General features: G+C 42.1%; 2 protein-coding genes and 1 long non-coding RNA gene across 5 annotated transcripts; 1 reads left to right on the forward strand and 2 right to left on the reverse strand.

Moving 5' to 3' along the window:
• Window positions 1–243: 243 nt before the first annotated feature.
• Window positions 244–111,066, reverse strand: rin3 (Ras and Rab interactor 3). Of its 3 annotated transcripts, none has more exons than XM_073039495.1 (10): window positions 110,766–111,065; window positions 110,324–110,498; window positions 75,158–75,272; window positions 58,072–58,144; window positions 36,706–36,797; window positions 33,655–35,076; window positions 30,751–31,059; window positions 15,239–15,370; window positions 13,892–14,055; window positions 244–2,303 (listed from the first exon to the last, which is right to left on the reverse strand). In XM_073039495.1, exons 1-10 carry the CDS (start codon window positions 110,813–110,815, stop codon window positions 1,992–1,994), a joined length of 2,844 nt encoding a protein of 947 aa, XP_072895596.1. In that variant the 5' UTR covers window positions 110,816–111,065; the 3' UTR covers window positions 244–1,991. The 3 variants fall into 3 exon arrangements, with proteins under 3 accessions (XP_072895596.1, XP_072895597.1, XP_072895598.1); XM_073039497.1 differs by lacking the exon at window positions 244–2,303 and adding an exon at window positions 12,310–12,807 and having other exon boundaries at window positions 110,766–111,066; XM_073039496.1 differs by lacking the exon at window positions 110,324–110,498.
• Window positions 111,067–127,419: 16,353 nt separating this feature from the next.
• LOC140724832 (sodium/potassium/calcium exchanger 4-like) lies at window positions 127,420–462,122 on the reverse strand. The gene is made up of 16 exons (XM_073039498.1): window positions 461,371–462,122; window positions 460,560–460,673; window positions 273,681–273,757; window positions 246,596–246,670; window positions 244,573–244,657; window positions 243,389–243,492; window positions 221,317–221,391; window positions 208,176–208,201; window positions 206,448–206,501; window positions 189,935–190,023; window positions 185,642–185,794; window positions 172,662–172,828; window positions 155,994–156,108; window positions 150,248–150,360; window positions 147,715–147,780; window positions 127,420–134,818 (listed from the first exon to the last, which is right to left on the reverse strand). The coding sequence occupies exons 1-16, from the start codon at window positions 461,519–461,521 to the stop codon at window positions 134,666–134,668; spliced, it is 1,617 nt and encodes a 538-aa protein (XP_072895599.1). The 5' UTR covers window positions 461,522–462,122; the 3' UTR covers window positions 127,420–134,665.
• On the forward strand, window positions 156,047–244,835 carry LOC140724833 (uncharacterized). The gene is made up of 3 exons (XR_012098193.1): window positions 156,047–156,250; window positions 243,110–243,325; window positions 244,508–244,835. It is a non-coding gene; the product is annotated as an uncharacterized lncRNA (long non-coding RNA).
• Window positions 462,123–576,716: the final 114,594 nt, after the last annotated feature.

Genomic DNA, 576,716 nt, shown 5'->3' on the forward strand with positions numbered 1-576,716 from the left:
CCGCGGATATTAAATAAGTGAATGCTGACAATTTAGTGTACAGCAACCATTGGACAATGGACCGCTCGATTGAGGGAAAAGTACACTTGCTCATTGCTATAAGTGGAAGCAGAGAGCTGAATTGCATATACAAACAAGAGAAAATCTGTAGATGCCGGAAATCCAAGCAACACATACAAAAACTCAGGCCTGCTGAGTTCCTCCAGTATTTTTGTGCAAATTGCATATATATAATTACTGTAATTCATTTTTTCTCTCTATTTATTTATTTCATTGTACTGCTGCCATAAGGTTAACAAATTTCTCGACACACGCCCGTGATATTAAACTTGATTCTAATTCTGAACTGGTCATTTGGATCCCACGGAACAATAACCAACCTTTGGCTAACAAGCCGAGGGAAACTGTGCAGAGGGCAGAGCTTCACTATCTTTAGGGAAATGTTATTACCACATTGAGCAGAAGTAAGAGCATTCTTATTAACAGAGTGATTATAACAATTTTTGTTAGCATTTTGGGCATTGCAATATATTGCTATGTCTTCCTGTCACTGTTGCTGCCTTTATACAATACCCTGTGTTCTATTAATGAGAAATAAAGACTGAACAATTTGCATTAACTCTCTATTTGATTTAACTACCTTGGATCACCTTTATAATTCGTGGTCTGCAGCTAAGCAAGACAAAGAACTTAGAAAGACGAAGAACTGTAGGAGTCTAGGACCAGAGGGCACCGCCTCAGAATAGAGGGACGTCCGTTTAGAAGAGCGATGAGGAGGAAGTTCTTTAGCCAGAGGGTGGTGAAGCTGTGGAATTCATTGCCACAGCTGGCTACAGAGGCCAGGTTATTGGGTGTACTTAGAGTGGAGGTCGATAAGTTCTTGATTCGCCATGGAGAAGATAGGAAAGTGGGATTGAGAGGGATAACATATCAACCATAATGGAATAGAGGAGTAGACTCAATGGGCTGAATGGCCTAATTCTGCTCCCATGTCTTATGGTTTTATGGTCTAAGAATGGTTTTGCAATTTTGTGTAGTGATTACCCTTCATTTACATATCCTCCAAAGTGACCTTTTATTTCCACTCTCTCCCTCCCACTTTCATTTCTATTTGTCACTTAAACTCAAATAATATAGAGAAAATATTCGGCAGGTTTGGATCAGAACTGGAATTATTTAATCTCTTCTGAGTTCCCCTATCATTGGCCTTTTTTGTTCTTTATTTCCCCCTCCCTCTGTTCTGCATCGTAAAACCTCTTCTCACTTCTAATGACCTAGACCTCCGACCAAACTTTGTTAATATTTTTGTTTCGTTAACTCTGCTAGATGTTGTCATTGTTGAATTCTCTGGCCTTGTTCTTTATCACACCCTCCTGCTCAATTTAAAGACATGGAGCTGTTGTAAGATTATCAGACCAGTACAAACCAATGTCCTTTCTGTGCCTCAGTGTGAGGCTAGTTCATTACTCCTCACTGCTTGTCCATCCTCTTCTAACAAGGGGTGGGCATCCTCGAAAGCCACAGATAGCTATCTCGTTCCATTTGTCATTTTCCACGCTGGCTGGTACCACAATACTTCACAAAACCATAAAACAAGATCTAATCTCTGTACTTTCAATATATCTTGATACATTCAAATCTGACAAATGCACCAAAGATCCCTTTTGCAAGTTTCCATTTATAATAATGGTGTTAAGAGATACAAAAAGAAATAAGATTGTATTTACATTGGTTATAAAATGTATAAATAAACCTGATTTAGAAATAGTCCAGGATATTGAAAACTGAAATGGTAAGTCCTACACTAACACGGAGGCGAATATATGGAAGTTCTGATGAAAATCAGAGCTGAAATGTGGTTTCACATTTTCCCTCAGGTGCTTGCTGAACTAGGAGCATTTGCCGACCCCCTTTCAGATTTCCAGCCTCCGGTTTGATTCTTGTGATGTGTGGAAGGAAGGAACCATGGTCAATTGTCAACGAAAGAGACGTCAGAAGGGTGGGAGGTCTCTTATGGGTGGGTTTTCAGTCTCTTCTGCCTGATTTGCCTGCTTGTATATGAAGTAGTGGTCTTTTTGTGGCTGCATCTTCCGAAGAATGGACTTGAGATGGTGAGGGACGGCGTTAGCAGCCAGTTGCATGCTCTTCTCCTCCACTACAAGGTGTATGCAGTAGTCCTCGGATTCTGAGACCCCAAACTTCTCAGCACACTGTTTGGACAGCTTCTCTGCAGTTGTCTCTGGGTTTATGGCAAATGTTTTGATGTTGCACTCATACTCTAAGAAGTACACGCTCAGGAAATCCTGCAAAATGCGTAAGAAACAGATTGAAATCGAATGAAAAGGCAACAGATGTAAGCTGCATTTATCATTGCCAGTAGAGGGCGCTAGATACTGTCATCACAGCCTGCTGTTTCTTTGGAACGCAGGAAATTCTCTATCATTATCCGGTATATTTATTTACAATTACATTTCCCCCCCAAAGGTGGCAGTATTTTTAGGGTTATTACTACCCTGCTGCTAGCATTGGAGGAGTGGGAATTCTGACAGAACTCTTTTTCTCTCCGTTTCAGCTCCTGTATTTTCTGCTCTCAATCGACTAACCACTGATAGTGAAAAAAAAAACACGAGAAAGTTTGGAAATCCAAAGCAACATCAGCAAAATGCTGGAAGAACTCAGGTCAGGCAGCATCTATGGAAATGAATAAACAGTCAACGTTTTGGGCCGAGACCCTTCTTCAGGACTGAAAAGGAAGGGGGAAGACGCCAGAATAAAAAATGAGGGGGGGGGGGGGGGGCTAGAAGCTGATAGCTGAAGCCCGGAGGGAAAGAAAGTTAAAGCGATGGAGAAGAAGTAATTTGATAGGAGAGGAGACCCAGGGGGAGGAGTTGGGTAAGGTGAGAAGAGATAAGTCCAGGGAAGGGAGTTAAAGAAGAGGGGAGGGGGAGAGAAGTTTTTTTTAACTGGAAGGAGAAATTGATAGTCATGCCTCAGGTTGGAGGAGAGCCAGCCAGATGGAACATAACGTGTTGGCTCCTCCACCCTGAGGGTGGCCTCAGCTTAACGTGCTGGAATGGCAGTGGGAATGAGAATTAAAATGTTTGGCGGAAGGGGTCCAGGTGCCCAACAAAGTGGTCCCCAATTTACAACGGTCTCACCAAGGCGGAGGAGGTCGTATCAGGAGCTCTGGGCACACGAGATGACCCCAGCAGATTCTCAGATGAATTGATGCCTCAGCTGGAAGGGCTGTTTGGCGTCCTGAATGGAGGTGAGGGAGGAGGCGTATGGGCCAGTGTAGCACTTTGTCCGCTTGCAGGGGTAAGTGGGAGATTAGAGGGGAAGGATGAATGGGAAAGGGAGTCACGGAGGGAGCAGAAAGTGGAATGAGAGGAGGTAAGGGTGGGTTTAATAATAGGATCCCTTTGGAGATGGCGGAAATTGCGGGGAACGATGTGTTGGATGCAGAGTCTCATGGGGTGGTGGGTAAGGACAAGAAGGAACTCTGTCACTGTTGAAGTGGTGGGATATTTGGGAAATGGAGGAAATGCAGGTGAGGGCAACAACAATGGTGGAGGAAGGGGAACTCCATTCTTTGAAGAAGGGGGTCATCTCTGAGGTCCTGGAAAGGAGAACATTGTCCAACGACCAGCTGCGGTGAAGTTGAAGGAAATGAGAAAAGGGCATAGCATTCTTACAGGAGACGGGGTGGGAAGAGGTATAATCACGATAACCGTGGGGATCGGCAGGTTTATAAAAGATGTCAGTAGACAATTTGTCTCTAGCGATGGAGACAGAGAGATTGAGAAAGGGGAAAGAGGTGTCAAAAATAGACCAAGTGAATTGAAAAGTCGGGTGGAAGTTGGAGGCAAAGTTGATTAAATTGATGAGCTCAGCATGGGTGCATGAAGCAGCACCAATGCAGTTGTCAGGGTGGTGGAGTAGGAGTTGGGGAGTATCACTGTGGAAGGTTTGTGAACATGGACTGTTGTACGTAGCCAATGAAGAGGCAGGCAAAGCTGGGGCCTGTATGGGTGTCCATGGCTAATCCTCTAGTCTGGAGAAAGTAAGAGCAGTAAAAAGAGAAGTTGTTGAGGGCGATGACTAATTCTGTCAGATGGACGAGGGTGGTAGTGGAGGGAAGCTGGTTGAGTCTTTTATTGAGAAAGAAACGGAGAGCTTTAAGGTATTTTTGATGGGGGATGGAAGTGTATAGGGACTGGACATCCACGGTGAAAGTGAGGCAATCTGGGCCAGGTAGTGAAAGTTACTGAGATCATCTGGAGCAGAAGAGATGTTACAGAAGGGACTGAACCCAGGGGGATAGAATGGAGTCGAGATATGATCACAAAGCCTGATGAAGAGTCTTGGCTGAAACATTGGTTCTTCATTCCTCTCCATAGACACTACCTGACTTGCTGAGTTCCTACAACATTTTGTGTGTGTTGCACTGGATTTCCAGCATCTGCAGAATCTCCTGTGCCAAAGCTACAAACGATGGGCCCAAGAGCGCATTCCGTGTAATATTACATGGCCAAATGCTGGAAACATGGGAGATCCCTTACAAACGATGGAATCTCACATGTGTATAATATGGCTATTGTGAAAAAAGATTCACTGAAATACGTTTCACATTATTTTGGAAAATTAAGCATTTTTAGGATTTGATTCAAGAAGACAACATGAATATTCATTAAAAAACTGGATAGATAAAATAGAATTTCAACACTCTGTAACTGTACACCCACAGCCGGTAGAGCAGCACACACAAAATGGAGGAGTTCAGCTGGTCAGGCAGCGTTTATGGAGGGGAATAAACAGTTGATGTTTCAGGCTGAGACCCTTCATCAGTACTGGAGACTAGAAAGAAAGGGTGGGGGGGGGGGAGCCATAATAAGAAGGTGTCGGGGGGGGGGGAGGTGTACCAACTGGCAGATGATATGCAGAGCCTGGTGAGGGGGGAAATGGGTGGGTGAGGGAGGGAGGATGAAGTGAGAAGCTGGGAGGTGATAGCTGGAAAAGGTCATAAAGCCTTTGCTTCACAGTACCAGCGACAGGATTGAACCCTGACCTCAGGCCCTGCTTGTGTGCAGTTTGCATGTACTCTCTCTGACCACGCGAGTTACTTTCACGTGCTTGTTCCTCTCCCCTATCCCAAAGGTGTGCAGGCTGACCGTTAATTGGTCACTGTAAATTGCCTCTGGTTTGTCATTGTATATAGAATCTGGGGGAAGCTGCTGGGAACGTGGAGAGAATTAACACTGGGATTACTGTAAGATTAGTCTGAATGGTTGGCACAGACTTGATGGGCTGAAGGGCTAAGCTATAGAACCATAGAACCATAGAACATTACAGCACAGTACAGGCCCTTCAGCCCTCCATGTTGTGCTGACCCATATAATCCTTAAAAAAAAGTACTAAACCCACACTACCCCATAACCCTCTATTTTTCTTTCATCCATGTGCTTGTCCAAGAGGCTCTTAAATACCCCTAATGTTTTAGCCTCCACTACCATCCCTGGCAAGTCATTCCAGGCACTCACAACCCTCTGTGTAAAAAAATTACCTCTGAAGTCTCCCCTAAACCTCCCTCCCTTAATTTTGTACATATGTCCTCTGGTGTTTGCTATTGGTGCCCTGGGAAACAGGTACTGACTGTCCACCCTATCTATGCCTCTCATAACCTTGTAGACCTCTATCAAGTCCCCTCTCATTCTTCTACGCTCCAAAGAGAAAAGTCCCAGCTCTGCTAACCTTGCTTCATATGACTTGTTCTCCAAACCAGGCAACATCCTGGTAAATCTCCACTGCACCCTCTCCATAGCTTCCCCATCCTTCCTATAATGCTGTATAATGCTACACTTCCTATAGTGCTGTATGATTCTGTAACTTTGTGACTGCTCACTGGCATTTCCCTCTTCCTGAGAGGTGCTCTATTTTGGAATATTTAAATGCCCTATTACATGCTGAGTATGCCTCATTCAAAATGGTTGGGGCCAGATTTTGTGGGATTTTGGAATATATAATAAGATAGCTTGGGATCGCCATCGTTTTGGACTCTGACCTCATATGCTACAAGTAAGCAGTCCTTGTCTTACATTGTTCATCACAAATATGTACTAATCGGTAAAAATTATTACATACCATTAATATAATGAAAATATAATGTATGCAGGGTAACACAAACAGAACAGCAGAATCGGTCGAATACCTGAATCAGCTGTTGAACAACAAGCAATGGCAGGCTTTCAGACCCCACCTACAATGTCGTGTTTTGATTAGAAGGTCACACAGTACACTGTATTTGTATGTTACTTTTTTTTTCAGGTTTTATGGAAAGTACAAAAAATTAGTATTGTAAATTTGTTCTGGTGTTAGATTTTCATCAGCAATAATCTTCGCAAATTTATCAATGAATCTCTCTGCTGTTTCATGATCAGTAGATGCTTTATCTGCAAACTATTTTTATCTTTAAAAAGTTAATGCCGTGCCTTTTCTTAAATTTCGCAACCAGCCTGCTGACTGTTCACAATTGCCTCCAATTTTTAGTCCGTTGTGATGGACCTTTGTTTATTTCACAATTAGCATACCGTTAAGTAGCGTGTGTGCACTCTGACGCAATACAGATGAGTTTTCATTTTTCACTTTATGCTGTGTTTTTCTATTTTTCATTAACTTCTGTTCATTGCATGTGTGAGGTCACTTCTCAGAGCTGTCTCAGCTGCGCAGAGACCTGAGCTTTGCCTGGGAATCGTCCCGGCGTCGTGTGGAATTTTCCATTTGCGACGTCATGTCGATGCTCAAAAATAATTTCGGTTTTTGGAGGTTTTCAGACTTTGGAATTTCGGATAAGGAATACTCAACTTATACTGCTTCTTTGTTTATTTAAGTTTCAAATTATAGTAATTTTGTCTTTGCACTGTACTGCTGCCACTAAAGGACACATTTCATGTTGTATAAGACAGTAATAATAAACCTGATTCTGCTTGGGTTCCCAAAAAAAGCTGCCACATTTTCTCAGCCTGCAACCTTCCTGTGGAGCTTCTCAAATGATAAACTGTTGGAGACAGCGATTAATCACACATAAAGCTTGCAAAGTTCTCCGGTTACAATTCTCAGAAGCCCCACACAGAAGTTTCCATATTAAAAACTCAGATGTTTCTTAAATGATTTCATTATTTCTATTCAGCTGGAAATGACACGTGAGCATTCCTTACTTCAACTATGTGAGGTGTAGAGGGGGCAACATTTTCATGGGGCAAACCTACTCGCCATTACTGGTCACAGGTAGTCATGACAACCAAATCGCCAGTGAGTGCTACAACACAGAAACACAGCCCACCAAGTCCGTGCCCAGTGTTAAAAAACCCTTTTACATCAATCCCATTACTAATTGCATTCTTGTTCTAACTGAAATAGTCCAAATCAGAATTTTCTCTGGTAGGCTCTCCAGCTCAACTGTCTGATTGTTTTAACTTCTTAAATCTGATGTTGTTCGCATACACAAGATCAGTTCAAGTGTCTCTTCCTCTGCCTGCCGATTACTTTCAGCTGTTTTCTATACTGTATGCTTGCCAGCAAAGGGCTGTCTCATAAACAAATGCTAACTTCCTGTCAAGTCAGTACTGATTCAAAAAACTGACATCGAGGTTTGTCTAAGCATGGGGCTTCCTGTGTAATCTAGAGATCGGGAGGTCAGACCACAGCACCACTGGATTCTCTTCTTATCTCAGCTAATTCTCAGCAATTCGGCTATCTACTGCTCAGTCAAGTCATCATCTTTTGGTGCTCACTCAAGGCTGGTACCCTTTGTCTCAGGTGAATTGTCCTTTTACACCAGTAGTATTGAATGTGAGGTTAATTGGGTGGAATATAAAAGAATGCACCATCTAAACCTTGGATCCTGCTGACCTCATACATGACAATTCCATTACATTCTATTCAATGTTAAGGTTTCCTTAATTAAAGAACACTGTGAGATCTATGCAGTCAGATCAGAACTGCATTCAGTTTGAGAACAGTTCTTTATTCCTTCTGGATTTTGAACAATGTAGGAGAATGAGGGGAGATTTGATTGAGGCATGCAAAATTACGAGTGGTAGAGACGGTAAATGCAAGCAGTGCTTTTCCACTGAGGCTGGGTGAGATTAGAACTCGAGGTCATAGGTTAAGGGTGAAAGGTGAAGTATTTAAGGGGAACATGAGGGGGTACTTCTTCACTCCAAGGGTGGTGAGAGTGTGGAGTGAGGTGCCAGCAGAAGTGGTGGATGCAGGTTTGCTTTCAATATCTAAGGGAAATTTGGATAGGTACATGGATAGGAGGGGTATGGAGTCCAGTGGTCTGGGTGCAGTTCAATGGAACTAGGCAGAATAATAATCTAGTTGGACTAGATGGGCTGAAGGGCCTGTTTCTGTGCTGTAGTGTTCTATGATTCAATTACTCTATTTCTATACACTAAAGTGCAAAAAAGCACAAACATGAACTGAGTTGGAAGATCTCTCCATGCAGATGATAACTTGATAATGAAGATGGAAATACTTGCTCATATTATGTTGCAAATCATCTGGCTATTGTTGGCTTGGCAGAGCAGGCTAGTCACATGATCACTGCTCTTACAGGGAGTCTCTTGACATAATCAGCTGCATTTATTTTCCAATTCCTCAGTGAGTTCAGGATTCAGACCTTAGAATATGATTGCACTCAGCATATTCTTGTGATTAAGCTGATTCAAGCTCAAATTTCAAGCAGTGTTTCATTACTGCATACATTTTATAGCTTACAGATGTGCAAAAGGCTGCCAATGACTTCAGACTTAACTCCACAAGGCCTGGAGCCAATGGAGAGAATTTCATCATTGAAGAATGCTCAGGGAATGGAGGAGAAAGCCAACACGACAGACCCCTGATTCAACAAGAATATAAGAACAAGGATGTGATGCTGAGGCTTTTTAAGGCACTGGTGAGGCCTCACCTGGAGTATTCTGAACAGTTTTGGGCCCTTCATCTTAGAAAAGATGTGCTGGCATTGGAGAGGGTCCAGAGGAGGTTCACAAGGATGATTCCAGGAATGAAAGGGTTATCATACGAGGAACGTTTGATGGCTCTGGGTCTTTACTCACTGGAATTCAGAAGGATGAGGGGGATCTCATTGAAACCTTTAGAATGTTGAAAGGTCTAGACAGAGTAGATGTGGAAAGGATGTTTCCCATGGTGGGAAAGTCTAGGACAAGAGGGCACAGCGTCAGGATAGAAGGCGCCCTTTCAAAACTGAGATGCGGAGAAATTTCTTTAGCCAAAGGGTGGTGAATTTGTGGAATTTGTTGCCACAGGCAGCTGTGGAGGCCAGGTTGTTGGGTGTATTTAAGGCAGAGATTGATAGGTTCTTGATTGGACATGGCATCAAAGACTATGGGGAGAAGTCTGGCAACTGGGGTTGAGGAGGAGAAAAAAAAAGGATCAGCCATGATTGAATGGCAGAGCAGACTCGATGGGCCAGATGGCCTAATTCTGATCCTATGTCTTATGGTCTTGTAACTGCACTGCCCTTAGCCTTTCCCAGAAGGGTGAAGGTGGATCTTCCCCTGCAGTGGCTGCCGATTAACCTGCGGCGGCAAAAGGAGTCTGTCGGAACTCTGACTTCCTCTCCCGATCTATGAGGTTCTTGGAAAACTAGACGGAGATGGCTAACGTTGTGATCCTCTGTGATGGTTGATAGGGATCTGAGGGAACCACAAGATCACACCACACCACATCCTTCATGTGTTGACCTCTGAGCTTTCTGACTGTCCCTCTCTAGCAGAACAACATGTTTCTACCCCACCCCACTGTCCATAGAGACCTGGGCTACTTGGACTGACAGGCACAAAATTTGGCCCACATTTCACATGTGTTCCTACTTGTCCCATGGGCTGAAATTTGGCCCCATCCCTGTGGTTCTGTCCAGAAGTGCAGATGAAGATCCCCTTTTTTGGCAGAGGAAGATACATTAGGGACCCTTAAGAGACTCTCAGATAGTCACGTGGATAAAAGAAAACTGGAGGGCTGTGTGAGAGGGAAGGGTTAGATTGACCTTAGAGTAGGTTCAAAGGTCGGTACAAAATTATAGCAGAAGGGTCCATACTTTGCTTCACTGTTCTATGTTCTTAGTTCTGCCTTTCATCAATATGCAATAACTGTGATAAACAATCAGTGCAGAAGAGCAAAAAGTTTGGCATGGATTTGGTTGCTCGACTGCAACTCCATATTGAAGTTTCAGAAATGTATTCAATGCCCCCAAGCTCGTCAAGAGATCCCAGCCCAGACCTGTGAGGTGGCTGCTGGAATTTAACAGCTGACATTTAATGCTGATGCTTTTAAAACATGAATTATTAATCTATTACATTATTAATAATCATAATGTTAACTGGATTACTTGGTTGTAAAGAGGCTGCACCTCAGAAGTTTAGAAAGGGCAGGAAAACCATATAACATATAACCATATAACAATCACAGCACGGAAACAGGCCATCTTGGCCCTCCTAGTCCGTGCCGAACTCTTAATCTCACCTAGTCCCACCTACCCGCACTCAGCCCATAACCCTCCACTCCTTTCCTGTCCATATACCTATCCAATTTTACCTTAAATGACACAACTGAACTGGCCTCTACTACTTCTACAGGAAGCTCATTCCACACAGCTATCACTCTCTGAGTAAAGAAATACCCCCTCGTGTTTCCCTTAAACTTTTGCCCCCTAACTCTCAAATCATGTCCTCTCGTTTGAATCTCCCCTACTCTCAATGGAAACAGCCTATTCACGTCAACTCTATCTAACCCTCTCAACATTTTAAATACCTCGATCAAATCCCCCCTCAACCTTCTACGCTCCAATGAATGGAGACCTAACTTGTTCAACCTTTCTCTGTAACTTAAGTGCTGAAACCCAGGTAACATCCTAGTAAATCGTCTCTGCACTCTCTCTAATTTATTGATATCTTTCCTATAATTCGGTGACCAGAACTGTACACAATATTCCAAATTTGGCCTTACCAATGCCTTGTACAATTTTAACATTACATCCCAACTTCTGTACTCAATGCTCTGATTTATAAAGGCCAGCGTTCCAAAAGCCTTCTTCACCACCCTATCTACATGAGACTCCACCTTCAGGGAACTATGCACTGTTATTCCTAGATCTCTCTGTTCCACTGCATTCCTCAATGCCCTACCATTTACCCTGTATGTTCTATTTGGATTATTCCTGCCAAAATGTAGAACCTCACACTTCTCAGCATTAAACTCCATCTGCCAACATTCAGCCCATTCTCCTAACCGGCATAAATCTCCCTGCAAGCTTTGAAAACCCACCTCATTATCCACAACACCTCCTACCTTAGTATCATCAGCATACTTACTAATCCAATTTACCACCCCATTATCCAGATCATTTATGTATATTACAAACAACATTGGGCCCAAAACAGATCCCTGAGGCACCCCGCTAGTCACCGGCCTCCATCCTGATAAACAATTATCCACCACTACTCTCTGGCATCTCCCATCTAGCCACTGTTGAATCCATTTTATTACTCCAGCATTAATACCTAACGACTGAACCTTCTTAACTAACCTTCCATGTGGAACTTTGTCAAAGGCCTTGCTGAAGTCCATATAGACTACATCCACTGCCTTACCCTTGTCAACATTCCTCGTAACTTCTTCAAAACATTCAATAAGGTTTGTCAAACATGACCTTCCACGCACAAATCCATGCTGGCTACTCCTAATCAGATCCTGTCTAACCAGATAATTATAAATACTATCTCTAAGAATACTTTCCATTAATTTACCCACCACTGATGTCAAACTGACAGGTCTATAATTGCTAGGCTTACTTCTAGAACCCTTTTTAAACAATGGAACCACATGAGCAATACACCAATCCTCCGGCACAATCCCCGTTTCTAATGACATCTAATGACATCTAATTCCACAAAAGTGGAATACAAATGTTTTCTTTCTCTCATTGTAGGATATACAAAGCACTACTGGGTCAAATTGTCCTCCTTTTCCCTTCCCATCTATGTTAGGCAGGTGGGGCCTGAAGTGTCCAACTTAGGGCTAACAGGTACAATGTGTTCTACTTTCATTGTATCAGGATCTCAAGACATATCTGATTCACAATTCCATTTGCTTTTGACATTATCAATCTCTGTAGACCGTGATTTCCCTATGAGTCATTTAGAGGAAGGGGAAGTGATTCCAGCACTTTACAACAAAGTCACCACCAAGATCCTGAAAGGGACTTACCAGTTGAGAGGTTGTTTTCCTTAGGATATGTGTTGATCATTTAAGACTAAGATGAGGAGGTTTTTTTTAAATTACCGGGTTGTAAATCTTTGAAATCTTTTACCCCAAATGAGCTTTGGGTGCTGGTTGCTTCAGATATTGAAAGCTGTGCCTTTTGGACTTTGTAAATCTGTGTATCATGGGTGGGAACATAGATATGATGCACAGGGTTAGGTTTAGGGTTAATTACAAGATCACCCATGACATTATTGAATTCTGGTGCAGGCCCTTGGTGCTGGTCAGCCCACTCTGTGTTATGATCACATGGGGATTACGCTCCTTGAGTCTAAATGTATTTGTGCAGAACTAAGGTTTGCTTTGTTCACTAAGGTTTATTTTCACTTCACTTTGTGCTGTGGCTCGAAATCTTGAAGCGATTGGAGCTGTTTCTCCCCAGGATGCATTTTAGCTGACTCTCCCATTTAACTCTTTATGCAAACAATCGGACTCTTTTGATCTTCATTCTTTAAATGCTGATTCGGCCTTATTGGGGAAGAAGAAAACCAAACTTGTTTCAATACACTACTTGGTAAAACAGAAAGCAGGTGGTGATCAGTTCAGTATATTTTAATTTAAAGAAGGTGTACTTTAAAGGGATTTTGTTTACAATATTATTTGCCATGTCACCATCACAGTGAGATTTAGTGTGGAAGGGAGTTAATCTTTACATAAGAAGGTGATCAAAGAGAGTTATGCACCATGGAAACAGGCCTTTTGGCCCAACTGGTCCATGCTGAACAAGATACCCTTGCTTGCCTGCATTTGGCTCACGACCCTGTAATTTGTTCCTATATGTATACAGGTCCTCCCCAGGATACAAGTACCTCACAGCTAGTGGTTGGGATTAATAGTTGTTTACCTCCCCCCCCCCCACCCCGTGTGTGGGGAGACAGGAGCGAGGAAACATGCCCTTCAGTCCGCTGGCCGTCAAACACCCCCTCACACCAATCCTACCCCAGCCAGTTTCATTCCTCTCTACGTGCCCATCAATTGCCCCGCACCCACGCACAGTGAGCAGAGGGGGTGCAATTTAGAACAGTCAGTGAATCCACCGAGCCACATGTCTTTGGGATAGAATCACCCAGCATTCAGACCACCATACTGACCAGTGGGTACACACCTGCATTAACCCCATCTCCTTGCACTTTGACCAGAGCCTTCCCTTCCTGTGCAGTTTAAGAGTTCGTCTGCACACTTCTTCAATGCTGCCAGCGACTCTCCTTTCACCTCTCTCTCTGTTATTGTGTTCCAGGTACTCACTGCTCTCTGGGTGAGAAATGATTCCCTCTAAATCCGTGTCCCCCTGTTTTTATCTGCCTCTGATGAGGGGCGACGTTTCCTGCAGTCTGCCCTACCTACACCCGTCATAATGTTATAACATAATTGAAAACCCCACCCATGATAAGAGTCAGATTTGAAAAGGTTTAGTGAAATTATTTCTAACCTTGATGTCATATTGCTTATTCCTCTGCTCACCTAAAACTTTGTGACGTGTTTGAACTTAATGGAATAAATTCATTGGAAAGCGGACAAGGTATTTTGGTGCATGAATTGAGTTGCTACTGACCTGCACTGATGCCCTAGGCACTTGCTTCAAGTTCAGAGTCCTCCTCCTTTCCCATTGGTGGATTGAGTCCTGGACCTCGTGGCTGAGTTGCCGAGTGACAGTCTGCTTATCAAAATGTTTGATATGTTCTAAGGCGCCGTAGGTTGTCGTCAAATAATAATACCCTGAAACACAGCAAAGTCCATCAACTCCCACCAATTATGTACAATTAACTGCTGCATAGAATAATTGTGTTACTTACCACTTGGGATGCATTGTATACAAAACAGCGAGTTGCAATTCGATTATGTTATTCCGAGTCAACAGCATTACAGGCATTAATTAATTTTGTGAAGGCTTGGCTCTAATTAGCTCTTTGTATGTGTGCACACACTTGGATGTTTTAATTAAATTTTCTAGGATCTCTCAAAGCTAGTTTGTTTCCCATCTTATCTACAATTACCTGCTCTGTATTTCTGGTGCTCCATGCGGCTGGCTATGTTGGATAGCTTTGGAAAACAGCCCCCAGGATTGTGTTGCATCTTAAACTGTTTAACTTGTGCAGGATGCTCATGAAGTTCTATGTACAACCTGATTAGCACAACGTCAGTGCCCACGCCGTTGGGTGTAACAGAATCCCTCTAACATTACTTTAGGCTAATATCGAATAAATGCTGCCTACACCTTACGGAAGAAAGCAACTCAAATCTTTTTTGCTACTACACATTTAGCACTAATTCCAAACAGTACTCACCCACCAGGAAGTGGAAGTCTTTCTGGAGGCTTTCGCTGTTTAGTAAAAAAGATGGAAGAACACTGGCAAGAATGTCCCCCCCGCTCCTACCCCTGTTTATTTGACTCACGCTGATGAACAAACAGGAGGGGGAAATTGAGTCCTCCTGCCACAGAGTGAAGCTGTGACATGATAAGGCAAGGGCAGGACCTGCAGGAATGTGGCTGGTCTGTTGCAAGAAATTGATTGACCGGGCACACCTAGTGAAACTCAGGGGAATGAATCGTCACACATTGTGTCCTAGCAACTGCACCACTGGTCTCACACACACACTGCTCCTGCTCAGGTATGGGTTCTTTAAATAGATCTAACTCCACTGTTGGTGGCAAGAAATTGAAAAATCATTGTCAAGGAACAAGCAGTTTTGAAAAGCTGACCGATGTGCAACTTTACTCATTGCCTCATGTTTCTTCACACACCCAAGGAAAAAAATAAGAAAACACAGCAAAAATAGATACATTTATAGAGGGAAATTGGAATTGAATTCGAGAAACAGGATCAATTTCCTTAATCTATATTTTCCATTAGTGACCTTGTAGTGTTATACACCATTCTATACACAGGTACGTCCATACCTTCTCCTAAATGTAATGAAGGGTCGAGTAACTCCATCATATATTCCACATCCAGAAGAAGCGACGTCAGGTTGCTTCTCGCCAACACATACATTAACACAGGGAGGAAGTCATCTGCACCATGTGACTTTGCTAAAGACAGAAACAGAATTGGAACGTTAATTAGCACTTCCCATTCTCCTATAAAGCTGTCAGTAGGTTTCTCAGTGACAGACCAATGTTCAGAAATATCCTAGCATCTCTCAGATGTACTTCATACTCATTAGACTTATTTTATGGAAGCTCTTTGCACACAAACATTAAAGCTTCAGGAATCATCGCAGATGCACATTCACAACTTCCTGTTTGGTGGCATTACCCTGCTTAAATAAGATTTCCTTATCATTGTCACTTCTTTCAAATGAGCAGCTGCCATTATCAATCTAGAACTTTCTATCAAAGGTAGCAATTCTTCCAATATATTTAATAACTTACATATGAATAAATTATGTATCTAAATGACCAATGTTTGAGAATGCAGAAGAGGCTCTGAGTGATTCTCTGGATATCCATATGATTTACTGTTTTGTGATCTTCTGCAGTATAACTTGCAGATCTCTGTGATCTGAGGTAAATTTTATGTATTTACAAACTATTTCAAATAAAATACCCATATTCCCATCACATGAAAGTCATGCTAAACACATCCCTGTCCAAACAATCTAATTTTACATGTGTAGTATCTCTCAGGTAAATTTGTTAAGATAAAACAGATTTTCAATAAAAGTTTCTCCCCCTCCCCTTCTCTCTTTTCCCATTCCTTATTTGGGCTCCCCTCTTTCCCCCCATCTTCTTCTCACCTGACCATCACCTCCCTCTCGTGTCCGACCTCCTTCCCTTTCTCCCATGGTCCACTCTCCTCACCGTCTTCTTCAGCCCTTTACCTTTTCCACCTATCACCTCCCAGCTTCTCACTTCATTCTCCCACCCCACCCACCTACCTTCCCCCTCACTTGGTTTTCAACTGTCACCTGTCATCTTGTACTCCTTCCCCTTCACTCTCCCCATCTTTTTATTCTAATTCCCCTCCCCTCACCTTCTTCTTCATCCCCGCCCCTTTACTCCCCAGTTTGATTTTGTTGGCTTGAAGATTCTTAAAGTTATCTATTTTTTACATACTGAATAATTGATTTTGAATGTAAAACAAGGAGGGATCAGCATAGAGGACAAGGGAGGGGGCAAGGAAGAGGGGGAGTGGGCAAAATCAAGTGTGCTGGGACTGTGTGTGTGTGTGTGTGTGTGTGTGTGTGTGTGTGTGTGTGTGTGTGTGTGTGTGTGTGTGTGTGTGTGTGTGTGTGTGTGTGTGTGTGTGTGTGTGTGTTGTAAAACCTGGTCTAGACCTCCTAGCCATTGGATCAAGTGCTTATTCCTGTACAAACCTTGCGGTAGCTGTGCTGTAGTGCCCTCCCCACTTCGCCTGCTCCTCAGAAACAGAGTGGAAGCGAGTCATCCTTAGCCCCAAGAGACTGGCTAAGGAGGGAGAAGAGGCAACAGCCAGTGTGTGTCAGTAGGCACACTATCTGTAGGATATCAAACATCACAGCCACACTTTCCATTAAGGGGTCACTAATACTCAAGTCTTGAATCTTCCTTTGCTGACTGTAAGCACATCATGTAACAGACAAAAAGTTAATCTATTCTTAACATGGAATTGTGATTAAGGCAGGTTTATATCTTTAATCACAATGTCTAATTGCTGCTACAGATGGGAATGTAGAAATTGGCAACTGCTTGTAAATTTTCTAGCTGTTGGTGAGGAGAGCCAGTAATATTTTCTAAAATGTAATAACAGAATCTTGAGATACATCCAGACACATATTGTCAACACATGGTCTGTTTTTATAAAACCTGCTGAGATGAAGCTCCCTTATTCTTCTAGATATAAATACATCAGTTTAAATAACTACCTCCTCCTGTTACATATTGATGATAATTTGAAGCCTTATGCCTAAGATTTTGCAGACTGAACATCACAGGTAAATTTTCATCTTTGCTGTCCTTATTAAATTCTTCTTATTAATATTTATAAAATATCCTTCCTTATTAATAATATTTATGAAAGATTAGATTGATGCTGCTGCGACCCTGCTGGACACACTCAACTACAGAATGGTTCCATTATTAGCCAGAGAAGAAAAAACCGCTTTGACGATGGATGTTTGCCATTGTTACAACTTCTCTATTGTAATTTAACTGAGGTGATAACTTTATATTCCCAAGTATACAAAATACAATGCAAAGAAGAAAATTGCAAGTGCTAATTTGGTTTTAAAATGGGAGCATTGGACAATTGTTTTTAATGAATACATTATGCAATGGTTTGTGAACTAATCTCTGCTCCACTTCCATTCAGTATTTTATGGTCAAGTCTCATTGTACAACTGTGACAAAATACGGAAGAATGTTGCCTGCAACTCATAACAAAAGGTTGCTGGATACATTTGAAAAATGAACTGCTGAATGATATGCCTTCAAACTGTTGTAAGCAATCAGAGTTTATTTCAAATTAGTGCATTAGGCGGTCTATTCAGCATCACCAGTCTCTCAAATAAGCAGCCCACATCCCTTATGCTCAGGAGAACTTCCACAGATTTCTACTGATATGGATCTATATGGATTTTTAACACCTCCATAGTCTGAGCTAGAACTGCAATCATGAATTTGCATGCACCATCCATTAGCTTTTCAAAGCAACCACAGATGATTCATTAAAAAAGACGACTGTATATTAATTTCATATGGAATGCAAAAATAGACAGTTCACAGATGATCAAAATCCCTCAGCTTCTTGTCTACTATGGAAATGTCCTCTAGCTTGTGCCTAACTTAAAAACTGAATGTAATTAAATTCAAACCAAGATCTGTAAGTAGTTAAGTACATGGAAGTGCAGTAGAGGAAGGCAAATGTGATGTTAGCATTCATTTCGAGAGCACTAGAATATAAAAGCAAGGATGTCATGTTGAGGACTGTTGGTGGCTCTGGGCCTGTACTCACTGGAATTCTGGAGAATGAGGAGTGACCTCATTGAAACCTATCGAATGGTGAAAGGCCTTGATAGAGTGGATGTGGAGAGGATGTTTCCTATGATAGGGGAGTTTAAGACCAGAAGAGACAGCCTCAGAATAGAGGGGCATCCTTTTAGAATGGAGATGAGGAGGAATTTCTTTAGCCAAAGAGTGGTGAATCTGTGGAAATCGTTGCCACAGGTGTCTGTGGAGGCCAAATCTTGATTAATCAGGTAATGAAGCGATATGGGGGGAAGGCAGGAGATTGCAGCTGAGAGGGAAAATGGATCAACATGAGGAAATGGTGGAGCAGACTTGATGGGCCAAATGGCCTAATTCTGCTCCTCTCTCTTATGGTATAAACTGCAAAACAATAACAGCAAAATCTTTGTAAGGTTATTTCTTTCAGACTCTCCAGAAAACAGAATTATCAGAGCAGTGAAAAGTGTCGTGAAAGATGAGATGATTCCCACTATTGTACTTCCAGCTTCAATCAATACCAAACTAGGGTTCATTAAGTATTCTTGCAGGGTTCAATGAAACTGTCAGGTAAATTATATGCTTCTGAAGTAAAGTTATGCAAAATTATGGAGTGTGAGGAAGCATAGCAGCAGAGACATGTGATGTGGGTTAGATTAGCGTATTGAATAAACAGAGCACTTTTTCAGATTAAAAAAAATCATGACAGAATTATATATACAGAGGAAGAAAGTGACAAAAAACTTTACCTTGATGGTCAGTGCATTCTGTAGTGTAAACTTGAAACAAAACACAAACACGGCACTATAGCCACCCCCGTGGTCCCCTGAGGTGATACCCCTTCCATTGTCCTGAGGGCTTTCCCACCCAACTCTGCCCCTGCATGGGCGGTAGCAGAAATAACCTATTGCAGCCTTCCCCACAGAGCCTTAGCTTTGGTTGTATGGAGCTTCATGTGCCCCTCGGTACGCACCGCCGCGGCTCGGACTGTGCAGGCTTCCAGCATTCCCTCACAGCCCCCTCGCTGAGCTGGAAGACCGACAGTTTCAGGCAGACCAAATGGACGTGATGGCTTTCTGGCAGCACTTGATACGCGTCTCGGTGTGTGGCCCCAGGAACGACCTGCGGACCAGAGATGAACTCTCATCTGTCTCCACGTCCTCTCAGCAAATCCACATTCTGCAAAGAGGTAAGTGTCCCTTTCTTCGCCACCGCAGTACTCCCGAGGGCAGTGGGGGGGGGGGGGGGTGGGACGTCATCTGCGGTGGAAAGCTCTGACAAGGCCACGTGAGGTCTTGATGCTTGGTGGTCAGATCTTGTGATGAAGTAGGCCCACAGATGGCTTGGACCATTTGCTCAGAGAACAATTCCATGGAATCCATAGTGTCCCTGTCCCACAGTATCTGCAGTACATTCCACGCTCATCACTGCCTACTGGTCTTATGGTCCAAGGTGTTTACCTGGAAGAACTCTTCTACGAAGGGCAGGGAATGTGGCAACATCCAGCTGACTGGGGCATTGCACGGTGCAGGGGCCAGGCCTATCTTCCACAATTCCACGAGCTGGTAGCGATGTTTGACGCCCATGTGCTTTGGGACCTCACACTGACTGATACAGAAACACATTACGGGGGGCCTTAAGATGAGGGCAACACTGAGTAGACTTTTGCCCCCATTCCCTGGGGACTTGTGCATCACAACTGTTTGGACTTGCTCCATCTCAACACACCCCAGATAAGGTGGGAGATGTCCTCTGAGGCAGCGGAGTGAGGAACAGGTCAAACCCGCACCAAGTACAGCAGTCCTGAGAGCATATTGCACCTGATGACCAAGTTCTTCCCAGTTATTGACTGAGAACACCATTTTGACATACCCAGTGTTTGTTTGACCTTCCCAATCTGCTCCAGTCAATTCTTGTTACATGTTTCAGCCCCTCCAACCCATACCCCCAACGTGCTCAGCTCGTTGAGCCTGACTGTGAAGTGGATGTTGGAGCAGTCAGGACAGTTACAAAAGAGAATGGCTTTGCTCCTCCTGCAGTTGACTCTGGCCCCAACACCAACTCAAACTGGTTGCAGATGCTGATCATTCTGTGAATTGACCGTGGATCCAAGCAGAAGATGGCAACATTGCCCATGTACAGGGAGGTTTTAACTTCAGTGCCTCAGTGTCTGGCAATGTCACCCCTCTTATGCTCTCGCCCTTCTTGATGGATTCAGCAAAAGGTCCTAGGCAGGACACAAAGTAGACGATGAGAGTGGACAACCCTGCCTGACTCCAGAGTTGATGGAGAAACCATGTGTCTGCCACCCATTACTTTTAACCGTACTCATTGCTGTGACTGTACTATTTATTTGTTGAGATACAGCGCGGAATACGCCTTTTTGACTCTTTGAGCTGCACCTCCCAGTAACCCCTGATTTAATCTGGCCTAACCTTGGAGCAATTTAGAGTAACCAATTAGCCTACCAACCAGTTCATCTTTGGACTGTGGGAGGAAAGCAGGGCACCCAGAAGAAACCTTCGCGGTCATGGGGAGCACGTACAAACTCCTTACAGGCAGTGGCAAGAATTGAACTCAGGGTGCTGGTACTATAAAGTGTTGTGCTACCCACTACACTACCATCCCCCACCTCTTCAGCTGCCTTTGATCACTGTTTCTTTTCATCTGCTTGGCTTTAAGATCAGTATGAATTTCCTTTTCAAGGAAGTGAAGATCACCCACCCAAAATATATAACAGATATTGAGTGACACACACAGTGGTACTGCGTGTTGATGGTGCGTTAGATACAAGTCTGCATTTGCACTTATACACCCACGCTTATGGGTATTCTCCAGCATCAAGCAAACAGCGCGATTATTTGGGAACGTCAGAAGAGTCCATTACAAATGCAATGCAGATAGCATCAAACACTTAACTGTGTTGACAGATTGTTACCACTTGTTAATCCCCTGTACAGCTCTTATCAGTGTGAGACAGTCAGTAGTCGTCCCTGATGAGCGCTCCTGGAATGTTCTGCAATGCCACGTCTTTGCAATTTTCCCTTTGTAAGCTGTTTAGCACTTCCTGCTGGCTCTTCCTTGATCTGGTGTGAATTTATGAGGGACCAGAGGAGACTGCAGGGACTGGAGCAGGAGATGGGCTTTGTCATCCACTTCGTACTGAAACCTGTGCATCTTCTATAATCGCCAAGACTTGCAACATTTTAGCTTTCCATTTCTGAGGAATCATTATTTTATTCTAGAGTAGGTTTAAGGCTTGCAAGAAGGCCTTAAAGGATCTCCCACCCACCGGTGTGAGTCCTACTGAAACCTATCATGGTCTTAAAGGGTCTTTCTCCTTCTTGGGGATTGAATTTAGGCTCTTTCTATTCCTGAAACCCTAAGACCATGGAGTTGTGAGCCCAGGTGTAACTGCTACTTTTTCTAGATCCAGTTATTTTTACTTCACTGCAGCGTGCGGAGCTGGGACTTGAGCTTGTGATTTGGTTCATGGAAAGCTGCCAGTGTCTGATAAGGGCTCGGAAACAATAAAGTCTCATAGAGGAGGCAAGGAATCAAAGGCAATTTTGACTAGTTAAGCAGGTAGGGAGTCTTGACGGGCTGCTTTCCTGTGTCACCTTTCGACTGGTGCAAGAGTAACATCTGACAGCAGAATAACACCGAAGTACTATCAAGCATTACTTTCCACCTACCTTCGGAAAGACATTGGTGGAGATTTGGGGGCGCATTCACCTTCTATTTTATTGTTTTTTCACAAATTTGAACAAAGAAAGAAAACATACTCTGGAAAGTATGATGATAAAATGGTAGTGAAGAATGTTTCAAACAAGCTTATCAACCCACTGGGCTAGAATAATTCCATCAGGATTCCAGTAATTTTGCTAATAACACTCTTGATTAGTCTGCCAATAAATCTAAGGGAAGATTTCCAGTAACGGAGCCCCTGACATTGCTTTACAGAGCAAATATGATATCTGGCTATCCATCATCATCATCATCATCAAACCAGGACAATCAAAGGCAATAATCGTTTAGTGGAGGCACGAAGTGCCCTGACATTGTTTCCATACGTTAGACTATCACAAATTATCACTGGTAATTTCTCAGTGCTGGGCTACAATTATTGGTTGAAGCTGATTTTTTTTTTAATGAATTTCAAACAAAGGAAATAATTTGACTGTTTTCTATCAAAATCCCAAGTGGCTGGACAGTGGAAACATGCTGACTTTGGTCATTTGAGAATGGGAATTACAACCTCCAATAAAACTATGATGCATTGCACTTGAAACGCATTGAATAAAACTGATCTGCTTATAGAATCAGTTGCATATTGCATGGAAATTGGTCAATCAACTCAATTGGTTCCTATTGGAGTTCTCCCTCCATTACACCTAGTCATATTTACACAACCTTTTCCTATATCTCTTCATTCATTGCTTCAATTGATTCCATGTAATACTGAATATTTACAGTTTCTAAACATGTTATTAACCAGGCAAGGGAGATCCACATAAATGCTGCAGGGTTGAGTGGGGCAGGTTGTATGACTTTGATATTCGTATTTTTTCACTCTTTCATGAAATTGTGGGTTCAGGTTCCACAAATGAATCTGTAAAGGCAGAAGAACGTGCAACAAATGGGGTAGCAGTGGATTGGAATCCGTCACTAAGTTTGAAGAGAGTGGAGGGATGTAAGCACGTGGGTGAGCACTGCGCTTTTAGAGTTACCATCATTTGGATATTACGTACATTGACACCACTCTTCCAACCCGTCACCTCAGGTAGACTAAAATATCAACGGTTCTGTTTCAAGATCTGTGATCTTGACCAATATATATATACCTCTCTGTCAATATTATTACCACAGGATATATAGTCATTCTGCTGTGGGAATTTACTGTGCGCATCGATTTCCTTGCTCCCACATTTATAACATTGATTATATTCATTGGCTCTTCAGCAAGATAGAGTATCCTGAAGTCTTTCTTTCTCCATAGCTCTCCGTGTAGAGATGATTTTTCCTGCCCTCTGCCTATATGTATTACAGTTCATCTTGTATATATTTCTTTTTTTGTTCAACACTCTGGTACTGGTTGTGTTTGTTTATTTGGTAAAGGTAATATGCGAAGGTCTAATTTGAAGAAATGAGAGATATGCTCTGGTAAAGAGATTGGAGACTATGTGCTGTGAAATGTCCTTTTTGAATGTATCTGTACCTTTTTGACAGTCAGTAATCATAGGACAAGATAGACTGAAGGTCAAAGCACCAGTCATATGCCTGGGATGCCACAGAGCCTGGGCTCAGCATATCAATGGAGGCACAACAGCGGCTATTTTTCATTAGGAGCTTGAGGAGATTTGGTATGTCACCAAAGACATTTGCAAATTCCTACAGATGTACCATGGAGAGCATTCTAACTGGCTGCATCACCGTCTGGGGGATGGCTACTGCTCAGGATCGAAAGAAGCTGCAGAAAGTTGTAAACTCAGTCAGCTTCATCATGGGCCCCAGCCTCCCCAGTGTCCAGGATGTCTTCAAGGAGCAGCACCTCAAGAAGTTGGCATCCATCATAAAGGAGTCCCATCACCCAGGCCAAGCTCTCTTCTCATTGCTACCCTCAGGAAGAAGGTACAGGAGCCTGACGGCACACATTCAACGATTCAAGAATAGCTTCTTCCCCTCTGCCATCCAATTTTTGAATGGACATTGAACCCATGAACACTACCTCACTACTTTTTTGCACTACTTATTTAACTATTTTATATATATATATATGTACTGTAATTCAGTTTTTATTATGTTTTGCAATGTACTGCTGCCATAAAACCAACAAATTTCACAACTTACAATATGCTGGTGTTACTTTGATTCTGAGTTCTTGCTGTGTGAGGTTCCCTCCCCAAATTTTTCCACCCTTCTCTTTTCCTTTTTCAACTTCCCAAAAACCCATTTCTCTACTAAGCCATTTGAATCTTTCCTTGCCTGTCTTAGCATCTGTCCTTCATTGGAGGCTGGCATTTTCAATGAGGTATCCTGAGGTATTTGCCCCGTTACCTTCCAGTTTGCTTTTGTTCTATTAGGAACTGAAGGGCACCATAGCCTAAGAAGGTCTAGTGACAACAGAAAAGGAGAGGTAAAGGGAAGACAGCCTTAGGAAGAAAAATACAGTGTAAACCAAACTTTGTTCATTACAATGATTAATGAACAGGCTGGCAGTGAATCCTGAACAATAATTCAAGAGCAGCATCCCGTATATGTTCATAAACCACAATTTTCCACTCGATGGCTCCCTGATTTATTGTGTAATCAGAAATACTGAGTCACTACAATCACAAGCACAGCTGCAGATAAAAAAGGAATCCAACATCAGTGAAAACTACCCCCTTGCAGTGGAGTTTCAAAGGAAAAGATGGATTTAATCTTCTTAATGTCTGCTTTTCATGCTAACAACAGGATCTCCTCTGCCAGTTGACTGCATTTTATAAAAAGATTCTATGCTTCTTTCACTGGCACTTACAATGGCAGAGGAAAAAGTGGTGGTATTTTATATGGATCAATACTTCTGCAAGGCTAGATCTGCATGGGATGTTGTGGTTTTTGTAAAAATGATGGTAGTTTATTGCCTTGTCACAGATGATCAAGTAAGATTGATTTCCTGGGCTACATCAGAACTACTATGAGCAGATCTAATTATGTAATTCAATACAGATCGAAGCTCTGATCAGCACACCACTCAGTTGAGTAGTGAAATGCGACTCTTGTTTATTCCGATTAGTTTTTAGTCATTAATATTTTCAAAATTGCATATAACTTTCTGACTTAATTTATCAATATTTCCTTTTAGTTTTGTTTTTATTGCTCTTACCTCTTTGAGTAGTTGTGGGATGGATACTACTGATCATCATCAAGGACCCCCACCTCCCAGGCCATGCTCTCTTCTCACTGCTATCATCGGGCAGGAGGTACAGAAGCTTTAGGTCCCACCCCACCAGGTTCAGGAACGAAGGTTACCCAACAACCATCCTGAACCAGGCTGAGGATAACTTCACTCTCCGAAGCTCTGAACACTTTCTGCACCCTACAGACTCGTTTAAAACTCATGTTCTCAGTATTATTTGCACCGTTTGTCATCTTTTGTGCCTTGTTGTTGTGGTTTTTCATATATTCAGTTGTATTTCTTTATAATTTTTGTAAAGGCCTGCAAGAAAACAAATCTCAAGGTGACAGGGTTGGGGGGGGGGGGGGGCGTTATAGTGGGGTTAAGTTCCCACTACCTACTAAATGGTCTCAATGGAGTGCATCTCAAGCTAGTAAGCTTGGTGGAACCATTTCTATTGACAGAAGAATGGACAAAGGTGCGATCCAGGTGCCTTAAAACCAGTCGCTTTAGGCAGATACAGCTTGTCAGCTGTAAACCCCAGAGAACAAATCCGGAGCTGCAGTTCCTGAGGCGGTCCTATATCGAATTCGACATGGACTGGCAGCTCCTGCCATGCCGCTGGTACCAAACTGTATCGGTCTCCGCCGTTCCTTTGGATCATGGAGAGGAGCAGCCTACTACATAGGCAATAGCCTGTTCTCCATATTGTCCTGTCCTGCCTTGAGTATCGACTGACAACATCAACAGCTAGGATGCAATATTCATGGTTGAACCGACCAACGATGGACCACTGATATGTAATTTAATAATAAATTTACTTTGAGCTATTGTTAGATTTGTGTTGAAAACAAAAGATGGTGGCTGCAGAGATGGCTGGAGTGAATGGAATTTCTTTCTATAGAAACACAATGTATTCAAGGATCTCATCTGCGGGGTTGGTAATGTTTTCCAGGCCAGTCCACTTGATCTAGTCAACATGATCCCAGAAATTTTCCTGTGAGCCTTGATGCTGAAGTTTGAAGTTTATTCCCAAGTTTATGGAGGGAAAGAGCCAATTAAAGTTAGGGTTAGGGTTAGAGTATGTGCCCTGTATGCTGACAGTTGATAATTGAACTGCAGATCTCATAAGTTAACCAGCTTAATTTAATGTTTTGTGGGGAATTTTATTCTGGGTTGAACCTCCATTCGAAACTCTTGCTTGTGGCATAGACTGGCTAACCGGAATTCTCATTTAAAACCAAACTTACTACAAGACGTATGTTTGCTCAAAATTTATAAATCTATGGTCAGATATCACATTATTTTGGCCATCCCTTGAAATCAAGACCTCATACAGCGAAGAGGGTGCCTGTGCATGATTTATTTTTAGTATAAAGTGGCTGTTGCACACTAGCTAATACATGTTCAAGTTCAATGTCAAGGAGTTCCAAGATGATTTGAAATCAGCCTCTGGTTTGAAATGTGTCCAAGTACATGCACGCACAGGCGCAGTGAGAAGCTGACTTACTATGTGGCTGTGGTGGTGCTTCGAGTTAAAGTTTTTCACTGCATCTGTGCAGATATATATACTTGTGTATGTGGCAATAAACTCAACTTTGCTGCATCAGTGTAGAGAAATGTGGACACCATAAAGAGCCCTGCTCACTAACCACACGTATAGAGACACCAGAGCAGGGAAGGGCCATCCAGCCCTTTAAGCCTGCTTTACCCTCAATATAATTATAGTTGATTTTCTGTCTCAGTGCCCTTTCCCCAACTCCCTTGTTGCCTTTGTGTCTAGAATATGCACTAACTCTATACACACCTACATGCTAAAGTGATTTGTCAAAGATATCAGCTGAAGTACCAAAGGGCAGAGCATCTGTTGTTTAGGAATTTATTTCTGGCTAACATCAATGAAAGTACTAAACATTAGCAGCAGTTAATAGGAAAGAATTTCATAAGCTGAGTATTTTCTATTATTGCCACTATGCTGAGCATTTAGCAGGACTAACAAGGGATGATATTACAGCCAGTGGCCACTTTATTGGCTAGACCTATACACTTGTTCATTATTATAAATATCTAATCAGCCAATCACGTGGAAGGAACTCAATGCATAAAAGCACCCCAGGCACGGTCAAACGATTCACTTGCTATTCAGACCAAACATCAGAGTGGGGAGGAAATGTGATCTAAGTGACTTTGACCATGGTACGGTTGTTGGTGCCAGATGGTGTGGTTTGAATATCTCAGGAAGCGCCGAACTCCCGGGAATTTCATGCAGAACAGAGTTTACAGAGAATTGTGCAAAATAAGAAATGAAAACGTTCGGTGAGCAGCAGTTCCGTGGGCGAAAACACCTTGCTAATGAGAGAGCTCAAAGGAGAACGGTCAAAGGAGACTGGTTCAAGCTGACAGGAAATCGACAGTAACTCACATAACCACACAGTACCACAACGGTATGCAAAAGAGCACCTCTGAATGCACAGCACACCGAACCTTGAAGTGGATGGGTTACAGCAGGAGAAGACTTCGAACATACACTCAGTGGTCCCTTAATTAGGTACAGGACATAATTAATAAAATGCTCGCTGAGTATATATCCTCAGATGCAAATAACCTTTTTGTCGGGCCATTATAAACCCTGATTTGCAATAAAAACCGAAAATGCTTGTAAAACTCAAATGATGAGGTACCATCGGTGGAAAAAGAAACGGTTACTGTTTCACACTGAGAGGGTTCATCAGAACTGTGGAAGAAGGAAAACAAAATGGTCCAGGTAGTTTTCTTCTTTCTTCTTGATCTTATGAATTTTTCCAGCAGCTTTTGGTTTTATCTCAGATTTCTAGCATCTGCAGTTTTTCTTTTGATTTGCACTGGCCTGCAGCATTAATAATAACCTCCATTTTGGGGTTAGCCCTGAATCAGACAATACGTTACTCTGTTCTTACTGGCCAGGAATCAGGCTCCCACTTTGCCCTCCATAAACATTTCATATACATTCCACCGAGAAATGAAAAATCCATGGGCTATGTGATCCAGCTGTGGCCAGCTACGGAAGTCAAGTCCAACATCAGACTGAAAGTATAGGCAAGTAATGTTGTAAAAGATAATGGGATCTGAAGTTTTGGAGAATTTTGGAAACCAGAAAAGAATTAATCAAAAGGCAGTTGTGGAGTGTGACCAGAAACTGACAAGAAATATAAAACCAGATCAAAAGATTTTCTGAAGGCATTTAAGATGGTTGAAAGCAGCAAACTTAACCCTCAGTCCCTTAGAAGGACAGACAGTATAATAAACAGTGGAGAATATTGTACAGAGAGATGTTAAACAAATATTCAGAGTCTGGTTTCACAGTATAAGCCACAAAATGAATGCCAAAAATAGTAACCAGGAACAAACATAGTGAGGAAATTGAATTAATTCATATAACTGGAAAAAGGATTTTCTTCAATGCTTTATATCAGTGGAGTGAAATACCAAGTTTTTTTTTTAATCACTGCTTCATAAGATGGAAAGCAATCAGAAGTTATCTAACCCTGTGACAACAACAGGGTGAAATTTGAGATTGTTAATGGAGTCAGTACGACTGGTCATTTTCAAACTGACAAACTAACAGGTGGGATCCTTCAGGGCTAAGTGGTGGGACTTTAATTGTTTGTGCTCTGTATTCTAGAAGCGGGGCTTTGGTTTTAAACAAGGGGGAGTCCGTGGTTTAGGTGTGTTTGATGTGACCTTGTGCTTTACACAGCGCTACCATATGTGACGGAGATCTCAGAATTCAAAAAACAAACCTGCAGATGCTGGAAGTCCGAAGTTAAAACAGAAAATGCTGGAAACACTCAACAGGTCAGCAGCACAGCATCTGTGCATAAGTGGTGCAGCAATTCACCTGCATTTCCCTGGTGTTTACAATGTGGTCTTTTCTACATTGGAGGAACCGCATACAGGGTTGATGACTGCTTTGCAATGACCTGTATTCAGCCAGCAGCTGTGACCCTGGGCCTCATGTGGCCTTTCTATCTCATTGCATTCTACCTATCTGTTTATTGTCTCCTGTTTTGTTATTACAAGGCCCAACGTAAGTTCAAAGAGCAGCAGCACAAGGCCTGAAACGTCGACTATCTACTCATTTCCATAGATGCTGCCTGACCTGCTGAGTTCTTCCAGCATGTTGCTTCGTAATTTCAGCATCTGCAGATTTTCTTGTGTTTGTGAGCTCATCTTACATCTGGGCACTTTGCAGGCTCCATGAGTGTAACAAATTCTAACTTTGGGTAGCTCTCTTTTACCGTCTCTGTCCAAATAGGCCTTATTTGCTGCAAGCCACCGCTGTGATATTAGCTGTTTTCATTCCACATTGGTACAGTGCTGGTCACAACCCAAAAGCTCTGTCGTGACAGATAACGCTGACAAAAATGCATCACCGTCATCTGAAAGACCAAATCACTCAGCTGACCGTCGCCGTATCTCGTCCTTTCCATTCCTCCAGCCACCTTCTCTGAAACTTAAAAGCACTTTTAAAATCTCTCTTTCCCAAGTTTGATGAAGTAGCTGAGTCAAAACTCTGCTTAACCTACTTGCAGAGTCACTGAGCACTGTATCACAGAAACAGACCCTTTGGCCCATCTAGTCCATGCCAAACTATTAATCTGTCTAGTTCCATTGAGCTGTACCTGGACCATAGCCCTCCTCTCCCCTCTCATACAGGTCCCTATCTAAATTTCTCTTAAGGGATGAATTGGAACCTGAATCCACCACTTCCACTGGCAAGTCGTCCTGCACTCTCACCACCCTCAGAGTGAAGAGGTTCCAGCTCATGCTCCCCTTAAACAGTTCACTGTGCTAGCTGCCACGCTTCACGCCCTTCGCTTCTTTTGAATTCCAAATTGTGAATCAATTTTTTTTCCAATAAAATCTTAGTAAGCTATCTACAGGATTTGAAGCAGATCTTTGTAAACTTTACGATATGAACACTGTCCGCCAAAGATGGCTGCCGCCGTGATGCAGCTGTACAAACCGGAACAGGAAAGGTGAGGTGACGTAAATTAGTGCCATTCATTGTGGTATTTGAAAACTGACTAACTAGTTAACAGAAACATTTAGCTAAAAGATTATTTTCAATAAGTATAATTTTTAATTACTTCATTATTTTAGGTAACTAACCTTTTGTGCGCACATTAATTTCCTCTGTGCTCTGGATGAAAAAACGTGTGCGCGCGCGCACGGACAGCTTAGAGGGAACGTAGCTGGCCTACCACACTGCTCATCTTTGGGATGTGGAAGGAAACCAGAGCACCTGGAGGAAACCCATCCTTTCACAGGGAGACCATGCAAACTGTGCACAGGAAGGATGGGAGTAGGCATAGACTATACTCCTCTATGACCATAACTCCATGAATCAATGGAGATCAGGATTGAACCCAAGTCATTGGAACAAATTTACTGGCTGCGCCACTTTGGTTGTCAGTGGGATAAAATCCGATGACTTCTGTCCCTCCCTCACACGTCAGGCTGTAATATTGAAATTAACCTCTGCAATTTCTATCAACCCACTGAAGCAATCTAGTTAAAAAAGTGTAAAGCGTATTTTATAGAAGTGAAGAATATTGAACGTAATTACCATGATTTCCAACCGACATTGAATCATAAATCATCTTGCAGGACTTGAGCAGGTAGGTGACCTTCTTGTCAGGTGAGTAGGTCTGGTGCATGTCGCTGAGCTTCTGGTGGATCTTTTCCAGGACACTTACTTCCGGTACACTAGTCGTCACACCCAACTCGGTGGTGGTTGTATTTTGCACAATCTGTTGGTTTTCTTTCAAAAGTTTCAGATTGCCGTTTTTGGAATGAATTTCCTTTAACTGATTGTTGATGTTGTCCTTTAAGGGTTTCAGAACACACTTGCATAAAGCTGCTTCCACGACGGCCTCTGAAACGGACAAGTTTTCAACCATTAACAAACGTGTATTGGGTATTGATGAAAGGTTTAATATTGTCAAAACATTAACATACTTCTCCAACATGGTCATTTCTACAACAGATTCCACACCCCACCCTTTGGTACAGAAGAGTTCTGTAGCCATATATTGACAGCTTTCCAGTATTTATTTTGTGTTTGAAATGGGAATGAACTATGTGATTTTTAGGCATAGTTGTATTTATTTATGAGATACAGTGCGGAATAGGCCCTTCCAGCCTTTTGAGCCACGCCGCCAGGTAATCCTCCAATTTAACCTGAGCCTAATCACGGGACAACTTACAATGACCGATCAATCTATGAACCTGTATGCCTTTAGACTGTGGGAGGAAACCAGAGCACCCAGAGGAAACCCATGCGGTCACGGGGAGAATTTACAAACTCCTTGCAGGCAGTGATGGGAATTGAACCTGGATCGCCTGTACTATAACGCATTGTGCTAACTGCTACGCTACTGTTTTCTATGACTAACCTTGCAATGAGAACTCTAGTCCGTATTTATTTTGCTTTTCAAGTCAGTGTTTGAAGGCTAGACATAAATTCTGTTTGCAGATTATCTTTTATGAAATAGTTTATATTTGTGTGCTTACAGGATAGTCCAATCAAAATTGTGCATCTTATTTTGTCTGATGTATGGCTATACTTGGTTAGAATACAGTCCTCATTTGTTAAATGGTACCAGGGTTTTGGGGAGAATAAGGAGGAAGTTCAGAAGTCTCGTTTTATTCATCCAGATTGACTCAAAGAGCTATATTTAGAAATAGAAATGTGAAGATTGAGATGTATAAGATTACGGAAGGCTAAATTGTGTTTGTATAAAACAACTATTTCAATAGTATCGAATAGTGAGACCAGAGATTGTCTTCACAATGATACTTTGGATTTTAGCTTTCTTTAACCAAGAGGATAGTGAACCCACTGAAATAATGTCTCCCTGTAAAACCTGACTTGTTGAAGCTGCCATATGAAGCTTGCATCTGATTCTAGCTGCAAATGAGTTCGCTTGATACAAGAGATAAGCATCTTCAAATGTCGCTCAGAGCCAACATTATCTCCTGGGCTACTTCTTGTAATTCCCTAAAAGAAGTTTCCAGTGGTTGCCATTTCTCTTCATATTGCTACCAGCTAATCATGTGCTTGTGGATAGGGTTGGTTATGATAGATTGTGAAACACCAAGCAAAAGTGAGCTGCTGGCTTCTGGCAAGTTTGGGTTGCCACCGGAAGCACGCAGATAGTGTGCAGTCTGTACAGATTACCGTCCAAATAAAGGCAAACCATGGCTTGGGGTTGACTTGAAGTGTTTGCTAGTCACACTTTCTCAGACCTCCAATATACTCCACCTTCTTTGTTAAATGATGTGAGAAATATCACAACATCGTTAATAAATCAATTGTTTCAGTTTCAGCCCACCAAGTGAACCCAGAGAGCCCCATGATATACATGTCAAGAATAAAGGTCCCAGGGCTAAGTTGTTGGGTAGCTTTACTGAGGTAAGTCTTCTTGCTTCACTTAGAGATTTAATACACAGAATTCAGTCTATAGAAGGCTTCTTATTCAAATGTCAATTGAGAAATGACAACAAATCTCTTCTTAATTTGATGAAGTATTTCCAAAAGATCACTTACTCATTTGTTATATTTCAACCTACTGTACATTAGTTCTGTAGAAGGCGGAAACTTGTAACCATGCAAGAATTTCATCTAGTATAACTGAAAATGAAATGCCATGTAGAAAGCAGCCATATTTTACAGATGTAATCTTTTTAAAATTCACAGTATTTGTTAGTGTTCTTTTTAAAATTGTTATGTGTTTGCAGGATGTGGGCATTGCTGGCAAGATCTAAGAGCCAGTGGTTTACTAGGGTGTTTCAAAATCCATTTAGGACTCAACCATATTGGTGGGTCTGCAGTAACATTTAGGCCAGCCTGGATAGGGGTATAGTTTTCCTTCTCTGAGCCAGATAGGTTTTACACTATTCACTTCGGCACCTGCGTACACACAGGTTTTTCGTTGTACTTGAGCCTATATATAGTTGTGCTCATGCAGCTTACTTTGACCTTGACTTTGCCTAACTTTATGGTTGCTGTTACCGGCACTGACATATATTTCCAGACTTATTTAATTGTCGAATTTAAATTTATCAGCAAGTGGATGTCAAAATCACATCATTGTTTTTGCAAGCAGCCATCCAATTACTTCATTCTAAACTTTATTTTACTTTATTAATTTTCAGAGATACAACATGGCAACAGGCCCTTCTGGCCCAATTACACCCATGTGACCAAATAAACTACAAACCCCTACATCTTTGGACTGTGGGAGGAAACTGGAACGCCAAGAGGAATCCCAGGCGGTGACAGGGAGAAAGTACAAACTCCTTACAGGAAGTGAACACAGGTCACTGGCGCCATAATAGTGTTATGCTAACCGTTACGTTACCGTGCTGCCCAACTTAGCTTCATAGTATTCTGAATTCCCCTTGAATTCATACAGGGACATAACAAATTTCTACTTGACATGTATAAATAGTAAAGATTCATCATTACCCAGTTTATCTTCAGATTGAATAGCCGAGTCTGTCATTAAGGTCAGCTCTGTACTTTGCAATAAATAGCTTTTGAGCTGTGTCATCATCTGTCGGATCTCCTGCAGCATTTCTGTGCTGGATGTCTGATTTCCCATCATTTCCAAAGTGTAGGCTCTATAATCCTGAATCAACTGACCAAAGTAAGAGGCCTTCTCTTGAGCAAGTTCCATTATTTTCTTCATAACCTTTCTGTCCGTGGAACGGAAGGCATTCAAAACATTGGTTAATGTCATTATGGACAGTCTGTTTCGCGCCTTGTTCAGCATCATGGACTGGCGTTGCTTCTTGAGTTTAGAAGGAGTATTCACCGAATCTAGTTCCTCCTCTGTGCTGCTGTTTGAATAAGAGTCTATTTCATCAGTGGGGCTGACTACATTACATTCAGGAGAGTACAGGGATTCATCGGCTATTTTCAACTCGGTGAAGTTACGTGGCTGACCCGACTGACTGTCAGCACTGGTTAAACTTTGTGCTGAGGAATCAGAAGCATCTTCTGACAGACCCTTTGCTGTGTTTAACTCGGAAGCTGTTGGTGTTTTGCTTTCCTGATCCGTGGCCGTGCCTTCTTGTTCGGCTTCCCTCCTGGCCATTTTCTTCCTCCTTGGAGGTGCAATGGGGGTCTGCTGACAAGATTGTCTCTCCTGCTCTGCGTCAGGTCCGGCTGGGCTGGTGCTAGTAAGGCCTGTATCAACATTTGTGGTTTTCTCACTTAACAAATTCTGTTCGTTCTGTGTAGACTTGACGAAAGTTTGGTCGGATGGCTCATCATTCTGTGTATTACCATTGTTTTGTGCCATTTCCTCGCTCTTGTCACATGTAGTGTCTGAAGGCTGTCTTTCTACTGGCCGGCGCCTTGGTGGGACTGGAGGCAAGTGGTCAGTGTTTTGCACTGCTATATTCGTGGTGCTGATTTCAATTTCTTTTCTCTCAAGTTCCTTTATTGGCTCGACTAAACTTTCTTGCTCCTTTCTGGTACAAACTTCTGTGTTTTTCTTGGTCGCTTCACCTTTCAGTAGCTGGTTTCTCCTTCTGTCATTGTCGGACATCACAGCAATCGCCTCAGAGAGCTTTGGCCGGGGAGGCAGAGGTGGAGGTCTCCTTACTTTTAGATCTCTGTTACTTGCAGGGTTCGAAGTTGGCTCTAGCGGCGGCCCAGGAGAATGGGCAGTGCTGCAGTATTCTTTTATAAATACAGGATTAACAAACCACAGCCTGTCACTTCCTGCTGACAGTTCAATCGCACATGAGCAAGCACTCTTGTCAGTGGACAGATGTGGAGGAGTCGCCAAGTTCTGAGTTTGCCTATTAATAATGTTTAAGTCTTTTGAAACTTTCGAACTTCCTTCTCGATTCCCTCTGTTCATGTAAGAATTCCAGAAATCTAAATCAGAGAACAATGAGAATTGAGATGATTCATGAAAAGAGATGGTCATAAGTTGTTCTTTATAGCCTGATAAGTGTTGATAAAAGATGTTAACCTTCAGATGAGTATAGCTTAAGAATTTATTTTATATTATTCACCGTTTACATCCATTAAAACCTAAATATTTCATTGATATTAATTACACTCAGATTTCAAAACTCTGTTTAATGTCATTGCATGGGACTGACATTTGGAGATTTGTGCAGAGTGTCAGCGTGAGCATTTTGTTCATTTTTCATTTTTCCATATCATCCATGGGGGAAAAATTGAGTGCATTATGAAATGAGCCTATGAATTCAATTTGCCCACCAAAGTGGTGAGTGGTGAGCATTAAGTAAGAGTTCAACTTCTTGCACTCGTACCAGCTATACAAAAAAAACCACAGGATCCTCATTTTCGTCAAACAAAATTTATTTCTGCTTTTAAAACAACACACACACACAAACTTCAGGAACACAGCAGGTCAGGCAGCATCTTTGAAAATGAATAAACAGTTGACATTTCAGACTGAGAAATGTCGACTCTTTATTCATTTCCATAGGTGCTGCCTGACCTGCTGAGTTCCTCCAGCATTTTGTGTGTATTGCTTTGGATTTCCAGCACCCGCACTAGTTTTTGTGTTTATGATTTTCTGATTTTAATTACGTTGGGGGAAGTTTGCATGGCATTAACACATGCCGACAGAGTGACAGAGTGACAGAGCCTCAGAAATTCCAATAAGAGCTACACTATTGGCAATATTTTCCTGGGCTTTAGCTGGTTCATTTGCAGTAAATGCAGCGAACAAGCAGTAAAGCCCTTGTTTGGATGGAAACAACAGAATGAAAGAGTTCTGTCAAAGAAGGCCCATAATTAATTGCAAATATAAAGAATTAGAAATGAACTAGAGTATGATTTTTTTTATTGTTCTCTGCTTTTAGTATTTTTTTTCCAAATGAAACATTTTGGTTGAGAAAATGATGTCAGAGGATTAGGTGTAAGAACATAAGAAATAGGAGCAAGGGCAAGTTGCCTGGGTCTTTGAGCCTGCTTTGCCATAAAGTCCCAATACTTATCGATCCCATATATCCAGAAATCCATCCATTTCTGTTTTGAATGACCAAGCCTCACAGCCCTCCAGTGCAGAAAATGACTACGTTCCGAGTTCAGTAATTTCCCTTCCCCTTGGTCCCAAAGAGCCAAATTTAATTCTGACTGTGACCCTTGAATTCTCCTTTTGCATCCAGCCTGTTGAACCCTCTCAGAATTTTGTAGACCATTGCATCTTTCGAAACTCCAGGGAAGATAGCTCTCGTCAACTCAGCCTCTGTTCATTTGGCAAATTTAATTCCCTGGAACCCATCCAGTGAGTTTTTGCTATATTCAGTGACAAATACATCCTTTCTTGGGCAAGGAGAGACCTGTCCACAATTCTTCGGGTGCAGGCTCACAGGGTCCCACATAATTGCATTGGGTTTCCTTACTCTGATATCTGATAACATACCATTTGATTTCAATAATCAGTTTTGCCCCTTCATATTGGCTTTCACTGACTTGTTGACTTATTCAAAATGCTAACAGTACATCAGACTTCCCTTTGCTACATACCTATACCTAGATGTGAAACAACTTCCAGCTCTTCAGGATTCGTTGCTTCTGCTATTACTTGTGGCAAAATCAGAGGTGATGGCAGAATGTCCCTGTAAATATAAAGAACAAAATTTAGGAAACTCTTAGACAGGCATGATAGAAAAGTGGACGGCATGTGGGAGGGAAGGGATAGATTGTTTTTAGAGTTGGCACAAAATTGTGGGCTGAAAGACCTGTACTGTGCTGTAATGATCTATTTTCTGTGCTCTAATGCATCTCATTATCTAAAGAAAGGACATGGTATCAACTGTGTAAGATTGTGCAAAATTTTATCATTTACTGCAGAACAATGGCAAAATGTTCATACTATTAGCCTGGCTAGCTTGGAAACTGATATTTAGTTAACAACCCAAAAATACTGGTATCAGTAATGGAGCTCATAAATCTACTTTGAGGCAGGATATATATGATAGTTAGTTCTGGACAGACAGCTTGTTGAATTTCAAATGGATTGCCAAGATAATAATTGGTATAAAATCACGCTGTTTCAATACTTCTCTGCTCCATTGGTATATCTTCACCACAAGGAGCAACCTCTATTTAGGAAGCAGTGGTGCATCAGCTTTTTCTGAAGGGCATTTGGGGGAAGACAGTGAGGGACTGGTGGTTATTAATAATAAATGCTGACATTGCCAGCAATATCCAGAACCTAGAAGGGAATAGAAAATCCTTAACTGAGAACAATTTTGCTCCCTAGGTAATTTCTAAGGCAAGGACATGTTTGGCACAGCTTTGTGAGCCGAAGAGCCTGTATTGTGCTGTAGGTTTTCTATGTTTCTATATATGAGATGTGCAGCATTGTAAGTTAAAATAACTTTTCTGTTGACAATACTTGTCTCTATAGAGAAGAGACCATGACAAGTTATTTCCCTTTACCGGAACAGTGCAACCATAGGAAACAGTTTGTGTGCAAAGTCAGATAAATTTATTCTAATTTAAGGAATCTTTGAACCCAAATTTTAGGGAGACCTGCAAGATTAAGGGGGTGGGTTAATCAGTTGGAGCTGAAGGACTCAACAGAATGCTTTAGCTTCCCTGAGAACAAATGACTTTCAATTTCTGGTTCCCAGGACCTTCCGGCATTAGGAGTTTTATTCCTTGATTTAGATAGTTTTCATCTTCAAAAAATTTGTTTATTTAGAGTTACAGCACAGAACAGGCCCTTCTGTCCCAATGAGCTGAACAACCCAGCAACCCTCCTCTTTAAGCCTAAGCTAATCACTGGACAATTTACAGTGACCAATTAACCTACTAGCGGGCGCGTCTCTGGACTGTGGAAAGAGACCAGAGGAGACCCAACACGGTCATGGGGAGAACGTACAAACTCCTTACAGCCGACGCCAGAACTGAACACTGAACTCTGACATCCCAAGCTTTAACAGTGTTTGGCTTACTGCTGTGCTACCATGGCGCCCAGCTGCAATCTGATTTTGAAGCATGAAGGATGATCTAATGCAATTAATTGCTTGTAAACCAAAGTCATTGTTGTAACATTGGAAAACATGGCAACCAATGTACATGCAGAATTAACAATTCAATAAATGATCAGATCATTACTTTTTAACTGAAAATACTTCAGTGATAAATATTGACAGCCTCACCAGGAAAACTCTTAAAGGCTGAGGAAAGTCCATCTTCCCCCCCCCCCCTCCCCCCCCCCCACCCCATCCTCATCACATTCTACAGGGGTTGCATTGAGAGCATCCTGAGCAGCTGCATCACTGCCTGGTTCGGAAATTGCATCATCTCGGATCGCAAGACCCTGCAGCGGATAGTGAGGTCAGCTGAGAAGATCATCGGGGTCTCTCTTCCCGCCATCACGGACATTTACACTACACACTGCATCTGCAAAGGAAACAGCATTATGAAGGACCCCACACACCCCTCATACAATCTCTTCTCCCTCCTGCCGTCTGGGAAAAGGCTCCGAAGCATTCGGGCTCTCACGACCAGACTATGTAACAATTTCTTCCCCCAAGCTATCAGACTCCTCAATACCCAGAGCCTGGACTGACACCTTGCCCTATTATCCTGTTTATTATTTATTGTAATGCCTGCACTGTTTTTGTGCACTTTACGCAGTCCAGTGTAGGTCTGTAGTCTAGTGTAGCTTTCTCTGTGTTGTTTTTTATGTAGTTCAGTCTAGTTTTTGTACTGTGTCATGTAACACCATGGTCCTGAAAAACACTGTCTCATTTTTACTATGTACTGTACCAGCAGTTATGCTCGAAATGACAATAAAAGTGACTTGACTTGACTTGAAAATTCTAAAGAACATTAATGCAATGTCTCATCTCAAGAGCAACATCTTTGTTAGTGCTGTACTCCTTTAGTAGTGCACTGAAACCCCATCCACATATTGTGCTTAAGTCTCCTGTAAGATATTGCCACATTTTGTCATGATCACAGCCTAATAAAAATGCCATATTTTTCTGCTGGAAGTATCATGATGTAAACTATTTCTCATGACTTCCAAGTGATGGTAAGAATTACAGCAACGACACCAATTATGTTGATATTTTTGTTCCTCAGCAGATGCCTGTGGTTTGGCATCATTGTTGATGAGTCACGCAAACCTTCAGAACTGCATATACTTTGGACTTCAGTATGAACAGGAATTTTATTACAAAACATGTTCATGTGAGGTGAGCGAACTAAATTTGCTAATATTAAGACCAAGTCACATATCAGCTGTTCGTAAGTCACCTGCAGGCTGATAGCAAAGTGTAATCGGTGCAAAAGTGCGTACAGTATAATTACAGCACGATACATATTTCCAAAGAGCTAAACACTGCTCTTGAAGAAACCCAGGATGAGAAAGGTGAAAGACAAGGAGCAAAGGGACTCAACAAAAGAAGGATAGACAATTACTTGAATGATATGGGTGAAAGTGCCGTCCTACATTTGATGAGCTGAACGGGCTGCTTCTGCACTATAATATTCCAGTGAAGAAAACCCACTGAACTGGGGTCCATCTGGTAACTGGAAGCTTTCAGTACCAGGGCTCCTTGTGATGTGTCCGTTTGGCGAGGGTGCGAGGTGATCCAGCTCCTATCGTTGTTGACTGACTCTTGAATACTTTAAAGGGGTTGGACGCAGAAGGGATAGAAGAGGATGCAACTCAAGTAGACGAGTTAGCAGCAGCTCTGAGAGAAATGCGCACTGAGCTGTGAAGCGCAAAGCTAAAAGTTTCTTTGGGCAGTACTTGGAGCAGCCCTCGGTCATCCTTTCAACGATTGTTGCTTAAGGTGCTGAATGTTAGTGTAAAATCAGCAGGACATGGACATTGTACTCTTTAAGAGGCATTATATGGAATGTAGGACACTGATTCTCATGTTAAAAATGCCATTCTGCTTGCCATAGGTTTGGGCCCGGCTGTTATTACCTGGTCCCTACTCATTGGGGCTGTAAGTGTCCTAATTCTGCTTTCAGACAACTACTGTTACACTTTCTCTGACAGAGCCACTTAAAATTGTTCCTCATTGTCCCTCATCAAATCCTGGTGCCTAGAACCAAACATTTGCCAGGTTATGTATTAGTGAAACAATTACTTGTTTGTGTTGACTCTCAAACAGAAACCTCCATCCACCAACAAGAATAAATAAGGAGATCAAACTTCTGTAATTTCTTTGGAGGCTGAACACTGATCAGTGTTGTAATATGCTGTCCTGTTGCATTTGTGTACAGGCGTAGTGGTTTAATGTGTGACTCAGCAAACAATACAAAATACTTTGAATTGAAATCAAACATAAATTGTAAGAATTATTCTTTACATGACCTACCAGAGGTTACTTAACAGTTATGGAGTTGTACAGCCATAGGAGCAGCCTCTTTAACCTAACACACCCATACCAACCATCACAATCCTGTCAATACTCATCTGTAGCAGCCTTTGGTCTGTAGTGTTCAATGCTTTAGTTGTTCATGTGCTTGTCTTGGTATTTCCCAAATGTGTGAGGTGTACCTGCCAACACAGCCCCTCAACAGTTTTCTCCAGATCGGTGAAAAGGGTTCTTCTGCACATTCCTTCTAAACTTCTTACTCTTTACCTAACTAAACCTATGGCTCCAGCTTTTGATACCTCTGTAATGGGAAAAGGTTTCCCCGCCACTACCAATTCTATGCCCCTCATATTTTTGAATACAAGCACATAGCAGATGAAGTTTAATCCTGACTAATCTGAGGTAACACATTCTGGAAATAACATTAAAGTTAAGAATGTTCAGTCATGAATGGTAAGGTCTTAGGGCATATTGAGGAACAGAAGGACTTGGCTTGCAAGTTCAAAGATCCTTAAGGTGTCATTACTGGTAGATAACGTGGTTAAGAAGGCAAATAGGATTTTGGCTTTGATCGGTCAGAAAATACAAGAGATTATGCGTCAACTGTATAAAACATTGGAGACACAAGAAAGAACATGCTGGAATGTGGAGCAAAAGGCAAACAGCTGGAGGAACTCAGAGTGGCAAATAGCATCAGTGGGAGGAAGGGTACTTTTGTTTATAAAACTTTGGACAGACCTTAGCCGGAATACTTCTTGTGGTTTTAGTTACCATACTTTGGTAAAGAGGTGATAGCACTGGAGAGAGTGCAGAGAAGATTCACCAGGATGTTGCCCGGGATGGAATGGTTCCGTATGAGGAGAGACTGGAGAAGCTGGTTATACTTTCCCTGGAGTGGAGGAGGTTAAGATACCAGATGATTAAAGTATAAAAATTTACAATTAAGGGTAGGGTACATGGCAGGAAGTTATTCCACTAATCAGAGGTGAATAAAACTAGAAGACATGGACTAGGGGAAAAGGTAAGAGATTTAGAGGGGATCTGAGAGAGACCATTTTTTGCCCAGAGAATGGTGAGTACTTGAAACGCACTGCCTGAGGGAATGGTGGAAGCAGAGTTACTAACAGCATTTAAGAGATCTCTAGATGAGCATCTAAGTTGTCCAATCTTTGAAGGCTATGGGCCAAGTGCTTCAAGGGAAGGCTGATTCAGATGGACATCCACTGGTTGGCATGGACATACTGGGCTAAATGTCCTACTTCCATGCTGTATGACTCTATGATCTCTATTAGGTCCTCTTTTCAACCTTGTCTTGCCAAGAAAGCAAACCTGGCCTTTCCAACTTCTCCTCTTAAATGAAAGGCTCCATCTCAGGAAAAATCCTGTGAAATCTCCACTGGATTATCTCTGCTTCCTTCAGTTAGTAATCAGTTGTCATATTGTTAGTTATTATACATAATAACTTCTAGTTTTTCTCTGAATATGCTAGATGGTTGCATTCCTCTAGACTGGGCAGATAGTACTATTGTCGTTAGTGTATCTCTTCAGCAGTCTTGAAATCAGCATATAAAGTGCCAAGATAGTTTCTCTTCTGCTCTTTGGTTCCATGAAGGCAATCTTTAACATTGTCCCAAATATGCTCACAAAGTAACAACTGCCCAAAGCCAGTAAATAATCATTCCCTACTGCGGGTTTCATTACATTTCACAGAATTACTGAATGTTGCAGAACAGAAAAAAAAGCACTTGACCAACGAAACTATGTTGGCTATCCACTAGTTATATATCGTGAGATCAAACGAATGATTAGTTGCACATAAACCAATATTTGTTCATCTTAGTCTTTTGAACTTGATGGCATAGATTGCATATTAAACACACTGATGTGCCCAGGATAGGTACAACAATAGCTATCATTGCCTCAATAGCCAGTAACTACTATATACAACTGGAGTGCCATGTATAGGATAGCCATACCATCTGAAGAAAATAAGAGTGGACCAAAAGAGTACCACAGTCAGCTAAACCCCTGACCCAGTCATGTCTCCACAAAATTATAATTTGGTGAATTGGGTTTGCTAATTCAGAACTGGTGGTTAACTCTGGTGTATAAACTGGAATAGAGGTGGGCCAAGTGACCTTCTGAATCTGGGCTACCATTCACCAAGTTCATCCTGGCACCATTTTCTACAACGGCCCCTTATCCCTTGATTCCGTAAACGTTCCAAAGTCTGATGATCTTAGTTTTGAATGAAGGTGATGATTGAGTATTCACAGTCCTCCTGGTGGGGAATTCCAAAGCAGCACAAGCAAGATGCTGCAGGAACTCAGCAGGCCAGGCAGCATCTATGGAAAAGAGTTAACAGTCAGTGTTTTGGGCCAAAACCCTTCATCAGGATTGGGAAAAAAAGAGGAGACGTTAGAGTAAGAAGGTGGGTGTAGGGGAGGAAAAAGTACAAGGTGGTAGGTGATAGGTGAAACCGGGAGAAGGGGATGGTGGGGGGGGAGTTGATTGGTGAAAGAGAAAAGGGAGCTAGGGTTTTACTCTCTGGAGTGAAGGAGGATGAGAGGAGACATGATAGAGATATACAAGATATTAAGAGGAATAGATAGAGTGGACAGCCAGCACCTCTTCGCCAGGGCACCACTGCTCAATACAAGAGGACATGTCTTTAAGGTAAGGGGTGGAAAGTTCAAGGGGGATATTAGAGGAAGGTTTTTCACTCAGAGAGTGGTTGGTGCGTGGAATGCACTGCCTGAGTCAGTGGTGGAGGCAGATACACTAGTGAAACTTATGAGACTACTAGACAGGTATATGGAGGAATTTAAGGTGGAAGGTTATATGGGAGGCAGGGTTTAAGGGTTGGCACAACATTGTGGGCCAAAGGGCCTGTACTGTGCTGTACTATTCTATGTTCTATGTTGTATGTTCTATAAAGGGTTGGAGAAGGGGGATTCTGATAGGAGAGGACAGAAGGCCATGGAAGAAAGGGAAGGGGGAGGAGCACCAGAGGGAGGTGATAGGCAGGTAAGTTGATAAGGTGAGAGAGGGAAACAGGAATGGGGAATTGTGAAAACTGGGGGGGGGGGGGGGTTAACGGAAGTTTGAGAAATCAATTTTCTTGCCACCAGGTGTTTGCTACCCAGACAGAATATAAGGTGTTGCTCCTCCAACCTGAGTGAGGCCTCATCACGGCAGTAGAGGAGGCCATGGACTGACATGTCGGAATGTGCACGGGAAGTAGAATTGAAATGGGTGGCCACCGGGAGATCCCCTTTTTCTGGCGGATGAGGCACAGGCTCCCAATCTACATTAGGTCTCACCAATATACAGGAGGCCACACTGGGAGCACCGGATACAGCAGATAACCCTAAAAGACTCACAGGTGAAGTGTCGCCTCACCTGGAAGGACAGTTTGGAGCCCTGAATGGTAGTGAGGGAGGAGGTGTACAGGTAGGTATGGCACTTGTTCTGCTTGTAAGGATAAGTACCAGGGGGGAGACCAGTGAGGAAGGACGAATGGACAAGGGAGTCGTGTAGAGAGTGATTCCTGCGGAAAGCAGAAAGTGGGGTGGGGGAGGGAAAGGTGTGCTTGGTGGTGGGATCCCGTTGGAGATGGTGGAAGCTACGGAGAATTATGTGCTGGAAGACCCCTTTGTTTGAAGAAGGAGCACAACTCGGTAGTTCTGGAATGAAAAGCCTGATACCAAGAGCAAATGGAAAGGAGACGGAGGAACTGAGTGAAGGGGGTGACATTTTTACAAGTGACAGAATGGGAAAGGGCATAGTCCAGGTAGCTGTGAGAATCAGTGGGTTTATCAGTGGTAGATAGACTGTCTCCAGTGATGGAGACAGAGAGATTGAGAAAGCGGAGGATGGTGTTGGAAATGGACCAGGTAAATTTAAGGGCAGGGTGGAAGTTGGAGGCAAAGTTAATTAGTTGATGAGCTCAGCATGGGTGCAGGAAGCAGCACCAACGCAGTTGTCGACGTAGCGCATGAAGAGTTGGAGAGTGATACTGGTGTAGGCTTGGAACATGGACTGTTCCACATAGCCAACAAAAAGGCAGGCATAGCTGGGACCCATGCGAGTGCCCACTGCTACACCTTTAGTTTGAAGGAAATGGGAGGAGCTGAAGGAGAAATTATTGAGAGTGAGGACCAGTTCTGCCAGACGGAGGAGAGTGGTGGAGGAGGAGAATTAGTTGTGAATTCCAAAGGTTTACTGCCCTCTAATACACGAACATTTTCCTCATCTTAGTACTAAATAGCCTACCCCTTATTCTCAAACTGTGCTCCATGATGACAAACTCTTTGGTCAGGGGAGATAACCACTCTGTATTTAGCCTATCAAGCTCTTTGAGAATTTTGTTAATTTCGATGAGTTTTCCTCTCATTTCTCTAGACCTAAACAATACAGTCTAATTCGACTCAGTCTTTGCTCATCGGGCAAAAATACCATTCCAGGATCCAGTCTAGTGAATGTTCACTGTGCACACTTTACAGAAAGCACATGGCTTCTTAGATGAGGGGTATAAGACACTACACAGTACTCAGGATGCAGTGGTAGTGTGATCACTCAAGTTGAGTACGATGTTTCCCTAAGAGGTTGTCTATTGGAGAGGCCGATCTGCAAATCACAGTGTGGGCAACAGTAGGTGGTGTTTGTGGTTGGTGGTTGGGTCCCTTGGCTGTTCAGACTCTCTTTTCACAGCTGCCATTTGTTCCCTGTGGCACAGGAAAGGTAGCTTCACCAAGGCCCTATACAATCACAATAAGACTTACTTAATCCTGTTTTGAAATACTCTTTTAATAAGGGCTAACATGCCGCTTCTCGTCCTAATCATTAGATGCACTTGCATATTGGCCTTCAGTGACTTGCAGGTGGCATAGCTATGTCACTAGGAACCTCAACACTAGCCAGTCCTGAACCATTTAATAAATTTTGTGCTCTGCTTTGTGCGCTAAGGTGGATGACCTCACAATTCAGAATCAGAATCAGAAACAGAATCAGGATTAATATCACCGGCATGTGTCATGAAGTCATGAAAGTTGTTGTTATGCAGCAGCACCGTATTGCAATATGTAATAATAAAAACTGTTAATTACAGTAAGAAATATATATAAATATATGAAGCTTAATTGAATAATTAGTGTAAAATTAGTATCTTCTCCGTGGATTGTCACCTTGTCATGGTGGAGAAGCTTGTGTCCTGAGATCCCGAGGGCGATGCCGTCTGGAGCTATGCTCCTGGTAGGGTCACCCATGGCGGGTAAGGTCGAGGGTGAGGTCCCTGACAAAGAACAATCCAACCAAGACCTCAACGGTGGAACAGGCGGACGAAGTTACTTCGAACTCAGCGACTGTGAAGACGGATGAAGGCTGCAACAAATCCATCAGCTCCAATCGTCGTGGTTTCCATGCCACTGGAATCAGTTGGTTGATTTGTGAAGTATGGTGTGCTTCTTGGAGTGCAACAACAAGTACATGTTAAACAAATACACGCACAGGCGTCTTCGCTCTGTGGAAACGGAACGAAGACCATCATCCTTGACCTTGAGGGATAGCCATGATGATGATGACGGAGTGTAAAAAAAGTAATGAGGTAGTGTTCACGGGTTTAATGTCCATTCAGATATTGGATGGCAGAGGGGAAGAAGCTGTTCCTGAATCACTGAGTGTGTGCCTTCAGGCTCTGACACCTCCTCCCTGATGATAGCAGTGAGAAAAGGTTATGTCCTGGGTAATGGGGGTCCTTAATGATGGATGCCACCTTTTTGAGGCTTTGCTCGTTGAAGATGTCCTGGATGCTGGGGAGGCTAGTGCTCACGATGAAGCTGACTGAGTTTACAACTTCCTGCAGCTTATATTGATCCTGTGTAGTAGCCATCTCACCATACCAGATGGTGATGCAGCCAGTCAGAATGCTTCCATGGTACATCTGTAAAGATTTGTGAGTGTCTTAGGTGACATAGCAGATCTCCTCACAGTTTACCCAGCTTGTCCAAATTTCTCTGTGCACCCCTCTGTACTCACAATCTCATTTGGTTTAGTTCTGACAGCCAACTTGAAAATATGATACTTGGATCCCTTAGCCAAGTTGTTGATATAGATACTGAATAGACTAGGCTCAAGCACTGATCCCAGTGGTGATCCACTAGTTACTGGCTGACAATCTGAGAGTAATCCATTTATTTCTGTTCCTTGTTTTCTGCTCAATAACCAGTTCTCAAACCATGTCAGGAGTTGCTGAAGGGAGAATATAGGGAGTTAGGTATATAGCTGAAAAGCAGTACCTCCAGGCTAGAAATCTCTGGATTGCAGCCTGTGCAATGTGCCAGTGAGAGTAAGAATAGGATGATTTGGCAGATGAATGTGTGGCTGTGGAACTGGATGCAATGAGACTGTGAGGAAGGACAGGGAGATGATAGGGCAAAATTATAGCCAGCGGGATGAGTTGAAATGTAACATGAGAACAAAATTGTAATTGATGCACCATCAATAACTCACTCTGAGACATAAAGGCGAGATATCGGCTTTTATTGACTGGAAGAAGGAACAAGCAGTGAGTGACCACTATACTACATCCTGGAGACAGAGAGGCCGGGCTCAGACCTCCATCACCTTTATACAGGGGCCTGTGGGAGGAGCCACAGGAGCAGTCATCAGGGGGCGTGTCCAGACAGGTATATGTAGTTCACCACATTGTAATACAGGACTGAAGGTGTTATATTTGAATGCACATGGAATACAGAATAAGGTAGATGAATTTGTAGCGCAGTAAGAGATTAGCAGCTGTGACATTGTGGGCGTCACTGAGACGTCATTTAAAGATGATTATAGTTGGAGATTAATATCCAATGATACGCCTTGTATCAAAAGGACAGGCAGGTAGGCAGAAGATGTGGGGTTGCTCTGCTGGTAAAAAATGAAATCAAATGTTTAGAAAGACATAGGATTGGAAGATGTAGAATTCTTGTGGGTAGAGTTAAGAAATTGCAAGGGTAAAAAGACCCTGATGGGAGTTGTATACAGGCCTCCGGACAGTAGCCAGGATGTGGGTTCCAAATTATAATGGGAGATAGAAAAGGTATGTAAAAAGGGCAATATTATGATAGTCATAGAGGATTTCAATATGCAAGTAGATTGGGAAAATCCAATTGGTGCTGGATCCAAAGAGAGGGTATTTGTAGAATGGTTATCAGATGTCTTTTTAGAGCAGCTTGTGGTTGAACACACTTGGGGAAAGGTAATTCTGGATTGGGTGTTGAGCAATGAACCAGATTTGATTATGAATCATAAGGTAAAGAAACCCTTAGGAGGCAGTGATCATAATATGATAGAATTCACACTGCAATTTGAGAGAAAAAACTTAAAGTTAGATGTATCAGTATTACAGTGGAGTAAAGGGAATTACAGAGGGAAGGAAGGGAAGGAAGGTTGACAAGGGAAGTCAAAGACAGCATAAAAGCAAAACATAAATACTGAACTTAGATGATTGGGAAGCTTTTAAAAAACAAAAGAAAGCAACTAAATAAGCCATAAGGAGATAAGAATTGAAATACAAAGATAAGCTGCCTGATAGTATAAGCATACCAAAAGCTTCTTCTGCTAGATGCTGAGTAGAACAAAGGTGAGAGTGGATATTGGACTCCGTCCTCATGGTGGAAGACACAAACAGTATACCCGAAATTCAAGAGTGTCAGGGGGCAGAAGTGAGCGTAGTTGCTGTTACTAAGGAGAAGGTGTTTGGGAAGCTGAAAGGCCTAAAGGTTGATAAGTCACCTTGCCCAGGTGGACCACACCACAGGGTTTTGAAAGAGGTAACTGAAGAAATTGTGGAGGTATTAGTAATGATCTTTCAAGAATCACTAGATTCTGGAATGGTTCCAGAGGAATGGAACATTGAAAATTTCATTCCACCCTTTAAGAAGGGAGAGAGGCAGAAGCAAGGAAATTATAGGCAGTTAGCCTGACCTCAGTGGTTGGGAAGATGTTGGAGTCTATTATTAAACATGAGGTTTCAGGGTACTTGGAAGTCCATGATAGCATAAGCCAAAGTCAGCATAGTTTCCTTAAGGAAAAATCTTACCTGACAAAATAATTGGAACTCTTTGAGGAAATAACAGGGTGGATAGACAAAGGAGAGTCAGTGGATGTTGTTTACTTAGATTTTCAGAAGGCCTTTGACAAGCTGTATATGAAGTTGCTTAACAAGGTAAGGGTATTACAGGAAAGGTGCTAAATGGACAAAAGATTGACTGACTGGCAGGTGGCAAAGAGTGAGAATAAAGGGGGCCTTTTCAGATTGGCTGCTGGTGAATAGTGGTGTTCCACAGGTGTTGGTGTTGGGACATCTTCTTTTCAAGTTATATATCAATGATTTGGATGGCTTTGTGGCCAGGTTTGCAGACATTACAAAGACTGGTGGAGGGGCAGGTTGTGTTGAGGAAGCAGTGTATCTGCATACGGACTTAGACAGATTGGGGGAATGGACAAAGAATTGACAAATGGAAGTGTATGGTCATGCTCTTTGGTAGAAGGAATAAAGGCACGGACTATTTTCTAAATGCGGAGAAAATTGAAAAATTGGAGGCATAAAGGGATTTGGATTCCTTATGCAGGATTCCCTAAAAATTAATTTGCAGCTTGAGTCGGTGTTAAGTAAGCAAATGCAATGTTAGTATTCACTTTGAGAGGACTAGAATACAAGAGCAAGGATTTAATGCCGAGACTTCATAAGATATTGGTTAGACCATACTTGGAATATTGTGAGCAGCCATGGGCCCCTTATCTAAGAATAGATAGAACATAGAAATCTACAACACATTACAGGCCCTTTGGCCCACAATGTTGTGCCAACCATGTAACCTACTCTAGAAACTGTCTAGAATTTCCCTATCGCATGGCCCTCTATTTTTCTAAGCTCCATGTACCTATCTAAGAATCTCTTAAAATACCCTATTGTATCCACCTCCACCACCTTTGCTGGCAGTGCATTCCATGCACCCACCACTCTCTAAGTGAAAACCTCTTTTTCCCAGGGAAATAGATGTGATGCCATTGGAGAGAGTCCAGAGGAGTGTCAAGAGAATAGTTCCAGGAATGAAAGGGTTAATGTATGAAGAGCGTTTGATGGCTCTGTGCCTATACCTGCTGGAGTTTAGAAGAATGAGGGGGTGGGAGGGGATCTCATTGAAACCTATTGAATATTGATAGGCCAAGTTGGAATGGATGTGGAGAGATGCTTCTTATAGTGGGAGTGTCGAGGACTAGATGGCACAGCATCAGAATAGAAGGACATCCCTTTAGAACAGAGATGAAGAGGCATTTCTTTAGCCAGAGGGTAGTGAATCTGTGAATTCATAACCACAGATTCCTGTGGTGGCCAAGTCATTGCATATACTTAAAGTGGAGGGTGCTAAGTTCTTGATTAGACAATAGACAATAGACAGTAGGTGCAGGAGTAGACCATTCAGCCCTTCTAGCCAGCACCGTCATTCACTGTAATCATAGCTGATCATACACAATCAGTACCCCGTTCCTGCCCTCTCCCCATATCCCTTGACCCCGCTATCTATAAGAGCTCTATCTAATTCTCTCTTGAATGCATTCAGAGACTTGGCCTCCACTGCCTTCTGGGGCAGAGCATTCCACTTATCCACCACTCTCTGGGTGAAAAAGTTTTTCCGCTTCTCTGTTCTAAATGGCCTACCCCTTATTCTTAAACTGTGGCCTCTAGTTCTGGACTCACCCATCAGCGGGAACATGCTTCCTGCCTCCAGTGTGTCCAATCCCTTAATAATCTTATATGTTTCAATCAGATCTCCTCTCATCCTTCTAAATTCCAGTGTATACAAGCCCAGTCGCTCCAATCTTTCAACATATGATAGTCCCGCCATTCCAGGAATTAACCTTGTGAACCTATGCTGCACTCCCTCAATAGCAAGAATGTCCTTCCTCAAATTTGGAGACCAAAACTGCACACAATACTCCAGGTGGGGTCTCACCAGGGCCTTGTACAGCTGCAGAAGGACCTCTTTACTCCTATACTCAATTCCTCTTGTTTTAAAAGCCAGCATGCCATTAGCTTTCTTCACTGCCTGCTGTACCTGCATGCTTGTTTTCAATGACTGATGTACAAGAACACCTAGATCTCGTTGTACTTCCCCTTTTCTTAACTTGACTCCATTTAGATAGTAATCTGCCTTCCTGTTCTTGCCACTAAAGTGGATAACCTCACATTTATCCACATTAAACTGCATCTGCCATATATTTGCCCACTCACCCAACCTGTCCAAGTCACCCTGCATTCTCATAACATCCTTCTGACATTTCACACTGCCACCCAGCTTTGTGTCATTGGCAAATTTGCTAATGTTACTTTTAATCCCTTCATCTAAATCATTAATGTATATTGTAAACAGCTGCGGTCCCAGCACCGAACCTTGCGGTACCCCACTGGTCACAGCCTGCCATTCCGAAAGGGACCCGTTAATCGCTACTCTTTGTTTCCTGCCAGCCAGCCAATTTTCAATCCATGTCAGTACTTTGCCCCCAATAGCATGTGCCTTAATTTTGCCCACTAATCTCCTATGTGGGACTTTATCAAAAGCTTTCTGGAAGTTCAGGTACACTACATCCACTGACTCTCCCTTGTCCATTTTCATAGTTACATCCTCAAAAAACTCCAGAAGATTAGTCAAGCATGATTTTCCCTTCATAAATCCATGCTGACTCAGACTGATCCTTCTACTGCTATCCAAATGTGTCGTAATTTCCTCTTTTATAATTGACTCCAGCATCTTTCCCACCACTGATGTCAGGCTAACCGGTCTATAATTCCCTGTTTTCTCTCTCCCTCCTTTCTTGAAAAGTGGGACAACATTAGCCACCTTCCAATCAGCAGGAACTGTTCCAGAATCTATAAAACATTGGAAAATGATTACCAATGCATCCATGATTTTTAGAGCCACCTCTTTAAGTACCCTGGGATGCAGACCATCAGGTCCCAGGGACTTATCAGACTTCAGACTCAACAGGCTATCCAACACTGTTTCTTGTCTAATATAAATTTCCTTCAGTTCATCCTTTACCCTAGTTCCTTTGGCCACTATTACATCTGGGAGATTGTTTGTGTCTTCCCTAGTGAAGACAGATCCAAAGTACCTGTTCAACTCGTCCGCCATTTCCTTGTTCCCCATAATAAATTCACCTGTTTCTGTCTTCAATGGCCCAATTTTGGTCTTAACTATTTTTTTGCTATTCACATACCTAAAGAAGCTTTTACTATCCTACTTTATATTCTTGGCTAGTTTACCTTCGTACTTCATTTTTTTCTTGGCGTATTGCCTTTTTTGTTATCTTCTGTTGCTCTTTAAAAGCTTCCCAGTCCTCCGGTTTCCCACTCATCTTTGCTATGTTATACTTCTTCTCTTTTATTTTTATACTGCCCTTTACTCCCCTCGTCAGCCACGGCCACCCCTTACTCCCCTTAGGATCTTTCTTCCTCTTTGGAATGAACTGATCCTGCACCTTCTGCATTATTCCCAGAAATACCTGCCATTGATGTTCCACTGTCTTTCCTGCTAGGGTATTGTTCCATTGAACTTTGGCCAGCTCCTTCCTCATAGCTCCATAGTTCCCTTTGTTCAACTGTAATACTGACACATCTGATTTTCCCTTCTTCTTCTCAAATTGTAGGTTAAAACATATCATATTATGGTCACTATCTCCTAATGGTTCCTTTACTTCAAGGTCCCTGATCAAATCCGGTTCATTGCACAACACTAAATCTAGAATTGCCTTCTCCCTGGTAGGCTCCAGTACCAGCTGTTCTAAGAATCCATCTCGGAGGCACTCCACAAACTCCCTTTCTTGGGGTCCAGTACCATTCTGATTCTTCCAGTCTACCTGCACGTTGAAATCCTCCATGACAACTGTATCATTACCTTTGCGACATGCCAATTTTAACTCTTCATTCAACTTACACCCTACATCCAGACTGCTGTTTGGGGGCCTGTAGATAACTCCCATTAGGGTCTTTCTACCCTTAGAATTTCTCAGTTCTATCCATACTGACTCTACATCCCCTGATTCTATGTCCCCCCTCGCAAGGGACTGAATATCATTCCTCACCAACACAGCCATCCCATCCCCTCTGCCAGTCAGTCTGTCCTTTCGATAAGATGTATATCCTTGATTAGTAAGGGTGTTACAGGTTATGAGGAGAAAGCAGGAAAATGAGGTTGAGTGGGATAATAAATCAGCCAACATGGAATGGTAGAACAGACTTGATATGTTGAATAGCCTAATTCTGCTCCTATGTCTCTTTGCCTAGTTGTCTAAAACTGTTTATTAAGCTTTATTTCACAGTCTCTGGTCTTGCTGATCATCCTCCTTTTGCAAATCCAAATGCATCACACGTACTTGTTCCTCTTTCTCTATTCTGTGAGTCACATCTTCAAAGAACTGTAACAGATTAGTCAAACGTGATTTTCCTTTTGTCACTCCATGCTGTCTCTTCTCAACACTTATTCATTTCAGGTACTCTGCAGTCATGTAGGTAACAGCCATTTTCCCGTCACTGGTGTTCAAGTAAAATGCCAGTAGCTTTCTATTTCCTCTGTCCCTCTATTGTTAAATAATAGGTTACATGCTGCCATCCAATCTGCAGGAGTCCTTCCAGAAATTACTGCTGATGTTCAGAACATCCACTACTGCTCCTCTGTCAAAACTCTGGGATGTAAGTTGTTGGAAACCCTCAAGTTCATCAAATTCCCCATACTATTTTTTAATTAATCCAATATTCCTAATTCTTGCTTGATTTTTTTTCCACTTTTCAGATTTTGTGTCCCTTCTTCTATGAAACCATACAAAATGTTCTTTCACCATCTCTATTCTAAGTTCTCCTGCTTCTGTCGGTAAGGTGCCCAAATTATACCCCCAGTAGTAGAGCTGTAGAGATATAACATGGGAACAGGCCATTAGGCCCATTGAGTCTATGCTCAGATTCAAGCATGCATTTTTGCTTTTGATGAAGTCTACGTAAGTTTCAAATTTCAGAGTAAATTTGTACCATGTAGTACTTGGTGATCCATTTTCTTGCAGACGTTTACAAGAAAAATATAGAAGTACAAAACCTACACAAGATGAAGATTAACCAACATCTCCATGCAATAAAAAGACAAACAATGCAAAAATTAAAAAAAATAACGTTAAGAATATGCTTGTAAAAGAGCGCTTGAAAGTGAGTCTTTAGAATGCAGAACCAGTTCTGAGATGTGGTCAGTGAGTTCTTTTGTAACTTTTTATTGTCTTTATTTTCTCTTTCACACTTTATATATCTATAAATATTTTTCCTTTGATCTGATATTGTGCTTCTAGTCAATTCACAATTAATACTCTGATTTAGTTTTCTTTATCAATTTCTTGCAAATTCCTTTACTTGGATCTAAAATTGTTGCAAACTTCATGCCAATTCCGAATTTGATCATTTTATTGGCCTCTCCCTTTGATTTAACACTGCTTTTAATTCCTTTGTCAGCAAAGGATGAATCACATTTCCTTTTGAGTTTGTATGTCCTAAAGCCATGTATATTTTTGCAGCTCGGATATAATTTGAATATGCTGGCTGCACTCTCAGTCTAGCAACAACAAAGCTTCAGTGAATCTGAAGCTCCAGCTTTCCTCTGAGCTCATCATGTGAACTGTATATCCCAGAGCAGGTGACCCAACATAGCCGATCTTTTCAAAGCCTTAAAACTGAGCTGGTAGAACTACGTCAGTGAACTGAGGGGTTGCAATATTGGACAAAACCTCCTTGAACATTTATTTGTGAATAAATGTAAAACTGTAATCACCAGGCATAATGGGGCGCATAGATAACGATTCAAGGACAATGAAACTAATTTTGCACTTGATCCTGCTAACTGTGATAAGACTTTTTAAATGATGCAGCCCGTTTCTATGTGAAGAGAATGGAGACAAAGATGGGGACGTTCAAAGCTATATCATTATTAGATTGATGGAGACTGGAGCAACAGCTCATGAGATTGGAGGTATGTGGGAAGAACTGAGTAATTGTGATGGTAAACAATGGTTCAACTACTTGGAGATGTGACTAGGATGGAACTGAAAGATCCCCTGGAGTCTCAGACTGAGAGAGCACCAGAACCAATGGAACGAACTGGATTCAATTGGCATGGACCAGCTGGGCCGAAGGTTCTTTAGGAAGTTGCAGCAAGGCATGGGTTAAAATAATGCTCAGGCATGGATGATTCACAGATAGTGTGCAGTCAACCCAGGCAAGAGAGGTCTTTGCAGAGCATGAGGCTGGAGCCATTCGACATACTAAGACAAGATAAAGATGCAAGAGAAGGTTTGACTCTTACTTTAGTCAGTTACTTCACTAATTCTGTAGTATTATTAGCATCTAATGTGTAGATTCTATTGGCTATTGATACCTAAATTATTGTAGTGTGATTGGTGATTGATTATACAAATAAGGAATTTGAACATTCATGAGGTTACCAGTTGGTCAATATTTGTATCCAACTAATCAATTTCTGTATAAAAATGGAGTTTCTGTGTTCAAACTTCAGAACAGTTTGGTGACGGCAGCCAAGCGATTCTCCTTGTGCAAGAGTAAGTTAGGTGTGATTAAGGAACGAGTGCAAGTTTTCAGAGTCCAGTTCATCGGCAACAACAGTCTGGTTCCATTATGAATGTTCTATGATCGTAAAACTCATATATATATATATATATATATGGGTTGTGTAACCATCATCTGACTATTGGGAGATAAAGGTAGACATCCAGAGCAAATTTACACATACAATAGGCTGAAGGACTGCACTGGAGGACAGGAAAGAGGAGATCAGATTGATGATAATGTTACTTCTGTCTAACGGGCTCCATGGTGTTACTTATCAACTGCTGCCTGTTGTTGAGAGCAGAACTGTGACTTTAACACTCTCAGTCCTTTACAAAAGCAACTGGTTGCTTTCTGTTCACTGCTCCAACCTTATGAGGGCAGTAAATGAAATCATATGGGAATAAAAGCCAAGAGTGATGCAAATCTCTTTCTGGACCACATGCTTTACACGTGAACTCCCTGGTCCAAATAAAAATGACAAGAGTGGTTTGGGAGGGTTATTGACTTCAGTGCTGCAACCAGGTACAAAAGCAGCGGATTCTGTTAATTCAGTCGGTCACATGGGTGAAATGTTACAATGTCTGGCATACTTTGGAGAATGATTTATTCATTATCCAGATTCCGTATAGTTCATATAATTTCTTGCAATAGCTCCCGCATCCAGTAGGATCACTGTGCTTAAGTAAAGCTGATAAGCTCTGAAGTCTCAGACATTCCCTGGGGTTTCTCGTCAAAGATGATTTGATTAACTCCCTTCATCTTGAAAGATGTCATGAGAATGTGACAATGAACTTCAAAATGGTTATTTTAATGATAGTTGGGAAATAAGACACAATTTTCTCCAGGAGTTATATCAATTATATTCCCGCCTGGAATTTTAGAAACTTAAAACCATTAATCATTTTCTTTAGTTTCTCCTTGATTAAGCTGCCAGGCTTCTCAGCAGTAGACACCCTTTGCTATGATCTTCTTTCATCCCTTGTGGTCTGCTCTCAGCTTCAGCCCACAGGTCTACCAGACACTCAGCCAAGAAAGGCCGGAAGTGGAAATGTGCCCACAGTGACTGATGCGGATGTGAAGCAGGCAGAATTTACGAAGCAGTGATGGTATAGGCATCTAATCTTCTCTATCTTTAATCAATACATTCACTTCATGCTGATACTTTTCATCTTTCTCTGTCCTCTCTTCAAATTGGTATTCTCCTCCTTCCTTACATTAGTTTGCCTATCTTTGTGCACTTCCTACTATTCCATCGTTCTGCAAATGTCCATTCTCACCTTTCCTCCTCTGCTCAATAAAATCTTATCTGTCTTCCACCCCTCCCCCTCTGAACTCTTTATCCTCACTCCTCAATCTCTGCCTCCTTTGATACCACCATCATCATTACGTAGGCAATCACAGGCTTGACCATGATTGTTCTTGGCAAATATTTTGACAGACGTGGTTTGCCATTGTCTTCTTCCGGGCAGTGTCTTTACAAGACCCCAGTTGACTATTCAGAGACTATCTGCCTGGAGACAGTGGTTGCATAACTTGTGATATGCACCAGCTGCTCATATGATCACCCACCATCTACTCATGACCCTGATCAGGTGGGGGGGGGGGGTGTGGGGAGCATAGCAAAGCCAATGCTACATCTTGCCCAAGGGTATCTGCAGACTGGAGGAGGGAAAGAGCACCTGTAAGGTTCCCCTACAGGAGGTGGGATGGTAAAATTGTTGGGAATATGTGGAGAATAAGGAAAATTAATGGGGAAATGGGATTGGTCTGTGGGCCAGTTTAAGCTCAATGGGTCCTTCACTGAAACATAGTAGAAGGCAACAAATCATGGAAAGCTCACTACGAGGGCAAATGTCTGATTCCACAGACATGATACAGATATTGAAGATGGCGCATCCTCTTTGAGTTATAATGCTTACAGAAATATGTAAACCTCTGTAAGCCTTAACTGGTAAAGGTACAATTATACTGAGATGTGGAGTCTAAAATAAGTCATTCATTACTCATCTATAGGCCAAGAATAATCACTTTTCTACACTAGAATCATTGACAGAGATGTATTTCCCCTCTTACACATGTAGCAAGTCTCATTGCCTGCTCATACCAGAATAGGTCTGAGTATTGGTTTATTATTGACACACCTACCAAAATGCTGTGAAAATCTTTCACTGGCTTTCACCCAGACACACCATTCTACTGAGGAAGTAAAACAAAATGCAGAATATAATGTTACAATTACAGAGAGACCATAGTGCATGGGGCTCAGTAGGGTAGACTGGAAGATCAGGAGTTCATCTTTTAACATATGAGAGGTCCGTTCAGGAGTCTGATAACAGCAGCTTAGAAGCTACTTGTCTGGAGGTTGGGGGTACATGTTCTCATGGCCAAGAGAGAATGACTGGGGTGAGGGAGAGAGGGTCTTTGATTATGTTGTCCGAGGAGGTGGAATGTACTGGCAAAGGTTTTGGAGAGCAGGCTGGCAGGCGTGATGGACTGGGCTGCCTTCACAACTCTACAATTCCTTGCGGCTTTGGGGAGAGCAGTTGCAGAGAGTAGTGTAAATTGTTATACAGTCTCCAGAGTTCCTATACCTTAAAGCTGTGGTGTGCACCTTGGTCCAAATGGAATCACGTGCAACAATTTACAGAAGGATCACATTGGACAAGTGCTGTCCATGCAGCTGAGTCAGGCGATCACAGAGATGAAGAGCGCAGAAGAAGAGAATTCTACTCTTGAACACTGGAAATTAATTGATTACAATGAAAATTACATTATGCATGGTGTACGCATACAAATTACTATTGTTTCCTCGCACTGAACATACTGATAGTGTACATATATCAATGTGATAGTTGGGCTGAATAGGCCCAACAACCAGTGACATACCTGCTTACACAGTAGAATGCTACCATTTTGAAAATATCTTCAAACACCAACAAGGAACCATCCAAGTACATAACTGCAAAGAAAAATTGAACAAAATTGATGCTTTCGTCACTAGTATCACAGGCGTAAAGTATTGACCAACATTAAGTGAGTTATAAAACAATTTCTGAACTTTATATGCAGTGACTCCAATTTAACCTTGGTGCTGGAACAGCTGGAGCGGGGAATGTGGTCGGTGATCATAGTTCTCGGCCCTGCAGTGTGAAACCTGGGCGGTTTTAACCCTGAGGCATTACCATCAGGCCCTGATCCACTTATCTGCTTGAAACCATAGTGCGTTGATTTTCAGCAGGAGGCTACAGCTGGGGAACACATGTGCCGTCTGCTGATTGTAGAGGGTTGGGGGGTGGCGGTGAAGGATTGATTATAGGGAGAGTCTTGGCTAAGGAACTTTTCAACTTTTACTCATTCCTGGCTTAAAAACATACATTAATAAATGGAATGTTTACCCTTTTGCAACTGCTTTACCCTGATTCCCTGATTGCCCATCCAACTCACCCCTGAGGCTTGCTGTCTTTGTAATAGTTAGGGTTTGGTTACATTTACAGCAGTATATCACACAGTTCTCTTTCAGATACACCTCTTGCTTGCTCAAAAGAACAGATTAAAATCATGATCTGCAGGTTTGCAGGAGCTATGATGGGTCTGCCTCTGAGTTAAAGTTGCCTTGGTTCTTTTTTGAGGTTTAAACATGATTGTCTTGGCCAGATGCCTTAATTTAAATGCATACATAAACATTTGTGCAAACCAGTCTTCCTGTTACTGACCCTGTTAAAATTCAGTTCTAAATGTTAATCTTATAAGCTATCTGTTTTCCTGTCATTTGACATGAGACATACCACAAAATATGTCTGCCATGAAACTCTACGGTTAGCAAAAGAAACTTGAGAAGTTCCTGTACAAAATGCCATCATATTGAAAATTTCCTCTGAACTTTTAAAGTAAACAATGAATATACATTGATAACACATTACAGTGTCACTTTTCCTGGAAACATTCAGCCACAACCTTGAGCAATCCTCTAGGTCTGTTGTTTCTTTCACCCCGCCTTTACTAAGAAAGCTTGAAAAGAAAGAAATAATCAGGAAACAATTATTTTATATTCATGCATTTTCAACATTCCCTGTATGAAGAGAATTGTAACAAAATGTAATCCAGTACTTTTTATAGATTAGAGATGTTTCTGTCCTGTTTTTTTAAAAAATTCTGTTATGCTCTGGTTTCAAAATGGGGCATTCTTACAGTGCAAACACGAGGAAATCTGCAGATGCTGGAAATTCAAACAACAACACACACAAAATGCTGGTGGAACGCAGCAGGCCAGGCAGCATCTAAAGGGAGAAGCGCTGTCGACGTTTCGGGCTGAGACCCTTCGTCAGGACATTCTTACAGTTCTGGCTTTATTGTTCTTTACCCTGTCTTTTTCTTTCACTGTTTTGTATCTCTCAGACTTTCTGAGTTCTGGCTTTCTTTATGTTCCCATTTTATCGTGCACTTAGCTTTCTCTTTGTTGAACCCAGCGACAGCTTCTGCAGCATCTCCGAGGCATGAGACACTGCAGGCACTGGAATCTGGAGGGACAAACCCCATCGGATGGAGGAACGCAGCAGGTTCCACAGCACTGGTGGCAACATTCCTTTACACTCCAACAAATGCTGCCCGACCCACTGATTTCCTCCTGAAGATTACTTACTCTTTCAGTAGTTCTTTTCTGTCTATTAGTAATGCATCTCAGCTCTTATTCTCTCTTACTCTATAGAACTTTAGTCCTCCTACTTATTCTGCTATCATCTTCTGCGTCCCAGTATGCATATCAATTTTCTTAGCATCAAATTTCCAATTATATTTTGCCTCATAATGAGGTGTTGTTGTTAAGAAGGGGTATCCTTTGTTCAGAACCATAATGTCTCTGTGCCAATACATAGTCACTGTAGCCCTATGATCTTTCAACATTTGTATCTTTAAGTGTAGAACTGGGACTTTTCTCAAAGGAGGCCGAGGGGTGACTTTCAAGAGGCTTATAAAGTTATGAGTAGCGTAGATCGGGTAGATAGCCACTATCTTTTTCACAGGGTAGGGTTTAAAAATAGAGGCCATAGGCTTAATGTGAGAGGGGTGTGATTTAAAGACGACCCAAGAGGCAAGTTTTCAGACAAAGGGTGGTGTGTTTATAGAATGAACTGGCAGAGGAGGTGGTTGAGGAGGGCATAATTACAGCATTTAAAGGACTTTTGAAGAGGTACAGGTAAGATTTAAAGGACTGTGGGCCCAAAGCAAAGAGGCTGGCTGAGACAGGGATTTCCGTCAGTAAGGGTGAGGTGGGGTAAGGAGCCTGTTTCTGTGCTAACCTTTATGAATTTAATGTGCTGTTATCTGTCTGTATGTTAATACTGTGATTCTTTGAGACAACAGCATTATTCACTGTGACTGTTTTTCAAGCAATTTCAAATCAGGACCACAGCAGAAGGACAAATTTCAGAGAAACCCAACACAAAGATATCAATGCAAGGGTCTGCAATAATATTTCACCTGAACTCTGGAGCGACATGTAATGATCAAAATCAAACCATCAATGCTATGCAGGGAGGGAGATGCGCTATTGATGTACAAAAAATTATGTCAAATTGCTGTCTGAATGTGCTCAATCCAAATAATCAAGACCATAACACAAGACCATAAGATTTTAAGACCTACGAGCAGAATTAGGCCATTTGGCCCATTGAGTCTACTCATGGCTGATCCAATTTTCCTCTTAGCCCCAAACTGCTGCCTTCTTTCCGCATCCCTTCATGCCCTGACTAATCAAGAATCTATCAACCTCTGCCTTAAATGTACATATAGACTTGACCTTCAAAGCTGCCTGTGGCAACAAATTCCACAGATTCACCACTCTCTGGTTAAAGAAATTCCACTGCATCTCCTTTTAAAGGACACCTCTTTGTTCTGAGGCTGTGTCCTCTGGTCTTAGACTCTCCCACCATAGGAAAACTCCAAATCCACTCTTTCACCATTTGATAGGCTTCAATGAAGTCACCCCTCATTCTCCTGAATTGCGGCGAACACAGGCCCAAAGCCATCAAACGCTCTTCATATGACAAGCCATTCAATCCTGGAATCATTATCGTGAAGCTCCTTTGAACTCTTTCCAGTTTCAGCACATCCTTTCTAAGATAAGGGACCCAAAACTGCTCACAATATTCCAAGTGAGGCCTCACCAGTGCTTTACAAAGACTCAACATCACATCTTTGCTTTTATATTCTAGTCCTCTTGAAATGAATTCTAACATTGCATTTGCCTTCCTTACCACAGACTCAACCTGCAAATTAAATGTTAGGAAATCCTGCACAAGCACACACTTTCCATCTCAGTTTCTTTCTATTTTCTCTCCATTTAGGAAATGTTCAACCCTTTCATTTCTTCTGCCTAAGCCCACGATCATACACTTCCCAATACTATATTCCATCTGCCATTTCTTTGCCCATTCTCCCCATCTGTCTAACTCCTTTTGTAGACTCTCTACTTCCTCAAAACTCCACCTATATCCATAACATTTGCAAACTTCGCAACAAAGTCGTCAATACCATCATCCAAATCATTGACATATAATGCAAAAAGAATCAGTCTCAACACAGGCCCTTGTGGAACACCACTAGTCATTGGAAGCCAGTCAGAAAAGCTCCCTTTATTCCCAGTCTTTGCCTCCTGCCAATCAGCCACTGCTTTATCCATGCTAGAATCCTTCCTGTAATACCATGGGCTCGTAGCTTGTTAATCAGCCTCATGTGTGGCACCTTGTCAAAGGCCTTCTGAAAATCCAAGTACACAACATCAACCAATTCTCCTTTGTCTATCCTATGTGTTACTTCTTCAAAGAATTCCAACAGATTTGTCAGGCAAGATTTTCCCTTGAGAAAACCATGCTGACTATGGCCTATTTTCTCATGTGCCTCTGAGTACCCTGAGACCTCATCCTTAACAATTGACTCCAACATCTTCCCAACCACTGTCAGACCAACTGGCCAAAAATTTCCTTTCTTCTGCCCCTCTCCCTTTTTGAAGGGTGGAGTGACATTTGTAATTTTCCAGTCTTCTGGAACCACTCCAGAATCTAGTGATTCTTGAAAGATCATTACTAATGCCTCCATAGTCTCTTCAGCCAACTCTTTCAGAACACTGGGGTGTAGACCATCTGGTCCAGGAGACTTATTTACCATCAGACCTTTCAGTTTCCCAAGAAACTTCTCTCTAGTTATGGAATCTTCACACACTTCATGTCCCCTGACACCTGGAACTCCCACCACACTGCTAGTGTCTTCCACAGTGAAGACTGATGCAAAATACTTATTCAGTTCATCCACTATTTCCTTGTCCCCATTATAGTTTTCCAGATGTCTGATATCCACTCTCGCCTCTTTTTTACACTTTACATATCTGAAGAAACTTTTGGTATCCTTTTTAATATTATCGGCTAGCTTACTTTTGCATTCCATTTTTGCCTTATGAATGACTTTTTTAGTTGCCATCTGTTGGTTTTTAAAAACATCCCAATCCTCTAACTTCCCACTAATCGTTGCTATAGTCGTCACTGTACGTATCTTGCAGAGAAGCATAGAGCTTTAACATGTATTTGTTAGTGTGAGCAAAGAACTAGTAGTGAGGAACTGTATTATATCTTGGTGGTTAGCAATGTGCTTGTAATAAAACTCAATCTCTGGAGTTTCATTTGAAAGCTTTTATATTTTTATTTACTGTATGTCTGCTCTGGTTTATGCCCCACAGGCCAGTTCAATATATAGTTTAAACTCTTGCTTTCAATCCATTCTGTAGATTGGTTACTTGCCTGGAAATCCAATTACTTGGATGACTTTTTTTTGCTCCATCATTCACTACCTCAATGGAATCACAGATCTTATTTGGAACATTTAAAGCTTCCCCTTTGCAAGCAGCAACAGTTTTCAAATGTACTTAATTATTTTTTGCCTCATACTGTATATTACTGCTGGGAAACCTTACATTCTATGTGCCAGTCACAGCAACTTTCAAGATGAATATATTTGATTTTGTAGACTTAGAAATTTAATGGTTCTTGTTTTATTGTGTGAGACTGGTGAGTGCAGTTTGATATGGAGAAAGGGTGAACTATTTTTATGATCCATCTATCATGCATAGATATTGCTCTGAGTAACTGCTGACATGGTTAATTTCATTTCTGGTGGAAGACTTGGCCATTCAAAAAGTAGTCCAGTTCTTTCAATTGCAATCTTCTTAACGCAGGGTTTCCCAACATTTTTATACCATGAGCTGAGGGGTCCCTCGACCCCAGATTGGGAACCTGTGCCTTAAAGGATTTTTTCCACATCATTGCCAGTGCACTCAATGATGTCAACAATGCATGTGCATAGCCGTGACTTCTCTTTGACAGAAATTGGCGCAATCCTCATGACCAATAACCTGCAAAGTTTGCCAGCTAGGAGCTATCCGTGTCACAATCAAAAAACCATACAGATGGAGATTATTTTTTCTCAAATAAGCACTAACCACACCTACATTGCATTGTTTATTTCTTGATCTTTTCTCAACAGACAGCACTGTGCACATCACTGCAAGAAGCTGTGTCCTGTGGTCAAGTTGGCTGCAGAAATTACTAGGCTGGAAATGATAGTTGCAGTCATGGTGCAGGTGGGGGGATAGATTTGGAAGTAGGGGCTTTGCCGAAAGACCCACGCACGGTGCCCCCAAGTTTACTGATGCTAGTCTAGGGTTTAGGCAGTGTGCCTAAATCATCTGTGTGAAGAGTTGACCAAGCAAGTGAACTCCAGCAACCTGTCTCTAAGAACACAGCTGCATTTTTAAAATATGTTCATTAGCCTCACCAAGAACACCACTGCTTCTGCCCTCTGCTCACTCCTCCGTTACTTTCAGCTTGAAAAAGCAGCCCTCCAGATTGGTGCTCTTTTTCAGTGCCCTCAGCATTCACTTTCTCTACCGCCAGTGCACCGTGGCTCCAGTGTGTTCTGTATAATACTGCATTTCCTTCGGTAACTTGACAAGGCATCTTTATTAGGAGCTCGCAGATCCAAGACCTCCATCACCAAGAAGGACAAGTGTAGTGGGAGAAGTGAGCATGCCTACAAGAGAACACGTTACATGCCCAATTCCATGTCATCATAACTTTGGAAATGTAATACCATTAATTCATGGTCACTAGTCTAAGATCTTGGAACACCCTCGCCAACAGCATGGTCGGCGCACCTTCATTTAGACTTCAGTGGTTCAAGAAGTCAGTATACTATCGATTTCTCAAGCACATTTAGGGATGGATGATAAGTACGTGTCTTGCTGGTCGTACCGCGTCTCACATAGGAATGAGAAAGCACTCACTCACCATCTCCTTTCAGTCGCCTCCTGTTGGTGACCCTTTATTGCATCTTAAAGATTAGCTTTATTTGTCACATGCACATTGAAGCACAGTGGAATGCATCATTTTGCATCAACGGCTGACACAGTCTAAGGATTGTGCTGGGGGCAGCCCACAAGTGTCACCACGCCTCCAGCACCACCATAGCATGCCCACAACTCACTGACCCTAAGCACTCGTCTTTGGAATTTAGGAGGAAACTGGAGCACCAGGAGGAAGCCCATCTGGTCACAGAGAAAACATGCAAACTCCTTACAGACAGCGGCAGGAATCGAACCCTGATTGGTGATTACTGGTGCTCTATGTGATTGCTCTAACCACTATGCTAACGTGCTACCCAGGAGCAGCTTTCTCATCTGCTTCTCCATTCCTTGCTTCTTCAAACATTCACTTCTAATATCACAACCCACTAATTATCCTACCAAGATCTGTGGATTCTCTAAATCTCTTAAAAAGCTGCTGTGGACATGCATCAATCTTCCTTGCAGAAAATCAATGACTGTTGAGTCAGCATTTGATATGATAAGATTTCAGAAGTAATTGCAAAAATTAAAGCTCTTAATGTAGGTGGTAACAAGGTGTATAGGTGGAAGATTGGTTGACTAACAGGAAATAGAACAGACAAGAATGGTTCTTTACCTACATTATCACCACACGCTGCATCCGCAAAGCAAACAGCATTATGAAGGACCCCACGCACCCCTCATACAAACTCTTCTCCCTCCTGCCATCTGGGAAAAGGCACTGAAGCATTTGGGCTCTGATGACCAGACTATGTAAGTTTCTTCCCCCAAGCTATCAGACTCAAATTCCCAGAGCCTGGACTGACACCGACTTACTGCCCCCTACTGTGCCTACTATCTTGTTTATTATTTATTTGTAATGTCTGCACTGTTTTGTGCACTTTATGCAGTCCTAAGTAGGTCTGTAGCCTAGTGTAGTTTTTTTCTGTGTTGTTTTTACATAGTTCAGTGTAGTTTTTGTACTGTTTCATGTAGCACCATGGTCCGGAAAAACGTTGTCTCGTTTTTACTGTGTACTGTACCAGCAGTTATGGTCGAAATGACAATAAAAAGTGACTTGACGACTTGAAGTGCAGATACAATGAATGGTATACCACAGTGATCGGTATTGGGGTCTCAACCATTTGCAATTTATGTAATTAAGTGCACAGGAAGAATAGTTGCTAAATACGCTGATGATCTAACAATAGATAATACAGAAAGTTGTAAAGAGGATATGAAGAGGCTACACATGGATATAGATAGGCTAAGTGAGTGGGCAATGATGCGGCAAATGGAACACAATGTGGGAAAATAGTTCATTTTGGGAGAAAAATTAAAAAAACAATCATATCCAAAATGATGAGAGGCTGCAGATCTCAGTATGTCCTTAAATCATGCCTTGCAATTGTACTCTGTCTATATTTCTCACAGCGTCAGTAGAGCAGTCAACGTCATCAAAGGCCCCTCCCACACTGGACAATCTCTACCTCCCAGCAGGTAGAAGATTATAAAACCCTGAGAGCATGCACCGCCATGCTCAAGGACAACTTTTACCCCACTGTGTTAACACTACTGAATGGTACCTTCTACGATAAATTGGACTCTAGACCTCCCAGTCTACCTCATTATAGACCTGTACCTTATGAACTACATTACACTTTCTCTCTGCTGCAGCACCATATTCTGTTATGTTTGTATTTGCTGAAGTTCAGAAGAATGTGGGAGATGAGTTGACTGAAGCACGTAAGAGCCTGAGAGGTCTTGGCAGGCTTGGAATCATGAGAAAACTTCCTCCTTCAGGAAACTTTGGAACTGCAGGTCCCCGTTTAAAACGAAGTGGTTGCCTATTTTAGCAGGGACGAGGTGAAACTTGTTTCTTTCACAAATCTTTGTGATTTGCTTCCTCAAAGGGAAGCAGAGCCTTAGAATATTTTGAAGGCCGAGGTAGATAGTTACTCACATTACCAAATCTGGCCCGCGGTGGAATTATCTTTGGCCCGCGAGTTAATATCTAATTACTATTAAAGCTGGCCCCAGTAATCGAAGCGCCTATGGCGTATGATATGGCTAATGCTGAGTTTATTCAGGTAGCAGGTTTTCAGGATTTTTAGTGTTTATTCGGCAGTCTTCTTCATAAGAAACGGAATTTGTAAAGTGAAACACTTTGTAGTTATAGCAGAGACAGAGACACATGAGAGCAGGCTGAAAAAACGGAGGCAACGAAAGCTGCGTTCGCACGCGTCCGACTGATCCGGCCCGCATGAAGCTGCATTTTGCTCAATCCGGCCCGTGACCTAAAATGAGTTTGACACCCCTGAACTAAATGCATCTCAGATGCAATCGCTGATGTCCAGTAGGAAGCTTGCAACTGATCCGTATCTCCCACAAGCTGCATGTGAAAATTATCATGATACTGACGGCATGTTAACTATTACCCAATGATATTTTGAAATAGTGATCTACATATATATAGTACCTTGGATATAGCACCCTGGTTTAAGTTTCTGTACCTCTTCCAGGCAGCACTTCCTTATTCTTGTGTTGAGTATTTGTGCATACTTTATCTGATACATGCTGCTGACCTTCAAACAGAGTATGACACATCAGGATGGGTAACTCATTTCAGAATCAGTATCAGGTTTATTATCTCCGGCATGTTGTGTGAAATTTGTTCTCTCAGTAGCAGCAGTTCAATGCAATGCATAATATAGAAGAAAATAAATAAATAAAGAAATAAATCTTATTCAGTATTCTTTATACAGTATACATATATTGAATAGATTTTTTAAAAAGTGAGGTAGTGTCCATGGGTTCAATGTCCGTTTAGGAATTGAATGGCAGGGGGGAAGAAGCTGTTCCTGAACTGCTGAGTGTGTGCCTTCAGGCTTCTGTACCTCCTATCTGATAGAAACAGTGAGAAAAGTGCATGCCCTGGGTGCCGTAGATCACTTTCTTTCTGTGACATTGCTCCTTGAAGTAGCCTGGGTACTTTGTAGTCTAGTAACTAAAATGGAGCTGACTAAATTTATAACCCTCTGCAGCTTTTTTTGGCCTCCCACGACCATACGTTACAGAGATGCAGCCTGTCAGAATGCTCTCCATGGTACAACTATAGAAGCTTTTGAGTGTATTTGTTGACATGCCAAATCTCTTCAAACTCCTAATAAAGTATAGCCACTGTCTTGCCTTCTTTATAACTGCATCAATATGTTGGGACCAGGTTAGATCCTCAGAAATCTTGACACCCAGGAACTTGAAACTGCTCACTCTCTCCACTTCTGATCCCTCTATGAGGATTGGTATGTGCTCCTTTGTCTTACCCTTCCTGAAGTCCACAATGAGCTCTTCTGTCTTATTGACGTTGAGTGCCAGGCTGTTGCTGGCACCACTCTCCTATCTCACTCCTGTATGCCCTCTTGTCACCACTTGAGATTCTACCAACAATGGTTGAATCCAGATGGATAGGGTTTCAGCTACCATATACAATATAGGACACCTGTTATCTGTATTGGCTTCTAGATAATCAACCAATTAATGCTTTTACATTGAAATAAATTAAGTTTAAAATATCCAATGCACCTGAATGATATGTACACCAGATTCGATATTGCACAGGATTTATAATTAGGCAATGTTAAACGGAAATGGCCCCTCCCAGAATCTGTAATAGAGAATCACTTCAGGAGCTGAGTTATGTTGTGGTAAAGTCTATTCTTGTGCTCTTCTAACATTTGTTATCGAAATAGGTGAATTGTTTGATTCTGAGTGAGGCTCACTTTAGTATCGGCCTTTGCTAAAATGGTAATGGACACATGGTCAGCATTAAGTGTTGGCAAATGGTCACTGGATGCCACGGGTAGCTGCTCCTTTGATGTGGGTTGGGAATGACACATCACTCATAACGCCCATCTCCCAAGGATGTAGCAAGATATAAATGGAAAGGAGAAAGAAAACACCCTGGAAATACCAACAGGATACGTACGAGAGGGAACCTCAACGGGCTGAAGTTCTGTGAAACGCGGTCATGTAGACACTTTTTCAAGTTAACTTGAAGTCTCATTGCTAGGTAATACTGTGGTTTTCACACTGTTAGAACATCCGCATTTTGTTGTCACGACAACTCAACAGTGGTCACTGAATGTCAGGCTGAGCACCAATTTAAAATTTTAAGGAAGTAACTGCGTCTTTTCTTTTAAATTTCATTCTGGTTTTTTTCCCTTTTGCAATTACAGGAACAAGACCAATTAGCTGACAATTCCAATTTACGTAAGTTGAATTATGCTTGGATTGCTTTTTCTGAATCAACTGGAAGTACCTCAGTGTCTCCATTTGTGTTTAAACACATGCAGTTAACTTGGCACGGCCAGCTAACCTGGTGTTGTAATTAGTAACCCTGGTGCAAAGTGACAAGCTACATGCGGCAGACCTCTTTTGATTTGGACAAGTAACAACTGACATAGATCCAAAACCAAGGATTATTAATGAAAAACCCTTTGAGTTTACTGGGGTTGTGAACTTCAATATGAGTACCAGCACATACACAGAAGTGGAACAAAACTAGGAAGAATGAACTGGAGTTCAGTTCTGCTTTGACCAGCAGTTCATTTGAGCTCAGAGGTCTTGCGATGCTGGCATGAATAGACATTCCACACATTAGAAGCTTTGTTATTTCTCTATGGCTCTTACCTGCTGGCAAACCTTTTAAATTAAATACAGTGCTGTGCAAAAATCATGGGCACACATATATAGATAGATCAACATGCACAAAACACTGGAGGAACTCAGCAGATCAGGCAGCATCTATGGAAAAGAGTAAACGGTTGATATTCTGGGCTGAGACCCTGCTTCAGTCTGAAAGAAGGATCTCAGCCCAAAATGTCAACCTTTCACGCTTTTTCATAGATGCTGCCTGAACCGCTGCGTTCCTCCGGTGCTTTGTGTGTGTCGCCTTGGAGTTCCAGCATCTGCAGACTTCCTCGTGTTTGTTATGTACTGCTAGGGTGCCTATGACTTTTGCACAGTACTGTATTTGTCAACATGGAGCGGATAGAGAGTTTGTAAATTTGGCAGGAGCGAAGACCGTTGGGCACGGGAGGGTGGAGTGCCGCGGGAAGGGTGTGGGAATGGTGGCAGAAAACGAGTCCCAGGGGTGGGGGTGTTGTGGGTGCAGACGCACTCAGACCTGAGACACCAAGCAAGATCATTTGATTCCAAATGATTGGTTTATTGATCATTACAGTATGTCTCTGATGCACCATCAATAGCTCTCGGAGACGGGAGGTGAACGATAGGCTATTATTAGCTGCAAGAGACCACGATTAGCAGCAAGAGACCACCACACAACATCCTGGAGACTGAGGGAGGAGCAGTGCCTCCAATCGTCTTTATACAGGGGTCTGTGGGAGGAGCCACAGGAGCAGTCAGCGGGGGGGGGGGGGGGGTGTCCAGACAGGTATATGTAGTTCACCACAGTCTCTCTGGTGCTTCCCACTCTTCCCCTCTCCCTTCCCCCTTTCCCAACCATGATTCCTCTCTCCCTGCCCCCTTCCCACTCTCAATCCACAACAGAGACCCATATCAGAATCAGGTTTATTATCACTCACATTTGTCATAAAGTTTGGTTTTCTTTGTGGCAGCAGTACAGTGAAATACATAAAATTACTGCAGTACTATGCAAAAGTCGTGGGCACCTTAGCCTAAGACTTTTGCACAGTATGTATAATTGGAAGATAGAAGCATATTTGGAAAAATTAACAAAATAAACTTTGATGGGTTCTTCCAAAAGTTTTGCAAACCCCACAGTTGTAAAATGTAAATGGATAAGTGGTGAGAATTGTGTGGCGCAGTAGAATAGTGGTTATACTTTACCATACCAGCAACCCAGGTTCAATTCCTGCTGCTGTATGGAGTTTGTATGTTCTCCCCATGACTGCATGGATTTCCTGTGGATGCTCTGGATTCCTCCCACATTCCAAAGACATACTGGTTGGTAGCTTAATTGATCATGTAAGTTGTCCTGGGATTAGGCTAGGGTTAAACTGGGGGATTGTTGGGCTGTGCAGCTCGAAAGGCTGCAAGGACCTACTCCACGCCCTATGTCAACAAACAAGTAAATAAATAATTCAATAATTCCCCACTGAAATTGATCGAAACAAAACACGGGACAGTAGTGAATTACGTTTTGTCAAAGGTTAAAATTACTCTTCAAGCAATCCAGTGCTGTCACCAAGCCATCAAAACAAAAATATGTATGAATGTTGATATTAATCACACTAAACATAAGATTTTATGGCTGAAATGCTACTTTGTTCAAGAAAGGTAATAAGGAATTATAGACCAGAGAGCCTTACTCTCTGTGGGCAAACAATTGGAGAAGATTCTTAGAGACAGGATTTATGAGCATTTGGATAAGAATAGTCTGATTAGTGTTGACACGTGGCTAAATGGTTAAGGCGTTTGTCTAGTGATCTGAAGGTCGCTAGTTTGAACCTTGGCTGAGGCTGCGTGTGTGTCCTTGAGCAAGGCACTTAACCACACATTGCTCTGCGATGACACCGGTGCCAAGCTGTATGGGTCCTAATGCCCTTCCCTTGGATAACATCGGTGGCATGGAGAGTGGAGACTTGCTGCATGGGCAACTGCTGGTCTTCCATGCAACCTTGCCTAGGCCTGCGCTCTGGAATCTTTCCAAGGCGTGAATCCATGGTCTCACGAGACTAACGGAGGCCTACATACATACATACAATCTGATTAGGGATAGTCAATGTGGCTGTGTGAGGGGCAGGTCATGCCTCACAACCCTGATTGAATTCTTTGATGAAGTGAAAACAAACTGATGAGGTTAAAGCAGTGGATGTGGTGCATATGGATTTCAGTAAGTGTTTAACAAGTTCTCGATGGTAGGCTCATCCAGGATGTTAGGATGCATGGGATTCAGGGAAACAGCCTGCATTCAGAATTGGCTTGTCTACAGAGGCAGAGAGTGGCAACAGATACAGTAGAGTGTATTCTGCCTGGAAGTCAGAGACCAGTGGCGTTCCGCAGGGATCTCTTCTAGAACAGCTGCTCTTTGTGACTTGGCTGAAGAAGTGAAAGGGTGGGTTAGTAAATTGGCAGATGGTACGAAGGTTGTCGTAGGTCACGGGGGGATATTGATAGGATAAAGAGGTGGGCTAAGAATTGGCAGATGGGGTTCAATATGGAAAAGTGTGAAGTCATTCACTTTGGAAGGTCAAACGTGAAGGGAGAGCATAAAGTTAACAGCAAGATTCTTGGCAGAGTGGTGCAACAAAGAGACCTTATTGTGCAGATCCACAGATCCTTCAAAGTTGCTGCACAAGTTGATGGAGTGGTTATGAAAGTGCATGGTGTGTTGGCCTTTATTATTTGTGGAATTGAAGTAATTCTACATATAGGAAGGATGGGGAAGCTTTAGAGAGGGTGTAGAGGAAAGTTACCACAGTACTGCCTAGATTAGAAAGAATACCTTTAGAGGGTAGGTTGAGTGAGCTCGAGCTTTAACCTTTGGAGTGAAGGAGGATGAGAGGTGATGTAGTAGAGGTGTACAAGATGATAAGATGTACAGATAGAGTGGACAGCCAGAAACTTTTTCCTAGGGCAGAAATGTCTAACTCAAAGGGGCACAATTTTAAGGTGATAGGAGAAAAGGATAGCGGGGAAATGAGAGGTAGAGTTTTTTACACAGAGAGTGGTGAGCGCCTAGAACACACTCCCAGGGCTGGTGGTAGAAGCAGATCCATTAGGGACATGTATGAGATTCTTCGATGGACATATGGATGAAAGATAAATGGAGGACGATGTGGGAGGGTAGGATTAGATCGATCTTAGAATAGGTGAAAAGGTTGGCACAACATTGTCCTGTACTGTGCTCAGCTGTACAGTTCTATGTTCTCCTTTTCGTTCCTGCTAAAGTGCCAGGCTTTGCATTAAGTGGTTTGTATTCTGTTAAAAACCTGAAACAGGAAACAGACACACATCACACCTGCCCACTCCTGGAATGAGGGGGTAGTGCATCAATTTGTTTGGAGGAGGTTAAAATGTTTTAAGAGGCAATGTGCCCCTACTTTAAAAGTATTTTTACTTTCAGCCATGGTTGTTTGGGTTTTCAATGAGGCAGTGAACATGGTTGTATGAGGTAAGTGTGCCAGGAAAAGCAGCATTTCCTGCCAGGCAAACAAATACACTGAGAATCACTTCCCTCGTTCCTCGTCCCACACATCTGCTCCCCTCTGATCTCTGTAACCCACATGATCTCTGTGATTATTTCCGCACGCTCCCCTCCTGTCAAGGTCTCCTAACCTTACACAAGCAACCAGCCCGTCAGCTGGGTAACCCCAGGGACTTGGGTGGGCCGGTATCCTAGCGGTTAGTGAATTGCTTTACAGTGTTCACCAGCTGGGGCTCACTTCCTGCTGCCGCATGTAAGGAGTTTGTACAATCCCCCGTGACCGTGTGTGTTTCGTCCGGGTGCTCCGGCTTCCTCCCACAGTCCAAAAGACATACAATTGGGGTTGGTGAGTTGTGGGCATACTATACTGGTGCTGGAAGTGCAGCACCACTTGCAGGCTGCCCAGCAAATCCTCGCTGACTTGATTTGATGCAAACTGTACCTTTCACTGCTGGGACCCAATGTAAGCATAGCACCAGCTGGAACCATAATCAGCCTCCGTGACATCCAACAACGTGTTTCTACCTGAATTACAATAGGAACTAGTAATATTAGCTGACACTGCTGTCAACTTTAATTCTGTCAGTCACTATTGCACGATGATTTTGGAATAGACCAGTAAAATCCACGCTGTTAAATATGATGGCCAGTCATGCAATGACTGAGTTTAAAACTCTTTGCACGTTATAGATTTTGCATGCCATGTGCCCCACTGTGCTTCCAACAAGTAGACTGGGAGTCGTTCCTAACCTGATAGCTGGGACTGGAAAACATGTTTCATTAAGATGAACAAACATGAGGAAATCTGCAGATGCTGGAAATTCGAACAACACACGCAAAATGCTGGTAAGAACACATTTTCATGTGTTCATTAAGATGAATGCAATTTGTTTATGAAATGCATATGTGTAATGTTTGAAAAAATGAAAAGAATTAAAGGCCCAGAGGAGCCAGTATGCCTGCAATCTGAGTGTTGTTAGCAGTCACTTTCTTAGGCCAGATTTACCCCAGGATGACTCTGAACATGTGGAGAGCAATTAATCCCCAATTTATTGTCAAAGCCGTTGTGGACTCGGAGGGCTACAGCTTTATCTCAGCAGTGTTTGTTGTATAGTGTCTTGCTTTACTGTCACAATGACGCCACTCTCAGGATGGAAGAGCAACACCTTGTAAGCTGGGAGGTGATAGGTGGGAAAGGTAAAGGGGTGAAGAAGGAGGAATCTGATAGGAGGGGAGTGGACCATAGGAGAAAGACAAGGAGGGGCATCAGAGGAGGGTGATAGGTTCCAACCCAAACATTGTTTTTTCTCTAACTTCCAGTAATTTCTCCTCCTCTTTCTTTTTTCTCATACATCATCTCTTCTCCTCACCTGACTATCATTGGGCCCTCTGATGCCCCTCTTTCCCTTTCTCCCATGGTCCATTCTCCCCTCCTATCAGATACCTTCTTCTTCAGCTCTTTACCTTTTCCACCAAACACCTCCCAGCTTCACACTTCATCTCCCCTGCTCACCTAACTCCCCCCTCACCTAACATCTTCTAGCTAGTCTTTCCCCTTACCCCACCTTCTTATTCTGGCTTCTTCCTCTTTCTTTCCTAGTCCTGAAGAAGGGTCTTGGCCTGAAATGCAGACTCTTCATTCCTCTCCATAGATACTGCCAAATTCCTCCTGCATTTTGTGCTTGTTGCTCTGGATTACCAAATCTGCAGAATCTCTTGTGTTTAAATATAGTGCTTGCCTTTCCCTATATACTTATGTACAGTATGTGTTATTTTTTCTGATTCTATTTAGATGGCAGATTTATTTGGTGACATTCCTTTATATAGAGTAACAAATTATTAGGCTTGCAATTTATAATAACAGCTTAGCGACTCAACATACAAATGGTTAGGGTACTTTCTTCAGAATAAGTACGTGGTAACTATATCAAATTCAAACAATTTGTGTACAGGTTCTTTCTGCTCCCCAGAATTGGAGTGGAATCAATCATTTTTGATGCCGAGGGGCTGCCCGAGAAAAAGAAAATATATCCTCTTCTCTTTTAAAAACATTTGCTGCATCTCAAAGTACAAAGTATTTATGAAAACATTACTGATTTGGCAAAGTACATCATTCATTACATAGTAAAGACAGAATATCATCTGATTTGTCATAAGTAACGTCAAAAATATCTGTGAATATGAGCAAAATACTCCATATCCTTAAGGAGGCGTTTTTGAGCATGTTAGTATTGAAATAATGCATGATGATAATGAAATAATCCTCTGAAGCAGAGGCTTCTACATCTACTGTGCTGAAGCAGTTTCTGGTGAGCTGCAGAAGCAACCTTATCTGTTTGTGGAATTACGGAAAGATTAGGTTACTGGTAAATATCAAGGCAAGCAACATGAATAGAAAGTAGATAGGAACTCACTTGAATTTTCCTCCTTTATCGAGTATTCAAGGACATTAGGCTTTCCTTCCGCTCCAGGAAAATTCACCGAAAGAACCATGTTTGTTAGGATGTAATCTTTTCTCACCATAAATGCCTGTAAGCAGGAATACATTGTGCTGAATAGTGTTAATTGAGCTGCAGGTGATAAAGTATCTCAAAAACAAAACACTCATCATTCCCAAGGAAACATGGGTACATAACACAAGCCATTTGTCTTCTTGCCCCATTCATCTTCGATTCAATATTTAGTCTATCAGTAAAATCTCTAACCTTAATGCATTATTCTGACTCAGTACACCCAAAGTCACAGAGCACTATGTTGTCAGAGTTCCCAGATTTTGAGTGAGAAGACCAAAAAGGTGCATGTAAAAGAATCAACGTATTGGAGACAAACATGAGAGTTATTGTGATCTCCAGTTGACTCTACCAGTCTATGTATGTGGTTATTATTACAGCACATTTGTTTGGGGGGCAGGGGTTACTCGCTGTAAGTTGGCTGCTGCAAGTGCTACAGTATTTCAAAATAATTAACTGGCTATAAAGATTTGCGATGATCTGCTCTGAAAGTAGTTTTATTAATACAGGTTTCTCTTTCAGCTGTCTATGGAGAGGAGGGCTGTGAAACATCATGAAAGTTGAACTGTGGCAGATGATATCTAGCTTAATGTAATAGTTTGCAGACCACAGACTTCTACGTGAGCTCTGAGTGCAACAACGAAAGACAGTATCAAACCCTAACAAGCAAAGAGGAAATTGTGGAAACAGTGGAAATTTGAAACTCTTAAATCCTTGGAATTTGAAAGACCTGATAATAAGTGTCTTGATATGAAAACAGAAAACACAGGACTGGTGCTAGAGTCCTGCCACCATGACCTGGAGATTAAGAGGACAGCTGTTGTCAATTCAGGTGTAGGTCCTAAAACTATGTATAAATGGCATCTAAAAATAGTGCAATAGAAAAGGAGAGAAAAATATACTTGTTCATAGACACACACACACACACACACACACACACACACACACACACACACACACACACACACACACACACACACACACACACACACACACACACACACACACACATAAAGCCAACACTCACAATATGCATACATACGCTCAGTGGCCACTTTATTAGGTACACCTGTACAACTGCTCGTTAATGCAAATATCTAATCAGCCAATCACATGGCAACAACTCAATGCGTAAAAGCATGCGGACATAATCAAGAAGTTCAGTTGTCACTCAGACCAAGCATCAGAATAGGGGAGAAATGTGATCTCAGTGACTTTAACCGTGGAATGATTATTGGTGCTTTGAGTATCTCAGAAACTGATGACTTTCTGGGATTTTTGTGCATTACAATCTCTAGAGTTTCCAGAGAATGGTTTGTAAAGTGAGCGGCAGTTTCGTGGGCGAAAATGCCTGGTTAATGAGAGATCAGAGCAGAATGGTTAGATTGGTTCAAACTGACAGGAAGGTGACAGAAACTTAACTAAACATGCATTACCACAATGGTGTGCAGAAGAGCATCTCCGAATGTACAAAACATCGAACCTTGAAGTGGATTGACTACAGCTGCAGAAGACCACATTGGGATCCACTCCTGTATCTAATAAAGTGGCCACTGAGTCTACATCATAAACAAACTCTTCCACGTACAAGCACAATACACAATACACAATGTGGGCTACACAACTAGCCCGCATACAGACAAAATATATGCATAAAATATGCACATACACAAAATTCACTTCGAGTATGCACACATAACACACAAACATGAAAATACACAAGGCTGCACGTGCTGGAGTCCAGAGTGAAAACAAACTGCTGGTGGAACTCAGCAGGTCAGGCAGCATCTGGGATGCAGTGACTCAATCTGAAACATTGACTATCCCTTTGCCTTACCCACTGAAGTTTGTTTTGTGCTCCAGTGTACACATACATATTCCTAGGGTCACTCAAGTCTAGAAACTAACCTGTTAAATTTTGACGAAACTAGAGCAATATAGGATCATAAGTTCATCACTTCATGTTAGCAGCACAAAAAGAGCTCAAATGGTGACCAAACAGACATACCAATGAGAGTCTCATACTGAACACAATTATACAGCTGAGTCCCCTGTTGGGAGGGGGAGCTCCTTAATTTCTTGGACCATAGTAGCTTCTTTCCGTCGGGAGGTTGTCTTACAGATGATCAGCAAGGCCCCGGGTGGTGTGTGGTTTCTCTGAATTCATGGGGCTTTCTTTAATACTCAAGCGCCTATGACAAGCAGTGACATCCTGTCCCATATTATGACACAGAAGGAGGCCATTCAGCCCATCAGGTCAATGTCAGATTTCAATCCCATCAATCCCATTCCCCCTTTCTATTCCCCTTATCCCCGTGAGTTATTCTCTCTCACAATCCCTTTGTCTCCTCTTTGAATATTCTGCCACTCACCTGAACTAGAGGTTAACTTATAATCACCAGTTAAATTACCAACCTTTCTTTGATATTTGCGAGGAGACTCAGCACCTGAGGGAAGCCCACAGGTTACAGGGAGAATGTGCAAACTGAAATCAGGTACACTGGGACGGTGAGGAAACAGTACTAGCCACCTACATAACAGTAAGGAAAGAGAAATAAACTAGCTGCTCTTCCCCTGAAAAAGGCATCGGCCAAAGCGGTGTTAGTGCGCATATGCCAGAATTTAACTGGATTTCAGCCTGCATCTGGGAGCCCATCGAGTCAAGTGCGTAAAAATGGCAACTTGATTAATTGTTGTTGGAAGATTTGTGGTCAATATGTTTTCCGCTTGAACTAATTTGCTACTGACAGTTGTTGACCTGCCTCAGGAATGTTTAATGTATTTTAATTAACTTATATAAATTTAGTCAGTCGGGAGACTTCAGAAGCCTTTCTTTTGTCACTTATATGTACTTACTCTCTATCTGAGCCAACATCTACAGAGATCTCCTGCTGCTCTTTATAATATAAAATATTATTGCATATTATATTAATATAATACATTATTGATGAGAGTGTAAGAATGATGCAGTTTTAAATATACAGTATCTCATCAATTAGTATATGATTATTATTCTATGCACTACACCATTTAAATATATTTATCTTTCCATCAAAAACTTTACCCAAACATATTTTCAGTAGTGCGGAGATACCACAGAGCAGCACCTTTGTCAAAATATCGAATGAACAATTTCCACTGACAGCCTAGTCCAAAGTAATGAGGAAAATACTCAGAAGGGCCTAGTATCCATCCACAGTTTATTGCCTCTTTTGATTATATCATTGGGTTGGAGGCTTGATACAGGTTCCCTTTCCCAAGCAAAAACGGGTAACGAGCACTCGATATTTTGAGTGCTACGATTAGCAAACAGGAAACAGCTTCCCCCGATGCATTTAAAATCATTGTCGGTGACTTAACCAGATATGTTTGAAGAAATCTCTGCCTAGTTATCATCAACATATCGCCTGCAGCACCAGGGGTCCCAAAACACCCAAACTGCATTGTTCTATGTTCTATTATGGGAGGCAGGGTTTAAGGGTCGGCTCAACATTGTGGGCCGAAGGGCCTGTGCTGTGCTGTATTGTTCTATGTTCTACTATTATTCTATGATTAGGTATGCTTGCTGTTCCATGCCTCGACTGTAATTTGGGAGATCTGATCACTTAGCTGTCCTTCTCCCACCTGCATACCGGCTGAGGCTGAAGAGCAAGGCTCTGGAGAAAAGGACCATAGAGGTGGTCGTGGGAGGCTGAGGTGCAGCTATGGGATTACTTTGAGTTGGCAGACTGGGCTGTGTTCAAGGATTCAAGTATATGAATGAATACACCACAGCTGTCACAGAATTAATAAAACGGTTGTAGAGAATGTGCCCCACAAAATCAGTCAGTCTTCCCTATTCAAAAGCCCTGGATGAACCATGAGATCTGTAATCTGCTAAGGGTCAGATCAGAGCCATTCAGGTCTGGTGACCAAGTCAGATGTAAGAGGTCCTGGTACAATGTTCAGAAAGCCACCTGACGTGAGAAGTGGCAATTCTGGAGCAAACTCGAATCTCGGAGGATCTGCTGTGGAAGGGTTTGATTGTCACTACCTCTTACAAAGCGGAGCTAAATGACACTGGTGACAACAAGGTTCCCAGAGGAGCTCAGTGCCTCTTGTGCTCACTTTGACCACCAAAACATGGAGGCAACTTCACAAACTCCCACAACCTGCAACGGTCCTGTGATTTCAGTCTCTGCTGCCGACATGAGAGCATCCTTCACGATGCTGAACCCACAGAAAGCATCCACCTCAGATGGGTACCTGGCCGAAGACTAACTACCAATACTGATTCACTGACTGAGTGTTCACCTATATCATTAACCTCTTGGTTCGGCAATCTGAGGTAGCCATCTGCTTCAAGAAGGCTTCAGTTAAACTGGTCCCTAAGAAGAATAGAAACATAGAAACATAAAAAATAGGTGCAGGAGTAGGCCATTCGGCCCTTCAAGCCTGCACCGCCATTCAGTATGATCATGGCTGATCATCCAACTCAGAACCCTGTACCTGCCTTCTCTCCGTACCCCTGATCCCTTTAGCCACAAGGGCCATATCTAACTTCCTCTTAAATATAGCCAATGAACCGGCCTCAACTGTTTCCTGTGGCAGAGAATTCCACAGATTCACCACTCTCTGTGTGAAGAAGTTTTTCCTCATCTCAGTCCTAAAAGGCTTCCCCTTTATCCTTAAACTGTGACCCCTCGTTCTGGACTTCCCCAACATCGGAAACAATCTTCCTGCATCGAGCCTGTCCAATCCCTTGAGAATTTTATATGTTTCAATAAGATCCCCTCTCAATCTTCTAAATTGGGGTAACCTGCTTCAATGATTATCATCCAGTCACACTTACATCCACTATGATGAAGTGTTTTGAGAGGTTGGTGATGAAACACATCAACTCTTGCCTGAGAAGCAACTTGGATCCACTCCATTTGGCTACCATCACAACAGGTTAACAGCAGATGCCGTTTCATTACCTGTTCACTCAATCCTGGAACAGCTGGACAGTGAAGGTGTAATCATCAGATGCACTTCATTGACCACAGCTTAGTATTGAAGTCTATCATCCCCTCAAACTAATCAATAAGCTTCATGCCCTAGGGCTTAATTCCTCCTCGAGCAATTGGCTCCTCAATTTTCTCCCTTTTAAGTTTGGATTGGCAACGACATCTCCTCCACAGTCTCCATCAGCATGAGGCTGTGTGCTTCGCCCTCTGCTCTACTTGCTTTACACTTACAAGTGAACCTAAGCGCTGCTCCAATACCATATTTAAGTTTGCTGATGACACCACTGTTGTGGGCTGACTCAAAGGCTGGTGACAAATCAGCATATAGGAGGGAGGCTGAAAATGTGGCCGAGTGGTGCCACAACAACAACCTCTTTCTCAATGTCGGCAAGATCAAGGAAGTGACTATTGCCCACGGGGGAGGAAACCGGAGGTCCATCAGCTAATCCTCATCGGGGGATCAGAATGGAGAGGGTCAGCAACTTTAAATTCGTTGGTGTTATAATTTCAGAGAATCTGTCCTGGATCCAGCACAAAAGTGCAATTATGAAGAAAGCATGGCAGCGCCTCTACTTTCTTAGAAGTTTGCGAAGATTTACATGTCATCTAAAACTTTGACAAACTTCTCCGCAAATGGGCAGTGGACAGTACATTGACTGATTGCATCACAGCCTGGTATGGAAACACCAATGCCCTTGTAAGGATAGGTCTATAAAAATAGTGGATATAGCTCAGTCCATCACAGGTAAAGCCCTACCCACCCCTGAGCATACCTACTCAGAGCGCTGTCTCAGGAAAGCAGCAGACGTCATCAAAGATCCCCACCATCCAGGCCATGCTCTCTTTTTGCTGTTGCCATCAGGAAGAAAGTACATGGACCTGCACTAGTTATTACCCTTGAACCGGAGGGGATAACTTCACTCAACTTCACTCGCCCGATCACTAAACTGTTCCCACAACCTATGGATGCAATTTCAAGGACTCTTCATCTCATGTTCTCAGTATTTTTTGCTTATTTATTTTATTAATTTTATTTTCTCTTTCTTTTTATATTTACACAGTTTGTTGTTTTTTTACGCATTGGTTATCATCCGTCCGGTTGGGTGCAGCCTTTCATTGATGCTATTGCGCTTCTTGTATTTATTGTGTTGGTGCGTGGCCAAGTGGTTAAGGCGTTCGTCTAGTTATCTGAAAGTTGCCAGGTTGAGCCTCGGCTGAGGCTTGCATTTGTGTCCTTGAGCAAGGCACTTAACCACACATTGCTCTGCGACGACACCGGTGCCAAGCATATGGGTCCTAATGCCCTTACCTTGGACAACATCGGTGGCGTGGAGAGGGGAGACTTGCAGCTGGGGCAACTGCCGGTCTTCCATAATGAAAAAAACCTTGCCCAGGCTTGCGCCCTGGAAACTTTCCAAGGTCTATCGAGACTAACAGAGGCCTACACTACATTCAAGAAAATGAATCTCAAGGTTGTATATGGTGACATATGTGGTATGGTCTTTGATGATAAATTACTTTGAACTTTGAATTTCGCAATGACACTGAGGAGGCAGGATAATTCAGTCGCAGTATTCCTTTAATTCAGTAAAATCCACATGGAGCTACTTTAATTAAAATGAACCATTGTGGGAAGGCAAGAAATGCATGATCCCGTTCAGCATATTCTGCCCTTTAATTTGTTGTTTATTGCTCAGCTGTGCCTTAACTCATAGACACAAGAAAATAGTCAACAAATGGGCTACATAATTGCTCAGGAGCATCCTACCATTCAATATGACCGTAGCTGACCTCCCCCAGGCTTTAGCTCATCTTCAGTGCCAATTGTTCATAGCCCTCAATTCTCTGATATTTCGAAACTTTATCCACATCCTCTCTAAATATCACAAATGATATGGCATCCACAACCCTTTGGGGTAGAGAATTTTGATGATTCACTTCCCTCTATGGAGAACTTGCTTTGAACTGCAGTTTTAACTGACTGTCTGGATCTTATAACCACAACACCAGAAGACTGTAAGACCATAAGACGTAGGAACAGAATTAGGCCATTTGGCCCATCAAGTCTGCTCTGCCATTTCCCATTGCTGATCCATTTTTCCTCTCAACTCCAATCTCCAGACTTCTCCCCATATCGCTTCATGCCCTGACCAATCAAGAATCTATCAACCTCTGCCTTAAATATACATAAAGATTTGGCCTCCACAGTTGCCTGTAGCAATGAATTCCACAGATTTACAACTCTTTGGCAAAAGAAATTCCTCCTTATCTCTATTCTAAAAGGATGCCCCTCTATTCTGAGGCTGTGACCTCCTACCATAGGAAATATCCTCTCCACACCCACTCTATCAAGGACTTTCACCATTCAATAGGTTTTAATTAGGTCACCCCTCATTCTTTTGAATTTCAACAAATGCAGGCCCAGAGCCATCAAATGCTCTTCATATGTCAAGCTGTTTAACCCTGAAATTATTTTCATGAACCTCTTTTGAACGCTCTCCAGTTTCAGCACATCCTTTCTAAGGAGCCCAAAACTTATCACAAAGTGAGGGCTCACCAATTCCTTACAAAGTCTCAATGTTACATCCTTGCTTTTATATTCTAGTCCTTTTGAAATAATGCTAACATCACATTTGCCTTCTTCACCACATACTCAACCTGCAAATTAAGGAATCCTGCACAAGCACTCCCAAGTCCCTTTGCGCCTCAATTTTTTTTGTATTTTCTCTCCACTTAGAAAATAGTCAACCCTTTAATTTCTTCTACCAAAGTGCATGACCATACACTTCCCGACACTGTATTCCATCTGGCATTTCTTTGCCCATTCTCCTAATATGCCTAGGTCCTTTTGTAGCCTCTCTACTTCCTCACAGCTACCTGTCCCTTCACCTATCCTTGTATCACCTGCAAATCTTGCAACAAAGCCATCAATTGTATCATCCAAATCATTAATATATAACGTAAAAAGAATCGGTTCCAATACAGACCCTTGTGGAATACCACTAGTCACTGACAGCCAATCAGAAGAGGTCCCCCTTTATTCCCACTCTTTGCCTTCTGCCAATTAGCCACTGCTTTATCCATGCTAGAATCTTTCCTGTAATACCATGAGCTCGTAGCTTGTTAAGCACCCTCAAGTTGGAGTTCAACCCAGATAAGTGTGAAGTGGTTAATTTCAGTAGGTCAAATTTGAAGACAGTATAATATTAATGGTAAGACTCTTAGCAGTGTGGAGGATCAGCGAGATCTTGGGGTCCATGTCCATGGGACACTCAAAGCTGCTACGCAGGTTGACAGCGTTGTTAAGAAGGTGTATGGTGTGATAGCTTTCATCTACTGTGGGAATGAGTTCAAAAGCCATGGGGTAATGTTACAGCTATATAAGACCCCACTTGGAATACTGTGTTCAGTTCTGGTCACCTCACTACAGGAAGGATGTGGATACTGTTACGTACCCTGTAACTGGTTGTCTGACCAGCAGAGAAAGAAGAATCCGTCGTATCATTGTGGTCATTCAGTTATGACCCGTCTGGTCTTCAGCTAGACCGTTCTTCTGTGGTGGACTCGTCACTCTGGCATGAGTGGACACACACACACAAGTCTCCACCGGCCCCGCTGTAACACTGTGAGCTTTACTGACCGATCTCCTGGTTCGGTCTCCGAAGCCCCCACCTTTCTGTGGGTTCCAACCCTCAATCAGTGTCCACTGGTGTGTCGGAAGGGTGTCTCTCCAGACCTGTCTTTTATCCCCACTCACGGGGTCTCAGCTATCCATCAACTCTGAATGACCGTGTCCACCAAATCAGGTCACTCCTGCTATCTCCTGAGGAATGTTAACGAGCAAAGTACAGTCCTTGTAGTAGAAGGTAAATAATCCAGGAAGAGTCATAATACAGGAAATCAACAGTCTCTCTCTCCCTCTTATCTGTAGCAAATGTTCTTGCCTGGGCTTTATCTCTCTCTCATGAGCAACATAGCAACAGCAATAATTCGTAGTTCTCAGGAGGGGGGTTGGGAATGGTTAACTCTGCACCCCATTGACTGGTCTGTTCATCACTCATAACAATACCGTGGAGAGAGTGCAGAGGAGATTTACAAGGACATTGCCCGAATTGCAGAGCATGCCTTATGAGAACAGGTTGAGTGAACTTGGTCTTTTCTCCTTGGAGTGATGGAGGAGGAGAGGTGACCTAATAGAAGTATATAAGATGATCAGAGTCATTGATCATGTGGATAGCAGAGGCTTTTTCCCAGGGCTGAATTGCCCAACACGAGGGGGCATAGTTTTAAGGTGCATGGGGGATGTCAGAAGTAACTTTTTCACACAGAGAGTGGTGGGTGTGTGAAATGCACTGCTAGCAGCGGTGGTGGAAGCAAATACAGTAGGGTCTTTTAATAGCCTCTTAGATAGGTACATGGAGCTTAGAAAAGTAGAGGGCTAAACAGTAGGGAAATTCTAGGCAGGTTTTAGAGTAGGTTACGTGGTTGGCATAAGATTGTGGGCCGAAGGGCCTGTAATGTGCTGTAGATTTCTATGTTCTATGTTCTAAGTGTAGCATTCTGAAAATTCAAATACACAACATCAACCAATTCTCCTTTGTCTATCCTGCTTGTTATTTCTTCAACAGATTCCAACAGATTTGTCAGGCAAGATTTTCCCTTGAGGAAACCATGCTGACTATGGCCTATTTCATTACATGCCTCCAGATACTCTGAAACCACATCCGTAACAATTGACTCCAACATCTTCCCAACTTCTGAGGTCAGACTAACTAGCCTATAATTTCCCTTCTTCTGCCTCTCTCCCTTCTTAAAGAGTGGAGTGACATTTGCCATTTTCCAGGCTTCCAAAACCATTCTTGAGTCTAGTGCTTCTTGTAAGATCATTACTAATGCCTCCACAATCTCTTCAGATGTCTCCTTATTCAAGATTCTTCTAGTGGTGAAAACATCTCAACATCTACCCTGTCATGCTCCCAGAATGTCTTATATGTTACAATAAGATCACTTCTCAACTCAGCTTACTTACTTGGCAGCATCTATCAGTCTCAGCCATGGATTTGTCTACTATTTCAAGAACTTTTTCCAGGTGGGAACTCCAAATTTCCTCTATTCTTCACATAATTTTTTTTTTTTGACATCACCACTGAACGGTTCTAACTTTAAGATTATGGCACTACATTCTAGACTCCCCTAACAGGAGAAATAGTCTTTTGACATTGGGCAAGCTTGTTGTCATAGGCTAAAGCAGTGAGTACAAGAGTTGGCAGATCATGTTCTGGTTGGACAAAAATTGATAAGACCACACTTAGGGTGTACTGTGTACAGTTCAGGTTGCTTCACCATTGGAAAGATGTGACAGCAGCAGGGAAAGTGTAGAAGAGGTCTACTATGGTGTTGTCTGGAATGGAGACCTGTAGCTAAAAAGGGAGATTAGATAGGCTGGGCTTACTCTCACTGGAATAGAGCAGGTTGAGAGGTGACCTTACAAGGTATATAGAGTAAAATTAGGAGAGGCCTAGATAGGATAGATAGGAGGATTTTGTTCTTCTATCAAGGAAGAAGAATCGAGAAGCATTAACTTTCCTTCTCATTCCTCAGATGCTTCCTAACCTGCATTTTCTGTTATTGTCCTCAGTGAACACATTGGCATCAGGCCTGTCAAATAGCATCAAGGGTTGAGAGTGCAAACTCACCCTGAGGCAGAAGGGTAAATGCATATGTTTAAAGTTCAAAGTAAATTTATAATCAAAGTGCAATACATCACCATTTTCTAGTGGGCATTCACAGTAAATACAAGGAAACACAATAGGACCAATGAAGAACAGTACACAACAAGATGGACAAAAAACCTGTGTGCAGAAGACAACAAACAGTGCAAATACAAAAAGTCTGCAATAAATATGTGGAAAACAACTTCAGCAGGGGTTCCCAATCTTTTTTATGCCATGGACTCCTACCATTAATCGAGAGGTCCATGTATCCCAGGTTGGAAACCCTGGAATTACATGATAATGGAGATCAATCCATTACCTCACCACATTATAAGTCAGGGAACACCCCTAACAGATACCATACTGGCACCCCAACTCCCCAACTTTCACTTAGAGAATGAGAACTGTTAGCCAGTCAACGTTTCAGCATCCAGGTTAGATGCTGTCCATGTGCATTGATAAAAATTGTTAAGAGTTGATGGAGACATGTGAAATCTCTTTGGCCTCCTCAGGAAGTAGAGGTATTAGTGAGATTTCGTGGCTCTGGTATTTAGACCAGGACAGGCTATTTATGATGTTCAGTCCTAGGAAACTGAAACTCACAACTCTCTTAACCTCAACACCGTTGATATAGACAGGAACAGGTACATTGCCTTCCTTCTTCAAGTCAATGACCAGCTCTTGTGGTTTGCTGACATTGCCTCATTGCCATTTGAGATAAGGTCTACTACAGTGGTATCATCTGCAAAATTGTACATGGGATTAGAGTGGAATCTGGCTGGGCAGCCATGAGTCTAAAGGGAGTGTAGTAGGGACCGGGAATGCAGTTTTGTCAATCATCAGCATTGAGAATACTAAAAATCAGGTTTAAATTCACCAGCATATGTCCTGAAATATATAAACTTAGCAGCAGCAGTGCATGACAATATAGAAAAAATATAAGCAAATACATTTTGCACTATTTTCAATTTGACTTTAATATACATATATATAAAAGTGAGTTAGTGTTCATGGGTTCAATGTCCATTTAGGAATTGGATGGCAGAGGGGAAGAAGCTGTTCTTGAATCACTGAATGGGTGCCTTCAGGCTTCTGTACCTCCTTCCCTGACGGTAACAGTGAGAATAGGGCATGTCCTGGGTGATGGGGGTCCTTAATAATGGATACTGCTGTTCTGAGACAACTCTTCTTGAAGATGGCCTGGATCCTACAAAACCTACTGAACAATTGTGGTGGCGGTGTTGCTGTTGAGCTCTATGAACAATATGTAACACAAGCCTTTCACTGTACCTCGGTACATGTATCTGAAATAAACAGATTACAATTCCTTTGGAGTAGGCACAAAGATGGGATAAGAAGTGCAGCCCCTCCAAAATGATCTTGGTGAAGTAATGGATGAACCTGTGTCTATTAGCAATAAGAATGCATGGAGGCATGTGGCCCTCAGAAAGATAGGAAGTTTATAGTCCAGGGTGTAACCTTAATCTTCCTTAATCTTAAAGATTACAACCCCAATCTTATGGTGTCTCAGGGTGCTTGGTAAGCTTTCTCTTCATACAGTACGTGGAGACTTGAAACCGAAGACTAGGCTCCAGAAAGAAAAGTGGTAAGTACTCCTTTTTCAATAATTGAAACTTGTATTAAAATTGGATAAATTTTGGAATTGCTGAATAATGAGGAATTGAGCACATGATAAAACTTGTGTGAGCAATAGGTGCTCAGGTCTAAATTTAACACTTTTCCGTCCAATGCATGAGCCTAAATCAGAGATGAGAACTAATGTAACAGTGCAGAAACTCATGTGACAATGAAAGTGATATCATAACAAGGTTTCAGCATTCATCACTTGGAATGTTTGTGTCTCGTGCTATTTCCTTCCTGTTATTCATCTTTTGCTCTATTTGTTTATGTAACTTACTAATTTATTTTTGCAGCTTGTAGTTTGTATTGTCTTGTGCTGCATTGCTCCCGCAAAACAAGATTTCACGACACATCAGTGATAATAGAACTGATCCTGCAGTATTATGTTATTGATTGACATTTATTAGTTCAGGTGAGTTAAACAATTTGTTGAGCTTAATAAGAACCATTTTGCTTAATAACTTGATAAGTTAGTGGAGGTGTTTATGCTAGCACTCTCCAGTTTACATTCCACTTTGTTTCTGATTACTGGGAATACAATAATTTCCTCTGTACTTTTAGTGCCTTTGAACTTTGTTCAACTAAACAACTTTTTGTCGACCAGAAAGCAAGGAATTTTTTTGCTATTGCTGTTGTCAGTTATGTGAGAATTGAAGCAGTTATATAAGCACTTGTCAGTTCTAGAAGAAGAAAAACATCACTGCATCAGACAGAACTCGCATGAATTGCAGAGGAAATCAGAGAAGACTTGGCAATCCATCAGGCAGCTCTCAAAAACTGATACTCAACAATTACTTTCTAGGTTAAATATCAGGCCATCAGTCTATGGCTAGCCCTTTTGTATAGTTGATTCAAATCTGGCCACTGAATAAAGAAAGGGAATAAACAGCTGCCTTTGCCCATCAGACAATATTGCATTCACAACCATTCATCTACAGCTACAAAACGATTCCATCAACCTCATAGTTTTAATCCTTCAGACGGCTGCAGAATTAATTCTTCACTATATTTTTTTTGCTTTCCTGTGGTCTGGAAATACTTTTGATCTATATTTAGTAAAACCCCAGACACAAGAATTGGGGAAACTGAGGCCAGGAGAGTGGCATGTTACGTCTCCTTCTCCCTCTAAGATTCATTCCTCTTTAGCTGCTCTCCCCTCTCTCGTCAACTTTGAGTTTGGTATAACTTTCAAACATTTGATCTGTTGACAGTATCCTCACATACTAGCCATTGCCATAGTTTGATTGGGTGTCTCTGTCAATTTGACTGCCGATATGTTGTTTTACAAAAAGGAATCATATCTGTATCTCTTGACTTCATGTGCTTTGTAGATTCAAATATGAGGACATCTTTTCTAAGGTGGAAACCTTTGTTAAGTAAAATTTTGATATTTAATATTTTTAATTAGCTATAAATTTACCTTGGAGACTACAAATATTCAACAGCATAAGCTTCAAAGCCATTTTCTTAAACAGAAGAAATTCTGCAGATGCTGGAAATCCAAAGCAACACACATGAAATGCTGGAGGAACTCAGAAGGTCAGTCAGCATCTATGGAAATTAATAAACAGTCAGAGTTTCAGGCTGAGACCCTTCTTCAGGACTGGTAGGGAAGGGGGAAGAGGAAGAAAGATAGTTAGAAGGTGAGAGGTGAAGCCAGGTGGGCTAGAGAGGAAGGTATCTGATAGGAAAGGAGAGTGGACCATAGGAGAAAGGGAAGGAGGAGGGGACCCAGGGGGCGGTGATAGGCAGGTGAAGAAGAGGGATTTTTTTTTCTGGAGGAGAAATCAATATTCATGCCTCCAGGTTGGAGGCTACCCAGACTCAATATAAGGTGTTGCTCCTCCACCCTGGGAGTGGGCTCCTTGTGGCACAAGCAGAAGCCATTTACTAACAAGGTTCAAAAGCCTCTTTCCTTTCCTTCAAAGCCCGTTCAATATTACGTGAGACTCAGTAAGTAGAATGTTACATTCTAACCCTACGTGACATTATTCTTGAAAATTTCTCAATCTAATCCTGTGGCATAATTTTTTCGTTCAAAAGGTAATTTTGGAAAACTATAGTGTTTCCTTTACTTCTTGCAAATTTGCCCCGGACCTTTCCTTTGTTTGAATGAAGACAAAACAATGAGATTTTTCTTCACAAGACTCTGAATCTGGCAAAAATGTCTGGAGTTCAAGTTAAATCCATCCAAACCCTTATCAAAATAAACCAGGTGACCTGGAGCTCAAAGTTCAAAGTACATTTATTATCAAAGTATGTGTATGTCACCTGTGATTCATTTTTCTTGTAGGCATTTACAGGAACATAAAGAAATACAACGGAATTTACAAAAAACTGCACATAAACAAAGACTGGCAAACAACCAATGTGCAAAAGACAGACAAATCGTGCAAATATTGAAAAAAGTAAACAAATAATATTGAGAACATGAGTTCAGAGTTCTTGAAAGCAAGTCAGAGATTATGGAGTCAGTTCAGCATTGTGTGGGACCTAAGGCTCCTGTACCTCCTGCCCAATGGTAGTAATGAGAAGAGAGCTTAGCCTGAATGATAGGGGTCCTTGATGATGGACGCTGCTTTGTTCTGGCAGTGTTCCTTGTAAATGTGCTCATGATGGGGAGAGCTTTGCCTGTGATGGACTGGGCTGCATTCACCACCTTTCTTTGGAGTTTTATGTTTTTGGGCATTGGTACTTCCACACAGGCTATGATGCAACCAGTCAGGATGCTCTCCACTATCACTCTCCAGAAGTTTGTCAAAGTTTTAGATGACATTCTCTGTAAATTGGACAATCAGCCACAGTTTTTCTGTCATGGTTTTAAGGATTTTGCCCAGCTTTAGTACAGGAGATGCGGGATGGTAGGGAATGGGGTGCGAGAAGTATGAAAACAGTTCTACCCAGTTTTACGGAGGGAGTATCAACTTAAGAAGTTAACTCTTGCTTCTCCCTCCACAGATGCTGTTGAGTACTTCCAGCATTTCATTTTAATATTTCAGATTTCCAGCATCTATTGGATTTTGCTTTAGGTTGATGTTATTGCTAGGATTGTCAGGGAAAATCAGAAGGAACATGCCTCCTCCTCTGATTCCATGAAATAATGAAATATTCCAGGCCTCTGGACACATTTGGGTTTTGAAATAGGCTTTATTCACACTGGAAGTTGTACTTTGCATTCATAGAATTTCAGCGTCGAGCTGCCCATTTGGCCCACATTGTCTGTGGCCAAAGTGGTGCCTATCAACTCTGATACCATTTGCCCACATTAGGATCATATCCCTCAATCCCATTCCTATCCATCTACCAGACCAAATATTTTTTAGACATTATAATTGTACTTGGCTCTACCACTTCCTCTAGCAGTTTGAGACCACAAGCACTGTATAAAAACTACCGCTCAGATCTTCTTTAAATTTCTCCACCTCACCCTAAACCTGTGCCCTCTATCTGCTCTGGGGAAAAAAGAAACAAGCTCCAAGCATCCATCTTATCTATACCCCTCATAATTTTATAAACCTCTATTAGTTCACCCATCAGCCTCCTATGTTCCAGAGAGGATAAACCCAACTTTATCTTTCCTTATATAAACTGCCCTCCATTCGAGGCAATTTCTCCTGGGCTCTCTCTGTTGCTAACACATTCTTTCTGCAAAGAAGTGTCCAACATTGTACACAATATTCCAACGGCATTCTAATTAATTTATAAGGGAAATGAATGTGGAAACCCTGAAATGATATTACAAACAGCTGAGCGTGGTTTCCTGCATCACCAGCTCTGATTCGGCCTTATACATTGGAAAGATGAGTGCTAACCTGAAACCCTAGCACATATTCTGCAGTTATGGCACAAATTCCATCACATGTTCATATCCTCTCTATTCTGTATTTTCAAAAATTACCGAATATCAGTGATGCACAGTTTCAATTTCAGGAAAAAAAATTATATTTCTACTTTTCTTTCCAGAGAATGTTCTTTGGTTTTGAGTCTACAAGTATGTAGAGAAAGCACACCAGAATCAGAATCAGGTTTACTATGTCTTGAATTTTGTAGTTTTGCAGCAGAAGTACATTGCAATGCATAATAAAACAAATAAATTACAATATGAAATATTTATAGCAGATTCTGGGGCATCCATTAATCGGGGGAGCTGCTTATTTTGGATAATTCTTAAAGAACAAAAACGAATCGAGAAAATATCCGGGATTCCTTTTGCTTATTTGGGACGCTCTGCTAGTTAACTGGGACAGGAGCCTGTTGCTGAACAGTTTCTAACTAGTGTCAGTCGTGTGCACTTGTGTGGCTGTTAGACACTATACTGTACTTAGAGCGAACAAATTTTAAATAGCATCAGTTGCGTGAGTTTGTGTTCAAAAAGCAGTGATTTTTTTTTGTCATTTGTGGTTGGCCAGAAATAAACAGTAAGATAATTTGAAACTGTTTTGCTCATCGTGGTTTCGAGCTTGGAGATGCAGAAACAGTCAGGAGCAAAAATGAAATTATTTTACCACTTCAACATCTTAGGAACCATGAAGAACTTGAAGGTATTGACAATCAGCTCAAAAGTTGTATTGAAAATGAATACTTGGCAGACGCGATCAGCAAAAGCATTGAATGAAGGCATTCTCTTATCTGCACTAGGTGTCTGCATTGATTTTGTTAATTCAAAAGAACACAGCATGTACACTGAATGAATTCGTCTGTTGATAAAGATTAGGAACTAATATACAGTTTTATAGTTCTGTAGATGTATTGGGAGTGTTCTGATTTGTCTGTATTTTATGTAAATACATAAATCATTACTCACTTAAACAGTAGCTTGTTTTTTTTTAAGCTTTTCAACTATTTCCATGAAACTTTGGCTAATTGTGGCAGCCGCTTAATTGGGCCAAAATGTACTGGTGCTGATGTGTCCTAATTAACCAGAATCCACTATATAAAATTAAATTAAATTAGTACTGCAAAAATTGAGCAAAAAATCATAATGAGTTAGTGTACATGGGTTCATTATTCATTTAGAAATCTGATGGCAGATTTGAGGGGAAGAAGCTGATCCTAAAACACTGAATGTGTGTCTTCAGGCTCCTGTACCACCTCCCTAATGGTGGCGAAGTGAAGAGATCAGGTAAACAGTCCTGTCAAAAGATTATAACTGGAAAGAGGGTTACAAGGTTACACCCAGGACTTTAAATCTCCTGCTCGTAAATTCATATTGTTGTTAGATACAAGTCCATCCATTACCTCACCAAAATCATTCTGGTGGGGTGTCAGGCAGCACCAATGGAAAGGAATAAAGAGTTGATATTTTGGACCATCATACTTCATCAGAATCCCTCATTAGATAATCTGCTCTTTTTCAAAGTGGGAATACCAATCTTTCCTGATTGAAATAGTCCCAGCAACCAGATCTCCAGGTAACAACACTGCCAGCTGAAAGGTATGTTCAAATATATTTTGTGCCCCAGAGATCTGAATGGTCTTTCATCAGAGGGAGTGAGGCAGGACCTAATTTCTTATTTCATACTAATCTCCTGTCTTTACAGGTTTTGTCGATTATACCCGCCCAGCCCCACCTTTGTGTTCGATCCACAATCTCCCACTTCCTTCAGTGACAATATATACATACATAAACTTGAGGAAATCTGTAGGTGCTGGAAGTCCAAAGCAACACAGACAAAATGCTGGAGGATCTCAGCAGGGTAGGCAGCACCTATGGGAAGGAGTAAGCCATCGACGTTTCAGGTCGAGGCCCTTCTTCAGGACTGGAAAAGAAGGGGAGAAGCGGAGTAATAAGGTGGGGGGAGGGGAGGAAAAAGTACAAGGTAGCTGGTAATAGCAACACCTTATATTCCGTCTGAGTAGCCTCCAACCTGATGGCATGAACATCAATTTCTCAAATGTCCGGTAATTGCTTCCCCCCTGCTCAATTCACCATTTTACATTCCTGTTTCCCTCTCTCATCTTTTCTCCTTACTTGCCCATCACCTCCATCTGGTGCTCCTCCCCCTTCCCTTTCTTCCATGGTCTTCTGTCCTCTCTCAGATTCTCCCTTCTCCATCCCTTAATTTCTTTCACCACTCATCCTCCCAGCTCTTTACTTCACTCCTCCCCCCCTCCTGGTTTCACCTTTCACCTGCCACCTTGTACTTCTTCCTCCCCACCCGACCTTCTTACTCTGACCTCCCCTTTCTTTCCAGTCCTGAAGAAGGGTCTCTGCCTGAAATGCCAATGGTTTACTCTTTTCCATAGATGCTGCCTGGACTGTTGAGTTTCTCCAGCATTTTGTATGTGTTGCTTCGTAATCTGCTTAATTGATCATTTAATGATAGCAAAACATGCTCAGCAGTAACGCCTAGCATGTAATCATTACATTATATACAGTCAGAGGAAAGTGGTCTATTTTATAACCTAATTTACCCCAAACCCTAATTGATTCCTCTTGTCATCTGAGAAATTTTCAGGTTTGGGCTAAATGTCGGCCTATCAAGCACGGTATTGCTTTGAGGCTTGTAATGAGAAAATAGTAGCTTGCTTATGTGCAATAATAGCCTTCTTCCACAAGGCTCCAGAGGTGCAAATTAAGACATATCTATCATTGGATTTTATCCAGTCACCTTACAACCAACTTATCCAATTGTGCATTGGTGTAATATTCTAAATCGTGTTGAATTATGTTTGCAATATCCTACAAATCTTTTACTGTAGGATAATATCTGTAGAATTATAAGACCATAAGATATAGGAGCAGAATTAGGCCATTTGGCCCATCAAGTCTGCTCCATCACTTCATCATGGCTGATCCATTTTCCCTCTCAGCCCCAATCTCCTGCCTTCTCCTTGTATCCTTTCAAGCCCTGACCAATCAAGAACCTATCAACCTCTGCCTTAAATGTACCCAATGACTTGGCCTCCACAGCCAGCTGTGGCAACAAATTCCACAGATTCACCACTCTCTGACTATAGAAATTCCACCTCATCTCCATTCTAAAGGACAACCCTCTATTCTGAGGCTGTGTCCTTTGGTCTTAGACTCCTCCACCATAGGAAGTATCCTTTCCACATCCACTCTGTCGCGGCCTTTCAACATTCAATAGGTTTCAATGAGGTCACCCCTCATTCTTCTCAATTCTAATGAATACAGGCCCGGAGCTATTTAACACTCTTCATATGACAAGCCATTCAATCCTGGAATCATTTTTGTGAACCTCATTTGAACCCTCTCCAATGTCATCACATCCTTTCTTAGGTAAGGAGCCCAGAACTGTTCACAATACTCCAAGTGAGGCCTTACCAGCGTTTTATAAAGCCTCAGCATTACATCTCTGCTTTATATTCTAGTCTTCTCAAAATGAATGTCACTACAAAGCTCATTCCTATATATATTCCAGTACATATCATTCCAATATAAGAACAATGGAAAGGTGAAATGTGATTAATATTGAAACAGCAACAAAGATGGGAGGAATTTTCTTGGGGGTATGTACAATTCTGCAGAATGCAATTATATTAAAGTTAAAATGAATGCAATTCTGGCATGAATAAAGTGACTGCCAAACCCTCAAGACATCTTAAAAGCTATAAGTTGCTTGCTGCTTTTACTGACAAAGGTGCTAGATAACTGACACACAAGCAAGTCCCGAACAGCATTCCAATAAGAGGAGTAGTTCAGCTTATTTTGGAAGTGTTCTAAAGGGCTGAATTTACCCAGGATTACAAGGAGAACTCCTGGCTGACCTTTCAGATTTAACAGATGGAAGGAGTTTCAGTGGTTTGTCTGGAAAACGAGGTCTCTAAGACTGCAGCACACACAAGGGTTGCACTATGATGGCTGCCCTGATTAAACATCTGCAGCGGGACGGGAATGCACACGGTCTTCTCACGCGTCACAGATGGACTGAAACAGAACCCAACTGGCACGTGATCTGTTTGTGAGGAGGAGCTGTCAACTAGAGACTGCTATGTTGGCAGTGCTTCTCTAGAACACTGTGAGTGCCTTATTATGTCATGAATATATAGACTTTAAGGTGGCTCAACGATGAAAAGAAAACGCACGACAGAGCAGCAAATAGACTTCCTGTTTCACAGCTCCAGCAACCCAGGTTCAATTCCATCCAATGCTGTCTGTGTGGAGGTTGCCTGTTCCCCCCCCCCCCCCTCCCCCATCGTGACTCTACAGATTGTCTCCACACACTCTGGATTTCACCTGCATTCCAAAAACAGGTTACCTGTCCATGGGTAAATAGAGCCTAGTGTAGAGATGAGTGGTAGAATCCGTGCGGAAATTGATGAGAATGTGTGGGGATTAAAAGGAAAGAATGTAGGATTAGCGTAGGTGGTGCTGGATGGTCGGTAAGGACTTGGGGGGGGGGGCTGAAGGGCTGGTTTCCTTGCTGTATGGCTCGGAATCTACATGAAACCTTTTTTTATTCGGCATCTCTAGAAATATGGCCTGTTAGCCCCTCGCTAACAAGCCAATGGGCTAGCAGTGAGAAAACCACCTTCCTCCAGCTCCGTACGTCTAGGGTCAATATGACATGTGTCCCTCCAGACCAGGAGAGTCAGGATGTTTCAGCCAGCGGCAACCCAGTCTGAGGGAATACTGTGTAAAAGCTGCCCACATGCAGTTACCCTTTAGCAAGAAGTAACAGATCGCACACTGCCTACAATTATAAGAAAGGCATATTTATGAATGTCACTTAATCAAACAGTTGTAAAATAAGAAAGAAAAAAATAGAAAAATAAATAAAAGGGCGCGTTATAATTAAAACAATCAAACATGCACAAGTTGGAGCTCAAATCTCCCAAAAGCTGGAGGTGCCCTTGTATTCATGGCACCAACTCCTATTCACTGATCACCGATAGAACTTTCCATCTTGGACTCCATCGAATTGCACATTCTGGACCTCTCAATCTTCTCTCTCCACCTCCCACCACAAAGGACCTCAACCCCTGTAGTGTCTGTCACAAAACCTCTCCTCCAAGTTTTCTCTAGAACCTTCTCCCAATTCCACCATCCTGATTGGCTGACCCGACATTCATAAGCTGAATATCACAACTCCTTATCTTTAATGGTAACCCAAACAGTACCAGCGGAACACACGGCTTCTACAGACAACTATTAAGTGAAATACCCTACAGCATTTGCAGTGAAATCGTAACTAGGGCGTTATATACAATTCACTGAACAGGATGTAAAGCTTCTGTTGATTTCAACAAGAATGTGCCATAAAAGACACTGCCTTACGGGGAGGATGTTATGATGAGGCAGAACAATCAGCACCTGGTGATCGGCTGAAACCAATCCCAGGCTGACTTTCACCGATTGATCGTTGTCCAATTGTTCTGCGGCAAACCATTTAAACAGTTGTACTGGGGTGGGGTATGAGTTTTGAGACTGGTGTAGTTCTGCTGAATAAAGGGACAAAAGTAGGTACGCATTCTTGTGGAATGCAGTGTATATCATGAAAGGGGCTGGGAAAGAAAAAGACTCCTCCATCAAGCCCACTTTAGTGCGCTCACTTCTTTCATTCAGGCAATAGCTCTGGCTGGGATTGCAGTTTATAAAACGAGCTGAGCAGAGGCAGAGTGCAAAACATGAACACAGATGTCACACTTCAGTGAAATCTACATGATATGCAAATCACATTATATATCGCATCAACGAATAATAAATTTAGTACAGGCGATTATTCCCCAGGGGCAGACCTTTAGGGTTCAAACGACATCTAAATGCAAAACTAACTCAGAAAGGCTCAGTCGGTTGGATTCCCACGCTCAAAGGCATAAACACCATTTTCTGTTTGAGAAAACGGCAGCCAGTGTGTTTGGGAAGATGCAGCGTCTGTGGGAGGACTCTTGTGTTGTCGCAAGCATTCGTGATTAGTTACAGGGTGAGCTATTAACCGAACATTCCTTTTGAAGATGGTATCTCTCAGCTCAGCAGCTATTCTTGGTGAGACAAAGGATCATACCACATGGTACACGTAGTTCTTAACACTGACACATTGAAATTAGGAGTAAAAGAAATCTATTGGTCCCTTCATTCCTTTTCCGTCCTTCCATACAATCACGACTGGTGATCGAAATTCAATATCATTTTTTTTCCTTTTTACCAATACCCATTGATTTCTCAGCCATTAGGGTTTTATTTCTTCTTGAATAGCTTTACTAATTTTGCCAGGGCCATGTGCAGAATTCCACATGGTCACTACCCTTTGAATCAAGACATTGCTCCTTGTCTCAATTCAAATTTGCTGAACCCTACGTAGTAACGCCAGGATCTGGAATCGCTCTCCATTGAGAACATGCTTCTTGCATTTATCAGTCCAGTTCTGTCAAGATTCAGTAAGTTTCTAATCTGAATTGTTCCAATCCATCTTCAGACGTCATCTCTACACCCCAACGGTAATACTTGCTGTATTCCCTCTGTGGCAAGAACATGCTTTCTGGGATAAGGAGACCAGAATTCTAAGCAGTACTCAAGGGGTTGTCTCACTGGGGTTCTGCACAATTGCAGCAAGACATCTGTGATCGTACATTCGAATCCTCTAGCCTTGAAGGCTAATATACCATTTGATTTTTTAACTACCTGTTGCACCTGCACACTGATTTAAATCAAGTTGCGCTCGAGGGCACTCAAGTCTTTCTGCATCTTCTCCTTTCTTAATCTCTTGCCATTCAGATAATTATCTGCATTCCAGGTTTTGCCATGAAAATATATAACTTGTTTTTTTACCCACATGATACTACATCTGCCATGCATTTTTCTACTGACTTAATTTGCCCAAATCTCACTGCACCCTTGCTACATCCTCTCAAAGTTCACAATCTCCTCAGCTTTCAGTTGTCAGCAAACTTGGGCATACTACATTTAGTGCCATCAACTAAATTAATATATACTGTGACCAAGAGAAAATCTGCCGATGCTGGACATTCGAGCAACGCCCACCAAGTGCTGGAAGGACTCAGCAGGCCAGGGAGCGTCTATGGAAAAGTGACAGTCATCTGACTGTCTTTTTGACTCTTTTTTTCCAGAAATGCTGCCTGGCCTGTTGAGTTCCTCCAGCATTTTGTGTGTGTTGTTAATATATATTGTGAATAGTCAGAATTTAAGCACTTGAACTGTATTGTATCCCATTAATCATTCAAGCCTGTCACTCAGGGAAGGGCTCATGATAGTGGCTTACCTTCAAAGCCACGTGCTTTCATTTTGCTGTCTAATCTCTTATGTGGGACCTTCCCTCCCCACTAATCTCCCTCCTGGCACTTATCCCGCAGGCGTGAGAAATGCTACACCTTTCCTATCATCTGCCCCCTCTCCTCCATTCAGGTCCCCAAACTGTTCTTCCAGGTGAGGCAACACTTCACTTGTGAATCTGTTGGGTTTGCCTGTTGTATCCAGTTCTCCCGATGTGGCCTGCTCTACGTTGGTGAGACCCGACATAAATTGGGGACTGCTTTGTCAACCATTTTAATCCCTTTCCCCGTGTTCATTCCGACATGTCGGTCTATGGCCTCCTCTTCTGCCATGATGAGACCTCTCTCAGGGTGGAGGAGCAACACCTCATATTCTGTCTAGGCAGCCTCTAACCTGATGACATGAACATTGATAGGTAATTTTTTTTGCCTCCCTTTTCCCTTTTCCCCTCTCCCTCTCTCTTCTTCTATTCCCCTCACTGGCCTCTTATCTCTTCTTCTCACCAACCTATCACCTACCCCTGGTGCCCCTCTTTCTTCCCTTTCTCCTATGGTCCATTCTCCTCTCCTATCAGATTCGTTCTTCTCCAGCCCTTTACTTTTCCCACCCACCTGGCTTCACCTGTCACCTTCTAGCGTATCCTCCTCTCCCTCCCCCCCCCAACTTTCTATTCTGGCATCTCCCTCCTTCCTTTCCGATCCTGATGAAGGTCCTTAGCCCGAAACATCAACTATTAATTCATTTTCATAGATGCTGCCTGACCTGCTGAGGTTCCCCAGCATATTGTGTGTGTTGGTCTGGATTTCCAGCAACTGCAGAATCTCCTGTGTTTATCTGGGACTTTGTTGAAATCTTTGGAAAGTTCAAATGCACTATATCCACTGGCAATCTCTCACCTGTACTACTAATCATATCCTTGAAATAATACCAGTAACTTTAGCAAGTATGATTTCATTTATCCACGCTGACTTTATTTGATCCTATCAATTTTCCAAATACTCTACTGATACACTTCTAATAATGAACAGCAGTGTTTTCTGCACCACTCATGACAAACTATTTTCTTCCTCACTTATTTTCCTACAGACAGGTCTAGATTGATTCCTTAAGGGGGCGGTAGTGGGGATAATCTCGCTCTACCTATTAAACGCTCCCAGTAGCATGTGTCTCAAATATCCTCTGATAACTAAGTCCAGCTCCTGGCTTCATGTGTAGCTTAGCTGTTAAGTCTGACAATTCTGCTTCTATTGACAGCAGAAGGGACCAAGGCAGGTTACTAGAAACCGGTCACTTCGGGCAGATGGATCTCATCAGCTACGTTTGGCGGCTCATTCCAAGAGAAGGAAAACTCTGATCTCCAATCTTTGCTGCCTTGTGGCTATACCCACTCATGGGGCAGGCTTTGGGAGTAAACTCTGAGAAGAAAGCTCGAGTCTCTGAGGCAGTCCTATGTTGAGATCAATGCTGACTGGCAACTCCTGCGACACTGCTGGTGCCAAGCTCTATCAGTCTCTGCTGCTCCTTTGGATTCATCAGCTGCGTGGAGAGGGAGAGCTTGCCGCGTGGGCAACAGCTTATCTTACTACCCTGGCTTGCGTATCACACTGACAGCTGGGAAGCAACATCCATGGTCGACCCTATCAACAGGAGGCACCTCGCAGACAAAAAGAATGGATCCAAAGTCTAAAAGAATGTTGAAAAAGGATCACCAAAGATATTTTTTGCAACTATATGTGTTAAGAGGTTGGGGGGAGGTGACTTTTTTGTACTTGGTGATTTTTTTGCCATAAGTTCCATGAGAATGAAAATTATTCCATATCTCAAATTTTCAGGTGGTGATCTGTGTAAAGGCAAATTTCTGTTACCAAACTGTTTGTAATGTGGGGATCACTACAGTACCTTTCTTCCCCTTTCAAAAGGATACAAGCTCCAACTAGTTACACGTATGAAATTATAGTGCAGGCTAAATATTCACGTATGTATACACAGTTATCACCTCAATCAATCTATTGACTTTTTGGCCTCTGTGATCTTCTTTTCGAAAGTATACCGGTCACTCGTGAAGCTCCTACACAAGGCACCCTCAGTGTTAGTGTATCACCTGCCCTCCAGGCTGTGTTGTGGCTGCGTGCCTCCTGGGCAGTGAACCTGTATCATAGGACTGTCCTGTAACCTCAGTTCCTGCTTATCCCATACCTGCTGTTCTCAGTCACCACCTTCCGGGGGTTATGTCCGCATTCTGATTGATTACTTTGCCCATCTTTGTCTCATGGTCCCTAACTCCCAGAGCTTACAAAATCTCTGCATGTCTCCATTGTCCAAAAGCCCCCCTCCATGCCAATTCCCCCATTTCATGGTGGTTGAGGATTCTCACAGTGTTTCCCATTTGGAACTATTCCTACTGGCATCCCATCACACCTGGATCCCTTTTTCCTCCAATCATCCTTCCGAGTTAGACTGCACCGAGATCAGTGGAGGTGATGCACTGGCATCCCTGCCAGGGGATGGGAATGCCCTGTGAGGGATTTAGAGGTGCTCCTATCTATATGTAGAAACAATGCATGGTTGTGTAGCAGTTAGTGCAATCGCTTTACGTCAGTGATCATCATCCAGGCTTTCATTCCTGTCACCGTCTGTAAGGAGTTTGCATGGTCTCCCCTTGACCACACGGGTTTCCTATGGGTGCCACAGTTTCCTCCCACATTCCAAGACATACGGTTAGGGATAGCAAGTTGTGGACGTGTTATGTTGGCTGCAGAAGTGGGTTGCCCCCAGCACAATTCTTACTGATTTGATTTGACACAAATACATTTCACTGTATGTTTTGATGTACATATGACAAATTCAACTAATTCAATGCAAACTAATTACTCTTTGGAACCATGTGCTATAAGGTGGTGGCAAAGACATGTTCCCAGAGAGGATTCGTGGCTGCAGTAGCGGGTCTGGGTAAGCACGTGGTCAAGGAGTCGGAGAGCAGCAGGGATCACAGTAGGGGGAGCAGGGAGTCCTGCTGAATGGTTTTGGTCCAAAACGTTGACTGTACTTTTCCCCATAAATACAGCCTGGCCTGCTGAGTTCCTCCAGCATTTTGTGTGGGTTGCTTGGACTTCCAGATTTTCTCTTGATTATTCTTTGGAACCATTATCCACACTACTGATGTCAGTCCAATGTTAGCTTTCCTTCACAATGGCTACTGATCTTCAGGCTCCCCATAGGTGTTGCATGGTCAGGGGATTTTAAACAAGGCAGGATCCTACTGGAGACAGTCTGTGCTAACCATAACAGTGGGGCATTATTGTAAAGTGATTCTTTAGGAAAGCCAGAAAATCTGATCTCAAAGTCTCTATGGTCTGCTCTATATATTTCTGCAGTCCAGATAATAAATGTAATGCCTGGTTAAGATTTCTACTGCTATGCTGTGAGGTAGTTTATATCAACAGTTTTCAGTAAAAGCAGTGTGCCTTGCTGGAAAGTGTGTTTTGGCTTCAGCTAAGTTAAGAAGCCATGTTGTCCAACTTAGGAATGTGTGTCAGCCAATCAGGATTGTGGGGTATCACAGAAGGTTCTAGAGAGCCGTGGGGAAGAGATTGCTGAAGGACAGCGGTCTGGTTTGGGGTCTTTTTGGCAGAAGCTGCAGAGTGGGGCACACAGGAAAGAATATGGCGAGAAGGCAGGTGTATGGGGTTGAGTGGGATCTGGGATCAGCCATGACAGAATGGTGCAGCAGTCTTGGTAGGCTGAATCGCCTAATTCTGATTCTATGTCTTATGGTCTTATAGTCTTTAGGGGAGATGCCACAGAATGCTGTTGGACAAAGTGTCCCCATTGCAAGAAGTGCTTTGTGCAGATGAACGGCTCCAAGGAGGAAGGGCAAATACTCCTGAAAGAGAGCCAGTTGTTTGAGAAGGCCTTTGAGGAGAGTTCAGAATGTGATGCAGACTGTGGCTCCAGCGTGTGAGTAAGAGATACCCCCAAATACTCCAGTATGAGCTCCAAGGTTATGTGCACACTGGTTTAACTGGAATGGGCTCTTTCCTTTCCTTTTCTTTTTCCTATTAACTGTTTCATAAAGCTGAAATTGGTAAATATATTTCCTTTATAATTTTATGTGGTGTCTGATCTGCTGCTTCTTGCCGACCAATAATTGTGTACGGGCAGCATTTACACAGCATCTACACAGCTCAAGTCGAGGTTCCTTTAATTGGAACGTCCCAACTTTCCTGTTTGGTTGCACCTCAAATCATACCGACCCTAGACATATATTGCTTATGAAAGGTGTCTTTCACACTGCTGAGTCACGAGTTGTTAGCAGAGTTAGCTTTCGAGCCAAGTTTGAGCCCAGTGAGAGGGTCACTCAAGGTTTTGAATCAGTTCAATCAACCAAAAGGAGGAACCGTTTTCCAGCTTCAGTTTGAACTGGAAAACATTTCAGCATGTACGCTCTGGAGGGGTGATCCTGCCACCTCCTTTCTTACACTGGAGTTGTTCACAACTGCGGCGTGCAGACCCGACGCACTGAACACGACCTCTCCAGGTGTTCCTGACCAGTTATAGGACGCTGGAACCAGCTCTGGACGCAGCCTTCAGGTGAAAGATGATCCTGTGCTGAGCATGGACATCACTCCGTAGGTGTACTTGCTGTTGCCTCATTGCAGAAAATCTTAACTCCCCACTGACATTCATCTCTGGTTCAGTCAAGCCCGAGTGGCTGTCTCAGCTGGCTGTATTTGGGACCATCTTTATTTGTGGGCACCAGAAGCTCGTCATCAACAACCTGTGGCTTAGAATTCTCCAGTTCTGAATCAGCTGTTGCCTCCTCATAACACAATGAGGAGAACCTTCTCACTGTGGCATTCTCAAGTCAGAAGTATAGATTAGATTAGATTTAACTGTATTGTCATTGTGCCGAGTACAGATACAAAGCCAATGAAATGTAATTAGCATCTAACCAGAAATGCAAAGAGTAGTGTAATTTACAAAATAACTGTGAATAAAAAGTAAGTGTTACAGCAACAAATATAAAAGTACTGAGACAGTACAACGTGGGTGCAATACTGCTTAGCGCTGTGATGTGAGGCTCAGCAGGGTCACAGCCTCAGGGAAGAAGCTCTTCCTGAGCCTGCTGGTGTGGGAGCGGAGGCTCCTGTAGCGCCTACCGGATGGGAGGAGAGTAAAAAGTCCATGGTTAGGGTGAGATGCATCCTTGATAATGCTTTTCGTCCTGCCCAGGCAGCGTTTACGGTAGATGTTCTCAATGGTGAGCAATTGGGTGCTGTTAATCCACTGGGCAGTTTTCACCACCCGCTGGAGTACTTTGCGGCCCGATATGGGACAATTGCCATACCACACTGAGATGCAGTTGGTGAGTATGCTCTCAATGGTACAGCGGTAAAAGTCCGTCAGTATCCTGGGACAGAGGCGAGCTTTCTTGATGCTCCGCAGGAAATAAAGGTGCTGTTGCGTCTTTTTGATCGGGATGGAGGAGTTCAGGGACCAGGTGAGATCCTCGGAAATGTGGACACCAAGGTGACAACAGCTTACCCTCACATTTAACAGTTACCAAGCTGATAGTCTTGGTCCATAATCAGAGTGAAACACCTGCCAATTCAACAACTTCTGAAATCAAGTAAGCCCTTTCTTTAAGCTGCACATGTTGGAAGTGAGGGTGTGGGGAGCATACAAAATGAACAGCTCATGGCCTGATTCCGGTCTAGGGGTAACAACAGTACCCAGATCATTGTTAAGGGTATCATAACTGGAGATGACAGAACCACCTGGAAGTTGCCTCCCATGCCACACACCATCCTGACTTGGAAATATATCGCTGTTCCTTCTCTAATGCTGGGTCAAAATCTTCAAACTCTCCCCCTGACAGATCATAGGTATTTTTGCACCTCAATGACTGGAACGCACACAAGAGGGAAGAAGCCAGAAAAAGGATGTGGAGGCGGGGGAAGGAGTACAAGCTGGCAGGTGACAGGTGAAACCAGGTGCAGGTGAAGGTTTGTGGGAAGGAGTCTTACTTCTTCCTTAGATTGCTTATGTTTCACAGGAAATGTAAGCAGAGCACGGTCTTGTATCCCTTTCAAATTATTGCATCAAAGGAAAAACTTTGGTTCTGGAGTGAAGAGTAATGGAGAGCGTATAGAATGTATGGAGAAAAACTTAGTGGTGAACCTTTCCTTGTCTATTATGACTTCTGTAAGTGATTATCATTGTCACAATTATATTTTTGCTCTTTATTCAAGGGATAAGGGTTCACAGGCTGAGCCAGGATTTAATTGCCCATCCCTAATCGACTTCTTGAGCCACTGCAGATATTGAGGATTTCTCTTCCTTTCCAGTCCTGATGAAGGTCCTGGGACATTGACTGTTTAATCTTTTCCACAGATGCTACCGGGCCTGCTGAGTTCCTCCAGCATTTTGTGTGTGTTACTCCTTTACATCAGTGGGTCGTCTCATATCCGATGTAGCCCTCACTTTCTCTCAGATAGTTCTCTCCCTATTCTTGTTCCCTATTCGAGTCAACTTTGGGCTTTATAAATACCTGACCCAGCACCTTGCTGTATTGGTGAGATCGTCATCCCGAATACGTAGACAGCTCAGGACCAGATGCAGCACTTTATCCACCAGTAACTGTAAAAGGGGCTGGTTTAATCTCAAACCATGGCAAGGTGTATGCATTTCAGCCCTCATTCATATGCATCGTCAGGCAGCTTTGATTCTCAAAGCTCACAATCCTATTTGCTTAGGCATGAGGGAACTGAAGCTTGCTACAGGGCCAAGAGCCAACCTGTCCCACCAATACATTTTGTCAGGGTGGCAGTGGACACAGTTCATCATCAGCAATTCTGTTTATGATTACTTAGTATTCTTCTCATAATCATGTGCATACACTATTTTAGGGTTTGGTTTGCTGAATTTGATTCCTAGTGTTTCAAATCCCAGGAACTGAATCCCAGCACATCAGATGGGGAATTTTAACAAACTAAATGCAGATTATTTTCAGAAAGCTGGTTTCAGCAACAGGATTCATGAAATTACAGGATAGATGTTTAAAAATAATCCAGATCTGGCATGGGTGTCTTTCCAGATCCGCCAATGTGATTGAGTCCCATCTGCTTCCTCAGACCCTGCAGTGGCTGTCAGAGATGGATAATAATTACTGGCAATGCCAATGACATCCACAACCTGTGAATGCCTGCAGTAAACCATCTTCCTTTGGCATCATCGATGGGATTGCTCATTCACTGCCTTGCTTCTTCATTAACACCCCATTCTGTTCTAAAGTTTGCAGTTCCTCCCAGCCTGTGATTTAGAGGAATGGGGAACTGATCCCAACTAATAATAGAAGGTTTGACACCAGATGGATGTGAATGGATAGCACTGTGTAGGCAGTGAAGAGATGCAGAAGTTATACTGCATTCAAAACCAGCAATTCCATCCTGTAATCCAAAGATGTGTTTGAATCCCACCAGGACTCTTGATGAATTGCAGTGCCTGGAGACAGTCCTTCCACATATGTACTGGCCATCTTAAGATCTCTGGTAACTTTCCCTCTATGTCCTTGTAAGGAAAACGCATGGCATTTCCCTACAAATCTGTAACCCCACCCTGGAGGAAGCACAGCATGGCACTGAGCTATGCAATAGACAGTATGGAACAATAGCCCACATGCAACCCATCACCAAGAGAGCCAAGCCAAGCTCACTGCCATTTGCAATGGACAGAGTAACCCAATACATTTTGTTAGGAACTATCAGTATGAAGAAATTACAGGGTTCTAAATTGACCCCTTTAATGGGGTATGGGCCCTGCTGAAGGGTCTCAGCCCAAACGTTTTCCTGTTTATTCCTCTCCATAGATGTTGAGTTCCACCTGGGTTGTGTGTGTGTGTGTGTGTGTGTGTAACACTGAATTTGCAGCATTTGCAAAGTATCTTATGTTTACAGTTCCAAAATGAAGGTAACAGTAGAGAAAGACTGGCCTGTCTGTGCACTAAATCTTGAAGAGGACAGGATAGAATGAATCCTCAAAGATGCAATTGAGTATAAAGGAATGAAATCATATCGAACCTCTTTAAAGACTAGTTTGGCAGTGTCCTCACACACTGTGAAGGTATGCAAGGGAACTTAGTTCGTAAAGAGAGCACAAAGACATTTGGACAAAGTGGTGTTAAATGAAGCTTTGCTCATCACGTAACACCACATCACAGTCACCCCAAATGGCAGTGAGAATCTATTCTTGAACCAATGAGGAGCACAGACGTACAGTTCATTATCTAACTGTGCATTCACAGGAAGAAGTACCAGGCTCTGTGTGGAAAGTGTAGCAAAGACAGCACGGGCCGAGTATCTCTCTAAATCGGGTAATGAAAGGCAGGTTTACATTCAAATAGCATCAGAGCATGCCAAACATTTTGCAGGATTTTCTGGTCCATGGTCCCTGCTGTAATTTAAGAGTTGGTGCAGTCAATCTATGCACACAAAGTCTCGCAGACAGCAACGGGGCAGTCAGAAAACCTGGGGGTTAAATACTTGTCAGGACACCTTTAAATTAATGCTATACCATGTTTTTTTTCACCTGAAAGAGCAGATGGGGCTGTGGTTTAGTGCCTTATTTAAACGATGGAATGTATGACAGTACAGCGGTCCATTAACACTGGTTCAGAGTGTTAGCCAGTATTCTTAGAACCATAAGACCATAAGAGATGTAGGAGTAGAATTAGGCCATTTGGTCCATCAAGTCTGGTCCACCATTTAATTATGGCTGATATTTTTCAGCCTCATCCCACCTTCTCCCCATAACCCTTAATCCCCTCAGCAATCAAGAAACCATCAATCTCTTCCTTAAACACGCACAATGATTTGGCCTCCACATTCCAGATACAGCACGCTCTGGCTGAAGAAATTCCTCCCTTTGAAGGAATGTCCCCTTAAACTGAGGCTGTGATCTCAGATCTAAATCCACTTATTATGGAACCATCCATATCCAGTTCACCTGTGCCTACCATAGCATCGTACGGTCACGCTTCACCAAAACAGACACCAGAATCTGCACCATTACAAATAATCTGTTCACACAAATCAATACTCTCATCCTCTCCCTCCAATCTTACCTCTCCCCTACTTATTAGGGGAAAGTTGCAGAGTCTATTTAACCCATTAACCTGCACATCTCTGTAACCCAAATAGAAACCGGAATGCTTGGAAAATACCCCGCAGTCACAGGCAGAACATGTAAAGTCAATACAGACGACACTGTAGGTCGGAATAGAAGCTGAACTGCTGAAGTTATGAGGCAGCAGTCATTGGCATTGCCAGTAATTATTATCCATCTCTGACAGCCACTGCAGGGTCTGAGGAGGGAGTACCACTGTAGCTCAGCAACGGTTCAGAGAGCCTCTTCTACCTGAGCCATGAACTCAATGAGCCCAGATAGTGAGAGCCTTATAGGAACACATCATAGGCTTGTCTCTGGCTATCACAAGCATGCCGCTTTTACAGATGTCCATAAGTTAACCATCCATTAGTCAGAAGATACACAAAATATCACTCAATGTGATCCTTATACTTCCACAGAGTTATAATGAATGGCATCAGAAGCACATAAGACTGGTGAGAAAGAGAGAAAGATAGAGAGAGGAAACTTGTTCTGCGGTTTGTAGAAATGAACATATGAACATCAGACTTATAAATTTGATGATATCATGAGAGCTCGTTTGTGTGCAAAGATGTCTGTCAGTCGGGTATTCTTTACCCAGAGATAAATCTGTGGGGATTTATGCAGCCATCTCCCACAGAATTTTCACTCTCTCTTTATTGGTTAAATCCCACAATTTAAAGTGATAGATAAATAGATAGATAAATAAATAAAGACATGACAAAGTGATACCCTTTGAGGGTGAATGATGGCAATGGAGTAGGTAGAGCAATTGTTGCTCTTGCTTTTGCCTTGGCTTAATTCTGCACAAATGATACTTATAAAAGCAAGAAGCTGCACAGCTTTGAAGGGAGGAGTTGCACTGGAGTTTGGGCAGTGCCATAAGATAAGGGTTTTTATGACCTGGACTTTTCTCTTAAATGTCAGCAAGCCTCGGAATTTTGCGCTGATGAAGTCAAATGCGGATGTCCCAAGCCCATCATTGGTTGGGAGATCTCAATAAAATCAGTTGCTGAACATGGACTCCAGTAGTGGAATTTTGTGTTGCCAAGACCCCCCAGTATAAATGTTGGGGAAATCACCTCTCAGGTTCTGCACCCAATCAGACAAATGTGATCCCATTAATTTCAGTGGAGACTGAAAAACTGAAGAAGGCAGGCAAGGTGTAGGTAATTTATTTTTTAATGCTAAATAATTAATTCTTTTAATTATTTAAATGTGACTTAATAGTTATTTGTTCATTTTGCTTGTCTATTTTTAAAATAAGTATTTTTTATTTTATATGCTTTAATGATTTTTAAACACTTTGTTTCATTTTTGGTACTCTCTAAGTATTACTGAATGCTGGAGGCATTCATAACATTATGAATTGGGCCGTCAGGTAGACTAGTGGTTAGAGTAATGCCAGCAATCTGGGTTCAGTTTCTGCCACTGTAAGGACTATGTACGTTCTCCCCTTGACCATGTGGGTTTCCTCCGGGTGATCCGGTTTCTTCCCACATTGCAAAGACATGCAGGTTAGAAAGTTAGTTGGTGACATGGGTGTAATTAGGCAGTGTGGGCTCATTGGGCCAGAAGGACCTGTTACCATGCTGTATCTCTAAATAAAAATAAATAAATAAAATCACAAGTCTTGACAGCTTTAACAGTTTGCAAAACTGAGGTGATGGAAGGAGTTGCTTTGCCAGTTGTGAAAAACGGTTAGGGGACTTTAGGGGTTGGTGAGTTTGCACTGTGCCACCACAGGCCTCTCGTCTGCTGGGGGCTTTATTGCTGGACACAGTGAGGTAGGCTGTCTACGTTCAGGTACGGAACAACTGAGGGACACAGGAAATGCAGCAACCAGTAGATCCGCAATGCACGAGAACTTCACACAGCAAAACTTTATCCCATTTAAGCAGCAAATATTCAAAATATTCTTTCACTGTGCAATGGTTTGCAATAAATTCACTTTTGCTCCTTTCATAGCTCTCAGCCGGTTTATTAATGAAAATAACGGAACTTCTCCAAAAGACTCGTACCACTGAAATTCCCCCATTGCGGGTGTCTGAGCTAATGCTACTCAAAATATGATCTGAAACAATCCAAACTACTTAATTATAGCTTTCTGATTGTGATTCAATGTTTCCAACAAAATGTCTCAAAGGAGCTACTCTAAAAATGGTTATAAAACATTTAAACAGTAGGACCTGGCTCAGTGGAAAATGAGCTAAAGTTTATTTTCTTAATCCACAGAGCTCTAATTTCTGACCTGTTACGTTTAAGTATGTTATATTTCTATATGGAGTTAGTGTAATCATCCCCGGGATACTCCACCTCTGGCACATCTGCTCGCTAGTTTCAGAAATAGTGCTTCAAGCGGACTTACCCCTCGTGGTTCCATGTGGAGGACTTCTGCGACTCTCTCCTTTCTGGTGTTGAGCTGTAGCCACACCGGGCAAGTTCTAATGAGCTTATCCAGGATACTGATACCTGGAAATGGTGCTGGCTGGGAAGGGAGCGGATGAGGCTGCCTGCGCTCATCATTCGCACCTAGCAGTGGGCTGAATGAACATGAAGTGTAAGCTTGCTAAAACTTGAAGAGGACAGAGTTTTTGTGGCTAAGTAATCAGCCACATCAGTATACTAGAATGATGCGGAGACTTGATTATTTGACACAATAGCACAGGCAAGTTTAGTCTTTGCAAACTCTGAAACTGCACTCATTACAGTGAAATACATAAAGAGAATCCAGCTACAATAGCAAGATATTTCATGTTTTCTCCATAAAACATAACAATTTTCATTTTGTTATATGATCAACTACGTACCCTGGCAGGTCTCCAGTTTCCACTTCTTCCCCAGATGTTGTCTTCATCATTGTCTCCCTTGATCAATGCTGCTGTGCAGACCCATTTAAGCAGCTCTCCATGTGAAAAACTTTAATATCCGGAGTTGACAGGGGTTTTACACTTCGTGACATAGAGGATTGCACTCTGCCTCTCAGCCAGAAAGATGGCGTTGGATTTTTTCTTTGTAGACTTTGAAAAGTAACAGACGCCGGAGGAGAGGAAGGCGGCTGCTGTGGGTTCTCTGTCTTTGACTTCCTGTGCTCTGTGATCAAATGAGAGATCTCAGGAAGAGGCAGTACTAAATGGTCAAGCTTTCAGTATTGCTACCTCAAGCTCTCCAGAGTTAGAACTTTCCACAAAAAGTGGGAGGAGCACTGGTTTCAGCTGACCAGCTTTGGAGCCAAATCCTTTTTAAAACTAGCAGCAGCTTTCCAGGGCAAAATTAAACAAATCTGGTTTCTTTTTGCAGAGTTGGCCACTTTATTTAGACGATTCTGAAATCATTACTCACTAAGAGAAGTACGTTGAAGATGAGTAGATCCCCCCCCCCCCTCTCTCCCCACCCTCCTTACCCCCTTCCCCCACTCCCAATTACACTCAGAGTAATTATTCTCAGACCAGGCACACTTTAAAATTCTGGCACTCATGTATGGATGAGAAATTGTTTTTTTAATAATTGGAAGCCTGTCAACTTTAGAAACTGTCAACTGCAATGAACAAATTGGAAGAATATATTAAGTGATTTCAGCAAATTCCACAAGAACAAGCAAAACCAAAACTTAAGATAAAAGGTTCCCAAAATAAAAAGATAAAACAGCTGGTTGCAAAATATGATTGTGAAAGACTGTGATGAACGGTAGCAGTCTGGGTTCTCTTTAAATGGTCTTTAGGTATAAAGCATTTTGCATGAAGGGGTCTGGTATTCTTTATATAAACAGCTGGAGGCAGTATCTTGTTCCATTGACTGAATTCCTCAAACGTTGTGTTAGAAATCTCAGAATGTCCTTGTTTGCTTTTTAAAGATTGGCAGCCTGGGTGAAAATGAAGGATTTTGTTGCAACTCTTATCTCTCCCAAAAACACCAAGGCAAATTCCTCCCCTTTATCATCCTTTCCATTGTTTTTAACCATTTAATCAATGGTATCTGGTTTCTTCTTATCTTCTATGCACTACATCCAAAATTTCAGCTGAAATTCAACGGGCATGGTATGTGATAGATGTCCAACTGATTTTCAAACAACTACAATTATCAAATTCCGAAATATCCTTCCCCTGGTGGTAAAAGAGGTATTGAGCAAAAGATGGGAGTCTTTCACTGAAATTAAGCTGTGCGAAGTTAAATATTGACTTTTGGCCCTTACTTTACCGTGATTATCAGCATTTCTAAGTTTGAACTTTGGATCATCTGCATGGCTGGAGTGTGAGGGAATGAGGGATTGAAGCGAGGGACATTATTAAACCTGCTTATAAATTTGAGGGTAGCAGATTGGAGAGTGACTGTGGAAGCAGCCTGAAATACTTGGAAATGAAAATCAGCAGTTTCTATATAAAGCAACAGATCTGCTCTGCCACTTTCAGCATAAATATTAATGTGCACATGAGATGAGGCGCTCAAGGATTAATTATCATTAGCAGAACTGTACGGCAAGTGACATTATTTGTTACAGTCAGAGAATGCTGATGGGAAGAGGCTGACAATGAAGGGCTCTAAAGTGAGTAACATCTGGGGGCATGGTATGTGACACATGTCTAATTGATTTTCAAAATAACTACAGCTATGAAATACAGAAATATCCTTCTCCTGGTGGTAAAAGAGGCGTAGAGCAAATGATGAAAGGCTTCTGCTGAAACTAGGTTATGCAGAAGTTAATGGTGACTCAGAGGCAAGTTAAAGTCTAGCCTGAGAAAATTATTGCTGAAAAAGTTGCCAAATCCTCAAGGCTGGTAACAGAAATGCTCTGGAATGTTCAACAACCAGTTTAATCAAACTAATCCAGACCGTAAAGAGAGTCTACATGGGCATCTCATCACTGTCTATGCAGGAGTTTGCTCATTCCTGCAGTGACTCTGTGGGGATTCTCTGGGTGTTTCTGCTCCTTTCCACACATGGATGACTTGCTGGTAGGTTCGTGGATTACACTGAATTGCCCCTTGGTATAGCAAGAGGCAAAATGAATCAAAGGGGTATTGAGGGGCATGCAGTCCCAGAGTCATAGAAAAATACAGTACAGAACCAGGCCCTTTGTCCCATCTAGTCTGCGCCGAACCTTTTAAAGTGACGACTCCCATCGAACTGCACCTGGACCATAGCCCTCCATACCCCTGCCATCCACGTACCGATCCAAACTTCTCTTGAACGGTGAAATCGAGCTTGTATGCAGCACTTGCTCATTCCACACTCACACAGCCCTCCGAGTGAAGAAGTTTCCCCTCATGCTCCCCTTAAACACTTCACCTTTCACACGTAATGCGTGGCCCCTATTTGTAGTCCCACCCAACCTCTGAGCAAGCCTGCTTGCACTTACCCTATCTATCCCTTCATAATTTCATATTCTTCTATCAAATCTCCCCTCAATCCTCTATATTCCAAAGAATAAAGTCAATGTTTCCTTATAACTCAGGTCCTCCAGTCCCAGCAACATCCTTGTAAATTTTCTCTGCAGTCTCTCAACCTTATTTTCATCTTTCCTGTAGGTAGGTTACCAAAACTGCACACAATACTCCAAATTAGGCCTCACCAATGTCTCATACAACTTCAACATAACATCCCATCTCCTGTACTCAATGCTTCCATTTATGACAGCCAAACTGCCAAAGGCTGCATGAGAGAGATGTCATAAGGGTGTTGTAAAATAGCAGGGGGGTGAATGGGATTGCTCCTTGGGAACCTGATTGATTAAATGACCTTTCTCTGTGCTATTTTATGGATAAGATATACTTCAGTCAAACTCCTGCTTGGACAGTGATGAGATGCTCTTGCACAGCATAAACGTGCCGGATTTAAAACCGAGAAGACCTGTCGGTTCTTGTCTGCGGAGCAGGAGATCACGGAACGATGTCATGACGGCGCTAAACGGCGACTCCTTTGCTTGCATCTTCGGAAACAGCTCCATCACTATCTTTGAAATCTCTGTTTTTCCTTTTCAAGGTACTTTGAAGAGTCTGACCTGGAATTACTCTCTGACTTCGGTTCTCTGCGGGAATGGGACCCGCTCTCAGGGCCTCACGACCGGAAGGTTTTCGATACCCCAAGGAAGACCAGTGCAACTTTAGGGTTCTGGATTTTCCTGGCTCTGGAGACGTGCTGATTCTAGTCTGGTGCCCCTGACTGAGGCATTGCAGGAGAACACGGAATATCGGGAGCAGCGGGTTAGCTGCTGGGGGTTGTGTGTCTGGAGAGCGGCCCTTTCTGGGGCCGACTCTCTGGGTGCAGAGCTCGGAAAAAAAAACCGCACCATTGTTTGTTATGTCTCCCCTCTCACTGTGAAATGGGGACACCTCTTTTCCCCTTATTAGGGAGGGAGAGAACATGTGTGTGGTATGTCGAATTACCGGGTGAACGAGTAGTCTTTGGGGTACTGCAAGTCTGTGTCTTTATTGATGCTTTGCTGCACGTTTGAGTGCTTCGTGGAGGGTGCAGATGCTTTTTGTTGGTGGGGATGGAGGGGGGTGTTGGTGCCTTGCAGCAGCTTGTGCATGGGAGGGGGGAGCTGGGGGTGTTATCGTCCGGTCCGGAGCCCGCATTCCGGGTCTTGATCCGGTCCGCGGACTCCGGACTCCGGGTCTTGCAGTCGTCCCTCCTGTCACCCTTAAGCCAAGTAGGATCATCTTGGCTTAAGAAGGTGCACCTGTTGCCTATCAGCTGGCAGGTGGAATAAGGGACTCTGGGATTGTGCCTAGTTGGGGGTTTGTCCTGCTCTGAACCTGTTTGCCTTGTATGAGTTGGTTTGTCATGTTCTGAGGTGTTTCATCTGATTGGCTCTGTTTGTTCTGGTTGTCCTGGCTTGGAGGGCCCATGGCTACATCCCCAAGTTCTGTGAGTCAGCCTTGGAGTCACCCTGGACCAAGTTCCCTCCTGATCCCTTGCCTCTGTTGTGTAGCAGGCTGGACTGCAGTTGCCTGGTGGAGGGACTCTGTCCCCTTCCTACCCCTCACCTCTGATGGGTGGTGCCTGCTACCTGCCCAGGTGTCCTGTGTCTTGCCTGGGCCTCTGTGTTCCTGCCTGGGAGGTGGCCCTGCCCAGGAGTATGTGGCCCACCCTGAGGTCTCTGCCCCTTGCTCCCTATGGGTTGTGCCTGCACCTGCCCAGGTGTCCTGTGTCTTGCCTGGGCCTCTGTGTTCCTGCCTGGGAGGTGGCCCTGCCCAGCAGTTATGTGGCTGCCCAGGGGGCTCTCCAGCCTAGCCACGGACTCTGGGATCCAGCCTAGCCACGGACTCTCTCTGAACCCCAGGATTACCCAGCATGCCCTGGTCTCCCCATCTGGTTCTATCCTTTAGTTATTCCTGTCCTGCCCCTAGTACTTCAGTGTCTGCGTCCTGCACTTGGGTCCAGCCTCCTGTCCCCTTGTGACAGGGGGTAGCTTTGGGGTTCTAACATTTAACTGTCATTCATCCTTTGGGGCACCCCTTTGTTTTCATGGATGTTTGCAAAGAAAAAGAATTTCAGGATGTATATTGTATACTTTTCTTTGACATTACATGTACCTATTGAATTGGAGACAGTTCCTTGTGGACTTTGTGTCCAGTTTAAAAAGTGAGTTGGGCCTGTCAGGGCTTGTCTGCAGAGTGGGATATTATTTGGGTTATTAGTAACTTAGCAAAGACCAATAAAAAGAAGTGAGGTGTAAGTGGAGCGGCCATTGTTGGAGTGGGCCAGTGTTAGAGTGCTCAGGCATTGGTTCAACAGGCTTTGACAAGAATAGGGGGAGGCTAAGGGTGCTGAGTCATTTGGAATAATTCAGTTGATTATACAACTTAAACTTAAGGAGTTAGAGCCAAAGGCATAACAAATGTAGTCAGGATGGTTGTTAAGGCAGTGGAATGTTCCTCCTATAAGATGTGGGATTGCAGGATACCTGACAGTCTCCTGGATTGCATAATCTGCAGGAAGTGCACCTGACTTCTGCTCCTGACTGGCAAAGGTCAAGGAATAGGAATTGGAGTTGGATCTACTGTGCTCAGGACCATCTGAAAACCCCAAAGATGAGATTTTTACTGAGGTGGTCACACCCACAGTGCAGGTTCCAGACAGAGAAGAGGGGAAACAGTAGTAAGTGCAGGGTTTCCCCGTGTCCATTCTCCTCAGCAATGGGTATACCCCTTTGGATACCGCTGGGGTACAGCAGCGGCCGCCGGGTCGGGGTCAATGCGGCTGCTCTGAGGCTCAGCGGGGAAGGGTACAGTCAGGTAGAGCAGTAGAGACAGGAGACCCAATAATCAGGGGTCGCAAAAGAGAAGCCAGGATAGTGTGTTGCCTCCCAGGTGCTGGTGTTAAGGATGTCTCAGAGAGGCTGCAGAACATTCTCAAGAGGGAGGGTGGGCAGCCAGAGGTAACGGTGCACATTGACAGTAATGACATGGGTAGGAAGGGGGAAGAGGTCCTGCACACTGAGTATAGGCATCTAGGGAGAAGGCTGAAGAACAGGACCTCCAAGGTAGTAATCTCTGGATTACTCCCAGTGCCATGTGCTAGTCAGGGTAGGTATAGGCTGATAGTACAGATGAATGAGCAGCTGAGGAACTGGTGCAAGGGACAGGGTATCAGATTTCTAGATTATTGGGATCTTTTCTACATCTGAACCCAAGGGGGATCAATATCCTTGTGGGCAGGTTTGCTAGAGCTGTTGAGGAGGGTTTAAACTAATTTGACAGGGGAGTGGGAACTGGAGAGGTAAGGCTGAGGATGGGGCAGTTGGTATGCAAGTAGATGCAGTGTGTAGAGAGGCTATGAGGGAGGACAGGCAGATGATAGAAACTTTATTGATCCCAAACAAAATGACAGTGTCACAGTAGCGTTACAAGTGCGCAGATATACAAATATACAAGAAAGAATACCTCAGTCTAACAGGAGGGAGTCAACACTTCCCCAGCTACAGGTTGACTCATTATAGAGGGTAAGAGTGACCTCATATAGTGTTCGTTGGAGCAGCACAGTTGTCTTAGTCTATTACTAAAAGTGCTCCTCTGTTCAGTCCAGGTGACATGCAGAGGGTGAGAAATGTTGTCCAGAGTTGCCAGGATTTTCTGTAGGGTCCTTTGTTCTGCCACAGCTCCAATGTGACCAGTTTGACTCCTATAACAGAGCCAGCCTTTCTAATCAGTTTATTGAGCCTGTTGGCATCACCTGTGTTGATGCCATTGCCCCAGCACCACTGCATAGAAGGTTGTACTGGCAAAAACAGACTGGTAGAACATGTGAAGGAGAGGTCTGCATACTCCAAAAGATCTCAGTCTCCTCAGGAAGTAGAGGCGACTCTGGTCCTTCTTGTACACAGCCTCTGTGTTGGTGCTCCACTCAAGTCTGTCATCCAGGTGCACCCCCAGGTACTTGTAGGTCCTCACCATCAATAGTAACCATGAGCAGTGCAGGCTTAGTCTTCCTAAAGTCGATCAACATCTCCTTTGTCATACTGATGTTGAGCTGCAGGTGATTCAGTTTGCACCATTTGACAAAGTCCTCCACTAGGGCCCTGTATTCATCCTCCCTTTGTACACCCAACTATTGCTGATTCATCAGAATTTCTGCAGATGACGTGACTCAATGTTGTATCTAAAGTCCGAGGTACACAGGAAGGGAGCAAATACAGTTCCCTGAGGGGTCCCTGCGCTGCTAATAGCCATGTCTGACACACAGCTCTGAAGCCACACAAACTGTGTCTACCAGTCAGGTCGTCCATTATCCAGGATACAATGGAGGTGCCAACCTGCACTGAATGGAGTTTCTCCCCCAGCAATGAGGTCTGTATGGTATTGAAGGCATTTGAGAAATGAAAAACCATGATCCTCACGCCCTGCTTATCCAGATGGGAGTCTTCTCTGTTCAGCAGGTAGATGACAGCGTCATCAACTCCAACGTGCTTCTGGCAGGCAAACTGCAGGGGATGGAGGGCTGATCTGACCAGAGGCTGGAGGTGAGCCAGGACCAATCTCTTGAGGGTCTTCATGATGTGTGAGGTCAGGGCCACTGGATGGTAGACATTGAAGACTTTCAGTCAGCCCTTCCTGGATACTGTGACCACATTGATGTTTTCCAGGCTGAGACTTAGATTTAGAGTGTACAGAGAACTCTACACTCTCATTTTTCAATCTTTTTATTGATTTTCAAATAAAGAATATACAAATCAGAGGAAGAGTTTAGCAAACAGAAAATATAAAAGACATATAAACAGCAATAATAAAAACAGAAAGTATATAATGTCAAAATCAGATAGGTAAAATGTTACGCTGTTGTATATACAATAGTAAAAAAAACTACAACTCATAGCAATCATAAAAAATAGATTGGGAATTTTATTTGATAAAGGGAAAAAACCCCCACTAACTAAACTGAAACAAAAAAAAAGAGAAAGAAAAAAGAAAGAAAAGAAAGATTGGGCAGTCCAATTGAGGATAAAATTTAAAAAAAGAGAGAGAGGAAAAAAACATCCTTCCAGTCATCTCTGAACCTTCATGGATAAGGATTTTCCCAAAGAGAATAAAGAAAAATAAATAAATAAAAAATAAATTAAATCATGTGAAAATATTGAATAAAGGGTCGCCAGACTTGTTCAAAATTAAAGGATGTATCAAATGTCCGGCTTCTAATTTTCTCCAAGCTTAGACATGACATAATGGAGGAGAGGCAATAAAAAACAGTACGTGGGTTAGATTCTTTCCAGTGAGGTAAGATAGCTCTCCTAGCCAGTAAAGTTGAAAAGGCTATCACATGTTGAGCGGAAGCAGACACTTTGCTTGCTTCCTCTGGAATAATCCCAAAAATTGCTGGAAGTGGATTAGGTTGAACATCCACATCAATAACTTTAGATAATACACTCTACACTCTCAGCACACCCCTTCAGGACCCTGGGGTTCACACCATCCGGTCCCAATGCTTTGAGTCTGAGTTTCCCCAGAGCCCTTCTCACCTCCTCAGTAGTGAAGCTGAGTCCATGATATGGGGGGGGGGGGGGGGTTGGTGGAAGGTGGGGACTGGGAGAGGTGAAGATTGGGACAATAGCAGTTGGTATGTGGAGGTGTGGATGGGAGGTGCAGGGGAAGGAGGGGTGTAGACAGTGGTAGCCTGTGTTGTTCATCCACGTGTTGAACTGGAGGGGAGGCGTTGGTGCTGAGGGAGCCTTGGGTGCCTTGGCACCTGGACTGGTGTGCTGAGGGAACAAGGCCTTTGACAAGGTGCCACGCATGAGGCTACTTAAGACAAGAGCCCATGGTGCTACAGGAAAGATACTAGCATGACTGACTAGCAGGAGGCAAAGTGTGGGAACGAAAGGAGCCTTTTCTGGTTGGCTGTGGGTGACTAGTGGCTTTGTGCAGGGGTCGATGTTGGGATCGTTTCTTTTCATGTTGTATGTCAGAGATTTGGATTACAGAATCAGAATCAGAATCAGGTTTATTATCACCGGCATGTGACGTGAAATTTGTTAACTTAGCAGCAGCAGCAGTTCAAAGCAATACAAAATCTAGCACAGAGAGAGAGAAAAAATAATAATAAATAAAATAAAACATAATAATAAATAAACAAGTAAATCAACTACATATATTGAATGGATTTTTAAAAATTTGCAAAGACAGAAATAGTGTATATTTTAAAAAATGAGGTAGTGTCCAAAGCTTCAATGTCCATTTAGGAATCAGATGGCAGAGGGGAAGAAGCTGTTCCTGAATTGCTGAGTGTGTGCCTTCAGGCTTCTGTACCTCCTACCTGATGGTAACAGTGAGAAAAGGGCATGCCCTGGGTGCTGGAGGTCCTTAATAATGGATGCTGCCTTTCTGAGAACATCACTCCCTAAAAATGCCCTGGGTACTTTGTAGGCTAGTACCCAAGATGGAGCTGACTAGATTTACAACCTTCTGCAGCTTCTTTTGGTCCTATGCAGTAGTCCATCCATACCAGACAGTGATGCAGCCTGTCAGAATGCTCTCCACGGTGCAACTATAGAAGTTTTTGAGTGTATTTGTTGACATGCCAAATCTCTTCAAGCTCCTAATAAAGTATAGCTGCTGGCTTCCCTTCTTTATAACCACATCGATATGTTGGGACCAGGTTAGATCCTCAGAGATCTTGACACCCAGGAACTTGAAGCTGCTCACTCTCTCCACTTCTGATCCCTCTATGAGGATTGGTATGTTTTCCTTCATCTTACCCTTCCTGAAGTCCATAATCAGCACTTTCGTCTTACTGACATTGAGTGCCAGGTTGTTGCTGTGACACTACTCCACTAGTTGGCATATCTCACTCCTGTACGCCCTCTTGTCACCACCTGAGATTCTACCAACAATGGTTGTATCGTCAGCAAGTTTATAGATGGTATTTGAGCTATGCCTAGCCACACAGTCATGTGTATATAGAGAGTAGAGCAGTGTGCTAAGCACACACCCTGAGTTGCGCCACTGTTGATCGTCAGCGAGGAGGATATGTTATCACCAATCCGTACAGATTGTGGTCTTCCAGTTAGGAAGTCAAGGATCCAATTGCAGAGGAAGGTACAGAGGCCCAGGTTCTGTAACTTATCAATCAGGGTTGTGCAAATTATGGTATTAAATGCTGAGCTATAGTTGATGAACAGCATCCTGACGTAGGTGTTTGTGTTGTCCAGGTGGTCTAAAGCCATGTGGAGAGCCATTGAGATTGCATCTGCCGTTGACCTATTGTGGCGACGGGCAAATTGCAATGGGTTCAGGTTTTTGCTGAGGCAGGAGTTCAATCTAGTTATGACCAACCTCACAAAGCATTTCATCACTGTCGATGTGAGTGCTACTGGGCGATAGTCATTAAGGCATCCCACATTATTCTTCTTAGGCACTGGTATGATTGTTACCTTTTTGAAGCAAGTGGGAACTTCCGCCTGTAGCAATGAGAGGTTGAAAATATCCTTGAATACTCCTGCCAGTTGGTTGGCACTCATTTTCAGAGCCTTACCAGGTACTCCATTGGGACTTTCCGCCTTGCGAGAGTTCACTCTCTTTAAAGTCAACCTAACATCGGCCTCTGAGACGGAGATCAGAGGGTCATCAGGTGCAGCAGGGACCTTCTCAGCTGTAGTTGTGTTCTCCCTTTCAAAGCGTGCATAGAAGGCGTTGAGTTCATCTGGTAGCGAAGCATCGCTGCCATTCATTTTCGGGCTTCACTTTGTAGGAAGTAATGTCTTGCAGACCCTGCCAGAGTTGCTGTGCATCTGATGTCGTCTCCAAACTCGAAATTGTGGAGTACAAAATTGTCTCTGTGTGGTAAACTACATATACCTGTCTGGACACGCCCCCTGCTAACTGCTCCTGTGGCTCCTCCCACTGACCCCGGTATAAAGGCGATTGAGGCCTGAGCCTGGCCCTCAGTCTCCAGGATGTAGTATGGTGGTCAACTACTGCTTGTTTTTTCTTCCAGTCAATAAAAGCCGATATCTCGCCTTCACGTCTCAGAGAGAGTTATTGATGGTGCATCACTCTTGGCCCTTGAATTTTGGCCAAGTTTGCAGACACTAAGCAGATAGGTGGAGAGGAAGGTAGTGCTGAGAAAACAGGGAGGCTAAAGAACACTTACACAGATTGGGAGAATGGGCAAAGAAGTGGCAGATGGAATATAGTGTCGGGACGTGTATGGTCATGCACTTTGGATCAGAAATAAAGAGATGCAAAGGGTCTTGGGAGCCCTTGTGCAGGATTCCCTGACGGTTAACTTGCAGGTTGAGTTGATGGTAAGGAAGGCAAATGCAATGTTGGCATTCATTTTGAGAAAATTAGGAAGTGTGTAGTGCTGAGGCTGTATAAGGCATTGTTTAGACTGCACTTTAAGTATTGTGAACTGTTCTGGTACTCTTATCTAAGATGTGCTCTTATCTAATCGATGTGCTGACATTGGAGAGGGTACAAAGGAAGTTCACAAGAATGATTCTGGGAATGAAAGGGTTAATATATGAGGCGTATTTGGTAGCTCAAGACCTGTACTCGCTGGAGTTTAGAGGAATAAGGGGGAGAAGTCTCATTGAAACCTATCAAATAGTGTAAAACCTAGATAGAGTGGATGTGAAGAGGGTGCTTCCTATAATGGGGGAGTCTAGTACCAGAGGGCACAGCCTCCGAATAGAGGGATGTCCATATCAAACAGATGAGGAGGAATATCTTTAACAAGGGGATGGTGAAACTGTGGAATTCATTGCTAATGATGGCTGTGGAGGCCGAGTGATTGAGTATCCTTGAAGTGGAGGTTGATAGGATCTTGATTAGCCAGGGCATCAAAATTTATGGGGAGAAGGTAGGAGAATGGATTGAGAGAGATAATAAATCAGCCATGACGTATGGTGGAACAAACTTGATGGGCTGAATGGCCTAATTCTACTGTAACATCATATGGTCTTATACATGTGGAAAAGTGTACAGTTTATGTTTAACATCTCGATTTCACAGTTTTAAATGGGTGTTTCTAGCTGCTAAAATTGGGTACTAATTGAATCATTAGTCATGGTAGTTGAACAGCCCTCGAGTTTTCTGGCAAACATGGAGACTTGGCTGAGAGGAGGGGTAGGGAAATGGAAGAGGGAGTTAGTGTTGAATGCAAACAGGATCTGCGTTATTAAAAAGAGAGAGTGTGTTCTCTGAAAAGGGATGCGGACTCTTAAAGATAATTGTCTCCTCTAACTCTGCGTTGTGCAAGGTCCAAAATGGCACAGATAACGGCAGCACTATTACAAAATGACATACTAAGATCCCAAAGAAAGAAATGCTGGATGGGACAACTTATGCCTCTACAGAAGAGCACGAGTCCCAAAATTGACATTGCATTCGGGTAAAGTAAGGAGTTTAGATTCAGTTATCTGTCAATGCATGTTTCATGAAAACATACATTGAAATGTGTCCCTTGTGTTAAAGGCAACACAACCTAAAGCTGGGAAATGTCACCATAGCAAATTAGAGATGCCAACATAGCATGCTCACGAAGATCAGCAGGAGCAATAATAACAATAGCAGCAATAAAACTCCCCTCTTTCCTCCCTCCCACCCTCCCACTCACACTCACAGGCCGTCCTCTAGCCCCAGGACATCTCATCTAAAAAAAGCATTTCCATCACTAGAGCACACCCTCGGCATCACACCTGAACTGCAGCCTGGACTAGGTGCCTGGCCAGGGAATTAAACCCTAAGCTTTCTGATTTGGCAGCAGAACAAAGAGTCATGGCTGAACAAAATGCTCTGGCTCCAGACATGGAGGCTGGGAACATCTTCTCACTGACTATCAACACTGGCGCGCCTCAAGGACGCATGCTTAGCCTGCTGCTCTACTCTCCTCTCAGTTGTGTGGCTAGGCACAGCCCAAATGCCATCTATAAATTTGCCAGCAAACGACTATTGTTGGCAGAATTTCAGTTGGTGACAAGGAGGTGTACAGCAATGGGATAGGTCAGCTGGCTGAGTGGTGCCACAATGTTAACTTTGCACTCAATGTCAGTAAGATCAATGAACTGATTGTGGGCTTCAGGAAGGGGAAGTTGAGGGAACACACACCAGTCATTATTGAGGGGTGAGCAGTTTCAAATTCCCAACATTGGGCCCAATATATTGATGCAATTGCAAAAAAGGCACTATTTCATTAGGAGTTTGAGGAGAGTTGGTATATCGCCAAAGACACTCACAGATTTCTACAGATGTACCATGAAGAGATCTCTAACTGCTTGTGTCACTGTTTGCATGGAAGATCTAATAAAGGTGCAGAAGGTTATAAACTCAGCTAGGTCCATCGTGGGCACTAGCCTCCCCAGCAGCGAGGACACCTTCTAAAGGTGGAACCTCAAAAAAGTAGCATCCATCATTAAGGACCTCCATCACCCAGGACATGCCTTCTTATCATTGCTACCATCAAGGAGGAGGTATAGGAGTGTGAAGACACACTCAAAGACACACTACTGCCACAAATTTCATGACATTTGCCCATGATATTAAACCTGATTCTGATTCAGATTCTTATTGAACCGTTGTTTGAACACAGGAACGCACAGAAATAGAAGCAGGAGCAGGATTTTAAATAAGATCATGGACGATCTACACTGGCCTCTGCTCATCTTCTGCATCAACTTCCTATAGTCCTCATTCTCTGATCTTTTAAAAACTTACTTTCACCTTAAATACTTCTAATCATCTCACCTCCATAATCCTCTGAATTCAGAGTTTCATCATTCTCTGTGAAAAGAAATTTTAAATGGTGTTTTAAATGACCAGTTGTCTAAATATCTTCCATTGTATACAGTAATTTTACAGATAGCAAAAGTGGTGATAAGACTTATCCAATTAAATTATTCCAAACATGTTCAGATTTAATTTTGAAATGCAGATCCTGGTTCTGAGAGTGAGGTAGTTAATTAAAATACTTATATTTCATTGGAATAAATGTTGAGTGAGCATTTTTAACTACTTGATAAATTTATCGCTTCACGTTGATTTCCTCTGCAGGCAGCTGGCCTTTGTTAGATGAGGCTGGTGGGGGGGGGGAGATTATTTTTGCTGTTATGAGAGGAGAGCTGACATTCAGAACATCCCTCGCATGGACTGGCTGATTTCAGTTTACGGCCTCCAGGGCAATGACACATATGAATTTTTATACTATCAGTTGAACTCTACTAACAGCTTAGATTCATGAAGCTAAACATTTTCAATGGTCAAGTCTCTGGCATTAGAATCATACTTAATTTCCACAGGAAAAATTTTAAAATGATGGTCATATTGGAATGAAAGTACATCCTGTTGGAGCAGAATATTATATTAGAGACATGTACAATCTACTCCAACTTAAAAGCAGAGGCTGCCTATGGCCAGAAATGATATGAATGCACAGACTGGGAGCAGGAATTGTCCACTCAACCCTGGAGCCTGCTCCACCACTTAATAAGATTTTGTTGATCAGATTAACTTCATCTCTCCATCCCTGCCTTTCACTCCCTTTATAAATCTTATAACCTTTACCTTAAAGTAATTCAAAGACTCCACTACCCATTGAAGATGAGAGTTGCAAAGGCATACAAGAATGTTGATTTTCTTGTGGCTAACTCATTATTATACAGAGACTTTTCACCTTTCACCCTTGACCCATAATCTCTCATTCTAGTCCCACCCACACTCAGTGGAAAATGCCTGATGTTGGGTCCCAACCTGAAATTTTGACTGACACCTTCTGAATGATCTGCTAAGTTCTTCCAGTGTACTTTGCCCTACTGTCTGAACAACTTTGGACAGTGAATGCTGGAACTACTCACTAAGGTGGACAGAGTTTGCGGGGAGAGATGTGCTGCTGATACTCAGGTCAATGGTCTCTTATGGTGGAAGGGATCATTCATCTGTGACATTAGCTCTGGTTTCCCCTCCAAGGATGTTACCTGGCCTGATGAGATTTTCCAGTAAATCCTGATGTTGTTTTTGATTTCCAGCATCTGCGGTTTTTTTTCTACTTCGGAATCCCTGGCCAGTTCTAACGTACCTCAGAGTCCCTTTCTCCACAAGTGCTGCCTGACCTGTTAGGTTTTGGCATTCTCACCTTTCCTTTCAGATTTCCAGTAGCTCCTGTGTTCTTTATCTGAGTTAGGGCAACTTTTTCTCCTCTCCTCTCCTTTGTCACCCCCTCACAACAGACAACAGTCTCTGGCTTTCTTTTCTTCTCAGCTTCCAGCCTCTTAGAGTTGTTTCCTCTGGTCTCCTCCCCCACCCCCACATGCCTGTTCCTACTTCTGGAGAAAAGGTCAACAACATGAAATATTACGAGGGGTGATTGATAAGTTCGTGGGCTAAGGTAGAAGGAGTCAATTTTAGAAAACCTAGCACATTTATTTTTCAACATAGTCCCCGCCTACATTTATACACTTAGTCCAGCAGTCGTGGAGCATACGGATCTTGGACTTCCAGAAAGTGTCCACAGCAGGGGTGATTGATAAGTTTGTGGCCTAAGGTAGAAAGAGATGAGTTATACAGCTCTCGTTACATGCACATGCAGGTTAACCCTTTGAGTGATTATGCAGAAAGTTTGAAGTAACAACTCATCTCCTTCTACCTCAGGCCACAAACTTACCAATCACCCCTTATGTGTTATTAACTGATGAGTTATTAACTTCAAAATTTCTGCATAATCACTCAAAGAGTTGACCTGCATGTGCATGTAACGAGAGCTGTATAACTCATCTCCTTCTACCTTAGGCCACGAACTTATCAATACATACTTCTGTTTCTTCCTGCACAGAGGCTTCCTATCCTGCTGACTATTTCCACCATGTTCTGCTTTCATTTCAGATTTACAGAGTCAGTAGTACTTTTCTTTTCAAATTCAGCATTCACAGTGTATCCCTAATTGATGTGAAGAGAATGGTACAGACAGTGGAACTGCTGCTACCTGCATATTGGAAGAATTTGCATTCTGCTGTTTGCAGCTAATTGGAGACCAGAGGGCACAGCTCCGAATAGAAGGATGCCCCTTTAGAACAGAGATGAGGAGGAATTCCTTTAGCCTAAGAGTGGTGAACCTATGGAATTCATTGACACAGATGGCTGTGGAGACCAGGTCATTGGGATATTTAAAGCAGAATTTAATAGGTTTTTGGTTAGTAAAGATGTCAAGGGTAACATGGAGAAGGTACGGGAATAGGATTGAGAGGGATAATAAATCAGCCATGATGGAATGGCAGAGCAGACTTGATGGGCTGAATGGCCCAATTCTACTCCTATGTCTCGTGGAGAATATTGCCAAAGAGACAAACAAACAAAGCAGACCATTTTGTTCTGAAACATTATATATTCTCATTCTCTCTAAAATTCCTCCTACTGAGGCCATGTTATGACTTGGATAGGAAGGGGGGCGGTTGGGGAGGATCAGTCCCAAATGTCCGTCTGGTGTAATCATTGCTTACTCTATCCCATTTTGGATTTTAGCAATCTGTTCTTCCTTTGGGTCTGTGCCAGCACGATTGCACAGCGAGTGCAGTTGCTGCCTCACAGCCCCAGGCTCAATCCTGCTGCCTGGGAGAAGTTTGCAAGTTCTCTTTGCGACAGTGTGAGTTTTCTCCTAAAGACGTGCAGGTTGGGAGATTAGTTAGTTACCATAAATTGTGCCTTGTTTGCTGTAGAATCGGGGAATTGTGATGAATATGAGGGGGAGAATAAATTAGGATCTGTGCAAACGGCTGTTTGATAGTCAGCACTGATAGAGTGGGAAGAAGAGCCTATATTTATCATTGCCTTGGTGCCTCTAAACCAAAATTAGGATATGGATGACGATAGAATCATGAGTCAAACCCATGACAAGCACTCTTTGAGATGATGCACCATTCACAAATCTCAAGGTTATACATAGTATACATTAACAATAAACGTACTTTGAACTTTGATTCAAATTATGTTCTTCACAGCCTTTCATTCAGAGGCAGAAACAGTGCACTGCTCTGACACAGGATTGTATTAATAGTGTTTATTTAAAGATGCACATCGCATTACATGTCAAACATTTTTAAGGATTGTATCAATATTTGCTTGATAAGATATCTTCTGTAGGTTGCTCTGGATACAACATAATGTGCAGACATTCTGTCCTACCCATCAGTCATGGGATGATAATACATTCAATTAATTTAATTTTTACATTATATAACCTCAGTTTATACACATAAATCCACATCAAGTGCCATTCACAGTGCATTAGGTCACATTCATCCTACAATTTTTCTAGATATGCATTTGAATAAATATTTATTGCATGACTTTTACAATTTACACAAGATATTGCCATTTTTCTAAGAGAATATATAGATTAACTTAGAAATTGAAACTGTATTGAAATTGTACTTAATTGCTTGGGATAAATCGTACTTGGGTCCAATGAAGTCTCATGGTCGCTATGGAGATCAATGCACTGTGTTCCTATCCCACAACCAGGCCTATGCTAGTCTATTCATTTTGAACCAATACAAATTAGCTCTTGAGTGAAATATAAATATAGCAGAACTGAGTACAGGCCAGCATTTGTATAGTACCTCATCAAATAAGTTACTTTCAAAATACAATCATTACTGTTCTGAAGTAAAATGCACCACACTGCAAGATTGTACGAGCAGGTAGGGAAATAAAGGATCAGTGAATTTGTAATGGTTAAGGGAGAACGTTGACCAGGATACCTTCTTCCTCTTCCACTCCTGATGCTAAGGGATGGTTTACTCCAATATAAACTGGCAGGAAGTTTCTTACATTGGAATGATAGATATTCCTGATCCTGTAACCTGGAACACTGGATCAGTGGTGCAAATAAAGAGAAACTGAGCAACTATAAGATAGAAATGCCCTAAAATACTTCCGCTTGTTCGCTAGATTGAGGGATCCAATGAAGCCAGAGGCAGGACCAGGAAACCTACTCCAGAAGCTGATCATACAGCATTTCTTCAGAACTACTCCAGGATATCAGCTGAAGTGCAAACCCAGAGCCTGGGGTAGAGCCACTGCCTACCATTGCAGAGTTTATAAAAAACATGGCCGACCGTGTCAAACTGAAGTTGACAACTAGAGGCTACACTGGCAATGTTTTATTCAATAGAATTTTATTTTCCAAAGAAATGTTTGCTGATAATTGATCTCACACAAATGGCGTAGACTCCAAATGGGCTTTAATCTTAAAAAGAAAATATTTGTCAAAGTCTTTATTGTGAGGAACACAAGTGAAAAGGAAGGTACTATGCATCTCGTTCACCATATCGTACCTATGAAGTGTGGTTTCACAAGTGGCCATCGGTTCTTGCTACGGAGATGCAAGCTTTTTTTTTCCCAATTCTGTTGTTTGTCAATTAAAAATATTGCTGAGACAAGTATTCAATATTATTCTAGTGCTGAAAACCCATCTGGAAACAATTTCCCTAGTAACTGTCATTTACAGTCACCACCAAAAATTCAAATAAAGGTCTGTACCAAGTTATAAGGATTCTATAGGACAGCCTTAACAACAGTACAAATCCAAAACAGGAAACTGATCACAGGCTCTGATATAATAACATTATTGACATGTTTTATTTAATGACTGAGGTTAATTTTTTAACTTTATAGAAATATTCCATATTTAATTTTGAAAACAGAATCTAAAAGCCATGAACATTCATTCCTATGTAACCCTTAACCCATTAAAAATACCTCAAAAGGAAATATATAAGACACACACACTTTAGCTCAGTTCAGTAATATTTCTTTTATCATGCACACTTTCATTGTCAGTCTTCCAACATCAAATTGGCTCCAACCTGCTACAAATGATTTTAATTTAGGCTAAAGAAAAAGGATAGTACATCAGATGTCGTGCACCTCCCTTCCACACAAACATGCCGATTGGGTTTCTGGTCTCACTCAATGTAAGCTGAAGAGTTTAAACGGTTATAGAACGCAGAGGGTAATTCTTCGCACTCATCTGAGATATTACTTAGATCACTCTAAATGCCAACTGTCCATACAATTACAACAGAACCGTTTTACTGAAGCTGAGAGTATTATCTCATTCTCAGCTTACTGTGAAGCACAAGGTTGACAGATTTGATGGGGAGGGGGTGGGTCTAAGTTTAGCGGTCACCTGGGATTTGATTCACTTTGATGGACAGGTCATTTGCACAATTCTGTGCTTTTGGCCACTGCCTGACCTATAGATGGCAGGGGAATCTGCTGACCGAACTTTTTAAGGTATGATACCAGATGTTGAGCGTAGTAGCAACATCAACAGTTTGTGCAAGATAACTGTTGCAGTCAGGGTACTTGCATGTAACGAGTACTGATATAATTATAAAAATGACATCCTCTGTCTCCTTGAAAAGGATATATAAACTTGCCTACTAATTTGAATTGAGAGGCAATTTTATTGAATTTGGATCATTTCTAGTTATACGGCCAGTATTTTCATAATACCACCAGAATGGAACAGCTTGTACATGGAACACAGCAGAAGAGGTTGATCTAAAGAAGACTCAGTAGCGAAGAAGCTAAAATCTGAGGCAAAAACAAAAGATTCTAGAGCAGGGGTTCCCAAACTTTTTTAATGCCAAGGACCAATACCAGTAAGCAAGGGGTCCATGGGCCCCAGGTTGGGAAGCCCCATTCCAGAGACACTCAGTAGTTCGACATCTGTTGGGAGACACAAGTTGACATCACATGTTTTTTTCTGCAATACATCATACCATACACTTGGATAACTCTGGTTTTGGAAACTTCAGCAGCAATACAGAATACTCAAATGTATTAAAAACATCTAATAAAATACCCACTCTTTATATAACAATCTCTTAATAAACTCTCTTTTACAGCATTTAATTGAAATATCAATAGAATTCAGACAGAAAAATAGCTTTTTTTCCTTCCCACTCCCAATGCAATTTCAACAATTATCTTTCCTTTTACAGCGCATCCTTAATTATCATTCTCCTTTAGTTATAAACTTTACATTGTTGAGAATGCTCAAATACCTAATATAACTTTGGAAGTTAATTTATGGAAAAAATATCATTTATTTTGTAGGTTCCATGAAAATATAAGATTTCAACCTTTTCATTCCTTTTATCCCCAAAATTTGTCACTTATTTCAACAGCCATCCACAAAATGATGTTAATTTGGAAGTGAGATCAGGTAATTTGAATTGCTAAAAAGCAAAACAGAGAAAGACTACCAGCAATCTTCACACAAAGGTAAATTGTCACTTGCTGGTTTATGCCATCTCACCCTCCTACCCTGCTCATTCTCAGCTTCGTCTCTCTGCATTCAATTTCTTGCTAGTTTTCAAGGACTTGCCTGCTGTTGAGAAAATCAAACCAGATCACTGATGTTTGCCAGCTGCCACAAACAATTGATTGCTAATTCCTTAAGGGCAGCAAACTCAGATTAATAATTACGATTCACCCTGAATTAAATCCTTAGTTCCCTAGGTTTGGATGAGCCAGGAAACGAAGTGGACACGAGCGTCTTCAGATGCACGAGGTGCTGGTGGGCCTGCTGATTTCCTTCAGTGTCTCATGTCTTGCAAATGAAGGAGTGTGACTTGTTTGTGGATCTATAAATTACGAAGCGGGGTTGCCTCTGAGTTCAAGGTTATCCGTTCATTTCCTTTCTCTTTCTCATCAACTTGCCCTGCCCAGAACAGAACCTGAACAGGAGGGGATGAGTGAGGAGATAGTCAGGTGGCAGTAATTTGTGCTATTGGTTCTTGTAACTTTAATCTCCATTCTCTCCTTTCTGAGACTGCTGCACATATACAATTCCCATCTTTGACTGCAATGACCATAGGAGTAACTCAGAGATGAATTTAAAGACAGCTGTGGTTCGGTTGCCAGCATCCTTGCTTTCAAACCTCCATCTCCACAGCTAAGGAGGGGCACACTTGGCTTGGTGGTGTTGTGACACTGGGGAGGTGGGGCACTCCCAAAATAAAATTGGAATAAACTCACTGGAGTGAAGAGCACCGAGGGGGCATGATTGAGAAGTGCTGACAGTGTTAATGTTTGCAAGAGCTTTGTTCAGGGGGCATTATGCAATAAATCAAATAGAAATAAAATTACTCAAAATGTTATACTATATCTTTGAAATGAGAAGACTGTGAATGTTTAATAGTTGAACATATTTAAGGCTGAAATCAACAAGCTTCTGAACAGCTAAGGACGTTTGAAACAGAAAAGAGGATCAGACATGATCCAACTGAGAGGCAATCCCAGCTTGAGGGGGCTAAATCTTCTGGGAAGATTTTGGGTGTGTCTCATGAGCATAAAGATCAAGTTTAATGCACCAACACAGTTCTGAGAGGAAAACAAGTAAAACTTTGCACTATTAGATGGATGTAAAAGGCCTTGTGCATTGTACAGAGATTTTCTGCTGAGCTGATTTATCACTTGGTCTCCTTCTATAAAGCAGAATATATGGTCACTGTTGGATAGCTATTTGAGGGAGCTTTCTGTGCATAAATTATTTGCCACTTTTCCTACATTACAACAATGATCACTCTTTGCGGGTGGTTTATTGGCCGTAAAGAGCTTTGGGATGCTCTGAGAAAGATGTGAAAGGCACTTTATAAATCTGTGCCTTCATCTCACTCACAGTGGGAAGAGGGCAGGACTCATCACTCCACTGCTATTGTCATGATTAGACAATCACCACAAGGGCAATCATGAGGCCATTCCCAATAAACCCCATTCCATCATACTGCCCTTCATGAAACACTGACCAAATGAGACAATGCCGTCAGGTCAGTGGTTCCCAGCCCAATAAGCATTTATTTGCTGGTAATATCACAAGCTATGGATTGAGCTGTTCCCCTTTTTAAAAAAATAAATCACACCAGTGGTTGGGAACTTTTGTGAATCATAGCTAGCATTTTTACAAAGTGAGCAGAGATCCCCTTCCTGACATTTTCTCCCTCGGCAATAGCTCATGTTGGGGTTTTGTACTGTCATTTCCCCTCAGCTAACTTTAGTCAGCCATGACAGGACATCTACACAATCAGAAGGAGACACTCATTCCCCCTCTCCCCCCCTCCTCCAACACCAGTGAAACAACTGGTTGTCTAACTCAAGAATATATTTCAAAGGTGGAACTTCAAGAGTTATGTGGAGCTGTGATTATCACAAGTCAATCAGTAAATCATTCCTACAGGTTTACATTACAACATGGGCTGTTGAATCCTGTGAAAATATTGGGACGTGTGAGAATGGCTTTGATTATCTATATTTTGTAGACTTATTTGAAGTAAAATGCTAGTTTATAACACTAGCATGTGCAACTCCTGTGCACCTAGAGGACCAATTGGATTTTATCAATCCTCTAAATTCGTCCAGCAGGCAAGACCATAAATACTTAAATCAATAACCTGCAAAGTCAAAAAAAAAGTAACTGACTTTTCAATGTCCTATCATTCAGCTTTCAGCTTATCCATTTTATTGCCACAATACCAATAAGATGGACTGTGTTCACATTAAAATATAAAATGGCAGTATGAAAAGGCGCATCAGGATTCTTTACACACGGGAATTATTGTGCATTTGCAGACACTACGAGGGAGTTGCAATGCAAACTGATCACAGTTGTACAAAATGTGATAGTTTGCTTCAAAGACTCACGTGCCCTATCACTGTAAATAGGGTGCTAAGCAGCTGAGTAATAACACACTCATTGACAGGCAGGTTTAATTCTAGATATTTCTATCATGTAATATGTGCTTTACAGTAGAACAATTATATCTACATATATATTTAAAATTTATACGGTCATTTCACCACTTCCAGAACTGGCTTTTTGTTTAATTTGTAGCTTGCTAAAAGTCAAGTGATGATTTGCAGTTAAAATAGTTCCAAAAATCATTGTCAGTTTTACATTAAAATTGAAATATAAGATCAATAGGCATTTTTAAAGATGTTGCCAGTATAACAATTATGTCTACGTATATATTTAAATTCATATGCCCATTTCATCATTTTCTAGAATTGGCTTTCTTTTTAATTTGAAACTCACCAAAAGCCAAATGATGATTTATAGTCAAAAAGTAGCTTTAAAAACTGTTCTTAGTTTCATATTAAAACTGTAAATATAGGATCAATTAATAATAGGCATTTTTTAAGATATTGACATACCATATCTAGTTGTATGGCCTCTATTGGATTTGGAAGAAAAATCAATTTGCTCTTTGCCCTTTGCCTTTCATGCAGAAAGCAACCATTAAATGAGAAAATATATAAACTAAAGGGCTTGCATCCCTTTTCTTCAATTTTCCAAGTCAGTAAAAAAAAATCAAGAAGTCCCTACCTAGAGAATTCTGTTCCATGTGTTCACATTATGTGCAGTGATGATGGCATATACAGTAATATTTATATTGCCAAAATATCATAAAATGTTGATGGAACCATATTGCACCATATAATTCAGTTGAAGAGTGAGCTCATTCATGTTTATCACAGCAGGAACAAATGAATTAAAAATGTTACAATGTTCAGTTTTCATAAAAGAACTCTATCTTCAGTATGCTCTCTATATAGGTGTATATATTTATATATTAACATAGTATCAAAATACTATGAATCAAAATTCAAACTTAAAGTCGGCATATATGCTTTCCTATTAAAATGTACAAGTTTAGCATCTTCCTTCATTATTTAAGCTACATTCACCAAATATACAAATGATCTTGTTCAAGTTCACACAATTCCAATATATACTCTTTATGTTTCTGAACAAAAACAAAGACAGGCTTAAACATGTATTGTGGTCCCTACTGACAATTCGGTCAGGAAAGACTGCTTAACAAATTGCTTCCCACACATAATATGTGTGGTGAAGTCCTGTGAAATAAAAAATTGATCTGCAGCACTCGTGCTGTTGAACACATTGTAATTTTGTGCTCATATGAACAAGCAGGAGGCTGGAAAACAAACAGGAAATCCAGATGTGGAGACAAATTGCTAAACCACAGGCGTAATTCTTAAAAACTCCATAGGAGGGAGTGAGAGCTCCTTATTTGACTTCAGTGTACACCAATCAGTCAGCAGTCTTCTTTTCAAATAATAGTTTTGGCTCTGTGTGAAAGGCTGCTTTAACTTTCAAAATAGCCAAAAGAAAACATTCTTTATAAATCAAAGAAAGATACAATAGCAGCTTAAGAAGGTTCTTTTTCTTGATGGTATCCATTCACGCTCAGACATGCTTAAATGTTGGCTTGGCACATTGGCAAGTTGACAAACGTAAATACATTGAATTCAATCATGATTGAGAAACACAAGAAAATAACATAGAGGACCAGCACATAAATACCGAGCTTTTTATCCAATTTCCATCCATTCACGTGGATACCAGCCACCTGGAATCACAAACACCTGCAGTTACTACAGCAGAATTAAATACAGCCTCCTTATATACCGATAGCCGGTAGCTTTGAAGATTAGGAAACAAACAATATCTTCTAACTCAATACATGTAGTCTTCACGGAATTAGAGTTAAAATTAAAAAAACAAAGCAGAATGCAATGAAAGAATGTAAAATGCATCTATTATCTATTTTCCATTTTCCAAATGCTTCAGAGATGTAATTCTAACCAGCATTGAACATTTAGTAAAGAGTTCTGTTGAAATTGTGCCCACTGGGAAGCTGGCTTGGGCAATTCACCTCAGCTAATGACATCACGCACTGCACATTTAGGCATAAATTGGAGTCCATGATTTTTGTTAAAATCTGACAAAATGACTGGAAGCAGGAACAAGCAATAAAAATAAGCATAGAAACATAGAAAACAAACAGCACAATACAGGCCTTTCGGCCCACAAAGCTGTGCCTAACATGTCCCTACCTTAGAACTACCTAGGCTGTACACATAGCCCTCTATTTTTCTAAGCTCCATATAGCTATCCAGGAGTCTCTTAAAAGACCCTATCGTATCCGCCTCCACCACTACTGCCGGCAGCCCATTCCACGTACTCACCATGCTCTGCATAAAAAACTTACTCCTGACATCTCCTCTGTACCTACTTCCAAGCACCTTAAAACTGTGCCATCTAGTGCTAGCTATTTCAGCCCTGGGAAAAAGCCCCTAACTATCCACACGATCAACACCTCTCATCAGCTTATACACCTCTATCAGGTCACCTCTCATCCTCCATCACTCCGAGGAGAAAAGGCCAAGTTCACTCAACCTATTCTCATAAGGCATGCTCCCCAATCCAGGCAACATCCTTGTAAATCTCCTCTGCACCCTTTCTATGGTTTTCACTTCCTTCCTCTAGTGAGGCGACCAGAATTGAGCGCAGTACTCCAAGTTGGGTCTGACCAGGGACCTATATAGCTGCAACTGTACCTCTCGGCTCTTAAACTAAATCCCATGATCGATAAAGGCCAATGCACCATATGCCTTCTTAACCACAGAGTCAACCTGCGCAGCAGCTTTGAGTGTCCTATGAACTCGGACCCCAAGATCCCTCTGATCCTCCACACTGCCAAGAGTCTTACCATTAATCCGATATTCTGCCATCATATTTGACCTACCAAAATGAACCACCTCACACTTATCTGCATTGAACTCCATCAGCCACTTCTCAGCCTAGTTTTGCATCCGATCAATGTCCCTCTGACAACCCTCCATACTATCCACAACACCCCCAAACTTTGTGTCATCAGCAAATTTACTAACCCATCTCTCCACTTCCTCATCCAGGTCATTTATAAAAATCACAAGAAGTAGGGGTCCCAGAATAGATCCCTGAGGCACACCACTGGTCACTGACCTCCATGCAGAATATGACCAGTCTACAACCACTCTTTGCCTTCTGTGGGCAAGCCAGTTCTGGATCCATAAAGCAAGGTTCCCCTGGATCCCATGCCTCCTTATTTTCTCAATAAGCCTTGCATGGGGTACCTTATCAAATGCCTTGCTGAAATCCATATACACTACATCTACTGCTCTACCTTCATCAATGTGTTTAGTCACATCCTCAAAAAAATCAATTAGGCTCATAAGGCACAACCTGCCTTTAACAAAGCCATGGTGATTATTCCTAATCATATTATGCCTCTCCAAATGTTCATAAATCCGGCCTCTCAGGATTTTCTCCATCAACTTACCAACCACTGAGGTAAGACTCCCTGGTCTATAATTTCCTGGACTATCTCTACTCCCTTTCTTGAATAAAGGAACAACATCCACAACCCTCCAATCCTCCGGAACCTCTCCCGTCCCCATTGATGATGCAAAGGTTATCGTCAGAGGCTCAGCAATCTCCTCCCTCGTCTCCCACAGTAGCCTGGGGTACACCTCATCTGGTCCTGGTGACTTATCCAACTTGATGCTTTCCAAAAGCTCCAGCACATCCCCTTTCTTAATATCTACATTCTCAAGCTTTTCAGTCCACTGCAAGTCAACCCTATAATTGCCAAGATCCTTTGTCGTAGTGAATACTGAAGCAAAGTATTCATTAAGTACCTCCACTATCTCCTCCGGTTCCATACACACTTTTCCATTGTCACACTTGATTGGTCCTATTCTCTCATGTCTTATCTTCTTGCTCTTCACATACTTGTAGAATGCTTTGGGGTTTTCCTTAATCCTGTCCACCAAGGCCTTCTCATGGCCCCTTCTGGCTCTCCTAATTTCATTCTTAAGCTCCTTCCTGCTAGCCTCATAATCTTCTAGATTCATATCATTATCTTTTTTTTTCACCTTTCATATGCTCTTCTTTTCTTCTTGACTAGATTTACAACAGCCTTTGTGCACCACAGATCTTGTACCCTACCATCCTTTCCATGTCTTATTGGAACGTACCTACTTAGAACCCCACACAAGTATCCCCTGAACATTTGCCACATTTCTTTGGTATGTTTCCCTGAGAACATCTATTTCCAATTTATGCTTCCAAGTTCCTGCCTGATAGCCTCATAGTTCCCCTTACTCCAATTAAACGTTTCCCTAACTTGTCTGTTCCTTTCCCTCTCCAGTGCTACACTAAAGGAGACAGAATTGTAATCACTACCTTCAAAATGCTCTCCCACTGAGAGACCTGACACCTGACCAGGTTCATTTCCCAATACCAGATCAAGTACAGCCTCTCCTCTTGTAGGCTTATCTACATATTGTGTCAAGCAACCTCCCTGAACACACCTAACAAACTCCACCCCATCCAAACCCCTCACTCTAGGGAGATGTCAATCAATATTTGGGAAATTAAAATCTCCCACCACAACAACCCTGTTACTATTACTCCTTTCCAGAATCTGTCTCCCTATCTGCTCCTCGATGTCCCTGTTACTATTGGGTGGTCTATAAAAAACACCCAGTAGAGTTATTGACCTCTTCCTATTTTTAACTTTGACCCACAGAGACTCTGTAGACAATCCCTCCATGACTTCCTCCTTTTCTACAGCCGTGACACTATCTCTGATCAACAGTCCACACCCCCACCTCTTTTCCCTCCTTCCCTATCCTTTCTGAAACATCTAAAGCCTGGCACTTGAAGTAACCATTCCTGCCCCTGCACCATCCAAGCCTCTGTAATGGCCACAACATCATAGCTCCAAGTACTGATCCATGCTCTAAGCTCATCCGCTTTATTCATGATACTCCTTGCATTAAAATAGACACATCTCAAACAATCGGTCTGGGTGCGTCCATTCTCTATCACCTGTCTATCCTCTCTTTCGCACTGTCTCCAAGCTTTCTCTATTTGTGAGCCAACCTCCCTTTCCTCTGTCTCTTCAGTTCGGTTCCCACACCCCCAGCAATTCTAGTTTAAACTCTCCCCAATAGTCTCAGCAAACCTCCCCACCAGTCCCCCTGGGATTCAAGTGCAACCCGTCCTTTTTGTACAGGTCACACCTGCCCCAGAAGAGTTCTCAATGATCCAGAAATCTGAATCCCTGCCCTCTGCTCCAATCCCTCAGTCACGCATTTACCCTCCACCTCATTCTATTCCTATACTCACTGTCACGTGGCACAGGCAGTAATCCCGAGATTACTACCTTTGTGGTCCTGCTTCTCAACTTCCTTCCTAACTCCCTGTAGTCTTCTTTCAGGACCTCCTCCCTTTTCCTGCCTATGTCGTTGGTACCAATATGTACCACGACCTCTGGTTGTACTCCTTCCCACTTCAAGATATCGTGGACGCAATAAGAAACATCCCAGACTCTGGCATCTGGGAGGCAAACTACCATCCGCTTTTCTTTCCTGCGTCCACAGAATCACCTTTCTGACCCCTAACTACAGAGTCCCCAATCACTGCTGCCATCCTCTTCCTTTCCCTACTTTTCTGAGCCACAGGGCCAGACTCTGTGCCAGAAGCACGACCACTGTTGCATCCCCCAGGTAGGCCGTTCCCCCCCCCCCCCCCAACAGTACTCAAGCAGGAATACTTATTGTTAAGGGGCACAGCCACTGGGGTACTCTCTAGTATCTGACTCTTGCCCTTCCCTCTCCTGACTGTGACCCACTTCTCTGTCTCCTGTGGGTGACTACCTGCCTATAGCTCCTCTATCACCTCCTCACTCTTCCTGACCAGACAAACATCATCGAGCTGCATCTCCGGTTCCCTAACGCAGTCTCTAAGGAGCTGCAGCCTGACGCACCTGGTGCAGATGTGGTAGTCCGGGAGACTCCAGAACTTCCCACATCTGACACGGAGCACAGAAAACTGGCCTCACACACATACTCTCTGTCTTTATTTTAAACAGATAACCTACCTCGCCTCGACCCTTTATCGCCTAAGCCCCGTTGAGCCAAAGCCTTCCTAATCTGTCTCCCACTACTCTGTCGCCCGCTCCTCAGAAGTCTGCTCTGTAAATCTGTCTTTCTTTTAAACTCTTCCCGCTGTTCTCACTGGCCGACCCCCACGCGCTTGTGCAGTCGTGCCCCGTTCAAACTGCTAAAGAAGTAACTGTCACCTTCTCAACTCTACTCTAAAGGTAAAAGATTAGCTTTATTTGTCACTTCTACACCGAAACATACAGTGAAGCGTGTTGTTTGCATCAAATCAAATTAGCGAGGATTATACCAGGGGCAGTCCACAAGTGCCTCTACATTTCTGGCACCCACAGACCATGCCCACAATTTACTAACTCTAATCTTTGCAACGTGGGAGGCAACTGGCACACTCAGAGTAAAACCACGTGGTTGCGGGAGTATGTACAATCTCTTTATAGGCAGTGGCGGGAACTGGGCCCTGATCTTACAGCTTGTGCTGTAATAGTTTTATGCAGACTGCTATGCTGCAGTACGGCAATGAGACATTGCTTAAAGATTGTGTATATGATATTGATGTCTTGAGCATGACAGCTGCTGAACTTCTGATAAATCTTTGTTCCATTTCCTTTAGGGTAGCTGCATCCTGTGTCAGGTGCACGATACTCCAGGTGCAGTTTCACCAAGGCACTTTAATGTTCAGACTAATGGAAATCTCCACCCCTGTCTTCTCAGGCACTATTCCAGCTTTTTTTACACATTTCACAACAGAAGTGCCTGCTGTAACCTCCGGGCCCTTCAGAGCTGAATCGAGTATTTCGCACTGGCAAAGGGCCATTTGTGGCACAAGGCAGACAGACAATTTATATGAGGATGGGGAATGGCTACACTAATTGAAGATTAGCATGGCTCCCTCTCCTGTGTTCTCTATCAACTTCAGGCAGCTTTGCAACCAGATGTTCAGCAGCTGGCATAGTGAGAGTTCCTTAAAATGCTGAAGACCTTCCCAGTGATCAGTGCAGTGAAAAGCAAACATCCCACTTTAACCAAAGGTTCTGTGTGTAAAAACACAAAAATCATGGGACACGAGGTTACCGATGGGATACAAGAACCAAGAAGTTGGGCAAACCCGGAGTGTTTTCTCTGAAGTATTGGAGGCAGAGGGGCTAACTGATGACATATTTAAAATTATGAGGGAGGCGCACGGTCAGGAAAACAGTCAGAGATTTTTCTCCCCAATATGAAATGAGAGAGAGAGCTGGGTGCCCAAGACCTTTGCACAGTACTGTATCTGTCAACGTGGAGTGGAGGATGACTTTGTAATATCTAGCGGGAGCAAAAGACATTGGGAATGGCGAGTGTGGAGTGCCATGGGAGGTGTTTGGGGGCGGGTGGCAGTGAAGGAGTGCCTGTGGGGGGGGGGGGGTGTTGTGTGGCATAGGTGCAGCCACACCCAGTCCTGAGACACAGGCAAGATCATTTCATTCCAAACAATTGATTCATTGACCATTACAGAATGTCTCTCAGGTGCTTCCCACTTCCTCCCTTCTCCATTCCCCTTTTTCCAACAGTGATTTCCTTCTCCCTGCCCACCTCCCACTCTCAGACCATATCAGAAATCAGGTTTATCATCGCTTACATATGTCATGAAATTTGTTTTTTTTTTGCGGCAGCAGTACAGTGCAATATATAAAATTATATATTTACACAGAGAATGGCCAGTGCCTAGCATGCACTGCGAGGAGCTGGAGGAAACAGATACCAGGGGATTTGGTGGAAGAGGAAATGGTGGAAGCAGATGTGACAACAACGTTTAAGAAGTGGTTGTTTGGACAGGCACATATTCAGGCAGCAACTGAGGGATATAAACACTTGTAAAGATTAAAAGATTAGCTTTAGTTGTCACCTGCACATCAAAACATTGAAACATACAGTGAAATGCATCATTTGTGTCAACAACCAATACGCGCTGGGGGCAACTCGCAAATTGCCACTAACATAGCAGGTCCACAGCTTACCAATTCCAACCACTTTCAGGCAGATCTGCAGTTTAATGTGACACCACGGTCAGTACAGACATGGTAGACCATGGGCTCGTTTCAATGCTGCACTGTTTTAAGAATTAGGATGAGGCCTCCTAGCTGTTTGAATCTACTCCATTTGTCAATATTTTGGCTGATTTTCTACCTCAGCTCCTTTGCTTGTATTATCCCTACAAATCTTTATTCCCTTAATATCTGGAAATCTATCAATTTCTGTCTTGAACGGCCATGCAGGGTTTAGAATTTCCAGTGATCGCCACACTCCACATGAAGAAAAATCTTATCTCAGTCCGAAACAACCTGCTCCTTAGTCTGGGAGTGTGACCCCTGCTTATGGATTTCTCAGCTGGGGGGAACATCTCCCCTGCATCTGTTGAGCACTGTAAGAATTTTGTTCCAAACAGAATTAAAACACATTGTTATAAACCTAGGACATAGATATCTACAGCACATTACAGGCCCTTTGGTCCACAATGTCGTGCTGAACATTAAACCTACATTAGAAGTTGCCTAGAATTTCCCTATTGCATAGCCCTCTATTTTTCTAAGCTCCATGTACCTATCTAAGAGTCTCTTAAAAGACCTGATTGTATCCGCCTCTACCACCATCACTGGCAGTACATTCCACTCACCCACCACTCTCTGAGTGAAAAACTTACCTCTGACATCCCCCTTGTACCTACTTCCAAGCACCTTAAAACTTTGCCCCCTCGTGCTAGCCATTTCTGCCCCAGGAAAAAGCCTCTGCTATCCACACGATCAATGCCTCTCATTATCTTGTACACCTCTATCAGGTCACAATAGACAATAGGTGCAGGAGTAGGCCATTCAGCCCTTCGAGCCAGCACCGCCATTCAATGTGATCATGGCTGATCATCCACAATCTGTACCCCATTCCTGCCTTCTCCCCATATCCCTTGACTCCGCTATCTTTAAGAGCTCTATCTAACTCTTTCTTGAAAGCATCCAGAGAATTGGCCGCCACTGCCTTCTGAGGCAGAGCATTCCATAGATCCACAACTCTCTGGGTGAAAAAGTTTTTCCTCAACTCTGTTCTAAATGGCCTACCCCTTATTCTTAAACTGCGGCCTCTGGTTCTGGACTCCCCCAACATCGGGAACATGTTTCCTGCCTCTAGCGTATCCAATCCCTTAATAATCTTATATGTTTCAATCAGATCCCCTCTCATCCTTCTAAATTCCAGTGTATACAAGCCCAGTCGCTCCAATCTTTCAACATATGACAGTCCCGCCATCTTGGGAATCAACCTCGTGAACCTACGCAGCACTCCCTCAATAGTGAGAATGTCCTTCCTCAAATTTGGAGACCAACACCTCTCATCCTCTGTCGCTCCAAGGACAAAAGGCCAAGTTCACTCAACCTATTCTCATAAGGCATGCTCCCCAATCCAGGCAACATCCTTGTAAATCTCCTCTGCACTCTATAGCATCCACATCCTTCCTGTAGTGAGGTGACCAGAACTGAACACAATACTCCAAGTGGGGTCTGACCAAGGTCTTGTATAGCCATAACATCGCCCCATGGCTCTTGAACTCAGTCCCACAGATGATTAAGGCCATCACACCATACGCCTTCTTAAGAATACTGTTGAACTGCGCAGCAGCTTTGAGTGTCCTGTGGGCATGGACCCCAAGATCTTGCCGATCCTCCACACTACCAAGAGTCTTACCATTAATATTATATTCTGTCTTCAAATTTGACCTACTGAAATGAACCACCTCACACTTGCCTGGGTTGAATTCTATCTGCCACTTCTCAGTGGAGTTCTGCATCCTATTGATGTCCCGTTGTAACCTCTGACAGCCCTCCACACTATCCACAACACCTCCAACCTTTGTATCATCAGCAAACCTACTAGAACCATAGAACACTACAGCACAGAAAACAGGCTATTTGGCCCTTCTAGTCTGTGCCGGAACTTTATTCTGCTAGTCCCATTGACCTGCACCCAGTCCATAACCCTCCTGACCTCTCCCATCCAACTTATTCTTAAAACTTAAGAGTGAGCCCACATTTACCATGTCAGATGGCAGCTTGTTCCACACCCCCACCACTCTCTGAGTGAAGTTCCCCCTAAACTTTTCCCCTTTCACCCTAAAGCCATGTCCTCTCTTATTTATCTCTCCTAATCTAAGTGGAAAGAGCCTACTCGCATTTATTCTGTCTATACCCCTCAATTTTGTAAACCTCTATCAAATTCCCCCTCGTTCTTCTACGCTCCAAGGAATAAAGCCATAACCTGTTCAACTTTTCCTTGTAACTCAACTCCTGAAGACCTGGCAACATCTTAGTAAATCTTCTCTGCACTCTTTCAATCTTACTGATATCCTTCCTATAGTTAGGTGATCGAACTGTACACAATACTCCAAATTTGGCCTCACCAATGTCTTATACAACCTCACCATAACATCCCAACTCCTTATACTCAATACTTAGATTTACGAATGCCAGGATGCCAAAAGCCTTCTTTACAACCCTGTCTACCTGTGACACCACTTTCAGGGAATTATGTATCTGAACTCCCTTTGTTCCTCAATGCCCTACCATTTACTGTGTATGTCCTACCTTGATTTGTCCTTCCAAAATGCAGCACCTCATGCTAAACCACACTTCATAAAGAGGAAGTGTCCCAGAACAGATCCTTGCAGAACACCACTGGTCACCATCCTCCATGCAGAATACAAACCATCTTCAACCACCCTTTGCCTTCTGTGGGCAAGCCAATTCTGGATCCACAAAACAAGGTCTCCTTGGATCCCATGCCTCCTTACTTTCTGAATGAGCCTTGCATGGGGAAGCTTATCAAATGCTTTATTGAAATCCATATACAATACATCCACTGCTCTACCTTCATCAATGTGTTTTATTACATGAGTAGGGAGTCTTCTCAGTCACTCCTCATGTGGAAAACCCACCATCCCAAAAAAGTCTGCTAAATATCTGTTCCATTTCTTCCTCTAAAGGTATATATCCTTTGCCAGGTACACAAAGCTCCAGATACAGATACACCAGGACAGCCCAAAACATCAACCTTTTATTTCTCTCCATCGATGCTGCTTTACTTGCTGAGTTTCTGCAGCATTTTGTGTGCATTACTCAAGATTTCCAGCATCTGCAGAACCTCTTGTGTTTACTTTGTGTTGAATAATGCTTGATACATCTAACGACACATCATATAGATCATACCTATTCTTGGTGGGTCAATGCTTCAAATGCAGCACTCTATCATTCCAACTAACCACTTCTGTTTCAATACACTATATCTATGAAGTTGATGGACTTTGACTGTTAGCAACAGTTGTGCCATAAACCCCTGAACTCAGGAGGAGGAGAAACATCAAAAATATCAACCAGGAGGCTGACTCCTGATTGAGGTGGGGGGGGGGGGCCTTGCACACAACTTTGTAAAGTGCAGATATTAGGGGGTGGTATGAAGTCTTCTGAAATCTAATAATTTTTGCTAAGTGCTAGCAAGATTTCCATGGATAACATATTGTAACAGATACAGGATAATGTTTAATTAACCTTTCTAGGAGAGTAAACTGTAAATATGTACTGCATTACAAAGCTTTTCTAACTGCTCCTTTCTGTGCATCTCCTAAAGTGATAAGATCCACTGATAGATTTTACTTAGTTCTCGGATAATAAATAGGCATAGCTGATTAAAACTATAATTGGCAGAGCTATTAAATGAGCTGGAACTGCTAAGTACAGAGATAGGTTTCAGCAGATTCTTATCAGTGTACCTGAAGAGGCACATGGGACTGATTAATAGTAGAAAGGCAAACCATTAAGTTTACCATTAAGTTTAACAAGCATCAGACCAGATAATCAAGTTCATGGGTTGTTAAAATGCAGAACAGCAACTGAAACCTCAGTAGCTTTCAATCTAATGATTACTGGTGAGTGCAGCCATTAGCCTGATGAGTACACTTCTATACCATATATTAAATGCATCATTTGACCACAGAACACAGGTATTTTGAGGGCAGGGTGGAAGTTGTCTGGAGATAGAGACAGTGAGACCAATAAAGGGGAGGGAGGTGTTGGAGGAACAACACCTTTTATTCTATTTAGGTAGCCTCCAACTTGATGGCGTGAACATTGATTTCTCAAACTTCCAGTAATACCCACCACCAATGCCCCCTTTCCCCATTTCTCTTCCCCTTTTCCCTCGCTCACCTCATCTCCTTGCCTGCCCATCACCTCTCTCTGGTGCTCCTCCCCCCTTTCTTTTCTTCCAGGGTCTTCAGTCTCTTTCACCAATCAATTTCCCTAGCTCTTTACTTCATCCCTCTCCCTCCAGGTTTCACCAATCACCTTGTGTTTCTCTCTCCCCTCCTCCCACCTTTTAAATCTACTCCTCAGCTTTTTTCTCCAGTCCTGCCGAAGGATTTTGGCTTGGAACATCACCTGTACTTTTTTCCTAGATGCAGCCTGGCCTGCTGAGTTGCTTCAGCATTTTGTGTGTGTTGCTTCTAAATACAATTCAGGTCTGAGAGTTTATTTATTTATTTGGTTGTTGACATATAGTGCAGAATAGGCCTTGTGGCCCCTCGAGCCACACCACCCAGCATTCCCCGGATTTAAACCTAGCGTAATCATAGAAACACTGAAAACCTACAGCGCAATACAGGCCCTTCTGCCCTCAAAGTTGTGCCGAACACGTCCCTACCTTAGAAATTACTAGGCTTACCCATAGCCCTCTATTTTTCTAAGCTCCATCTACCTATCCAGGAGTCTCTTAAAAGACCCTATCGTATCCGCCTCCACCACTGTTGCCGGCAGCCCATTCCACGCACTCACCACTCTCTGAGTAAAAAACTTACCCTGACATCTCCTCTGTACCTACTCCCCAGCACCTTAAACCTGTATCCACTTGTGGCAACCATTTCAGCACTGGGGAAAAAGCCTCAGACTATCCACACGATCGATGCCTCTCATCATCTTATACACCTCTATCAGGTCACCTCTCATCCTCTGTTGCTCCAAGGAGAAAAGGCCAAGTTCACTCAACCTACTCTCATAAAGCATGCTCCCCAATCCAGGCAACATCCTTGTAAATCTCCTCTGCACCCTTTCTATGGCTTCCACATCCTTCCTGTTGTGAGGCGACCAGAACTGAGCACAGTACTCCAAGTGGGGTCTGACCAGGGTCCTATATAGCTGCAACATTACCTGTCGGCTCCTAAACTCAATTCCACGATTGATGAAGGCCAATATACCATACGTCTTCTTAACCACAGAGTCAACCTGCGCAGCTGCTTTGAGCGTCCTATGGACTCGGACCCCAAGATCCCTCTGATCCTCCACACTGCCAAGAGTCTTACCATTAATACTATGTTCTGCCATCATATTTGACCTACCAATATGACCCACCTCACACCTACCTGGGTTGAACTCCACCTGCCGTTTCTCAGCCCAGTTTTGCATCCTATCAATGTCCTGCTGTAACCTCTGACAGCCCTCCACACTATCCACAACACCCCCAACCTTTGTGTCATCAGCAAACTTACTAACACATCCCTACACTTCCTCATCCAGGTTATTAATAAAAATCACAAAGAGTTAGGGTCCCAGAACAGGTCCCTGAGGCACACCACTGGTCACCGACCTCCATGCAGACAATTTACAATGACCAATTAACCTATCAACCGGTATGTTCTTGGACTGTGGGAGGAAACCAAGCACCCAGAGGAAACCCATGAGGTAATGGGGAGAACGTACAAACTCCTTATGGACCACTGCGGGAATTGAACCTGGGTCACTGGAACTGTAAAGCACTGTGCTATCCACTACGCTACTGTGCTGTCCCGTAGTAGTTGGGTCTGTAGATGGTGCCCAATTTCTACAATTAGATTTGGATATGCTTTGGGATTGGATCTATCTTCAATAACTTAAGTTTCTTACAGAATAGCGGTGCTGTACACATGATCAGGTCAAGTACTAAACATACGAAACATATCGCAGGGAACATTAATAAAGCCAATCATCTTGGTAATACTTGTTTATTAATCTGTAAAGATCCATGGATAATGATGTGAAGTTATCCCCAAAGCAGAGAAGGTTCGAGCGTAACCCTAACCATAAACATACATCTTTAGAATGAGGGGGGAAGATGGAGGAAACTCATGCAGTCATGGGGAGAACGTAAAAACTCCTTACAGACAGTGGTGTGACTACAGTCATCAACTAGACTCAACACCAGTATTTACAGTCCTATTGAATGGACTCCTGCATCAAGTGATCTGTTTTTTTTTGGAGCCACGATGTTCAAGAGCTCCGAAACAAATTGCTCTGTACCTGCCATTTTAGCCCTCTCCAGCGTGAGACCAACGTTTGTACAATCGCTGGCCATGATACACCTGCAGGCCTCAGAACTACCGACCCTGACTCACATTACGCCACAGATTTGTCGATAAGAGTCGCGCCACTGGGGGCTCGTTTTTATGAGCAAAATATCGCCTACTCACCGTGAGTGCCACGGATCCTAAAAGAAGTATGACAGAATAAACAAGGCCTCTGCTGTTGATGCGTACCTGGAAAGCAGAGGGCAAGAGGAGGTTACAGGTTACAGTGATCCCGATAAACTGAAAGGTGAATAATGACATGCCTCAGGACATTTGAAAGACACTTTTTGAGTTGATTCACCAAGGAAAGGAGGTCAGGGCTTTTAATTAGAATATTACTTGAAGTTGATGAAATTTTCTAATTGTTTGATTTCTATTACCAAATCCTTTAAGAGTGTCTAAATAACTTGGTTGTTATAAGTTGAGATCCAAAAATAGCACTTGTACCTGCAAATTGTTTTCTTGTGATGTTTAAGAGAGAATAATTCATTAGCAAAAAGATGGGCAGAAGTAAAAAGAAAAATGATTTCAGTTATAAGATACACAGAGAGGCAAGAGTACATTTATACTGTATATAAAAGTGCAGCTTTGCATCTCAGAGCTCCTGTGTTAGCAGGAAAAGTACAACATACTACAAAGCTTGGCTTGATTGTTATTAATTACTTGAATAAAATCAAAAAGTGCAGCTATAATGTCAAAGGTTTAGAAGTCAACCTTTCACACCTCATAAAAGTGATGCTAGTGGATGTTAATATTCATTGATCAAATGTATCTACCAAAGCTTTTTTCAGAGTCATTATTCTTCTCAGTTTTTCAACCAAAGGATATCATTTAGACAGTATTCGTTCTTTCATGCCAGAAACCAGCAGGCAAAGGGGATGTGTAGCTTTACTAGGACCACAGTGATGAAGGGTGTGATTGAATGGCCAAGCATTACTGCTGCCTATCAACATGGACATGTACAGAACCCAAAGGGGCTCTGTCCTTTCAACGTGCAGCTGCGGAACCACCGGTGATAAACTCTGGAGATCAGTTTTGCAGGAGAGGTTTCTGATCTGCAGTGAGGTATGTTGCAGGTCCTTGTCCGCACTGAAACCAGCAGTCTAATGGACGCAAGCTGAGCTCAATGGAAGCCACCACATCGGGTGGCAGATGCTGCCTCATCATTGGGTTAGGAAGATACAACTGCACAGCGCAGGCTCTTTGGCTATCCGTGCCTGAGCTAATCTCACTAATCACATTTTTCTGTGCATGGTTTGTATCCCTCATTCCCTGCCTAAACGTCTCTTAAAACAGTTAACATTTGGTAGGGGAGTCTAGGACAAGAGGGCACGACTTCAGGATTGAAGGATGCCTATTTAGAACAGAGGTGCGGAAAAATTACTTTAGTCAGAGGGTGGTAAATCCGTGGAATTTGTTGCCATGAGCGGCTGTGGAGGCCAAGTCATTGGGTGTATTTAAGGCAGAGATAGATTGGTTCTTGATTAGCCAGGGCATCAAAGGGTATGGAGTAAAAGCAGGGGAGTGGGTGCGACTGGAAGAATTGGATCAGCTCTTAATTGAATGGCGGAGCAGACTCAATGGGTTGAATGGCCTACTTCTGCTCCTATATCTTATGGTCTTATAAAACACTGCTGTTGTATCTTCTTCCACCACCTCTCTTGGCAGTGATCCAGACATCCAACACACTCTATGTAATGTCTCCTCTAAACGTTCACCCCCTCACCTTATGCTTATTCCCTCCAGTTCCTCCCTGAGAAACAGACTCCATCTGTGCCCCTTGTAATTTTATATACATCTATCAGATCTCCCTTCAGCCTCCAACATTCCAGAGAAAGCAATCTGAGTTCGTCCACGCTCCTTGACACAAAACCCAAGCTTCATGCAGACTTCCTCATGCAGCTTAAGACATAGGGGCTGAATTAGGCCATACAGCCCTTCAAGTCTGCTTCACCAATTGATCATGGCTGGTTTATTATTCCTCTCAACCCCATTCTCCTGCCTTCTCCCTGTAACCTCTTACACCCTGACTAATCAAGAACCTATTGACCTCCATCTTAAATATACCCAATAATTTGGGCTCTACAGCTGTCTGTGGCAATGAATTCCACAGATTCACCACCCTAAGGCCCCCTGCCCTCTTACATCTCTCTGATTTTGTGCCTCCTTCACCAGGATTTCCTATTCAGTGTCTGAAAGCAATACAGCCAGTTCTGTCCCACTCTGCGTAGTTTATGATTATTGGAGAATGATTATCCCTCAGCCTTCACCCTCCAGGCCTTCAAAGACTTACAAAGCCTCCAGGGTAACTTTTGGAAGACAAGATAGCTTTTACAATGATTACCCATTCATAAATCCAGAACGCCACAGATGCATCCAACTATTAACATGATTGGACAGCCTGGACATTAATGTTAGTCAACTGAGGAGGGTGTTGCCTGCATTGCAACCAATAAACCTGATGATTCCAATTCACATTTTCAGGGTTAAAGGATCAGGGGTGCTGGCCAATCCAAAAGGCTGGAGTTTTTTCAAATATCCAGCCACTAATATTTCAAACTGGACAACCAGAGAATAAGGGTAAGGCTTCGAGGCCAATCATTTCTTCAACCATCCCTATTGGTGCTTGATCTGATGAAAAGAACAACATACTTACAAAGGATCCAGTGTCAATAATTATCGTCTGAATACCCCATGGAAGACCTAGACCAACCAGGATATCAAACACGTTGCTTCCGACTGTGTTGGACACTGCCATGTCACCCATTCCTTTAAAGAAAGAAAAATAAATATTTTCAGAAAGTTAGATTTTGTTATCAGAATGGGTTGGGATCCAGGAGGCTTCTAATTGCTCTGTCATTCATTACATCTGAGCTTTCTTGACTGCTTTAATTTACACCTCCTGATCTATTCAGCCTGATTATATTCTCTCGAAGTCTCTCTGTATCCTTTCCATCACCTACCTGGCCAGCTAGTTAGGTATCAATAGCAGAGGATTAAGGAATTACAGACTAACGAGGAAGTATACTGCAGAATAAGGAACTGGCAAAGCAATTCAGCCAACATTAAGTGGATGCAGAAAAATTTGGGGGGATATAATCAGTTTAAATGAAGAGCAAGAAGATGGCAGATAATGTGGTTAAATATGAAACACACAAATTTCTGACAGGCTAGATACTGAGATGATACTACTTTTAAAATGGTTATCTTCACCAACCTTTTCCCAAGACAACATGGATGAACAGAAGGTCACAGTCACAAAATAAAGGATCCATCACTCAGAGATGAGAAGAACTGCCTTCATCTAGAGGGCAGTGAAACTTTAGAAATCACTACCCAAGAGAGCTGTGGAGGCTTAGTCAGTCACTGTATTAAAGACAGAGATCAAAAGTTGTTTTGGAATTAAAGGTACCAAGGGATTTGGGCCTAGTGCAGGAAGTGTTGCTGAGGTAGAAGATTTGCCATGATATTAATGTATTACCTATCGCTGATCTTAATTCTTATGGTCATATGCCTGTCTCTATGGGGAAAAAAGTCAAAGCAGATCTTTTGCAAACATTGCTGAACAATAGGTCTCAGTAATAACAAGCTAAAAAATTAATGTTAGTAAAAAAAGAAAACTGGAGAAAACTCATGGACTGTTAGCCGAGAAATACTCTAGAAATGATGAACTCCATCCTAAGGATTTGAAAGTGGCTGCTATAGAGATAATGAGATTAAAGCACAGCTTTGGGATATTATGCTGGCATGGTCAGAGGACAGGTTAACCAGTAACTGCATTACATTCTGGCTAGGAGACCATGATGAGTGGGATACACAGGGATTGCTGCTGTGGCCACTCACAATTCTACATCAATGTTTGGATGAGTGTACGCAGTTTGCTCAGGATATAAAACTGGGTGATAACCTATGTTGTGACAAGGATGCCGAAAGTCTTCAAAGGGATGCAGGCAGGTTTAGTGATGGCGGATGGAATATATCATGGAAAAATGTGAGACCATCCATCTTAACAGAGAAAAAAAAAACAGGGTATATTTAAAATGAAGAAATTGAAATATGCTCAGACCTGGGTGCAAACAAATCACTGAATGTTAACGTGGAGTAAGTAATTATGAAGCCCAACGGTATGTCGGTCTTTAATATAAGAGAATTTGAGTCTGTAGTAAAGACATGTTACTCTAATGAAAATGGGACCTTGTGAGACTATAACTGGAATACAATGTACTGGCCTTCTTATGAGACCAAAATTTTACTTGCAATTGAGTGAGTGTAAAAGTTCTGAGAAGGGGAATTGTCCTATCAGGAGAGACTGAGCAATTTGGACCTGTACTCTCTTAAGCATAGTGATGATCACACCAAAACTCGAAATTCTAAAAGACTTTGACTGAGTAGATGTAGGAAGGAGTTTACACCGGTGGACGTGTCAAAAACCAGAGGTCATAGTCTGCAGTTAGCTAATCTGGATGGAAACAAGGAGAATTTCTTCACTAAGAGGATAGGATTTCTAGCTAAGAAGGCGTAAGAGACCCTACTACTGAGCATGTTCAGGTCAGAGATTGATATATTTCTGGTTATTAAGAGAATGAAGGAATATGAGCTCAGTCCATAGAAGTGACACTGAGAGAAAAAATGAGCCATGATCTTACTGAATGGTGATTCAGTAAGTGCTTTGAGATTAATTTCTAACTTCCATTTCATTGAAATGATTTCTAGCTGTCTGCATTCTTTTGGATCCATCAGTCTTTTTTGGGGGCATTTTTGTCTAAGTCATGTTCCTTTCTCAGTCCTTCCAGCTTCTTTTTGATCTTCCCAAGTGTGGTGTTTTCATTTCTGTGTAGTGGTTATATCTGTATGTTGAGTATGCAAATACAATCATTGTCCTTAGAAAAACACTAAACATCTCAGGGTAATGTGAAGGCTTGAAAGCCCACCATACTGGTCCCAGCATTTATTTCTTTTGCTTTGTAATTGGGAACTGAACATTGTCCATGGGCTTCGGTGGAATGTGTTGAGATCCGGAGGAACAGCACAGTACCAGACAAATCACCGTGTAATCAGCAGGTATAGGAAGAGGGGGCAATGAATTTCTCTACCATACGTCCACTCCTAGGCTCTCAATTTTAGACATGCTGTTGGGAGATTCCACACTTGGAAGAGAAAAGCGGCTTGCCCCATATTGATGTTAATTCTGTGGTTAACAGACAAGCGGTGGGAGGGGAATGAGGAAAGGAAGAAAGTCTTAACCCCAACTGAAATGATTAAATCGCCACTCAGTCCAAGATGCAACATACACCATACTTTCCCCTCAGTGTTGCATTAGCTTTAATCCATTCCATAGCCTCTATAAAAATTAGAACACTTTATCTTGGAGTAGATGGGCTCACAAAGAAAGCATAACTCAAATATCATGTGGGAGGCAAAGGACTTCTGTCCACTGCATTGTTACTTTAACTTTTAACCATTAAGATTGTTTAGGATGATGGTCCACATGGGAAGATTACTTGCATGCAGAGGTGAATTCTAACAAGTGGCGTAACACCAGATTAAAGAGGTTAGGAGCAGATTGAATATGTGACTAAATGTGAGTTTACTTAAGAACATGGAAAATAAGGAAGAAATATCATTAAGTTAATTGGTGCTGTATTTCTTCAGGAAGTTTTTAAACAACAGTAGTAACTTGGCAGTGAAAAGACATAGCAATTAATCAGTCTAGATGTGTAATTCTACCATGTTCTGCAGCACATAGCACAGGTGCATTTAAGGCTATGTTGGAAGAAAGATTTAGTGATATGAAATAAGGCTATCTATTATCCGTAATTTGATGTAACATTCTCAGAAGTCCCACTAACCTCTCAATAAAGATAAGGCAGGAGAATTATGTCGTGCTGGAGCGAGCACTCTCATGGGAGAAGTAAGTCTGATCAGTCACTTTGGAGATTGTGATACATTGAGTTGTATTCTATAGTAACGGGCTCCATTTTTCTCCATTCACAATTGGAATCAGTGAAATCAACAACACATACAAAATGCTGGAGGAACTCAACGGCCAAGCAGCATCTATAGAAAAGAGTACAGTCGACGTTTCGGGCTGAGACACTTCAGTAGGACTGGAGAAAACAAAGCTGAGGAGTAGATTTAAAAAGTGGGGGGAGGGGGAGAGAGAAACACAAGGTGATTGGTGGAACCTGAAGGGGGAGGGGTGAAGTAAAGAGCTGGGAAGTTGATTGGTGGGATGAGGTGAGAGAGAGAAAAGGGGATGGGAATGGAGAAGGTGGGGGGAGGGTGGTGGTTGGGGGGCATTAATAGAAGTTTGAGAAATCGATGTTCACGCCACCAGGTTGGAGGCTGCCCAAATGGAATAGAAGGTGTTGTTCCTCTGAACTAAGTATGGCCTCATCACAACCATGGAGGAGGCCATGGATGGACATATCGGAATGGGAATGGGAAGTGGAATTAAAATGGATGGCCACTGGGAGATCCCACTTTTTCTGGCAGACAGAGCATAGGTGCTTAACGAAGTGGTCTCCCTATCTACGTTGGGTCTCACCAATGTACAGGAGGCCACACCGGGAGCACCAGACACAGTATATGATCCCAACAGAATCACAGGTGAAGTGTTGCCTCACCTAGAAGAACTGTTTAGGGCCCTGGATGGTAGTGAGGGAGGAGGTGTAGCAATTGTTCTGCTTGCAAGGCTAAGTGTCAGTGGGGAGGGACAAATGGATGAGGGAGTCACGTAGGAAGTGATCTCTGTGGTTAGCAGAAAGTGGGGGGGGGGTAAGATGTGCTTGTGGTGGGATCCTGTTGGAGGTGGTGGAAGTTTTGGAGAACTATGTGCTGGACGCGGAAGCTGGTGGGGTGGTAGGTGAGGACAGGGGGAACCCTATCCCTGGTAGAGTGGTGAGAGGATGGGGTGAGAGCAGATGTAGGTGAAATGGGAGGGCACCATTCACCATCAATGTTGAGGGCAGCATTGATGTGGAGGAAGGGAAGCCTCTTTGGGTTTCGGCCCAAAACATTGACTGTACTTTTTTCCATAGATGCTGCCTGGCCTGCTGAGTCCCTCCAGCGTTTTGTGTGTGTTGCTGGGATTTCCAGCGTCTGCAGATTTTCTCTTGTTTGTGGTGAAATCAACACATTATTACCCTGTACCCTGAGCCGGTAGAATGAACTTTGCCTTCATCTATGGTCATTGGCATAAATAAAACATATAGTGTTGATGTGACTATATACAGTAGATTCTGATTAACTGAGCCATCTGTTAAATGGGGCAGACTCCTATTTGGGACAACTTTTAAAGAACAAAAACAAGTTGAGAAAGTCCCTCCGATTAACTGGGACACTATGCCACGTAATTGGGGCAGAAGACTGGCGCTGAATAGTTTCAGTCACATACATGTTGTGCGGCGGTCATCACTACACCCTGCCTAGGGTAAACAGTTTGTAAATAGGATCACTTGCTTATGTTCACAAAGTAATTATTTTTGTCACTGATAGTTGGTGAGTAATAAGGATTAAGACAATTCAGAACTGTTTTTTCTCACGGTGGTTTCAAGCATTCAGGCTTGGCGAGGTCAGAAGCAGCCGGGAGTGAAAATGAAATAATTTCACAACTTCAACAAATTAGGAACTATGAAGAATTTGAAAGTATCAACTATCATGTTGAATGTTACAATGAAAATGAAGATTTGGAGGATGCAATCATTGAAAACATTATTTGAAGGCAGTTAATGATCTACACCTGGTGTGTGTGCTGATTTTGTTCATTTACTGTCAATCAAAAGAACACATCAGCATACATTGGATTAATTCCTCCACTGATAACTATTAGGAACTAATACACGGTTTTATAGTACTGTATTAATTTTGCTGGGGTTCTAAGGTGTTCAGTAGTTTATTTAAATATATAATTTGTTACCTGGTAGTTCGTCTTATTAACTATTTCCACGAAACTTCAGCTAATTTGGGTAGCCGCTTAATTGGGCCAAGATGTACTGGGCCCAATGTGTCCCGATTAACCTGAATCTATTGTATTGTGTTTAATGCTAATGAGTATGAACCTAGCCATCAGTCTCTTATAAACAATGTTGTCTGTGGAAAGAATAATGAACGTGACCTACTTTCCATTCCAGCTACCTTAAAAGAGTTTTCTGCATAATTAAAATCACTGAGTTACTGATAACCTACAATGAAGCATTGTTAATCTATAAAAACAATTAAAGATCAATTTTCTTTAGAAAAAGGAATCACCCCATTGATTCAGCAGCTGAGTTGTTTTAAAGGTAGACTGGACTGCAGGAAACTATTGTGACTAATATCTTGCTAAGCTGAACCAATACAGCCTATTTACATTGCACTGCTCCATTAATAAACCAGTCTAAATTGAGTAAATATGTACTTACCTTGTCTGGCAACAATTAAGCTAGCCATGCAATCTGGAACGCTTGTTCCTGCTGCCAGAAATGTGATTCCCATGATAATATCCGGAATTCCGAGTGTGAACCCTATTACAGTAACCTGCACACAGAAAAGAAACTGGTGAATACAGCCAAGGGAATGAGGCACTAAGCAACTCAAGAAGATTTGTAAAAAAACCCCACGTTACAGTACACAGCACACAGCATCCCAAGACTGTTGCAAAGATGGACATCAAAACAAGGTGCCTGGTTTATGAATTTTTCACTGTAAAGTGTAACAGATTGAATGCGTGGGTTTGTCTTATTTAGTGTGGCTGGCAGCTGAAAGCCTTTTATCTGCTTCTGCCAACCATTAAACAATTCCAAATCTTCAATTTCATGCAGGAGTACTGTCGTTCAACCAGAACCATTCCACTGCAGCAGAGTGGAGGACAGCAGCCTGGCTCAGATTTATCACAGAATAATAGACATTTATGGCATTGAAAGACGCCATTTGGCCCATCGTGCCTGTGGCAGCCAAAGAAAGCTATTCAGTCTTGTACTCCTCCTCTATCAATTGTTTTTCTCAGCACTCATTTCAGTGAACCTTACTTTGATCTAAACTGTTCCACACCCCCGTCTCTCTCCACAGCTAAAACTTACATTCTGTGCAGCGTATTTATACCCAACACCAGTGTTCAAGTTCAAATTCAAGCTCAAGTTTGATTGTCATTCAGCCATACACATGTAAAAGCCAAATGAAACAGCGTTCCTCTGGGGCCAAGGTGCAGTACTTGCAGTAAAACACAGCACACAAAACATAGTACATATAGTTATGAATAATAATACTGGCTCAAGCCCCTGAGTGACATGGCCTGAAGAATGATGATGCATGGGATGTTGTCCTGAAGCTACGTCTCTGCAAAAACAAGTACAGTTGGCCCTCCTTATCCGCGGGGGATTGGTTCTGGGCCCCCCTGCAGATACCAAACTTCGCAGATGCTCAAATCCCTTATTCAACCTGTCTCAATGCGGTGGACCTTAGGACCCAGCGGAACCCCAGACCTTATTTAGCCTGTTTCAGTGCGGTGGACATTAGGACCCGGCGGTAGAGATCTGAATCCGTAGTGTTTCTGTTCACGAAAATAATCACGATCGCGATTGAAAATAAAGTGGAAATAATAAAGTGATCGGAAAGAGGTGAAACACCATCGGTCATTGGAAAAGCGTTAGGCTATGTTGATCAACGATCGGAACAATTTTAAAGGATAAAGTGAGAAAGGCTCTGTTCTGGTGAAAGCTACAATTATTACCAAGCAACACAGTGGTTTAATTATTGGGTTTTGGGTTTTTGTTCCTCCACATCAACCCAGCACGGTAGAAAACGCACTCAGGAGCGGTCTGTCCCGAGTCCCGAGAACTTCCGTTCCCGAGCCTGGCGCTGAAACATACCTTCTTGAGTGTTTTATATGCATAGAAAGGTAAAATATATACTATATATTAAGACAAAAGTTTGACTAACTGACGCTAAATAATACCAGATGTACATGTTCCGACTTACTTAGTAAGAGAACTTCGGATTTTTTCCGATCCCGATCCACGATAACCCACGCACATCCTCCCATATATTTTAAATCATCTCTAGATTACTTATAATACCTAATACAATGTAAATGCTATGTAAAATGATTGTTATACTGCATTGTTTAGGGAATAATGACAAGAAAAAAAGTCTGTACATGCTTGAACAACAAGTGCTGGAAGAGCACTTCCGGGTTTTCGCGATTCGCGGTTGGTTGAATTCGCGCATAAGGAGGGCCGACTGTACGCAGTAGTTCCTGACCACGTGCTAGTTGCAGCTGCAGACGAACGCAATCCAGTTTTCCTTCCAACCACTAGAGGGCAGCACCCACAGGAGTGGTCATCCCTCAACTCAGCATGGACTCCGTTTCTTCAAGCCTTTACTCCCTGTACACTCATGACTGTGTGTTCAAATTCTTCTCTCTCTCTGTTTAAACGTTAGCAGATGATCTCTGTGCCCTTCCAGATGAGGTCAAATCTAAAAAAGTATCCCCTTGGTCTTCTTATCTATTTGCCCTGTCCTTACATCTTCAGGAAAATGCGGACTGTATGCCTAGCTCCTTTATATTTCCCAGTTTCCCACCAATCTCTGTGTATTCCCTTACCCTGTTTGCCTTTCCAAACACCATTATACTTCTCCAGGTATTTTCTGTTGCCTATAGCTTTCTTCCTCTCTTTCAAGTAAATTACCACTTACTAACTTCTTACCCTTATTCTTAAGGCAAAAGTAATGATACATATCACAAGAAGGAATGAACATTACAATGAATTCCACAGAATCCTATTTTGTTCAATCCTCTGGTCATTAACTCTTTGCTAACCATTCCCATTTTTTGGGAAGATTATTTGGCATCATTCGGACTGTTTGAAAGGAAGGCCAAATTGAAAAGAAGAATGTTAAGAAACTTAACTTTAGGTTCCAGAGTAATAAGGCTACATTAAGGAGCACGAGTCTGGAAAAGACTGATCCCTCTTCAGCACAGAAGCTAAGCTGACCGATGCTTAGGTTGCACTCACATGGGAGACGTCCTGAGAGTGCCAGGTGCTGGGGGCTTCTACTGAAGAGGAGACAAGGACCACCAGGCCACTCTGTGCAGGATTAATCTATAATGCAAAGTGCATTGCAGAATCCGAAGAGTCTTAATGGCCCCAAGTCTGACTTTGGCATGCTTACATGAGGGATCATTAAAACAAAACACCGCACTTTCAACCCATTTTCCATTGTGAGCCATCTTTATTGCTGCTCGTGTTTTCTGTGGGCCGCATCAACATGACCCATGTATCACATAAGCACGTAAAAATATTATCTAACACAACACGTGACATGAGCCACTGCAGTGAGCCCAATGAGCAACAGGTTTAGAACGAAGACTTTGGATCGACCTTGGTTTCTCTGCTTTCATAATAATTCAGCTCATATCCAGTATATTCTGTGCAACAACAGCTGGGATTTGAGCAAAGAAGTCCCCATCATTATAGAATGCAACTCTTGGTTTGATGGCAGTCCGTGAAACAGTTGAATCACACATCAGTGTGGGAGATTCAGATTTCAGAATATTTGCCAGGTTTGTTGATCATTCAGTTCTCTTGCAGAGCCAGGCTGTACAAACTTTACATGACATTACCATAATCAAGTGTGGAACGGGCAGCACAAATTTGACTGCCTACCACTAATGATTGATATATGTTCTACCGATGGGTAAGATATCACTACTTACTGATCAATTATGTCAGGCTAGATTGTCTCTGCTGAGAAGGTGGTTTAAAGTCCTTAATACGATGTAATAAATATTATATTCTGTCCGTCATCCATTCAACAGCATGATTTGCATACAAGGGTAGCTTTCAAGTCAAGTGCTATCCTGTCAACAATTTGCTTCAAAAATTGCTCCTGTCAAACTTGTGTGGGCAACCCATTACACAAACTGCTGTCATATTTTCATTTCTGATATCTATCAAAACCAAGGTAAATTAATTAGAAGCAACAGAAGTCCCATCATTATCCCAATTAGCCTATAGCATGCCTTTCCAAAACTAATGTTAATAAAAAAATTCAATAACATGCATAATATCTTAACACGCCCTCTTCTCTTTATTACCATCAGGCAGGAGATACAGGAGACTGAATACTCACACTCAACAGCTTCTTCCCCTCTGCCATCAGATCTCTGAAGCGATGGTGACACTACCTCATTATTCCTCTTACACATTATCTATCACTCTAGCTCTATTGTAACTTGTACTTTCTGAAATGTCTTCCACTGTACTGCTGACAGAAAACAAATTTCACCACATATGTCAGTGATAATAAACCTGATTCTGATTCTAATTCTGAAATCTGACTTTAGTTTGCATTTGGTTTCTATGTCCTGTCCTTATTAATTGCAAAGTTTACGAAAGGACTGTTAAAAAAGAGTCCAATCAACACATCTCATCATTGACAAAGAAATAAAAATGACACAAATTACATGAACATTGAATGTCAGCAAATAGAACAATATTTGGTGAACAGACTTGATAAGTAATTTCATTTCGTAGTGAACTTTGACAATATATTGAAACCATTGCAAATTCAAAGTTTTCATTTTCACTTTAAATGGAAGAATTCTTCAAATTCTACACAGCACTAGGTTTCAAAATGTTATAGAATGTTTATCTGGATTTTACTGTAAAAATGTACAATGGGGCATAGATAATTTGTTTTCAATACAGAAAGCATTCCCAGTACTTGAAAGAGTGCAGAGAAAATTTACAAAGATGTTAATTTTCGGCACGGACTAAATGGGTAAGGGGCCTGTTTCTGTGCTGTACTTTTCTATGACTCTATGTTGCTGCTACTTGGGTTATAGGGAAAGGTTGAATAGGTTAGAACTTTATTGCCTAGAGCGTAGGAGAATGAGGGAAGATCTTACAGAGGTATGCAAAATTATGACGAATGGGTGAATGAATGCAGGCTTTTTCCCCTCAGGTTGAGTGAGACTTGAACCAGAAGTCATAGGTTAGGGTAAAAGATGTAATAATTAAGGGGAACCTGAGGTGGAGCTTCACTCAGAGAGTGCTGAAAGCTTGTACTTAGCTACTAGTGGAAGTGGTAGATGCAGGTTCAATTGCACCATTTAAGGAGAGTTTGGGTAGGTAAATGGAGGGGTTTGGAGTGATATAGTCTGGGTGCAGGTACATGGGACTAGCCAGAAGATCAGGTTGGCATAGACTAGGTGAACCTAAGGGCCTGTTTCTGTGCTGTATGTGCTCTCTGAAAACTTTGACTTGAAGAAATCATTATTCCTTAAGAGGGAGAAAGATGCAGAGTTGGGTGGAGTCTATGAATTTTAACCTCTTGCATCTGACCCCCCCCCCCAAGAAAAACCTCAGACAAAAACCTATGGATCTCTGTGCCAAGAGCCGCTTTTCCTAATGTCCACTGCTCTAAGGTGTCAGTTGAAAGGGAACAAACCTTATCTTTTACTTCCTGCTGCTTTACTTAATGTGACTTCTGTGTAATGTCGATGTTATGTACTGGCTTGGCCCATTCACCCTGGTCAATTTCAATTTCTCCAGTTGCTCTCAAAATGACTCTTTGAGCAAACAAGACTGCATCCCTTCTCTTGGCTCTGCGTGCGGTGTGATATGAATGTGTGCATTGTACCCCATTATGGCAGTAGAGCTGGCTGAACATATTATTGTCCCTTCCCAACAATGTGTCAAGGTACAACATCGCAGGATCAATCCTCCCCTTCGGCTTGCACTGTCCCAGCCTGTTCTTTCCAGTTGGCCTACTTTTATAGATTACTTACTGACAATTGTGTTGTATTTATCAAAACATCTGTCATAACCTCACCAGATTAAGCTTTCGGTTTGACGAGGCTTTCTGTCAATAGTAACCGGCTGAACTTGTTACTACAGATGTTTTGCCTCATTATCATTCTGCAGCAATATGAAAGCAGCATGTGTGACTGTTAATTAATATCCTTATTTTCAAACTCTCTGTTGTCATTAATGCTTGTGGAACAGATAATGTACAACTCTTCTTTCTGTAGTCGTTTCCAAATGCCACTGTTTGTCTTTTTCTTGTGACCCTGAGGCTGTCAAAATGCAGACCCTCTGTCTTCGGCAAACTAAATACTTGCCTCTGGCAAATTATGGCCCTGCTCTTTTAGCAACTAGCTGAAGTGATGTTTTTGACTTAGCTTCATCCTCCTGGACTTTGCTGTGGCTCTCTGACAGCGCACTGCAGCCAAACTGGTCACTTCTGCTCATGAACGTCACTTCCATTGACACAGCAACTTTATAGTCAAGGCTCTGCATGCTGAATTTTGTTTACTTATCAAAGCATGCTCAACTTATCACTGAGGGTATAATCTAAAAAGGCATCAACGTTGTAAATCTGTCTAAGTTCTTCAATGAAACATTATAATCATTAATTCTCCATTCATACCTGGGATTGGAATTGCTTTATTATTGTCACCTGTACTGAGTGAGATACAGTGAAAAGATGGTCCTGCATACTGTTCATACAGATCAAATCGGTAACAGCTACACTTTAATGTTATTGTTTTACTTTATTCTGCCTCAATGCACCGTGTAAAGAGTAGCAGTCACCGAGAAAGTGCAGTGCAGAAAACAAAAAGGTGCAATATCATAGCGAGGTCAGGAATCCATCTTATCGTACTAGGGAATCATTCAAGACCATAAGACATAGGAACAGAATTAGGCCATTCAGCCCATCAATAATGAACCATGGGGTTAAAGCTGCCTTTGAACTCTTGTTCTACACCACCAGCTTTCCATTATTGCTACTGGTTTCAGACTGAAACAGTCTTCCAGTTTCTGTACATATCCTTAAACAAGACCCCTTACTGTTTACATGACATGAGCTATTTCCACCAGAGTGTTCTTTTTATACACAAAATCACGTCATTCTGGGCTCCCATAATTCATGCTACTCCATCAAGATCCAAAATGAAATTTGCTTTAAATAATACATCCTTTTGCTTGGCACCGGAGTTCTTAGGCTCTCCTGTCATACAGCCTCCACATAGCAATGAAATAGTTAAGCAGTAGTCCAGGAATAAGGCACCATGTAGTCCTTTCTGCCTTTGCATTCTATACTGTGCACTGTCATGTGTATCCTTGGAGACCATCTATAAAAAACATGCTATGCAATTGGGTCAAGGAAAACACTATGAGGAATCAGTTTTGGTGCTACAAGTTCACCAAAAACTTCACTGGCAAGAATCATCAATATCCTTCTGCAATTCCAAAGAAAATGTACAAATATAATGATCTCACATTTGCTTCAAAATTCAGTATATATCTTATATATACTTCTAACTTCAAAAGTCTCATACAATCTTTCCCTTGCATAATCCATTCAGTTTTCTGCACTGGGGAGTTCTCCCTTTCTCTTACTGGCTCTTGGAAATACTGCGCTTGGATTCCTTACATAGATGAGACAAAGCAGATGACAGTGACCTATAACCCTGATGCCATGGAAATCCGTTTTAAACATTGATCATAGTAACATGACTCTGAAGTGATGTAAAAATTCCACATATCTTTGATGCTGGGTCACACACAAAAGTGTAACCCATTCAAGTACATTTTACCTGAAGAAGTTTAAAGTTTACTATTTGGCAATGCCCGTGCTAAATAGAAAGATTCACTTCTCAGGGATAAATATGCTCTCAAAACAGCAGCACAGATAAACTAAGCTAGAACATAAAGCTTGATGGGACATTAAGCTTAGTGACATCTATTCATTGTAGTGTATCTTTAACAACCTAATTATAATCACAAACTTTCCTGAATTACATCAACTATTCTAACTCAGCTTCGTGTTGGCCTCTGAATTGCTATATTCAAGCTCACTTCTTTCAGCAAATTGCTAAAAACTATTTTCTGAAGAGGTGGCACGATCTTTTCCCCACTTCATAAGGAACACCTCGACAAATTAACAAGGAACACCATAGAATTGATAGACTCAGGATAGAAGACAATGTATTACAAGTATCCATATTCCTCTATCCTCCTTACATCTGTGTGTCCATCTCTTAAAAGCCTCTAATGTATTTGCCTCTACCATCATACCAGGCAGCACATTCCAAGCATCCATGACTCTCTGAGTAAAAAACTTACCATTCCTATCCCTCTTGAACCTACCCCCCTCACCTTCAATGCATGTCATCTGGTTTCAGACATGTCAACTCTGGGAAACAGATACTCTCTGTCCACTCTATCTTTGCCTCTCATAACATTGTAAATCTCTATCAGATCTCTCCTCAGCTTCTGATGCTTCAGAGAAAACAGCCCGAGTTTATCCGGCCCCTCATGATAGCACACGCTCGCTAAACCAAGTAACATCCCGGAAATAGAGAAAGCTTCTAGACAGTGCGAGAGGGAGGATAGGCAGGTGATAGAGAAGGGACGCGCTCAGACCAAAGGTTTGAGATGTGTCTACTTTAACGCAAGGAGTGTTGTGAACAAAGCGGATGAGCTTAGAGCGTGGATCAGTACTCGGAGATATGATGAGGTGGCCATTACAGAGACTTGGATGGCTCAGGGACAGGAATGGTTACTTCAAGTACCGGGTTTTAGATGTTTCAGAAAGGACAGGGAGGGAAGCAAGAGAGGTGGGGGATTGGCACTGTTGATCAGAGATATTGTCACGGCTGCAGAAAAGGTGGACACCATGGAGGGATTGTCTACGGAGTCTTTGTGGGTGGAGGTTAGGAACAGGAAGGGGTCAATAATTTTACTGGGTGTTTTTTATAGGCTGCCCAATAGTAACAGGGATATCGAGGAGCAGATAGGGAAACAGATCCTGGAAAGGTGTAATAATAACAGAGTTGTGATGGGAGATTTTAATTTCCCAAATATCGATTGGCATCTCCCTAGAGCAGGGGTGGGCAAACTTTTTGACTTGTGGGCCACAAAGGGTTCTAAAATTTGACAGGGGGGCCAGACCAGGAGCAGATGGACGGAGTGTTTTGGTAATACACCTCATAAGAGAAAATAAAATATCATGGGTTATGTAGAAAACATGTGCTTTAATTTCAATTGAAAATGAACAAATGCATTACAACAAAATATCTGTCTTTGAAGTCCCATGGTATTTAGCTATTTATTGAAATGACTTTTAAAACACTGAAAATTAAATGAATAAAATACAGCTTTTTTAATAGTAACAGTTATTATTTTAAAGCACTGAAAATTCTGTTATCCTTCAAGATATTATCATCATCATTCTCCTCCTGACTGTCTTTATTTCAAAAACGGTAGGAGATGCAGGTCTACTTGTCCTGCTCCTTCTTATTCAATTGTCCCCTGTGCCAAAACTCAACAACGACCAGTGTCACTGACAGAACAGTGACAGCGCGCCAGTATGCGGAGTGCGTTATTTGATCTGGAGCGCATTTTTTATTTTGAGAACGTACGTGCACCTGCGCACTACTCATGTCCATCACTTAACAGAAATGACATGTAACATGTAAGGCTTATTGAAAAAAATATTTTCAAATGCATTTTTTACATAACACAACGAAGAAACTTATTTTTAATTTCAGTGGGAACAGTGTTGTTGGTCTCCCTTTTTAGCCAGCGCATCAAAGTCTGGATTTAGTTTTGTTGTGGTGATTCTCAGGATGGATCTGAGGTGTTAACAAGGTTTATTAATATAATTTCATCAAGTTCTGCGGGCCGGATTAAAAAGCTTAACGGGCCGCATATGGCCCGCGGGCCGTAGTTTGCCCATGCCTGCCCTAGAGCGAGGGGTGTAGATGGGGTGGAGTTTGTTAGGTGTGTTCAGGAAGGTTTTTTGACACAATATGTAGATAAGCCTACAAGAGAAGAGGCTGTACTTGATTTGGTATTGGGAAATGAACCTGGTTAGGTGTCAGCTCTCTCAGTGGGAGAGCATTTTGGAGATAGTGATCACAATTCTATATCCTTTACAATAGCATTGGAGAGAGATAGGAAAAGACAAGTTAGAAAAATGTTTCATTGGAGTAAGGGGAATTATGAGGCTATCAGGCAGGAAATTGGAAGCTTAAATTGGAGAGAGATGTTCTCAGGGAAAAGTACGGAAGAAATGTGACAAATGTTCAGGGGATATTTGTGTGGAGTTCTGCATAGGTACGTTCCAATGAGACAGGGAAAATATGGTAGGGTACAGGAACCGTGGTGCACAAAGGCTGTAATAAATCTAATCAAGAAGAAAAGAAAAGCTTACAAAAGGTTCAGAGAGCTAGGTAATGTTAGAGATCTAGAAGATTATAAGGCTAGTAGGAAGGAGCTTAAGAAGGAAATTAGGAGAGCCAGAAAGGGCCATGAGAAGGCCTTAGTGGGCAGGATTAAGGAAAACCCCAAGGCATTCTACAAGTATAACCATATAACCATATAACAATTACAGCACGGAAACAGGCCATCTCGGCCATTTTAGTCAGTGCCGAATGCTTACTCTCACCTAGTCTCACTGACCCGCACTCAGTCCATAACCCTCCATTCCTCTCCTGTCCATATACCTATCCAATTTTACTTTAAATGACAATACCAAACCTGCCTCTACCACTTCTACTGGAAGCTCGTTCCACACAGCTACCACTCTCTGAGTAAAGAAATTTCCCCTCGTGTTACCCTTAAACTTTTGCCCCCTAACTCTCAACTCATGTCCTCTTGTTTGAATCTCCCCTACTCTCAATGGAAAAAGCCTCTGTATTTTGTTGACATCTTTCATATAATTCGGTGACCAGAACTGTACACAATACTCCAAATTCAGCCTTACCAATGCCTTGTACAATTTTAACATTACATCCCAACTCCTATACTCAATGCTCTGATTTATAAAGGCCAGCATACCAAAAGCTTTCTTCACCACCCTATCCACATGAGATTCCACCTTCAGGGAACTATGCACCATTATCCCTAGATCACTCTGTTCTACTGCATTCCTCAATGCCCTACCATTTACCATGTATGTCCTATTTTGATTATTCCTACCAAAATGTAGCACCTCACACTTATCAGCATTAAACTCCATCTGCCATAGTTCAGCCCACTCTTCTAACTGGCCTAAATCTCTCTGCAAGCTTTGAAAACCTACTTCATTATCCACAACACCACCTATTTTAGTATCATCTGCATACTTACTAATCCAATTTACTACCCCATCATCCAGATCATTAATATATATGACAAACAGTACAGATCCCTGAGGCACACCACTAGTCACCAGCCTCCAACCTGACAAACAGTTATCCACCACTACTCTCTGGCATCTCCCATCCAGCCACTGTTGAATCAATTTTACTACTTCAATATTAATACCTAACGATTGAACCTTCCTAACTAACCTTCCGTGCAGAACCTTGTCAAAGGCCTTACTGAAGTCCGTATAGACAGCATCCACTGCTTTACCCTCATCAACTTTCCTCGTAACCTCTTCAAAAAATTCAATAAGATTTGTCAAACATGACCTTCCATGCACAAATCCATGTTGACTGTTCCTAATCAGACCCTGTCTATCCAGATAATTATATATACCATCTCTAAGAATACTTTCCATTAATTTGTCCACCACTGACATCAAACTTACAGGCCAATAACTGCTAGGTTTACTCTTAGAACCCTTTTTAAACAATGGAACAACGTGAGCAATACGCCAATCCTCCGGCACCATACCCATTTCTAATGACATTTGAAATATTTCTGTCAGAGCCCCTGCTATTTCTATACTAACTTCCCTCAAGGTCCTAGGGAATATCCTGTCAGGACCTGGAGATTTATCCACTTTTATATTCCTTAAAAGTGCCAGTACTTCCTCCTCTTTAATCATCATAGTTTCCATAACTTCCTTACTTGTTTCCCTTACCTTACACAATTCAATATCCTTCTCCTTAGTGAATACCGAAGAAAAGAAACTGTTCAAAATCTCCCCCATCTCGTTTGGCTCCACACATAGCTGTCCACTCTGATTCTCTAAGGGACCAATTTTATCTCTCACTATCCTTTTGCTATTAATATAACTGTAGAAACCTTTTGGATTTATTTTCACCTTACTTGCCAAAGCAAGCTCATATCTCCTTTTAGCTTTTCTAATTCTTTTCTTAAGATTCTTTTTACATTCTTTATATTCCTCGAGCACCTCATTTACTCCATTCTGCCTATATTTTTTCTCTCTTTTTCTGAACCAAGTTTCCAATATCCCTTGAAAACCATGGCTCTCTCAAACTTTTAACCTTCCCTTTCAACCTAACAGGAACATAAAGATTCTGTACCCTCAAAATTTCACCTTTAAATGACCTCCATTTCTCCATTACATCCTTCCCATAAAACAAATTGTCCCAGTCCACTCCTTCTAAATCCTTTCGCACCTCCTCAAAGTTAGCCTTTCTCCAATCAAAAATCTCAACCCTGGGTCCAGTCCCATCCTTCTCCATAATTATATTGAAACTAATGGCATTGCGATCACTGGACCCAAAGTGCTCCCCAACATATACCTCCATCACCTGACCTATCTCATTCCCTAACAGGAGATCCAACACTGCCCCTTCTCTAGTTGGTACCTCTATGTATTGCTGCAAAAAACTATCCTGCACACATTTTACAAATTCCAAACCATCCATCCCTTTTACAGTATGGGCTTCCCAGTCTATGTGTGGAAAATTAAAATCTCCAATAATCACAATCCTGTGCTTACTACAAATATCTGCTATCTCCTTGCAAATTTGCTCCTCCAATTCTCGCTCCCCATTAAGTGGTCTATAATACACCCCTATAAGTGTTACTACACCTTTCCTGTTCCTCAATTCCACCTAAGTAGCCTCCCTAGATGAGCCCTCTAATCTATTCTGCCAGAGCACCGCTGTAATATTTTCTCTGACAAGCAATGCAACACCTCCCTCTCTTGTCCCTCCGATTCTATCACACCTGAAGCAATGGAATCCAGGAATATTTAGTTGCCAATCACACCCCTCCTGCAACCATGTTTCACTAATAGCTACAACATCATATTTCCAGGTATCAATCCATGCTCTAAGCTCATCCACCTTTCTTACAATGCTCCTTGCATTAAAATAAATGCATTTAAGAAATTCTCCACCTCTTCCTCTCTGTTTATCTCTAATGGTGCAAACAACTTTACTATCTTCTTTTTCTTCCTTTTCCCATATATCTGTTTCTACACTCTGGTTCCCCTCCCCCCTCGTATCTAATTTAAATCCACTGGAGCCCCTCTAGTAAACCTACCTGCAATAATATTTTCACCCTCTAGTTCAGATGTAAACCGTCCCACCGGAACAGGTCCCACCTTCCCTGGAAAACTGCCCAATTATCTATAAATCTGAAGCCCCCCCTCCTGCACCATGTTTTCAGCCACGTGTTGATCTGCACTAACTTACTATTTCTAAACCCACCTGCACGTGGCACTGGCAGCAATCCTGAGATTGCTATCCTGGAGGTCCTGTCCTTTAACTTGGCGCCTAGCTCCCTAAACTCACCTTTCAGGACCTCCTCACTCTTCCTACCCATGTCATTGGTCCCTACATGGACCACAACATCCGGCTGCTCACCCTCCCTCTTGAGAATACTGAGAACTTGATCCGAAGAGCAAGAGGATAAGACGTGAAAGAATAGGACCTATCAATTGTGACAGTGGGAAAATATGTATGGAACTGGAGGAAACAGCAGAGGTACTTAATGAATACTTTACTTTAGTATTCACTATGGAAAAGAATCTTGGTGATGTTAGTGATGACTTGCAGTGGACTGAAAAGCTTGAGCATGTAGATATTAAGAAAGAGGATGTGCTGGAGCTTTTGGAAAGTATCAAATTGGATAAGTTGTGGGGACCGGATGAGATGTATCCCAGGCTACTGTGGGAGGCAAGGGAGGAGATTGCTGAGCCTCTGGCGATGATTTTTGCATTATCAATGGGGAGATTTCAGAGGATTAGAGGGTTGCAGATGTTGTTCCTTTATTCAAGAAAGGGAGTAGAGATAGCCCAGGAAATTATAGACCAGTGAGTCTTACCTCAGTGGTTGGTAAGTTGACAGAGAAAATCCTGAGAGGCAGGATTTATGAACATTTGGAGAGATATAATATGATTAGGAATAGTCAACATGGCTTTGTCAAAGGCAGGTTTTGCCTTACGAGCCTGATTGAATTTTTTGAGGATGTGACTGAACACATTGATGAAGGAAGAGCAGTAGATGTAGTGTATATGGATTTCAGCAAGGCTTTTGATAAGGTACCTCATGCAAGGCTTATTGAGAAGGTAAGGAGGCATGGGCTCCAAGGGGACATACTTTGTGGATCCAGAACTGGCTTGCCCACAAAAGGAAAAGAGTGGTTGTAGACGGGTCCTATTCTGCATGGATGTTGGTGACCAGTGGTGTGCCTCAGGGATCTGTTCTGGGACCCTTACTCTTGTGATTTTTATAAATGACCTGGATGAGGAAGTGGAGGAAGGGGTTAGTAAGTTCGCTGATGAAACAAAGGTTGGAGGTGTTGTGGCTAGTGTGGAGGGCTGTCAGAGGTTACAGCGGGACATTGATAGGATGCAAAACTGGGCTGAGAAGTGGCAGATGGAGTTTAACCCAGTTAAGTGTGAAGTGGTTCATCTTGGTAGGTTAAGTATGATGACAGAATATAGTATTAATGGTAAGACTCTTGGCAGTGTGGAGGATCAGAGGGATCTTGGGGTCCAAGTCCATAGGATGCTCAAAGCAGCTGCACAGGTTGACTCTGTGGTTAAGAAGGCATATGGTGTATTGGACTTCATCAATCATGGAATTGAATTTAGGAGCCAAGAGGTAATGTTGCAGCTGAATAGGACCCTAGTTAGACCCCACTTGGAGCACAGTGCTCAGTTCTGGTTGCCTCACTACTGGAAGGATGTGGAAGCCATAGAAAGGGTGCAGAGGAGATTTACAAGGATGTTGCCTGGATTGGGGAGCATGCCTTATAAGAATAGGTTGAGTGAACTTGTCCTTGTCTCCTTGGAGCCACGGAGGATGAGAGGTGACCTGATAGAGGTGTATAAGATGATGAGAGGCATTGATCGTTTGGATAGTCAAAGGCTTTTTCCCAGGGCTGAAATGGTTACCACAAGTGGATACAGGTTTACGGTGCTGGGGAGTATGTACAGAAGAAATGTCAGGGGTACGTTTTTAACTCAGAGAGTGGTGTGTGCATGAAATGGGCTGCTGGCAACGGTCATGGAGGTGGATACGATAGAGTCTTTTAAGAGATTTTTGGATAGGTACATGGAGCTTAGAAAAATAGAGGGCTATGTGTAAGCCTAGTAATTTCTAAGGTAGGGACATGTTCGGCACAACTTTGTGGGCCGAAGGGCCTGTATTGTGCTGTAGGTTTGCCCTGAACAGTGAACAGTGAACAGTGTACTGTTTCCTTGCATTTGCCCTACCGAGGTGCAACGCCTCACATTTATCTGGGTTAAACTCCATCTGCCTTTTCTCTGCCCATACCTGCAACAGTTTGTATCATGCTGTATTCCTTGCCAGTCTTCTACACCATCCACAACTCCACCAATCTTGGTATCATCTGCAAGCTTACTAACCCACCCATCTACGTTTTCATCCAACTCATTTATATACATTAAAAACAGCAGAGGTTCCAGCACAAATCCCTGTGCAACTCCACTAATTACAGACCTCCAGCTCAAACAAGTCCCTTCAACCACCACCCTCTCTTCTATGCACAAGCCTTTTCTGAATCCAAACAGCTAATTTGCCATGGAACTCATGCATCTTAATCTTCTGGATTAGCCTCCCATGAGGAACTTTGTCAGACACCTTACTAAACTAGGCAACATCTACTGCTCTACCTTCAACAATCTCTCTCGCCACCTTGTCAGAAAACTCATTCAAACTGGTAAGGCATGGCCTACTGTCCACAATGCCATGCTGGCTCTCTGTAATTAGGCCATGGATTTCCAAATGCTTATATATCCAATCCCTAAGAATTTCCTCCAGCAATTTCCCCACAACTGATGTGAGACTCAGTGGTCTACAGTTCCCAGGATTTTCCCTTGTTCCCTTCTTAAATAGACGTATAATATTAGCCACTCGCTAGTCTTCCAGGACCTCACCTGTGGCTAGAGAGGACACAAAGATACTGGTCAAGGGCCCAGCAATCTCGTCTCCTGCTTCCTTCAATAACATGAGATAAATTCCATCAAGCCCTGGGGACTTAACCACCTTAGTACTCACTAGGAAGCCCAATACTTCCTCCTCCTTGACCTCTAAACACCCTAATGTATTTATACAGTCAGCACTGATCTCCTGGTCCTCCATATCCTTTTCCTTGGTAAACACTGAAACAAAGTACTCATTAAGTGTTTCACCCACATTCTCTGCATACATGCAAATGGTCTCCTCTTTATCCTTGAGTGTTCCCACTCTCTCCCAAATTATCCTCTTGCTCTTGATATATGTACACAATGTCTTGGGACTCACCTAAATTCTACTTGCCAGGACTTTTCATGGCCTCTCTTGGCTTTCCTTATTCCCTTCATTAGTTCTTTTCTGGCTTCTTTATACTCCTCACGTGCTTCGTTTGATCCCAACTCCTGAAGCTTTACAAACTTTTCCTTTTCCTTCTTGACTAAATTCATCACCTCTCTGGACACCCAAGGTTCTTTTATCTTTCCACCCCCATTCTTTATTCTAACAGAAACTTACATTTCCTGTACTCTGTGCAATTGATATTTAAACACTCTCCACATGTCTGATGTGGACTTGCCAGAGAAAAGCTGTTCCCATTTAACACTTCTTAGTTCCTGCCTATTACCCTTATAATTTGCCCTACTCCAATTAAAAACTCTCCCACAAGTTCCATACCTATCCTTTCCTATAGCTATCAAGCTATCAGGAGACTGATAAGAATCAGTCAATTTATGCTGAGCATTATTCCAATCATTTCCAGAAATACCCTTTGCCATCTTGAACCATACACTTCCACTGTACTTTCAGCATTTGGAGTTCAACCAGCCTTGGATTATGACAAATGTCACCCCTTAATAAATTCAGGAGAGTATGTGCTTTAAATAGTGTGATCTGCCTTTGTTTCATTACTTACCATCCACACCATTATATAAGAGAAGACGGCAATCCACAGGGTAGACATGATGAAGGTAACCATGAAGAACCTCTCCCAGCGAGGCCTTGTACAGTTAGGCACGGTGAAGAACAGCATAACAAGGACTGGCCATGAACTTAGCCACTTCAGCTTATTCAAATTGCCATCTGTAGATAATAAAAAAAACATTAGTGCATTAGGTTTTACACAGTGAAGAAATAGAGGGATCAGAAAAAAAATCTAACAAAATCTTTTATAAGAGTATGCCAATGACTGCTTCTAATTACTGGTTTTCAGTTGCCAGGTTGAGTAGCTAGCCTCTCAACTCCAGAGGCTTTTTGAGGTCCAAATGAAAAGAGGCTGACAATGCTAACTTAAACAATATGCATCTGCAAATTAGGAGCAGGTGTAGGTGGAAAGGCTCCAAGAACCTGCCTGTCATTCATGGTTGTTCATGTAAGAGCCTGGTTGTTTTGACTGCAACCACAGCTTCATACCCCTGCCTACTCCTGATGATCTTTCACTCCACTGCTCATCAAAAATCCATCTAGTGCTGTCTCAAAAGTTTTCAAAGACTGCTTTCACAATCGCTGAGGAAGAGCCCCAAAGGCTCATGACTCTGCAAGAGAAAAGCATGCTTCGATTATGAGCGCATTCCCCCGTATTTCTAAATACTCCTACATTCTCCCATAAGAGGAAGCATCTTCTGCACATCCACAATGTCAAATTTTGTCATGATCTGAAATAATCAAATAAAATGTCACTTTTCGCTCTTCTAAACTGCGACTATTCCATGTTGAGTCTATTCAATTTTTATCATAAGGAAAGTTGCCCATTTTAGATATTAATTTGGAAAATCTTCTCTGGACTGCTTCAAAGCACTAACATTGCTCTTTTAAGGAGCAGACAGATGCTGTACACGGAATCTCAGAAGTAGTCACATCATTGTCTAATATATGAAGAATAATGTCCCTGCTTTTGTATTTATTTTCCCTCACTAATCCCTGTGGTAAGCCACTCCTTACATCTTGTTGATCAGTAAAAGACTCATTTAAGCCTACTCAGTATTTACTGTTCACCAGCCAGCCTTCTATTTACACCAGTAGATTACCTCCCACGCAATGGGCATCTAATTTCCCCAATACCCTTTGATGTGGTACCTTCTGAAATCTAAACAAGCCACAGGAGACAGCAGATGCTGGGATCTGGAGACACAAACTATCTGCTGGACCACCTGAGTTTCTCCTCCAGATTGTTGCTTCCAAAATTTATGTAATGATTCCCCTTATCTATAATGTGCTATTTCTTCAAAGAACTTCAATAAAATTGGTAAAGTATTTGATTTCCTTTTGACAAAGAAATACTGACTTGGCTGATAAATGAGAATTTCTCTCAGTGCCCAGCTATAATATCTTTAATAAAAGGTTCTAACATTTTCCCTAGACTGATATTAAACTAACTGGCCTCTGGTTTCCTGCTTTACAACTTCTTTTTTGAATTACAAATTTACATCTGATAATTTTCCTATCTTTTCCTGAAGCTAGGACATTTGAAAAATTAAAGCAAATGCATCAATTTATCTCCATGACCATTTCACTTAAAAGCCTGGAATGAAATTTATCAGGATACAAAGATTTAGAGAGCCTGCAGCTCCATCAATTTGCTCCACATCATGTTCATGGTGACTTATAATTTTCCAGAATTCCTCCCTCCCTAAGAGTTCCGGTTTTATGAACATTTCTGGGATGTTAAGACAGGTCCTCTCTTTCAAAATTTGACTCGGTCCTCTGGTTATGAAAAGCCCCTTTCAGGCTATCTCAAGCTGAATATCTTTACATGCATCGGCTAATTATAGGACTGTTCCAATGTTAACTTTGTTGCCTTCCTATCTGTTACCTTGCATAGACTCATCTCATCCAAAACTTTTTTTCCTAAATCATATCTTGTTATATATTTTGTTCACATTTCATGATCTGTTAAAATTAAATTCTCAGCCCCGCATTTCAATATTCAACACTTTCTATTGTACTCTTGACGTTGCCATAATACAAACCCAAAAAACTCTTCTATTCTGTGGAAACTAACACCTGATGTGCAGACTCACTTCTTTCTTCCAACTAGATTGATTTTTCAGCTTTGGAATTCCCTCTCAAAATCCCTTTGCTTCTTCATCCCCCTCAATCCAATTCAAGAAATCCACATATTAACAAAACACTTGGACAACTCTCCTTTTGTAATGACATCTATTAGAATGAAGAGCCATGGGTTACTTTATATAAGAGATATATAAAGTGCTGAAAGAACTCATTGGGCCAAATAGCATTAGTAGAGCTAAAGGGATGATCGATATTTCAGGTGAAGACCAGTCCTGACGCATGTTCTCAACACGATACATTGACCACCTCCTTCCTTCACAGATACTGTTGGATCCACCGAGTTCTTTCAGCACTTTACCTATCGCTTTAGATTCCAGAATTCACAATCGCTTAAACACAGGAGATTCTGCAGATGCTGGAACATAAGGTCATAAGAAATAGGAGCAGGAGTTGGCCCTCTGGCTCACCGAGCTTGCCCCGTCATTCAATAAGATCATGGCTGAGCTGACCATGGACTCATCTTCACCTACCTGCCTTTTCCCCATAAGCCTTAATTCCCCTACCATGCAAAAATCTATCCAACCTTGTCTTAAATATATGTACTGAGGTAGCCTTCACTCTTCATTGGGCAGAGAATTCCACAGATTTACCTCTCTCTGGGAAAAGTAGTTCCTCTTCATCTCCGTTCTAAATCTACTTCCCTGAATCTTGAGGTTATGTCCTCTAGTTCTAGTCTCACCTACCAGTGGAAACAACTTTCCTGCCTCTATCTTACCTATCCCTTTCATAATTTTATATGTTCCTATAAGATTTCCTCTCATCCTTCTGAGTTCTGGCAAGTATAGTCCCAGGTGACTCAATCTCTCCTCGTAGTCTAACCCACTCGTTTCTCCCCTGCACTGCCTCCAAAGCCAGTATATCCTTCTTCAAGTAAGGAGACCAGAACTGCATGTAGTACTCCAGATGCAGCCTCACCAGTACTTTGTACAATTGCAGCATAACCTCCCTGCTCTTAAATTCAATCCCTCTAGCAATGAAGGCCAACATTCCCTTTGCCTTCTTGATAGCCTGCTGCACCTCCAAACCAACCTTTTGCGATTCAAGCACAAGCACTCCAAAACCTTCTGCATAGCAGCATGCTGCAATCTTTTACCTTTTATGTAATAACCTGATCTTCCATTTTCCTTCCAAAGTGGACAAACTTGCATTTACCAACACTGTACTTCAGCTGCCAGACCCTTGCCCACTCACTTAACCTATCTATATTTCTCCGCAGACTCTCCTTATCCTCTGCACAATTTGCTTTTCCACTCAATTTAGTATCATCAGCAAACTTAGATACACTACACTTGGTTCCCTCTTCCAGATCGTTAATGTATATCGTGAACAATTGTGGGCCCAGCACCGACCCCTGCAGCACACCACTCATTGCCAACCAGAGCAATATCATGTATCCCAACTCTCTGCTTTCTATTAGTTAACCAATCGTCTATCCATAATAATACATCACCCCCAACTCTATGCATCATAATCTTATGGATAAGTCTTTTATGCAGCACCTTATCGAATGCCTTCTGGAAATCCAAGTAAATAATGTCCATCTGATCCCCTCTATTCACTGCGCTTGTTATATCCTCAAAGAACTCCAGTAAGTTTGTCAAACAGGACCTGCCTTTGCTGAATCAATGCTGTGTCTGTTTGATGGATCCATTTCTTTCCAGATGCCTCGCTATTTCTTCTTTAATGATAGCTTCAAGTATTTTCCCAACTACAGATGTTAAACTAACTCCCCTATAGTTACCTGCCTTTGGCCTACAACCTTTATTGAACAGTGGTGTGGAATTCGCCTTCTTTCAATCCTTCAGGACCTGCCCAGAGTCCAGAGAATTTTGGTAAATGATCACCAAAGCCTCAAATATAACCTCTGCCGTTTCTTTCGGTACCCTGGAATGCATTCCATCAGGATGAGGGGACTTGTCTATCTTTAGGTCCACAAGTTTGCTCAGCACTACCTCTTTAGTGATGGCTATTGCATTGAGGTCCTCACCTCCCATCACATCCATAACATCTCTCTTCAGCATGTTAGACGTGTCCTCCAACATGAAGACCAACACAAAATAGTCATTCAAAGCCTCTGCCATTTCCTCATTACCCAATATCAATTCCCCCTTCTCGTCCTCCAAGGGACCTACGTTCACTTTGGCCACCCTTTTCTGCCTTATATAATATAGAAACTTTTACTATCCATTTTTATATTTTGTGCTAGTTATTTTCATAATCTATTTTCCCTTTCTTTATTGCTCACTTAGTGGTTCTTTGTTGCTTTTTGTAGTTTTCCAAATCTTCCAGTTTCCCACTACTCTTACCGACTTGGTATGCACAGCTTTTAGTTTGATGCCTTCTTTCATTTCCTTAGTTATCCAAGGCTGGCTCTCCTCACCTTTACTGTCCTTGCTTTTAACTGGAATATACAGTACTTTTGTTGAGCACTGTGGAATATCTCTTTGAAAGTCTTCCACTATTCCTCAACTGTCCCACCATATAGCCTGTGTTCCCAGTCTACACTGGCCAAATCCTCCCTCATCCCATTGTAGTCTCTATTGTTTAGGCATAATACACTGGTGTTAGATCAAACTATTGCACCCTCCATTTGTATGCGAAACTCAGTCATACTGTGATCACACGTTCCAAGAGGATCCCTAATGACAAGATCACTAATTTTACCTGTCTCGTTGCACAGGAGCAGATCTAAGATTGCAAGTTCCCTTGTAGATTCAGGAACATGCTGTTCAAGAAAGCGATCACATATGCATTCTATACAGTCCTCCTCAAGACCTCCTTGACCAACTTGACTTACCCAATCTACGTGCAAGTTAAAGTCCCCCATGATAACTGTTCCATTCTTACATATCTCAGATATTTCTTGGTTAATTGCTTGTGCCACTGTAATGTTATTATTCAGTGGCCGATAGACAACTCCCACCAGTAATTTTTCCCTTTACTATTGCTAATCTGTACCCAGAGGGATTCAACATTCTGCTCCTTAGATCTTATATCATCTCTCAGTATCGCCCTGATCTCATCGTTAATTAAGAGCGCTAACCCACCTGCCCCTACCTTCCTGCCTATCCTTCCGTGTTACCTGATATCATTGGATATTTAATTCCCAATCCTCTCCACCCTGCAACCACGTTTCTGTAATGGCCACTTTGTACTGATTTGTGCCACAAGTTCACTGACCTTGTTACGAATACTACTGGCATTCAGATAAAGTGCCCTTACACTCATTGTACCTTTAAAATCTAGTAATCTTAGTCTCTTCGAACATAACAAGGCTCATCGGGAGTGTCTCACCTTTTGAAGCAGCAGGTGAGCGACCGACATGGTTGCAGGATGGGACCCATTTGGAAAGAACACATCTCATTGGTATTGAGTCACAATTTGAAATAGCGAGTGAGAGAGAGAGATATCGTTGGTGGGTGGGAGCCATCTGGAAAGAACGAACCTCACTAGGAATGAGTTTTACTTAAGCCATTAAAAAGAAGCAAGGTATATGTGATGTGGCACATTGTGGGAGCAGCATCGTTGGACTGGGCCGGTGTTAGAGCGGCCAGGCTTTAGCTCCACAGACTTTGTTGATAACAGGCAGAACCTAAGGGAGCTGAGTTATTTGTTATCATTTGTAATAGATTGTGGAACATGGGCTTGATAAGTTGGAACCGATGGTGTTACAAGCTTGGTGTGAAAAGGCTGAATAAGTAACCTAAGTGAGTGTGAAACTCAAAGGTTTCAGAAAGCAGGCACAGATAAGAACAAGTAAGCCTTTTTTTAATTGTCTGTAAATCCTTAGTCCTTAGTTCAGTGTGGGCAGGATTGTTAAGGCAGTGGAACGCCCCTCCTGTGAAATATGGTATTTTTGGGTGCCTAATGACTACCCAACTTCACCTCCTGAGTAACAAGGTCAAGGAGCTGGAGCTGGAGGTACTCTGGACCATCCAGGAGGCTGAAAACCTCTTAGATGAAACTTTGTGGTCACACTCAGAGTGCAGGCAGCAGATAGTAGATGGGTGACCACCAGGAGAAGACAGCAGTCAGTGTAGGGTTTCCCTGTGACCATTCCCCTCAACAATAAGTATGCGCCTTTTGTATTTCCAGCATCTGCAGATTTTCTGGTGTTTGTGCTCTTTAGGTACTGCTGGGGGGATGAATTATCAGGGCACGGCAGCAGTAGCCAGGCCAGTGGCACTGTGGATGGCTCTGAGGCTCAGCAGGGAAGGGTACAGTCAAGCAGAGCAGTAGAAGTAGGAGACTCAATAGCTAGGGGGATGGAGAGGAGATTCTGTGGCTGTGGAAGAGATCCCATGATGGTGTGTTGCTTCCCAGGTGTTAGGGACAAGGCTGCAGAATACTCTCAAGTGGGAGAGTGAACAGCCAGAGGTTGTGGTGCACATTGGTAGAAATGGGGAAAAAAGTCCTGTGCGGTGAGTATGGAGAGTTAGGGAAGAGGCTGAAGAACAAAACCTCCAAGGTAGTAATCTCTAGATTACTCCCAGTGATGTGCTAGTCAGGGCAGGAATAGGATAACAGCACAGATGAATGAATGGCTAAGGAACTGGTGCAGAGGGCAGGGTGTCAGGTTCCTGGATCATTGGAATCTTTTTTGGGGCTGCGGTGACCTGTAAAATGGGGATGGGTTGCATATAAACTGGAGTAGAACCAATATCCTGGCCGGGAGGTTCACTCGTACTCCTCAGGAGGTTTTAAACTAGTTTGTCAGGATGAGAGCCAGAACACTGAATCAGAAAGTAGAGAGATGGAGAGGAAGGTAGATGTCAGGGACAGTAAAAGCAGGCAGGAGCAAAGTAATGGATATAATAGGACGGATAGTTTTAAGTGTGTGTATTTTAATGTAGGGAGTATTAGGGGTAAAGGTGATGAACTTAGAGCATGGATCAGTACATGGAACTATGATGTTGTGGCTAGTACAGAGACTTGGTTGAGAGAGGGACAGGAATGGGTGGTAGTAGGGGCAGATACATCAGGAATTTTCAAGGGATGTCTAGATAGGCACATGAATGTGAGGAAAATGGAAGGATATAGACATAGTGTAGGCATAAGTTTATGCCTAGATTAGTTTAGCATTTGATTACTAATTTAATTGTTTCGGCAGAATGTTGTAGGTTAAATGGCCTGTTACTGTGCTGTTCTGGTCTATGTTCTAGGAGCTCCAAATGTCAGACAGCATCTAAGGAGGGAATAAACAGTTGGTGCTTTGGGCCAAGACATTCATCTGGACTGAAATGTCAACTCTTTTATTTCCCTCTATAGACGCTGTCACATCTGCTGAAAGTTTCCACTGTCTCTTGTTTCTCCAGGGCATGGGATAGCAGTAAATCTATGTTTTTGTTTGAAGTGATGAGATTCAAGATGGCATAAGATGTAAGCTTTATGTATAATTGTAATGACATGTTAATTAACATGTTATTGTTAATCTGATTGAAGGCTAACCACTTTCCAACCAAGAAAGAGACAAACATTACAGAAACTCTGGGGTCTCATGATTTGACTCGTATGTGGGAGTCAAAGTCCCAGACACAACAGCTTTTCAACATGCCATTGCCTTTACACTCTGCTTCTCCCATTCCAGAGAATATTATGTGGAATGAGAAAACATGGGAATGTGGGCAAGAACTAAATTGCTTCAGTCAGATCAGGATACTGCCAACATCAGTTTACAGCGTGGCTACATGCTGAACAGTAATATAATTTGAGGTTTAAGGTGAGCTGGTGAGTTGTAGGCGTCATTACTTCTAATGAACTGAAGGTTCTTGCTTATTTACGACATTAGGAAGCTTGACATACAGTTTCAACTTGCCTCTGTTTATCTGAGGTATCTTAAAGATTGGGCTCTGAACAATGCTCAGTTAAAAATTATACTTGAGGTTACATATTTTTCATGAGTGTCTGTACAAGCTGTTTCAAGGTGAAAGCATGGACACTTTGGATTGTAACTATTACTGTTAGACCTTGTACATGACACGGTGACAAAAGCAGGGAAGTGGGGAAAAAAACTAGAGTATTTGTTAAGGAAGTAATTCACTTTTGAAGAAAGCTTGGGACAAATTGTGGTTGTTACTTCATGTTGAGTAATAGCAGCTGGCATTTGCACTGTTCTTATTTCTGCAGCAATGTACATGAAGAGGAGAAAACCTCTGCTGGGAGGCAGGCTTTCAAGAAGGCTTTGAAAGAGAAAGGTAGACAGAAAGTGATACAAGTATTGAATAGTGCAAGCCAAAAGGGATGGAAACCCTGTCATTGAAGATGGTTTTGAGTGAAGGAAAATGAGAGAGTCTTGATTGAGGGACATAATTACAAGATGAGGTGCAGTGATGATAAAACTGAGGGCCCCTGTGGGATTTTCCTCTTGCAGCCAGTGGTAAAATCTCTGTAATTCTCCTCTCTGGATGGCTATTGCAGCTAAATCATTGGAGGCTTTTAAAGAGAAGGCAGACACACTTTTGAAAGAATGTGGAATGAGTGCAGTGGGAAATTGGCACAGAAGAGGACATGAGGCCTAGGACAGATCAGCCATGATGGGAGGACAGATTTGAAGGGCTGAACAGCCTAATACGTTTCAAGTTACAGTGAGAATGGCTGTAAACCTATCTCCATGTCAATGCAATTGATTGGCGTTTGACTGAAAACCCTGACAGGGCCTGTTGAAGTCAACGGGAAACAATCACCCACTTATAATGCAACATATAATGCAAACTGGGTTGGACTTTGGAAATCCCGAGTATGGCTGTTCTATTTGACTACTGACTGTGGTTCCCCTGTGTTCTGCCAGGGTTCTCCAGTCACTCTCCAATAGGGCAGTGCAACGTTGCACAGATCTCCCAGATCCAGAGGCTGGAAGCTTGCCAACTGAGCCCTGGCACAACTGTAGCTATCCACTGAAATAAATGGAAACAAACGGCCAATTGACCTTGCGATTTGATTTAAATTAGTAAGTTCAAATAGATTTGCTGTAATATACAGCATTAATATTATTTTCATTAACACATTTCACATGTAAAAAGGACACATATTCATAGATAAATGTTCTTAAACTACGCTGACTTTGTGGAGCAGAAACACACAAGGATATCTCTTATTGACATAAAAGGCTTGGTCTGATCAGGTATTTACGAAAGGCAGATTTCAAGTTACATGGCGATAACCAAGGTAACTAATGTTCAGTTTCAGTGATGTTAAGCTGAATTATTTTGCAAAAGCATTGATCTGAAGAACTGATAAATAATGTAATTAAAATCATTCCATTTTCAACAAGTTATTATTACTAATCTACATTTTTCAGCTGCGTGAATTTGTTCAAATGTCTCAGTTTTTTCATCAGATGGATAAGACCAAAAACACACTTGTAGAGCAACAATCTGCTGGAAGAGCTCAGTGGGTCGAGGGGCATCTATGGTGGCAAAGGAATTGCTGACGTTTTAGGTCATAACCTTACATCAAGACTGCCAGCGTCAACTAGGCCTGCTGAGTTCTTCCAGCAGATTGTTTGTTGCCCCAGATTCCAATGTCTGCAGTCTCTTGTGCCATCATATTTTTAAATATCTTTCAAATGAAAGTCACCTTCTCCTCTGCTTACCATTGACAGAAACTGATCCTGAATAACTTTTCAAGAAGCCTGGCTGCAGTGGGGATTGGAAAGGCAGCTCGATGATAGAGACTTTGCTGACCTCTCTTCAATGCTCAAAGGAGCTGTCAGCACTTTGGCCAAGGGCAATGGCCTTCAATTAGCTACATGAAATGACACCAATGAAACTAAAGCAGAGTGAAATCTGGGAGCTCAGTGTAAACTCAAAAGCTCAAGACATACATGTTTCTAATTTACATACATCCATAAGTTGGGAGGCACAGTAGTGTGATGGTTAGTGATCAGCGATCTGGGCTTAAAACATAGAAAACCTACAGCACAATACAGGCCCTTCGGCCCACAAAATTGTGCCGAACATGTTCCTACCTCAGACATTACTAGGCTTACCTACAGCCCTCTATTTTTCTAAGCTCCATGTACCTATCCAGATGTCTCTTAAAAGACTCTTATCGTATCCACCTCAACCACCTTTGCCGGCAGCCCATTCCACACACTCACCACTCTATGAGTAAAAAACTTACTCCTGACATCTCCTCTGTACCTACTCCCCAGCACCTTAAACCTATGTCCTCTTGTGGCAACCATTTCAGCCCTGGGAAAAAGCCTCTGACTATTCACATGATCAATGCCTCTCATCATCCTATACACCTCTATCAGGTCACCTCTCATCCTCCGTCGCTTCAAGGAGAAAAGGCCGAGTTCACTCAACCTATTCTCATAAGGCATGTTCCCTAGTCAAGGCAACATCCTTGTAAATCTCCTCTGCACCCTTTCTATGGCTTCCACATCCTTCCAGTAGTGAGGTGACCAGAACTGAGCAGAGTACTCCAAGTGGGGTCTGACCAGGGTCCTATATAGCTGCAACATTATCTCTCAGCTCCTAAACTCAATTCCACGATTGATGAAGGCCAATACACCATATGCCTTCTTAACCAGAGTCAACCTGCGCAGCTGCTTTGAGCGTCCTATGGACTCAGACCCCAAGATCCCTCCAATCCTCCATACTGCCAAGAGTCTTACCATTAATACTATATTCTGCCATCATATTTGACCTACCAAAATGAACCACTTCACATTTATCTGGGTTGAACTCCATCTGCCACTTCTCAGCCCAGTTTTGCATCCTATCAATGTCCCGCTGTAACCTCTGACAGCCCTCCACACTATCCACAACACCTCCAACCTTTGTATTATCAGCAAACTTACTAACCCCTTCCTCCACTTCCTCATCCAGGTCATTTATAAAAATCACAAAGAGTAAGGATCCCAGAACAGATCCCTGAGGCACTCCACTGGTGACCGACTTCCATGCAGGATATGACCCATCTACAACCACTCTTTGCCTTCTGTGGGCAAACCAGTTCTGGATCCACAAAGCAATGCCCCTTTGGATCCCATGCCTCCTTACTTTCTCAATAAGCCTTGCATGGGGTATCTTATCAAATGCCTTGCTGAAATCCATATACGCTACATCTACTGCTCTTCCTTCATCAATGTGTTTGGTCACATTCTCAAAAAATTCAATCAGGCTCATAAATCATGACCTGCCCTTGTCAAAGCCATGCTGACTATTCCTAATCATATTATACTTCTCCAAACGATCATAAATCCTGCCTTTCAGGATCTTATCAATCAACTTACCAACCACTGAGGCAAGACTCACTGGTCTATAATTTCCTGGGTTATCTCTACCCCCTTTCTTGAATAAAGGAACAACATCCGCAACCCTCCAATCCTCCAGAACCTCTTCCGTCCCCATTGATGATGCAAAGGCCATCACCAGGGGCTCAGCAATCTCCTCCCTCACCTCCCACAGTAGCCTGGGGTACACCTCATCCGGTCCCGGCAACTTATCCAACTTGATGCTTTCCAAAAGCTCCAGCACATCCTATTGTCGTATCTTCAGGCAGCGCTTTACAAAATGTTAAATCCACTCCCTCATCTCTGTGTTCTGCCTCTCTGATCTCTGTTGACTTTACGACCTCTTCTTGGCTGTCTTCTCTTGCCTCTTGTATTCTTCTTCCTCAGTTTCTTCCTGCACTCCGCTGATTTCATATCCATGGACCTCCTTCGTTTGAATATTGGCCTTCCTCCTAAAAATTCGAGTCTTCTGCTCAACGGTGCTCTTCCCTCTCCCATCAGCCCCATCAGGGTGTCACCTGACCCACAACCTGGGCTCTCTTCATCGTTCTGCACTTGTTCTTCACCACCCACTGCTTGATCCTCACTTTCTCTTCTGTGACAATTATATTGTCTTTGTTCTCATTTTCCACTTTCTTCTCTGCAACCATTCCTTCTTTGTGGCTTTCATTTATCATGTTCTTATTCCAGATATCCTCATTTTCACCCACTTGGGTCATTGTTTGGGCTGGCCACCTCTGGAAGAAAATTCCCGAGAGCTGGCTCAGGACCTGGCTTTCCATCTGGCTGTTCCTGAGGACTAATTCCATACTGCTTTCCTTAGTCCCTTTCTTCCATATTATCAGCCCCAATATTCTGGCTCCCTGTTTCTATATTCAGACTCCCAGTGCTGAGCTCTGAATAATGTTAGATTTTCATCAGCGACAATATCGGCAAACCCATTAATTATTTTCTCTGCTGTTTCATTATCAGCAGATGCTTTATCGCTGCAAGTCTTTAAAAATTTAAAGCTGTGCCTGATCTCAAATATCTGCAATCAGCCTGCTGAATATTCACAGTTACTTTCAATTTTCAGTTTGGCGTGATAGATCTTTGCTTGTTTCATGATCAGCATACCGTTAAGCATACCATTCATCGTTAAGTGTTCAATCCTATGCTGAAGAATCCATTCTCTCTATACACAATCCAGATCTTCGTTTTTTGCTTTATGCAGTGTTTTTATATTTTTCTTTAGCTTTTTTTCATTACGCTTATCAGAACTATCTGTGGTGTGCAGAGACCTGCGCATTGCCGGGGAACCTTCCAAGCGCCTTGTGGGATTTTCCATTTCTGATGTCGTGTCAGTGCTCAAAAAAAGATTTCAGAGGTTTTTGGATTTTGGAATTTCACACAAGGGATACTCAACCTATACTTTTGTGCCATCACTGGACTTGCCAAATAATTCTCTTGAGACTGGTAAACATTGGTAAATTGTAATTAACCTTGTATGCATATTTTGTATACTTTATAGAATAGATTTTTTTGTCTTTAAAATGATCATACAACATACAAATGGAACATGTATCTATTGCGCTCGTTCTCACCTGGTGGAGAAAATGGAGACAGGAGCTCTGGTTCACTTTCATCCTTGTTGCCATCTTCTTTTGTATTTATGTCCAGGGGAACATTTCCATTTTCGATACCATCGCATTTCTCAGCTGCACTGATTTCCTTGTCCACACCGTTGGCCGATTGAACTGGTCATTACACATGAACAAACTGTATGTAAATCCCAGAAAGCTCAAAGACCAGCGTATAAAGCCAGTGCCTTAGAGAGACTGCGTTGCATTATCTCATTATTTTAAGGTGGAAAATAACAAGGATTAGAACACTTCAGAATCACTCAATAGTCATAATTAAGTATGACACACATCTTTGTAATGAAATTATTGCGTAAAGTGGATTTTTCAGTAGCATAAAATGTCACAACGTGCACCTGAACTGACAGATCTTAAACTATCAAGGTCTTTGTTTTATCTGCACCTCATGGTTTGAATGTCCTGGGTTACGGGAAGAGATGGTAGTGAGGGAACTATTAACTGTACACTGGAGCTAAAACAAAATCTATATGAACAAAATTTAGTGAATAATTTTGATCAAATTTTATATCCATCAGTTTCATATCACTATTCATTAGTCAGGCTCACAGGTAAAGCTAGCAACTTGGTTGAAGCAGAAAGACTCTGTCTATTTTGTTATTTTCTTGTTTCCAAATTGAATACATTTAGATTAGAGAACTGATACATGTAAACCATGCCCTCCCCCATAGACAAGGTATGATGGGAGACCAGTAGGGAGCACTGGACAACACGGTAAAGATCTCATTCACCAATGATATCAATTTAATCCCTCGTGATACATAACAAACCTACTCAAGTTAAAGGGATCTGAATGGAAGCAAATTGAGGGCAGGGATTAGGCTAAGATGTCTAAAAGGTACCTGAGAAAGAAGCCTGACTGGTGGCAGAGACAAATGAACTTCTATAACATTTATGTATCGAAACATGCACTTGAAAGCTACAGACCAATAGAATCAGTATAGGCAGATGATTGTTGGTTGGCATAGGTGTGATGGACTGAATTGCTTGTCTCTGTGCTGGATGGCTCAGTGACTATCATTAAGTCCAAGGCTCACTGAACATTGTGCTGCAGAATTCCCAGGCACATACCCTAGACTTTCCTGGCACTATGATACCATCTGATCCTAGAAAGCACAATAAGGCTCAGTAGTTTCCAGACAGCTTTGTGGCCCTTCAACATCCAAAACCTAATTTTGCAGCTGGGCACTGAACTAATTATAACTGCATGATTAATTTAAAAAAATGCTAAATCTGAATTTGGAGCTTGATTATTAATATTTAATATTTGTTTGCTTTCCTGTATAATTTGTTTATCTGTAATGGCTGATTCCTTGGCATTTAGAGCTTAGAGCCCACAAAATTTGTTAATATTAAAAATTATAAATAAAGTTGTAATCAACAGTAAACAAAAATGATGCATAAATTCATCTATAATCTCATTGGTCTAGCTTAAGATATCAAGCTATCAAGGTAGTTACTAATTTATTTTCTATACTGCTAATGCTATGGTTAGAGAAGCCACATTATCAGCCTGAGCCATTGTTAATGAATTAAGGCTGATTACTGTTATTTGTTATTTATTGCAGAAAATATTGTTAATTATTGTTAAAAAGCACTTTAAAAGACAAAACAGTGTTCAGAAGTATTGTTAAGGATGACATCAAGAAATAGGAACCATGGTAAGGCTAAGCAGACAGAAGTTTGACAACAGTTAGTGGGGTAAATGGAGAAGAATTTAAAGATATTAATTGGTGTTCAGCAAAGTGAGCAGAATGAACCACAGTTGAAAACAAACCTTGCTTAACTTTGGAAGTCTTCTGAGTCAATTAAAATGGAATCTGGTCATATTTGGAAATGCTTTACAGAGCCATAGTTACTATTTGAGTCATCTAATGTAGGTTCATGATGGCCTATGATTTCAATAATTTACTTTGATCATCACTGATAAGTGGTGTTATTTGCTGGAGTGTTCTGGAAAGTGTCCTTTTCACTGGAAAGTATGGACAATGGACCTGATTAAATATTTTATGGGGTGGTTGGGGGGGGGAGTGGCTGCTGAGCAATAATTTAACATATTTCTATTAACATATTGGGGAAGGGGATGTTGCCATCCGGTTCTGACTCTATCCCCCATTTACCTCTCCCCTAATGATTCCTCCTTTACCCAATACTCAATTTCATCTCTGGTAGCCCATTGTATTCCTGTTTATTACCTTCCAGCGGCTGTCTCCAACTTTTGTACTCCCTACCTCTCACTTTGCAACACCCTCCACTCATTTTTGCTTTCCTCCGTTTATAATCCCCCAGTCACTTCCTCCTAATTTCACAGCCCTCCTCCCACTACCTGACACAAGCAGTCTGTCATCTTTCCCTGCTGCTAGTCCACCAGTTACCTCAGGCTCCTGTTGCCCCACTCCTCCTCCCTTTTATACTAGCCATCTCCCCTCTCAGTCCTGATGCAAGATTCTGTACTTTGCCCATTTCTTCCCCCCTCACAGACGCTGAGTTCCTTCAGCAGGTTTCTGTGGCTCGATGTTCCAACATCTGGAATCTCCTGTGTCTCATGTTCCTGCTTTTCACTTAACTTAAAACGGGATACGTTCTGCATCAGAGTTCTCGGAAAAGTGGCCTTGAAATGTGTGTCTATAAAGCCATGAACATGGCAACATGGAGGCAAGTCACTGAGGAAACATTGGCTGAAGCATGGCACACAAGAGCAGGAAAGGCACACTAGAAATGTTTGCAGTAAGATATTGGTCAGTCCACATCTGGACTAGTATGCACAGCCCTAGTCACCACACACTGCAGAAAGTATATGATAATACTTAGAGGGGCAGAGGTTTACAAGGATATTGCAGGGTGAGAGAATTACAATTATGATGAGGCCTAGGCAGGGGTGGCATTCATGGCAGCCAGTGAAACTGAGGGTAGAATTAATCAAGGTACAAAAGTTATGAGAGACCCAGAGAGATAAGTAATATCTATTTAGCAGTAATGTCAGTAACCAGAGGCTGTGGAGGCCAAGTCATTGGGTATATTTAAGGAAGAGGTTGATAGATTTTTGATTGGTCATGTCATGAAGGGATATGGGGAGAAGGCAGGAGACTGGCACCGAGAAAAAAATGAATCAGTGATGATGTAATGGCAGAGCAGACATGAGGGGCCAAATGACCTAATTCTGCTCCTATATCCCTCCCCCCATCCCACTTTCACTCTGCCTCTTCTTCCAGATGCCTACCACCTTTCTCATGATCTACCTTCTTCTACTACCCGTAGTGCTTTCCCCTTACATTCCTTCTTCACCATTCCTGCCTAACCCCTCCCTGCTTCCCCTCCCCCACCCCTTGATCTTTCCTTTGATTGGTTCTTCATCTGGTACCTACCAGCCTTCTCCTTCCCACCCTCCCCCCACCTTCTTTATAGGCCCCCTGCCCCCTCGCTCTTCAGTCCAGATGAAGGGTCTCAGCCTGAAACGTTGACTGCTCGTTTCCACGGATGCTGCCTGACCTGCTGAGTTCCTCCAGCATGTTTGAAACCTAATGTTTATTTCTGGCTGGCAAGGGCACATTGGCTCTCTGCTGTGCCTTAATTTTCTAAGTTCCTATGAAAACCAAAATCCAAGTTTTCACTATGAGAGATTTTCCTTGTTTGGGGAAATGGGGCAAGGCAGGTTTGAAGAAATAAGCCCCTTCTGCAGTGATCTGAAACAGCTGTGGCACATTCAGCATACTAGAAGTCACAAGGTGAGTGAGATCCAAAGATTTCTCCCGGATTCATGCTGGGTTACCACATCACATGTGAACAAGTCGTGTTGTCAGTTGAAGAATGGGCAGAGCGGCACTGGCGGAGGTGGAATCAGTTTGCGACTGGCACCATCTCCCAGCACGGCATCTTCAGAATGAAAAAGCAGCGACTTTACAGCCTTCAGCTTCTCAATACAACCATGCCTAGGAATGTTACTGTTCCTGATTGTGAAGGAAAACAAATGAAGCATTAGGCATTTGATTCAATTTTTCATTGTCAGTGAGGCCCCCCCAAAAAATACTGTCTGACAAAGGTCTATTCTAAAAAAAATTCTCTAACAATGAAATTGAATAGCTATTGACAAAAATGCTCAGAAAATTGTTACCGAATTATTAAACAGATGCTGAGTGCGGATAAAAGATTTTTACTGGCCATTCTCTGCCTGGTTAGCCTTACCTTGAGATAATAATGGGAGTGATGGGTCATCACAACTACTGAGAGAATCAATATTACCATCCTCCATCTCGTTGCCGATCACATTGCCATTTGCCACGTCCTTCATCAGCTTGCTCACAAAATAGCTCTGCATCTTGTTATTAAACCTGTGCGCAAACATTGAACAGCACAGCATTATTGTTGTTGTTTCAATTTGCAGGTGGGACTATTAGAGTCATGGGAAAGTACAGCACACAAAAAGGCCCTTCGGCCCATCTAGCCCATGCCGAGCCATTTAAACAGCCTACTCCCATTGACCTGCGCTGGGACCGTAGCCCTCCATACCCTTACCTATTCATGTCAACAGGTATATATTCATATTTGATAAATATGATCAATTCCAGGCTAAAGACCTGGACATTTATGCAATACTTGTATTGTCAATGTAGTTTCAAGTTCTCTCCCCATCAATGCAAGGACATGATCCATTCTAGGCTCGTGGAATTTAATTTTATTTATTTATAGATACAGCGCGGAACAGGCTCTTCCAGCCCAGCAACCCACCTATTTAACCCTAACCTAATCACAGGACAATTTACAATGACCAGTTAACCCACTAACCGGCACATCTTTGAAACGTGGGAGAAAACCGAAGCACCCGGAGGAAACCCACGCGCTCACGGGAAGGACGTAGAAGCTTCTTCCAGATGGTGTCGGAATTGAACTCTAAACTCTGATTCCTCAAGCTGTAATAGCGTCCTACTAAATGAATTAGCAGCTTGAAAGATATGAGGCATGTGTGGTGAGGTAATGAAGCTTCTGTTCTATCTGTATCATCGCCCTCCACTACACCACATTTTGCTTGCTCTGGACTGACTGGATAGCACTGGCCAACAAAGGCTCCAGGGCAAGCAATGCAAACATTATAAATATTAAGTTTATCAACTTTTTGGAGTTAGATTCAATCCCTTGTCAACTCAGACTTACTTGTCAGATGTAGATCCATTCTAAGCACGGGTTGGAAGGCAATCTCTGTGACCGCTAGCCAAGCCAGCTATGAGGCAGAATTTTCAGTTGGGTTTACAATATGTGGCCCGAGGTCAGAGGGAGAGATGTGGCCATGCAGGGAGCTCTTTCCCACATGAGGCTGAAGAAAAAATACTGTTGCATTTGGCACAGGTAATTAAAGTGTAGGAAGAAAAATTACCATGTAACTTTCTGGGCCTCTTCTGGCTAGATGCAATGTTGGCAAGGATGAAAATGTCATGGGGTCAAGGAAAAATTAATTTAAAAAAACTGCAGGCACTGGATATCTGAAAGAAAACCAGAAAATGCTGGAAACTCTTGGCAGGTCAAGCAACATCCATTTCTCTTTTTGTCATGTTAGAAAGAGTCCTGCTGGATTGGTAGATGCTCTTGTGATTTGATCAAGTGGTTCAAGTGGTATCAGATTAGCTCATGGTGGCATATGGCTAGGTGTGCAGTCAGGGGGATTTTACATGCCTGTCTGCATTGCTTCCACTGATTGATAGAATCAATAATGTTCTAACAATGGCCTAAATAAGTTTAATAATCTTGCCGCACTCTATAAGCATCAGCTAGGTTAAATACAATGTCATTTCTCCATCTCATTGTTGATCTATTCTTTATGATTACAAAGATTTTCATAAGTTTCCGTTCAATGCCTGTCAACATCTGTAACTTTTTTCATGTCATCTTCTTCATCATAAGCAAGTCTGTGTCCATTGATAGACTCTGCTCCTTGGAAGAAGCACCAATAAATTCTCACTAGTTTTGTCACAGAGCAGCTTATTCTTAACTTGCTTCTCTTAAAAAAACTAGTGAGAAATTACTTTTAAAATATATTTTTGTTCCATTAGCCATATGCCTGTTCCGCATTCCCAGTAATCATCTGTTGGCAATGGAGCTGAGATAATAAATACTGACAGTTTGGAACTTAAAAAATAGTTTCCTCTAACATAAAGTTTTGGCAGGTGTTCATTATTTGCTTCCACGGTCATTTTCTCACTTATGGTCTTGAAACATTGTGGAAAAAATATGATCACAAGTTTTAATCTTTCTCTTTGCAGGGCAAAGAATACAAGGTCAGACAAGGTAAAATGCTGATTCTGTTGATTTGTCTAAAAGTCTGGAGCATTTCAGGCTTGACTAACTGAGCAATGCTTGTTGAGAAAAAGATTCTTTCACAGTCTTGTATATAAGATTCCACTGTCATGACTTCAAGAAGTAAACAAGTCTTACACAATTTTTCTTCATCTTGGAATTAATTTTCACTTGCATTGACAGCAGAAGGAGTAAAGAAACCATTTTCTTTCAACTGCTCTACAAACATCGCTTGAACAATATGAAAAATGCAATGGTACCCAATACGTGGGTATGTAACAGAGCAGAGAAAGATAAATAAACACAGGTTGTGTTAGATCATTGGAAATAAAGTGGCAAGTCCAAGTACAATCTTGACATGACCTTGCTGAAGATCAGAAACAATTTTGTAATGCAGTAGTACTTAACCCTTTAGTATCCCTGGAAAGGGTTCAAAGGAAGTTCATGAAGTTGATTCCAGGATTAAATAGCTTGTCATATGAAGAGTGTTTGATAGCTCTAGACCTGTACTCACTGGAATTGAGAAGAATGAGGGGTGACCTCATTGAAACCTATTGAATGGTAAAAGGCCTTGATAGAATGGATATGGAAAGGATGTTTCCTCTGGTGGGAGAGTCTAAGACCAGAGGACGCACTCAGAATTGAGAGGCCTCCTTTGAGAATGGAGAAGAGGAGGAATTTCTTTAGCCAGAGAGTGGAAAATCTGTGGAATTCTTTGCCACAGGCAACTGTGGAGGCCAAGTCCTTCGGTATATTTAAAACAGAGGTTGATAGATTCTTGATTGGTCAATGCATGAAAAGACATGGGGTGAAGGCAGGAGATTGGGGCTGAGATGAAAAATGGATCAGCCATGATGAAATGACAGAGAAGACTCGATGGGCCAAATGGCCTAAATCTGCTCCTATATTTATGGTCTAATATAAAGAGCGAATCAGTTTCTCTCTAATATGCTACAGATCAAAATTCCATACATTTTCAATGACGGAACATTTCAATGAATCATTTTTCACTGTCTATAACATAAATCACACCATCCAAGACATACACTATAAAAGTACTAAATAGGTATGATTATAGATACATATGCTCCGAACTCAATTATGCACTTCAAATTCCTTCTAGGTATTACAATCTATATAATGCATGCCACTTATTTTAAATCTATAAATGAGGAATGATGCGTGTGTGTGTGTGTGTGTGTGTGTGTGTGTGTGTGTGTGTGTGTGTGTGTGTGTGTGTGTGTGTGTGTGTGTGTGTGTGTGTGTGTGTGTGTGTGTGTGTGTGTGTGTGTGTGTGTGTGCGTGCGCGTGCGTGCGCGTGAGAGAGAGTGAAATCGTCACACTTTTGCTTCCCCTTCATTTAACACAAGATTTGCACAGATTATAATAACAGAACAGACAGCTGTCTCCTCCCTACACATTGCATCCTAACTAAGAAATAAGAAGGGGATAGGTCTTTGATGGGAATGTATTATATGCTCCCAACTAGTTGACAGGTATTAAAGGAATAAATATGTGGAGAGTTTGCTATTTGATGCAGGGATAATGGGGATGTAATGGTAAGTCGATGGAGCTTGTCAGCCTGGGAAGGCCGTCCATCTAAGAGAGGGAAAACTCTGATTCCAAACCTCCGCTGCCTTGTGGCCACACCCACTCATAAAAAGGGCTTCGGGAGTAAACCCTGAGGACAAATCAGGAGCTGGAGTCCCTGAGGCAGTCCGACGTTGCCTTCAATCTCGTTCTGGCAACTCCCGCAACAACTCCGGTGCCAAGTTTTATCGGCCCTTGCCCTTCCCTTGGACAACATTGGTGTCGTGGAGAGGGAGACTTGCTGCTTGGGCAACAGCCGGTTTTCCATACAACCTTGCCCAGGCCTGCGCCCTGGAGAAGACTTTCCAAGCGCAGATCCATGGTCTCGCGAGTTTAACGGATGCCATACATAGTAGGTAATGTTCATTTTCCTAATATTGACTGGGACATTATGCTGATGATTAGATGGAAATTAATTTGTTAAGCGTAAGCTTTCTGGTAACACTTCTTCTTCAAAGTTCAAAGTATATTTATTATCAAAGTACATATATGTACTTATATATACAACCCTAAGATTTGTTTCCTTGTGGGCATTCTCAGTAAATCCAAGGACCATAAAAGAGAGCACCCAACAGGGAAGACAAACAATCAGTGTGCAAAAGACAACAAACTGTGAAAATACAAAAGAAAAAAAAAGAATAAATAAGCAATAAATATTGAGAACATGAGATGAAGAGTCCTTGAAAGTGTGTCCATTGGTTGTGGGAACGGTTCAGTGATGGGGTGAGTGAAGTTGGGTGAAATTATCCCCCCGGTTCAAGAGTCCCTGAACCTGGTGGTGTAAGTCCTGAGGCTCCTGATGGCAGCAATGAGAAATGGGCATGACCTAGGTGGTGGGTGTCATTGATGATGGACGCTGCTTTCCTGCAACGGCGCTCCGTGTAAATGTGCTCAATGGAGGGGAAGGGTTTTCTTGGGAAATGAGTCTGTGCAAGAGACTGGCGTGACAGTCGGAGAGCACTTTGGGACAAATAACCATGATTCTATTAATTATGGAAAAAATAGCACTGGTCCACAAATTAAAGGGGAGTAAAAGCAATGCAGAGACACTGTATAAATCTATGGATTCTGCCAGTACTGTGCTGGCCTGATCCTTGAAGAAATTATAACAATAGAGTTGATTTCCAGAGGTGACAAGAGAACAGCTGATCTTGGGGACGTGTAGCACTAAGGATTGCCAGTGAGACTAAAGTCAATGGGTACCAGGAGAAATTGTTCCAGAGAGTGGAGTCATACTGAGCACAAAGGAAGATGCATATGATTGCTGACAGTCAAATTTCTCAGCTCCAACATTTAATTCTGATAAATTACAATGAGAGTTTAAGCAGATGTCCCTACACCTAACTTCATAACATCTGCAAACTTTGTAACAAAGCCAACAATTCCTTCATTCAAACCACTGACATATAAAGTAAATAGAATTGGTCCCAACAGAGACTAGTGTAGAACACCACTAGTCACCAGTAGCCAACCAGAAAAGGATCCTTTTATTCCCATATTTTGCCTCCTGCCATCAGCCACTGCGTTATCCGTGCTAGAAAATGCCTGTAATCCCATGGGCTCGTAGCTTGTTAAGCAGCCTCATGTCTGGTACCTTGTCAAAGGCCTTCGAAAATCCAATTATATAACATCAACCAATTCTCCTTTGTCTATCCTGCTCGTTATTACTTCAAAGAACTCCAACAGATTTGTCAGGCAAGATTTTCCCTTCAGGAAACCATGCTGACACCTGCTTATTTTCTCATGTCCCTCCAAGTACCCTGAGACTTCATCCTTACTAATTGACTCCAACATCTTCCCAACCACTGATGTCAGACTAGTTGGCCTATAGTTTCTTTTCTTCTGCTCATCTCCCATCTTGAAGAATGAAGAGACATCTGCAAGTTTTCAGTCTTCTGGAACCATTCCAGAATCTAGTGATTCTTGAAAGATCATTACTAATGCCTCCACAATCTCTTCAGCCACCTCTTTCAGAACCCTGTTGTGTACACAATCTGGTACAGGAGCCTCATTTACCTTCAGACCTTTCAGTTTTCCAAGAACCTTCTCCCTAGTGATGGTAACCACACATTTAATGACCCCTGACACCTGGAACTTCTACCATACTGTTCATGTCTTCCACAGTGAAGACTGACAAAAAATACTTATTCAGTTTGTCCACCATTTCATTGTCCCGCTTTACTACCTCTCCAGCATCATTTTCCAGCAGTCTGTCCTCTCTTTCATACTTTATGTATCTGAAGAAACTTTTGGTATCCTCTTTAATATTATTGGCTAACTTATTTCATATTCCATCTTTACCTTCTTAATTTTTTTTTAGCTGCCTTCTGTTGGTTTTAAATGCTTCTCAATCCTCTAACTCCCCACTATTTTTTATTCCATTATATGCTCTCTTTTTGGCTCTTATGTTGGCTTTAACTTCTCTTGTCGGCCAAGGTTATGACATCTTTCCTTTAGAATATATCTTCCTCTTTGGGAGATATATATCCAGTGCCTTCTGAATTACTTACAGAAATCCCAGCCATTGCTACTCTGCCGTTATCCCTGCCAGTGTTCTTTTCTAATCAATTCTGGTCAACTCCTCTCTCATGCTTCTGCAATCCCCTTTACTCCACTGTAATACTGATACATATGACTTTAGCTCTCCTTCTCAAATGAATTTGATCATATTATGTTCACTTTGCCTTAAGAGTTCTTTCACCTTAAGCTCTCTAATCAATTCTATTTCATTACCCAACACCCAATCCAGAATAGCTGATCCTCTAGGAGGCTCAAACCCGAGCTGCTCTAAAAAGCCAACTTGTGGGCACTCTAGAAATTCCTCCTCCTGGAATCCAGCACCAACCTGATTTTCCCAATCTAGCTGCATATTCAAGTCCCCCATGACTATTGTAACTTGCCCTTTTGGCATGCATTTTCTATCTCCCATTGTAATTTGCAGACCACATCCTTGGGAGGTCTGTGTAAAACACCCATCAGGGTCTTTCAGCCCTTGCATTTCCTTAGCTCTATCCACAATGATTCAACACCTTCTGACCCTATCACCTCTTTCTAATGATTTGATTTCATTTTTTACCGACAGTGCAATGCCGCCCCCTCTGCTTTCCTGCCTGTCCTTTCAATACGATGCGTGTCCTTGGTGTCCAGCTGTAATCTTTTAGCCATGATTCAATGATGCCAACAATATCATACCTGCCAATCTGCAACTATGCTACAAGTTCATCTACCTTATTCCATATACTGCATGCAATCAAATACTACACCTTAAGTCCTGTTTTCATCCTTTTCATTTTGTTCACCTTTTATGTCGCAACTCATCCTGTTGACTGCAATTCTGCCCTATCAAAGCCTCTCCTCACTACACATTGCCTCTGTTTGTAAACCAGCTACGCTCATCTTCAGCACTATTATCCATTTTTCCCACAACACCTCTTTCATTGAAGTATAGGCAGCTCAGAATGCTAGTCACACCATGCTCAACCTTTTGATTCCTAACTTTGTTTACGGTCTTACCAACATCTGCCTTCAAGCTTCTCTACTAACTATTCTGGCCCTCTGGTTCCCATCTCCCTGCAGCATTAACTAACCTTCCCACTAGGATATTAGTCCCCCTCCAGCTCAGTACAAACCATCCCTTCTGTACAGGATGCAGCAGGATGCACTTCTCCCAGTTGTAGTCGTCAGGGACACTAGAGGTCTCCCTGCTTCCCATATCCCACAAGATGAGCATTCAACTATCCTGCCTGGCATCTCTACTATCCTCGCTAAACAGATATAAAGAAGGGAAGGAAAAAAAAAACTTGAGCTTTTCTTTTCTTTGCTTTCTCTGACTGAAGCCTCTTTGTTGAAACCTCGAAGAGTTAAAGCCTCAAGCTCACCACTCTGACTCTGTCCACTCAGGCGACCGCCAATGCAATGATGAGCACTGTTCTTGTGCCTGCCTTCCCTTAATTTGCTCTTTTTAAATCAATCCAAAAGTCGATTGGTCACTGGTCAAAGCTCTTTTCCATGGTAGTGACCCACTGCTACCTTTTGTACTCAGGCAGCGGACTTGATTGAAGTCCCCTCCTCCCAAAACTTTTGATGCCCAGACTGATTATTGGAGGGGTGAGTGAGTGGGTGTCCATGCTGCCCACTGCCCCCACCCCTTGCCCTCCCACCTTACACATACTTCGCCAAGCTCTTCTCATTCATAAAGGAGCAATCATCTCTTAAAAGAGATTTTGGTTGCCTTCCCTTAATATTCAACGGCATCACAATTGGCAGAATCTCAGCAATAACGTCCTAGAAATTGATATGGACTCAAAATCTCAAAATCTATGAACATAAATGTCATAGTTGATGGAGGAAGTAGAGACCTGAAGCCTAGATTCCAAAGATGCATGCGTTAGGGTTAGGAAGTTGTGGACATGCTATGCTGGCGCTGGAAGTGTGGTGACACTTGTGGGCTGGCACCATCACAAGTAACATTGATCTGAATTGGGACAACAACGCATTTCACAGTATGTTTTGATGTAGATGTGACAAATAAAACAAATCCCTTCCTTTAACCTCTCTTGAATACATAATAATGTTCTCTTATCGCCTCGGTTGAAATTCCACAAATTCTTTATTGAATTACACTGCAGGAAGACCCTTTCACCATCTGTTGTAAGTAGAGAGACGATGTTATTAGTGGTGTATGTCACAATACTTTTAATATAAACAGTTCTAAATTGCTTTACAGAAGAGAAAGGAACCAGTGAGTGCCAAACCAAAGGAGGAAATTTTAAAGGGAATAGAGGAGAAGAGTAAGTTTTAACATTTAACAAAATTTGCCATACCATTTCCTGAATTCTCAATAACTGAGCCCCTTAAGACCATAAGGCATAGGAGGAAAATTAGGTCATTTGGCCCATTGAGTCTGCACCGCTATTCTATCATAGCTGATTTATTGTTCTGCTCAATTCCATTCCCCTGCCTTCTCCCTCTAATCTGACCAATGCCTCATAAAGCCTCTGCATTACCTCTCTGCTTTTATATTCTTGTCCTCACAAAATGAATGCTAATGTTGCGTTTGCCTTCCTTACTACCGACTTAACCTGCAAGTTAACCTTTGGGGAATCCTGCATGAGGACTCCCAAGTCCCCTTGTATCTCTGATTTCTAAATTTTCTCTCCATTTGGAAAACAATCTAAGCCTTTATTCCTTCTACCAAAGTACATGACTATATACTTCCCTACATTATATTCTATCTTCCCCTTCTTTGCTCTCTTAATTTGTCCAAGTTGTTCTGTAGGCTCTCTGCTTCTTCAACACTACCTGCCTCTCCACCTCTCCACCTATCTTTAATTACTATAGAGACCTTACTTTCGACATCTCCAATTGACACTGGTGCAAAAATATGAAATAATGTTCAGACTTCCATGTGAAACATTTTGCAGATGCTAAATATTCTTCATATGTGTTTTAAGTCAAAACACAGTACTGTACTTTTTCAAAGAAACTGCAATTAATACTTCTCAAATGAGACAGAAGCATGGTGCCACAGTTATTAGAGCCACTGCTTCTCCGTGTTTGATACATGTCTGTGAAGTGCTTTAGGAAAAAAGACAGGGGGATGCAGAATAAAAATTGGTCATTCAAGTTCAGGGAAATATTACTTATCTGCTGGTTTACTCATGAGAAAACGTAGCCTGATGATTGATTTTCTGGTTTATTAGAGTGGCACAAAGAGATCTGGTTGTGATGGAGACACAGTATTAGATTAGTACCTGAGAAGATCAGATTTTCATTTAAAGATCAGAATGATACTTTATTCCACAGCTTTGATATCCAAAAGATACAACTGCCTTGAGTGGGAGTTCCCTCCAGCATTGATTAAAGAATATTGGGAAGTACTGTTGATATATTTTACATCACCAGCGCCTACAGAAAGGAAATGATGCTAACTAGCCTAAAGTGGTGTCAGTATTCCACAAGGATCTCCTCCCACTCTAATTATCTCTTCATATCCTGCCCTGATAGCCTTCTTTTCTTCCTGTGGGTGCAGTATATTAACCGTGCAGATGACAGTAAGCACACATTCATACTAATTTTATTTGACCTTTTAAGTGATTTTCACATCCTTATACAAAACGTATGTTTAAAATATTGCGGAATGTTGGTAGCTATTTTGAAGTTCGGTTGATGGCCGAGCTTGGCAAAATGTTTGCAGTTCCAATCGAGAAGCCGTCATAAGTTGAGGGTGTTGTCTCCCCAGAATGCTGACCTATTTGCTCCTCTGGGGTCTGGCGTCTAACCAGTATCCATTCTGCCTCGGGTTTGTATTTAAGCTGGCACTCCGAGGAGACAACACCGCCAACTGTGCACTGATGACGGCTTCTCGATTGGAGTCGAAACGTCTGCAAACGTTTTGCCAAACCTGGTGATCAAACAAACTATATGTATGCAAAGATCATACTTACACAAATATCCACCTGTTCCAAGGATGCGGCCTCAGAGCTTAGCTTGCCTTCGCAGTTCCGGGATCTCGTGGCTCTGGAGACGGGCGGACCGAAGTTCGGCGTCCCAGCAGAAAATCAGTGTGTCGTGGGAGGCAGAAGATCTCTGGCTGAGTGCCCAGAGACTCGAGACCTTTGGGCACAGAGCTCGGAGAAAGTGACGCAATGGACTTTTAACATTGTAATCGGGGAGTTGTTTGTTATGTCTCCCCTCTCGCTGTGAAATGGAGATATCTCTTTCTCCCTTATTAGAGAGAGAGAGAGAGAGAGAGAGAGAGCCTGTGGTATGTTGAATACTGGGCGAATGAATAGTCTTTGGTCTACTGCAAGTCTGTGTCTGGTGGGGAGGGGGGCTAGTTGCTTTGCTGCTGCTTATGCATGGGGGAGCTGGGGGGGCTGTGAGGTTCTAACATTTAACTGTCATTAATTCTTGGTGCACTCTTCTGTTTTTGTGGATGTTTGCGAAGAAAAAGCGTTTCAGGATGTATATTGTATACGTTTCTCTGACATTAAATGTACCTTTGAAACCTTTGAATCAATACCATTTCTACATATTGATTATGCCCCAATATGTCATAGGGTATAGTGGTATAGTGATCACACCTTCAGGCCCTCCATTGGTTGGGGTCGACTGTGGATGTCGCGTCCCAGCTGTCTACGTAATACACAAGCCAGGGCAGGTCAACAAGGAGAGAAAGCTGTTGCCCATGTAGTAAGCTCCTCTTCACACAGCTGATGAATCCAAAGCATCGGCAGAGACTGATAGAGTTTGGCACAAGTGGCGTTGCAGGAGTGCCAGTTAGCATTGATCTCAACGTAGGACTGCGGTAGGGACTCCAGCTCCAGATTTTCCCTCGGGGTTTACTCCCAAAACTTTCCCCATGAGTGGGTATAGCCACAATGAGTCTGCATTGATATTGATCACAGCTGATTTACTTTTCCTCTGAACCCCATTCTCCTGTCTTCTTCCCATAACCTTTCATGCCCTTCCTAGTCAAGAACCTATCAACTTCTGCTTCAAATATACCCCATGACTTGGTTTCCAGAGCCGTCTGTGGCAATAAATTCCGCAGACTCACCACTCTCTGGCTAAAGAAATTCTTCTGCATCTTTCTTCTAAATAGGCATTCTACTGTTCAGACACTGTGCCCTCTGGTCCTAGAATCTATCACTATTGGAAACATTCTGTCCACGTTCACTCTATCTAGGCCTTTCAATATTTGGTAGGTAACACTGGACATCAAATTTTATCAAAAGTGTTGCTTCCTCAGAATTTTTCTGTTTATGATAGACTGCTTGAAGATGAACACAAATATAATTTCAGGCTACTTGTATCACATAGGAATTTGGAGAAACAACAAATTAATTTTTATTGAATATAATGTGTTTAATTGCATAATGGTGCTGATGCTTTGCAATAGTTCAACTAAGTTAAAAATATTTTGTTAATGATTTTCATTTGTACTCAGTGCCTGAGGCTTCTCGCTTAAGTGTCCAACAATAATTTGCCAGCATTGATGGATTCCAGTTGCCCTGGTATCTTTTCTCCATGACCGCAATTTCCTGGTGAAACCTTTCACCATGCTCGTCACTAACAGCACCAAGATTTGCAGGGAAGAAGTCTAAATGGGAATGCAGAAAATGAACCTTTAGTGACAAGTTGCATTTCATGGTTTTATATGCTTGAAGCATGCTTTCAACCAGCTGCATGTAGTTTGGTGCCCTGTAGATGCCGAGAAAAATTTCAACAACTTCCTTGAATGTCTTCCATGTGATTTTCTCCGGTCCTACTAGAAATTCTTCAAATTGCCTGTCATTGATGACCTGTTTGATTTGTAGACCAACAAAAATTGCTTTCCTTAATCTTGGCATCAGTTATTCTGGGAAGCATCTGTCTCAAATATCAAAATCCTTCATAGAAATTTTTGTGCCTGGTGATAGCAAATACCATCCTTACAGTCCTGAGCCCAATAATTATTACTAAAACCTGTCCTGCCATGCAGCAGCCACACCGCCTAAGCATGCCCAAGCATGCCTGGACAAGATAGGAAACTTTACAGCTTACATTGTAGGCCACATTTTAATTGACTTGAATTATGAATTGAAATAATAAACATAAGTTTATTTAAAAAATGGTGCGTGATAGGGAAATTTCATGGTGATTTTCATGATCAGTAGCCTAAAATTTATAAGATACACTTAAAGGTATTCAGGAAGAAAAATCTTTGTTGTCCAGTGTAATGAGTAATAATAATGACTATTATGAAACTCCAATTAGCTCACTAATGGTCTTTAGGGATGGAAATTTGCTGCCTCTACCTGGTCAGGCCCAAACATGATTTCCAATGCAAGAATATACAATGATTTCTGGTTAAATGGGATGACATCATGACTATTACATTTTGGCTCAATTAAGCAGCTGTTCCAATTAGTTGGGGAGGCAGCATTAAGAAGAGGGACGCCTCACGTCTTAATAAGCTGGTAAGGAAGGCGGGCTCTGTTGTGGGCACAGAACTGGAGAGTATGACATCGGTAGCAGAGCGAAGGGCGCTGAGTAGGCTACGGTCAATCATGGAAAACCCTGAACATCCTCTGCATAGCACCATCCAGAGACAGAGAAGCAGCTTCAGTGGCAGGTTGCTATCGATGCAATGCTCCTCAGACAGGATGAAGAGATCTTTACTCCCCAATGCCATTCGGCTTTACAATTCAACCGCCAGGGGTAAGATATGTTAAAGTGCCGTGGTTAGGACTGAGCTTTAGTTACCATTCAATGTATTTTAGTAAACTATTTAAGAACTTTTTAAAAGCTATTTATTAATGCTTTTTGAGAGGGTGATTTTAGATGCATATCATATTTATACTGAGTTAAGTATTGTATGTAATTGGTTTTGCTACAATTAGTGTATGGGACATTGGAAAAAATGTTGAATTTCCCCATGGGGATGAATAAAGTATCTATCTATCTATCTAATAAAAGACAAGCTACTATTTCACTGAGTTAAATGAAATATAGAACTAATTAGGACACTACCAATGCCACCACAGTATGAAAAATCAGTGTTTTAGTTGCTAATAGCTATTGATGGACAAATTCATCCATTGTACTCTGCCATGTCTATGATGTCCAGGGAGGGTTAGCACCTCTGGTGAAGGGGCGTGTGTCTTTTCTGGGGCAGCTCAATCACCGTTGCTCCCCAACAGACACTCAGCTCTCATCCGTGGCTCCAAGTAGCTGTTTGCGAGTGACAGTGGTCATATCCCACTTTACCATTTCAACAGGTGGGCTAAGCCAGGTGAGGGTAGCCGAGGGGCCTCATACCCGGTGGAATAGGGGCAAGCCTGTCCCAGCATGTGAAGTCAGCTCCGGTGGACTGGCGGATGAGATCAACAGTGAGATCCAACTGCTAATAAGGTGGTTCTGCAATGTTTCGTGGAGAGAGATACGGCACAGAAGTCCACTGCACCCAAGGAAGACCCCAGTTTGTGATGACTACTCATATCACTGGACCCCGGACTCATGAAGTCGAGAGAGTCGAACTGTCCCAGTACAACAGCTTTTCAATTTTACAAGCTCTCCCACACAGGTGTCACTGCCATCATCAGATATGATGGACAACCAATATGCTCCATGTTCTTTTGATTGACTGTAAATGACCTAAACTAGTACTCACAACTATTGCAAATAATGGACTGTCTTCATATAATGCTTTCGACAATTGCATCCTCCAAATCTTCACTTTCATTGCAACATTCAAACCAGTTGTCAATATCTTCAAATTATTCATAGTTCCTAACTTATTAAAGTAGTGAAATCATTTCATTTTCACTCTCGGCTATATATTGCATCTTCAAGCCTGAATGTTTGAAACCACAGTGAGCAAAACAATTCTAAGTTGTTTTACGGCTTATTTCTCACTAGCTATCAGTAACAAAAATCACTGCTTTTTGAACACAAACACACACAAATGATGCTCTTTAAAAACTGTTTGCTCTAAGCACGGTGTAGTGTCTAACGGCCAGTAAAGTTCATGCGACTGATGCTAGTTAGAAACCGTTTGGCAACGGCCTCCTGTCCCAATTAAGCAGCACAGTATCTCAAAGAAATGAAGAAAATCTTGATTAGTTCAATTTTAATCTCAATTTTCTCAATTAGTTTTTGTTCTTTAAGAGTAGTGCCAACCAAATGGCTGCCCGATTAACCAATGGACCAATTAATCAGAATCCACTGTATTTAAATATCTTCTAAAGTGATATCATAAATCATTCAGTTCAAGAATAATTAGGGATGAGTAATAAATGTTGGCCTAGCCAAAAACCCTGTGGATGGATAAAATAAAATGTCATCGAACTCTCTTCCAAATCAGGTTTTCTTTGAATGGAAGAAGCCTTGCATTCTATTTATTTATTTAGTGATACAGTGTGGAGCAGACCTGTCCAGTTCTATGTGCCATACTACCTTAACAACACCAAAACCCTTAGTAACACAAACCTAATCACGGGACAATTTACAATGACCAATTAACCTACCCGATACATCTTTGGACTGTGGGAGGGTACCAGAGCACCCAAGGAAAACCTATGCATTCCATGGGGAGGATGTACAAAGACTTCTTATGGAATTGAACTCTGAGCTCCGGAACGCCCCGAGCTATAATAGTGTGCACTAACCGCTATGCTACCATGGCAACCGAAGAATTCCGCTCACTCTTTGTTCATAAATGTAATCTCTTCATTCTGATACATCCCTTGTGGATATGTTCTGCATTTTGGTTAGTCCTTCAAGATTGTAAAGAACAAAGAACAGTACAGCACAGTACAGGCCATTCGGCCCACAATGTTGTGCCAACCCTTAAACCCTGCCTCCCATATAACCCTCCACTTTAAATTCCTCCATATACCTGTCTAGTAGATCCTGAACTCTACATCGGACTCGAAGGAAGTAATAATACTTGTGTGTAGTGGGTTAAAGTGGTCCGCTCAGTCGCTATTGATTGTCTGCGTTACATTATTGTTCAAAGTCACAGTTCCATCTCCAAGCCCAATGACATAGAATCATTTGCAGACGTAGCACAGAAACAGCCCCTTCAGCCCATCAAGTCAATGTTTACTATCAACCATCCACTTATACTAATCCTACATCAATCCCATTTGTTTATTCTCCACACATTCTCATTTTTCTCCAACTTGCTGGCAACTTATACTGGTCAATTAGCCAAGCATTCTGCTATCCACCATTGATGGCTGTTGCTTCAAATGCCTGGACTATCAGTTCTAGAGTTCTATCCCTAGACTTTCTGCTTCTTTACATTTCCTCAGGATGCTACTTAAATCCAGATTTTGATGAGCTGTCTTAATGTCATATTAAATGTCACGTTTGTTGGATAACGCTCCTGTAAACCTCCTTGGGACATTTTGCTGCCTAATAGCAATGAATGCATTAACATTTGAGGGGCGTTTGATGGCTCTAGGCCTGTACTTGCTGGAGTTCAGAATAATGAGGGGAATCTCACTAAAACCTATCGAATATTGAAAGGTCCCAGTAGAGTGGATGTGGAGAGGATGTGTGTGGGAGTCTACCACTATAGTGGGGGAGTCTAGAACCAGAAGGCACAACCTCAGAATAGAAACTTTAGAATAGAGGTGAGGAGGAATTTCTTTAGCCAGAGGGAGGTGAATATGCGGAATTCATTGCCACAGATGGGTGTGGAGGCCAAGTTTCGGGGTATATTTAAAGCGGAGGTTAATAGGTTCTTGATTAGTTAGGACGTCAGATGTTATGGGGATAAGGCAGAAAAATGGGGTTGAGAGGGATGATAAATCAGCCATGATGAAATGATGTAGAAGACTCAATGGGCCAAATGGCCTAATTTTGCTTCTGTACCTTATGACCTAATGTCATTTATGTTGTTACCAATTTTAAACTTTTTTTCCTGTGTAAACAAACCCAAGTGCCTTACACTGTGCATTAGCTTATCATCACAGTTTAACCCAGTGAAGGAGTTTATCCAAAGTGTTTAATGTGAAACCCATTCAATGGAAGTCAAAGGTATTAACTTGAATCTTTAACATCAGTAAATGTTTATAGAAAATTCAACATAGTGCTATAAAAATGTTTAGTGTTTCTTTTACACATCTATTTTTTCTTTTGCTTGGTAATGCATAACTATTTTCAATTTGGCAGTGGCTGTCATATCCTTTGTACTACGCCTGGGATTATGGTTTCGGGTTGGTAATGTACCTGTATCGAACTGAGAGCGACAGCATGGAACATTCCTACTTTAGAAGGGCTAAAGAAAACAGAACAAATTCTATGATAAATTATTCTACCTGCAATGTGATCATAACATGCATAATTATGGATAACAAGAAAAACAAATAATTTGAACACTTACTTCATCACAAGTATATAGCCTGCGTACATCAGGATCAGGATAAGGCCTTCCCACCTCAAAGAAATAAACAAGATATCCATGGTTAGGGAGTAAAACAGGAACAATACATTACACTGTAATCAATATGTGGATTAAGCACCCTTTAAAGCAAACAGCCTGCAGACATTTGTGGGGATGGTCAGTTCTAATACCTATATGTTTAATGGTAACTAAACAGTACTTTGTCCCTTCTATTCTTGCTCTGTGAATGCCAGAATTTGAGCTTGAGGATTGATATTGTTGCCATTGGCTTTCAAAACATTGAGAAAACTTAAACACAAGAGATTCTGCAGATGCTGGAAATCCAGAGTAACACGCATTGGAGGAACTCAGCAGGTCAGGCAGCATCTATCGAAAAGAGTAAACAAATGACATGTTGTTCCGAGACCCTTCATCAGGACTGGAAAGGAAGGGGGAAGATGCCAGAATAAGAAGATGGGGGAAGGGGAAGGAGGACTAGGTGATAGGTGAACCTAGGTGGGTAGGGAAGTTAAAGGGCTGGAGAAGGAGGAATCTGATAGGAGAGGAGAGTGGACCATAGAAGAAAGGGAAGAGGAAGGGGACCGGGGGGAGGTGACAGACAGGTGAGAAGAGGTAAGAGGTAAGAAACAAGAGTGGGGAATAGAAAAAGAGGGAAGGGAGAGGGAAAAAGTTACTGGAAGGAGAAATTGATTGTATTGGAGGCTACCTAGATGGAAACTTTCCCATTTATGAAAGCAAACAGTTAAACTATCCAAGGGCACATTGAACTGAATCACCACATTCATGGTGAAGGGCCGGATCATCACTTGGCAAAAACCTGTGCTGGCCTACCATAGTTTCAAAACTTGACATGCTGGACTAAATATTCATTACTTCATTTTGTGGCAGAACACAATGTTACAACAGGCCATACTATCAGATATATGAAAGACTTAATGGACAACAATGGACCTCTAATCACAAGGCATATATATTTTTGACACTAGCTTGATCTCTGTCCAGAAAAGAAAAAATCAAATCTGTATTTGCAAATTGTTATTGATGTATTTATACCATTATCATTGTGACAGAGGTAGATAGGGTAATGAGGAAGGCGTTTGGCATACTTGCTCTCATCAGTCAAGGCACTGATCATGGGACATAGGGTGTGATGATACAACTGAACAAATTAGTGTTGAGATTGGACTTGGGGTATTGTGTGCAATACAATCCTCACATTGCTCACCTCTGGAAAGGATATTGTTAAGCTGAAAATGGCATGTAAAGATTTACGAGAATGTTATCCAGGTCTGGAGGGCTTGAGTTATAAAGAGAGGCTAAAATTAGAGAGCATAGATTTAAGATGAGAGGGTAAAAAAATAAAGGGGGCTGGGGTGCGAGTAGAGAGCAGTTGTGCTGCCAGAGATTTGGGGAAGTAGGTAGGATTATAATGTTTAAAAGTCATTTGGGGAGGTTCATAGATGGAAAAGGACTGGAGGAAGAAGGGCCAAATGTGGGCAAATGGGACAAATTTAGGAAGGTATGTTGGTTGGAATGGATGAGTTGGGTGAAAGGGCCTTTCTCCAAGCTATATGCCTCTATGACTATTGTGTAAAAACTCAAGATCCTTTGATTAGTAAAGTTTAATTCCACTAAGTTGTCAATAATTTATAGCTACATCATTTCATGTTAAAACTTTAAAGGTAATTATTAATTCAGACTACTTACCAATCAATTTTCTCATCATACATGAACTGCAAGAAAAGAAAGTAATTAAATAATTTCACTAACCTTCTTCTCATTTCACAGAGTTTGAAAAAATCAGTTTTGCAGTGTTGTCATTCTGAAATACACTTTTCATTGTGATCACTAGTTCAGACCTGAACTTCCTTGATTGACAGCCACAGATATACTGTAACTTGTTATATAACTCCTCCTTTAGAAAACTAGGTGGCTTGCCCACCAAGGCAGAAACTGATCCTGCAGAGGCTTCATATCATAGAACCCAAATCACAGAAGTTAAAGAGAGCAGAGAAATGAAACTGACTTAAATAGAAACAGAACAAGAAAAGAGAGCACGGGATTTAAATACTAGGGGAATAGAATCCAGAGTAGGTTTGCACATATGGTTGTCAAAGGTAACCATCCTTTCTGAGAGATATCTTTTGGATAAAATAAGAATGCAGTTTGCAGATGGGTACAAGGTAGTCCTGTTATACTATTGGAAGAAGCTGAGGAGGGTTCTTCCCGTTGTCCAGACAAATCATTTAGTCAACAGGTTATCAGTCATTATTTCACGGCTGGTTGTGAGACATTCATATGTGTACAGTAATGTTAATAGGATCTAGTACTTTCCCAGTGTATATGATGAATAAGGTCTTCTTTGGGGTTCCAGCCAGTTACAGGTATCCACTGTAACAGACAATTTGATGACAAACTCTGCCATCTTCATCAAGGATGATGCCTGGGCATGTCTTGTCCAGTGATATTTATACCTCTGTCATCCATCCCTCCCGATTGATTAGTCCTTATCCAATCAGGTTTCCGCCGTCCTACCTCGCTTACAATCGAATTCCAGTTTTTACTTGGAGCGAGACCTTTGTCTTTGTTAAAATTCTTTTCCTCTAGTTTTATTTCAATGGCTTCCTTCACCAGGTGGTCCCAAAAGCCACTGGCTTAGCACAGTAGTTTTGTGATGTCGAAGTCAGTCCTATGGTTATTACGAATGCAATGTTTTGTTACTGCTGATTTCTCCGGGTAGCCCAAGCGGATACACCATCTGTGCTCCTTGACGAGGGTCTCCACCACGCTGATATACGCTGTTTTGCATTCACAGGGTATCCAGTAAACGCCAGCCATCCTGAATGCCAGGTCATCTTTGACCTGCATATGTTGTGAATTGAGCTCCCTTACAGGTTTGTGGATGGTATTAATCCAGTATTTCTTCAGGATTCTGGCAATCCTCCCAGAAACAGTGGAAATATTGGGAGGACAGGCAGTAGTGAAGGGTGCCTCTTCATCGTTAGGTTTCCTAGTTTTTCCGTCGGCCCTTTTAAACTATTTTGAACCTGGAGAGTCTTCATGAGGAAATAAGACACACAATATTCCTACAGAATGGCTACAAAGTGAAAGAAGTCAATCGGGCCCTTAAAGGGGCAGACAGAAAATCCAGGAAACCTAACAATGGGGAGGAACCCATTACTACCACCTGTCTTCCCTATGTTTCCACAGTTTCTGGAACATCGCCAGAATCCTGAAGAAGTACTGAATCAATACCATCCACAAACCTGTAAGGGAGCTCAAATCACAGCTATTGTGGGTCAAAGATGACCTGGGTGATTCAGGACAGCTGGCGTTTATAGGGCTCCCTGTGAATGCAGCACAGTGGAAACCAACATCAAGGAGCACAGGACGTGCATCCATTTGGGTTACCTGGAGAAATCAGGTAAGCATAACACTGCATTTGCAATGGCCATAGGACTGACTTCGACATCACAAAACTACTGAGCCGTGCCAATGGCTTTTGGGACCACCTGGTGAAGGAAGCCATTGAAATAAAACTAGAGGGAAAGAATTTTAACAAAGACGAAGGTCTCACTCTACGTCAAAACTGGAATTTGATTGTATACAAGTGGGAAAACAGAAACCTGATTGGATGAGGACTAATCAATCAGGAGGGATGAATGACGGCGGTATAAACACCACCGGATTAGACATGCCCAGGCATAATTCCTGATGAAGATGGCAGTCTGTGATCAAAACGTCAGTTAAAATCAATACCTGTACCCTGCTGGAAACCCGAGAAGAATTTATTCATAATAATGTTAATATTTCAAAAATACACTCAGTAGCCACTTTAAGTATCTCCTGTATCTAATGAAGTGGCCACTGAGTGTATATCTTTGGTCTTCTGCTACTGTAGCCCATTCAAGGTTTGACGTGTTGTGCACTCAGAGATGCTGTTCTGCACATCACCGTTGTAACGTGTGATTACTGCAGTTTCTGTTGCTTTCCTGTCAGCTTGAACCAGTCCGGCCATTCTTGTCTGAACTCTCTCAATAACAAGATGTTTTCATCCACACAACTGCCATTTACTGGATTTTTTTTTGTTTTTCACACCATTCTCTATAAACTCTAGAGACTGTTGGTGGGTGAAAATCTCAGGAGATCAGCAGTTTCTGAGATACTCGAACCACTCTCTCTGGCACCAATAATTATTCCGTTGTCAAAGTTACTTAGATCACATTTTTTTCTTATTTTGTTGTTTTGATCTGAACAGCAACTAAACCTCTTGGCCATGTCTGCATGCTTTTATGCATTGAGTTGCTGCCACATGATTGGCTGATTAGGTATTTGCATTAACGAGCAGGTGTACAGATGTACCTAATAAAGTGGCTACCGAGAGTATTTCATGAGCTGTAAAGATGTTTGAAAACATCATGATACAGATGATATGTTTGGAAATCACCACTTTCCTTTCCAGACATCTAATCAAAACAGAATATTTGATAACAAATATTATGTTAATTTGCAATCACCCAACCCAATTTTGTACAGTATTTTGGTTTTTACTGTGTCAATCTTCATGATTATTTCACAAAATTTATTCGAATTATTACCAACACTGTCGTTTCGGCTCTGCTTGATATGCAAAGCTTTGCCTCTCTCTTACCGGAATATTAACATTTGCAAATACTTCACTGATAGTCCTATCTATCTATATTACTTATTTGCAGCAGATACTTATCAAGTTGATATATATTGCCATAAAACATGTCACTTCATTGTAAAAAACTGCTCACTTCAACTCTGTCCTTAGGAATTAACTTTCTTCTAATCATTGTCATGTTGAGTTTAGAGTGAAGTCGCAAAAGAACTTGCCATTTATTGACAATCTGCCATTGAGATGTTCTGCTGGTTTCCAGCTATTTTTTTGACAGCTCGGTGTATAAATAGCCAGATTCATGTATAAATAGCCAGATTCAAGGCAGTCAAAAGACTTCCAGTGCTGAAGACTGCATATCTGAAGAGAGAATCTTTAAAGCCAAATGCATAGAGCCTTGTGGAACAGAAATTTCACATTTTATATAGAGCTGTGTAGAAAATAAAAGGAAAATATAAATTTTATTATCATAAAGCTATATCACAGAGCAGCTTCATGACTGTAATTTTGAATTGACCTTCACAGCCTCTCCAAGAGGTGTACAGTATTTTCATAAGATGGCTGCCTCTGTGGTAAGGTCCTCCACTTCAAATTCTTTCCCTTCACTCTGAGCCTCCTCATTAAGAAAGCAGATGCTGTTGTATAAATACTGGCATTGAAAATAAGTAACTATGATAAACCTTTACAAAGCACTGGTTCAGCTGCACAGGAACATCTGAACTGGGTGTCGTACTTTAGAGGAACATCTAGGTGTTTCAGAGAGGGTACAAGAATTTAATAAAATGTTTCTAGGGGTGAGGAAGTTGGATTATGTGGGTATACCAAAACGAAAACTGGGTTGTTCTCCTTGGAACTGATGCAGTTGCAAAGAGAGGTTTTAAATATCTTGTTTACCGCATAAATAGAAAAAACTGTTACCATTGACAATCACGAACAAAGAATTTGTTGAAATGTCTAATACTGGAGGGCATATATTTAAAATGAGAGGGTTAAGTTAAAGGAGATGTGCGAGTCAAGATTTTTTTTACACAGTAAGTGGTGGGTGTCTGGAATGTGCTGCCAGGGGTGCTAGTAGAGGCATTTAAGAGGCTCTTAGATAGGCAAATGACTATGTAGAGAATGGAGGGACATGGAAATTATGTGGGCAAAAGGGATTAGATTAGTTAGACATTTAATTACGAGTTTAATTAGTTCAGCACAACTTCCTTGTCCAAAGGACCTATTCCTGTAATGTACTGTTCTATGCTCTAAATTAGGTCATCAGCAGCAGAATTACAAATGACACAAAGGAAAATAATTTATGCAGTGAATGCTTATGCTGTGGAAGGCCTGCAATGGGTAGCGACGGAGGCAGATTCAATTGCAGCTTAATAAGCATCCTAAAGGAAAGTTTCACAAAAATTGCTATTCCACTAGGATATAACCACACATCTAATACATCATGCAGGCCTATAATAAACTCTTTCCGTGGATCAGTTTCTCAAAATGGATGTTAGTCTGATGCATAGCTTCACTGTTGATTAGTTTGCCCAACAGTAATCAAATAAAGATCTCCATGAAAGAATTCACTTCCCTGCCCAAGAAACCAAGAACAATGATCAAATCACTGCAACCATCAATGAACCCATGGAGAGGACCTGAATGGATTGCTCTAACATGGAACCTGATGGACGGATTGGTTTTCTTTAACGATTTAACCATTCTGTAAAATATTACTGAAAACAGATAATGGTAGAAATGCTCAAAGGAGTGAAACTGTTTCTGTAGAGAATATTGAGGAAAACTACTGACTGCCTCTATTTTTCTCTTTAGAGATGTTACCGAACTTGAATGTGTTTTTAGTATTTCCTGTTTCAGCTCCTTTGATCAGTTTAGTGACTTGATCCTTGTTCTTGGTTTCTTGGGAAGGGAAGAGAGTTCTTTCTTTGACCACTATTGGGCCAAGCTGATCAACAGTGAATTGGATTTGAGTTTGAACTTTGGACTATGGACTCTATTTTCCAGTCTTATAGTTTTTATATTCTGTGTTTTTTTGCCTGATTTTTGTGGGGGTAGGGGGATTTGGGGGTCGATCTGCCTAATCCATTTTGTTTGTTTTTTTGTGTGGGGGAAGGATTTGGGAGTCGACGTGCCTGATCTGTTTTGTTTGTTTTTAGTGCCGTGAGGTGGATTTGGGGGTCAATGTGGCTGTTCTGTTTTTGTTCATTTTTTTGTGGGGAGATGCGATTTGGGGGTTGGTGATTGTACTGCCTTTCCTTTCTCTTTCTTTCTTGGTTTCATGTCTTTCATGGCTTGGTTTCTTCTTTGGAGAATTGATGAACTTCGGAGTTGTATACTTTGATAATAAATGACCTTCGAACCTTTGATATGAATCAATACATCTGACTAACACCCATTTTGAGAAACTGCTGTATGGAAAGAATTAGTTAAGGGCTTGCAGGATATATTACACATACGGTTACAACTTAGTGGAATTAACTTTTTTTATGAAATCCATTCCATTTGTGGAACTTTATTTAGCATTGATAATTTTGGAGAAATAATGTCTTTTAAATTCTAGAAAAAGTTTCTTCCCCAAGATGGGTAAGCATTCTATTCTGAATCTGCAGAAAATAATTCACTCTAGTCACTATAATGATTAGGGCACTACAATATATTATGGAAGGAACTGACAATAGATAACTGAAATGAAATATACTTAAGAACATAAGAAATAGGAGCAGGAGCAGGAGTAGTCCATCTGGCCCATTGAGCCTACTTCACCATTCAATAGGAGCATGGCTGATCTGTCCATGGACTCATCTCCACTTACCTGCCTTTTTCCCATAACCTTTAATTCCCCTACTATGCAAAAATCTATCCAACCTTGTCTTAAATATATTTACTGAGGTAGCTTCCACTGCTTCATTGGCTTTTTCCATGAAAAGAAAAATCTTACTTTCCCAGATGCCAGTTATCACTGCTGGTAACTTTTCTAGCTCCTAAGCATTTGTAAGGATGACAATTACAGGCCTTCTGAAAAAACTGATGTGAATTTTGAAGCTGGAAGAATTTTCTCTAGTTTGCCCTGCATTAAAACAGAGAAGTTGAGCATGGATCAAAAGGTTGAGCATGGTGTCCTGAGCTGCATATATATTACAAAGCAAGAAGTATCGTAGGAAAGGCAGATGAGCTCAGGGTATGGATCAACATCTGGAATTATTACATTGTAGCCATTAGCAAGACTTGGCTGCAGGAGTTCCATTGTTTTAGATGTGAAAGAGCAGGAGGTATTAAAGGAGGAGGGAAGATGTTGCTAATCAGGGAAAATGTCACAGCAGTGCTCCATCAGGATAGACTGGAGAACTCGTCTAGTGAGACGTTATGGGTGGAACTGAGAAATAAGAAAGGTATGATGACATTAATGGGACTATATTACAGACCACCCAACAGTCCTAATGATTTCAGGGAACAAATTTGTAAAGAGATTGCAGACTGTTGCAAGAAACACAAGGTTGATATGTTAGGTGATTTTTAACTTTCCACATATTGACTAGGACTCCCATACTATCAAAGGACTAGATGGGACAGAGTTTGTCAAATGTGTTCAGGAAAGTTTCCTTCATCTGTATGTAGAAGTCCCAATGAGAGAGTGTGCGGTACTGGATTTGCTATCAGGGAATGAGGCTGGCCAGGTGACAGAATTTTGTGTAGCGGAACATTTTGCATTTAGTGACCACAATGTCACTGGTTTCAAAGTGTGTATGCAAAAAGATAGGTCTGGTCTGTGGGTTGAGATTCTAAATTGAAGAAAGGCCAATTTTGATGGTATCAGAGATGATCTGGCAAGTGTGGACTGGGGCAGGCTGTTTTCTGGCAAAGGTGGACTTGGTAAGTGAGAGGGCTTTAAAAAAGCAATTTTGAGAATACAAAGCTTGAATTCAGAAGTCAGAATGAAAGGTAAAGGTAACAAGTGAAGGGAACCTTGGTTTTCCATAAACACGGAGGCCCTGGTTAAGAGAAAAAATGGAGGTGCAGAGCAGGTATAGGCAGGTAAATGAAGTGCTTATGGAGTATAAGAAATGCCGGAGAACACATAGGAAAGAAATCAGAAGAGCTGAAAGAAGGCCTGAAGTTGCACTAACAGACAAGGCAAAGGAGAATCCTGAGGGATTCTACAGATATATTAGAGCAAAAGGATTGCAAGGGACAAAATTGGTCCTCTGGAGGACCAGAATGGTAATCCACTTGTGGATCCAAAACAGATGGGGGAGATCTTAAATGAATTCTTTGCATCTGTACTTACTCAGAAGATGGACGCAGAGTCTACAGAAGCGAGGCAAAGTGGCATCAACATCATGCATCCTGTACAGATTACAGAGAAGGAGGCTTTTGCTATCCTGAGGCAAATCAGGGTGGATAAATCCCCTGAGCCTGGCAAGGTGTTCCCTTCGACCGTATGGGAGGCAAGTGTAGAAAACAATGAGACCCTAGAGAGATACGTAACTCATTCTTAGCAACAGGTGAGGTACTGGAGCACTGGAGCATTGTTGTTCCACTGTTAAAAAAGGCTCCAAATATAAATCAGGAAATTATTGGCCGGTGAGTCTGACGCCAGTTGTGGGATGGTTATTGGAAGGTATTCTAAGGGACAGGATATATAAGTATTCGAATAGACATAGACTGATTAAGGGTAGTCAGCATGGCTTCATGCATGGTAGATCATATCCAACCAATCTTATAGAGTTTTTCGAGGAAGTTGACAGGAATGTGGATGAAGGCAAAGCAGTGGATGTTGTCTACATGGACTTCAGCAGGGTCCTTGACAAGATCCTGCATGGAAGGTCCATCAAGATGGTTCAGGCACTTGACATTCAAGATGAGGTAGTAAATTGGATTAGGTATTGGCTTTGTGGGAGAAGCCAGAGAGTGGTAGTAGATGATTGACTGGAGGCTTGTGAATAGTGGTGTGCCGTAGAGATCCGTGTTGACTTATTTGTTGTTGGTCACCTATGTAAATGATCTGGATGATTATGTGGTTAACTGGATCAGCAAGTTTGCAGATTACACCAAGAGTTGGGGATGTAGTGGACAATGAGGAAGGCTATCATGGCTTGCAGAGGGATCTGCATCTGCTGGAAAAATGGGTTGACAAATGGAAGATACAATTTATTGCAGGCAAGTGTGAGAGTTTGTACCAGTAGGGCCAGCCAGGTTAGGTCTTGCACTGTGAACGGTAGGGCACTGAGGAGTGCGGTAGAACAAAATGATCTGGGAATACAGGTCCATAATTTATTGAAAGTGATGTCACAGGTAGATGGGGTCGTAAACAAAGGTTTTGGCACATTGGCCTTCATAAATCAATGTACTGAGTACAGGAGATGGGTTGAAGTTGCATAAGACATTGGTGAAGTCTAATTTGGAATATAGTGTGTAGTTTTGGTCACCTACCTACAGGAAAGATGTAAATAAGGTTGAAAGAGTACAGAGAAAATTTACAAGGATGTTGCTGGGTCTGGAGGACCTGAGTTATAAGGAAAAACTGAATAGGTTAGGACTGTATTCCTTAGAATGTAGAAGATTGAGAGGAGATTTTTTCAGATGTATACAAAATTATGAGATGTATAGATGGAGTAAATGCAAATGGGCTTTTTCCACTGAGAGTGGGTGGGACTACAACCATAGGTTAAGGGTGAAAGGTGAAAAGTTTAAGGAGCATGAGGGGAAACTTCTTCACTCAGCAGCTCTTGTCTTGTCCATACTGGACCAACCGCCACCACTGGGCTATAAATGTGCAGGAGCAGTGTGTGGTTAAGTGCCTTGCTCAAGTACACACACACTGCCTCGGCTGAGGCTCGAACTAACAACCTTCAGATCGCCAGCCCAAAGCCTTAACCGCTTGGCCACGAGCCAACTCATGGGTTGTGAGAGTGTGGAACGAGCTGCCAGCACAAACGGTGCATGCGACCTTGATTTCAATGTTTAAGAGAAGTTTGGATAGCTACATGTATGGTAGGGGTATGGAAGGCTATGTTCCCAGTACAGATCGATGGGAGTAGGCAGTTTTAATGGTTCTGGCATGAACTAGATGGGCTGAAGGGCCTGTCTCTGCGTTGTTCTTCTCTATAACACTATGACTTTAAGTGCCCAATCAGTGTAGAAGCTTTTCACCAAAACAGGACCACTATAAGGAAAAGCACTTTATCTCCTGATGAGCTACATAAAAGTATTCCAGACTCAATAAATAGTTCAAAAATTCCTAGTTAAGTTTACTTCTTCCAGTTTGGCTATGATCATTTATGATAATTTTATTATTATTTTTTTCCTCTCAAGCTATCATCCTTTTCATGAATTAATCAAATACAAGGTGACTGGTAACATGTTGAATTAAACACTAGATTGTTGTGCACAGGTGCATTTGGTTATAGCTGTCAATTACATCATATCACCATAGATGGGTATGATTTCCACTCATCTACATCTATAGAAATGCCAGGGTAAGGAAGCTGCAGATATATCAATGGTAAGTAATTTCTCAAGATGTATTGTTAAGCCAAATCTAATCAATATATTGTACATAAGCACAAAAAAGGAAGGCAAAATTCAAAAATGGCGAGCTGAAGTAAAACCAACTCTACAAAAATACTATGCATGTTGAAATCTTTGCCCAGATGCAGCCTGTATTACAGTGATTCAGTTAGGTCTAGGGGTGTGGAGGAGTGAGAAGGGCAGGGAGCTGGCGATGCAGTGTTGTAGAACCTGACACAGCAGAGGACCTAGTTACTGACACAGAGTTCAGAGGGTTATGCTGGCTCTTCTTGGCTACCAATCATCTGCTACTTGAGCACTTTCTATTTATGGCTCTCAGTAACTTGTATTGATAGTAGATTAAACAGACAAGACATCTTTCATATACAGTACATGCTGATGTATATTACCCAAGTTAAGTGTACACAGTGAGAGGTCTTCTATTTCTGCTTCTGTCTGTGAACTTTCTTGCTGTAAGCTATACATTTTTCTACATCTCATTTTTCAGATATTAATTTTACCACAAGTCTCCCTGATGGATCTGTTCCTGAATCTTTTGAAAGCAGCTAATGTTGTTTTCTTCACAGACATTTCTCTCAAGAAGTCTTCCTGACTTACCTGTTCGCAAATCCTTTGAAAATGTGACTAACCATCTGTTACATTTTTTTCTATTTCACATTTAATGGATCCCCTTGCTACACAGGTCACTGAAACTGCATTTTAACAGCTCATGCTTGATGCTTTCTTTGTCAGTTACTTCCCAGTGCTTGCAATTTTTTTTAGCTAATCCCGAGACATCAAAATCTTACAAGTTTTGCCTTCTCTTGTGGCACCACAAAACTGTCAGATATTAACCTTTAATTCTCCAGGACATGTTGATCTTTGGATGATCTACAGACTCAGTCTCAGAAACACGAAATGAACCTTGGGTAGGCTTCTCTGTAACTCACCCACTACTAAACACTTGGTGGCCATTTTACCTCCTGTACCTAACAAAGTGGCAACTGAGTGAACGTTTGTGGTCTTCTGAAAGTAGCCTATTTACTTCAAGGTTCAATGTGCTGTGTATTCAAAGATACTCTTCCGCACACCACTCTTGTAAAGCATGGTTATTTCAGGTTACTGTATTATTATTATTATTATTATTTATTTTATTTCTTACATCCAAGGGAGTAAAAATCTTTACGTTGTGTCTCCGTCACAATGTACAAGCAATAAAGAAAGAAAATGTGGGAGGATATTGGCCAAACATTAAGACTGTATACATAATTGTTTTGTGTACCTGTATGTACAGTCAGATACACAATCAAATCAATGTGCATTGATAAATCTGATGGCCTGGTGAAAGGAGCTGTCCTGGAAACTGATGGTCCTGGCCTTAATGTTGCCTTCCTGTCAGCTTGAACCAGTTAGGCCATTCTCTGCTGACCTCTCCCAATAACCAGGCACTTTTGCCCACAGACGTGTCGTTTACTGGGTGAATTTTGTTTCTTGCACCATTCTTTGTGAACTCTAGCGACTGCGGTGCATGAAAATCCCAGGAGGTCAGCAATTTCTGAGTTACTCAAACCACCCCATCTGGCACCACCAATCATTCCACGGTGCAAGTCACTTATATCACATTTCTGCCCCATTCTGATGTTTTGTCTGACCAACAGCTGAACTTCTGTACCATGTCCACATACTTTCTGTATTGAGTTGCTGCCACATGATTGGCTGATTAGATTTTTGCATTAACGAGCAGATGTACTGGTACTGGTGTACCAATCAGAGTGGCCACTGAGTGTATATGCACGAAGGTTTATAACTAAGTTCTAAACAGGATGGAGGGAACCAAGGAATGTCATGACTGAGCACACAAAGGCCAGCAAGGATATTTTGAGGACTTCCAGTTGGCAGTAACAGCTTCTTGTTGGGCAGATTTGTCAGGCTAATTACTAATGGCACTCAATAAACTGCACCGGAACATTAGTGGAAGTGGCACGCTTTATATATTCGGATGCTGTCAATTCTTACGCGAATTTCAGGCAGGTCAAGGCAAATAATAGAAGAACCATTGATTTCACAGTATCAAAATGTCCCAAACCAGTGCATGAGAATGTTATCAAACAATTGGTACTGAGCCATAGAAGGGAAAACCAAAGAACTGGTCATTTGGGTAGAGTTAGAGGTTTGTTTCAGAGGGAAAAAAGAGAACTAGGGGAACATGGAGAAGATTGGCAAATGAAAGCAGGAACATTGGTGTCATCAGTGCTCTAGAGATTAAATTAGGAGATGTTGAGAACAGTAGACATAAGTGGAGGGATGGCAATAAGGAGATTACTGTGGGAACTGGTGAGGGCCGAAAAGGCCAAACAGCTGTGTTGTATTTTGTAAAGAATTATTACAAATTTAGAGTAGTCACGTCACTTCAAAAGCTTTATTTCTGTGGTAGAGATTTCAGAAATGGGAACAGATGAGGAGATGGAAGGATTTGGAAACAAGATTCAGAAACTTATAATCAATATTTTTCTTAACAATGCAAATCAGTAAGCACATTGAGAGACATTTTGTGGGTTACTATATGTGCAGTCTTTGATCACATCAAAATGTAGGCTGGTCAGAATGCTGAAGGAAATCTCTGCCAGGATGAATATAGAATCTGATAATGTAGAACAGTAGAGGGGTCAAGGCATGATATTAAGACAGAGCAGGGTATCATCTGTGTAAATGTGTGAACTAATGTTGCACTTTCATAAAATTTTGACAAGTAGATACATTCAGAGGTCACTTTATTAGGTATACCTGTACACCCACTTGTTCGTGTAAATATCTAATCAGCCAATCATGTGGCAGCAAATCAAAGCATAAAAGCATGGTCAAGAGGTTTAGTTATTGTTCATCCAAATAATAGAATGGGGAAGCAGTGTGAACTGAGTGACTTCGATGATTGTTTGTGCCAGATGGGGTGGTTTGAGTATCTCAGAAACTGATAATCTCCTGGGATTTTCATGAACATTTACATACGTTTACATAGAATGGTGCAAAAAAAACAAACAAATAAAACAATGAACAGCAGTTCTGAGGGTGAAAGAGAGAGGTCAGAGGAGAATGGCCAGGCTGGTTAAGGGCTGTCGTGAACTCAAGTAAGCATGTGCTACAACAGTAGTGTGCAGAAGAACAACTATGAACATGCAACACGTTGAACCTGGATTACAGCAGCAGAAGGGCACACCGGGTTCCACTCCTGTATCTAATAAAGTGGCCACTGAGTATATGGGGGAAAACCAAGGACCAAGATCAGAAGGATGAAGAAAACTCACTGCTGGTGATTCTTTTACTGGTGACTTGATTTATAAGAATCACGTTAAGAAGGAACGTTTACATAAAACATCAGTACAATAAACATATTGAACCCAGTCTAAATAAGACATAAAATCAAAACATACACCTGCATACATGGCTTGTAAACCCATTCTCAGTTACCTCTGATGGTAGACAATCACTTGACTTCATCTAGAAGTACTAGTTTGATTTGAATTATACATATCAGTATCCCAGTGATATCAGTAAGTAGACCTGGACCATGATGTATATCACCACTATTGATAGGGCACACTTAATATATAAGACAGAGCCGTTAGGAATTAGTGATATGTCTTGCATTTATGTTTTGGGAAATAAAACTTAGCCAGAAGTAGAACAAAGACTTTCACTTACCACAATAAGCAGAATGACTGACAAAGTATAGTATAGCGAATCTCTGAACACAGACCACTGAGTGAGATATACAATCTGAAAAAGGCAGAAAGTAAATTTACTGAAGAATACAGAATTTCTCATGAGAACTTTTCATTCTTTTCGCCTGCAGTTACCTTAGCTGTATTCAGTGCCTCTGGCACTTCCAATCAACATACCAGTACTGATATGACATGAGCCTTCAAACATTCAGAGAAATGCAAAAACACAAAGAACAAGAAGTGCCTAAACTCCTGTGTTTCCATGTCTCACTTTATAATTGTGTTCTTTTATTCTTTGTTCTTATCAAATACTATTCTTCTTCCTAAATAGCAGGTACCCAACCTACTGGGAGGACTTCATCAGAATTTCTCTCAAACTTGCCACCAAGTGCTGAGAAAGGTGGAGAGGGGAATAACTAAACTCCAAACTCAATAGAGCAGCAGAGGCAGCTTCGCCAGAAGGACTGCAGAGATTCAAAGGATTTGGGATGGGCAGTAAGTTGTGAAAATCAGAACCCCAAAGCCTTAGGTCCTACACCACCAAGTTCAGAATCAGAATTATTTATCACATGTACTTTGAAAGATACAGTGAAAAGTGTTGCTTGCACAATTATTATCCTACATCTATCAGACTCCTGAACTAGCGAAGATAACTTCATTCCCAACTACTCTGAACAGATTCTACAACCTATAGACTCACATTCAGGCGCTCTTTACCACTTGTGTTCTCAATATTATCTTTTATTTTCAGAGTCACAGGATCATTCCCATAAGAAGGCAGAAGGCTTGGTTGCAGTGGCCTCTTCAGCTCCAACCAATAATGTAACTGTTCATCCTTTATTGTTCATCTTTCTTATGATAGCAAGGCATTGCCGGATATTAAGAATGCCAAATACTGCAAGTCTGCCACTCTAGTGGGTTGTTAGATAGCGGTGGAACTGGACTTGTTCCATACTGTGTTGTTGCACTTAGGGAAGAAGGCACTGAAGGCAGTGTGTGGAGGCGGTATACGATCCATAAAACGGCGCAATTGATTGTCTTGTACAGTTTACTTGTGACCGCAATACTCTGTTGGCCATTAGTAATGCAGAATACTGCATGTCTGGTTCACTGGCGAACCAGTGTTGCATCTTGGTGGAATGAGTCTCTGGCTGAACGTACTCCTGTGCCTAACCAGTACATTATGGAGTGGATGGGAGACATTGTCCAAGATGGCATGCAACTTGGACAGCATCCTCTTTTCAGACACCACCGTCAGAGAGTCCAGTTCCACCCCCACAACATCACTGGCCTTACGAATGAGTTTGTTGATCCTGTTGGTGTCTGCTACCCTCAGCCTGCTGCCCCAGCACACAACAGCAAACATGATAGCACTGGCCACAACAGACTCGTAGAACATCCTCAGCATCGTCCGGCAGATGTTAAAGGACCTCAGTCTCCTCAGGAAATAGAGACGGCTCTGACCCTTCTTGTAGACAGCCTCAGTGTTCTTTGACCAGTCCAGTTTATTGTCAATGCGTATCCCCAGGTATTTGTAATCCTCCACCATGTCCACACTGACCCCTTGGATGGAAACAGGGGTCACCGTTGCCTTAGCCCTCTTCAGGTCCACCACCAGCTCCTTAGTCTTTTTCACATTAAGCTGCAGATGACTCTGCTCACACCATGTGACAAAGTTTCCCACCGTAGCCCTGTACTCAGCCTCACCTCCCTTGCTGATGCATCCAACTATGGCAGAGTCATCAGAAAACTTCTGAAGATGGCAAGACTCTGTGTTGTAGTTGAAGTCCGAGGTGTAGATGGTGAAGAGAAAGGGAGACAGGGCAGTCCCCTGTGGAGCCCCAGTGCTGCTGACCACTCTGTCTGACACACAGTGTTGCAAGCGCACGTACTGTGGTCTGCCAGTCAGGTAATCAATAATCCATGACACCAGGGAAGCATCACTGTCAGCTTCTCACCCAGCAGAGCAGGGCGGATGGTGTTGAACGCACAGGAGAAGTCAAAAAACATGACCCTCACAGTGCTCACCGGCTTGTCCAGGTGGGCGTAGACACGGTTCAGCAGGTAGACGATGTCATCCTCAACTCCTAGTCGGGGCTGGTAGGTGAACTGGAGGGGGTCTAAGTGTGGCCTAACCATAGGCCGGAGCTGCTCTAGAACAAGTCTCTCCAGGGTCTTCATGATGTGGGAGGTCAATGCCACCGGCCTGTAGTCATTGGAGCCACTGGGGCGCGGCGTCTTCGGTACAGGGACGAGGCAGGACGTCTTCCACAGAACAGGAACCCTCTGGAGTTGCTCTCCGGTGTTTGCTTGGTGAAAGACAAGCTGAATTGTGTTTGTTTGCGGTTACACTAGCACGTGAGGAGGAACTGCTGTGTGCTTGTTCCTGCAGAAACATGGCTCCAGGGCACCATTCCGTGTGCCATCAATCTTCACACCACGTCACTCCTTTGGGCTATTTTGTTTCGTGACTGCATACTTTCTGCTATTGTAGCTGTAGGTGCTATATGTGCTGTGAGCTGTGAGTGATTGTTGTCACTATGTTTTGCACCTTGTCCCCAGCGGAACGCTGTTTCATATGGTTGAATGACAGTTAAACTTGAACTTGTCTTTTGCACATTGGTTGTTTGTTAGTCTTTGTCTGCTTATGTAGAGTTTTCATAAAATTCTATTGCATTTCTGTTTTCCTGTAAATGTCTGCAAGAAATGAATCCCAAGGTTGTACAGCATATGGTGACATAAGTATATGTACTTTGGTAGTAAAGTTACTGAGAACTTGGAACATGATATCATAGAAACTGGGCCTGTTGGTGTACCTACACATTTTATGGAAGGCGATTTTACCCAACGCGACATTGCCCCAGCTCATGATTTCCCAGAAATGTTGCCTGGACTGGACGACTTGGTTAATAAGAGAGAATACATAGGATGGGACTACTTCGTCTGGAGCATCTGAAGCTGAACCTTGCAGAGGATTTTAAAATTGCAGATATTTTAAACAATTGCAGAGATTAAGGGGATTTGTGAGGCATGTTGCTCACACAGAGGCTGGTGGGTACTTGGAATAAGATGCCAGCCGAGGTGTGCTTCACTTGCAGCAGGAACTGCAGTGTTTGTGTGCAATTGTGTGACATTTATTGTTTACAGAAGAGAATAGGAGAGCATTACATAGGTTTCAGAAATGAAATGGCAGTCAAAGAGACTGCACTGTCACATCAACGTCTTGCACCCAACATTTGCCACCCACAATGTTCAATGGCCAGTATTATGCAAAATAACTTGTGTGTTCTCCCTTCACTGATTGCAGCTTTTCTGTTCAGAACATAAGACACTGGAGCAGAATTAGACCATTCAGCCCATTGAGTCTTTTTTTGCCATTCAATCATGGCTGATTTTCTTTCCAATCCCATTCTTCCTCCTCTACATAATTCTTAACCATTTTACCAGTCAAGGACTTATCAATCTCTGGTTTAAATATACACAATGACTTGACCACCACTGCCTTCTGTGTGTTCATGCACCTCTGGCTGAAGAAATTCCTCCTCATTTCAGTTTTAAAGGATCATTATTTTATTCTGAGGCTGCTCAGATCATCTTTCAAACTACAAATCGTAGACACTGTCCCTCTGACCAGCCCGCTCCGTGCATTGCCTTGGGATTAGACAGGACCGCATCATATCTAATGTTAGTAGGCTGCTTACATACTTGCAATGTCGAAGTAAACATAATATTGTTGGAGGATCTGTGGAGGGAAATGGGCAGATGACATTTCGGGTCAAGACCCTTCATCGGAATGGCTGATGTCAGCCCTTCTCTGTGTGTCTCCTCGCCCGTACGGCAGCCCTCCTGCCATTGCACTGTGATTGTCACGGAGAGAGCTCTGTGAGCATTCTCTCACTTCCCAGATCAGCATGGCAACGAAGCACTAGCTGGGAGATCTGTCACAGCTCCTGATGGGAACAACATACAAATCCTGTCCCAGTGCACATCACTCTGTGCATGACATCAGACTGCATCTTTCAACTGCTCTGTCCAATTTCACCCGTTGTTTGTGGGGATCCAGGAGAGTGACTGATACAAAACAGAGGGATCAGGATCAGGGATGGGATACTCAGGCCCTCATTACAACTGCACCACTTGGGAAGATCTTGCTTAATTGTTGTCCTTTCTCTCTTCTCTTTCTCATTGGGTGGAAGATACAAATCCCTTAAAGAATATAACACCCGGCACAAGAACAACTTCAATCCCCCTGTTATAAGACTATCTGATAAAAATAAATCCTTAACCTCACAATCGACCTCATCATGCCAGGCTTGTGTTGCACTTTCATTTAACTGTATCACTGTATTCTGTGTTCTACTATTAATTTTTCCCTATACTACCTTGATGTACTGATACAGTGAAATGAACTGTTACGGATGGCATGTAAAACAGTTTATCACTGAACCTCAGTACATATGACAATAATAAACCAATTATCAAACTCCATATGTAACACACACACATAAACACAAGAAAATCTGCAGATACTGTCAGTCCAAGCAACACACACACACACACACACACACACACACACACACACACACACACACACACACACACACACACACACACACACACACACACACACTCACTCCACCCCCCCCCGCCCTCCCTCCTCCCCCCCCCCCCAGGCAGTGTCCATGGACATTTCAGGCTGAGACCCTTCATCAGGACTGGAAAGCAAAATGAGATGTCAGCGTAGGAAGGTGAGGAGAGGGAGGAGGAAGTACAAGGTGGTAGGTGATAGGTGAAACTGGGAAACTGGGAGAGGGAGAGGGGTGAAGAGCTGGGAAGTGATTGGAGAAAGAGATAAAGGGGGAATCTGATAGGACCACAGAGGAAAGGGAAAGGGGAGGAGCACCAGAGGAGGTGATGGGCAGGTAAAGAGAGTGAGAGCAGGAAACAGGAATGAGGGAATGGTCAAGGAGTGGGGCCAGCAATTACTGGAAGTTCAATAAATCACTGTTCATGCCATCAGGTTGGAGGCTACCCAAACAGAATATAAGTTGTTGCTCCTACAACCTGGTTGTGGCCTCTTTGCAGAAGTAGAGGAGGCCATGTCATGCCAGATTGGGAATGGGAAGTAGACTTGAAATGGTTGGATACTGGGAGATCCTGCTTTTTCTGGCAGATGGAGTAAACTCCATATATCTTGACTCCCTTAAGATTTATAAATCTTTCAAGACTTGTCTTGAATATATACAACAGATGAGCCTCTACAGCTCTTTAGAAACATTAGAAAACCTACAGCACAATACAGGCCCTTCGGCCCACAAGGTTCTGCCAAACATGTCCCTACCCTAGAAATTACAAGGCACACCTATAGCCCTCTATTTTTCTAAGCTCCATGTACCTATCCAAAAGTCTCTTAAAAGACCCAATTGTATCCGCCTCCACCACCGTTGCCGGCAGCCCATTCCACGCACTCATCACTCTCTGAGTAAAGAACTTACCCCTGACATCTCCTCTGTACCTACTCTCCAGCACCTTAAACCTGTGTCCTCTTGTGGCAACCATTTCAGCCCTGGGAAAAAGCCTCTGACTATCCACACAATTAATGCTTCTCATCATCTTATACACCTCTGTCAGGACACCTCTTACTCTCCGTCGTTCCAAGGAGAAAAGGCCAAGTTCACTCAACCTATCCGCATAAGACATGCTCTCCAATCCAGGCAACAAGGGAAGTAACCTCTAAAGAGGTGTTTTTGTGCTAAGTGGTTAACTCATTTTGCATCTGAGAAACTTGGTTCTAAGTACCTCATACCAGGGAAACATCAACACCTGCTTCAATGAGATCACCTCTTATTCTTCTAATCTTAAGAGTATAGGCCTAGTCTTAATCTCTCCAAGTATGACAAGTCTGCTATTCTGGGAATAAATCTGTTGAATCTTCACCGCAATCCCTCAATATCCAAGCTACACATTATCTTAAGCAGGGAGGCCAAACTTGCATGCAGTAGTCCAGAAATGGACTCACCAGAGCATGGCTAATAGAAGCAAAATTCTACCCCTCATCTCTCATTCTGCTTTTCAGTGAACTAAAAGAGGGTGAAACTCATTTCTCAAGCACGCATGACCACTTTCAAAATGCCAACATTCTCTTGAATGCTCACATTATACTGCCATGCAGTTACTTAGTCAGAAAGTGCACTTTGCTGTGGATTGGAACTCACTATGCAGCAAAATTATTCATTGTGGCAGAGGCTTAGCACTAATTCATTTCTCGAGGACTGAAAGATTAATACATAAGTAGCAGTTAATGAATTATAGTAATCTTAATATTTTAATTATCTGCTTGATGATTGCTATTACTGTAAATTCTATATAATTTTTCTATTAGTTATTGTAAAAAAAATCCACTATTATTTCAAATTTATCAGGCTAATTAGAAGAACACCATGAGCAAGTGTGACTAATTCCTGATGGCAACTGAGAACAATTCTAGAGTTCTGTGGAAGTCCAGTCCTCTCTTGGAAAGTTACTTTAATCCATATCTTCCTTTTTCTGATTTTGACCACAAAAACAGGAAGCTTTGACCTTTTTCCTAGAATGAAACTGGTGACTGAAACTCTGTTTTCTAACTAAATCAGTACAGATCAACATTATTAAAAACCGAAGTCAACTGCTTACTGTTCTGTGAATTTTAAGAATGTTGTTAACTAGTTATATCGAATCCCATATATTAAGACCATAGGATATCGAAAAAGATTTAGGGCATTCAGCTGATACACTCTGCTCCACATATCATGGATAATATTTTTTCAACTCCATTCTCCTGCCTTCTTCCTGTTATCCTTAACCCTTTTACCAATCAAGAACTTATCAAATTCGCCTCAAATACACACCCACTTCGGCAACAAATTCCACAGAGTCACCACCCACTGACTGAAGAAATTGTTAATTTTAAACGAAGGTCCCTTTATCCTGTCCCAATGGACACATCCTCTCCACATCTGTTCTATCCAGGCCTTTCAGTAGGTTTCAATGAGAACCTCGCTCAACCTTCTGAGCTCCATAAAGTACAAGTCCAGAGACATCAAATACCCTGAATGAATCCAGCCTTCCACTGGTTCCTCTCCAGAGCCAGTTCATCTTTCTTTAGACACAAGGGCCAAAATTGCTTACAACGTGCCAAATGCAGCATAACAAACTCATTATAAAGCTTTAGAAGTACATTCCTGCTTTTCTGTTCTGGTTCACTCATACTGAATGCTAACATTGCATTTGCCTCCTTTACTACCAACTCCAAGTTCAAAGTAAATTTAATATCAAAGTGGATATATGTCACCATATCCAACCCTGAGATGTATTTTCTTGTGGGCATACTCAGTAAATCCAAGGAACATAATAGAATCAATGAAAGACCATACCCAACAGGGTGGACAAACAACCAATGTGCAAAGGACAACAAATAGTGCAATTACAAAAGAAAATAATAAAAATAAATAAATATTGAGAACATGAGATGAAGAGCCTTTGAGAGTGAGCCAATAGGCCATGAGAATAGTTTAGTGATGGGGAGAGTGAAGCTCAGTAAAGTTATCTCCTTTGATTCAAGAGCTTGAAGAGTAATAACTATTCCTGAACCTGGTGGTGTGGGTCCTGAGGCTCCTGTATCTTCTTCCTGATGGCAACGGCGAGAAGAGAGCATGGCCTGGGTGGTGGGGGTCCTTGATGATGGATGCAGCTTTCCTGTGACAGTGCTCAGTGTAGATATGCTCAATGGTGGGGATGGCTTCACCTGTGATGGACAAAGCCATATCCACTACTTTTCACAGGATTTTCCTTTCAAGACCATTAGTGTTTTCATACCAAGTAATGCTGTAGCCAGTCGATATATGCTTCACTACACGTTTTTGTGGAGAAGTTGTCAAAGTTTTAGATGTCATAGCGAATCTTTGAAAGCTTCTAAGGAAGTAGAGGTGCTGCCATGTTTTCTTCATAATTGCACTTGTGGTTGGCCCAGGACAGATCCTCGGAAATGATAACACCACGGAATTGAGAGTTGCTGCCTGTCTACACTTCTGACCCCCTGGTGAGAACTGACTCATAGACCCCCGCTTTCCTCTTCCTGAAGTCAATAATCAATTCCTTGGTCTTGCTGGCATACAGTGAGAGATTATTGCTGTGGCATCACTCAGTCAGATTTTCAATATCCCTCCTTTATACAGATTCATCACCACCTCTGATTCGGCCAACGACAGTGGTATTGTCAGCAAACCAAAATATGGCATTTGAGCTGTGCTTAGCCACACATTCCCAAGTGTAAAGTGAGTAGAGTGGGGGCTAAGTACCTGTGCTGATGGAGATAGTAGAGGAGATGTTGTTGCCAATCCAAACTGACTGGGTCTGCAAGTGAGAAAATCAAGGATCCAGTTGTACAAAGAATTTTGAATTTTAATTTGAATTGATTTTATTTCTTACATCCTTCACATACACGAGGAGTAAAAATCTTTATGTTACATCTCTGTCTAAATGTGCAACATGCAATCATAGTAATTTATAATAAATAGAACAGTCAATGTGATAAAGAGTACACTCAAATCAGCGTGAGTTAATCAGTCTGAAGGCCTGGTGGAAGAAGCCATCCTGGAGCCTGTTGGTCCTGGCTTTTATGCTGCTGTACTGTTTCCCGGATGGTAGCAGCTGGAATAGATTGTGATTAGGGTGACTCGGGTCCCCAGTGATCCTTCGGGCCCTTTTTACACACCTGTCTTTGTAAATGTCCTGAATCATGGAAAGTTCCCAACTACAGATGCACTGGGCTGTCGGCACCACTCTCTTGTAGAGTCCTGTGATTAAGGGAGATACAGATAAATTCTAGCCAGTTGATCAGCGATAGGTCTTTATTACTTGGTCAGATACCCCATCTGGGCTGGATGTTTTCTGTGGGTTAATTTCCTAAAAGATATTTTCACGTCTTCCTCAGAGACTGAAATCATAGGGTCATCGGGGGTTGTGGGAGTTTGTGAAGGCTTCACCATGTTTGATGGTAAAAGCGAGCATAGAAGGCATTGAGCTCACCTGGAACTGAAGCCTTGTTGTCACCTGTGTCACTTGGTTTCACTTTGTAAGAGGTAAGAGCGTTCAAACCTTTCCACAGTTGTCGAGCATCCTTCAGTGATTCGATTTTGGTCTCCATTTGCCACTTTGCACACGAGATGGCTTTCTGGAGAGCATACCTGGATCTTTTGTATCCTACTTGGCTGCCAGACCGTAATGACACTGATCTGGCCCTCAGAGGATTGCATCCAGGGATTTTGGTTGGGGAAGATACTGAATGATTTTGTGGGGACACACTCGGCTGCAACTGTTGCTAACAACCATGGTGTATTCATTCAGATCCTCTAATGAGTCCTTGAACGTGGCCTATTTCACCATTCAGAGTTAGCCATGTCCCCATGAAACACAGAACACAGCACTATCTCACTTCCCTCCAATACAGCAATCTTAGATCCTCATTCTTATTCTCCAGTGACTGCACATTTGCTAACAAGATGCAGGTTAGAGGGAGTTCATTCCTCTGTGTCTCAGCCTGGCTTGGAGTCTTCCCCTTCTCCCTCTCTTCCAGCCGTGGTGTTGTACCTTCATCTGTTTAAAGGTGCCATACCTGCAAGCTTGGAAGTTAAGTCCACCGAGTCCTTCAGAAGATTCTGAAATTGCTAGTTCATCAAGACAGTTGAAAAGAAGGATGCTTAAAGGGAAATTACAGGTTGCAGATTGCAAGACAAACCTGCAAGTTAACGTAAGGGAATCTTGAACTAAGACTTCCAAATCCTTTTGCACCACCCATTTCTGAAATCTCTCCACAGTTAGTGTATAATCCCACTCTCCCTATTCCGTATTCCACCTGCCACTTCCTGCCCACTTTTCCAACCTGTCTATACATCTTCCTACAGAGTCCCTGCCCTCCCAACACCTCCTGCCCCTCCACCTACCTTAGTACCATCTGCAAAGGTGGCCATGATGCTATAAGCCCCTTTATCCAAATTATGAATGCATAAAGTGAAATATTGCAGTCTGAACACTGTAGAGCTCCATTATTCATGGACAGCTGTCTTGAAAATGGCTCCTTTATGCCCACTCTCTGATTGCTGCTAGTCAGCCAATATTCTGTCCATATTCATACCTTACCTTGCATACCACAGGCTCAACTTGTTTCGGAGCGTGGTGTGCAGCACCCTATCAAATGCCTTCTGATAATCCCCTTAACCAAATCACATTGTCTTTCCCCTATCTTAACATGAACTTCCAAATGGTCTTTAATTTCCTGTCCTTTGCCTCCCTCCTTACTTCAGTGTTACATTTGTGATTATCCAGTCCTCTGCACCCTCCCTGGCTCCAGTAATTCCTAAAAGATCACCACTAACACCTTCACAATCTCTGTCAGAACTCTGGCGTAACTCTAAATTGTCCAAGTGATTTATCAGCACCTTCTCCTGAGTAATGACCACTAAATTCACCCCTGCGCCTTGACACAGGCTGTATGGTGTGATGGTTGAGGAACAGTGGACATCTTTCAAAGAGATTTTTCATGGTGCTCAGCAAAAGTACTGTATGTTCCAGTTAAAAGCAAGAACAGTAAGGGTGAGGAGAGCCAGCCTTGGATAACTAAGGAAATGAAAGAAGGCATCAAACTAAAAGCAAGTGCGCACAAAGTCGCCAAGAGTAGCGGGAAACTGGAAGTTTGGAAAACTTCAAAAAGCAACAGAGAACCACTACATGAGCAATAAAGAAAGGGAAAATTGTTTATGAAAAAAAACCTGAACAAGATATAAAAATGGTTAGTAAATTTTTTATAATTATGTAAAGTGGAAAATGGTGGCCAAAGTGAATGTAGGTCCCTTGGAGGATGAGAAGGTGGATTTGATATTGGGTAATGAGGAAATGGCAGAGACTTTGAATGACTATTCTGTTTCAGATTTTATGGTGGAGGACATGTCTAACATTCCAAAGAGAGATGTTATGGATGCAATGAGAGGTGAGGACCTTGAAACAATAGCTATCACTAAAGAGATAGTGCTGAGCAAACTTGTGGGCCTGAAGATAGACAAGTCCCCTGGTCCTGATGGAATGAATCCCAGGCTACTGAAAGAAATGGCAGAAGTAGAGGCTTTGGCGATAATTTACCAAAATTCTCAGGACTCTGGGCAGGTCCCGGCAGATTGGAAGATGGTGAATGTCACACCACTGTTCACAAAAGGATGCAGGAAAAAGGCATGTAACTATAGGCCAGTTAGTTTAACATCTGCAGTTGGGAAAATGCTTGAAGCTCTCATTAAATAAGAAATAGCGAGGCATCTGGAAAGAAATAGATCCATCAGACAGATGCAGCATGGATTCAGCAAAGGCAGGTCCTGTTTGACAAAATTACTGGAGTTCTTTGGGGATATAATGAATGCAGTGGATAGAAGGGAACAGATGGACATTATTTACTTGGACTTCCAGAAGGCATTTGGTAAGGAGCCACATAAATGACTTATCCATAAGATAGGGATGCATAGAGTTGGGGCTGATGCATTAGCATGGATAAAGGATTGGTTAACTGATAGATATATAGGTGTTACTCTGGTTGGCAATCAGTGGTGAGTGGTGTGCTGCAGGGGTCGGTGCTGGGCCTGCAACTGTTCATGATATACATTAACAATCTGGTAGAGGGGACCGAGTGTAGTGTGCTTAAATTTGCTGATGACACTAAATTGAGTGGAAAAGCAAATTGTGCAGAAGATGTGAAGAGTCTGCAGAGAGGTATAGGTAGGTTAAGAGAATGGGCAAGGGTCTGGCAGATGGAGTACCGTGTTGGTTAATACAAGGTCATCCACTTTGGAAGGAAAAATGGAAGAGCAGATTATGACTTAAATGGTAAAAATGCTGCTGTACAGAGCTACTTGAGAGTGCTTGTGCATGAATCACAAAAGGTTGGTTTGCAGGTGCAGCAGGCTATTAGGAAGGCAAATGGGATGTTGGCCTTCATTGCTAAAGGGATTGAATTCAAGAGCAGGGAGGTTATGCTGCAGCTGTACAGGGGGCTGGTGAGGCTGCATCTGAAGTACTGTGTGCAGTTCTGGTCTCCTTACTTGAGGAAGGATATACTGGCTTTGGAGGTGGTGCAGAGGAGGTTCAGGAAGTTGATTCCAGAGATGAGGGGTTAGACTATGAGGAGAGATTGAGTCATGTAGGACTGTACTCGCCGGAATTCAGAAGAATGAGAGGAGATCTAATAGAAACTTATAAAATTATGAAAGGGAGAGATAAGATAGAGGCAGGAAAGTTATTTCCACTGATAGGTGAGACTTGAACTGGGGACATAGCCTCAAGATTCAGGGGAGTAGATTTAGGATGGAGATGAGGAGGAACTACTTTTCCCAGAGAGTGATGAATCTGTGGAATTCTCTGCCCAAGGAAGCAGTGGAGGCTACCTCAGTAAATATATTTAAGACAAGGTTGGATAGATTTTTGCATAGCAGGGGAATTAAGGATTATCGGGAAAAGGCAGGTAGGTGGAGATGGGTCCATGGTCAGATCACCCATGATGTTATTGAATGGTGGAGCAGGCTCGACAGGTCAGATGGCCTACTCCTGCTCCTATTTCCTATGTTCTTATGACACTGTCTTGAATTTCTGGCCAGTTACTAGTGTCTTCCACAGTGAAAACTGATGCTAAGTATTTCCTTAGTTCCTCTGCCATTTCTCTGCTCCTCAATAGTGCTTCTCCAAAGTAATTTTCCAGCAGTCCAATAACCACTCTAGCATCTCTCTTGCCTTTTATGTATCTAACTATTCTTATGTTCCTTCAGTATTATTCTGTTTCTAATTTTTACTTGAAAATGATTAAAAAACAATCACACTATTCAATGTCTTCTTTCAAATACCACATATGACTTGTTATGTCCTTTCTCCAGATAATTAATGTGAAGAAAATATGGCGCGACTGGTACCATTCTTGTTCCCGAGTCACAGGGCTGTGGGCTCAAGACTTGAGCCAGCGTTTGTTGCTTTTTATAGATTCCCTCACAAGAACTTAATCATGACTAGTTTTTCATCAGTGAAATTACAGCCAATTTGGCAAATACTGCTTATCATTTTGTTTGCACGTTCTGCTTTGGTTAGACAAATGTACAGAGCAAGATCCCAAAACAGTGACTTAAAGGATGAAAGGAGAAATGTTGAAAAGGACAGTGTTACAGACTCTGTATGACTTTGAGCTTTCAAAATCTGCAGGAATATAAAATCATAGAGTCTAGGTACCTTGAAATAATTAGAACTTAGATATCAAGCTAACGTTTACTTAAAATTTCAAACTAATTTCCACAAGATTGTTTTGTAACGAGGAAATCTCTGCCATAAGACATTATTGAAGATTATTTGTAACATATTTTTAATGTTAAATTACCTGCATATAAAGTCAACACAGCATGAATGAAAGGTAATAATATTTGTTTTAAGTTATAGAGAGAACTAAACATTTTAGGCTTGGTTAAGAAAGTTTTATGCTGCAGCATAAAAGTGCAACCTTTTAATATTTTTATATTTACTATTATTGAATGTTACTCTTCATTTTTCTTTGAAGATTTTCAGCTATTCTATGTCATAAATGCAGAGCACAAACTAAAAGAGAAGGAAACCTGGCCAACATCTGCCCACAGACCAATACATTTGGCATTACACAAATGATAACTCATTTTTAGTTGGGTAATTTCCTCATTGCTGAAATATTTCTCTGCTACAATCAAAAACCAGTTAATGTAGTTTAAGGGCCAGACCTCTTAACCAGCATTACTTTACTGCTATTTATGTAGGAAAATCAGCCCTGGCAAGAAATTACTTTCATCATGTTTCCATTTAAATAATACACCTATAAAATTCAGTTATTTAGTTTATCAGCTCCCATTAGGATCGTGGGTTGAATGTGAATAAATTCTAGCATCACAAAGAAATAAACCCCTTGTAGATTAAGCATGCAGTAAAATGTTGACATCAACACTAGTATGATGCATGAGAATATAAACATATCTTAAAAATATACATATATGCATACAAATTATAAACTGGATTACGTTACTTGTCTCCTTCAACTTGTTCTGCTATTTAGTGAATCATAGCTGATCTGTTTTAACCTCAACTTCCACATTCCAATCTCTTTGCTATAACCAAAGGGACTGTATTGGGCCATTCTGCCCAACAAGTCTTCTTTGTCTACCCTGCTTTTTACTTCTTCAAAGAATTCCAACAGATTTGTCAGGCAAGATTTTCCCTTGAGGAAACTATGCTGACTATGGCCCATTTTCTCATGTGCCTCCAAGTACCCTGAGATCACATCCTCAATAATCGACTCCAACATCTTCCCAACCACTGAGGTCAGATTAACTGGCCTATAGTTTCCTTTCTTCTGCCTCTCTCCCTTCTTGAAGACTGGTGTGACATTTGCAGTTTTCCAGACTTCCAGAACCATTCCAGAATTTGGTGATTCTGGAAAGATCATTACTAATACCTCCACAATCTCTTCAGCCACCTCTTTCAGAATCCTGGGTTAACACCATCTGGTCGAGGTGACTTATCTACCTTCAGACTTTCAGCTTCCCAAGAGCCTTTTCTGTAGTAATGGTAACTTCACACACTTCATGACTCCTGACACCTGGAACTTGCACTATACTGCTAGTGTATTCCACAGTGAAGACTGATGCAAAATGCTTCTTCAGTTCGTCCACCACTTCCTTGTCCCCGATTACTACCTCTCCAGCATAGTTTTCTAGTGGTCCAATATCCACTCTTGCCTCTCTTTTACACTTCATATATCTGAAGAAACTTTTGGAATCCTCTTTAATATAATTGGGTAGCTGACTTTCATATTCCATCTATACCTGCTTAATTTTTTTTTCATTGCTTGCCTTCTGTTGGTTTTTTAAAATTTCCCAATTCACTAACTTCCCACTGATTTTGCTTTATTATATTCCCTCTCTTTGGCTTTTATGTTGGCTTTGACTTCTCTTGCTAGTCAGAGTTGTGTAATCTTTCCTTTAGAATACTTTCCCTCTTTGGGATGTATATATCCTGTGCCTCTGAATTGCTTCCAGAAATTATAGCCATTGCTGCTCTTCCATCATCCCTGCCAGTGTTCTTTTCCAATCATTTCTGGCCAACTCCCCTCTCATGCCTCTGTAATTCCCTTTACTCCACTGTAATACATCTGACTTTAGCTTCCCCTTTTCAAATTTCAGGATGAATTTGATCATACTATGATCACTTACCCCTAAGGGGTTTGTTTACCTTAAGATCTCTAATCAATTCTGGCTCATTGCATAGCTCCCAATCCAGAATAGCTGATCTTCCAGTGGGTTCAACTATGAGCTGCTCTAAAAAGCCTTCTCAAAAGCATTCTAGAAATTGTCCCTCTTCAACTCCAGTGCCAACCTGATTTTCCCAATTTACCTTTCATTCTTGGGATCATCTTGCCTCATCTGCACTCTCTCAATCCCCCAGCTCATCTTTCCTTAGATATGAGGCCCAATACTGTTCACAATATTCCAAATGTAGTCTGACCAATGTCTTATAAAGCCCCTCATTATTCCTTGCTTTTATATTCTAGTCCTCTTGGACTGAATACCAAGATTGCATTTGCCTTCTTTACTGATGACTCAACCTTCAAGTTGACCCAAGGAAATCATGCACTAAGACTCCCCAAACCCTTTGGACCTCTGATTTTTGAATTCCCTCCCCATTTATATAGTAGTCTACACATTTAATCCTTCTACCAAAGTACGTGATTATACACTTCCCGATGCAGTATTCAATCTGCAATTTCTATGCTTATTCTTCAAATTATTCAAGTCATCCCTTCTTTCGTAGCACTACTTGCTCCTCCACCTATCTTTGTATCATCTGAAAACTCTAGACTCTAGCGATTCTTTATTACTAATGCCTCATTTATCTCTTCAGCTACATCCTTCAAAACTGACTGTAAGTTGGAGTCTATTTGGTCTCGGTGCCTTGTCCACATTCAGACGTTGCAGCTTCCCAAGCACCTTCTTCTTCTGCCCCCTGACTCAAACATCTGGCATGCTGCTGGTGTCTTCAATGGTGAAGACTGATGCAAAACACTTATTCAGTTTATCTTCCATTTCCTTGTTCCCTATTACTGCTTCTGCAGCATCATTTCCAGTGGTTCGATGTCAACTCCTGCCCCTCTTTAACTCTTTATACTGTATATCCGAAGAAACTTTTGGTATCACCTTTTATGTTATTAGTTTTCCTTCATATTTCATCTTCTCTCCTCTTAGTGCCTTTCTATTTGCCTTTTGTTGGATTTCAAAAGCTTCCTAATCCTCTGGCTTTGTACTAATTTTTACAATGTTATATACCCTCTCTTTTGCTTTTATGCTGTATTTGACTCTTCTATTAGCCACAGTCATTTCATCCTATCTTTGGAATGCTTCCTTCTTCTTTGGGATGAAATGATTTTGCATCTCCCAAATTAATCCCAGAAACTCCTGCTATTGCTGCTAAGGTCTCTTCTTAATCTGCTTGGCCAGCTCCTTTCTCATACCTCTGTAATTACTTTTACTCAACTGTCATACTGAAATGTCTGAGTTTGGCTGCTCCCTCTAAAACTGCAGGGTGGATTCCATCATATAATGATCACTGCATCCTCAGTGTTCCTCTACCTTAAGCTCACTAATCAAATCTGGTTCATTGTACAACTCCAAATGAAGAATTGCCTTTTTCCTCATGGACTTGACCCCAAGTTGCTCTAAAAAGCCAATTCACAAGCATTTTACAAATTCCTTTTCTTGGGATCCAGTGCCAACCTGATTTTTCCAGTCTACCTGCATATCGAAGTCCTCTATGACATCATAACATCGCCTTTCCTACACAAAATGCTAGATGAACTCAGAAGGTCAGGCAGCGTCTATGGAAGTGAATAAACAGTTGACATATTGGACTGAGACCCTGCATCAAAACTCGACCTAAAACACCGATTGTTTATTAATTTCCTTGGATGCTGCCTGACTTGCTGAGAGCCTCCAATGTTTTGTGTGCGTTGCCCTGCATTTCCAGCATCTGCAGTATTTTTTGTGTTTATGTTATTCCTTTCCTACCTCGTTATAATTTGTACATCACTCCTGGGTTTTGCAGGCTTGTATATAACTCCCATCAGGGTCTTTTCACTCTTGCAGTTTCTTAACTCTACCCACAAGGTTTCTACATCTTTTGACCCTGTGTCACTTTTTCCACATTTTTACCAAGAGAACACCTCACTCCCTCTGCCCACCTGCCTGTCTCTTCAATAGGATGCGTATTCTTGGATGTAACCTTCCACCCCTTGCCTTTCATGAGTCTGTCCACCCTTGATTTAAAATCATTCAAAACCTCAGCTTCTAACAGCCTTTGAGGAACAGAGTTCCAAAGATATACAATCTTCTGAGAGAAATGTTTTGCATCATCGCTGTTTTAAAGGGCAATCTTTTATTTGTAAACAGTGACCCCTGGTTTTAGATTCAATTGAGTTCCCTTTCATTCTTTTAAACTCCAGTGGATACAAGTTCTCATAGGTGGCAGAGTTGGAGAGAGTTAAAAGATTCAGGTTCATGGATGTTAACATCTGAAACGTAGATGCGACCACCAGGAATGCCTGGGCCTCTGCTTTCATGGAAGCTTAAGGAGATATGACACACCACCAAATACTCTTCCATACTTCTACAAATACACTGTGTGGATTTGTCTCAATCCAAATGCCTGTGATGATGCTGCATGTAGGTTTCTCAGTCCAACTGCACCTCGCCACATTTTTGCATATGATAATAGATTTGATTTGAATAGCTGATCTAATATTTTCTCATAAGGCTATCCACCCATTCCAGACATACGAATGAAAATCTTGTAAAGCCATTTAGTGATGAGATTTATTTTTAAGCCCTGGTTCCTTATTTTGGCTTGAGGTTGATAAATATATATTGTGATGCTGCAGCCATGGGAGGATGGACAATATGTCAGGCACCACTGACACCGCTGGAGCAAAAGGAAGATCAACGGGGCTCAGCGATTCACACCACAAGGTCCACCCGGAAGCTCTCCAGATACAATGGTACCAGCGCCTGGCACCAGTCAAGCTTGCCGCATGGCACAATGGGTGGAACCCCATGGAGACGGTGGAGAGGGATGTCCTGTGGGCCCTCCTTGACCTAACACTGGCTGAGCAGTGTGACTTCAGGGCCCACGTTTTGAGCAGAAGCCATCAGAAGAAGGAATGAGGGAAGAACTGGGCAGCGGAATGTGCCATGTGGGAGAAAGCCTGGGGGTACTTGCAGTACCTCCACCACTGTGCTCAGCATAGTTACCCCTAGTTCCCTCCCATGGCCCAGGAAGAGCTTGCTCTCCATGCCTTTGTAAAGGTGCTGACACGAGATCGCCTTTGGCAGCTCGTTTGCCTGACATCACCATCATTGCTGGCTGAGGCAGGGAGGGCAGAAGCAATTTTAGCCCCCCAAGGCATTCTAGCATTGCCCCACATGCTATGACCCCAGGCTTGTGTCACTGAGGCAGAGAAAGGTCTGACCAGTGCAGTGTCAGCATCACCGGTGCCACGGAGAGATCTCTGCTACCGGTGCCACGGAGAGATCTCTGCTACCGGTGCCACGGAGCGATCTCTGCTACCGGTGCCACGGAGAGATCTCTGCTACCGGTGCCACGGAGCGATCTCTGCTACCGGTGCCACGGAGAGATCTCTGCTACCGGTGCCAGGGAGAGATCTCTGCTACCGGTGCCACGGAGAGATCTCTGCTACCGGTGCCACGGAGAGATCTCTGCTACTGGTGCCACGGAGAGATCTCTGCTACCGGTGCCATGGAGAGATCTCTGCTACCGGTGCCACGGAGCGATATCTGCTACCGGTGCCACGGAGAGATCTCTGCTACCGGAGCCACGGAGAGATCTCTGCTACCGGTGTCAGGGAGAGATCTCTGCTACCGGTGCCACGGAGAGATCTCTGCTACCGGTGCCATGGAGAGATCTCTGCTACCGGTGCCACGGAGAGATCTCTGCTACCGGTGCCACGGAGCGATCTCTGCTACCGGTGTGGTGAGGCAGGCCATTTGGGCCAGGACTGCCCCATACCAGCACCATACCACAGCCCAGTGCAGCAGCTGGTGACTGACCATTTTGGGATGGGAAAGACACTGGGCGAGCTGTGTGAATGCTTCTACTAGCCTGGGTATAGGCAGGACATGGAGCTGTTTGTACACCATTGCAGTGCTCACATGTCCCAGAAGGGACGGGACCGCCAGTCTAGGGCACCAATCCAGCAGGATGTGGTGGGGCCCCATATGAGTCTACTGCCCTTCCCAGAAGAAGGGACTATTCCCTAAGCTGGGAAGCCACTGGAAGGTTCTGGGAGAGGTGCTGAACCGCATCTTTGATGTGGCATATTGGATGAAATTACCTGAATGGTGGAAGGCAATTGTGCGCATTAGGATTGGCTGGCACCGTATTGGCCCTTGGCCACCACCAATTCAGCGAGGCTGAAGGAAGGAAGGGACACACTGGGTGCCCTGCCTCTTGCCTCACAGTGCCTCCTCTGGGGCGGGGGGTGGGCTCTAGGAACCCCCCACGTCCACGCCCAGCATTCCAGGTGGCAGCATCGACCACCACCAGGACCTTGGTGCAGGCTCTGGGTTTGCCATGGATGGCTGACTCCTCAAGTGGGGGCAGTGTGAAGTTCCCGGGGGGGGGGGGGGTGGGGGTTGACAGTATTCCTAATGACCAGTGCTACCTATTGTTCTTTTGTTAAAATGCCTTCCTAGGATTATGGTGAGATGTTCAAGTTCATTTATTGTTACATTTTAGCTTGGGTATATACGTGGGTGTGGTTGTGGGTCACCCCAACTGTAACCGGGGGCGTGTAATAATCACCTCCTCCATCTGTACGTGACTGATTGGATTCTCTCCCTGGATCATAGCACCTGGTCTGTTTTTGTGTTTATCACAACAAAAAAATGTTGTTGGGTTTAACGAGCTTACTCGTCTGGCGTGGACCGAATGCTCGCCACAATATTTAATGCAGCTATTGTAGGCTACTGTCTGTTCTATGTTCCTAGAGTATAGAAGGATAATCTAATTGAACATTTCAGAAGTTTGACAGGATTAAACAGAATAAAGACAACCAATGTGCTATACTTTATTAGGAGTTTGAAGTGATTTGGCATGTCAACAAATACACTCAAAAACTTCTATAGTTGCACCGTGGAGAGCATTCTGACAGGCTGCATCACTGTCTGGTCTGGAGGGGCTACTGCACAGGACCAAAAGAAGCTGCAGAAGGTTGTAAATCTAGTCAGCTGCATCTTGGGTACTAGCCTACAAAGTATCCAGGGCATCTTCCGGGAGCGGTGTCTCAGAAAGGCAGCATCCATTATTAATTACCTCCAGCATCCAGGGAATGCCCTTTTCTCACTGTTACCATCAGGTAGGTGGTACAGAAGCCTGAAGGCACACACTCAGTGATTCAGGAACAGCTTCTTCCCCTCTGCCATTTGATTCCTAAATGGACATTGAAACTTTGGACACTATCTCACTTTTTTTTTAATATATAGAATTTCTTTTTTTGCACATTAAAAAAAAATCTATTCAATATACGCAATTGATTTACTTGTTTATTTATTATTTTCTTAATTTTATTTTTTTTTCTCTGCTATATTATGTATTGCATTGAACTGCTGCTGCTAAGTTAACAAATTTCATGTCACACGCCGGTGATAATAAACCTGATTCTGATTCTGATTGCCAAACAGGAGGCGCAATATTGATACAAAGAATTCCAGGAGAAAATTCAAGAAGAATTTTCATACGAATGGTGGGAGAAATCCCAAACTCTCTTCCACTGTCCAGGCTGGTGCAAAGTGAAGTTCAATAGGCTTTTCAGATAAGGTAGTAGATAAAACTTGTGGAGGAGCAACCCAGAAGGACCAAGGCCTGAAATGTGAATCTGAATTTCACCAAGACATCTCGGATAGATGTAGTGAAAACTACTGCTATAAAAACACAATCCTGTCCGCTAATGGTCCTCATGGAGAGGAATTTGCAGTAGGGTCTGCGTGATCTCCATTACAACATCTGAAATGAGTCAGAAAGCCACTCGATTCAAGGGTAACTACGGATGGAGAATAAATACTAGCCTCGCCCGTAAATATCAATGAATTTCTGAACCTGTAAGATCTCTAGACTGCTTTTGATATTCCGAAGTAATGGAAGCAGCATAGCAAATGATTATGTCAGACACAGTAATAAAATTTTTGCAAAATAAACAGAAATTTTCAGTACTATCAGCGGCAGCCAGCATTTGCAGAGAGAGAGAGAGAGAAGTGGAATTAATGCTTCAGGTTGGTGATATTCCATTGACTATATTAGATTCTAATGTAAGTTAAGGTCATTGACTTGAGATATTAACTCTGCCTCGCTATCCATAAATGCTGACTGACCTGTTGAGTTTTATTTCGGATTTCCAGGATCTACAGTTTTTGTCTTAGTATTAGAACAGTTGCTGCTGGAATAATGGCCTTCTCTCATGCTTAACAATTCCACAAGTGTAGATTAATAAATAGGAAAACATTTTTCAGAATATACAAGTCAAGGTCACTGGAGCAGATGAATCAAAAACCATTTCTCCATACCCATTTCCCTCATTTCTGATCTGGCATTCTTCATCAACCTAAACTTTGTCTTCATTTCTCTTTCCACAGATGCTTGTGATCTGCCGAGCACTTCCTGCAGTTTCTGTTTTATTTCAGGCCTTTAGGAATCTGTAGTTTTTCTTCCCCGTATGTAGCAGAGCAGAGAAATGCAAACAGGTGACATACTCACCTCTCCGCCTCTGTCTCCCCAATGACTTGGGAAAAATTAACAATGGAGTTGGCATGTGAATTTTCAAGAACTTATATTCCGAACAAAAATAACAAGTTAGTAAAGTTTTCTATTTTCACTCATTACTTTTCAACAGGACTATTTTTGATAGGACTGACCTGTCCTGCAAATAGACCGCAGACACCAATGATACACAGAATGTTAAATACTGCTGAACCAACAATAGTTCCAACTCCAACATCTCCATGGGTGATAAAGACACCTGCAGGAATATAAAGAAAGCGTTACTCAGCAGTTGCTTTACCAGACTTTATTATATGAAATATAAGAAATAATAATAGCACTTCTTTTGGAGATGCAAGTGAACAGATTGACCTGCAAACTATTTGTAAATGAAACTACAGATAATGACAATTCATCTGAGCACAAAATAAAATGAAAGGTAACTCAGCCTATTGGTAAAAAATAGCAGTAGAGCGATCACTCAAGTTGAGTATGATGTACTCCTAGGGGGTTGTCTATTAGTGTGTAGAAGCTGATCTGGTATTACCGCCTGAATTAATCTGGGATGGTAGGGCGGATTCCCCTAATGGAGAACACCTTTGTGTGACTTTGTCTAACAATGGTAGGCTGATGTATGGGCAGCCACGACACAGTCCTTGACAGATTGGGGTCAGAGTTCAGTGCATCCACAATACAATCCATAGAATGAACTTAAAAATAAGGATCCAAGGGGGGTCCATTCTAAATAGATTGTTTCCCAGCTTCATAGAATTCTCTTTGAGGAGCACAGACTAATTCTTTCAAAATCACTTGAAGTTGGGAAGAGTTGGCCTGTGTTCCTCAAAGAGAAATTTAGAAGGTCTAATGCACATTGTTTGAAAATTTACCTGGAAGTTTAAATTACCAGTAGCACAAATGGATTTGCCGGACAATGATATTCTCAGATATGTATTGTAGTAAAGTGTGCAGGGGTTCCTAACCTGGGGTCGAAGAGCCCCTTGCTTAATGGCATTGGTCCACGGCATAATAAAGGTTGGAAACCCCTGTGTTAGAGTAAAATAAATGAACAAATAGATTATTATTCTGTTAAAACTGAAAGTGCTGTGAATACTCAGAGGGCCAGACAGCTTTTGGCAGAGAGAAAAATGGGGATAATTTTCAGGTGAATGATGCTTCATTTGAATTAAAATATTAATTCTTTCCCCTCTTCACAGGTGCTGCTGCCTACCTACTGAGCATTCTCAGCATTCCTGTTTTGTTTTGTTTTGTTTCAGATTTAGAGCAACTGTGCCAGTTTGCATTTGCAGCAGAGAATTTACTAACTGGGTCGGGACATTACCAATGACTGAAGCAAACAGCTCAGGTGCTGAGCTCCCAGCTGCCATAAAGGTGGCACCAGCTACGTCTTCGTTCAAGTGTAATCTCTACATCAAAAAAAAACCAGACATCATCTCAGGATATTACAAATATTCAAATGCACAAGAAATTACACTTCCTCAGCCCTCAGAGTTAAGAACACAATACGTTTTTCAAGACATTCTCGCTCATCTGTTAACTTTATAAGATAAGTAAGTAACGTCTCTGTGGGGCCACACTGAGCTAAGTTTGACTGTCCACATGAATGACATATAAGATTAAACATACCGTTTATCAATCATTGCTTTTATTGTCTATCTTATAATATTTTTGCTGAATTATCAATAAATATTCAGATTATTGTTACATAGCTTTGTGGAAATTATCCTTTTATGATAAGTGTGATCTTAACTAAACAAACTAGTTTCTAAAGTCCTAGACAATCAACCTAACTTACACTCAAGTAGCCACTTTATGAGGTAACCTCTGCCCATTGAGTTTATGTTTGTGGTCTTCTGCTGCTGTAGCTCAGCCACTTCAAGGTTCAATGTGTTCTTCGTTCAGAGATGCTCTTCCGCACACCACTGTTGTAATGTGTGGTTATTTAAGTTACTGTCACTGTTAAGTCCTGTCAGCTTGAACCAGTCTGGCCATTCTCCTCTGACCTCTCTAGTCACAGAAATGCCGCTCATTGGATGTTTTCTGTTTTTCTGTAAGCTCTAGAGACTTGTTGTGCATGGAGAAAATCCCAGGAGATGAATAGTTTCTGAGATACTCAAACCACCCCGTCTGGCATTATCAAACATTCTAAGGTCAATGTAATTTAATCACACTTCTTCCCCGTTCTGATATTTGGTCTGAACAACTGAACTTCTTGAAGATTCTGCGTGCTTTTATGCATTGAGTTGCTGCCACACAATTGGCTGATTAGATATTTGTATTTAATGAGCAGGTTTACTGGTGTACCTAATAAATTGGCCACTGAGTGTAGACTTTACAGGTCCAGCCTGGCTTTCCCATCCCGGTTTATCTGCATCTCTAGATCCAGCTGATGAAGCTGAAGGTTTCACTTGGATACATGGTTAGAACAAATTAGATTGGTTCTTCAGTAAGTTGGTCAACAGGACAGCACGAGCTTTGATTCATTGAGCAAAAAGGCATTTTAAGATCAAAGTCTCAGATCTGGCAAAAACAAAATCTCTTGGTCTATTGTGCTTGAGTGATCCCTATATACTTTCAAGACCCGATCTCTCTACAGAGGATATCTTAAAGTATCAGAAAAATCCCAATGCTGACTCCAAAAAATTCACCAATTTCTCTGAAAGGATAAAGGGACCAATGTCATCGTCCTCTCAGTGGTCAACAGCCCAGGCACTGAGGTCTCAGTCAGCTAGGTCTAAGTGTCCACATCAACTGCATAACTGGCACAAGACATCCTGGAAAAGATCAACTGGGGAATGGAGAACAGGATGAGCTCATGTCCCCTTGAAATGCAATATACCCACTGATTCCTGGGAATCTTTGCTCCATAGTCACCCAAAGCATGGAAAGAATATTCAAGATGGTATTGAGAACCTCCGGGTTATTCACTGGGGTCCTGTGTAAGTGCTGGAAGAAGCATGCCACTTAAAAAACTACCCATCCACCTGTCTCGTCAGCCACCTTCTGCCTCATCTGCAGAAAAGTCTGCTGGTTCTGCTTCACTCCTTCAGAATCTACAAGATTGAAGTGACTATACGTGATCCTTGTTCCCAAAAAACACATTTGCAAAATATACTAAAGACATGACTTCAAACTGTATCGCTTCAAAACAACCCCCATGTAATCTTTTTTGATATTATATGCAAATACAATATCTGAATTAGACACAGTTTCATATTCATTTTTCCAGTTTTAAGTGTCAATATCAAGGCCAGAATTTAATCAATAGTTAATAGATAACATGCATTTCAGACACAATGAAATACTTTCAATGTCTTACAGTAAGTAAGTGCATGTCAACATACCTCACATATTTTTTCTAGGGCTGGAACAAAGAAATCATCACAAACTATAGCCAGTGCGTAAAACATATACACAGCCTGTAAAGAGAAAACAATCAACATCAGTCATAGTTCCCAAAAACATTTTTCCGTTTGAAAATGAAAACACTTAGCTCTTCATCTCAAAAATAATTCTTGATTTCTGTTTGTATTCTTAAGATGTAAATAGCAAGGAATTTTTTTATCCATCAATTGATGTCATATAGATGTAATACAATGTCGGTGGGCTTTTACTGGGAGATATTGGATGTTGACTTCTCCAATAGGGAGTCTTGTTGATAGTGAAACAGGTTACAATGATCAGATCTTGATCAGTTAAGAGAGACAGGCTGAGGAATGGCAAACAGATTTCAGCCAAGGCAATGCATTTTGTACATATACACCAGGATAGGAACTGAATAGGAGGACGTCAATGAATATTGAGGAAAAGTGGGATCCGGAATTACAAGTGGACAGTTTGCTGAAAGCAACTGTATAATTAGTCAAGGTGGTGAAGAAGGCTCTTAGTTTGCCGGCCTTCGTCAGCCAGAGCATTGACTTTGAGAGTAGAGACATTATGTTGCCGTTATGCAAGTCATTGGTGAGACCACACTTGCAGTGTTGTGTACAGTCTTGGTGACCCACCCTCTTATAGGAACGACATTGTTAAGCTGGAGAGTGTGCAGAAGAGACTCTGCCTGGACTAAAGGGCCTATGTTATGGGGAGAGGTTGGCCACATTGGATCTGAATTCCTTGGAGAGCAAAACAATGAAGTTTATAAAATCATGAGGGGTACAGACAAGGTGGATGGTCATAGTCTTCACCCCAGGGTGGTAGGAGTCCAAAGCTACAGGGTGCAGATACAAGATAAGAGAAGAGAGATTATAAAGGGACCTGAGAGTTAACTTTTTTACACTGAAGGTAGTGAGTGAGCTGTCACAGGAAGTGGTTGAGCCAGGTACTTCTGCAACATTTAAAGGATATTTGGTTAGGGACGTGGTGGGAAAGGAGTTGAAGGGCTGTGGACCGATTGCAGGGGACTGGGACCAACAGACGGGCATGGACCTGTTGGACTGAAGGGCTGTTTCCATGCACTATGACTGTATGCCTCTGATACAGGATTGTGAAATATGCTCCTGAGAAGCATTCCACTTCGAAAACAATTTCAACAAACCTTATCCATGTCAACAAAAAGCCAAGACAAGAGGAAAATTAGCATACAAGTACATGCTATATTCTCTGCAGTGTAAAGCAAATATTATTCAGCTTTTCTACAAATGTCACTGATATGATTTACATCTGCTGGTGCAATTCTGGGAAGGTGGAGGCACCAGTGTGCAAACCTTTAGAATCCACAGTGTTTGTGAGTTTAATTATGCTCTCAATTCTACTATCTCACCATTTGGGTCCACATGTTTTTTTTCCTCTCTGAAATAGTGAACTTCTAAAGAAAATGTAAAAAAAAAATGAAGATACACAAAAGGGACTTTCACCAATCCATCTTGGAAAGACAGTGAACAGAAGAGCTCTGATGATCTTCCTCTAGTTTTAACTTTAGTGGCAAAAATAAACCAAGAGTAACAAATTTCAAAGTAATTTATTATCAAAGTACATGTCACCATATACAACCCTGAGATTGTAGATCCAAGAAACACAATAAAATCAGCGAAAGACTGCCCCCAACAGAACAAACAACCAGTGTGCAAAAGACAACAAACCGTGCAAATACAAGATCAAATAATAATAATAATAAATAATCAATAAATATCAAGAACGTAATACGAAGAGTCCTTGAAAGTGACTTCTCTTCAGTGGGAATAGTGATGGGGCAAGTGAAGTTGAGTGAATTTATCCCTACTGGTTCAAAAGCCTGATGATTGAGGGCTAATAACTGTTCCTGAACCTTGTAGGTCCTGAGGCTCCTGTATCTTCTTCCTGATGGCAGTAGCGAGAAGAGAGGATGGCCTGAACGGTGGACGCTCTTGGTGATGGATGATGCTTTCTTGCAACAGCACTCCATGTAGATATACTCAATGGTGGGGAGGGTTTTACCCATGATGGACTCTGTGCTTTATCTACGACTTTTTATGGGGTTTTCCGTTGAAGGGCTTTGGTGATTCCATGCCAGGCTGTGGTGCAGCCAGTCAATATACTCTCCACCACACATCTATAGAAGCTTTTCAAAGCTTTAGTTGTCATGCCGAATCTTTGCAAACTTCTAAGGAAGTAGAGGTGCTGCTGTGCTTTCTTCATAATGCTGGACCCGGGACAGATCCTCTGAAATAATAACACTGAGGAATTTAAAGTTGCTGACCCTCTCCACCTCTAATCCCCTGATAAGGACTGGCTCGTGGACCTCTGGTTTCCTCTCCTGTAGTCAATAATCAGTTCCTTGGTCTTACTTGCATTGAGTGGAGAGGTATCCAGCTGAGTACTGGGGGAATCCAGGCAGAAGATTATTGATCAAAGGTTGACACAATAAAACTTTGGAGAATAGAAGTAAATTTGTTCCAAATAATTACAGCTCAGGAAAATTGCATAATTTTACATGCTACCAAATTGTACTGCATGTGTATTATAGAAAAATTATTAACATTTCAATGGTTATCTTTTGGAGCTCTGGAATAATATAGTATATAATTCCACAAGTCTCAAAGGAGCTAGTCAGTTCTCTCAGCAAGAAGTTCATAAGAGGAAGCAAATTTTATTTTTAGTAACTGTCAGCTTTTTTTTTTACCTTTGATTGGTGAGGCGAACAATGCTTGCTGCCGTCTTTGAGAAATGATCATCTTAACTATCTTAACAATCACCTTATCCATGTCAATTGGAAGAATTCTAATTAATTCTTGAGGTCTTCAACATCAGAAATACAAAACAATTTATTTCAAAGCCTACAATAAACATTCAGGCAAAAATTATATTTTTATGTAAGGCATTACTTCACAAGAATACCAAAGTAATAAGATAGGATTTGCATTGTAAATTGCTGTTGGTTACTTATTGTGATTTAAATTGAGTGCATTGGGAGTTATGTTGCATAATCTGAACTGAAATCTTTTTTGGCAGCATTTTGATCAACGAGCAGACAGCCAAATAGTGTCCTTTGTTTGAATGAAATGATACAGTCCAGCATTGAAAATGGTAGTGCACTAATTACCCTCGTTTTCCCAACTCCTAGTGTGGCCACCATCAGTTTTGCTGGAACCGGCAGATTAACAAGAAACTGAGGGTGCAAAATGTGATTAGAAATACTAATCTTCGGCCTTCAATTGAAAGGGCACCACTGCTCAGTACAAGAGGACATGGCTTTAAGGTAAGGGGAAGGAAGTTCAAGGGGGATATTAGAGGAAGGTTTTTTACTCAGAGAGTGGTTGGTGCGTGGAATGCACTGCCTGAGTCAGTGGTGGAGGCAGATACACTAGTGAAGCTTAAGAGACTACTAGACAGGTATATGGAGGAATTTAAAGTGGGGGGTTATATGGGAGACAGGGTTTGAGGGTTAGCACAACATTGTGGGCCGAAGAGCCTGTAATGTGCTGTACTATTCTATGTTCTATAAAGGGGCTGGGAACATTTCAGTGAGAATAGTGACACGTTCTGTGCAGCAGGTATGAACACACAACCCTTCACAACCAGGCGGGTGTTCATCATTCAGAATCTGAAGTCCAGTAGTCTGAAAGGCCCAAAGCTGTGTGGACACACGCAGGCTTGACTTCACCATGTGCATACAGGCTCTTGTCCACATGCGCATGTGAGCGCCTGAGTTCATAAGTGGACCTGTTTATGTATGCATGCATGGACCTGTTTGTGAATGATCTAAGAATCAGAATCAGGTTTAGTACCTCTGACATATTCCATGAAATTTGTTGTTTTGCGGCAGCAGTTCAGTGCAATACATTAAAAAAATTACAATTAAAAAAGAGACAGAAAATTAAATGAAATACAGAGTGCAAAAGTAAAGCAAAAATATATATAGTGAGGTAGTAGTGTTCATGAGTGGAGGGGAAGAAGCAGTTCCTGAAACGTTGAGCATGTGTCTTCAGGCTCCTCTACCTCCTCCTTGACAGTAGCAATGTGAACAGGGCGTGTCCTGGATGATGGGGGTCCTAACTGATGGTTGCCACCTTTTGGAGGCATTGCCTTTTGAAGATGTCCTTGAGTTACTGCCCAGGATGGAGCAGGCTGAGTTTGCAACCCCCTTGCAGTTTTTCCTGATCCTGTGCAGAAGCCCCTTCAGACCAGACAGCGATGCAACCAGTTTCAATGCTCTCCACGGTACCTCTGTAGAAACTTGTGAGGGTCTTTGGTGACACACCTGATCTAGTCAAACTCCTAATGAAATATAGCTGCTGTAATTGCATCAATATGTTGGACCCAGGATAGATCTTCAGAGATGTTGATACCAGGAACTTGAAACTGCTCACCCTTTCCATTGTTAACCCCTCGATGGGGACTGGTGTGCATTCACTCAACTGCCCCTTCCTGCAGTCCACAATCAAATCCTTGATCTTATTGACGTCGAGTGCAAGGTTGTTGTTGCGACACCACTCAACCAGCAGATCTATCTCCTCCTTATAACCATCCGAAATTCTGCCAACAATAGTTGTGTCGTTTGCAAATTTATAGATGCCATTTGAGCTGTGCCTGGCCACGCAATCGTGGGTGCAGGAAGAGCAGATCAATACACTAAGCATGCATCCTTGAGGTGCACCAGTGTTGATTGTCAAAGAGGAGAAGATATTACTTCCAATCTGCACAGACTGTGGTCTCCCAATGAGGTCCAGTTTCAGAGGGAGGTACAGAGGCTCAGGTTCTGAAGATTGTTGATCAGTATCAAAGGTATGATGGTACTGTACATTGAACTGTAATCAATAAGCAGATGCCTGACGCATGTTTTGCTGTTGGCCTGGTGGTCCAAGGCCAAGTGTAGAACCAGTAAGATTGAATTGGCTGTAGATCTATTGCGATGATAGGTAAATTACATCTGGTCCAGTTCTTTGCTTAGACAGGAGCTTATTCTGGCCATGACAAACCTCTCAAAGCACTTCATTACAGTAGGTGTGACTGCCACTAGGTGACAGTCGTTGAGGCAGCTCACTCCACTTTTTTTTGGAACTGGTATCATTTACGTGCCTTTGAGGTGAGTGGGAACCTCTGACTGAAGCAGTGAGAGGTTGATGGTGCCCTGCAACCAGTTGGTTGGCACAGGTTGTCAGAGCTCTACCACTTACCACTGGGTTCCGGCAAACTAGCAACAGAGGAGCTGAAGGCAGTGTGGACAGGGCCAATGAACTTAACCTGTTCTTCAACAGATTTGACACTGTGGCCCCTGCCCATCCCCCACATGATTCATGTTGTCGGCCCCCAACCAATACATACTCCACTCTCCCCTCCTACCCCTCCTCACAGCCCCCCACCCTGCTCTCATGACTACACCACTCCCCCACCTGGAACCACCACGTTGGGCTTCACAGCTGAACAGGTGAAAAGACAGCTGAAACGTCTCCACCCAAGCAAGGCTGCAGGCCCGGTTGGTGTCAGCCCCAGGGTGCTCAAAGCCTCTGCCCCCCAGCTATGTGGAGTATTTCACCATGTCTTCAACCTGAGCCTGAGTCTCCAGAGGGTTCCTGTGCTGTGGAAGACATCCTGCCTTGTTCCTATACTGAAGACGCCACGCCCTAGTGGCTCCAATGACTACAGACCGGTGGCATTGACCTCCCACATCATGAAGACCCTGGAGAGACTTGTTCTAGAGCAGCTCTGGCCTATGGTTAGGCCACACTTAGACCCCCTCCAGTTCGCCTACCAGCCACGACTAGGAGTTGAGGATGCCATCGTCTACCTGCTGAACCGTGTCTACGCCCACCTGGACAAGCCAGTGAGCAATGTGAGGGTCATGTTTTTTGACTTCTCCTGTGCGTTCAACACCATCCGCCCTGCTCTGCTGGGTGAGAAGCTGACAGTGATGCAGGTGGATGCTTCCCTGGTGTCATGGATTATTGATTACCTGACTGGCAGACCACAGTACGTGCGCTTGCAACACTGTGTGTCAGACAGAGTGGTCAGCAGCACTGGGGCTCCACAGGGGACTGTCCTGTCTCCCTTTCTCTTCACCATCTACACCTCGGACTTCAACTACTGCACAGAGTCTTGCCATCTTCAGAAGTTTTCTGATGACTCTGCCATAGTTGGATGCATCAGCAAGGGAGATGAGGCTGAGTACAGGGCTACGGTGGGAAACTTTGTCACATGGTGTGAGCAGAATCATCTGCAGCTTAATGTGAAAAAGACGAAGGAGTTGGTGGTGGACCTGAGGAGGGCTAAGGCACCAGTGACCCCCGTTTCCATCCAAGGGGTCAGTGTGGACATAGTGAAGGATTACAGATACCTGGGGATACGAATTGACAATAAACTGGACTGCTCAAAGAACACTGAGGCCGTCTACAAGAAGGGTCAGAGCCGTCTCTATTTCCTGAGGAGACTGAGGTCCTTTAACATCTGCCGGACAATGCTGAGGATGTTCTACGAGTCTGTGGTGGCCAGTGCTATCATGTTTGCTGTTGTGTGCTGGGGCAGCAGGCTGAGGGTAGCAGACACCAACAGAATCAACAAACTCATCCGTAAGGCCAGTGATGTTGTAGGGGTGGAACTGGACTCTCTGACGGTGGTGTCTGAAAAGAGGATGCTGTCCAAGTTGCATGCCATCTTGGACAATGTCTCCCATCCACTCCATAATGTACTGGTTAGGCACAGGAGTACATTCAGCCAGAGACTTATTTCACTGAGATGTAACACTGAGCGTCATAGGAAGTCATTCCTGCCTGTGGTCATCAAACTTTACAACTCCTCCCTCGGAGTGTCAGACACTCTGAGCCAATAGGCTGGTCCCGGACTTATTTCCACTTGGAATAATTTACTTATTATTATTTAATTATTTATGGGTTTTATATTGCTATATTTCTACACTATTCTTGGTTGGTGCAACTGTAACGAAACCCAATTTCCCTCGGGATCAATAAAGAATGCCTGTCTGTCTGTTACACCATCAGGGCCTGACGCTTTGCGAGGGTTCACCCTCTTGAAAGCTGCTCTGACTTCAGCCTCTGAGAGAGAGATCAAATGTTGCCAGATGCTGCTAGGATTTGGACAGGTGTAACACAGAAAATCTGCAGCACAATACAGACCCACAATGCTGTGCCAAACATATCCTTACTTTAGAAATTACCTAGGGTTACCCAGACCCTCTATTTTACTAAGCCCCATGTACCTATCCAGGAGTCTCATAAAAAACCCTATTGTATCTGCCTCCACCACAGTTGTGGCAGCCCATTCCATGCACTCACCACTCTCTGAGTAAAAAAACTTACCCCTGACATCTCCTCTGTACCTATTTCCAAGAACCTTAAAACTGGGCCCTCTCCTGTTAGCCCTGGGAAAAAGCCTCTGGTTATCCACATGATCAATGCCTCTCACCATCTTATACACCTCTATCAGGTCACCTCTCATCCTCCGTTGCTCCAGGGAGAAAAGGCCAAGTTCACTCAACCTATTCTCATAAGGCATGCTTCCCAATCCAGGCAACATCCTTGTAAATCTTCTCTACACCCTTTCTATGGTTTCCACATCCTTTCTCTAGTGCGGCGACCAGAACTGAGCGCAGTATTCCAAGTGGGGTCTGACCGGGGTCCTATATAGCTGCAACATTACCTCTCGGCTCCTAAACTCTATTCCATGATTGATGAAGGCCAATGCACTGTACGCCTTCTTAACCACAGAGTCAACCTATGTAACAGCTTCGAGTGTCCTATGGACTCAGACCCCAAGATCCCTCTGATCCTCCACACTGCCAAGAGTCTTACCATTAATACTATATTCTGCCATCATATTTGACCTACCAAAATGAATCACCTCACACTTATCTGGGTTGAACTCCATCTGCTACTTCTCAGCCCAGTTTTGCATCCTATCAATGTCCCGCTGTAACCATTTGACAGCCCTCCACACTATCCACAACAGCCCCAACCTTTGTGTCATCAGCAAATTTACTACTTCCTCATCCAGGTCATTTATAAAATTCATGAAGAGAAGGGGTCCCAGAACAGATCCCTGAGGCACACCACCAGTCACTGGCCTCCACTCAGAATATGACCCGTCTACAACTACCCTTTGCCTTTTGTGGGCAAGCCAGTTCTGGATCCACAAAGCAATGTCTGCTTGGATCCCATGCCTCCTTACTTTCTCAATAAGCCTTACATGGGGTACCTTATCAAATGCCTTGCTGAAATCCATATACACTACATCTACTGCTCTACCTTCATCGATGTGTTTAGTCACATCCTCAAAGAATTCAATCAGGCTCGTAAGACATGACCTGCTTTTGACCATGCTGATTATTCCTAATCATATTATGCCTCTCCGAATGTTCATAAATCCTGCTTTTCAGAATCTTTTCCATCAATTTACCAACCACTGAAGTAAGACTCACTGGTCTATAATTTCCTGGACTATCTCTACTCCCTTTCTTGAATAAAGGAACAATATCCTCAACTCTCCAATCCTCTAGAACCTCTCCTGTCCTCGTTGATGTCGCAAAGATCATCACCAGAGGCTCAGCAATTTCCTCCCTCACCTCCCACAGTAACCTGGGGTACAACTCATCTGGTCCTGGCGACTTATCCAACATGATGCTTTCCAAAAGCTCAAGCACGTCCTTTTTCTTAATATCTACATGCTCAAGCTTTTCAGTCTCCTGTAAGTCATCCCTACAGTCACCAAGATCCTTTTCCGTAGTGAATACTGAAGCAAAGTATTCATTAAATACCTCTGTTATCTACTCTGGTTCCATACACACTTTTTCACTGTCATACTTGATTGGTCCTATTCTCTTACGTCTTATCCTCTTGCTCTTCACATACTTGTAGAATCTCTTGGGGCTTTCTTTAATCCTGTTTGCCAGGGCCCTCTCATGGCCCCTTCTGGCTCTCTTAATTTCAATCTTAAGTTCCTTCCTGCTAGCCTTATAATTTTCTAGATCTCTATCATTACCTTTTTTTTGAACCTTTTCTTCTTGTCTAGATTTACAACAGCCTTTGTACACCACTGTTCCTGTACCCTACCATCCTTTCCCTGTCTCATTGGAACATACCTATGCAGAACGTCACACAAATATCCCCTCAACATTTGTGACATTTCTGCCGTACGTTTTCCTGAGAACATCTGTTCCCAATTTATGCTTCCAAGTTCCTGCCTGATAGCCTCATATTTCACCTCACTCCACTTTCCCCTACTTGTCTGTTCCTATCCCTCTCCAATACTATGGTAAATGAGATAGAATTGTGATCACTATCACCAAAATGCTTTCCCACTGAGAGATCTGACACCTGACCAGGTTCATTTCCCAATACCAGATCAAGTACAGCCTCTCCCCTTGTAGACTTATCTACATATTGTGTCAGGAAACTTTCCTGAACACACCTAACAAACTATACCCCATCTAAAACCTTTGCTCTAGGGAGATGCCAATCAATATTTGGGAAATTAAAATCTCCCACCACAACAGCCCTGTTATTATTACACCTTTCCAGAATCTGTCTCCCCATCTTCTCCTTGATGTCCCTGTTACTATTGGGTGGTCTGTAAAAAACACCCAGTAGAGTTATTGACCCCTTCCTATTCTTAACTTTGACCCACAGAGACTCCGTAGACAATCCCTCCATGACTTCCTCCTTTTCTGTGGCCATGACACTATGTCTGATCAACAGTGCCACGCCCCCACCTCTTTTGCCTCCCTCCCCGTCCTTCCTGAAACAGCTAAAGCCTGACACTCTAAGTAACCTTTCCTGCCCCTGAGCCATCCAAGTTTCTGTAATGGTCACAACATCACAGCTCCAAGTACTGATCCACACTCTAAGCCCATCTGCTTTGTTTATAATACTCCTTGCATTAAAATAAACACATCTCAAACCATTGGTCTGAGCACAGCCCTTCTCTATCACCTGCCTATCCTTCCTCTTGCACTGTCTACAAGCTTTCTCAATTTGTGAGCCAACCACCCCTTCCTCCGTCTCTTCATTTTGGTTCCCACCCCCCTGCATGTCTAGTTTAAACTCTCCCCAATAGCCTTAGCAAACCTCCCTGCCAGGATATTGGTCCCTCTTGGATTCAAGTGCAACCCGTCCTTTTTGTACAGGTCACGCCTGCTCCAAAATAAGGCCCCAGTGATCCAGAAATCTGAATCCTTGCCCCCTGCTCCAATCCCTCAACCACGCATTTATTCTCCACCTCATTCTATTCCTATACTCACTGTCATGTGGCACAGGCAGTAATCTTGAGATTACTATCTTTGAGGTCCTGCTTCTCAACTTCCTTCCTAACTCCATATAGTCTCTTTACAAGACCTCCTCCCTTATCCTACCTATGTCATTGGTACCAATATGTACCATGACCTCTGACTGTTCACCTTCCCACTTCAGGATATCATGGACATGATCAGAAACATCCCAGACCCTGGCACCTGGGAGGCAAACTACCATCTTTATTTCTTCCCTGCATCCACAGAATCGCCTAACTATAGAGTCCCCTATCACTGCTGCCATCCACTTCCTTTCCCTACCCTTCTGAGCCACAGGGCCAGACTCTATGCCAACGTTGCTTTCCCCAGGTAGGTTGTCCTCCCCAACAGTACGCTTCCCTCTCCTGACTGTTATTCAGGAGATTCTGCCTTTCAATGTGTGTATAAGAGACATTCAGGTCACCTGGGAGTGAAACATATTAGCCATTCATGATTTTAGGTTTCACCTTTTAGGAAGTAATGGCCTGCAAACCCTGCCAGAGCTGACATGCATCCAATTCTGTCTCTAACTTCAATTGGAATTGTTTTCTCGCTCTTAAGATAGACTTCTGTAGGTTGTACCTGGACCTCTTGTCTAATTCTGGATCGCCAGTCTTGAATGCCACAGATCTAGCCCTCAGCAGACTGTGAATCTCCTGGTTCATCCATGGCTTTTGGTTTGGGTGTGTCTGGTATGTTTTTGAAGGCGCACACTCATCCACACAGGTCTTGATGAAGTTGATGACAACTGTAGCATGTTCACTCAGATTGTGAAGATGAATCCCTGAATATTGTTCAGTCTACCAATGCAAAACAGTTCTGTAAGTTCTCCCCAACTTCCCTTGACCATACCCTTGTGGTCTTCCCCACTGGTGCTACCCTCATTCTCTGCCTGTATGCCAGGAGCAGAAGTACAGCTGATCGGACAAGTGCAGGTGTGGGATGGCACGGTAAGTGTTCTTGATGGCAGTGTAACAGTGGCCAAGTGTTTTGGCTCCTCTGGTTCCATGGTGAAATGTTGGTGGTTGTTGATCAGAGGAGACTTCCTTAAGCGGGTCTGGTTGAAATCCCTGCAATGATTAGGGTGAGTTGTTTCATGATTGCTGATCATGGTGCACAGCTCTTCCAGTCCCTGCTTGACGTTGGCCATGGGGAAGGGGGGGGGGGGGGTGGAATGTACATCTCTAGCAGGATGATGTTGGAAAACTCCCTTGGCAGGTAAAATGGACGACATTTGACTGCTCGATGTAAGCAAAACGGAGCAGAACCACCACAATGAGTTAAGCGTGAAGCACACTCTGCCCCCTCTATATTTTAGAGACTCCACTGTTCTGTCCATGCGGTGGATTGTGAAGCCCTATGACAGTAGCACTGCATCCAAAATGGTAAGGGTGAGCCATGTTTTTGTGAAGCAAGGTACACGGCAGTTCCTGATGTCCCTCTGGGATTGCAGTTTTATCTTACAGAGACTGTATGTTTGCCAGCAAGATGGTAGGAAGTGGAGGTCTCAGGACCTTCACTCTTTCAGCCCAGCACACTTCCCATATTTCCTTTTTCTTTAAGGGAAGCTGCACTCACGACTTGAGTACTGTATGCAGTCCAGGGTCTGCTGATTCTGAGGATTGATTGATTTTTGAATGTCTTAAAATGATGTTGCACACTAAAGGTTGTGAGTGTGGATTTCAGCTGTATTTGATGATCCCCTACAGAGAGCTCAACACAAGAGTTGCCACTTCCAGTGCCATCTCTAATTTTGATTATAAGAAGCAACAGGAGTAGATGATACAACATCATTAGCCTGATCAGGCATTCAATTAGCCCATGACTAATTTGGTCTTTATCTCAATTTTGTATCTCCTTGACCTTTGACTCACTTTTTATCCAAAACGCTATCCGTCTCAGCTTTGAATACACTTAACAGTTTGGTCTCCAAATTAACTTAAAGAACAAATTCCTCCTCATCTCTTTCTTCAATGGGCAACTTGTTATTCATAAGCTATGCCCCCTTGTTTTATTTTTCCAGAAGGGGAAATATTTTCTCAGCAATACTTTTCTTAAGTTGCCCTGGAATCTTGTATGTTTAAATGAGATCTCAGTCTCCTAAATATCAGAGTACATTGACCGAAGATGTTTGATCATCCCCTAAAAAGGTACCCCCTTTGTTTCAGGTGTCAACCTGATGAACCTTCCTGAATTGACTCCAGTGCGAGTGTTCTGTCTTAGAACATAGTATATAGAACTCTACAGCACATTACAGGCCCTTTGGCCCATCATATGGTGTCCAACTCATAACCTACTCTACGATCAATCTAACCCTTCGCTCCTACATAGCACTCTATTTTTCTATCACCCATACGCTTATCTAAGAATCTCTTAAATTACCCTAATGTATCTGTCTTCACCACCACTCTTAGCATGGCGTTCCAAGCACACCCCGCTCTCTGTGTAAAAAACTTAACTCTGACATCCCTCCTTTACTTTCCTCCAATCACCTCAAAGATATGCCTTCTTGTATTAGCTATTTTCCCCCGGGAAAATATCTCTGGCTACCCATTTGATCTCTGGATCCATTCAAGCAATATTGTGTTTTACTGAAGTGCTGACAAAGGGTGTCAGTCCAAAACATCGACTGTTTATTCCTTTCCATAAATTATGAGCTCCTCCAGCATTCTGTATGTGTTATTCTTCCCATGAAAATGGATAATCGCACATCTCCTCACTTTATGCTCTACCTGCCAAAATCTTGCCCACTCACGCATCCTACATTCATTCTTCGCAGGTTCTTTGCATTCTCTACACAATTTCCTTCGCCACCTATCTCTGTGCCATCACCAAGCTTGGCTCCCCTGCACAACAGTCCTTCCATCTACGTCACTGCCTACAGTGGATCATATCTATAGTTGAAGCCTCTGCACTTGCCCCATGACAACCAAATAGTTGTCTACTCTGAAAATTGTCCATTGATCCTGACACTCTTTCTTCTGTTAGATTGTCAGTCCTCAATAAATGTCACTGTGTATATCAATCTCCTGCCTACCAGTGTAACCACCATCCTTCCAGCTATTTCCTTCAAGATCCCAGAGTAGCATCATCCAGGAGACTTATCAGCCTTTGGTCAGAACAGTTCGCTATTTTTTTCCTAGTCAAAAATATTGTCTTAAGATTCTCGGTAACATCCACTCCATAATCTTTTATTATTGTTGGGATGCCTTTGGTATTTTCTTAGTTATACAGTCATAGTCCTATGCAGCAGAAAAACTAGCTCTTTAACCCGTGGGCTCTGCACTGACCATCAAGTACACATTTACACTCATCCTACATTAGTCCCATTTTTTATATATTGGTGAGACCTGACGCAGACTGGGAGACCGTTTCGCTGAACACCTACGCTCTGTCCGCCAGAGAAAGCAGGATCTCCCAACAGCCATTCATTTTAATTCCACATCCCATTCCCATTCTGATATATCCATGTCCTCCTCTACTGTCAAAATGAATCCAAGCTCAGGTTGGAGGAACAACACCTTATATACCGGCTGGGTAGCCTCCAACCTGATGGCATGAACATTGACTTCTCTAACTTCCGTTAATACCCCTCCCCCCCTTCTTACCCCATCCCTGATATATTTAGTTTTTTTCCCCCTCCCTTTTTTTTTTCTCTTTCTGCCCATCACTCTGCCTGTTCTCCATCTCTCTCTGGTGCTCCCCTCCCCCTTTCTTTCTCCCTAGGCCTCCTGTCCCATGATCCTTTCCCTTCTCCAGCTCCGTATCCCTTTTGCCAATCACCTTTCTGGCTCTCAGCTTCACCCCACCTTCTCAGGTCTTCTCCTATCATTTCACATTTTCCCCTTCCCCTCCTACTTTCAAATCTCTATCTTTCCTTTCAGTTAGTCCTGACGAAGGGTATCGGCCCAAAACGTCGACAGTGCTTCTCCTTATAGATGCTGCCTGGCCTGCTGTGTTCCACCAGCATTTTGTGTGTGTGTTGCTTAGTCCCACTTTAGACAGACAGACAGACAGACAGACTTTATTGATCCCGAGGGAAATTAGGTTTCGTTACAGCCACACCAACCAAGAATAGTGAAGAAATATAGCAATATAAAACCATAAATAATTAAAAAATAAGTTAATCATGCCAAGTGGAAATAAGTCCAGGACCAGCCTATTGGCATAGGGTGTCTGACACTCTGAGGGAGGAGTTGTAAAGTTTGATGGCCACAGGTAGGAATGACTTCCTATGACGCTCAGTGTTACATCTTGGTGGAATGAGTCTCTGGCTGAATGTATTCCTGTGCCTAACCATTATGGAGTGGATGGGAGACATTGTCCAAGATGGCATGCAACTTGGACAGCTTCCTCTTTTCAGACACCACCGTCAGAGAGTCCAGTTCCACCCCCACAACATCACTGGCTTTACGAATGAGTTTGTTGATTCTGTTGGTGTCTGCTACCCTCAGCCTGCTGCCCCAGCACACAACAGCAAACATGATAGCACTGGCCACCACAGCCTCGTAGAACATCCTCAGCATCGTCCGGCAGATGTTAAAGGACCTCAGTCTCCTCAGGAAATAGAGACATTACATTTATTCTCCTTACATTCCCCTCAACTTCCTCTTGTCTACACTATAAAGGCAAATCACAGCAGCAAGTAACGTCTGAACTGGAAAACCCAGAGGGTGCCTATACTGTACAGTCACAGGGAAAACATACAGACTCTGCACGGAAAGCACCAGAGGGCAGTGCTAAATCTGGGCCGCTGCAGCTGTGAGGTCACATCACTGTGCTGCCATTTCTGCCATGTTGGCAGACAAAACATTTATTCAATGTCTCTGCCAATCTACATGTGCATGCACGGCCCTGTGTCCAGTTATCCACACAAACCCTTAACCAGGTGTGCAGGGATTGTCTTGAGTACAATTTTGTATGGACAGTTTTGTGCCAATTTATGCATCATTATGTGCTGTGCCATGCGACGTGGGAGATCATGGTCTCATGACCATGATTGTTCTTGGCAAATCTTTCTACAGAAGTGGTTTGCCATGGCTTTCTTCAGGGCAGTGTCTTTACAAGACGGGTGACCCCAGCCATTATCAGAGATTGTCTGCCTGGCATCAGAGGTCGCATAACCAGGACTTGTGATATGCACCAGCTGCTCATATGACTATTCACCACCTACTACCATGGCTTCACATTAACCTGATCAGTGGTGGTGGGGGGTGGTGGCTAAGCAAGTTCTACACCTGGCCCAAGGGTGACCTGCAGGCTAGCAGAAGGAAGGAGCGCCTTACACCTCCTTTGGTAGAGACATATCTCCACCCCGCTATTCAAATGTATGTATGCATGGTTCTAAGCGCATGTTTACACACTCAGTCACAGGTCTAGCTGTTGCCCTGTGTACTTAAGTTCAAGTATGCTTGCATGTGCTTACTTATTGTGCTGAAGTGCCTTCAATCTGGAAAGTTATGTTTCTCTTTTTGCAAAAAGCTACTGGACCTGCTGATCGCTTTGGCATATTCTGGTTTTACTTTATGTTTCTAGCACCTGCAGTTCTTTGCCTTTCTATGTCCAGGAATGACTGTGCGAAGTTCCATGTCCAGTTATAAACATTTAGTCCTGTGGCCAGGAATGTATGCACAGTTCCTCGTCAAGTAAACACTCAGGGACTCATGGATTATCCTGAGTCCAGGTATGTGCCAGTGTCCCAAGTTCAAGTAAGTGTGCGCGATTCCAGAATGTACGTATGGTCCCAAACCCCAAGCCACAGATGCAGACTTGTGTTCACAATTCTGCATCCAGGTATTGATGTAATGTCAGCAGGAATAATGGCTAAGTGCACCGGTAGGAAGGCGTACATTGGGAGACAACTAGTGTTCCAGAGTTGCAGAAATTACTTTGAAGTGGAAGCGCGCAGTGTGCTTTGAGAAAAGCCAGGCTGTGTGAATCTGCAAGCTGTGAGGCTGTGTGACAGTGACGTATGTCTGACCACCTGTGGTTTTTGATTGAGCACAGAGCGTTCACAAAACTGATGTTAAACAGGCTCCTGATAACACATAGAACATAACACCACAGTGCAGACCCTTCAGCCCAAGATATTGTGCCAACCTTTTAATCTACTCAAGGATCAATTTAACCCTCCCCTCCCACATAACCCTCCTTTTTTCTATCATCCGAGTGATTAGGAGTTTCTTAAGTGTCCATAATGTATCTGCAGATATCCAGTGAAACTTACCCACCACCCAGATTTATGTATGCATGATTCGAAGTGCACGTCTGCACACTGAGTCACAAGTCCGGATGTTTCCCTGCACACTGAAGTTCAAGCATGCCTGCACGTGGTTACTAATTGTGCTGAAGTGCCTTCAGATTGAAAGGCTACCTGCTCCTCTTTCTGCAAGAAGCTGCTGGTTGCTTCAGCAGTTTCTGTTTATCCTGTATGTTTCCAGCATCTGCAGTTCTTTGCCTTTCTAATTTCAAAAACAGTAAAGCAGGCCCTAGGGAGATTTTGAAGTTGGAGCGTAAGGGCTCCAGCCAAATAAAATATGGTCTGGTCAGCCATGAACCCATGCTGGCAGGTAGATCCCTGAGACAGGTGCAGTCACCAGAAGTTGTATCTCGTCAAATCACTCACTGACTGACCTAAGCTTTGGCTTGAAGCTTAGAAGGGCAGAGAGACCACCCTAATGTCAGCTGTAACACTGAGATTTCCAGAGTCTCATAAGATCCAGTTCAGGTACTTTGCTACATAATAAGGCATCTTGTTTTGTTTTTGTTGGTGTTTACTAAAAATCCTTAGGACTCCTTCACAGTTACTGGAGTTGAATTATTGTCTCACTGTAACTGTAGACGGGGGTGAGGAGACACCAGTCCACAGTCTGGTGCCCAGGGGTGTCAATAAAATCGCTAGAGACTCGGTCAACTCACTGGGCATTTTACACCATACTCAGTGGAGATCATCACACCGCAGAAAATAAAAACTCCTGGTGTAGAAGGTAAACCATCCACACGGATGGAAGACTGACTGGCAACAGGAAACCAAAAGCAGGCATAACAAGACCTTTTTCTGGTCAGCAGATGCTAAGACTGATGTGTCACAAGGATCACTGCATCAAAAATCAACAATTTATATATAAAAAAGCTTTGGATGAAGGTGTGATTGCTAAATTTGCTGATGACTCAAAGCTAATTAGGAAAGTAGAGTGGGCAAAGACTTGGCAAATGGAATATGATGTGAGATAATGTGAAATTCTCTATTTTGGCAGGAATAAAAAGCTTATCCATTTGCTGAGAGACTGTGGAGCTTTGTAGAACACAGGGGTTGGGTTTCCTAATGCATGACACAAAAGATTAATGTGAAAGAAAGCAAGTAATTAAGCAAGTTAACAAAATGTTATTGTCTATTACTGGTGGAATTGAATACAAAAGTAGGAAGTCAATGTTTATTGACTTGTATAGAAAGACTGATGTCCTTGAGTGGAAAATCCTTCAAAAAGTAGTGGATGCAGCCCAGTCCGTCACAGGTAAAGCATCCCCAACACTGAGCACATCTACACCAAAATGTTGTTGCAGGAAAGCAGCGTCTATCATCAGGGACCACCACCACCCAGGGCATGCTCTCTTCTTGCTGCTGCCATCAGGAAGAAGGTACAAGACCCTCAGGATTCACACCACTGGGTTCAAGAACAGCTATTACCTCTCACCCATCAGGCTATTGAATCAAAGGGGATAACTTCTCTCAACTTCACTTGCCCCATCATTGAAATATTCCCATAACCTATTGACTTATTTTCAAGGACGCTTCATCTCATGTTCCCAATATTTATTGATTATTTATTTATTATTATTTCATCATTCTTATTGTATTTGCACAGTTTGTTGTCTATTGCGCACTGGTTGAACATCCAAGTCAGTGTGGTCTTTCATTGATTCTATTATGGTTATTATTCTATTATGGATTTACTGAGTATGCCTGCAGGACAGTGAATCTTTGGGTTGTATATGGTATCATATATGTACTTTGATAACAAATTTACTTTGAACATCGGCAAATGAGATACTACTGGCTTCCATATTTAAGGAAGAACATGGTTGGTTTGAAAGCAGTTTATAGAATGTTGATTCAACCAATATCTGGAATGGTGAGCAATCCTATGCAGCAAGTTTGGAAAAGCTATTCTTGTATCCATCAGATTTACAAGGGAGCTTGACGGGAAAATGCAACACCCTCAATTTGGAGAAGATACTTCCACTTCTGGGAGAATCAAGAACTGGGGGGGATCGACGTAAAAAGGACCAATTTAAGATAGAGGTGATGCGACTTTTTTTTTTCCTTCAGAGGGTTGACAGTCTTTGGAACATTCTTCCTCATAGCTCATGGAAGCAAAGGTTTTGAATATATTTAAAGCAGATACAGATTGATTCTAGATAAACCCGGATGCAAGGTTATGGGGTTCGGTAAGAACACGTTGAGGCTAGAATCAGATCTTCTATGGCTGTGCAGACTTGAGGGTTTTGTGCCCCTTATATATATAAAAAGTTGTTTTGGCATTGGAGTGGGTTCAGAAGAATGTGTCTGTGAAAGAAAATGCAGAGAGTTTGATGGTTCTGAACCTTTATTTTCTGGAGTTTAGAAGAATAAGGAGAGATCTCATTGAAACCTATCAAATATGGAAAGGCTTAAGTAGAGTGTACATGCATTTGATGTTTCCAATAGTGGAGAAGACTAGGACTAGAGGGACGTCCATTTAAAATGGAGGTGAGCAGGAATTTCTTCAGCTAGAGTGTGGTGAATCTGTGGAATTCATTGCTACAGATAGCTGTAGATGCCAAATTATTGAGTATATTTAATGCAACAGTTGATAGATTCTTGATTAGTCAGGGTGTCAAACGCAACAGAGTGAAGGCAGGAAAATGGAGCTGAAAGGGATAATAAATCAGCCAAGATCGAATGGCGGAACAGTGTCAACGGGGCGGGTGGCCAAATCCTGCTCCTACATCTTACGGCCCTATGGTCTTAACTTGTGGCACCGAAGATGGGTGGTGCCAGTGTTAGCACCAAGTGTCCCTGTGTCAGCTGCCAACCAGGTGAGACACCTTCACCCAAAAACTAGAGACAAAGCAGTCAACACGTATTGTGCCATTTGCACAGTTTCTCTGCCAGCCATAATTGGGGTGAAATGATAAACACTAGGACTTTTTCACTCACATGGGATAGGTTTCTGTGCTTACCTTCCCAAACTAAAATCAAATTACTATTATGAAATCTTACCTAATGGAATTTAATGCAGACAAATGTGAGGTGTTGCATTTTGGGAGGAAAAACTAGGGGAAGACTTAAACAGTTGAATGACAGGGTTCTCAGTTGTGCTGTAGAGCAAGGGAACCTGGGAATAAAGATTCCTAATTCCTTAAAAGTGGCATCATGTGTCGATAAGTTGGTAAAAGACCTCTTGTCACATTGGCCTTTATAAATCAGGAGTTGAGATGTTATGCTGAATTTGTGTAAGACATTGGTGAGGCCATACTTGGAGAATTGTGAGCAGTTCGGGTCAGCGACCCACAGGAAAGATGAGAATAAGGTTGAGAGAGTACAGAGAAAATTTACAAGGATGGGCCAGGATTTGAGGACTCTAGTTACAGTATGTTGGTTGTCTTGTCAATTTTAATGATGACAAGTGGAACCTGTGTGGGTAAGCTTTTAAAAAAGCCGTTGCACTGGGGCAGTTCTACTCTCTTGACCTGAGGAGCCCTATTCCAGTAGTATGAGTGATCATCGCAACTGGAGACCTCGGTTGTAGTGGATGGCCGCGACGTCTTCTGTGCCTCGCCATGCCCTTCGCTCTACACAGAGCGTCGTAGAACCGCCTTCCTGGCCGTTGGATCTCCCTGGTGATCTCGTCCGCCCAGTCCACCAGAACTGACTTCACAAGACAGGGTAGGCATACCCCTGTCTCACCATCGTCTCAGGCACACTGGCTACCCTCACCGTCACCTGGCTTAGACTGCCAGTGTAATGGGGTGTGGCTGCTGTCACATGCAAATAGCTAATTGGAGCCACAAGTAGGAGCTGAATGTCAGGTAACGACTGAAGGTGGATGTGCTGTCCCGTGGTGGGGACGGGGGAGGGGAATACGACATGCCCTTTCACCAGAACGCTACCCGTCCCTGGGAACCCCATACATTTGAGTCATAGGGAAAGGTTAAAATGGTTATTTGTCTCATTGTTGTCACCCTCCCAACATGTCTGCACTTCAGGGCAAACAGAGAGCTTTCTTCCTATATTATTTCTCATAAATGAAAAAGGCCTAAACTTTGGTCTCTCATATTCAACAGGAAGGCAGACTTTGAATGACTGGTGGTTGATACACTAACGTGGCCACGTGTAGAAATAGCATTGAAGGTGTTGAGAATGAACGCTGTATGGGCTGACTTGCAAAAGGTATATCTGCTGATGGCATCTCTGTGTCGGCAAGGGATATATTGTTGATAGGCCTGTTTTTCCATTGGCATGGCATGATAGTACCAACATATTATACAATTTCAATATAACATCCTCTCTGCTATACTCAGATCCCTGATTTATGCAGGGTTCCACACACAGCAAAAAAACTTAAGACCTGGAATTTTCCTACTGCTCACTTGCCAGCTAAATCAATTCTTAAGTTGTGCAAATCTGCTGGAGAGAATTTCCTGAATGAAATCGGCTTGCAAAGTACAGGATCTCTGAGTGTAAATCCAAGGAAACACTGACAGCTGGTTAAAGCAACACCCCTAGGCCGAAACAGCTGTTAATGCTGTTAAACAGCTTTCTTCACAAACTTTCAAAGTATGATAAAAATAAAACTTGCTCTAAAGACGTAGACAGAAGAAAACAATAAAGTAAAGTTACATTGCAAATGATCTGAAACTTGTTTTATACCTTCATACTTATTCCTTTCTACTGAAATAAATGCAACTGCTGAACAAAACCAAGTTTGGAGCTGTCTCCCTAGTGTAGTTACTGGGGAAATTGCAGGTTGTCTGTGTCCCACAAATGGGTGCCAGGAATGATCCAATGTCAGATTTGCTTTGAGGAAGTTTTTGGACGTCCTCATTTGCATAAGTTTGTGCGGCGTAACCTGCTCTTCTCAGAATAATGGACAGGAATGGCAGCAATCCTTCCAAAGTAAAATATAAATATATTCAGTTCTGAAAAGTAATGATTAATTATAAATGAAACCAGTTTGTTGGTTATGTTCTGGAATGTGCTAATGGGCCATTTAGCTCAGGAGTTAATCACAGCTCTCTAGATTGGTCCCAGCAAACCACTCGAATGCTAACCGATCTCATAGGCACATGCAGTAGAAACAGCATATAAAACATGGTGTTTTATCCTTATGCTCTGATTTCTGACGACAAGTGAAATCAAAGCAAAAAGAACTATATGTCCTTGAATTTGACACTGACCTCTAAAAACAAGACAAAACCAATGTCTCGCAGCTCAGTATAAATTACATTTACAGCTCCACGTGTGTTTCAAAAGTCAAACAAAGTGATATTTCCAGCCAACGAGGTGAACTGGCATTCCAGGGGCAGTTGATCAAGGTTTGGGGAGGACAAAGTCAAGGCCAAGCACAAGTTTTGAGTCTTAACAACAAAGGATCCCAGGCAATCTCGTAACTTAAATAGATATCTAAGGAAATATGCTGCAGGGGGTTTTAAGAAGAAAAGGACATAGACAGCTCCAGTACAGCATGGTCTCTTAAAAGATCTGGAAATTGGATTCTGACTAAAAGACATTGGGCTGAGGAAGGAATTAGGAGTCACAGGGCAATATGTGAGTCCAAGAGAAAATCCTACAATAGTAATTTAAAGATTAGCCTTTAGATAAAAGACAATGGCGTCAGTAAAAGTGTTCATGAAACTGTTATGCTGCAGGAATCTGAAGGCAGTTTTGATGGTTATTAGAAATGTTAATGGTCATCTGATTCAGAAGGGATTTTCGTTATGAGAGCACCATGCCATCGCATAAATAAACTTATCGACAATATATCCTTTCCCTACAAAAAGATGTCCTCTGCAGATGCACCTTTTGTGCAAGTCAGCTCATACAGCTCTCATCCTTGTCAATATCAATACTACTTCCACTGAGGCCTGCCAGTCAGGGTTGGCTATGGATGATGCATCCTAGCTGTCTAGATAGCAAGCCTAGGCAGGCAGTACGATCTAGAGAGCAAGCTGTTGTCCATGTAGCAAGCTCCCCCTCTCCAGGCATCTGATGAGCCCAAAGCAATTGCAGAGACCGATACAATTTGGTACCAGCAGCGTCGCAGGAGTTGCCAGTCAGTGTTGAACTCAACATAGGACTGCCTTAGAGAATCCTTTTTCACTTAAGCCTTCCCCATGAATGAGTATAGCCACAAGGCAGGGGGAGGTTTGAGATCAGAGTTTTCCTTCTCCAAGATGAGCTGCCTACCAAGGCTGATGAGCCCCATTCGCCAGAATTGACTGGTTTTAGGGCACCAGTAACCCACCTTTGTCCCTTCTCCTATCAATAAAAACAGTTCTGCTGGGCTTAGTAGCAAAGCTACACATGAAAGCCAGGTGGTGGACTTGGCTGTCAGAAGCTATCTGAGGCACACACCACTGGGAGCATTGAATAGGTAATGGGAGCTTGTCCCCATTCCCACCCACTGCTCTAACAATCTTAAGGAACCTCATATGAACCTCTAGTTGTCCCAAGGCTGCCTCCTTGCTAAATGTGAGAGACCCAAGGTTATGCCTTTTTCCATTAAGAGATATTTAGGCCATGGTTAAGAAAAGGAAGGAGGTGCAGAGCGGGTATAGGCAGGTAGGAGCAAATGAGGTACTTTAAGAGTATAAGAAATGCAAAAGAACAATTACGAAGGAAATCACGAGGACTAAAAGAAGGCAAAAGGTAGCCCTAGCAGACAAGGAGAAAGAGAACTTTAAGGCTTCTAGAGATATATTAAGAGCACAAGGATTGCAAGGGACAAAATCAGAGTGATAATCTATGCATGGAACCAAAAGAGGTAGAGAAATCTTAAATGTATTTTTTGCATCTGTGTTTGCTCAGGAGAATGACACAGAGTCGATAGATGTGAGGCAAAGCAGCAGTGGAGTCACGGACCCAATACAGATTATAGACGAGGAGGTGTTCACCATCTTGAGGTGGAGCAAATCCCCAAAGTCTGACAAGATATTCCCTTGGACCCTATAGGAGGCTAATGAAGAAATGGCAGGGGCCCTAGCTGAGATATTTAAAATGCCCTTAGTCACGGGAGAGGTGCTGGAGGATTAAAGGATAGCTAATGTTGTCCTATTGCTTAAAAAAGTCTCTAAGAATAAGCCAGGAAATTATAAACCAGTGAGCCTGACATCAGTAGCGGTTAAGTTATTGGAAACTATTCTAAGGGAGTGGATATATAAGTATTTGGATAGACGGGGGCTGATTAAGGATAACCAACATGGCTTTGTGCATTGTAGGTTGTGTCGAACCAATCTTATAGAGTTTTTTGAGGAAGTTAGCAGAAAAGTCAATAAAGGCAAGGCATGGACTTTAGCAAGGCCTTTGAACAGACCTCTTATGGGAGGTTGGTCAAGGAGGTTCAAGCATTCAAGATGAAGGTAGATGTAACATCTGGATCAGTAAATTTGTAGATGACACCAAGATTGGGGGCCTAGTGGACAGGAAGAAAAATGATCATAATTTGCAGCAGGATCTGGACCAGCTGGGAAAATGCACTGAAAAATAGCACTGTCAACACAGCATGCCTCCAACTCAGAAATCCTAACTGCATGTCCTTGGAATGCAGGAGAAAACCGGAGCACACAGAGGAAAGCCACAGAGTCACGGGGAGAACATACAAACTTATTACAGACAGTGGTAGGAATTGAATCTCCATCAGTGATCACTGGCACTGTGAAGGGATTGCACTGTTACACCAAAATGCCATCCTACATTTTATTTGCCATCCTAAAAGCACTTAAGCACAATGAAGGCTAAAGGGTATACAAGCCAAAGTTCCCTATTATCCTTGCCTTTTCTTCTGACAGGGACATACAGACTCCGTACTTCCAAAATTTCACTTTTGAAGGCCTCCCACTTACCAAGTACACCTTTCCCAGAAAATAGCCTGTCCCAATCCACACTTGTCAGATCCTTTCTGATACCATCAAAATTGGCCTTTGCCCAATTTAGAATCTCAACCCAAGGACCAGACTTATCCTTCTTCATAATTATCTTGAAACTAATGGCATTATGATCACTAGATGCAAAGTGTTCCCTGATACAAATATCTGTCACCTGCCCTGTCTCATTCCCTAATAGGAGATCTAGTACCTCTATGTACTGATTAAGGAAACCTTCCTGAGCGCATTTGACAAACTCTTCCCCATCCAGCCCTTTCCTGCAATACTCCTTGCATTGAAATATACATATCTCAGATCACTAGTCCCACCTTTCAATTTCTGACTTTGTATGTAGGCTTAACACCATCTTTCCCCACAGTTACTCCACTATCTTCCCTGGAGCTCTGGTTCCCATCCCCCTGCAACTCTAGTTTAAACCACCCCTTCCCCACCACCTTGTGCTGCACTAGCAAACCTTCTCACTAGGATATTAGTTCCCCTCCAGTTCCGGTGAATCCGTCTCTTCTGTACAGGTTCCACCTTCCCTGGAAGAGAGCCCCTGATCTAAAAATCTAAAACCCTCTCTCCTGCACCATCTCCTTAGACACATGTTAAACTTGTATGATCTTCCCATTTCTGGTCTTACTAGCACATGGTGCAGGTAGCAATTTTGAGATCATAACACTGGAGGTCCTGTCTTTCAGCTTAGCACCTAACTCATTGAACTCACTTTGCAGGACCTCATCACCCATCCTACTCATGCCATTGGTACTGATGTGGACCATGGCCTCTGGCTGCTCACCCCCCACTTGTGAATGCTGTGAACTTGATCCAAGATGTGACTGATCCTGGCTCCCAGGAGACAACATACCACCTGGGAATTCCATTCTCGTCCACAGAACCTTGTTTCTGGTCCTCTAACCAAATAATCCCCTATTACTACAGTTTTCCTGTTCTCCCCCTTCTTTGCTGAACCACAGAACTAGGCTCAGTGCCAGAGGCCTAACTGCTGTGGCTTTACCTTCTAGGTTATCTCTCCAACAGTGACCAAAGCAGTACACCTGTTATTGTGGGGAATAGCCTCAGGGGTACTCTGCATCCCGGGAAGAATTGTATGAATAAAAGATTCAACAGGTTAGTTACACAGTTAAATAAACGTATAAGGCCTGCAAATAATTCCACATATCTTCAAAATGTTCAGCAGCGTAAGATTTAGAAAGGAGCTAGATAATGTAGCAGAACAATTTAAAAAATTAATAGAAACAGGAGTAGGCCGTTTAACCTCCCTCTAGTCTCTCACGGTTCATTTTTCTTCAATTACCCAATTTAAATAACATGGATAACTTTTTATGGGTCCACGTGAACCATACTGATGCAAAAATTAAAGGAACTGATTTATTTTGCAAAAATAAGATACTGTTGTTTCAGGGAAGATAACTCCTATAACTAGCTTGAGCTAAGAAGAGACACATAGAACACAGCAATATATTTCCACATGAAATAGTGGCAGATAAAAACTTGAAGAATCTAAGGGCAGGTAATACTGAAAAGTGATACAAAGATGATGGTAAGACTATAACCATAGAGATTTTTCAGATGCTGGAAATCCAGAGCAAAACACAAAATGTTGGAGGATATTAGCAAGTCAGGCAGCATCTATGGAGAGGAATAAACAGTCATCTTTTCAGGCAGAGACCCTTTATCAGTACTCATGAGGGTGTCCTGAGGAAGGGCCTCAGCACAAAATGGTGAGAGTAAATTTTTTGAATGAAGTTGTTCCTTATCACTAAAGTAAGCTGCAAGACAAAAACATTATGAACAATTCTCTCATAGCAAGTCAGAATTTATATGTTGTTTTTTCTTAATTAGATAACATTGGATTATACTTTTGTATATGAAGAAAATCAAAGGACTATGGGCTGATACAGAAATATGTGGCTGAGGTGAAAGCTCAGATATGAATGGATTGAATGGTGTAGAAGCCATGAGGGGCCAAATAGTCCTATATTGCTTCTGTCCCATACTCTTATCTAAATTAGAAGGTAAAAATTGCACAGGAAGTCTTATCCCGTTGCAGTAAAGTTTGTTTCTTTTATTTGTGGCTACACTGCCTGGAAAAAAGTATTGCAAGTTAAAAAATAATACAGAATTAATATCCCATTGGCACAATTGTGTCTCCTCCAAGGGGATCACAACCTTGTTGTGGTTTGGAGGCTTCTGAGCCTCGAAGTCCCAGAGAGCTATGTTGGCTGGAGTCAGGGCTTTATGCTCTAGTTCTTGGTAGGGTTGCACATGCCAAACAGGTCAATGAAGAGGGGTCCACAGGTCCTCCAGGTTCAGGGGTTCGGTTCAGGGCTAACAACCCCGAGTGGTAAAACAAAATTGTTACGGAAAGAGAAATGAGGAATCCTTCTACATCTGAGTGTGATGGTATTACTGAGTCTTCACCTGGGGCTTACAAGACTGACAGTGGTGAAAACCGAGAGGAAGCTACTGACACAATGAAAGAAGCCCTGAGCACCAATGGAGGGCATTCATTACTGCCCTAAATGCCAGCGGTGTAACAGGCAAACGAAGAGACAATTCCAAAAGCAAATCTGTGAGATTTTACTTACCCCTGCTATGTGAAGTAAAACTCCTCCATGTTGCCTCTCCTTATTGGTAAATAGATCACTTGGAAATTCGTGGATAGCTATAATAGAACAACAGGCATCAAAGAATGTAAAGCATCCTCAGAAATACTTTTCAAGATATGAAAGAACTACAGGAGATTGCACAAATATTCTAAGGAACATCACAAAAACAAGACCAATATTATCACAAGATGTATTTCTGAAATAAACAGTGGCTGAAGATGAACCATTAACACCTGCTTAGAACAAGCTTCAGTAAATCGAAGCAATAACCTTTATAAAAGACATACTAGACTTTTGTTGATTTTTAGAGAAGCTCTCTGTCTATTTGCACTAGGGCTCAGAGCCTTGACTGGAAACACACTCATTTTTGATAAAGCAAACTATGTTTCAAATATGCAGTTAGTACTACAGTGCTCCAAACCGATTGCCTACAGTTGTGAATGGTAACTGATGCCACATAAGAGTTTCCACTTGTTCTAGGAGTTGGAAATCTGCTGGACAGTTTGAGCACTTGCATTCAGTTTGCAAAATTAAGCAACACTGGCACAGAAGACACCTACTCTCTGGTGCAATGATAATAAATTGGAGATTACATTCAATGCCACCAAAGTCAAAGTTGAGTTTACTGTCATATGCACAAGTGCCTGATTACACAGGTGCAATGAAAATCTTGCTTGCAGCAGTATCAGGAGCAACAGTCTTGATAAAAACATAAATTAAACAACAAGTTCTTTAACTTGCAGGCCAACACCTGAAGAAGGGTCTCAGCCCAAAACATTTCTATAGATGCTGCCTGACCTGCTGAGTTCCTCCAGCATATTGTATGCGTTGCTCTGGATTTTAAGCATCTGCAGAATCTCTTGTCTTTAACTTGCAGAATCAAATTTACACATCAATCTGCTGATAATGAATCTGTAAAATCATATTGTGAAGACTATATGCTGCAACTTTGAAAGAATTGAAAGGAATACATGGACAACTTGGAGGTAACCAATTTGGTAAAATAAGATAATTGAATCAACTGCTAGACTTTTGGAGATAGAAGAGAAAGGAAACAACTGAAAAAGTTTGGTCAGAACTTTCAAAGCAAGAGTACATGAGGCATCCCAGCAACCCGTATGGATAGACACCAATTCGAATACAGCTATTTGAATTATTCATGATGAATAATTCTTGTCTAATTCTGGCTGGAAACACATCTATAAAGTTAGGATGTCTTCTCTGAATAAGCGTCCAGTTACATTTTGATGAGTTTGCCTCTTTTGATGTTGCTTTACAAATTGTGATTTTGCAAAGAAGATAGAACTCTCTCCTCTTGTTGCCAAGCCTTGATCAACTCAAACAACTGTACATTTGGACAAGGCTGAAACAATGAAAGTGGGGTATGGACGCTGTTAATTTCAACTCTGCTACATAGCTGGGTGAGTGCATGAACATACACTTCCCAACACTGTATTCCTCTGCCACTTCATTCTCCTAACCTGTCTGTCCTTCTGTAGCCTCTCTACTTGCTCAAAACTACCTTCCCCTCCACCTATCTTCATATCATCTGCAAACTTTGCAACAAAGTCATCAATTCCATCATCCAAATCTTTGATATATAATGTTAAAAAACTCGATCCCAACACAGACCCCTGTGGAAAACCACTATTCACTGGCAAACAACCAGAAAAGCTTCCCTTTATTCTCACTCTTTGCCTCCTGCCAATCAGTCATGGTTTTATCCATGCTAGAAGTTTTCTTGTAATACCATGGGCTCATAGCTTATTAAGCAGCCTCATGTGTGGCACCTTGTCAAAGACCTCCTGAAAATCCAAGTACACAACATCAAGCGATTCTCCTTTCTCTATCTTGCTTGCTATTTCTTCAAAGAATTCCAACAGATTTGTCAGGCAAAATTTTCCTGTGAGGAAACCATGCTGACTACGGCCTATTTTATCATGTGCCTCCAAGTACCCAGAGAGCTCATCTTTAATAATTGACTCCAACATCTTCCCAACCACAGAGGTCTGACTAACTGGCCTATAGTTTCCTTTCTTCTGTCTCTCTCCCTTCTTGAAGAGTGAATTAACATTTGTAATTATCCAGTCGTCCAGAACCATACCAGAATCTAGTGATTCTTGAAAGATCATTACTAATGCCTCCACAATCTCTTTAGCCATCTCCTACAGAAGCCTGGGGTGTGCACCATCTGGCCCAGGTGATTTATCCACCTTCAGACCTTTCAGTTTTTCAAGAACCTTCTCTCTAGTTATAGTAACTTTACACACTTATAACCCCTGACCCCTGGAACTTCCACCACACTTCAAGTGTCTTTCACAGTGAAGACTGATGTAAAATACTTATTCAGTTCATCTGCCATTTCCATTACTACCTCTCCAGCATTGTTTTCCAGCGGTCCGATAACCACTCTCACCTCGTTTTTTACACTTCATGTATCTGATGAAACTTTTGGTATCCTCTTTAATATTAGTGTTATTAATATCCCGACCTAGGGATCACACCTTGCAGCCACAGTTGCATTTGAGTTGCGCAGGCGTGTAGTTGCGCTGTAACTGAAACGCTCCCATGCACATGGCCTTCCTTACCATGCAGCTGGAGTTTGCTTTTCTATAATGTTTCATTAAAGTGCTGCGCAGTCTTCAGGCCATGAAAAGCTTTCCTGCTCAGAACAGTGGTTGGTCTACGCAGGTTTAAAAGAACAAAGGGAACGTTGCTTGCAGCTCAGTAATACATGATACGGAGGTTACAGATTGAGCCACTGGAAGAACATTTGTCTAAAACGGCTTTAAGAATATGCCTAATTTTAGAAAAAGCTTCCACTCATTAATCTATGACAGATACACAGTCGCTGTTCCTTCATTTTAAGATCATAGTGTTCCTAATTTGCTGACAAAGGAAACAACATTTGCAATTAAAACAGGAAAAGCTGGTGATATTTTGCAGGGCCGACTGCACCTGAGGAGAATGAAACAGAGGGAATATTTCAGGTTGATAACCGTTCATTGGCAAAGGATTCTAAAGAAAGGAAACAGGCTGAAACTTTAAATATGTTTTGTCACAGATATTGCCTGACCTGCTGAGTTTTCCAGCAATTTCAATCATTTCACATACTCAGCATTGCTGGTATTTTATTGTTTGAAATTTTTTTTACAAACATTTCTAATTCCTTTGTTGAAAATTCAGAACACAGTAGAATAATCACTAGACCTCTGAAGGTTTTGAACACAGTTGTTAATCTGTGAAAACCTCTGGCTCTTAAATTCATGCTATTACTTAAGAGATAAAAACACGACTGGAGCTGCTAAAAATAAATGGTTTAAATAAATTTAGAGTGATTAAAGCCATTTGGTTGGTCAATATTGTCTATTGGAAAAAAAATCATATAAAACTTTACCACTGACAGTTTATATCGTGGCTGCAATATAACAGCTTGATAGGCATAAACACAGGAGATTGTGCAGATGCTGGAATCCTAAGCAACACACACAAAATGCTGGAGGAACTCAGCAGGTCAGGCAGCACCTACTCTGTATTCCACATACCATTCTCTGCAACTTCCACTATCTTCAAAGCGACCCTACTATCAAACGTATCTATGCCTCTTTCCTTCCCACTTTCTGCTTTCCACAAGGATCACCCCCTCCACGTTCCCCTTGTCCTCTCATCTCTCCACACTAATCTCCCTCCTGGTCCTTATCACTGCAAGAGGCAGGGTGCTATACCTGCCCATTCACCTTCATTCATTGCCCCTTCATTCTTTCCAGGTGAGGTAACACTTCACTGCACATCTGCTGGAGTTCTCTACTGTATCTGGCGCTGCCCGTGCTGCCTTCTCTACCTTGTGAGACCCAACGTTAAATGGGGTCGGTTTGTCAAGCACCTTTGCTCCATCCACAGAAAGCAAGGTTTCCCAGTGGTCATTCATTTCAGTCCCAATCTTCATTCCCATTCTAACACGTCAGTCCTCTTGTACCATGATGAAGCCACTCTCAGGTTGGAGGAGCAACAGCTTATATTACATCTAGGTACCATTCAACCGGATGGCATGAACATCAATTTCTCCAACATCCAGTAAATTTTCCTCCTCCTCCTTCTGTCTTCTCCATTTCCCCTCTTACCTCTTCTCCTCATCTGCTTATCACCTCCCCCAGTGCCGCTCCTTCCTGCCTTCCTCCCATGGTCCACTCCTATCAGATTCCTGCTCCTTTAGCCCTTTACCTTTTCCACCTATCACCTCCCAGCTTCTTAATTCAAAACCCTCCCCCAACCACCTGGCTTCACCTATCATCTTTGAGTTTGTACTCCTTCCTTCCCCCCCCACACCTTCTTATTCTAGTATCTTCTACCTTCCCTTCCATTCCTGATCAAGGGACTCAGCCAGAAACATTAACTGTTTATTCCCTTTCATAGATGAGTCCCTCCAGCATTTTGTGTGCCATTATGTTTTATCTTTTTTTCATTCGCTGGATCAATACATTGCTGATAAGGCCAGCATATAATATCCATCCATAATTATTCCTGGATGTTTGTGGTGTTCATATGGTAGTTATAGAACATAGAAATATTACAGGCCCTTCAGCCCACAATATTGTGCTGACCATGTAGCCTACTGTAAAAACTGCCTAGTATTACCCTACCACACAGCCCTCTATTTTGCTAAGCTCTATGTACCTATCTCAAAGTCTCTTAAAAGACCCTATTGTATCTGCCTCCACCACCATTACTGGCAGTGCATTCCATGCACCCACCACTCTCTGTGTGAAAAACTTACCCCTGACATCCCTTCTCTACCTACTTCCAAGCACCTTAAAACTATGCCCCCTCGTGTTAGTCATTAGAATCCTGAGAAAAAGTCTCTGACTATCCACATGATCAATGCCTCTCATCATCTTATACACCTCCATCAGGTCACCTCTCATCCTCTGTCACTCCAAGGAGAAAAGGCAAAGTTCACTCAACCTATTCTCATAAGGTACACTCTCCAATCCAGGCAACATCCTTGTAAATCTCCTCTTCACTCTCTCTATAGTATCTACATCCTTCCTGTAGTGAGGTGACCAGAAATGAACACAGTACTCCAAGCAATCCACACAAAATGATGGCGGAACTCAGCAGGCCAGGCAGCATCTATGGAAAAATGTACAGTCGATGTTTCGGGCCGAAACCTTTCGGCAGGACTGGAGAGAAAAAACTGAGGAGTAGATTTGAAAGGTTGGGGGAGGGGAGGGAGAAATGCAAGGCGATAGGTGAAACTTGGAGGGGGAGAGATGAAGCAAAGAGCTAGGACGTAGATTGGTGAAAGAGATAGAAGGCCATGGAAGAAGGAAGAAAGGTGGGGGGGGGGGAGAAGCACCAGAGGGAGGTGATGGGTGGGCAAGGAGACAACATGAGAGAGGGGCAAGGGGATGGGAAATGGTGGAGGCATTACTGGAAGTTTGAGAAATCGATGATTATGCCATCAGGTTGGATGCTACCCAAATGGAATATAAGGTGTCGTTCCTCCAACCTAAGTAGTCCGTTGGTTTATGATAGACATTGGTGGATAACCTGTCTCCGGTGAACCAGTTGAGTTTTTATACCAACCAGCTAGTTTCATGCCTACTATTATCGATACTGATTTTATAATACAAATTTATTCAACTCAAGAAGTAAATTCTCCATCTACAACACAAACAAAATGCTGGAGGAACTCAGCAGGTCAAGTAGCATCTATGGAGGGGAATAAACATTCAGAATTTCCTCCTAATGAAGTGTCAGCCTAAAACATAAATGTTTATTCTACTCCGTAGATGCTGCCTGACCTGCTGAGTTCCATCAGGATCTGTGAATTGAATTGAATTGACTTTATTTCTTACATCCTTCACATACATGAGGAGTAAAAATCTTTACATTATGTCTCCATCTAAATGTGCAACGTGCAATCATAGTAATTTATAATAAATAGAACAGTCAATGTAATACAGAGTACACTCAAGTCAGCATGAGTTCATCAGTCTGATGGCCTGGTGGAAGAAGCTGTCCCGGAGCCTGTTGGTCCTGTCTTTTATGCTGCGGTACCGCTTCCCGGATGGTAGCAGCTGGAATAGATTGTGGTTGGGGTGACTTGGGTCCTCAATGATCCTAGAGGGCATTTTTACACATCTGTTCTTGTAAATGTCCTGTTAACAACGACAGATGCGCTGGGCTGTCCGCGCCACTCTCTGTAGAGCCCTGCGATTAAGGGAAGTACAGTTCCCATACCAGGCAGTGATGTAGCCAGTCAGGATGCTCTCAATGTGCCCCTGTAGATTTCCAGCATTTGCAGAATCTCTTGTGTTAATAACTTTCCACCCCTGTGGTGGCATATGAACTCATCCAAACCAATCAATAAGCTTCATGACTTTGGCCTCAATAATTCATTGGATCCTCGATATCCTCACTTGCACACCCCAATCAGTTCAGATCGGCACAATATCTCTTCCACAATCTCCATTGCACAGATGCACCATGAGGCTGTGTGCTTAGCTCTCTTCTCTACTTGTTTTACACTTATGACTGTTTGGCTAAGCACAGCTCCACTGCGATTTTCAAGTTTGCAGATGATACCACTGTCATAAACTGAAACAAAGGTGGTGATGAATCAGCATATAGGAGGGAGATTGAAATTCTGGCTGAGTCGTACATTAACACCAACCTCTTACTCAATGTCAGCAAGAGCTGATTATTGCCTTCAGGAGGAAGAAAACAGAGGTCCAAAAATCAGTCCTCATCAGAGGATGAGAGGTGGAGAAGGTCAGTGACTTTAAATTCCTCTGTGTTATCATTTCAGAGGACCTGTCCTGGGCCCAGCATGTAAGTGTCATTACGAAGAAAGTATGGCTGCACGTCTGCTTCCTTAGGAGTTTGTGAAGATTCAGTGTGACACTTAGAATTTTGACAAACTTCTATAAATGTGTGGTGGACAATATATTGACTGGCTGAATCACAGCCTTGTATGGAAACACCAATGCCCTTGAATGGAAACTCCAACAATAAGTAGCAGATATGGCCCAGTCTGTCACAGATAAAGACACCACCCCACTATTGAGCACATCTACATGGAGCAGGAAAGCAGCATCCATCATCAGGGACCCCACCACCCAGCTCATGCTCTTGTCTCACCACTGCTATCAGGAAGAAGGCATTGGAGCCTCAGGATTCACAGCATCAGCTTCAGGAACAGTTATTAGCCTTCAACCATCAGGCTCTTGAACCAACGGAAATAACTTCACTCAACATCACTTGCCTCATCACAAAAATGTTCCTAAAACCTATGAATTCACTACCAAGGACTCTTCATCTTATGTTCTTGATATCTGTTTCTTATTTATTTATTCTTATTATTTCTTTATTTTTGTACTTGCACAGTTTGTCTTTGGCACCCTGGTTGAATGCCCAGTTGGTGTCACCTTTCATTGATTCTACTATGGTTATTATTCTATTGTGAATTTATGGAGTATGCCTGCAAAATGAATCTCAGGTTTTCACATGGTGACATATCTGTACTTCGATGATGAATTTACTTTGATCTGTCCCTCATTGATCTCTGTGGCACTTAGTAGACTTATTGTGCCATATAACATTAAATAGAACATAGAACAGTACAGGCTCTTCAACCTATAATGTTGTGCCTCATCTCAAGCTAATCTAATTCTTCCCTCCCATATGGCTCTCCATTTTTCTTTCATCCATTTGCCTATCTAAGAGTCTTTTAAATGTCCCTCATGTACAAGCCTCTACCGCCAGCTCTTACAGCACATTCCAGACAACCAGCACTGTGTTAAAACAAAATCTAGCTCTGACATCACCTTCCGTGATTGCCTTGAATTACATTACAATTATGCCCATTTTTACTATTGCCTTGGATAGGGATGGAATGCAAAGCAAACTGGTATTTAGCGTCTTTCTATTTTGTTTTTATAACTGTCTGACAAGAGAAAGTATGAAGTTATTCTCTGTGGTAAGATTATCATAATTTTCTTCAACTTAATGGTCTATTAAAGTAGAACTACTGATCCTATCACAAACAAGAGAAAATCTGGAGATGCTGGAAATCCGAGCAACACACACAAAATGCTGGAGGAACTCAGCAGGCCAGGTAGCATCTATGGAAAAGAATATAGTTGACGGTTTGGCCGAGACTCTTCAGCAAGACAGGAGAATAAAGATGAGGGGTAGAATTAAAGGTGGGGGGAGGAAAGGGAGAAGTACAAGGTGATAGGTGAAACCGGGAGGGGAAGGGGTGAAGTAAAGACCTGGAAGTTGATTGGTGAAAGAGATACAGGGCTGGAGAAGGGGGAGTATAATAGGAGAGAACTGAAGGCCATGGGAGAAAGAAAAGTGGGGAGGAGCACCAGAGGGAGGCTTTTTAAAGCAAAGAGGTAAGGGGAGAGAGGGAAATGGGAATGAGGAAAGTTGGGGGGAGGCAATACCGGCAGTTAGAGAAATCAATGTTCATGCCATCAGGTTGGAGGCTACCCAGACAGAATACAAGGTGTTGTTCCTCCAACCTGAGTGTGGCTTCATCATGACAGTGGAGGAGGCCATGGATAGACATATCAGAATGGGAATGGAAAGCGGAATTAAAACGGGTAGCCACTGGGAGATCCCGCTTTTTCTGGCAGACGGAGCATAGGTGCTCAGCGAAGTAGTCTCCCAGTTTATGTCGGGTCTCACCGATTAACAGATGGCTACACCAGCAATACCAGACACAGTATATGACCTCAACGGACTCACAGGTGAAGTTTTGCCTCACTTGGAAGGACTGTTTGGGGCCCTGAATGGTAGTGAGGGAGGAAGTGTAGGGGCAGCGTTGATGGTGGAGGAAGGGAAGGCCCTTTCTTTGAAGAAGGACGACATGTCCTTTGTTCTAGAATGAAAAGCCTGAGAGCAGATGTGGTGGAGACGGAGCAATTGAGAGAAGGGGATGGCATTTTTTCAAGTAACAGGGAAGGAGGTATAGTCCAGGTAGCTGTGAGAGTCTGTGGGTTTGTAATAGACATCAGTATGTAAGCTGTCTCCAGAGACAGAGACAGAGATTGAGAAAGGGGAGGAAGGTGTCAGAAATGGACTGGGTAAATTTGAGGGCAGGGTGGATGTTGGAGGCAAAGTGGATGAAGTCAACGAGTCCAGCATGGGTGCAGGAAGCAGCACCAATGCAGTTATTGATGTAGCGTAGGAAAAGTGTGGGATGGCCACCAGTGTAGGCTAGAAACATAGACTGTTCAACGTAGTTGATGAATACGCAGGTATTGCTGGGACCCATATCAGTGTCCATGGCTCCACCTTTTGTTTGAAGAAAGTGGGAGGAGCCAAAGGAGAAATTATTAAGCGTGAGGACAAGTTCTGCTAGGTGGAGGAGAGTGGAGGTGGAGTGGTTGGATCTGGTGTCCAGAAAGAAACAAAGAGCTTTGAGTCCTTCCTGGTGGGTGTTGGAAGTGTATAGAGATTGGACATCCATAGCCAAACTAAGATGATGGGGGCCAGAGAACTTGAAATCATTGAAAAGATGATTTCAGTTGACTGATCCTATTGACTTTAACAAAATCTCTTCAGATTTTCTGACATGACCATAACTTTAATGGAATTACAGAAGGAACTCAGAATCTAATCTGGGGGAAAATATATCAAGTACATTCTTTTGTTTCCATTCTGCCCAGAAACACAATTGGAATGAAATCAAGTGTCCATTGAAGTGAATGATGACTCTTTTTGTATTTCAGAATCGATCACAGAGAAAGCTCTGAAATTGAGCAGAATATTGCAGTGATAGTTCTAATTGATGATTATTCAAACAGCAAATCAGCTGGATCAACAGGCAAAAATGGAGTTTAATTTATGAGGCAAATCTAACATTATCGTTGTACTCATCACATTCTGCAATGGACAAAAATAGGGCAATGAATCCTACAGGGAGACTGCAAACTGCTAATTCCACTTACAAGCATGAACAGCAATCATTTGGATATGAACCACTTCTCATGCAATAACCTCCATTTATTTATCAGTGAAAATAATAAAGGTTAGCGTTTTCTACTACTACATCACTTTTTTTCAGTACTCTCTGTTGTCTTGTAACTGAACCAGGAATATCGAACTTCTCAACGTTTAAAATGAAGAAAATAAGAACTGAGTTACTTTGATCAGAAAAGATAAACAAGCAATCAAAAGACGTTGTGAGCAGGGTCCCAACAGACTCAAACGCATGCAGGCACAGCAGTTCGAGAGATCGTACATACAGTCAAAATTAACTGAATAGTTTTAAATTTTCCAGAAGGAATCATAATGACACTTCGCACAACAATACTGGGGTTTTGGGAATAAAATTTTACATTATGCCTAGAGCAGCCCATATTTGCTAAATACACTTTCAGTGTTACATACTGCATTGCCTGATTTTCTGATAACTGACAGATTTTTTTCTGATTTATTGAGAAGAAAAGCTATGAAAGAATCAATAATTTTTCACTTGTCATCCAAATTTTTTCTCCTCAATTCAAGCAGGAGCTCAGTTTTGAAAGGTACCATTGAACCCATTAGATAAAGTACCTAAAGGTAAAAGACCCCAAAGGGGAGTCAGTGATCAAAAATTCACCCTGCAGTTTGAAAGAGAGAAGATAAAGTTAGATGTATCAGTATTACAGTGGAGTAAAGGGAACTACAGAGGTATGAGAGAGGAGCTGGCTAAAGTTAATTGGAAGGAGATACTAGCAGAGATGACGGCACAACAGCAAAGGCTGGAGTTTCTGGGAGCAATTCAGAAAGCACAGGATAGATATATCCTAAAGATGAAGAAGTATTCCAAGGAAGGACGAAGCAACCCTGGCTGACAAGGGAAGTCAAAGACAGCATAAAAGAAAAAGAGAAGGCATATAATACTGTAGAAGTTAGAGGATTGGGAAGCTTTTAAAAGCCAACAGAAGGCAATGGAAAAGCCATAAAGAGAAAAGATGAAATATGAAGGTAAGCTCGCCAATAATATAACAGAGGATACCAAAAGTTATTTCAGATACTTAAAGAATAAGAGCCGTAAGAATGGATATCTATCGACTGCTGGAAAAAGAAGCTAGAGAGGTAGTAATGGAGGACAAAGAAATGGTGGACATGCTTAATAAATATTTTGGTCAGTCATCATTGTGGAAGACACTAATAGTATGCCAGAAATTTGAGAGTGCCAGGGGTCAGAAGTGCATGTTGTTGCTATTACTATGGAGAAGGGGCTTGGGAAGCTGAAAACCTTGAAGGTAGAGAAGTCACCTGGACCGGATGGACTACACCCCAAGATTCTGAAAGTGGTAGCTGAACAGAAGGTGGAGGCATAAGTAATGATCTTTCAAGAATCACTAGATTTTGGAATGGTTCCAGAGGACAGGAAAATTGCAAATGTCACTCTGCTCTTTAAGAATGGAGAAAGGCAAAAGAGCAGAAATTATCGGCTACTTAGCCAGACTTCAGTGGCTGGGAAGATGTTGGATTCTATTATTAAGGATGAGGTTTCTAGGTACTTGGAGACATGATAAAATAGACCAATGTCAGCATGGTTTCCTTAAGGGAAATTCTTCCCATACAAATGAGTTGGAACTCTTTGAGGAACTAACAGACGGGATAGACAAAGGAGAGTTAGTGGATGTTTCCTTACCATCTAGCATTATCAAGTTTGCAAATAATACAACAGTGTTGGTCTCATTGGCAACAATGATGCATTGGCATACAGAAATGAGATAGAGAGGCTTGTCAAACTTTGTGAAAACAATAACCTGAGTGTCAACGTGGACAAGGCAAAAGAGATAGTTGTGATCTTCAGGAAGATGCAGGCCAGCCACTTTGGATTGCATATCAATGTCTCTACCATGGAGAGAGTGAAGAGCACAAAGTCTTTTGGTGTGCTCAAAATGGATGATCTTACCTGGACCCACAACACCTCCTCATTAGTTAAGAAGGCACAACAGCATCTGCACTTTCTGAGGAGATTAAGGCATGCAAGGCTCCCAGCTCCATTCTAGTAACTTTCTACTGGAGCACCATCATGAGTGTCCTGTCTGGCCACATCATTGTATTGTATGGATGCTGCAAGGCATTGGCCTGCGTGATCCTACGGAGGACAGTAAAAACTGCAAGAGAGGACCAATGGGGTCTCCATCCTGCCGTTTGTGACTTTTATCGGGAGCGTTGTAGACAAAGGGCCCAAAACATTGTTGAGGATCCCTGCCACTCATCCCACGATCTCTTTGACCCATTACCATCAGGAAAGAGGTGCATGAGCATCAAGACTAAGACTGCCAGACTGGGTAATAGCTTCTTTCCACAGGCTGTGAAACTAATGAATATCATGCCACCATTGATTCTTGCCACTCTGTCAACAAGCTGTTTACTGTTTACCTGTGGTGTGCACTACATACATTTTGAATTATATTTTATTAGCTTATTTGTGGTAGTATTTAATTTTATGTGCTTTTTTATGTTTAGTGGGTGCACCGTGGTTCAGAGGAACATTGTTTCATTTTGTTGTATATATGTACAGTCAGATGACAGTGAACTTGAACTTGCTGACAGTGAGTTTACTGCTATTGACCGGAAATGCATTTCCAGACAGTTATCTGCTCATTACCACACTGAAGTTTGCAGGAAGTTGATGTTTAACAACTGGGGTTGTCTGAGGATTTGGTGTGGACTAGTAGCATATCTGCTCAAGTTAACAAATGACACTTAAATGTTCACCTTAAATCTGTGGCTGAGTCAGTAGGTTACGGGATTCAAAATCCACAGAACCCTGAGCACATAAGCTTATTGTGATGGAAGAATGATCAAACTTTAATTAAACAGATAATCCAGTTGTGAATATTTTGTGAAAATATTCAGGGCATTCAAAGCATCAGGTATTGAGGCAGGTTTAAGATGTCAAACTTTAGGAAACAGAACACAGGAACTATCAGTTCATTTTTTCACCTTACTGGAAAAGCATATACGAGGGGTGATTGATAAGTTCGAGGCCTAAGGTAGAAGGAGTCAATTTTAGAAAACCTGGCACATTTATTTTTCAGCATAGTCTCCTCCTACACTTACACACTTAGTCCAGCGGTCATGGAGCATACGGATCTTGGACCTCCAGAAAGTGTCCACAGATGGATAATTGATAAGTTCGTGGCCTAAGGTAGAAGGAGATGAGCTATACAGCTCTCGTTACATGCACATGCAATTCAACTCTTTGAGTGATTATGCAGAACGTTTGAGGTTAATAACTCATTGGGGTAATTGATAAGTTTGTGGCCTAAGGTAGAAGGAGATAAGTTATTAACTTCAAACTTTCTGCATAATCACTCAAGGAGTTGAACTGCACGTGCATGTACCGCGAGCTGTATAACTCATCTTTTTCTACCTTAGGCTACAAACTTATCAATCACCCCATGCTTTGGACCACTTCTGGAGGTCCACGATGCCGACTTCTACAAAGAAGGAATCCGTATGCTCCACGACCGCTGGACTAAGTGTGTAAATGTTAAGAGGGGGCTATGTTGAAATATAAATATGCTAGGTTTTCTAAAATTGACTCCTTCTACCTCAGACCATGAACTTATCAATCACCCTTTGTATTTCCTTCACTCCATGATATCCATAAAGTAATAAATGCAATGGCCTCTTTGTATATGTTATGGACAGCAGGTTTTCCCCACTGGATTTTTAAATTGTATTTTCATTATTAATATATAAAAATGCTTCCAACTGCAATTTTTTCCAAAGTGTTCAATCCAGAATTATTCATTAACCTTTAACATTAATTGACCAAAATAAAAGTGCAACTCCCAGTTTGTATATGACTGTAATGCCAAAATTACTAAAACCATTGGAGATGTGGGATCTGCAATTGTTTGAAATACTGACTGCAGCCTGAACTCATGCGTGCTTCATTAAATTAATACAGAGAAAGCCATGTCCCTGGACTCCGGACCCCATTTAGCTGCTAACATTCTGAGAGGAATCTAAAGTATTCCAGCTGGAACTTGATTGAATTCCAAACTAACCATCATCTATTAAACAAAAGGCTTTGTAAACTGTTACAGATATTTGCTGGTTAAAGAAATATTAACAAAGAAAATTAAAGAAATTGGTTTGGATTAAACAGATCAATGTGAAAATAAATAATTTGGTGCTCTTGACAAATACGTTAGGCACTTAAATAGTTTTACCCCCAGTACTGTGCATGATATTAGTCTATAAGATATAGGTGCAGAATTAGGCCATCGAGTCTGCTTTGCCATCTCATCATGGCTGATCCATTTTTCCTCTAGCCCCAATCATCTGGCTTCTCCCCGTATCCCTTCATGTCCTGACCAATTAGGAATCTATCAACCTTTGCCTTAAATATACCTAAAGACTTGGCCTCCACAGCTGCCCGTGGCAATGAATTCCACATACTCACCACTCTCTGGCTAGAGATACTCCTCCCCACCTTTGTTCTAAGAGGACGTCCCTCTATTCTGAGGCTGTGCCTCTGGTCTTAGACTCTCCCACCATAGGAAATATTAAAAATAATATTAATATTATTTTTACCAACTTTTGCAATGTGCCCAAGTGCTTGTCTATGTTAAGCCATCAGAGACAACTTCTAGTAACATTACGGGGAAGAGATTTATTCTTAAGGGTTTCCTTAAGATGAGTTGCTCTTTCTTGTGGTTGAACAACTGATCCATAGAGAACTACATAATTATAGATGCTTAGCTCCTATCCATTCCTGTACGTGCCACCTTCATGTTCTTCTTTTTATCCATGTTGAATGAGCTTGTTCACTTGAGAGGCAGTGGTTGGTAAGCTGATGGAGAAGATCCTGAGAGGCAGGATTTATGAACATTTGGAGGCATGATATGATTAGGAATAGTCAGCATGGCTTTGTCAAAGACAGGTCGTGCCTTACAAGCCTGACTGAATTTTTTGAGGATGTGACTAAATACATTGATGAAGGTAGAGCAGTAGGTATAGTGTATATAGATTTCAGCAAGGAATTTGATAAGGTACCCCATGTGAGGCTTATTGAGAAAGTAAGGAGGCATGGGATCCAAGGGAGCATTGCTTTGTGGATCCAGAACTGGTTTGCCCACAGAAGGCAAAGAGTGGTTGTAGACGGGTCATATTCTGCATGGAGGTCAGTCACCAGTGGAGTGCCTCAGGGATCTGTTCTGGGACCTTTACTCCATGATTTTTATAAATGACCTGGATGAGGCAGTGGAGGGATGGGTTAGTAAGTTTGCTGATGACACAAAGGTTGGGGGTGTTGTGGATAGTGTGGAGGGCTGTCAGAGGTTACAGCGGGACATTGATAGGATGCAAAACTGGGCTGAGAAGTGGCAGTTGGAGTTCAACCCAGATAAGTGTGAAGTGGTTAATTTTGGTAGGTCAAATCTGACGGCAGAATATAGTATTAATTGTAAGAATCTTGGCAGTGTGGAGGATCAGAAGGATCTTGGGGTCCAAGTCCATAGGACTCTCAAAGCAGCTGCGCAAGTTGACTCTGTGGTTAAGAAGGCGTACAGTGTATTGGCCTTCATCAATCGTGGAATTGAATTTAGGAGCCGAGAGGTAATGTTGCAGCTATATAGGACCCTGGTCAGACCCTACTTGGAGTACTGCGCTCAGTTCTGCTCACCTCACTACAGGAAGGATGTGGAAGCCACAGAAAGGGTGCAGAGGAGATTTACGAGGATGTTGCCTGGATTGGGGAGCATGCCTTACGAGAATAGGTTGAGTCAACTCGGCCTTTTCTCCTTGGAGCAAAGGAGGATGAGAGGTGACTTGATATAGGTGTACAAGATGATGAGAGGCATTGATCGTGTGGATAGTCAGAGGCTTTTTCCCAGGGCTGAAATAGTTGCCACAAGAGGACACAGGTTTAAAGTGCTGGGGAGTAGGTACAGAGGAGATGTCAGGGGTAAGTTTTTTACTCAGAGAGTGGTGAGTGTGTGGAATGGGCTGCCAGCAACAGTGGTGGAGGTGGATACGATAGGGTCTTTTAAGAGACTTTTAGATAGGTACATGGAGCTTAGAAAAATAGAAGGCTATAGGTAAACCTAGTAATTTCTAAGTTAGGGACATGTTCGGCTCAAGTTAGTGGGCCGAAGGGCCTGTATTGCACTGTAGGTTTTCTATGTTCCTATGTTTCTAATGTCATGATGGCAAGCAATAGGTTTGTGCCATGCGTACTACCCAAGTGTTCCAGCAGTGACATTCGGTATTGCTGTCTCTTTTGGAGGTACAACACCTGGAGTTGACCCAGAGTCTTTGTACTCCTATTGTATTGTTATTCTTGCCCATCCCTGCACTTGAGCAGAGGGTATGAGCAGCATCAGCTGGCACCCATTGGAAATTTCCTGCTGAGGCTGTTACTGAATGAAACAATAAGATTCTATCCACACAGGTACAGTACATGTGGAACTTTCTCACTCCAACTTTTTTGGCTAAGTTTTCTGGTTGTGGGGATAATGAAAAAGCAACTTTGATCCCAAACCATTTAATTACTCATCTTAATCCTCCACAAGATGACAAAACTTTACCGAAGACAATACTTTATAGGGCAGCAGTAATGGGATTATAATGAACAAGACCAGTGAATTCAAGCAACAATTCTTTTGGCCATCTGTACAGTTTCTTATTTCTTCTTTTAGCATTTTCCACTTACCTTATGATCCAGCAACTCATTGAAGACCAGAAGACACAGGAGCAGAACTGGGCCATTTGGCCCATTGAGTCTGTCCTGTTATTCCATCATGGTTGAGAATGCAGGAGAACTCAGCCATAGCTATCCATGGTTGTTGACATGTGTTAAGTAGACCTTTAGCTCCACCAGATGTATACTAAACCACTTGAAACTTGTCCTCAGCAGGGTGGAGTCCTTTAGTGTCTAACAGCCAAGAGGGAACATGCCATGTCGTGTGTGCATATCTTCCTGATCTCCACTTTGCAATTTGTATATTCTTGTCTTTATGTTCACACTTTCCAACTGCTCTCATTCACTCATTAACCGGAAAACATCATTTACAGTTTATCGCCATAGTTACCCCCCATTTTCCTGTCAAGGACATCTGCTCTCACACATTCCCTGCAGCTTGACAAGCTTCCTTTCTGTCTTGCTCCATTCTGACAAGGGTCTTTGATGCGGTTAGGCTGCATTTAGAGTATTGTGTGCATCTTCCGGTCACCCCGTTATAGGAAGGATGTGGAGGCTCTGGAAAGTGTGCAGAAGTGGTTTGCCAGGACGCTGCCTGGATTAGCTGGTATGGGCTATAAGAAAATGTTGAACAAATTTGGGCTGCTTTATTCCTTCTACCAAAGTGCATGTCTCCGCACTTCCCTACACTATAATGCATCTGCTACTTCTTTGCTCAATCTGATTAAGTCCTTCTGCAGACACCCTGTTTCCTCAACACTACCTGCCCCTCCACCTATCTTTGTATCCATTTGCAAACATGGCCAACCAAATCATTGACGCATGACGTGTAAAGAACAGCAACCCCTGAGGCACACCACTAGTCTCCAGCGGCCATTCAGAAAAGCCCCTCTCAACAACTATGAGAAAGCTTGACTCTGCCATGTGAAGGTTCATTGCCACATAATGAAGTAACTTAATGGCGACCAGTTATACTCACACACGTCTGTACTTCTCTTAAGGAGAAAAATCAATAACCAGGGCAAAAGGAAGTTATTCATCATTTCATGCACATTTATTCCCTAAAATTAATTGATGGGGATTTTTCACGATGATGGCTTAACACCAATTAACATGCTGGCCATAACTGCTGCCTTATCTTCTCCAGAGACCTTGAAGGGGTTCTATTAACTGCTGAAGATCTCTGAAAATCTCTTGTTCTTCCCTGTGGTTTTAGTTTCTGATTCAAACCACGTCTATTAATTTTATTGAGGAATGAAACCTTGATAAATGCAGCGAATTAATTTAGTTATTACTTATGTCAGGTAGTATAACAATCCCTATAACTTTTTAAATCAAAGACTTACTTCAGAAACTCACATATACTGTATTTTAATATGATACTTTATAACAGTATTTTTAGTTTTCTTCCTGTATCATTCTCTACCCCAATTATCTTTGCGCCCTTTCATTTCCCACCTAAAATTCCTCTTGGGAATGCCATTCAAAACCAGCTTATCAGTATTGCTGCCTCACCATCACTTATTTTGGTCTCTCCACTATACCATATTGTCAGAGTTTGTCCAGAACCCAGTCCTTGAAGGTTCAGGACTTTGAATGGTGCCACAACAACAATCTCTCACTCAGCATCAGCAGAACCGAAGGGAGGAAGAAACTGGGGTTCATGAGTCAGACCTCATTAGAGGCTCAGAGGAGGGGAGGGTCAGTAGTGTTATCATACCAGAGGATCTGTCCTGGGACCAATGCATAAATGCCATTTAAAAGAAGACATGACAGCACCTTTACTTTGTTAGAAGTTTACGCAGATTTGGCACGTCAAGTAAAACTATGACAAACTCCTATAGATGCACAGCGGAGAGCATCATGACTGGATGCATCACTGCCTGGTATGGAAATATAGAAATATAGAATAGTACAGCACATTACAGGCCCTTCAGCCCACAATGTTGTGTCGACCCTGAAACCCTGCCTCCCATATAACCCCCCCACCTTAAATTCCTCCATATATCGGTCTAGTAGTCTCTTAAACTTCACCAGTGTATCTGCCTCCACCACTGACTCAGTGTGGTAAACTATGCATACCTGTCTGGACACACCCCTCTGCTGACTGTTCCTATGGCTCCTCCCACAGACCCCTGTATAAAGGTGATTGGGGCACTGCTCCTCCCTCAGTCTTCAACATGGTCGTGCTCCCTTTTCGCTGTTAATAAAAGCCTATCGTTCACTTCCAGTCTCCTAGAGTTATTGATGGTGCATCATTCAGGCAGTGCATTCCACGCACCAACCACTCTCAGAGTGAAAAGCCTTCCTCTAATATCCCCCTTGAACTTCCCTCCTGTTACCTTAAAGCCATGTCCTCTTGTACTGAGCAGTGGTGCCCTGGGGAAGAGGCGCTGGCTGTCCACTCTGTCTATTCCTCTTAACATCTTGTACACCTCTATCATGTCTCCTCTCATCCTCCTTCTCTCCAAAGAGTAAAGCCCTAGCTCCCTTAGTCTCTGATCATAACGCACACTCTCTAAACCAGGCAGCATCCTGGTAAATCTCCTCTGTACCGTTTCCGATGAAAACATAGAAACACCGATGCCCAAAAATGGATAAGCCTACAAAGAGTGGTGGATAGAGCCCAGTCCATCACAGAAAACATCTTCCTCACCATTGAGCACGTCTACAAAGAGCACTTCCACAATAAAGCAGCATCCATCATCAAGGACCCCCACCACCCACGCCATGCACGTCTCTCACTGCTGCCGTCGGAAAAGATGCACAGGAGCCCAAGGTCCCACACCATCAGATTCATGAACAATTCTCACCTTTCAACCATCAGGTTCCTGACCCTGTGTGGATAACTTCACTCACTTCAAAACTGAATTAATTCCACAACCTATGGACTAACTTTCAAGGACTCTACAACTCACATTCTCAGTACTTATTTATTTATAGTTTTTACACAGTTTGTTTTCCTTTGTACTTTGGTTTTTCGTCAGTCTTTGTATGTAGTTTTTCATCGACTCGATTGTATTTACTGTGAGTGCCTGCAAGAAAATAAATCTCAAGGTAGTATTTGGAGACATATATATACTTTGATAACTCATTTACTTCAAACTTTGAACTTTATCCCCCAGCAGAGTATTGAAAAGTAAGGCATAAGTCATCACCTTTATCCTTGCCAAAGCGCTTCATCCTTGGTCATCAACTCTACTCCTTTACCTGACAACAGTGTGAAATTGAACCAGACCATGCTGTACTTGAGCCAGCAGTGCCTTTCAGAACACATACCCGCGTTGTTATTAGGGCCACCTACTTTCACCCACCTTTTCCACTCTCTCAGTCTACTCACAGCTGAAACTTTCATCCCTGATTATTAACGTTGACCTCTCAATGACCCCTCTCATTTTCCTTCTTAACTTTCAGCAAGCTCTCTAGTATCCTTATGTGGCTGGATGTCAAATTTTGTTTGATTATGGTCCTGTGAAGTATGTTGAGAAATCCTATGAATGTTATAAGGAACTATGTAAATGCGGAACGTTATTGTTTTATTCTCCACTGACAAAAAGTTGTTCACACCCAGATTGGACTATAAACCCTGAATCACATAATCCAAATTGCATTCCGAGGATTCATAGTCATACTGTACAGAAACGTCACAACATAGAGTCTGTGTCGAGCAGTCTAGCATTATGCACCAATTTACACTAATCCCACTTACCACGGTAGAATAGCATGTATGCCTTGGGGTATGGGAGGGAGCTTACGTGACCTCAGGGAGAAAGAACAGACTCCAGCAGAAGTCAGATCCTGTTCACTGGTGTGAGGCGGTAACTCTGCTAACTGCAACACCACACTGTTCCCACACAATGCAAATGATGAGTTGCCCATCATCTTAGAAGATGGAAAGACATACACCACCTCACTGTATATGGAATTAATTCCATGTTCAGATATAAATATATGCTGATAAGAAAGATCCAATTAATATGTAAACAACAAAATAAGAATCATACTCTTTATAGTAATCACAGTACATCTGGAATAATAATTAATAGATTTTATACAGTACTCCTCTAAAGATTAATTAGAAGACAGTCGACAAAGAACTCGACTAAGTCACCTCACTACAGGAAGGATGTGGATACTATAGAGAGTGCAGAGGAGAATTACAAGGATGTTGCCTGGATTGGAGAGTGTGCTTAATGAGAATAAGTTGAGTGAACTTGGCCTTTTCTCATTGGAGTGACGGAGGATGAGAGGTGACCTGATCGAGGTGCATAAGATGATGAGAGGCACTGATCATGTGGATAGCCAGAGGCATTTTCCCAGAGCTGAAATGACTAACACGAGGGGGCATAGTTTTAAGGTGCATGGAAGCAGGTACGAGAGGGATGTCAGGCTTTTTACACAGAGAGTGGTGGGTGCATGGAATGCACTGGCAGTGATGGTGGTGGAGGCGGATGCAATAGGGTCTTTTAAGAGACTTGTAGATAGGTACATAGAGCTTAGAAAAACAGAGGGCTATGCAGTAGGGTAATTCTAGGCAGTTTCTAGAGTAGGTTACATAGTCGGCACAACATTGTGAGCTGAAGTGACTGTAATGTGCTGTAGATTTCTGTGTTCTAAGAAAGGGTCCCAGGATCTTAAGCAAATTTTGAAGTAAGAATTTTCATGCTTAAATACGCATTAATAAACAATCTCTGCTCAAACAAATATCATAGCAAATAATAGGTTAAAAAAATGGGTGACCTTTCACCTTTTCAGTTCTCCTACTTAATAATGGAGAAAATAACATTTTGAGGGAGTAAGCGCCTGGCAGAATTAATATAAAATAAAAATATTGATACATCCCCTGGCCAGAAATATCTGGTATTGAACGTAACTCAAAACGAAGAGTATAGCACAGAAAACTAATTGAGGAGCGGCGTTCTGTCAAGTCACATCTGTTTGTAAGATTTGCTGCCTATATCAGTGAAAAACCAAGTTTGCCATGGAGCATATGGATGCACAGCACTAATGACAAAAGCAGCTTCTTCCTTCACAGGAATACCCTCTGTAGCCACTCTACTAGGTACACCTGTACACCTGCTTATTAATGCAACTATCTAATCGGCCAATCATGTGGCAGCAACTCAGTGCATGAACACATACAAACATGGTCAAGAGGTTCAGTTGCTGTTCAGACCAAACATCGGAACGGGGAAGAAATGTGATCTAAGTGACTTTGACGATGGAATGATTGTTGGTGCCACATGTGGTGGCTTCAGTATCTCAGAAACCGCTGATCTGCAATTTTCATGCACAAGTCTCTGGAATTTACAGAGAATGGTGCAAGAAAACAAAAAGAAACATTCAGTGAGCGGCAGTTCTGTGGGTGAAAACACCTTGGGATCTGAGGAGAATGACCAGGCTGGTTCAAGCTGACAGGAAGGTGACAGTGACTCAAATAACCACACATTACAACAGTGGTGTGCAGAAGAGCATCTCTGAACGCACAACATGTTGAACCTTGAAGTGAATGGGCTACAGCAGCAGAACACACACACTCAGTGGCTTCTTTAATAGATACAGGAGGTACATCATAAACTGTCCATTAATTGTACCTAATACCAGCGATAGTGTTGTAGGATGTAGCCAGAAATTATATCAGATTATCAGGAATATATCATACAGGATCCCTAATCAATAATTTCAAGACCTGACCAGCAACAGCAGGTGTTTCCACCCGGTGTGGCTTTCCATTAGGAACATGAAGTCTGTTGTCGAGGATTGAAGAAATTAAAGGAAATTTTTCATGTTCTTTTCTGAATGGCCGAATGGCTGCCAGTGAAATATTGTAGAGTAGGAAACAAATACAAAAATAGCAATAATATAAATAACTGGACGATCTGTCTCCTAAATGTTGAGGGATAACTGGTGTTCTGGATACCAAGAGAAGCTCCCCTGCCATGGTGTCTTTAACATCCAGTCAAGAGTGCAAATGATTTTGTAGTGTTCACTAAAAACATTGACACCAGCAGACCAGTGTTACCACCGGAATACCAGCCCAGACTAACCCCAAAAGCTTCTGATCCACAGTCAAGACTGCTACCCACTGAGCCACAACTAACACGGCAAATGGAAAAGGAACTGAAGATACGTCTGTCAAAACAATGAAGTGACCTTCACTTCCAGAGTTCAATGATAATAATGACAGATATATTTTCCACGCTTCATCACCATTTGATTTGACGCTTGTTGAACGTGTTTTTGCAGATGTCTCCTTCACCTTCTGAGACAGTCTCTTGGAATCCACTCCATTGCTATGGTTTTTAAGCTGAGTGATGAGACCAAAGTGGGAACCACAGATTATGCTCAGTTGGGGCAGGGCAGGTAAGTGGGTGGGTTGTGAGGTGGTGCACTTCTGCCCCTTCAGTGCACGGGCTTGAGGTCCTCATTGGCAGCCTGGATGCCCTTTCTGCATTGCGAGCAATCTCAGCCAGCGAGATTGTAATATTTCAAGAAGGTTTTGAGAGCACCCTTTAATAATCTCCCCTCTGGTAATTTCTTCCAGTGACAAGAGTTCAGAATAGTGCGTCTGCTTTGGGAGTGTGGTGGAGGGCATAATCACGCAATGCATTTGTGTGACCTGTAGTACACTTCAGTGTAAGCACCAACCCACTTTAAACAAGCATAACAGAGGGTGGCCTGGGGACTTATAAAGATTCTGCCTTCAACAATTTCTTCGCTTACCTGCAGTGAGACCACAAATGTATTTTTTATCCAGTCAGTATTTCTGCCAAACGTGTAGAACTAATGACTGCTAGATACCTGTCTGAATAGACTCACCAATATAGTTAGCAGATAATCAATTCTTCAATCAGCTGACCTGCCAGTGTCTTGGACTCATTACTCTAGCAGCTGGGAGAGCTGAGAGAAAACTGGAAGGCACTGACACATCAACCAGCAGTCATTATGAGACAGGCAATGTGCCAGGCCAGACTTAATGAGAGATGCACTGACTCCGTGTAATAAATGCACACCTGCTTGTTATTCAGGCCCTTTTATGCATGTGCTTTCTTTTAAAGAGAGAACAAACATAAACCTGTGTTGCAGATATTGAACACCTGAAATGCACAAAACATTTTGTTTTGCATGTAACATTGTGGAAATTTCTACCATTAAATAAGAATCACTATGCTGGGATCTGAAAATCAATATGGACATCCGTGCTGCAATTTCTTGGTACAAAATTGCCCTGAGTAAAGAACAATAATTTGCACCTGAAGATAAGATGTCCAAATGGAATGAGCTATTTTTCAGACATTTTAGGGAGTTACCTGAAATAGAACAGAACACGTCCCCTGAAAGAGCAGGTAAATGAGATATGCAATGCTTATTTACGTGCTTTTGCGGAATAGGCAGCGAGACACGGAAGAAAAGGCAACTTTGATTAAACAGAAACAATTCTGTGCTTCTAGCAGAATCAAGATTCTAGATCACAATTTCATCCAATTTCCCCACTGTCTACACCAAATCCCTCTCCCAAAAGTACCAACTGATCAGGGCTGTGTTCAATATCTGCAACACAGGATTAGATTTGTCGACTCTTTAAAAGAAAGTGCGTGCATGAAGGGGTCCGGAATACAAGCAGGTGGATGTAAGGAAAATGGAGGGTGCACTTTTCCATCAGCAGTTGATTTCTGTCATCCGTTTATATAGGGGGCTGCTACACTCGCAGAGGGCCGGCAGGTGGTGTAGTGGCATCAGCACTGGACTTCGAGGCAGAAGGTCCTGAGTTCGAATCTGGCCGGGGTCCAAACCTAGGCGGAAGAAAGGCCTAGCAATCTACTTCTGTATCTCGCCACGAAAACAGCATGGACAACTCAACAACAACACACTCGCAGAAGCCAGCAGACTCCCCGCAGGAGAAAACTGTCAGTTCACCCCGCCCTGCCAGTTACCATGAAGACTCTATGAAGAATACGTCACAGATGATGTTAGCAGTGTTACATTAGGCCACGCTGTGTCCTGTCCTACCCTGCTGAAAATCAGGACGTTGCTCAGGATACACAGGTGAATCACAGTTTTAATGTCAGTGCCAGGGCAGATCCGTTCCTTTAAATAGCATTCTGTATAAAGTTGAAATAAACCTCATTACTCATAATTAAATCCTTGAATATAAATATTCCCAGCAATAGCGATTCCAGAATGACTTTGACACTATTTAACAATCAGTTCCTTGAGGTGACTATGAAATAAGTAGAAGTTGGCCATTTGTCCCCTCAGACTGAGTCAGACATTCGAAAAGCTCAAGGCTGGTCTTCACCTCAGAACAACTTTCCTGCATTAACCCAGTATCCTATGATTGCCTGAAGAACTAAAATGTTATTGATTGCTATCAGTTTGTGGCGAGCCTCTGTATGTATGGTGCACTCATACCCAGCCATACCTCCTACCAAAAGCTCCTTTTCTGGAAACAGTTTCACACCTAGAGGTCAAACAAAATGCTTAAAAAGGGTAATAGAATGCTTTAGTTTATAGATAGAGGAACTGAAAACAAAAGAAGTGAGGTTATAAACAGGAGACATTCTGCAGATGCTGGAAATCCAAAGCAACACACACAAAATGCTGGAGGAACTCAGCAGGTCAGGCAACACACATGGAAATGATCAAACAGTCGACGCTCTGGACCAAGACTGAGAAGGAAGGGGGAAGATGCCAGAATAAAAGGGTGGGGTGAAGGGAAGGAGGCTAGGTGGAAGGTGATAGTGAAAGGCCAAGGGCTGGAGAAGAAGGAATCTGATAGGAGAGGAGAGTGAACAATAGGAGAGAGGGAAGGAGTAGGGGAACCAAGGGAAAGTAATAGGCAGGTGGGAGGAGGTAAAAGTTAGTGTGGGGAATAGAGGGGGGGGGTGAATGTTGGTACTCCAGAAGCTTATCTAGATCATCCATGTAAATACTACTGGTACAACAGGTCAGTGGTTGCATATTCTTTGGCAAGTTTCCTGCTTCATGTTAGCTCAAAGCCTTTTCACCATCCACAAGGCAAATCAGGAGTGTATTGGCGTTGGTTTCTTGTTGTCACACATACCAAGATAGACTGAAAAGCTTGGCTTGCATAGTGTTTATACAGATCAAATCATTACACAGTGCATTGGGCTTGAATGAGTTAAAATGTAAAAGCTACCCAAAAAAAAATGCAGTGCTGGTAACCGACAAAGGGCAAGATCAAAATGACCATCTTGCCATACAAGAGGTCTGTTCAAGATCTGAAACAGTGGGACAGAAGCTATCCTTGAGCCTGGGAGTATGTGCTTTCAGACTGCCAGATGGGAGAGGGGAGAAGAGAGTCTGTCTGGGCTGAGTGGGGTCTTTGATCACGCCGGCTGCTTTCCTGAGGCAGCGAGGAGTGTAGACAGAGTCCATGGATGGGAGGCAGGTCCCAGTGCTGTGCTGAGCTGTGTCCACAACATAACATAGTTTCCTGCAGTCACGTGCAAAGCAGTTGCCATATCAAGCTGTTATGCAACCAGACTGACAATAAGTACGCTGTAATTGCATAAACTGAATAAATAAGATATTGCTCTCCTCATTGAAGAAAGAACGCTAATACTCTGACTGCAACTCAGAGGAGCGTTACTGGACTAATATTCAAAAATGGGCAACAGATCATTTCATGAGAAAATGTTGGAGGAGCTAAGGTTGATCCATTGGAGTTTGGAAAAGCTGGAGAGAAGTTGACACTGTGAATACGAAGAGGATGTTTTCTTTCATGGGAGAATATAGAACCACGGCCTGTGGTTTACGAGTAAGGGTCGCCCACTCATGACAGAGATGAAGCAAGATTTTTGATCTGAGGCTTGTGCATCTTTGGAGCTCTGTTCTTCAAAGAGTAAACACTTTAAGGAAGAGCTAGAGATATTTTTGATAAGCAAAGGCGTGAAAGGTTACCAAGAATATGGAGGAGCTTTGAATTGAGCTATAATCTTATAATGGCAGAGCAAGTTCAATGGGCTAGGTGGACTACTCCTGGTCAGAATCAGGTTTAATATCTCTGGCGTATGCCAATTGCAATGCATTACAAAAATATGTGAATTTCAGTAATATATATATATTTATGTAAAGTTAAATTTAAATATTGCAAAAAAGTAGTGAGTCTTGTTCCATATCATGGCATGTTTTGTTTTTCCTCATTTATTAATCATTAGCTTCATTTCTGCCCAAGAGCCTAAAATCTGAATTCGACTGGATTATGGGATTATATAAATCAAATTACCATTTTGCCATAAATCCATCCCTTTTCCTGTTAATTATCCAGAAAACTACAAACTGTCCTAGCAGGTTTAACTCATACCTGAATGTTTCAAACACTTTTTGAAGAACTTCAATGATCAGTATGGCATTGTTTGGATGTCCAATAGCAGCTTTTCCTTTGTTCGGAGTGAACGGTTTAAACATGAGCTTCAAACAGTCAAGCAAATAACTCCTGTTCACGGCACTGGAGGAATTCTGTGTGCATTGCAGATGACCAATGGATTGCATTATGAAACGTCTTGCACGGAAGCTGCACAAACCAGGCCATATTGGAAGAGTGTTGGTGCATGGATTGCTAACACCTGCTGCAGTTGTGATTGTGACATTGATTAGTATGCGATACTGGTCCGACTCCAAAGCTGTTACCTGAAGGAATTCACGGCAGCTGCCTTCTTTTCCAAGCTGTGGTACCTACACTAGTTAATCAGTTAATGATCTTTCATACTGTATATCAGTGACACCAGTGACAATACTGGGGAAGAAGATCAGTGTGAAAGTATTGCAAATTTCTGAGTATGTTGGTGGGACATGGGGACCTGAGATAGGGAAAGGTTGAATACATTAGGACATTATTCCCTGGAGTGTAGGAGAATGAGGGTTTGATTTATAAAATTATGAGGTGTATAGACAGGGGAAATGGAAGCGTGCTTTTTCCACTGAGGTTTGGTAAGACTCGAGCTAGAGGTCATGGATTAAGGGTGGAAGGTGAAATGTTTAAGGGGAACATGAGGTGGAACTTCTCTCAGAGGGTGGTGAGGGTGGAACGAGCTGTCAGCAGAAGTGGTGGATGTGGGTTTGATTTCAACATTTTAGAGAGATTTGAATAAGTACATGGATGGGAGGGGCATGGAGGGCTATTGTACAGGTGCAGTAAAATGCGAATGAAGAGTATAATAGTTTGGCATGGACTAGATGGGCTGAAGGGCCTGTTTCTGTGCTGCTGTGCTCCATAGCCCTACAATACTATTTGCTTACCTTCCAGTGAATTTGTAGGAATTTTTTGAAGCTCTGGTTACATTCTGTTGGATACCTTAATTGGGCAACATTGTTTATAATCTCAAATGGGACTCATGAAGGAGGCTCTATTCCAAATACTTGTAGAGATTACCAGGGGAATCAAGGAAAGATCTGAAAGATGTGTTTAAAGCCAAATGTAATGTCCACAACATCTTTAGATTTCTCTAGTCCATAATTGCTCAACATGCCTCACGTCTTAATAAGCTGGTAAGGAAGGCGGGCTCTGTCGTGGGCAAAGTACTGGAGAGTTTAACATCGGTAGCTGAGCGAAGGGCGCTGAGTAGGCTATGGTCAATTATGGAAAACTCTGAACATCCTCTACATAGCACCATCCAGAGACAGAGAAGCAGTTTCAGCGACAGGTTACTATCGATGCAATGCTCCTCAGACAGGATGAAGAGGTCAATACTCCCCAATGCCATTAGGCTTTACAATTCAACCGCCAGGACTTAAGAACTTTTTAAAAGCTATTATTAATGCTTTTTGAGATAGTGATTTAGATGCATATCATATTTTTTTACTGAGTTAAGTATTGTATGTAATTAGTTTTGCTACAACAAGTGTATGGGACATTGGAAAAAAAAGTTGAATTTCCCCATGGGGATGAATAAAGTATCTATCTATCTATCTATCTATGAGAAATGAGTATTCTGGATTGCATTGGGAACGTGAAGTCCGTGCATCAGGAGTGTATAGTGGCTGTGCATAAGGAACAAAAGGAGTGGACAACCTCACAGGTACCCACGCACCTTCTGCATCCTGCATGGAAGAGCCTGCACTTCCCATAATGATGCAAAGAATTCAAAGTAAATGTATTATTAAAGTACTTAGATGTCACCATACACAACCCTGAGATTCAGTTTCTTGCGGGCATTCACAGTAGAATAAGAAAATGCAATAGAATCAGTGAAAAACTACACACAGAAACTAACAAGCAACCAATATGTAAATTCTGCAAATACAAATAATAATAATGATGATGATAATAATAATAAATAATCCTTATTGGCCACCTCAAAACCCAAAAAGCCAGTGTGAAGTCAGCTGATCTCAATCCTAAGGAAGTGCTAAAAAGTCACTGACAATCTATTTGGTTAACTAAAATACCATCATTGAATAAATTTGTATCATAATAAACTGACAAAGTGCGTTTGACAATAAGAATGTTAAAATTCCTTTCAATGTATGACATGAACTTCTTTTAAGGGCCCCTTAGCTTAGAAAGGATGTGCTGAAACTGGAGAGGGTTCAGAGGAGGTTCATGAAAATTATTTCAGGATTGAACGGCTTGCCATATGAAGAGTGTTTGATGGCTCTGGGTCTGAATTCACTCGAATTCAGAAGAATGAGGGATGACCTCTTGAAACCTATTGAATGGTGCAAGGCTTTGATAGAGTGGATATGGAGAGGATGTTTCCTATGGTGACAGAGTCTAAGACCAGTAGACACAGGCTCAGAATAGAGGGCATCCTTTTAGAATGGAGGTGAGGAGAAATTCTTTGCCACAGGCAGCTGTGGAGGCCAAGTCTTTATGTATACTTAATACAGAGGCTGATAGGTTCTTGATTGGTTGGGGCATGAAGGGATACGGGGAGAAGGCAGGAGATTGGGGCTGAGAGAAAAATTGGACATGATGAAATGTCGGAGCAGACTTGATGGGCCAAATGGCCCATTTCTGCTCCTATATCTTATGGTCTTAGACCATATGTTGGACATGCAGATGGGGGATCTAAAAGTGACTGAGTTATACAGCATGGAAATGGGCCCATGGACATCTCAGATTTTGCTGATGCTGGAAATTCAGAGTAACACACAGAAAGCTCTGGTGGAGCCCAGCAGGTCAAACAGCATCTATGGAGAGGAGTTAAGAGCTGACATTTCGCACCAAGACCAAAATGGGCTTTTGGGCTCAAGGTAACCACAGCAACCGATGTGCCAGCCTTAGCTCGTCCCATTTACCTGCATTTGGCTTATATTCCTCTACCTTTCCTACCTTGCTGTCTAAATCTGTTAAATGTTGTAATTGTACCTGCCTTTATCACTTCCTCTAGAAGCATGTTCCATATACCTTCCACATTCTGCGTGAATAAACCTGCCCCTCAGTTTTCATTTAAATCTTTCCCTGTTCACCTTAAACTTTTACCCTTTAACTTCAGATGCCCTTATCCAAGGCAAAAAGACTTTGCGATTTTATAAATCCCTGTAAGGTCACCCTTTAGCCTCCTTCTCAGTCAGAAAACAACCCCAGCCGATTCAATCACTCCTTACAACCCAAATCCTCCAGTTCTAGCAACATCCTTGTGAATGTTTTCCTCACTTCCTTGTTAAATTCCTGGTTCAGTGAATTTACGGTAGTTGAACTAGCGTTTTTACGTCCAGTCAGCAGTCCCTACATTTTCTCACCTAATAACACTTGTAAACCAGTGAGAAGTTGATTGATTGATTTATTTACAGGGCTGTGCTACGTAAACGTAGCTTGGGTGCCTAAGGTGTTTTCACAGCTCTGTATTTGTCTATGTGGAATGGAGAGTGAGTTTGTAAATCTGGTGGGAGCAAAGAATGTTGGAAACAGCGAGGGTGTGGGATAGGAAGCAGAGTAGGAATGCTGGGGTGGGTGCAGACACAGGAAAGGTTATCTGATTCCAAACAATTGGTTTATTAATAATTACAGAAGGTCTCTCTGGTGCTTCCAGCTCCCTCTCCTCTCCCTTCCACTTTTCCCTACCATAATTCCCCTCTCCCTGCCCCTTCTCACTCTCAGTCCACAATAGAGACCCATTTCAGAATCAGGTTTATCATCACGCACCTATGTCATGAGATTTGTTTCGTCTTATGGGAGCAGTAAGTACAATACATATAATTACAACAGTACTGTGCAATGATCTTAGGCTCCCTAGCCGTATACATGTGTCAAAGATTTTTGCACTGAACTGGTTTTAGTGATACAGCATGAGTAGGCCCTTCTGGCCCTTCGAGCCATGCTATCCCAGCAACCCCCGTCAAACCTGATTAACCCTAACAATTGGCACGGGACAATTTACAATGGCCGATTAACCTACCCAGTATGTCTTTGGTATGTGGGAGTAGACTGGAGGACCTGGAAAATTCCACACATTCTATGGGGGGGGGGGGGGGGACGTACAGAAACACCTGATAGGGTAGTGCCAGAATTGAAGTCTGAGTTGTGGACACCCCGACCTGTAGTAGCGTTGTGCTACTCGATACGTTGCCATGGCACCCACGAGGGAGGCAGAAAAGCAAGGAGGCTACACTAGAACTTTTTACATTTTATAGGCCACATCTTGAGTTCCAACCCACCTGACCTGATCAGAATGTGCTAGACAGGGTCCAGAGGAGTTCTGTGTGTAAGACTGCAAATTGTAGCTCTGAGGAAAATTGTAATAAATTCAAGCTGTTTTCTTTGCAACACAGGAGGCTGAGGAAAGACTTGACTGACTCATTTGATAATGAGGGCTCAGATAAAATAAACAGGGAAGGACCCATTTTCCCTGGTGGGTTTCAGGTCAAAATCAAGGCATGGATTTAAAGTAATTGACAGAAGGATTAAAAAGGACACGAGGAAAAGATTTCTTTCCACACAAAGGGGAAATGAACACTGTGTTGTTGATGGTCTCATTTTTAGTTCTGAATCCTTCAATGTAGATTAATTTTGTGACAACCATTTTGTGGAAATCCATAGCTATTGCTTGGTGTTAACATTAAGTGCCCGCTTTTAAGAAAACAAAGTAACAGCTCAAGTCAAAATCAAAATCAGAATCAGGTTTATTATCACTGACATGCGTCGTGAAATTTGTTAATTTAGCAGCAGCAGTTCAATGCAATACATAATATAGAAGCCAAAATATTAAAAATAAATAAATATGTAAATCAATTACAGTATATAATGAATAATGAGTTGATTTTTTATTACAATTAATCATAATAGTTAGCCATTTAGTCACATCCTTCCTAGCTTATAATCCATACAAGTTAGAAAAACACTCGTCATATCTATTGACTTAATGCAGGAATGACAAATAGCAGAGGGATTTCAGATTAGAGGTGTTGTTTTTTTTATTATTTGAGGCTTTGGAGTTCTGTATGCTGTGAATTTATGAGTCATTAGTATAACTTTATATAGTGAAAGAAATTGCATCATAGTGTTTAACTTTCTTATCAATCCTATTATTTGATTTTCCAAGAACAGTTATTTTTTATGTCACCAAATGGAGTGAAGCCAATTGGCCCATCAAATTTATGTTAAGTCTCAAAGCATTTCCATCAGTCACATTCCTGCCCGTTAATGGCTCTTTGAATCTCCTGCCACTAGGGGCAATGAATGGTCACCAATTAACCTCATGCCCTTGGCAGCACCCAGGAGAATTCCACGGTGACTCAAAGAGAACAATGCAAATCCCAGACCGATAGCGCTGGGGGTTCGGACTGAATCTGGAACACTGGTATTGTGAGGCAGCTGCTCTACTGGACCAGTGTGATCTTTTGTCTTCCTGGTCGCTGCTTGCAAAGTAATTATTGGAGGTTTATATTCTTATAAAGTATTGGAAGATATGGTCACTTTGAGTGAGCATATTCCTTCTTTAATCTGAGTCACTGTCAGAAGAAACTCTGATCCACACAGTTGTTACCTCCTGACCATCCCAAAGCTCTTTTGTTTGTGCTGCCCCATCTTGCATTCTCCGTAACGTTTGGCTGATCCAAATATTTACAGCAGCTTATTCTATTTCACACCATGTCTTCCTTGGCTGCCACTGCAACCTCACAAAAGCTGCAATGGCTACCACTCCCTCATCGTTTGAAAGTGAAAATGATCAAGCTCCAGGTGAAATTATTTTCTAGCTTTGCTGCTCATAGTTAGTGTAACATTCTCCTCCTGACTTCTAAACTCTCCCTACTTTCCTTTGATTTTAGGCTCATAAGGCTTCCTTCACACCTTGTCAAAAATATTATTCATTATTCAAGGCTTAATTACCTTTGGCAAGACCAACATAATTCACAATCTTGACAAGGAGGTGCTGAGACACCTCAAGTGCTTTACCCTGCAGGTACAAGCTGCTGGTTGAGGATTTCAGGATTCAGACCCAGCAACAATGAATGGTCCAAATTAGCACAGCACACGACCTGCAGGCAAACAACTGCCCCCACTGAGCTAATTCTGGCGGAGACGTGCCACAGGAACGAGCTGTCAAAATAGGCTAGATGACTTGTTCATATTGCTGCTCAAAGTGCGAAGTAAAATTTATTATCAGAGTATGTACATGTCACCACACAAAACCCTGAGATTCTTCTTCTGTGGGCATTCTTAGCAAATCTATGGAATGGTAACTGTAAACAGGAACTGCAAGCTGTAGGTGTCAGGAACTGTAAACTGTAAACAAACTGTGCAAAAGCAGATAAATAAATAACAATAAATAATGAGCATGAAGTATATAACAGTTTTTAAATGAGTGTAGTTAGCCCCTTTCGTTCAACAACCTGATAGTTGAACCTGATAGTAACTGTTCTTGAACCTGGTGCTGTGAGTCCTGCGGCTCTTGTACCTTCTACCTGATGGCAGCAGCGAGAAAAGAGCCTGGCCTGGATGGTGAGGATCTTAGATGATGGATGCTGCTTTTCTACGGCCACATTTCATGTTGATGTGCTTGATAGTTGGGAGGGCTTTACGCGTGATATACTGGGCCGAATCCACAACCTTTTGTTCGATTTTCCACTCAAAGGCGTTGCTGTTCCTATACCAGGCCGGAATGTAGCCAGTCAGCACACTTTCCACCACACTTCGATAGAAGTTTGCCAAGGTTTTTGATAATATGCCGAATCTCTGCAGACTTCTGAGGAAGTAGAGGCACAGTCGTGCTTTCTTCCAAATTATATTTACATGATCAGTCCAGGACAGGTCCTCTGAGATGGTGACTCCCAGAAATTTAAAGTTACTGATGCTCTCCACCTCTGATCTTTCGATGATTACTGGCTCATGAACTTCTGGTTTCCCTCTCCTGAAGCCTACAATCAGTTCCCTGGTCTTACTGATATTGAATGAGAAGTTGTTATTACACCACTCAGTCAAATTTTCAATCTCCCTCCTGTATGCTGATTGATCAACCCCTTTGATACAGCCCACAACAGTGGTGTCATCAGCAAACTTGTATATGGTGTTGGAGCTGTACTTAGCCACACTGTCATAGGTGTAAAGTGAGTAGAGCAGGGGCTAAGTACACATCCCTGCGGTGCTCCAATGCTGATGGAGATTGTGGAGGAGATGTTCTTGCCAATCCAAACTGACTGGAGTCTCGAAGTGAGGAAATCCAGCACAGGTCTTCAGTACTCAGCCAGGTAGTCTGTCTGGAGCAGATTCTTTCCTTGGATTCACTCTCTTGAAGGCAGCCCACACGTCATCTTCAGATACTGAGACCAAAGGATCATTGGGAGACATGGGGGTACGTGATGGTTCCTCCCTGGTCACAGTGAACATAGAATGAATTGAGCTTATCGGAAAGCGAAGCTCTGCTGTCCACTATGTCACAAGATTTAGCTTTGTAGGAAGTAATGGCATTCAAACCCTGCCAAAGCTGTCAGCAACCCTTGTTGATGCCAGTCTAGTCCAGAATCTCCACTTTGCCCAAGAGATAGCTTTCTGGAGATCGTACCTGCACCTCTTGTAACATTCTTGATGTCCAGACTTGAATGCCTCTGATCTGGCTCTCAGCAGTTCCAGATTTCATTGGATATCCAGGGCTTCTGTTCGGGGTAAACCCTGAATGATTTTGTGGGGCACTCTCACCCACAGCTGTTTTAATAAAGTCTGTAACCATCCTGGTGTAGTCTTCAGGTCCTCAGGTGAGTTTTTGAACACGACCTAGTCCACTGACTCAAGGCAATCCTGTAACCGTTCCTCGGCCTCCCGCGACTGCTTCTTGGTTTTCTTGGTCTGTGGAGTCTCGGCCTTGAGGCTCTAACTGTATGCAGATAGCAGGAGTACAGCCAAATGATCCGACTTGCCAAAACGTGGTCTCGGCAAGGAAGAATAGGCATTCCTTATCGTAGCGTAGCAGCGGTCTATTGTGCTTCAATCACTTTTCTTAAACTTCAAAAACAAACTTTGGTCACAAAATATATTTGTAGAAAAAAACAGTGCAAAGCCATTTACATTCTTAGTGTCACTTAGTCAATACATTCAATGGTAATAATGCTTTTTATTTAAACCATGGCACCATTGCCACTCATGTGGCCCTGCTGAGGGAATAAACCTGTTCATAAATTGGAGGGCTTCTCCACCCCTCTGTCAAGTAGCAGGAGCCTAGACTGCAATTCATCCCCACAGAGCCCCTGCATTGGATTATACATCCACAAATCTGAATTTTACTTAGTTACCTTACCCACCACACCTTCTCCTTCATTTCCTCCTGTTATGCATATCATACTTTTGGTCATCAACATGTCCCACATCTAAAAGTCTGCTACTCTGTCATTAAAAAAGATTAAAGAGTGTATGAAATGCTCTGATGCATTTTTCTGCCCCATAAAGGCATATTATGCTCCTAAATAAGCTCAGCAATAAGGAATCAATTACAACTATTCCAAATTGATAGTTTATAGTAAAATAGTTTAATTCAATTATACTCTATTATGTCAATCCATTAAAACGAATGAAATACTCTGTGATGTTAGGTTTTCATGGGTGCTTTAATTTTTGAATAATTTAGAATAGATACAATCAGCTAATTGCCATTGCCTTCAAATTCCTCTTTAAATTGTACAGCCTCCTAAGGGATATGCATCCACATGCAATAATCACTGTTGGGTTTAAATGATGGAACACCTACCCAACAATGTTGATTTAGACCCTGAAAAAGTGCAGTGGTTCAAGAAAGCAGCACGTCACTTCTACCTTGAGCACAGTTCAACAAAATGTACAGTTACTGACATCCTGCCACTCAGTCAAAAAAGAAACATCACTCTGTATTTCTGCTGCCATACTTGACAAAATGACTAATAGTTCACATTAAGAGTTTAATGTCTCACTGTTTAACATGCTTGTGTAACATATTATAAATAATGAGAAATTTTATTTGCTTTTGTGTGATTATATCCCTGCAGTATGAGTATGTCTGAACAGAAAAGAAAGCCAAACAGCTTCCAAGGGCAAAGGATGCATTGTCCATGAAATACTGTGGTATCACACTAATCGAATGACTCAAGGCCTCGTGATTTTTATAGAGCTGCATTAGAAATTGCACTTCTTTCAAGAGAAATGCTGTAATAAAAGTCTTTTCATACTTAACACTTAGCTAATAAGTAGTTAGCATGAAAATAAAGATGAATTTATTTCTAATATGAGGAAAGAATGTTTGAGAGTTCAGGAGAACTGGCCTAGAAAAAGAGGGCACTGCAGCTCGGTGATGATTATATCGAATGGTGGTGCAGATCGGATGGGACCTACTCCTTCTCCTGTTCTGTTTTTGAGCCAGCGATGGCTCAGCTTCATGAAAACCATCTCATATAGAGTTGTAATTAGAGAAACAGAAGGATTCTGTGGATCACGTAGAGCAACCGTGTTCGTTCACCTCGGCAAGTTTACGTAGATCAAAAGAACCACGACTTAATTACCAAATAAAGTTTCTCATGTTATCACATCACAAATAGTGGTCCCAGGGAAATATCCTCTGGGATAACTCTGAAGAATTTACTATCTTTCAGAATTTAAACGGAGTAAACATTTTTAAAAAGGAGCTGAACAGTGTTACTATAGACAATTTGCTGTTCTAATGTGCAGCTCTAGTGGCAAATAATTTTGTGCCAGGGCTGAAATTCCCCATTTCGGTTTTGCACAACAAATTAATTCAATGGATGAAGAGGGTATAAGATGTGTTGCAGTGTGGGACATTCTGAAGTACTAAAGTTGAATTGTAATGGAGATTGTTTCAGAGGACAGGTGGAAAAGAAACAAAATCCTTGCTTTTTGTATGTTCTTAATAGATGGCGAAACAACAAATCTGCTGTAATAGATGAAGGATGATTAGCAGGTAACTTCCACACAGGAGAGGTTTCACACTGTGCTGAAGAACGTTCCCAGGAGACGAATGTAATCTCTGTGGTGAACTACATATACCTGTCTGGACACGCCCCTCTGCTGACTGCTCCTGTGGCTCCTCCCACAGACCCCTGTATAAAGGCGGTTGGAGACACTGCTCCTCCCTCAGTCTCCAGGATGTTGAGTGGTGGTCTCTTGCAGCTAATAAAAGCCTATCGTTCGCCTCCCGTCTCCGAGAGTTATTGATGGTGCATCAATCTCCACATACAGTATATGGTAACTAATAGTCAATGAGGAAAGACCTTGAAGACCTAAAGAGAATACTTCGTCAAAGTAAATGATAGAGCCTTCTTCAAACTCATTCAACTTGACTGAATCTTAAAGCAAATTACACAGCCAGCCACACAGCTCTTACAGATTCCATACTGACAAAACCTGACATTGCAGCTGCCACTGAAATTTGCATTTAAACTAAGACAGCTTTCCAACAACCCTGGACACAATGCATTTGCATTCAGTCATTCACCAACAGAAGTGCAGGATGGGTACTTTATAAATTGCTGTGTTATAAAGGGTCTGACCCTAAAAGACTGGGATTCAGAATATTGAGATATACAAAATCCTAAAAGTAGCAACTGGATTGCTTATTCCTCAGAAAGGAGATTCTGGAACTGGTGGATGCAATTGGCTATTTTGGTCTGGACTCATTGACAATGTTCCCTAAGGTGTGTGCGTGTGCATGCACACATATCTTTTGCTACTAGCACGCAATGGAGTTTACCTTTACCTCATTAGCATGTTAAGTATATTTCACGATTGTGCACAATCACATTTCCTTTTCTGATTTCTGATGTGGACAGTGTTGACAGCGTGGAGTTTGCGAAGATCTGTCTGCAGATTTTAGAACTGTTTTTATTGAGGAAATTATTCAGTGTGCCCAGGACAAGATTTTTGTGCACACTGGTCATTACAAATTAGAAGGACAATTGCTCATTGAGCTGTGAATCTTTGGAAATGGTCCTCCTCTCAAGGCTGTGGACTCACACTTGTTGAGTATACTTGAGGTTGGGATGATTGCCCTTTGGACAGCAACAAAAGCAAGATGGGGATTGTCTGTGAAACTGAACGTGAGAAAAACCAACAGTAACAATATTATACGGTACTGGAGTAGGCACAAAGGGTTGTTTGAGTTATTCCTGCTGCTGATTAAATTTCATTTACGTATGTTCAAAAGTCATTTCTGTTTTCTCATTGATCAGTAACATTGAGCAGATTACGTAGTATTGGCAGAAACTGGTACTCTGTCTTTAAAACTCATTTCCATCAAATGGAGATATAATTCTTGCTGGGGCCAATGACAAAATGCTGCCAAGGTAATTTCCCAGGCTCTCAAAGAGCGAGCGTGTGTTTTGTTTCCACGGACATGGCAAACAAGAACAATGCTTTCCTCCCGTGTTGATCAAGTTTAATCAAAAATAATTCTTTGATGGGAAAGAAAAAGTTAAACAGATATTTAGAGAGGGAATTTAGGTTGAAGGCATGACTCCCTCAGGTGACGTGATTAAGATGTGGGATAGGATCTACATAAAATGTTGATGACTATCTGTATAAACCAGCCAGGTCAAGCATGACACTGTGTCTTTCCACATGTCATAGCCAACAACACTCCTTGCCTTTGGTGCCTTGACCTTTAATCAATTTCCTACTCAATGGCACTCTCTCCAACGAGTTCCAAGCTGAATTCCATGCCATCTCTGTCACTAAACCTATTAATAATATTCACAGAAACTCCTCTCATCAAAACTTAATGTTCCCCTGTTTACTCCTGTTCAATTGAATCCACTCATTTCCATACCTCTCCGTGCTTTTGTAGGAGGTGAGAACATTGGAGCTCCTTCCGAACTCAGAAAACCAAAGCTTTTTGTCATCTGCTCTCTACAGGTCTGTCGGTGTCTTGTACAATGAATCAAAGCCCTTTGCCCGGATTTCTAAAATTTAAAAAGATCAAATCTGAATGATGTACAATATTTTATATGGAAAGGATATGATATATCTGTCAGAGCTGGTTTGTCACAGTCAATAGTTATATATAAATGGCCCATCTTCAGACTGAGCATAAGTGTCTGACACTAGAATGTGTTATGATTGGCTGCATCATGATTTATCATGCAGTGTGATAGATACTGTGACAGCAAAGTGACTTTCATCAGGCAACTTGCTAAGTAGGTTATCACAAAACTCATGCTCCCTTGGTGTGTTCCATTTCAAGCAGGGATAGTATTTTTTTTCAAAAAAATACAAAAGGATAAAACAAGTGAAAAGGAACATGTTTAAACTAAGGAAATATTTTATTGTGTGAAAACAAGTCTGTACAGTTACAAGAAGTTATGTAATTGTCGTTTGTCATCTCAGTGGAAATATATTAACTGTTGTTATAATTTCTTCTCAGGTGTGACGTGAAGAATGCTGGGACAAAAATGAATTGACATTCTAGTAACTTTATTTAGAGGTTAAGGTAAGGAAGCATTCAAGCATTTCCCAAGGGCAAGAGAGATATGATTAAAATGCGTTATTCATAAATACAATAATTTATTTTTGATTCTCCTAACAAAAAGCGCCTCTCTGCAATGCACTTCATCATCTAATGCAGAATGCAGCCGATGCCAGGACACTTTCTACAGCTGACATGTTTGAAGAGCCATTGTTGTACCACGCAGGGGATTTCATTCTCTAAGGAAGAATAATCTTTAAATCCTCCATTTTTCAATTTTCAAGAATTCACACAAAAATAGTTCTAATTATACACTGTCAGGAATGTAAGGCTCATCATTCAGTGAGATTTTGATTTGATACCACATTTAGTACTGTGAGCTCCGATCTTAATTGGAATAGGATTTAGCCAGATAAGACAAACCTACTGCTAAATGCTCTCGACATGGGGCTGAAGAATTTTAACTCCCGAGGCTCAGACTGAAGCTGCAAGCCAGTGATGATGTCCTTAGAACCTGGTAAAATTCAGGATCACAGCGAGTTGCTTAATTTGTAGTCACATTAATGGAAGCTGGTTATCCTGATTGCACGAGCGACTATGATGAATGCAAGAAAATTACCCCACCACGGGAGTGGAATTCATTCAAAGACTAAAGCAGTTTTATGTCACTGCTGTTCCCCAGTGCAGAGATTGAATGAAAATCTGTAGGTAATATAGAATCTTAAACTGACCTCCAGAAAGACCTTTTTGTTGGCAGATTCTCCCACCAATAGGACTTACTACTGAGTGCCACAGGAGAATTGCTTAAGACAGGTAGATAAATAAAGCACTGCAGATGCCAAAAATCAGAAATAAAAACAGAAAGCAGCAGACGTACTCAGCTTGAGAAGCAGCACCTGGGCGCAGCGAATGTGAGTTCACACTTTAAGTCAATGAGTTCTGATGAAAACTCATCTCTGAACAGACTTACGCAATGAAGAACTTCCTTTCCTTCTCACTTACTTTGTGCTTTTATTTTAATTGGAAACTACCATCCTCTTTCAGATAGAACACACCAGGTGCAGCACACATTGGCTTTTGAAATAACCCAATGAACGAGCTCAAAAGGCCATTGGGCTGTTGTGTCACCATGGCTATGCGGGCAACACAAGGGGTGACTGTGAGGTCCAGTACCACCCAGCCCATTACTTAAATCAATTATCAACAATATAATAAATATCTCATCATTATTTCCTCTCTTCCTTTTAGAAACATAGAACATTGAAATCTACAGCAGATTACAGACCCTTCAGCCCACAATGTTGTGCCAAACGTGTAACCAACTGTAGAAGCTGCCTAGAACTACCCTACCACATAGCCCTCTATTTTTCTAAGCTCCACGTACCTATCTAAGAGTTTCTTAAAAGATCCTATTGTATCCACCTCCATTACTGTGAAGGCGGTGCATTGCACACACCCATCACTCTGTGTGTGGAAAAACTTCCCCTTGTTCAACCCTGGGAAAAGTTTCTGGCTATCCATATGATCAATGCCTCCCATCATCTTATACACCTCCATCAGGTCACCTCTCATCCTCTGTCATTCCAAGGAGAAATGGCCAAGTTCACTCAACCTATTCTCATAAGGCATGCTCCCCAATCCATTTTATCCCTCTATGACTTGTTCAGTCTTACACTCTCAATATCTCCGTGAATATTTCAGATTTCCAGCATCTACAGTATTTTCCGAGAGCAAGGAGCGATCTGAGGTCTGGACGATTTAAGTAATCAGGTCAGATTGAAATGGTCGGGGAGTCGGGGTCAGAGGTGAGAGTCGAGCCAGTTCGGCTGGCCGGTCTGCAGGGTTTGCTCAAGTCTGTGCTGGACTGAATCTGTGCCGTGTCCTGCAACTGGTGGACATCTGGATCGGCTGCATTGATGCCTGAAGTTGTGAACTTCAGTTCTGAATGCTGTTTGCATGATTTATTTTTTTTCCCTTCCTCTCTGCACACTGGGTTTTGATTTAATGGGTTCTACTGTGGCTCTTTGTTTTGTGACTGCCCGCAAGGAGACCAATCTCAAGGTTGTATAAAGTATAAAATGTACTTTGACCTCTGAACTTTACAACTTCATGTAAGACCCTAGCAATCCAAAATCGTTCATTGTACCAGGGATATTCATGTCACACTAGTAGAAGGATAATTTTGATGCAATGCTATCATTCTCATTAATTTATGTGGTTATGGGATGTGGCCATGCCACTATTTATTGTCCATTTCTAAATGGCTGGACTGAGGAAGCAGTTCCATCACAGGTTGATCAGACAGGAAGAAGATGGCAGATTTCCTTCCCTTTTGTTTACATAAACCTATTACCAATATTAGCATTTTCTATTCTAGATGTATTTAATTATCAAAATTTTATTCCTATTGATAGGATAAAATTCAAATCCATAAACCTGAAGCAATAGGTCAGGTCTTGGTGATAGTCTGGTTACTTAAACCCAAGTCCTGAACCATCAGTATCCTTGGGAACTCTTAGATACTGCAGGTACTGGGGGAGGTTAGGGGCAGGGTGTTCTATGGAAGATGGCTCACTTTCTGACTCCACAAAATCTTCTCATCATTTACATAGCGGCAGTGTGGCTGGGCAAAGCTCAAATGTCATCTATAAATTTGCCAGTGACACCACCGTTGATGGCAGAATCTCAGGAGGTGACGAGAAGCCGTGCAGTGGTGAGATAGATCAGCTAGTTGAGTGGTGTCTCGGCAACAACCTTGCACCAATGCCAGTACTGACTGTGGACTTCAGGAAGGGGAAGTTAGGAGAATTCATATCAGTCCTCATTGAGGTAGAAAAGGGTGAGGAGCTTCAAATTCCTGGTGTCAATATCTTGGGAGGATCTTTCCCAGGCTCACGATGTGATCATGAAGAAGTCATGCCAGCAGATATATATCATGATTTTGAGGGGATTTGGTATGTAATCAAAGGTTCTAACAAATTTCTACAGATTGACTGTGGAGAGCATTTTGACCGATTGCATCTCCACTTAGAGTGGAGGCTCCAATACACAGTCTCAAAGGAGGCTGCAGGGGGTTGTAGATTCAGCCAGCCCCATCAAGGGCATTAGCCTTCCCACCATCAAGAACATCTCCAAAAGGCAATGCCTCAAGAAGGCAGCATCCATCATTAAGAAACCCTCACCATCTGGGACATGCCCTCTTCTCATTACTACCATCAAGCTTGAAGATATACACTCAACATTTTAGGAACAGCTGTTTTTCTGTCTGCCATCAGATTTCTGAATGGTCTATAAATCACAAACATTACCTCTTTATTCCTTGTTTTTACCAATTACTTTATTTTTATTGTGAGTCAATAGTAATTTTTTAATGTCCTGCATTGTCCTGTTGCCACAAAAAAACAAATTTTACAACATATGTCAGTGATAATAAACCTGATTCTGATTTATAATGTAAATGAATTTTTTTATACTAGACTGTATTGGTACAGCTGCACAATGCTGAAGAAGTGTGACACCACCAATGCCCTCGGAGCCAATCTGATCAACAGAACAAACAACAGCTAAACATTCACCACTTCCAATGTAGGAATCAGCATAATGCCACTTTCTCAGTGGTAAACAGGAATGGTTAACAGTGATGCCTCCTTCAGAACAAGGAAAAAATAACTAATCTAAATATAGACCAATGTTGCTTTTAATTTGAACTGTTCTGTAATAAATAAGGGAATTGGCCTCATTCTTTCCTAAAATTATTTATAAATACATCACCCAGTGGAGCAATGCACAAATAAACTCACTAGGCTCAACCAAAAGAGGACAAAAGAGGTTGCAGTACAGTGACTAGGAGCCACAGCAGGACGGAAACAGGAAGACTTCTCCATGATTGTCATCCGATTGGGATAGAGAGGCTTGTGAGTTCTTGAGATCCCTAGAGTGATGCCGTCTGGCGCATAGCTCCTGGTAGGGTCACTCATGGTGGTAAGATCAAAGGGGAGGTTCTAGACAAAGTGCGATCCAACAAAGACCTCAAGCTGGTGGAAGATGCTGACACATCTCCACGGCTGTGAAGGTGGAGGAAGGCTGCAGCAGTGAAGGGTCCCCAATCATCTTGCATTCCATGCCAGGGGAAACTGACCCTGATCAGTCAAGGACTGTGTGTTGCTGTCCGTGCATCAGCTTCCCCACGTTAAACAAAGCCACGCACAGATTAAGGGAATAACCCCTTGGGAGAACATCAAACACGACTTGCGTGATCACACTAATTAAACAGGAAGAGTCACATTTTTGGCACCACGTACTGCATCTCTTTAACTTTAAATTGTAATGCGGTAGTGTAGCAGCCTGAGTCTTCATTTAGGAGTATTGCAAATATTTAGAGATACCAGAAAAGAACTTCAGACAAATGGCCTCCTTTGTAATCACAGGCACTTAAACATTTTCTCTATTCTCCAAATACATTTACCTCACTAAGCTGTATCAAGATCTGCATATTATAATCAATATGTGCCACATCTAACACTGAACGCATTGTTCCCCAAGAGGATCTGGGATTTAGTGCAGTCTTCTCTTTTTTTCCTTCTGCAAGTGTACAACATGTCTGCATTTCTGAAACACTTCTAGCAGAGCCCTCTTTAAAAGTGCTACATGAACTGTATTATATAACGTGCAGCTTATGTTTGCAAGTTTTGGGTCAGCCATGGAATAAAATTATCAGTTTGGCAATTTACTAAAATTACTTCAAATAATGATCAATAAAATGATTTGTATTTCCAAAGATAGTGATTGGTTAAATGACTGCCAGTGTTCTTCTTAATCACAGAATTCCCAAATGTTGTCTGACGTTCCTCACAGTCATTTCTCGTTTTGTTTGTACTTTTGTTTTTTGGGGGAGGGGGTTAGCACCGTTGAAGGGGAACATCTTAAATCTATGATGAGATGGAATATGAACATGGTGAGTATTTACTTGTTGCCAGCTGGTTTTCCAAAACATGGGAATTGTGTCCGCTAAGTGGAACTTCCTCTAGGAGGTAAAGGCACTTCACAGTACCTGAGTTCCAGAGGAGATGGGAGAGTTTCTCTAAATCCCATTGTGCATTCCTCTATAACCAACAGATTGTGACTGTTCACAAGTCTCCACTAAGACTGGCGGCCAAGGCCTGGCTTGTAGTCTGAGAACAACGTGGCAACATAATGGTTAGCACAATTGCTTTACAGCTCCAATATACAAGATCGGGGGCCGCCTCCTGTCGCTGTCTGTAAGCAGTTTGTACATTCTCCACATGACCACGAGGACCATCTTCAGATGTTCCAGTTTCCTCCTACATCCCAAAGGAATACAGCTAGGGTCACTGAGTTCCAGCATTTTACATTGGTGCCAGAAGGGTTCTGACACGCGTGGGTTGCCCAGCACAATCCTTGCTGATATGATATGACGGATGCATTTCACTGTATGCTTCAATATACATATGTCAAATAAAGCTAATCTTTATCTACTCATCTGCTTTCCCTGCCCTGCTGATGCAGAATCAGACAAGAAAATAGGAGCAGGATTAGCTTGTCTGACTATTCTCTATGATCAGGGTCTGAAACATCGACTATCTATTCCCCTCTAAACAAACTCCCTCACCTGCTCAGTTCCTCCAGCGTTTTGTATGTGTTAATCATGGCTGATCTGCCCCAGGGCGCAACTCCTCTTCTGTGTCAGACTTCAATTCCATGATTTTTCGAAGAGTTTTCTCAATCAATCTTTAAAAATCCCTCCAGTGATCTAACATCCACAACGCTCTGCAGTCAAGAATTCCAGGGATTCAGCACCCCCCTTTGAGAAGAAAATCTGACACATCCCAGTTTTTAAATGAATGCCCTCTTAAGTACTTGACTTCATTGTAGGGTTGAATCATGCTGGAATCAGGTTTGGACGCATGCATCGTCAAAGGCAGAAGCCTCAGATGCACACCCAATTGAGCCATTCCCTGGATTCACCCATGAACCCAGAGACTCGCTGATAAATGAAGACAGCTACATTTTGTACCCAGCCCTTCAACAGGGTGGGCTCGTGTACCAATGATGACACCATCTCTTTGTTTGAGGGTCTCTGATCCTGTGGGCAAAAGATAGCCACAGGTAAACTTGTAATTCATTTGACTTACTTTGCTTTAGGTTAATATTATTAGTGATTTCATTATTTTTTTCAACTGTACAATTATATTTTTCTAAAATATCAACATGTCACCGGCAACAGAATGGTAATCTTGAGGCTTTAGCTCTTTGAGGCTTCACCGAAGAGGAGCATCAGTCAGAGAAAGCAAAAAAAAAAGCTCAAAGTTAAGTTTTTTTTTCCTTCCTTTCTTTATATCTGCTCAGCTAGGACAGTCGAGATGCCAGGCAGGATGGTTGAACGCTCCTCTCGCAGGGAGACATCCCGTGTTGCCAATGTCTACAACTGCGAGAAGTGCATCCAGCTGCAACTTCTAACAAACCCTGTTGGAGCTGGAACTGGATGAACTCCGGATCATTTAGGAAGCTGACGGGGTGATAGACAGGACATATAGAGAGGTAGTTACACCAAAGGTGCAGGACACAGGAAACTGGGTGACCGTCAGGAAGAGGAAAGGGTTAACGAGCCAGTGCAGAGTACTCCTGTGGCCATCCCCCTCAACAACAGGTATATCACTTTGGATACTGTTTGGGGGGGGGGGGGGTGATCTAACAGAGGAACTCACAGTGGTCAGGTCTCTGACACTAAGTCTGCCACTGTGACTCAGAAGGTAAGGGGGGGGGGGGAGAGAAGAGGCACACGGTGGTGATAGGGGATTCGTTAGTTAGGGTAACAGACAGGAGGTCTGAGAATGAGAACGAGATTCCCAGATGGTATGTTGCCTCCTGGGTGCCACGGTTCAGGATATCTTGGATCGAGTGCTCAGCATTCTTAAATGGGTAGGTGAACAGCCAGAGGTCGTGGTCCATGTAGGTACCAATGAAATGGACAGGACAAGTGATGAGGTTCTGTTTTGGGAGTTCAAGGAGTTAGGTGCTAAGTTAAAGGGCAGGACTTCCAGGGTTGTGATCTCAAGATTGCTGCCCATGCCACATGCTAGTGAGGCCAGAACTAGGAAGATTACACAGTTTAATGCGTGGCTAGTGTATAATATCCTAGTGGGAAGGTTTGCTAGTACTGTACACAGTGGAGTTTAAACTAGAGTTGCAGGGGGGTGGGAACCAGAGTGCCAGGACAGTTAGTGGAGAGGTTGTGGAGGGAGATATTAGTAAGACCTTAGACAGAGTTATGAATCAAAAGATTGAGCATGGTGCGACTAGTGTCCTGAGCTGTATATATTTCAGTGCAAGAAGTATCGTAGGAAAGGCGGATGAAAGTGCTGAAGATGAGGGTAGCTGGTTTACAAACAGAGGCAATGTGTAGTGAGGAGAGGCAGTTGATGGGGCAAAATTGCAGACAACAGGGTGAGCTGCAACATAAAAGGTGGACAAAATCAAAAAGGGTGAATACAAGACTGAAGGTGTTATACTTGAAGGTGTTAAACAGAATAAGGTGGCTGAACTTGCAGCACAGTTGCAGATTGGCAGTTATGATTTTGTAGGCATCACTGAATCATGGCTGAAAGAAGATTATAGCTGGGAGTAGAAGGCAGAGGAGGCGGCATTGCTCATTTGGTAAAAAATGAAATCAAATCATTAGGAAGAGGTGACATTAGGTCGGAAGGTATTCAAAGATTGTGGATAGAGCTAAGGAACTCAAGGGTGAAAAGGCTTTGATGGGAGTTGTGTACAGATCCCCAAGCAGTAGTGAAGATGTGGCCTATAAATTAGAATGGGATATAGAAAATGCATGGCAACGGGGCAACATTACATTGGTCATGGTGGACTTCAATATGAAGGTAGACCGGGAAAATCCGGTTGGCACTGGATTCCAGGAGGGAGAATTTCTAGAGTGCCAACTAAAGGATGGCTTTTTAGAGCAGCTCATGGTTGAGCCCACTGGAGGGTCAGCCACTCTGGACTGGGTTTTGCAAAATGAACCAGAATTGATTAGAGAGCTTAATGTAAAAGAATCCTTAGGGGTAAGTGATCATAATATAATCAAATTCACCCTGAAATTTGAGAAGGAGAAGCTAAAGTCAGATGCATTAGTATTGCAGTGAAATAAAGGGAATTATGGAGGTATGACAGAGGAGTTGGCCAGAATTGATTGGAGAAGAACACTGGCAGGGATGACGACAGAGCAGCAACGGCTGAAATCCTGAAAGCAATTCAGGAGGCACTGGACATATACTGTACATCCCAAACAGTAAGAAGTATTCTAAAGGCAAGATGAAACAATTATGACAAACGAGAAGTCAAAGTCAACATAAAAGCCAAAAAGAGGGCTTATAATAGAGCAAAAATTAGTGAGAAGTTAGAAGATTGGGAAACCTTTAAAAACCCACAGAAGGCAACCAGAAAAGTCATTAAGAAGGTAAAGATGCCATAAGAAAGTAAGCTAGACAATAATATTAAAGAGGATACCGAAAGTTTCTTCAGATACATAGTGTAAAAGAAAGGCAAGTGTGGATATCGGGCTGCTGGAAAATGATGCTGGAGAGGTAGTAATGGAGGACAATGAAATGGCGGGTAAACTGAATAAGTATTTTGCATCAGCCTTCACTGTGGAAGACTCTAGCATTATGGTGGAAGTTTCGGGTGTCAGGGGTCATGAAGTGTGTGGTTACCATAACTAGAGAGAAGTTTCTTGGGAAACCGAAAGGTGTGAAGGTAGGTAAGTCACCTGGGCCAGATGGTGTACACACCAGGGTTCTGAAAGAGGTAGCTGAAGAGATCGTGGAGGCATTAGTAATGACCTTTCAAGAATCACTAATTTCTGGAATGGATCTGGAAGACTGGAGAATTGCATATGTCACTCCACTCTTTAAGAATGGAGAGACCTAGAAGAAAAGAACCTATAGGCTAGCTAATCTGACCGCAGTGGTTGGGAAGATCTTGGAGTTAATCATTAAGGATGAGGTCGCAGGGTACTTGGAGGCACATGATAAAAAAGGCTGTAGTCAGCATGGTTTCCTCAAGGGAAAATCTTGCCCGACAAATCTGTTGGAATTCTTTGAAGAAAAAACAAGCAGGATGGACAAAGGGGAAACGGTTGAAGTCGTGTACTTAGATTTTCAGAAGTCCTTTGACAAGGTGCCACACTTGAGGCTGCTTAACAAGCTACGAGCCCATGGGATTACAGGAAAGATTCTAGCATGGTTAAAGCAATGGCTGATTGGCATGAGGGAAAGAGTGGGAAAAAACGGGAGCCTTTCTGGTTAGCTGCCGGTGACTAGTGGTGTTCCATAGGGGTCTGGGTTGGGACTGATTCTTTTTACATTTTATGTCAATGTTTGGATGATGGAATTGATGGCTTTTTTGCAAAGTCTGCAGACGATATGAAGATAGGTAGATGGGCAGGTAGTTTTGAGGAATAGAGAGACTACAGAAGGACTTAGACAGATTAGAGAATGGGCAAAGAAATGACAGATGGAATACAGAGTCGGGAAGTGTACAGTCATGCACTTTAGTAGAAGAAATGAAAGGGTTGACTATTTTCTAAGTGGAGAGAACATACAAAAAAACTGAGGTGCAAAGCTACTTGAGAGTCCTTGTGCAGGATTCCCTAAAGGTTGAGTCTGTAGTAAAGAAGGCAAAGGCGATGTTAGCATTCATTTCAAGAGGACTAGAATATAAAAGTAAGGATGTAATGTTGAGACTTTAAGTGCTTGTGACACCTCAGTGGAGTTTCTGAGCAGTTTCGGGCTCCTTATGTAGTGAAACTGAAGAGGGTTCGAAGGAGACCTCGTGAAAATGATTCCAGGATTGAATGGCTTGTCTTGTGAAGAGCATTTGATGGCTCTGGGCCTGAATTCACTGTAATTCAGAAGAATAAGGAGAGACTTCATTACAACCTACTGAACAGTAAAAGGCCTAGATAGAGTGGATGAGGAGAGGATGTTTCCTATGGTGGGAGAGTCTAAGACCAGAGGACACAGCCTCAGGAGAGGGGCATCCTTTTAAAATGGAGATGAGGTAGCCAGAAAGAGGTGATTCTATGGAATTCTTTGCCACAGTCAGCTGTGGAGGCCAAGTCTTTATGTATACTTGAGGTAGGGGTTGATAGATTCTTTATTGGTCAGGGCATGAATGGATACAGGGAGAAGGCAGGAGATTGGGGCTGAGAGGAAAATTGGATCAGCCATGAAGCGGCAAAGCTGATTCGATGGGCCAAATGGCCTAATTCTGCTCCTATGTGTTATTGTCTGATGGAGATACATTTCAAAAATCTTTGACAAACAACTAGTTAACAAAACCCATCAAAGCTTCCTGGAGGTCTCGGGATTAACTGTCTGCAGCCTATTTGTCCCTCGAAATCTACTCTGCCTCATGGGATGCCTATTGGTGCAGAGGGTCAGCTCGTCGAGTCCTCCATGTGACAGAGATGTGAACCAAGACGCTGGATCTAAGCCAGGATGAGTCTAAATGATGTTACTGGGGAACTAAGTTATTTTTGAATTGTTTCCATTTAGTGATCACATTACAGAAGACCAACATAAACAAGCAACTTTATTTTGGGTTGTCTGCAAACCCCAGATGCATTGTCAACTTTAAAGTTGTGAGGGGCTCACTTTAAATCAAATGTTTTACCACTTCCCTTGATACTCTCAACAAACAAGGATGATTGCTTTCTGTTAAACAATTTGAAATGTGATGATAATTGCAGAATTACACATAGGACAATGAAATAATTTCTCGATATTTATATGCCTTCAATCACCAGCAGAAACGTAGGAGAGAACTGTCCACTAATTATATCGCCTCCCCACAGTATCACATACCCACATTTGTCACTGGCAAAGACAATTTTCCCACCATAATATGGGCAGACCTGTAGGGACAACATCTGGATAGATGATTTGTTGATCCAAGTTACAGTGGTTGTGTTTATGTTTGCCTCATGATCATTAATATTGGTTTAAATTTATTCATTCAATCTTTTTCCCAGGGCTGAAATGGTTGCCACAAGAGGACGCAGGTTTAAGGTGCTGGGGAGTAGGTACAGAGGAGATGTCAGGGTAAGTTTTTTACTCAGAGAGTGGTGAGTGCGTGGAATGGGCTGCCGGCAACGGGGGTGGAGGCGGATACGATAGGGTCTTTTAAGAGACTTTTGGATAGGTACATGGAGCTTGTAAAATAGAGGGCTGTGGGTAAGCCTAGTAATTTCTGAGGTAGGGACATGTTCGGCACAACTTTGTGGGCTAAAGGGCCTGTACTGTGCTGTAGGTTTTGTATGTTTCTAAATATACACATAGCATCAAGTTGTTAACCATGTTGCCTCATAAAGTCACAATAAACAAGAATCTTCTGGGAATCTATAAGGTTAGCCACTTCCAGGTATAAATAAATTTTCCTAGATTCTTGAAATTAAAAATGAATCTTTCCAATCAATCTTTAAAATCCAATTATAACTGAAGCGGCCCAGAACCGAATATGTAACTCTATATAATTCCCTTATCAAGTTACTAAAAGTAGGAATCTCATTAAAACTTATTCTAAAATGTGGCAGAGAAATCATACATTCTGAGACTAAAACTAGTTCAATCTAAGTTCCTTGAAACAGTTTGAATTTCAGAGTCAGTATTAAAACTAGCTAATCAATGCTTGGGACTTCATTTCCTCCAGTTAAAAAATATCAAAGTTTCTTTTATTCTGTAAGTTATGAATTGATGAAACCTACAGTGGAGACTTAAAATGCTACTCAGTCCACTGAGTAGACTGTACTGCAGCCACAAAACAAGTTTCATGATATATGTCAGTGATAACAAACCCGATTCTGACATATATTGTTCCCCTCTCAATATCCTCAGTATTGATTTAGCATGGCTGTTCTAGTACTTTGTCATTCTGACTTTCACTATGAACATGGCTGGTCCTCTGTCTCAATACAATGTATATTTCCATGCTCTCTGCACGCCCCCTGATGCATTTGTGCCCAGAAATGACACAGAACCAGGTCCTTCAATCCAACTCATCAGCAAGAACGATGAGTCAGCTTACAGGGAGGAGGTGCAGCGGCTAACAGACTGGTGCAGAGCCAACAACCTGTCTCTGAATGTGAACAGAACAAAAGAGATGGTTGTTGACTTCAGGAGGGCATGGAGCGACCACTTCCCGCTGAACATTGACGGCTCCTCGGTAGAGATCGTACACAGCACCAAATTTCTTGGTGTTCACTTGACCGAGAATCTCACCTGGTCCCTCAACATCAGCTCCATAGCAAAGAAAGCCCAGCAGCGTCTCTACTTTTTGCGAAGGCTAAGGAAAGTCCATCTCCCACCCCCATCCTCATCACATTCTACAGGGGTTGTATTGAGAGCATCCTGAGCAACTGCATCACTGCCTGGTTCGGAAATTGCATCATCTCGGATCGCAAGACCCTGCAGCGGATAGTGAGGTCAGCTGAGAAGATCATCGGGGTCTCTCTTCCTGCCATCACGGACATTTACACTACACGCTGCATCCGCAAAGGAAACAGCATTATGAAGGACCCCATGCACCCCTCATACAATCTCTTCTCCCTCCTGCTGTCTGGGAAAAGGCTCCGAAGCATTCGGGCTCTCACGACCAGACTATGTAACAGTTTCTTCCCCCAAGCTATCAGACTCCTCAACACCCGAAGCCTGGACTGACACCTTGCCCTACTATCCTGTTTATTATTTATTGTAATGCCTGCACTGTTTTTGTGCACTTTATGCAGTCCTGTGTAGGTCTGTAGTCTAGTGTAGCTTTCTCTGTGTTGTTTTTTATTACATAGTTCGGTCTAGTTTTTTGTACTGTGTCATGTAACACCATGGTCCTGAAAAACGTTGTCTCATTTTTACTATGCACTGTACCAGCAGTTATGGTCGAAATGACAATAAAAGTTGACTTGACTTGACCTGAACTTGGCCTGGCCAATCAAGACGCTACCTATACAAATCCCATTTGCCTGCAGTTGGCCTCATCTTTATAAACCTTTCCTATTCATGTAGCTATTTAAGTGGCTCTGCCACTTCCTCTGACAGTGGAGTCAGAAGTAGACAGGGTGGTGAAGGAGGATTTTGGCACAATGGCTTCCCTAAGTCAGGGCACTGACTATAAAAGTTGGCAGGTCATGGTGCAGTTAGGAGTATTCTGTTCAGTTTTGGTTGCCCTGTGATAGAAACGATGTTACTAAACTGTAAAGTGTGTAGAAAATACTTAGAAGGATGATGCCAAAGTTACAGGGGGAGGTTGGACAGAGCCATAGAGCCATAGGACACTATAGCACAGAAACAGGCCCTTTGGCCCATCCAGTCCATGCCAAATCATTAATCTGCCTAGTCCCATTAACCTATACCTGGACCATAGCCATACAGACCACTCTCATCCATGCATCTATCCAAATTTCTCAGAAATGTTTAAATCAAACCTGCATCCACCACTTCTACTGGCAGCTCATTCCACACTCTCACTGCACTCTGAGTGAAGAAGTTCCCCCTCATGTTCTCCTTAAATATTTCACCCTTAACCCATGATCTCCATTCTGAGTCTCATCCAACCTCAGTGGAAAAAGCCTACTTGCAGTTACCCTATCTATACCCCTCGATCAAATCTCCCCTCATTCTCCAACCCTCCAAGAAATAAATTCCTAGCCTATTTATTCTTTTCCTATAACTCAAGTCCTCAAGTCTCAGCAACATTATTGTAAAATTTCTCTGCACTCTTTCAATCTTATTTACAAGTTTCCTGGAGGTAGGTGACAAAACCTGGATGCAATACTCCAAATTAGGCCTCACCAATGTCTTATACCATTTCAACATAACATCCCTACTCCTGTACTCAATACATTGATTTATGAAGGCCACCATACCAAAAGCATTCTTTATGACCCTATCTACCTATGACATAATTTTCAAGGTAATTGTTTTCCCAGATCCCTCTGTTCTACCACACACCTCAGTGCCCTACAGCTCATCATGTAAGACCTACCCTGGTTTTTGTTCACTAAGTGCAACACCTCACACTTGTCTGCATTAAACTTCATCTGCCATTTTTCAGTCCATTTTAGCAGCTGGTCCAGATCCTGCTGCAAGCTCTCACAGTCTTTCTCACTGTCCACTCCAACGCCAGTGTTGGTGTCACCCACAAACCTCCTGATCCAGTTTACCATATTTTAATCCAGGTTGTTGATACAGGTAACAAATGGACCTGGCACCGATGCCTGTGGCACACCACAAGTCACAGGCCTCCAGTCAGAGAGGCAATCAACTACTACCAATCTCTGGCTTCTCCCACAAAGCCAATGTCAAATTCAATTTACTACTGTACTTCATCTTGAATACCGAGCAACTGAACCTTCTTGACCAACCTCCCATGTGGGATCTTGTCAAAGGCCTTGCTGAGGTCCATAAAGACGACATCCTCTGCCTTGCCTTCATCTAATTTCCTGGTAACTTCCTCAAAAAACTATAAGATTGATTAGGCACAACCTACCATGCACAAAGCCATGTTGACTATTCCTAATCAGTCCCTGTCTATCCAAATACAGTGTATTCCTGTTAATTGGGAAATACTGGGACCAGTACATTTTGGCCCAATTAAGTGGCAACCTCAATTAGCCAAAGTTTTATGAAAATAGTCAAAAAGATATAAAAAAGACAAACTGAGTAACAAATTATGTATTTAAATGAAATACAGATCAAACTAGAACACTACAAATGGTACTACAGTGCTATAAGATTCTGTATTAGTTATCAAAAGAGGAATTCACTCACTGTACACAGTAAACAAAATCAGTGCAGACACTTAGTGTAGATAATGAACTGCCCATCAACTGTGTACTCCAAATCTTCATTTCATTGCAACATTCAAGATGATTTATCAATAGTTTCAAATTCTTTGTAGTTCCTAACTTGTTGAAGTAGTGAAATTGTTTCAAGTTCACACCTGCTCATTTCACCCATCTATCATCCTGAATGCTTTAGACTGCAGTGAGCGAAACAGTTTTGAATTGTTTTACAGTTTATTTCTCGCAAACTATCAGTGTCAAAAATCATTGCTTTTTGAACACAAACACATGCAACTGACACTATTTAAAAACTGTTTGTTCTAAGCATGGGTAGTGTCTAATGCCACTTAAGTGGCACAGTGTCCAAATATTTTCTCGATCTGTTTTTGTTCTTTGTCCCTAATATTTGTCCCTAATAATCAGCTGCCCCGTAATGTATGGGTCTATTTCTTCTAGTGCAATGCCTCCCCTTAGCACTGATTATGGACTGATAATTATGCATGTGCATTGATCTGTTGTCTACACATGTGCATTGATCGCTCTCTTCAATGTGAATATACTAATTAAAGCCACCTCTGCATGGGTGTCTTCATTTAATTGCTAACTAGTTGTGCAGAGACACAACAAATTGGTGATGAATACGAACCTGAATGTCGGAGAATAACACCAACTGTACCAACAGTTATTAGATCACAGACTTCGGAGGAAGGGAGAGACAGCGAGAGGAAAGAGTTAAACAGTATGGAGTAGGCCGTCACGGATGCTAACAAAGGGACGTGTGAGTAATAGTGCACAGTATACGGTGCAAGACGCACAACCAGCAACATTAAAGTGAAAATAACGTGACGATGGCATTAGTTGGGAAAGTTGATGGATTTGATAGTGCTAATGAGGACTGGGGATCATATATCGAGGGGGTTGAACTGTAGTGTAACATGAACAACGTGGATGAGAAAAAGAAAGCTTCTTGGCTTAATGGGTGCTGAAACGTCCAGGCTCTTACGCAACCTAGTAACTCCTGAAAAGCCAGCAAGACGTTTGATGGAATTTGTTACAATTTTACAAAATCATTTGAGTCCTAAACCGCTGGTAATAGCTGAGAGATTTAGATTTCACAAAAGGAACCTCAAGGATGGAAGCATTTCTAAATACATTACAGAAGTACACAAACTTTCCCAGTACTGTGACTTTAGAGATGGACTTCCTGATGCCTTAAGGGACAGGCTTGTATGTGGTGCGCATAGTCAAAGCATTCAAAAGAGGCTACTGTTGGAAAGAGACCTATCCTTAGGATGGGAATTAATCATTGCAATATAGTTAGAGACTGCAGGAAAGGATGCATCAGAACTACAGAAAAAGAGATTAGAATGTGAAATACACAAGATGTTCCAGAATGGTGAAGGGCAGAGCTTAGTCATGTTGGCGCTAAATAGTGACTCCTTTGTTTGCATCTTCCAAAAGAGCTCTATTTCCAACTTTAATGTCTTTATTTTTCCCTTTCAGGGTTCTTTTGAAGACCCTAACCTGGAGTTACACACTGACTTCAGTTCTTTGCGGGAATGGGATCGGCTCTGGGATTTCATGACTGGCCGTTATTCGACATGCCAAGGACGTGGCCTAAGAGCTTCGATCGCCTTCGGAGGTCTGAGAATTCGTGGCTCTGGAGATGGGTGGATCAAAGGTCAGTGTCTCAGCAGGAGACTCGTGTGTTGTGGGAGTCGGAAGATCTATGGCTGTTTGCCCAGAGACCTGGGGTCTTAGGGCACAGTGGTGAGCTGGGGGGGGGGGGTGGTCTTTGGGGTTCTAACATTGAACTGTCATATATTCTTTCGGGGCACTTCGTTTTCATGGATGGTTGTGAAGAAAAAGCATTTCAGGATGTATAGTGTATACATTTCACTGACATTAAATGTACCTTTGAAACCTTTGAAGAAAAAGTTTGCAGGAAGTGTCACAGACAAGGCCAACACAGAGAGAGCGTGCAAGTCAGACAGCCATAGAGAAAAACCACACAGAGTTAAAAGTTTCAAACACAAAACTAAATAAATCCACAAAGTGACTGAATCTGAAACTGAATCAGACAACACAGAGTATGACAAAGGCCTAGAACTGCATAGCATTACTGAAGCAGGTTGCAAGATGATATGGATCACAATAGCTATGTCTGGTGTAAAACTGAAAATGGAGCTGGATACAGGATCGGTTTTGCTTGTAATTTCTGAGACAGACTCCAACAGACCGTTTTCTAAGCTACCATTAGAAAAGACTTCAGTGACACTAAAGACCTCTGGAGGTGAAAAGCTGTCCTCGAAAGGCAAACTGCAAATAAATATGACGTACAGAGGTAAAACACAGCAGTTACAGCTTTATGTGTTGAAAAGTGGAGGGACAGCACTTTTTGGACATAAATGGCTGAGAAAGGTTCAACTAGACTGACACACTATCAAAGCTCTCAGTGTGGCATCAACCGGCAACTGCAGCTCAAATGGTTACCCTAACCAGAGACTGTCACAGCTGCTTAACGCTGCTGAGAAGGTGTTTAAGAAGGGTATTGGTAAACTCAAAATTGAACTGGATGAAGCAACAAGACCAAGATCCATGGAGCATGTGTCCTAAGGTGGATGCTGAACTTCAGAGCTTGGAGGTATCTGGAATTCTCACTGAGCTTGTGTGGAGCGATTGGACCGTGCCCATTGTCCCAGTGATCAAAAATGGGAAGGCCAGAGCTGCTCACATATGTGGGCACTTCAAAGTGAGCATCAACCTCTGCGTATTCCCTGCCACAAATAGAAGACATCTTCGGCAGATGGGGAGAGGATTTCAAAGATCAACTTGTCACAAGCCTATCTGCAAATGGAGATCAATGAGTCAAGCAGGAAGTTCCTCAAAATCAGCACTCACAAGGGACTATTCCAGTATAATCATCTCATCTTTGGTGCCACATCAGCTCCAGCAATTTAGTGAAAGAGTAATGAACCAAGTGCTCCAAGATGTCCCAGGAACTCAGCATTACCTTGATGACATCATTGTGACTGGGAAAAATGATGAAGAGCTCCTCCAGAACCTTGGTAAACTGCTTACCAGGCTGAGTGAGTACGGTTTGTGTACAAAGAGAGAGAACTGAGTTTTTCAAGAATGAAATCTCATATTGTGGACACATCATTGACATGCATGGCTACATAAGACACAAGATCTTCCTGCACACATGCTGAGCTTGTCGACTTCATTAACTTTGCCTCCAACTTTCACCCCGCCCTCAAATTCACCTGGTCTATTTCCGACACCTCCCTCCCCTTTCTAGATCTTTCTGTTTCTATCTCTGGAGACAGCCTATCCACCGATGTCTACTACAAACCTACAGACTCTCACAGCTACCTAGACTATTCCTCCTCCCACCCTGTCTCCTGCAAAAATGCTATCCCTTTCTCTTAATTCCTCTGCCTCCGCCGCATTTGCTCTCAGGATGAGGACTTTCATTCTAGGACAAAGGAGATGTCTTCCTTTTTTAAAGAAAGGGGCTTCCCTTCGTCCACTATCAACTCTGCCCTCCATCACATCTCCCATATTTCACGCACCTATGCCCTCACCCCATCCCCCCACCAGCCTACCAGAGATAGAGTCCCCCTGGTCCTCACCTATCACTCTACCAGCCTACAGATCCAACGTATAATCCTCCGTAACTTCTGCCACCTCCTACGGAATCCCACCACCAGACACATCTTCCCCTTATCTCCCTTATTTTCCTGCCGGCATGAACATTCAACTCACAGACCTCCGTTGATACCCCAGCCCCCCCCCCCCCTTACCCTATCCCTATCTATAATTTTAGTCTGGTTCTCTTTCTCTCCCCTCACTATAATCTCCCCCCAGCCCTACCTTTCTTTCTCTTTTATTTCCCATAATTCTCCACCTTCCCCCTTGCCCATTTCCCTTCAGCCTATCACTTCCCAGCTCTCTACTTCATCATTCCCCCCACTTCTTATCCCCCCTCGACCATCCCATGTTACTTCACTCTTGATGAAGGGTTTCGCTCCGAAACGTCGTCACTACCTCCTCCCATAGATGCTGTCTGGCCTGCTGAGTTCTGCCAGCATTTTGTGTTTTTATTTATTTCCAGCATCTGCAGATTCACTCGTGTTGCCTTTGAAAAAGAAAGGTCTTCATTCTGTGACCCAGCAGAGGTGTTCCACACAGCATTGGTGGCCCATTTGCTGGTAACAAATTCTGAAATACAAAGAGAAACAAGGAATGTCCCGACATTGTCAAAAGTCTATGACATCACCATGCAAGGATGACCAGCTCATGGTAACCCTGCGTTTCCAGAGTTCTCAGCGAGAGGAGACCAACTGTCAGTATCATAAAGAACGCTGATGTGTGTACTCGTGTTGTGGTTCCCTCTAAACTACATATCAGAGTGTTAGAGAATCTGCGTGAAGGACACCTGGCTACAGTCAAGGTGAAGAGTCTTGCCCGGAGCTACGTGTGGTGGCCAGGAATAGATAAGCTGACTGAAGGCTTGACCAAGAACTGTTCAGGATGCCGCAAGGTTCAAAACACACCCCCACAGGCACTGTCACACCTATGGGAGTGGCTGTCTTCACCAAGGCAAAGAGTACATATTGACTTTGCTGGGCCATTCATGTTTCTGATTGCTGTGGATGCTCATTCGAAGTGGCCTGGGGTCACACCGCTGAAGCGAACCGCATCAGAAAAGACAGCTTCTGCTCTGGGGATTATCTTCACCAGAAATGGCTTACCAGAACAAATTGAATGACAGCGGGCCACAATACGCGTCAGAAGACTATTGATGAAGAAAAATAGTTTCAGACATTTCAAGTCAGCTCCTCACCACCCAGCAACAAGTGGGCTAGCTGAAAGTTTTGTCCAAACCTTCAGGGAGTCCATTAAGGCAATGGACAAATAGGGCATTTCTCGACAGCACAAAGTGGACAACTTCCTTTTAGTGTATCAGACCGCTGTTCATGCGACAACAAATCAAACACCTGCAGTGCTGTTCATGAGCAGGAATCTGAGATCTCGCATAGACCTCCTGAAACCCGATCTACGGAGGGAAATGCAGAATAAACAGTTCAACCAGTTGCCGAGTGAATCAGCAAGGAGCTTTGAGGTTGGTCAGGAAGTCCTAGTGCGTGATTACCGAAAAGAGAAGTGGACTCCCAGTAGGATAGCTACAAGAACTGGACCACTGACATACACAGTGGACGTTGGAGATCAGACACGGAAACATCATGTGAAGCAGATACTGGATGCTCAACTGAAGAATACACCTGAGTCGACTGTATCTATCAAGCTGAACACATTACAGCTACCAGAGTTACTTTTCAGTGATGATCATGTCACTAAGAGCAATGCGCCACCTGCAACAGAGCAAGTTGTCTTTGATAACACACCTGCCAAACCTGATGCCACTCCACAGGTCTAAAGCAGCTATCCTGAAAGAAATAGAGCAGCAACCAAAAGACTGAACCTTTAGTATAGTGAAGTCAGTCATGGACTGTTATTGTGAAAGCATGTTTATTTGAATATAGGTTGTTAAAGGGAAATTTAATGTTTTGTTACATATATAGTTTTATGTTTCATTACTCTAAAGGGAGAGGAAGTGTAATGTATGGATCTTTAGTACTGATTATGGACTGATAGCTACACATGTGCATTGATCTGCTGTCTACGCATGTGCATCTCTTTCTCTCTGCAATGTGAATACACCAGTTAAAGTCACCTCCCCATGTGTGCTTTATTTAGTCGATACGTAGTTGCACAGACACAACAGCCCAAATTAACAGTAGACCCAATTAACTGGATCCACTCTACTTATATATCCAGACCTGTCTCTTTCCCCAATACGAAATCTAGTATTGCACTCTCTCTAGTTGGGACTTCTAGGTACTGATTAAGGACATTTCTTGAACACATCTGACAAACGCTTTCCCATCCAGCCCTTTTACAGTTCGGGAGTCTCACTCTATCACAATCTTGGATTTCTTGCAATAATCTGCGATCTCTCTACAAATTTGTTCCTCTAAATCCCGTGGACTGTTGTGTGGTCTATAATCTAATCCCATTAATGTGGTCATACCTTTCTTATTCCTCAGCTCCACCCATAAAGCCTCATAGTGAGCTCTCCAGTCTGTCCTGATTGTGACTCAACCATGGATTCGGCAGTGCAGTAGATACGGCAATTGCGCTTGTGAATTTGTACGTGTCAGCTAATTATTATTTAATTGTGATAGTATTTAACTCCATTCTTGTCATTGTAGTGCTTGTCGGGACTTGGACGGAGCATAGCAATGCTTCGTTGCCGTCTTGCATTCGGCCTTCCCTGAGATACTGGACTTTCAAGTCAACTGAAGACTAACGGTATTCGTTTAACGTTTAGATGTTCTTTTCAGCCGCAGTGTAGGCTTCGTTTTCCTTTTGAGAGTTTTAGTTACCCGCCCTGTTTGGCTTAGTGTTTATTGTTTTATTTTCCCTTTAACACTGTTCGTATTAAAGTTGGTGAACTATTGACCTGCTTCAGTGTCTCTCACTCCGCACTTGGGCCGTATCTGAACCTGGTAACAGACTGAGCACTGTCGTGATATTTTCCCTGACTAGTAATGCCACACCTCCGCCTTTAATCTCTCCTGTTTTATCATATCTAAAACAGTGGAACCCTGGAACACTGAGGTGCCAGTCCTGTCTCTCCTACAACCAAGTCTCATTAATGGCTACTCCATGTATTGATCCATCCCCCGTGCTCACCTGCCTTTCCTGCAATACTCCTTGCATTGAAATATGTTCAGCTCAGACATTAGTCCCACAGTGCTCAAACCTTTTGATTCATAACTTTGTATGCAGGCTTAACAACATCTTTCTCCACAACCACTCCACTATCTGTTCTGGTGCTCTGGTTCCATCCCCCTGCAGCACTAGCAAAGCTTCCTCCTCCTCCATTTAAGGTGCAAACCATCCATCCTGTGCTGGTCCTGCCTCCCCTGGAAGAGTGGCCAATGATCAAAACAGCTGAAGCTCTCCTTCCTACACCATCTCCTTAGCTCTGTGTTAAGCTGTATTACCTTCCAATTTCTGGTCTCACTAGCACTTGGCATGGGTAGCCTGAGGTCACAAGCTGGAGGTCCTGTCCTTTAACTTAGAACCTAACTCACTTTGTCACCCTTCCTACCCATGTCATTAGTACCGATATGGACCACGACCTCTGGCTGCTCAGCCTCCCACTTAAGAATGCCGTGGACCGAAATGTCCCAGATCCTGGCACCCAGGAGGGTACGTACAACCCGTGAATCTCATTCTCGTCCACAGAACCTCCCTTCTCTTCCACTAAACAATGAATCCCCTATTACTACAGCTCGCCTCTTCTCCCCCCCACTCCCTTCTAAGCCACAGAGTCTGATTCAGTGCCAGGGACTGGACTGCTGTGACTCTCCTCTGCTAGGTCATGCCCCTCAGTAGTATCCAAAGCGGTATACCTGGTGTTGAGCTAAAGAGGTACTCTGCACTGGCTGCTTATCCCCTTTCCTCCACCTGATGATCACCCAGTTAGTTACCAGCGTCCTGCATCAGGTGCAACTACCTCCCTGTATGTCCTGCTGATCAACCCCTCAGCCTCCTGAATGACCCGGAGTTCATCCAGCTCCTTCACAAAGTCCGTCAGAAGCTGCAGCTGGATGCACTTGTTGCAGGTATAGTCGTCAGGGACACTCGATGACTCCCTGCCTTCCCACATCCTGCACAATTCCACTATCCTCCCTGAGATCTCCACTGCTCTAAATGTGCAATAAGAAAGAAAGAATAAATAACGTCAGGCTGAAATTTATTCCACAGCGTGCAGGAACCTGAGGGGTCATCTTACAGAAGTGTATAAAGTCATGAGGGATATAGACAGGGTGAATGCTCTCAATCTCTTTTCTCGGGATTGGAGAATCAAGAACTAGAGGGCATAGGCTTAAGGTGAGAGGGGAAAGATTTACTCGAACCTTGAGAAGCAATTTTTGTTTACACAAAAGATAGCAAATATGTGGAATGAGTGGCTGGCAGAAGTGGTAGAACAGTTTTTAAAAGACAGGTGGACAGGTAGATGGATTGGAAAGGTTTAGAACATTATGGGCAAATGGGACTAGCTTGGATGAGTTGCCTTGCTAGGCATGGACCAGTTAGAAGGGCTTGCTTCCATCTTATATAACTTTGTGACAGTATTGGCTTCCTTGTACTCATGCATCAGTCATTACTTCTTGGTCTCGTGAAGGATTTCTTAAAATGGAGATACAGTGCAGAATTGGCCCTTTCAGCCCTTTGAGCCACCCCACCCAGTCATTGGACTGTGGGATAAAACCGGAGAACCCGGAGGATTCATAACACTCCTTATGGACAGCAGCAGGAATTGAACCTGGATCACTGCTACTGGAAAGCGTTGTGCTAACCACGACGCCACTGTGCCGCCAATATATTTATTTCCCACGACAATGCTGTTTTGTATTCTCCTTCATTCAATTATGTAGCCGATAGTTTCATATCTGGCCAGATTTGGGCATTCCATTGTTCTCTGTATTTGGTAGCATTTATAACTGTTTGGAGAAGGCTATCTATAAAGTCATGCCCTCATAGGCAGTGTAGGTATTCAGTGGTGAATCCTTATTATTCCATGAACTCAGTAAATTGCCTAGAGATGATTTGGGTTCCAACGTCACATGACAATTTCTCAGTAATTCTTTGTGTTGTAAGCAGTACTCAAGCTACTGGTGTAAAATGGGTGGGGCTCTCATCCTGATGAATGAGATCTTTGGAGATTAGTCCACAACTATCAGTTACCATTCTTGGTACAAGCTCCCAATATACAGTACTGTGCAAAATTCTTAGGCATATATATATACTGAAATTTGCTGGCGTGTCTAAGACTTTTGCACAGCGCTGTATTTGCCAATGTGGAGTGGAGATCGAGTTTGTAAATCTGGCGGGAGCAAAGTCTGTTGGGAACGGCGAGGATGAAGTGCTGCAGGAGAGGTGTGGGACATGTGGCAGAGGAGGAGTGCCAGGGCCAGGGGTTGGCGCAGGTGCAGACACACCCAGCCCTGCGACACCGAGCAAGGTCATCGGATTCCAAGCAATTGGCTTATTGATCAATACAAGATGTCTCTTTGGTGCTTCCCAGTCCAATCCCTCTTCCTTCCCCTTTTCCCAGCCATGATTCTCCTCTCCCTGCCCCCTTCCCACTCTCAGTCCACAACAGAGACCCACATTAAAATCAGGATTATCATCACCCATGTGTATCATGACTTTTTTTTGTGGCAGCAGTACAATGCAATACATAAAATTACTATGTTACTGCGCAAAAGTCTTAGGCATCCTAGCTATATATACTGTGTCTGTGACTAAGACTTTTGCACAGTACTCGAGGCCACATACTTACATCACTTTCTTCTATAAATCACCTTCTACAGGAAGGGATTTCTTACATCTATTTGCAGCTACTAATAGCTCTGCTCTACTGCCACACCTTTTTTATTGTTGGTGTGAGTGCTTAAGAAACAAAACATTGTCAGCTTGCAGCTTTTTCCAAGGCTGCTCCTCTGTGTTTAATAGGCTTCTACCTGGAAAATGATGGCGGGCTTCCCATTGTAATGCAGGATTTCAAGCTTGTTCCAATGCGCCTCACCAGTTCATTAGTTCCCTAGAGCTTGCTTATGTATGAAAAACAGACAAACATAGGTCTTCAGCTCTTTCTTGTGCTATCGTCTCAGTAATAGACATGACCTTTACTGGGGTTAGGTGAACTTCACCTGCTATGCATGCCCTTCTGAAGATTGGGCATCCTTTCTCCTTTATGCTGCATTTGTCTGTATTTCAAAGTTAAAATCAAAGTAATTTTATATTTAAAGTACATTTATGTCACCATTACCTTGAGATTCATTTTCTTGCAGGCATTTACAGGAAAATAAAGAAATACAATAGCATTTATGAAGAACTATGTAAGTAAACACATAAAATCTGCAGATGCTGGAAATCCGAGCAACACACACAAAATACTGGAGGGACTCAGCAGGTCCGGCAGCATCTGTCGAAATGAGTAAACATAGAAATATAGAAAACCTACAGCACAATACAGGCCCTTCGGCCCACAAAGTTGTGCCGAACACATCCCAGCCTTAGAAATTACTAGGCTTACACATAGCCCTCTATTTTTCTAAGCTCCATGTACCAATCTAAAAGTCTCTTAAAAGACCCTATCGTATCTGCCTCCACCACCGTTGCCGGCAGCCCATTCCACGCACTCATCACTCTCTGCGTAAAAAACTTACCCCTGACATCTCCTCTGTACCTACTCCCCAGCACCTTAAACCTGTGTCCTCTTGTGGCAACTATTTCAGCCCTGGGAAAAGGCCTCTGACTATCTACATGATCAATGCCTCTCATCATCTTATACACCTCTATCAGGTCACCTCTCATCCTCTGTTGCTCCAAGGAGAAAAGGCCGAGTTCACTCAACCTGTTCTCATAAGGCATGCTCCCCAATCCAAGCAACATCCCTGTAAATCTCCTCTGCACCTTTTCTATGGCTTCCACATCCTTCCTGTAGTGAGGCAACCAGAACTGAGCACAGTACTCCAAGTGGGGTCTGACCAGGATCCTAAATAGCTGCAACATTACCTCTCGGCTCCTAAATTCAATTCCATGATTGATGAAGGCCAATACACCATACGCCTTCTTAACCACAGAGTCAACCTGCGCAGCTGCTTTGAGCGTCCTATGGACTCGGACCCCAAGATACCTCTGATCCTCCACACTGCCAAGAGTCTTACCATTAATACTATATTCTGCCATCATATCTGACCTACCAAAATGAGCCACTTCACACTTATCTGTGTTGAACTCCATCTGCCACTTCTCAGCCCAGTTTTGCATCCTATCAATGTCCCGCTGTAACCTCTGACAGCCCTCCACACTATCCACAACACCCCCAACCTTTGTGTCATCAGCAAACGTCCTAACCCATCCCTCCACTTCCTCATCCAGGTCATTTATAAACAATCAATGTTATGAGCCAAGACCCTTCATCAGGACTGTAAAGGAAGAGGGAAGAAGTATATAAACAAAGGACTGTCAAACAGCCAATTTACAGAAGAAAACAAATTATGTAAATGTTATAAAATAAATAATAAATTTAGATTGAGCCTAAATTTAGTTTGAACTGTACTGAAATATACCTCTTGTGTTTCATATTTTGTGTTTTCGATTTTTTTCTTGTTAGTGTTGCACATAGAAGGAGGGTGTTTGATATTTGTTGTTTTACTTTGAATGGGTTCCATGGTTCTTCTTTGTTTCGTGACTGTCTGTGGGGAAGATGAATTTCAGGCCTGTAAACTGCAGACAAGTTTTGATCATAAAGGAACTTTGAACATTTCCACTTCTTTCTATTAACTGATGGTGATGACAACTGTGGCCTTTATCATCTCCTCTGGAGATCTGAATATCAGCTCCTACGCCAGCTGTCACCGTGCTTCCCCCACAAGTGTCACCTGCTTTCCACTGAAGAATCTCCCAAGGTCTAAATTTAAACAACAGAACTTGCATCATCCAAATGATGCTTAAGGATCTTGTCAACAGTACGGAATCTCATCGAGATTCATAATCCAGTCCTTGTTCTTAGCACCAAGCATGCTGAAAACTTTGGTTTCTGACAATGCCAGCATTATTTGTTCCTCTGTTGGAGCTGAGGAGTACTTCCTCTTCATTACACATCTTTAGCAAATCATGAGGCTTCTCGCTCACCGCAATCAAGTTCACTCATCAGTGAGTTTAATGGTTTTGCCCTTTCTGCCTCATCTTTAGAGTACGATCATGGAACATTGAGTAAACTATAGTACTATAATCTAGAGCACAGAAGTTTATGCAGTTGCGCTATCATCTGGAAGTCTGATCTAACAATCTACAGTTCAAATTTCACCATAGTAGTTGTGTCAACTGAATTCAATGAATAACTTGGAACAGCATCTACTCAAGAGTATCCTCCTAGGAGTTGGTCTATTTGTATTTCTAGAGATAGCCCAAGCCTTCTAAAATGTCCTAGAAAGTCTCTTAGCTGTCATCAACACATTCCCCTTCCCCATCTCGTTAGACTGCTTTTATACCCACACATCTCAAAATCAATGCTATGTGTAATCAATGATTGAGCAATCACTGTCTTCTGCAGCAAAGTTTTCCAAACTTTTACAATCCTTTGACTGAAAGCTTTTTCTCCTTATATTAGTCCCAAATAGTCCACCCTTATTTTGAACCAGCAGTTCCCCCAGTTACAGACTGCTTAGCCAAGGTAAAAACATTCTCCTTGCATCAACTCCATCGAACCCTCTACGAATTTTGTACATTTAAATGAGGTTACCTTTTTCGGATGTAATGTCTACATAAGTGAGAGCTATTCCACTCAAACCACTTCTCATGTGTCAAGTACATCATCCCAGAAATCAGTCTGAAGAAGCTTTGCTGACTTCCTTCTAAACCCACTACAAGTTGTTCCGAGGCAAAGAAACCAAAATTGTGCAGGTTTGGTCTCACCAGAAATGAACAAATGTGGCAAGACAGCTTCACTTTCGAACTCTAATGTACTTGCAATAAAAGCCAATTTGTGATTTCCTTCCTAATTATCTGGTACATCTGCACATTAGCTTTCAGTGACTTGTGTACAAGGATAACAGTTCTCCTGAATATCAATATTTTCCATTTCCTCAACATGTAAAAAGGAAACCGCAGCCTGGTCATCTTTTCTACTGAAGCGAACAAGCTCACGTTTCTTCAGTATTGTACTCTATACATAGACTAGATTATTACCTCCTCACCTAGTTTCTCCTATTTCCTTGTGAAGCCTCATACAACCTTACCATCACTTACATTCCCACTTAGCTTCTATCACCTCCAAATTTGGAACCTTCAACCAAATGGTTGTTATAGAAAGAGGTCCAAATAGAGATCCCTGCTTGACCTCAGCATGCCAAACTGAGAAGGACACGTTCTTTGTTCTCTAATCTTGTTCACCAACCTGTGTAGAATCTACCAAACTGTGTGCGTGCACCCTCAATTCCTGGTGGAGTTGTCGGGACGTCGTCATGACAAGCTTTTTGCACCAGTAATTTTGGAGATTGCTTAAAATATGGCGTGTCTTAGGCACCTGAAACCTGGTGGAGCCCATCCCTTTCCAGGTTTTTTTAAAAACGAGGTCAAGTTGCTAGCTCGATACTCAATCCAGGCACAGACGGAGAGCGTGCAAGGAAGCCGGATTCGAACTCAGGACCTCTCGCCCCAAAGTCCAGCACTGATGCCACTATGCCACCAGCCGGCTATCAAACTGAAAATCTGAATTAATTACATGGAATAGTTTTCCCTCATCTGCTCCAGTGGATATGGTCTCAAAAGAACTCCAATGGATTATACAAATATAATTTCCTTTCAGAAATCTATGCTCGATAATATTATTATTTTTAATCTTGATAAAACAGCCCTTGTTACAGATTCCATCTATTCCCTAATATTGATGTCATGCTAACATGTTGGCAATTCCTTATTTTCTCTCACAATCCTTTGTTAAATCTCAAAGTCACATTTATAGAGACTGGAATTTGGAAAAATAATCAGAGCACCCAGAATTTTTATAGTAGCCTCTTTCTAAACTCTGAAGGAGATCTTCAGCCCTTTGTGTTTTAGGCTCATGAATTTCACCTGTTTTTTTTGTCAAATGCTTCTTCCCTCATCTTTTCCTTAGCCGACCTCCTTTCATTCCCAGCTCCTTTCGGAAAAGAGCTGAACTTAGTGTTACGTTTTTACTTAGATTTGTTTGAACAAACCCACAATGTTCAAACAACACACACAAAATGCTGGTGGAACACAGCAGGCCAGGCAGCATCTATAAGGAGAAGCACTGTCGACGTTTCGGGCCGAGACCCTTCGTCAGGACACCACAACGTTGTTAGTTTCTTAGGTTTTCATAGCCTGGAATTGTCCCATCATCACAAACTCAAGACACATAAAGACCTCAGATATAGTGATTATGTTTTAAAGAGTCAAATCCCTTTTTACACTATTTACAAATTCATTCCAAGTCCAGCTCTAAATGCATCATACAATGATTTTAGTGTAATGTATTTGAGAGGCTGAGTACCATACACTAATGCTATTGTACAGATTAATTAATGCAATTGACCTGGGATGAATTCCTAGAGAGCTATGCCACTCATCTGCGTCTGCAGATTTTTTCTCGTTTGTCACTCAGTAATAATGACCTGGGTAGGCTGCAAAAATCCACCATTCTGTTGCATTATTCACATTGAAATCTCTCACTTGAGCAACAAATGGGAGCTGTGGCTGTCTGAACATTATGCAGTCATCAAGTACACGGCGACACCACTACATCTCAGTTTCACAAGCCATTGGCTTGTGGGAAGATTTCTCTTGAAAACTCTCCCAGGATGCAGTCAAGGCAGGTTTCCACTTCCCAGCAGAAATGTTGTGACTTGCCTTTGTGAGTTCAGACTTCTCATCGACTGTGCATCTTTTATCAATGGATGAGTGTGCCCATTGTACACCCATACCTGTTCTTGAACCTTGCGCCATTAATCATTCTGCACACTTATCTTCCTTCTTCTGCTTCAATACAGCATTCAGATCATTAGCTGCCACTGCGTTCTTTGATATCAGAACACCACAATGTTGTTCATTAAATTCTGCCTGTGCATTAAGTATCTATCTTCCTGTTCGATAAGCTTTCTAAATGGCTTCAAAATTAAAACAGTCGTTTATCAAGTTAACTGTGCAGTGCTAAACTTCATATTATATCTTTTCTTCCAGATATTCCTAACAACATAGGAGGAGGATATTCAGCTTACACTAACTCTCAAGGGCATTCCCATCAGTCCCATTTCCCTGCAGCCTATTGTATGCTCAACAAACTCGACGACCAGTCTAGAGTGCCCCATTATCCTACTAACAAGCTCTCCTTTGGGATGCAGAACACCACTGGGGAAATCCACGTGCTCACCAGAACGTGCAAACTCCACACAGACGGCACTGGATGCCAGCAGTCAACTCTGTTGTGGGCCACTGCAACTGTGGGAGACATACACAGTCTCATTTTCAATAACCTGCTGTTTCCCGTGCATAATGCTTTTTGCAGTCAAAGAAAAATCCAACCCAGAAAGAGGATTATCCATTGATAATTCCTGTATCATCCTTTCAAAAGGGCCGATTAATTAGCCTCAGTCGCCTTTCTCATCCTGTGAGCCTTCCATTCATAAATATTCAATTCCCATTCCAAACCACAATAACTCTGTTTATTCTTTATCTATAGCACTCCTGAGTTATATCCTTCTTACACCCACTCCCTTTTTCGATAAACTGATTAAACAAAAGAAAACATCACAAGATCTTCTAAAAATTCTTGGACTTGGCTACTTGGCACAATTTCATGACATATGTCAGTGATATTAAATCTGATTCTCATTCTAAAATAACTTTTGGGAATACTCTGAGTAATGGCATGTGATTGCTAGTTATCTAAAACCCTGCTTCTGCATTCATGTTGTTAAAACTAGAATTACACTTTCCCTAAATGTAGGAATCTGTATAAATGTGCTCAGTCATTTACATCTATTACAGCAGTGAGAGAAACCATTCTGCAATTGCTACCTAGGAAATGAATCACGCAACAGCAGATTCTCAGTTATTAAGTGCAACGTTCCCATGCAAGGTCATGCTGCAACTCTATAAAACCCTGGATAGACCACACTTTGAGTATTATGTTCGGTTCTTGGTGCTTCATTTTTGGAAGGATGTGGAAGCTATTGAGGGGTGCAGGGAAGGATGACCAAGACGCTGCCTGGACTGGAGAACATGTCTAATCAGGATAAGTTGAGTGAGCTATGGCTGTTCTCTTAGGAGTGAAGGGGGATGACAAGTGTGACTTGATAGAGGCGTACAAGATAAGAGGCATAGCCAGATATTATTTTTTCCTCCGCAGGGAATGGCTAACACAAGGGAGCATAATTTTAAGGTGATTGGAGGAAAGTATGGGGGTTGTCAGAGGTAAGTTCTTGGCACAGAGAGTGGTGCTTGTGTGGAACGCCTTGCGAGGAGTGGTGGTAGGGCATTTAAGAGACTCTTTGATAGGCACATGGATGATAGAAAAATGGAGGGCTATATATTCTGTGATTTTAGAGTAGGTTAAGGATTGCCACAGCAATGGGCTGAAGGGCCTGTATTCTGTTCTATTTTCTACGTTCTAAGTGGCCCCCTAATCCTCCAATATGACAAGCTGGAAGCCCACTAGGAACAAGCTGTGAACCTACTGCCTGCCATCTTTATAAAAACTGCCTTGTAGAGAGCCCATGCCTGCAAGTCAGCTTTAGCGTAATGGAGCTTCAAACAAGGCATCCAAAGCCTGCCTGGGTAGTAACATAGTGGTGCACCTAATACAGAGTTGTTGTCTCAAAGCTCCAGTGGGATTGCCCCAGGTTCAGTCCTGACTTCCAGCACCGTCTGCGTGGAGTTTGCACATTTTCCTGTGGTCCTGTGGGATTGCCACAGTGTTCCATTTTCTTTCTGCAGCCCAAAGACTGGCTGATTGGTAAATTAACTGTAAAGATCATAAGACCACAAGACATAGGTCTAGAATTAGGCCACTTGGCCAATTGAGCCTGCTCCGTCATTGAAGTTGCCAGCGTATGGAGGATTTTTCTCTCAAGGTTGTACGTTGCTGAAATTTGGGCGTGAGTGACCTACTCCAGCTCCAAATTCCAGCATTCATTGAGACAATCAGCAATGACAGACATTGCCTGGAAGCTAGTGTTCTCCACAGCTTCTCCTGATCTTCTACTAAAAATAGGTCAAGTCATTGATGGAGGCAAGTAGGTTCCACTAACTTCTCTATCATCATCACTGGATGGTAGGAGTTCCTCTCCACTTATTCTTTCAGGATGTAATGGGGAATCGGAAAAACAACGAGGATTGTTGACAGCCAGTTGATCCATTCTCAACCCAATTTTCTCAAATGGAATAATTGTTTGATTCTTTCAGGTGAGTCAGCTAAAGGCTGAGGTTAAATGGAGAAGCCAATAAAGGTAGAAGACATATTAATAATATTCTTAAAGCAGCATCAGTGCCTTACTTATCTACAGTCCAAAATATGGATTCATGATAAAATCTTATTTAGCTTTACTCCAAACTTTGAGTTGAGATTTTGAAGGACTTTAGGAATGCAGTTTCTCAATTTCTATGAATTGTTACTTAAGGGGATATATGACGAAGTGAATAATTCATCATCCTAATCTCAGTCCACAATTACAGAAACATCAATTTAAAATATTACATTAAGTTCATGATTGTAATTATGAAGAGCTTATAATAGATATGAAAGGCATTTGGAGAGGTTGGAGAAAAAAAATGTAATTGACTTGCAATGAATTTTAGGGATGGCAGTTAAATTATTTGTGGTAGTTCTTCCAGATGGTGTATGGGTAAATGTGCACTGGATCACAGAGCTAAATCCCTAAATGAGACGTTGAAAGGCTGAGAAACCTGTTCCCTTCCAAAACTAGTGTTTGAGTGTGAAATGCAAATATTCTCAGCATTTTGCCCCCAGCTCTGTGGTTGCCAGCTGGGGACGGAATGCATTGCAAATTACTGACGTCAAGAACCTGGGATTGTCACAAATTGTCATTGTAATTGCTGCAGTGTGGGACACAGAACGAGTGAGCTCTTTATGCAGGTTCCGATGGGATGGAATGGTGGTACGAATATGGATTAAGTATTAGGAATCCAATCAAAGAACTTCTAGTGTGCTTTGAAACTTGGGCACAACGTATAATGCATGCCAACATGGGACTGCATCAAGCACTGGCAAATGCCCAACTGGCATTGCCCCTGAGTTTGATGCAGAACCACCACACACTTGGAAAGAAAGTCTGCTCACTTTCATGTTATTTTAACACTTCCTAGCTTGGGTGACTGAGTTATAAATTAAGCTGATTGAGAGAAGAGATATGGATCCTAGTGTAAAACTATCACATGGCCACAAAGAACATAGAACAGTACAGAACAGGAACAGGCTCTTGGGCCCAAATGCGTGCCTACTGGTATTAGGCACCGCAACCCTGAGAAAAATACACTGTCTTTGTCTGTCTACTCTACCTATGCCTCTCATAATCTTATAAACTTCTATCAGATTTCTCCTCAGCCTCTGTCACTGCAGGCAAAATAATCCATGTTTGTCCAACCTCTCTTTATAGCACAAGCCCTCTAATCCAGGCAGCATCCTAGTGAACCTCTTCTGCCTTGACATCGTTCCCATAATGGGGCAAACAGAACGGTATGCAATACTCCAGATGCAGCCTACTTAGAATTTTATAAAGCTGCAACATAACTTCCTGAACTTGGGAGAGAGGCTGCAGGATTCCTGCAGCCTTGCAGAGGCACCAGCAAGCCCAGTGCTTTGTCACTTAAAGCTGATTTATACTTGTGTGTCGCATCTACGCTGTAGGTACTGCGTACCCTGTGCCGTACCTACGCCATACCCTATGCCTTGTGCAGGAAGGCACAGAGCCGACTGTACTTCCTTAGAAGGTTGGCGTCATTCAATGTCTGCAGTGAGATGCTGAAGATGTTCTATAGGTCAGTTGTTGAGAGCGCCCTCTTCTTTGTGGTGGCGTGTTGGGGAGGAAGCATTAAGAAGAAGGACGCCTCACGTCTTAATAAGCTGGTAAGGAAGGCGGGCTCTGTCGTGGGCAAAGTACTGGAGAGTTTAACATCGGTAGCTGAGCGAAGGGCGCTGAGTAGGCTACGGTCAATTATGGAAAACCCTGAACATCCTCTACATAGCACCATCCAGAGACAGAGAAGCAGTTTCAGCGACAGGTTACTGTCGATGCAATGCTCCTCAGACAGGATGAAGAGGTCAATACTCCCCAATGCCATTAGGCTTTACAATTCAACTGCCAGGACTTAAGAACTTTTTTTTAAAGCTATTATTAATGCTTTTTGAGTTAGTGATTTAGATGCATATCATATTATTACTGAGTTAAGTATTGTATGTAATGAGTTTTTGCTACAACAAGTGTATGGGACATTGGAAAAAATGTTGAATTTCCCCATGGGGATGAATAAAGTATCTATCTATCTATCTATCTATGCTGTAGGGTGATGCGCACCTCTCCAAAAATGTAACTCACATGTTGTGGTGACGCAGACCACAGCAACTGTGATTGGTGTGCTTGGTAGCATCTAATTTCCTCCTACGCATTTCCGGTTGCTTCTTCTCTGCCGTGTCTGTACACCAATGCAAAATAGATGAACCAAATTGTCAAATTTACCTGCCGACATGTTTAAAATGTTTGAAATGCATTTCCTCGTCCATGTCTCTCACAAAGAAACTCAACACAGTGGCATAGAAACCCCACCGCCAACTAGTGTTTTGGCGCATACCAACGAATGCCCGCTATGGCGTTGAGCGACGCAGAAGTGAAAATCAGGCCTACGGTGTAGCCCACACACACAACTATAAATCAGCCTTTAGTTATACACAGAGGATCTGATAGCAGCTCAGGGAACTGATCACATGCCAGAGGCAAGGCAAGATCACACCCTGTGCCCTGACTCACCAACATGACACAAAATAGCATTTCACAGGCTGGAAATCAGAAGAAATTAGTCTTTTGCTTAATGGTAGGTTTATTTTTACATCTTATGGAGCGGGGGTCTCTATGTTCTAAGAGACTAATTCCCAGTAATCATTTCATCTTTGTTATTTTCTCCTCTCTTTGGGGTACATTGCCCACAAATCACATGCAGAATTCTACTGCTGACATCATGAAGAAACATTTCCAACCAATGGACCACGGCAGGTCATAAAGGCAATTCACCAGCACCTTATCAAGGATGACAAACAACCACCCCTTCCCCCAGTTGTGTATGGGTAAGGATATCATTTAGATTGATCTGTTAATCACATGTACATCAAAGCATACAGTGAAATGTGTCGTTTGTGATAATGACCAACACAATCTGAGACTGTGCTGCGGGCTGCCCCAGGTTTCACCACGTAGTCCAGTTGCAACGTAGCCTGCCCACGATGTTCAGCAGAACAACACACAGCCAACGTACAACTAGCAAGTAACAACAGCAAAACAAACCCCTTTCCCACCTGTAACCCCTGCCACACACACAGGCGGGCCTCTGACCCAACAAAAGATTTGGATCTCAATGTAGAACTATCACATAGTCAACGGTCTAGAACATGGAACTAGCCCCCTGGCCCACAATGTAATGATCTGAGAAATTCTCTCTTTCTTCATATGGGCCAGTTGTAATTGACTGAGCTCTAACTTGGTTTAGGTGGCCTGCCATGAGACCATAAATATACTGAATCTATAAGGAGGCCATTTGGCTTATCATATCTATGCCATCTCTCAAGGCATCCCCTCAGTTGCATTCTCCCACATTTTCTCTCACAAGCCCATCAATTCCACCCTAATTCTCTTACCTACTAGCTAGGCTAGGGGCCTGTTAACCTACTCTCCAGCACATCTTAAGGATGTGGGAGGAAAACAGAGCACCTAAGGGAGCCCACGTGAACCAGAAGAGATTATGCAAATGCTACATCTATGGTCAGGATCGAACCATCGTCAGTAGGCTTCGAGGCTGCGTACTTGTGCCATCTTCACAGCCCCTAAGAAGTCACCCTGACTTTTATACCGGGTGTCAAATCTTTTCTGAAGATGGTCTGCGATAAAGTGGGATCAACACAATCAAGATAACACACCTTATTCTTACCTGCTCAGATAACTGTGTAAAGAAATCTCACAAGACTTGTTGGAGTGGATACTGTGGCAATGTATCAGTTTAGGACTCGAAGACATGGTTTGAATATTGGACTTTAAAAGGCAGGCCTTTCGGGTGGAAACACATTTTCAAACAGAGAGTAAGAAATATTTGGAATAAATAGTAAACATTGAACTGACAACAGTAAATTTTAAATCTGAAAGCAAATAAAAAATATTGGACTACCATTTCATCGATCATAGGAGCAACTGAAAATCAAACTGCCGACATATTTCTTCTTTGAAGTCAAGGTCCATCTTGTACATCTGAGCCATCAGTCTTGCCACATTCTTGTATCTTTAGCCCAATATATCTTTTCTTGCTCTGATGCTCAATGAATATATGTTAAGAAGTCTGCTTTTAGATTTAGGAGTGTAATCCCAAACACAGTCTTTATTTGTTGCAAGATGTTTTAACCTTAACTTTAAGATAGGCTTTATTTCTGCTACTTCCTGACCAAAATGATTATAGAGTGTCCCTTTTTCCCCACTGTTGTCTCAATCTCAATCTAATAAGACCATAAGACATTGGAGCAGAATTAGGCCATTCAGCCCATTGAGTCTGCTCAGCCATTAATCATGTCTGATCCATTTCCCTCGCAACCCTATTCTCCTGCCTTCTCCCCGTAACCTTTCTTGCCTTGACTTATCAAGAATCGATCAACCTCCACTTTAAAAACACTCAATGACCTGGCCTTCACAGCCAGCTGTGGAAACAAATTCCACAGGTTCATTACCCTCTGGCTAAATAAATTCTCCCTCATCTCCAATCTAAATGGATGTCCATCTATTCTGAGGTTGTGCCCCGTTCCTAAACTCCCCCACCACAGGAAACACCATCTGCACATCCACTCTATCTAGGTCTTTCAACCTCCAATAGGTTTCAATGAGTGTAGTGTTCTTGTGCAGGTGTAGGAACTCTGAACTAAACACCGAGGTAAACTGTAGTCAATGAAGCAGGATCATGGTAAGATTAACCGTTTACTGTTCACTCTTCCACATTAACGTATGGTGAAAACTGTTGATAAAACAATACAAAATATATACAGTATTTGTTTCCTTCTTGGCATCACATTTACATCATAAATACTTGTAAAAGTAAAACTACAACAAACTATATTACATTAAAATACAACATACAGTCAGAATCTACCTACGCCATCAACTGGCTTTAAATACACTTCAACACAAACTATCCAGCAACGCTTTCAATAGCACAAGAAAATAAACTTTATCAACCGTCATTACTTTGAACAGAATCAGCATTGACATTTTTACTTCAACATATCGATTATCTTATGAACTTACGGCGTTGCTTCTATGATGTTTCTTAGTGCATAGAATGAAAACTTTTCTCAAGCTGATCCTGTACACACAAGCCCCTGCCTTCCCGTTTCTCCAAACCCATATTTTCCCACAAGACGCGGCGAAACTGGGTGTGACATCATCGCATGCCGCGATACAACACAGACAATGAATTTACTTTCAACGGCCTTAACTTTAACTAGAAAACAATTACAAACGAATTACTAAAGCGAAAATGTAACAAAGCTAAACAAATGCCTTAAGGGCAACACAATGAGACTCTCCCTCATCCTTCTAAATTCCAGCATGTACAGGCCTAGAGCCATCAAATGCTTCTCATATGATAAACCTTTCAATCCTAGAGTCATGAACTTCCTTTGAACCCTCTCCAATGTCAACACATACTTTCTTAGATAAGGGGCCTAGAACCACTCACAAAAGTCCAAGTGAGACCTCACCAGTGCCTCATAAAGCCTCAGCACTGAGGCTGTGCACTGGTGCTGATTTGCCAGTTTATTAAATAACAAGTTTTCAACTAAACAATTAACTTTGCCACAGATTAATAAGAATTATGATATACCGAACGAGACCACCAGATGTGAGCATTAAAACGAGGAAAGCTGCAGATGCTGGAAATTCAAGCAACGCACTCAAAATGCTGGTGGAACACAGCAGGCCAGGCAGCATCTATAGGGAGAAGCACTGTCGACGTTTCGGGCTGAGACCCTTCATCAGGACTGACGAAGGGTCTCGGCCCAAAACGTTGACAGAGCTTCTTCCTATAGATGCTGCCTGGCCTGCTACGTTCCACCAGTATTTTGGATGTGAGCATTAAATGTAGTATCACTAAAACATAATACATCAGCAATGATATTCTCACAGTAAGTTCAGAACTAAAACTTTGTAAACTTTAGATGGTAAATTCAAGATTATTAGTAAAATGGATTCAATGGTTCCACCGTATTCATAAAGCCTACAGGGGTAATTTTCTCCGTGATAATGGAACCAGTTATACATGGTGGAAAATGCCAATCAAAGTTTGAGTAGACAAGTGGTAGCAGGTGAGATGTTTGGCAATTTTGGGCATTAACGGGGAGCTGAAAGAAAGTTCTCAATCTCTGCACTGGACTGCTTCCTCAAAACAATAAGTATCAGTGATTATAAATATGATTCCGATTCTTCATTAATGCAGTGTCTCCAGATTTTCTCTTGTTTAGGATCTTGCAGTGGCATTTCATTCTGATTCAAACGCTACCTTCGAACTAAAGGTGCATAGCTACGTGCTGCATAATTCTCAACAAACCATAAGAAGAAATACATGGCATCCTGGAAAGAAAATTCACCCTTCACACCACTGACACCGTCTACACTCTTCACCTGCCAGCATCAACACCAATCTTAGTCAACATCACAGGTGTCAACTGTGCATTTGGATAGTCCAAGTTCTTTACTCCTTGTAATTGATTGCACTTAGGAAATTACGCAGTGTTATCCTGAAATCTTAAGAGGAAAGAGCTCACTTGAGACCAATGAACCAATGTACAAATTAAATGTTCTCTCTCTCTAGTAACTAAGTTTTAGGTAACTGTTCCTTAAGGACACTGATCATTTTATGGACACTTAACACTGAGTGCAATAATTTCCACTGAGGAGTTCATACTTCTTGCATCTTCCGCTTTCTAACTGTAGGTTTACGGTATCCTGTTTCCCTTTTGCAATTTTCAACATCACCTCTGCTCTTATTTACACATCCTTTGGTCTGATCCTAAGGTCCTTCACTTGTCTTGTTGTACATTGCAATTTATTTTTTTTGTCACCACACTGCACCAATCTTCTTTTAATCATTTAATCTCTCCTGCCTTCTACCCTATCACAAACCTTTCCTTCCTTTGCATCGTAAACCATATTTTTTTATCTCCAACTTTTTCCAATTCTCATAAAAGGTCATCAAACAGAAACACCAGTTCTATTTATCTTTCAATGAAAGAAAGACCACTGAGAATTTCTAGTGATGTAGGAACCATGTATCTATTTTCTGTCTGTATTGTAGGTCATGGTGTGCTTATTATGGTAATTTGTCATGTGGGTTGGGTCGTGGTAGAGGCGAATGAGTATTCTCACTTTGTCTAAGCCAGATCATTTTAGTCTAGTTGAGTGAGATTGAGATATTGAGAGTTTTTTTGTTGACTGCTAAACTTCGCTTAGTTATGCTAATTGTAACGCTTATTTCATTATTATGTTAATTCTGTTCTATCATTAATTTTGTTTTGTTAGTTTTTTTAAATTGCTACAAAATCATTCATCTTTGCTGGTTTCATATTAAAGGATGGAATGTACTTCGCTCGATTTAGAAATTGTTGTTTGGAAAGGCGTCACACTGTGTTGATTACCCTGGCTTAGTCTCTCAGCAGTTTTGGTTTGTTTTCAAGTAACTGCTACAAATACTTTCTTATTTTATTCTTGTTTGTTACCTGATGCTAATTGGCAGCTGTAGTAACTCATTCAGGGCACAAATATTCCATTCAGGATAGCTGTAATGAACTCCAGAGAAGCAGCAAAGACTTCATAAGTGAAAGATACTCTACTTAATAATAAGTTGAACTAATCCATTATGGGAGGCAAACAGCAATAAAGTTAATAAGCCCTCCTACTGAAGTCTATAATGCAAGCAATCACCTTTGCACTCAGGTGTTTTTTCACTTCTAGAAGCAAAAGAACCCTAAGATCCAACAATATTGCAAACAGATATTTCTTGTGAACCTCCTTTGAACCTTCTCTAGTTTCAGCACATCCTTTCTAAGGTAAGAGGTGCAAAACAGCAATCAATACTCCAAGTGAGGCCTCACCACTGCTTTACAAAGTGACAACATCACATCCTTGCTTTTATATTCCGATCCTTTTGAAGTGAATGCTAACATTGCATTTGTCTTCCTCGCCACAAACTCAACCTGCAAATTAACCTTTAGGGAATCCTGCACGAGGACTCTCAAGTCCCTTTGCACTTCAGGTTTTTGTATTTTCTCTCCATTTAACTGTATGTAGTGAAAATGCTACTCTCTATTAGTCATGAATAATTGTGAACTTCTCCTGTCCACTGTGCTTAGTAATTTCACTACCGTAACTGGCTGAGAAGGATTTTAAACACGTAATTCATATGTAACTATCCACTACATTTTCCGGAGAAAGTGCTTTAATTGCTGTATCTTCTGTCATAATTTCTCTCTTCAATTTTAAATGGATTCCTGCTTGGATTTAAACATATTAATGATGGCCTCTGGACCTAACCATCTGATCACCCTTGTTCTCGACTTTCCAATTCCATGCACCCAATGATCCCTCATGGTTTCCACATCCCCACTGAAGCAGACACTCTTCCCTACAGATATACTGTTGAAAGTATCTGACTGGTTGCAATTTGGTCTGGTATGGCAGTTCAAATGTATGGGAACTTGCAGAGAGTAGTGGATTCAGCCCAGTGTACTAGAGGCACATCCTCCCCAAACATTGTAAGTATTTAAAGGGGTGCTGTCTCAAGGTGACAACATCCATTATCAAAGACCTCATCATACAGACTCTGTCATCTTCTTTCAGCTACCTTCAGGCAGGAGGTACAGAAGCATGAAGTCCAACACCACCAGGTTCAAGAATAGTTACTTGCATTCAACCATTTGGTTCTTGAACTGGAAAACTTTAATCACTACAATTTAGCAAGGCTAAAACCACTTTGATCAGTTTGCACAAAAATTGACTTTTTTCTGTTCGAGTTGGTGATTTCTATAAAAATTGTGCATCATTTATACTTAGTTTTCCTGTTCCTAGTAAATGCTGCTTATCTGATGTTACGTTCTACAGGGGTTGTATTAACACTCCTTCATACAGTGTTAGCAACTGAGGCCTCAGGGACTTCAGAAGTTTGCAGTCACAGACGGATTGAAAAAAATTATTGGAGCAGCCCACAGCAGAGAGTGCATGGCTTTAATGTGGGATTGTAATTTTGACATCTTCTGGATAGCCCACAAAAATTTCTGTTTTACTTCTTTTAGATCTGTTTTTCATCTTAAAAGTGCTTCTGAGACCGTTAGAGCCTGCGATTTACAGTCTGGGAACTGACTGCGCGATCTAGTGCTTTGCCGTCTCCGAGAAGATTCAGGGAAGCAAGCACAGACTTGGATGGCCTTGAGGCAAAGAAATTTCGAGACGGATGTTCGCCAATGTTTGTCTTCATTTCACCATTTAAAGCGTCCATTAATCATCAATTAAGGTGTTGAGGAGAATTGAGACAGAGGCAAATGCGGAAGGCAAGGGAGAATTCAACACCGACTGCCCCCCTTTTGATCGCTGCCAGAGAGGGAATCTGCGGGCGGCCTATCGCTGTGGCAGGCGGGTAGGCCCTCTGCCTCATGTGGTGTCCCTCTCTTTCGATAGTGGAGGATGTTACCCTAGTTCTGGGTTATGGATTGGATTATTGTGGACTGTAGACTTTTTTCAGATTTATGGTTTTTATATTCTGTGCTTTTTGCTCGTTCCTTTTCCATTTTGTTGTGTGAGGAGAGGGAGTTAGTGGGGGGTGTTAATATTCCCTTGTGCGGGGGAGGGGGATATGGGGGGGTCAATGTTCCCGTTTTTATGTGTGGTGGGAGGGGTATTTCAGGGTTGATGTTCTTGTTGCATTTCGTGTGGGGGTGGGGGATAGGAGGGTCGATGTTCTTGTTCCCATTTTGTGCGAGGGGAGGGGGTTTAGGGGTTAATGATCAGGATGCTGTTATTTGTCTGTGTGGGGGAGAGCGGGTTTGATGTTTCTCTCTAAATTACTTTCACGTTCCTTCTTTGTTTCGTGGCTATCTGGAGAAGACAAATCTCAGAGGTGTATACGGATACATACTTCGATAATAAATAGGCTGTTGAATCTTTGAGTTTCTACGCTTTTGTTTTCTGGGTAAATTGATTTTCTTTGCTGAACAATCAACCAAGAGCCAAGTTAAGCTCTGTCTCCAACTCACTGGCTGAGCCACTGGTTAGTATCCTATCTAATCACAGAAACACTTCCGTTTGGGATAATTGAGGGGCAGAGGGTGGATTTCTAGGCTGAACAGATGATCCCAGGTCCTTCCCTTTCTAATCTTGAAGCAGTGGCAAGCACTTCATTTTGTCACGAGCCTGGCGGGCAGCATGCTGAACTCCAGGCCAGTTGCGCCATAGGCAGTGAGCTGCCTCCGACTGGCAGGTGGTCAGTCAGCTGCCAATGACGCTTTGTATGACTGTAGAAACAGACCGGGCCCCACACCTTGGAGTCCACCCTCCCCACTGGTATCCTTTACACCAGCAGTAATCACTCTAAGTCAGGAGTCCCCAAACTCTTTTATGCCAAGGACCCCTACCATTAACCAATGGGTGTGTGGACCCCAGGTTGGAAACTCCTGCTCTACATCAGTGCAAACTTAACCATATCAACCCTGCCCCAGACAGCCGATGTCAGAACAGGACTGAAGCCTCACGGTTTCAAACACGAACACCACCCGAGCTCTAATAGAAAATTACCTTCTGCGCATACAGTTGCCATTGGAATATAAAACGATCTATTGAATTCAGTGGATAATCAATCATTTTAATGTGAATAGTTTATACAACATTGCCAATTGGAAGATTTGAGTAAAACAGATAATGTTTACCCATTATCTAAAATTGCAGTGATTTCTTATGTGTTAGATGGTGACTTGTCACCCATTTCAATATTCTTACAATGCAAGTACTTGAAACCTTGCAAAATGAACAATAACATGGTCTCCTCTAATGATTTTCAATACTGTGTGATGTGCCTACACTCTAAAAAATAATAAATATAAAAAAGTAATTGGATATAATGCCTATAAACTTATGATTTATGATCTTTCCTGCTTGTAAGGGTCCCCAGCTGTAATTTATCTTGGATTAAGCAACTGTCAATGGGAGTATGGGCTGTGAACATTGTATCATATTGAATTTCAATAAATTAACATGTGTCTAATATCTCCCCAAGCCTTTGTTTCCTCATCTAACAAAATGACATTATTGTAGATTCTAAGCAAGGGAAAATTTGCAGATGCTGGAAATCAAAGCAACACACACAAAATGCTGGAGGAACTCAGCAGGTCAGGCAGCATCTATGGAAAAGAGTAAACAGTTGACGTTTCTGGCCAAGACCTTTCAGCAGGACTGGAGAAAAAAAGATGAGGAGTCAGTGTAAGAAAGTTGGGGTAGGGGAGGAAGAACCACAGGGTGATAGGTGAAACTGGGAGTGGGGGAGGGTGAGGGGTGAAGTAAAGAGTTGGGAAGCTAATTGGTGAAAGAGTTATAGGACTGGAGAAGGAGGAGTCTGATAGGAGAGGACAAAAGGCCATGGACAAAAGGAAAGTGGGGGCAGAAGAAGGAGCACCAGAGGAAGGCGATGGGCAGGTAAGGAGATAAGGTGAGAGGGGGAAATGGAAATGGGGAATGATGAAGGAGAGGGGGCATTACCAGAAGTTCAAGAAATAGATGTTCATGCCTTCAAATTGGAGGCTACCCAAATGGAATATAAGGTGTGTTCCTCCAAGCTGAGTGTGGCCGCATCCTGACAGTGGAGGGTGCCATGGACTGACATGTCAGAATGGGAATGGAACGTGGAACTGAAATGGGTGGCTACCGGGAGGTCCCGCTTTTTCTGGAGGACCGGGTGGAGCAATCCCCCAATCTGTGTCATGTCTCACAGGAGGCCATACCAGGGGTGCCGGCTGCAGCAGATAACCCAAACAGACTCACAGGTGAAGTGTCGCCTCACCCAGGAGGACCGTTTGGGGCCTTGAATGGTAGTGAGGAAGGCGGAGTAGGGACAGATGTAGTACTTGTTCTGCTTGTAAGGGTAAGTGCCAGGAGGGAGATCAGTGGGGAAACTGTACAATCAATGTTGCTCCCACAGCAGGTTCAAAGCCACCCCAACCCCAGTCATCGAGCAATAGTAGACAGATGATACTTGCAGCAGCGCATAGTTAGAGGCTAAGCTCTGAGTCATCACTATTTATTCACTGAAGAATAGGATCTTCATTTAACATCTGCAAAGCAAAGGACTTTAAACAACCTGTCCACGTTGCAAAGCCTCATCAATCCGACAAAGAAGGTCCATGATTAAACATATAAAGGCACAGATGTCATCTTGTGAACATCCCTTTTGTGTGTGTGGACATCAAAGATGACATTCATTGGTGCACCAATGGATTCTTCTTTCATTTGAAGAAAAGTATTTGAATATCTAGACTTTACACTTGGTTCGAAGCTCATAGTCTACCAGGAAGCAGAGACCTCTGTTTTCCTTGCCCATTGGCTGTTTGTCCATCTTGGTGTGCAGTTTTTCATTGATTCTGTTGTGGTTCTTTGTATTTACTGAAAATGTCCACAAGAAAATGAATCTCAGTATACTTTGATAATAAATTTAAGACTATAAGATATAGGAGCAAAATTAGGCCATTTGGACCATGGAAATAGTTTTATTTCTTCTACCAAAGTGCATGACTAAACACTTTCCAACAATGTATTCCATCTGCCACTCCTTTGCCAAATCTTCTAATCTGTCTAAGTCCTTCTGTAGTCTGTCTGCTTCCTCAACATTACCTACGCCTCCATCTTTGTGTGGTCCGCAAACTTGGCCACATAGCCACAAATTCCTTCATACAAATCATAAAAAGAATCAGTCCCAACACAGACCCCCATGGAACACCACTAGTCACTGGCAACTGATGCACCATCAATAACTCTCGGAGACAGGAAGTGAATGATAGGCTTTTATTTGCAGCAAAAAGGGAGCACGACATCTCGGAGACTGAGGGAGGAGCAGTGCCCTAATCGCCTTTATACAGGGGTCTGTGGGAGGAGCCACAGGAGCAGTCAGCAGAGGGGCGTGTCCAGACAGGTTTACATAGTTTACCACAGCTACCAACCAGAAAAAACTTGTTATTGCTACTCTTGCCAATCAGCCAATGCTCTATCCATGCTAGTACCTTTCCTGTGATACTATGGGGTTCTTGACTTGTTAAGAAGCCTCACGTATGGCACCTTGTCAAAGGTGTTCTGAAAATCCAAGTACAAAATATCCATTGATTCTCCTTTGACTGTCCTGCTTGTTATTTCTTCAAAGAATTCCAACTGATTTGTCAGGCAAGATTTTCCCTTGAGGAAAATTCCCATTTAATCATGTGCCTTCAAGTACCATGCAACTATATCCTTAACAATCAACTCCAACATCTTCCCAACCACTGAAGTCAGAACAACTGGCCTATAATTTCCTTTCTTCTGCTTGTATCACTTCTTGAAGAGTGGAGTGACATTTGCAATTTTGCAGTCCCCTGGAAACATGCCAGAACCCACTGCTTCTTGAAAGATCATTACTAATGCCTCCACAATCTCTTCAGCCTCCTCTTTCAGAAAAATGGCGTGTACACCATCTGGTCCAGGTGACTTATCTATCTTCAGACCTTTCAGTTTCCCAAGCACCTTCTCCCTAGTTACAGCAACTTCACCCACTTTTGCACCCCACCACTCTCAAACTTCTGGCATATTGCTCGTGTCTTTCACAGTAAAGACTGATGCAAAATACTTAATCAGTTCATTTGCCATTTCCTTGTTTCTCATTACTACCTCTCCAGCATAATTTTCCAATGGTCAAATATTGACTCTCACCTCTCTTTTACACTTCATGCATTTGAAGAAACTTTTTGTTCTTCTCTTTAATATTATTGGCTAGCTTACTTTCATATTCCATCTTTTCCTTCTTAATGACTTCCTTAGTTGTCTTCTGTTGGTTTTTAAAACCTTCCCAAATCTCTAAGTTCCCGCTAATTTTTTACTCTATTATATGCCCCCTCTTTGGCTTTAATGTTGGTTTTAAATTTTCTGTCAGTTCAGTTACATCATCCTACCTTTAAAATACTTCTTTATACTTCTTTTTCTTTGGGATGTATCTATCCTGTGCCTTCTGAATTCCTTTCAGAAATTCCAGCCATTGCTGTTCTGCTGTCAACCCTGTTAGTATTCCCTTCCAATCAGTTTTGGCCAACACATCTCTCATGCTTCTGCTCTTCATACTAATTCCCTTTACTCCTCTGTAATCCTAATACATCTGACTTTAGCTTCATTTTCTCAAATTGCAGGGTGAATTCTATCATATTATGATCATTTTCTCCTGAGAGTTCTTTTACCTTCAGCTCTCTAATCAATTCTAGTTCATTGCATAATACCCAATCTAGAATAGCTGATCCCCTTGTGGGCTCAAACACGAGCTGCTTTCAAAATCCAGCTTGTAGGCATACTACAATTTCCCCTCCCGCGCACCCCCCCAGATCCAGCACCAATCTGATTTTCCCTGCATATTGAAATTCCCCATGACTATCATAATATTGCTCTTTTGACATTTGCTTTGAACTTCGTACAACAATCATGAGGCACGAATTAGCAGGCACTGGAAATAATGGAGAGAACGCTGTCTCTGCAAGATCTCCCAGATCCACAAAGGATACATGAGCCAGGTCAGGGTCCTCAGCAAGGGAAGACTAAATGCACTCAGTCAACACATATACAGCTCCAACCCACGCTATAGCTAGAGATTTTCAAGAAAACAGAGGAATGATTCAAGGATGTTCTCCAAGTCTACTTGAAAAGTATAACATCCCTGCCAACTCCTGAAAATCCCTGGCCCAAGACTCTTAGTAAGGAGAAGCATTTGGGTTGGGACTGTGGACCTCAAGTTCCTTCATCAGGACCACATGAACGCCTGGTAAAAAACAGCAAAATGATTGCACCTTCTTCCTAATTATTCACCCACATTCCTCATCTACCTGCTGCACCATGTCTGAAGGTCTTATATTGGACTCAGTCACCTTGGAACCAACAGGAGAAAGTTATCATGAGGGTCAGCCTAAGAGGAAGTCGGTGGAAACCGCCTGTACATTTAATCAACAGTGCACTTAAATGAATTAAAAACGAAAAGTGCTGAAAACAGTCTACAGGTCTGCCAGAACTTGTGAAATAGGAAACAGTTACCGTTTCAGGTTTTATCAGAACTGGGAAAATGAGGCTATCCAATTAGTTTACAGTAGAAGAAAAGGTAGAGGTGTGACAGAACAAATAGTAAAATGAAAAAAAAATCCTTAAATTAATGCGATCAGTTAACATCCAAATGAATGTAGAGAATAACGACAAGAATGATTTAGAAAGAGATAAAAGAGGAAGTGTCTATTTAGCTCTTTCCACATCCTCTTCGAAATATCCAAAAGTAATTTACAGCCAGTGAATTATCTTTTAAGTAGAGTCAGTATCTCAAAGTTGAAAATGCAGTGGGAATGCAATGATGAATAGATAATTTTGTGATGATGCTGACAAAGATAAATATTGGCCTGCACACAATAACAATTCCGACTATTTTTAAATAGTGCTCTAGGATCCTACATGCACTTTGAAGAGAGCAGATGGGGCTTTGGTTTCACTTCTCATCCAAAAGACAGTGTACCACTCCATCAGTATGCACAGAAGATTCAGCCAGGGCTTCTGTGCTCAGTCTCTGAAGCAGGACCAGAACCCAGAAACATCTGACTCCCAGGCAAGACTGTGCACACTGAGCCACACGAGGAAGAGTGCAATGTATGTGGCTGCTGAATACTTTAAATCCAGACAATGCAGACAAAAAGAGCAAAACAAAGAAACACGAGAAGTTATTAGAAATGTGTGACTGATTTATTCAACCAGCAACATCTATTTGCACATACATATGTACATGTCAAACACACGTATGTCTGATGTTATACATATGTACATGTCAGACAAACAGTCAGTGGCTAACAAAGTGTCCACTGAGTGTATTTTTGTATGTGCATGGTCTTCTGTTGCTGTAACCGATCCACTTCAAGGTTTGATGTGTTGTGCATTCAGAGATGCTCTTCAGCACACCGCTATTGTAACGCATTGTTATTTGAGTTATTGTCGCCTTCTTGTCTGCTTGTACCAGTCTGGCCAACCTCCTTTAACCTCTCTCATTAACACAGCATTTCCATCCACAGAACTGTCGCTTACTGGATTTCTTTCATTTTGTTTTTCACACCATTCTCTGTAAAGTTTAGAGACTGTTATGCATGAAAATCCCAGGGAATCTGCAGTTTCTGAGATACTCAAGCCACCCCATCTGTCACCAACAATTATTCCCTGGTCAAAGTCACTTAGATCGCATTTCTTCCCCATTCTGACATTTGGTCTGAACAACTGAACCCTTTGACCATGTCTGCATGCTTTTATGCATTCTATGGCCACTTTATTAGGTACACCTGCATGACTAATTAATGTAAATATCTAATCAGCCAATCATGTGGCAGCAAGTTAAAGCATAAAAGCATGGAGACATAGTCAAGAGGTTCAGTTGTTGTTCAGACCAACATCAGAATGGGGAAGAAATGTGACCCAAGTGACTTTTACTGTGGAATAATTGTCGGTGCCAGACAGGGTAGTTTGAGTATCTCAGAAACTACTGATCTGGAATTTTCACGCTCTACTGTTTCTTGAGTTTACAGAGAATGGTGCAAAAAACAAAAAAATATCCAGTGAATGGCAGTTCTGTGGGCAAAAATGCCTTGTTAATGAGAGAGGTCAGAGGTGAATGGCCAGACTAGTTCAAGATGACAGGAAGGCGACAGTAACTCAAATAACCACATGTTACAACAATGGTGTGCAGAAGAGCATCTCTGAACACATAACATGTCAAAGCTTGAACTGGATGGACTACAGCCCACAGTGGCCACTTTATTAGGCACAGGCAATACAGTATGGAATACAGTGCCCAATGAGTGTATACATGTAATTTATTGCTTTTCCTTTTGTTGAAAAAATCATATATTCACATTACACACAGATTTAACTTATTCATAGGCTTTTTTATTTATCTCAAAGGCACACATTGTTAGTGCTGTATCCGTCCCTTCCTTGAAGAAGATCTTGATTGGATTTAGCAGAACCTTGTGTTGTTGCTCTCACATTTTCCACTGGAACAACTTCTGTTATTCACTTATAATCTTGTAACTCTCTGATATTCTCTCACACGCTTCCTGCAGCAATTTAGTGATTTCAGTTCTAATGTTTGGAAAGGTTTTGTTGGCCACTTCCAACTCTGTAAAAGTGCTTTTGCAGCCTTCGTTTGACAGACTGTAGGCTTTCATATTAGAGCTTAGAGATCTTCGACTAAGCCTGGCCAACACACTAATTGCCTCCTTGCTCACAATGCAAGTTTATTCTATATGAAACTCTTCTAAAAACTGTTTTCTCAATATGCATGGTACAATAAATTCACGTCTCCATTTAATGACCTTGCTTCAATGACAATGCACATTTTTAGCTAGAAGAACAAGGCCTGAAACAAGGCTCATGGTTTAATGAGTGGTCTTCTTCTGTGCTTCAGTACAATCTACAGCAGGCAGCATAGAGCACTGAGTGACAGGGTGAAGCCTAGAGTGGCAGAGTACTCGGATGCAGCAGGCACTCCGGATCGAATCAAATGTGCTTTTGTTCATCTTGTATGCCTTTTTTTTAATGATCACAGGTCACTGCTGGCTGCTAAGATCATCAGGTATCGTGGGACTATCCGATCAGTGAGTTGTTCTATAGCGATGGTGCTGGACTTATTGTGTACTGTTGTTGTGCTGTGACCTGGACTTGTTGTGTACCATTGTGCTGAGAAGGTGCACGGTGCAAGTGATTAGCTTGGATGATTTTTTATTATGATCACTAAACACTGTTGGACATTGGTAACGTAGAACACTGCAGGTCCTGTTCACCGGTTCATTGCAAGACTGTGGGTGAGCTGTATTGCCTTGATTGTGGCAAGGACGAAGCCTAGGCCAAGGCTGGAGGGTGACCTGTGGCTGTCACCCAATGGAGGAGACGCTGGGGCAGTGCTGCCCCCTAGAGTTAGCTTGCTGCTGCCCTCTGCTGTTCACTTGGTAGAAGAACAAACTGTGCAGGAGAACTTATGGCTCACAAGGACTTGGACGATATTACCACTTCTCGAAGATTCAAAGTCACTCTCAAAACACTGAGTAAAGATAATGTCATGTTGATATCTGGAAATCCTTGATGCACGACCACTGAAAGTGCAGAAGGAACATTGGGAGCCTCAAGTCCATGCAACTAGAGCAGGGGTTCCCAGCCTTTTTGTATGCCATGAACCAATACCATTAAGCAAGAGGTCTGTGGACCCCAGCTTGCGAACCTCTGAACAAGAGCTTGTGGAAGCCCAGCATAAAATGGTAGGAGTGTCCTATCCAACAGACCATCCACCTCCTTGTACCAACTAATAGCTCCTGTCCCCTCTGTGATGGAGCCAGCAAGTTCTATATAGCTCTCATCAACCAAAGAACCCACAGTACTGTAGAGGAAGCAAGTCCCTCAAACTCAAGAGACTGTCAAAGGGAGTAGTAATTTTTCTAGATAGACTGTGGTATCAAGGCATTTTAAAGTTTATTGCATGCTCATTTTGGGAAAAAAAAGCTTTTTTATGTCTGCTCAGCTGTTTCCAATGCTGTAACAAGAAAATCATCTTCAGATCAGAAGCTGATTTATTTATTATCAATGACCTAGATGGCATAAGATCTGTTGTTTTGTGGCAGCAGTAAGTACAGAAATATAAATTAGAAAATAAAGCAGTAAACAGTGCCAAAAAAGAGGAAAAGCAAGGTAGTGTTCATGGACTGTTCATAAATCTGATGGTGGGGGAGAAGAAATTATTTCTGAATCATTGAGGTGTGGGTCTTCAAGCTCCCACACCTGCTCCCTGATGGTAATAATGAGAAGAGGGCACGTACCAGATGGTGGGGGTCCTTAATGATGGCTGCTGCCTTCTTGAGACATCATTCCCGAAGATGCCCTCGATGGGGGGTTGGGTTGTGCCTTTGACAGAGTTTACTACCCTCTTCACATGATCGTGCTCTTCAAGTTTGATTATTTATTTATTGTCATTCTTCAGTGCATAAGTGTAAAGGAGAATGCAAGGACAGCTGTTCAGAATCCATTGCAACACAAAAAGATACACAATAATCATAACAGACACAATCAGTATAAATACACAAGATCAGCTTGTATACATGGACAGATTGCATGTGCCCTTTTTCTGAATATACACCCAGCAACCATGACAATGCTTCTGTGACAGCATTCTGCTTTCAAGTATGTTGCAATATAAAATGTAGAGGGCATTGCCTCAAGAAGGCAATATTTACCATCAAAGATCTCTACTGTTTGGACTATGAAATCTTCTCACAGTTACCATCAGGCAGGTGGTACAGAAACCTGAAGTTTCACACCTCGACGTTCAGGAACAGTTACTTCCCTTCAACCATTTGGTTCTTGAACCAACTGGCAAAACCCTAATCAGTATACCATGAGCACTTTGATTGCTTTGCATTACAATTAATTCATTTGAACTGTACTCTTTCTTGCACAAATTGTATTTAATTGTGTTTAATTCATCTTTCTTTTGTGAATGAATGAATGAACGCGGCTGCTTATATGATGCTATGTGCCTGTGATGCTGCTGTAAGTAAGTTTTTCATTGCACCATGCATACATGTACTTGTGCCAATGACAATAAACTCAACTTTGATTGTATAACTGTAATGGGATAAGGTAACGGACTGCTGTTGCATCTCTACACAGCCATTATTGACATTATCCCTAAAAGTCCTACTAAGTGTGTGTCCGAATCAAGTGATTTGCCATGAAAAGAAAAAGGTGTTGGTAAAAATGCTCAGCAGTCAAGCCGTATGTGTGGAGGGAAAAACAGGGTTTAGGTTTCAGACTGATGAGCTTTCATCAAACTAGGCAAAAATAGAAAATCCGACAACTTTTAAATTGCAAAGATGAGGGAGAATTGCAGAGACAAGGGAACAATTGTGTTAGTTTGAAGACCAAGAGATATTGAATGGTACAGGTGGCGGTGGTGTTGGCTGAGAGGCTGGTGAAGTCTTGTTAATCACAGCCGGTGTAAGTGGAGGAGGTGTAAATGGAAGTTTAAAAAAAAACACAGGAGCTAAGGGAAAGGAAACAAAGGGGGTAAAAGAAAACATCATTGGCAATCTGAAGCACATGCAAAGCTCCATGCCAGTAAAGGAAATTTGAAATGTGATGCGGCCAATTCTGACACAAGCTGGAATGGCTGGTTACATGAAACTGATAAATTTGATGTGAAGTTCTGAGATGATGTCATATGCCAAGTAGAAAGGTGTGATGTTGCTACTTGAACTTACATTGGACTTCAATGGAACAGGGTAGAAGACTAAAATCTGAGAGATCAGAGTGGGAGCAAAATGGAGAATTAAAATAACAAGCAACTGGAAGCTCACAATTACCCTCACTGATGGAATGGAGATGTTTTTTCCAAAGTGGTTACCCAATCTCCATTGGGTTTCTCTCCAAGATTCTAGCAGCAAAATCTAGGACCGGAGTGACCGGCCGCAGCAGGGCCCAGTTCCTAGTGTGAGGTTTGAACAACTTAAATGCCGGCCCAGGTAGTCTAGGGGCTCCTCTTTCTGCGACGCTAAGGTTGTGAGACTATGCCCGGCTGCTGTGCTTTGTATCTGCGAACTTTGCAGCGACTTCTCCCACTAATATGATGAATTGAATGCCAAAGCTTTGAGCCTTCTCAGAGCTGCTCTGTGGATTTGAATCTAAGGACTCAATTTGGTTTGGAATGCTGTTGCTGTTGCTTGCTTCTAGTGTTTCTTGATTTGTTCTGGTCTTTTTCTTTCTCTATGGGCACTGGGGGTCGGTCTTATTTTTTAAATTGGGTTCTTTTGGGTTCCTTGCTTTGTTACTGCCTGTTAAGCAAACAAATCACAAGGCTGTATAACTTATACAATTGTTGATAATAAATGCACTTTAAATCTTTGAAGATCTGCCTGATAGGAACTGATGGAATCTTCATAGGATCTCTTTTCAGTTTGGTCATTTCTTCGTTAACGTATGTGATGTGAGCACAAGTGACTTTTACCGACATTTTTTCCATCACGTGAATTTTTGCACCTTCCAACTTCATAATATGAAGCATTGTATGTATGTTTCATCACACATACTATATCATATCACTGTATACTCAAAAAGACTCATTTTCTAAATGCATTTTACACAAGCCATATGTCTTTTCTCCTCTTTCCCCGATGTCACCTTTTCTCTTTCTTCAATCGTTAAACTATGGCATTGTCATGCAGTACAATGTCCAAGAATGACCTAGCCTCTGCTTTCAGCTTTCCTTGCCTTCACAATAAGCTTCCACATTTTCCCCCCTGCTGATTGTAATCGATTTTCATCTACTTATAGCCTCAAAATAAATGAGGTCTTTTGGTGTCTATGTATTCTCGCTTCTTGAGCTTTATTTTGTGTTTGTGTAACCATCCGAACGTTTCTTCTAATACTCAAAGATTACTTGCTTCAGCATTTGTAACTGTAAGTACATCACTTCAATTGCTTTGACAATATCTTGTAATATCCTGTCCACGGTGGTTTGAAGGAGCTTGGTTGATGACCTCACAGTGTAAATCTAGTTTTGTGCATGAATAAAAACCAAGATATCAGATTATTAAAATAATTGTTCCCTTTACTTATAGAGGTATGGCATAGAAAAAAGGCCTTTTGCCCCATTATGATCATTCTGACAGTTCTACACATCTAATCTAACCCCATTTGACTACATTCGAATCATATCCTTTTATCCCTTTGCCTATTTAAATGTCTGTCTAAATGTCTATTAAATACAGTATTTATATCTGATTCTACCTCCTCTTCTGGCAGTATGTTCCATATACCAACCATTCTCTGTATTAAAAATTCATTACCCCTTAGATACCCTTTGCTCCTAAAGTCATAGATTAATACAGCATGGCAACAGGTCCTTCAGTTCATGCTGACCAGTTCAGGGAGCTGCTAGTCCCAGTTATCAGCATGATCCTCCAAGCCCCTCTCCTCCATGCACCCATCCATATGCCTCATAAATTTTGTGATCATATCTGCTAAGAGTCATGTCCTCTGGCAGCTCGTTCCAGATACTCTGTACACTCGATGTAAAGAAGTTTCCTCACAGGTCTCTTTTGAATCCCTCCCCTCTCATCTTGTATCTGTGCCCTATAGTTTTGGACCTCCAACCCTGAGGAAAGGTCTATGACCATTAGACCCAGAGGAATTCAATGGGCTGAGCAGCATTTGTGGGGAGAAAGGAATCCCATTCCCTTCGCACATACTGCTTGACTCACTGAGTTCCTCCATCAAATTGCTTGTTGCTCTAGATTCTGGCATCTGCAATCTTTTATGCCGAAATCCTAGTGAATCTCTTCTCACACAGCAACAGCAGTCAGGCCTGGTTACTAATAAATGGAGTTCCCAGATCCCACAATATGTAGACCTGACATTGTTACTGATCCCATGGAGCTAGGACCAACCATAGACATGAGTGTAGCTGAGCTGTACCCTCGATGCACAGTGGAGAGTACCCTGGATGGCATGGTATGGAAACACCAGTGCCCAGGAATTTGAAAGCCTACGAAAAGTGGACATAGCCCAACCCAGTCCTGAACAGGCAAAGCCCTCCCCACCACAGAGCACGTCTGCAAGGAGTGCCAACACCAGAAAGCAGCACCCATCATCAAAGACCCCCACCACCCAGGCCATGCTCTCTTCTCACTGCTGCCATCGGCAAGGTAGGTACAGGAGCCTTAGGTCCCACACCACCAGGCTCAGGAACAGTTATTACCCCTCAACCACTGGGCTGCTGAACCAGTAGCTTCACTCACCTCAACTCTGAACTGATTTCTCGGCCTACAGACTCATTTTCAAAGACTCTACTACTCATGTTCTCAATGTGTTTCATCTGCTTATTGATTGATTGATCAGCACAGTTTGCTTTCTTTTGCACCCTGGCTGCTTGTCAGCCTCTGTGTGTGGTTTTTCATTGATTCTATCATATTCCTTTGTCCTACTGTGAATGCCTGCAAGAAGATGAATCTCAGAGTAGTGTAAGGTGACATATACCTATGCACAGTACTCTGGTAATAAGCTTACTTTGAAATTTAAGCTATTAGATATTACGTCCATTCTTGGAGAACAAAAAGCTGCAGATGCCAAAATCCGGTACAACACACAATCTGCTGGAAGAATTCAGCTGGTCAAGCAACATCGGTGAGAAAAAAGAATTTGTCAACAACGTTGGTCTGAAATCCTGCATCAGGACTGAGAGAGGAAAGGCGAGATGGTTATCTTGCCTTTCCGCTCACAGTCCTGATAGAAGGTTTCAGTGAGCTTTTCCAGCAGTTTGTGTACAGTCATTCCACAATATACCTGTTTTAAATCTCCACCAGCGCACAGGGAGTTGTAGGAGAGAAGGATAAGATCACCACTTCCTTTATTCTAAATCAATGTTTCGTTTGTAGTCACAGAAGCCAATCAGTATTAACCTTACCAGGAATAAAAACAGAAAATCAGAAGGACAGGCAGCATTTTCAGAGGGAGAAAGAGTTGATGTTTCAGGTTTTCAAAGATACTACCTGAATGTCAAGAGCTTTTTGCACAGTCCGTGTTTATTCCAGATTTCCAAGAGCTGCAGTATTTTGCTTTTTCATTACGACCTTACCTAGGACTGGCAACTAAAGGGTGGAGGCCAGAGTTAAAGGTTCACAATCAACAAGGCAATACTTCAATTGCAAAAGCAATACTCAATACAATGCCAAACTTGTCCTAAAATCTAACGGTAAACTGAAGAAAGGACAACCTAAATAAAGTACCACTGTTTATTAGAACTCCATTTTGACCTTAAAGCTTTTAACAGGAAAGTAAGTGCCATTCAAATGGTCAATTAAACCACTTGTAAACAAAATTTAATCAAAGCACCACTCTGTTTTGTAACTCTAAAAGGTGTAATTATAACTGCATTAACACAATGCATTACAGCAAACAATTAATGCTACTTTTGAAGGTTCTCAGTTTGCTTACTACTAAAAAATTCAGATTTTAAAAAAATAACATAAGTGCTCCAGGGTCCTATAATTTTAAACATAGTAGGCTTAGAAATTCTCTTGTATAACTCAATACTCCTGTGTGATGTGCAAAGGGACTCAACTGAAACTTTTATGGTTAAATGTCATGAGGTGATTTAGACTGTGGTTCATGTAGTTTTCTCAGTTTGTTCTAAGATGTGTGTATATGTCATGGTACCTTTACTCAACAAGTGAGGCCAGTTTTTCCAATATTCGAAGGAGGTCAACTGAACTTGCATGTGACTATGGAGTCTTTATTCCTATCATACCTTCTCAATATAGATGTCCTTTGCATTACTGTCAGAAGAGCCTTATCCAAATGCATCCTCCAGATGTCCTGTCCATTGTGGTCACAACCACCACCCAACCCCATCTAATTCCCTGACCCAAACCCCAAGCCGACTTGTGAAGGTCCTACTCACTGGGTCTCTCTGCCTAGCTGTTCAGACCCACAGTCTCCAAAATCCCCATTACCCCTTACTACCTATACGGCTCATACAGGAAAGGATGGTGTGCACATTTGAATTTGTAGTTGTCACTCCATTGAATCTTGCTGTGAGGTGACAACTCATAAAAACTAGGTTGGTTCCATGGCCACCAAAAGTTTAACTCACATTTTGAGAGGGAGAACAATGCCTAGGCCAAGCTGGTAGAAGTATAACATGGCTCAAATACTTGGCAGCACAGACAGCCCATAAAGCTCAATACTATGAAGAGGAAGGAAGTACACACATAATTCTCCATCATGCCTCCTGCCATGTGTTAGAGGCAGAATCAAGTGACAGGAACATTTAAGGAAAAAATAAATTAACCAAATTAGGATCCCGTAGATTGTTTGAGACCTGGTCTCATCTTATTTTGTATATATTTGACAGTTCTCTTATAAACCAAGAGGGGTCACTGTTCTGGTCTTTGGCAGATGCCATTTTGCTTGCTTTCTATATAAGAACTATGCTTGCAGATATGCACTGAGTAGGTTTGACAAAAAGAAATAAATCTCTGAGAACAACAAAACTCACCCTTTTACATTTGCTGCAATGTTATAATCCAATGTCCAAAGTAAAATTTATTATCAGACTACATACACGTCACCACATACAACCCTGAGATTATTTTTCCTGTGGGCATGCTCAGCAAATCTATAGAATAGTAACTGTAAACAGGATCAATGAAAGAGCAAGAGCACAGAAGACAACAAACTATGCAAATACAAATATAAGTAAATTGCAATAAATAATGCGAGCATGAAATAACAAGATAAAGAGTCCTTAAAGTGAGTTCATTGGTTCTGGGAACATCTCTATAGATGAGTTTAATTATCCTCTTTTGTTCAAGAGCCTTATGGTTCAGGGCAGTAACTGTTCTTGAACCTGGTGGTGCGAGTCCTGAGGCACTTGTGTCTTCTACCCGTTGGCAGCAGCAAGAAAAGAACATGGCCTGGATGGTGAGGACCTTTGATGATGGATGCTGCTCTCCTGTGATGGTGTTTCATGTAGATGTGCTCAGTGTTCGGGAGGGCTTTACCCGTGACGTACTGGATGTACTTTTTGAGGGATTTTCTGTTCGAAAGCATTGGTGTTTCCTTACCAGGCCATTATGCAGCCAGTCGGCACATTTTCCACTGCACATCTATAGAAATTTGTCGAGGTTTTTGATGTCACACCCCAAATCTCCACAGACAATTGAGGAAGTTGAGGTGCTTTACTTGCAATTACATTTTCGTGATGGGTCCAGGACAGGTGCTCTGAGACAGTGACACCCAGGAATTTAAAGTCACTGAACCTCTCCACCTCCGATCCTCCAATGAGTACTGGCTCATGGATGTTTGGTTTCCTTCTCCCTCTCTTATCCAAATGCAAGCAAGGTAGTGCAATACTTTGAGATTAATTGATAGAACTTAGAACAGGACCTTCAGCCCACAAGCTGTGACAACATTTTAACTTATTTTACGATCAGTCTAAACCTTCCCTCACACATAGCCCTCCATTTTTTTCACTCAACTGCCTATCTAAGAGTCTCTTAAATACTACTAATTTATCTATTGCCACCACAATCCCTGGCAGCGCATTCTATGCATTTACCTCTCTTGATGTAGAAAACCTACCTCTAATATCCCTATACTTTCCTCGAATCACCTAAAAATTATGCCCCCTGGGGAAAAGGCACTGGCCGTACACTCTATCACAGCCATATTTCATCCTATACACCTCTATCAAGTCTCCTCTCATCCTCCTTTGTTTTAAAGAGAAAAGCCATGGCTCACTCAAACTTCTTTCAGAAGCCATGTTCCCTAATCCAAGCAGCACCCCAGTAAATCTCCTCTGCACCCTCTCTAAGGCTTCCACATCCTCCCTATAATGAGGTGACCAGATCTGAAAACAATACTCCAAGTGTCGTCTAAATAGAGTTTTATAGAGCTACGACATTACTTCAGGGCTCTTAAACTCAAATCTCCAACTAATGAAGAATAACCCGCAAAGAATGACAATAAAATTCTTAAATTTACTATCAACTTGCTCAGCAACTTTGAGAGATGTGGACCGCAATATCCCTCTATTCTCCATACTATGAAGAATCCTGTCGTTAACATTGTACTCTGGCTGCAAGACCAACCTTCCAAAGTGTATTACTTTGAGTGGCTTATAGTTAAACCTAACAGAAGACTAGCTACACTGAGGAAGCTATCACAAGATTGCAATTACGGTAGCACACTCCCTGAAGTGCTCTGGGTTGAGGTCGTGAGTATAATCAATGATGAACAGACCTAAGAGAAGTTCTTATCAGAGGTGAATCTAACACTGAAAATTGACCGAGCAGTACAACTGCAAGTAAAAGCTGCAGCTCTTGGAACTGAGGTCGGCAGCTCCACGTAACAGCACGCGGGACGGACACGGCCAAAAGACACTTTTGCAAAGCAAACCGAACATCATTGTAAAAAGATAAACAAAGGCTGTTACTGCTGTGGAGTGAAGCATATGCCGCTGAATGCAAGCAAAGCATAACATGTAGGGTTTAGAGGAACATGAAGCCAGCGCTTGTAAGAACAAATATATAAAGTTGAGTTGATAAAATGGAGGTGAGAAAATAAAGGCACTATCACCATTCTCATGACAATTGGAGACTGCAACACAGGGAAAGTTTTCACGGTCTTTAATAAAAACCTAGCTGACTTCACAAAGGTAGAACCATTCATTGTCATAAAAGTAATTAACAGAGTAGTAAATTTTGAGTTGAACATTGGGTTGAGCATTATGCAGATGAGCCAGACTGACTTCTATTGTGATTCTTCTATTTCTTTGTATTTACCGTGAATGTTCACAAGAAAATAAATTTCAGGGTTGTGTACGATGACATGTATGTACTTTGCTAATAAATTTACTTTTGAATTTTGACTATGCAGAGAACAATGCAATGGTTGGAGTTGATATAACAGTGAAATAGAAATGACCTTACTCACTTTGTGTGGGTTGTCGATCTGACAAGAAGTGTCTAGCTGAATGAAATTCTCTTCTAGAAGAAAAATTATTGCATTAAGTGAGACTGGAGCATTACCTGGGATGCTAAAGAGACAGGAAAGGATTTACGAGGAAAAGCTGGGAATATTGAAGGGTGTCCACACTGAGATCTAAGTTTGATGACAAAACTTACCCACAATTCTTCAAGCTAAAGTCAGTGCCAAAACTGGAAGGAGAAATTGACAATCTCCTCAGAGAAAAAAGCCACTGAATTAATTAGCTACACTGAGTGGGCAGCACACATTGTGTCAGTGCTAAGACATGATTGATCCATCAGAATTAGTAAAGATTACAAACCGACTGTTAATCAAGTCTCAGCTGTGGAATTATATCCTGTTCCTAGAATGCAAGACTGATTTAAAGTTTTGATTCAAGGTCAACCGTTTACTTGGTTAGATGTGAGTCATGCACATCAACAGAGAGTGTTAGAGGATCAACCTACGAAGTTTAGCCACATATCTCCGAGCACTTTTTGGAGTTTCGTCTGCACCTGCTTTCTGTCAGGGAATAGTGCAGGGTTTACTGCAGGACATTTCCATGGTCTCTGTAGACTGAGAATATCCTGGTTACAAGTCTCAAGGCATACAGAATCTGGAGCAAGTGTTGAGAAGACAGAAAAAGGCAGGTTTATGTCTAAAGCAAGGGTTCCCAACCTAGGGTCTACAGACCCCTTGGTTAATGGTAAAGGTCCCATTAAAAATGTTGTGAACCACTGGTCTAAAGGGAAATATACACCTTCTTGGTATATGAAATACAGGACTTGTACGTAGACACCTCTTAAGTGCTAAGGACTATGCTGTGTTCAGGGAAAGGTACAAACCTATGCCTGCGCCCAATTAAGGTAACAAAGCTGTAGGCATATCTGGGATCGTTGAATTATTTTAATAAATTCTTGTCAATTCTGGCAGTGTTCTAAGCTAGATTACACCAATTGCTATGAATGAAGGTGAAATGCTGGGAGACTGAATTTCAAGGAAAGACTTTATTGCTTTTGAAAGAATAGCTACAGCTTGCTATTAGTACAGTTAGTGCACCATTCTCTACAAAGAATGTTTCATCTTGTGCACATCATCACGCAGTTTTGGTGCAGTGGTGTTCAAACAGATGGAATACAGTACTGAAATGTCAACAATGTCTACGTCCAGAACACTGACAATAGCATAGTAAATATACTCTTAGCTGCATAAAAGAGGCTTGTCCTCATGTTTTGCGTGCAGTGTGTTCCATAAGTGCTTTTATAGATGTCACTTCATCTGATTTTCCTGTTCCATGAAATGAAGCCAGTGCCTTAAGTAGGTCTCTACATGTTCAAATATTGGCTTTAACCTTGAGAGCACATGAATATACTATTTTTTTTGCGAAACCAGCAAGCACCATGGAAACACAGATGCTCTCAGTCATCGTCCAATGCCAGGGGCAACTGCGGATGAAAGGATACAGGGCCAAATGCTGACAACGCATCTTCTGGACACATTGTGGGAACTGTGTAGGTCAGATAGCGGACATCAAAAAATCTGGCACGGTTTCAAATAGAGACCAGAAGTACTTTTAAAAAGAGATGTCTTCTGTTTTAGAAAGTTTTTTTTAATTATGGAAATTAACTTGCAAATAATTAACATACTTAATTATTATATATGTATATTTGAACAGATTTTGTTGCTTGTTCTTCACCAAGCCAGGAAAGATTATGATTTTTGGTTAATTATCTTGTGTCACTATTTGAAATTAGTATTTGTTCATTATTGTCAAATGTAATAAAACGTAGTATAAAAAGTCTCTCAAAACCTGAAAACACTTATGACATTTCAAAACATATATAAATACATTGAGGTAATGTAAGGGAAAAACAATATCTTAAGACCATAAGATATAGGAGCAGAATAGGCCATTTGGCCCATTGAGTCTGATCTGCCATTTCATCATGGCTGATCCAATCTTCCTCTCAGATGCAATCTCCTGCCTCCTCCCTGTATCCCTTCATGCCCTGACCAATAAAGAATCTGTCAACTTCTGCCTTAAATATACATAAAGTCTTGGCCTTCACAGATGCTTGTGGCAAAGAATTCCACAGATTCACCACTCTCTTGCTAAAGAAATTCCTCCTCATCTCCGTTCTAAAAGGATGCTCCTCTATTCTGGGACTGTGTCCTCTGATCTTAGACATTACCGCCATAGAAAACATCCTCTCCACATCCACTCAATCAAAACATCCTCTCCAGATCCACTCAATCAAGGTCTTTCACCATTCTATAAGTTTCAATGTTACCCCTCATTCTTCTGAATTCCAGCGAATACAGGCCACAGCCATCAAATTCTCTTTATTTGACAAGCCATTCAATCCTGAAATCATTTTTGTGAACTTCCTTTGAACCTTCTCCAGTTTCAGCACATCCTTTTTAAGATAAGGTGCCCAAAACTGCTCATTATATTCCAAGTGAGGCCTCACCAGTGCTTTCTGTATAAAGTCTCAACTTTTTCAAGTTCCTGGGTGCCAAGATCTCTGAGGATCTAACCTGGTCCCAACATATCAATGAAGAAGCGACTATACTTCATAAGGAGTTTGAAGAGATTTGGTATGGCAACAAATACACTCAAAAACTTCTATAGATGTACCGTGGAGACATTCTGACAGGCTGCATCACTGTCTGGTATGGGGTGGTGGGGTGGGGGCTACTGCACAGGACCGAAAGAAGCTGCAGAGAGTTGTAAATTTAGGCGGCTCCATCTTGGGTACTAGCCTACAAAGTACCCAGGACATCTTCAAGGAGCGTTGTCTCAGCAAGGCAGCATCCATTATTAAAGACCTCCAGCACCCAATGCATGCCTTTTCTCACTGTTATCATCAGGTAGGAGGTACAGAAGCCTGAAGGCACACACTCAGTGATTCAGGAACAGCTTCTTCCCCTCTGCCATTCGATTCCTGAATGGACATTGAACCCATGAACACGACCCCACTTCTTAGTATATATTATTTCTGGGGGGTTTTTTGCACAGTTTTTAATCTATTCAATATATGTATACTGTAATTGACTGATTATTACATATTTTTTCTTCTAGATTATGTATTGCATTGAACTGCTGCTGCTAAGTTGACAAATTTCACGACACATGCTGGTGATAATAAACCTGATTCCAGTTCTGTTTCTGATTCTGATTGTGTGTGTTATTTCTTCAAAGAATTCCAACAGATTTGTCAGGCAAGATTTTCCCTTGAGGAAACCATGCTGACTACAGCTTATTTTATCATTTATCTCCAAGTACCCTGAGATTTCATCCTCAGTAATCGACTCCAACATCTCCCCAACCACTGAGGTCAGACCAACTGGACTAGAGTTTCCTTTCTTCTGCCTCTCTCTTCTTGAAAAGTGGAGTGACATTTGTAATTTTCCAGTCTTCCAGAGCCATTCCAGAATATGGTGATTCTTTTTTTTTTAAATATTATTTATTTATTGAATTTTAGAAATTACAAGAATAAATGTAATAATGAAAAGGTAAGAAAAGTGATATTAACCCTCCCCCCTCCCCTTAACCCTCCCCCCTTATCTAAAGAAAAAAAGAAGAAAGAAAGAAAAGAGAAGAAAGATTGCCTGGATATCGGAGGATCCCCACATGTTCCATGGAGTTCAAAATAATTTAGATATTTATTTTCACTTTCCCCAATTACTATAATTTTATCTTCAAAGGACCTATGTATCTAATCCTATCTTTCGTAAGTATGGTGACCAAATTTTCAAAAATATCTCATATTCATTTCTTAAATTATACGTAATTTTTTCAAATGGAATACAACAATGTATTTCATTATTCCAACAATCCATAGTTAAATTTAAATCAGATTTCCAAGTAACTGCAATAACTTTTTGGCTACTGCCAAAGCAATTTTTATAATTTTTTTCTGATATTTATTCAATTTAAATTTCGTTATTCTTGAAAGATCATTACTAATGCCTCCAAGATCTCTTCAGTCACCTCTTTCAGAACCCTGAGGTATACACCACCTGGTCCAGGTGACTTATCTACCTTCCGATCTCTCAGTTTCCCAAGAACTTTCTCTCTATTTATGGTAGCTTCACACACTTCATGACTCCTGACACCCAGAACTTCCACTATACTGTTAGTGTCTTCCACAGTGAAGACTGATGCAATATACTAGTTCAGTTTGCCATGCCATTTCATTGTTCCTCATTACTACCTCTCCAGCGTCATTTTCCAGTGGCCTGATATCCACTCTGTTTTACACTTTATGTATCTGAAGAAACTTCACGCATCATCTTTAATACTATTGGCTGACTTACCTTCATATTCCATCTTTTCCTTCTTATGACTTTTTTGTTGCCTTCTGTTCATTTTTAAAAACTTCCCAATCCTCTGACTTCCTACTAATTTTTGTTCTATTTTATGCCCTCTCTTTGTCTTTTATGTTGGCTTTGAATTCTCATGTCAGCCATGGTTGTGTCATCTTTCCGTTAGAATATTTCTTTCTCTTTGGGATGGATATATCCTGTGCCATCCGAATTACTTCCAGAAATTCCAGCCATCACTGTTCTACTAGCTTCCTTGCCCATGTTCTTTTCCAATCAAATCACCCCAACTCCTCTCTCATGCCACTGTGATTCCCTTTACACCGCTTTAATAGTGATACATCTGACTTTAGCTTCTCCTCCTCAAATTTCAGGATGAATTCTATCATACTATGATCACTTTTCTCTAAGGGTTCTTTTATCTACTGATGTATGCACACAGCTTAGAGTTCCCTAATCAATTCTGGTTCATTGCACAATACCCAATCTAGAATAGCCGCTCCCCTAGTGGGCTCAAACACGAGCTGCTCTAAAAATCCATCTTGTAGGCACTCTAGAAATTCCCCCTCCTGGAATCTAGCATCAACCTGAATTTTCCAATCTACCTGCATATTGAAATCTCTCAGGGCTATTGTAATATCGCCCTTTGGTATGCATTTTCTATCTCCCATTGTAATTTGTAGGCCACATCCTTACTACTGTTTGGGGGTCGGTATACAACTCTCATCAGCGTCTTTTTACCCTTGCAGTTCTTAGCTTGATCCACAATGATTCAACACCTTCTGACCCTATGTCGTCTCTAATGATTTGATTTCAATTTTTACCAATAGAGCAACGCTGTCCCCTCTGCCTTCCTGCCTGTACTTTTCATACAATATGTATTCTTGGACATTAAGCTCCCAGCTGTAATCTTCTTTCAGCCACGGTTCAGTGATATCTACAACATCATACATGCCAATCTGCAATTGTGCCTCAAGTTCATCTGCCTCATTCCATATACTGCACACATTCAAATATAACACCTTCAGTCTTTTATTCATCCTTTTTGGTTTTGTCCACTGTTTACGTTGCAACTCATCCTGTTGACTGCAACCCTATCACAGCCTCTCCTTACTACACACTTCCCCTGTTTGTAAACCAACCCCCTCATCTTCAGCACTATTACCCACCTTTCCTACCATACTTCTTGCACTGAAATATATACAGCTCAGGACACTAATCGCACCATGCTCAGCCTTTTGATTCCTAACTCTGCCTGAGATCTTATCGACATCTGCTCCACTAACTGTTCTGGTTCTCTGGACCCCAGCTTCTGTCATTCTGGCAACACCCACCATAACAAACCTTCCCACTTGGATATTAGACCCCTCCAGTTCAGGTACAAACCGTCCCTTCTGTACAAGTCCCACCTTCCCTGGAAGACAGCCCAATGATCCATAAATCTTATACCCTCCCTTCTACACTAGCTCATTAGCCCCATATTAAACTGTATAATCTTCCTAGTTCTGGCCTCACTAGTACATGGCATGGGCAGCAATCTTGAGATCACAATCTTGAAGGTCCTCCCCTTTAACTTAGCATCTAACCCCCCCCTCCCAAAATCCCTATGTAGAACCTTATCACTTGATTTACCCATGTTATTGGTACACAACTTCTGGCTGTTCACCCTCCCACTTAAAAATACTGAGGACTCGATCTGAGATATCATGGGCCCTGGCACCCAGGAGGCATAACATCTGGGAATCTCGTTCTTGTTAACAGTCTGTCTGAGCTGTCTGTTCCCCTAACTAATGAGTGTCCTATCTCACAGTGTGCCCCCTCCCCGCTGAATCGCAGAGGCAGACTTAGTGCCAGAGACTCACCCATCGCAACTTCCCTCTGTTAGGTCATCCCCCCGCCTCCGACAATATCCAAAATGATATACCTGTTGAGTGGGATGGCCACAAGGGTACTCTGCACTGGCTCCTTAATCCATTTCCCCTTCCTGACGGTCACCCAGTTTCCTGTGTCCTGCACCTTAGGTGTAACTGCCTCTCTATATGTCCTTTCAATCACTCGCTCAGCCTCCCAAATGATCCGGAGTTCATCCAGTTCCAGTTCCAACTCCTTAATGTGGTTTGCTAGAAGCTGCAGCTGGATACAGTTCTCGCACTTGTAGTGATCAGGGACGCTGGAGATCTCCCTGCCTTCCCACATCCCACAAGAGGAGCATTTCCCTGTCCTGCCTGTCAACCCTACTGTCCTAGCTGAGCAGATGTAAAGAAGAGAACAAAAATAAATGAGCTTTTCTTTTCTTTGCTTTCTCTGAGAGAAGCCTCTCTTCGCTGAAGGGTAGAAGAGCTAAAGCCTTAAGATCACCACTCTGACTATGTCCACTCCGAAGATGGCCGCTGTGCTTGCCCTTGCCTTACTTTATTTTGCTCTTACTAATCTATCCCAAACACTGGTAAAAGCTCTACTATGCTGCCGCAATATGCTCCTGTTTACTATTGGGCAATGGACCAGATTGAAGTCCCCTCCTCTCCTAACCTACAATATCCAGATTGGCCACTGGTCAGAGCTCTGTCAGAAAGCAGAATATAGAGAAAGTGCCGTGCAGATAGACAGTAAGGTGTAAGAGCCATGATGAGGTAGATTGATAGGTCAAGAATTGATCTTTAATGTACAGGAGATCCTTTGACAGGCACCATCTTGGCTGAATTCTGTCTGAGCCTTACTTGCAGACCTGAAGAAAGTAAAAGCTGTTGCTGAATGGTGAAACATTTTTGTATTTTAAGATGTAATGATTTACTGGCACTCAACACTTTACCTTCTGGGTGGTGACTCAAATAGCACGGCGTGGAGAGAACTGAATGTTAGATACTGCCTAAAGACAATGAGAATGGTTAAGGCATCATAATGTCTCTTTGAATAACATTGGATTAACACAGAGGCAGGTTGATGAAATTATCCCAATGCCAGGAATTAAAATTGCAAATGTAGAGTCCGTTTGTCAAAGTCAAAGTCAAGCACATTGTCATATGCGTGAGTATATGTATAGCACGCACAGTTGCAAAGAAAGGCAGTATCATAGCATCAAGATACTGTAAGGCTGAAGGAGTCCTTGTCTTACTCTGCTGACCACAGTGCCATCATGTTTATTCACTGGGATTTCTCTACATTTTTAAAAGCCAACCCTAATCATCTCCCTTCCTCTAGTTCTCTTTCTTTCTTTAAAACGACCTTTCAGACCCTGCCTCTTTGTCCCAACACTCTAATATTTCCTGATTTGCTTTCAGCGTATTGCCCTTTATAAACCTGAGCATCGAGCACAGGAGTATGGAAGTTACGCTGAAGCTGTACAAGAAAGACCATATCTGGAGCACTGTGTGCAGGAAAGATGTCAATAAACTCGAAAGAGAGCAGAGAAAATTTACAAAGATGTTGCCAGGACTTGAGGACCTGAGCTATAGGGGAAAGTTGAATAGGTTAGAACTTCATTCCCCAGGGCACAGGAGAATGATGGGAGATCTTAATAGAGGTGTAAATAGGGTAAATCACACAGGCTTTTTCCCCCTGAGGTTGGATGCGATTAGTGACAGAGGTCATAGGTTCAGCTGCAAAACTCAAGGGGAACCTGTGAGGCAATTCTTCACTCTGAGAATGGTGCTAGTGTGGAAGGAGCTACTGGCAGAAGTGCTCAATGTGGGGTCAATTGTAACATTTAAGAGAAGCTTGAATTGGTACTTGGATGAAAGGGCTATGGGTTGCTATGGTCTGGGTGCAGTTACATTGGAATAAGCAGAATAACAGTTCAACAAGCACTAGATGGGCTTAAGGGCTAGTTTCTGTGTTGTGGTGCTCTGTGACTCTAAAGGTTTGAGAAAACTCATCTGAAATTCTCATGATATTAAAATTTCTACTTGAATGGAAGCTGTTGTGGGTTCCACCATAATTTTCATCTGGAATGCTATTGTTTCACTGTGTTCCCTTTTGGTCCCTTTTAACCTCACAGCAATCTGACATCCAGCGAGAATCATATTACAGAGGACACAAATATAAGAATCAGGAATATTTCAGTCAGTTTGTGGGGTAGAAGCCCATTTGGGAGATATGGATATTAAAACCTTGGTTGACACTCTGGTGTTGTAATCAGGTAATGATGCACTGTTCAAGTGTACTTTTTGTAGGGCACTTTATCCAAGACTCAGCCAGAATAAAGGACAATGCAGATGTTACCCCTAGAATTTTGGCTAATTATCCCTCAACTAAAATCATAACAAACATATAAATTTAAGTGTGGGTGTTATTGCACTGCGCCAAGGGCACTATTGGCATGTGCAGCTTTCGGTGACACTACCAGTATTGCAACAGTGACAATACTTTGAAAGTGCTCTGGGACAGCTTGAAGCTGTGAGAGGCACTAAGTAAGCACAAGACCTTTTATTTGCCAATCAGACACATGGAGCTACCAGGTCAGGATTAACCATGCCTTATCTGAGAACAATGCCACTGTGATTTGAACTGTGCAATATTCAGTATATATGGATTCCTGGGAGTGTAAAACAGAGAAGCAAACCCGTCAATTTCATGCTGACAATCTAAAGCCCATTTACACAAATCCTACCCTAATCCCATTTTATTCAAGTCATAGGTCATGGGGTAATACATCATGGAAACAGGCTCTTTGGCCCAACTTGAAAATGCAAAACTCACCACAGACGGAATGTTCCATCTATTTTTTTTTACAACTACAGAGACAAACCATTGAGCAGGAAGTTTTCACCCAGCCTGAAAATTCTGCGGCACTTTATAAATAATAAACTGTGGGCCAGCTGTTTATTAACAATGAGCTACTGACTTCCATTCTGTGTTTATTGTTGCAATTTATAACTGTGTTGTGACTTGGAATACTGACAATATAAATACTTTGAAGCTCTAAAATGTTTCAAAGTAAAGTTTGTGGTACGTTTATTAATTAGATATTTATGGATTATATTCATTAACGTAATTAATTTCAGAGTATTTCACAATTATATTAACATAGGTTTCAAAATTATATTAGTATTCTACAAAAGAAAATTCCATCTGCATGGAAACAAAGGCTATGTCTGTGGAAGCATTTCGGTTACTGTGCGGCCACACACTTGCACAGCTTAGAGGGAAAGTGCAGAGATGTCACCTGACCTGCCAAATATTTCCATCAGTTTTTTTTGTTTGCATTTTAGAGTGACAGCATCTGCGTGATTTAGTTTTGAATACCCAGTTAAAAATAAACATTGCCAAAATTAGAGAATATATCTTTAAGATGCCCTCATGATATTCCTTCGACTTCCATTTTAATGAAACCATTAGCAGTTTATAACAAATACCAGATGGAGAAACATCATAAAAAAAGATGAAAGAACCTATATTTACGCAGCAATTCCATGTGTCCTGAGGGCAATTCGCAGATTCTCATGAATGCAGAACAAGCTTTTTGAATCATTTCAATGACAAAACATAAGCAAAATATTAATGCTGATATGAAAGCACTGATGATTCCTAAGGTTCAAAATGGCCAATGCAGATAAACTTTTAACACATCCATAAGTCTCCTGTGAAATACCTACTGGCCGCTCAGATAAATAGTGTATATATGCAGATAAATACAGATATATACACTACTTATCTGAACAGCCAGTAGGCATTTCATATATATATTAGTTTAACCTATTATCGATATATCTAAATATATTTGAAGATTTTAACACACCTGTAAAGCAACATAGACAATTAATTGCATTAAAGGTGCAATACAAATGAAAGTTGTTTTATTATTTGGAGACCAAAATACAGAGTGTTCTGCATGGACTTAGTTATGTTCTATATTCAATATGTTGTAGCTACTTCCTTCTGCCTCCATTCAGACTCAGATCTTACTATGGAAACCAATAAATTTAAATTCAAACAATTAAATAAAAATCTGAAATTCTAAAATAAATGTTAATCTCAGGAACAGTATCCATTAAACTGTCTTAAACAGCCATGTGGTTCAATAAAACCCTTTAAAGAAAATAATGTGTCATACTGAACTCTAGATCCACTCACATGGGTAACACTCCTCAGTTCATAAGCAATTGACGATGGACAGTAAGTACTGGCCTTGAAAGCAATGTAAACATCCCATGGAAGATCCAGGATCAAGCATCGTCATAGACATTTACATGTATGTATTAAGAATTTGATGTGGTGTGTTAGCACAACATTAAACAAAGAATAACATTCAACAATTATAGTGATTTATATCATAATTCATATACTGTAATTCATGTGAATTAATCACCCTGCAATCTGAGACGGAGAAAGCTAAAGTCGTATGTATCAATATTACAGTAGAGTGAAGGGAATTACAGAGGCAAAAGCTGATTGGAAATGAACACTGGCAGAGATGATGGCAAAGCAGTCTTGACTGGAATTTCTTTGACCAATTCAGAAGGTGCAGGATATATACATCCCAAAATTGAAGAGTTATTCTAAAGGCAGGATGACACAACTGTGGCTAACAAGAGAAGCCAAAGCCAACATAAGTGCCAAAGAGACGGCATAATAGAGCAAAAATTAGTGGGAAGTAAAAGAATTGGAAAGCTTTTAAAAAACCAATAGAAAGCAACTAAAAAAGTCATAAAGAAGGAAAAGATGGAATATGAAGGTAAGTCAGCCAATAATATTAAAGAGGATACCAAAAGTTTTCCAGATATATAAAGTGCAAAAGAGAAGCAGGAATAGATATCAGACCACTGGAAAATGATGTTGGAGAGGTAGTAATGGGGGACAAGGAAATGGTGTATGAACTGAATAAATATTTTGCATCAGTCTTCTCTGTGGAAGACACTAGCCAGAAGTTTCAGAGTATCAGGGGGTAGAAGTGTGCGAAGTTGCCATTAGTAGGGAGAAAGTTCTCGGGAAACTGAAAGATCTGAAGGTGGAAAAGTCACCTGGGCCAGATGATATACACCCCAAGATCCTGAAGAGATTTTGGAGGGATTAATAATGATCTTTAAAGAATCAATTGATTCCAGCATGATTCTGGAGGAATGGAAAATTGCAAATGTTAATTCACTCTTCAAGAAGGGAGAGAGGCAGAAGAAAGGAAATTATAGCCCAGTTAATCTGGCCTCAACGGTTGGGAAGATGTTGGAGTCGATTGTTAAGGATGTTATTTTGGGGTACTTGGAGGCATGTGATAAAATAGGCCGTAGTCATCATGGTTTCCTCAAGGGAAAATCTTTCCTGACAAATCTGTTGGAATTCTTTGAAGAAACAACAGCAGAATACACAAAGGAGAATTGTTTGCTGTTGCCTACTTGGATTTTCAGAAGGCCTTTGATAAAGTGCCACACATAAGGCTGCTTAACAAGTTACGCTCCCATGGTATTACAGAGAAGATACTAGCATGGATAAAGCAGTGGCTGATTGACAGGAGCCAAAGAGTTGGAATAAAGGAAGCCTTTTCTGGTTAGCTGCCAGTGACCAGTGGTGTTCCACAGGGGTCTGTTTTGGAACCTCATCTCTTTACGTAATATGTCAATGACTTGGATGACAAAATTGATGATCTTGTGGCCAAGTTTGTGGACAATATGAAGTTAGGTGGAGGGGCAGGTAGTTTTAAGGAAGTAGAGAGGCTACAGAGGACTTGCATGGATTAGGAGAATGGGCAAAGAAGAGGCAGCTGGAATAGAGTGTCAGGAAGTGTACGGTCATGCACATTGGTAGAAGAAATAAAAGGGTAGACTATTTTCTAAATGGAGAGAAAATTCAAAAATCTGAGGCACAAAGGGACTTGGGAATCCTTGTGCAGGGTTCCCGAAAGGTTAATTTACAGGTTGAATTGGTGGTAAGGAAGGCAAATGTGATGTTAGCAATCAATAGAACTGAGATATAAAAGTAAAATGTAATGTTGAGGCTTTATAAAGCACTGGTGAGAACTCACTTGGAGTAGTGTGAGCAGTTTTGGTCCACTTATCTAAGAAAGGATGAGCTGACATTAGAGAGGGTTCAAAGGAAATTCATGAAAATGATTCCAGGATCCAAAGGCTTGTCATATGAAGAGCATTTGATGGCTCTAGGTCTATATTTACTGAAGTTCAGAAGAATGAGGGGAGACCATTGAAACTTATTGAATATTGAAAGGCCTCGATAAAGTGAATGTACAGAGGATGTTTCCTATAGTGGGGGAGTTAATGGCCGGAGGACACAGCCTCAGAATAGAGGGGCATCCTTTTACAGTGGAACTGAGGAGGAATTTCTTTAGCCAGAGAGTGGTGAATCTGTGGAATTCATTGCCATGGGTGGCTGTGGAGGCTGAGTCATTGGGTATATTTAAGGCAGAGGTTGATAGAACTTTGATTAAGTCAACAAAAGCAAGCATTCCATAAGCCTCTTAATCACCTTATCAACATGTGTAGTCACTTTCAAGGAGTTATGAACTTGGACCCCAAAATATCTCTGCTCAGCATCACTGTAAAGGATCTTGCCCTAAACCTGTCTCCTTGCATTTGCTCTACCATGGTGCAATACCTCACATTTCTCTGGGTTAAACACCATCTGCCATTTCTCTGCCCATATCTGCAACCGATCTGTATTGTGCTGTATTCTTTGTCAGTCTTCTACACTATTCACAACTCCAACCATCTTGGTATCCTCTGCTAACTTACTAACCCACCCTTCTACATTTTCATCCAGGTCATTTATATACATCACAAACAGCAGAGGTCCCAGCACAGATCCCTGTGGAACTCCACTAATTACAAACCTCCAGCTCAAGTAAGCCCCTTCAACGATTACCCTCTGTCTTCCATGCACAAGCAACTTCTGAATCCCAATGGTCAATTTGCCACAGATGTCATTCATCTTAATCTTCTGGATTAGCCTCCCATGAGGGACTTTGTCAAACACCTTACTAAAATCCATGTAGACAACATCCACTGCCCTACCCTCATCAATCTCTCTCGTCACCTTGTCAGAACTTGTCAGTCAAGTTGATAAGGTATGACCTGACATGTAGAAAGCCATGCTGGCTCTCACTCATTAAACCAAAGGTTTCCAAATGCTTACATATCCAATCTCTCAGAATTTTCTCCAGCAATTTCCCCACAATTGACGTAAGACTCACTGGTCTATAGCTCCCAGGATTTTCTCTTGTTCCCTTCTTAAATAGAGGTTGTTGGAGATGACACAAAGATGCTGGTCAAGAGCCCAGCAATCTCATTGCTTGCCTCCTTCAATAACTTGGAGTAAAAACCATCAGGCCCTGGGACTTATCCAACTTAATACTCATTAGGAGGCCCAACACTTTCTCCTCCTTGACTTCTCAATGTCCTAATGCATTTATACACTCAGCACTGGTCCTCCATTTCCTTTTTCTTGGTAAATACTGAAGCAAAGTACTCATTAAGTACCTCAGTCACATTCTCTGCATCCAAGCAAATGTTCCCCCCTTTATCCTTGAGTGGTTCCACCCTCTCCCTAGTTACATGTATAGAATCTTGATACATGTATAGAATGTCTTGGGATTCACCTTAATTCTACTTGCCAGGACTTTTTATGACCCCTCCTGGCTCTCCCCTTTTCCTTCTTTAGTTCTTTTTTGGCTTCTTTATACTCATATGCTTCGTTTGATCCTAACTTCTGAAGCTTTGTAAACTTTCCCTTTTTCTTCTTGACTAAATTCATCACCTCTCTGGACATCCAAGGTTCTTTTATCTTTCCCCTCCCACCCTTCCTTTAAACAGGAACATACCATTCTTATACTCTGTGCAGTTGATCTTCAAACACCCTCCACATGTCTGATGTGGACATGCCAGAGAAAAGGCGTTCCCAATGAACACTCCTTAGTTCCTGCTTAATGTCCTCCTAATTTGCCCTACTTGGATTTAAAGTTCTCCCACAAGGACCATACCTATCCTTACCTGTAGCCATCCTGAAAATGTAGTCACTGTTCCCTAACTGTCCACCCACTGAATGGTCAGTCACCTGGCCCGGCTCATTCCCCAGCACCAGGTCCAGTATGGCCCCTCCTCTCATTGGACCATCCACAAATCGATTTAGGAAACCTTCCTGGATAGACTTAACAAATTCTGCACCTTCCACTAAGAAAGCTGGAAGTTAAAATGTGCAAAAATATATAAATACTAGCATGTATTGACAATGTAGGCAGCATTATAAAAATTGGTTTATAGTGCAGTGCAGTAACTGAGATTAGAGATAGATGGGGGTGGGGTCTAACTAGAGTGGTTGATCAGATTAACTGTCTGGGGGAAGAAACTTTTAAGATAGCATGGTATTTTTCTTTTAGTAGCCCTATAGCACTTTCCGGAAGGGAACTTCTGGAAAAGGCAGCTTGCTGAGTGGGTAGTGTCCTAATTATAAAAAAAATTCATTAAATAATCTTCATCTAACTCTTGGCAATTGTAAGATCATTTCTAAGCGTCAGCTTTTTTTTTTCCAGTGTGCACACCCATTTTAAAATCTCACCCCACCTGGCTGTGTGTCCTGGTGTATCTTCTGTATTTGTTTTATGCTTTTGGCTTTGCTCATTTCCTCAGCCAGGGTGTAAAAGTCCTTTGGTGATTGTACATGAACTTCTGAGCTTGCTTAATGATTGCATTGATTTCTTTTGGGTAAATTGGTGTGAATACACCCATGGGTCACAACATCTCACCACTGTATTTCTTCTGTTTTGTTCTGCCAACTTGAATGGTGCTTCCCTCAACTAATTAAACACGAAGATTCTCACTTTTGCTTTTGCAATGTCGAATGTGATGCAGAAGCATAAATTACCATTCCTGCACAAAAAAAAAGGATACGAGCCAGGAATATTACTCCTTCATTAGTCTTCTGGCAACAAAATGCAAATCAAATTGAAGAAAATACAGTTCAAGTGAAGCTACAAATAAAGCCTTCTCTTTCCGAGCGTATAATGATCATTGCAGCAGGGTGATAGCTTGCATTCTGAAATGGAGGCATAGGTTTGTGAATTTTAGAGCTTACAACAAGTGATTTATTTTGATCAGGTGTGAGTCAATAGAACCTGCTGCAACTTTAATAATGAAGCTACATGCCAGCTCTCGAATAGGCTTTAAGCGGCTCTTACAGACCCTCTACAACAAGTCGCAGACAACTAGTATGTAAGCCTTAGCATAGAAAATACACCCCATATGAGAGTAGGGTTTGTTTATAATATGCTCTGGTACACTGACATTGAAAAAGACTTTCAGATATTATTATTTTATAAACAAGGGCTTTATTCTTATTACTTGACTGTGATATATGCAGTGCAACTCATAGCTTGGCATTTGCAATGATATTGCAAAGGCACAATCTCTACATCTGGGTCTCAAAATAAGTAGAACCAACATTCTCAGAACCACTCTTAATGGTATAAATCCTTGCACAGATAGACAGAGGCAGAAGTGATTTACTATTCTTTTCTTATTCATTTTCAGGATCTAGGTATTGCTGGCAAGGTCAATATTTATGGCCCATCCCTAACTGCTTCTGAGAAAGTGGTGGCGAACCACCAACTGAAGATGTAGAGTTCTTCTGGTGCAGGGATTTCTTCATTGGCATGAAGTCCCAGAAATGATGAAGGACACATCAGGGTGGTGTGCTGCATGGTTCATCTTGCTAAGTATAAGAAGTCACAGTTTTGGGAGGTGATGACGGAGAAGCCAAACCAAGTAACTGCAGTACAACTTGTGGATGGTACAGTGTGCTGTTGACCGTGAGAATGAACGTTTAGGGTGGTGGGCAGGTTACTAGTTAGGCAAACTAGATGATGGCAAGCTTCTTGAAATCGGTTAGTGCTGCATCCGGCTGAGCAATTGGAGGGCAACCTCTCCTCTCTTCCCGGCTCTTTTTGTAGGTGGTTGAAAGGCTTTTCAGTGTCAAGAGGTGAATCACACTTCATTGGAAACATGGCCTCTGACCTTCTCATGTATTTATGTGGCTGGTCCAGTTGAGTTTCTGACCGATGGTGACTGCAAGGACATTAATCACGGAGGAACTGATGGTGATAATACTGTGGGATGTCAAGGGTAAGTGAACAGACTCTCTCTGGTCATTCTTGGTACTTCTGTGACACCAGTATTAACTGCTTCTCATCAGTCCATGCCTTAATTTTTGCCTAGGCTTTGCCGCAATCTGGTGTGGGCTGACTCATTTACAGAGGAACTGAGAATGAAGTCAAACATTTTGCAGTTATTGGTGTACCTTCCTGTTTCTAACCATTTGGTGGGAGAAAGCTCATTGGTGAACCATTTAAGGGTGGTTAGACCTGGAAAGCTGCCCAGCGGAGCTCCAGCAGTTAAGTTCTGTGGGCAAGGTGATTGATTGCTGGCAACTACAACCATCTTTCTTTACAAGATGCATGACCCAACCACCTGTTCTGTGACATTTTACACCCCTCTCCTCGGCGCTGAGGCTGTGTCGTGCTCTGGTGACTCCAGCTTAGTGGCAGTGAGCTTCACGGCGATTTGCCCCGCTGCGTGATGAACTGAGACAACTGAGACTGAGGCTATGGGTCAACTCCAGCTCCTCTGGTCCTTGGGTTAATCGACTCAGTTTCATTCTGAATGCTGATATTTGCTTTACTGTTTGCAGGATTTGTTTTTTTCCCTCTCTCTCTCTGCGTATTGGGTGTTGGTCTTTTTTTTAAATCGGGTTTTTTGAGTTTCTTGCTTTGTGGCTGCCTGTAAGCAGACAAATCTCAAAGTTGTATAACTTGTACATACTTTGATAATAAATATACTTCGAACTTTTGAAGAGAATTTTCCCCTTAATCCCTACTGATTTCCCTTTCATCTGGAATGAACTAAGTCGGTTGAACTTGGGATTTTGTAATGGAAGTCATCTCAGAGAGAAGCTGAGTTGGATAATCTATTCATTGCTCTAGCTCAACATGCTTTGGCCTTTTCATCAGAGTGCACTCAGTGGGGTCCGCCATCACTGAATAACAGAGATAATCTCTTCCTTCTGTGTACCTAACCACCCATCCCTGCAGTTCATTCGCAGCCACGAATGAATATCCTCTCATCATCATTGACTGGGAACTCAACTGAATCAGCCAAATGTAGTTAAAGTTTAAGATAATTTTTGAAGCTTTTCTAGTGCACCTTGGAACTCAGAAAGGTCCAGAAAAATGAACACAAGTGTGAAAAAGTCGTAGCATCATCAAAAACGTTTTAGTATCATAGCATCAACCCTCTCTCAGTGGCAATCTGAAACAAATAAAATGCTGGAAATAACTAGCAGATCAAGAAGCATTCATGAGGAGGAAGATTTAAAACATTAAGTCAATGTCAAAACATTTTGAGTAAAAGCTACCATCCTGTAACAAGAGCTTTATTGCTCTCTCAGTGGGATGCTGCTTGACCAGCCGAGAATTTCTTGCATTTTCTGCTTTCATTTTCATACGTTATGCAGACCTGGATTTATAATAATTTTTAAAAATGCTCTAATGATGCTTAGTGACTTAACTGATCAATAGCTGGGAAAAACAGGACTACAGAACATAAGACAGATTCACCAAAACAGTTTCTGACTTCCCAATTTTAGTGATAAGTAGGAAATTGAGTTTATGCTATTTTTGTATAATACTACTATAACACCTCTGGTATACCTACCCTTCAAATGCTGTGAAAATCTTTTAAAAATTATGAAAACATTTAAAGATTATTAACATCAAAACACCATCATCCTGAAGTCCTCAAATAAAACTTAATTGATTTTGCTTTAACTGCAAGACATTTTAAAATTCCCTTTAGTTCATTTCAGAAAGCAAGGACCTAACAAACACGGTGCAAGTAATTACCACAATTATTTTTAAAGCTTTTTCCCTGAAAAATCTATAATCAGAGTAATTCTTTCTGCTTAAACTAGAGGGCAATTGCACTGTAATTTTTCATCAAGAGTCTAATAGAATATTTACAAGGATTAATTACTGCAAGATGGGAAATGCAGCACGCCAGTGACTAGCGAATAATAAACTCCTTTATTTCGTGTATCCTGTTTTATTGTTGAAATTCTATTGTATATCTGCTGTGGTGATGTACTACAAGTTGAATTCGCCTCATCCAAAATGCTTGGGGCCAGAAGTGTTTTCAATTTCTGACATTTTTTGATTTTGGAATATATAATGAAATAGTTTGGAATTGCCATCATTTCTGACTGAATTTACATGCTACTAGTAAGAAGTCTGTGTTTCACACTTGTTCATCACACATATGTACATAACAGTAAAAATTATTACATACCATTAATATAATGAAAATATAATGTGTGCAGGGTAACAAAAGCAACATCGGGAGAAAACCTGAATCAGCTGTTGAACAAATGGCAGGCTTTCAGTTTCCACCTACAATGCTGTGTTGATTAAAAAGTCACAGTACATTATATTTGTATTTTATTTATTTTCAGATTTTATGGAAGGTACAAAAACAATCAGCGTTGTAGACTTGTTCTGGTGGTAGATTTTCATCAATAACGATCTTGGCAAACTCATCAATGTGTTTCTCTGCTGTTTCACGATCAGCAAACACTTTATCCCCAAAGTATTCTAAAATTTAATGCTGTGCCTTTTCTTAAATTTGTCACCAGCCTGCTGAGTATTCACGATTATCTTCAATTTTCAGTTCATTGTCATAGATCTTTGCTTGTTTCATGATCAACATACCTTTAAACAGCATACGTTCACTCCGATGCTGATGAATCCACTCTTTCAGTACGTGCACAAGGTCTTCATTTTTCGCTTTATGAAGTGTCTTCTATTTTTCCTTTACTTCTACACGTTGCCTGGGAACCTTCCCGGCATTTTGTGGAATTTTCCATTTGTAATGTTATGTCAACCCTCAAAAGAAATTCTGATTTTGGATTTTCGGCTAAGGGGTACTCAACGTGTAACTTGTTGCTTAGGGTGGCAAAACAATACATTCTGATTGTTCTTTATCAATTGTTATCTTCACCAGGAAGGTATCTCTAGTCCATATTGACAAATATCGTTTGAACAGCACACACAAAATGCTGGAGGAACTCAGCATGCCATGCAGCATCTATGGAATAGAGTACAGTCAATGTTTTGAGGTGAGACCCTTCACCAGGATGCCAACAAGTCTGCTGAGTTTCTCCAGCATTTTGTGTGTGTTGCTTGGATTTCCAGCATCTTCAGGTTTTCTCTTGTTTGAGATATCATTTGAAGCCTGGCTGACAGCATTCTAGTTTGTTAAGTCAGAAACTTCTGGCTTTGTCACAAACCAGAGTGTAGAACCTAAATATCTGTGCTCATGCTTTACTGCACCGATTCTTCAGTCACAGTTCAAAGTAAATTTTATTATTAGAGTACATACATGTCACCACATACAACCCTGAGACTCTTTCCGGCAGGCCTACTCAGCAAATCTATAGAATAGTAGCTATAACGGGATCAATGGAAGATCAAGCAGAGCGTAGAAGACAACAAACTGTAAATGCAAATATAAAATAAATAGCAGTAAATAACAAGATCATGAAATAACAAGATAAAGAGTCCTTAAAGTGAGATCATTAGCTGGGTGAACACCTCAATAGATGTGTGTAGTTATCCCCTTTTGTTCAAGAGCCTGATGGTTGAGGGGTACTAACTGGATCTCTTTTAGACCTCTCAGGTATAAAGTATTCCATGCCAATTTTCTGAACAGTAAGTGGGTTATACCTGATACATGATCACTATTAATCCACAAAGAACATCTCTGAAAAGATACATTTTGTGTTCTTAAATTATTTGCCTTTAGGAACTGCATTTCCTATGCAACAAAACTTTAACACAAGGCTTGACGGATCAGAAGTGGAAAGAGTGAGCTATTTCAAGTTCCTGGTGTCAATATCGCTGAAGATTCATCCTGGGCCCAACATATCGATGCAATTACAAAGGAGGCATGGCAATGGCTGTATTTCATTAGAAGTTTTAGGAGAAATGGTACATCACCAAAACTTAAGCAATTTTCTACAGATGTACTGTGGAGAGCATTGTAACTGGTTGTATCGCTGTCTCGTATGGAGGGGCTACTGCACAGGATTGGAAAAAGCTCCTGAAAGTTTCAAACTCAGCCAGCTCTATCATGGGCACTGGCATCAAGGACAAATTCAAAAGTCGATGCCTCAAAAAGGCTGCCTCCATCATTAAGGACACGCCCTCCTCATTGCTACCATCAAGGAGGAGGTACAGGGGACTAAAGACACACATGCAACATTTTAGGAACAGTTTCTTCCTCAGCGCCATCAGATTTCTGAGCAGAAAATGAAACTGTGTACACTACCTCACATTTTTTTTGCTCTTTTTTTGTAATACTCATTTAATTCAATTATAAATATTCTTATTGTAATTTGTAGTTTTCTGTTTTTATTACTATGTACTGCACTGTCCTGCTGTCGCAAAACCACAAATTTCATGACATATGCCAGTGATGTTAAACCTGATTCTGACTCCAATTCTGATACAAGTTCAAAACTACTAATCTACTGCACAATCCCATGCAATGACACGAGGCTGCACAAAAGCACTTTATAATTAAGTCTTTTAACTTCCTAACTGATCTTCATTCAAAAACATGAAGCTTCTTGGATTTCTGAGAATCCAGGATCACTTGGTATAAATGAACACTGCAAACTGCAGATACAGGAGACCTGATATAAAAATAGAAAATCTGACTGCTGAGAATTTCCAGTGTTTTCTGTTTTGATATTATACATCAGAGATTTGTTTCACTAACATCAGAAACTCTGATGATCTGCCCCACAGAGATGCATAAAAGGAGCAGAGATGGCCTTGAGCGTGACGGTGAGCACAAAGTTCCCTGGCGGTGCAGCGGGTAGTGCTGCTGCCTCTTAGCTCCAGGGTCACCCTCCTGACTACTGTGTAGAGTTTAAACATTCACCTGTGACCAAGGTGCTCTTCTTTTCTCCAACAAGCTGAACAAGCTGTAAGGTTAATTGACTGAAATGAATGGGCTGTAATGGGGAGGACATGAATTTAATGTAATTAGCAGAAGGATTAACAAGGAGCTGAGAAGAGGTTATTTCACTCCGTGAGTAGTAAGGACCTGGAACACCCTATATTAAAGGCTAGTAGAAGCAGTAACCTTCACAATTAAAAAGTACTCACAGGAGCACTTGAAGAACTATACCAACAGAGCTATGGACTAGAGGATGGTGTGGAATTAACTTAAAAATCTATTTCTGGCATTTATCTGATTGGCCGAACTGCCTTCTACTGTGCTGTACTATGCTATGATTGTCTGGAAACAGATACCTGTAAATCCACCTTGCCTGACTTTTCATTTCCATAGACCTCAATGACCTTTAAAACTGCTCAATAAGTAGCCACCTCTATTGCAATGGCGTCAAAGTTGATTTTCACCCTTTGTGCTTTGTGCATAGAACATCATGGGGTAACCTGACAACTATGATTCAATTTAACAGTGCAATCTGAATGCTTTTAAATTACTTCCCAAGAATTTAACCATTTTTTACGAACTGGCAAAATGCCTTTTGAAAACAGCTATTCAAACTTGTGTCTTTATTACAATGTGATTAGACTTCAAATTGATCTGATGTACTCTCAGAGAAATTGATCAATCTGATGGGTGGAAAACTACAATTTTTTGGTTAAGACTTTAGACCAGCAAGATCCCACATTCAACTCCTTATCCTCATTAAACTCAGAACAATAGTACGGCTCCAATATTGGCCCAGCCCTTAAATTAGTGAAAGTGGTCTGATTTCCATTGCCCCTTTGAATGGTGGAAGTAAGTGGATAGCAAATATAGTCAGTGGCAACTTTATTAGCTACACCTATACGGCTGCTCATTAATGCACATATCTAATCAGTCAATCATGTGGCAGTAGCTCAATGCATAAAAGCACACAGACATGGTCAAGAGGTTCAGTTGCTGTTCAGACCAAACAGCAGAACGGGGAAGAAATGTGATCTAAGGGACTTTGACCATGGAATTACTGTTGGCGCCAGATGGGGTGGTTTGAGTACCTCAGAAACTGATGAATTCCTGGGATTTTCATGCACACCAGTTTACAGAGAACGGTGCGAGAAACACAAAAAGATCCAATGAGCAGCAGCTCAGTGGGCAAAAATGCCTTGATAATGAGACAGGTCACAGAATGGCCAATTTGGTTCAAGCTGACGGAAAGATGACAACAACTCATATAACCATACGTTATAACAGTGCTGTACAGAAGAGTATCTCTGAACGCACAATATGTCAAATCTTGAAGTGAATGGTCTACAGCAGCAGCAGACCATGAGCATACAGAAGTACATGCAGTGAACACTTTAATTTGCTCTTCATACGTTGCAACCTTAGCAAGGTAACAGAGCACATAAATCAATTATTTTCACCAGCAGACAACAAATGCAAACTCGAGGAGTGCAACAAATCACCAAAAATATATTGCAAAGATGTATTACTGGAAGATGTTTTGTTCAGTCATCCTTAGTGCTGTTTCTGACTTGAATAATCATGAACAAATTAAGAGACAGTAAACTGCCTGACTTTTCTCAATGCATAGGGTAAATAACAAAAATCAGCACAACTGGAAGTAAGAAAAAATCCTGCCGATGCTGGAGATACGCAAAGTACGCTCTGCAGGTCAGGCAGCATATCGAGAGAGAGAAACATTTGAGATCAAAAAACCCTTGATCAAAACCTCTTCAGAAAATTGTATTCACTTTACCCTACATTTAGAGTCATAGAATCATAGGGTACTGCAGCACCAAAACAGGCCTTTTGGCCCATCGAGTCCATGCTGAATTGTTATTCTGCCTAGTCCTATTGAATCATACCTGTGCAATAGCCCTCTATGCCCCTCCCATCCATGTACTTATCCAAATTTACCTGAAATGCTGAAATTGGACATGCATGCAAAATTTTCTCTGGCAACTCATTCCACACTCTCATCACACTCTGAATGAAGAAATTCTCCCTCAGGTTCCCTTTAAATATTTCACCTTTCATTCTTAATCTGTGTCTTCTGGTTCTAGTCTTACACAACATCAGTGGTAAAAGCCTATTTACATTAACCTTATCTATACCCCTACTAATTTTGTATACCTCTATTATATTTTCATCATTCTCCTATGCTCCAGGAAATAAAGTCCTAACTTATTCAACCTTTCCTTATAGCTAAGGTCCTCAGATCTCGGCGACATCCTTGTCAACTCGCTCCGCACTCTTTCAATCTTATTGATCTTTCCTGTTGAGAGATGACCAGAACTGCACACAATACTCTCACCAATGCCTTACTCTCCCAACTCCTGTACTCAATACTTTGATTTTTGAAGGCCAATGTGCCAAAAGCTCTCTTTATGAGCCTATCTACCTGTGCCGCTCTTTTAAAGAAAGTATGGATCTGTACTCTCAGATCACACTTCTCAGAGCCCTACTCTTCATGGTGTAAATCTTACCATGGTTTGTCCTTCCCCAAAGTGCAACTCCTCACACTTGTCTGCATTAAACTCCATCTGCCATTTTTCAGTCCATTTTTTCCAGCTGAGATTGACTACCCCCACAATCCTGGTGTCAGCCACAGATTTGCTGATCCAGTTTACACAACATCAACTGATATAGATGACAAACCACAATGGACCCAACACTGATCCCTGCAGCACACCACAATTGCTTAGCAAAGATTTGAGCAAGATCCACTTGTCCTAAATCAACAAACATGAGAAAATCTGCAGATACTGGAAATCCAAGACAACAGACTTGCTGGAGTAACTCAGCTGGTCAGGCAGCGCCTATGGAAAGGAGTAAACAGGCAATGTTTCAGGCCAAGACCCTTCATCTCAGCCTGAAGTGTCAGCTGTTTATTCCTTTCCATAGATGCTACCTGACCTGCTGAGATCCTCTGACATTTCGTTTGTGTTGCCCTAAACTAATTCCCACTTAAACTAACTTTTAAACATTACAACCAGTTATTCCAAAATGTTCAGTCACTTACCAATGTGCAGCATATAGTAATAGATCCAGTTTCTTAATATTCCAAAAACTGACAGTGTTGCCAACCATCACAACTTCATGCTTGAAAGAATCCTCAATGTTTATAAAGCTATTGTTTTCTAAATTATATTCAAAATATCATATGCATAATCTAAGAATAAAATCCCCTCTTCAATAATTATGTAAAATAAACACTTGTAATGTGTTTATTCACAGCTGTGATCTTCAAGGAATCTATCTAACCTGCCCAAGCATCATCTAATAGGAATTTGAAATGTTCTGGATAAACAAGGTTGAATTTACTGAATATAATCTAAGGAACAAACCAATGTTTATTTTATCTACTCCTGCCTGTGACTTCAATTGTCAAACAGGTTAATCCGGATGCTGTATTTAAATAGCCTGCTTTACACATGTAAATAGACAGATGAAGGAAAAGAGGGCTTGGGATAATTTGAGATGGTGAACAGTTGTGATTAGAACTATTTAAAAGATTTTTTTTAATTGACTGGTTTTACAAAGTTAGCTATTCTTTTGTTCTGTTTTTTTAATGTCTTATATCTTCTTTTGAAAATAATTGGTTTATTAAGAACAGCAAATTTTCTTGAGCAGAACAGTGTAATTATATCACCACATTTTGTCATCTTCATAGTTTTCATAATAATTCATCAGAAATATACTCTCCAAATGACATCCTTACAGCTATTGGAGTGAAGACTGATCTGGTCAACAAGAGGTTTATCTCTTCTTAATGGTACTCTTCCATAATTGAAATAAGTATTGCAGTTTTCTCTCCATTATATGTGAAAATGAATTGATTTCCCAAAAAAGATATTTCTATCTACCGTGTTGTCAGGTTATATTACAGCAGGCTTAATGGAAAGTTAACCATAAGAACATGAGAAATAGAAGCAGGAAGTCATGTGCCCCTGGTGCTTGCTCTGCCATTCAGTGAAATTATGGCAAATCTTTGACTTCACCACTATTTTTTTTGCATTATTATTCTTTTAACATCTGAAAATCTAAAAGTCTTGCAAATCCTCAGCAATCTATATCCTTCTTCTTGAGCAATAAATTCATGTTTCAACTCCCTCCAAGTGATAAAAAATCTTCTCATCTACTGAACAGCAAACTATTTGTTTTCAAACAATGATTCGTTATTCTATAGGCTCCAACCAGGGCAATCATCAGCTCTGCATCTAATTCTTTTAAGTTCCTTTAGAATTTTGTACGTTTCAGCAATCTCATTCTTCTGAACACAAAGGAGTATAGACCTAGGCTGCAGAATCTCTCCTTATAGACAGAATTACTACCTCAGGATTCAATTTAGCGGACTCTCAATTGACTCCTTTGAACACAAGTACATCTTAGACAGTGAGATCAGTCCTGTACACAATGTTTCAATCACACCAAGACACTAAATAAACAGTATGAGGTATCTTTTCTCTTATGCTTAAATTCTCTTGCAATGAAGCGTAAGATCTTATTTGTCTTCTTCACTGATGGCAGTAATTTGTTAACAAGTACACCTAGACTCCTCTGAACATCAATGCCTTTCAACCCTTCACCTTTAAAGAATATTTCCTTTTTGGACCAAAATGAGTTAACCATTTTCTACCAGATGTCCCATCTGCCATATCTTTACCTATTCATCTAGCCTGTCTAAATATCCCTCTGAAGGCTCATTGTACTCCTCCTCACACTGCCACCACCATTCTATCATCAGCAAACCTAGATATATTACACATGATTCAAATCATCGATATAGATTTTGAACAACTGGGACCCAGCACTGATCCCTGTCACTCCTTACTAAACACAGCCTACCAACCAGTAAATAGACTCTTTATTCCTACTCACTGTGCACTATTGTCATTGGAGTTGGCTTATTGTTGTCACCTGTACCAGGATACAGTGAAAAGCTTGCCTTGCCTATGGTTCATACAGATCAAATCATTTAGTCAGTACATTGAGGTAGAACAAGGCCAAAATGATAACAGCGCAGATAAAGTGTAACAGCTAGTGAAAGTGCAGTACAGGTAAACAATAAAGTGCAAGGTCATATCAAAGAAAACTGTGAGGTCAAGAGTCCAATTTATCAATCTATAACAGTCAATTTGAAACATAGAAACATAGAAAACCTACAGCACAATAAAGGCCCTTCGGCCCACAAAGCTGTGCTGAACATGTCCTTACCTGAGAAATTACTAGGGTTACCCATAGTCCTCTATTTTTCTGAGCTCCATGTACCTGTCCAGGAGTCTCTTAAAAGACCCTATTGTATCCACCTCCACCACCGTCGCCGGCAGCCCATTCCACGCACTCACCACTCTCTGTGTAAAAAGCTTACCCCTGACATCTCCTCTGTACCTATTTCCAAGCACCTTAAAACTGTGCCCTTGCATGTTAGCCATTTCAGCCCTGGGAAAAAGCCTCTGACTATCCACATGATCAGTGTCTCTCATCATCTTATACAGCTCTATCAGGACACCTCTCATCCTCCATCGCTCCAAGGAAAAGTGGCCGAGTTCACTCAACCTGTTCTCATAAAGCATGCTCCTCAATCCAAGCAACATCCTTGTAAATCTCCTCTGCACCCTTTCTATGGTTTCCACATCTTTCTTATAGTGAGGCGACCAGAACTGAGCGCAGTACTCCAAGTGGGGTCTGACCAGGGTCCTATATAGCTGCAACATTACCTCTCGGCTCCTAAACTCAGTCCTACGACTTATGAAGGCCAATGCACCGTATATTTTCTTAACCACATAGTCAACCTGTGCAGCAGCTTTGAGTGTCCTATTAGGACCCCAAGATCCCACTAATCCACCACACTGCCAAGAGTCTTACCATTAATAAAATATTCTGTCATCATATTTGACCTACCAAAATGAACCACCTCACGCTTACCTGGGTTGAACTCCAACTTACCATATGTTAAACCATAAGACATAAGAGTGGAATTAAGCCATTCAGCCCATCAAGTCTGCTCCACTATTACATCATGGCTGATTTATTAACCCTCTCAGCCTCATTCTCCTACCTTCTCCTTTGATGCTCTCACAAACTAGGAACCTATCAACCTCCATTTTAAATGCACCTAATGACTTAGTTTCCAGTGCTGCTTGTGGTAATGAATTCCACACATTCACCACCCTCTGGCTAAAGAAATTCCTCCTCATCTCTGTTCTAAAGGGATGTCCTTCTATTCTAAGGCTGTGCCCTCTGGTCCCAGACTCTCTCACTACAGGAAGCATCTATTCCACGTCCACTCTATCTAAGCCTTTCAATATTTGATAGGTTTCAATGAAATCATTCTTCTAAACTCCAGTAACTACAGGCCCAGAGCCATCAAACATTTCTTTTATGTTAACATTTTCATTCCTGGGATCATTCTCGAGAACCTCCTCTCCTATGCCAGATAAAGGGCTCCAGATAAACAGCTCCATGTGGGATGACCAATGCTTTACGAAGTTCTGGCATTACATCTTTGCTTTAGTTTGCAGTCTTCTTGAAATTAATGCTAACATCTACAAGTGCAAGGGTATGTGGTTTCCTTTTATCTTGTTGGAGGGAGTTGCTTTGTTGTATATATTCTGCAACAGTGGCACAGTGGTAGAGCTGGTGTTGCACAGCTTCAGTGACCAAAGGTTCGATCCTGATCTTGGGTGCTGTTTGTGTGGAGTTTGCATGCTCTCGCAATGACTACATGGGTTTCCTCTAGGCTCTCAGGCTTCTTTCCACATTTCAAAGGCATGAGTGTGGTCAGTTAATTGGCCAGTGTAAGTTGTCGTTAGTGTGTCTATGAGTGGGAGAACCTTGGGAAGTTGTTGGGAATGTGGGGTGAATAGAATGGGATTTGTGTAGGATTTGTATAAATGGGTCTTTGTTAGTTAATGTGAAACCAATGCACCGAAGGACTTGTATTATGCCCTATGACATTATAACTTCATTGGATCATCAATATTAACTGTGCAAAGCATTTAATAGTATAAGAAAGTGCATGAAGAAATTTATTGCACTATTTCTTCAGCTATATTTCTCCACAGATTTTAAGGCTGCTTTGAAAGTTCTATCCCAGGTAATGTACAATTGTGGCAGCTTTATCTATGATCATCCCAACTAGTCAAAGAAGACCTCTGGTGCTCTCATTCACCACACCTTATCAAAGGCCTTGTGAAAGTCCAAAAGAATTTACATTAACTGGTTATGCTAGTTACAGCTGTCAAACATGGTTTCCCTTTTGTGATTGCATGTTGACTCCAGTCAAGCAGCTGTTTTTTTCCATTGCCACTTCCTTTACAACAGACGCACTTTCCCTGCTACAAAAGACAAGCTAACTGATCTGTACTTTTCAGATAGCTGGGTTGCATTCACTTTCTTTGCAATGTGTGAGAATCTATGGAACTAAACTCCTCGTGGCGCAGTGAGATCAGCGGGAGGCTCAGGAACAGAGGTTCCCGAGTTCGATCCAGAGACAGACCGCTTCCGAGCGCGCTCTCCATCCGTGCCGGGTTGACGTCGAGCTCGCAACTTGGCCTCGTAAAAAAAAAAACACCGCCACCTCCAGTTTAAATTCCCACGCAGAATATTGTGGGGGGTCAAATACCCAAACCCAAACTCAGGAAGAGGACATCCAGAGCATCCACTTTCTCCACGGTCACCACCTTTAGAACACGGGGATGTAAGCTGTCAGATCCTTGTGATTCATAGCCTTTCCATCCCATTAACTTCTCCAATACTAATGTTCAGAATCATGATCAGATTTTATTATATGAAGCAAAATTTGTTTCATTTTGTGGTGATAGTACAGTGCAAAGCTTTAAAATTACTACGAATTACAAAAGGAATAATGAGAAACTACAAAAGGTTCCAGTGGCCCGCTCCGCCGCCCCCAGAAAAAAAGCAACAAACTTTAAGAAATGCATTTAGTTGAGCAAATTCAGAATATCCCAAACCACTCTTCAACTTAGGATGGATCTTTGAGTACACTCATTCTTGTACTGAAGTTAACCAATTACGCAGAGTAGATCCCACAAATAGCAATGTAAAAATAATCAATGGATCTGTTTAGCAAACCTGAATAAATTAATCTCAAGGTACTCTTTGGAGACATACATATACTTTGATAATAAATTTACTTTGAACTAAATGAGGGCAAAATATTTCAGCCAAGAACTACTCTGATTTTCTTCAAATACTGCCCCACAGGAACTTGTATAATTAACTTAGAAGGCAGACTGGCATCTGTGTAATAACTTATCTAGATGCCAATTACACTCACTGGAGCATCAACATTGCCTTTGTTCTTGTAGCTCTGAGGTGGGACTTGAACCCACAACCTTTGCATCAGAAATAGAAATACCACCACTGAGCCAGGGCCAGTGATAAAAGAAGACATAAAATAAAGAACAACTGCAGATTAGACAGCAATTATGCTACTGGCATTGGTATGACGAATTAGAAATTTCCACCCTTACACTGTGTGAACTACCAGACTGATTTGATGGCCTGGGTTTTAGCAAAGATGTGAATTTTGTATGCAAAAGCAACTGTGATTCTAAAAAGGATTCCTGAATTTTCTGCCAAATTCTTCTTCCCGGGGCAGCAATGACCAAAATCCGAAGACAACCATTTAAGTTGAGTGGAGAGAAGCTTAAGTAGCTTTGTTTTCCCACAGAAAGTGGTAGGGGTCTGCACTGTCAGGGGCTCATACAATGGAGACATTTACAAAACTCTTAAGTACATGTATGTAAGTCAAATGGAGGGTTATGGACTGTATAGGAGGAAAGGGTTAAATTGATTGTGGAGTAGTTCTGTATAGGTCAGCACAACCTTGTGGGTTGAAGGACCCGCACTGTCTGTATTGGTCTATGCTTTTTCACCTGCAAGTCTCTTTCAGACTTTTCTCCACAGTAAACTGGACAACATGCAGACACAAAACCTGATTTCGAAGCCCCAGGTCTGTGAGAATACAGAGGGCTTCCTACGTGCAGAAGCTCATCGTGGGTTTGGTGTATGATGGACAGACCTCTCATTACAGTGGGCCTAATTGTAGGATAAGACTCTGAAGATGATATCCAATGGATAGTAAGAGCAGAGTGACTCTGTTGAATGGGGATGTGACAGTGGTCATGGAGATCAGTGAGATCCAAGTTTTGGTAGAGTAGCTTTTGACTAAGTGGAGAGAAGATTTTACTTTGAGTGAGTTGGGAGGAAATTGGAGGGGGAAACCTCAGAGCAATTTGCTGAAAGAATGAGGAAACACTCAGCATTCTTGAGTGATTACATTTAGCCCCTCAGAATCAAAATGAAAATAAGTTTCATCATCATTATTAAATAAGCAACCCACTTCCTCCAAGCAAACCCCTCATTCCTCCCTTGCCCTGCATCCTGAGGCAAATTTAGTTATTTTCCAGATACTTCTGCATTTCAATGTCTGCCACAGCTCTGATTCGCCCTGTTACATTTCAGGCAGATATGTCTGAGCGTTCAAAGCCATATTGTTGGTGGATATTCCTTATTTCCCATTAATTCCCTTGCCTTTTACCTTGGCTTCAGACTTAAACGGTATGCCATTAAAGGCAGGAGAAAAGCACTTCAGAGCTGCCAAACAGAAACTAGAGTCATTTTAAAACTATCCCACTGACCTTTTGGAAAGATTAATTCTTTTAAGACAGAAACTCCCCCAGAGGGAAATTCACAAGACAACAAGCACCAGTCTTTCAAATACAGCAGCGTTTCTGACCTAATGATTTTTTTTTAAAAGTGCACTTGGTTTATTCTTGCAGCTTTGACACCAAACAAATCCTAAAATAAACTACAGCCTCAAAGCACATTCCAAGAGATGTGCTAGCTGTGAAGTGTATAAGTCAGTGAAGGCAAATATTCTGTACATTTTTGTGAATATCTTACCCAGGCAATTGCTCAAGAATTTCTACACAATGGTTGCAAGTTTGGGTCTGTTAGGTGAAGCACTGAAAACAGTGTGAAAGTGGACTTGACTAGAAAATAGATAAAGTGTGACTGCAATTTGCAAATAGACCTATTGTAATAAACTTGATTCATTCTGCAACTCAATCTACTTCAAAATGCTGGAGGCTTTATCATGTTTGAGTCGTTTTCCAAAATGTTGTCATCAGATTCTATTGTTTTCACAAGTGGCGATGCATCTTTTTATTCAACGAACTCGACATTGTCGTCTTACACAAGTTAATCTTGTGCACCAACAAAACTACTATGCTTTTCATAAATTAAACATTTAAAGTAGCTCCTGGGTTTAGTGTCTCAATTGAGTGTATCCAAGAAATTTGCAATTCATGGAAACATTCTATCCTATAGACATTATATCATAAAACGGAAAGCTCTTGATTATGTAAAGACTGACCAAAAAATAAATTATTTTAAGTCCATAGCATACAAGGTTATAAAACCAATAGTGCCTGTCTAGAGTAACACACACAAAATGCTGGAGGAACTCAGCAGATTAGACAGTATTTATGTAAAGGAATAAAGAGTAAACATTTTAGGTCGAAAGTATTTTAAAAATACAGCAATTATTTCCACCTCTACAATACTTCCATGCCCTTCTTCTCCACTGGGTGAGAATAAAATCAATACTTTTACTAATTATTCTTCAGATTGTCTTAAATCTATGCACTCTAGTCATTAATTCTCTGCCCAGGAAGATAATGATTTTTTTTTCATTGTTTAAATCTTTGCCAATTTTATACACCCCAATTAAATCTCCTCACTGCTCCAGAAACAACAACTGCAGCTTAATCAACTTTTCTCTGGAATTATATTTCTGCAGCCTTGTCAGTACCCTTATAAATCTCCTCTGTATCATTTCTCGTGTAAATACATTCTTCCCATAGTACTCTGCGTGTTGCGGAACCAGTGGTTTCATTTTTAACGTGACCACCCTGCGTCCTTCCACTCTTCCTACTTTAACCTGCTCATTAAATACAATCTCAGTGTTCCGAGTTTATCTGCTCTACCATCCACCCCTATGGCACAATATCAAAAACTGTGAAGCCATACACCGGGAAGTCTATTTATTTTTCAACATGAATTGAAGCTATTCTTACAAAGAAGCATAGCCTTATGGTAGAATGATATTTGTGTGCGATATTAATCCAAAAATTTTCAAGCAACTTACATTTTGGCTTTCAAGCTCAACACGTTGATCTCTTTTATTCTTTCATTGCTCTCTAAAACTAATCCCTAAAAGATAAATGGGAAAATCTTGACAAATATCCAAATTCACTAATGCATCCAAATTCCTTTTATTCTAATTTCAACATCCATCAGAATAGATCACATGCATAGATAAACAAGTGGACCGTCCCCATTCTATAAAGAGAATCTCTACAATCACCAACTGTTCTTGTGATCATTACACTATTCCAAAGCCCTTTACCACATGATTAAGGCACTTTAACTTACTAAATTCCTGAAGTTCCTCTTTGGTCATTAAATACTAAAGCTAATTTCTTAATTTGAAATCCAAACTCATGCATACGGTCAAGTTTTGCATTTACGATTCCTGCTGTGGGAATCTATATACAAACTCTCTACACTTATGCATAGCACTGAGGCCATCTATAAATTTGCCAATGACACCACAGATTTTAGAAGAATCACAGATGATGACATGGTGGCATACAGGAGTGAGATAGGTCAGCTGGTCGAGTGGTGTCATTAACAATGACCTTGCACTCAGTGTCACAAAGTTAAGGAACTGATTGTGGTCTTTAGGAAGGGGAAAGTCAGGCTGACATGCGCCAGTCCTCACTGAAGGGCCTACGGTGGAAAGCTTCAAGCTCCTGGGTGTCAACCTCATGGAAGACCTATGCTGGGACCATTACATAAATGCAGCCATGGAGAAGACACACTAACATCTCTACTTTCTTAGAAGTTCAAGGAGATTTAACATGTCATCAAAGTGGATCTAGTGCTTTCCCGGCATATATGACGAACAAACCCTTCTCAGGCTTCCAGCCGGGTGCAGATATTGATTATAGCTGAATGACAGACTCTGCCATCTTCATCAGGGATGATGCCAGAGCACCATCCTGATGAAGATGGCAGAGTTTGTCATCGAAACACCAGTTAAACCTGACTGGAAGCCCAAGAAGAGTTATGTCATCAAAGATTCTGGCAAATATCTACCTATGTATAGTGGAAAGAATTCTGTTTGGTAGAGTGGAATTCCAATGAACAGGAACATAAGAGGCTATAGAGAGTAGTGGACTCAGCCAATCAGAGACACAGCAGTCCGTACCACTGAGAGCATGTAGAAGAGGTAATGACTCAGGAAAGCAACATACATCATTCAGACCACCGTCATCTGGGCAGAAGGGTACAGGAACCACACCTCAACATCTCATGGTTCAGCAACAGCTTCTTCCCCACTGCCGTCAAACTCTGGAACTGACCTGAAAAACTCATCACTACTTCAGACTATTTTCCTTTTTCTCTCTCTCTCTCTCAGCTTTCACTAGTGGCATTCAGTTTATTTTGTCACACAAGTTATGTACACTTCGTCATAATTTAATTTTATGTTAACTTATATTTGGAATGTACTGCTGCAAAAAGCAAATTTTCAATATATTTATACCCTGTGTATGTATGTTTATATCAATAAAAGTGAACTTGAGCTTCACCAATTACTAGTTGTCCCAATAACTAACCAGTTGATCTTCAAAGTTCCTTTGTAAGTCCTGTTTCTACATCTGACTACTGACTACAGATCACTGCTTGTGGTCTATGTCCTCCAGTCTGGATTTTAGTTCCTGTCGATTATACTCTGAAGCTGTAGGATTTCTGTGCTGTTGCTTGAGATTCAGCAATCCTAGGTTTAAGGTTCAGAATCAGAATCAGGTTTAATATCACCAGCATTTGTCGTGAAATTTGTTAACTTCGTAGTGGCAGTACAATAAAATACATAATAAAGAAAGTATATACTTTTTTTTGTGTGCCATACTCCCCAGAGCCTCGGCGACCGCTTTTTTGTTCAAGTGGTTGTGTTGGAGGAAAGATTCTGTGAGTGGTCCCCCATGTCCTTCTCACAGCGCAGTTTTTTTTTATGAGGACGAGTTGCGAGCTCGACGCTCAACCCGGCACAGATGGAAAGCGTGTCCGGGTGCGGCCCGACTGGATTCAAACTCGGGAACCTTCGCTCCGGAGCCTGGCGCTGACGTCACTGCGCCACCAGCAGGCCTATATACTTTATATGTATATCAAACAGTTAAATTAAATAAGTAGCGCAAAAAAGTAGTGAGGTAGTGTCCATTCAGATATCGGATGGTAGAGGGGAAGAAGCTGCTCCTGAATCGCTGAGTGTGTACCTTCAGGCTTCCGTACCCCTCCTTCCTGGTGGCAACAATTTTTGAGCCATTGCTCCTTGAAGCTGTCTTGGATACTACAGAGGCCAATGCCCACAATGGAACTAATTTTACAATTCTCGGCAGCTTACTACGAAACTGTGCAGAAGCAAGCCCCACCCCCCATACCAGACGGTGATTCAGCCAGTCAGAATGCTCTCCACAGTACATCTGTAGAAAGCTCGGTATTCAACAAGAAGACATCCCTTAAGACGTATCATTCCAGGATTTGGACAATGATTGCCCACTTTCCCCTGCTCTGATTGGAATATTCTTCTTTCTCATGAAACTGATTCCACATTGTAATCTTCCCAAATGTCTTTCTGAACGCTAGATTTTGGAATTGACAATTCAGTAATTTTATTTGCATCACTCAGCAATATACCTGGAATTAAACTGGAGAGCACCAGAGAGCATTTTATAGTCACTTTTCCACGAGAGTCCAAAATGATATATAAAATGCCTTTTATAAATGCTCTGTTGCACCTTTTTTGACAGTCTTTCAAGATTGAGGATGACCTGCTTCTGCGGGTGCTGAAGCCAGTGTGGGAACTGCAGACTTTCCCACAGATTGGGCAGGAGGCCCTCAACAGGGTGGGCAGGATTGGTATTTTATGAAGTTGTGCATTCTCCTGGCATCTGTGTGAACTCGAAGTTGCCCCGCCTTTGCAAAAGCTTTTCCCTTTGAATAATCACACAACAAAAAATCTCTGGAGAGTTTGTTGCATGTTTCCTAGGAATTTTTGAGCACATCCATGACTATTTTATACTGAAATGGTTTGGGAATCTTGTAACAGGCGTCGAGCAATGTGGCCTGCCCAGCAGAGCTGACAGGGGGTCATTCATAATTCAGTATGAGGATATTGGCTCGGGACAGGACACCGACTTTGGTTAACTTATCCATCCAGTGAATTCAGAGACTTTGTGGAGACAATGTTGGTAAATTCTTCTCCCATGCTTTGAAGTCCCAGGTCTCAGAAGGATATATGAAAATAAGGATCACCTCTGCTTGGTAGGCCATGAGCTTCGAGTCAAGTTTATTTTCTTGACCTTGCAACTCCCTGATCCTCTCTTCCATTTTCACCAAACATTTCCCTTCCTTCAGTGCTCTCCTGTAAAGTAGCAGACCTCTGGCACTGCTTTCACTGCAGCACATTGCATTCAGTGCTCAGGGCCTGGTGAACGCTGCATTGGAGAAACCAGAGCTTGCCTGATGTCATTGTTGAACACCCCCGTTATCAGTCCTCAGAAGTGACCCTGACTGTTCAGTTACCTGTCCCTTCATTCTCACCTCTCTATGGCTCACTGTCATATTGCATAAAATATAGAAGAATTAGGCCATTCAGCCCATCGATTCAGTTCTGCCATTCCATCATGACTGATTTTTATCCTTTTCAATCCCATTCTCCTGCCTTCTCCCCGTAACCTTTGAAGCCTTACTAATCAAGAATCCATCAACCTCCATTTAAATATACCCAATTACTTGGCCTCCACAATTGCCTGCGGCAAGGAATTCCACAGATTCACCACCAGCTGGCTGAAGAAATTCCTCCTCATATCTGTTCAAAAGGAACATCCTTGTATTCTGAGGCTGTGTCCTCTGGTCCTAGACTCCCCCACTATAGGAAACATCCTCTCCACATCCACTCTATCTGTGTCCTCTGGTCCTAGACTCCCCCACTATAGGAAACATCCTCTCCATGTCCACTTATCTAGGTCTCTCAATATTTGGTAGGTTGAATAAGATCCCCACTCATTCTTCTAATCTCCAGCAAGGGGCCCAAAACTGCTCACAATACTCCAAGTGCGGTTTGACCAATACCTTATCGAGCCTCGGCATTTTGTCCTTGCTTTTATATTATAATACTCTCAAAACAATTGCTAACATTGCATTTGCTAATATTGCATTTACGACCGACACTTATCCTGGGCCTTCCAACAAGTAAGCTTGAAGAAAACTGCACTTTCCCTTCCACCCGTTTCAGAAGAGGCCAGCTCAACCCTTATATTAACTTTATATTAACTCTCCAACTACATAGCCCAATCCTGCTTTTTCTCTCACCTTCATTTCACAGCTTTTGCACGTTCCTTGTCCTTTACTTTCCTCTTATTCTAGAATTTTCTGTTTTTATCTTATCATCAAGTCATTGTATTAAATCCAGCATTTAGAAAAATTGCACACATTAATATCTTTCATAACCTCAAGATGTCCTAAATCTTTGAGAGCCACAGAATTCCTATGATATTTGAGTTATTTGTTTAAACTGTTTAACACAGCTTGCAACCAAGTAAGATAAAGAAAACTTGGGAGGTATATTTAAGAATTGGCATTTTAAAAAAAGGTGACCAGAAAATAGAGAACAAAAATTTCTCCAAGCAAGCAGGCTTGCTCATGCCACTATTTCTCTTCATGATTTGGTACCGAGCATCACATCGGGAGAGAAACCTGACTTCAGATAAACTCAGAAGCCTTCTAATTATGGAGCAGATGGAGAGAATGCGACTGCAATGCCATGTTCAGTTGGCAGTCCTTGCAAAGTGGATAGAAATAATAGACAGCATCTTACATCTACAGTGCCTGCAAGGGAGGAGCAATTTGCTCAGGTGCCAAAAATATAACTTCAGGCACTGACTTTGTATCATTCTGATCTCATGAAAGACTAAGCCGTCAAACCCACGTTCTGGAATAAACAGATCTCTGCAACACATTTACAGATGGCTGAGGCACATTAAAAACTTTGTTAAGTTGATCTCATTTTAAAGAGTATTTACAGGCAATCGAGCTGAAATGTGACAACTAAAACTTTGGAACCTACCAAGGACTGAGGTTCTAAATAGTTCTCTACTACAAATTCACCGTGACTATGTCTGACTGGTTATAAACAAAAAGCAATTTACCCTTGGAGGCAAAAGATCAAATAGCTCAGGCTGAAATCCTTGATCTTTTCCCAGCTGCTGACTGTGAGCTCAGTGGCATCATTCTGATGCAGTACCCGAGTCACAAGGAGAACTCCCTACTCCAGGGAGTTCAGCATACAATCTGGACCAAATTGGTGTTTAATCATAGAAGGTTCCACAATTTAGATAAGAATTTGAACTAAGATCTCTTTTCCTGTTTTCAGGACTCAATTGTCGACAATAAAGATCTCACAATACCAACCAAGGAAATGTAGTTTTACAGGAGACCACACCTGTAGCAAAACTTTGACAAACTTCTAAAGATGAGTGTTGGGGAATATAGTAACTGGTTACATCACAGCCTGCATGGAAACACCAATGACCAGTCCATTTTAGGTAAACCCCTCCCTACCACTGAGCACATCTACACAGAGTGCTGTTGCAGGAAAGCAGCATCCATCATCAAGAACTCCTACCATCCAGCCCATGCTCTCTTCTCACTGCTGCCATCAGGAAGTATGTATAAGACCCTCTGGACTCACACCACCAGGTTCAGGAACAATTATTACCCTTCAACCATCAAGCACTCGAGCCGGAAGAGATAACCACTCCACTCACCCGATCACTGGACTGTTCCCACAATTTATGGATTCATTTTCAAGGACACTTCATCTCATATTCTCAATATTTATTACTAATTTATTTATTATGATTGTATTTTTATTTTTTTCTCATCTCAAGCTGGTAAAACCTGAGGTACGGGCATAGCCAAGCATACTCATTTCTCAACTGCTAGGAACTTTTGGACTATTCTAGTGGTGTTTAGTATTGTGGTTTCCTGGAGATTTACATAAATATTGTTTTTAGGCTTAATTGTTTAATGCTATTGCATAGTGACTTTAGGGTGATAGCATTTGTAGGTATTACTATTAGGACAACGCATACCCTGCTCATATTCATAGTCTTTCAATCTCCTTTTTTTCTTAAATTCAGCATATTGCTGGTGTTTTAAACTTACTGATTTTTGGATGTTATGTATGTTTGGAATGTATATATCAATTAAGTAAGTTGTTCTTCCTTGTTTATCCTGCAATATTATATCCAGTTATAATGGATTATCCTATCTATAACAACAGATCAGTCATAATATAACTTGTAGGACTCTGACTCTAAAACTAGATCAGGTTTGTATTTATAGTGAGATAGGATGTCCTTCATGAGTTTGTATTTTAAAGCTAGATTTTGGTGAATGAAGTTTGCCACTTAATTGTGCCTGTGTAAGTAATCAGATTGAGTTAAACTGCTGCAGGATCCTGTAGTGTATTGGATTGTTTCTGGGTTTTCTAGGCTTTTCTGCATTTTTATCTTGAATTTGTTGGACCTTTATTATGTATTTTTGTTAATTTTTTGTGTTAACCACCTGGTCCTGTATTGCCACAAGGAACTCCTCAATTTTTGGGAAAACACTTCCTTGTCGACATCTAGTCTGCTCAGACCGTGGGGATGCCTTCCATGGAGGGTCACGCTCTTCCACTGGTTAACTTTTGCTTCTGTAATGATAACTTCTTCATTTTTCTGGGTTGTGCTCTCATTTAAGTTTACTGGTGTGTACATCTTATCAGAATCGCATATGTTCACGGGGAGTGCTGAACTCTGCTTTTGTTGATGCAAATATATCCTTACAAGTTTTATATGACTGTTGTGTAAATTTTAAAAGTCAGTTATTGCTCTTCCTCCTGTCCTATGTGATGTTAATCTAAGCATGTTTGAGTATACATAGTGGTTTCTAAAATTTGTCATTTCAGCTCTTATTTTGATTTGTAAATGTTCCAGATCGGTTTCAGACCAAGATATTATGCCAAAAGAATACATTAATATGGTATAGCAAAAATGTTTATTGCCTCTGTTATATTTCTACCAGTGAGCTCTGTGTGGCAGATTTTCTTAAGCCTTGAAGTAAATTCTGTCAGAAGTTTTCCCTTTATCACCCATGATCTACTTTCTTTGCTTGTTGATCTCCCAGATACTTATATCTTTCATATTCATCCATCAGTTGTATTGTATCCTGCTGCTCTGTTTTATATTCTACTGGCTCTATTTCACCTTTCTTTCTGTTTAATGTTCTGCACTTATTAAGTCCAATGTTCATGATGATATCTTTAGGAAATAGTTCTGCTATTTGAATCAATTGCTTTGGCTTCACTGATGAAGTCACATCATACATACATAGAAGTGTGACAAAGTATAATTTGCTTGGTTGTGTCTGATTTGACACCCTTTTGTCCGATTCAGTAAATTAGAGAGTGGGTTTAAAGCTAGACAAAACCATAGTGGGCTTGGAGAGCTATTATTATTGTTACTGTTATTTCTTTTTGTGTTTGACCAGCTTGCTGGCTTCTTCACATTGATTGGCTACAGTCTTCCACTGATTCTATTGTGTTTCCTGTATTTACTGTGAATGCCTACAAGAAAATGAATCTCAGGGTTGTGTATGGTGACACACCTGTACTTTCATAACATAGTAAATTTACTTTGAACTTTGAACATTAAAAATCTACTTGAACAGTAGAGCTGTAGCCTCACAGCTACCGTGACCTGTGTCAATCCCGACCTCTGGTGCATTCTAGTGGAAATCTGTTCATTCTCCATTGACCATGTGGGTTTCCTTTCTGTACTCTGTTTCCTCATCCTGAAAATATGTGCACAGTTAGATTAATTGGGTACTGTAAATTGACCCCAGCATGCAGGGTAGAGTGAGAATCTGGGGGAGTACTGATTAGAATGCAGAGAGAATAAGATGGGTTACTGTAGGGATTTGTGTAAAAATTGGGCTTGATGACCAGCATTGATTTGACTGGCAGATCTCCAAGGATCTAACATTTCGATGTAGTCATAAAGAAGGCAAGACAGCAGCTATACTTTATTAGGAGTTTGAAGAGATTTGGCATGTCAAGAAATACACTCAAAAACTTCTATAGTTGTACTGTGGAGAACATTCTGACAGGCTGCATCACTGTCTGGTATGGAGGGGCTACTGCACAGGACTGAAAGAAGCTGCAGAAGGTTGTAAATCTAGTCAGCTCCATCTTGGGTACTAGACTACAAAGTACCCAGGACATCTTTAGGAAGCGGTGTTTCAGAAAGGCAGCATCCGTTATTAAAGACCTCCAGCACCCAGGGCATGCCCTTTTCTCACTGTTACCATCAGGTAGGAGATACAGAAGGCTGAAGGCACACACTCAGCGATTCAGGAACAGCTTCTTCCCCTCTGCCATCCGATTCCTGAATGGACTTTGAAACTTTGGCCACTACCTCACTTTTTTTTAAAAATATACAGGATTTCTGTTTTTGCACTTTTTTAATAATCTATTCAATGTAATTGATTTACTTGTTTATTTATTATGGTTTATTTTATTTATTATTATTACTATTTTTCTCTCTCTCTGCTAGATTATGTATTGCATTGAACTGCTGCTAAGTTAACACATTTCATGTCACATGCCAGTGATAATAAACCTGATTCTGAGATTATTATAGAGTGATGCATCATGGAGATAGAACAATGTTATCATAGATCAGTTGCTTTATGTGGGTCTTTTTTTACACAAGTTCCAATCTGATAGTAGAGACTAACCTTATAAAATATTTAATTGGCTACAAATGCTTTGGGGCATTTCAAGTTCATAAGAGTTGCTTTGTCAGTGCAAGTTCTTATGTAAAGCAAGGTTGTTTGTGCATTTGTTGTGATTTCCTCGCAAGATGATTCCGTCATCTTTTTGAAACAGCCCACTGGGCTACAAAGATATTTTGCACACAAGACTCATCGTGCATAACTGCTTTCTTTCTTTCCTTCTGAAAAGAATGACATCTTCCAGTCTCTTTAGTTAAGAGGCTATAAAAAATAAAACAAAAAACAAGTAAATCGTTTTGGTATCGATGTGGAGAAGGCAGGAAACCAGGGTTGAAAGGGATTATAAATCAGCCATGATGAAATGACGGAGCAGATCTGATGGACTGAATGACCCAAGATATGTCTTATGGATATTTTGCAGAGTTGCCTGTGAGTGCAACACAAGGAAACACAATGATATGTTCCAAAATACTGTAAACCTTTTAAAAAACGTTATCACAGGGAATTGTTCAATTACGTATTGTAATTAAATAATTTTCTGCTGTCTGCTTGGGGATAATTGCTAGTTTATATCTTAGGGGCAAATCAGTTCTAGGTTGCTAATGTGTGAACAAAATATCAGGAGGATTGAATATTGAACAGTACAGCACAGTACTTTCTTCTAATCACCTTAAAATTATGCCCCCTCCTATTCGCCATTACCCAATGGTGTCCTTCAATGTTGACAAGTATCATTCAAAAGTCACCTTGGAGAACTTTAACAACATTTCCTTCATTGATGCCCAAAGCCTTTGAGAATGAAATCTAGATTAATATTTGTGGCATTACTCTTCAGATTTCTAATACTTAACCCAGGAAGAGGTGTCATGCAAACTTATAAATTCACAAGAATGAGCAGTGTCCAGGTTAAACATCCTTACTTAAAAAGAGGTACTTACAACATTGAAATATGGTCTGCTATTTTTATACTGAGAATTCTAGGTCAGTGAAAAAATGAATCGTAACTTCATCTCACTACAGAGATTCCAGCCTTAAATATAATCCTTATGCAAATTCTCCTTGAATTATAAGGTTGGCCTTGATGCCACTGGGATAGTCATGTTGTGAATATTGACTCAGTACTTTGTATTCAGATTGCCTTGGATTATTAATTTTTTTTAATATTCATACAGCCCAAATGCAAATGGTGGCTAACATCTCTGGGGTGTGTCCCTTCACATTCGGACTATGCAAAGATTTCAAAGAGGTTGTTCTGCAATGTTTGTACATCTGGAGGAAGTGTCCACTGAGCAGATCTTGCTGCAGAGGGACCAGACTCATTTCCAATATTATTTGTCTGCTGAAATACAGTTGCATGACTACTTATGTCAGGAAGTTCCTGTGCCAAGCTAGTTTCCAATATACCCATCCAAATCTGCAAACAACTCAAATGGGAAAGAATTTGGATGGAGGATTTTCAAAGTTCAAAATGAATTTATTATCAAAGAACATATATGTCACCATATACAACACTTAATTCATTTCCTTGTGGGCATTCACAGTCAATTCAAGAAATGCAATAGAATCAAAGATCACACCCAACAGGAAGGACAAACGACCAATGTACAAATGACAACAAACTGTGTGAGTGCAAGAAAGAAGAAAATGTACTTAACACGTACGAACAAGCTGGAGGAACTCAGCAGGTCGGGCAGCATCCGTTGAAACGAGCAGTCAACGTTTCAGGCCGAGACCCTTCGTCAGGACTGTAGAAGGAAGGGGCAGGGGTCCTATAAAGAAGGTGGGGGGAGGGTGGAAAACCAATCAGAGAAAAGATCAAGGGGTGGGGGAGGGGATAGGCAGGAGAGGTGAAGAAGGAATCTAAGGGGAAAGCACTATGGGGAGTAGAAGAAGGCAGAGTCATGAGAGGTGATAGGCAGCTAGAAGAGGAGGCAGAGTGAAAGTGCGATGGGGGAAGGGAGAGGGAGGGAATTACCAGAAGAAGTTGGAGAATTCGATGTTCATATCAAGGGGCTGGAGACTACCCAGACAGTATATGAGATGTTGTTCCTCCAACCAAAGTTTGGCCTCATCATGGCAGTAGAGGAGGCCATGTATGGACATATCCGAAGGGGAATGTGAAGGAGAGTTGAAGTGAGTGGCAACCGGGAGATCCTGTCTGTTGTGACAGACGGAGCGGAGGTGTTCGACGAAGCGGTCCTCCAATCTGCGTCGGGTCTCACCGATGTAGAGGAGGCCGCACCAGGACACCGGATGCAATAGATTACCCCAACAGACTCACAAGTGAAGTGTTGCCTCACCTGGAAGGACTGTTTGGGGCCCTGAATGGTGGTAAGAGAGGAGGTGTAGGGACAAGTGTAGCACTTAACACCTCTCTTACCACCATTCAGGGCCCCAAACAGTCCTTTCAGGTGAGGCAACACTTGTCAGTCTGTTGGGGTCATCGATTGCATCCGGTGCTCCCGGTGCGGCCTCCTCTACATCGGTGAGACCCGACGCAGATTGGAGGACCGCTTCATCAAGCACCTCCGCTCCGTCCACCACAACAGACAGGATCTCCCGGTTGCCACCCACTTCAACTCTCCTTCACATTCCCATTCCCATTTGGATATGTCCATACATGGCCTCCTCTACTGCCATGATGAGGCCAAACTCAGGTTGGAGGAGCAACACCTCATATACTGTCTGGGTAGTCTCCAGCCCCTTGATATGAACATCGAATTCTCCAACTTCTTCCAGTAATTCCCTCCCTCTCCCTTCCCCCATCGCACTTTCACTCTGTCTCCTCTTCTAGCTGCCTATCACATCTCATGACTCTGCCTTCTTCTACTCCCCATAGTGCTTTCCCCTTAGATTCCTTCTTCACCTCTCCTGCCTATCCCCTCCCCCACCCCTTGATCTTTTCTCTGATTGGTTTTCCACCCTCCCCCCACCTTCTTTATAGGGCCCCTGCCCCTTCCTTCTTCAGTCCTGACGAAGGGTCTCGGCCCAAAACGTTGTCTGCTCATTTCAACGGATGCTGCCCGACATGCTGAGTTCCTCCAGCTTGTTTGTACGTGTTGATTTGACCAGAGCATCTGCAGTGTACTTTGTGTTTACTAAATGTATTTTACTGTTGGACACAGGACAGGTCCTTTGAAATGATAACACTAATGAATTTGAAGTTGCTGACCCTTACCATCTCTGATCTCCTGATGAACACTGGTTCATTGACCTCCACTTTACTCTTCCTGAGGTCATTGATCAGATCCCTGGTCTTGCTGACATGGGGAGAGAGGTTGTTTTTGTGGCACCACTCAGTCAGATTTTCAATCTGCCTCCTATATGGTGATTCGCCACCACCTTTGATTTGGTCTGCAACAATGATGGCATCAGCAAACTTGAACATGGCATTAGAGCTGTGCTTAGCCTCACAGTCATAAATATAACGATGGCAGACCAGGGGGCTAAGAACACAGTCTTGTTGTGCACCTGTGCTGACGGATATTATAGAGGAGATGTTGTTGCCAATCTAAACTGACTGGAGTCTGCAATTGAGGAAATTGAGGATCCAATTGCACAAGGAGGTATTGAGGCCAAGGTCTTGAAGTTTATTGATTAGTTTTGTAGGGATGATAGCATTGAATGCTGAGCTGTGGTCAATGAAGAGCATCCTGATGTATGCACCTTTACTGAAGAGATTTTCTAGGGATGAGTGAAGAGCCAATGAAACCCTTCCAATTTTCTTCCTGCTTCTCAGGTTTTTCTTTCACCACCATGACAATGGCGATTCCATACCAGTGCTTCCAACGTGCCTACCTTCTTCCTCAACTGTGGGTCTTCCTTCACATCAATGGTTATGCTCTTTGACCACATCCATTCAGTTTTCCACACTTCTGCACCCACTTCTACTCTCCCAGAGCCAGGATAAAATTCTTCTGGTCTTGGTCTTTCCAGCATGATTCACATTTAATGGATCATCCCCCAAAATATCTAAGGCTTTCCATATAATTCCATTGCCAAGTGAATCTTCCACTCTTTCCTTTTCAGTAATTCAGAAGAACTATTTCCTCGAGGATATTCTGTTGCATTCCTCCACTTCACCAACACCCACTGAGTTTCCCTGGGAACCTTCCAGTTCAAATTGGCTTTCTATGTATTATTTAGTTGTATTTTTTTTCCAAGTTAGTGTCCCAGATTTCTTATTGATGATGCAGTACAAAGGGGTGATGAAGCTCAAGGATATATTGGCAGATACGGAGGGATAAATTTGAGAGTGGCAAGTTTTGTGGATGGCATGGTAGTGTAGGGATTAACTCAATGCTTTACAGTACCAGAGACCCAGGTTTGCATGTTGTCCCTGTGACCGTGTGGGTTTCCTCCAGGTGCTCCAGTTTCCTCCCACAGTCCAAAGACATACTGGTTGAAAGGTTAATTGGTCATTGTAAATTGTTCTGTGGTTAGGCTAGGGTTAAATCAGGGGTTGCTGGGCAGCACAGCTCGAAGGGCCAGAAGGGCCTATTCTGTGCTGTATCTCAGTAAAATAAAAAAATAAACACAGTTCTCTATATATTCGAAGGGACTAAGTACAGAAGGGGTGACCTCCATTCAGTCCATAAGCATGACTTCCAAATTCTAAACATCTTTTACCGTAGTTTTCCAACTTCATCCAACTCTGATCTTCCAACCTTGGTCCTACACCTGTCCCTGTAGCTTTATTTTTCAAAATCTCTTCACGTTTCCAACTTTGATAACAGATCATCAGATTTAAACATTACTCCATTTCTTGTATTGATCTGTCATAATCTTGACAAGACCAGCCTTCTTCACTGCTGCAGTTCTTCGGGTGAATTATGCTGTTGGCAAAGGAGTCCCTGTACTTAGAGCTAGTAACAATGACCTGCTGAGTGCTCCAACGATTTTCTGATCTTATTTTCCGATCTTATTTTCCAATACAAACTTCTGGCTTCTCAGTGCCAAAATTGACTTAGATTTTATACAGTACATCTACTGGAAACGGGAGTTGTGTAGCACACAAACAGGCCCTCCGGCACACAGAACCCGAACTGACCATCAGGCACCTAATTCTATTGCATTCCCAATACTCCCATCAATTACGTCCCCCACGTCCTACCATTCACTGACAACCAGGAGCAAGCTAGAGTAGTCAAGTCACCAGCACCTGAAGAAAAACTAAATGGTCTCGGTGGGGTGCAGGGAGGGGAAAACACCCACACTTCCTAAAGAGAGTACTGGAGGTCAGGATTGGACCAGAGAGGTGTCTCAGAGCTGTGAAGCTGCATCTTGTGTCACTGCTCCACTCCACTCTTCCATTGAGCAGAAGATACAAAAGCCTATAAACATGTATCACCAAACTCAGGGACAGCTTCTACCCCGCCATTATAACACTATCAAACAGAAGGAAGGACTCTTGAGCTCAAGATCTACCTCGTTATGATCTTGCATCTTACTGTTTACTTCCACTGCACTTTCTCTGCAGCTGGTTCACTTTATTCTGCATTGTTCTACCTCAATGGACTGCATAATGATTTGATCCGTATGAGCGGTATGCAAGACAAGCTTTTCACTATATCTCAGTACATGGGACCGTAATAAAAGCATTTTAATTCCATTTCCAATCCCTCACTGTTAAATAGCTCATTCACAACCTCCTCAATCTCCACCACTCTAGGGAAAATGGAACGAGCCTCTCCAATCTCTCCTCATAACAGAAATGGTCCATACAACGTAACATCCCGGTAAAACTTCTCTGCACCTTCTTCAGTGCTAGCACATCTTTCCTATAGTATGGCGACCAGAACTGTGGGTGGTATTCCAGCTAAGGTCTGATCAATGCTTTAGAAGATTCGAGCATGACACCCCCTCCACTTGTATTCAGTTCCCTGACTAATGGAGGCCAATATCCCATACACCTTTGGTGTCACCTTCAAGAATCTTTGGGCATGCACACCAGGTCCATCTGTTTCTCCATTTTCCCTTGGACCTAGCCTCATTAGTACTCACAAAATGCATCATCTCACATTAAGCATCATTTGTCATTACCGAACCCATTTCACCAACACATTAATATTACCCTGAAGCCCAAAACTACCCTGCACACACTGACACAACTCCACCAGTCTACACGTCACCTGTGAATGTACTGATCGGGCCTCCCACATCTACATCCAATCAATCACACATATTGCAAACAGCAAGGGTGCCAGCCCAGTCACAGGCGATCAATCACAAAAACAGCGCTCCTCCATTATCCATCTCCTACGCATCAGGGTTTAGTAAAGGAAGGTAAAAATAAAAGCAGAGGACTGTGGATGCTGGAAATCTAAAGCCAAAAGAGAATGCTGAGAATACTCAACATGTCAGCCTGCATCTGCACCAAAGGTAATGCTTCAGGCTGAAGCTCCTTTGTCAGTACTGAGAAGGAATGAGCAACAGTGAGCGTGGGATCCCAGGGAGAGCTGTAACTTTATATTCTTTTAAAAGTGTTATTTTTATGTCTGTACTCTCACTCCCTATTGCTCACATTCACTCACTGATTTATCAGTTTACAGTTTATCCCCATAATTATCCCCACTTTATCCTATCAGCAGCATCCCTTTCCGACCCTCCCTACCGAGGAGAATAATTGTTAAGCTCCGGTTTTAAACTTCATCGGCATCAGTCCAGATCCACGTGGGTCAGGAGAGCAGGCCAATGTCCTAAAGCAAGCATTCTCAGGAATGATCTCCTAAACTTTGCCATTGTGGTAAAGTGAAGGCCCGAAGTTTCTGTGAGGTCCATAACCACAATTGCACATCTCCTGGCACTCAAATGAGTAAAATAATTAAAGAAAATCAACTCTGTTTGATTCTTCTTAAAATTTCAAAAGTTTTAACAGAGCCTTAGGCAAAATTGATTTTACATTTATGAAGTTACTGAAGCAGAGGACAAGCTTTAGTTATTCATTATGATCGCAGGTTAAAACAAAAAACCCTGACCTAGATAAATCCAAAATGCCTTTCAACAAGGAAAGGAGGGCTAGTTCCCCTTGTAGGCCATTTAAAAGTGAGAGCTGCGCTTTTCCATTTCAGTTAAGTGCCGCCTTCACCTTAATCAATTAAACTACGAGCAACACATTAACCAGGAGATTCATGAAAATGTACGGCTAGCAAAACATTCGGGTTAAACCATCCCTCTGAGTCTTAATTAAGCAATCCTTCATCCCTGCTACCAAAGAGAATAACGAAGCTATTGTATGCTAATTTTATGTTGTTGCAAATATCTAATGGATGCCTCTTCCCATTATTGAATGTGATCTTTGTGCTTCAATAAATTAATAGCACAATTGCAAATAAATTTCTGTAATGTATTTGCTAGGGAATGAGGTATTGGTGTGCTTCATAAGGAAGTGTAGTGGATAGATCAGTATTTGCAACCCAAACCCAAACCATGCCAGATTTCAAACAACTCCACATGGGGAGGGTTTTGGAACAGAGGGACAAGTACATGAAAACGGTATCCTTGGTCAATTGGGTAACTAAAGAGGCGTCCAGCACCCTGGCCTTCATCAGTCAGGCCACTGAGTAAAGGAGTTGGGTGAAACAACACCAGTATTGTGTACAGTATTAGGCAGGAGGCAAAGAGTGGGTATAAAGGAAGCCTTTCCTGGTTGGCTGCCAGTGACTAGCGGTGTTCCACAGGGGTCTGTGTTGGGACCAATTCTTTTTACCTTATATGTCAATGATTTGCATGATGGAATTGATGGCTTTGTTGAAAAGTTTGCAGATGATATGAAGAGAGGTGGAGGGGCAGGCAGTTTTGAGGATGTAGAGAGGCTACAGAAGGATTTATAGGAGAATGAGCAAAGAAAGAGCAGGTGGAATACATTGTCAGGAGGTGCATGGTCATACACTTTGGTAGAATGAAAGGGTTGACTTGTTTTCTAAATGGAGAGCCAATACAAAAATCAGAGGAGCAAAGGAACTTTGGAGTCCTTGTGCAGGATTCTCTAAAGGTTAATTTGCAGGTTGAGTTGACAGTGAGGAAGGCAAATGTGATGTTAGCATTCATTTCAAGAGGACTAGAATATAAAAGCAAGGATGTAATGTTGACACTTTATAAAGCACTGGTGAGGCCTCACTTGGAGTATTGTGAGCAGTTTTAGGCCCCTTATCTCAGAAAGGATGTGCTGAAACAGTTTGACGACTCTGGGCCTGTATTCACTGGAATTCAGAAGAATGAGGGGTGATCTAATTGAAACCTATTAAATGGTGAGAGGCCTTTATAGAGTGGATGTTTGCTATGGTGGGAAAGTCCAAAACCAGAGGAGACAGCCTCAGAATAGAGTGTCCTTTTAGAACAGAGCTGAGGAGGAATATCTTCAGCCAGTGAGTGGTGGATCAGTGGAATTCTTTGCTACAGGCAGCTGTGGAGGCCAAGTCTTTATGTATATTTAAGGCAGAGGTTGATAGATTCTTGACTGATCAGGGCATGAATGGATACAGGGAGAAAGCAGGAGATTGGAGCTGAGTGGGAAAATGGATCAGCCATGATTAAATGGTGGAGTAGACTCGATGGGCCAAGTGCCCCAATTCTGCTCTATATTTTATGGTCTTGTGATTAAACCGTCAAGAGAACCTAAATACTGTCAGGGCTTGAGGAAATGAGTTATGGGGAGCTGTTGGGAGGATCAGACTTTATTTGTTGAAAAAGAACTTTGGGATGTATATTGTATACATTCCTCTGACATTAAATGTACCTACCTATTACCTCTTGAATGCCAAGAGATTGAGTTGCAACCTTATGGAGGTGTATAAAATCATAAAGGATACAGAAAGGGTGAAGGCACATAGTCATCCTCCCCCCCCCCCCCCCCCGAGAAAGGAATTGAAAAACTAGAGAGCATTGGTATGCAGTGAGAGACAACAGGTTTCAAAGGGTCCTGAGGAACAATTTCTTCAAGTAGAGGATGGTACACCAGTGGAATGAGCTGGATGAGGCAGGTACAGTACAATAACAATATTTAGGTGACATTTCGATAAATACCTGGATAAGACCGCTTACAGGCATGTAGACAAGGCAGAATCTGAGCAACACACAAAATGCTAGAGGGACTCAGCAGGCCAGGTAGCATCGATGGAAATGAATAAACTGTCAATGTTTCAGGCCAAAGCCCTTCATCAGGACTGGAAAGGAAGGGGGAAGAAGCCAGAATAAAAAGGTGAGGGGAGGAGAAGAAGGACAAACTAAAAGGTGATAGGTGAAGCCAGGTGGGAGGGAAATATAAAGGGCTGGAGAAGGAGGAATCTGATAGGAGAGGAGAGTGGATCATAGGAGAAAGGGAGGGGGGGGGGGTCTCCAGAGAGAGGTGATATGCAGTGAGGAGTAGAAGTAAGAGGCCTGAGTGGGGAACTGAAGAGGGAAGGGGGAGGGGAAGAAAAAATAAAATACTGGAAGGAGAAATCAATGTTGATGCCGTCAGGCTGGAAGCTATCTAGGCAGAATATGAGGTGGTACTTCTCTACCCTGCCTCAGCACGCCTAAAGAGGAGGCCATGGACCAACATGTCGGAACTGGACCAGCGACAGGAATTAAAATAGTTGGCCTTGAGAAATTCCATTTTTGCTAGATGGATCAGAGGTACTCGACAAAGTGGTCCCCTTACTTACCAAAGTAGAGGAGGTTGCATCGGGAGCACCAGATACAATAGATGACCCCAACAGATTTGCAGGTGAAGTGTTGCCTCACCTGGAAGGACAGTTTGGGGCCCTGAATGAAGGTGAGAGGGGAGGTGAATGGGCAGGTGTAACATCTCTGTCACTTGGAGGGATAAATGACAGGAGGGTGATTAGTAGGGAGGGATGAACGAACAGATAAGGGAATCACGAAAGGAGCAATCCCTACAGAAAGTGGAGAGTCTGGGGTGGGGGGGGGGGGGGAGGTAAAGATGTCTTTAGTGATAGGATCCCTTTGAAGACAGCGGAAGGTGCAGAGAATGATGTGTTGGATGTGGAGGCTCATGGTGTGGTAGGTGAGGACAAGAGGAACATGTGTATGGGACATTGGAAAAAATGTTGAATTTCCCCATGGGGATGAATAAAGTATCTATCTATCTATCTATCTATCACTGGTATATGTCATGATGTTTTTTTTTACTTTGTTGCAGCAGTACAGTCCAAGACATTAAAAATACTGTCAGTTGCAACATGCAAAAACAAACGAGGAATAGCAAGGTTCATGGCCAGTCTCCTTGTATTCAGAAATCTGATGACAAAGAGGGGAAGTGCTATTCCTAAACTGTGTGTACAAGTGCCTTTAGGCTCCTGTGTCTCCTCACTGAGGTAGTCATGAGAAGAGGGCATGTCTCGGATGGTGAGGGCCCTTAATGATAGATGCCACATTCTTGAGGAATCCTCTTTTGAAGATGTCCTTGCTGCTGGGAAGGTTTGTGCCCTTGATGGAGATGGCTGAGTCTACAAGCCCCAGGAGCCCAATGCACTGGTATCTAACTTGGTGGGCACCATGGCAGCAAAGGACCCGTTTCCATGCCATATTACTCAATGGCATGCTTTCCAACCAATCTACTGAACTTCCCAGCTGGTAGAAAGGTACCTTTGGTTCATTGAATCTATCTGTACAGATACTCAAAATGGCAGGGGGTCTCAACAGCAGTAAGAGCCCACTGTTCACTTCAGATGAAAAATATTAAAATTTGGCCCACTCTCCTTGTATACAGAGCAATGGTTCAGGAATCTTTTGTAAAGAATGAGGATTTTTCACTTTTGCTCTGACTTTCATTCATATCAACAGACATTTTTTTTTTAAAATGGCTCCTCTCTCAATAAATGTAGATGCATTTCACGTTGAGGTTGATGTCACTTCACCGATGTTTCTCAGGATATAACAGTCCTGAGCTATTTCACAGGGGAGCTGATACTTCCAGCAGCAGGAGAAATTAGGATAGGGATTCTTAGTAAAAGGAAACAGTCAGCGATGGTGGATTGAGAGGCAAATCATTCCTGTATATATCACTGAGCTGGCAGGACTGGCTAAATACAGAAATGATCACTGTCATGGAACAATGTTAGCTCCGGATGACAGTGTGAACAATCCAGCAATGTCCTCCACAGCCCCGATCAACCCCCACCCCCCCCCCCCACCCCCACCACCACTCCCCAGTGCACAACACTGCTAACATGCTGTTTCACTGAAGTCTTGGAAACAGAAATTAGAGAAATGAACAGCAGATGTTTCAATGTCACCAACTTCATTAAACCTACTACTCTCAAAATTATCCCTCACTATCTGCCAATATCCTTGAGTTTTATCAGCTCTTTGTTCTGTACATCGATAATTTCAGATATCACCGAATGTCCATATACACCATCTCTGAAAGAAAGGTGAAGTACCTCGGAAATATACAGCATTTTAGTCAACGTCTGTTCTGTGAGGAGAGAAACAGAATTAACGCTGGAGTCAATGGCCTGAGCTTTGATGAACATTTATCTGCTTGAAAAAATTAACATTATTCTCTCCTCACAGATGCTGCCTGACTTGCTAAGTACCTCCAGCATTCTCTGCTTTTATTTCAGATTTCTAAGTCTAGCCTCTGTGTTTCTTTTTCCTTGAGCCCCTACCAGACCAACAGCATTCTCAAGCCAGAGTTATGCAGGCACTGAAGACAAAGAAGGAAATTTCAGTTTAGCACATTTCCGATGTTATACTGAATTGTTTTCATTGAAACCCTCCAATCTTGAAGTAGAGGTATTTCAGACAACCCATGAGGAAGAAAATTAGGAAGTTTAAGTATAAACTTATTAGTTAAATTCATCCAGGGTTCTTGGTGGGCAAATCATATTAATGAATCAGTAAAGGAATTTACAAATACTAATTCAAATAGAACATAGAACAGCCCAGCATTGGTACAGGCCCTTTGGCCCACAATGTTGTGGTGAACTAGCTAGATTAAAGTTCAAAGTTCATAGTAAAATTTATTACCAGAGTACATACATGTCACCATATACAACCCTGAAATTCTTTTTCACGTAGGCATACTTAGCAAATCTATAGAACAGTAACGATAAACAGGAACAATGCAAATATAAATGAATAGCAATAAATAACATGAGTATGAAATAACATAAAATGAAAGAGCATGAAATAACTAGATAAAGAGTCCTTAAAGTGAGACCATCGGCTGTGCGAACACCAGAAATAGAATGAATGTTCATTCTTTTGTTCAAGAGCCTGATGGTTGAGGGATAATAACTGTTCTTGAATCTGCTGGCGTGAGTCCTGAGGCACTTGTACTTTCTACCTTGATGGCAGCAGCGAGAAAAGAGCATGTCTGGGTGGTGAGGATCTTTGATGATGGACGTTGCTTTTCTACGGCAACATTTCATGTACATGTGCTCAATGGTTGGGAGGGTTTTACCCGAGATGTACCAGGCCAAAGCCACTACCGTTTGTAGGATTTTCCACTCAAAGGCATTGATGTTCTCATACCAAGCCAGTCAGCACACTATCCACCACACATCTATTGGCGTTTGCCAATGTTTTCGACGACATGCTGAATCTCCACACACTCTTGAGGAAACAGAGGCATTTTTGTACTTTCTTTGCAATTACATTTATATGATGGGTCCAGGACAGGTCCTCTGAGATAGTGACATCAAGGAATTTAAAGTTACTGACCCCCTCCGCCTCCGATGATTATTGGCTCATGGACTTCTGGTTTCCCTCTCCTGAAGTCTAGTAATCAAATGTCCATTAAACAAATGCACATCATCCACATTCATATGGAGCCTCTTGAATATCTGTTTCACTAGCACCCCAGTTCAGGCACACACGACTGTGTAAAAAAAAACTTTCCCTGCGTAACTCATTTGAACTTTACCTCTCTCACCTTCGATGCATGCCCTCCGGTATTAGATATTTCAAGCCTGGGGAAGTGATATTGACTCTCTACTGTAACTATGCCTTTCATTACCTTTCGGATTTCCCCTCAGCTTCCGTTGCTCCAGAGAAAACAACCCAGGTTTGTTGATCCTTTCGTTAGAGCACATGCTCTCCAGTCTAGGCAACATCCTGGTACTCTCTCCAAAGCCTTGACATCCTTCCTACAATGGCCCAACCAGAACTGTACACAATACTCCAGATGCAGTCTGACTAGGGTTTTATGAAGCTGCAACATAACTTCCTGAAATCATTTCCTAGACAAATCCAAGCAAGTGAGGCATATGCCTTCCTTATCACCTTACCTGGGATCAGGGAGCCAACAATCTTCTTGGACATTAGCACAGTTAAAGCCCTTGCCATTCAATGGTTTACAAAGACACACTCTTTGTGTAAAAAAGATAATAAATGACAATGTTCAAATTCTGAAACTAATTTATTGCAAACTCCATCTGTCAATCACAGAAGTACAAACGTCAGTACGGAAAACAATTTCATTTCTCACTGGAGATTCCTGACTCTTCATTTGCTTTTGATTTGGACTTCTTACTTAGAATTCCAACCCCCCCCCCCCCCCACCGCATTAGTATTTGGAAATAATTTGGCCTCAGTTGAAGACTGAGTCACTGGATAACCAGGATTTTGCTACATTCCATTGAGGAAGTACAATCCTATGTGAAATTCAGATGTGAGCCTGCATTCTCCTTCCCAGAATCAGGCCATGCCACAGCTCTAACGCACTCTACATTCTTCCATTTTTCAGGTTTCAAGTTACCTGCTTTTCTTGAGTGATCGTTAGGCTTTTTGGTTTATTTATTCACTTTAAGCAAAGACTCCCACGTTCAATATCACAGGAGATTACTACACAGGTATAGAACTGAGTGGATCGAGAAAGTCTGTTTCTTTCCACATCTGAGCAACCAGTGAACTTTAACTCCTGGTAACATTTTGTGAGATTGACTTTGGACTAACTCCTATTGAACTGAAGCAAATACTGGGAGAAGTCTACGTTGGGTTTTATCCTTGTTTAAAGGATATTCAAATATGAAGATTATCCCAAATGAATATTATTCTTCCTTTATTGCTGCATAATCTCCTGTAGCAAACTTTTCACCCTCTATAACAGCTCCCCATAGGACAATTCATCAAACAACTGAAAATCTCCTTCGTCTGTCCTAAACTCATCAAATCTGACTGATAACCCACTGCTCTGCCCTGTCTGCCCGTGCAATTGCAATGTGCTCACGACATTTCCCACATTCCTGAAAAAAACATTTGAGCTCTGTGGAGAGACAAATAAGAGCATATTCCCACTCTTCCCATCTGTAATGTGCTTCCCACATGGGGCTGGTTCCCCTACTCCCTTAGCCGGAAGAGAATTCCCAGCCTCTCTTGATAAAGGAGGCTGAAACAGAGAATTGGGGCTCTGGCTCACTCCTGTTCTCTTTCCAGAATCTTAATAGTACTGACCCTGCAAGATGACTGAAACTGCACACGAGAGAGACCTGGCAAAGGTATTGTAAATAGAGGAAACTGTGGGTCTCTCCTTCCACGAATTCACTCTGTACATTAAATAAATAGTCCGTAAACTGTTTCAATTTAAATGATCAACCAAAAGGATTACAAAACAATGAAATGAGAATTCCGTGTATGAGCAAACACCGCTACAAAAAGCAAAATGAAGTAGTGTTGTCATGAGATTAAAACCAACACAATATGTTGCTTTAATTAAGTTTAAGTTAAAGATAATTTAGGTGGCTCATGGCAAGCCTTTTCAGTTTCAAATCACAACCAGTAATTTTGCAGGTCATTGCTTGTGGACGTGTTGTGTTGGTGCTGGAAGCGTGGTAACACTTGCAGGCTGCCCCCCGAACAATCCTCCGACTGTGTTGGTTGTTGAGGCAAAACAACGCATTTCACTGTAAATTTCAATGTACATGTGACAAATAAAGCTAATCTTTATCATCTCATCTTTAATGAGCCCAGAATACAGTGTGCTGCACAGCACTGGGTGTGCAGTCCCACCTTCCGCACTGAAAGATCTCAGTAACTGAAACTTTTAAATGGAACTTGACAATGCCACTATTCTTCAGAAGATGCACATCATTGACTAACGCAGCAAAATGGCTGTAATTCATCCATGTCCTTCATCACTAATGCGTTCCATGAATAGATCCACAGCACTGAAGTGAGATGAAATTAAAACACTTTATCACACATCTTTTCAAAACCCTTTAAGAGACTACTGTGTTTACAAGGATTTGCCAACTCATTTCCGGTTACCTTGTGTTAAGAGTATTCCTGTGAGGAATTTATCTTTTTATTTTACTTGAGAAATTATTCCCTGGCAATCCACTATTTAAGGCTTTGCCACCACTCTGAGCAATAGTTCCATCAAGGGCGGACAACACGACTGAAGTAGTCACTTTGTGGGTGACTAATTAATTACCCCTTTACCATGAGGGTCATCGCAGTCAAGTGCATTCCAATTCCTCAAAAGCATAAGCAGATGCTCAGCAGGTTAGTCAGCATCTGTGGAGTGAGCAACAGACACCAATGACTTTTAGAGGCCCAGGGGTCGAAAGTATGTTTGCAATTAAAATAGAGGTATCTTTGAACAGCATCCCGGCCGGATGAGCGGGCTCACTTGGAAAACAAATGAACCTCGAGGCTCTGGGTCATGTAGCTGTGGAGCTTGTGGAGACGTAGTCAGGTGAGGAAAACTTTCCATGGCGGGAAGGCAATAAGACCAAGATGGCAGCAGGAGCAGCTCAAAAAAAATGTTTCTATATTAGGGGGAATAGTTGATTCCAAACGTGAGTGGAAAAAGCATATAAAATTAGGCTTTTACTTTTAACAATATAAATATGAGCTGTAGGTGAATTCACTGGATTTCCCTTCAGCCTGAAGTTCGGAATGGTGCTAGGTCGTTCAAGATTACCAGATCAGTCAGAGTCCCCAGCAGGCAGAGGTTTATGAGACTTGTTTCTTTAATAATACTTAAGTAACCTCTTTCTTTGTTAATACCTTAATAAATGTACAATTTGTAACCTAGTAACGCTTAAGTGCTCTTTCTCAATCAATGATCCGAACCCCTGAAACTTGCTTACATTCTTTCCCGGCTTTCAATTTGTATTCAGTCTCTCCCTCATACACGCACAAGCTGAGTTCCAGCTCCACCAAATGGGTTATATTCAGGAATGGGATACTTGCCAGCTTCCCAACCTACATCCAAAAATAAGATTCACGATTCATGCCCGTAAGTGCCTTACACTGAGAACTGGACCTTACTCTGCAGAGATGCGTCGTCACTGGCACAGCCCAAACACCACTGCTGCCACATTCCAGATGCAACTTTTAAACATAATTTTGTTGTAATTTCACCATAATATTGTTACTGCTGTTGATTCCATGTCATATTAACATAGACAATGAGGACAAAATAAGCTGCCAAAATTTACATAAACAAAATAATTCAATGAAATAAATGAAACCCTGTCATCTTAATAAAATATGTTCAGTCAACGGCTGAAAAACACCTGGCTACCAAGCCAATATGTCATCCACTTTAAATTTAATTTTGTTACCTCATTTTCCCTTCTGTTATCTTTATTTTCCTTCTCAACCCCATTCAAAGTAAGTTTATTATCAAAGTGCGTATACGTCACCATATACTACCCAGGGGTTCATTTTCTTGTAGGCATTCACAGTGAAACAAAGGAATACAATGGAATCAATGAAAGACTACATTCAAAGACCCACAAGCAACCAATATGCAAAAGACAAACTGGTAATATAAATACAATAAATAACACTGAGAACGCGAGTTGTAGAGTCATTGAAAGTGAGTCCATAGGTTGTGGAATCAGTTCAGAGTTGAGGTGAGTGAAGGTATTCATGCTGGTTCAGGAGTTTGGTGGTTGATTGGTAATAACTATTCCTGAACCTGGTGGCATGGGACCTATGGTTTCTACACCACCTTCCTGATGGCAGCAGAGAGAAGGAAGCATGGCCTGGATGGTGAGGGTTCTTGTCCTGGGCTCTTCCACTATTGAAAACATCCTCTCCATGTCCATTCTATTCAGGCCTTTCAACTTGCCAACTCCACACCCCCCAGCTCCAGCCCCCCACCCCCTTTCTTCTGAACTCCAGCAGGTACAAGCCCAGAGCCATCAAACACTGCTCAGAATTCAACTCTTTCATTCCCAGGATGATTCATACAACCTCTGGAACCTCACCAATGCCAGCACATCTTTTCTTAGAGGGCCCAAATCTGCTCCCAAAACCCCAACTTCCCAGGGATCTGATGCTGGAAGAGCCTCAACTTGGTGGATGATGCACTTTAGATTGTCAGAAAGTGTTGGTCATACAATGCAAATAGGGGTCTGCAAGCAAATGCCACAACTGGTATATTCCAGGGTGCGGGAATACATGGTGAGGGAAACAACAAAGGTCCATGTAGCCACATCATTGCCAAGGAGCTTTGAAGGGTAGGTGGCTATAGTATAACCTCTCTTTAGTGATGATACCTATAGCTGTCTATATCTTCATTTGAGTTTAGAACTTGGTCAGCTGCATTTCTTCTGAGTAAAGTTGTACTTGACTGCTTGCTGCTGAATAGGTCATTAAGTGGTGTCAAAGGAACCGAATGATCAGAAGAACTCAAATTTGGAATAATGGTGAAATTTCTCAGTATGGGATGGACCTTTCGGGCAGCTTTAGAGTTAACCAAGGAAACGAGCACCTTGCAGGAATCTAACTCCCTTAAATCTGTACAGACTGAGCAGATCAGCGCAGAATACAACCTGCGAGAGCTGCCCAAAAGGGTTACATTATAATGCCAGTGCTAATTCAGAGGCAGAACAGTGTAAATGGGGCACAGATTCCCCTTGAATCTCTGTCGCCATGGCGATGACATTTGCAAACACCTCTTCACTTCTTGTGCACAGAACAAAATGTGGCACTTCAGTTTCCGAGTATCCAGCCGGTATTGATGAAAGGGTAACGGCTCAATAAGTCATAGCATGGAGTTTTACAGCACAGAAGGAGGCCTTGCAGCCCAGCGTGTCCATGCTAGCTGAAAATAACTATTCAGAGTAATCCCATTTCCTAAAGCTTGCTCCGTAGGTGAACATTCATTCACATGCTTTCAGATTGATTGATGGTGTTGCACAGTAACTGGAGAAGGAGATTGTATTACATCCAGGATGCATGTATGTAAAAGTACATAATAGGATGAATAAGGGGTGGGAGAGGGTGAGCTATAAGCACATACAGTATATTCATGCAGCAAAAACAACTGAGTTGGTGTGGACTAGGTATATAATATTCAAGGATACAGAAGTAAAGTAAAAATGGAAGGTGGAGAGGCAACATCTTGTTGGTTTAAAGCTCCCAACATTCTGTAGGCTCAGGAAAATGGAAAATGGCGAATAAGTAGGGTCGTAGAATCACGGAGTTCTGCAGCACAGAATGGCCCCTTCACATCCATACCAAACTTCTAGCTCAATTACTTTAGTCCCCTTAGCCTATATTAGGTCTACTTCCTTCCTTGCCTGGCCTGTTCAAGTAACTGCCAAAATATCTGTTAAATCTAGTGATTGTATTTGATTTCACTGCCTTCTCTGGCTGTACATTCCAGAAATTAAAACAAAACCCTTCCCCGTCAAATCCTGCTTCTCATATTGAACCAGCGCTTCTTTTTTTAAAAAAAACATCTGCACCACAGGAGAAGGATTCTTTCTATCTAATCCATTTACTATTTTATATACCTCTATCAGGTGACCTCTGGGCCCCCTTCACTCTCGGCCCACGGACCCCTTGGTTAATGGTAAGGGTCCATGTATAAAAAAGGTTGGGAACCCCTGCTCAAGGGGCAATAAGCTTAGCCTATCCATCCTCTCCACGTAACTAAAGTCCCCTATGCTGGGTGGTACCCTAATAAACCTTTTCATCACAGCAACTTAAATCTCTCTCCATTGAAGTAGTGATTACAGTTGCACACAATATTTTGTAAAGCTGCAACATAACATCCCAACTTTTATGTTCCCGAGTTTCATCAATATTTCTCTGCATCTGTACAACTCCTACCCATGTTTGACTTCCCAAATTACACTAGCTGGGATTAAATTCCATCTGCCAACATTCTGCTTAATTTTCCATCTGATCTCTCTCTACGGCAACCTTGGTCAAGCTTCCTCACTATCCACAACACAACCAAATTTTCTCGACATTTGCAGACCTACTAAACATACTAATGGTTTTGATCTGAATGCAAAAAGTAAGTCTCCCAAACAACAGCAGTGATCCCTTCGGATCAGATTTCCCCTCAGACTATTCCAGATCAGCTCCTGTACATAAATCCCATCACTTTTCATCTTCTCCAATGGTTTTCCTCCCACTGGCTTCATGCTCACTGGCTTGTTGTACAATGGTTTATCCCTGAAGCCCTTCTTAAATAAACAAACAACTTCAACTATGGGAGAAACCACCAGGGGATCTCAGCAGGTCAGACAGCATCTGTGAAAGCAATAGGACAGCTGACATTGTGGGTCAAGACACTGTATCAGGGCATTAGCTATCCTCCTGTCATGCGGAAAGAGGAACAGACAGCAGGAAACTACAGGCCAGAGATCTCACCTGTTGCAGAGTAAATAGCAGGAAGTGATCATTAAAGACCATAATAGCAGGGGACTTAGAAAAACCCAAGATAATCAAAGTTTTTCAAAAGTGAAATCATATTTGACCAATTTACTGAAGTCCTTTGAAGTAGTAACATGCTGTGGATAAAGAGGAAGTCATGAATGTACCATACTTAGATCTCCAAAGGGCATTTGATAAGGCATTACATCAAAGATTATTGCGGTAAATGAAAGATCACGGTATAGAAGGCAACATACTAGCGTGGGTAGGATTGATTGTCTTACAGTAGGTACTCTAGATTATTTTCTGGTTGGCAATTTGCTATAAGTGAAGTGTCGCAAGGACTGCAGCTGGGACCTCAACTTTTTACAATTAACAAATGCTGGAACGTTGCCAATACAATCAACACTATAGACAGATGTGCTAGTGACAGCAGGAGGCCAGCACCCTGGCACAAGCAGCAGGTTTCTATTGTTAAAAGCTCAACCCAGATCGGAGGCCATGAACCTCATTACTATGGAGGAACCTTCCACCTGGTAAATGATATGCCGACATTCACAAACGGGGGAAGACAACGTTATCAAGCACGCCGCCGGGTCTTGAAGCTGCAAGATGGCTGCGCACATGGACACAGCAACCATTCCAGTTCCAACCAACAGTGAGATTTCTTGTCTTGTTCACCTTTTCTATGAACGAAAGACACTGCCGGACATTAAGAACATCAAAATCTGCAGGTCCATCTCACTAGCAAGCAGAACAGCGAAGGTGCTGCAGGGTTACAACTAACTTGGGGTGCCAGCTGTCGCTCTGCGCCACGGTCTACTACAGATGCTCGGGTAAGCGGCTGTCGTGAACAGTGCATTCAAACTCAGAAGCGCGGTACATGCGCTGGTATTAAAGCAAGACTTGAAACTGATCGCTGTAGGCCCACGCTCCTATCGATTCTACTTGCTAGCGTCTGATCGCTGGAAAAAGAACTCAATTACCTGTGCCTGTGTCTGAACCAGCAAGAGATGAGGGACTGTTGCACACTCAACTTGACAGAATCCTGGCTTAAAAACTCTATTCCAGTCTCGGCCATCCAACAAGAGGGCCTAATCACCTTTTGGGAGGACAGAAATGCTACGATCTCCAGCAAGACTCATGGAGGAGATGTGTGTGTCTACATCAATAAGAACTCATGAGTGGATGCCTCAGCAGTGATGGCCCACTGCTCACCACAGAGAGAGTTTTTTGTAAAATGGTGAATTGCAGGCCCTTTTACTGTTTACTAGCCCCCAGGCTAGTGCTGGGGAAGTGTTGCTTGAACTCTACAGCACCATCTGCAACCTCGAAGCCACTCAATGAAGTCTCCGTTATTGCTGGTGACTTCAATCATACCAACTTAAAAACAGTCCTGTCAAAGTTCTACCAGCATGTCAGCTTCACAACCAGAGGGGAGAACATAACAGACCTCGTTTATACCAATATTCATAGAGCCTACAAGGCAATCCCATGCCCTCACCTCAGATACTCAGTCCACTTATCTATTTTGCTATCCCTGCATACACTGGATAAAAGAGTCAAACCAGTTCACAGAGATTAGGACCCGGCCAGAAGGTGCCACCTTAGTGCTGCGGGGCTGTTTCAAAAGCACAGACTGGAGCATATTCAGGGAGGTGACCACCTACTATTATTACGTCAACGTGATGAATATTCAGGATCGGTGACTGGCTATGCAGGAAAGTGCATTGGGGATTTTACTGAAATTAAACACTTCACTGCCAGGGAAAACCAAAAACCATGGCTGACTGCAGGGGTTCATGCTCTGCTTAGGGATCGAGATGCTCCCTTCAGCTTGGGGTCAGGACGAATCTAAGATCAGCAAAAGTCAAGCTCTCCTGTAACATCAGGAAGGCAAAGCATGAGTACGCACAGAAAATCCACAAACACTTTTGTGACACCAGGGACACGTGATGCATTAGGCAAGGTATCCAAACCATTACCAATTCCAAGTCCACCCTGTGTGTCAACAACAGTGACACTTCCCTTCCTGACCTGAATGCTTTCTATGCGCAATTTAACCAATTGAATGATGTGGCATTGAGGAAAGCCCCTCTCTTCCTGAGGAACAGGCACCCTGTCTGGCCACAGCTGATGTGAGAAGGACCCTAGCCAGGGCAAATCCACAAGATAGAACAACATATCTGGTCAGGTGCAGAGGGTCTGTGCAGCCAAGTTAACAGAGGTCTTTAGTATCTCTCTGAACAGTCCACTGTCACTGCAGGCTCCAAGTCAACTACCATCATTCCAGTGCCCAAGAGAGCAACGGTAAGAGGCCCAAACGATTGCCACTCAGCGACACTGGCTTCAACAATCATGAAATGCTTTGAGTGGCTGGAAAAGGATCATATAAACTCCCACATTCCAGCTACATTAGCCCCTTTCAAGTTTGTGTGCTACTCAAACAAGTCCACTGATGATGCCATTGCCTCGGCCCTCCACTCCGTCTTGTCTCACCTAGAAAATGATGCCAGGATGTTGTTCATCGACTGCAGCTCAGTGTTTAACACAATCATCCCTCAGAGGCTGGTGAGTAAACTGTCCTCATTGGGACTCAACCCCTCTTTGTAACTGGATCTTGGACTTCTGGGTGGAAAGACCCCAGTCAGTCTACATTGACAGCAACATCTCAAGCTCTATCGTGCAGAGCACTGGTGAACCCCCAATCTCCCCCCCAGGGCTGTGTGCTCAAACCGCTGCTGAGTCACAACTACACTGCCAGATACAGTTCAGATCAGATTCAGTTTATTGTCATTTAGAAACCACAAATGCAATGCAGTTAAAAAATGAGACAACATTCCTCCAGAATGATATCACAAAAGTACATGACAAAACAGACTACACCAGAAAATCCACATAACTTTTGGCAATCCCCAATAGAGTCCGGAGAGGCTGCTGCATATTAATAACACGCTACCATCTTAGCAACTTTCTACAGGGGTACCATCGAGAGTGTCCTGTCTGGCTGCATCATTGTGTGGTACAGAATTCCCTGGAAAGGAGCTCCAAATCCACCAGACAAAACAAGACCAAAAACTAAAGCTACAAAACCTGCCTGCATCTTGGATCTTTTTTTTTCCCAAACCGCACCATCAGTTTCGCTCATGCTCTAACACTGGCTGGCCTCATCTGTAACAATGCTGAGTTGGCATACAGAGAGGAGATAGAGAGGCTTGTCAAACGATATTAGAACAACAACCTGATCACAACATGGACAAGACTAAAGAGGTGATTGATAGATAGATAGATACTTTATTCATCCCCATGGGGAAATTCAACTTTTTTTCAATGTCCCATACACTTGTTGTAGCAAAACTAATTACATACAATACTTAACTCAGTAAAAAAATGATATACATCTAAATCACTATCTCAAAAAGCATTAATAATAGCTTTTAAAAAGTTCTTAAGTCCTGGCGGTAGAATTGTAAAGCCTAATGGCATTGGGGAGTATTGACCTCTTCATCCTGTCTGAGGAGCATTGCATCGATAGTAACCTGTCGCTGAAACTACTTCTCTGTCTCTGGATGGTGCTATGTAGAGGATGTTCAGAGTTATCCATAATTGACCGTAGCCTACTCAGCGCCCTTCGCTCAGCTGCCGATGTTAAACTCTCCAGTACTTTGCCCACGACAGAGCCCGCCTTCCTTACCAGCTTATTAAGACGTGAGGCGTCCCTCTTCTTAATGCTTCCTCCCCAACACGCCACCACAAAGAAGAGGGCGCTCTCCACAACTGACCTATAGAACATCTTCAGCATCTCACTACAGACATTGAATGACGCCAACAGCAGCACAGGGGCGCCGCAGGGAACCGTACTCTCTCCGGTCCTGTTCACCCTGTACACATCAGACTTCCAATATAACTCAGAGTCCTGCCATGTGCAGAAGTTCGCTGATGACACGGCCATAGTGGGGTGTGTCAGGAATGGACAGGAGGAGGAGTATAGGAAACTGATACAGGACTTTGTGATATGGTGCAACTCAAACTACCTGCGTCTCAATATCACCAAGACCAAGGAGATGGTGGTGGACTTTAGGAGATCTAGGCCTCATATGGAGCCAGTGATCATTAATGGAGAATGTGTGGAGCAGGTTAAGACCTACAAGTATCTGGGAGTACAGTTAGACGAGAAGCTAGACTGGACTGCCAACACAGATGCCTTGTGCAGGAAGGCACAGAGTCGACTGTACTTCGTGGACTTCAGGAAGACACAGGTGAACTACTCTCCATTTCCCATCAATGGCTCTGCCGTGGAGAGAGTGGAGAGCACAAAGTTCTTTGGTGTGCGCAAAATGAATGATTTAACCTGGACCCACAACACCTCCTCACTAGTCAAGAAGGTACAGCAGCATCTACACTTTCTGAGCAGATTGAGGTGTGCAAGGCTCCTGAGTCCTGTCTGGCTGCATCATTGTGTGGTACAGAATCTGCAAGGCACTGGACCACAAGATCCTACAGAGGATAGTAAAATCTGCTGAGAGGACCAATGGGGTCTCCCTCCCCCCCTATTTGTGATATTTACTGGGAATGCTGTAGACAAGCATTGCTAAAGATCCCTACCACTCATCCCACAATCTCTTTAACCCACTACCATCAGGAAGGCAGTACAGAAGGACTAGGTTAGCCAGACTGGGTAACAGTTGCTTCCCTCAGGCTGTGAGACTAATGAATACCCTGTCACCACCGAGGAACGTCACTAGGACAGCAAGCTGTTCGCTGTATACCTGTGGTGCTCTTTATTACATGCATTTTGAATGATATTTTATTAACTTATTTATGGTATAATACTTTGGTTTGTGTTGTGTGTAATGTATGCTGTGTGGGTGTATGGTGGTCCAGAGGAATGTTGTTCTGTTTTGCTGTATATACATACAGTCAGATGACAAAAAAAACTTGAACTTGAGGATCTCAAATTATAAAGTTGAACAGGTTAAGACTTTATTCCCTGGATTGCTGGAGAATAAGGGGGGGGGGGGGGATCTTAGAGGTATACAAAATAATGAAGGGTATAGATAGGGTAAATATATGTATCATTTTATCCCCGACATTCGGTGAGACTAGAACTTGAGGTCTTAGGTTAGTATAAAAGGTGAAATGTTTAAGGGGAATCTGAGGAGAACTACTTCACTGAAAGGTGTAGCGAGTGTGGAACACGCTGCCAGTGGAATTGGTGGATGTGGATTCAACTGTAACTTTTTAAAGAGAAGCTTGAATTGGTTTGGGGAGATGCGGTCTGGATGCAGGTAGATGGGACTAGATGGAAGATCAGATAGGCTTGGATGAGATGGGCCAAAGGGCGAGTTTCTGTGCTGTAGTGCTCTGTGACTATGACAATTTTTACTTGATGGAATTATGTTATTCCTTAAGAGGAAGGAAGATGCAGATTTTCCATGGGGTGAAGTCTGTGAATTTTAGCATTGGTGCCTTGCATCTGATCCAAAAAAAAGCCACACACAAATATCTATGGGTCTCTGAGACAAGAACTGTTTCTCTATGTTTGCTGCTCTAATGTATCCATTAAAGGGAATACAGCACATCTTTTGCTACCTGCTGCTTGATTTAATGTGACCTCTGTGAACTGACGTATTGGCTTGATCCCCTGGTCAATTCCAACCTCTCCAGTTGCTCTCAAAATGGATTTGGATAGGTACATGGATAACAGGGGTATGGAGGGATGTGGGTAGATGGGACTAGGTAGAAGAGCTAGCCAGCATGGGCTAGATGGGCCAAAGGGCCTGTTTTTAATGCTTTATCCAACAGGGGAAGAAGAATGAGACTAGAGGAGCTGAGCAATCCATCTACACGTGCCAGCTGGAGGCTTACCCCAAGATGAAGACCCCAGTGTTGAGTCACCTCCCTGCTGACACAGTTCTCCCCAACACTAACCCTCGCAGGTAGCATCTGTGCACCAAGCCATAGCAATTCATTTGTGAGGGCATGGAATCATGACAGGTTTCAATAACTACAAAGGTCATTGATTAAACCACATCTGGAGTACTGTGTACAGTTTTGGTCTTATTAAAGTCATTTGACAGAGTGGATGCAGGGATGATGTTTCTGCTTGAGGGGAAAAAAATAGAATGAAGAAAAATTAAACTGACCAGTTTAAGACAGATGAGATGATTATTTTCCTCTTTCAAAGAGCTGACAATCTTTGGAGATCCCTGAACCAAACGGTAGCATCCTGAGATCTGTAAACTTTGATGGTGTTCCCTCGTTCTTCTAAACTCCAATAGGTACAAGCCTATTCGGTCCTGCTTTTCATTGTAAGATGTCAACCTTGCATGTCTGCCCTGATATGTTTTGAAGCATAAATGTTCTTCCTTAATTACTAGATGATAACAATGGGACCAATGAATTCACATGTGAAGGACTGCATCTTCTGTAAAGATTCCTTAGGGCCCTGTGTGAGTAGGTGTAGGGACAGGAGTAGCACATAAAACAGTTGCCGGGGTGAGGAGGGGTGAGAAACTCATGGAGAGAATGATCCCTGTAGAAAGTGGACAGGGGAGGGGTGGGGAAGATGTTGCCTGGTTGTGGAATCTGGTTGGACATGGTAGAAGTTCCAGAGAATGGCATGTTGGGTGCATTGGTTCATGAGACAGTAGGAGAGAACAAGGGAATTCTATTCTTGTTATGTCGGGGCAGGGAGGGATGTGGCGAGGGCAGATGTATGGGAAATAGAAGAGGTGTAAGTGAGGGCCACAATGGTATCAGTGGGGGAGAACCAATCCATGGGCTTCAGTTGCTGCATCCACTCAACGTCAGGGAGACCCAACAGAGGTTGGCAGATTGCTTTGCTGAGCACCTTTGCTTCGTTTGCCCGGAACTGGTGGCAGCCATCCATTTTAGTTTCACTTCCCATTCCCATACTGACACGTCTGTCCCCAGCCTCCTCCAAGTTGATTGCTTTAAATTCCAGCAACCACATCCCTCTGCCACCCATCTCCTCTTTTTCTCTCCTTATTCCACTGGCCCCATCAACCCTTTCTCTTTTCCCTTCCCTCTGGTTCCCCTCCTCACCTCCTTCCCTTTATTCCATGGTCAACTACCTCCTGCTGTCAGATTCCCACTTCCTCAGCCCTTTGTTACTTCCACCTATCACCTCCCAGCTTCTTACAACGTACCCGCTTCCCCCCTCCCTCAGCTCTTTACTATTCCCCGACTCACCTGGATCTCTGGCTCTTGCTCTACAGATCCCACCACCTTTTTATACTGGCCATCTCTCCTCTATCTTTCCAAATCCTCATGAAGAGTTTCAACCCAAAACATCGACTACCTCTTTCCCTCCATAGATGCTGCCTGAGCCACCGAGTTCCTCCAGCATAATGGCACATTGAGTTCAGAAATCTATCTTGATTTTCTAGCTGAGTTAAGCACCAATTATTTTTTCCAGTAAGATTTGCAACTGAGGATCAAATCTGGGAACTGGAATGCACTTCAAAAGCCCCAGAAATTTTACAAAGGCACAGAGGCACTTTGGAGTGAGTTCCAGGTTACACAATTGGAAGGTCATATCTACCTCCAACACTGTCCTAACTCTCCCCTTATACTACCCCCATTCACTGTTGTAATGAACTGAGTTCCTCTGGCATTTTGTGTGGTTCTCCGGATTTCCAGCATCTGCAGAACCTTCAATGTTCATATAGTATGAACATTAGTTGGAGCGATGGAGGATGAGAGGTGACCTGATAGAGGTGTACAAGATGATGAGAGGCGTTGATCGTGTGGATAGTCAGAGGCTTTTTCCCCAGGGCTGAAATGGTTGCCACAAGAGGACACAGGTTTAAGGTGCTGGGGAGTAGGTACAGAGGAGATGTCAGGGGTAAGTTTTTTTTACTCAGAGAGGGGCGAGTGTGTGGAATGGGCTACCGGCAATGGTGGTGGAGGCGGATATGATAGAGTCTTTTAAGAGGCTTTTGGATAGGTACATGGAGCTTGGTAAAATAGAGGACAATGGGTAAGCCTCGTAATTTCTAAGGTAGGGACATGTTCAGCACAACTTTTTAGGCCGAAGGGCCTGTATTGTGCTGTAGGTTTTCTATGTTTCTAGTCATTCTCCTGGTTCTGATGAAAGGCCACCAAACTGAACGGTAACTTTGCTTCATTCTTCACCAAGGGTTTCTGACCTGCTGAGCATTTCCAGTCCATCCAGGTAACATGCTCACTTTCAACTAGCATACCGTGAGAAAGTTTATTTTCAAATAATTACTAAAACTGAATAACTTCTCAGAAGAGGCCAATTAACTACCCTCCTCTGCTTTTGCCAACATTGCACTTTACCACTGCTCTTTAATATCTGGATATTAACTGTGAATAAGACCTTCTAGATCACAGGATTCTACTTGGCACGAACACAGCTGTGAGGTTAATTTCACATGTATGATTCTTGGCAAGGGATAGAAAAGTATCGGAGGTAGAAGTTACCTTCCAGTTGTGTAACTTGGACCTTACTCCGAACTGCTCGGAGGTTCTGAGGAATTTTCAGGGATGCTCCAGTTACCAGATTTGCCCCTCAGTTGCAAAACATGCTGGAAACATACGCAGTATTTAAATCAGCTAGTAAATCAAGATGGGTTTCTGAACTCTTTGTGGCATAGCTTAAAGGAATGCAGTTCTATTTCTTTGAGGGCAAGAACAAGCAGTAATGTCTAATAGTGTGTTATCCGGCAAAACAGATAACATGAAGAAGCTCCATGTGAAAATCTGTATTATGTCATTATTGTGGTGTGTGTCTGTCAAACAAAGTTCTTAACCATTTTATCTTCTGCTTCTTTAGTAGTTGAGATAACTGTCTCCTCTGTCAAGCTCCATCTACTAATTTTTAACATCTTAACTTTAAAAGAAATGGCGTGATCAATGACTGTACAATAAAACTACTAGATTCTTAAATACTTTTATACCATATTTCCCTCAATGTCAGCAGAATAAAAGAGCCATTCATTGACTTCAGAAACGGGACCTGTGCATATGCTCCTAACATAAATGTGCTGATGTTGAGAGGATTGGGAGTGAACATCACTAATAGACTGCCCTGGTCCAATCACACTGATATATAATAAAGAAAACTCACCAGCAGCTCAGGAGTCTAAAGAAAGTTGGCATGGCCCCTTTGAAACTCACCAATTTTTAATCAATACGCCATATCATCCTATCGGGTTGCATCACAGATCGGCAGCTGCTCCATCCATGACTGTGAGAAACTGCAGAGAATTATGGACCCTGCCTCCCCTCCATGGACTGTTTGTGTTTCACTACCTTGGTAAAGCAGCTAGCATAATCAAAGACCCCACCCTGCCCAGACATTCTCTCTTCTCTCTCCTCCCATCAGATAGAAGATACAAAAGCCTGAAAGCATGTATTACCACCTCCAAGGAGGACCACAACCTTGTTGTAGGATTTGGAGGCTCTTACGCCTCAATGACCCGGCAAGCTGCATTGGCTGGAGTCAGGGCCTTGTTCTTTGGCTCTTGGTAAGGTCAGCAAGTCAAACAGGTCAAAGGGAAAAGGCCAAACTAAGAGTGGTCCACTGACCCTCCAGGTTCTGGGGTTCAGCTCAGGGCTAACAGCCCTAGCTGGTCAAAAGACAATTTTTATTAAAGCAGGACAAACTGCCCTAAATGCCAGCACCACAATGGGCAGTAATTAAGAATAGCTCCTGTCCCACAGTTATAAGAGTACTGAATGCTTCACAAGTATGATAAGATGAACTCTTGATCTTCATCTACCGCAACATCATATCTCATTGTTTACCTGCACTCCACTTTCTCTGTAACTGTAAAACTTTATTCTGCTCTCTGTAATCATTTTCTCTTGTTCTACCTCAGTGAACTGTTGTCATTAATTGATCTGTATGGACAGTATGCAAGACAAGTTTTTCTCTATACCTCAATAATAATAAACCAATTTATATTTTAAGGAGAAAAGCATAATAAAAAATTTTACATAGCAGTAGAACTGTGTACTCTTGCTGGCATTTACCTAACAAGCAACACAGGGACTCATCTGAAAATCTCCTTATTGCATTGTATTCTAAAGAGACATGTTTTATTCTCAGGGTACAAGCATGGTTGTCAAGACCAGTATTTAGTACCCATCTTCACTGCCCCAATACAGCAGTGGTGATGCTTTTTGAAGCGAATTCCTTGCCAGGGTATTTAAGAGGACAGTCAAAAGAGCCGGCTGGAAAATTTAGTCAGTAATGAAATAAATTATGACAGACGTAGCAAAGCGGGTTGTGGCTGCAGTAGAGTCAGAGTCAACCACAGAAACCAACCCTTCAACTTGGCGAATCCACGCAAACCATCAAACACACATTTTATATTCATCCTGTCCCATGCTCATTTCATTCTCCACAAATTCCCATCAGCTCCCCTCCCCCAGGTTTTACTCACATACACACTAGGGGCACTTTACAGTGGCCATTTAATCTATCCACCTGCACATTTTTGGGATATAGGAGGGAACCAGAGCACCATGAAGTCTCAGGGAGAAGATGAAAATCTCACACAGGGAGCACTTGAGGTCAGAATTGAACTAGGGTTACAGGAGCTGTGAGGCAGTGCCTCTAACTCTACTGATTCTCAACAGTCATTAATCTACTGGTGCCATATTGTTGAAGTGTCTGTCTAAATGCTACTTAAATGATGCTCTTGTCTCTGCTTCCATCTTCTCTCCTGGCAGCACTAACCAGGTACCTACCACTCTGTATATAAAACAACTTGCCACATATATCTCCTTTAAACTTCCTCTAGTTTCTTGACATGTTCTTCCTGTCATCATCATCATACATGGCATCATCTATGTCTTTCATAAGTTTATAGACTTCTATCCGATTGACCGTCAACCTGTAACACTCCAGAGAAAATAATCCAAGTTTGTTCAACCCCTCCTCATAGCTTGTATATTCCAATCTGGGCTACATCCTGGCAAACCTCTTCTGGACCATTCTTAAATCTCCATTTCTTTCCTATAGTATGGAAACCAAAATTGCTCACAATACTCAATAATGTCTTACGGTCTACTCCAAATGTGGCCTAACTGAAGTTTCATACAGTAGCAACATAACTTTTCAACTTTGATACTCAATGCCCCAACTGATGAATGCATCCCATACAACTTCTTTACCACCCTATCCACTTTCAGATACCAATGGACCTACACTCCAAAATCCCTGTGTATCAATGCTCCTAAGATACTGTATACTTCCCTCTTGCACGTAACTACCCAAACGCTTCACTCGTTTGGTCATTTCTCTGCCATTTCCCTGTTGGTTACCTCATCAAGTTACACCACATCCACTGGTTCTGCCCATCACATTCTCAAAGAACTCCCAACAGTTGGTCAAAGACATACTGTAAGTCTATGTCAACTGTGCTATCATTCTTTTAGATCTTCTGTATTCACAATTTTCATTGTAGTTTCCAACAATTCCCTATCACTGACAGATTGGTAGTTCTTGTTTTTTGTTTGTTCTCTCATTTTCTTGTCACATTTGTTTACCCCCAGCTCACAAGAATTGTGCCTGTGCCCCACTTGGTGGTGCAGAATGGTTTGCCGTTCGATATTCCACAGGCTTTTTGCTGTTTGCACACTTTGGGCATTCTTGAATGGGTTCCCTGGTGTTTCTTCGTTTCGTGGCTGCCGGTGCGAGGACGAATCTCGGAGTACACATACTCTGATTATAAACGTACTTTGAACCTTTTCAGCCTTCGAATATTCAGTACAGAATTCCAGAATCCAATCCACAAATGATAATCACAGCACACTCTTTCTAAAGCCACTTCTATCTTAATGAATGCCTTTTGAATTTCTAAATGAAACACAACCACTGGATCTCCCTCAACTATTCTATTCAGTACATCGTCAAAGAACGCCAGAAGATTAGTTGAGTATGAATTCCTTCTCATATATCCACTAATGAAAGTAATCAGAGTTGGAATAGTACAGGTTTTATCCAATTCTTCACAAAGTTTTTTCAAAATCAAACTTTAAATTCTTAGCCTTTGCTGCTTTCAAACTACTGTCCAAGTCACTGAAGGCAATGAGACTGGTCCCTAGATGTCACCACAAAACAGGCACAGAAAATTATGCTCAGCAATAAATCAGTAAAGAATCTCTTCACTATAGTCCCCAGATGCATAGTATTTGGTTGAGCAATTGCCTTTGGGCCATTGCATTCTGTTCATATTCCCCATATCACAGACAAAAAGACATCAAGGGATTTTCTGTCATAGTAACATCCTGAAACATGATGCACGCCAATAACATTTTCCCCATCGGATTTTCATCTTACAGTGATACAGAATTGAAAGTTGCCCATCAACTTTTGTTATATTTGGAGATACAGCTCAATAACAGGTCCAATGAGTCTGCACCATCCAATTACACCCATGTGACTAATTTACCCTCAAATCTGTAGGTCTTTTGAATGTGTGGGGAAACCAGAGAATCGGGAGAAACCCTTTAGTTTCTTTCCACATCTAATGAACTAACGCTTCAAAATCACTCTGCACACCAAGATGTATCAGCTCATCACTACTTAAATAGCCACTTTTAATTTGCTTAGAACCAATTTTATTATCAGAGTACATATATGTTACCACATACTACATTGAGATTCATTTTCTTGCAGGCATTTATGGGAAAATAAAGAAATACAATATAATTTATGAAAATAAACACATAGACGTCAACTGGCAAGCAGCCAATGTGCAAGAGGCAAATAATAATAAATATATAATATTAAAGAGATAGACGTAGAGAGACAGACAGAGACAGGGAACATGAGTTGTAGAGTCCTTGAAAGTGAGTACATAGATTGTGGAATCAGCTCATCAAGTTCAGTCCATAGAGAATAACCTCACACTTTCTCTTATTCTTCTCCATTTGCCACTCATTTTCCTCAATTAATCAGTCTGCATCCCCTTGTAGACTTACAGTTCTTGTTCACATCTCACTTTCCAAGTTTGCACCACTGGCAGAATCTGGTACATTACACATTTTTTTTCCCAGAACAAGTCATTAACATCAACTGTGAATAGCCGAGGATCTGGTACTGATGTTTGTGCCATCCCACTGGTAACAGCCTGACAACTGGAAAAAGTCCTATTTACTCCTACTCTGTACTTATCCTCTTTAACCCATTCATACTGACTCATTCAGTGAGCCCTTATTTTATGCAACAAAACAATTTGAGTGATACCTTTATCAAATGCCTATTAAGTATCCAGATATCCTACTTCTAGTGGTCTGAAATTTGCCATAAAGAGCTTTATTACATTTGTCAAACATGATTTCCTTTTCATAAAGCTTTGTGGTCCCAGCCTAATTGTATTATGATTTGATAACGGTCCTGAACTAAGAACATAATATACTCCAGCATTTTAATGGCAAACTCTGCATGTCTAACTGATCTATAGTTGGCTATTTTTTTTCTACATTCTAACCTGCTAATTCCATTCCAAAATTTAGGGAGTGCATCTACAGCAATTTTTCTTAAGAAAATGGAATGTAAGGCTCTCTCACCCGGGGATTTATTTATCAATTTCTCTTTCCTATCATAATGTTCCTTAGTCATTAGACCAATGGTCCCTCATTGGTTTTGGTACATTTACTTGTCTTCTACTGTGAAGAACGATGCAAAATATTTCCTCATTTCCCATTATTATTTCACCTGCCATTGCCTTTTGGAAACCACGTTTGCCTTTGCTACATTTTTTTTTACTAATTCATACAAGTTCTTACAATCAGAAACTGCTCAAGTTATCATCAGGCCGGGCAGTACCTGTGGAAAGAGCAAAAAGATTGACACTTCATCTCAAAGACTCTTCTTCAGAACTTTTCCAGTTCAGTGGATGATCTTCAACCTAAAACATTTATCCTTGTTCTACTGATGCTGTCCAACCTGCCGTACATTTCCAACATACTCTGCTTGCTATTTCAGAGTTTCAGCACCTATAGTTTTTGGGTTTTCAAGTTTTTTTTTTAAAAAAAAGGTATTTTCATGTTTGTGCTATCTTCCCTTCCATATCAATATCTTGGCCTTCTACTGCTGGTTCCTAAATCTCTCCCTTTCTATCTTCCTCGGCAACCTGGTAAGTAATTTCTTTTAACATACAACCTCCTTGGCTGGCCACATGGATAACTTTATCCATTGTGCCCTTATTTCTCCATGGAATGCACATTCTGTACATAGAGGTAACTTCTTTCTATCTAGAAGAATTCATTTTTAATAGCAGCTATGAGCTATTAAATAAAAACTGTTGTGTCTGAGCAGGATGGGAAATTTGCTTTAGCTAAGAAATAGATAAATTCTAATGAATTCAAAAGCAGTTTGCATACCAAAGATACTTCATCATTCTCTGTGTCTGTCATGAAATTATTTTGCAAACAATATGTACTGTTTTAAAGAACAATTAATTTAAGGTGAATTTATATCATTTACTTGTTTCTTTGTGAGGAACCATTTTGAGTCACACTTTATATTGAAACCACAGCACCGAGCTAATAAATATTTGTTTTAGTGTAGCTTTGGAAAGAATATTGTTTAGAAAGACAATTCAGCAAAATGAGAATAATGTAATAATGCAACTTCTGTTTTGCTTTCCTTTTTCTAAAATAAATGCATGATAGAAATACTTGACCTTTTACTTGTTGTGTCTTCATGCTCCTGCTTAAGACTGACTGTTCTGGTCACCATCACAGAGCAAGCATGCCACATACAGTAATTGTCTTGTTCAACAGCATCACCTTATGTCAAACACATAGACACGGAGAGTACAATATCTTCCTGAAGACAGAGGAACTACTCTGCTGCTCTTTTATTTAAAGAAAGACATTTTTGAAATTCATTTTATTTTACACTTCAACCCTTTAGTACCAGTATATTTCACATCATCAAAACTGGCTTTATCTTTTAAATTAATAGCAATTATAAATCCAGTCTAGTAACCAATTGGCAACGTCTTCCCGATCTTCTTCCAAATTCTAGTGATTTGGTGGATGCTAAATCTGAATTCAAAGGAAGTTATGACCCTTTATCTGCCATGTTTGGATCTGGTACCTCGCTTCCTGATGTCTGCCTTGGATTCAACTCAGACAAAACTTAAAGACAGAGTGGTTCATCATCCAGACATGATTCAGCTCCAGCTTAGATCATTTGTTCTATTAGAACACCAGCTTCCAATGCCAATTTCAACCAATTATCTCCTGGCTCTGTAGTTCTCTATCTTGTTCCCTCCCTCCATCCTCTGAGCTGACTGGGGTGAGCTAAGAATACAAAATGCTTTTTTTGAAACTATAGTCGGCCCTCTTTATCTGCGGGGGATTGGTTCCGGTACCCCCTGTGGATACCAAAAAACGCGGATGATCAAGTCCCTTATTTAACCCGTCTCAGTGCGGTGGACTTTAGGACCCGGCACAGATCTGAATACATGGTGTTTCTGTTCGCGAAAGTAATCACGATTGAAAATAAGGTGGAAGTAATAAAGCGATCAGAAAGAGGTGAAATGTCATTGGTCATTGGAAAAGCATTAGGCTACAGTCGGTCAACTATCGGGACAATTTTAATGGAGCACGTGAAAGGCCCTGCCCTGATGAAAGCTACAATTATTACTAAACAACACAGTGGTTTAATTATTGAAATACACACATTTCTTAAGTGCATAGAAAGGTAAAATATATACTATATACTAAGACAAATGCTTGACTAACTGGCGCTAAATAATACCGGATGTACCTGTTCCGACTTCAAATCCGACTTAAAGACGGATTCAGGAACGGAACTCGTTCATAACCCAGGGACTGCCTGTACTCTTAAATCATCTCTAGATTACTCATAATAGCTAATACAATGTAAATGCTATGTAAATAGTTGTTAATACTGTATTGTTTAGGGAATAATGACAAGAAAAAAAAGTCTGTACATGCTCAAACAACAAGTGTTGGAGAGAGAACTTCCGGGTTTTCCTGATCCACGGCTGGTTGAATCCATGCACCCGGAACCTGCAGATAAAGAGGGCCGACTGTACATTCCTTCTTATTAGTGCCGCAATGACGTTTTGACTCAACTGCCTCGATTCAATTCTCGATGCCACATTTCACTGAACAAGGCTCAAGCTAGGTCTCAAGCAGACCCCCATTTGTAGATCTGCAGGTGCATGCCCCACAGCACTGTGCACTTATTTCTTTAGCAAAGCGATGTTCCATGCTGAGCGTTGAATATTCCTGAAACATTTGCGTCAAGAGAGCTTTCTTAACTATTCTAACTGACCTCCAGGCTATCACCTGAAGTCAGATGATGTAAGGGAACAAGAGCGTGTTTGATATGATTCTGCTAAATTAAATTTACTGGTATTTTAAAACTGGAGATTTTCAGAAAATGCCAAAACCGGTGCATGACAATATCAAAACCAGCATCACATCAATATTAGAGAATTGATGCAGGGTCTCAGTCCAAAATGTTAACTGTTTACTCTTTTCTATAGGTGCTGCCTGACCTGCTGAATAATTCAAGTTTTTTGTACCAATATCAACACAGAACTCAGGTTTACCATATATCATACTGGACAGTTTAATTCATTCCCTTGAGGAACTCCTGTCGAGAGTCAATGCTCATTGTAGACATTTATTTTTTCCTGCAGAATTCTGTAGATGTCAATTCCACTAAGTGTGCTGAAGGTCTTTTGTAGGTCAATGAACTCAAAGACGAGAGATACATTTTGTTCCTGTCTTTTTTCTCACAACAAGCAGAGTGTGAACAGATACAAAAGATCCCTTCCAAAGAAACAAAACCCAAGGAATCGATATGAACAGTCACTACATTGAGATAATTACTACCTATCAGTGCTGATCTCAAATATTGCTCCAAGTTTTAGAAAATCTGATGCACAAATCATACTTTGGTGCAGTTTTAAAATTATTACAGAGATAATTAGCAACTTTCCACCCAACCAGCACAAACCTAACAAGTGCATCTTTTGTACAAGCACAGCAAATACACTCAACTTTATTGCTAATATTAATAACATAATAAAGTACAATAAAACTCATCAACATACAATTCACAGAAGACGTTACTTCATTATTTCATGGCTTTATGTGTGTTAGCCATGCCTAACCAATCTTCTAGTGATTTTGAGTAGGTTACCACGAAGGTTGAGCAAGGAAAGACAGTAGATGGTGTCTACATTGAACTTTAGCAAGGCCTATGGCAATGTCCCACATGAGATAGTGATCTAGAAGGTTAAGTCACTTGGCATTCAGGATGAAGTAAACAATTGGATTCAACACTGGCTTAGTGGAAGAAGCCAGAGAGTTGTAGTAGATGGTGGTCTCTCTGACTGGAGACCTGCGACTACTGGTGTGCTGTAGGGATCTGTGCTGGGAGCTTTGTCGTTCATTGTTGACCAAACAATAGAAGAGCAAAAGGCTCCAGTGCCCTGAAGAGAGGAGTGAAGATCTTAGAGAGAAAGCCCTTGCCTCCAATCTAGGCCGGTGTTTAAATTGTCTAAACAGCCTATCGTACCTCGCACTAGGACCCAGGCACCGCTGCTGTGAAAGGCTCCGGGCCTAGAACAAGCCACCCAGTGACTCGCTCTGCACCAAGATTTTGTCACCAAGCCCAAAGCCACTCTCAGGCTCTTTAAATCAGCTCAGTGCCCAGAGCAATCCAACCTCACAGCCAGGCCAGTTGAACGAGCAACAGAACTTTCCTGCCCAGGCTCCAACTTCTCCTTTCGCCACCTAGAATGGATGGGCATCAGAACTCCATCTGCAACACATCATCTCTGCTCATCCACCGAACTCACTTCACTATCGCTTGCCCCTTCATTGTTTGCAGTGATCATTTAACACAATTGACCCAGTAAAGGTATTTTTAGTTGGATTTCTTAGCTTTTTGACCACCAGAAAGCAGTTGCACATGTTTAGTTGTGCCACCTTAACCAGAAATTTAGAGTGTTGTGTATGATTCTGGTCACCACCCTGCAGTAAACATAGCAATAAGTATGAAGAAGGTACAGAGAAATTTTACAGGGATGTTGTTGGGACTTGAGATAGAAAATGTATCTCAAAAGGGCAATGTTACAATAGTCATGGGGATTTCAATATGCAGGTAGATTGGGAAAATCAGGTTGGTGCTGGATCCCAAGAAGGGCGTTTGTAGAATACCTATCAGTGACTTTTTAGAGCAGCTCATGGTAAAGCCCACTGGGGGATCAGCTAGATTGGGTGTTGTGCAACAAACAGAATTGATTAGGGAGCTTAAGGTAAAGAAACCTTTTGGAGACAATGATCATAATATGAACAATTCACCCTACAATTTGAGAAGAACATAAGAATACAAGAAGTCGTCAGAAGCTAAGGTGAGATGTATCAGTATTACAATGGAGGAAAGGAAATCACAGAGGCATGATTGATTGGCAGGGAACACTAAAAGGAATGACAGCTGAGCAACAATGACTGGAGTTTCTGGGAGCAATTCAGAAGGTGCAGGACAGATACATCCCAAAGAAGTAGTAATATTCTAAAGGCAGGATTAAGCAACCATGGCTGACAAGAGAAGTCAAAGCCAACATAAAAGTCAAAGAAAGGGCATATAATACAGCAAAATTTAGTGGGAAGTTAGAGGATTGGGAAGCTCTTAAAAACCAAGAGAAGGAAACTAAAAAAGTCATTAAGAAGGAAAAGATGGAATATGAAAGTAAGCTAGTCAATAATAATGAGATACCAAAAATTTCTTCAGATATATAAAGTGTAAAAGAGAGGTGAGAGTACATAACAGACTGCTGAAAAATGACATTGGAGAAGTAGTAATGGGGGACAAGGAAATAACAGATGAACCGAATAAGTATTTTGCATTCGTCTTCACTGTGGAAGACACTAGCAGTATATCAGAAGTTCAAGAGTATCAAGGGCAGAAGTAAATGAAGTTACCGTTACTAGAGAGAAGGTTCTTGGGAAACTGAAATGTCTGAAGGTGGATAAGTCACCTGGACGAGATGGTCTACACCCCAAAGTTCTGAAGGAGGTGGCTGAAGAGATTGTGAAGCCATTAGTAATGATCTTTCAAGAATCAATGAATTCTGGCATGGTTCCAGAAGAACAGAAAATCGCAGATGTCACTCCATTCTACAAGAAGGGAGAGAGGCAGAAGAAAGGAAATTCGAGGTTAAGTAGTCTGACCTCAATGGTTGGGAAGATTTTGGAATTGATTGTTAAGGATCTGGTTTTGGGGTACTTGGAGGCATGTGATAAAATAGGCTGAAGTCGGCATGGTTTCCTTAAGGGCAAATCTTGCCTTACAAATCTGTTGGAATTCTTTGAGAGTAGGGGAGATTCAAACAAGAGGACACAAGTTAAGAGTTAAGGGGCAAAAGTTTAGGGGTAACACGAGGGGGAATTTCTTTACTCAGAGAGTGGTAGCTGTGTGGAACGAGCTTCCACTAGAAGTGGTAGAGGCAGGTTTGATTTTGTCATTTAAAGAAAAATTGGATAGGTATATGGACAGAAAAGGAATGGAGGGTTATGGGCTGAGTGCGGGTCAGTGGGACTAGGTGAGAGTAAGCGTTCGGCACGGACTAGAAGGGCCGAGATGGCCTGTTTCCATGCTGTAATTGTTATATGGTTATATAAATAACAAACAGGATAGACAATCAGTTGATGTTGTGCACTTGGATTTTCAGAAGGCCTTTGACAAGGTGCAACACAGGAGGCTGCTGACTTCTAGCAAGGATAAAGCAGTGGCTGATTGGCAGGACACGAAGAGTGGGAATAAAGGGAGCCCTTTCTGATTGGCTGCCGGTGACTAGTGGTGTTTCACAGAGGCCTGTGTTAGGACTGCTACTTTTTACATTACATGTCAATGATTTGGATGAAGGAATTGAGAGCTTTATGGCCATGTTTGTGGATGATGCGAAGATAGGTGGAGGGGCAGGTAGTATCGAGGAAGCAGAGAGGCTACTGAAGGACTTAAACAAATTAGGAAAACGGGCAAATAAGTGACAGATGGAATACAGTGTCGGGAAGTGTATGGTCATGCACTTCGGTAGAAGAAATAAAAGCATGGACTATTTTCTAAAAATCAAGAGAAAATTCAAAAATCTGAGCTGCAAAGGAACTTGAGTCTTCATGCAGGATTTCCTGAGGGTTCATTTGCAAGCCAATCGGTGGTGAAGAGGGCAAATGTAATGTTAGCATTCATTTTGAGAGGATTAGATTAAAAAAGCAAGGTTGCAATGTTAAGGCTTTACAAGGCACTGGCGATGCTTCTGAGCAGCTCTGGGCCACAGAGATCTCCATAGAGTAGATTTCGAGAGGACGTTTCCTACGGTGGGGAAGTCTAAGATCAAAGGACACTGCCTCAGAATAGAGGGGCATCCATTTAGAATGGAGATAAGGAGGTATTTCTTTAGCCAGAGAGTGGGGAGTCTGTGAAATTCGGTGCTACAGGCAGTTGTGGGGGCCAAGTCATCGGACATATTTAAGGCAGGGGTTGATAGGTTCGGGATTAGTCAGGACATGAAGGAATACAGGGAGAAGACAGGAGACTGGGGTTGAGGGGGAAATGGATCAGCCATGATGAAATAGTGGTGAAGACTCGATGGGACAAATGGCCTAATTCTGCTCCTATATCTTATTGTCTTATAGTCTTGAGCTCCTGGGTTATAGGGAAAGGTAGAATAGGTTAGGACTTTATTCCCTGGAGTGCAGGAACATGAGGGGAGATCTTATTCTGGTATACAAAATTATGAAGGATATAGATTGGGTGAATGCAAGCAGGTTTTTCCCCTCAGTTTGGGTAAGACAGGGACTAGAGGTCATAGGTTTTTGGTGAAAGGTAAACTATTCAAAAAGATCTGAGGGGAAACTTCTACACTCAGAGGGTGGTGCAAGTGTAGAATTAGCTACTCGAAGAAGTGGTAGATATGGGTTCAGTTGTAGGAGAAGTTTGGATAGGTACATGGATGACAAGGGGTTGCAGGATGTGGTTTAGGTGCAGGTATGTGATACTAGACAGAAGATCAGTTCAGCATGGGCTAATGGGCCTCAAGGCCTGTTTTTGTGCTGTAGTGCTCTGTGACTCAATCTTTCTTTACAAATGATTTACTGAGATGTGAAAATGCAGTGGCCATTTTTACATTACAGAATATGCCCTGAATCACATTGTTATTTGTAGCTATCTCCACACAAAAGCAAAATTCCTCACAAGGCTAAAGAAATTTAGCAATGTCCCCAGTGATGTTAACCAATTTTTACAGATCCGACATTGAATCTATTCTATCCAGACACATCATAGCTTGGTATGGCAACTGCACTACCCAAGACAGCAAGAAATTTCAGAATTGTGGGTATTGTCCAGTCTCTCAGGAAAAGCATCCTCCCCTCCATTGGCTCTGTCTCCCTCAGGAAAGCAGTCAAGAAAACCTAGGACCAACACCCCCTGCCGTTCCCAGTCATTTTCTCTTCTCTACCCCTTGCAATGGGAAAAGATACAAAACTTGAGAACGTACTACCAAGGTCAGATTCTACCTTATTGTTATAAAACTCGTAAACAGACCTCCTATAGGATAAAGATAAACTCTTGATCTCTCAATCCTCCTCATCTTGGCAATGGAACTTTATTTACCTACCCATAATGCATTTCTGTAACTTCAGCAGTGTTTTCTCCATTGTTTATCTTTTAACTGCCTGTGTATCGAGGCATTCGTATGGCACACAAACAAAAGCTTTTCACTACATGTGACAATAATATACTAATATAGGCATACAAATGTTGGATTGATGAAAAATATTAAATAAATATAAGAACGTCCATAAGGACTCCAGTCTTGTTGCAGAAAATATATCGCCTTCTTCACCTCATCCAAACCTATTTCAGACCAACAGGATGCTTAATATATTATTGAAATTGTGCATTCCATTAGGAAAATGTGATGTAATTTCCCTTCAAGTTTCAAAGAGGCCAGTGCAGTATTAAAAAACTATATTCTCTTAAAGGAAAGAGAAGCATCCATTAGGTTTCTGATAGCAACTTTCAATGGAATGCACAATCCAAACTTAATTACAGATAGGATATCATCCTCCAATTGCTTCTACAAAAAGCTTAACTATGAAAAGCAGAAGATCCCTCAGTTCAGCTGTTTCAAGCAATATTAATCAGCAAATAAATTTACTTTAAATTTTATATACATTACAATGATAGCTTTAAACATTAAAGTGCTTCTAATGTGAAAGTTTGTATACTGAACTGATTATATCATCCAATTCATGTTTGATCAGCTCCAGTTCCTAATTCCCACCTTTTGCAGCTCATTGCAAAAGACACCACAGAGGCTGCTGTAAGAGGCCGCTTGTTATTATTATCCAACATTACATTTGTTATATTCTTTATCGCTTTTGCATTTTCAATCTCTAAGATGCTGAATGCCATAAATAACAGGAAGTTTCAGATAACAGCAGATTTCTAAAATCCTTTGGCTTGAAGAAAGATACTGACGTGCACTTATCAGTACAACTTCTTCTGGTCCTACAACCCTCTGAAATTCTTCTGCCCTTCAGATCTGGTTTCCTGAGCATTTTGAATTTTAATCATTCCTCCCTTAATAGTCAACTGCCTTGGCCCTAAGCTCTGCAATTTCCTTCCAAAATCTCCCTGCCTCTGTAACTTTTAGGCAGAGACCACTGACCCCACAGCTAGTGGCATAAAAAAGATGGGGACTTGAAGGTGATCATAAAGCTTCCCTCTTCAGCTCAGTTTTGGTCACCTGCCTTACTATCTCATTGCCATTTTGTCCCTTAACTTGAAGGTCTTTGGAAAGTTCTACCTCATTAAAGCTGTTATATTAATGGAGATTATTAGTATTTGTACTCAGTTATTCACTTTAGCACATTGAATAGCTGAGCAAAATTCAAACGTAATTAGAAAATAATCACAATAAGTTATTGCGTACAATAATCCAGCAACTGAGTGGGCTTTCTATGCTAAATTCCGCACAAGCATCCTCATTAGTTGTTAATTTTATTTAGATTTGCTGAATTGTTACCTTTCCCAACATTTCATATGTTAGCACTATTAATCTTCATTTAACATGACAACCATCTTACTTTTAGCCTTTTTTAAAAAAAACAATAATCCATTGAAGATCCTTAGATTTATGCTTTAACCATTGCATGCGAGTAAATTGACTTCGCTTGGAAAGTGACTGATATCCGATTGGCTGCTGCAATACACCAGTCTGATTTTTCATTTCATTCATTTTAATTGAAAGAGAAAGCAGCAGAAACATAAAATGTGCAGCTAATTCAACATAGTCTATTTTACATCATTGCCCAAAGTTGATATTATTGCACCGTTTCCAGAACCAACCTTGCACCCTGCCTTCTACGTCAAAATCAAAACTGTCTGTGATCCAGGGATTCTATAGTGGGGGGATAATTGTCTTAGTCTCTTTTATCGGTTTCCTAGTAACAATTTTTCAGTGGCAGTTGCTCATAACATATTCCTCTGGAAGAAATTGCCTTTCCCTCTTCATTATTCTATTTTATGTACAGTTCCAGAGACAAAGATTTATGCAAAGACCTACTCCTGCAGGCAGGTAAGGTAGAGTAGGTGTGTGTATGCATTTGATGATGGGAGAGTGGAGTGATAGTGCAGGATCATTGTGGAAATGGAGCATTACTGCCCATCCTAACTTCCTTGAGCTGTGTGGCTAAGGAGTCCATTCATTTCATGCCATTGCTATGAGTACAGGTTCAAATACAAACCAGATAAAGATGCAGATTCCCATTTCTAAAGTTCATCAGTGGACCAGGAAAAGTTTTTTTTTAATTTACATATTTGCATTGTCACTATTACCCTTTTTTTTATTCTGCACTTCTCTGAATTTTAATTCTGCAGCTGCCAGAGTGGGATTTTAACCCATTATTAGATCATTAGTCCAGGCATTTGAATTGCATAAACACCCTTCAATTATACACAAATAAGCATCTCATCTGGCATCAGTATATAGCCTAAACTGAGATTGCAACTCAGCGGCAATGCAGCTGTGTCTTCAGGATGGGGGACTGTCAATTTACTCTGACACAAGCTCCAAATGGGTGCTCTGGGCTCAGCTTAACCCATCATATTGGAGAGACTGAGATCCAGCTTGCGCAGTCAGATGTGACCCTGAAAAGCTTGGTGCAGCAAATGGATGAGGGCGTAAGGAGTCGTGTGTCATCACAGTAATAAGTAAACGTAGGACTGAAAGTGAGGTGGATTACCATTCCCTTCATATATTCAAGCTATTTCATTGTGTCAATGAGGAAGATGTTACAGCGACCAGCCTGGGGAAGAGTTTATTGAAGATCATTTAACACCCCAGCATGAAAGGAAACCATTGAGAGCCAATATTCCTAACCTAGCCCCTGGCATATTGTGTTGTTGATTCGTACAAAATGGTAGCATGGTTTATCTGATTTGAAATTAGCAAATCAAAATTAAATGGGTTCCTTTTGGGCATCCCTTCCTCTATCAACGTGTGCTCCACCCCAGTGATCAGCCACATGCACTGTGCCCTTTATAGTACTTGATCAATTCCAAATAGTATTCGTCCAACTTTTGTCTCAAAGGTTAATTAATGGAAAATCAGACTTGTAATTCAGATTATGCTGCATCAATCTACCAAGCAGAGTTCCACAGAAATTACAAAAGGATCCACATCTTTGATCTCAGTGGGTGCTCATTCTTCACAGTTTCCTCACCGAACACCATCCTTGCATTCTCATTGTTAGATAGATAGATAGATACTTTATTCATCCCCATGGGGAAATTCAACTTTTTTTCCAATGTCCCATACACTTGTAGCAAAACTAATTACATACAATACTTAACTCAGTAAAAAAAAATATGATATGCATCTAAATCACCATCTCAAAAAGCATTAATAATAGCTTTAAAAAGTTCTTAAGTCCTGGCGGCTGAATTGTAAAGCCTAATGGCATTGGGGAGTATTGACCTCTTCATCCTGTCTGAGGAGCATTGCATCGATAGTAACCTGTCGCTGAAACTGCTTCTCTGTCTCTGGATGGTGCTATGTAGAGGATGTTCAGGGTTTTCCATAATTGACCGTAGCCTACTCAGCGCCCTTCGCTCAGCTACCGATGTTAAACTCTCCAGTACTTTGCCCACGACAGAGCCCGCCTTCCTTACCAGCTTATTAAGACGTGAGGCGTCCCTCTTCTTAATGCTTCCTCCCCAACACGCCACCACAAAGAAGAGGGCGCTCTCCACAACTGACCTATAGAACATCTTCTATAACCTATCTTCTGCACCTTGCTGCTTCATCCTTTTGCAACCCTCCCCCAGACAGTACATTCCAAATTTCAGATATACTCTGAGTGAAAAAATCTTTCTCAAACCCTCCCCTAAATCTCTTCTCCCTCATCTTAAACCTAGTTCTTTAGTCACAGACACCTCCGCTAAGTTTCTCAACTTCTACACTATCCAGGCCTCTCGTAATTCCACAATAGGTCCCTAATCCCTGTAGAAAACAAATTCAACCTATCCTGTCTCTCCTGGTGACTGAGACACTCCATCCCAGAGAATCTCCTCTCCTCCCATCCCACCCTCCCCCCAGTGCAGTCGTATCCTTTCTACAGCATAGTGGTCAGACTGCACACAATAATCCAGCTATGGCCTCACCAATGGTTTATATCACTGGGCCATTTGCTCTATATGTTTATAGTCTGCACTCAGCTAACAAAGTGTATGTGCTCTGAACACTTCTCACCCTTGCTGCTGCCTTCAGTAATCCTAGACCTTGTATACTAACTCCCTCTGTCCTCCGTACTAGGTACTGAGCCTCTCTGCATCCTACCATTTATAGTGTATTTATTGCATTTCACACTTTGGCTTTGGTGTTGTCTTTGATTGTAAATTTTACCAAGACCAAGAGCAGAGTGTGACATCAGGACAAACACTTCTGACCATCTTATCACCCTATCAAAATGTCTACTGCAGTCCTCACTTTCAACCATCATAACACTGTCCAACTTATAAACCATACCTCCTACTTTCAGACTGTTAGTGAATGGAGCAAACTGAAGGGTCTGAGCAGGAAGCTCTGTTCGTCTTTCTTCCCAAACTCTACCTCCACAGTCAGACCATTTGGAAATGCCCTGCATCACATGCTCTTCCTGTTGCACACCAGGTACAAAATTCTTAAACCTACCGTTTGGAAAAGGCTTTTGCCTAATACCCAATGGTGTCTATTAACGTAAGGAGAGACTTCTAGTGAGGACAATCAAAGAGAGAGACAGGGGAGTGTGCAACCAGCCTCTAAAAGTTAGGGGATGGGGTGTAGAGACCCATCAACAACTCTCATAAGTTTAAAGGTCTATAGGACCACTGTGGAATAGCAGGGGAAATTACAAAAAGACCGATTTACATGGGAAATAAGCCAACTTGCAGGCAACCGCTTAAATGGTGTGAGACCTAATTAGTGCGGATAAACGAGATCAAGGTAGCCTTAACTAACCAAATCGGTTTGCACGATATGCCATTTCCCTGGTGCCCAACGTCAGCGTACGGAGCAAGAAGCAGGAGAGAGCTTCTATTGAAAAGATGCGTGTCTGCAGTAATTGTTCCCTTTGGTCTGCCCAGCTCCATAGGAACAGCTCCAACAACACATACAACAGTGACATCTTCATTTAAACTCGTTACTATAGCAGCGCATATTTGATTTGGACCGCAGCCAAACCCGTCAATATCCATGTATAATATGCTCCCCCTCCCATCAAAAAGGGGGTGATGCTTCTCTCCCCCCCCCCCCCCCCATAAATAAAGGGTTCGTTAAGGATAAGGCTATTAAGCAGTATTTTTTTTTTTGTTCGGCAGTTGGAATCTGCCCTTTACCTGGTTCGGTGCAGTTTTTTGTCTGGGTACCGTTGTCCTTCGCCGCTGCCATTAACTTCCTGTTCCACCACCCGAGGTCCCGCACGGCTTGTTGTCCAGTGTGTTTCTCTTGCTCTGTTCGGATTAGCAATTAGCACGAGTTATATGGATGAAGATTCGACAGCCAAAGTTACCCATCTAAACACAGACCCTGGATCTTATTTTATTCTGAACTCTCCAGTAATGCCCCGGTAAAACGCTGCAGGGACCGTTCCAAACTTAATGATAATTGACTGAAAGCCATCAAGGTGAACATATAAAGTTCATTTACAAAATAAATTCTGTTCCGTTTTACTCTAAAAACGCATGTCCAAAATAATCTGTCTATACTAGGGTTAGACAAGAATGATATCATTAACACGAGGGGCCTTTATTAATCATGAGGTTCTCGAGATAACTTGTACATTCCTTCAAGAGTCGCAGGTTAGCGAAGCTTTATTATAGAGTAGCCGAATTCTAATAATATTAGCCTTGCCGGCTAATATAATCCAATCGACTTCAGGAAAGGCTAGTGTTCTGCAAGTTCATGACTCCTCTGATGTAACATGAAAAGATGCAAACTTAAATTTTAAAAAAGCGCACTTAAACTGACAAAATTGACTACAATGTATTTTAAACACAAACGCGGTTAACACAAGACCGCTCCTTTATCTAGGCATCTTCGGTGGAAGGAAAATTAGATCTATGGTTTGGCAAAACTATAAATATATATATCGCCCTTTGTGGCCCCGGCTACCAGGTGGAAAAGTTGAACGACACCGGGCTCACTCACCTAGTCTGGATAGTAGACTGCACATGCACCAGGCCAAGAAGAGAATGCTGCAGGAAACACCAATCTGATAAAGAACCATCTCTCTCCTCCTACGAACTTTGGTCATTTTTGCAAACGCCGTGGTTCTCGTCCGTTTGATGCCTGGCTCCATCGCCTCTGACAATTTGATGTGTCTTTTTTATTATTATTGCGAGACGCTGGTATCCCACCTACCCACCCCCCTTTGCTGCGTGTTTAAACTCCGGCGCCACTTCTCATTTCACGCTGTTAAAGGAGAAAAAAAACCTTAATGCAGTGTCGAGATCACATGTGAGCTCCAGGTTTCAGGGACCAGAGGTGGAGAGAGAGAGAGAGAGAGAGAGAAGAGCCTGTCAGTTTGAGGACGCTCTTCGCTACGGGTAATGACGAGGGCTCGTAAGGCAAGGAACGGGGTTTTACTGTACCTATAAATGGAGTTCCCTAAGGATATGAAGATTACAACCCCTCCCCGCCAACCATATTTTTTAAAAAATGAAGGGAAAAAGCAGAACACAAAAAATCAGTACATAAATTACTCGTTAATAAAGAAAAAAATCTTTGCTGTGATACATGGCGAGATCGTGCGATTAACAAGCTTGCTGCCGTGTCCATCTCTCTCCTTCCGAGTCTAACCTCCAATTTCGACCACTTTCTACCTCGCCTCTGCCTCTGACCGCGAATGACCTCTAATTCAGTCCCTTCCCCTTCCCCCCTTGATCCGGGCAGCGAATAATCCCCAGTCCTATCTATCCGTGTTTATCTCTTCAGTGTGCTGATATTTGGAAATGAAGACCCAGATTCGTGGGGCTGTCCTTTATCCATCTCACACCTGTGTGTGCGCTCGCCTGTCGTTCTAAAACACACACAGAACAGCGGTTGAATACAGAGACTGAACCCCTGAATAATAGACTTCAAAAGGATTGTCAGCCATGGAGGTGCACGGCGGAGTATAAACCGTGGACGCTGGAATTCGCCGCCAAAACTGTGTGTGTTAGTCCGGAAGATGCCCGAATTACCGCCTTTGGATTTTAACGAAGAAATGGAAACGTGCCTGGGAAGGCGCTCGCAGGAACGCCTCGTTCAGCCTGAAACTAGCAGCAAACCTACAGGTATTAGGCATTTCTCAGGGTGCCCTGCGCGCACATTCAGTACAGGAGGTGTGCTGGGTCACAGCTATTGCTGGTAACTAAGGCGATGTATCTCGGAGTAAATCCTGCCTGCGACACGATCCTTTGATACCGTGACATAGGGAGGTGGATCACAAGATCCTGCCCAAGTCCAGACTCCGATCTAGTCAAGCCTACTCTGGGACAGGTAATCCACCCGTGGATGCCATTTATATCCACCAAGCCTATGCCATACCTGGCAGGAAAATGTCTGACAGTATTGCACTGGGAATGGATGCTGTTTCTTATGTGCAAGATAGGGGGTTAAGTGTGTGCATGATCATCTTTGGCCAGGAGATGCCTTTTGACAGTACAGCTTGGATGTGCTTTCCAAAATAAGCATCAGGGAAGGAATGGGGTGGATCTAACTGCTCTACACTGCTATCAATACAGTCCAACTTAGCGTCAAATATAGAACAATACAGCAAAATACAAGCCCTTTGGCCCATGATGATGGAAGTGGAAGGGTGCATTAGTAAATCTGTCCCACAGTGTTGTGCCAACTTTTTAAACTACTCCAAGATTAAACTAGCACTTCCCTCCAACATTGTCCCCATATCTATCCCTCACCATGTGCTTATCCAAGAGTCTCTTAAATGTACCTGATATACCTGGCACTACCACCAACCCTGGCAGCACATTCCACACACCCACCAATCATTGTGTAAAAAACCTACCTCTGACATCCCCCTTCCACTTTCCTCTAATCACCTTAAAATTATGCTGTCCTGATATTATTCATTTCTGCCTTGGGCTGTCCACACAGTCTATGCCCCTTATCATCATGTACACCTCGATCAATGCACCTCTCATTCTCCTTCACTCCATATAAAAAAGCCCTAGCTCACTCAACCCATCCTCACATAGCGTACTCTCTAATCCAAGCAGCATCCTGGTAAATCTCGTCTGCACTCTCTCTAAAGCTTCTATATCCTTCCTGTAATGAAGCAGCTGGAAATGAACTGAGCACAATATATCAAGTGTGATCTAACCTAAGTTTTTTGGAGCTGCAACATTACCTCACAGCTCTTGAGCTCAATCTCCTGACAAGTAAAGGCTATCGCACTATATGCCCTCAAAGGGTGCCAGCTTTGAGGGATCTATGGACGTGGACCCCAAGATCCCTCTGTTCCTCTACACTGCCATCAACCCTATACTCTGCCTTCAAGTCTGAGCTTCCAAAGTGTGTCACTTAACACTTTTCCGGATTGAATTCCATCTGTTACTTATCAGCCCAGCTCTGCATCCTTTTATAACCTACAACAATTTTCTACACGATCCACAACACCACCACCCTTCATGTCATCTGCAGTTTTACCAACCCACCCTTCCACTTCTTTATCCAAGTCACAAAGGGCAGGGATCCCAGAACAGATCCATGTGGAATTCCACTGGTCACCAACCTCCGGGCAGAATATGCCTCCCACTACCGTCCTCTGCCTTTGTGGACAAGCTAATGCTGAATCCGTGCAGCCAGGTTTCTATGGATCCAATGCCTTCTAACTTCCCGATTTGCCCTACCATGGAGAACCTTGTTGAACGCCATACTAAAATCCATATACTGTACACCATATCTACTATTCTACCTTCATCAATATTTTTAAGATCATAAGACACAGGAGTAGAATTGTGCCATTTGCCCATCTTGTCTGCTCCACCATTGCAGCATGACTGATGTATCATCCTCCTCAAGCCCATTCTCCTACCTTCTCCCTGTAACCTACTTCAAAGATCAGCCACATGAGGTATGACCTGCCCTTCACAAAGCCATATTGACTATACCTAATCAGACTATACTTCTCCAAATTCTCATAGGTCTATAATTCCCAGGATTATTCATATTACCTTTCTGGAACAAAGAAAGTCACCCTCCAAACATTTGGTAATACTCCTCTAGCCATTGAGGATGCATAGGTTGTTGCCAAAGGTACAGAGATCTCCTCCCTTGCTTCCCATTGTAACCTGGGCTATATCCCGTCCAGCTCTGTGGATTTATCTATCCTGACAGTTTTCAAAAGTTCCAGCACCTCCTCTTTCTAAACAGCAATATGTTCCAACATATCAGCCTGGTTATGCTAACCTCACATTTGCCCAGGTTCTCCTCACTGGTAAATACTGAAGCAAAGTACTCATTAAGGACCTCCCCTACCTTCCCTGACTTCAAGATTCAAGATCAAGATTCAAGTTTACTTATCACATGTACTTTGAAACATACAGTGAAATACATTGTTTACATTAACAACCAACACATGCATGTTTCATCTTTTATCCCTGGTCGGTCCTACCCTTACTCTAATCATCCTCCCGTTGTTCACATACTTGAGGCTTGGGAGTTTTCCTTAATCCTATTTGCTAAGTCTATCTCATGCTCCTTCTAACTCTCCATTCTTAAGCTCCTTCCTGTCTACCTTATAACATTCAAGAGCCCTATCTCATCCTTGTTTCTTAAACCTTAATTATGCTTCCTTCTTCCTCTTGACTAGATGTTGCACATCTCTTATTATCCATGGTTTCTTCACTCTACCATTATTTTCCTGACCCAGTGGGCCAAATCTATCCAGATAAGATGCAAGTGCTCCCTAAACAAACTCCATATTTCCGTTTTGAATTTTCCTCAGTATGTCTGTTCCCAAGCTCCTGACCAATAGCATTGCAATTTACCCTTGTCACTATTAAATACTTTTCCATACCGTCTGATCCTATCCCTGTTCAAGACTATGGTAAAGATCAGGGAGTTGTGGTCACTATCTCAGAAATACTGGGAAACTGATAACCTCTCCAATGTCTGTTGTCAGCAATGTCCTATATCCTCTGTCCATCAAACCTTTTGCTGAATCTATCAGGAAGGATTTGGACAATAGAGGAATGATAATGCCACACAGTGGGGCACTCAGATCATAGTCTGCCTGTACATAGATAACATTGTCTCCTGCTTAGATCCATGGTTAATCCACAGATTTATCAGTGTCTCTGACTGGTTTGAGTTGGTGATGGCAAACAGAATCAACCACAGAAAGGAACGCATCCATGTTATTTGGCACCCAATCCAAATGATCCTACACCCTCCACTGTCAAATCTGATTAGATGAAGGGGCTGAAGAGCTGGGGTATATGTAAGGATTGGCTGGAGTGAATAGCCAAAGGAAAGCCAGTTGGAAATGTGCAAGCAGTAAAGATGAGTAAAGAAGTGGACATCAATTGTAAGATGCTCTCAAGGATTGCTGTCCATGGTTCATATGTGGCCCGTACCCTTCCCCTTCAAAATAAGCTGTCTTCTGTTTCAACAGGAGATACAGAATGGAGCACATTTACTAGGTCATGATGGCCCATGTCCTGATGGCAATACTTGCATCAACCTGCAGGTAAAACCAAAGTAGTAATTATCACTGTTTGCCGAGATCCTACCTGTCCCCAGAGTCTGGCCTCATTGCTATGTAATGTTCTATTCAGCTGAACTTCACCACATTGCCTGTTCTTTGTAGATAATTGATTCTGTGCAATAGTTTCCTGGGCAAACAGTGGCAACGTTAAATGGCAGAATGCCTCAGTGTCAGAATTCATCAACGAGCACCAAGACCTCACTTGGCTGGCAGTGAGAGAAGCCCTCCCCATCAGATCATTTCTCATACAGGCCTGCCCAGAGAGAGCTTCAGCATGGAGACAAGGATGGTCCACCTCTCTGTGGACTGCATGTTTGTCAGAAAGTATCTGTGTCAAGATTTGGTCCGAGCAGCTGCATAAGAGAGGGTTCTGCGATCTATACATTGCTCCCAGGGACCTGTATTGAGACAAACATCTGTTGCTGGAAGATTATTAATTTGGTAAAAGATGGACCTCAATCTGCAGAGATTGTTGATTGCTGTAGGGGGTGTACATAAATGAATGCCCCCAACTCATGCATTCTGGGGTACAGTGCTACATGATGGAGGATGCACTGAAGCTCTGTGCATCCACTCCAAATGCTTGGTGAGGAAGGACCACAGTCTGAGGGACTGAGTCCTCTGATATAAACTTTCAAATACTTAATGGTTGTATCCTTGAGTGAGGAGTCGTGAGTGGCATTGAAACATTTGAAGAGCATGGATTGACTGATTGTCACAATGAATGCAAAGGAAGATGTGTACTGATTGTGTTTCCTGTATATGAACAAAGTAGATTTTTCAAACTGGAACAGCTTTTGTAATGTTGTTGACATCCTCTGCAATACGTGTGGCGTTAGTACTATGAGAAAAGGCTTCATGAACTATCCTGAGCCCTTCAGTCACGATTGTAACCCCAAAGACACTGGTGTAGGGCTGGTAAGAAACAATACCTCTCTAATAAACTGTTCGTGAACATCCATGAGCATACAGACTAAAAACTTCTTTTAACGGAGGCACCTTTAGAGGAGGTACTTGGCAAACAGCGGAATGTCCCAGAATCCTGCATGGCCTCTGTGTGCTGCTGACTGCAATGTCAGGCATCACGGGGCACCTCAGCGATATACCTTTCAGCATGGGCTGCCCCACACCGAGTGAAACACAGGAAATGTAGGCAGCCAATTAGTGCATGAGATATTGGGGAAAAAAACACAATGTGATTCTAATTGGATGTGTGGTTGTTGAGTGAGCAATAAAGATTGGTCAAGACCCTGAGAGCTTTTTTCCCTCATATGGAGTCTGTAGTCAAAATAGCACTCAGAGCTCAGTTTACGCACTAATTTGGAAGACTGTACCATGGACAGAACAGGATACTGCCCTGGAGTTCCCCTTGATATGTAGAGTGGATCCCACACAGATAGCCCTGCTTCATGGCAAGAGTGGCAAAACCAAGCCACATCCAGCACCCAAGGAAGGTTGCACCCACCTTTGTGCAGGGTAACAATGAGTGTGGATATTGTACAGAATGACCCATCATGAGCAATAGCCTCTTGACTATTGAGGACATTTTTAAAAGGCAATGCCTCAAGAAGATGGCATCCATCATTAAGATCTGTCACCATCTCAGACATGCCATCTTCTCATTACTACCATCAGAGAGGAAGTACAGGAGTTTGAGGATGTACGCTAAGCACTTTAGGAGCAGCTTCTTCTCCCCCCTCCCACCCGCCATCATATTTCTGAATGGTCCATGAAATGAAATATCTTCATTGTCATTGCACAGTACAATTTGTCATGCACCAATACAGCGATAATGAGTTTGCAACGCTCATACTCAATGCTATAAAACAACAAATAAAATAAATAAACAATAAATAAAATCAAGTAACCAGCCAGTACGAGCAATGTCCAGCAGTACAAAAGCGCAACTCAGATGCATAACAGCCATAAAACCAGTATTAAAAGTAACAATGTAACAAATTTATGGATGATGCTTGATCAATTGGTTCAGAGCAATTACAGCTCTGGTGATAAAGCTATTTTTCAGTCTGGGAGTGTGGGCATAGAAAATCTTATAACGTCTGCCAGATGGAAGAAGTTCGAACAGATGATTGCATGGGTGTGTATTGTCCTTACAGATGCTTGTAGCTTTCCTTAGGCAGCGTGAGCTGTAGGTGTCCTCCAGGGCTGGGAGCTGTGTCCCGATGATCTTCTGTGTGCTAGAGACGACCCACTGAAGTGCTTTCCTATCAGCCGCTGTACAACTGAGATAACCATAAACACTACCTCACTATTTTGCTTGCATCGTGCACTATTTATTTTTTTTTATATATATTTCTCCTTAACTTATAGTAATTTTAATGTATTGCACTCTACAGTTTATGCAAAGCAAGAAATGTCATGACCTATATCAGAAAAAATAAACCTGATTCTGGTTCTGATTCTGATTTTAAAAATGCTGGAAATAGAGTTAGTGAGTACAGTGTTTGAAAACACGGTTGGTAATTGAGGTAAAGAATAATGCAGTTTTCAATTCCCAAATTATAAATGATCTCCATTTCTCTGATCCAAAGGTCTTTCGTGAGTTAACAAAAAAGATTGAAAATGCCTGAGAGGTCCCCATCGCATGGGTCCCATTATCTTCTTCTAAGTTACATAACTGTATCTAGAACTAATCAATGTATCCAAGTGTAGGAAGGGTTAATATTTTCATGGTATTTAATTTATGAATATTGCAACATGTACAAATGAGATTCCATGTCAACAGAAAAGCGAACTCTAACAAAATAACAAAGTGTTGTCTAATTCACTATTAGCAATTTCTTATGAAACTTAAAACTGGGATCCAAGCTTCAAGTCTGCCCTGAATTAGTTGTTGAAGCTAATTCATTTAAAGTATAGATGTAACAGTGGGGAATGTTACACTTTTAGAATAACTTAGAATATCTTGTGGTTCAAATTCAGCAAGTGTAGCCCTTTGTATCCCTTTGAAAGTGAAGCCGGGTCTTTGAAAGTGCAATCTAATTTATTCCCACCCTTCAGCCTTTGCCCTGAAATCCATGGCCATTCCCTTTGGAAATTTACCAATGCAGTATAATTCTTCCATCCTCGAAGCAGGAGCCACTTGGTACACTGGCAACCTCCTGTGTGACGAAATCTCTGCTTTTTAAAATTATTTACTGCAAAGCCAACATGTATTGGCCATCCCTAGTGCCCCTGAGCCAAGGAGGGAGGTAAGAGTCAATGTTTCGGAGGATCAGGCATGACAAATTTCTGAACGATACAAGCAAAGGTGATAGATTTTATGCAGCAAACTGGCTGTTGCAGTATTACCATTACTGTCACTAGCTTTTTAATTCCAGATTTATTTAACTACCTACATTTAAATTCCCCAGCCACCACAGTGGGATTTTATCACATGTTTTCCACATCAAAGACTGGGGTTCTGGGTGCTAGCCAAGTAAGTTAGCCAACATGCTAACTCCAGCATATTTGGCAATTATTTTAAGGTGACATCTGATTACATATGCATGTCAGGGGAGCATTTCTCCCTAATCTAACATAATATTTCATCATATTGAATACTCTCTTAGATCTTTTGTAACTTTAAGAAATGAAATGTCCCTGTCTTCCACTTGTTTGCATAACTAAGTCCAACACAGGTACAATCCTGGTTCCAGATGTTCTAGATTCTAGATTCAAGTTTGTTTATTGTCATTCTCCGGTACAAAGGGGTTTAAAGGGGAACAAAATGATTGTTACTCTGGATCTGATGCAGCAACATAAAACACAAGCATAAAGAATACAATAAAAAACTACAAATTCAAGGACATTTTCAACCTCTCACTGCTATGGGCAGAAGTTCCCACTTGCTTCAAAAAAGCAACAATTATACCAGTGCCTAAGAAGGACAATGTAGGCTGCCTTGGTGACTATCACCCAGTAGCACTCACATCGACAGTGATGAAATGCTTTGAGAGGTTGGTATGACTAGACTGAACTCCTGCCTCAGCAAGGACCTGGACCCACTGCTTATCTACATACACTGATTGTATTTATTATTTTATTTATTTATTATTAACATTAGTTGATGCTAGATACGGGAGTATCTGTACATAAGGTTACATTGATAAAGCAGTGGTGGTTTAGTGGGTGGAGGTGTTGATTTGCATTACGGCTTGGCTAAAGTAACTTTCTATGAATCAGGTGGTCCTGGCATGGATGCATGGATGTGGGATAAGCAGTCCATTAGCAGGGTGAGTGGAATCCTTCATGATATTGCTGGCCTTTTTCTGGCATCCTTCTGGCCTTTTCATACATCCTATGTATGTCCTTGTTGGTGGGTAGACTGGTTCTGGTGACACTTGTGAAGGTCCTCTGGGATAATCCCATGGCTTTGACTTTCTTGCAGACTTGTGGCACCCGGACAGCTGAAGCCTAGCTTAGGAGTGCTAGATATCTTGATGGACCAATGCTCTCAATGTAAGTGCTGCTTTTATGCTGTATGAGGACAAGCTGACGTGGGGAAAGGAAACTAAAACTAAAGTCATAAACGCAGTGGGTGACAGATACAAAGCAACAGGTTCTTGGCTGAGGTCCAGGGGAAGTACTGTGGAGGACAGTGGTGGAGATCAGAAGAGATTGTGGTTATTTCTCCAATCTTCACCCCCCGCCCCCCACCACCACCCCCATCTGCCTCTCCATATCCTTTTCTCTTTATATCTGCCTCCATCTGTCATTCATTTTCCCCTGTCTTCCAACTCCTTCTGTGTTCTCCTCCCCTATCTGGCACTACCTGCCTGTCATCTTACCCCCCCCCCCCCCACCCCTCAGTCCATCAGTCACCTCAGGCTCTCTTATCGGCACTCCCCTTCGTCTCTTTACACTGGCCATCTTGCCTCTTCACTCTCACGCCTGATGCAGGGTTTGAACCTGAAGTGTCGACAGCTTGCTTTCTCCCAGAGATGCTACTCAACCCATTGAGTTCCTCCAACAGATTGTTTGCTACCCGTGGATACTTCATTGGATTGAGCCATAGGAATTGGGGAGAGGCTACAGGATGGGAATTCAGTCACTCGAAGGGAACTCAAAAATAGTTCTAATTCCTGTTATAACAACTTGGATGACTTTTGCTTCAATTAACATGTTCTAGATTCTCTATCAATATTTCTATCATGTAGGTGATTCTTATGTATGTTAAAAGGAATTTAAAATTACCCCATCTCATTCATCTAATGCTGGATGAAACTAAATACTGGTCCTTTTCTGGATCAGTTATGTGATTCAGTGATTATGATGAATACCAAGTAATGAATTGTGATTTGTAAATCATAAATAAACCCCGTCCATATCAATTTCCTCTGCAATATGCACAATTCAGTTCAATATTCAATTAAAAGAATAGTTAATCAGAACTGCACAACAAAATAACATAAAAATGTTATTCTGTTCTTAAAAGGAAATACTTGCAAATTTATAGGCCATGTCATTAATCTCTATGAACCATTCAAGCTTCTAATATCTTTGGATTCCTCCAATTCTCTGTTCTTATTCACATCAATTTTAATTTTTCACTGCCTGCAACAAGCCTTCAACAGTTTGGTTCTAAGCTCTTGAAATTCCCAACCATGGAGTTTGCTTCCTTCATATCTTTGTTTCTCCTGTTAAAGGTTCCTTGAAATCTTCCCTTTGTCTAAACATCTGTCCATTGGTCCTAATCTGTCTATATGTTGCTTGGAGCCAATATATGTTTGTAAAGGAGACAAGCAAAACCTGCTCTTTCAGAGCATGAAGAATCTTTGGAATCCTTTTCCTTAGTGAGTGAAAGCTGAATCTTTGAATATCTTTAAGGTGGGACCAGATAGAGGCATGAAAAAAAGAGAACTACCCCTTTTGAACTACCTCCAGCAACCAAACCTCCACAACCCTCCAGGAAGAGAATTCCAGAGATTCAGAACCCTCTGCAAGAAAATGCTTTCAGTTACATAAAGAATTCCAATGAAATAAAGGCTCTAAATGGAGTGACTGCAGGCAGGTCAGATAGCACCTGTGGAAAGAGATGCAGTGTTTGCAGTTCAGGTTGATGAAGATGCTGATCTGTTGGGTACTACTGGCATTTTAAACTTTTATATTGTACTTCCGGCAACTACAGGAGTTCTTTTTTGACCCCAAGATTCCAAGAAACCAACATCCATCATCAAGAACCTCCATCATCTAGGCCATGCTCTCTTCTCAACTGTAGCCATCAGGAAAGAAGTCCAGGAGCCTTAGGTTCCACACCACCGGTTCAGGGACAGTTATTACCCTACAATCATCACTGAACCTCAGCCTTGAACTGACTCAATCTATAGATTCACTTTTAAGGATATTACCATTCATGTTCACAGTATTATGTATTAGCATTTTTAAAAATTATTTGTATGATTTGTCTTTTTTGGCTCATTGGCTATTTTTTGGTCAGTTTTTGTGTATAGTTTTTCGTAAATTCTATTATATTTCTTTATTTTCCTGTGAATACCTGCAGGAAAATGAAACTCAGTGTTGTAGATGGTGATACATATGTACTTTGATAGTAAATTTACTTTGACTTTGACTTTGAAGGTTGAGACGTGGCTCTGGCGATGGAGAACAGTACTCCCTGTGGCCATTGGCAATAAGCCTTGTACCATGGCACGGCTGGGTTACCAGGATGCAGCTAATGGGGAAGCTAGATGTTTGGGATTGCGGATAAAAACATTCCATTTGTCCATGCATGAATCTGAATGGATGGACCATTTAATAGGGTTCAATTACCTTGTACAGCTGCTCCCAATTTTCTTCTGTGCAATTTGTTCAGATACAGTAGCAATTCTCCTCCGATTGAAAGCATGAATAATCTTGATGAGAGAATAACAGATTAAAAGAGAACAGTTCATGCTCTAGGGTTAAATGTGCCACTGTTGTTCTCACAAGTGTATCATTTGCAGATCAACAGGTAAATATGCTTCAATATGAGGCTTATTCTTTTTTGTAATTTATTTTTTTATTGAGGTTCATCATCAAACAAACATTTCCATAAGATGTATTTCAGACATTGTACATATATATCATATAATCATATATGTCACAAATCTCCACAAAGTATTTATCTAAGGTATACACTTATAGAAAAGAGTGGAAAGAAAAAACAAGCAAAAGGAAAGAACTATGTACAAGTAGGGAGTGATCTTTTTTTTTTACAACAGATTCATTGATTTGTGAGAATAAAATCAGGCCTATGAGGCATTATGTAGTTAAACCATTTTTCCCAGTATGAATCAAATTGTTCCAGCTTATGGTTAACAGATGCTGTTATCTTCTCCATTTTGTAAATGTCCATTGTAATTTCCATCCATGTATTTAAAGTTTAAATTTTTGATAACAGGGCAGTCCCAAAGATATGATAATGATTTGCATTTTGATTTCCACAATTTCTCCAGCAAACAGGGAGGTTATTATCATAATGGGATTTCTGAGAGGGAGTAATAAAATATCAAGTTTTTCCATCCAAACTCCCTCCATTTCTGTGAACTGGTACACTTCCATTGATATCTCCATATTGTTCTCCATTCTTCTTCAGATATAATTAGCCCTCCTTCCTTCTCCCATTTTGTTTTAATGTATGAAGTCGAATGTGTTTTAAGATTTGACAACCCCTTATACACGCTTGAAATGATTCTACTACCATTATCTGAATTATATGCTTTTCTAAAGAGCTCTATCAAGCATGTACTTGCCTTGGTTACATTTTTAAGTGTCTTATTAACTTATTGTCGCATCTGTAAATACCGATAAAAATCTTGTTTTTCTAATAAGTGTTTCTCTTTAAGCATTTCAAAACTGAACAGTGCTCCTTCTTTCATTATGTTGCAAAGAACTGTTATTCCTTTAGCTGTCCAGTCCTTAAAAAAGATTCAAAGTACATTTGTGACATCATATACTACCCTGAGATTCATTTTCTTGCAGGTATTCACAAGAACTACTACGGAATCAATGAAAAACCACACACAAAGACTGACAAACAAACAAGGTGGAAAAGAAGACAACCCGTGCAAATACAAAAACAATAATAAGTAGATAGATAGATAGATAGATAGATAAATAGATTGATAGATAAATAAATAATACTGAGAGCATGAGATGTTGAGTCCTTGAAGATGAGTCAATAGGTTGTGGAATCAGTTCAGAAATGAAGTGAGTGAAGTTATCCAAGCTGGTTCAGAAGCCAGGTGGTTGAAGGATAATAACTGTACCTGAATCTGGGGTATGGGACCCATGGTTCCTGTACCTCCTTCCCAATGGCAGCTGCGAGAAGACAGCATGACTTGGATGGTAGGGGACCCCAATGATGGATTCTGCTTTCTTGCGGCAGCACTCCTTGTAGATGTGCTCAATGGTGGGAAAGACTTTTCCTACTGGCCATCGGCATCTTCTGCCTTTCCCAGTGTTACAATGGTAAACTAACACACCAGCTGCCTTCTCAGGTGGATATAAAACATCCCCAGGACAATATCGAAAAAGAGCAGAGGAGTTTCATGCGGCATCTTGGCCAGGGTAAGGTACTGGAATGAACAATGAGGAGTAGTCAAAATGGAGATGGATAAGCATTCCCATTCAGATTCAGGTAGGTTCAGAGTCACAGGGTGCAATAAAATTCCTCGCTCGTCTGAATCTCAGGTGTGAACAGGGTACGTGGTAATAATAAATACAATAAATACAGTGAAGTACAAAGTTAAAAAATGGTGCAAGGACAGCAGTGTAATCTGAAGCAGTGCACAAAGAAGAACTAAAGTGCAAATAATGGAATAACTGTAAGAGGTAGAATTATGAGTCTGAGGATGTGGCAGTGCCATTGGGAAGGTGATTGTTTCAGCAGTCTCAAAACAGTGGGGAAGAAACTATTCTTGAGTCTAGTCATCTATATCTTCTCTGAGAAGGTAAATGAGAGAACAGGGAATAACCAGGGTGATTCACGGAGGCATCATATCTGTCATTTTCCATATTCCCCCCTGCCTTTTGCTATTCATTTGAAAACATTTTCAAATACAATGGAGCTGTTTTTAGTTCCTGCACATGTCTCATGGCATTCTCTTTTTGCCTTGCATTATTTTCTCTAAAGCTCTCTTATCCACAGGGATGGGCAAAGGCAAGGCTGTGGATCTTGATAGATTGCTTTAACTTGATGGGCTGAACAATCTCTTTCTTCTGCTATAACCATTCTGTGATTCTACAGTCAACCAATTGGACTGTAGCAGATGGCCCAGTCATAGACACATTGCTCTCACTGTGATCTCGCTGGAATGTGCTACATTTCTGATATCACTATGTGACTCAAGTGGAGTTGAGTCTAGTGCTGTTGTCCAAAGGTCATCAAGAAACACAAAATAAATGTAAGCTTTACCCTTTCTCTTTTTAAATTACTGATCTATCTAATTTCCCTGATTTTATAAGTACCTTCTGCTTATTCTGCTTGGAGGTGGGTGATCAGTGGCGTTCCGCAGGGATCTGTTCTGGGACCCCTACTCTTTGTGACTTTTATAAATGACCTGGATGAAGAAGTTGAAGGGTGGGTTAGTAAGTTTGCTGATGACACAAATGTTGGGAGGTGTTGTAGATAGTGTGGAGGGCTGTCAGAGGTTACAGTGGGACATTGATAAGATGCAGAACTGGGCTGAGAAGTGGCAGATGGACTTTAACCAGATAAGTGTGAAGTGGTTCATTTTGGTAGGTCAAACATGATGGCAGAATATAGTATTAATGGTAAGACTCTTGGCAGTGTGGAGGATCAGAAGGATCTTGGGGTCTGAGGCCATAGGGTGCTCAAAGCAGCTGCACAGGTTGACTCTGTGGTTAAGAAGGCGTATGGTGTATTGGCCTTCATCAATCATGGAATTAAATTTAGGAGCCAAGAGGTAATGTTGCAGCTGAAAAGGACCCTGGTCAGACCCCATTTGGAGTACTGTGCTCAGCCTCACTACTGGAAGGATGTGGAAGCCATAGAAAGGGTGCGGAGGAGATTTACAAGGATGTTGCCTGGATTGGGGAGCATGCCTTATGAGAATAGGTTGAGTGAACTTGGCCTTTTCTCCTTGGAGCGACGGAGGATGAGAGGTGACCTGATAGAGTTGTATAAGATGATGAGAGGCATTGATCGTGTGGATAGCAAGAGGATTTTCCCCAGAGCTGAAATGGCTAACACGAGGGGGTATAGTTTTAAGGTGCTTGGAAACAGGTACCGAGGGGATGTCAGGGGTAAGTTTTTCACACAGAGAGTGGTGAGTGCGTGGAATGCACTGCTGGTGGTGGCAGCGGAAACGGATACAATTGGGTCTTTTAAGAGACTGTTAATAGGTACATGGAGCTTAGAAAAATAGAGAGTACGTTAGGGAAACTCTAGGCAGTCTCTAGAGTAGGTTACATGGTCGGCATAACATTGTGGGCTGAAGGGCCTGTAATGTGCTGTAAATTTCTATTTTCTGTGTTCTATATTCTATGTTCTATGTTCATTTGGTTGAAGGCTAGAAATCAATTTGGAAATTTACTTTCAATGTATAAGCAAATAATTGGTTGAAGCTGTATCCAGTAACTTAAAGAAGAAAGTAGGTGAAACAGATTTTGTGTTAGATCAATGCAATATTTATGCATATACCTGCATTTCTGTATATCCAGAAGCACTTTGCAAAAAGAGGTTAGAATTCTTCTGAAGTTCCACCTAATGTCATCTTTAAATATTCAAAGGATAAAAATAGAGGCACAACAAGACTGAAAGACTTTCCTTTTAGAACCTACAATAGGAGTGGGTATGTGTGGAAATTGTGAATACTGATTAACTGGGACTCCAGGACACCTACAGGTTTGCCTCGCTGATACTTTCATCTGCCAAGCAAAGCTTTGACTCAATTGTTATGTAAAGCTAAGAAACATATTCCTTGACTGAAATATTGACGTGGTAAGCAGTTTTTTAAAGAAAAGGTGGAGTGATTGGGGGGGGAAAGCGCTCAAGAGAAGGAACAGAGGCATCAGCAAAAGGAGAAACAGTTGAAATGTAAGGTCAGTGACCTCCCATTGGAGCTGGATGATAGAAACGAGCAGCTTTTTAGCAAATAAAAATCTAGGGAACTTTAGATCATAACTACCGCTCCCATTCCCTCTCAAACAGCAGGTGCTGTGCCTTTGTGAGTGGAAAATCTATAGGCTGACATTTTGTTCTCTACTGACACATGGCCGTCCACTCGTCCTCATCCACAAAGACAGGTTGTCTGTCTTCTGCCACATCTTTACATCATGGAGGCATCATATTTGTCATTTTCCATAATCCCCCCTCCCCTTTGCTATTCCTTTGAGAACATTTTCAGATATAACGGAGCTGTTTTTAGTTTCTGCACATGTCGTTCTCTTTTTGCCTTGCATCATTTTCCCTTTGGTCAGCTCTGAGCTCTCTTACTCTTTCCTTGGTCTGGCTTCAGACTTGTTAAAAACTGTCTGCGTTTGCTGTTTCCCCACTCCATCTGACTTCAAAGGTCAACGTTCTTCCACTCTGCACTAGATCTCACCTGAATCTGCCCTGTGTCTCCAGCGTTTCTGGTTTTAATTTCAGTTTATGGAGTATTCTGCTGTACGGAATAAGCAAAACCCAAGCTGATGCTGTTGATCCCTGCACAGGCAGCTCTGTTGTTTGAAGCTATGAATATAGGTTATGTCTTTGGAGAAATTAAAAAAGAAATCCTTTCATGGTTGGAAAAGCAGCTGAACAGGGTTTCAAAGCCATTTTGGGATTAAAAGAAAACTAATCCTCAACAACATCACTAACTGTTATTCAGAAAGCCTAAATGCATTTTGTATTGAGTGCAAGGTACTACATAAAATAAAAGTATCTTCTTCAGCCAGGAGCAGATAGCAGTGATAAGTAGGAAAGTATTCAGACTTGCAATCAAACATGGCAAATCTATCACCTCGATCAGATGGAATTGGCCAGACTAGATGAAGGAATTTAAATCTGAGGGTGTTCCGTACTCTCTATAGATGAACAGTGGAGAGTATCCTGGCTGGGTGCATCTTGTCCAGCTGTGGAAACACCAGTGCCCAAGAACAGAAAAACCCTCAAAGAGTGTTGGATACAGTCCAGTTCAATATAGGAAAATCACTCCCTACTTTTGAGCACACCTACAAGGAGCCCTGCCATGAGAAAGCAACCCCCACTATTTGGGCCATGCTCTCTTCTCGCTGCTGCCAATCGGACCCTGACATCCAACATCACCAGGTTCAGGAACAATTATCCTTCAACCATCAGGCTCCTGAACCAGTGCGGATAACTTCACTCACCTCATCACTGAACCCATCACAAAATATTACCTACACACTTTCAAGGAGTCTACAACTCATGTTCTCAGTTTTATTTATTAACCTTCTTATTATTTATTAATATTTTTATAGCTTCTGTTTTGTACTTGCAGCTAGTCTTCTTTTCACATTGGTTGCTTCTCAGTCTTTGTGTGTAGTTTTTCATTGATTCTGTTGTATTTCTTTGTTCTATGGTGAATGCCTGTAGGAAAATGAATCTAAGGGTGACTTACATGTACTTTGATAATAAATTAATTTTGAACTTTGAACTGTGAAATCGATAGACTTCTGATCAAATGAAACCAGTCTACAGGGGAATCAGAATCAGAATCAGGTTTAATATATATTGTGAAAAATTAACTTTGTAGCAGCAATACATGATAAATAGAGAAAAATCTGAATTATAGTATTTATATATATGTATATTAAATAGTTAAGTTCAAATAAGAGGCGCAAAAGCAGAAATTTAAAAAAAGTAGTGAGGTGATGTTTATGGTTTCAATGTCCATTTAGGATTCAGATGGCAGAGGGGAAGAAGCTGTTCCTGAATTGCTGAGTGTGTGCCTTCAGGCTTCTGTACCTGTTTCCTGATGGTACCAACGAGAAGAGGGCATGTCCTGGGTGAAGAGGGACCTGAATGATGGACTCTGCCTTCCTGAGGCACTACTCCTTTAAGATATTTTGAATATTACCCATGATGGAGTTGACTAATTTTACAACTTTCTGCAGTTTGCTTTGATCTTGTGCAGTAGCCTTGAACTGGTTTGCCTTCAAAGATAAATATAGCTTCCCAATAACCTCTCACACTTCCATCGCTGATCCAAGGAGTGACAAAAAATTGGGCGTAAAGTCCCTGGAGCAATGATAGCACTATGCTAAAATATCTTTTTCTTACTTTATCAGGTCAACAAAACCAACAAAAGTGTCAAGCACTATCCATAAAAGAATGGTATTATTTATTGTCGGTTGTGATGTGGTTGTAAACCTCGTTACATTGTGCAAGAATGATCACAAACTGGCTCGAGCTGCCCAAGCAATGGCATTTGCCTGGGTGCTCAGTGCTCGGTGTCAGAGGGCTGGTCGGAGGCTCGAAGTTTTCGGACGGGCTCGGAGTTGGCTGTGATCGGAGCTCCCAAAGTGCTGTATCGGCAAGCTGCGGCACTGGAGGTTCATGGCAGGAAGAGTTTTTCTTCCTTTTATCATCTGCATGAGATGATGGGCTGTCAGGACTTTTGAGACTTTCTTTTAAACCGTGCCATGGACTGCTCTTTATCAGATTACAGTATTGCTTTGCACTGTTGAAACTATGTGTTATAATTATGTGGTCTTTGTCAGTTTGTCTTTTATCAATTATGGTATTGTCTGCACTGTTGAAATTATATGTTAACTATAACTATATGTAATCTATGTGGTTTTGTGTAGGTCTTGTAGCTTTAGGTTTGTCTGATGGGTTTGTAGTTCCTTTCTGGGAAACGTGCTAAGACGGTAGCGCGATATTGATACACAGCAGCCTCTCCGGACTCTGGATTGGGGATTACCAAACATTATGTGGTTTTTCTTGTGTGGTCTGTTTTGTGCTTTTTTGTGATATCATTACGGAGAACGTTGTCTCATTTTTAACTGCATTGTATTTATGCTTTATAAATGACAATAAACTGAATCTGAATCTGAATTTTTTAATATGCAATCTTTCCACATGATGGGAAGGGATGCACAATGGTAGAACCACTGATTTACAGCACCCGAGACCTGGGTTCAGTCCTGACCTTAGATGTGTGGAGTTCACATATTTCCTTTTAGAGCTCTGGTTTTATCTCACATCCTGATTTTTTTAGGACTGGTAGCTTAATCGGGCACTCTAATTTGCTCCTAGTGTATAGGTGAATAAATCCAGAGGCGGTTGGTGAAAATGTGAGGAGAATTAAATGGGATTGATGTAGAATTGGTCTAAATGGATGGCTGATGGTTGATGTGGATTCAAAGGCCTTGTTTCCAAGTTGCATGTCGTCAGGACTCAGAGAACCAGATCCACCATAATATGCTCCAGCAGGTTTAGGAGGGTATGCCACACACAGCTGACAGACCTCTGACATATAAAACTGGAAATAAAACATAGAACATAGAAAGTACAACATGGGAACAGGCTATTCAGCCCACAGTGTTATCCCAAGCCAGCTGAAATGCAAATCAAAAGCACCCAAACACCAACCGTGCCTACCTTCACCGTCCATATCCCTCCATCTTCCTCACATCCATGTGCCTATCCAAATGTCTCTTAAAGCCTCTAATGTATTGGCCTCTACCATCATACCAGGCAGCACATTCCAGGCATACACCACTCTCGGAGTAAAAAAACTTACCCCTCACATCCCCCTTGAACCTACCCTTTCTCACCTTCAGTGTTTGCCCTTTTGCGTCAGTCATTTCAATCCTGGGAAGCAGATACAGTCTGTCCACTCTATCTATGCCTCTCATAATCTTGTAATCCTCTTATCAGATCTCCCCTCAGCCTCTGATGCTCCAGAGAAAGCAACCAAAGTTTATCCAGCCTCTCATGATAGCACATGCCCTCTAAACCAGGAAGCATCCTGGTAAGCCTCTTCTACGCCCTCTTTAAATCCTCAACATCCTTCCTATACTGGGGTGACCAGAACTGTATGCAATACTCCAGTTGTGGCCTAACTAGAGTTCTATGAAGTGACAACATAACCTCCTGACCTTTGAATTCATTGCCTCAACTAATAAAAGCAAGAATTCCATAAGCCTTCTGAACCGCCTTATCGACCTGTGTAGCCATTTTCAAGGAGCTATGAAGTAGAATCCCAAGATCTTTCTGCTCTGCAACACTGTTAAGAATCTTGCCCTTAACAGGGGAACATCTCCTTGCATTTGCCCTACTGAGGTACAACACCTCACATTTATGCTCCATCTGCTATTTCTCAGCCCATACCTGCAACTGATCTATATCGTGCTGCCTACTAACCCACCCAACTACATTTTCATTTATATACATCACAAACAGCAGAGGTCCCAGCACAGATCCCTGTGGAATTCCACTGATTACAGACCTCCAGCTCGAGTAAATCCCTTCAACCACCACCCTGCCTCCTATGTGCAAGCCTTTCTGAATCCCAAAAGCCAATTTGCCACAGACCCATGCATCTTAATCTTTTGGAACAGCCTCCCATGAGGGTCTTTGTCAAACACAAAACGTGGTCATAAGGCAATTTCTCAGTTTGTCTGTCTTGCACAGCCAATCTGCCTGAGCTGAGACGCTCCCATAAAGCATCGTGCACCACCAAACTGAAGTTACACAATTCTGCCGACTAGTTTTTAGGGAAGACCGTTCAAACTCCATTCATCTTCTTAAGTAACAAGGCACATTTATATTTATTCTTCTCAAATGAAGAGAAACTGACAGGTGGACATATTAAAAGGATTAATTGGCTTTGTGTAGGTTTCTTACAATAATTCTGACTGGTTCTTAAATGAGACTTAATAAGATGTTTATACTCAGCTGCATAAATACATTGACACCACAGCAATACATTAAAAGTACTCTTTAAAAGTACAAAATAAGAATAAATTATTACATTCTTCTGCATAGTCTCTATGCACTGATTTATGGAATTGGCGATTATCTATATGAATTTTAATGGAGGTCTGAACTGTGACCTAAGCAGTTTAGGGCGGGCTGAAGAATTAAGTACCACACAGACAGCTTGCATTTGTGCATGTGTTTGGATGCACGTTCACTCTGATGTGACCAGGTGGTAGAACATGGTTCCATGATTGCATGTTAATGTATTTAATAACAAAATGATGTAAGCTTGGAAATGGCACTGGGTAATTGTAAGCCACTGCAGGAACGCTGAATGCACTTGTGCATTATTTTTGTCTATTTTAACAGACGCATTTAACAGTTTATTTCAACTGGGTTAATGCCTCTATTAAAGGAACAAAATAATGTCATTCAAACATATTTATCAAGCGTGCTGTGATTGTACTGACATTTCTAATCTTTAGAGACCTAATTGTATTGTGTTTTACTGTGAACCTCACACTGCAGCAAATGTGCTGTTATTACAATATAATTTATACAACAATATCTCGGGTGTAGATTAAAAAAATTAAAATTGTGTGTACCACATTAGAAATAAATTTACTCTGATGAATTATTATTACAGATTATTCATTCCAATTGTGGTTTAGAACTGGAAATGAATGCTTTTAAAATTAAATCTCAAATTGTCTGCACGTTGGCAATTTTAATTTTTTAGGCACCTAGAACAAACTGCAGCAAACACAATAGCAAGCACACATGGCGGAACAATTTAATACAGCTTTGGTTCACAGGTTGGATCAGGGAGCAAGGAATGCTGTCAAATCACATTTAGTTCCGTTTATACTAATCTAAACTGAAAGCTACTTCATGGGGTGCTTGTAATAAACGTTCTGGAATGATAAATGTAGATAAATTCTTTGCACTGTTTAATATTAATAGTAAAATATTATGCATTGCATTTCTGCACAACCTTCTCCACCCCACCCCACCTCCCCCCACGTTGTTTATGGATTAAGGCGAAGTGGCTGCTTGGATGAATCACAGAAGCACGTGGAGCAGCTAATGGATGGGACTCCTACCGAGTCGTTAAGTACAGTCAACAGGATTGCCTGTGCTGTTTTTGTGAGGACAGCGGGAAAGGTGGGACAACTTTAAAGGCCCTGCTTAGAGGCAGGTACACTGCTTGGTAGAGATTGGAGGGCTTTTCACACCGTTTGACCTTTGGCCGCAGATTCACAAGTGATATGGTCAGGGTGCGTTTAAGGCAAGTTGGAAGGAAGTCATTCACTCCTCCAAAGTCGCTGCTTTCTTTTGCTATCACTTGCTTTCACTCACATCCCTCAGGTATGTCGGGGCTGGCAGCCTCACAGAATGGGAACAGCAACCCTCTCTTAATAGACTAGTAACCAAATAAGAGATTTTGTTTAAATCAAGGCAAGGCTGAACAGCAATCTAAAATAGACCAGAAAGCATGGGTGAAAAGTGATGGGAGTTGGGCAGGACACAGGCAAAATAATTTGAATGACCTGAAGAGACTAGGAGACTAGGACAAGGGCAACTGTCCAGGAAGGAATGGAATAATTTGAAGCAGACATAGTACAATGCTTCAGAGTGGCTAAAAACACCTTCAAGGATGTCTGCCACCTTTCATCCTTTCTGCTTTCTTGTAGAAGGTACAGGAGCTTGAAAGCCCAGACGAAGTACAGTTTCTTTCCCATTATAACCAAGCTTCTGAAATAATAACCTCTTTCACATGGCCTTCCTAGTGATACCGCCATGTTCTTGGACTCCTAATTCTATCTCCCTCAGTTCTTCCATCACTGTCACTTCAGCCTTTTTTTTCTATTATATTTGCACTATTCCATTATTTAGTTCTTGGTGCTTTGTTTATTGTTGTAGTTGTATACTCTTTACTCTGTGACCATACTAGCTAGGAATTCTATGGCACCTGGTGAAAATGACAAAAAATTAGTCCAAATCTGAATCGGAAGATTTCAGCAGGAGATGAGTTGGGACGTGGACAGAGTGAGAGGATTTTATATACAGTAAATGGAAATAGACAGTCCAGTGCTGGTGTGGATACGAAGCCCTGGGTTTAATATTATAGCATGCAGGTGTCAAAATGGTTGTTGTGATACGTCTAGTGTGGTAGTGTAGTGGGTAGTTCTTGTCACTCTCACTTTCAGATTCCACTGCTGGCTAACAGTCTTGTGAAAAGGAGAGCTGAATGTGTCAGTCCCTCCCCGCCAGTACACAGCCTCTCCAACAGCAAGCCTCATGTAGTGCCTCCTCACTGGCGACACACAGAAACTGAACTCCTTTCGGACTCGGGCTGAACTACAGAGGATGGGGAGGAGGTCTGGTCCCTGCACAGATAGCACGCAGGCCCACCGGCGTGTGGACATGCCCTGGTGCTCTTGAACCAGATCCCCAGCTTTGGGTAAGTAGACCCACTGCCTTGTGGGCAACCTCGGGAGAGACAAAGGATATGGGAGTAAACCCAGACAGAAAATCCGGAGTGGAGCCCCTAAGGCGGCTGGGAGTCACTGAACATCCTTCCAGCAGCTCCTGCAGCCAAGCTGGTGCTAAATGTGTTGCTTCTTAGCTTTCCTTTGGACTACTTTGGTGAGGCTGAGAGGGGGATCTTGATGACTGGGCATCTCAGGATCTCCATACCCTTTGCCCAGGCTTGTGATGATGATCATCACCCATTGTCCTTCGACACAGACGGATGCCAACCAACCAATCCAACCATGTAGGCTGAGACAAATCCTAGGAGAGGGTTGGAACAGGTGGTGGGGAAGAGAACTTGTGATGAAGATTTAATGCAGAATCTTCCCTAATACTCAGTCTTCTGAAATTTCTTCTCCTCCAGTTCTAGCTATTGGGCAAGCAACATGGCAGTTTAAAGACAGCAGAAATGTTGAGGAATTTGGTAGTGAGGTGGAGGTAAGAAACTTCAGTGATGATATGATGTGGAAGAGAGAGTTGTATTGTTAATGATAGTAGGACAGAGATACAGAAGGATCCTTAGGAACAACAGAGGTAGTGGCACTATTTTGAGAAGGGAAACTGTTGCTGGTGATCATCTGGCCGTAACTAAAGAAACTAGACTGTGATTAGACTGTCAAACCAGTCAAGAAATGTGAGAAGGCACAATTTCTCATGGTCACAAGATGATGCTTCTTTTGCATTGCAAATCTTAAGGCTGTGAGAAGGTCAGTTTATACAGATTGACAAAAGAAAATCTGAACAAAATGATGACATGCAGAAACGGCCAAGTCTGACACAAACAGGGGGAATAAGCGAGGTACCTATTGCTGCTGAATTCAGTACTAGGTCTGCAAGTTTTCAACGAGCCAAGAGAGAGGATGAGGTGATGGTCCCCGTGCTAGCATTGCCCGTAATTGTAACAGTGGAGGAGAACACAGGGAGAAAAGTCACAGTGGGAACAGGATGATAAATTAGGTGGCAGGTGACCAAAACCAGGCTGAATGCAGACATATCAATAAAACCACCGCCCAACCCGCATATGGTGACTCTAACGCAGAGAAGGTCAAATTGCGAACATCAAGTGCAGTACGACAGACTGGAAGAAGTACAAATGAATTTCTGAAAGGACTGTTTAGGTCTCTGGATGGTGGGAAGGCAAGTGATGAATGGATGGGCTTTATATTCCACCATTTCATAATGGTGAGTGCTGTCTGTGCACCATTCATTCTATCGTCTACCAGTGAACACCCCATTAAGTGGGGTCTAGATATAGGTGCAGAAATTTAAAATAAATGCAAATATGTGGACACATGGTTTAAGCCTTGACCTCCCATGCTGTCTGTGTGGAGTTTGCGCATTCTCCCTATAAAAGTGTGGGTTCCTGCCAGGTGCTTTGCTTTCCTCCCATATGTCAAGAACTTCAGTTTGGTAGTCTATAGGGAGGTTCTACTGCAGTTGTACAAGGACTTGGTGAGACCGCACCTAGAGTATTGTGTGCAGTTTTGGTCCCCTAATCTGAGGAAAGACATTCTTGCCATAGAGGGAGTACAAAAAAGGTTCACCAGATTGATTCCTGGGATGGCAGGACTTTCATATGAAGAAAGACTGGATCGACTAGACTTATACTCACTGGAATTTAGAAGATTGAGGGGGGATCTTATTGAAACGTATAAAATTTTAAAGGGTAGATGCAGGAAGATTGTTTCCGATGTTGGGGAAGTCCAGAATGAGGGGTCACAGTTTAAGGATAAAGGAGAAGCCTTTTAGGACCGAGATGAGGAAAAACTTCTTCACACAGAGAGTGGTGAATCTGTGGAATTCTCTGCCACAGGAAACAGTTGAGGCCGGTTCATTGGCTATATTTAAGAGGAAGTTAGATATGGCCCTTGTGGCTAAAGGGATCGGGGGTATGGAGAGAAAGCAGGTACAGGGTTCTGAGTTGGATGATCAGCCATGATCATACTGAATGGCGGTGAAGGCTCGAAGGGCCGAATGGCCTACTCCTGCACCTATTTTCTATATTTCTATGTTTCTATATTCCCTGAGTATGTGCTGACTCTAGAATCTTGGGGAGAGATGATGGGAGTTTGAGATTACAGAGGAAGTTAATGGAGAAACTGGATTACCTGGAGAGCTGGCATGGATTCCATAGGCTGGGTGACCTTCTCATTCTTATGGAAAACCACTGACAATTGCCTACTAGTTAAATAAACTAGTCATTTTAATTGTGAAAGTGAGTTTTAATATGTTTTGTTTAGACTACGTTTTTACTATAACTAATGACCAACTTGGAGAGAAATATTCAACCTCTGTTTTTTGTAACTTTTCATATAGTTGTAAACTTCAAAAACAAACACAATTAGTTACTCCCAAATCACATTCATCGTGCATTTGATGATACATATTAATTATTCTATGTAAGATGTTATCTTAACGATAGATGCGTTTAAAGATTATTAAGTGCTTCAATGAATTACAATCAATCTGAGCCTTCTCATTTGGATTCAGGGGGAATTAATATGGTTAAGTGAGATAAAGAAATCTGGGCAGAACACAAATAGCTTACAGTTCACTCCAATTTTTGAAGGCATTTAAAATTTTGCAAAGTGTGTGTATTTCACACGGAACATAAAGCTTGCTACGAGAAAGGCTGAAAGAAGTTGGGAGCTGCTACTAAAGGGTGATTGGCATAGAATGTTAACTCTGTTTCTCTGCCCACACTTGCTGCTTAATCTGCCGAGCTTTTCCAACCCTCTTCTCATTCCCATTGTTGCCAGTTGCCTTGCAGGTTTATAGGTTAACCACAAACAAAATAAGCAGGATGGCCAGTTATTTTAGCCAATCTTCAAAAGTCTTCATTCGAAGATATATTTACCTCAAAAGAAATGAAATGCAGACTTGACTCCTGGTATGAGATGCTCACCTGTTTGTCTATGCTCTCTAGAGTTTAGAAGAATGAGGGACAATTGCTTTACTGTGCATAAGTTCTAACACGCAGTGTCAGAGTGGTCAGAGAAATGGTTCTCTTGTGGTCAGAGAAACCAAAACTTGAGGTCAGAAGTTTAGGGTAAGTGATCCACCATAGGGGATTGTTTGAGATAAAGGTACAGTGAATCCTTCGAGCTCTTGTCTGCCACAGGCTATGGCTATTCAGTTGATGACTAGAACATAGAACAGAGAAATCTACAGCACATTACAGGCCCTTCAGCCCACAATCTTGTGCCAACCATGTAACCTACTCTAGAAACTGTCTAGAATTTCCCTACCACAGAGCCCTCTATTTTCCTAAGCTCCATGTATCTATCTAAGTCTCTTAAAAGACCCCGTTGTATCTGTCTCTACCACCTTTGCTGGCAATGTATTCCACACACCCACCAATCTCTGTGTGAAAAGCTTACCTCTGATACACTTTGTATCTACTTCCAAGCATCTTAAAACTGTGCCCTCTTGTGTTAGCCATTTCAGCCCTGGGAAAAAGCCTCTGACTATCCACACAATCAATGCCTCTCATCATCTTATATACCTCTATCAGGTCACCTCTCATCCTCTGTCACTCCGAGGAGAAAAGGTTAAATTCACTCAACCTATTCTCATAAGGCATGCTCCCCAATCCAGGCAACATCCTTGTAAATCTCCTCTGCACTCTCTCTATGTATCCACATCCTTCCTGTAGTGAGGTGACCAGAACTGACAGTACTCTAAGTGGGGTCTAAGTTCTTATATAGCTGTAACATTACGTCAAAGCTCTTAAACTCAATCGCACGGTTGATGAAGACCAACACACCATACACCTTCTTAATAACATTGTCAACCTGCGCAGTAGCTTTGAGTTTCTATGGACATGAACCCCAAGATCTCTCTGTTCCTCCACACAGTCAAGAGTCTTACCATTAATATTATATTCTGTCTTCAAATTTGACCTACCAAAATGACCACTTCACACTTCAGATAGGTTGAACTCCATCTGTCACTTCTCAGCCCATTTCTGCATTCTATCGATGTCCCACTGTAACCTTTGACAACTGTCCAGACTCCCCCAACTTTTGTGTCATCAGCAAACTTACTAACCCACCCTTCTACTTCCTCCATCAGATCATTAATAAAAATCACAAAGAGGAGGGGTCCCAGAACACACCCCTGTGTGACACCACTGGTCACTGACCTCTGTGCAAAATATGAACCATCCTCAAGCACCCTTTGCCTTCTGTGGGCAAGCAAATTCTGAATCCAATTCTGGCCCACTGAGGTCTTCCAACATTTTGTGTATGTTGTCCGGATCCACAAAGCAAGGTCTCCTTGGATCCCATCCTTCCTTACTTCCTGAATAAGCCTTGCATGGGGAACCTCATCAAATGCCTTACTGAAATCCATATACACTACATCCACTGCTCTACCTTCATCAATGTGTTTTGTTACATCCTCAAAGAATTCAATTAGGCTCGTAAGGCACAACCTGCCTTTGACAAAGCCATGCTGACTATCCCTAATCAGATCATGTCTCTCCAAATGCTCATAAATCCTGCCTCTCAGGATCTTCTCCAACAACTTGCCCACCACTATAGTAAGATGCACTGGTCTATACTTTCCTGGGTTATCTCTACTCCCTTTCTTGAACAAGAGAACAACATTTGTGACCCTCCAATCCTCCAGAACCTTTCCCTGTTGATGATGCAAAGATCATCAGCAGAGGCTCAGCAATCTCCCCCTTCACTTGCCACAGTAGCCTGGGGTATATCTCGTCTGGACCTGGCGACTTACCTAACTCGCGGCTTTACGAGAGCTCCAGCACATCCTCTTCCTTAATATCTATATGCTTAAGCTTTTCAGTCTTCTGTAAGCCATCCCCACAATTAAAAAGGACCTTTTCCCTGGAGTATACTGAAGCAAAGTATTCATTAAGTTACCTCCGCTACCTCATCCGACTCCTTGCACGCATTCGCACTATTGCACCTGATTGGTCCTATTCTCACACGGCTCATCCTCTTGCTCTTCATATATTTGCAGAATGCCTTGGTGTTTTCCTTAATCCTGTCTGCCAAGGCCTCTTCATGGCCACTTCTGGCTCTCCTAATTTCATTCTTAAGCTTCTTCCTGGCCACCTTAGTTTTTTAGAGCTCTAACAGTACCTTATTTCTTGAACCTTTTGTGAGCTTTTCTTTTCTTCTTAACTAAATTTTCTACATCCTTTGTACACCATGGTTCTGTTACCCTACCATCCTCTCCTGTCTCAATGGAATGTACCTATGCAGAATGCCATGCAAATATCCCCTGAACATTTGCCACATTTCTGCCATACATTTCCTGAGAACATCTGCTCCAGATTTATGCTCCCATTTCTGCCTAATAGCATCATATTTCCCCTTACCCCAATTAAGTGTCTTTACAAATTATCTGCTCCTATCCCTCTCCAGTGATATAGTGAAAGAGAATGAGTTGTGATCACTACCTCCAAAATGCTCTCCCACTGAGAGATCTGACACCTGACCAGCTTCATTTCCCAATACCAGATGAAGTACAGCCTCTCCCCTAGTTGGCTTATCTACATGTTGAGTCAGGATATCTTCCTGAACACACCTAACAAAGTCCATCCCATCCAAACCCCTTGCTCTAAGGAGATGCCAGTCAATACTAGGAAAGTTAAAATCGCCCATCACAACAACCCTATTTTTATTGCACCATTCCAGAATCTGCCTCCCCATCTGCTCCTCGATGTCTCTGTTACTATTGGGGAGTCTATAAAAAATGCACAGTGGAGTTATTGCCCCCTTCCTGTTTGACTTCCACACACAATGACTCAGTAGACAATCCCTCCATGACTTCCTCCTTTTCTGAAGCCGTGATACTATCCCTGATTAGCAAAGCCACACCCCCACCTCTTTTGCCTCCCTCCCTGTCCTTTTTGAAACATCTAAAGTCCAGCATGCTCAGCAGTCATTCCATTCCCTGAGACATCCAAGTCTCTGTAATGGCCACAACAGCATTGTTCCATGTATTGATCCACACTCTGTTCATTCACCTTGTTTGTGATACTCCTTGCATTAAAATAGACACATCTCAAACCATCTCTATGAGTGCATCTTTGCTCTATTCTTTCCTCACAAACTCCCTACAAGCTGTCTCTACTTGTGTGCCAACTGCCCCATCCTCTGCCTCTTCACTTCGTTTCCCACCTCCCTGCAAATCTAGTTTAGACCCTCCCCAATAGCATGAGCAAACCTCCCTCCCAGGATATTGGTTCCCCTCCAATTCAGGTGCAACACATCCCACTTGCACAGGTCACCCTGTTTCCAGAAATGGTTCCAGTGATCCAAGAACTTGAAACCCTGCCCCCTGCACCATCTCCTCAGCCACTCATTCATCTGCACTATCTTCCTGTTCTACCCTTCCGTAGCTTGTGGCACGGGGAGTAATCTGGAGATTACCACCTTGGAGGTCCTGTGCTTCAGCCTCCTTCCTACCTCCCCCAAACTTACTGTGCAGGACTTCTACCCCTCTCCTGCCTACGTCATTGGCACCAACATGTACCACAGCCTCTGGCTGCTCACCCTCCCCTTTAAGAATATTCTGCAATCACTCAGAGACATCCTGGACCCTAGCACCCAGGAGGCAACACACTATCCTGGTGCCTCTTTTGCTGTTGCAGAATCTCCTATCTGTCCCCCCTAACTATCGAGACTCCTATGATTATTCCTCCGCCTGACTTCACCCTCCCCTTCTGAGGCTCTGAGTCGACCACAGTGCTTTTGGTCTGGCTGCTGCTGCCTTGCCAAGATAGTTCATCCCCCTCAGCAGTATCCAAAGGGCTTTACCTGTTACTGAGGGGAACGGCCACAGAGGGAAACTGCACTGACTTCCTTCTCCCTTTACCTCTCTCAGTGTTCACCTATCTACTCCCTGGATTCTGCACTCTGGGTGGAACTGCCTGCTCCAAAGTCGTATCTATCAATTGCTCTGCCTCCCGGATGATCCTCAGTTCATCCAGCTCCAGCTCCACCTCCTTAATGCAGTCTTTCAGGAGCTAGAGTTGACTGCACTTCCCGCAGGTGTAGTCATCAGGGAGACCATCAGATTCCATGAATTCCCACATCTTACAGGAGGAGCATTCCACTGACGTATCCTGCCTGCACTGTACAATGGGCAACTAAGACCAAATCTTCTTACCCGTTTCTTTGGCCTCAGCCTCTTCTTGTCGAAGCCTCAAAGTTCCCATACTGACTCTCACCCCCACTTCGATAATGGTCACTCTGCTGGACTCTATCTCTCTTTTATGGTTTAAAAAAATAAGGGGAAACCCCACGCAAGGAGAAAGAACTTACCGGATTTGGTGATGCTCCACCTGCCCTCTCCTGCTGCCCATGCCTTTGATACTTTCTGCGTCTGTGCACCGACTAGAGTAAGGAATTCAATGTAGTCTCGGACTCTAAAAGATACGTGCAAAGTTAGAATTGAGATTAAAGATCAACCATAATTTTACAAAATGACAGAACAAGCTGCAGGGACTTATGGCATACGGCTGGTCTTTTTTTTGTTTTTTTTTATAGGGCTACATTTAAACTCGTCAATGACCTGCAGAGCTCTGTTGGCTGGACTCAGAGCTCTGAGCTTTGGTTCTTGGCAGAGTCACCCATGCCGAGCAGGTCAAAGGGTGGAGGCCAGACTAAGTGGTCCACCTGTCCTTCAGGTTCGGGAGTCAACACAGGGCGAACAATCCTAAAGCAAAATGTTACGGAAATAGCAATGAAGAATTCTTCTACATCTGAGAGTGACGGTATTCTTGAGTCTCCGCCTGAAACTTGCATGACCGACAGTAGCTACTGACACAATGAAGGAAGCCCTTGACCACCAGCAGAGATGGAGGACCTTCATAGCTGCCCTAAACACCAGCAGCATAATAGACAGTAGAACATTTAAATTATTGAGATGGATTTTCTTTATCTTGGAGAACAATCCCCAGTACAGTGAAGAGGAAACTAGTGATTCAGGAGCCCACTCCTGTAATGACTTACAGGGAGTTCCAGAGCACCTCTGATTGAAATAGATGTTACTCCAGGTGCCAGCCACGTATTACAATGCAACTGAATTGGCTGAGTAATTCACAACAGCTCTCTCCATGTCTCCCCTTGAGACATCTGTTGAAATGCAGTGGGAGGAATCGTGCTAGACTCTACGGGGTGGGAATATGAGGGCAGCTGGAAGAATAAGGCACACATTAGATGGGGAGCAATCTTTTCATCCTTAGAATGATCAGCAGCCAAAATTGTTTATTAGTTCTTGACTGATCTTATTTCTGCCTTCTAGTCCGAATGAAAACCTCTTGGGAGACATTTTGTTTACATTGCTTTGTGTAGATTGGCTCCTTAGACTGATCAAAAGTGGCTTGAAAAGCTGTCAAATGGTCTGAATTCTGTGTAGGCTTCTAACCTTGCAATCTGAGAGAGTAATGCAAGTAATAAAAATCTTCGTCTGCAAGAATATTTCTTATCTCAATAGCTTTTAAAGGCTGAGAACTGGATACAGTGATACCGAATGATAGGAGGAAGATCCTACCACTGTCTCCAGTTTTGCAAAGAGATGTGGGATATTCATTATTACAATCCTACTATGGTCCCTGCTCTCACATTAGCTCTGATTTCTCCCACCCTGTTTCCAAAGGATTCTGCTCCATTTTCCCTGTTTTTTCATTACATTTTTTCCACAATGCAATATCACAATGAGCAACATGGCAGGGTAACAGTTCGTGTGTCATTATCATGGCTCGGAGTGTTAGAGTTCGGAGTGCAATCCCGGCATCCTCTGTAAGGAGTTTGTATGCCCTCGCTTTTAAGAGCCTGTTAGATTGGTACATGGTGCTTAGAAAAATAGAGGGCCATGCATTAGGGAAATCCTAGGCAGTTTCTAGAGTAGGTTACATGTTTGGCACAAGATTGTGGGCCGAAGGGCCTGTAATGAGCTGTAGATTTCTACGTTATGTTCTATGTGTATGTTTCACTTCTGAAGTTTCACCTCTCAACTGCAATTCTCTGTCTCAGAATCTGAACTTTCCAACCCTTGCCACCACCTCCAACCCAATGTCTCTACCAAAAAACATCCTATCTTGACCTAGTCCTTTAACCTTTCAAAGGAACCACTTCTTGCCCATCCCTCAGTCTCTTTCACCCTTTCTCACAGCATATTTCCACCCACACACAGGGTTTATCCTTCCAGTCCACTCCTCATCTACTGTCCATGCGAAGCAACGAGTTTCCCTGTATTCCTTTCAATTTTGCACAGTCCTACTGATATGGACTCATTTTAGGTGGTGAGACTAAACTTGGGTCTGATGATTGGTTTGTTGAACAACTCAATTCAAACCAAAAGGACATTACACTCATTACTTCAGTCCTCTGAACTCTGCTCTTTATGCTCTATCTGTCCTCTGATTAATTTGAAACTCAAAGAAGCAACATAACATCACATCCGTTAAGCACATCCCTGCAATAGAGTTATGAGGACAGACTGGAGAAGCAAAGTCTGTTCTCCCTGGAGTGGAAGAGGGTAAGAGGAGATGTAGATGTGGTATACAAAATTATGAGGCATATTTTTAAGATGTCCCTCTGAGAGGTAAATAAAACTAGAGGACATAGGTTTGGGGAAGGGTAAAGAGAGTTAGAGGGGATATGAGAAGAAGCTTCTTTAGCAGAGAGTGGGAGCTTCCTGGAATGCTCTGCTTGAGGTAGTGTAGAATCTGGGGAGAAGCAGGTGATGGATTAATCCAGGTGAGAGGAGGGTGGGGCGGGGGACTATTGTGAGAAGCTGGGAGGTGATACGTAGGTGAGGAAGGCAAAGGACTGAAGAAGAAGTTACTCCTCCCCTATCCCCCCAAATTTTTATTCTTTATTTCCAGTCCTGATGAAGGGTCACAGCCTGAGATGCCGGCTCTTCATTCCCCTCCATGGATGCTGCCTGGCCTGCTGAATTTCTCCAATATTTTGTGTGTGTTGAACCGGATTTCCAGCATCTTCAGAATCCCTTTCTCCATTTCCATTGGTTTCTCTTGTCTTGGATTTCCAGCAACCACACTTTTTGATTGTTATTTAATCATACACCTTCCTTTTTGCTTTTTCTTCATCTGCCACCTCTCTCTGCCCCTTTGCTCAATTACGGTTTGTTGCATCTCTGGCATAGGGAAAGGTTATTGACATAAAGTATGAACTCTCTTTTACACTTGACAGATATTGTCTGGCCTGCCTGTTATTCCCTGGGCTTTCCTATTAACTGTGTTGTTAGTAATTCAGAGGTATGGGTTAATCATAGGGGTATGGGAGTTCCAATCCTTCAATGCCATTGTGGGAAATATAATTTGTTGAAAAATATCTGGCAACAAAAGGCAGAGAAGATGACGAGTGTGTGGGTTCGCTGTCACTTTTGGTGAAAACGCAAACAGTCAACATCGCAGAGGGAGCAAGTACTACTCAATGGATGCTGATAGCTCTCAGTAACATAGGAGATTCTGTATATACTGTAAGTCCAGAGTAACACACACAAAATGCTGGAGGAACTCAGCAGGTCAGGCAGCATCTATGGAGAGGAATAAAGAGCCAACGTTTTGGGCCAAGACCCTTCAGCTCTTAGCCTGGTTTCTGACAGGAAATGATAAAGTTGTGGTGGTTGGGGGTGTTGTGGGATGAGTTAGTGCGTAGAAGTGTTGATTAGCTTAAGGGGAAGTAATTGCCTTTGAATCTGGTGGTCCTGACATGGATGCTATGTAGCCTCCTCCCTGGGTAGGTGGGCTGTTGTCAGAGATGCATTGGTCAGTTTTGACTACCCATTGTAGAGCCTCCTGTCCGCTGCAGTGCAGATTCTGTACCAAGTGGTGACTCAGCCTGTTAGGATGCTCCCTACTGTGCGTCTGTAGAAGGACATGAATTTTGCTGTGCGTAGTCCAGCTCTCGTCAGGCACCCCAGAAAGTAGAGATGCTGGTGAGTTTTCTTGTTTGTGTAGGACGTATTCTGGGGCCACTAGAGGGTGTGGAAAATGTGCACTCCCTGGAGTTTCAAACTGCTCACAATTTCCACTGCTGAGCTGCTGATGTACCCTTAATAGTTCTCCTAAAGTTGATGACCATCTCCTTTGTCTTGATGCCACAAGGAAGGATGTACAGGAGCCTTATGTCCCATACCACCAGTATAGGGAGCAGTTATTATCCTTCAACCATTAGGCTCCTGAACCAGGATGGGTAACGTCATTCACAACAACACTGAACTGATCATGAAACACAACATATGGACTCAATTTCATGGGTTCTACAACTCGTGTTCTCAGTATTGTTTATTATAATTATAATTATTATTATTGTTTCCTTTTGTATTTGTACAACTTGCCAGTTGATCTTTGTGTACAGTTTTTTTATTCCTTATATTGCACTTCTCTGTTCTACTATGACTCCCTGCAAAACAGTGAATCTCAGGGTCATATATGGTGGCATGCAGTATGTGTACTTTGACAGCCGCCGGTGGTGAAGTGGCATCCACACTGGACTTCGAGGCGGGTGGTGCTGGGTTCAAACCTGGCCGGCTCCTTGCATGCTTACCATCCGTGCTGGATTGAGCATCGAGCTAGCAACTTGACCTCATAAAAAACAGACAAAAAGGCTAAAGAAATGGTAAATTGCTGCCTGATGTGCCACAAGGCGCGGAAAGGAATAACAATGTACTTTCATAATAAATTTACTTTGAACTTTAAATATTCAGCCTGTATCTAAATAGACCAAACTTATTTTTAAACAGATAGAAATGAAGCGTAAAATGAAAACACAAAATGCTGGCAGAACTCAGTAGGCCAGACAGCATCTATGGGAGGAGGTAGTGACGACGTTTCGGGCCAAAACCCTTCATCAGGAGTGATGAAGGAAACTCCTGATGAAGGGTTTCGGCCCGAAACGTCGTCACTACCTCCTCCCATAGATGCTGTCTGGCCTGCTGAGTTCTGCCAGCATTTTGTGTTTTTATTTATTTCCAGCATCTGCAGATTCACTCGTGTTGCCTAGAAATGAAGTATATGTTTGTTACCCAATTACCTATGTATGTCCAATCTGTTAGTTAAGAGGGATTGAAAGAATGATGGGTTTGTAACAGGGGGACAATCACAATGTTAGGCATTCCAAAAGCCTTTGGAAAGTTGCAGAAGAGACCTTTGCCTTGAGCAGCCATTCTGTAGTTCAGTGGCAGGACTGACAAAATCTGCCAACAAGATGTCTATGATGAATATTGCAGATTGCAAAATGCACGGTCATGCACTTTGGTAGTAGAAATAAATGTGTGGACTATTTTCTAAACGGGGAGAAACTCCAGAAATCTGGAATGCGAAGAGGCTTAAGAGTCCTTGTGCAGAACTCCTAAAGGTAAACTTGCAGGTTGAGTCGATGGTGAGGAAGGCAAATGCCATGTTAGCATTCAATTCAAGAAGTCTAAAATACAAGAGCAAGGATATGATGCTGAGTCTTTATAAAACACTGGTGAGACCTCACCTTGAGTATTGTGAACAGTTTTGGGCCCTTCATCTTCGAAATGCTGGCATGGAGAGGGTCCAGAGGAGGTTCACTAGGATGATTCCAGGAATGAAAGGGTTATCATATAAGGGATTTTTGATGGCTCTGGGCTTGCACTCGCAGGAATTCAGAAGGATGAGGGGGGATCTCATTGAAACCTTTCGAACGTTGAAAGGGCTAGACAGAGTAGATGTGGAAAGGATGTTTCCCATGGTGGGAGAGTCTAGGACAGGTGGGCATAGCCTCAGGATAGAGGAGTGCCTTTGCAAATCAGAGATGCAGAGAAATTTCTTTAGCCAAAGAGTGGTGAATTTGGGGTATTTGTTGCTGCAAACAGCTGTGGAGGCCAGGTCATTGGGCGTATTTAAGGCAGAGATTGATAGGTTCTTGATTGGACATGGCATCAAAGGTTATGGGGAGAAGGCCTGGAACCGGGGCTGAGGAGGAGATGAAAAAGGATCAGCCATGATTGAATGGCAGAGCAGACTCGATGGGCCAGATGGCCTAATTCTGCTCCTATGTCTTATGGTCTTAAAGTCTTACAGTCTATTGCCTGTCCACAGACCCCTGATTCCGTGTCCACAGACCTGCATAGAGACCCATCACACAATTCCTGTATTAGGTATTGGTATGGTATTATTTGCTATTGATTTACTGTTGTTGTATGTACCAAGAGACAGTGAAAAACTTGCCTTACATACTGTTTATACAGATCAAAACATTACATCGTGCATTGAGCTAGAAGAAGGAAAAATAATAACACAGTGCTGAATAAAATATTATCAGACATGCATTATGAAAGTATTTGTTCTGTGGCAGCAGTACAGAAAGATATTACTATAAGTGAAAGTAAGTATATAAAAACATAAGTAGTGCAAAAAGAAGAGGAAAATAGTGAGGTAGTGTTCGTAGGGTCATGGACCATTAGAAATTTGATGGCAGAGGGGAACAAGCTATTCGTAAAACATTAACCTTGCATCCTCCTTCTCCATGGTGGTAATAATGAGAAGAGGGAAAATGTAAAAGCTGTCAAAAAAGTGCAATGCAGAAAACAGTAAAGTGCAAGATTATAACGAGGTAGATTGTGAGGTCAACAGCCCATTTTATTGTACACGAGGTCCGTTCAAGAGTATGGCAACAGTGGGATAAACGCTGTCCTCCTTCCTTACAAGAGGTCTCCTTCTAGAAGATTCACTGTAAAATACCATTCCCTGGGGTCAGCGTTGAAACTTGTTTGTTTGGTATATTTCCTGCTAGTTCTACATAGAAACATAGAAATTTACAGCACATTACAGGCCTTTCGGCCCACAATGTTGTGCCGACCATGTAACCTACTCTAGAAACTGCCTAGAATTACCCTACCATATAGCCCTCTATTTTTCTAAGCTCCATGTACCTCTCTAAGAGTCTCTACAAAGACGCTATTGTATATATGTGGCATGGAAATCCTGCATTACAGCCGCAATGGTCTTACACATTTCCAGGCCCCATTCTCTAATGACTTGATTTATCAGGGTCAATACATACAGGTTATGTAACATGTATGGAGGGATCATGGCAAACTTTGAATTCTATAAGGTGTCCGGGCCAGGCGGCATCCCATGCCAAGAGTGCACACCAGCTTCCTAGAGTGCCAAGCAACTCAAGTAAGATTCCTGCTGTGCCCAGTCCAAACTTGGCATCAAAAGAAAGTGATTTATCAGAAACTGACAGTAAGAGAGTGAATCATAAACACAAGAAATTCTGCAGATGCTGGAACTCTTGAGCAACACACACAAAATACTGGAGGAACTCAGCAGGTCATACATTGGCTATGAAAATCAATAAACAGTCAACATTTCGGGCTGAGTCTCTTCTTCAAGACTGACAAGAAAGTAAAGAACTACAATTACCCGATAAAATTACTGTAACAATTAAATAAATTGGGACTTTCTTTGTAATAACCATAATTGATAGATTGACTTGTAGATGGAGGGTTGGTAAATTTTGGAGGCAATGCAAAGATTGGTGGAATACTGGAGGGCATAGGTTTCACATCAGAATGGAATTGTTTAAAGACAATTTATTATGCAATAGAGAATGGTACATGGAACACACTGCTGGGGAAAGTGGATGTTATGGTTTGTAACTTGAGAAACTAATTGAAAGAAAAGCACAGGAGATGGAATGAATGTGTCTACTTAATTTTACGCTAGTGAGCTGTGCACATTTGATGTGGTGGTGAAATGACGTATGCCATTGATGTACGTCTACATGTAACCCTACGTGAATTATGTAAACAAAGAACGCTTAATCAAACAATATACTTACAATTTCCCTCAAATATTGACTACATAACGCTCCTCTCTGCTGAGTTAAAAACTCCAACTCAATATAGAATGCACCTCAACTGAGATGTGTAACATATTTCTCTCCAGTCATCTATATACTGTATAAATACATATACTGTATATCACAGCATAGTAAATTTTAAATTGCCCCTTTTAGGCCTAAAGATTTAATCTGTGTGGAGAATTTCTTACTCCACTGGGATAACATCTTTCCTGATGGGGGTGGGGGTTTGGATATGTTTCTTCTCTAACAATTGACTTATATCCTTAACTGATGTGTCATCTTCAGATGACCGCGGATACTGTCTCCACTGTGTGGGAGAGTGGTCCCGTTCTGTCTTTAATCTTTCCAAGTACCCACATTTGATTACCTCACCAGGACTGTTTGTCCAAGACTAAAACATCGATCCTTCTTGTTTGAGGAGCTCTCAATTTGTCTCAGCTGTTTGTCTTGCATTCTCATTCTCAAATTGGGCTTGAGGAGATCCAAGTGTCAGTGCAAGGGACGACCCAGGAACAGCATAGCTGGTGAGTTGCTGGTTGTGGAGTGTGTTGCACTGTGATACGCAAGGAGGAAATTGGCAAGCTTCTGATTCAGTGTCAGTGGAGTGTGTTCTGCTGACATTGCTTGCAGTGTGTTCTTTAGACTCTGGACAAACCTTTCCACCAAGCCATTTGTAGCTGAGTGTTACAGTGCAGATGTAATAAGTCTTATTCTATTCAATTTCAGGAATGACTGAAACTGCTGTGCAACAAATTGTGGTCCATTGCCACTGACTTAGTGATCTGGGACACTAGTCCTTGAGAGAAGGCTTCTCAACACAACAGTGTGTGAGACTGTAGTAGAGGGTATTGGGAACACTTATGGCCACTTTGTGGCTGCATCTGCCTCTACCAAGAATTTTGTGTCCATGAATGGACCAGCAAAATCCACATGAACCTCTGCCAGGGCAATACAGGGCATTTCCAAGGATGGAGAGGCACTGCTCTTGGCATCTTCTGGGCGTATTGGCCTCTTGAACAGAACATGGCAAGCTGCTCAATCTGCTGATCTAGCCAGGCCACCAGACAAAGCTTCAAGCCAATGCTTTCATTTTGAGCATGCCTAGATGATCAGCATGTAGCTCCTTCAACACTATAGCTCTCAGTTAGGATGGTACAACAACTCTCAATCCCCACATAAGGCATTCCTCGTCAAAGGGAAATTCATCCAGACACTGGTAAAAATGGGGGAACTGGAACTTCTGCTGCATATTCCAGACATTTTGGGTTGCCATATAGACCGGAGAAAGTGTGGGGTCTTTTCTGGTTTCCCTTTGGATCATCTCTGCTGTAATTTTTTAAGGGTAAATTGTACAATTCATCAGCATTTCCATGATTAGTCATCCTCTTGAACTTGATCCTGGATTGTGTCCTCCAAGAAACAGAGACATCTCTGCATTCATGCTGCTGCTTTTAGCACAACACCCGTCTATGGACTGAAAATGGACACTAGTAGTTGATGATCAGTAATGAGGGTAAACACTCTTCCATACAAGGACTGGTTGAAAAGTTTTACAGCCCAAACTAAACTCAATGCCTCGCTGTCAATCTGTGCCTAATTTTTCACTGCTGTGGTAAGGGAACACGATGCAAAGCCTGTGGGGTTGTTCACTCCCATCACTCATAACAGCTAACATGCCTACACCTATATTATAAGGCAAGGTGTCACAGGCAAGCCTCACTGGCCAATATGGGTCACACCGTCTGAGTACAGTGCCTGACATCGCCATTTCATTTACTTTTTGGAAAGCCACCTCACACTGCTCTATCCATTGCCATTTCTGCACAATCTGTAGTAATGAGTTCAAGATATAAAACACAGTAGCCAGGTTTGGCAGGAACCTGTTATAGTAATTAACAAGTCCTAAAAAGGACTGCAACTTGTGACATGTCCTTTGGCCTCTGTTTGAATCCACCACTGCATGAATTTTCTCAGTACTCCTGAGTAAATCTTGTGCATCAATGGTGTGACCACAGTAAGTGATGCTTGGTTTAAAGAATTCACTCTTGTTGCATTGTGTTCTGAGCCCATAATCTTCTAATCTTTTTAACACTGTCACGCTATTTTGGAGATGTTCTTTGTCATCCTCACCAATAACAATGAAGTCATCCAAGTAACACTGAGTACCTGGGCAGCCTGGCAGTGCCTGGTCCATAGCTTTCTGCCAGAGTGCAGGTGCAGATGCTACTCCAAAAATCCTATTACAGCAATAAAGCCTTTTGGAGTGTTTATGGTCAGAAATACTTTGGACTCTTTTTCCTTCTCCATCTGTAGATAAGCCTCAGCTAAGTCTACTTTGCTGGTGTTTTCCCCCAGAAAGGTTTGCAAAGATATCCTCTATCCTTGGCAGAAGGTATGATCTACTCTCAGTACTGGGTTGACGGTGACCATAGAATCACCACAGGTCCTGACAAACCCATTCTTCTGGCTACTGGGACCATTGGTGTTGCCCATGGGCTCCGCACAACCTTGGAAAGAATTCCTTCATCCTCTTTGTGATCCAGCTCATTGGCTACTTTATCACGGATGGTACAAGGAATAATTAGGCTTTCTAAACCTTGGGTGTGGTATTTTTATTTAGCACAATTTTACTGTTGATGAGTTTGATTTTTTCCAATGCCATCCTTGAACACTGTTGTGTCATCATCTACTACCTTCGTTAATTTGCTTTCAGTTGACTCGATTGCAGGAGCTGTGGCATGCAAATTGTGAATGGCTCTCCAATCAAATTGCAGTTGTCTCAGCCAATCATAGCCTCACAATGCTGGTCCTCCGGGTTTTACCACATACAAGCCCAATGTGGCTTTTTAGTTGTTGGATTTCAATGTTACAAATATCATTCCCACAGGAGTTTCTTTTCTCCAGTATAAGTTCTTCGTTGGATATCTGCAGGCTTCAATTCAGCATCTTTGAAATGCCTTTAAAACTCATTTTGTGGAATGACTGAAATGATTCCATTTTAATTAATTTGTTGTTCACTTCTGGTGTAAGCCATATTGCTTGTCTCTTGTTAGATTTCACATTTTAAATCTCAAGGTGACCCAGACATGTGTCACTCTCAAATTTTTCATCAACGGCATGCAGATTAGTGCTCTTTTTAAAATTGGAACTCAGCTTTTTTACTTTTGTCTTCCTGACATGCTCTTTGTATATGTGCTACTCGGTTGCATTTTCTGCCAGTTTCGCCTTTAAACCTTCATTGTTCCGGTGTTTGTGAGCTCCTGCCACAACAGTAGCACGATGTATTTGGCCAGACAGGTTCCTGTTTGGCAGTTCACGCTCACTTTCATTCCTAGCTACAACCCAATTGCTTCTCTGGGTGCTGCATCCATTGATACAGCAATTTCAACGACTCTTTAAATGTGAGCTTTGCCTCAGTTAGGAGCTGTTTTTGGATGCTTTCTTGTAAGACTCATAAGGACATAAGAGAAAAAAAGCAGGAATCAACCACCTGGCCCAAGAAGTCTACTCTACCATTCGATAAGATCATGGCTGATCTGACCATGGACTCATCTCCATCTACCTGCCTTTTCCCCATAACCCTTAATTCCCCTACTAGGCAAACACCTATCCAACCTTGTCTTAAATATATTTATTGAGGTAGCCTCTACTGCTTCATTGGGCAGAGAATTCCACAGATTCTCCACCCTCAGGAAAAGCAGTTTCCTCCTCATCTACATCCTAAATCTACTCCCCCGAATCTTGAGGCTACGTCCCCTAGTTCTCATCTCACCTACCAGTGGAAACAACTTTCTTGCTTCTATCTTATCTATCTCCTTCATCATTTTATGTTTCTGTAAGATCTTTTCTCATTCTTCTGATTTCCAGTGAGTCCAGTCTCAGGCAATTCAACCTCTCCTCATAGTGCTGAAACTCCTCTGCACCACCTCCAGAGACAGTATATCCTTCCTCAAGTAAGGAGACACACTGCTTTCTATTAGCTAACCAATCCTCTATCCATGCTAATATATCACCCCCAACTCTATGCATCCTTATCTTATGGATAAGTCTTTTATGCGGCACTTTATCGAACACCTTGTGGAAATCCAAATAAATAATGTCTATCTGTTCCCTTCTATCCACTGCACTCATTATATCCTGAAATGTATTCCACAAACTAAACAATCTCTCAGTGCATCATTAAGCCTATCACTGAGCTGACTATGCTCAGACAATTTCTTCAGTTCAGTCACATAAGCTGAAATGGACTCCCCTTCCTTTTGACTCCACTTATGAAACCTAAAGCGTTCTACAATCAACAATGGTTTCGGTTCTAAATGTTCCTGCATTACTTTTACAACATCAGCAAAGCTCATTTCGGCTGGTTTGGTTGCAGCAGTCAAACGTCCAAGCAAACTGCTTTTTCACCAATTACACGCTGCAAACTGGCTTTCACTTTTCATTGGCCATGTCATTTGCTTCAAAATACATTCAGTTTACATCATGCAGGTATCTGTTGTGCATCTATCTTTCCAATATAGCCAGCTATTTATGCTTTTTATTTATTTATTATTATTATCACTGTTCATGAACCAGTGAATTTTGTTCATTTTCTGCCTTTTTTTAACTTGAGCATCACTCTCCCTTTGTGAAGAAAAAGAAAATGTCCTGCATGTCAACAGGTAGGTAGTCCTCTCATGTTCATTTTAAAACTACCTCATTGTCACTATTCTGTTTTGTAACTCTAGAAACTAATCAAAATAAAAACATGGGAGCCAGGATGAATATGTTTTACTTTAGTGAGGCATGCACGTATGATGTGGTGGTGTAATGATTTATGCCCTTAACATATAACATATAGATTTACATATAACCTTTGATGAAGTGTGTAAGCAAACAAAGGATGCTTAATCAAACAACATATTTGCAATATTATTCAAATATTACTGAAATATTAATTACACAACAGTGGAGGAAGCAGACATGAGAACAATATTTAAGAGGCATTCAGGTAGGAACATGAACAGGTGGTGAATGGAGGGATATAGATGTGCAGCTTATATCAACATCACAGTCAGCACAGACATCATGTTCTGAAGAATCTCTTCCTGTACTGTACTGTTCTATGTTAAGTACCATTGATCAACAGTTCTCAACAAGCAGATTGCTTGGGCGTAATTATCAATAGACTTATTGTGTGTCAGAATATCTGGAAATGGTTTCCTTAACATCCTCATTTTTCCTGTTCATAAATATTTAAAAGGAACTCCTATGCATTTTGTCGACAAATCTGTGACAGAACTCTGCTGAGCACTTTTAATAATTTTATTTTCTACACAAAGGCAAACTACATCGTTTATAACTTCCTGAGGCAAGTTTTAAAAAAGTTTGGAGTAAAAAACTATTCTGCAATGAAGAATTACAATGACTATGCATTATCTGAAAAATTGTACAATAAAACCAGAGGTTAAGGGTGAAAGGTGAAACCTTTAAGGGGAACACAAGGGGAAACTTCTTCACTCACAGGGTCATGAGAGTTTGGAAGGAGCTACCAGCACAAGTGGTGCATGCGAGCTTGATTTCAATGTTTAAGAGAGGTCTGGATAGGTACATGGGTGGTAGGGGTATGGAGGGCTATTGTCCTGGTAATGTCACAACCACTGATTCAGCAGCACAGCAGATATGGCAATTGCGCTCGTGAATATGTACACGTCAGCTAATTATTTCTTTCTGATAGTATTTAACTCCATTCATTCTGTCGTAGTGTTGTCGAGACTTGGACAAGGCATGTTTTGCTGCCTGTTTGCATTCGGCCTTGCCTGAGAAACTGGACTGTCAAGTCAACTGACTCTGAAGACTAGCGGTATTCATTTTATTCTTAGTTGTTCTTTTCAGCCGTGAAGGCTTCGTTTTCCGTTTGAAAATTTTAGTTAACAGCCCTGTTTGGCCTAATGTTTATTGGTTTCTTTTCCCTTTAACACTGTTTGCATTAAAGTCTGTGAAATATCAACCCGCTCCAGTGTCTGTCACTCCGCACTTGGGCTGTATCCGCACTGGGTGACAGGTAAAGGTCGATGGGATTAGGCAGCTTAAGTGGTTTGGCATGGATTAGATGGGGCAAAGAGCCTGTTTATGTGCTGTGCTTTTCTATGACTCTTATGCTTACAATTTTGGGTAACTCAGATTCAGCAACCCAATTGGTAAGTAATTACTAAAGTATTCCTTTGTTTCACAGTGGCATATGCTGTTAGTAACTCTGGAATAATATCCTATGATTTAGGTAAAATATCTCATATTTAATGGGTTGTTGGATGAAATAATTTTTTTATGGAAATTTTGCAAAAGTGGCTCTTTCTGTTTAACTACAGCAAGGTATAGAAAGATGGTCCTAATGTAAGTGAATGCGATTAGCATGGATGGGCAAAGAGGTCAGCTTGGTTGTGGGGGCACATCCATTTTGGCACCCTACAACTCCAGAACACTATGACTATGAATTTTGCATCCTCTGAGGAAACTGTCTTACCGTTCCATTTTCCAATTTCACAAAATATACAGCTGCCAACCTTTTAAAATAAATTAATAAATCCATCCTGTGTTATCAGGAGGAGCGGGAGTGCTTTTACCATCTCTGCAGAAATCATAAAATCATCTATCTCTGCCATCCAGTACAGTTTGTCATGGGACCCATCCAAAGGCAGTTGCCAGAGTTACAATGGAACACTATTGGTGAGTAGCAAGTGTTCGTAGCTAACGGATTTGAAGTAATTAAGGCCTGAGATCCAATTTTGACCAAGCCTTGGAGCTCCTGTACCTGCCTCATGCACTGCTCACACTTTGACAGGTTAGTCTGGGTAATTTCTACCGGATGAATTTAGAATTCACATGGAGAAGACATACAGAAGCATGGTTTGCATTCCCTTTCTCCATGCTTCTGGTAGTTTCTTCCAGATATTGAGTATTGCAGGCACATTCCTGAACGTAAGATACAGAATCACTTACAGACCCCACCAGTATTACCAAGAGAAGACCCAAAATTTGTGGCAGTACCAACCAAGCAAGAGATTCCACAAGAAAGACCAGTATTTGTTTATGTGTCAATGTATGAAACATGTATAATGTATAAAACACTACCAGATTAATTAAAAAAACTTTAAAGCATGGAAATGATACTGATAAAATTAATATATAAACACAATTTGTAATATTTTTCCTATTATTTAATTATACCTTATTATAGTGTGAATTTCATTTACACTATTATTATAATATTTCACAAGATAATTTCCAGGCAATGATTATATAATGAGAGCATTTTGAGAGCAAGAGCATATATTTTGTATGATACAATTTCTACTGTGTCGATCTTGTTTATATAATCACCATTGCAACGCTAATGAATGAAAGGAAAATGCATTTATTATAACGTCCTTTCTGTAGCTGCATTATCCAGTCTTAGACTCCTGTGATTCTTGCATTGCTATCAGCTCATCATCCTTGCAAAGCAAAGCAGCATTTTGAAATATTGTCGAAACACAGAAGTTAATTACTTTCAAAATCCATTAGCAGTGATGGGATGGGTGTTGTATTAGCTATGTAATTAAACAATCGAAGCCACATTTTAATCACATTCCCAACGCCAGCCCAAGGATGAAGAATAAACAATACTTAAGTGATTCCTGCAAATGGACACTGCAGCACATTCCATTATCTTAATATGCAACATTAGTGGAAGAAGGAAGGCACGAGAGATTCTGAAGGTTTTAGAAATCTTTAGCAACACACAAAATGCTGAGGGAACTCAGCAAATCAAGCAGCATCTACGGCTGGAAATGAACAGTCGAAGTTTCAGGCTGAGACCTATCATCGGAGAAAATATGCTGGCCATTCTGTCTATCTATGCCCCTTGTACACCTCTATCAAGTCTCTCCTCATCCTCCTTTGCTCCAAAGAGAAAAGCCATAGGTCGCTCAAACCTTCCTTGTAAGACATGCTCTCTAATCCAGGCAGCATCCTGGTAAATTTCCTCCGCACCCTCTCTAAGGCTTCCACATCCTTCCTATATGAGGCAACCAGTACTGAGCACAATATTCCAAGTGTGGTCTAACCAGAGTTTTATAGAATTTCAACATTACCTCATGGCTCTTGAACTCAATCCCCCAAATATTAAAGGTTAACATAACATCCCAACTTTACTTCTTTGTTTAGAGATACAGCACAATAGCAGGCCCTTCTGGCCCAAATACACTCATGTGACCATCTAACCTACTAACCCATATGTCTTTGGAATGTGGGACAGAACCAGAGAACTCAAAAGAAACCCATGTAGTCACAGGGAGAACGTACAAACTCCTTCCAGACAACAATGGAGTTACAGGGAGAACGTACAAACTCCTCCTAGACAACAATGGAGTCACAGAGAGAACGTACAAACTCCTTCCAGACAACAATGGAGTCACAGGGAGAACGTACAAACTCCTTCCAGACAACAATGGAAAATGAATCTGGGTCATTGGTGCTGTGATAGCATTGTGCTAACCACGATAGTACCGTGCCACACTCAAGTTGAGGGATCTCAACTTTGAGGGATCTAAGGACTTGGATCCTAAGATCTCTCTGTTCCTCAACATTGCTAAGAAGCCAGCCATTAACTTTGTACTCTGCCATCAAGTTCAACCTTGCAAAGTGTATAAAGTCACACTTTACTGAATTGAACGCCATCTGCCTCTTCTCAGCCCAACTCTGCATCCTGTCAGTGTCCCATTAGAACCAATGACAACCTTCTACTCTATCCACAACACCACCAACTGTTATGTCATCTGGAAGTCATTTCACTGCTTCAAGTTTCTTTTTATCTTTTACTACAGAAAATCATTCACAAATGCATTTGATTAAAGTTGTCATTGCGAATATATTGTCTTTAACCACTTGACAGAGTACTTGAGATATCCAAAATGTTGGCATTTGGAATTAAATAGGATCTATGAATATCTTGATTTTTTTTAGATTATATTGTTTAAAAACATTTTGAAGCTCCTGTTTATATAAACATCCACTCTTACTTTCAATTTAACAAGGCTCTATCATAAACAATGCCCAAGGGAAATCTGCAAATAAGCATTATGTCAAAGTTACAGTGAAAAGCTGTTAGGTAAACACCAAAGCATGCAATTGTCAAGTATTGAGCGATGAGAGTTTGACAGGGCAAAACACCCTAATCCCAAATTCAGGCACTAGCTGCTTCATTTTTCTTTTAAATCCAGCACGTACACTTACTGATAATTTATGGTCACTGGAGTAGAAAATGAAAGAAGTAACTATCACTGTGTCAGGACACGTCAAAGTCCTTTACAGCTTTCAAGGCTCTTTAGATGTATCACCATTATTGTACTACGGGGCCAAACTGCCCGTAGAAGTTAGGTAAGTGTACATTAAGAAAGCAGATTACTCCCTCAGAAAGTAAATAGTGACGCATAAAGCACAACCTATTCCTCATCAGGGTCATAAAAACATTCATTTCAAAGAGATAATGAGAGAGGCTGGTACCCATTGTACAAAATAATTCTGTTTCCAGGACAGAAACAAATATAAAGTAATTCAGTAGGTGAACTTGATGGTTTAAGTGATGCCAGTTTGATAGAAAGTATTTCCTCTGGTAAAGGAGAATCTGGAATATGTCAACAGAACCTTAAAAGTAGTTTTCTGAGGAATAGACACAGAATGCAGTTCTTCATACATTCCCATGAAAATATGGCCTTCTTTTCACCCCAAAATGCTGATATTATCTGAAAATTTCAGATCCTTGTTAGATAAAGAATAAGAAATAGAGAACCAAAGCAGGTCATTGAACTTGAGGTATAGCTCAGTCAGAATCCTGTTGGGTGGCGGAAGAGGATCGAGGGACTGAAATTCTTCTCTTGTTCATTAGTTTCCCCTGAAGTATCTCAAAGTGCCTAAAAAGTGAAGACAAAAGAAAGCTATCTGCCAAAGCTTCCTGACAAGATCTTTATTCAAACCTCTTCTGTGCTTTTCCAAGTGCTGCAGTGCGGAATTTCATTAAACCATGCCAGCATATTATATAAACATCAGTGTATCAGAAATGGGACACAATTTGTTTTCACTCTATTGTATAAGATTGTGCCCTTGTAATGATAATGTGGATTGCAGAGCCATCTTCTTTTATGTGACCAACATCTACTAACAATGAGACCCTGCACAGCACCAGCTGCCTTAAAACATTTCACGATAAATGAGCAAATATAGCTTACGATTGTTAAAAATAAATTTTAAAACAACAGACTGACACAGCATTAGAGGCGTGAAGGTTCTGTGATAATGTGAGCAATATAACTTTTGCTGAACTAACAGCCAAAACGACTTAAGATTTTTTGAAGTAAGTATCCCTTGACAATATACAAAAAAAAATCAAAGGGAGTCATATAGGAACGGAGATCTGTGGTGAGCAAATATGTTCACAGGCAGTTGAAATTAGAGAAATTGATTTTTATTCTTCATTGCTCAGTGAAGTATTGCTTTTAAGAATTTTGAAAAAAATTGCTCGTCCATGTATCAAAGTGTGGTCGGAAACTTCCACTTATCCTTCCTAATTCTTACTTCTAGCTCTGCTGGAAATAAAAGAAGCCTCTCCAGAGATCAAGGTAATTTGATTGGAGAGATTGAAAATGCAGTACGAATAATAATAACTAGCTTTAAATTTCATGCGAGTGAGGTATATTTACCTTAAATCAAGCATTCTGTGGACTGAGTTGAAAGATCACAATACATTGCTGAATTGGTTTATTGTTGTCAAATGTACAGAGGTACAGAGAGAAACTTTGTTTTCTCTGCCGTCCTTGCGGATTGTTTTCATCACATCAGTACATCGAGGCAGCACAAGGGAAAAGCAAAATACAGAATGCAGAATAAAGTGTCACAGTCGTGGAGAAAGTGTGGTGCGGGCAGACATTAAGGTGCATTTGGCTGCACGATGGTTCCCTACACATTATCTGATTGAAATCTAGGGAGGTAACACTGGCCTGGGATTTCCTCTTTATTTGTATTAAAATATAGATAAATTACATGGCTTAAAAGAACCCTGCGCATATTTCAATTGCATAAAATCAGCTATCCTCTTTGCTTTGTAGCCAATCCTCATTGCGTTCAGGTTACACAGTTGGCTCCCCACCACACCAGCTCCTAAATGCAAGTGACTGTGCCTGCTCGAGGAAATGCAGACGGCTGATTCTACACACTGGGCTTGGCAGAATATCCAGCAATGGAGTGTAACTAAACAGCAAGTATCTAATGGATGGAAACTCACTGCCTTCCAGTCACGTGATGTCAGAGAACAGATACAACACCTGTCCTCTCCAACTTGGTTCCTGTTGGCGTTCCTCCATGTGTTGCAAGTACAATATAGCCCGACCATATCGCAGCCACCACCCTGCGACCAGACATTGTCCTTGTGTCTGAGTCTACGAAGCAGGTGGTGATGCTGGAGCTGACAGTCCCATGGGAAGATCACTTGGAAGTGGCCTTTGAAAGGAAGCTCTCTAAGTACGTAGGACCGGTCAGCAACTGCCAGCAGGCTGGATGGAGAGCCAGGTGTCTCCCAGTGGAGGTTGGTTGTAGGGGATTCGCAGCCCATTCCTTAGCCAGAGCCTACAGCAATTTGGGCATCGATGGAGAGAGGAAGAGGAGAGCCATCCACAGTACCACCGATGCAGCAGAGAGGGCCTCAAGGTGGCTGTGGCTGAAGAGAGGGAAGCCATGGAGTCATGTGTAGCTAGCCATCTGGACACGAGCTGGGGTCTGATCAGCCCTGGCTGGGTCACCTGGAGAAGGATGTGTGATGTTAAAAGACCCAAAACACCCGATGATTCCAGAGACATCACTGATGATGTGTCCAGAGGCATCAGTAGCTGTATGCACACAGCTGCTAAAATGATGAGTCTTAAATTTCACCGAGCCCACTCTGTCTATTAACTACCCATTTATACCAGTCCTATATGAACAGCATCCACCATTCAGCCCATCATAATGTTGCAGCACTTCCCTTCTGATTGAATAGGCTTTCAGATCTACATGGCCTTACCACGCATCCACACATCTATTTCCCGGCCCCTTATTACACCTGAGATATTGAGATATCAACCTCTGATGACACTTGGCAAAAAATGCCTTTAAAATAATGTGACCTATTGTGTTTGAAACAGATGCATATACCTGACGCTGTCCACTACAATGGTGAGTGAGCCCACCACATGGACATCGCCGGCTGGTGGCGTAGTGGCAAGTGGTCTTGGGTTCAAATCCGGCTGGCTCCTCGCACGCTTTCCATCCGTGCTGGGTTGAGCATCGAGCTAGCAACTCAAGTTTGCTAAAAAGAACTAAACGAATATGATAAAGAAACGGCAAATTTGCCACCTGGTGTGCCACAAGGTGCGAAGAGGAACAACAACCACATGCACATTGCTCCGACAGGTTGTTTGCAAGTACAAAACGTGAGCTACACCATGTCAGTATGGACAACGTGGAGGGGTTTGGTGGAGGACGAGGAAAGGGAACAAAATCTATCGGTGCTGAACGCCAGAGCGGATCACAGACAGAAGAGAGAAAATAACGGAAAGCTGAATGTCAAACTACAAAATTTAATTTATAACACTTAATTAAAGTTCCAGATTTGATTTCTATTGACATTTATAGATGAGTGACTGAAGAAGCATTCCATTGCTCCGACTGAAATGAGAACTATTTTAAAGATCAAGTTTATAATATAGAAAAATGAAATACAGTGGATGCCAATAATTTGTTTTACAAGATAGTAAGAAATAGCGAGCAGAAAATACCTTCCAACGTGTGCTTATGTAGAAAAGGGAAGCTATGAAAAACTACTCCGCAGTATGTACTGTAGAATGTAGTCGTGCTCTCTGACAGCTAGATAACACAATACGTTTGATAACAGCATTCCACAAAGGAGAGCGATTGAATCATCCATGTATTATTTTGGATGCTGAACAAAAGCACAAGAATATTTTCTGATATATCAATTGAATATACAGTGGGAATTCCAATGAGCTACATTAGAATCAGAATCAGGTTTATTATTGCTTGCATATGTTATTCTGCAGCAGTGCAAGACATAGAAATTACAATAAGTTACAAAAATAAATTGGGGCAGCACAGTGGCGTAGTGGTTAGCACAATGGTTTACCGTACCAGTGACCCGGGTTCAATCCCCACAGCTGTCTGTAAGGAGTTTGTACGTTCTCCGAGCACATGCGTGGGTTTCCTCTGGGTGCTCTGGTTTCCTCCCACAGACCAAAGACATACAGGTTGGTAGGTTAATTGGTCATTGTAAAGTTGTCCCGTGATTAGGCTAGGATTAAATTGGCGGTTGCTGGGCAGTACAGCTTGAAGGGCCAGAAAGGCCCACTCCGCGATGTAGATCAATAAATAAGTAAATAAATTGTACAAAAGAGGTATAACAAGGTAGTTTTCATAGATACACGGACCATTCAGAAATCTGACAGCAGAGGGGAAGATGCTGAGTGTGGGTCTTCATACTCTTGTGGAGGGCAGGTCTCAGACGGTGAGGGTCCATTATATCAATCTGCATTATCACAGTTTACTTCCATTATTCAGTGGTAGATTGGTCAACTTCACTTGCCATTAAAACTTAGAATATCAGTTTTGTCTATACTGATAATCTTTGAAGAGCATACAGCTTAGCTATATTTGAACATTAAGCAAAACATAGTGATAGCAGTAATAATAGTAGTAACAGTAGTAGTAGTAATAGTAGTAACAGTAGTAGTAATAGCAGTTATAGTAATAGTCATAGTAATAATACTAGTTGTTGTTGTAATGGTAGTAGTAGAACAAATTTTCTGGTCCAGAGATTCCCAACCCTTTTTAAGTCATGGACATTAAGAAAACATTAAGAAAGGTGTCCGCGGGCTCCAGGTTGGGAACCCCTGGAGTCTAGTCCAATATGATGTTCTCCTACGGGGTTGTCTATTGGTGAGTCTTCGGGTGGCTGTACCACATAAACCATATATTCTGCCACTTGCTGATCACCACGGGGCTTAATCTGGGTTGTTAGAATGGATTCCCATAATGAAGAATGCCTGTGCATGACTTTGTTTTACAATGGACAGCCACCACAGATCTTTGACAGATTGAGGTCAAGGTCCATTGGCATGGAACTCAAGATGACTGAGAGCATTTCACTGCTTCAGCCTTCCTCTGCCTCCTTGACCATTGTGTACATCACCTTCTGCCAGCTCCACCGTTGAGGTCTTGGTTGGATCACTCTTTGTCTGGAACTCTTGCTCTTACTGCCATGGGCGATATCAGCAGGAGATGAGCTCTGGATGGCTAAACTCCAGATAGCACCACACTCGGGATCTCTGGAACACACAAGCCACACCACCACAACAACAGCCTCTCCCTCAATGCCAGCAAAGCCAGAGAGCTGCTTATTGACTACAGGAGGAGGAAACTGAAGGTACGTGAGCCAGTTCTCATCAGCAGATTCGAGGTGGAGAAGGTCAGTAACTTTAAATTCCTTGGTCTTATCATTTCTGAGGACCTGCCCTAAGTTCGACATGCAAATGTCATTGCAAATGAAGCACAGCGGTGCCTTTACTTTCTTAGAAGTTTGCAAAAGTTCAGCATGTCATCTAAGACTCTGGCAAACCTCTACAGACCCGGTGGAGAGTATACTGACTGGTTACATCACCTGGTATGGAAACAACAATGCGCAAGAATGGAAAAGTCTACACAAAGCAATAAATACAGCCCAGTCCATTGCAGGAAAAGCCCTCCCCACCTCTGAGCATATCTACAAGGAGTATTGTCACAGGAAAATAGCATTATTTATCAAGGACTCCCACTATCCAGGCCATGCTTTCTTCTCGCTGCTACCATTCGAAAGGGTGTACAAGAGCCTTAGGTCCCACAACACCAGGTACAGGCACAGTTATTACCCTTCAACTATCAGGCTCCTAGACCAGAGTGGAAAACTTCACTCACCCCAACACAGCATTGATCCTACAACCTATGGACTCACTTTTGTTACGTACCCCGTAACTGGGTGTCTTACCAGCAAAGATAGAAATGTCCGTTGGAGTCTGGTACTATTTTCAAAACAGTGTTTATTAGTAAAATATACAAATCAATATCAACAATGCAAATATACAGATAATACACATTAGCAATACTAAACCTAAAAGTGTGGATATAATAATAATCAATAATAAACAAGCTCTATTATTGTCTAGGGGATAATGAATTGTCATATGTGGGTATAAAGTTCAGTTCAGTTCATACAGGCTGAGGTAGTTGTTGGTCAATGTGTTGTAATTGTTGGAGAGAGAGAGAGAGAGAGAGAGAGAGAGCGAGCAAACAGTGACAGCTATTGTCTTGCAAACCTTCCTTTACGATCCTGATCCGTCGATGTGTTGTTGTGGCCATTCAGGTATGACCCCTCTGTCCTTTAGCTAGACCGTTCTTCTATGGTGGACTCATCACCCAGGCAAGGGTGGACACACACCCAAGCCCCCACCGACCTCGCTATAAACACTGTGAGTTAAAATTGACCGATCCTTCGTTCGGTCTCCGATGCCCCCCACTTTTCTCGTGGGTTTCAACACTTAAACAGTGCTCACTAGTGTGTCTCTTGGTGCGTCTCCTGGTGTGTCTGAGGGGTGTCTCCCCAGACCTCACTTTTATCCCTACTCACGGGGTCTCAGGTGTCAATCAATTTTGAATGGCTTAGCCCATCAAACCAGCCCACTCTGGCTGTCCACTGAGGAATTTTAATGAACAGAATCGTACCAAGTAAACAGCCCTCTCCGGAGCCGTGAGTCTTACAGGAGTCATAATATGGTCTCTCTCCCCCGGTGTTATCTCGCCCTTGTCTGAAGCAAATGTTCCAGTCCCAGTATGTTTTGTTCCACCTCTTTCTCTCTCATTAACAGCCTGGCAACAGTAACGGTTTGTAATTCTCCCAGGGGAGGGGGAAACATGGGCAACTCTGTACCCTTCTGCCCATCAGAGCTGTTCATCCTTCTTAACACTTTCAAGAACCTACAACTCATGGTCTCAATATTTATGACTTATTATTTATTATCATTTTGCTTTTCTTTTTGTATTTGCATAATTTGCTGTTTTTTGAACTTTGGTAATAAATTTGCTTTGAACTTTGAGCAACAAGGTGAATACTCTCAGAGAAGAAACAAAAGGTATCAATACCCATGTAGTACTTTAATATGCTACAATAGCTTTGCGTGGCTCCGAGATTTCTATTGGTAAAAATAACACTTGTTTCTCAATTTTATAGGAAGAAAAAAATCTATTAGCTCTGTCAAGAATTTTAACTCCTTCAGTCCTCTATTACTGCTATTTTAGACAGTGGTTCTAAGTCTCTGAAAAAAAAACAATTAGAAGATTACAAAGATTACGATGCCGGGACTTGAAGATGCGGTTTTCCTGTGACAGCACTCCTGGTAGATATGCTCAGTGGTGGGGAGGGCTTTTCCTGTGATGGACTGTTGCTGGGACTTGAGAAACTGAGTTACAGAGAAAGGTCGAATAGGTTAGGACTTTATTCCCTGGAGTGTAGGAGAATGAGGGGTGATTTGATAGAGGTGTATAAAATTATGATGGGTATAGATAGAGTGAATGCAAGCAGGCTTTTTCCACTGAGGCTAGGGGGAAAAAAAACCAGAGGTCCTGGGTTAAGGGTGAAGGGGGAAAAGTTTAAAGGGAACATTGGGGGGGGGGGCTTCTTCATGCAGAGAGTGGTGGGAGTGTGGAATGAGCTGCCAGATGAAGTGGTGAATGTGGGCTCACTTTTGACATTTAAGAAAAACTTGGACAGGTACATGGATGGGAGGGGTTTGGAGGGATATGGTCCAGGTGCAGGTCAGTGGGACTAGGCAGAAAAATGGTTTGGCACAGCCAAGAAGGGCCAAAAGGCCTGTTTCTGTGCTGTAATGTTCTATGGTTCTATGATGTGCATTTTTGGCTCATCTTATTATTCAAAGGCAAAAAAATATTTTTTAGAATTTCCTATTGCATTAAATTCAAGGATTTTATTTAAAGTTATCCACCCATAATTTCAATTCTAGATTGAAAAAGAACTGATTTATTATGAACTGAACTATTATTTTTACTTTCAGAATTTGTGTAGGTTGAAATGAAGTGATCTCTGATGGATATATTTTCGAAACACAAGAATATCTGTTTTAGATGAATAACTGGAAACCAAATTATAAATAAAATCATCTCAATTGCCAGTGGTAATTAAGTTGCAAGCTGCGCTGGCGGACTTCTGTCATAATCCCTGTGCAAGAGCAGAGGGAGACCCAGAGATCAGACTGGGGGCTCGTTTTACAGATAGAGTTTCACAGGGCATTAGAAGGAATGTATCTCCTAGCCACCCCTTTGTGAGGCAATGACACAAGGTAAGCCGTGAACCTGATTTCCTATTTGCTGGCTATCCAAAGGAGTCACGTTCATGAGTGACAGAAAGTGTCAAAGGACAAACAGTATACGAGCCACATCTGGATAGCCCTGTTGGGTCATAATTAATTGGCTATTTTTTTATTAGATGACTGTACCTCCATTTCAATAGGAATTATTGAGGTTAGTGTATAGTTCAGAATGTCATAGAAAAATGCCCTGTTCCAGAGGCGTGACTGTCAAAATCAATGTTTCAGAGCTGTACTGAGGGAGAACAGTCACATGAAATGTAATAGCCTCAAAATAAATCTCCGTCATCTTCTTGGCATCAAACGTCGTTAACAAACTCCATAACATTGTTCAAAAAGCTTTCAAAAAAACTGAAGTTTGTTAGTGCCAGTTCCAAACTAGTACTAATGTGCTTACATGTAAAGCTATTCTATTTCAAGAAGAGTGCAGTCTTAGAGTACACGAGTCCAATTTCCTGTACTAACGTAGAACATAGTACAGTATAGGAGCAGGCTCCTTAGCATGTTCTGTCTCTGCTGACAGTGATGTCAATTTAAACTGCTTGCATATAGTCTATGTCCCTCCATTCTGTCTGTTCATGTGCCTACCTGAATGCCTCAAATACTGTCATCATACCTGCTTCCTCCACTTACACTGGTAGAACATTTCAGGCACCCACCATTCTCTGTAGAAATAACTTGCCTTGTAAATCCCCTTTAAACTTCCCCTCTTTCATCTTAAACCTCTGATATTTCACCCTGGGGAAGTATTTCACTCTGAGCATCCACTCTATCCCTGCCTTTCATAATCTTATAAACTTTCGAATCTTCTTTGAAAACAATCCAACTTTGTCCAAATTTTCTTTATAACTAGTGCTCTCCAGTCCAGGCAACATCCTGATGAATCTCTCTACCTTCCCAAGATCCCTCTGTACATCAATGTTCCCAAGGGTGCTGCCGTTTACTCTGTATGTTTTCCTTACATTTCACCTCCCAAAGAGCAACACCTCACATTTGCCTAATGTAACGTGGCCTCTCATTTATCTGCCTATATTTCAAATTGATTAAAATCCTGCTGAATCCTTTGAAAACCTTCCCCACAAACTTCAACTCTGTCATTTTTTGTACCTTATGTGTTACTTACCAGCCCACCACACCTATAATTACAACATTGGAAATACAATTTTGGAATATGCACGGTCATGCACTTTGGTATAGAAATAAATATACAGACTATTTTTTCTATATGGGGAGAAAATCCAAAGCTCTGAGATGCAAAGGAACTTGGGAGTGCTTATGCTGAACAGCCTGAAGGTTAACTTGCAGGTCGAGTCGGTGGCGAGGAAGGCAAATGCAATGTTAGCAATCATTTCAAGAGGTGTAGAATACAAGAGCAGGGATGTTTTGCTGAGGATTTATAAGGCACTGGTGAGACCTCACCTCGAGTATTGTGAACAGTTTTGGGCTCCTCATCTAAGAAAAGATGTGCTGAGGATTGGAGAGGGTTCAGAAGAGGTTTACAAGGATGATTCTGGGAATGAAAGGGTTATCAAACGAGGAATGTTTGATAGCTCTGGCTCTGTACTTGCTGGAATTTAGAAGGATGGAGGGGGGGGGAATCTCATTGAAACCTTTCGAATGTGAAAGGCCTGGGCAGAGTAGATGTGGAAAGGATGTTTCCCTTCCCAGGGAGTCTAGAACATGAGGGCACACCCTCAGAATCAAGGGCAGCCATTTAAAACTGAGATGCAGAGAAATTCCTTTCGGCAGAGGGTGCTGAATTTGTGGATTTTATTACCTCAGGCAGCTGTGGAGGCCAGATCATTGGGGGCATTTAAGGCAGAGCTTGATAAGTTCTCAATTGGACATGGCATCAAAGGTTACGGAGAGAAGATCAGGAAGTGGGGCTGAGGAGGGGAAAAATGGATCAGCCTTGATTGAATGGCGGATTAGACTCGATGGGCCAAATAGCCTAATTCTCTTCCAGTGTCTTATGGTCTTATTTTCATCTGAATCATTTATATGCATCACAAATAACAGAGCAACTCTGTTACTAGCTCTGAACTCAGGAATTAGCTCTTGAAAGACATAGTACAAATCGGCCAACATCCTTCCAGCCTTCAGTAGGGGACATAGAGTCATGAGATAATAGAGCATGGCAGTATTTCTCTAACCATTAGTGTAGCACAGTAGTGTAGTGGTTAGCACAACGGTTTACAGTGCCAGTGACCCAGGTTCAATTCCTGTCACTGTCCTGTAAGGAGTTTGTAGGTTCCTCCCGTGACCACATGGTTTCCTCCGGGTGCTTTGGTTTCCTCCCATGGTCCAAAAACATACTGATGGGTATGTTAATTGGTCATTGTAACTTGTCCTGTGATTAGGCAAGGGTTAAATTGAGGGATCGCTGGGCAGTGAGGCTTGAAGGGGCAGAAGGGCTTGTTCCACACTGTATCGATGAGATAGAGACAGAGATAGAGAAACAGCAAGATGCTATCACAGCACTAGTGACCCAGGTTCAATTCCCGCTGCTGTCTGTTAAGACTTTGCCCATTTTCCCTGTGATTATGTTGGTTTTCTCTGGGTGGTCTGTCTCCTCCCACATTCCAAAGATGTACAGGTTAATGGTTCACATGGGTGTAATCAGGCCGTGCATGCTCACTGGGACAGAAGAGCCCATTACCATCCTATATTGCCAGACAAATTAAAAGCCCTTTGACCCAACTGGTCCATGCCAACCACAGGATTCACCCTGACAGTGCCAGTGGCTCACGTTCAGCACATAACCCTTCAAGTGCAACCCCTCCGTGGATCTATCCAAGTGCCTGTTAGATGTTGTAATTGTACCCACCTCGATCACTTCCTCTGGTAGCTCATTCCAGGTGCTCTGTGTAAAGAAGTTAGCTCTCATGTGTATCATGAAGCTCTTCCTTGTTATCTTGTATCTGCACACTCTAATCTGCATCCTCAACCCTGGGATAAAGATTATGACCATCCACCTTATCCCTACTGATTTTATAAACTTCTGTGAGGTCACTCCTCATTCTCCCACACTCAATGGAATAAAGATCCATTGAGGCCAACCTCTCCCTATAACTCAGACACTCCGGTGCAAGAAGCATCCTCGTAAACCCTCTAGTACAGATAGCATCCTCATTCCTCACCCTCCCATCCAGGACAGACACCAGAGCCCTCTGCCTTGTCAAGGACCCCTCCAATTTGTCCCACAATCTCTTTGACCACCAGGAGATACCACAGCATAAGAACAAGGGCTGTTAGGCTGGGTAACAGCTTCTTCCCCCAGGCTGTGAGACTTCTGAACTCCCTGTTACCACCCAGTGCACATTATCTATGACAGCTCCAGTAACGTTACACCGTTGTATATTTAACTATATGTTATATATACTGTACACTTGAGGTCAACTTGAACATTTGCAGAATATCATTTTGTTATCTGTTAATGTTATTGTGATGATATTATTTTATGTGCAGTATATGACATACATACTGTGTTTTGCACCTTGGTCCCAGAGGAACGTTGTTTCATTTAGCTGTATACATGTGTATGCTTGAATGACAATAAACTTGAAATCTCATCTGCCCCCTCTACAGATTGACAATGGTTTTCCTATAACAGGGTGATCAAAACTGTGTTGGGAGTGGGTACATGGCACATGGTTGTGAAGAAATAGCTGAGTACTCCCGGTGGAACGTATGCAGATTTCTGAAGAACAGGGCAAAGGATGCTTCTTGATGGAAGTCACCAGAGAGATTTCACAATTTGCCAGCAGAGCCCTTGCTTTCTGAAATGTGACCGTGAGCTGTGACGTTTCTCAGCAGAAAGAGCCTGAGACCACGTCTCTGAGTGTGACGGTGACCCGGGCTTTAACCGCACCGTTGGCATGTGTTGGATTAATATTTCAGCTTTGAATTCTGCAACAAATCAATACAAGTGTCTGCTCTGTGCTCAAAGTCAGGGTGAACCTCACATGCGCAAACTTTGCCTCAGGATCTTTCTGCTGAGACTGAGACTTTCTTGCTCAGTGCTGCATTAAAGCAGCCAGGAATGTTGGTGAAATCAATGTTCACGCCATCAGGTTGGAGGCTACCTAGACGGAATAGGAGGTGTTGTTTCTCCAACCTGAGAGCGGCCTCATCATAACAGAAGAGGAGGTTACGGACCGACGTATCAAAGTGGGAATGAGGATAGGAATTAAAATGGCTGGCCATCGGGAAATCCTGATTTTTGCAGATGGAGCGGAGGTGCTCTCAAAGCAGTCCCCTAATCTACGTCAGGGCTTGCCAGTGTAGAGGAGACTGTGTCGGGAGCACCGGATACAGCAGACAAACTGTGGTGAACTACATATACCTGTCTGGACTGCTCCTGTGGCTCCTCCCACAGACCCCTGCTGACTGCTCCTGTGACTCCTCCCACAGACCCCCTGCTGACTGCTCCTGTGGCTCCTCCCACAGACCCCTGCTGACTGCTCCTGTGGCTCCTCCCACAGACCCCCTGCTGACTGCTCCTGTGGCTCCTCCCACAGACCCCTGCTGACTGCTCCTGTGGCTCCTCCCACAGACCCCCGCTGACTGCTCCTGTGGCTCCTCCCACAGACCCCTGTATAAAGGCGATTGAGGCCTGAGCCCGGCCTCATTCCCCAGGATGTAGTGTTGTTCATTCTTCCAGTCAATAAAAGCCGATATCTCGCTTCTTACGTCTCAGAGTGAGTTATTGATGGTGCATCACAAACCCAACAGATTCTCAGGTGAAGTGTTGCCTCACTTGGAAGGACTGTTTGGGGCCCCAAATGGGGGAAAATGGAAAATTATCTATTGTTGATAAGTGGTGACACTTAGAAGGGGAACTTGGCCGAGCTTCCAAAAGTACAGACATTGTTAAGCAGAGGTTGATAGGCTCTTGATTAATTAGGGTGTCAAAGGTTATGGGGAGACAGCAGTAGAAGAGGGTTAATATATCAGCCATGATAGAATGGCAGAGCAGACTCGATAACCCAAAAAGGTCGAATTCTGCAGCTATGGCATATGGTCTTACAATGAGCTGATTGTAAATCCCTGGCAGCTTCCCACAAAGGGCGGCAGCTCCTTCTTTTATCACTAGAATTTGTAATTAACTTCTGACCAGATGGAACTACTTCTGTTTTCGCAGGATTTCCACTGGCATTTCCAGCCACTCAGGAACCTGTTGAAACCACCTGAAGGTTTAGTAACTGGGATCCCAAATTGCGTCAGTCAACCTAAGGTCTGTTGGGCTGACTTTAGGGGAAAAGTACTCGATCCTTTACATAACCCTCAGCTGGACTTTGGCATTATAAAAAGCTCTTTTTATTTCCCTGTGAAAGAAAAGAGCCATAAATACAAAAGATTCTGCAGATGCTGGAAATCCAGAACAACCCATACGAAATGCTGGAGGAACTCACAAGTCTGCAGAGAGGAATAAAAAAATCGGTATTTCAGATCGGGACCTTTCATCAGGACTGGGAAGGAAGGGGAAAATGTCAGAATAAGAAGGTGGGGGAAGGGGAAGGAGGACTAGCTGAAGGTGATACCTGAAGCCAGGTGGGTGGGAGACGCAGTTAGAAGGTGGGAGGTGATAGGTGGAAAAGGTAAAGGGCTGAAGAAGAAGGAATCTAATAAGAGAGCAAAGTGGACCATGGGAGAAAGGGAAGGAGGAGGGGCACCAGGGAGAGGTGATAGCCAGGTGAGGAGAAGAGGTAAAAGGCCAGAGTGAGGAATTTAAGAAGAGGTAGGGGAGAGGGGTAGAGCGGGGGAAAATTCCTGGAAGTTGGAGAAATCAATGTTCATGCCATCAGGTTAGAGGCTACCCTGACAGAATATGAGGTGTTTCTCCTCCAACCTGAGAGAGGCCTCGTCGTGGCAGAAGAGGAGGTTATGGACTGACATGTCGGAATGGGAATGGGGATAAGAATTAAAATGGTTGGCCATCGGGAAATCCTGCTTTTTGCAGATGGAGTGGAGGTGCTCGACAATGGTCCCCTAATCTGCGTCGGCTCTCACCAGTGTAGAGGAGGCTGCATCAGGGGCACTGGATACAGTGGACGAACCCAACAGGTTCACAGGTGAAGTGTTGCCGCACCCAAAAGGACTGTTTGGGGCCCCGAATGGAGGCGGGGGAGGGGGTGAATGAGCAGGTGTAGCATTTCTGTCACTTGCTGGGATGTGCCAGGAGAGGGATTAGTGGGGAGGAACAAATGGACAAGGGAATCATGCTCCTATGCTCCAAATATATTTTTTAATAACTCTGAGGAAACTCAAGGCACTAAAAGAAAGGCAGCAAATTGCAAAAAATGGAACCCGCAGCAGAAGGGAAGCAAAAGCAGTGCGAAGAGCAGTGATATGAAGCTGATTATGAATCCGATGGCAAGGGAACGTCCTCCAGGGAGGCACAGCAATGAAATGATCAACCAGGCAATTTGTAGCTTGCTTTGTTGTAAGTACTGGGAGAGCTTCTAAGTGGCACATGAAAGGGAAGGAAAATTATTTTATCTTGCAGTTTGGTCAGGCCAGAGAGGAGTGCAGAATTCAGCAGTAACACAGTGAATGATAATCAGAGTAACCACTGTTAAGATGAAATAATAATTTAGGATGTGGGTGTAGAAGGTTGGTTGCAGTGGTGTAATGTTAGACTTAGAATTAGACTTGCAATCCAGAGATCTCACTGAGTAAATCAAAGGGTTAATTTTAACCCCCCCCCCCCATTACAGCAGGGGGGAATTTGATTCCAATAAAATAAATTTAGCAATAGTTATCATCACTGGGTGATTGTACTAACTCCTCTGGTTCTCGAGTGTCCTTGCTTCCAGGAAACTCCAGATCCATGGCCCTGGGAATGATTGTAACTGCCATTGGAAATATCCCTGCAGACCAATTAATTCAAGTGCAATTTAGAACGGGCAAAGGATATTGATCTTGGCACACTCCTTGGATGGCTCTGAAATCTGCATTTGCAAAAGATGATGTTTTAATCAACACTAGAACTAAGAGAACACATAATTGAGCAGATATGTTAGAGCCCAGGTCACAAAGAAGGTGAGAGGTAGAAAGGGTCAAAGGGGACCAAGAATTAGTTAATACAGATTTATAGATTAAGGTCTAACCATTTTAATGGAGGAAAACTGGACCAAAAATTCAGTGTGTTATATTTAGGCCACAGCAAGGCTTAGCTTGTAAAGGCACAAGGTGTGTTAGGAGTAAACCGTTTGAGGTGAATAAATAAATTAGGCAAAGGAATATGACAGTTATGAACGGGGCTGCATCAATACTTGCTGTGGTTACTAATCCAGCCCCACTTGCCTTTGCTGTTTCCAGTGTATGTAAAAGAATCTGGAACCAGGACACATGGTTCGTTAGTGGCATCAAACAGCCAAGAGGTAGGACATGGAGAGGTCAGCAAGTGAGTTTGTCAGCGACGGTGGTCTTATAAACACAAGGTGGAGTCTTCGAGGGCCAGGAAAGAAATCTTATCTCATGCTGCAGGAAATAATGCTGAGGGATGATCAATGTTTCAGGCCAAGACCCAGCATCCAAACTCAACCATCCCTCTTCCTCCATCGTTGCTGCCTCCAAACTCAACTATTTTTCTGCCTCCATCGCTGCTGCCTAACCTGCCTTGTTTCTCCAACTGTTATTTTTCTTACTCCGGATTTCAGCAATTGGTCTCCTTGCGTCTACATGTAGAAATAGAAAAATTTAGGAAAATAAATGGTTGATGCCATTATTCCTTGGAGGTATATAATCCTACCAAAATTACACAGGGCTCTGTTGTCCATATTTGCAACATTCTATGCAATTTTCATCCACAATCTACATTTTTAAAACATTAACACAATAACTTAGCAACCATAGCTGAAGTAGAGAAATTCATAGATTTATAATCAACCATTCAAAGGAGCAGGGTTATACAATATGGAAACAGATTATTTTAAATGTTGATAATGTCAGGGGGGCAGAAGTGAGTGTTGTTGCTATCACTAAGGAGAAGATGCTTGAGAAGCTGAAAGGTCTGAAGGTAGATAAGTGATGGACGATGCACCAGGGTTCGAAAGAACTAACTGAAGAGATTGGGGAGGCTTTAGTAAAAAGTTTCATAAATCTTCTCCACACTCTTTCCAGTGAATGGCATCTTTCCTGTAGCAGGGCGACCAAAACTGAATCAGTATTCTAAATGGGACCTCACCAATGCCTTGGTCAAGAGTAACATAACATCCCACCTCCTGTACTCAATGCCCTGCCCGATGAAGGCTAGCTTGCTAAATGTTCCAGCCCAACCAAATTTCTTTGCTTCTTCAGTCTAAAATTATGACTGCCGTTCCTCATCTTTGGAACTATATTTGAACTTTGATATTAATGTTTCCTGAATCCTCTCCAGAATCTTCACATTCTTCTTAAAATATGCTGAGTAGAATTAGATACAATATTGCAGCTGTAGCCAAAGCATCATTTCAGTTAAGTTCAACATGACCTCTTGCTGTTATGCTGCATGCAACTATTTATGAATCTTTCTTAAAACGTTAAACTTGACCCCACATCCTACCCACATGCTTCCAGTTTTAATGATTTTAGGTGAGGAGCCAGACATCCAATCTATTCTGAGGAGCTAGATCAAATGAAGTGTGTTTCAATTTTAGCATCAGTTTTATCTTTAACCCACAGAATACAGTTCTCTGGGCTTTGATATCTAATATGTGCGCATTGACAGATAATTAATATGTTTGGATGACATCCCTATTTCTAACAACTGAGGCACCATTGGTCTCCTGTAAAATACAGTAACTCATAACTCTGTGACAGTAACAAAACGATGACTAGCACACATATACATTCAGCAATTCATCTATTAAGATGACCAATAGTAATATCTCATTTGATACTAATGGCAATCCTCATTATTGTGCATACTATAGAAATTAACGACACAAAGACATTGTCAAATAAACAATACAAGGGATGATATATCCACACAGTTCCTTCGTAGCCGTAACCCACTCACATTTTAACCACGTTATTTACTGAATGTGTTATGTTTGAAGGCTTGATTGAACTTTAATATACTGGACTGTACTTAGAGTTTAGCTCCATGTAAACTTTTCCCTTTGGGGGAAAAAAGACTTCTATTCTGTTTATCTTCTATCAAAACAATTCTCCAAATAAAATTTAAAAAGTATCACAAAACGAAAGCCCTTTTAATAAAATAAAATAGGCATCACGTAATACAGCACAGAAATAGGCTCCAGACCAACCAGTCCATCCCAACCACAATGCCCACCCAGCTAGTCCCAATTTCCTGCATTCAGCCTATCTACCTCGATTAGGGGTAGATGCTTGCAGGGGAGAATCAACCCATCAGAATTCCCCTTCGTACCGACAGGTGTCCTATTTACTGGGCGCTTGTGTCATGATACCTGGAAGTGTCCTGGAGTGCCGCAGCACCTGTTCTCTTGTGCTGATCTCATACTTCCTGAGTTAGATGAAGATCCCCCACTTGCATGGCTCCTCTGCAGGCTGTGTACTGGGTGACAGGAGAGAAAATGAAGATCTAAGGAGCACAAAGCTTGGGCATTCCCTCGCTGTGCCACTAAGTCACCCCGTTGTCTAGTCAAATGGCCAGATTTATCAGGTCATTCTGGCTGCGATCTCATGCCGGACCCCTGCACTCAGCTCATGGCGGAAAGCAGTAATGAGGATCTCTCATTCCATCCTGTCACAACTGCAAGAATGCGGAACTTTACTGCACAGTCCCTGACTGTCCCTTTTTCTTAACACAGATCCTGGAGTTGGTGGGTAGCCTCCGGATCCTGTACTGGAAGATCAAACACTTCTTGAACCTGACTATAAATTGCTAGGAATACAGGGTAGCAGGGGAACCTTGTTCTTGTAGAGTGTTGATCAAGCTGAGTAGGGGTCCATCTAGAAGATTCACCTTGTAAGTCTAGCTTGTGCGCGTCATCACTGAATTGACTTGGCTGAGCTTGGAAAGTCAGCTCATACTGGGTAATAAAGTTCTTTCAGCCATCAGGGTCACTGGAGTTTTTCTGCCTGGTGGAGGAATGCCCAGTTCAGATCTGGAAGCTGCCAAGGAATCAGGGGATTGGTGGTTAAGACTGATGAAAATGCTGAAGAGGAGGTTGTGGGAGGTGAGACTATCCTGGTAGACGGGTGCTGAACAGCAGTAATGGCTGCCACATGATGCTGGCTGTCTGTGGTGAGTCACTGAGGCATTGCTGTGAGTGCAGCCACCCGTTCTTCCTGCTTTGACTGGGCTTGCCGCTCTGGAAGCAACTGTAGCACTGCATGAACCGTTTCTGCCAACCCAGCCTCCACTGTCTTTAACTCCTCCATCTGGCTAACAAAATTCAGGTCAGATGTTCTCCCTCCTCTGGATCCATTTTGATAGTCAAGTCTTGTTCCGTGATGGCCCAAGTGTAGAGGGAGAGACACAAAAGTGGATTGAACTGTTCACTGGGTTTTAACAAGAACAGTATAGAACAAAAGAAAATTATTAAACACTAGGCCAGCAGAGCTAGTATCTAAAACTCTCCAGCATAAGTCAGCACCATCTCTGTGGCTCAGAAGCAGTAATTTAAAAGTAAATTCATACCGATCCATTATACCATCAGTCTAAATTGTAATCTTCTTTCTGGGAATATGCACTGAGGAAAGCAGAGAGCACTACTATTGTTGTGCTTCAGTCAAGACTCAACGAGACTGAAGCAGAATGAAGGGAGTTAAATACAGCCACAAAGAAACCCTAATTGGCTGGAATGTGCATTCTCATGAGCATGATTTCCAACCCCTTTCAGCAGCCTGTCTACAAGGGCACCCAGACCCCATGGCAGAGTCCATGGTTGTAATACTTTGGACTCCCTTACCTGCGGAAAAGACTGTTACCATTCACGTTATCTATGCCTCTCATAATTTTAATTACTTCAATAGCATCACCCCTTGTTCTCCTGCATTTCAAGGAGGTTTCAAGATCTAGCCTGGCCAATTTCTCCCAAGAACAAGACTTCCTGATAACCTTATAAGTCTTGTCTGCACTCTTTCCAGTTTAACCTATTTCTGGTCTATTTGTGACACCTCCCTCCACTTTCTTGATCTTTCCGTCTCCATCTCTGGAGACGGCTTATCTACTGATATCTACTATAAGCCTACAGACACTCACAGCTACCTGGACTATTCTTCTTCCCACCCTGTCTCTTGCAAAAATGCTATCCCTTTCTCTCAATTCCTCCATCTCTGCCACATCTGCTCTCAGGATGAGGCTTTTCATTCCAGGACGAAGGAGATGTCTTCCTTTTTTAAACAAAGGGGCTTCCCTTCTTCCACCATCAACTCTGCTCTCAAACGCATCTCTCCCATTTCCCACACATCTGCCCTCACCCCATCCGCCCACCACCCTACTCGGGATAGGGTTCCCCTTGTCCTTAACTACCGCCCCACCAGCCTCCAGGTCCAACATATAATTCTCCGTAACTTCTGCCACCTCCAACGGGATCCCACTACCAAGCACATCTTTCCCTCCCCCTCTCTTTCTGCTTTCCGCAGGGATCGCTCCCTACACAACTCCCTTGTCCACTCGTCCCCCCCATCCCTTCCCTCCGATCTCCCTCCTGGCACTTATCCTTGTAAGCGGAACAAGTGCTACACCTGCCCTTACACTTCCTCCCTCACCACCATTCAGGGCCCCAGACAGTCCTCCCAGGTGAGGTGACACTTCACCCGTGAGTCGGCTGGTGTGGTATACTGCGTCCGGTGCTCCCGGTGTGGCCTTTTATATATTGGTGAGACCCGATGCAGACTGGGAGACCGTTTCGCTGAACACCTACGCTCAGTCCGCCAGAGAAAGCAGAATCTCCCAGTGGCTGCACATTTTAATTCGGCGTCCCATTCCCATTCTGTTATGTCTATCCATGGCCTCCTCTACTGTCAAGCTGAAGCCACACTCAGGTTGGAGGAACAACACCTTATATACCGGCTGGGTAGTCTCTAACCTGATGGCATGAACATTGACTTCTCTAACTTCTGTTAATGCCCCTCCCCTTCTTACCCCATCCCTGATATATTTAGTTTTTTTTCTCTCTCTGCCCATCACTCTGCCTGTTCTCCATTTCCCTCTGGTGCTCCCCTCCCTCTTTCTTTCTCCCGAGGTCTCCTGTCCCATGATCCTTTCCCTTCTCTAGCTCAGTATCCCTTTTGCCAATCACCTTTCCAGCTCTCAGCTTCATCCCACCCCCTCCGGTCTTCTCCTATGATTTTGCATTTTACCCTCCCCCTCCTACTTTCAAATCTCTTACTATCTTTCCTTTCGATTAGTCCTGACGAAGGGTCTCGGCCCGAAACATCGACAGTGCTTCTCCCTATAGATGCTGCCTGGCCTGCTGTGTTCCACCAGCATTTTGTGTGTGTTCCAGTTTAACCATATCTTTTCTATAACAGGATGACAGAACTATACACAATACTCCAAGTGTAGCCTTTTACATCCAGAACATAATGTCCAACTCCTATAAGCAACTCCCTGCCTGATGAAAGCCTGCAGACTAAATGCCCTTTTCACCATCCTGCCTGAGATACTGCTTTCAATGACCTGTCCTCCTTAGTATTTCTATTCCATTTCACTCCCTATTGCATATCTTTCATAGTACAAGTTCTAAACTGATTTGACTTTCCAAAATGCATTACTTAAACCTTATCTGACATTGTTCCCTGGATTATACTTGTTACTTTCTTAAACAATGGAACAACATTAATCACCTTCCGGTCTTCAGCAAACTCACTAGTGGCTGAAGATGAAGCAAACACCTCTACTTGGTGCTTTGCAATTTCTTCTCTAGCCTCCCACAATGTTCTCAGCCGGGCTCTGGGGAGTTATCCATCTCAATGAGCTGTAAACAGCTACAAATACTTCCTACCTGGTAACACAAATGACCTCTGAAACACTGGCACTCGTTCTATTTATCTCTTGAGCAACAATGATTTTCTCCTCAGTACCCACAAAGGTGAAATATTTGTTAAAAATCTTACCCACCTCTGGCAGCTTGAAGCATAGTCAACCTTGCTGATCTCTAAGGGACCTACTCTCTCCCTAGACCCTTTTACTCTTAATACATCTGTAGAACCTCATGGAATTTCATTTGACCCTGCTGGTCAAATTCATTTCATATCCTCTTTTTACCCTCCTGACTTCATTCTTAAGAGTATTCTCATTCTTTTAATAGATATCAAGGGATGTACTTGCCCATGACATCCTAAATCTATACCTCTTTCTTTACCTTGACCAGAGCCTCAATATTTCTCATCAGCCAAGGTTCCCTAAATTTGCCAGATTTGTGCTTCACCCTAACAGGAGCATGCTGCTCTGGACTTTTGATATCACGCTTACTTGCCATTTGTTCCTTTCCTTTCAAACAGGCTCACCCAGTCACCCTCTGCTAAATTCCTGAAACTTGGACATGTCTGCCTTCTCATTCGATCAATGACTTGCTACAGGGACTGTGGATCACGCAGGATTGAATTGTTATCATTTTATGTAGATTGCTAATTTAGGAGAAAAACCACAAGTTACTTTTAATTTTCACTCAAAGAGGAATTTCTCTCCCACACTGCAGCTGAATCATTACAAAGGGATTTTTAGGATCAAAGAGAGAAATGCTGCTGTTCTTCTTAAAAGGTACTCCAGTAATACGCCTCCTCTTCAGTGTTTTTGCAGGTGCTGGTCGTGGCTTGACAGATGCACTTTGGTAGCTTACAGCATGCAGAATGAGAAAGAGGCGGTGTGATAACCTTTCTTCAAATGCTACCATCATAATGTGCCGGTTCTGAAGGTCACCAGGTTGGTCCTGCCTCGGAGACCTGCTGCAAAGATACAGTAACGTTGTAAGTACTACAAGCACTCCCCCCAGGCCGTCAGACCGACCAACTCCTCTACCCATAACCCATCCCCTACCACTACTACAAACACTTTACATACACACACTGACTCTACGTACGTAACATTGTATTTTAGAGGATTGCTTTTATATTTACTGTGCCTTGGCTTTTTTTAATTGTGTTCTTTATGCTTATGGTGTTTTTCTAATGCTGCATCAGATCGGAGTAACAATCATTTTGTTCTCCTTTACACTCGTGTATTGAAGAATGCCGGTTAACAATCTTCAATCTTGAAGATGCTCCATTGGTAATCCACACCATAAAAAAACTACATATTAAAGTTCAAAGTAAACTTTATCAAAGTACATATATGTCATTTTCCTGTGGGCATTCAAAGTAGGTATAAAGAAACACAATAGAATCAATGAAAAGTTGCACACAAAGGTGGACAACCAAACAAAGTGTAAAGACAACAAAATGGTGGAAGTACACAGGTAAAAACAAAATAATAATAATAAATAAATAAATAAGCAATAAATATTGAGAACATGAGTTGTAGAGTCCTTAAAAATGAGTCCATAGGATTGGAATCAGTTCAGTGTTGGGGTGACTGACGTTATCCACTCTGGTTCAGTAGACTGTTTAATTAGAATTCTCTTAAGGAGCCTGTAGCATTAAATCCAGTGAATGTGACAGTTGCAAACTGAGAAAAATTATTACAGTGCTGAAATTTTAACCAGTTACTGGGATGGATCAGATTGAAGTTAAACTTTTTTATTTACAGCCTCCTTTTGCCAATAGCACTTAAGTTGCATTTTCTTCCCAGGGCAGTAACACTTCACCGATCTCCTGGCGTTTTCTCATCCACCCCCGCTTGCTCATACACTACATCATGCATCCCATTGGATACCAGTGGTGGTGAAGCCAACAGCAATTCACAAAATCCACATAAATAAAACCAGTCTCCACTTCTAATGGAACAAGATGTTTTTAACAGTGGAAGAACAACACATGTAATGCTGGCTGTGCTTTATTTAACTTCGATTCTTGTGAAATCAGATTTATCTTGCTATTCAAAAGGCAAAATAATGTTTGTGCTGTCATCTCTGGATGTACATGTTGGGCGGCATATTCGGTATTTACTCTATACTTGCATGATACCTAGGTTACCTTAGCCCTTCTGACAAATTCAACAAGTCACATCAAATCAAGTCACTTTTTATTGTCATTTTGACCGTAACTGCTGGTATGGGACACAGTAAAAACGAGACAATGTTTTTCAGGACCATGGTGCTACATGAACAACACGAAAACTACACTGAATTACGTAAACCAACACAAAAACGACTCAGCTGTACATTTGTACATTTCCACAGGAGAGGGTTCTGACTGGTTGCATCACAGCCTGGTACCGACGCACAGGATCACAAGAAGCTGCAGAGGGTTGTAGACTTAGCCATCTTCATCACAAGTACACCCCTCCCCTCCATTGAGGATACCTTCTAAAGGTGGTGCCTCAAAAATGTGACATCCATCATTAAGGACCCTCACCACTGAGGACATACCCTCTTACAGCTACCATCATCAGGGCAGAAGTACTGGAGTCTAAAATCGCACACTCAACATTTTAGGAATATCTTCTTCCCCTCCACCCTCAGATTTCTAATCAAAATTTAAACTTAATTTATTTTCAAAGTACATACATATTATTATATACTGGATTCCAGTTTATTGGACCATCGGTTAATCGGGGCAGTTGCTCATTTGGAACAACACTTAAAGGACAAAAACTAATCAAGAAAACAGCCGAGATGCCATTCGCTTAATTGAGACAGGAGACTGTTGCTAAACAGTTTCTAACTAGCACCATTCACATGCACTTGTGTGGCTGTTAGACACTAACTACACTGTGTTCAGGGTGAACAGTTTATAAATAGCATCAGTTGCATGTGTTTGTATTCAAAAAGCAGCGATTTTTGTCACTGATAGTTAAGGTGAGATAAGTTAAGACCATAAGATAAAAGAGCAGAATTAGGCCATTTGGCCCACTGAGTCTGCTCCACCATTTCATCATGGCTGATCCGATTTTCCTCTCAGCCTCGGTCTCCTGCCCTCTCCCCTTATCCCTTCATGCCCTGACTAATCAAGAATCTATCGACCTCTGCCTTAAATATACAAATGTTTGTACATCAAAGACTTGGCCTCCACAGCTGCTTGTAGCAAATAATTCCACAAATTCACCACTATCTAGCTAAAGATAATCCTCCTCATCTCCGTTTTAAAATGACACCCCTCTATTCTGAGGCTGTGTCCTCTGGTCCTAGACTCTCCCCACATAGGAAACATCCCCTCCACATCCATTCTATCAAAGCCTTTCACCATTTGATAGGCTTCAATGAGGTCACCCCTCATTCTTCTGAAATCTAGTGAATACAGGACCAGAGCTATCAAGTGCACTTCACGTGACAAGCCGTTCAATCCAGAGATCATTTTCATGAACCTCCTTTGAACCCTTTCCAGATTCAGCACATCATTTCTAAGACAAGGACGCCAAACCTGCTCACAATACTCCAAATGAGGCCTCAGCAATGCTTTATAAAGTTTCAAAATTACATCCTTGCTTTTATATTCTAGTCCTCTTGAAATGAATGCTAACATTGCATTTGCCTTCCTCACCTCAGACTCAACCTGCAAATTAACCTTTAGGGAATCCTGCACAAGGACTCCCAAGTCAGTTTGCACCTCAAATTTTTGTATTTTCTCTCTACTTAGAAAATAGTCAACTCTTCCATTGCTTCTAACAAAGTGCATACCATACACTTTCCAGCGCTGTATTTGATCTGCCATTTCTTTGCCTATTCTCCTAATCTATCTAACTCCTTCTGTAGCCTCTCTACTTCCTTGAAACTACCTGCCTCTCCACCTATCTTCATATCGTCTGCAAACTTTGCAACAAAGCCATCAATTCCATCATGGTATCCGTCTATCTTTGGTAGAAGAAATAAATATGCAAACTATTTTCTAAATGGGGAGAAAATCCAAAAATCTAAGACGCAAAGGGACTTGGAAGTCCTTGTGCAGAACAACCTGAAGGTTAACTTGCAGGTAAAGTTGGTGGTGAAGAAGGCAAATGCAATGTAAGTATTTATTTCAAGAGGTCTAGAATATGAGAACAAGGATGTGATGCTGAAGCTTTATAAGGCACTGGTGATGCCTCACCTTGAGTATTATGAACAGTTTTGGGCTCCTCATCTAAGAAAAGATGTGCTGGCATTGGAGAGGGTTCAGAGGAGGCTCACAAGGATGATTCTGGGAATGAGAGGGTTATCGCATGAGGAAGGTTTGATAGCTCTGAGTCTGTACTCACTGGAATTTAGAAGGATGGGGGAGGGGGGATTTCTTTTAAACCTTCCGAATGTTGAAAGGCCTAGACAGGGTAGATGTGGAAAGGATGTTTCTCATGGTGGGGGAGTCTAGGACAAGAGGGCACAGGCTCAGGACAGAGACGAAAAGAAGTTTCTTTAGCCAGAGGGTGGTGAATTTGTGGAACTTATTACCACAGGCAGCTGTGGAGGCCAGGTCATTGGGTGTATTTAAGGCAGAGCTTGATAGGTTCTTGATTGGACGTGGCATCAAAGGTTATGGGGAGAAGGCCGGGTAGTGAGGTTGACATGGGGAGAAAAAGATCAGCCATGATTGAATGGCGGAGAAAACTCGATGGGCCAAATGGCCTAATTCTGCTCCTATGACTTATGGTCATATGATCTTATCATCCAAATCATTGACGTATAACGTAAAAAGAATTGGTCCTAACACAGACCTCTGTGGAACACCACTAGTCACCAGTAATCAGTCAGAAAAGGCTCCCTTTATTCCCACTTGTTGCCTTCTGCCAGTAGATCCATAATAGAATCTTTCCCATAACACCTTGGGCTCTTAGCTTATTAAACAGCCTCATGTGTGGTACCTTGCAAAGGCCTTCTGAAAATCCAAGTACACAACATCAACTGATTTTCCTTTGTCTATCCAGCTTGTTACTTCTTCAAGGAATTCCAACAGATTTGTCAGGCAGGATTTTCTCTTGAGGAAACCATGCTGACTATAGCCGATTTTATCATGTGCCTCTGTGTACCCTGAGACCTCATTCTTTATAATTGACTCCAACATTTTCCCAACTACAGAGATCAGACTAACTGTTCTATAGTTTGCTTTCTTTTGCTTCTCTCCCTTCTTGAAGAGTGGAGTGACATTTGCAATCTTCCAGTCTACCAGAACTATTCCAGAATCTAGTGATTCTTGAAAGACCAATACTTGTGTCTTAACAATCTCTTCAGCCGTCTCTTTCAGAACTCTTGGGTGTACACTATCTGGTCCAGGTGACTTATCTACCATCAGACCTTTCAGTTTCCCATGAACCTTTGGGCTAGTTATGGTAACTTCACACACTTCATGACCCCTGACACCTGGAACTTCCACCATACAGCTAGTGTCTTTCATGGTGAAGACTGATGCAAAATCTTTTTCTGTTCATCTGCTACTTTGTTATCCCCTTTCACTACCTCTCCAGCATTGTTTTCCAGTGGTCCAATATCCACTCTCACCTCTCATTTACACTTTACACTTTTTGTTGACAAGATATGAGCAGTAAGAAAATTCAGAAATGTTTTGCTCACTGCGGTTTCAAGCATTCAGACCTCGAAGTGCCAGAAATGGCCAGGCGTGAAAATAAAATAATTTCACTACTTAGGAACTACAAAGAATTTGAAGGTATTGACAATCATTTTGAATGTTACCTTTGGTCCCCAACAGACACTCAGCTCTGACTTGTGGCTCCAAGCAGCTGTTTGTAGGTGACAGCAGCCATATCCCCATACACCTCTTTGATGTGTGGGCTAAACCAGGTGAGGGTAGCCGGCAAGTCTCATACCCCAGTGAGATAGGGACATGCCTTTCATAGCATGCTAAGTCAGGCTCGGGGAACTGGATGGATAAGGTCGACAAGGAGATTGAACGGGCAAGATGGAAGTTCTGCAACGCTGTGTGGAGGGTGAAGAACTTGCCAAGACAATAAACAAGTCATGGTCATCCACTGCATCCAGGGAAGACTCCAGTTGTCCCGGCTACTCATCCCACGAGACCTGGACTTCCAAGGTCAAAGGCATGGAACTGCTCCAGCGCAACAGTTTCCCGGCTTTAAAAACACACCACACAGGTTTCCTGTCACCATCGGATATGGCCGTCAACCACCATTAGTGTTGTTAGTGTTCTAATTTGTTCTATATTTCATTTAAATACATAATTTTTTACTCAGTTAAAAGGTAGATTGTATTTTTTATGCCTTATTAAATATTTCCTTGAAACTTTGGCTCATTGGGGCAGCCAATTAATTGGGCCTGGTCCAATGAACTGGTCCTGGTATGTCCCAATTAACTGGAATCTACTGTACTACCTTGAGATCTATTTTCTTACAGGTATTTACAGGAAAATAATTACAATAGAATTTATGAATAATTTTACATACCAGACAGATTGACAAACAGCCACTGTGCAAAAGAAGACAAACTGTGCAAGTAAAAAATAACACACAGAACGTGAGTTATAAAGAGTCCCTGAAAGTGAGACTTTAGGCCATGGATTCAGTTTAGAGTAAGGGTGATTGAAGTTATCCCGCACTGGTTCAGGAGCTAATAGTTGAAGGTAGTAACGGTCCCTGAACCTGGTGGTGTAGGATTTAAGGCTTTTGTTCCTCCTACCTGATGGTACCAGTAAGAAGAGGGCACATCCTGGATGGTGAGAACCTTTACTTCTGTGGCAACGCTCCATGTAACTATAGTCAATGGAAAGGAGGACTTTGCCTGTGATGGATGAGGCATGTCCACCACCTTCTCTACCCTTTCCATCCCTGGCCATTGGTGTTTCCATACCAGGCAACCAGTTAGGATACTCTCCACGATGCATCATTAGAAGTTATCATGCCTTATCATGCCTTCTTTGTGATGACACTTAAGTGCTGTTCCCCGAGCAGATCCTCAGTATGTTATCATCAAGGAATTTAATGCTATTGACTCTCTCTACTTCCATTCCCACAATGAGGACTGGCTCATGGACCTCCAGGTTCTTCCTCCTGTAGTCAATAATCAGCTGTTTGGTTTTGCTGACATTGAGTGAGAGGCTGTTATTGTGACACCACTCACCCAGATTTTCAGTCTCCCTCCTATGTGCTGATTTGTCACCACAGTTGATTTGGCCAACAATGGTGGTGTCAACAGCAAACAGAGGCTGCTCACCCTTTCTAGAACTGGCCTCTCAATGAGGACTGGTCTGCATTCTCTCAACTTGCCTTTCCCGAAGTCCACAATCATTTCCTTGGGCTTGCTGACGCTGAGCGAAGGTTTGTTGCTGCTACACCACTTAACCAGCTGATCTATCTCACTCCTGTACACCTCCTCATTGAAATGAGACTCTGCCAACAACAGTGGTGTCGTTGTGAACTTATAGGTGGCAATTGAGCTGTGCATAACCACACAGTAACTGGCCAGGGACCCCAGCAATAATCAGTAAGAACATGCATGCACATTCAAATACATACAACATGTGTGCTCTTTACTTTCAGGACTGTTTAATCTCATTTCCAGTACACTATTGTAAAGGAGAACAAAATAATTGTTATTCCGGATATGATGCAGCAGAAAAAAAACCCCCACAATGATACAAAGAACACAATAACAAAAAAGAAACAATTATAAATGCATAAGGTAGCATTTCAGGAACATCTGAGAGTGTGTGAGAGAGACAGAGTGAAATTAGGCACAAGAGTGTCTGTATATAAGGTAACTGACAGGGACTGATGGTGGTGTGAAGGGTTACTGAGGTGTTGATCAGCCTGACTGCTTTTGACTCTGATGGCCCTGGCATGGATGCTCCCTGAGGGGAGTAGGACAAGCAGTCCACGAGCAGGGTGGGTGGGATCCTTCATAACATTGCTGGCCTTTTTCCAGTACCTTTCTCTATACAGCATATGTCCTCAATTGCTGGTGCCAGTGATGTGTTGGGCAGTTTTGACTACCCACTGTAGCGTCTTCTTGTCTGCCACCATGCAGTTTCTGTACCATGCAGTGATCAGCATGTTAGGAAGCCCTCTACTGCACATGTCATGAGTATTGATGTGCATAGTCCAGCTCTCTTCTGCCCCCTCAGAAAGTAGTCACTCTTTCATATGCTCCTGCAGACCGTGAAAGCTACAGATCTTGTAAGGAAGTCATATCATTCAACAAAAGCTGCAGGAATCTTTCCCTGAGGCTGTCCATTTTGAAAATGATTCCCTTCCTCTTCCCAAAGACCTTCCCCACCACATCCCCTCACTGCCCCATCCCATCCCACCAGTACCACCACCTCCACCATCTCTATTCACTGTTCTGGGTTATCAAGTAGATTATCTGTGACAGAACACGTTCCAATTTTTGGTATGGTTTGGGTAGTAAGCACGTGCACCAGGAAAGCAGTCAACTATCACTGTTACTGTTCTTCCCTCACACTGGAAAGGTAGGAATTTGAAGGGATTCTCTTAGTTAATGCATTATACACTGGAATTTAGAAGGATGAGAGGGGATCTGATTGAAATATATAAGATTATTAAGGGATTGGATACGCTGGAGGCAGAAAGCATGTTCCCGCTGATGGGTGAGTCCAGAACTAGTGGCCGCAGTTTAAGAATAAGGGGTAGGCCATTTAGAACAGAGATGCGGAAAAACCTTTTCACCCAGAGAGTGGCGGATATGTGGAATGCTCTGCCCCAGAAGGCAGTGGAGGCCAAGTCTCTGGATGCTTTCAAGAGAGAGTTAGATAGAGCTCTTATAGATAGTGGGGTCAAGGGATATGGGGAGAGGGCAGGAACGGGGTACTGATTGTGTATGATCAGCCACGATCATAGTGAATGGTGGTGCTGGCTAGAAGGGCTGAATGGCCTACTCCTGCACCTACTGTCTATTGTCTAAAACACTAATCTGGCAGCTCAGCTTCATGGTCACCATTAGAGATGACCGATTTTCATTCCAGATATACTTAATCCTTTGACGTTAAGTTCCTCAGAAATCATGGTGGGACTTGAACTCACATCTCTGGATAAAAAGCATGGTCACAGGCTTCTCTGAGATCAGGACATCAACAATAACAGGACTTTCTAGGTCCTTCAGACAGGCTCGCTGCTTTCATGAATGATGAGGGTTTCAATACTATTTTGTTGCAGGAGTGTGTATACCCTGTCTTATCGTATCAGAGGATCTGCCCTGGGACTAGGATGTGATGTAAGTGCCATTACAAAGAAAGCTAGGCAGCTCCTCGAACTTCTTAGATGTTTACGCAGATTCAGTATGTCATCCGAAACTGTGACAAATTTCTATCAATGCTCAGTGAAGAGCACCCGGACAGAATACATCATGGCCTGATACGGATACATCACTGCCCAAAAACAGAAAAGCCCACAAGGGTGGAGGGGCGGGTAGTGTTGAGGAAACACAGAGCCTGCAGACAGATTTAGATGGTTTGGGGGAATGGGCAAAGAAATGGCAAATGAAATACAATGTTGGAAAGTGTATGGTCATGCACTTTGGTAGAAGAAATAAACGGGCAGACTATTATTTAGATGGAGAGAGGATTCAAAATGCAGGGATGCAAAGGGACTTGTGCAGGATACCGTAAAGGTTAACCTCCAGGTTGAGTTGGTGATGAAGAAGGCAAATGCAACGTTGGCATTCATTTCTAGAGGTATAGAGTATAAGAGCAGGGATGTGGTGTTGAGGCTTTATAAGACACGTGTGAGACCACACTTGGAGTATTGTGTGCAGTTTTGGGCTCCTTATTTTAGAAAGGATATACTGACATTGGAGAGGGTTCAGAGAAGGTTCATGAGAATGATTCCAGGAATGAAAGGGTTACCATATGAGGAACGTCTGGCAGCTCTTGGGCTGTATTCCCTGGAGTTCAGGAGAATGAGGGGGGAATCTCATAGAAACATTCCGAATGTTAAAAGGCCTGAAAGATTAGATCTGGCAAAGTTAACTCCCATAGTAGGGGAGTCTAGGACAAGAGGGCATGACTTCAGGATTGAAGGACATCCGAATAGAACAGAGATGCGGAGAAATTACTTTAGTCAGAGGTGGTAAATCTGTGGAATTTGTTGCCACAAGCGGCTGAGGAGGCCAAGTTATTGGGTGCATTTAAGGCAGGGATAGATAGGTTCTTGATTAGCCAGGGCATCAAAGGGCACGGGGAGAAGGCAGGGAAGTGGGGATGACTGGAAGAATTGGATCAGCCCATGATTGAATGGCGGAGCAGACTCGATGGGCCAAATGGCCTACTTCTGCCCCTATACCTTATGTTGTGGATACTGCCCAGTCCGTCACAGGAAAAATCTTTCCCCACCATTGAGCACATCTACAAGGACTGCTGTCACAAGAAAGCATCATCCATCGTCAAGGAGCCCTACCATCCAGGTCACGTTTTGTTCTCACTGCTGCCATCGGGAGGGACATACAGGAGCCTCAGGTCCCACACTGGCAAGTTCAGAAACAGTTATTACCCTTCAACTATCAGGCTCCTGAACCAGCATGGTAACTTCACTCACCTTAACAGTGAATTGATTACGCAACCTATATTCTACAACCCATATTCTCATTATTATTTAACTATTTATTTTTGTATCTGCAAAGATTGTCTTCTTTTGCACATTGCCTGTTTGTCAGTCTATGTTGGTGTGTAGTTTTTCATTGATTCTATTGTATTTCTTTGTTTTACTGTGAATGCCTGCAAGAAAATGAATCTCAGGGTAACATTACATATATCTTGGTAGTAAATTTACTTTGTGAACACAGGTATCTGCCAGCAATTTTGCACCTTACCCCACCCCACCCTTCGTGCGTCCTCCTGGCTCAGTCATTGAAAGGCGTGTTCCGTGGCTCCTCTAGAAACCCACACTTGGCAGCTGAGCTGAATTGCCCTCACATTCACAGACCAATCACAAACCTCATCGTGTAAACAAATGGAGTCCAAAACCATTGATTCTGATGCACGGCAGTCCGCAATCTCCCCGAAAGTCCACGCCGAGAAATATTCATGTAACCCCAGGTCGCTCTTCTTTTCGTAAGCTTCCTCTGTGGAAAGGTTTACAGCACTTGTGCGTTTAATTTCACAGAGGCTGGACGGCTCTAGCACAATGCAGTCAACGGAAGGGATAAAAATGATAAAGAAAGACAAGTTTCTGCTGGCATTAATAATGCAAAGAGCCAAACTGGAACATGACAGCTAATTGCACCTGGCAGCATTTGTCTTGTGTGCAAGCAGAAATAATTCAGATTTCACAGTACGGTAACTGAAGCAAAGTGTTACTCACATAAATTCATGGAAATGAGATGCAGGTTGTAAGCTAAAACTAGAGCAGGGCTTCACTGCATGACCTTCAGTGAGTTGAGGGAGACAACCCTGATGACGCAGAAGATGCCAAAGCTAGAGGGTTCCTATGCCAGCCTGCACTCAGAACTCCTTAGAAGACACTAATTGTTGAACGCTTCACATGAGCAATTAACATCCATCAATGTCTCTTTCCACCCCCACCCACACCCTTCCCCAGCAGCTCCAAAACCTGCAGATCGACACTGACATTGTCGGCCCTGGATGACAGCAGTTCCTAGGGCAGAAGACAGTTTAAAAAAAAGATCATTTCAGAAGTGCTCACCCCTTCGTTTCTGCACAAAGATGAACTTACAAAACTGACGAGTGGAGCAAGTACGATTGCTTTTGGGAGAAAAAAATATTTTTCTTCCGAAGGCTGAGCCCCTTGACAATAGTTTATAATAGAATTCCTGGGCTTACAGATGTTGAAAAGTAGGACACTCAAAGTGATGCAGTCCAGAAATTCTGAGAGATAGGTGGTAGCAAGTTTAGGATCCTGTTTTCAAGTGAAAAACACAATTAATGCTGACATTTTTCACAGAATAGAACAGTTTTCAATATTACCTGGAAATTCTGCACAGATATGTAATTTATAGCACTGTGCAAAAGCCTTAGGCACATATCTATCACTAGGGTCCCCAAGACTTTTTTACAGTACTGTATTTGTCAACATAGAGCAGAGAGAGAGTTTGTAAATCTGACGGGAGCAAAGCGTGTTGGGAATAGCGAGGGTCGCAGGAGCACAGTGGAACAGGCGGCAGAAAAGGAGCGGGACACACTGAGGTAATTTTCTCCAAACAATTGGTTCATTGATTACCACAGAATGTCTCTCTGGTGCTTCCCACTCCCTCCCCTCTCCCTTCCCCTTTTCCCAACCATGATTCCCCTCTCCCTGCCCTCCTTCCCGCTCTCGGTCCGTTATAGAGTCCCATATCAGAATCAGGTTTATCATCACTCACATATGTCATGAAATTTGATTTTCTTTTGTGGCAGCAGTATAGTGCAATACATAAAATTGCTACAGTACTGTAAGAAAGTCTTATGCTGCATAGCTACAACATGTGCTAAAGACTTTTGCACAGTACTGTGTATACATGCATGCAGGACGAAACTGATAAATACTAATATAATCTCATTTTTGGGGTCAATTTACAATTTTGAATTTGGGTGCACTAAGGCTGATGTTAACTGTGAGCTTGTGCCCTTTGGGAGAAAGATACCACAAATCATGCACTACAGTCAAAGAGTCATGGAGTCATCCTGTATCATGGAAACTTGTCCTTCTGTCCACTATATCAATGTCAGCCACCTACACTGCATTTATAACATTCTCATTTTTCTGCTGTTGACCTTGGCCTTCTGTGTGTTGGAATTTCTAACGCACATCCAAATGTTTTGTAACTGAGAGTTACTTGCCTGCACCACGCGGGCAGGCACTGAATTCCAGATTTCAACCATCCTCTGAGTGAAAAATGTCTTCCCCAAATCCCCTCTAAATCACCTATATCTTACCTTTGAGCCCTGGTTACACACACTCTGCCAGAGTGAAAGGTTCTCACTGCTTATCCTCATACTGCCCCTCATAATTTTGTATATCTCTTTCAGGCCCCCTCTCTGTAGCCCAAACAATAAAACCCAATCTCTCCAGTCTTTCCTTAAATTGCCCCAAGCTGGGCAACATCCCTTCTGCACCCTCTCCAGTGAAATCACCTTCTCTAATATAGCAATCAGAAATACTGTGTAGTTTTCCAGCTGATGGTTAACTAATGTTTTATATCGTTAAACTATAATATTCTTGTTCTTATTCTCCAGTTCATGAAGGCAGGTATCCTGAATGTCTTTTTCATTATTTTATCTATCTCTCCAGTCACCTTCAGGGCAGCTGGAGATGCATATTAACTTATCCGTTCCACAGTACTTTCTCTTGGATCCTACCATTCCTTGTGTATTTCCTATCCATATTCCTCCTCCCAAAATAAATCAACACTCAATTTTCCAGATTAATTACCATCGGCCATCACTCAACCCATCTGATCCAGCTCATCAGTATTGTTCCCTTTCTTCCTTGGACCACTGCCCTCTCCTATCAGATTCCTTCTTCTTCAGCTCAATACTGCTTCCACTTATTAACACCCAGCTGCTTCCTTCACCCCACCAATGCACCTTCCCTTTCAGCTGGTCTCACCTGTACCCTTGCCCCTCTTCCACCTTATTCTGACCACTGACCCATTCCTTCCCAGCCTTGATGAAAGTCTCAGCCCAAAATGTCAACTGTTTCTTTCCCTCCATGAATGTTGCCTGAGTCGCTAAGTTCCTTCAGAATTTTGTGTGTGTTGTTCAAGATTTCCAGCAACTGCTGCATCTCCTGTGTTTATAATATTGTTTCATATTCTTCTCTCTGGCAACAATGGTAACCCTATCCTGGGGTTGGAGGCCTATCTGTGGGTAGGGATTGGAAAAGGGATTTGTTTTGCTGTAGTTGCTTGTTGTATGTTGACTGTGAGTTGCCCTGCTGAACATTATGGACATGCTTCATCAGCAAATTTGGAAATTGTACATTTGGTTCCATCCTCCAAGTCTTTAATGTAAATAGTAAACAAATATGGGTCAAAAACAGATGCCTGCAGTAGTCTTCTAGCTACCTCCTTCCAGTCTGCAAAACACCCACTTATTCCAACTCTGCTTTCTATGATACATCCAGTTTTCAACCAATTCTAACACACTTCCTTCAATATCATGGGCTTTTAATTTGTCCATGAGCCTCCTGCGTGGCACTTTGTTAATGCTTTTTGAAATCTATATTGCATTTATAGGTTCCATTCTATCAACTTCCCGCATTACATTATCAAATAATTCAACCAAATGTGTTAATCATGATTTACCTTGAGGTTTTATTATATCCAACTTTCCAAAGTGAATAGATATTTTTTCCTTTATTTTGATTCCACTCTCTTGCCAATATTACTTGTTAAACTAACTGGCCTGTACTTTCCCAGCCTTCTGTTCTTCTACTTTATAAGACCATCAGATGAGAAGACATAGAAGTATTAGTCCATTCAGCCCATCGAGTCTGTTCCACCATCATGGTGCCTCTCACCATCTGATCCCTCTCAACCCAAGTGAGTCAAGTGAACTTTTTAAGCAAGTGAGTCACACATTGACTGTTCTTCACTTTTCTGGTGCTCAGAGTTTAGTGAATTATGAAAAATTTCAGACCCTGGTCCATTATGTACGCAGACCCTTTTATAAAAATTCTAGCATGCAGTCCATCGGGTCCTGGTGACCCATCTGCTTTTAGTGCCCAGAGTTTCTGCAATATTTTAAATTGATTTTATATATAGTGGATTCTAGTAAATTGGGACTCATTGGGACAAATACATTTTGGCAAAATTAAGCAACTGACCAAATTAGCCAAAGTACAATGCTTTAGATCAGGGGTGGCCAACCTTTTACATTCCATGCGTCAATTTTTTCACGCACGAGTTCAGATGCACCATACAACTCTTGTAGCCCCATTCAATTCTTGTAAAAATATGTTAATACAGACATATTTAGCATTTTTACATGATATATTGATTTAATATAAAAACAAGATAAACATTACTTATCTTAATGAGACTTTTAACAAATACATTTTGTCTTCTTTTGATTTCTTCCTTTTTCTTAATCACATATTCTTTCCGTAACTCAGACCCAAGCACTAGCTTCAGTTTTCCTTCTAGTTCAGTCTGATGTTGTGTTTTATAGTGTCTATTAAGATCATGTCTTCTATTATGTGAGAAAGTGTTTTCATAAACAATGCACGATGGTTTTCTTGATGGACCCGCTATAAATAAGAACTCATTTTCCCACTGTTCATTGTGCCACTTCTAGTCATCCAATGTGCCTCTTTTGGCCATCCCTGCTTTAGATGATTGCATCCTCCAAATCTTCATTTCATTGTAACATTCAAGATACCTCAAATTGTTTGCACTTCCTAATTTGGTGAAGTAGTGAAATCATTTCATTTTCACTCACGGTCGTTTCTGGCATCTCCAAGCTTGAATGATTGAAACCGCAGTGAACAAAACAGTTCTGAATTGTCTTACTGATCATTTCTTGCAAACTATTTGTAACAAACACACACTCCTGAACACAAACACACACAACTGATACTATTTGAAAACTGATTGCTCTAAGCCCAGTATAGTGTTTAATGACCAAGCAAGTGCAGACAACTGACGCCAATTAATTGTTGACCTAGTTAACTGGAGTCCAATGTACTCATTGGCATGTACCTTTAAAATCCATGTTCCTCATACATTTTATCACCAATGTTGTTAGTACCATATTTGCCTTCTTCAGCATTTACTCTACTTACTCAACTTAAAGTACTTTATGTACAAAGACACTCGGGCCTCTGAACAGCAACACCTTCAACAGGTGAGAATTTAAAAAACTTTCCTTTTCTTATTTGCTAAACAAAGGTGAGCTTTCATTCTTCACATTATATTCCATCAAATACCTGTCTAAAACCCATTGAATCTTCTCTGTATCATCCTCACAGCCCACGCAGTCACCTAGCTTTACATCATCAACAAAACTGGACATATTACACATGATCTTCTTATCCAAATTATTGATATAGATTTTGCATGGCCCCAAACTGTGCAGCCCACTGGTCACAAACTCCAAACACAAAAAGGCTGCTTTATTCATTGTCTCTGTTTAAATATTTCTCATTCCATGGCAGCATATTATATCCAAAAATGCACATTTCAAGTTTTATTTAATAATATTTGTGGTATTTAATACAGACACCTCGGAAGTTCATATACACCACGTCATGACTGACTTGCTGGCATTTCCCGCATTCTCTTTTGTTTCAGGTTTCGAGCAAATGCAGCTTTCAGCTTCTCACAGTTCCAATGTGTTCTGCCGTCTCTTTCTTTCTCTATATTAGTTGACATTGACAGCAATTATGTTACCTGGACAACCTTGCTCTCCACTCTTTCACAGACAATCAAAGATCAAAGATTCCCAACATCCTAGATGTACCATCTTGGAACATTGAGCTGCCAGTCCTCCCCCTCCTGCAACTAAGACTTGCTAATGGCCTCAATATCATACTCCTTGCATTGAAATAGATGTAACTCAGAACATTAGTCCCACCACTCTCAATCTTTCAATTCTTGACTTTGCATGTAGGCGTAACAACATCTTTCCCTACAACCACTCCTCTATCTGCTCTGGCACTCCTGTTCCCATCCCCCTGCAACCCTGGTTTAACCCCCAATCCCCCACCCCGTGCAGCATGAGCAAACCTTCCCTCTAGGATATTAGTCCCCCTCTAGTTCAGGAGCAAACTGTGCTTTCTATACAGGTCCCATCTTCCCTGGAAGAGTGCCCAATGATCCAAAAATCAGAAGCCCTCCCTCCTGCACCATCTCTTTAGCCACATGCTAAACTGTATGATCTTCCCATTTCTGGCCTCACTAGCACACATGCCACGGGTATCAATCCTTAGATCACAACCCTGGAGGTCCTGTCCTTTAACTTAGCAGCTTATTCCCTGAACTCCCTTTGCCGGACCTCATCATCCCTCCTACGTATGTTTTTGGTAATGAGGTGGCCCATGACCTCTGGCTGCTCACCCTCCCACTTAAGAATGCCGTGGATTCAATCTGAGATATCCCAGATCCTGGCACCTGGGAGGGAAAAAAAATCCAGTAATCTTGTCCTCATTCACCCCCTTTCTGTTCCCCTAACCAACGATTCCCCTGTGACCACAGCTCACCTCTTCTCCCCCCTTCCCTTCTGAGTCACAGTACCAGACTCAGTGCCAGGGACTTGACTACTGTGGCTTTCATCTGCGAGGTCATCCCCCCAACAATATCCAAAGCAGTGTAGGTGGTGATATCACGTGCAATGATATGCCAGTACATGATTGGACAGAGCACTGAGCATGTGCAGGATTGCTAGAATGTTCCAGCACGTGGCTGGGTTAAGACATGTTTGTTTATTACTGTAAATAAAAGTACTCCAATTCTTCCAGAACATGATTCTTCATTGTTAACCCACAGTACATTTAAACAGAAGTAACATAACATGGTGACAGGAATGGTTCTGGAAGAATAATACAGGAAAATCAAGAATCGAAAATCAAAGATAATCGAAATAAAGAAGAAGAAAAAGAAGTTCAAACTGCAAACAGTAAAATGGAAGGGTTACAACCCCCATCAAAATGTCAGCTGACTGGCAATGTAGCTGAGAATTGGAGGATATTCAAGCAACAGTTTGAACTATACCTATTGGCGATCGATTAGGAAGAAAAATTGGAAAAACCCAATGCTGCACTTATGCTCCATGTAATCAGGAATGACACAGTAGAGGTATATAATAATTTTGTCTTTGAAGATGGAGATAATTTTAATTTAAAGTCAATAATAGACAGATTTGAAGTATTTTGTATACCTAAACATAATTTGACGTATGAACGATATAAGTTCTTCACATGTGCGCAGAGAGCTGCTGAAACAATTGATCGGTATGTTACTGAGTTAAGAAAGCATATTAAAACATGCAAGTTTGGATTGCTCACGGACTCTCTCATTAAAGATAGAATTGTCTGTGGCATTCGAGATATTGCTCTGAGAAAAGGGCTGTTGAAAGAGCAAGATTTAAATTTTGAAAAAGCTTTGGCACTTTGCAAAGCTTCTGAGACCATGACATTGCAGGTTGAAGAGCTATTTGTCAAAAACTGCAATGTAAACACTGTAAAAAAAAAAGTGCAAATATATCAAGAAATATAATAATACGTCGACAAAACTGACAGAGAACAAGACGGCATTTGAAAGAAAAAAGTCATGTGATCGCTGTGCATGGGAACATCGTCCAAATCACTGTCCCACATATGGCAAAATTTGCAATGGCTGTGGTAAGATTAATCATTTTTCACGCTGTTGTAAAAGTAGAAAGAAGGAAAATAAAATGAAACAAGTAAATGCTGTGCTTGAAGATGAACGTGAGGAATTTTATATCGATGTGCTTTGTGAAAGTAAACAAAGTAAGAATGACTGGACTATTCCACTGCAAGTGAATCAAAACAATATTCTGTTTAAACTTGATGCTGGAGCGCAAGTAAATGTTCTTGCAGAATCTGAGTTCAATGCATTAAATCCAAAACCGAAGTTACATCAGACAAATATAAAAGCGACTGGGTATTCAGGTGCAGACATTCCAGTTAAAGGAACATGTGTTGGAAAAGTATCGCACAAAAATATTGTGCACACGCTTCCATTTGTGGTCGTACCAAAGACTGTATAGTCAATATTGGGTTTATCTGCCTGTGAAAGACTTAATTTGGTGAAAAGAGTCGTGGATGGTGACACAGAGCGACAGAAATGTTGCATTACAGTCGGCAGAAGGTGATGTAACTCGACTGCAGGTCCAGCTCATGGAGGCAAATGTGACATGGAGAATATAAAAGCAGTAGCTGCAGTGTCTGGGACAATCAAACTGGAGGCAATTGATGATATGAAAAAGCAACGGCAGGAGGAGGTTGCTTCAATGCAAGCAATAATGAAAGAGACACAGGGAATATGAGATTCAGTTTCTCACCGTCCAGAGCAAAAATGCTCACAGTGGGCACAGTAATAAGGAAGAAGTGAAAGAACAAATGAAGGAATTGAGAAGTTTTATTGAAATGATGAAGTCTCAGAATTAAAAAAGAGATTACACAGTTAATGAATGAATTGGATGAAGAAAAGAAGATTCGTATTTCATTACATGCGTAAGTGGAACGTGAATTGACTGATCTAAGGAGATGTTTGTCTGAAGGACAAGGAGACAAAGTGAGGTTACAAAATAAAATGTACACATGGACACAGACCGGATCATACATGGTCCAAACAGAGAAGGGAGCAGTTAAGAAGAAACTGCAAAGTCCTTAAGAAAGAGCCAACTTCAGAGTTTCAGTTATCTGATATAGATGTGTTTTGATTAACGTTGTTAATTGTTTTTTTCCTTTTTAAGGAAAGGAAGATGTGGTGATATCACATGCAATGATGTGCCAGTACATGATTAGACAGAGCACTGAGCATGCACTGGATTGCAGAATGTTCCAACGCATGGCTGGGTTAAGACGTGTTTGTTTATTACTGTAAACAAAAGTTCTCTAATTCTTCCAGAATATGATTCTTCATTGTTAACCCATGGTACATTTAAACAGAAGTAACGTAACAGTGCACCTGTGTTGAGGGAAACTGCCACAGGGTATTCTGCACTGGCTGCCTATCCCCTTTCCACCTCCTGACAGTCTCCCAGTTACACATGTCCTGCATCTTGGGTGTAATTACCCCTCCCCCCTCCTATATGTCCTATCAATCAACCCAAATGATCCAGAGTTTATCTACAGCTCCATTTCCTTAATACAGTCTGAAAGAAGCTGGAAGCACTCCTTGCGGGTGAAGTGTTAGGGACATTGGAGGTCTCCCTGCCTTCTCACATCTTACAAGAGGAGTATCCCACTATCCTCAGAAGGCCAGGCAGCATCTATGGAAAAAAGTGAACAGCCGACACTTCGGGGCGAGACCCTTCACCCATCCTGATGAAGGGTCTCGGCCCAGAACTTCGACTGTTTACTCTTTTCCATAGATGCTGACCTGCTAAGTTCTTCCAGCATTTTGTACGTATTGCTTTGGATTTCCAGCATCTGCAGATTTTCTCCTGTTTGTGATTCCACAATCTTGCCTGGCATCCCCATGCACTAACCGTGCATTAAAAACATTAGATGAAACAAGCCTTCACCTCTCTTTGTTAAAGCCTAAACTCCCTACTCTGACACTGGCCCACTCACATGATAGCTGCTGCACATAAACCTAACTTCTTTTTATTGGTCCTTGTTCAGTTGCTAAGTCGAGTCTGACTCTTTGTGATCTCACGGACTCCTGCACACCAAGCCTTCTTGTTGGAACCTGCCTCCCTAAGATCCCCCAAGGTCATAAGCATTGTCTGAGTAATATTATCTATCCATCGTAGCCTCTGTCATCCTCTCCTTCTTCTACCTCCTGTTTCACCTAACATGAAAGTAATCTCCAAAGAATCCGCTCTTTTAATGACATGGCCAAAATATTTGAGCTTTTCTCTCATAATCAAGCCTCCTTGTAAGCAGTCTGATTGTATTTCTTAAGTATTGACTTGTTGGATCTTCTTGCTGTCCAACAAACTCTTAACACTTTCCTCCAGCATCCTAGTTCAAAGGCGTCATTTCTTTTGCATTCAGCTTTACTAATAGTCCAGCTCTCACAGCCATACAGTACAACTGGAGATACCATAGACTTGACTATACAGATCTTTGTAGCCAATGTTATGTCTGTGCTCTTCAGTATTTTATCTAAGTTTGCCATTGCTACCCTCCCCAGAAGTAAGCACCGTTTAATTTCATGGCTGCAATTACCATCTATAGAAATCTTTGAAATGAGGAAGACAAAATCTGTCGCTGCTTCCACTTCCTTTCCATTAATTACCACGGAGTTAATAGGGCTGGTCGACATAATCTTGGTTTTCTTACTGTTGAGCAACAAGCCAGCTTTTGCATTTGCTCTTGCCAAGTGCTTCATTGCGCACACTCCAACATCTCCTCAGCAACGGTGGCGCGCAAAATGTCCCGACTGCCCCCACTTGCTTCTTTTGAAATCTGTCACCTGCTATGCTACCCAACATCTCCTCAGGAACTGTGGTGCACAGAATGGTGTCTCTTGTTCTCACATGCTGCTTGATCTGCTCAGTGTGTCTGGCATTTTCTGTATTGTTTCAGATTTCCTGCCTCTGCAGCTTTTTGCTTCAATAAACTGTTTGTTTCTACAGCTCATAAACTAATTAATTTTACTCTTCATGAATTCAGGCTGCACACTTTTACTGATTATTTCATTTGCCAAGATGGCATGCTGATAGAAGCCCCAACAGATTATTTATTGCATTTATTTATTGTTGCGGGAACCTCTGATTCCCTAAATTCTACCTACTTTTTTTCATTATCACAACTGTTTATGGGCTTGAATATAACTCCCACCAATTTCTCCTCCTTACTGTGTCCTAACTTCATCCAAAATGATTCTCATTGATCTTCTGAGCTAAGATCATACCACTCCACCGCTTTTCTTTAACATCTGGACTCAGGTCTTTAACATACAACATTCTTTTCCACTTTGCCCTTCCATTCTAAAAGAGAAGTATTCTAAAACATTGAATTCCTAGCCTCTGTAATAGTAATTAGGTGGTACTCTGTCATTTCTAGTTATTAATTCAGTTAATTTGCTGAAATGCTGGATGCATTGTGATAAAAGACCTACAATTTTTTCTCCCTTTACTATTTTTTCCCTGTTCTGACTCTAATTGGACATTTATATGGATTGTCCGTCCCAACAGATCCCAGAGTACATTATCGCTACCATGGACCATCATTTTGTCCTCTCTCTTTAACTTTCCAAATTTACACCCAACAGGACCTCCTCGCACCATTCTGTATACTGTAGCCCACCCCCTTAACTGTCAGTTATTTTAAAATTTCGTATGAAAAGATGAGAAACGAAAAAATGAAAAATCTTTCATTCACAAGGACCCTGGTCCCGGCTTGATTCAAACGAAGTCTGTCCCAAGGCAACTGCTCCCTCTTTCTCCATTATGGACTAATGCCCCATGAAATTAAACACATTTCTCTTATGCCAGTCTTGCAACCATGCTTTCGAGTTTCTGTTTTTATTTACCCTCTGCCAATCTGCACTGATTTCAGGTGGTATTGCAGAAATTATCCACAGTGGTGGGGCTCGTCACAATATTGAGGCAGCCTACAGCACTCACACCCCCCTCCCTATACATTGGTGGTTTAACAGTGGAAACTGCAAGCACTTTCAAACTCCTGGGAGAGCACATCTCGCAAAAACTCTCATGGTCCCAGAACACATTCCACACAATCAAGAAAGCTCACCAGCATCTCTACTTTCTGAGGAGATTGAAGAGAGCTGGACTATGCACATCCATACTCATTTTATTCTACAGATGCACAGTAGAGAGCATCCTAACATCAAACAGGACTGGCAGGCTCTACAACAGGAAGTCAAAACTGCCAAACGTATCACCAGCACTAGCTTACCTGCCATCGAGGACATATATATAGAAAGGTGCCAGAGATGGGCCACTAATATCATGAAGGAACCCACTCACCCTGCTCATGGACTGTTGTCCCACTCCCTTCAGGGAGGAGGCTCTGTAGCATCCGTGCCGGGAACATCAAACTTAAAAACAGTAACTTTCTCCAAGCAGAACAGCTGATCAACACTTCCCCCCATTAATCCACCCCTTCAAACTCCCAACCACCACTAATTTATCACTTCTTGTCAGTCACTTTGTGTACAGACACTCGTGTGTCTAGCATCACTTTATGGACATACAATCAATCTATTATTCATAACTATTGAGATTTCTTATGCTGCATTGGTTCCAGAGTAACAATAATTTCATTTGCCTTTACAATTGTGTAATGACACTAAACAATTTTGAATTGTATTACTTTTATTATGTTGCTTTCTAATTTGTGCTTTAGCTGATTAAATTTGGAGTACTGTGCTCAGTTCTGGTTGCCTCACTAAAGGAAGGATGTGGAAGCCATAGAAAGGGTGCAGAGGAGATTTACAAGGATTTTGCCTGGATTGGGGAGCATGCCTTAAGAGAATAGATTGAGTGAACTTGGCCTTTTCTCTTTGATAGATAGATAGATAGATAGATAGATAGATAGATAGATAGATAGATAGATAGATACTTTATTCATCCCCATGGGGAAATTCAACTTTTTTCCAATGTCCCATACACTTGTTGTAGCAAAACTAATTACATACAATACTTAACTCAGTAAAAAATATGATATGCATCTAAATCACTATCTCAAAAAGCATTAATAATAGCTTTTAAAAAGTTCTTAAGTCCTGGCGGTAGAATTGTAAAGCCTAATGGCATTGGGGAGTATTGACCTCTTCATCCTGTCTGAGGAGCATTGCATCGATAGTAACCTGTCGCTGAAACTGCTTCTCTGTCTCTGGATGGTGCTATGTAGAGGATGTTCAGAGTTATCCATAATTGACCGTAGCCTACTCAGCGCCCTTCGCTCAGCTACCGATGTTAAACTCTCCAGTACTTTGCCCACGACAGAGCCCGCCTTCCTTACCAGCTTATTAAGACGTGAGGCATCCCTCTTCTTAATGCTTCCTCCCCAACACGCCACCACAAAGAAGAGGGCGCTCTCCACAACTGACCTATAGAACATCTTCAGCATCTCACTACAGACATTGAATGACGCCAACCTTCTTAGGAAGTACAGTCGACTCTGTGCCTTCCTGCACAAGGCATCTGTGTTGGCAGTCCAGTCTAGCTTCTCGTCTAACTGTACTCCCAGATACTTGTAGGTCTTAACCTGCTCCACACATTCTCCATTAATGATCACTGGCTCCATATGAGGCCTAGATCTCCTAAAGTCCACCACCATCTCCTTGGTCTTGGTGATATTGAGACGCAGGTAGTTTGAGTTGCACCATATCACAAAGTCCTGTATCAGTTTCCTATACTCCTCCTCCTGTCCATTCCTGACACGCCCCACTATGGCCGTGTCATCAGCGAACTTCTGCACATGTCAGGACTCCGAGTTATATTGGAAGTCTGATGTGTACAGGGTGAACAGGACCGGAGAGAGTACGGTTCCCTGCGGCGCCCCTGTGCTGCTGACCACCGTGTCAGACCTACAGTCTCCCAACCGCACATACTGAGGTCTATCTGTCAAGTAGTCCACTATCCAATCCACCATGTGAGAGTCTACTCCCATCTCCGTTAGTTTGTGCCTTAAGATCTTGGGCTGGATGGTGTTAAAGGCACTAGAGAAGTCAAGGAATGTAATCCTCACAGCACAACTGACCCCCTCTAGGTGAGAGAGTGATTTGTGCAGCAAATACGTGATAGCATCCTCCACTCCCACCTTCTCCTTATACGCAAACTGAAGAGGATCCTGGGCGTGCCTGGTTTGTGGCCTCAGATTCTGTATTATCAGCCGCTCCATGGTCTTCATCACGTGCGACGTCAAGGCAACAGGTCTGAAGTCATTCAACTCCTTTGGTTGTGGTTTCTTCGGTACCGGGACAATACAGTCGCCCCCCGCTTTGCACCACATCCGGTGATGATCTTCATCCCATCCCACACCTCCTTCATGCTTTTTTTCTGCAGCTTTTGTTCTAGCTTCCTCCTATACTGCTCCTTTGCCCCCCTTATCTGTATGAGTTCCTTCTGAACTCTTTTAAGCTCCAACTGATCACCATCTTTAAAGGCCCTCTTCTTCTGGTTTAGGAGGCCTTTGATGTGACTAGTGATCCAGGGCTTATTATTGGGATAGCAGCGAACAGTTCTAACAGGGACTATTGGAGTGACAGAGGATGAGAGGTGACCTGATAGAGGTGTATAAGATGATGAGAGGCATTGATCATGTGAGTAGTCAGAGGCATTTTCCTAGGGCTGAAATGTTGCCACAAGAGGACACAGGTTTAAGGTGCTGGGGAGTAGGTACAGAGGAGCTGTCAGGGATACTCAGAGAGTGGTGAGTGCGTGGAATGGGCTGCCGGCAACGGTGGTGGAGGCGGATATGATAGGGTCTTGTAAGAAACTTATAGATAGCTACATGGAGCTTAATAAAATACAGGGCTATAGGTAAGCCTATTAATTTCTAAGATAGGGACATGTTTGGCACAACTTAGTGGGCTGAAGGGCCTGTATTGTGCTGTAGGTTTTCTACGTTTCTATGTTTCTAAGTTCTTTCAGTAGATCCTCAGATCCCATCCCATCTATGTTACCTGTTCCCTCTTGAAGCAGGACAATTTGCTATTGCTCCTCCCATTATGAATTGCCCCCCAGCCCATGGGAGAAGGTTTTAAACTTGGCAGTGGGCAGGCAAAAATGTCTCCAGGATACATTCTACTGCAGAGAACAACATCATCTCCCTAATAATGCTATCCCCTGTTACAACTAGATTCCTCTTCATGAATGGCTCCCAGTCTGATGCATTCTAGTGCCCAAAGCTCAGACACCAGCTCATCAACTCTGAGTCAAAGTTCATCAAGCTGTCGACAAATTTGAATAAAAGGAGGTTCTAATGTTAAAAAGGGTTTGGAGTAATTTACAGGTCTCAACATCAAAGAAATGAAAATGAGGAGGGATGTTTAATTGCTGTTTGTCTCTGTAATTATGCGTTTCATCTCACACTCTTGTCTGAAGTATGAGACACCCCAATGCGATTCTCCCTTCATTCCGACCAACTGATGAAAACCAATCCTCGCTTACCAGGACACTGATGAAATGGAGTTTTGAAGATATTCACTGGCAGAGTATCGTCCTCAACTGGGAATTGCTTGCCACTTCAATGCAAGTAACAGAGGCTGGATTTCACAAAGTGACAGGGGTCAAGATATTTTCCCTTCAATGAAATGTTGCGAAAGATACCATCTGAATGTTAATAATATTTAAATACAATCTCCTGGAGCATTCAGACTGACCTGGAACTGAAAGCTGACAGCGATGGTATTTTTAGCATATTTCTGCAGCATAAACAGTTTTTGTTTTCCATATTTATGGTAACTAAGTTCATCATACCAAAAGGAGCAGACTCCGATTTAAGAAATTCAAGCAATAGCATATTAAAAATTAATTTCATTTCATCATTAAAGCACCATTTAGTACATAAAATATAGTGGCCCCCTGAAGGCACTGGAGTGAGGCAGGACTTGCAAAACAGAGGATTTTCACAAGAAGAGATTTAGAAGCAAAATAAGGAAAGTTTCAAAGTTGTGCTCAAAACCTTGTTGAAAAGGAATGTAACATCTCCACTGATACCTGTGAAACCCTGGGCCCATGATCCCTTAAAGTAGGGAAGAATGTTTAGATTGACACTTAAAACCTCAAGGCTATGCATTACCACAAACAGCAGAGAGAGTTCTACCCATCCAGATGTCTTATTAAGCACCTCCAGCTTCATCTGTGCAAAGCTAAAATTAGGATAAAATTTTGGTTGAAGTGGTAGAGCTTAAGGCCATCTTTAAAAAAAATAAATGAGAAAGAGAGAGTCAGATTTGAAAGGAGGGATTCCAGAGTTTAGGGACCTGTTGGCTGAAGACATGACCATCACTGGTATTCACGGTTCCAGATTCAGATACTTTGGTGAGTTGTAAGGCTAGGGCAGATATCAAGGATATGGAAAGGTGAAAACACAAGACAAAGGGTAGCAGTAGGAAATTTGGCCCATTGAGTTTGCTCTGCATGGAGGCATCTGAAAAGCAGGATGAAGTTTCTGAAACACTGTGTGGTTTATTTAGGAGCCAATGTAGGAATAGGTAAGTGGGCTTCAGTGTACATTAGGCACAGATAACAATATTTACCAATACACCAATGAAAACTCCAAATAGCAAAATGGTAATTTCACCACAAATGTGTCACCCATTTGAAATATTTTATTTAATTGTTTAATAGATGTTGATGTTTGACATCCTTTTTGCAGGGAAATTTGATCTAGTTGGAACGAGCACAACCATTTACTGGAAGAGAACAATTCTACTAATTTGCATTAAGGCACAGCGAATATATATCCAAAAGGATTGAGGATTAGTTACAAGATAATGCACTAACGAGTCACATATTGAGACTCTAAACCAAATGTTCCAAACCAAGAATAAGAGAGCAGGCATACCACTCAATTCTGCTGTCAAATATAAACTTCCACACACAGAAAAACAAAGCAGCTTGTTCCCTGTTTAGATATACTTAGAAATGTCAGAAAAAGCAGAGCAATGGAGATGACAACAGTGAACGATATTTCACTAATAAGCTGCAAAGTAACAAGCCACAAAATAAGAGAGAGCAGATACTTAACACGACAAAGCAACAAGGTAATTGAAAACTTGGAACTGAGGCTGGCAGATTCATATGAGCAAACAAGGACTGTGAATGTGAGTTGGGTTTAAATAGGCTGCAGATGATGATCTGGAAATACTTGGCAGGTGATGATCTGGAAATACTTGGCAGGTGACGCCTATTAGCCTGGTGGAGACTGGGAGGTGCTTGCCTGTACAGACCTGATTGGACTCCCCTCCTATGGCCGGCACCCAAAAGGCCAGGGCAATCTGGATGAGTTGTTGTGGAACTCTTCAATGAACAATGGATCCAAGATGAGACCGGATGGCACCCAAGACCTATGGACAGTACCCCTCCTAGTCCACCAAGTACTGCACTCCCCATCCACAATGACATGTATCCATCAGTCGGCAAACAATGTACAATAGACCACCTTCCACTATTCTTGGATCTGGAGGTGCAGGCTCAGGTGGATTGAGTGGTCCATGGATAACGGGCTTGAGCACATATACATTAACAATCCGGTAGAGGGGACCGAGTGTGGTGTATCTACATTTGCTGATGACACTAAATTGAGTGGAAAAGCAAATAGTACAGGGGCTATGCAGAGTCCGAAGACAGATATAGAAAGGTTAAGTGAATGGGCAAGGGTCTGGCAGATGGAGTACAATATTGGTAAATGTGAGGTCATCCACCTTGGAAGATCAGATTGCTATTTAAATGGTAAAAGATGGCAGCGTGCTGCTGTGCAGAATGAACTGGGAGTGCTTGTGCATGAATTGCAGAAGTCTGGTTTGCAGGTGCAGCAGGCTATCAAGAAGGCAAATGAAATGATGGCTTTCATTGCTAGAGGGATTGAATTTAAGAGCAGGAAGGTTATGCTGCAGCTCTATAGGGTACTGGTGAGGACACACCTGGAGTACTGCGTGCAATTCTGGTCTCCTTACTTGAGGAAGGATATACTGGCTTTGGAGGCAGTGCAGAGGAAGTTCACCAGGTTGATTCCAGAGATGAAGGGGTTAGACTATGAGGAGAGATTAAGTTGCCTAGGACTGTACTCACTGGAATTCAGAAGGATGAGAGGAGATTTTATTGAAATATGTAAAATTATAAAAGGGATGAATAAGATAGAGGCAGGAACGTTGTTTCCACTGGTAGATGAGACTAGAACTAGGAAACATAGCCTCAAGATTCGGGGGAATAAATTTAGGACAGAGATGAGGAGGAGCTGTTTTTCCCAAAGAGTGGTGAATCTGTGGAATTCTCTGCCCAATGAAGGAGTGGAGGCTTCCTCAGTAAATATACTTAAGACAACATTGGATAGATTTTTGCATAGTAGGGGAATTAAGGGTTATGAGGAAAAGGGAGGTAAGTGGAGATGAGTCCATGATCAAATCAGCCATGATCTTATTGAATGGCGGAGCAGGCTCAATGGGCCAGATGGACTACTCCATCTGGGAGTTGGTGCACAGCCAGACATGGTCCACAGGCCGGAGCAGTCTGGCTGAGCGCCAACAATAGTTGGCCTGGCAGCAGTAGGCATAGATGGTGGTTAGGATGGCCCTCCATGCCCTCTTCCAAGCATTCCAGCATTAGCAAACAAGGGTCTAGTGGACAGGACCTCGACCACTGGCTCCTCCGCAGGGAACAATGGATGCTGGTAGCCAAGAAGCACTTCTGTGGTGAGGAAGTGTGTAGATTGTGGGACATTTCCACCCAGAGCAGATGCTTCTTCCATGTGGAAGGGTTAGAGGTGGCAAAGCATTGCAGAAACTTCTCCACTTGCTGTTTGGCTCCCTCTGACTGTCCATTGACCTGTGGATGATAGCCAGAGGTCGAACTCACTCAGTTGTGGGCCCCGGTCTGATGAAATGTCTGTGGAGGTGAACTATATGTTGGAGAATTAGGTCCACCATCTTAGCAACTGACAGAAGTTTGGGGAGAACAATGAAGTTGGCTGCCTTAGAGAACCGGTTAACCACCATCTTGATCACCTTGGCCCCATTGGAAGGTGGCAAACCCAAGATGAAACATACGGCAATGTGGGATCATAGTCATTGAGGGACCATCTGGGGCCTCAGGAGCCCAGAGGGCTACTGGTTGGAGGAATTGGATTGGGCACATTGAGGGCAGGCGGTGATGAACTGACATACAGTACAGCTGCGATCATGGTGGGCCATCAGAACCAGCGTCGCAGAAAATCCAGGATTTGTTGTGTGCCCGGCTGATCGGCGAGAGAAAGGAGTGGGTCCACTGGAATGCTTCAGAATGCACTGCCGCCAGCACATACACATGGCTGTCAGGTGAGTCAGCTGGAGCAGGCTTGTGCTGTAGGGCCTGGTGGATCCGGTTGTCAAGGGCCCAGATGACCAGGGTGAGAAATGATGGGCTGAGGGTCAATCTCCATTTCAGCTGGGTCAAACAGTCAATGACAGGGCACCTGCCTTATTGTTCTTCAAGCTGGGTCAGTAGGAGATGATGAAAGTGAATTGTTTGAAGCCGAGGTCCCAGCAAGTTGAGTTGGTGGGTTTGTTGAATGGATATAAGGTTGTCAGTCCAGATCAGGAAGAGTTTGTTTTTTTCCCATCAGCCAATGTCTTCATTCCTTCAAGGCCCATTTAATGGCGAGTAGCTCCCTGTCTCCTACATCGTAATGGGGCTGTGTAGAGTTAAACTTGTACTAAAAGAAAGCACAAGGTGTGTCTTCCCATCCAGACCTCGCTGGGAGAGGATGGCCCCACCACCCACGTCAGATGTGTCCACCTCTAACAGGAAAGGTGTGGGAGGGTTTGGATGGTGGAGAATTAGAGTTTTGGTGAAGCCTCACTTGAGCTCCTCAAAAGTTCTGCCGTGGCAACGGACCAGGTTATCCATGAGGTGACTTGGTGACTTGGTGATAGGAGCAATGATTTGGCTGTAGTTTCTAATAAAACAACAGTGGAAGTTGGAGAAGTCCAAGAAATGGTGTGACCATTTGAGGGAATGCAGTCAGGGCCATCTAATGATGACACGCACATTTTCTGGGTCCATGGATGTGCCTTGGGATGAAAGGACTTAATCCAGGGAGGAAATGAGCTGTGTGGAATGAGCTTCCTGTAGAAGTAGTAGAGGCCAGTTCAGTTGTGTCATTTAAGGTAAAATTGGATAGGTATATGGACAGGAAAGGAGTGGAGGGTTATGGGCTGAGTGCGGGTAGGTGGGACTAGGTGAGATTAAGAGTTTCGGCACAGACTAGGAGGGCCGGAATGGCCTGTTTCCGTGCTGTGATTGTTATATGGTTATATGGTTATATGGAAATCACTGGGGTGTGGAACTGGTATTTCTCCAACTTGGGGGTCCTTAGAGAAGATGATGATATCATCAAAGTAGACAAAACCATACCTAAGTAACATGCCTAGATCTCATTGATGGCTTGGAAAATGGCTGGACTGTTGGAAGGTCCGAAAGACATCACTCAGTTTTCATAGTGACCAGTAGGTGTTATGAACGTGTCTTCCACTCATCCTCAGGCGGACATGGACGCAGATTAGATTGTACACGCTCCTTAGATCTAGATTGGTGAAGATCTGGGTCCTGCGAAGTGCTTCGAATGCACCGTTCATCAAAGGGAGAAGATAACGGTTCTTAATGTTGGTTTTATTGAGTTCATGGTAGTCAATGCAAGGACAGAGACACCTATCTTTCTTTTTGACAAAGAGGAATCGGGCACCAGATGGTCGAATGAAGCCATGCTGTAGCAATTTGGTGATATAGTCTCTCAAGGCTTGGATCTCAGGAGGGGAGAGGGAAAACAGACACTCTCGGGGAAGATTGGTGCCCAGGAGGAGGTCGGTCACATAGTTGTGTGGTCTGTGAAGCAATTTTATTGAAGTTGATCGCTCCTCTCACCCCCCTCACCTGGTCTGTCACTGCAGACTATGCTTTTAAGGAGCTTGTGGTATTCCTAGAGGAGCTTAGTGAGATCCCTCTGTCTCCACAGACATACATGGTGAAGTGAGATGAGACTGCAGGCAGATGGATTCTCAACTCAGCGGTGAATCGGATGACCACATGAGGTGAGGGTCATGAGTGGAGAGTCAGCGGTAACCCAAGATGAGAGGGGTGTTGGGTGAGTCGATCAGAAGGAACTGAATGGACTCGTGCAGCTCCCCGATGCTCGTGTGCACGGACCCCCCAAAGGACATCCATCAATGGCTGTGACGTAGAAGGGGTGAGAGGTAGGCCTTGTTAAACTGCACACACAGAGTCCAGTGCAGAAAGTTGCCAGCTGCACCTGAAGCCTCCTGTGCAAGTAGAGCTGTCAGGGGGTGGAGGTGGACAGAGAGAATGAGTCGGGCTGTGGTGCTGGAATGAGGAGTGGGGTTGGGGGGAGCTTACCAGATAAAAGGCCCCTCGTTCTACCTGGATGCTGTTCCCCGTATGCAGTGTGCATTTGATGTGTTTGTGATCTGCAGTGAGCACACAAGTTGTTTAACCACTGACGCTGGGGGGTTAAGGTAGCTCGCCCTAACTGGATCGGTTCTGGATACACTGCTGATGAGGGCCCTACAGTCTGAAGAGGTTCTGGGAATGGAACTGGGGTTCTGGATGATGATCTGGAGGGCCGTTCCTTAAGATGCTGGTTAATTCGGAGGGCTAGGCTGATTAGGCTTTCGAGGTCAGCGGGCATCTCCTAGGTAGGCAGTTTGTTTACCAAGCACTGCGAAAGGCTGTGGTGGTAATGGTCCAACAGTGTTTCCACATGCCAGATGCTCTCTGCAGCTAGAGGCCTGAATTGCACGGTGTATACCAGCACCGACCAAGAGACCTGACACACGCCAAGTATCAGATCCATCCACTCCCAGATGGTTAAAAACCCAGCGTACCTCAGCAATAACATCTTCACATTTATTGCCTGTGGTGGTTTTGTTGTCTCAGTTAGCAGTGGCACAGGTCAGAGATCACTCAGTTAAAGGAGAAATGACAAAAGCAGTTTTGGCTCGGTCTATAACATAGAGAGCTGGTGGGAGCTGGAAGTGTAGGGTGCACTGGGACAGGAAGTTGCAGCATTGGGTTGGGGAGCCATCAAAGCGTTTGGGGACCAGAATCCAAGAGAGAGAGAGACAACCTTTGCAGTCATATGTGGGTCATGTACAGGATGAAAGGAAAGGGACTGGGAAAGAGATCTCCCCAGCATGGCTAAGATAGATAAACAGATAGATACTTGATTGGTCCCAAAGGAAATTACATGGTTCCAAAGGTTTCAAAGGTACATTTTATGTCAGAGAAATGTATACAATATACACCCTGAAATTCTCTTTCTTCACAAACATCCATGAAAACAGAGTGCTCACAAAGAATGAATGACAGTTAAATGTTAGTACCCCAAAGCCCCCCCCCAGCTCCCCCCATGCACAAGCAGCAGCAAAGCAACAATCCCTCCTCCCCCACCAAGAAGAAAAAGCATCGGCACCCCTCACCAAGCACTCAATCGTGCAGTAAAGCATCAATAAAGACACAGACTTGCAGTACCCCAAAGACTACTCATTCACCTGGTATTCGACATACCACAGGCTCTCTCTCTCTCTCTCTCTCTCTCTCTCTCTCTCTCTCTCCCTGATACAGGAAAAAGAGGTGTCCCCATTTCACAGTGAGAGGGGAGACGTAACAAATAACTCGCTGATTTACGATGTTAAAAGTCTTTTGCATCGCTTTTTCCGAGCTCTCTGTCCAAAGAACTCAGATCTCTGGGCACGTAGCCAGCAGCCAGCTTGCTGCTTTCGATCTTCCGTCTCCCACGACACATCGATTTCCTGCGGAGGCACCAACCTCAAGTCCACCCACCTCCAGAGCCACGAAAACCCGGAACCCCAGAGATGTGCTAGTCCTCTAGGCCACGTCCTTGGTATGTCGAATAGCGTCCAGGCGTGAGACCCCAAGAGTAGGTCCCATTCCCGCAAAGAACCGTAGTCAGCGTGTAACTCCAGGTCAGGGTCTTCTAAAGAACCCTGAAAGGGAAAAATAGAGTTTTTAAAGACAGAAGGAGGGCTGTTTCTGAAGGTGCAAGCAAAGGAGTCGTCGTTAGGTGCCATCGTGTTCTAAGCTTCACCTCCCTAGTGTCACAGTAACACTACAAGTGCACAGATAAAAGAGAAGTAAGAAAGAATAAAAAATAAGTTATCTCAAATAGACCAACAGGAGGGGGTGTCATCACTTCCCCCGGTTGACTCCTTATAGAGCTTGATGGCCGGGGTAAGGATGACCTCAGATAACACTCTTTGAAGCAGCACAGTTCTTTTAGTCTGTTACTGAAAGTGCTCCTCTGTTCAGCCAAGGTGACATGCAGAGGGTGAGAAACATTGTCCAGAATTGCCAGGATTTTCCTGAGGGTCCTTTGTTCTTCCACAGCCTACAGTGTGTCCAGTTTGACTCCTACAACAGAGCCAGCTTTTCTAATCAGTTTATTGAGCCAGAGTACAATAACTGGTGATCAGATGGGAACAGCCTTCTCATTGTCTCCAGTGAAATACCTTTTGCATTAGGCCATGTAAGTAATAATAGAAACATAGAAAACCTACAGCACAATGCAAGCCCCAGGGTCCACAATGCTGTGCCGAACATGTACTTACTAATTATAAAACAGTGGAAAGCCAAACAAAATGAGGGCAAGAAAAATTCAAAAGACCTACTTTACCTATTTCAGGGTTGAAGAGGGAATCATGAAAGACTGTCAAATGTCAGAGTGAAGTTTATCCCACGCCCCATTTCACAGACATCCAAGTACCACGTGCTATCTTGTATGAACCCAAATCGGTCTACATTTTCTTCCACGTGCACAATTCTACCAAACCCTGAGCTGCAGATGTACATTCACATATACAGTGCATGAGCTGGGAGCAGGAGTGGACCACACACTCCTCTATCCTGTTCCACCATTTAATAAGATCATGGTGACCTCAAACCCACGTTCCTGCCTGCCCCTGGTAGTCATCATTGCCTGCGCTCATCAAGAATGTATATACCTCAGCATTAAAGATATTCAAAGATTGTAGATCCAATACATTTCAGGAAAGAGAGTTCCAAAGACTCACGGTCATCTGAGAGAAAAGCAAGTCAGCTCAACTCAGTTCTAATCCTTTTTAAAAAAAAGTGTTCTGTGGTTCTCTCACAGATGGAAATATCCTCCCTACATCAATCCTGTCAAGGCCATCAGAATCGCATAAGATCCAATTGTGGCATTTCAGTCTTGTAAATTCCAATGGATCTACTTCAGCTGTCCAATCCTTCCTCACAAGAGATCCTGCCTTTTCCAGGTATTCATCTTAATGTGCCATAATCTTCGACTCCTTCTCCCAGATGTATAAATTCTTAAACATTTCTTAAAAATTCAGCAATCTATTAAGAAGTATATTTTAATCTTTCCATTCTGGGAACTAATTCTGTATAATTGAACATCTTAATGTAAAGACCCAATATGCTAGATTAATGGTAGTTTTCAAATCTGTCTGATTCTTCAAATGCACCTCAAAAATATTTATGTGAAATACAAAGTAAAGTAGAAATGCAGAAAGATGTATAAAAGAGGAAATTTTACATTCAGAACAGTATTCATAGAGTCATACTGACTTCCTGGCACATTGAGTTCATGCAACACATCCTGTATCCAATCGCAGAAATCCTTCACTAATCCCCACACTCCCGTTAGCTCCTCCCAGATTCTTTTACTCAATTACACACTCAGGGCAATTTACTGCAGCCATTTAACCATCAGTCAGCACATCTTTGGAAAATGAAGGGAAAATGGAGCACCTGGAGGAACCCATGTGGTCACAGGAAGAACATGCTAACTTCACACAGAGAGTACCTGAAGTCAGGATTGAACACAGGTTGGGAGCAAGTGTTCTCAGGGGAATGTACAGCAGAAATGTGGCAAATGTTCAGGGGATATTTACGTGACGTTCGGCATAGGTATATTCCAATGAGACAGGGAAAGGATAGTAGGGTACAGGAACTGTGGTGTACAAAGGCTGTTGAAAATCTAGTAAAAAAAAAGGTTCAAAAAGTGAGGCAATGATAGAGATCTAGAAAATTATAAGGTTAACAGGAAGAGCTAAAGAATAAAATTAGGAGAGCCAGAAGGGGCCATGAGAAGGCCTTGGCAAGCAGGATTAAGGAAACCCCAGGGCATGAGAGAATAGGACCAATCAAATGTGACAGTGGAAAAGTGTGTATGGAACCAGAGATAGCTGAGGTAATCAATGAATATTTTGCTTCAGTATTCACTATGGAAAAAGATCTTGGCGATTGTATGGATGACTTACAGCTGTCTGAAAAGCTTGAGCATATAGACGTTAAGAAAGAGGATGTGCTGGAGCTTTTGGAAAGCATCAAGTTGGATAAGACTCCGGGACCGGATGAGATATACCCCAGGCTGCTGTGGGAGGTGAGGGAGGAGATTGTTGAGCCTCTGGCGATGATCTTTGCATCATCAATGGGGACGAGGGAGGTTCCAGTAGACTGGAGGGTTGCAGATGTTGCTCCTTTATTCAAGAAAGGGAGTAGAGGTAGTCCAGGAAATTATAGACCATTGGGTCTTACTTCAGTGGTTGGTAAATTGATGAAGATCCTGAGAGGCAGGATTTATGAACATTTGGAGAGGCATAATATGATTAGGAATAGTCACCATGGGTTTGTCAAAGGCAGGTCATGCCTTATGAGCCTGGTTGAATTTTTTGAGGATACGACTAAACACGTTGATGAGAGTAGTAGATATACATAGATTTCAACAAGGCATTTGATAAGGTATCCCATGCAAGGCTTCTTGAGAAAGTTAAAAGGCATGGGATCTAAGGGGACCTGGCTTTGTGGATCCAGAATTGGCTTGCCCACAGAAGGCAAAGAGTGGTTATAGATGTGACCAGAGGTGTGCCTCAGGGATCTGTTCTGGGATCCCTTCTCTTCATGATTTTTATAAATGACCTAGATGAGGAAGTGGAGGGATGGGTTAGCAAATATGCTGATGACACAGAGGTTGGAGGTGTTCTGGATAGTGTGGAGGGCTGTCAGAGATTACAGCAGGACATCGATAGGATGCAAAATTGGGCTGAGAAGTAGCAGATGGAGTTCAACCCAGATAAGTGTGAGATGGTTCATTTTGGTAGGTCAAATGTGATGACAGAATATAGTATTAATGGTAAGACTCTTGGCAGTGTGGAGGATCAGAGGGATCTTGGGGTCTGAGTCCATAGGACGCTCAAAGCTGTGTGCAGGTTGACTCCGTGGTTAAGAAAGTATACGGTGTATTGGCCTTCATTAACCATGGGATTGAGTTCAAGAGCCGAGAGGTAATGTTGCAGCTGAATAGGACCCTGGTCAGACCCCACTTGGAGTACTGTGCTCAGTTCTGGTCACCTCACTACAGGAAGGATGTGGAAACCATAAAAAGGGTAAAGAGGAGATTAACAAGGATGTTGCCTGGATTGGGGAGGATGCCTTATGAGAATAGGTTAAATGAACTCGGCCTTTTCTCCTTGGAGCGACGGAGGATGAGAGGTGACCTGATCGAGGTGTATAAGATGATAAGAGGAATTGATCATGTGGATAGTCAGAGGCTTTTTCCCAGGGCTGAAATGGCTAACATGAGAGGGCACAGCTTTAAGGTGTTTGGAAGTAGGTACAGAGGAGATGTCGGGGTAAATATTTTACACAGAGTGGGGAGTGCTAGCGATGGTGGAGGCAGATACAATAGGGTCTTTTAAGAGACTCTTGGATAGGTCCATGTTCGGCACAGCATTGTGGGCTGAAGGGCCTGTATTGTGCTATAGGTTTTCTATGTTTCTATGCAAAAGTTCTTAGTTGCCCCTAGGTATCAGATACCTCTCATCTGTGCATCAAAGTTAGATCTGCAATGCTTTTTGAGTGCAAAGGGGCAGGACACAAAATTAGAACACAGCCTCAGTGGAACCACAGAAATTCCTAATGCCACCATCGCAAGGCAACTTGTCTGCTCAAATGAGGGAGAATAAGGAACAACAGAGATATGAAAGAGATAACGAGCTAAACTATTTCGAGTAATATTCCACCATTTAGATATCTGAAGGGTCCATGATCCCATGAACACCTACCTTTTTTTATTGTTTGCACTACTTATTTTTGTAATGTATAAATCTTTATGTCTTTGCACTGCACTGCTGCCAAAAAAAACAAAATAATTTCACCTCATACATCAATGATAATGAATCCTCTGATTTTGAATCTAGGCGAACCAAATGGCAGAATTTCAATCCCTGTGAGAATGAAAAGAGGAATCAGAACTGGTAAAAGTGAAAAACAACCGTTTGCTGGAAGAGAAGCATGGTGTAGCAGACATCACATGCAAAGTGAATTAATAGTTACTAATTGTAAATTTGTTTGTTGGAAACTAAAGCACGTGTTCTAAAAGGGTGAAACCTCTCGGAAACCTAGTAAAGGGAATATAGGAGAAGCAGGTCCACAAATCTCTCCATTCAGTACTGTAAGAGCCAATCCTCTATCTCAATACCAATCTCTGCTCATTCCCTTCTAGAAATCTGTCTTTCACCTTTGTGCATATATTCAGCGACTCGGTCTCCACACTCCCTGTGGTGGAGAGTTCCACAGGTACATCACCATCCAACTGAGGCAATTTCTACTCATCTCAATCTTATTGCTTATCCTGAGACTGTGACACTAGTTCAAGCTGTCGCAGCCAGGGAATATAGAAACATAGAAAACCTACAGCACAGTACAGGCCCTTCAGTCCACAAAGCTGTGCCGAACATGTCCTTACCTTAGAAGTTACCTAGGGTTACCCATAGCCCTCTATTTTTCTGTGCTCCATGTACCTGTCCAGGAGTGTCTTAAAAGACCCTGTCGTATCCACCTCCACCACCGTCGCCGGCAGCCCATTCCACACACTCACCATTCTCTGAGTAAAAAACTTACCCCTGACATCTCCTCTGTACCTACTCCCCATCACCTTAAACCTGTATCCTCTTGTGGCAACCATTTCAGCCCTGGGGAAAAAGCCTCTGACTATCCACACGATCAATTCCTCTCATCATCTTATACACCCCTATCAGGTCACCACTCATCCTCTGTCACTCCAAGGAGAAAAGGCTGAGTTCACTCAACCTGTTCTCATAAGGCATGCTCCCCAATCCAGGCAACATCATTGTAAATCTCCTCTGCACCCTTTCTATGGTTTCCACATCCTTCCTGTAGTGAGGCGACCAGAACTGAGCACAGTACTCCAAATGGGGTCTGACCAGGGTCCTATATAGCTGCAACATTACCTCTTGGCTCCTAAGGTCAATCCCACGATTGATGAAGGTCAATGCACCGTACACCTTCTTAACCACAGAGTCAACCTACTCAGTAGCTTTGAGTATCCCATGGACTCGGACCCTAAGATCCCTCTGATCTTCCACACTGCCAAGAGTCTTACCATTAATACTATATTCTGCCATCATATTTGACCTACCAAAATTAACCACCTCATACTTATCTGGGTTGAACTCCATCTGCCACTTCTCAGCCCAGTTTTGCATCCTATCCATGTCCCGCTGTAACCTCTGACAGCCCTCCACACTATCCACAACACCCCCAACCTCTGTGTCATCAACAAATTTACTAACCCCTTCCTCCACTTCCTCATCCAGGTCATTTATAAAAATCACAAATAGTAGGGGTCCCAGAATAGATCCCTGAGGCACTCCACTAGTGACCGACCTCCATGCAGAATATGACCTGTCTACAACCACTCTTTGCCTTCTGTGGGCAAGCCAGTTCTGGATCCACAAAGCAATGTCCTCTTGGATCCCATGCCTCCTTACTTTCTCAATAAGCCTTGCATGGGGTACCTTATCAAATGCCTTGCTGAAATCCAGATACACTACACCTACAGCTCTACCTTCATCAATGTGTTTAGTCACATCCTCAAAAAATTCAATCAGCTCGTAAGGCACGACCTACCTTTCACAAAGCCATGCTGACTATTCCTAATGTCCTCTATCCTCCACAAATGGCCATTATTCACCACACCAAGGGCTCGTCCTAAAAGCTTCGCTTGCCTTCGGAAGAGCAAGATTTCATGGCTCTGGAGACGGTGGTGGGGTGGGGTGGGGGAGGTTCGGAGGTCGGTGTCCAAGCAGAAGACTGGTGTGTCATGGGAGATGAAAGATCTGAAGCAGTGTGCCCAGAGACCCGAGATCTTTGGGCACAGAGCTTGGAAAAACGACGCCACGGACTTTTCAACATCATAAACCAGCGAGTCGTTTGTTATGTCTCTCCTCCCGCTGTGAAATGGAGAAAGAGAGAGAGAGAGCCTGTGGTATGTTGAAGACTGGGTGAACAAGTAGTCTTTGGGGTACCTGCAAGTCTGTGTCCTCGCTGTTGCTTTGCTCACGCTTGAGTGGTCGGTGGCGGGTGCCGATGGGGGGGGAGGGGATCGTTGCTTGCTGCCGCTTACACGCGGGAGGGAGGGGAGCTGGGGGGGACTTTAGGGTTCTAAAATTTAACTGTCATTCATTCTTTGGGGGCACTTCTGTTTTCGTGGATGGTTGCGAAGAAAAAGCATTTCAGTATGTGCATTATATACATTTCTCTCACATTAAATGTACCTTTGAAACCATTCATCTAGTCTGTTAGGACTTATTAAAATAGTGTACAGTTCAATGTGACTTCCTCTCATTCCTCTGAATTCTAGTAAACACAGGGTATGTCAAGTTAAAACCTTCTTGTATGATCATCCTTTTATCCAAGAAATCAGTTTGGTGATCTGTTTTATCCATTTCCCCTATAGCAAGTACCTTCCTGCATATCCTTTCTTAAATTAGGAGAGTAAAGGGGTGCACACTCCAGGTATGCACACTTCACCTGCGAATCTGCTGGTGTCATCTATTGTGTCCAGTGCTCCTGATGCAGCCTTCTCTACGTTGGTGAGACCTGTCATAAACTGAGAGGCCCACTTCATCAAGCACCTTCAATCCATCCGCCAAAATCGAAACTTCCCGCTGTCCCAACATTGTAATACCCATTCCCATTCCGACATGTCAGTTTATGGCCTCCTCTTTTGCCACAATGAGGCCACCCTCAGGATGGAGGAGCAACACCATATATTCCATCTGGGTCAGCTCCAACTTGATGGCATGAATATCAATTTCTCCTTCCAGTTAAAAAAAATCCCTCCCCCTCCCCTCTTCTTGTATTCCCTGTTCTGGCATCTTATCTCTTCTCACCTGCCTATCACCTCTCCATGGTGCCCCTCCTCCTTCCTTTTCTCCTATGGTTCACTCTCCTCTCCTCTCAGATTCTTCATTTCCAGTCCTTTACCTTCCCCACCCACCTGGATTTGCCTGTCACTTTCTGTCTATCCTTCTTCCCCACACTCCACCTATTTATTCCCCCTTCCTTTCCAGTCCTGAAGGAGAGTCTTGGCCTGAAACATCAACTGTTTGTTCATTTCCATGGATGCTGATTTTCTCCAGCATTTTGTGTGTGTGTCTCCAGATATGGTTTCATTTTGATTCTATACAGTTGTAGTATGTTTCTTGCCCTTGCACTGAAAACATCCTACAGTGAGGGCTAAAAGACTACTTCCCTTCTTTATCGTTGTGCCTTCATTCCAATGTCTTCAACCAACTTTAAACATCCAATGAGATCAAGAATATCTTATCAAAGTGTAACAAGTGAGCATTTTAGTGAAGAATGGGCATTAAATAGAGCTTTGCCCATGAAAGAGAATGTTTTTAAAAAAGGGACATCTCACTCATTGTGCACGTTTCCCCAGGCACATGCTCATGCTTTGAAGGACTAGCAGATTTCTTCTCAGCATATGTTTCCCACTTGCTTCCCCAGAGCAAATGTGGCAGGTGTTGAGGCTAAACGTGCATGAAGGAAATTTTTCTGTGGTATGACAACCAGCAATTAAAGTAGTTGTTCCTATAATGTCTCAGCACTTGCTTCATTGTGCAATGGAGTTATCCACTTGAGCTGCAGATAATCCCAAAGTCACCTGAGCCCCAACAATTTTAGAAAATAAACTGACTATGGACAAGATCATCTGTCCCAGGTCTCCCCTATTCACCATTATGGAAATAGTCTTAGGAACAGACTCACCCTCCAAGGGAAAATTAGACCCATCTGAGTACCACCCCACTTTCAACCGACACAAGATTTCTCTTAAACTCTTATTTTCCACCCTTGGATCTTCTCCATACTGCAAAAACAAAGTCAGTCCAAACAGAAAGCAGAGATGACCTCTCCTCAAATCCTTTCACTTTTCCTTCTTCCCTGTCTCATCATCTTGTATCTTCTTCCTAAGCCTTCATCTCTGTTGGCTTCCTCTTGCCACCTCTGAACCTGAGTCCAGCAAACTCACCACTTCCGAAGTACAACCCCAAAGTTAAGCTTGATCCAGACTCCCAATGAGCGATGGTATTGAAGTTCTATTTCAAATCTTAAAAATTCAGGTCATCGCCTTTATTTCACAAGTCTTTCTTCCCCTATTTTTCCTCATAAATCAAGAATACAGATCAGATAAAACCAATAAAAATAATCAGCTGGTAAATTAGATTCCTTCAGAATTTGATTATAAAGACAGAAAGAAGTATTTTTGGCACTGAGATGCCCACAGGAATTTGTACATTCAGTGTATGAATTATTAAATCAGCTGTAGTGCACTTATTAAGGACAGTTCAATGACAAACATGATAGCTTTCATAAAATCCTGTTGAATTTATTGCCATTTCCTCACATTTTGGCTCAAAATAATTGAAGAACATGATCACAGAAATCATTGTTATGAGTTACCTATGAAACAAATTTGATTGACCACGAATTTTAATCCAACAACTTCCACTGAAAAGGAAACAAACTTCCTGAAAATTAGGGAAGGCGTGCAGATCTACAGTTGAGCAATGTCTATTAAGATGGGTACGTGGTATGAGTACAGTATGGGGTGGCACAGTAGTGTAGTGGTTAGCACAATGCTTTACAGTACCAGTGACCTGGGTTCAATTCCCACCACTGCCCGTTAGGAGTTTGCACGTTCTCCCTGTAATTGCGTGGGTTTCGTCTGGGTTCTTCCCACAGTCCAAAGATGTACCACCTTTGTATGTTAATGGTTATAGGACTGTGATTTGGCTGGGGCTAACTCGGGTAGTTGCTGGGCAGTGCAGCTTGAAGGTCTGGAAGGGCCTATTGCCTGCTGTATGTTAATAAATAAATAAACAAATAAATAATCGATCAAACTTAATCAGGAATTGTGCTGCTAGTGCCTTTCGATGTTCTTAACAGGATATCTTAGTAAATTCCTTAAGGTTATTATAGGCAAGGGGATTGGTGGGGGGCGGATAAGCTCCCACTACCTACAAAATGCTCCCAATGGCATGCGACTCAAATAGCCTCTGACAACCAAGACCAGTTCCTGGCCTTCATGTGTGACTTAGCTACTAAGCCTGCAGGAACCATTTCTACAGACAGCAGAAGGGCAAAGACGGTTACTGACGCCTTAAGTCTAGCCGCTTTGGCAGATGGGGCTCTTCAGCCATGACTCACAGCTCATCTAGGAGAAAGAGAATTCTTGTGTCAAACCTCTGCTGCCTTGCAGCTATACCAACTCGTGGGGAAGGCTTCGGGAGTAAACACAGAGGGAAAGATCTGGAGCTGGAGCCCTTAAGGCAGCCTTACGTTGGGTTCAACACAGGCTGGCAACTCCTGCGACGTTTCTGGTACCAAACTGTACCGGTCTCTGCCGTTCCTTTGGGTTCATCAGATGCATGGAGAGGGTGAGCCTGCTACATGGGTGACAGCTTGCTCTCCATATTGTACTGCCCAGGCCTGCGTATCGAGACAGCCAGGATGCAACATCCATGGTCGACCCTGACCGACATCATCTAAGTAAAGGCTGTTTGGAGCCAAGTTGCTGGTGGGAAGGTTAAGTCATTGTTGCTAACACAATGCCTCACATGATTCAGTAAGGGAATGATGATGATGATGATGACCATGACCACACCATGGCTTGGAAAGGCTGGCCATGGGGAAAACAATTCACACACTGAGCCTTCTCTATTTCCTGAGGAGACTGAGGTCCTTTAACATCTGCCGGACGATGCTGAGGATGTTCTACGAGGCTGTGGTGGCCAGTGCTATCATGTTTGCTGTTGTGTGCTGGGGCAGCAGGCTGAGAGTAGCAGACACCCAACAGAATCAACAAACTCATTGGTAAGGCCAGTGATGTTGTGGGGGTGGAACTGGACTCTCTGACAGTGGTGTCTGAAAAGAGGATGCTGTCCAAGTTGCATGCCATCTTGGACAATGACTCCCATCCATTCCATAATGTACTGGTTAGGCACAGGAGTACATTCAGCCAGAGACTCATTCCACCGAGATGCAACACTGAGCGTCATAGGAAGTCATTCCTGCCTGTGGCCATCAAACTTTACAACTCCTTCCTTGTAGTGTCAGACACCCTGAGCCAATAGGCTGGTCCTGGACTTATTTCCACTTGGAATAATTTACTTATTATTATTTAATTATTTATGGTTTTATATTGCTATATTTCTACACTATTCTTCGTTGGTGCGACTGTAACAAAACCCAGTTTTCCTCGGGATCAATAAAGTATGTCTGTCTGTCTGTCTTAGTTTGGCCAGATTGCTTTGAGGTGAATGTTCAAGGTACTCATCTCTCAACTGACATCACTCTAACAATTTATCCTCTCATTTACCCGTCATTTCTTTCCTGGAGATTACTATAGCCTAATGCATATCCTACACTGTAACATTAACCCACCATCAGGTGCTTAGGAATGACTCGGAAGAGAGAAAGACGTTGAAGATGTGAACGAGGTGCAAGAGGCTCGGAGGTCTTTGATGCAGCACTAGGCTTTTAAACACGAATTCAATATTTTTGTATACGAGTTATGCAGACACATTAATCAATATGATTTCCATACACTATATTGCTTGCTTTCGCATTCTGCACAATCGCACGAATGGGCCTCACTCATTTATGTCGTTACCAGCTGAAACTGGATCATACACATCTGATTAAGAAATACTGTGTTGCACTCCCTGGGAACCACATGTGCATTATAGAGTATTCTAATCCCAGAAGCTGCAATTAAAGGGCCTCTAGCCATTTTCTCTTAAGTGTGTAGCGTGCAAAACAGGAGCTTAGCTGCTGCCGGGGTGCTCAGGAAGTGTAATCTGATCTCGGAAGGTTGCTTTATGACCACTTTGCCAGGGGAGTTTCTGTGATGCTGCCACTAGAGGCGCTGCTGCAGCAACAGGAAAGGTAATAGGTCACCAGAGAGACACGTCTCTGACTCAGAATCGGGGGGAGACAAGTCGGGCTTGTGCATACAGTCTATATTTCAGAGAATTCTCTGTTCTCAATAGCAGGTGGAAGAGATGTAGAACTTCCTTAGATAGTGCCCCAGCTTACCTGAACAGCTCTCTCCAGGGAGGTGAAGATTCAGTCATCCTGAACTCCCCATCCTGTTAGCTGGTGGAATCTGACCACTGCATTGATTCTCTGCTGCTTTGAGGATATGGAGTTCTCTGGTCAGGAATTCAGGGGTTCATCTCATGCTGTTTCAGTGGACACCATAATCTGATGCAGACGTGTAGATTTGTGAGGATAGAGGGATTCCCAAATGCTGAGGGGGTGACAGACTGAATTCAGAGATCCCATTCTCTGAGGCAGGTCCTGGTACCCAGTCTTTCTCACACAGAAGAGGTTCCTGGGGATGAACAATTATCTTCCATCTTGACCCTTCCCACTCTTTGAGTTTCTTCTAATACAACCCAAGTCAGAGCCACAAGAAAACTAGAGCAGGTTACCATTGAGGTGAGATTCTAGAGCACACATTGATCTCCGAGTGTTCTGAAGGATTCTCTAGTGAGGTTTCCCATTGTGGTGAACTACATATACCTGTCTGGACTGCTCCTGTGGCTCCTCCCACAGACCCCTGCTGACTGCTCCTGTGGCTCCTCCCACAGACCCCGGTATAAAGGCGATTGAGGCCTGAGCCCGGCCTCATTCTCCAGGATGTAGTGTTGTTCATTCTTCCAGTCAATAAAAGCCGATATCTCGCTTCTTACGTCTCAGAGTGAGTTATTGATGGTGCATCACCCATTTCCCCTTCTTCCTTTCTGTGAAAAAGATTCAGGATTCGTTAAGCAGTCTGTAAGGCTAAACTTATACTAGCCTGATGAAGGGTCTCGACTCAAAACTTTGACTATTTCTTCCTCTCCATAGATGCCACCTAACCTGCTGAGTTCCTCCAGCATTTTGTGTCTGTTTCTCTTGTCACTTTCTCTGCATCTCAATTCATTCAGATACAGTGCTTATAAAAAGTATTCACACCCTCTTGGAAATTTTCCTGATTTATTGTTTTACAACATTGAATCACAGTGGATTTAATTTGGCTTTTTTCACAATGATCAACAAAAAAAGGCTCTTTCGTGTCAAAGTGAAAACAGAACTCTATAAAGTGATCTAAATTAATTACAAATATAAAAAAATTGATTGCATAAGTATTCATCCCCTTTAATATGACACACCAAATCATCATTGGTGTAGCCATTTGGTTTTAGAAGTCACATATTTAGACAAATGAAGATATGTTTTTGCAGTCAAGGTGTTTCAACTGATTGTAGTAAAAATACATCTGTATCTGGAAAGTCCATTTGTTGATGAGTCAGTATCCTGGCAAAATCTATACCATGAAGACATAAGAACATTTGAAACAACTCCACAAAAAATAAATTGAAAAGCACAAATCAGGAGATGGATAGATGAAATTTTCCACATCACCGATGGGAGAGACTGCACATACAGCAACTGTTGCCTGGGTGCTTCACCAGTCGCAGCTTTAAGGGAGAGTGGCAAAGAGAAAGCCACTGTTGAAAAAATCTCACATGAAATCTCAGTTAGTTTCCCAGAAGGCATATGGGAGACTCTGAAGTCAGCTGGAAGAAGATTTTGTGGTCCAATGAAACCAAAATTGAGCTTTTTGGCCATCAGACTAAATGCTATGTTTGGCAGAAGCCAAACACTACACAACATCAAAAACACACCATCCCTACCGTGAAGCATGGTGGTGGCTGCATCATGCTGTGGGGATGCTTCACTGCAGCAGGCCCTGGAAGGCTTGTGAAGGTAGGGGGTAAAATGAATACAGCAAAATACAGGGAATTCCTGGAGGAAAATCTGATGCAGTCTGCAAGAGAACTGCGACTTGAGAGAAGATTTGTTTTCCAACAAGACAATAACCCCAAGCATAAAGCCAAAAATACACAGGAATGGCTTAAAAACAACAAAGTTAATGTCCTGAAGAGGCCAAGTCAGAGTCCAGACCTCAGATGAGTTGAAAATTTGTGGCTGGACTTAACAAGAGCTGCTCACTCACGATCCCCATGCAATCTGACAGAGCTTGAGCAGTCTTGTAAAGAAGAATGGGGAAAAACTGCAGTGTCCAGATGTGCAAAGCTGATAAAGACCTATCCACACAGACTCAAGGCTGTAATTGCTGCGAAAGGTGCATCTACTAAACGTTGGTTTGAAGGAGGTGAATACTTATGCATTCAATTATTTTGTGTTTTATATTTGTAATTAATTTAGATCATTTTGTAGAGATCAGACAGACAGACAGACATACTTTATTGATCCCAAGGGGAAATTGGGTTTTGTTACAGCCGCACCAACCAAGAATAGTGAAGAAATATAGCAATATAAAACCATAAATAATTAAATGATAATAAATTAATCATGCCAAGTGGAAATAAGTCCAGGACCAGCCTATTAGC

Source organism: Hemitrygon akajei, chromosome 3 (assembly GCF_048418815.1).
Source record: "Hemitrygon akajei chromosome 3, sHemAka1.3, whole genome shotgun sequence".
NCBI classification, from domain to species: Eukaryota; Metazoa; Chordata; class Chondrichthyes; order Myliobatiformes; family Dasyatidae; genus Hemitrygon; species Hemitrygon akajei.

Bases quoted from the DNA above. Each gene is read 5' to 3' on its own strand.
- rin3 (XM_073039495.1), bottom strand. From the start codon at position 110,815: ATGATGAAGACAACATCTGGGGAAGAAGTGGAAACTGGAGACCTGCCA. The intron at 31,060-33,654 runs GTAATGATGAAT...TGTCCGTTTCAG, and splicing joins TCAATCTGAAGATAAACTGG to AGGCCGTCGTGGAAGCAGCT. The intron at 2,304-13,891 runs GTCAGTAGCAAC...CGCATTTTGCAG, and splicing joins TGCCTAGGGCATCAGTGCAG to GATTTCCTGAGCGTGTACTT.
- LOC140724832 (XM_073039498.1), bottom strand. From the start codon at position 461,521: ATGGAGCCAGGCATCAAACGGACGAGAACCACGGCGTTTGCAAAAATG. The intron at 244,658-246,595 runs GTATGTTGACAT...TTTTTGATGTAG, and splicing joins CCCTAGAAAAAATATGTGAG to AGATTACACTTGAACGAAGA. The intron at 185,795-189,934 runs GTAATATTGATT...TGTAATGACCAG, and splicing joins CGGCAACGAGATGGAGGATG to TTCAATCGGCCAACGGTGTG.